Genomic DNA, 576,716 nt, shown 5'->3' with positions numbered 1-576,716 from the left:
CACCACCGTGCACTCAGATCACAACCAAACACTTCAAAAAGTGTCACACGGCAAACGTTGAAGAAGCACCACCACCACAAAAGATCCTTCACCAGTGGGACCTCAGGTCCTGAAAGAAAAATCAAAGATAGGTAAATAAAACAAATTAAAGCACAGTTTAATATCACAATTTTGTCACGAGACAGAAAACAGTGATGGGTAAATCATAAAAATAAATCACAATAAACAATATACTAATATTCAAAACAGTAAGAAAAACAAAGAAACATTTCAAACACCAAAGGAGAAAGGGCTGGTATGAAGCCACCACGTAGTTTGTGCTCCAGCACCAGTTATCACGAGCGAACCTCGAAATGATAATAGAAAATAAACAAATGAACCAGATAATGGACCAAACACTTGAAACCAGGCAACAACAATCCCCTTTTAGTTGAGAGAAAACTGCTTTCTTGCAACACGGCAGAAGAGAAGCGTAAAGGCTGTCACTATAGTGACAGCTGAGAACAATGATCGTCAAGAATGAGAGGGAGAATCCTAAAATGGACGATGCCCTGCTCTATTATGCTTTCACAGGCAAAAGTACACAGCATTCAAATTACCCGCTGCTAAACTGAGAGGCAGTCGTCAAATCCACTAGTGAAGCAAGCCGAGGGAAACAGGCTGCAGCTACTGTCAACAAACAGAAAGGGGAGGAGCAACCAGGTCTTAAATAGGAGGCACTCTTCACTGATAGGTGGTCACAAGTGTCAATCACCACCACTTACTTCATTTATTCTGTCACAGTAGCAGTAATTGATTACATGAAAATAATTATTGGTATTGGCCAGAATTAAAAAATCTGTGCATCCTTAAAAAGTCAGCTAAAAATGCGTTTCCCACATAAGAACAATCTCCCCGCAATATTTAATTCTACTCATTTAGTGAGTTTATGAGGCAACATGCAGCCTCAGAGCTGTTTGGTTGTGCAAGCTTGAGTATGAGAAAATGCATAAATTACACACATTATGCACATCCTTTGTGCTTCATTTTGTCACAAGAGTAATAAAAGCTTCCTGTGTTTTGGAAGAGAAAGAATTAGGATTTTGCATTCAATTCTACTCTATTCTAATCTGACCAAAGTCAGTTGAACTCACATCATAATCATGCCTTTCAAAAATGAAAGTAGGGGATCCCTAGAAGGACTTAAAGGCAGCAAAAAAAAAAAAAGGGTGACACTGAAGAGCAAGAAACCGAATAGTAATGACTGAGATTTTATGCAAAATGGTGACAAGAGACCCACTAGTTAATGGCTGTTAATTACTGAATCTGGGTTTAAACCTGGTAAGAGAACGACTGAGGGAGAAACAATAAATCACCAATGTTCCTGCCGAACATCTCTCTGAATAAATACACATTAGAATTGAAATTCAGTAGGAAAACTGAAGTGCTCATTAAAAAACACTTATAGGTTTGTGAGTATAGAGAATTTAATCTGAGCTATTTCTGCTATTCTCAGGTGCATTTTATATTTTCATTGCTTGTTTGCATCCCAAATTGTGATTCAGAGGGATAATACATGTCTGGCTACTGCCAATACTCATTAAATAGTCCTACAGACCCATATCCATTCTTACCGGACACAAGCACACACACATACAGCAGAGTGCCACATTACTGCTGCTAGGCAACACCTCCTCAGTGGAGAACGAGCCCTGGCTCATTGTTTCCTTGCCAATCAGAGCATCTGTCTCAAGGTCTCACTCTTTTTGTTCCTGTTTACTGTAAGACAGATTCAAAACGTATATTGTTAAGAGTGCAGTCTAGGGCTTTCCAACTTTTAAAAGCTCAGGGGCCACAAAGCAGGATCTTTTGAATTTATAGTCTTGCACTGCAACATTTTCATCTTTATATTAAAAGACGTATGCTGTATGTGCTGTGTTTAAAATCATATAATTTGATATCACAGTTGTGGTATAGGTCTATATCATGATGACCTATATCATAGGTCTGTATATTATTTGGGCTGGAACTTCAACCCTATAATGTTTTACATTTTGCATCACCATGCAATTATGTCTGCACTGTTAATCTGCCTTGTTTGACACTAGGCAAGGCAAGGCAAGTTTATTTATATAGCACATTTCATACACTATGGCAATTCAAAGTGCTTTACATAGAGAGGAATAACAATAATCACAAAATAAAAGCAAGGAAAATTCAGACAGTTATTCAAAAGCTTTACATAGAAAGGAATTATAATAATCACACTATAGCAATTCATAAAGCTTTGCATAGAAAACGGATGATGAGTTTTGTGATGCGGTTGCGGATGAAAAAATAGCCCATCCGCGCATCTCTACTAGTCACCACAGTGTTCTCTTGATAATCCGTACCAGACTAGTAATCTGTACTAGTCACCATAGTTTGACCGTCATGAGTCAATCCCTCTCAAACTCCACCACAGAAAGGTGAGTACTTGCTCACAAATTTGGTCATCAGGACCATCGGGGTTTCCCCCACTACTACAATACCCTTCACAAAACACCGGTTATCAATCAGTGCCATTTGAGTTCAGTTTAGAATCAAAAGGAAGAATACAGAGACAAAATACAGTGTAATCAGTCGGATGAACAGTGGCACAGCGCTCATTCAGTAAATGCACAGCTAAACAGATGTGTTTTGAGTCTGGATTTGAATGTGACTGTAGGAGCACATCTGATCTCTTCTGGAAGCTGGTTCCAGCTGCAGCTGGCATAATAGCTAAAAGCGGACTCACCATGCTTAGAGTGAACCCTGGGTATTTTTAGTTGATGTGATCCTAATGATCTGAGTGATCTGTTGGGTTTATATTCAGTGAGCATATCTGCAATGCATCTGCAATGTATTGAGGTCATAGGCCATTGAATGATTACCAGTAATAATACTTTAAAATCAATCCTAAATGTAACTGGGAGCCAGTGTAAAGACCTGAGGACTGGTGTGATATGTTCATATTTTCTGGTTCTGCTCAACTGTCTTATGGTCTTTTTGGGAAGGCCAGTGAGGAGTCCATTACAATAATCCACCCTGCTGGTGATGAAAGCATGCACAAGTTTCTCTAAGTCTTGTCTGGAAACAAAGCATCTAATTCTTGCAATATTTTTGAGATGATAGTATGCTGATTTAGTTATTGTTTTGACATGACTATTGAAGCTAAGGTCTGACTCCAGAATCACACTGAGATTCCTGACTTGATTCTTAGTTGTTAGACCCCTAGCGTCAAGGTATGTGTTCACCTTGAGAACTTCTTTTTTGTTTTCAAACGCAATGACTTCAGTTTTGTCTTTGTTTAGCTGAAGAAAGTTTTGGCACATCCAACTGTTCACTTCATCAATGCATTGGCACAGGGAGTCAATGGGGCTGTAATCGTTAGGCGATAGGGCTAAGTAGATATGTGTGTTTTCTTTCTCATTATTTGGCTCAGTGGGAGCATACAGCAGGGGAAATAAGTATTGAACACATCATCATTTTTCTCAGTAAATATATTTCCAAAGGTGCTATTGACATGAAATTTTCACCAGATGTTGGTAACAACCCAAGTAAGCCATACATACAAAGAAACAAACAACCTAATTGTTGCAAAACATAATGATGGCATTGGTTATAGGCGCCATTCTAAGCTTCTGAATGGTCCAGTGAGCACTTTTGGGGCCATAATACGGAAGTGGAAAGACAATAATTTCACCATAAATTTTCCTCGACCAGTGCTCCTCGCAAGATTTCTGATAGAGGAGTGAAAAGAATAATCAGAAGAGTTGTCCAAGAGCCAAGGATCACTTGTGGAGAGCTTCAAAAAGACCTGCAGATAGCAGGTACTGTTGTCTCAAAGAAAACAGTAAGTAATGCACTCCACCGCCATGGCCTGTATGCACGCTCACCACGCAAGACTCCATTACTGAAAAAAAGCATGTTGAAGCTCATTTAAAGTTTGCTGCACAACATTTGGAAAAGCCAGTGAAATACTGGGAGAATATAGTGTGGTCACATGAGAGCAAAACTGAACTGTTTGGATGCCATAATACACACCATATTTGGAGGAGAAATGGCAGTGCACATTACCCTAAAAACACCATACAACTTGGTGTTGGCTCTTGGACAACTCTTCTGATTATTCTTTTCACTCCTCTATCAGAAATCTTGCGAGGAGCACTGGTCGAGGAAAATTTATGGTGAAATTATTGTCTTTCCACTTCCGTATTATGGCCCCAAAAGTGCTCACTGGACCATTCAGAAGCTTAGAATGGCGCCTATAACCAATGCCATCATTATGTTTTGCAACAATTAGGTTGCGAAGGTCTTGAGACAGCTCTTTGCTTTTTCATTTGGGACTGAACCAGCTGTTATTAATTTCCACTGACAGGGGGCTGGATTGCTTTTTAATTACTGTAAGTTTTCAGCAGTTGTCTTTTTTGCGCCTCCCTTTCTTCATGTGTTCAATACTTTTTCCCTGTGTCATTTGACATTATTACACATAACTTAATTTCTGAACTTATTTTTGTTTGTTTCTTTGTATGTATGGCTTACTTGGGTTGTTACCAACATCTGGTGAAAATTTCATGTCAATAGCAAATATATTTTGCAAATGGAAATATATTTACTGAGAAAAATTATGACGTGTTCAATACTTATTTCCCCCGCTGTATACAGGTTGAACAGGAATGGCGCAAGAATTAAGCCTTGAGGGACTCTGCATGTCATGGATGTCCACTCAGACTTATGGTCTCCTATAACCTCTCCCATCTAAGTATGACCTGAACCATTTTAGGACTATCCCAGAAAGCCCGACCCAGTTTTCCAGCCTGTCAAGAAGTATGTTGTGATCAACAGTGTCAAATGCAGCACTGAGGTCGAGTAGTACCAGCACTGACAATTTGCCTGAATCAGTATTTAAGCAAATATCGTTTATTATCTTTATGAGCGCTGTCTCTGGGCTGTGATGCGGTCGGAAACCAGATTGAAAATTGTCAAAGTATCCATTCGAGCTTAAGAATTTGTTCAGCTGATTGAAGACAACTTTTACAATGATCTTGCCTATGAAAGGAATATTTGAGATTGGTCTATAGTTGCTTAATATGGTCTTATCCAGATTGCTCTTTTTCAGGAGGGGCTTGACAACTGCAGTTTTAAGGGAGTTTGGAAAACTCCCAGAGAGAAGTGAGGAGTTTACCACTTCTAGGAGATCTGCTTCTAAACAGTTTAACACACTTTCGAAAAAAGATGTGGGAAGTGCATCAGTGTCTTTCAAAATTTTGCCATCAATTTCTTCGAAATCAGACATAGTAACTACTTTCTCAGGTTGTGGTCTGATCTGTCTGACCCCAGCGCAACTCAAGGATGTGCTGATCACCTTTCTGTTATTGTCAGTCTCTCTACAGTAGCAAAACGAGTGTGTGTGTTGTTTAAGTTGGTGTTTATATTATTCGAGAAGAAAGTCTGTCTAGCTTTGGCTAGTTCCATATTGAAAGCATGGATGCTGTCTTTGTAGATGTTATAATGGACTACAAGTTTTGTCTTCCGCCACATTGGCTCTGCTTCTCTGCATTGGCTCTGCTTTTCTGCATTGTCTTCTCATATTTTGCACTGCTGTTGAGTTTCTCCAAGACTCTCCAAGAGTCAGCAGATATGCTTGGTGTTAAAGATATAGCCTTCATAAATAGTACACTAGTGTTCTCATTTAAGCATCTCTTCTTGACAGACACAGATCTAGCTTCAATGGCAGGAGAGATCAATATATCTAAGAAAAGACAGAAATGATCAGACAGTGCTACATCCTTAATAACAATCGATTAAATGTTTAGACCCTTACTGATAAGTAAATCTAGAGTGTGTCCGCGATTGTGTGTGGGTCCATGTACATGCTGAGTCAGATCAAAAGTTTTTAAAACAGTTTTGATTTCTTTTGCCATATTGTTTTCTGCATTATCACTATTAGTATGTGGATGTTAAAATCTCCAGCAATAGCAAAACAGTCAAACTCTGAGGTAATTGTTTATAACAGTTCAGTAAAGTCCTCAGCAAAGGCTGGAGAGTATTTTGGAGGCCTGTAAATAATGATAAGTAAAATGTGTGGAGCACCTTTTAACACAATACCCAGATATTCGAAAGATGGATAATTCTCAAATGATATTTGCTTACATTGATAGAAATCTTTAAAAAGAGCAGATACACCCCCACCTCTTCTACCTGCTCTGCAGACACTCATAGAAGTTAAATTAGGAGGGGATGTTTCATTGAGGATTGTAGCTGCAGCTGTCTTCTAGCCATGTTTCATTTAGAAACATAAAATCCAGGTTGTTTGTGGTTATTAAGTCATTGACTATAAGTGATTTATTTTTAAGTGAGCGGATGTTTAAAAGTGCTAACTTAACAGTCTTACTTTTTGTCCCCACTGCTATCTTAGTTTGATGTGTAATAGGCACCAGATTAGTTGGGTTTGCTTTACAGCTATTGAAGGCCTTAGACTTTCTATCATGTAATAGAACAGCAATAGAGAAAGATACAGGCACGCTGGGTTCCCGCTTGTTTTGTAAACATTTGAGAAAGTTACTGTTATCATAGCGGGGACCCGACACATATCACTGAGAGCTGGTATCAGTTGTTTTTTGTTCACCTCGAGCAGATGGGGGAGGGTGTGGGCCCTGGCGTTGTGGCAGAGGCCAAAGAGCTCTCACAGGAGGAGGGAGAGGGTGAGCTGGGCCCGCAGGCTTTGGTGGTTGCGGGGCCTGACGTTTTTTGGTTGATATCTGAGGGCTCGCAGCAAAAGAGTGGAATAGTTTGGTTCCAGCATACACCAATTCTTCCATTTTCTCTGAGAAGCACAGAAGTGGAGATGATGGAGAGAGGGATAATGTGTCTGGTGAGAGGGGCTGTTGCTCTGGTGTTATCAGAGGCTGTGATATATTGTCCTGGTTTTCCTGGCTGTTTTCCAGGAAGTCGTCCTTGGGTGCTGAATCTTGGAGAAGTTCTAATATGTCACAGTCTGTCTATTGTGAGCTCTGTGGGCAGGGCTCAGCTGAGATTGTGTCTGTGAGCAGAGGTTGTTGTAGCTGCATGGTGTTATCATTGTCCTTGTGTGATATGTCAACCGCATGTCCATTCAGGTGCTGAAGTGAAGTCCTGTGGTCATTCATACTGTGTGGATTGGCACACACTGCAGAAGGATGATGGAGGGAGAAGTAGATATTGTCATTTAACCCTCTGGGGACCAAGGTGTTTTTGGGGCCCTTGAGATGTTCTGACATGCCCTGACATTTGTGCTTTTTTTCAGTTATTTATAAACATGTTAATGGCAAAGGTGTAAATTCACTCTATATAGCACAAACAGGGCTACCATAATATGTGAGCATCATGTATGTATATGTTTGTATTTTTAAGAGAATAATGTTTATGCGTGGTTATTGAAAAAAATAAAAATGAAAGTTGCTGAAATAAGACCACAAAACACATACTAAATATATGTCCACAAGACTTTTGACTAATGGATGTTGTCGCTTCGAGTTCTGGCTTCAAAATTATGTGAAAATAGTCTTGCTTTATTGTTCACATAAAACAATACATTGATTTAAATTGTGTAAAACAGGTTTTGCTTGGAAAGCCAATATGCGAGGGGGGCGTGAACGAGGAGTGGTTTACACCTGAGAATACAATGTCCCACCCACTCTGCATAATGAGCCATTCATTCAGGTGTGACACTGAGCCACAATGCAAGGACAAAAGATATATTTAGAAGAAGACTTATATTGACCATTTAAGATTTTGCTTACATCTATCTTGTAAATATATTTTGCTATTTTATTAAAAAGGTTACAATTACAACAATAATTACAACTTCAACAATATTTCAAGTGTACTCTTTCTTTGTAAAAAAAAAATGATTATAGGCCTACATTTTATCATATGTTTTGCTATTTTATTAAAAAGGTTACAATTACAACAATAATTACAATTTCAACAATATTTCAAGTGTACTCTTTCTTTGTAAAAAAAAAAAAAAAAGATTATAGGCCTACATTTTATCATATGTATTCATTAGTTTGAATATAGCCAACATTGGAACATCTAACATCTTAGTTGATGACTTTATTTTTGACAAAAATAGTATATATATATATATATATATATATATATATATATATATATATATGAAGAGTTCAGATGCAAAAGCCTCTAAGTGCCATCTGAAATTTTCTTATAGAATGATCATTTTTATCAAGCTCGTATATTTTAAGTTCAGTAATTTCACTTAAATGACAATTAATAGGTAATCTTCATTGCCATTTAAGTGAAATTATTGAATTTAAATATTAAATCTTGCGAGGAGCACTGAAGGCTTTTGCATCTGAACTCTTCATATATATATATATCACCTATATATACACTATATATATATTAGTGTTGCACGGTGTACCGATACTTCAAAAGTATCGCGATACTCGGAAATTAAAAACGTCACGATACCTAAATTTATCAGTATCGATACTTAAAAAAAAAAAAACGCCTCCCTATGGACGTCTGTGTTTTTTTCCTGACGCACGCAGCAAAGAACCTGCCGCTGTCAGTGTCATGTGACAAAACACTACAGCTAGATGGCTGCATGTGCGAGCACAAGTGGTCCACGACTCGTAGAAAAAGATGACGCGGGGAGTGACATATGGAAGTACGTTGCCTACCTTGCTCTGTTGCACGGTGCACCGATACTTCAAAAGTAAATCGGAAATTAAAAACGTCACGATTCCTTAATTTATTAGTATCGATACTTCTAAGAATGACCGCGTTCCAGATGGCCGGCGACACACTGGCTGCGTGTCGTGTCCGTTTTTATTTCGGCTCCCATGTTAACTGCCTGCGTGAGACACGCGTCTGGGTGCAGCTCGAGAGACGCGCGGAAAACGCGTGCATGCTAGAAATAGAACCAACGCCTATTTTTCACGCGACACGCAAGCGTGTTGGAAGCGTTTCCAGGCAAAATAGAATAGGAAAAGATGTTTCTATGTCATTTTGACACGAATACATATTAATAAATGACATTTTGATGTTTGAAAGTTTTGACATAAATACAATATAAATGTAATTTAAAAAAATATTATCGATTTTCAAATATTGCACCTCTTAATACAGAACGAATTATTCTGTAGCCTATTTTGCCGTCAACACTGCCGAAGTTGTCTTTGCTGCTATATATTTATGTTTAACATGAAGTATAGGCCTTCCACAACTCTCTCCCCACATGTCAAATATATCACCAATGAGGCTTATCATATGTTACCAATATTAAACATTGTTTAATATAATCACTGTTCATATTTTTATTCAAAGTTCAGAATCAAGATAAAGCTCTTATGTTTCTTATGATAAATTAGATAATGCTGCTAAATTTATAATTTTTTTTACCTTGAATGTCATTGCTCTAATTTATTTTTTATATTTTGATATTTCATATTTTGTTCAAATGTTTAATATATCTGCTGTTCATATGTTCATTTATTAGTGTGTTATATGATTAGAATGTTGTCCCGGTTTTAAAATAAAGCACAGCAATGATATTTGAGAGTGTTTCTCCCTTTTCAGGAAAAGTATCGAAAAAGTATCGAAATCGCAATACTTGACTTGGTATCGGTATCGAAACAATAATTTTGGTATCGTGACAACACTAATATATATATAATATATATATATATATATATATATATATATATATATATATATATATATATATATATATATATATATATATATTTGATGTGGCAGTATATTCTACAGTAAAAACTGTACCCAAATCTAGTCAACAAAATGTTGTCTTTCATATTTCGCCTGACTATAACGTTGTTTTTATAAAATATTAGGGCATATAAATGTTAATTTGCAGTTTAATATGTTGCTTATACAGACATTTTATTTCAACATATTTCAGTCGATTTTTACTCATCTCAGTATAGCCAAGCATTTTAGTTGATTAAAGCGGTTTATTCTTTCACACACAGACACGCGATTCATATTTAGGTCAAACAGGCAAACATTCTGTTTCAAACAGGCAAACATTCATTCGTGGTATTCAAACGCAAATTCTGAGAACCTGAAGGGTACATATCTTTACAAATATGTACCCTTCATTCATCTCACAGAAATGCGATTCATCTTTTTGCGGTTTACATAGGCCTACACTAACGTTATTCCATAACGTTATTCCACATTAACACTTGAGAAAAGATAACTTAGTTTCACAGGACTGAAATGGTTCTCAGAATTTGCGTTTGAATACCGCGCGCTCTCCGGGGCGTGGTCACATTACATTTGAATGAGCTCTAATGAGCTCAACTGGAATCACTCTCTCTTTTAATACAGATTTCACAAGCTGAGAATATTTGTTTTTTATAAAAAAATACTTCATTTAAAAGATGCGATCTCAAGCTTGATGCCCGTGGGTATGTTTGCCTGTTTGACTGAATTTTCGCGGAGTTACAGATCATTTTCGAATGCGTTTCAAATTGGAGTTCACTGACAGAGAGAGTGCAGAACACGCTTCATGTTAATTTTTCTTTATTTGGCAAAAAGCAAAACACTTTATTTTTATTGTGAGTACACAGAAAAAAAAATAGAAACTGAACAGGATCGATTGATGTATAACACGAAAATGAAAGATCAAAATGAACAGAGTATTATGAACTTAATTTACATTGCTAAAAAAAAAAAACGAGCAAAACGCGCGGGCGCGTTTTTGGTCCCCAGAGGGTTAACACTCTTGAACCAAGTTTGTTTGGGTGGTGGCCATCCTGTTGAAACAGTTGTCTCTGACTCCAGAAAAGATTGAAGTATTGTACTCCTTTTATATTGCAGGTTTTTTGCAGCCATGTATTAAGCCCAAGCAACCGTGAAAACCTGTTTGTTCCTTTTGCTGGGAGTGGTCCACTGATTAATGTCTGAACTTTCAGTTTTTTAATTGTTTCAAAAAGTTCATTGAAATCCTTCTTAAGGAGTTCTGACTGCTCTTTATGAATATCATTCTTCCCCACATGAATAAGTCGATTTGCAGTCTTATGTTTCATCTGTTCTTAGGTTCCCCCCAATCTGATGTCTCGAGTGCCTTTGGGTCTCACTCCGTTTGTGCCATTGATTTGTTTGTCGATCAGTTACGGCTTGTTTCTCTACACTCAGTATGGCCTGTTGAAGAGCACTAGATTCATGGGACTCACCGGCTGTATTCTGAGGGCGTCCATGACGAAGCTCTGTTGTGTCTTCCGTCTGGCTTGGTGGTCCCGGAAGTAACTTTGTTTCAAGAACTGCAATCCTTTGTGAAAGTCTGTGGCAGTTTGTGCAGCAAGTAGATTCTTGAACCAGAAGAGGCATTTTCTCTCTTATCCTTTTGAATGTAGGCAGTTGTATTTTCCTTTCCCTGGAATGTAAGATGATGGCTTTCAGTGGGAGGCTGGTCGGATAAAAGAATTCAGCTTTTTTGTAGTAATCCAAGCTTTGTCATTTGAGCACTGAGCTGATTTGCTGAAGTTAAAATTAGGTGATAAAAGGAGATAAAATATAAAAATATAAAAGCGATAGAGCAAAGCACGGAGCAGTAAGCGAGAAGTTAAAATTAGGTGATAAAAGGAGATAAAATATTAAAATATAAAAAAAAATAAAAAGCGATAGAGCAAAGCGTGGAGCAATAAGCAAGAGCGTCCGAACAGTAGCTCTCTAGAAAAAGTCCAGTTGGTATTGTTTTATTACAAATTTATAAAAATGTTACATCTAGGTTCCAATACAATAGTTTATAAACGGAGAAAGTTCTGTACACTGTGTTTTACATTTTGAGGCATAGATGATGAGATTCAAAGAAGATTAAGTCAAGCAACCCAGGTGTCTGACATTAACCTTTTGTCTTTATGCACCTCCTGAACAGTGTCATTGTCAAATCTATGCATTTGAATGACAGTGTTATGCTGATGGGATCAGGTAACAAGCTGACTCCTGTACCTCATTTACATGCCACCTCTATGTAAATCCCTCCCCCTTGAAAGGTATATAAACTACAATGTAAAGTCCCCCTAGTTAGACTTGATGACTGCAGCTACCGACAGCTCGTGTTTTCAATAAAGAATCCTGCTGAAGATACAACCAAGTCTCCTGGTCTTCACTTCTGAGTTTCCTACAGTTTTGGTGCCGTGACCCAGATAGAGCTACTCACTTGAATCCAGATTGAAACTTCAAGCTCAACAAAGATCTGACTGAGTTCCAGACTGAATCTTTCTGTACAACCAAGGGTTGGTGAGTGCCACTCTATCCAAAATAACCTTTAAGACCAGTACAAATTTGTTATCCTCTGCGCCGTCAGAGAAGAGTTAACAGACAGCTGTAGAGTTTGGTTAACTAAGTTATCCTCTAAAGTTTTCTTTTAGAGATGAAAGTTATCCTTTGTTCAGGCAGGGGAGATTAGCATTATGTGTTAATATTGGTTTTCCTCTGTTTCGGCAGGGAAGAATTGGTTATCCTCTGTTCAGGCAGGGAAGATTAGCATTACGTGTTAATATTGGTTTTCCTCTGTTTCGGCAGGGAAGAATTGGTTATCCTCTGTTCAGGCAGGGAAGATTAGCATTATGTGCTAATATTGGTTATCCTCTGTTTTGGCAGGGAAGATTTAGCATCATATGCTAAAATATTGTTATCCTCTGTTTCGGCAGAGAAGAATATTGGTTACCCTCTGTTTCAGGCAGGGAAGATTAGCGTAAAGTGCTAGTAATTTGTGTTATCCTTTGCTCTGCCAAGGAAGGTTAACAATAGTTGATCTGTGTTAACAAGTGTACCCTCTGTTGATCAGAGAAGTTTTAGTGTTTTTGATTGTGTGTGTTTCAGTTTTAGTGTTTTGGATGTCAAGACTAGTAATAAAGCTACTTTGAGAGTCAGCATCTTTTCTGAGATTGACTCCAATGACTCAAACATGGCTTGTCAAGGCTCCTAGGACCATTGCTGGGTCTCAGGAGGGAAATCCTGACAGGCAGATAGGCCTCAAACGTCTGGCACCATGCAAGAACCGAGACACCAAGGGATGCCTCCCAGAAGCACCATCCAAATGTATGTGGTCAGCGGAAATTAACAATGCATTCGTTAATGCTTGCAAAGCTATTGGAGTATATATAATAATAGGATGTGTCAAAAAATAAGACGCATTTTCCCTAAATATTTGCGTTGCTATGCCGATCGAATTGACTCGAAATGGAAAAAAAGGAAGGGACCTAAAAAGTCAAAATGAGGTAACCTCTATTCAATTCATTTTTGATAGAAGACAGGAAACCATTTCAGGTTCAAGTAGGACAGTCTGCAAATTTTTTGCTAAATAGGAAATAGACAGTTGAGAAAGAACACCAACCCGAAAACCCTTGAGAAAGCAGATAAGATTAAAAGAACTGTCATTTCTGTGATAATTTTACTATTATGGTGTTGTGTAAAATAAACCACAAACACAATAAAATGATCATAAAAGTATTAAATTCCTGTGCTGTAATCCAAATCTTTGGGATAATCTGTGCCAGTACTAAAAAATATTCAGGCCCAGTGCAGGGCCAGTTATGGGTCATTAATGGGCTGAGAATCAAGCCAGTTATAGACCATTTGTGGTCCTAGTCTTAAATCCAGATCTGGGCCACTACAGGGCCATCATTCTTTGCGGTATGTGGGCAGAGGGAAAAGGGGTTTTGTGGAACAGAGCTGGGACAGATAAAATTTCCTATGTGGGAAAGTGCATTTATATGGCCCATGGTCACAAGCCTGAAGTTTTCGGAAAGACTGCCACGTCGCCACACAGTCAACCATTTGCCGGTTGTTTGTTTGCAAAGGGAGCAGCAAGGCAGCTCGATTAATGTCCATAACATGGCCGTGGCCACAATAGTCAGCGCTTCATTCACCAGAGCTAACTCAAGGAACCGAACAGTCTCTGAGGTTTCTCTCATGAGAACGGGCTTAGGTGTGGTGGCGGCCTCGATGGGACGAGACTCTGGAAGGGCGTTGACGGCCATTTTGATAAATGGAGCACAAGATCTCACGCACTTTGTCCATTTTGAGTGGTGCTGTTGTTGGATCTGGAGATACTGTGACCACTGTAATTGGCAGTACTTTGAGATCCATCTTTCAGTTGAGGTCCAGTCCTCTGTAACGATGCATGCAGGGAAGCTGAAGACAGAAGACTCAGATTCTCACAAAACACTAATAAGTTCAATTCTTACTCAAAAAACAAGCAAACTGGCAGTGCAAACACATCTCAACATAACAGAGAATGGAACAAAGAGTGAAGGCAAGGGTGAGGCTTAAATAACAAACTGATACGAGCTAATACATGACACACAGTTGAAACCAATGAACTAATAATGATGGTAACCATGGAAACTGAACAAAGGAACATGTGACATGAACAAAACAGGGAAACAGATCAAAAACAAACATAACCCTGACACCTCTAACGCAGCCACAATCTTTTCCGAAGGCTACTGGGCCCAAGGAGAGTCCCACGTTTCGATGGAAGTAGCTATATATTTTAGGATTGTTTCAGCCACGCCTGTGCCCTAGCATCCAGCCCCAACGGAGCAGGGGGTGTGAGGGGAAAACCAGAAGGGACAGTGTGTTGTCTCCTCAGAGGCAAACAGATCCACTTCCGCTCTGTTCTACCTCTGCCATAAGGCATCCACTGTTAGAGAATTGAGACGGCAACATGACCCTAGTGCCAGGACCCTGGTGTCTTCCAAAGTTGAAGAGCACATATCCCGTGACACATGACTCTTATGACTCATCCTCTTATGAGAGGATGAAAACCTCTGCTCTTGAGCCTGAACTAGTCTCATGCGCAGTAGGCCCAATAGAATAACGTTGACTGCTACTGCCATGAGACCTAACAGTCTTTGAATTTTTGAAACTGAAAGCTCCAGGCCTAGCTTGATGTCTCTCACAGTGGTTAGGATTTAATCTACACATCCAGGAGACAGATGTGCCTGCATTGTGGTCGAGTCCCACACTACCCCCAGATAAGTGGTTCTCTGTTTGGGAAGAAAGCACATTATACTTGAGGTTTAGCCTGTGTCCTAGATGCTTCATATGAGTGAGCACAACATCTCGATGTTGTGCCGCTGACTCCTCTAACTGAGCTCGTGTAAGGCAATCATCTATATCAGGGGTGCCCAACCCTGCTCCTGCCGATCGACTGTCCTGCAGAGTTTGGCCCCGTTTACACGTACATGGTTATTTTGAAAAACGGAGACATTTCTCTTCGTTTGCGCCCTTCGTTTACACGCAAACGGAGGATTCGCCAATGAAACCGATTCTTTCTAAAAACTCCGGCCAGAGTGGAGATTTTGAAAATCTTCGTTTGCCCGTTTGCATGTAAACTGAGAAAAACGGAGTTTTAGGCAGCGACGTCACAGAATGTGACTATTTTCGGGATTCTGATTGGCTAAGGTGGGCTTGAGCTTCTCGTTACACTGCCACCTACAGGTTTGGCATGCTCTTGACAGCATATACACAGGTTCGTGTGCACGATGTTATTTTTGAAAACGAAGAGGGGTGAAATGTCCGTTTATGAAAATAGCCATCCACGTGTAAACGTAGCCTTTATCTCCAACCCTAATCAAACACACCTGAAGCAACCAATTAAGGTCTTCAGGATCACATGAAAATTAAAGGCAGGTGTGTTTGATTAGGGTTGGAGCTGAACTGTGCAGGACAGTCGATCGGCAGGAGCAGGGTTGGGCACCCCTGATCTATATAATTCAGTACATAAATGCCCTGGAGTCGCAGAGGAGCCAGAGCAGGCAGCATCCATGCACTTGTTTAAGGTGCATGGGGACAAGGCTAGGCCGAATGAAACTCGATATTGGTATGCTTCGCCACGAAAGCAAACCTGATAAACTTCCTGTGTTCTGGAAGAATCTTGATGTGAAAGTAAGCATCCATTAGATCTAGCATCACAAACGGTTGGTTTAGATTTATGACTCAATGAGTTTGAGGGTCAGCATCTTGAACCAGTATGTCCAAAGAGTATGGTTCAAATCCCTCAGATCTAAAATCGGATGCAGCACCTTCGTTGCCACCATAACATAGAAACAGGGTGGATGGGAAGCAAACTGAATCCTGTAACCTTTTTTCTTATAGTGTTCAGGACCCACTCAGGGACGATAATCTGTTCAGTAGGGGTGTAACAATACATCGATATGGATCGATGCATCGATCAAACGTCTAACGATACAATGCATCGATGCCACACGCAAAATATCGATATGAGGTACCTTAATTTTGACACTCTCCACATCCTCACATAACCTCCGTCTACGCATACTCGCCATAATGTCTGCCGGTTTCTTTGTAACGTTAATCTCCTCAGCTGAAATAGATGCCTGACAAGATTGACTGAACCCTAAACACGTTGTCACAAAAGCCGGTATTGTCCACTGTCAAGGCATCGCGAGTTCATGTTTTACATCAGAAACCGACAAGCACCCTTGTTGTTTGTGAACACAACCCGATAAGTCCATTTTTGCAAATCAGCGCACAATATTTAGCTCAGGTGACAAGGCTGCTAATCACTTTGAAAAGACGTGCTAGCTGAGAGAAGTTTCGTCAAAGATGACTAAAAGTGATCGATGATGGATAATTTCAACAAACTTGATGAACTCATGATATCTTCTTCAGGGCGTAAAAAGAAAATAAAAGCTGAAACTTTTTCATGGAAACTTGCTAAAGCATCACGTTACAGTGTTGAGGGAAAAGCTCCCTGTATTGTGTGTAATGACAACAACAAAGTTTGTCAGGCGTCTATGTCAGCTGAGAAGATTAACGTTACGAAGATTAACCGAGTGTTTTATTACATATTATAGCAATTACTTTTATTTAACTCTGAAACATAAAATGTGGAGTTATTTGTTTTTGCCAAAAAATGACTATTGGAGTTTCTGCTTTTGCTAAAAAACAAACTTTTAATATATATAAAAAACATACTTTCAATGAACTTTCATTTTTTTATTTTTTTTATTATTATTATTACTTAATTAAAACAACCCAGCTGCAGTTTAATTGATATTACTTGGAGTGGACAATAAAAAATAAATAAAACATGATTTATAAAAATTAACAAGAACAGAGTTAACTGTTTTTGCAAATCAACTCTTCTGTAATAAATGTCCCAATTGGGAGAGGGCGTGCAGTTTTCAAAGAGTTTAATTAAACGTTCATGTTATATATTTTGGTTGCATTTGTGAGTTAATAAAAATGTAACTGGTTGTGTAAACTTAATATATATTATGTGTAAAAACATAATATCTAAATATCGATAAATCAATCAATATAGCCCTGAATTGAATTGAATCGTAATCGGATCGCAGAACTTTGAGGTATTGGCAAATATCGTATCGCTGGCTGAGAGAATCGATATCATATCGTATCGTGATGAACTGTCCGATTTACACCCCTACTGTTCAGGGCCTTGAAGCAGTAAACTGGCAGGGACCGCCCGAATTAACTGAACTGAGGATTGATTGTGAGCAAAGATGGGACAAATGGCAAATTCAATCAAGTTCAAAACATTGATGCTTCGGTACAGAACAGCCACTCCTCTTACAAATGTTCATCCTCTCCAGAAGCCCGAAGTCGGTGTGTGAGCAGTGCCTTCTGGTACATCACAGATACAGGCACAAAATCACTTTCCAGTACCTTCACTGTTCCTCACTGGTGGACTGATCTTTCCAACTGACATAGCCTAATCCCTTACAATTTTCTTATAACATCTAAATGTGGCATGCAGCGGTAAGGGCTCCCAATAAATAATCTAGTTTACGGTGATAATTGTCGACTACGCCACCCTGAATCAATCAGGGAATATCTAAATAACCCAGTAATGGACACTAGGTCACAGGTTCGTGTGTGCCAGGGAGGTCAGAGACACAAGTACAAAATAATTAAATAAACAGTTTATTAATGTACAAAAAGTTAAAATGTTCTGCTTTAAAAAGGCGCCCAGCGCTACATTTAATGACACGTAACAAGATAAATAACAGAGAGCAGCATGAAATGGCAGCACCAACACAGTCCTCTACCCACAAGGGTAGGAGGAGTCTCAAGAAAGGAAGGTTCAAACAAAACAATAAATGTACCAACCAACCAGGCTGAGTCGACCGGCGGAAGGACCACTTAATGGCTTTTCCAAAAGCGCAATCCTACTCACACACACACACATCACCGTGCACTTGGATCACACATGCAGGCACTTCAAAAGTGTCACCCACTGCAACAAACACTGCAAGAGAAGGTCCTTCCGCCTGGCCACCTCAGTTCCTGGGAGGAATAAAATAAGCAAAATAAATAAACCACTAAACAATTGAGTTTAGTAAAACCCCAAAATAATAAACAAAGAAAATATCACAGCCAAATTAAATACACATACAATAATCAAGATTAACAACGACACACACACTTAGATAACAAAATAAATATAAACAAAATACACAAGGCTGAACTAAAGAAACGAATGACAAAAGAATAGAGCTGGTGCAACACACATACACTGATTTTCATACACTAACAGTCAGTCAGATTAACGTTATAACTTTGTCACTCTAGAAAGAAATTGTAACTCTTGCTGTCACTCTAAAAGGAAGGAAGTAGACAATACAAATCCTGTTGACGTGTTTGCTGGCCCACGGTGCGATCACAGCGCAAACACTGTGGTTCTTAAAATGGACTCAGGTTTATACGAAGTGCAATTACTATGAAGATCAGAGAAATGGTCCGAAGAACGAGCAAAAAGAACGGTCCGAAGGACGAGAGAGGAGACCCACGCCTCACGAAAGCCTTAAAGGAAGCGAGATGTTACTAATGCTCGTTTTACTACAATTTTCCAGCCATCTTACATAACACTTACCACAAGAGGATATCCCTCACATATAATTCCCACAGGCTACTGTTTAGAGCATTCATCAAAACCGCCGATTAGCTGGGGTACAGGAAGCAACACGTTAATAGTAACAGCGACCCACTATACCGCACCCAATCGCTGAATACAGCACGTACCTGAAGGGTGAGCAGACACTCACTCTGAACTGATAAGTGCACCGTCGGAAAAGTGCTATGGAAAACTACAATTTAAAAAGATGACACATCAGTAGCGTTCTAAACAGGATTTAAACCAGCCGCTACCAACACATACCTGAGATTCCAGTGAATGACGCACGAGGGGGCGGAACAAAGACGTGACGTATCTCAGGAGACAGCCAACCCGCATTAAATAGACCATACTCTCCCCTGATAGGACACCACAACTGTCAATCACTTAACCAATCCTGTCACATAAAGATCATATATAGAGATATAGAGTTACAGTACAGAGATAAAAGCATCTGCTAAATAAATGAATGTAAATGTAACCTGAAGAAATGGTCTAAATTAAATACCAATATAGCTAAATTTAAATTCAGAGGGTCATTTATACCATTGTTACATATTGCCCAGCCATAAAACCACATTAAAGCATTATAAACAGTAAGGCTGCTTTGAAACTAGGAGTATTGTGACAAGAACTATACAAATAAATTTGACTTGATCTTGACTGAATGGTCAGTCCACCTTGAAATTGCCTTCACACCTGTTAACATCATGACAAAAATCAACAATGAAATCTGGTTGAGTGGGTGTTTCAATATTGTGTTTTCACAGCTTTGTAGCTCAGATTTGTAGACTTTTAACACCAATGTTTCATTGCATATTTGTCACTTCATTTTTGCACTAAAATGACTACAAAAATTAAATCTTTAAAGAGTGTTTTATTTAAACTCATAAAATTAAAATTGTCTCACAGTTAAATGTTTCTTTTAAGGATCTTGTATCCATCTCTTACAAAATAAGATCTTACTAGAGGAAAAACAGCTGGACCAAAATGAACTACTCTATGCAATTACATTAAAACTTGATAGCCTTGTCACACAGTTTTGCTCAAATCTCATCTATAAGACATAATTTTGTAACATTATTTATTTATTCATTTTGCTTTTTGCTGTATTGCACAAATACAGCCCAACAAAATAAATGTCAGAAACATGCTGGGTAAAATAGTAACACTTGGGACAGATAACATTATTTTTTGTATAACTGTGAAGCTTACTGCCCCTCCACACAGAAATCTTTCTCTAATATGTTTCATTTAATGTGGGCTAAACACTTTTAATTTCCCTTGCACAAAGAAGATGCTTGCATGAGCAGGAAAATGTTTACTTTTTAATTGAATTAATTTTCTACTAATTATTCACTCATCTAGCCTATATTCAGATTCACTTTGTCAGTATTTTTCATGCATATTTTATCTGATGTTTAGAGAAAATGAGGAGCCAGAACAGCAGTTCCCCCACCTATAAAAAATAAAAAAAAAGCGCCTATTATTCATTATTTAAAGTAATCTGGCATTTGTAGACAGATAAATTGTGCATTTTCAGTCACCCATGCATAATGGGTGCATCTGTATGTTTTAAAAATAACTGTTTGTGGAATATAAATTACATTTAGTGATGATAACATTTACAAAAATAATACTGAATGTGAATGTAAAAAATAAATTGGCTGATTGGCTAAAGAGTATGACTGCTCTGTGTTACGAGTGTTATGCTGCCAGGAAAGTCTCAAAAACACACACACACATATCTAAGGCAATTCGTACGTGAATGACGATTTGCACATTCAAATGCAAGGATACACTCGTACATTTTAAACATTCAAAGGTTTTTGTGCACAGTTGTATATCTACGAATGATGTTTTGCATTTGTGAAATGTATTTTATGAGTATATAATTTTATTTTGCGCATGTGAATTGCTTTTTGTGAATATATTTTTTTTTTCACGCACGTGGATTTTTTTTGTGTGTACGTGAATTAGGTTTCATGCATGTGAAATTGTCTATGCATATAAAAAATAAAAAAAAAGCGCCTATTATTCATTATTTAAAGTAATCTGGCATTTGTAGACAGATAAATTGTGCATTTTCAGTCACCCATGCATAATGGGTGCATCTGTATGTTTTAAAAATAACTGTTTGTGGAATATAAATTACATTTAGTGATGATAACATTTACAAAAATAATACTGAATGTGAATGTAAAAAATAAAATAATACTTTCCTGACATTTTGCTACAACCATGATAAATGTAATACAGACAACAACCTCAGAACGCTTCAGAACAAGTATCTCACTGCTAAAACTTCACAACTCAGAGGAGTTTTCCAAGAGGAGATAAGGAAAACAATCATCAGCACAACAACAAAACTAGAACTATTGAAAATCATGAGACTGAATGATTTATAAATCACAAATTTGTATAAAGTAACACTGTCAAACAGTGCTAACCAGTGTGGCATTGTGAATGGTTCCCATTGGTGGATTTATATTAAATCAAAACATGAAGGAATTTACTAACCTTTCAAATTATTAATAGCACACAGTTGAATGCATAGTTGACTATCATCTGTAGCTAATCAGGAGCTACTTTTTTTCATGTCTCTCAGAAAACAACTAAGAATCTATATACAGCTTCATAATTAATGTGAAACTAATCAATATCTAATGCAGCACAAATGACTATTGAAATGCATTAACATTTTAACTGCTGCTGTTACCGAATATGCAAGATTGTTTGCATAATCAATATGTAGATCTGGGTAAGCTGTTAATTATTAGTACATTTTTATCATTCCTCATATTTAATAACTATGGACAACCTTGCTACTGGGACTAGTCACAGCACTTACATATTTTTGCCCTATTGTTGGTTTGATTGGTTCCACCGTTCTCCTCATTTGTAAGTGGCTTTGAATAAAAGCATCTGCTAAATGATTAAATGTAATTCATTTTAATGGATAATTGTAAAGATATGGCTTCTTAAATTAAGTTTTCATGACCTTACTCCTGCGGCCAATTTTCTGACATCCCTCTGAACTTCAGCCTTATTTGTATTCATTTTTTTATTTTTATTTTTCCCACATTATTATTACTAAAATACAGAGAAGACAGCTTAGATCTACAGTTCTCACTGAATGAATACAGAATCATGGAGACTCTTGGAACATTTCAATGTCAAGGCGAAGGAAGAGAAGTGGATCTAATTGCAGCACAGATGTTTATTAAGCAAACAAAACAAAGATGATGATCCAAGGAAGATGCAGATTTTAAAAAAATCATCATGCTTCCCCCATTATGGTTGAATCACGGAAGCTACACCAGTTACTTTTGCCAAGAGATTTATTATTAATACATGTGTCAGCATAGGAGAGAAACAGGCATATAAGAATGAGAGGTGGTCTTCATTCTAGATTTCTTTGTTCCCCATTTCTCTATGTTCTCACCCCATCATACTAGCTGTAAACAGTTTATCTGGGTTTCTCCTTCCTTACCCCATTATCTCTATGTTTCCTCTCATGCCCTCATGCCTTTATGTTTCTCTGCCTTTATGTTTCTCTGCGGTGGTACAGTAAGATTGAGCTTATATACATTACAGATCGACTTACAACTTCCTTTTATGGTAACAAACTATGTTGCTTAGGTTTAAAAATGGTACATATGTCATGCATTTACATTGTACACCTCTAAGCAAAAATATAGCTCATCCACCTGTCTCATGTGATCCTCACATGGTTCCATGCTATCTATAGTCTCCTCATGCATTCAACACATGCACATAAAACTCTGACTTGACAGAATACATTATGAAATGATTATGAAAATGAATAAAGAAAAATAATACAGATACATAACATTAAACAGTAAAGTTTTTAGTCTTCAGAAGAGCAATAATGCAACAGCTTTACAAAGTGCAAAAAACAACAAGCCATGGCCAAAAGTATTGGCAGTGAGATCAATTTTGGGTAACACTTTATTTTGATGGTCCCTTTTGAACATTCTATAAGTAACGTTGCAACTACCTGTCAACTAACTCTCATTCAAGTATTAGTAGACTGTCTGCTTAATATCTGCCAACTCTTTTTTTGTGATTCAGACATTCAACTGACTATAACATTTTGTAACTACATGTCTAATTATTTTAACCCTAACCCTACCTGTCTACTAATACTCTTCTAACACTCTTAACGAGAGTAAGTAGATACTGTATGTAAGGTAATGTAAGGTAAGGTAAGGTAAGGTAAGGTATCTTTATTTCATACCCGCAGGTAAATTTGTTTTGCAGATAAAAAGAAGAATTTGGTCATCCAAAAAAGAAAACATAGAAGACATAAGAAACATAAAAACATTTCACATACAGATTTACAGGTTTATAAAACCATCATGACAGGCTGCACCATGACACATACATATCCTCTATCCAAATTAACTATCAAATACTAAAACATCTCTCTTACTCATATTATTTAAAATTTAAATTGCCGCTGGAACAAAAGTATTCCTGTACCTTCTAGTCTTCCATCTCGAAGCCATCTCGAAGATTTTCAGTAACTGAAAATCATTCCTTAAGGGATGCGACCGATCATTCAAGACAACACTTGCTTTCCGGTACAGCTGATTTGTATAAATATTTCCTAAATTCCGTTGATTTACTCCTATTGTCCTACTCGCCCATTTAACAATTTGGTTTAAGGAGTTCTTATTCTTCACTGACAGGCTTCCATACCATACCACAATGGAAAATGACATAAAAGATTCAATAAAAGCAAAGTAAAACAAAGTCAGCATGTGTCTGTCAATGTTAAATTTAACAAGTTTCCTAAGGCAACTCAAATGTTGGTGACCCTTTTTGCAGACCATTTCACAATTCAACTCAAATGACAGTTTTGAATCTATGACTGTGCCAAGATATTTATAACTCTCCACACGATCCACAACCTGTCCTTTGATAGTCGTAGTGACGTGATCAACAGCATGTGTTCTAAAATCAATGATCATGTCTTTTGTTTTGGTAATATTTAACTTTAGATAAGAATCATCGCACCAGGTCACAAAATCATCCACAACTGGACCATGGCCAGAGTCTTCCCCCTGTAGCAGGCTCACTATCACTGTGTCATCAGCAAACTTAATAAATATCCTGTTTTCATGTAAGCTTTGACACATATTGGTGTACAAAATGTATAGTAATGGTGAAAGAACACAGCCTTGAGGGGATCCTGTGGATAAACATAATACATCTGAAAAGCTACCATTCACTTTTATCCTCTGCATTCTGTTAGTTAAAAAGTCCAGTAACCATCCCACTAAATTATGGTTCAAATTGTAATACTCTAGTAATCTTCTGGCTAGGATGTGGGGTTGTATAGTATTAAAAGCAGAAGAGAAGTCAATGAACAACAGTCTTGCATGGGTATTTTTCCCCTCCAGATGCTTAGTCAGCAAGTTTAACAACATAAGTGAAGCATCCTCAACACTTTTATTCGCTCTATATGCAAATTGCATAGGATCGAGGGCTTGTCCAGTCTTACTCAATATCTCAGACTTCACCAATTTCTCAAATGATTTCATTACTAAGGAGGTGAGGGCAACTGGTCTCAGATCATTTAACACTTTAGGGTTATTGCATTTGGGAACAGGAGTAATAATAGACTTTTTCCACAGGCTAGGTACCTTTTGTGCCCGTAGTGACCAATTAAAAATATCAGAAAATATTTAAGTTAATTGCTTTGCACAGTGCTTTAATATTCTCCCACATATGTAGTCTGGACCAGGACTCTTATTCACCTTAGTGGAGAGAAAAAATTTCTCCACTGCTGCCTGTTTTAAGACTATGTGGGAATCATCCTTACACAGGCATCGTAATTCTTCTACTTCATCTTTAAAATCAAAACTTTCAAATCTTGAATAAAACCTATTAAGAGCATTTGAAAGGTCATCATTTGATCTAAAACTCAATACACACAGTGCTCTTATTCACATTATGCTGTAATCCCACAATTTTCTTCATACCAGACCAAGCTGAGCCTAAATTATTGTCTGGCAAATTATTTTCTAACTTAACTTTGTATGCTTGCTTAGCTTTAAGGATCTCCGTTCTAACCTCCTTCCTCGCTATTGCCCTCTCTAAGCCTTCCCCCTGCTTGCAGGCTAGCTTCTTGTTCTGCAAACTTGTTTTGACTGATTTTGACATCCATGGTTTAGTATTTGGGAAAACCTTAAATTTACGTGTAGGCACAATCATATCCTCACAAAAAGTTATATATGAACATACAACATCAGTCAGTTCGTCAATATGTTCACAAGAGTCTTTGAATGCCTCCCAGTCCGTACAATCGAAGCACCCTTGCAGACGGGCGATAGAGTCTTCGGACCACATTTTAACTTCTCTCATCTGAGGTTTGTCTCTCTTAAATAAGGGTCTATATATAGGAAGGAGCTGCACACAGTTGTGGTCGGCAGATCCCAGTGCTGACAATGGTACAGACTTATATGCCCCTTTTATAGTCCCATAACAGAGATCCAGCATCTTATATTGTCTTGTTGGGCATGTGATGTATTGATAGAATTTTGGCAGGGTCTTTTTAAGTGACACATGATTAAAATCTCCCAAAATAAAATTCGGCGCCTCAGGTGAAATATTCTGAAGTCCTTGAACAACATCAAATACAATGTTCGATACAATGACGTTGTTAGCTTTTAGACGGGCGATAGAATGAAATATGTAGGTGCAACATTACATATAGTCAACAGAATTAGTTAAATAGACCATCAAAATAAAATTAAACCCAACTTTGTGTTTCACAAGGTTTGCTTTTTCATGTTTCTATGGTATACTGGAAAACATTGATAAGCATTTCATAAGTTGTAAAGGCTTTTATTGGCAAAAACTAACAATATATGCAAAGAGTTAATATTTACAGTGTTGACCCTTCTTCATAATCTTTGCAATTCGCTCTAGCATGCTGGATATCAGCTTCTGGGCCAAATCCTGGCTGATGAAGATCTATTCTTGCCTTATTAGTGCTCGGAGTTGATCACAATATCACAATTTGAGAACTTCTGCTTGTCCACTCAACTTTTGAGGATTGACCACATTTTCTATATGAGATTAAGATCCGGGGAGTTGCCTGGCCACGGATGCAAAATTTCAATGTAATGATCTCCGAGCCACATTATCACTCTTGCCTTGTGACATGGTGCTCCATCATACAGCACAGATCATCAACAAATTCCTTCTGGGTCCTCTGGAAAAGATGCTCTTGCGGGACATTTTGATACAATTCTTTATGTTATCAAGATGCATCACTCTTGGCATGACACATGTTTTAATAACAAAGTTCAGGATGAGCATGTTCAGATAATCTACCCAGATCATTTGAGAGCATGTTAGCTCAGTGGAACATAACAAAAGATTTGGTGCATGTTGTGATGCGAGATCATGGCCAAAATATGGCGAAAACCATGGAAGATTGTGGTTTGAACAGTCTTGGCTGCATAGCTCATACTCTTTAGTTAGCCGTACACAAATGAGTTCTGAGCCAGCGCAGCATTTCCGACTGTATGGCTGAAAAAAAGATAGTCGGACACTTAAAACATTCTCAGCTCGCCATGTCCCGACTCGGAGAGATACAGACAGCACTGAAAGATTGTCAAAAAAGATTCTCCAACAAGACACTCCGACACGATCGAACAGTACATTTTATATGATGTCGAGTTTGTTAGCACAGACTACGAGCTTCCCGTGTTATTCAGCATGTACCAGTGGGGCCTTATTGAAAATGCAGTAACAATCCTTGAACCTTTTGAATAACTGACGAGAGAAATAAGTTCACAGGCCGCAACGACTTCAAACGTGATTCCCTCTGTTGAGGCTTTGAAACGTTTACTGAACAAGAGTCTAAGTACAGATAGCAGAGTGAAGACGACAAAAACTACTCTGCTGGGGGCTGTGAAGCAGCGGCTTAACAGCATATACACAAGCCTTTGTACGTCTTGGCAACAATCTTGGACCCAAATTATAAAGATCGCTTTTTTGATCAAGCCACTAAACAACGAGCAACATAAATGCTGGTTAGACAACTGAACAAGATGACAGCACCAGAAAATTACACAGAGAAAGAGAGAAGTGAGACAGAGTCGTCTTTAAAAAAGAGACGCACTGAGAGTGACGGAGGCGCAACATCCCTGCTTGACATGTATGGTGAAAGTCTTGAAGAAAACATAACCAAGGAACATCAGACATGCAAAGACTCTCCAGTAGGACAACAGGTAATTTTTTTCTAAATATTCAAAAGTGCTTTACCTAACCATTTAGTAACATAAAGAAGAAAAAAACAGAAATACAACAGATAAATAACATTTTATTTGACAACTGCTATACAGAGTAGAAAACAATACATTCATGTTCCAGGTTCACTAAAAAAATATGATCAAAAAGCCATGACAACATGTTTTTACATTACTGTAACTCATCAAAATAAGTTAAGCAATGTTTAAGCAAACTTTTTTTGTTATTCAAGATTAAACTCATTTATTAAAGTCAGTTCAATATAATTTAAGACTAAATGACTGAACAGCTAAGTTGACTTTACTCAATTTCAGGCAGCAAGTTTGGAGGGCGGTGGAGGGATGCTGATAAACTATCGACGAAGAGGTAAGTCTGCTGTTTATATTCCTCTTATCGTTAATGAGTTGATTAACTGAATGCGCACCTCTCGTGTTAATCAGGTTAACTATCTGAACATGCTCCTCCTGAACTTTGTTAATAAAACATCAAATTGTAATACACCTTGTATTCCTCTTTGTAGGTAAATGCTTATCTAAGCGAGCCACACATTTCCAGGAATGAGAGCCTACTGCAGTTTTGGAAAAGCAATATGTCCCGTTTTCTAGCCCTTGCCCAAGCTGCACGCAAATACCTGTCAGCTCCCTGTAAGTGTAGACAGCGAACGTCCCATCTCAGTGGCATCAAACGTGATTGATGAAAAGAGAAACAGACTTACAGTGAGGAAAATAAGTATTTGAACACCCTGCTATTTTGCAAGTTCTCCCACTTAGAAATCATGGAGGGGTCGGAAATTGTCATCGTAGGTGCATGTCCACTGTGAGAGACATAATCTAAAAAAAAAAAATCCAGAAATCACAATGTATGATTTTTTAACTATTTATTTGTATGATACAGCTGCAAATAAGTATTTGAACACCTGAGAAAATCAATGTTAATATTTGGTACAGTAGCCTTTGTTTGCAATTACAGAGGTCAAACGTTTCCTGTAGTTTTTCACCAGGTTTGCACACACTGCAGGAGGGATTTTGGCCCACTCCTCCACACAGATCTTCTCTAGATCAGTCAGGTTTCTGGGCTGTCGCTGAGAAACACGGAGTTTGAGCTCCCTCCAAAGATTCTCTATTGGGTTTAGGTCTGGAGACTGGCTAGGCCACGCCAGAACCTTGATATGCTTCTTACAGAGCCACTCCTTGGTTATCCTGGCTGTGTGCTTCGGGTCATTGTCATGTTGGAAGACCCAGCCTCGACCCATCTTCAATGCTCTAACTGAGGGAAGGAGGTTGTTCCCCAAAATCTCGCAATACATGGCCCCAGTCATCCTCTCCTTAATACAGTGCAGTCGCCCTGTCCCATGTGCAGAAAAACACCCCCAAAGCATGATGCTACCACCCCCATGCTTCACAGTATGGATGGTGTTCTTGGGATTGTACTCATTATTCTTCTTCCTCCAAACACGTTTAGTGGAATTATGACCAAAAAGTTCTATTTTGGTCTCATTTGACCACATGACTTTCTCCCATGACTCCTCTGGATCATCCAAATGGTCATTGGCAAACTTAAGATGGGCCTTGACATGTGCTGGTTTAAGCCGGGGAACCTTCCGTGCCATGCATGATTTCAAACCATGATGTCTTAGTGTATTACCAACAGTAACCTTGGAAACGGTGGTCCCAGCTCTTTTCAGGTCATTGACCAGCTCCTCCCGTGTAGTTCTGGGCTGATTTATCACCTTTCTTAGGATCATTGAGACCCCACGAGGTGAGATCTTGCATGGAGCCCCAGTCCGAGGGAGATTGACAGTCATGTTTAGCTTCTTCCATTTTCTAATGATTGCTCCAACAGTGGACCTTTTTTCACCAAGCTGCTTGGCAATTTCCCCGTAGCCCTTTCCAGCCTTGTGGAGGTGTACAATTTTGTCTCTAGTGTCTTTGGACAGCTCTTTGGTCTTGGCCATGTTAGTAGTTGGATTTTTACTGATTGTATGGGGTGGACAGGTGTCTTTATGCAGCTAACGACCTTAAACAGGTGCATCTAATTTAGGATAATAAATGGAGTGGAGGTGGACATTTTAAAGGCAGACTAACAGGTCTTTGAGGGTCAGAATTCTAGCTGATAGACAGGTGTTCAAATACTTATTTGCAGCTGTATCATACAAATAAATAGTTAAAAAATCATATATTGTGATTTCTGGATTTTTTTTTTTTAGATTATGTCTCTCACAGTGGACATGCACCTACGATGACAATTTCAGACCCCTCCATGATTTCCAAGTGGGAGAACTTGCAAAATAGCAGGGTGTTCAAATACTTATTTTCCTCACTGTATGTGTGAGAAAGCCGAAATGCTTCTCTTTGTTAAAAAACAAAACAAAAACATTACACTCTTACATTCACATAAGTAGTAACCAAGTGGTCAGACAATTCCATATAATTTCTAGTTGGCCTACCTGTTCTTAAATACACACAAAGTCATGCTTTATTTATCCATTGCCAAGCGTGTCAAATAACGGAGTACAAATACTTTGTTACCTTACTTAAGTAGAAATTTTGGGTATCTATACACGCAATTATCTGTACTTTCTACTCCTTTATAAATAATCTTGTTACTCCTATTTCATTTCGGCTTGTTTTCATTCCGGCTTGTCATTGTTCAGAAAAAAAAAAAAAAAAAAAAAAAAAACCTATCCAGATAAATCGCACCATTCGGAGAGAGTGAATTTGATTGTGGTTGGATGAGAAGTATAAACATATACCATTCCGACACCCTATTGGTTTGTGCGCGATCCATCGCACCTGCACATGACACAAATCACGTCACACCCGAACACTGGACATAGCAGACGTATGTAGCCAAGTACGAAGATGTCCGTGGCAGAGACTCAAGAAGAGAACTTGAGCGAAATGTCCCAACCAAGCACCAGCAAGGAGGATGGTAGCCAGGAAGACCAGCCAACCCTTATTCATCCCTGGCCGTACCTGGAAGAATTTTTTGAAATGGTTGGATGCAAAAACAACTCCTTTCGAATGTGCTGCAAGGTCTATGCACCCAAGTACCACAAGCTTTGAAGAACTCGCCGTCTAATTTGAAAAAGCATATTGTTTGCTGTAAAAGCCGGTGTTTCTCCATGGATGAAGCACAAATGGACAAAAAACAGAGGTGGATACACACCATGAATGTTTTAACAAGTCGTGACGACAGTACCGTAACAGTCCCTCATCCATCCCTTCTGACGGAGTGGCTAGATGACATGAAGCAATGGCCCGATGTTAGATACATCGACGTTGTTAATTACCTTTTATTTTCTGAAGGTATTGATGGCGAAGAATTGCGTAATTACAAAAGCACAGAAGCATATACTTACTTGCATAGTAACAAAATAGGTACAGTATTGTTGAAGAAACACAGCGGCTTTATATTTTTGAAGGCAGCAGTAGAGCCCATTCAGAGTGTCAATAAAGCTAAACACACAGCATGGGTAATGCTGAGGGAAAGTGGAGTCATTGAGACAGTCGGCTGCTCTTGCATTGCTGGGTTAGGGAAGTCATGTAGCCATGCAGCAGCTATTCTGTGGAAGGTAAAAATAAAAAAACTACATATGCACAGCACTTTGCTTTTACACTTGTAATTTAATATACTTATGTTCATGCTTACTGTCTTTGTTATTTATCCACTTACTATGAACATTACTATTAATAATAGCAATGTTAATAGTAAGTGGATAAATAACCAAGACAGTATTGATGCCATTATTGCAGGTGCAAAATGCAGTGATTGGTGGAAAGACAGGGCTTGCATGTACAGATGAGCAGCGCAGGTGGAATGCAGGGACATCAAAGAACCAGCCTAAACGTCTGAGTCAGATTAACTTCAGGCACCACAAGGCAGAACAGCAATACAGTGTTAACTGTAGGACTGTAGCCAGTCAACCACTCCCAAATACACCACATCATGTGTCACACAAAGACTTCAGAGACAGTGTGGGCAAAGCCCCCCTCCAACCACTTTTTGTTCTGAAGAACACTTTATTCGGGAAGTGTTATAATGCCTCACCATCAGCAGAACAACCTAGCACTAGTTACAGTGCAGTTGATGACAATATTTTTCAGCCACATCAGAAACACAATAACGAGCTTAGCAGTAACTCATGCAAGGCATTCTACCAGGCATACGTTGAAGTTAGTGATGCCCAAGCAGCTCAATTAGAATTAGAAACCAGAGAGTAAAGTGCCTCTGATTTGTGGCACAATTGTAGAAAAATTGTTACAGACTTGCATCAAGTTCTGCAAAAAAGGTTCCTGTCCATGCAACCACAAGCAGTGACAAATTTCTATGTGAGCACATATACCCCTCATTTCGTGTTAACTACGCAACTATCTATGGAAAAGCAAATGAATGTAGAGCTTGCCAAGAGCTAAAAGAAGAGGGCATGAGTATTACTCATAGGGGCACTGTTGTAAGTGTCCAAGAACCATGGCTCTCTGCCAGCCCTGATGGGGTCATTGACTCATGTGTGCTACTGGAAGTAAAATGTCCAGTGCCAACCCAGCCCTCACTCACTGTACAGCTTACTCAGAAATGCAGTGATGTCAAACTAGTAGATGGGGGGCTGCAATTGCAGAAAACTGGCAGTAGGGGATATTACATGCAAATGCAGCTTACAGTGTTTTGCACAGGTCTAAAATCTGCTACACTTTTGATCTGGACACCCAAAGAGCATGTTTCCCTTACAGTGCAGTATGATGAGGCATTTGTGAGGGAGCAAGTCAAGCGATTGAGGGGTTTTTATTTCTCACATATGCTACCTCGGCTTGTAGATGAATATGCTGCAGAACGGTTTAAGCTAAATAAAAGATACATTGAGGTAATGGACAAGGTTCAGTGAACATCTGCACATGTGGCATGACCATAAATGTGTGCCATACAATAAGAGAATCTGAGTGAAAATTGGGATACCTTTAGACTGTGTAAAGTAAACATTCTTTCAGTGTTAAGCAAAAACATGCTGCCAGTCTTTATTTTTTTATGAAATGATATGCAATGTGATTCCAACCATATATTTTCCTATAAAAAGAAAAACATTGACATGTCATATTTGAAAAGTTGATAACATTGAATGTTGTAAGTAGTTTAATATATATACAGTATAATACCAGTTTGTATTATGTTGAAAAAATGCATACATATTCACATGCTGTACAACACAACAAATGTTCACATACACTCTACACGTTTGGTGGTTTAGCCATTGTGGCATCATTTCATTTGACGTTATTATACATTATATATATATATATATATATATATATATATACAGTGAGGAAAATAAGTATTTGAACTCCCTGCTATTTTGCAAGTTCTCCCACTTGGAAATCATGGAGGGGTCTGAAATTGCCATCGTAGGTGCATGTCCACTGTGAGAGACATAATCTAAAAAAAAAAAAAATCCAGAAATCACAATGTATGATTTTTTAACTATTTATTTGTATGATACAGCGTCAAATAAGTATTTGAACACCTGAGAAAATCAATGTTAATATTTGGTACAGTAGCCTTTGTTTGCAATTACAGAGGTCAAACGTTTCCTGTAGTTTTTCACCAGGTTTGCACACACTGCAGGAGGGATTTTGGCCCACTCCTCCACACAGATCTTCTCTAGATCAGTCAGGTTTCTGTGCTGTCGCTGAGAAACACGGAGTTTGAGCTCCCTCCAAAGATTCTCTATTGGGTTTAGGTCTGGAGACTGGCTAGGCCACGCCAGAACCTTGATATGCTTCTTACAGAGCCACTCCTTGGTTATCCTGGCTGTGTGCTTCGGGTCATTGTCATGTTGGAAGACCCAGCCTCGACCCATCTTCAATGCTCTAACTGAGGGAAGGAGGTTGTTCCCCAAAATCTCGCAATACATGGCCCCGGTCATCCTCTCCTTAATACAGTGCAGTCGCCCTGTCCCATGTGCAGAAAAACACCCCCAAAGCATGATGCTACCACCCCCATGCTTCACAGTAGGGATGGTGTTCTTGGGATGGTACTCATCATTCTTCTTCCTCCAAACACGTTTAGTGGAATTATGACCAGAAAGTTCTATTTTGGTCTCATCTGACCAAAAAATTTCATTGTAGAAAAATTGTTACAGACTTGCATCAAGTTCTGCAAAAAAGGTTCCTGTCCATGCAACCACAAGCAGTGACAAATTTCTATGTGAGCACATATACCCCTCATTTCGTGTTAACTACGCGACTATCTATGGAAAAGCAAATGAATGTAGAGCTTGCCAAGAGCTAAAAGAAGAGGGCATGAGTATTACTCATAGGGGCACTGTTGTAAGTGTCCAAGAACCATGGCTCTCTGCCAGTCCTGATGGGGTCATTGACTCATGTGTGCTACTGGAAGTAAAATGTCCAGTGCCAACCCAGCCCTCACTCACTGTACAGCTTACTCAGAAATGCAGTGATGTCAAACTAGTAGATGGGGGGCTGCAATTGCAGAAAACTGGCAGTAGGGGATATTACATTATTTTGGTCTCATCTGACCACATGACTTTCTCCCATGACTCCTCTGGATCATCCAAATGGTCATTGGCAAACTTAAGACGGGCCTTGACATGTGCTGGTTTAAGCTAGCCGTTTCCGACACAGTTAGCCGGACTAGCTTTCTCCTCGTCTTCGGAGGTGGTCGGTAGGGTTGGGTATTTACGATGGCGGAGCACGGCAGACGTTCGAAAGTTTGGTTAAGCTTTTCAAAAAAAGATGAAAAAACAGTGAATTGTATCACATGCAAGAAAGACATTTCATGCAAGGGAGGAAGCACCTCCAATATGATTAAACATTTGCTTCAACACAGGGTCAATTTGAAGGAATGCACCGCATTTGATTCGGTGCGATCTCTCAGCAGCAGTACCACAGGTTTCCACACACCAGATAAAGCTACTAGCAGCAGCAATAGCAGTCTCTCACACTCAGGTACAAAACACAGATGAGTGGACATTCGTCTTCGAATTAGAGCCGCATAATTCTGGATAAAATGAGAACCAGAACCAGAGATCATGAATAAATACATCAGACAATTAATACAAGTCGAGTCTATTAAATGTATTTTTTTGAATGAATACTTGTTTGATACTCCATAAATACTTTAGTTTAGTTAATGGATGATTCACCATTTCTGAACGAATCTTTTGAATGAATGATTCAATGAAAAAAATACATTTAACACTCACTTGCTGCCACCTATTGGTCTAATAATGTAATCAACACAATCTTTATTTGAAGAGACTCCATTCACTTTAGCCATGAAGGGGAAGATGAGCAAGGAGAGAGTGGATGAATGTCACAGGGAGGTGACAAGATTTGTGGTGAAGGGGTTACATCCTTTTGCTACAGTTGAGTCGCCTTCATTTATGCATGCAAAATGCTTTCTTGATAAGGTCCTCAATTTTTCACAGCAATATCAATGGATTTGAGCCTTCTTTGATATTCGCCTGTGTCTCAAAGCACATCAGAAACAGAGCTAACAGAACATTATATACTACAGTAAACCATGATTAGGTGAAGCATTATAAGTGTACATTTTTCTCTGCAGGGAGATGACAAAGGCCCTAAATCCCAAATACAACCCACCTTCCAGGGATACTCTGTCCAATCATTTGATACCAGCTTGGTACAACATAGAAAAAGAAAAAAATTAATCAGACCTGGAAAAGGTCAGCAGAATCGCAGTTACCAGTGATTGCTGGACAAGCATTTGCCAGTACCATTACATCATGGTCACATCACATTATATCACTGAGGGAAAGATGAATCAGAAAGTCCTTAAAACAAAAGCTGTGTAAAAAGCACAAACAGGGGTAGCGGTAGCAGAAGAAATTGGGGATATTTTAGATGAGTTTGGGATAAGGAGCAAAGTTGCAGCTATCACAGTGGATAATGCATCCAACATGAATGTGGCAGTACAAAAGCTTGACCTCATTAAAATAGGCTGCTTTGCGCACACACTTATTGGGGCCCAAAGTGTGTACACAATTATCTCAGTGGCAAAATGTACAGCAAAGATTCGGGACGTGATTGTCTGGATGAAGAGGTCAACCATGGCCAAAACCATGCTCCGGGAGAAGCAACACATTCTGAGTAAGAATTATTACTCATCATCATTTAGTTAATTAATATTAGATATTATTGTGTATGTGTTAGTAAGATAGAGTTCTAAGAACTGTTTTTGTTGTAGATCTTCCCCAGCACTCTCTCCTTCTTGATGTCAGAACCCGCTGGAACTCTCTTTACCTCATGTTTGAGAGGTTCCTTGAGCAGTATGCAGCAATTCAGGCAGCCTCTTTGGATCTACGGCTAAAAAAAACAACGGAGAGGGACAGGTATAATAGCCTTTGGAATGCTGATTGAAGAATAATTAATAATTTTCTTAACGTTTTTTGTCCTAAACAGAATTGCAAGAGTAACAGATGAGGACTTAAAAAAAGCAAAGGACTTTGTCCAACTCATGCGAGTTATGTACACATCCACACTCTGTGTCTCAACTGAAAAGAGTCCAACCTGCAACCAGATCCTTCCCATACTGCAAAAGTTAAGAAAACATTTCACTGTGCATGAAGGAGATACAGTGTTTGTGTCCACTCTTAAGACAACAGTCTGGTCTGATCTGTCCCAGCGTTATCAGGTAAAAGAATAATATCACTTATAACAAGAATTGTGTTATGTTTTGTTATTCTAATTCTATATCTACATTTTATAGAGCGTCAATGTCAGAGCCTTCCTTGAAGAGGCAACTGCATTGGATCCTTGGTTTAAGCATAAAGTGGAGGATGTACTGGCAGCAGCACATCCTATGGAAACAGAGAAGGTATTCATTATGAACATGAATGTACTGTGAAATTCATTTAGACCTTAAAGGGGTCATATAATGTCATTTTTGTACAAGCTAATATGATTCTTTAGGGTCTAAATTAAAAGTTTATAATATACTTTCATTAAAAATTCTCATTAGTATTGTAAGAAAACACTCATTTTACCTGGTCAAAAACAGCTCTGTTTTCAGCACGCCATTTCAGTGCATGTGTCTTTAAATGATAATGAGCTTTGCTCACCCCACCCCTCTGTTCTGTGCCTACACCGTTTGTAACAGAATAACACAATAACGCTTCGTTCATTATAAACGTGGGATTATGAATTATATTGATAACGTCGTTGTACATAGAAAACATGCCATAATGTACCTTGAGTGTAAAATAGCCACATTCATCGTGAAGCGTGCAAGCTATTTGCAAAGATTAATATAAAGATTAATATTAGGTCAATAAAACGTTACACTCACTTGTTCTTCTGGAGGTTCAGCAGGAACACGAATAGTTGGTACTGATCCTTTTTTCAGGAGCAGCTTCTTAGCAAATCCAGCTTTATACTGACCCTCGTTTGTAAAGCAGTCTGGTGAAATGATTCGCGCAAACATGACAGCATTGACGTTGATCGTGGGGAATATTCCCTTCGAAAACAAACTCAGCCACTGCGTCTTCAGCTGTACGGATTTAGAAACATCATCAATATGACTGCTGTGTTCGTTATTACACCCAAGAACAGAACACCACAATCGTTAGACGTCATTCTACTCAGCACTCCAGCTATCAACAATGAACGCACCGGTCGGCGGCTCGGCGCGTGCTATGATTGACAGCTCGCTCACGAGGGCGGGTCTGTGTTTGAAACGCTGCTATCAATCAGCCATCGTGGGAGGGGCGTCGATTTTGTGACGTCACAATATCGAACAGCTTGATTTGAGACAGGAGGAAACATATAAGAAGATTAAAAAAAAAACACTGGATGGATTTTTATCATTTTATGATGGTTGTGTACAGGCACTGCCAACACACATTTCAGTACAATCAACTTGTAAAAGTGCATGTACCATTATATGACCCCTTTAAGTTATCAAATACTTATTTCCAGCATCATGTCCTAGGTATGTTAACCCTTTGTTTCTTCAAATTGCTTATTTCACTTTCAGCTGACAGAGCATAGCGATGGAGAGAGGGACATGGGGACAGTTCATCAGGATGAAGAGGAGACTCTACAGGTGGTGAGCACAGCATGGTATAAAATTGCAGGGATAAACGATGCAAATGGATAAAGTTTTTCAAATTTTTTCTTTTGTTCATTGTAGATTCAAAAGTGCAAGAAGACCAAGATGACTCCCTTGGAGGAGCTTTTTGCTGAAGATGATGCCCTTAAGGAGAACCTAATTCAGAGCACCTTGTCCATCCAGGAACAAACTGCCAAAGAACTGGAGATGTATAGGGAATGCTGCCTCTAATGACTTCTGAAGACCCTGCACTCTGGTGGTGGAACAGGAGAGACACGTATCCTTTCCTGTCTGACCTAGCCCAATCATACCTTTGTGTACAGGCCTCTTCTACCCCCAGCGAAAGGGTTTTTCTACTGCTGGGGATACAATTAGCCAAGAGAGATCACGTATACTTCCAGAGAAGGCAGACATGCTGATTTTTCTTCAAAAGAATTGCTGACTCTACATCTGATGATGTAACATCTTTACATCTGTTACATATTTTGTTATGTTCTGTTTTTTGTGTTAAAATGAAATATTTTTGTAATTGTTTTTCATGATAATTCCTTAAAGTTTAAAGTGTTTAAAGTCTTTTTTTTGAAGAAATGGAAAGAGCAAACATACACTTTCTTTGGAGGGTGTTTTAGTTTCAAAGCTGTAAGCCATGCTGTTTTGCTGTCCTCATTCCTTGGCATGAAGTGCAAAGCATAGGGCGATGGACACAGATAATTTCTTCGAAGTTGTTGATGTTCGAAGCAAGATGTTTCCGACAAAATCTTCAATTTTCTTGAATTGTTATGGCAACCAACAACGGCACAAGTTGAACCTGAGCTCATGTTAACAACATTTAAACACAACTTATTCTAATCAATGTAATGTTGCCTTCTCTGTCTATATCATGGTACGCTAGCAACTTAGCAAGTAGAGGTTAGCCGCTAAACAGGAAACACAATACCGGAAAGCGGAAGTAGGTCAGCACCCATTGGTTGCTGGAGAAACAGGCGGATAGGCTATGATTGGGTACTTGCAACGTTGCAAGTTCGTTTGGTGGGCTCTGTGTGAGATTTGAAATTCGACTTTAGCCAAATGTTATCTGAGCTTATATTATTACTATATGCAATATTTGTAAGTTAATTGTGCAAAGCTATACTGCCCTACAAAGGCAAAAGACCTTAACTCGCTAGAGTGTGGAACTGAGAAAAATGACTTTAAAGATTTTTAGTTGTCCCGCCAAATTAATTATAGGTAGGACACTGGAAATCTGGTAATTAGATGTTTTAGTAATGACAATTATCTACATAAAAAAATCTTGAGCTCAAACTTGACTTTTGACCACTATTTTAAAGCTACTGTACTCCGCTTTTGTATAGTCAGCAAAAAGTGAGAAGTCATGCCAAGGCAAAAGGCAGTTACTTCCACATTATCAATATTAAGTTGCTGATCACCATTAACAAAATCACTACTGCCGTGCAAAGGCAAAAGACCGTAACTTAGTTTTTGGTCGAAAATTAGTTATGTATATTTTTGGCACATTCAAGACCTCCTTTATCATGTGGATGAGTATCTTGAGTCAATTCTGTTGTTTTGTCGAGAAAATAATGAGTTCCCTTACGAAAAAGAAGTATACTTCAAGTTCATTTTATGAAGTATACTTGAGTAATGTTCAAGTATATTTTTAAGTATACTTTATGTAGTAAGTATACTAATGTCAATATGTACTAGTAGTAAACTTGTAAGTGTACTATTTTAATACCGCTTGGGACTAAATTGGCCCACTTGAAGTATATAAAAGTGTATGTTTAAGTGTACTATAAGTGTAACAGTAGTAAACTTTAAGTGCACTGCAAGTGAACTTATGGGTATACTAGTAGTTTACTATTTTAATACTTGTAGCAACTTTGAAGTATACTCTCAGTAAACTACTAGTTTAGTACTTTTATACTGCAAGTATACTAGCAAGTTTTCTTTTAGTGTACTCTCAGTAAACTACTAGTTTAGTAGTTTTATACTACAAGTTTTCTTTAAGTGAACTTAACATTATACTTATAGTTTACTATTTATATATAATTTTTGCACTTGCAGTAGGCCTATACTACTATGTTCTAATGTTATGTTTTTATACTTGAAAAATACCTTTAACTGTACTTTAATTAGAAAAAAAAATTACTAGCTTCATGCATCCTTTTTTATCAACACTTGAATGTCGGTAAGTTTCATAAAGAAAGGCAACATTTTAAACAAAAAAGATGAGAAAAATCTCATTTTTGTCAAAGACTACGCCTTGATCAGATTCAGAACGATGATCAAAACACAGGTGGAGTAGATCGAGTCCAACACCAACAAAGCTTTACAGTCGTTTTCTCTTCATGGGTTACGCTTCCTTTCATTTGGAAACATTAAGCAGTTTTGATTTACAAGCTGTTTAATGTTTGATGATCACATTATTTTACATTTGAGTGAGCAATCTTCTATCGCTTGTTTCAGCTTCTTCTTCTCCTGTATTTTGATCCGGAGATTGATATGTACTAGAAGATGTGTCATAGCGCCCCCTACCGTATACCAGTGAAAACATGGATAGCTGGAAAATTCTGTCAATGGTGGGGAAAGAGTAAAGTAGAATAAAAGTAAATTCCTATGTGCACTACCAGTGGACTAGCCTACCCAAAAATTCAGATACGCAGAATTAGAAACATATCTGTTTTATATCAATATGTAAGTTTCATAAGACTGTATATGAAAAACTATGTAAAAAAAGTATATTTAATAGGCTACTCGATCAAAAGAGTTAACACAACTACAAGCCAAGTATATTTTGAATAACTAAACTTGTAAGTATATCTCGATCAAAAGATTGAGTACAAGTAGAGGCCAAATATACTTGGACTTTTCTCTCAGTATAAGTCAAGTACACTTAAGTATATTTCTGAGAAGTACATAAAGTATATTTTTGAGAAGTATATAAAATGTAGACTGATAGTATGCTTTCTTTTTAGTTGAAAAGAAGTATACTAATAGAACACTTGAATAAACGTATTTTTCGTAAGGGAATTGTTATCGCTGTGTACAAGATCAGGTTCAGTTCCATTACTCTATAAACTATTCCACCCGAAAGCTTGTTACTATATAAACTTGAACATGTTAGTTTATAAGACAGTGTCTAATATTATGTTTTAAAAAAAAAGTATTTAATAAGTTACTCAATCAAACTATTAAACACAAGTACAAACCAAGAATACTTAGTATACTTAATTATACCTTTAAGTATATCTCGATCAACAAGTAGAGGCCAAATATACTTAAGACTTTTCTGTCAGTATAAGTCAAGTATACTTAAGTGGAATTTGAAGTACATTTCTGAGAAGTATATAAAGTATATTTCTGAGAAGTACATAAAAAGTAGACTAAAAGTATACTTTCTTATTTTTAGTTGATAAGAAGTATACTTATAGCACACTTAAATAAACTTCTTTTTCGTAAGGGTTGTCTTAACAGTAACTTCCAAAAGCCCATGAGAAACCAAGGCAGAACACCGTAACAGTTACCGCTCTTTGGCTTTGTTTTGGAACGCTCAAATTGAGTTACGGTACTTTTGTTTTACTGTCCTTTAAATTTAAAATTACGGTGTAGCACAGGCAGGGCCGCGGGAAGTGGGGGTGCTGGGGGTGCTGCAGCACCCCTGTTTTCACAGAATTGTAAATGCAACGCATATGTTTGTTCATTAAAATGTATTAATTTTTAGCATTTAGTCATTTATTTGTAATAAACACTTTAAGTGGGCTATTTAAAAATGGTTATTTATATGTTAAATTATCTTTTTAAAACATAAGCGCAGAGTGTTATGTAATATTGTGTGTGTGTGTGTGTGTGTCAAAAAAATTTGTCCGCAGCTGCTAAAAAAAAAAAAAAAAAAACCAGTCAAATACCCCACTGTCAGTATTTTGTAAGGAACAGGCAAATATGTTAAATATAGCAGGAGACATTTTAATTGTTTACTAATAAAACAGTTATTTTTTTATGTCATTGTCGGCTAGACAGATGAAGTTGACGACTCGCGATCTTCGCAGCGCCAGAGAGAAATGCACATTTCATACGAATTAGCCTACATAAGCAGCGCAGTCTGTTTTCTTTCGTTTTGAATTGTTCTGCTTAAAAGTAGACATTTAAAGCTATCTATATGTCTCAGGTCTGTGAAGCAATAGGCTACCTTATAGGCCTACGCTGAGTTTCGGTTCATTTATGAGACGAGCTCCAGGTTCGCCAGCGCCTCCGTGTCCTGATTATCTATTTTCTAATAGCCTATATTTAGCTACTTCTTATTAAATCCAGACAATTTGTTGACGAAACATCGATTAAAATTAAGATACAATTAATACAAAACGAAATTAAATTTAAAGACAGGCTTTGTGTTTAAGGTCTCTGTGAAAGTTTTAAAACATTCTTTTAGTGCCACTTTAGAGCGCTCACGTCCGTAGCGAAAACTGTCTATAACTTTTTTTTTTTTTGTGTGAAATAAATTTCTAAAAAAATACAACTTAGTCCAGTGCGACTTAGGCTATATATGTTTTTTTCTTCCTCGTGGCGCATTTTTTGACTGATATGCGTCTCCGGAGCGACTTATAAAATAGGCTACGGTAAGTTATTTATTCTTTTTGTGCAAATGTCCCATAAAGTCCCATCCTTTAAGGATTCATTTATGTCCCATTGACCGGTCCATTGCATTACGAATAAAAGCAGAATCAATTAAGTCAAAAATATAATGTGCAGTCAGGTGGTTGGAGTGTGGGCGCGTTTTTTGACGAGTTTTATAGTCTTGATATTGTTTCTCATTCAAAAGTGGTGACGCCCAAAAAAAAAAAAAAAAAAATCAGCACCCCCAACCTAAAACCTCTTCCAGCGGCCCTGAGCACAGGCGCTTCCCGAGATTCGTGTTCGAAGGTGTCGTGCTCCTCGTTCACGAAAAACGCAGTGCTTTCCCCTTTGAGACTTAGTGGGGTGCAGGTTCTGGACTACCTAGACGACTAATGCATTTATTGCACAACCTTCTGTGTTCTGTGTCTTTTCAGTATGTGGTGGTTTCAGCTGTCTGCCCTATTATTGTGCGAAGTGCACTTCGCTCGTCCCGTGGATTTATTCCGGACGCTGTGATTGTCGGTATAACCCGCTTGTAACAGCTGGTCTGATGTTATATGCACCAGTAGGCTACACTTGTTGCTTCATTATGTTGTATGCACCAATATACCCTTGTTGCTTAATTATAGCACTCCCTGTGATATATTAGTCCAGCATTGGCTTGACCGTATTTAGGGCGGTGCTGAAGGCGCCGGTGAAGTTTTGGCACTCTGCCAGCTAGATGCATGAATGTTTCAACCAGGTCTGGTACTCGAACTGGGTGAGGCGGTGCTTCAGTTCTCTGTTGTATTCATCTGCTGCTACGACATGTGTAAATTTTTTTTGTCAACTCTGTATATATCCTTCCCAATCGATATCGTACGTTTGTCGATGGAGCGGGTTTAGACCAGTTACAGGGACTGATGGCAGCTGTACAAAGTACATAGGCTACACCGTAATTTCAATTGTAATGGACAGTAAAACAAAGGCAGAACACCATACAATCTGATAGGTAGCTTTATTAGATAGAACACAGGCACAGTAACTTCATATTGACGCGCGGCTAAACAAAGGCAGTGCACCGTAACTCAATATGAGCGTTCCAAAACAAAGCCAAAGAGCGGTAACTGGTGTTACGGTGTTCTGCCTTGGTTTCTCATGGGCTTCTGGAAGTTACTGTTAAGACAACCCATTATTTTCTCGTAAAAACAACGGAATTGACTCAAGATACTCATCCACATGATAAAGGAGGTCTTGAATGTGCCAAAAATATAAATAACTCATTTTCGACCAAAAACGAAGTTACGGTCTTTTGCCTTTGCATGGCAGTATAATCTACAGCTGGTTGGTAAAGCATGTACTAAGGATAGGCATGATCCTGTCTTTGTATGAGAGTGTGCACGCCTGTGAGGGGCAGGCCCTATGGGTCCTTGTAAAGAGGTAATAGGCCCAACTGCCAACTATCAGCCAAATGCTCTTTAAAATGAATTTAGTCTGACTATCTCATCAATAATGCTACTTTTCAGTCATGCCAGCAACTGCTTCTGGTCCTAAAACAGATTTAAGTGGCAATATTCTGCTCAACATAATAGACCAGTGAAACTTCTCCCTGACTTGTAGTCTGACCTTCATTCATGAACTTCAAGCAGGAAATTTAATACAGCGAAAGTCCTAGATAGTCTGAGCTTGTGGTTTGAGAGAAATAATATGAATCTCAATCTGTGCCTGTGCATTCATTTTCTCCACAGAAGAAACACCCCACTCGTCTAGAGAGGTACACCCAGCTTACTTCAGCAGCCCTCAAAAGGAAATCATCCACTGAAGGTTCTTTGGCTCCACCCTCCAAACAAACGAAGCTGTGGGAAACTCGAAGAGTGTCCTAGGCAAATGTGGATAAAGTAGTCCTCAAATTCGTTGTCCAAGGCTTGCACCCACCACACAATGTTCGAAAACAGGGCTTCATTGATCTTGTGCAACATCTTCAGCCAAATACAAATGTCATGACACGCAATACTGTTGTAAACAAAGTCACAAAGGCCTCTGTTGAAATGAAAAGAAAACTGAAAGCTGCCCTTGGTGAAATTGAGTTCATGGCAACAACAACAGACTGCTGGACGGCACACCGTCGCAGTTTCATTGGTGTCACTGCGCACTGGTTTAACCCCAGACCATGCAGAGATCCTTTTCTGCCCTGGCTGGTGCCCTAAATGATATTCACACAGAATTCAATATCAGAGAGAAGATCGTTCGTACTACAACTGACAAATAATCAAACTTCCTGAAAGCCTTCAGAGTTTATGGGCAGACTGATGAGAACAACAATCCTGAACCTGTAGGAAAGGGTGATGGAAAAGAGGATGATGGCCAAAATGATGATTACGATGAAGAAGAGGAAAGCGTTGAGGGTGTTGAATTTGTTGGACGAAGATGACTACTTGGAATACCAGCTACCCAAGCACCATCGCTGCGCCTGCCACCTCCTTAATTTAGTGTCCACAGTTGATGCTTCAAAAGCAGAGGTCAACCCATTGTTCAAACGCGTGTCAAGGTCCACATTTGCCAAATGCTCTAGCCTGTGGAGCAAAAGTTTAACATCAACCACCGCATCTGAAGTAATTGAAGACTGCAAACTCCAACTCGTAAGGCCTGTTGCTACAAGGTGGAATTCACTCTTCTCAGCCGTAGAAAGAATAGTGAGAATAACAAGAGAACAAGGCGAAGGAGCCCTTGCAGCTGTCTGCAGTGAACTAGATACACCTACTGTAAGTGCGTGCTTGTTTTTTTGCCTTTCAGTTAATGAAGTGATTAACAATAGATTAAGTCATAGTTTTATACTTTGAATAATGTAGAACACATGTATGCACTATGCCAATATGCAGTCCCCATATTTACTTTGGATGTGATTTGTAGCAACACAACTGCATTTCTAAAAGTCTCAGATGACAATATTTTTCCTTTTTAATTATCAGTTCCTCCAGTTGAAGGTGCTATATCAAGTAGGCTAAACGTTTCATGTTGTGTTTTTCTTTTCTTCTTTGTACAGGTTTACTCCAGTGGAACTTGCATTTCTTGCAGAATATGCAAAGACAATGAGCCCAGTTGGAAAGGCACTGGATGTTCTTCAGGGAGAAACCAGTGTGCAGATGGGATGGTTGGTCCCCTCCATAACTCTACTAAGGACCAAGCTCCAGCACCTTCACGTTGCCTCCAAGTTCTGTGAAACTTTGATTGCTGCACTTCTTTCAGGCCTTGAAAAAACGATTCGGGGAGATGCTTGCAGATCCAGAGCTGATAGCCGCAGCCATTCTAGTTCCCAAATTTAAGACCTGCTGGACAAGTGACGAAAATATCCTCAAACTTGGTAAGTGTCTCAACTTCCCCTTAATACGTGTAATTTCTATGGAGACAGTGAAATGAGTTTGAAATAACATTTAATGACACAAACACAAACACACACACACACTATCCAATGCACAATTTCAATACTGTCATATAGTCTAAATTGTCCTGATTTTTGTTTTTTATTCCACAGGCCTTGACTATATCAGAAGCCACTTGGACTGTCAGGCTGAGAATCACATCAATGAGGAGGGCTCCCAATCATCTGAGGAAGAGGACTTATTTTCCTCCATGAAGAAGACCGGCCCTCTTGAAACGGCCTAGCAGTTGGATGCGTACCTGGGGTGCCCAGGAGACACAGTAGAGGTACTGAAGTCCTTCCCAGCTGTGTGCCAGCTATCACTCCCTCCCTCAGCAGCCTGTGAAAGACTGTTTAGTGTTGCAGGGCTGATCTTCAGGCCAAGAAAAGCATGCATTGGCTCAAAGAGCTTTGAGAACCAGCTGCTTTTGCGGCTGAACGAAGCCTATTGGTAACTCTTTGTTGCATGTTCTGTGCTTAACTGATGTAGATCCTGATGTATATTAGCCTGTTGTTGTACATACAGGATTGAGTCCAAAGTGTTTGTTACATCTTCTAGTTAGCCTAAATGTGACATTGTTGCCATTAGCTATATCATTGAGCATAATACATACCAGGAAGGCATCAATCAGGATTGAGTTATTTTGATTTTTGATTTTTTGATTAATCACTTGGATTAATCATTCATTTTGACAGGTTATTGATAACATGTCTCTGAAGTTTGACTTTTTGCATCATTACAATACTTATAGGCAACTAGTCATCATATCTTCTGCTCCATGAAACATGTTAATGCTCAGTAGTACACATATATGGTTCTTTAATGTATTTGCATTGTACTAAAATGTTTTAATATAACATTATAGTCATTATGGCCTTTAGAAAAATTTTTTTTTTTTTTTTTGAGGATGTGGGGTAGTGCACTATAGGCCCCTGTGTTTTTTTTATTTTACTTTTATACTTTAAGTAGTTTTGAAACCAGTACTGTTACACTTTTACTTGAGTAAAAAGCTTGAGTTGATACTTCAACTTCTACAGAAGTCTTTTTAAACCCTAGTATCTATACTTCTACCTGAGTAATGAATGTGAATACCTTTGACACCTCTGCCCATTGCACATTTATATTCTTTGATTGGTATTTTGATTCTTTATGTTAATGTAGTTCAGTGACTTGTAAGCTTTACTTATGCATTATTTTCTTCTTTTTTTTTGTCAGGCAATAGATATTTATATAAAAGAAAGTTGGCCATAGGAATATATAATTAATTTTAAAAGTTAAGAAACATGTTGATTTTTGGAAAAGTATGATTTTGGGAAAAGATCAAAAGATCAAGATGTTTCCTTGTTTTCTGCAGTTAAGTTTTTTAAATAAAAGCAGTTGTTCACTGTATTTGTTTGCCTTTTGTTTTTATATTCAGGCTCAGAAAGATTTGTATTTATCGGCCAAATACATCGGTTATCGGCTTCAAAATATAAAGAGTTATCAGTATCGGCCAAAATTTCCAAATTTATGATCAAGAAAGCCCGTCAGGCATTCATGTTATCTTATATATATATATATATATATATATATATATATATATATATATATATTAGGGCTGTGACGGTTGGCATGACAACTGCGCCACCGCGGTGGTGGAGGATGACCGGCGGTAGTGTGATGTCACATACCACGTGAATGATTGAACACTATAACAAGTATAAAGTGCAGTTTTGTGTACACGTGTGATAATTATAACAGCGAATAGCGATAGTAATTTATAGCCTTCCCTATAGATTTATAAGATTTTTTTTTTATGTTAAGACACATTTCCGTTACATTGAAATTCAAGTTCAGCCATGGATCTTGTTGGAAAACAACATGTTGTCAGGTTTGTGCAGGTTGCTGAAGACCAGGGAACAGAATTTCCTGGACTCCAGGACGGTCCAGGCGGAGCAGGCTGGTCAGGGGACCAGGGCGGAACAGGCTGTGGGTGTGGCCACGATGGAGCAGGCTGTGGGCGTGGCCAGGGCGGAGCTGTCGGACCCTCGGACGTCCAGGGCGGTGGTGACCCTTCGGGTGACCATGGTGGTGAGGACCCCTCGGGTGGCCATGGTGGAGATGACCCTTCGGGTGGCCATGGCGGAGATATTTTTTCAGGTGGCCATGTTAGCACAAATTTTAATGGGGAAATTGACAGGAAAGGGGGGGTCCAGCAGCAAAGAGTGTCTTGGGCTGGGCAGGACCAGCGGTGAAGGAAACTCTGGGCTGGACAGGACTGGCGCAGGATCAGCGGGCTCTGGCGCAGGATCAGCGGGCTCTGGCGCAGGATCAGCGGGCTCTGGGCTGGGCAGAACCAGCGGATTGGAAAACTCGGGGCTGGACGGGACCAGCATATCAGGAAACTCGGGGCTGGACGGGACCAGCATATCAGGAAACTCGGGGCTGGACGGGACCAGCATATCAGGAAACTCGGGGCTGGACGGAACCAGCATATCAGGAAACTCGGGACTGGACGAAACCAGCATATCAGGAAACTCGGGGCTGGACGGGACCAGCATATCAGGAAACTCGGGGCTGGACGGAACCAGCATATCAGGAAACTCGGGACTGGACGAAACCAGCATATCAGGAAACTCGGGGCTGGACGGGACCAGCATATCAGGAAACTCAGGGCTGGACTCATGGGCCGTAGTCGATGTGTGTGTTGCCCACACACACAGAATAGCTATAATCAGCATTGTGTCTTCATGAGCAGATTCAAGTGTGGCGTACTCAGTCTCTGGCGGGCAGGCGACAGGCTCAGACTCTTGCTCGAAGACTGGCTCTGGCTCTTGCTCGACAGGGCTGATGAGGTGAGGATCGGGCTGGACGTGAAGATCTGGCTGGACGCAGAGATGTTGGTGCTGAAAAAGCTGTCTGGACCCATATCGCCCATATCCTCCCCTGTGACCTCCACGGATCCCTCGGAACACAGCTTGGCGGGTTCCCACAAAGGCCTGCCTACAGATCTCCATCTTCGGCTGGAGGCTTTCACTGGAGGTTTTTCTTTTAATGGTCGGTTCTTCTGTCAGGTTTGTGCAGGTTGCTGAAGATGAGGGAACAGAATTTCAATGCAGCTGGTTTATTCACAAACTCAGGTTACAGGAAAATACAGGAAAATACAGGAAAATACAGGAAAATACAGGAAAATACAGGAACACACAACCATACAAAGACGAGAACCGACAAACACTGAGGGAAAACACAGGGCTTAAATACACTGGGGCTAACAGGATAATTAACAAGGTGATTGACAGGACACAGGTGAAAGACATGACTAATTAGAACATAGGAGAAACTAATTAACAGGACTAAACCAAAAGCACAAAAGACAGGGGAAAACTAGATAACATAACTAAACCAAAACACAGAAACGTGACACGTTACATCGCCGATCTGGGAATATTTTGGATTCGTGCCGAACGAGAAAGGCGAACCAATCAATTTAGATGAAGCCATTTGTAGGCTTTGTGGGAAAACAACAAGTATTAAAAGGGCAAACACCTCGAATCTCCAGAGCCATCTACGGTCAAGTAACCCAGCCGTGTATACTCAACTCATGTCTTCTGAACGCAAACGCCCAGCTAGTCAGCTGGGTATCGCAGAGGCCTTCTCAAAAATGGCCAAACACAAAAGAGAAAGCGATAAATGGAAGACATTAACTAGAAATATGGCAACATTTTTGGTAGTTGAGAACGCACCGCTCCGCACTGTAGAGAAACCTGCTTTCCGAGAAATGCTTCAGTCGTTTGATAAACAGTACGAACTTCCGAGCAAAAAATACTTTTCAAACACTGTCTTTCCTCAACTATTCAACGAAACCAAAGAGAAAATCATTGCGGAACTACACAACCTTGATTTCTTTTCTGCCACGACTGACATGTGGTCCAGCGTTAATATGACTCCGTTTATGAGTCTGACTGTACATTTCATCAACAAAAATTGGGAGCTGAAGAGCAGGTGCTTGCAGACTGCGTTCACATCAGAAAGTCATACGGCGGATAATTTAATTAGAATCTCTCCGCAGCGCATTCAAAGAGTGGGGGTTAAATGAAAAAAATCTTGCATGCATCACGACAGATAACGGGGCCAACATCGTGGCTGCTGTTAGGAAATTAGAATGGCCATGGCTGAATTGTTTCGGCCACAATCTTAACCTGGCAGTCACAAACTCAATGTCAGCCGAGAAGGAGAGGACATCCAGGGCCGTGGGGTTGTGCCAAAATGTGGTGACTGCATTCGCCAACAGCTGGTCGAGAAAGAAGAAACTTAGTGAAGAGCAAGAGGCCTTAAACCTACCAACGTTTGATACTGTTGCAATCATTAAGGTAGTTATTATTTATTGTTATATATATATATATATATATATATATAAGTGTGTGTGTGTATGTATATATATATATATATATATATATATATATGTATGTATGTGTATATATATATATATATATATATATATATATATATATATATATATATATATATATATGTATATATATATGTATATACAGTGAGGAAAATAAGTATTTGAACACCCTGCTATTTTGCAAGTTCTCCCACTTGGAAATCATGGAGGGGTCTGAAATTGTCATCGTAGGTGCATGTCCACTGTGAGAGACATAATCTAAAAAAAAAAAAACCAGAAATCACAATATATGATTTTTTAACTATTTATTTGTATGATACAGCTGCAAATAAGTATTTGAACACCTGTCTATCAGCTAGAATTCTGACCCTCAAAGACCTGTTAGTCTGCTTTTAAAATGTCCACCTCCACTCCATTTATTATCCTAAATTAGATGCACCTGTTTGAGGTCGTTAGCTGCATAAAGACACCTGTCCACCCCATACAATCAGTAAGAATCCAACTACTAACATGGCCAAGACCAAAGAGCTGTCCAAAGACACTAGAGACAAAATTGTACACCTCCACAAGGCTGGAAAGGGCTACGGGGAAATGGCCAAGCAACTTGGTGAAAAAAGGTCCACTGTTGGAGCAATCATTAGAAAATGGAAGAAGCTAAACATGACTGTCAATCTCCCTCGGACTGGGGCTCCATGCAAGATCTCACCTCGTGGGGTCTCAATGATCCTAAGAAAGGTGAGAAATCAGCCCAGAGCTACACGGGAGGAGCTGGTCAATGACCTGAAAAGAGCTGGGACCACCGTTTCCAAGGTTACTGTTGGTAATACACTAAGACGTCATGGTTTGAAATCATGCATGGCACGGAAGGTTCCCCTGCTTAAACCAGCACATGTCAAGGCCCGTCTTAAGTTTGCCAATGACCATTTGGATGATCCAGAGGAGTCATGGGAGAAAGTCATGTGGTCAGATGAGACCAAAATAGAACTTTTTGGTCATAATTCCACTAAACGTGTTTGGAGGAAGAAGAATGATAAGTACCATCCCAAGAACACCATCCCTACTGTGAAGCATGGGGGTGGTAGCATCATGCTTTGGGGGTGTTTTTCTGCACATGGGACAGGGCGACTGCACTGTATTAAGGAGAGGATGACCGGGGCCATGTATTGCGAGATTTTGGGGAACAACCTCCTTCCCTCAGTTAGAGCATTGAAGATGGGTCGAGGCTGGGTCTTCCAACATGACAATGACCCGAAGCACACAGCCAGGATAACCAAGGAGTGGCTCTGTAAGAAGCATATCAAGGTTCTGGCGTGGCCTAGCCAGTCTCCAGACCTAAACCCAATAGAGAATCTTTGGAGGGAGCTCAAACTCCGTGTTTCTCAGCGACAGCCCAGAAACCTGACTGATCTAGAGAAGATCTGTGTGGAGGAGTGGGCCAAAATCCCTCCTGCAGTGTGTGCAAACCTGGTGAAAAACTACAGGAAACGTTTGACCTCTGTAATTGCAAACAAAGGCTACTGTACCAAATATTAACATTGATTTTCTCAGGTGCTCAAATACTTATTTGCAACTGTATCATACAAATAAATAGTTAAAAAATCATACATTGTGATTTCTGGATTTTTTTTTTTTAGATCTAGATTTTTGAAATTTAGATTTAGTCTCTCACAGTGGACATGCACCTACGATGATAATTTCAGACCCCTCCATGATTTCTAAGTGGGAGAACTTGCAAAATAGCAGGGTGTTCAAATACTTATTTTCCTCACTGTATATATATATATATATATATATATATATATATATATATACACTCACCTAAAGGATTATTAGAAACACCTGTTCAATTTCTCATTAATGCAATTATCTAATCAACCAATTACATGGCAGTTGCTTCAATGCATTAAGGGGTGTGGTCCTGGTCAAGACAATCTCCTGAACTCCAAACTGAATGTCAGAATGGGAAAGAAAGGTGATTTAAGCAATTTTGAGCGTGGCATGGTTGTTGGTGCCAGACGGGCCGGTCTGAGTATTTCACAATCTGCTCAGTTACTGGGATTTTCACGCACAACCATTTATACGGTTTACAAAGAATGGTGTGAAAAGGGAAAAACATCCAGTATGCGGCAGTCCTGTGGGAGAAAATGCCTTGTTGATGCTAGAGGTCAGAGGGGAATGGGCCGACTGATTCAAGCTGATAGAAGAGCAACTTTGACTGAAATAACCACTCGTTACAACCGAGGTATGCAGCAAAGCATTTGTGAAGCCACAACACGCACAACCTTGAGGCGGATGGGCTACAACAGCAGAAGACCCCATCGGGTACCACTCATCTCCACTACAAATAGGAAAAAGAGGCTACAATTTGCACGAGCTCACCAAAATTGGACAGTTGAAGACTGGAAAAATGTTGCCTGGTCTGATGAGTCTCGATTTCTGCTGAGACATTCAGATGGTAGAGTCAGAATTTGGCGTAAACAGAATGAGAACATGGATCCATCATGCCTTGTTACCACTGTGCAGGCTGGTGGTGGTGGTGTAATGGTGTGGGGGATGTTTTCTTGGCACACTTTAGGCCCCTTAGTGCCAATTGGGAATCGTTTAAATGCCACGGCCTACCTGAGCATTGTTTCTGACCATGTCCATCCCTTTATGACCACCATGTACCCATCCTCTGATGGCTACTTCCAGCAGGATAATGCACCATGTCACAAAGCTTGAATCATTTCAAATTGGTTTCTTGAACATGACAATGAGTTCACTGTACTAAAATGGCCCCCACAGTCACCAGATCTCAACCCAATAGAGCATCTTTGGGATGTGGTGGAACGGGAGCTTCATGCCCTGGATGTGCATCCCACAAATCTCCATCAACTGCAAGATGCTATCCTATCAATATGGGCCAACATTTCTAAAGAATGCTTTCAGCACCTTGTTGAATCAATGCCACGTAGAATTAAGGCAGTTCTGAAGGCGAAAGGGGGTCAAACACAGTATTAGTATGGTGTTCCTAATAATCCTTTAGGTGAGTGTATATATATATATATATATCGAAATTAATCAAATTGAGTCAGTGAGACAGGGTCAATGGTGGAAGTGGGAGAGATGCTCAACCTGAATTATTAAAGCATTCATAGTAACTCCCCATGTCAGTTTGGAACATCTTCATCATCTGGTAGGGATACTAGAGGGTTTTTTTGCAAAGTTTCTTCCAAACTGTCTGAATGAAACTGTTCTTTAATTTGATGTGCATGGATTGATATGTTGTTTAATGGCTGTGTGCAGTTTATATGTTGATGCTTTATATTCATCAGTATCAGATTTTTTTTCTGCTACCCAGCAGTTGCACTTGCGTTAAGAATTAGTTTTTTGTGGTAATAAAGAGTGACTGTTTATTCCCAACACACAATTCTTTACAGAAGTTTATGTACTGTATGGTGTCTGTGTTTGTTTCAAATATTTCAGTCAAAGCATTCCCTTAACAGATCAACAGCCTCCAGCGACCACTTAATGGTCTTTTATCTGAGTTTGTTGGGTTTAAGTTTTTGTTGGTATGTCATAATAAGGAGTAATATGGCAAAATCAGACTAACTACGCAGTGCATTGGGAAAAGCCCAGTAGGAATCCATGGGGCAGATTAATGAGCATTCCAATAAGTTGTGAATAAAAACACACACTTAAACACACACACACACGCGCGCAAGCACACGTAGGCATCAGCAAACAGATATAGAAAGTGTATTTAATACACATTTGAGTGAATCACATTTTGGTTCACCAGACTCTCTCACCATTCAACATTCACCATTCAACACCACAGTTGACTGATCACCAATACCTGTCACCAATCTACTCATCAGCCACCACATAAAAGCACACACCTCAGGTCAGCACTCATCTATCTTTTAAAGAATTCCTGTTCCTATACAAATAATCTATTACATGTTTCAAAGTGATATTCCTCAACGCTCCAACGGCATCTAACTTGAGGTGTGTGCTTCATCTGCCTACTCATCCCGGTCCATATCCATCTGTAAGTCTGTAAGACATACATTAATCTCTACACCATTATCCATAACCTGCAATATTGAAGATCACCTGTCCATCCATTCACCCGCTGTGTTTTCAATAAAATTTTGTTTTGGATTCACTTACCACCTTGTTCAGTGTGTGCATATCCTGACAGAGTGATTCTAGTTGAGTTCATTCAAATAAAACTATTTTGCTGTAAACATTAATTTAAATATTATTATGTGAAGAATACTTTACTCTTTATAATCCAATAAACGTTGCCTGTAAGTCCTGACTAACTTCTGACACCTCTCTATGGGAATTTTAGGCCATTCCTTGTGAGCTAGTTTTTTTTTATTTATTTTTTTTTATTCAGAGACTGTCACAGTATTTGCTCAGTGACAGTGTTAGCTTATAAGCTAAATTTCAACCGCAGCCCCAAGATGGCAGGCACAACACTGCCTTTAAGAGCCATGTATGTTCTGTAAGGGTGGGTTTCCTCCTGTTGTTCAGGCTGCAGAACTGCCGAATGACTAAAAAAACGTTTTCAGCAAGACGGTAAAAAACTGTACATTGTCTATTACCACCCACTGCTACTTATACCAATGATGGAAATAAGCGCAGTTAAATAACTTAAAATGTGGGAGAGCATTGCTATTTAGAGTGACGATATTGTATTGCAATAGGTAGCACTTCAAAGTCAATACCAAATCAAAACTAGTTAGCACAATATTTGTAATTGAAAGGGTTTTATGACAATATGGTTATGGTTACACTTAAAATAGTTACAAAATATGATGTATGAGAAGATAAAAACTCATACCATTAATTGTACCCAGCATATACAGTGCTGGTCAGAATTATATGATCAAAGATGACCATAAAAAAAAAAAATCTGCATTGTAAATTTTGTTAAACATGATTGTTAAATCCTTTTGATGTTTTATAAAAAAAAAGAAGCAAAAATCAAACCTTTCATTGAAGTAAAATAATTGAAAGTGGGGGGAAAATCACATTATGAAATGGACAGATAAAAAAAAAAAAAAAAAAGAGAGCTTTTTGGCAGCAAACACTTAATATGGGTTTGGTTCATACAGGGATAAAAAAGTACCCCATGTGTAAAATGAAATACTCTACTGTATCTTTAATGCTGTGGGCCTAATTTTCTGCCAGAGGTCCTCGACATCTTGTTCAGATATATGGCATCATGGATTCGATCAAATACCAACAGATAAAAAATCAAAACCTGACAACCTCTGCTAGAAATCTTATAACAGGCCATGTGTGGATCTTCCAACAGGACAGTGATCCAAAAACAAACAATCAAAATCAAAACAAAAATAGGTCACTGAGCACAAATCCAAGCATCTGCAATGGCCATCCCAGTCCCTGACCTGAACCCTATAGAAAATGAGTGGGCTAAACTGAAGAGAAGCGCCAACATGGATCTGGGAATCTGAAGGATCTGAAGAGATTCTGTATGGAGGAATGGTTCTCCAAACTCATCAGGCATTATAGGAGAAGACTCAGAGCTGTTATCTTGGAAAAAGGTGGTTGCAAAAAGTATTTAATAAAAGGGGGCAAATAATTGTTCCCAATGTGTTTTGGAGAAAAACATTTATTTCATAATGTGATTAATTGCTTTGTCAGGGCCCTCGGATCAGAGCTTCCATCCCTGGGACAGGCTTGCAGGGCCTCTTTTCTGCCTTATAGTTATTGAAAGAGAACATTTCGGTTGCTAACTTAACTTTTTTTGCTTTACTTTTTTTATAAGTATTTCAGTGAAGGTGTGAGTTCATTTGTCTATCCATGCCTTATATCTATTTGAAGTGCCTATTTACATAGACTGTACAGTGCTTTCAAAGTACAGTTTGCCTGAGATCAAGTTGCTAAATTTCAATTAATTATTTTTAATATATGTCAACACACTCTTTCCTTCTGCCATCATACATCATTTTGATGCCACATACAATTTATTTATTGTTAACAATTTCTCAATGTGTTCAAACACTTGATTGAAAATGAATTATGTTTTTTTTTTTTTTTGAGATCTCATGAGATCTCTATAAAAGATATGGAATTTTATGGGAATAGATTAAGTCCCTTTCAAGGGAAGTCTGTTCACTTGGCGGCCATATTTGCAACACCTCTGGGCAACTATTTCGGGCATCAAAGACTATGTCCTATCTATTTGAATGGGGGAATCCTAAAATCTTAAAAACTGCCAGCCGAACTCACAATTAAATATTTATTTTTATTTAAATATGTAACATATTTAAAATCAGCAATAAACTCTGACATTGATTGTTTCTTATGCTCAACTCGCATAAAAAAAAAAACCCTTATTTTTTCAGGCTAACTAGCCATTGCGCATCTGCAGTCCTAAGTGCGAGTCTCAGGTTTCTACAGGAACCGGAGTTTCTAACGGCAGCTGTGGTGAAGCAACGACTTTACCAATCAGCAATTGGCTCTTTTACTTAGAAGGCGGGACATATTCCGGCATTATTGCGCGTTTCACCCATTCATAGTAATTGGAGTGAACCAACTTTCTATATCTATTGTCTTTATACCAGTGGTTCCTAACCCTGGTCCTGAAGTACCCTCAACACTGCACATCTTTAGCCATATTTGGACGGGACTAGTTTAACATGGAGAGGTGGGGTAAAGTAATAATTACCAGAGCTTCTCAGTGACTTTAGTCCCATCCGAATGTGCATCGCAGTAATCATTACGGGCAATGTCAGTAAAGATTGTGGCGAGGAAAAGGTCCGGAAAAATTACCTCAGGTAATACTAATCCCGTGCAAATAGACCCGCTGTAAACTCTTCCACATTCCATTCAGATCAAAAAGAAGGGTGAAATCACTTTTTAGAGGCACAAAACTTCTTTTAGCCTTAGATAAGTGCCTATTACCAACATAATACAATCTGAATTTTTTCAATATATCTGACTGGACCTAACTGTTTTATATATACAAATATAGTTTATCAGGAAGCAACATAATATGCACATGACGACAGGGAGGTGACGGCGGTGCGTAAATCGAGTTACCCCTCCCACTTCACAAATGCACAAATAAGAAATGAGAAGCACCCTATAGCTATGTCCAAATTCAGGGGCTGCATCCTTTGAATGCCGCACCGAGACTCGTTTAAAGGGGAAAGAATAGCCGATTGCATCACCGCGGCGCAACGAAGGCCGTCCCAATTCGAAGGTCCTTCATTCTTCTGTGATTGAGTCCTCGCCTCATACCTTACCCACAACCTGATGCCTCAATTATAATGCATTATAATTGTACCAAATCTTTGTTAATGTAACTTCATCCTAGTCTTTAAGACTATACATTTTAATATTAGAAACATTAGTATTAGTTAGATGCCAGATATATTATATATTATTTTTATCTCAATTTATGACTCTGGATAATCTGTTTGTTAGCTTTAGCTTGGTTCTGAAAAATGATTACTTGAAAATGACAAATAAAATAAAATGGTCTTATGACCTTATAGCATGCGTCAAGGGAGAGTGATCTGTGGGATAACTCAATCTCTCTCACACAGTTCGCTTCACGTTTGTGCAAAGAAGTGAATCAGACTGCACTGAGAAATGCTACTTTGACTTTTAATTTATTACGCTGTAGGAAATGTGAACACCCAACACACATACTTGATATATCAATACAAGGTTCCAAAGTATTAATGCAATTCTGTGAGGAATAGATCTTTTGAGGCGAAGATTATAGCGAGCACTGCTAGTCTGGCACCTTCAATGGCCAATCAATCATAGAGCATGCTGGTCAGCACAAACCTCTTTTGACTTGTTTCATTAAAGGCCAGCTTACCTTCCCTTATCAATTGCAAATTCTTTGACTGTAATTTAGTGACAGGACCTTAAGTGCACAAAAATGAAAGGCAAAAAAATAATAAAAAGAGATTGCATTAGTTATTCTTATTATTTCTTATCAGCTCACTTGAGGGCAAAGTTATATTGATCATACTTTGATTTTCAGACAGGGGAGAAATTGCCTCGTTCAGAAGAGGTGACATTGGCCCTTATCTTTTAAAATACATCATTTTGCTGTGGGCTGTGCTTTTCCATTCAATTCTACCTGAATTGAAGTATATGATTGAAGAACTGTGCCAGACACATTTTTCACCTGTAGGTAAAAAGGATTTCTGGGCTCATGGCCACAAACATAGCAAACAGAGATTGCTGTTGTTTAATGTGTTTGATAGAGACCAGTGCCTGATTGTGCAACTATCTGTTGTGCAAATGTTCATTTATTTGTATAATAAAAAATAAAATAAAATAAAAATAAATAATACAAATAAATATATGCTAGTATTCACTTCTGAATAGTCACTACTGTCTCGAACCCTGTGCCTCTGTTTCATGGACTCTTATTTTGATATTCTGTTGTCCTGCTGTGTCTGTGTTCTCTTACTGTAGTTTAGTTCATGTTTCATTTTTTTCTATTGCCATCTTGTCAGTTTCCATAGATACTATTGTTTGTCACCATGACAACCAACAATCACCAACACCTGTCCTTCATTTAGTCTATTGCTACCTTTGTGTATTTAAACCTGCATTCATCATCTGTTCATAGTTTTGTGTTAATGTTTCATGCTGAAGTTTCTTGTTGTTCCTTGTGTTTATTAAATATGATTTCATCATTCATCTGCATCAAGCCTCTTGAATCTGGATTATCAATTAAAGCCAGTATATGACTGCTGACAACAAAAATACTTTGTTGTCCTCCATTCAAGATATTCTATATCTTTTTTTATATATAATTATTTTAAGCCACTGTTTCCCAATCCTGGTCCTGGATTGCAAATCCCCCAACACTGCATGTTTTTGATGTCTCTTATCTAACACACATCCGATTATTTGTGTATCTGATTGAAATCTGATCTAAAATTGTTGATGTCCACATCATGTATCACAACTATTCTGTTCCGATTTGTGTGTCCATGCAGCTCTTTTGCTTTCTGAAATATCAGCATTTGTTTCTATGGTAATGACTTGTGTTGGTAGGCATACGCCAAAAACAACAACAACGTGGAGGGGTTTGCAATAGAGATGTTGTCTTATTTACACCATGGAAATTGTGTAGCCACACAATGGACTACTACGTCTTCTGAGGCAGCTGAAGAACCGTAGGAGGCTGGAATGAACGGCTTTATTCCATGCTGTCTCCGTCGGTCTCAAAATGTGTCTCTTTTATATTGTCATTTTCTGCTCGTCTGGCACTTTGCAACATCACAGCATTTTGTATTGGCAGCGACTTTCAGCATGTTTCCTAGAACAACGCCTGACATTTAACGTTAAATGTGGCATGAGAAAGTCACATAAACCACATGAAATCCGATCAGAGCAGTCAGACTGAAACAGATTTCCAGTGATGTGATTTGAATAGGATTTCAAACCACATATGGATGTAGCTTGAAATGGATTTGTAAAAATTTAAGATTTTTTGCCATTCATACTAGCTAAATCTGATCGGATTTCAATTGGACATGCACAAAAATCGGATTTGGACTGACAGTCTGAACGTAGCCTTATTTGAGGTCTTGGAGTCTTTACTAATGAGTAATACCATCACCATGAATTACTCACACTCATGCCATCCTAGGTGTATACGACTTTCTTCTTTCAGACAAATACAGTTGGACTTATATTAAAAAAATGTCCTGGCTCTGGGCTACAAACTCAAGCTCCTCCCACATTTCTCTTTAAAAATTGTCATTTTAGACTTCTAATTCGTGACTGGTGTTATGTTTTGCTGTATCCTCTGTGCTTCCGCATTCGTCATTACGCTGTGCGTCAAGGGTTATTCTTTCACCGTAAATCGATACTTATGGCCGTTTGTCGGAAGCTAGTTATTTTAATCGATAAAGTTTTAAATATGGATAATTTTCTTACATGAATGCATCGCTTCACTTCAGAAGGCCTTTATTAACACCCCAGAGCCAAGTGGATGCACTTTTATCATGGATGGACTTTGAAACTTAAACGGCCATTCACTGCCGTTATAAAGCTTGGAAGAGCCAGGACATTTTTTAATATAACTCCGATTGTATTCGTCTGAAAGAAGAATGTCATATACACCTAGGATGGCTTAAGGGTGAGCATTTTTGGGTGAACTATCCCTTTAAGTACAAAATTAGTTGTTCCAATTAAGCAGACTTTAAGTATATCAATTTAGTATACTAAAAGTACAATTGCAGGGTATTTATATTGAGTACATACATATGTAAATGTACTTGTTCCTCAAAAAAAAAAAAAAAAAAAATTAGGGTGATTACTTGCAGTGTCTTATCATACAGTAATCGGGAGACATTTTCAAGTCATCTCAATGGCAAAAAGTGTTCCAATCACACTGAATTCACCCCCCTATTTGACATTTAAGGCCCGTTCCTACAACACCGTTTTCATCTAAAAGCGGAAAACATTTTATGCGTTTTGACAGTAAATTTACACCACAATGGCGTTTGGTGCATAAAAACGTAATCTTTTAAAAACAATACTGTTATCATCTCTGTATAAACTACAAATGTATTACGTGTCTATTGGCGAGTAGTTTCTTTACAAAGTTACATCGCCAACTACTGGCCTGGCAGCAGAATACACACACGCTATATTTTCTTACATTCAGATCACCAAAATAACTAGTATAATCCATTTGCTGCTCTCTGAATGACATTCCAGAGAGAATATGGTCCCATCTCTGATATATGCATAAGAATTCGACTAAAAACTCTACAAGGCAGCAGTGTTAATAGTTTCATGTCCATCAGCAAATTAACAACTGTTCTCATGAAGTGTCATTGATGACTTTTACAGTTTATGGTAACACCTACACACATCATACAGCGTCTGCCACAGTGCTAAACAGCATTATTTTCTGTCTTGTGAATGATTCCCAAGCTCAGATTCATTCACACACAGTAAGCAAGAACAGATGCTCTCTTGAATGTTCATGTGTGAAGCCGCTGAAGCAGCAAACCGGGCCTGTTATCCTGCACAACGCACATTTACATTTTTATAGCTGCAGTATGCTGCTGGCAGTATTGGCCTTCCAGGCAAAGGTATACTGGATATGAGCCAACTTAATTGTGCCCCTTCTAGGTCCCTTCTGAGTGGAGTGCAGAGGATATAGTAACTTAAGTGGTAAACCTGATGTATTATCATGCATTAAGGGGATTACTGTATGATAAGACACTGCAGATATTAAGAGACTTCACTGTCAAGGGACGAACACAAGGGTTGCCAAGATAAGAAAGTGTTGACTAATGAGAAACTGACAGTCCTCTTGGGTTCAGGTAGCACCATTACTACATTACTACGTATTCTGTACTGCCTGCATTTCCTTATTAAGATGCCTTCGCTTGAATTCACAGGGCCCGGGACTAAATAATCTACAGCAGTTTAACGACAGTATAGAATATTTTTATTCTATTTTCAAATTCCATTTAAATTTCAGGTTACATTTTATTAATTATTCTTTTATGTTTTTCTTGGAGTTATTCTTTTTTACTTGGTTTTATATTCTAAACTCAAATTTAGATTCAAACATGAAATCAAATTTGATCCAATTTACTCTTATTTTTTTTTATTTTTTTTTCGTGGTTTTATTGTGCATCATTTAAATAAAATAATAATAATTAATTAATTTTTAATTAATTTTTCACTACAAAGTAATAACTACCTGCTCCTCAATTATTCGGAATATTTATTAAAAGTATCAAAAGACATTCAAAATATTTGAGCAAACATAAAACTGACTTGATACTGTATCTCTTTACCAAGGCAGCATTTATGGCTCATGAATGTTTACTAGCAAAATGACTGGACTAAGAAGATTATCTTGCAGTGTCTGTGTGCATTAATTAATATTCATGAGCTCAGTTCTCTCTAGTGACACCATGACCCATCCATATTCTGCCCCTTATCTCCAAAACTCATTCCAGCAACACCGTTAGGCTGAAATTTTGTTGAGAAGACATTCAGTTTTGTCACACAGGTCTAGTGCCTTCTCTGTTCTATAATAAAAATTGCCTCTATATTTTTTGGCATTCAAGTGTGGCCACACTTCATGCTCTTGTGCATCTCATCATTAAAGATGCGGCTCATGGCCTTGAGGTCTTGTTAACATGTGCCACCATGTGAACATCTAGCCTACTTTTGCAACAGTCTCGGGAGACCATTAAAAGTAGAAAACGTTCTCTGCTCACCATCTGTATGATCTGACCAGTTTTGGCATGTCTTTTTGAGGACATGTGTTGATCCCAAAACCAGATGGCACATTTTCACACTTTAAAAAAACTTGACACTTGAGTTTAGCATCTAACCCATACAAATTTTCGGCCAATTTAAATCACAGATTAGACGTATAATATTGTTAATTTCACAATTCTTTCAATGTTACTGTAAAGGGCCTTTCACATGATCTATGTCAACATTTCCAAATTCAGTGAACTGTATGGAGCAAGTGTCAAGCTACAGTCTATGTTCAGGTCAAATTTGTCAACACAATGTTCGAAGTTAAAACTAATTCATCATTGATGCTTTTGGATGCTGATTAGAGGACAACATGAAAAATGTATAATTGCATGGTCAGTTCTGGTGAAAAAGTCTAAACAAGATGGACGATACAACAACATTCAGTGAACAATCATCATATTTCACACATCTTAAATCTTATGCAAATTGATAAATAGTATAAAAAAAGCTTTTCTGAGATGTCATCTGCAACACTTTTTAAATGTTCTACCTCCAAAAAAGTCAATGGTAAAATGTGGTGAGTTGTAAAATGAGCAACACTCCACTGGATGGCAACCAAGAATGAACTAATGCTTCTGCAAGTCATAGGAGAACATAACTGATGTGAGAGATGAAATGAGCAATCAATGCTTCAGACACGTAAAAATGAAACAAATCACACATCAGGAATTCTGGATCAGCTCCAGTCACAACGTTTTCCCATGATGACGCTGTTCATTTCAAAATGCTTCCCCAGGTGTGAGTGCACTACTTTAGATCTATAAGTGCATCCTTAGACTACATAACTCATTCATGAGACATCTAATCATACAAATTTGGTATAATTTGTGTAATACAAGTAGGTCAGTAATGTGATGACAAATTTTGGGCATTCATTTATTAGAAAATACATTAAAATGGAATTTGTGCAATTCTTAAAAAAGAAAATTAAAAAAAAATCAGAGGGAGTGCCATTTTTGTCATGTAACAAGAAAATCCCAAAACAGGATATCAGAGTTGGGGATAACACATTACAATTAACGCAAGTCACATAATCAGATTACTTTTTCAAGTAACACATTACTTTTAAACCTACAACAAAATATCTGAGTTACTTTTTCAAATAAGCAATGCAAGTTACTTTGTTTTCCCGTTTATTAACTAACATCTCTCCTGTTCCCATGTTGAGAAATATTGAGTAGAGTAACTGCAGAGGTGTAGTGTGCGAACATGAAGGTTATGTCACTACCATGTGCTGTCTTGTGTTTTGTCAGGACTTTTATGTTGAAGTGTATTCTTTGTTCCCATTATTTCTGTTCACTTCCTGTGTTTGGTTCCTGTTTTGCTCGTACCTTGTTTTTTGCCATAGTTACCCTCATTAGTTTTGGATTCTTGCTCCGTCTGATGCCTGCTCACACGTTACAGAACGACGACCAACCATAAAGCTGTGAAGGCAATTCAGAGTCCATTCTTGTGTCGGTTCCAGCCCGTGGACATACTGTCTGCCCTGATACGACCACAGAGGCTGCACTGAGATTTCAGTATGCCCTGATGCGACCACAGAGGTAATTCTTGAACTGCCTGTCTGCCCTAAAATGACCACAGAGGACAAACTGGAACACCCTGCTGGTCCTTTTAGGATAATCGAGGATGCCCTTGAGCTCCCAGCCCATTTTGACACAGCCTCTGAGGCCCATTCTTACCTCTCTGTGCTCTGTGATTCAGTTTCACCTGATCAGCCGTGGTGGTCTCCAGTTTCACCAGATCTACCCTGATGGCACTCAGCTACGCCTTGGTGGTCTTCAGCTCCGCCTGCCCTGCTGTGGTAGTCTACACAGTTGTGGTGTTCTTTTGCTCCGACATGGGGGTCTTCAGTCCCGTCTGATCTGCTGTGGTGGTCATCTGCCCCGCCATGGCTGCCCTGTTCAGCCCTGTCTGCCTGGCTGTGGTGGTCATCTTCTCCGCCATGGTGGTCTCCTGCCCATGCCTGCTCACGCGTTACTGGTTATTGTCAGGGCCGTGCACAGACCTTTTGAGGGGCATGTGCTGAAACTGAAAAAGGGCACCCCCCTACCTTTTTTTTATATAAAAATTATTTAGTAAGCCTACATAAAAGGAAGAAATGGTCACATCTTCATGACAAATTAAATAACACAAAATAATAGTCTCAAAAGCTTTAGATTTATTCGATTAATAACAACCATAATAATAATAATATAGATAATATAGCTAAACATGGTTTTAAGGGCTTCTTTAAACCCAATTACAACAGCCACCTTCCGTTGCACTTGTGTACTCCCTCTTTTTTAAATTGCGTTTATAGAAATATGTCAAAAATACTTCACTCATACATAAACATGTTAACCAAATAATACAAATTAGCTTATAAAACCAAACAGAATAGCTAAAAAAAAAAATCTTTTTTATGAACTTTGCAGAGAAAAAAAAAAATTATATATATATATATATACTCTTTTTTTAGCTATTCTGTTTGGTTTTATAAGCTAATTTGTATTGTTTGGTTAACATGATTATGTATGACATTGAGAAGAGGGGAAGGTAGAGCAATGAGTCAAATTATATTTCAAAATAGTTTGTCAAAAATACTTAAGTAATTATGTCCAACTCAATTCCAGATTATAAGAAACTATAGCCATACCTTTACTATAGCATATCCAACATGTATCCGCCTACCTGGCAAACATTTTATACTGTGGAGGACCAGGGATGTTGGTCTCTTGAAGGTCTCTTATTCACTAAAAATATTTCACAATATTACTGTTTTTGCTGTATTTTGGATCAAATAAATGAAGCCTTGGAATGAATTAAATCATGAATTACATTCTGCATGATAAAATATAAAGATTTCACAGTGATCTTCTGTAAAAAAAAAATGTATTACTACAACATTACTGTAGTAAAACCATGTTTTACTAAATTTTATACATGTGAGGACAAGCGGAGAGTATAGAATAATATAGATAAAAAAATTAGCTAGATAGCGAATACGTGCATATTAACAGCCTTGAATAATAATTGAATATTATTACCATAACATGATTAGCCTAAATGTTAATAAATTAAGTGTATCAGCAATCATAAATCAAAGAAGAAATTTCTTAGAAATATATTTTACCTAGGTGATGAGGATCACTTGTCGCTTTGTGCAAGTTCCAGTACGAAACAGCGTGGGGGCGCACCTGTTATGATTTTCCGATGGTAAAAATAAATTATATGTTGTTGTATTACTTATCAATATATAGTTTTTGACCAGCATGTGTGCAAATGTGCATTTTTTTTGTCCGTCATTAAAACGGCGTCGGCGCCTGCCGGCATCACATTACATTTTTATCAACAGGTTACAAACTAACTTAGTTTGTTGTAACTTAGCTATATAGGCGGGGCGCTCAGTTTTTCCTGTTGTAAAATACATTTGGCCAAAATCGCATTTTATAAAAGATGAAATGCTACTGTATGCACAGGCTATTAAAGTGTAACGTTAGGCTATGTATTGGCTATGACTAGATGGCAAATGCTAGCCTAGACCTCTCTCTCAGGCGACGTCCCACATGTCTCAGTCAGTGAGTATAAATAAATAAAATAAAATATGAGCCTTTATAGACATAGTGTTTAGTAGTACTTATTCAAACAACAATATATTTATTTACCCTTCGCAAAACTTCGTTCAGCTGCTGTCTACTGTGCGGCTGCTGTGGAACTTCAGTTGATTCAGTGAACATAGAGGGGGCGGAGTTATCAGCTTACTGACACAACAGCTTGAGGATCGAATAAGATTTACACAAGTTCGTTTTAAGAACTTTCATTGGCTAAATATTTGTAAAACAGACAGACAGACGTAAAGGGTGACCAATAGCATTGATAAAAAATAAATAAATAAAAAACACCAAAAAAAGGGCACTTCGGAGTGTAAGGGCAAAAAGGGCATGTGCTCTGCACAGGTTGAGCCCTACCTATGCACGTGCCTGCAGTATTGGAGCCTTTCATATCATAATACAGTGACGCAATGAAAGATTATCAATAGCCATTCTTGTTCTGTCCTATCTATTATGTTGCTACCTCATTAAACAGCTGTGCTATACATTTAAAAAATGTCTCAATTTTATAGTAGGATATAAAATAATTGCTATTTTTGATTTTTATCTTGTTTTTCATGAATGTATTTTACAACAATACAAAGAGCAATGTGTAAAGTTTTACTAGATTTAGTGTTACACTTATTGTCTCTAATTTGTTCCCCACTAAACATTTTTTTTTCACAAAATGTTCAGAATTTATACAATTATTGTGCACTCGTGATTTTTCTAGACTAAATTGTACTGCTGAATTATCCACTAATCTAGTTTATAATAGCATTTATGTCAGATTATGATCATATATTTTTTGTTGTTGTTTTTCTTTTTTTCAGTTCTTATTATCAGTTCAACCCAGAGTTATAGAAATTCTACTTGATTAAAAAAAAAACTGCTCTGGTATCGGGACGGATCGGTATCGGCCGATACTCAGAATTTTTGGTATCGGATCGGATCGGTTCTGAAAAAATGGTATCGTTGCATCCCTAATTTTCTCCAGATTACACCACGAACTATAACGATGACTCAACTAACTTTGGCTCGACGTTCAGGATCAACAAGGCCATAACAGGTAAGCTCTTTCACAATACTTCTCAAATTGACACTTAATTCAACTTAAAATAACTTTTATATGCTTTGTTTAGTAGTTGTATACTAAATATTTGCTATTTGCGTTTATCTCAAATTTCTGGAGCTTTGATCACATGCGTTTCTCCGTTTCAGCTCCCTCTATCAGTTTCCACCGCGTCTCACAGTAGGCGGAGTCAGCATTGCTGCTGATCACACTCAATTGGAAAATCTACATCTGCAGTGCAGATTCCAACTTTAATTGGATATTTTTTTACTGCAGTAATTTGCATATTACTAATATGATTAATAAAGCATTTTATTTGTCTCAGTTTTCTTTATCACTATCTTTTTTCTTTTTTTCCCCACATAAACAGTTTTACTGGAAGGGTGCATATGCAAAAAAAAAAAAATATTTTTTTCCTAATTTGACTAATTTGAGTCTAGGTTACATACACCCTCTACTGTACAGGCGTGAATTTGCATTTTCTTCTACCTGAGGCTTATTCATTTCAATTTTGGTGTAAAAAATCGTGTCTTTACATTTGCCAAAAATATAACTTTTTCCATTAAAAGTAATGCAATTAGTTACTTTTTAGGGAGTCATACAATATTGTAATGCATTACTTATAAAAGTAACTATCTTTTTAGTTTTTAGTTTAGGAAACAGATTAACACAACTACATAAATACTGACGAGACAAAACGAAGAATCGAACAATACAAGGAGTACTTATACCAGAACTAAACGAGGGAACTAATTAATTAATAGATAACAGGTGAACAGAATGAAGCAGGCACAGACTAGGTCACACAGTAAGTAGGATAACAAAAACAGAATGAAACAAAGCATGCATGTTACACCATAATGGTGTATGTCCACTGGCTCGGAGCAGAGCAAGCGTTTTCAGTTCATTCCATGAGGAATCTCATCTTCCTTAGAAATCAATTGAAAATACTGGCTCTGCTCCGCTTGCTCCATGCCAGTGGACATGCACCATAACACTGCAGGAAATTATTTCACAGAGAGGACACCTGCAGACCCTAATGAATTTGTGTCAGTAAGATATTTTATATGTATTTTTAAGACATAGTTCTAAGAATTTGGCAGATTTTTAAAAGAACAGTCAGCCTCATGGTGTAAAAAAGTATAAAATGTCGATAAAATGTCTAATTGTTTCTTGGGTTTCTGTCATATAGAGTAGTCTACAAAGTGAGCTTGAACTTGCTGGCATCACAGTTTGAAAAACTATAAGATGAAATATTATGCAGAACAGTCAAATTGCTTCTTCCTGCTTTTAGTATGTCTGATAGAAACATCTCCAAATTGATGTCTGGTTTCACAGTACTACAGTGGAACCCTAGAGCTGTCTATTCTTCATTGAAACACAATGTGGGCATTCAACAAAAAAGGATAAATCTTTTAAATATCTTTTTAAATATCTCTCAAGAAACATAACAGTAGTAGAGACATTTCATTCATCTGCATTAAAGCATTCCTTAACAGCATTTCTCCACTCTTTGGCATATTCAAGGCTAAATTTCAATTATTTGCCATGGCAACACACGCAGACAGGCAGAGGCTGCGCTCAGACATTACATTGCTGTCCGGACTGTTCTATTTCTGGTTTTCTTTTTTTAAAGTGGTTGCCAAGCCATTGTAGGCAGTTTTAATTGGAAGAAAGCAAATATAATGAGTTGACCCATGCTATAATTGAGGGTACATTTCACATCAACAAAAAAGTACAAAAACAAAATGCTTCTGTCAATAAAATGACTATTGGTCTCAGTTTATATATTCTATCAGTGTAACATATCTGCTAATTTTGGATGGTCTAAACAACCTCAGTTGAGAGACCAGAGTTCAGGAGTTGTTCCCCCTCAGGGGCTAAACCCATAGTTTACACAGGTCTGGATGGGGGTGAAAGATAGTACCCCCTGCCTGAGAAAGAAGGTCCCTCCTGACTGGAATCTCCCAAGGAGAGCCGTCGAGAAGGGACCTCATGCCCAAGAACCATACTTGGGCCAGCCATAACATGGCTACTAGGATTAGACTAACCCTGTCCTAGTGAACCACTGTAACACTCGTCCGATATCAAAGACAAAATGAAACACACAAAAAAAATAAAAAAATAAGGGGGAATCACATCCAAAAATAATTGCCAAACACCAGCTCAAAATAATATATCACAACACCATTAAGCAATAATACCCTACAATCACCCAACACCCAGTCCAATGAGTCCTTCAATATTAGTTTAGTTCAATCCATACAATGTAAACACAATCATAAATTAATAATATGGATAATGTGTGTGTAATGGACATAATGAATTATTGGTGCACAATAGTTCAGTTGCAGTTCAAAGATCAGTTGCGACCACAGTCCCATCACAGTAAAAAACTCACTCGGACAAAACGTTTAGTCCTTAAAGGCAAAGTTGAAAAAAAAAGATATAATCCACCAAGGTAATCCAACCGAAGAAAATTTTATGCTGGGGTTAAGTCTGTGTTGAATACAATGATTCCGGGTAGCACACCAAACAAACACAATTGAGGAAATATATATGAGCGTTGCAAACACACTGTTCCTCAATTAGTAACCAAAAGAGGCATAAAAGCCTCAACAACAAATACAACGCTTGGGAGACATTATCATCAGTGCAGCAATGGCGGATGTGTATAACTCGCTGTGAACTCGATCAGGGCGGGTCTATGTTAAAACAGCAGTGTCTGTCAACACTCGTGGGTGGGGCCTGTGGCTTTAGTGACGTCACTAAAGCCGCATTCTGAAAACAGGTCGTTGGGAGACACTGCTGATGATTTGTGGGGATTAATAAAAAAAGGAGTGAGTGGATTTTTATCACTATTGGGTGGTTGTGTACACACACTGCCAACACACATATATGTCCAAACAGCATGCAAAAGTGAATTTTGCATAATAGGTCCCCTTTAAAAGAATGAGCCATCTCCAAGTCGAGCCACCACATGGCTTAAAAGCTAGATCACTCATTCTTGCATGAATTTTATATGGGTATTCTAACCCCCTTACCTGAGGGCGCTGCCCCCTGGTGACCAGGAAGATCATTGTAAAACGGCTATAATCAGCCAGTAACAGTGAAAACACTCTGGAACCTGGAACTGAACTCCCGGGAGCAGAGCAATTTAGGGGAAATGAGTACAGACGCAACCTCGGCCACGTCTGCACCATGGCATCCAACCCAAGCAGGGTTGCATGAGGGAGAACCAGAGAGTACAATGGGTCGTTTCCTGGGATGCTCGTCTCCTTTCTCTCTCTCTCTCTCCCGTTACGGACTTTGCTGAACCACGCCTCCCTCACCACATACACCCACCACCCGACTCAGGCCGGGGAGCCATCGGGGGACCGGATCTGGTGCTTCCTTTTTAGTGAGGTTAGTCAGCGGGCTGGTGAGGTCCGAATAATTAGGTATAAACCTTCTATAATATCCCGCAAGCCCCAGGAACTGCCTCACCTCCTTTTTGGTCTTGGGTCTCGGACAGGTTGCAACTGCTGCCGTCTTATCAATTTGGGGACACACCTGTCCGTGACCCAAGTGAAAGCCCAGATACCTGACTTCCACACGTCCAACCGCACACTTTTTCGGGTTAGCCGTTAGTCCATCCCCTCTCAGCAAACTCAGGACAGCCCGCAAGTGCTGCCTATGACGCTGCCAGTCATTGCTATAGATGATAATGTCATCCAGATAGGCAGCGGCAAATGCAGCATGTGGCCAGAGAATTTTGTCCATGAGATGCTGAAAGGTGGCCGGTGCCCCGAACAACCTGAAAGTAAGTGTAACAAATTGGTGTAACCCAAACGGCGTTGTGAAAGCTGTCTTTTCTTTGGATATAGAAGATAAGGGGATCTACCAATACCCTTTCGTTAAATCCAGTGTCGAAAAAAATCGAGCAGTACCCAGCCGATCAAGCAATTCGTCAACCCGCGGCATTGGATATGCATTGAATTTCGATACAGCGTTCAACCTTGCAATAATCCACGCAGAACCGAATCGAGCCGTCTGTTTTAGGCACCAAAACTATTGGGCTCGCCCGATCATTGCTGGATTCTTCTATTACTCCCATGTCTAACATTGCCTCTAATTCGCTCTGAACTACCATTTTTTTGTGTTCGGCTGTGCACTACCACGCCAGGCTCAGTCTCAATGTGGTGCTGGATAAGGTCCGTTCGACCAGGCAGGGACGAGAACACATTGGCAAATTCTGCTTGTAAATTGGCTACATTAGTGATCTGGGAGAGTGAGAGGTGATCTCCTCCTGGGGCTAGTGCGAGAGATTGCCTTTTTGTGTGCGCTTCTGGCCCGAGATCCTCCTCTCCGCTTACCGAGGCAATCAGCCATCTGTGGCAGGAGTCCCAGAGTTGTTGCGCCATCACGAAGGGTCGGCCGGTTTCTCCGAGGCCCAGCAATCTGAACCTCTGCTGATGTTCTGGGCTCCAGCCGACTCGCTGCAGGATGGCGTGTTTCAGGTTTTTATAGACCAGGAGGTTCTGGACTGGCAGTTGTTGTGCGGCCACCTGCGCCTCTCCGGAGAGCAGAGGTATGAGCTGCACTGGCCAACCCACAGGCCTCAGCGGACCTCTCAAATAAATCCACAAAAGCCTCTGGATCATCCTGTGGCCCCATTTTATTTAGAGGCACGTGAATTGGCGGGGCTGGGGCAGATGGAGTTTCCGTGGCCCGAACCTCCCGTTCTATCCAGCTCTGTAACAGCTTGCAGTCTGCTGGGCTTGGAACCGACGCTCCTGGTCGTCCCTCATGCCCAGCATGGCTTGATAGTGTTCCTGATGCAGATTTGCGAGCGATTGGATGACGTCCGCAAATGGCAATCCCGACGGAGACTGCATGATGGCAGCGGTGTTCTTCTTCCTTCCAGGGTTTCAGCACCAGTGTGATGAGGTACAGGGTTGGAGGGACAGTAGTTCACAAGCAGGCTCTGTCCCTCTTTCCAGCAGGTTATCACAATACTCTTTTTCCACAGTGATCTTGTACGAGTCCTCAGTCCTTCTCTCTCTCCCGTTCTCTTTCCACAGCGGCTTATATCCAGTCTCTCCACGCCAATTACTGCAACAAGACACAGGTGTTCATCATTTGCACTTGACCTACTTACGCACCGCTCGTCTCCTTTCTCTCCCATTACAAACTTCACTGAACAACGCCCCCCTCGCCACAGTCTTACAAACAGGAAGTAACCAGTGAAGCAGAGGGAGTGGCACATAGTCAGTATTCGGGAGAAGGCTCCCTCAACCTCAATCTCAACCAAGGCTCAATCTGCTTATTATAACAATCAGACAAGCATAAAAGCAGATGGAGACAACCAATAACTACAAATAATTAACATGAGAAGTTATATAATCAAAGAAAACATACATTTTGATAAAGTAAGCATGTAACATAAAAAAATGAAAAAAGTGGAAGACATATAAATAGAAAGGAAAATAATTATTTACTGAGCATGGCGAATAGATGAGTTTTAAGTTGAGATTTGAAGGTATGGAGGTTAGGGGTGGCACGAAGATTGGGGGCAGCTTATTCCATAGCTTAGGGCCTACAACACTAAAATCCCTACCACCCACAGTACTTGTGGTTAACCCTCTGGGGTCTAAGGTGTTTTTGGGGTCCTTGAGATGTTCTGACATGCCCTGACATTTGTGTTTTTTCAGTTGCTTATAAACATATTAATGGCAAAGGTGTAATTACAGTTTCTGAAATAAGGCCACAAAACACATACTAAATATGTGTCCACAAGACTTCTGAATAATGCATTTTGTCGCCTAGAGTTTTTTCTTCAAAATGATGTGAAAATCATCCTGCCTAATCATTCACATAAAACGATACATTGATTTAAATTTTGTAAGACACTTTTTGTTCGGAAAGGCAATATGCGCAGGGGCGTCAACGATCCAACACCATCATGAATATAAAGTAGTTCACACCTGAGGAGACAATGCCCCCGCATACATAATGAGCCTTTCATTCAGGTGTGTCACTGAGCCACAGGAAAGGATGCAAGGACAATATATATATATGGTATAAATTGGTTCACAGTTGGAAACACAGTTGTTGTTGTTTTTGTTTTTTTCACAAATGCACATTGCAATGTGCTTGCAAATTGTATAATATCCAAGGTAAACACTTCTAGTAATTGTGCAGTTAATTCTCATACTGTATTTTCAGAAAGTTTTGGAATATTTTCTCTACCAAAATGTGTCACTATTAAAAAAAATAAAAATTATTTAAAGAGAAGGTTTATATTGACCTTTTAAGATTTTGTTTACATCTATCCTTGTATATATTTTTGCTATTTTATTAAAAAGGTTATACAATTACAACAATTAAAATTTTAACAATATTTCCAGTGTAATCTTTCTTTGTAAAAACTAAAGTATACATTTTATCATATGTATTTCAAAGTTAAGGATTCATTAGTTTGAATGTAGCCTACATTGGAACGAAACACTATAATAACATCTTAGTTGATTATTTTTGACAAAACATATATATATATATATATATATATATATATATATATATATATATATATATATATATATATTTAACATGAGCAGAAATTGGCAACATTATAAGCTTAGGCTATTTGATGTGGCAGTATTTTACAGTAAAAACTTTATAATCTATCAAATTTTTGTAGTCGATTTTTACTCATCTCAGTATAGCAATAGAGTTTGGTAAAAGCTGTTCATTCACACACACACAGAAACGCGATTCATATTTAAACAGTCTTTTTGCGTGTACAGACACTTGCGATTAGAACAAAGCAAATATAGAACTGACCTATTCCTCAGCGGGATCTGTTGCTCCTCGAAATGAAACTTCCAGCACTTCTGAGGTAAATTTTCCAGGATTATTATCAAGATAGTATTATTCCTCACAGCGTCTTAAAGTACATGAGTCTGAAAGTGAACTCGCGGTGTGTTATCCAGCTGAAGTGGGCTCAAAGGTTTGCATGGATCGCCTCACATTTGCATTTGAATAGTGCGCGGTCTCCATGGGCAGGGTCACGTTAAAACATAATGAGCCGAGATGAGAACAACTGACATCTCTCTCTTTTCATACAAATTACATAAACTGGGAATATTTGTTTTTTTTATAAAAATTACTTCATTTAAAAGAAGAGAATTCAAGCTTCATGCCTGTGTGCCTGTTTGACTGAGTATTCGCTGAGTTACAGTTCATTTTCGGACGCGTTTCAGAATGGACTTAACTGACAGAGAGAAGGCAGAACTCGCTTCATGTTTATTTTTCTTTATTTGGCAAAAAGCACAACACTTTGTTTTTATTGTGAGTATACACAAAAAAATAAACACTTAACAGGATCGATTGATGTATAACACAAGTATGTCAAAATCAAAAGCAAAATATTATTTTGACTCTCTTTTGCACTGATAAGGAAAAAAGCGAGCAGATCACGCCGGCGTGATTGCCGACCTCAGGGGGTTAAACAAGACTTGGTAATTATGGTGTCTAAACAGTGTGCTTAGCAGAACTGTGACCATTGTGTAATCTCACCATGATGCCAAGAGATAATTGGGACGGAACAGATAGCCAAGGGTATCCTATGATGATTTCATGGTGTGGGGAATCAATCACATAGAATGAGATGGTTTCTAGATGAAATAGTGCTATTTGAAGTTGCATGGGCAGTGTTTGTTGGATGATTCCATCTCCAATGGGCTTGTTGTCAACGGCGTTAACTTTGAGTGGTGGATCACAGGGTTGCATGGGTATGTTGAACTTCTTAATGAGATCTTGATGCATTAGATTCAATGCAGATCCAGAGTCAATCAACACTGTGAAATCAATAGTGAGGGATTTAGTTGTAAGGGGAGAAAGACTGTCATTACTCACCCAGCTAGTGTTTTTGGTGGTCCTCCAGGCTTTTAGTGGGCATATGGCGTTAATGTGGCATGCCTCTCCACAGTAGAAAAACAAACTGTAGATCAGCCGTTGTGATCTTTCCTCCGTAGAGAGTTTTGTAACTCCTAGCTGCATGGGCTCAGGGCTGGATTGAACCGTAGGTAGGATTGGATTGGATATCTGAGAAGCTTGGTTGATTGGAATGATTCTCTGTGATGGAGACTTGGATCTAGTGGGGTTATTGCTTACATGAAATTATAAATCTTGATAGCGAGCGTCACATACTCTGAGAATGATTGGCTTCCTTCCTTGCACGCAAGCTCTGCCTGTAACCCAACATTCAAACTCTGTTGAAACACAGCCTTGAGTGAAACATCAATCCAACCACTCTGAGCAGCGAGCGTTCTGAATCCTAGGGCATAATCAGTGGCTGATCGGCGGCCTTGAGTCAATTGCAGCAGTTGGGTTAAAACATCCTTGCCTCCCGCTGGATATTCAAACACATCTCTGAGTTGTTGAACGAAATATGCATATGACCTTTGAAACAGACTGTCTGCTTCCCAGACAGCTGCGGCCCAATCGATCGCCTTACCTGTCAACAGAGACATGAGAAAAGCACATTTCTTCTCATCAGACTCAAAATCCTCTCTTTGGTGTTTAAAAAAGATTTATATTTGCCGGAGAAATCATTTGCATTGCTCTGCTGAACCATCAAATTTATCGGGTAAAGCAAAGTTTACCTTCTTAGGAGGATCATAGTTGGAGATAGCGATTGAAGATACTGCGTGAGGCATTCGAGCTTCAGTACGGGGCCTTCACTCTGGGGTTATTCAAGAATCTGTCAGGATCCAGGCCTGACAGTCTTGTCAGTTTTGTCCATGTTCAATATTTCTGTTTGTCTTGTGCTTGAGCACATGGCTTTGTCTTTGTTTGTGTTGGCTGTGTGCTCTTCTTGTACTGCCTCCTTGTTTCCCTTTACCACACCCCCTTGTTAAGTCCTTGGGTGCTTCTCAATATCCCTCCTCGTCTCCTCTCTCCTCCGTCCTCCATCCTGTGACCCGGAAACCGATCGAGCTCAGCCATCTTGAAGGACATCTCAATTCTCTAATTGCACCGCGAGGAGTCAAGGATCGAGGAGTTAGGAGGCTTCCCGAGGAGTCATGAGCGAGGATACACAGGTGGATCCTATGCGGAAGAGTTTTATCGACTTGAACGTGACGCACGTCTAAATTCGCCTCCCCCTTCACAAAGGTCACAATCATTTTAATGTATACTTTACCTTTGCAGTTTAAATAAACCACACATCTCACATATTTCAACAGGGTATCTTGCTTTATTGTTATTTATTATGAATTTCTTAAATAAACAAACTTCAACAACATAAGGGCAGATCCTCTGAGCGCTGCTGATGACGCGATGAAGTGACGCTTGAGTGATCAAGGATTCCAATGTATAAAAAAAACGTTACATTCGATTCCTCCGTCCTCGCAGCCTTTTCCTTGCAGCCTTCCCTCGCATCCTACAGGGGGCGGAGCTGAGACGCGAGGAAAGGAAGCGAGGAGAGGAAACGAGGATGCACAAATAAGAAATGAGAAGCACCCCTTGTCTGGTCCTTGTTTCACTAATTGTGCTCACCTGATCCTCATGTGCTCTGGTCCCTTTATATTGTGCTCCTTTCCCTCATGTCTCTGCTGGTTTGTTGCATGTATATGTAGTGAATGAGGTTTTTGCTTGTTTACTGATCTTTCAGACAGTGTTTCCTGCCAGTTCTAGTTTTTGCATTTTATTCTTTTGAATTTGCTTTCATCTAGTTCCAGTGTTTTGCTCTAGATTTCTCAAGCCTTATTTTTTGGTTTTTATTTTGATTTGGTCTTTCTCTGTTTGTAGCTTTATTTATTCCTAGTATTTATTTTTGTTTATCATTTTTATTATTTTCTGTTTTCAGTTCATTATTTTTTCTTTTCCGTAGTTGCTGTGCTGAGTTTTTATTTCTGTTTTGCTTTTTCTTGTTGTTCTCTCTTGTCTTGTTGTGTTTTTTCCTGTCTGTTCCTGTCCTCCATCCTGATCCATCCTGGCTGCTGCTTTCAAGACCAGGCAGTGAGACTGATACAGCTTTGGTTGCAGCTCAAAGTTTCCAGTATCTGGTTCCTCAAGCTACTGCCTGATCTCCAGTCATTATCTGGTGCTTAATCTCCTCGATTCTCAAGCATAGCCTTGCCCGGGTCGGATCTCATCTGTCTTCCCTTTCTTCTGTTGACTGCCCTGTCCTACTGTTTGGATCATCCTCACTCTTAACCATCCCTATTGTGTCTTGTCAATAAAATTCAATCTCTTAGTCATTCTGCATCTGGGTCGTCTTTATCAGGGTTACTGAATCATGATGATTCAGGGTTACTGAATCATCTCTACAGGGTTACTAGAACGTCACCACTTTTTCACCAGAATTTCAATGGCAGACCTTGTCTGACCAACCACACATTATTTTGTTGATCAGATTAACCTCAAATTTGAATATTTATTTGAAATGACATCATAAAAATACATCACCCAACATAGTTGACTGCCAGTTAATGTACAATTTGACAATAAGTTATTGCAGGTGAAATATTTAATACAAATGTTATCATTTCAAATGTATAAGTAAATGAGTAAGCTCCTTTAAATAAAAATGATGGCATTGAAAACACGATGTTATTGATTACAAATTGGGGTGGGCGATCTTCCCAAAATTTCATATCACAATCTTTTAACAAACAATCATGATCCATGATCTGAATTGCGATCTTCTCAATTTTGAGATGTACTATCAAGAATAGAACTGGGATTGTGGACGTTCATGATTGATCACAATATAAAATCGTCAGATTGCCCACCCCTAATTACAAATACAATAGAATCAGCCGATTAAAGGTAGGATAGGCAATTTCGGACAGGCTAGCAATAGCGAGCTAGCTTGGAAAGTATAAGATCCCACCTCCCTTCAGAGCGTCTCCAAAGCCACGAGTCTGAAAAGTGACACGAGAGATGGGAGTTAAATTACCTCATGTCTCAAAGCACATAACATTACAATAATAATGAAAGTAAACAACTACAGAGCTCTGACTTGTACTACCTGACTGCTGCAGTTGATTTTGGCGTTGATAGTGTTGCCATAGAAATGCATAATCCCGAACCCGAGGACATGAACAGTTCTGAGTACAACATCACAGGTTGTGATTTCTTAATGATGCTAATTAGGACATAGCGTGAATACAGCATAAGCATGTTGCTTTGGTTCAGGAGGAACTATAAATGGTGGCTGCTGTTTATTTGTGGTGCTCGGTGTCTAAACTCTGCATAACCTCATGGAACACGCTGATGACGTGTAATGTCTGACCGAGCATAGTGTGCTGAGGTATGGAAATACAAACGTTGTCAGGCAGGTAGGACAGGCAGGTATCATTGCATTCTCTTACTTGTTTCATGACTAAACACTAGTAACATTAAACTTGCACCATAGAAGTCTACTCTCGGGTTGCAGTGGAGGGGAGGATTTTACATTTATAACATTTTAAATTTCAATCTGTTTTTTAATCAAAGTGGTTGTACGGCTTCAGAAGAATATTGTGAAGGTATAGTGAATAGTTTTTGTTTGTTTTTTGTAATAGCTGACATGTATGATAAAATAACTGGCAAACTACTGAGAACAGGGAAACATGACCATATAAATAGGATTCAAAACTGTGCAATCTAGTGCCCATCGGTTCAAACTAAATCGATGCTCGTCCTTACAATAGTGATCACTGTGAATTGTCATTGTTTGGAAAAGTCCTGCTTCAACTGCTAAAAAAATATAGGTATTATGCAGGTATTGAACAGCTTCAGATTCAGATTCAAATTCAGATATCTTTATTGCCCCAAGGGGGCAATTCAGTTCTACAGCCAACCCATCCAATAAGGGTTAAAATTAAATTATTAGCACACAATAAATATAATAATTGTAAAGTTAAAAATGTATACAAAACAATCACACCCAGACACACACACACACACACACACACACTTTAGGGTGAGAAAATAATTATTTAGATTTTTGGTTGATCAGTCTCTGTATTGTTCACTGATAGTTGGTCATATGCAGGAGATGGATAAAACACCAAGCAAATCTGCATTCAAGCTATTGCATTTACAGTTTGCATTTTAGAGCCTTGAGATGTTGACTTTTATATTTGAAATTATTTCAATTTATTTCAGTGTGTTTACAAGGCATATAAAGATATTAAGAAAAAGGCATTTATATTGACATTATATAAAATTAGCAGAATAAATAAATGTTTAAATTATCAAATTCCAGTGTAATTTTTTTTTACATTTTAATCCTGGTAATGGACAGTTCTTGTATATTTACATGAAAAGACCCTTTCTATAAAATGCAGTTTCACTGTGTTGGTGGTTGTTTTCTGCCTCAGAAATGTTTGATAAGCAGCTCATTTTAGCCTGTTATAGGACTGGCTGCACATGTCATTCACAGCTGAAAACCCACATTCATACTCGGCTGAAGAAGGTAAGGTCAGTTTGACTGCCGATTGAGATCTTGGAGAGAGACTTAGCATAATAGAGGTACTTTTAAAAGTACCCCCTTACCCTAAAGACTTTTCAGATAGGCTTTCAGGCAGTACATTATTACTTCCAGAAGGTCTTAGAACCCATTAAACCAGGGGTGTCCAAACTCAGTCCTGGAAGGCCACTGTCCTGCAGAGTTTTGCTTCAATTTGCCTCATCACACCTGCCTAAAGTTTCTAGTATGCCTAGTAAGACCTTGATTAGCTGGTTCAGGCATGTTTAATTGGGGTTGGAGCTAAACTTTGCAAGACAGTGGCCCTCCAGGAGCAGGATTGGACACCCCTGCATTAAACCCCTGTAATTTGCAGTGTGAACAAAAACTTCAGCTTTATCGATAATTATGCCTATATATAACTAGAGAAAGTATTTACAAGTAATCCTTGACTTTCATTGATTCACCATCACACAACATACAGTGAGGAAAATAAGTATTTGAACACCCTGCTATTTTGCAAGTTCTCCCACTTAGAAATCATGGAGGGGTCTGAAATTGTCATCGTAGGTGCATGTCCACTGTGAGAGACATAATCTAAAAAAAAAAAAAACCAGAAATCACAATGTATGATTTTTTAACTATTTATTTGTATGATACAGCTGCAAATAAGTATTTGAACACCTGAGAAAATCAATGTTAATATTTGGTACAGTAGCCTTTGTTTGCAATTACAGAGGTCAAACGTTTCCTGTAGTTTTTCACCAGGTTTGCACACACTGCAGGAGGGATTTTGGCCCACTCCTCCACACAGATCTTCTCTAGATCAGTCAGGTTTCTGGGCTGTCGCTGAGAAACACGGAGTTTGAGCTCCCTCCAAAGATTCTCTATTGGGTTTAGGTCTGGAGACTGGCTAGGCCACGCCAGAACCTTGATATGCTTCTTACAGAGCCACTCCTTGGTTATCCTGGCTGTGTGCTTCGGGTCATTGTCATGTTGGAAGACCCAGCCTCGACCCATCTTCAATGCTCTAACTGAGGGAAGGAGGTTGTTCCCCAAAATCTCGCAATACATGGCCCCGGTCATCCTCTCCTTAATACAGTGCAGTCGCCCTGTCCCATGTGCAGAAAAACACCCCCAAAGCATGATGCTACCACCCCCATGCTTCACAGTAGGGATGGTGTTCTTGGGATGGTACTCATCATTCTTCTTCCTCCAAACACGTTTAGTGGAATTATGACCAAAAAGTTCTATTTTGGTCTCATCTGACCACATGACTTTCTCCCATGACTCATCTGGATCATCCAAATGGTCATTGGCAAACTTAAGACGGGCCTTGACATGTGCTGGTTTAAGCAGGGGAACCTTCCGTGCCATGCATGATTTCAAACCATGACGTCTTAGTGTATTACCAACAGTAACCTTGGAAATGGTGGTCCCAGCTCTTTTCAGGTCATTGACCAGCTCCTCCCGTGTAGTTCTGGGCTGATTTCTCACCTTTCTTAGGATCATTGAGACCCCACGAGGTGAGATCTTGCATGGAGCCCCAGTCCGAGGGAGATTGACAGTCATGTTTAGCTTCTTCCATTTTCTAATGATTGCTCCAACAGTGGACCTTTTTTCACCAAGCTGCTTGGCAATTTCCCCGTAGCCCTTTCCAGCCTTGTGGAGGTGTACAATTTTGTCTCTAGTGTCTTTGGACAGCTCTTTGGTCTTGGCCATGTTAGTAGTTGGATTCTTACTGATTGTATGGGGTGGACAGGTGTCTTTATGCAGCTAACAACCTCAAACAGGTGCATCTAATTTAGGATAATAAATGGAGTGGAGGTGGACATTTTAAAGGCAGACTAACAGGTCTTTGAGGGTCAGAATTCTAGCTGATAGACAGGTGTTCAAATACTTATTTGCAGCTGTATCATACAAATAAATAGTTAAAAAATCATACATTGTGATTTCTGGATTTTTTTTTTTTAAGATTATGTCTCTCACAGTGGACATGCACCTACGATGACAATTTCAGACCCCTCCATGATTTCCAAGTGGGAGAACTTGCAAAATAGCAGGGTGTTCAAATACTTATTTTCCTCACTGTAGATGTAAAGTAAAAAAAAAAATAGGCAAAGCATCACATGCTGAGTGACAGGCCACACAGGTGAAAAAGTACTGGAAAATGTTAGACTTTTGGCTGTTGCTCTGCTGGTACATACTGAATGCTGCTTTCTTTGCTCATTTTTTATTTTAATTTTTTTAGGAGTCACCTGTCTCGTAAATGCTATGTGATTCTAGAGCCTGAGCTGTGACATCAAATACATATCATAACTGTCTATTCTACTTATGTCTTGAGGTAAGAGATTGTATTAGGGATGCTCTAACTAATGATAAAGACAAAAATAATAATATTTTGAAAATATGTTTTAAAGAGGTCATATGATGGTTCTAACATTAACATTGTTTTATGTATTTGGTTTAATGCAATGTGTTTATGTGGTTTTAGGTTAAAAAAAGTAATTATTTTACACATACGGTACATTATTGTTACAAAGCTCATCATTCTGAAAAGCGTGGTGTGCTCATTGGCCAGCGATCCAGTGCATTGTGATTGGCCCAATACCTTATGCGTGTGACAGAAATGTCGTTACTAACATCTGTTGTATTACAAATTTATTAAAATGTTTAATTTAGGTTTACATTGAATTTAGCATGTTAAGGTTAGGTATAAATTATTATTATCAGAGTTTTCTAGCAAAAGACTCCGGTCAGTCCTGTTTTACTGAAACTCTTAATGGCTTTTGGAGCTCGTGTTTTTAGCAAGAGAGTCCTCCCAGTCCTGTACTCGGGTCTCAGCATTTGAATAGATATGCTGAGTGGATTAGGATGGGCAACACTCTCAGTCTAAAGCAGGTTCCTAAACCTGTCTCATCACAAAGTTTTGGTATCTGCCCCTAAATGTATATAAACTGTATGAGAACGTCCACTTAGTCAGACTTTGGAAGAACTGTAGCCACGTCAACGCGAAGTCCTCAGTAAAGAATAACTTCTTCAACGTGATCCCAAAAGTCTCCTGGTCTTCGATTCTGAGTTTCCAACACATCTCAATTCAAGCCTGAACCTGATCCGGAAAATGCAGATGACCAAGCTGATCGATCAACTTTGCCAGTGCGACTGGACCAGATCATATCAGATTGGTAAGGTTTTATTTCATTGGGGACATAATTACCGATTATAATATACTGTCTTTGTACGCGTCGCGATACGGGGGGGAGAACACTGTGTAAACATAAAACCATGAATGCATTTGTGATCGTAGAAACGACAAACAAGCACTTTTCTATACTGCTCAAAACTCACGTTTGAATAGTCAAGTAGCAAATTCTTAAAATATGAAAACGTACTTACAGGCTGTGTCTGTGAGTCAGAAGCGCCAGACTGTACTTGGAAAGAAGGAATTACCCCACTTTTTAGAATCAGCCTTTGTGCACAGCCGGCCTTGTACTCTCCCAGGTTCTGGAAACAGTCCTCCGAAAAATACGCAGCGCACAGTCGAATATTTTGGTTGTACTGTTCTGGAACAGTGTTGTAAATAAAGCTTAACCACTGATTTATAATTGTGTCCTGTTTTGGAAGGCCAAACAAAGTAGTTTGGCTTTCGCAACAAAAAACACAGTGTCTCCACGACATGGCGGTGCTAGCAGCAACAATAATACAGCGAGAATACAAGTTACGCTTTCTTTCTTTGCATATACATTTGGGTGGTGTTATGAAACTCTGCCCCCACACACTGACGTAGATTTGTGGGGGCGTGTTTGAACGAAGCATTTTAGGAAGGTGTGGCTGAGCCTAAACTTTTACAAAGAATATATCTTTGGGTTTGAGACTTTGAGCTTTGTAACTCAGCAGATCTTATACATGCACAAATAACTACATAACACCCCAAAGAAGGGAAACAAGAAATTGCATCATATGACTCCTTTAATGTACTTAAGGCTGACAAACTCCTTAATAACTATATTCATCCTCAGAAGAAAGTCATCAGTTGGAATACTGTTCTGCTAAGAACTAAAAAAAATAAAGTCACGATGAAACAAAGGTAGTGAAAGTTCCCATATTATGACATACATCCGAGTGTAATAGATTATTGAGGAAAGCATGTAGGGCAGGTTCTATGCATCAGTTGTTGATTGGATGTTGAGATGTGGCAGTTGCACTCAGATTAGGGGTGTGTTTAAGACAACTAAATGATTGGAGAAGTCCTGCATGCGGCACCAGGTCTGACGTTTCTCAGAAAATCCAGTTCTGACAATCTGATTAAACATTACAAGGTCAAAAGGTTTTTTTTTTTTTTTTTTTTTTTTTTTATAATTAAACATGCACTAATAACATACTACATTACTTCCTATGGCCAGCTTCAACTCCTATTCCCTCCAAATGCCAGCGCACTGTGTCCGATCTTCAAGCAGAAGGAACTGGATGAAATATTCTGGATGGTCAGTCCACAAAATGACTTGCCTGGAATCATAATCACACCATGTTTGTTCATTTGGCCAGAGGAGGACTAGCCCCCCGACTGAGCCTGGTTTCTCCAAAGGTTCTTGCCACTCCATGTCGCCTTTTGACTTGCTTAGTAAGGAACACGTAACATTCTGCAATATTTTTTGACTGGATGAGAACTGAACTGAGCTGGACGATGACAGTTTTCTCCAGAGCTACTTTATAGCTGAATTGACTTCAACTAAACAATGGCACTATTTTCTTTTTAGAGCTGCTTATAGCTGAATTGACTTCAACTGAACAATGACACTATTTTCTTTTTAGAGCTGCTTTACAGCAGAATTGAATTATGTTTGTGCATATATTTTTTTCACATAATTTTTATTTACTGCATTACTTGTCTTAAGAAATACTTCTTAAAAACTTACCTGGTCATGTTTCAACCCCACTTCATGCGGATTCTAGCAGCATCCTGGCTACTTGGCATCTTTAATCTCCTTTACGATTGTTTTGTATCCACAGTTGTGAGGAGCATCTTCTGAGCCATTAAGCCCAGCCTACTAAATGTTACATTTCCAGCTGCCTGCCAAGTCTTCTCCTGCAAGCAACTAGTTAAATCACTATTAGTATAAGATACTGTTTCTCAATGACAAAAATGTGAATTTTCCTGAAAATAGTGGCATATAAATACTGTTTGATTTTACAAAAGATAAGAAAATATACTTGCTTATGGTTACTTTTTTTAAGTGATTTAAATTTAGTTCTGTTGAATGGCTTTGGAAGACTTGGAATATTGCCCACAACTTGGAACTACAAGAAAGTGAGTAAATAACGACAGAATGTTTATTTTTATTTTAAGATAACATCAATGATGGATGCAGTTCTAAATAATTTTGTACATAGTACCAGGCTCCAACAAGACTATTTCTGCCACATATTAAACAAGTTACTTGCATACAGTACATTCTGCTTCTACATTACAGCTACAGGGAATGGCTGGTTTTACTGATACACAGCTCAGTGTGCAGTTTCTTCTGTAAGGGCAAAAGTAATGCTCTCCTACACATCCATTCGTCAGCCTTTTTGACCTGAAGATAACAGTCTCCACCCACTCAAACTGAACATCTCAGGGCTGTTCACATCATGCATGTGGTTATACCACTCACAGTCCATATTACACACCAGGACATCTGTTGCAGAACCCCCCGAAGTATTTAATATGAAATCTTCTATTTTTGCTCATAGACACCTAGTTCTGGACACAACTGTTTTTGAGATTGGCTGATGCCACCACAAAAATGGGCCTTACAATAGCAACTTTCTAGACCTGTGATGTTAAATGCAGAGAAATACGGTACATGTCCATAAGATCCCAGATGCAGAAAACTTGGAATATATAGCACATGAGTTTTCTTGTTAAGGTGCCACATTTCATATATATTTTGGTGTGGTGTTAGGAAGAGGGTTGTGGACATAATTTACAAAACCTTCAGGACACTGAAAAACATCAAACTCTCTAAAAGTTAAAGCACTAATAGAGCTGTTTATTTGTTGCTGCTACTCATAGACATCAACCCTTGGGGGAGAGCTGGTTTGTTCCTGGCAGATGTGTAATTGCTGCTGTTGTGATCATCACAGGGTTTTTGGCCTCTGATGTACTTTATGACTGAGTTAACACCCAATTTGATCTTGGCAGTACAAGTAAGGATGGTTTGTTTAACCTTCAGCCCTGCATGTGTGTATTTCAAATAATAGGTGCCAGTAGGTGCAAATGAGAGCCCTGTGTCTTCCCATCTGCCATGTGGATGTGGATATGGATATGTTCAGGAATGTGGTTTAGGTCATTTTATGGTTTCACTTTATTTTGATGGTCCATTTAACACATTCTGTTGACTATAAGTAACATTGCACATACAAGTCTACTAACGTGCCTCTCGCACAGGTGTTAGTAGAGTATTAGTAGACTGGTATGGATTAAGTTGACATGTACTTGGAAAGTTACTTATAGTCAGTAGAATGCCTGTTGGAGGACCATCACAATAAAGAGTTTGCAGATATTAAGCAGAATACTAAATATTAGTATTTTAATGAGAGTTAGTTGACTTGTAGTAGCAAAGTTATTTGTAGTCAACAGAATGTTCAAAATGGACCATCAAAATAAAGTGTAACCATTAAAAGCAAACTTACGTAATCTAAAAATACACAACATATATGATAGTGAATCAGCTGATTCAGATTATGCACCTTCATTTTCCGATACTCCAGAAGCTTGTTGCAGCCTTTGCTTTTCAAATTCGCCTTAGGCACATTGGCCAGCCACTAAGATTTTGGATCTACCAATTCAAAATGGCATCTGAGTGCTGTAAGTCCTGATCGCTCCAGGCAATAGCTTAACCCTAACCCTTTGCCTGACAGGTAATGTTTTGGGCTTCTTGTCTCCCACGCTATCTAATGAAGACACTACCTCTGCAATCCCTTTCTAACCTCTTTCTCAGATAAAATCACAGGACACAAACACACTGCCAAAACAGGATCACTGCCAAAATGTCCCATACAGACAATGAACCAAATTCTCATGAATCTCTGCTGGATTAGTATGCATTCTCTTGGTTAGATGGAGGAATCACTGGACAGCAGGTTCCAGTCATTAGAGGGAGCACAGGGTTCAGTTTCTATTGCTCAAAAACAAGGCTCATTGTATCAACACTTACGTAAACCCGTTTAATTGCCCCACCATCAAACATCCCTTCAACATCAGCTGTCAGAAGCAAGAACAATAACAGTTTTGAATACTGTTCCGTCATTAATAAATAACTACACAGGAACAAATGAATTACACAATATTAACATTCTAGTAACAGCTATTAATTATCATTATATTCTGATTAACTAATTAATAAGTAAAAGCGCTAAGTTGAATGAGGTAGTTCACTATTAGATAATAAATAACTACTCTTTTTTTTTTTTTTTCATCTCAGTCACTCCTCTGATAGATATCTCAAAGCAGTGTGCAAAGCTTCTGTGTCCACCTCCAGTCTCCTGGCTCAATATTCAGTGTGCTCCTTCTGAATTAAGTCATACCCTTCATCCCCTACAACATTCATCTAGACTTTTGAGGAGAAAAGCAGTTGCCCCATCTACTCTTAAATCTAACGACTCTGCATGGTTTCACTTCTCCTTCTCCTTCTCCTTCTCCTGTCAGTATAATTGTTTTATTTCTAGTTCACATTTCCACTGTCTGCACTTCAATGACCGTTTCTTAAAATCTTCCTCTATCCACAAATTAGTGGCGGGCATTCAGTTGTACATCAGATGCATTCATCCAGAGTACCATAGCCTTTCTTCATCTTCCTTCAGTGTGTCTTTTTCTTAAAGGTATTAAGAAATCATCTCCTCTTCCTGACAAATGGCTTTTATAAAGCATGATCTCTATTCTTAAAGCAGGTTGTTTTTACCCTTTTAATAATACTCTCCTAGATGCAGTTTTTCGTTTGGCCTTTCACGGGTTTGTCCATTGAGGGGAATTTATTGTGATTATCTTGTCTTTCTTCCCTCTCAAAACATGTGCTTCTCTGATATTTCTTCTGTCTTCTAGTTTCTTTTCCTGAAACATTTTAAAACTGATTAATTGAGCCACAATTACGCAATAGTTATTAACAATATGCAAACTCCTTTCAGTCCTTATTAAATATATCCCATCTGATTAAATCAGTTATTTCAGTTCTTTGTCAGTTCTCGTCGCGTTATACCCCGGCTGTTCTGTTCTTGTGCCCTTCAGTCCTTCTTGAGTCCTTTGCTTAAAAAAAACTTTATACTGCTGCACTTAGATCCTTTCCTCACTTTTATTTCAACTGGACTGTGACAGATTTATGTTATTCAAAATGTTGCATCCAGCTCAGCTTGAAGATCAGTATACGTCATGCTGGCATTAGGTGGGACGGAAGAGTTGTAGTGCGTCAAACACACTGAAACACAAAGGTAGAGCTGCCATTTAACCAGTTGTAGACGACTATAGTAGAATGACCGTAAGCACAATTCAGAGTCGTAAGCACAGTCAGTGTCATTGTGCCTGCCAGCAAGGGTAGCAGACCTCAACGTAAAGAGACAATTCATCAGCAATCAGAACTCCAAAATCGAATGCTAAATCAATGCCTCAAGTTTCAAGTGATGCACAATTTTAAAACATTTCTTGCACAAAGACATATCCTTTCTAGATGCAAAAGCAAATCTCATGGTCTAGAATCAATTCTTAAATGCAACATTATTGACCTCAGAGTGCTTTTGTCAAGGAATTAATGAGGGTAAAAATCACAATTATCTTCCATCATTCAGGACTGACTGGTAGGCTGATGTGACATTTTGCAAAAGCTTTTAGACCATTTAGATGTCAATGAGGGCTGTTCTTCAGTGCCACCTACATGACTGCAGTTAGACAAAACAACAGGATGTTAGGAAGACATTTTATTTATCTTTATCAGTCTCTTCCAGAGCATGCTAATTGCAGAAAACAAGTTGTATAGCAGTATACACTAGTGTACACCCCAATCATGCCTCTAGCCTATGAAAAGCTGTTCAATGCTCCACTGGCTCTCAGTTGGAGACCAGCGCTGCTTTTCAATCAACCGTGTGTCTCCTGTGGGTTCTTAGACGAGAGAGAGAAGGAGCGGAGACAAATAATAAAAACACGTTCTCTGTGATTAATATGACTCTCTCAGCCTCAGAGCAAATGCCATCTACACTCAATCAGAAAGAGACTCTATTAAAACGTATTGATTCCAAACACCGGGTGAAACATACTGAACAAACTTTAAGTTCTGGGAAGAAAAGCGAAACTCCATACTACTGTGTTAGTATGTTACTGCACATTAATAACAAGCACACAAAAAAAGTGAAAGACTGGAAATAAAAGATGGTCCTTTACAATTGTTTGGACATGCTGTATTTGAATATAGTACAAGCGTAAAGTGGTTTTAACTACCTCCAAATGTGGTTTCATGTGCCCTGGGAATCACTAAAAACTGTGTTTCCAGAAGGAAAAAGCAGTGGGTATAAGAGTAATAGTGTTAATGTTTTAAAGTCGATAAGTTTATGTTTTAGGCTTTGGTTCTGTGTAAATTCTGTATTGAAGATGTCATTTTAACACACAGCATGTATTTTGTTTTCAGTCCACGAGAGCATATGATGCAATTGTGTAAAGGCTATTAAATGGTTAACACATAGAAGAGAAACAAAACAAATTACAATTCAGCATGCGATTTGATGCAAGATAGAAAACCAATGGAAATTCAATATGAAAGAATCAGTCACTGTTGTGCATGGCAAATATTATATCGATCTATCAATGGGAGGTTTTTACATTTTAATTCTAAAAAAGAATTACATCTATGTGAAAGACAACAACAACAAAAGTATTGCAGTCTAAGACTGATATTGCAAAAAAGTTTGAATATTGTCTGAAGTACTTCTGGCTTAATTGCATAATATAAGAAAGAAAAAATAGAATGTTTGAAGAGTAACCTTTGCAAGGTTTACAGGTGGGACAATATTCACAATATAGCAAAGAACCAAGTGCATTATTGCTTTTATATATATATATATATATATATATATATATATATATATATATATATATATATATATATATATATATAATAAAAACTATAACAATTTAAATAATAATAATAGTGTTATTTTATTACACAAATTCATGGCAATCGCCCACTGAAAAACTAAGACTATTAGATGCTGTACAGTATTATATAGTACACAGCTGAGTTGCTATATATAAATGAACAAACTAAATTAATAACTTTTTTTACAACAAAAATGAACCATCACTGAACTTACTTGAGCTGGACTATGACGCTATTTTCTTCTAGATCTGCTGTACAGCAGAAACAAACTTTGTTGTATTATTTTCCTGTTATCACTGTAAAGCTGCTTTGAAACAATCTGTATTGTAAAAAGCGCTATATAAATAAAGGTGACTTGACTGACTTGACTCTGGCTGTGTGCATTCATGTGGTTTAGAGTAGGCGTGGCTTTGGAGACGCTCTGAAGGGAGGGTGGGATCTTATGCTTTCAAAGCTAGCTTGCTATTGCTAGTCTCTCTAAAATGTCCTACCCTACCTTTAAGTCTAGAGGACTATATGAATATTAGTGCACTATTGATCAGTATATACTCAAGGTATGACAACTGAGAACAAATCTGAATTTATTAATCCTTTTTCATTAAATGAGGGTTTTATTGGAGCATGCTTTAGTGAGCATCAGATGTTTGTCCCTGCAGGAACAACTTTGTGTAAGTGTTATGCACTAGCTATAGTCAAGGTTGTGCTTTTAAATTATGGTAATGGAATACAGGCAAAGCACCTAACATTGCCTGATGCTTGTATGATGCGTTCCCATAGAGTGAACTCCCACGCTCACATTTCTCTTCCTCAAACCACACACACACACACACATGCTGACTACGGCCCACACCTCCACCTCCCCTCCATACAGCTCTGTTTGTTGCACATATAAAGGGGTTAGTCAGACAGGCACATGCACTCTGCTCTGACTAGATAGCTTTCATTTTTGCAAGACATTGTTTTCTATTAATTTTATATTTTAGTTGTTATTTAAATTTGGCCTATGGCATCAACTCTCAATTAATTGACAATTAATTAACTGTGAAATTAAACCACTATTAAAACATGTCATTATAGCCAGCCTAACTTTAGCAAGAGCCCTCCATTAAACTGAACCACAAGCAAGCTGTAAGTGTTTGTTCAGAAATGATGGCAGTAGAATTTAATTGCAGTAAGAATGTCTTTATTGACAAACATATCCAAACAATTAGCAAAAGCAGAAAAAAATCCAAAACAGAGTAATCCAGACTAGTGATGGCAATTTCAAAACACTGCTTCATGAAGCTTTGAAACCTTTACGAATCTTTTGTTCTGAATCAATGGTTTGGAGCATGTATCAAACTGCCAGAGTCACGTGACTCATAGTAAATGAGGCTTCATTACGTCATAACAGTTTCGAAATGTTTCGAAACACTTTGAAATTTCAAGGTTTCACTGCTGGGGCCGATGATCTCTGTCAACCCATGAATAATGTGACACAAGCTAGTCTGCCGTTGACATAAAATAGTGTTGTGCAAGGTTGGCAATGCCAACCTTTTCTTTATCCAATTCCTTTTTTCAATTCTTTAATCATTCAGTGTTTTTGAACAAATTCAGTCAGTGCTGGTCCTCCCTGTACGCAAATTGCGTTGGACCACCGAACCACAAGGGGGCCTTCTTGCTTTCAAAAATGATTTAATGACTAGGGCCGAGCGATTAATACAATTTTAGTTCTGTTTTTTGTAATGGCTTCCAAAGATTATGAAAACACAATTTTGTTCCTTTCCTTTAAAGCAGTGCTCTGTCGCCTTTCCTACGTAACATCCAAATCAGTCAAATCATGGGTAACAATTTACTTGATGGTTCCATTCTGTTGACTATAAGTAAATTTGCAACTCAAATCTCATTAGAGTATTGGTAGACTGTCTGATTAATATCTGCTTAATAACTCTTTATTGTGATGGTCCTCCAACATACATTCTAATGACTATAAGTAACTTTGCAAGTACATGTCAACTTATTCTAACCCTAACCATACCAGTCTACTAATACTCTACTAACACCCTAATGAAAGATAGTAGACAAGTAGGTGCAGGTTATGGATGTGCCTGAAAGACAGGGCCAAGAAAGGCTGGCCAAATAGGTGCCCTAAGCAGAATTGTATTGTGGTACCCCTTCCCCCTCCAAATGTTATGTTAAATGTTAAATGTTATTTAAAATAAAAAAAACACCTACTTTAGGGGTCAAAATAGAACTTTTTTTAAAATAGAATTTTTTTAGACACAAATATGTGGACTGTCACTAAGGATTATTTTGGTAATCAAGTAATCAGTCGATTATTTTGACCATTAAGATAATTTTCAGAGTAATATTAGAGTAGTATTTTGATAATATTTTTGTGGTAATAAAAATAGACCTAAGTGACCAACAGCCTTTAAAATGACTTAAAATACTTTATATAATAACAATAAGGCAATAATAATTGGAAGTAATCATTTGGTTTCATTGAATAACAGTGTCATACATAATGTATTATAAACATAATTTATGTGCATTACTTATTATAACAAATGCATGCAGAGGGTGCCAAATGCCTGGTGATTGTTGTTGTGACACTACAGCAGATCAAATCCTTGTTTAATTAATCTCCCTCATTAATGTCAACAGCCAAAAAAAGTTTCACATGTTTGTGAACATACCTGAAAGTGATGCAAGGGCTTCATCTTGGGATTTTTTTCTTTTTTGTTTTTCAGCGCCAGACTGCTGATGCCCCGGCATTGTTGTCCATCAATTATGATGATCATTTGCAGTCAGCCACAAACGTGTGGGCTGGCGCGGATGAGGGAATGGCGCATATATACTGCATATCTGATCTCTACTGCATTTATCTTAACATGCATTTTTTATATATTTAGGAGTTCAAGCACGAAGTGCTGAAACAGCAACCAAAAGTACAAAATCACTCACAACTCTTAGGCCTTTTGACCTAGACTCAAGTGCCTTACACCACTGTGATCCCTGGGTCAAGCCGGACAAAATGGCTATCCAAATTCGATTTAGGCAGGAACAAATTTCTGCTATGTTGCATTTTGTCCAAAACCTACTTTTGCGAACTAGTCCCTGGTTTTTCGCACGATCGGAACCAGACCAGTCTAGGACAATTTTCTGGACTGTCTAGATCAATAATTATCGGAAAAAAGTTGAACTTTTGCATTTGGGTAGCTGTAACAGGGTCATTTAGAAAAGGGGCGTGGAAAAATACACTAAAAAGCCTATAAATCCCAAATGAAAACTCAGAACTTCACCAAAATTGATGAGCCTATGTGTCATAGCTTGGTGAAGAAGCATGCCGAGTTTCATGCAGATCGGACCAAAGGTGGCGCTATGAATGGCAAAAAGCTTCCATTCTTATTAGAGGTTCAAGCATGAAATGCTGAAACCCTATTGTAATTGTAAGGATTCGTAAAACGCATCGTGCAGGCCAAACCGTAAGTCCTAGAGACATGAAACCTGGCCAGATGGTAGGCCTCAATTTGGGGACAACCTATCAGAGTATGACCCCGATTGACCCATAGGTGGCGCTACAGCAACCAAAAGTACAAAATCGCTCACAACTCTTAGGCCTTTTGACCTAGACTCAAGTGCCTTACACCACTGTGATCCCTGGGTCAAGCCGGACAAAATGGCTAAATTCAATCCAAATTCGATTCGTGTCATAACTTGGTGAAGAAGCATGCCGAGTTTCATGCAGATCGGACCATAGGTGGCACTATAACTGTCAAAAAGCATTGAAAACCATATATTTCCTATGTTAAATGGCCTGTATTGGCTGTAAATGGTCTTTTCCATCATATACAGTGAGGAAAATAAGTATTTGAACACCCTGCTATTTTGCAAGTTCTCCCACTTGGAAATCATGGAGGGGGTCTGAAATTGTCATCGTAGGTGCATGTCCACTGTGAGAGACATAATCTAAAAAAAAAATCCAGAAATCACAATGTATGATTTTTTAACTATTTATTTGTATGATACAGCTGCAAATAAGTATTTGAACACCTGTCTATCAGCTAGAATTCTGACCCTCAAAGACCTGTTAGTCTGCCTTTAAAATGTCCACCTCCACTCCATTTATTATCCTAAATTAGATGCACCTGTTTGAGGTCGTTAGCTGCATAAAGACACCTGTCCACCCCATACAATCAGTAAGAATCCAACTACTAACATGGCCAAGACCAAAGAGCTGTCCAAAGACACTAGAGACAAAATTGTACACCTCCACAAGGCTGGAAAGGGCTACGGGGAAATTGCCAAGCAGCTTGGTGAAAAAAGGTCCACTGTTGGAGCAATCATTAGAAAATGGAAGAAGCTAAACATGACTGTCAATCTCCCTCGGACTGGGGCTCCATGCAAGATCTCACCTCGTGGGGTCTCAATGATCCTAAGAAAGGTGAGAAATCAGCCCAGAACTACACGGGAGGAGCTGGTCAATGACCTGAAAAGAGCTGGGACCACCGTTTCCAAGGTTACTGTTGGTAATACACTAAGACGTCATGGTTTGAAATCATGGGTTCCCCTGCTTAAACCAGCACATGTCAAGGCCCGTCTTAAAGGGTTAGTTCACCCAAAAATGAAAATTCTGTCAGTAATTACTCACCCTCATGTTGTTCCAACCATGTAAGTCTTTCGTTCATCTTCGGATCACAAATTAAGATATTTTTGATGAAATCTGACATATTTCTCACTCTTCCATAGGCTTTCAGAGGGACCCAAACTCGCCGGCCCAGAATAGTTGTTAAAAACATCGTTAAAATAGTCCAAGTGACTACAGTGGCTCTACATTAAGTTTATCATGCGATGACAAAACTTTTTGTGCGGAAAAACAACAAAAATAACGACTTTAGTAGTATTAGTGTTCTTCAATGTGGGCCTCTGACGAGAGTTCACAGGAGCGCCAGGACGCATGCGCGAGAACTGACATTACAGCGTTCTTCTTCTACTACTACTTGTTACTGGCTGCTCACTCCTTGGGAGTATTACCGCCATCTACTGTACAAGATGACGTCCCGACTAGAGTCCTGCACGGCTTAGGCAGCCACGCGCCACGCCTTCCAGGAATCTATAACGTTACCTACTTTCAGTTTTAAAAATTCCTCATAACCGCGCGCGCGATCTGCTTGCACTGCAGTCGTCGAGATGGATGCTGAGGAGCTGAAAAAAAGAATAGCTAGTGGAGATTGTAAAGTTGTCGACAATACGTCATCAAAAGTCAAGTCCAGTGTGTGGAGAAATTTGGAGTTTTCTGAAGACAACATCTTGTGAAAGGCTTTGCTGCATGCATTTTCGTGTTGGATTATAGCCGCAAATGTGGAACTTCATCGCCGAGGAAGCACGCAGATAACTGGTAACAAACCAAGCAGTTCTATCGAACAGTATTTTTCAAATGTAACACTGTTCAGTATGTGTGGAGTGCAGGGCGTGTTTGAACCCAAAATTGTCTGATGTAGGCTAGACGAAACTGCGTGGCAGATATAGTGTTGTAGCCGCGTCTGTTAGGTTACTCAGTTTTGTGGTAACGTTAGCCATGTTCTTCATGTACCGGCCTTTTGACAGCTTCGGCTGAAGATGTTCTGTGTTAATTGTGGTTATAACTTCTGTATGACCTGGCAATAATTGTAATTGTGTCTATAATGTGATTGGCTAAAATGATTTTATTTCGGGTGCGGGTCGGGTGTCGGTTCTATTTTAATCGGGTCGGGTGCGGATTTTAATTAGTGCTGTTGACGGATAACGGGCCGGATGCGGTTTGAAGTACGGGCGGGTGCGGATTTACAAAATCGGACCCGTGCAGGACTCTGGTCCCGACATCATCGAGACCTAAATCACAATAAGTGTCGAATTCAATAGCTTATATACAGTGCTCATCTTCCTCTGCTTATAAACAGACCGTTTTGCGCTTCCGGCAATGTCGGGACGTCATCTTGTACAGTAGATGGCGGTAATACTCCCAAGGAGTGAGCAGCCAGTAACAAGTAGTAGAAGAAGAACACTGTAATGTCAGTTCTCGCGCATGCGTCCTGGCGCTCCCGTGAACTCTCGTCAGAGGCCCACATTGAAGAACACTAATAGTTGGATAAAGTCGTTATTTTTGTTGTTTTTCCGCACAAAAAGTTTTGTCGTCGCATGATAAACTTAATGTAGAGCCACTGTAGTCACTTGGACTATTTTAACGATGTTTTTAACAACTATTCTGGGCCGGCGAGTTTGGGTCCCTCTGAAAGCCTATGGAAGAGTGAGAAATATGTCAGATTTCATCAAAAATATCTTAATTTGTGATCCGAAGATAAACGAAAGACTTACATGGTTGGAACAACATGAGGGTGAGTAATTACTGACAGAATTTTCATTTTTGGGTGAACTAACCCTTTAAGTTTGCCAATGACCATTTGGATGATCCAGAGGAGTCATGGGAGAAAGTCATGTGGTCAGATGAGACCAAAATATAACTTTTTGGTCATAATTCCACTAAACGTGTTTGGAGGAAGAAGAATGATGAGCATGGGGGTGGTAGCATCATGCTTTGGGGGTGTTTTTCTGCACATGGGACAGGGCGACTGCACTGTATTAAGGAGAGGATGACCGGGGCCATGTATTGCGAGATTTCGGGGAACAACCTCCTTCCCTCAGTTAGAGCATTGAAGATGGGTCGAGGCTGGGTCTTCCAACATGACAATGACCCGAAGCACACAGCCAGGATAACCAAGGAGTGGCTCTGTAAGAAGCATATCAAGGTTCTGGCGTGGCCTAGCCAGTCTCCAGACCTAAACCCAATAAAGAATCTTTGGAGGGAGCTCAAACTCTGTGTTTCTCAGCGACAGCCCAGAAACCTGACTGATCTAGAGAAGATCGGTGTGGAGGAGTGGGCCAAAATCCCTCCTGCAGTGTGTGCAAACCTGGTGAAAAACTACAGGAAACGTTTGACCTCTGTAATTGCAAACAAAGGCTACTGTACCAAATATTAACATTGATTTTCTCAGGTGTTCAAATACTTATTTGCAGCTGTATCATACAAATAAATAGTTAAAAAATCATACATTGTGATTTCTGGATTTTTTTTTTTTAGATTATGTCTCTCACAGTGGACATGCACCTACGATGACAATTTCAGACCCCTCCATGATTTCTAAGTGGGAGAACTTGCAAAATAGTAGGGTGTTCAAATACTTATTTTCCTCACTGTATGTCAGTGGTTAAATGCTTGCTAAATAAAACTTAATAACTTTTGATGCTTGTGTGCTTAAAGGCCTTAAAGGCCTTAACTGTTTGAACCCCGATAAATGCTGCTTGCAGCTTTAATTTTAAAGTGAAAAACCAAATTCCCATTCATTAATTCATTCAATCACTTCAACTGTAAGATGGAAGCTGTAATACCACTGTCCACTAGAGGGAGCAGCAGGATTACACATGACCTTTTCATTAGTTTTCAGTATTGGGAAACAAACAGTGTTAATTTCGTTAACGAAAACTATGACGAAAAATGTTCGTTGACGACCTTTTTTCCCCTGACTAAGACAAGACGATGAGAGACGACACCCACGTCATTAAACGATAACTGTGACTATATCAACACATGCAATATCGTTGACGAAAAAAGACGAGACTGAAATGTGTTTAAACATTTTTAAACTTAACCAAAACCACTTGTTTCTGTCAAATAAAGGAGACGACAACATTGACTGTTTTTTACGAGCGTTCATGCTTACGGTTGCCAGATTTTAATAATTAAATCCCCAGACAGAGCTTTTCTGTTAAAAGAACACGTTTTCTACCCGGTCTTTTCAATAGTATCTGGCAACCATGCGCGCGCGCTCTCTACACTGCTGAAGAAGCGCGGATGATCTAAACAACACAGACAAGTAAGCTGGAGTTTAGCGATCTTCATTTGAGTTCCCTTTCGAGGGAACTCGCACTGCGTCGTTGAAAACGACTCTTTGGGGACGCTCCCTTAGCGTGCGCCTCTGAAGTATGAATGAAACTAATCCAATCCTGATTGGTGTTGCGTCATGACGTAACATGTGACGGCATAACCGGATGCATAAAAGTGACGCTGGCACAAACACACATTAGCTTTCGCTCTTCAGCAAGCGCTCTCTGTGAAACTGTCTGTCTTATTTGATGTTGTTTGTCAGTGAAATCCTCTATATTATGGCGAGTGAAAGATACACTAAGTGTGTGCACCCCTGCCCTATATTTCTCACGGGTGGGGACACGCATCAGTTGTGTGTACACTGTTAGGAGCGCAGCACGCACAGGCAGTTCTCGAGGGGGCTGCCTGTGAACACTGTGAAAGTAGAGTGCTGCGCTCCCACTTGACTCGCGATCCCCGCGGTTCGGGTCCCGCGTCCGTTGAGGCGGCGCGCCGGCTTAGATCGTGGTGGGGATCGCAGAAGGATCTCGCGGATGAGAACGAGACTGCCGAGGCACTTTCATGTTCATCATCCGCAGATTCTATAACGCTCGCTCACGACGCAGAAGCCCGCGATGTGGCTTCTTCTGCCCGTGACGAGTGCCCGATGCTCGAGCTATCTGCTTCTGAGGAAGTGGATGTGCTCAGCATCGGGAACGAGGAACATGAGTCACACTCGCCGGTGTTGTTGTAACCCAAAAATAAAAAGTTGTCCCACTACATTGCAATACAGAATCTATAGTAGCTCGGATCTCGCGTTTGTCGAGGCAGCGCGTAGATGACGGCTACTCTGCAATAAAGATTCTGTGTGGGTGCGAGGCATGCACTGTCAGCTCCTGAGGGTGCTGGCTGTGGTTTTTAAGAAATATCTCGACGCACACAGCCGTGCGTTTCGGGTGTTTCAGCCTCGCGCCCGTTGACTTTCTTTTCGAAGAGATGAAAGCCAAATATATTGTGAACGACTCGAATCTCGCGTTTGCCGAGGCAGCGCGTAGATTACGAGTCTGCAATAAAAGGGACACACGCGATCTGTGAAATAATACTATTTGGGTGCGAGGCATTCACAATCAGCTCCTGAGGGTGCTGGCAGTGTTTATTGAGAAATATCTCGGGCGCGCGTGCTAAATTCCGTGCGCTTTTGGATGTTTCAACCTCGCACCTGATGACTTTCTTCTCGAGGGATGAAAGCCAAATATTATAACGGCTCGAATCTCGCGTTTGCCGAGGCAGCGTGTAGATTACGAGACCGTATAAATAAATATTAAAACAGTATTGTCTGGTGATTATGGCTGCATTTAATTCTATGAATTAAAATGATGGAATTGAAATGATGGAATATATTATCTGACTTTAAGAAGTTAGATATTTTAATTCAGCCTACCATCTAGACCGTGTTTCACTTATCCAGTGTTTTTGGCTGCATTTAATTCTGAGGAATTAAAATGATGAGCAGCGAACGTCGAAAAGCGTTTTCGATTTTTTTTTTTTTCTGCCGGTCCTCCGCATCAGGGTATCGAAAACGAGACGAAGATGGCTGTCCCCCCCGTGGAGGGACGAGCGAGAATCGCTCCTCCGCGGAGCCCTCAGGAAATCGATGTTTGTATCCAGCGTCAATTGCGCTTCGGGACGCATCGGTTTTCAGCGAATGCACGCTGTAGTGCCCGCCCAAAAAGGCTTGCGGCCAGGCAGTGTTCCTGTCCGCATATTGGAAACTGTTTTTGATTATTCCCTGCCGGTCCTCCGCTTCAGGGTGTCGAGAACGAAACCGAAAGAGCCTCCCCTCTGGGGGAGCCCTCAGGAAATCGATGTCTGTATCCTGCATAAAGTGCGTTTCAGGCCACATCGCTTTCCAGCGAACGCACACCGTGGCGTTCGCCCCAAAAGCTTGCAACATGGCACCGACTATGGTCACAAAATCTTTCTCGACTTTTTCCTGTCGGTCCTCCGCTTCAGGAGGTCGAGAATAGTGCTCGGAAATCACCCGAGGTCAGTCTCGAGGGGCTGGTTCCCTTAGTAGATTTTGTAGAAGAATAGCAACGTCTTCCAAATATATCTATATGGGTCCTGAATATTATAAAATATGGGTACAGACTGCAGTTCGGTCACCGACCTCCCAAGTTTGCTGGGGTGGTACCGACTGCAGTGGTTCCAGAACAGGCTCGGGTTATGGAACAAGAGGTACAGACTCTACTGGTCATAGGGGCCATAGAAATTGTTCCCCTACCAGACAGGGAGTCCGGGTTTTTACAGCCGGTACTTTATAGTTCCAAAGAAGGATGGCGGGTTGAGGCCGATTTTAGATTTGAGGCAGTTGAATCGTACTCTGAGGAGATTCAGGTTCAAGATGCTCACTATTCCCATCATCGTGAATCAAATCAGATCCGAGGATTGGTTTGTCACGATAGATCTAAAAGAAGCCTATTTTCATGTCTCCATCCTTCCATGTCACAGGAGGTTCCTGAGGTTCGCTTTCGGGGGGCGAAGCGTACCAATATCGGGTTCTTCCGTTCGGCCTAGCACTCTCTCCCCGCACGTTCACTAAGTGTATGGATGCAGCTCTGGCTCCACTGAGGCTTCAGGGCATCCGTATTCTGAATTATATCGATGACTGGCTCATATTGGCCCAGTCTCGAGAAATGGCAATTCGGCATCGAGATGTCGTTCTTGGCCACATTCAGAAATTGGGGTTGAGACTCAACACTAGGAAAAGTGTGTTAGAACCAGCTCAGAAACTACTTTTCTGGGCATAGTATGGAATTCGGTTACGATGCAGGCACTTAGATCTCCCGCACGTATCGAAATCCATCCTGACCATGGTGTCAGGGATAAAGCTAGGCCAGGCCATCACTGTAAAGCAATTTCAAAGACTGCTGGGCCTCATGGCAGCGGCATCCAACATAATTCCTTTGGGCCTTCTTCACATGAGGCCCCTTCAGTGGTGGCTCAAAGCCAAGGGGTTTTTCCCCCAAGGGGAATCCGTTCCGTATAATAAAGGTTACGCGCAGATGCTTTCGTTCCTTATTAATATGGAAGAAATCTTGGTTCTTGTCCCAAGGGCCAGTATTAGGGGCGTCATGTCGCCGGAAAACCATTTCAACAGACGCTTCCCTCACTGGCTGGGGCGCGGTTATCGGCCGCTTTGCCAGGGGTCTGTGGCAGGACCATCATCATTCTTGGCATATAAATTGCCTAGAGATGTTGGCTGTGTTCAGGGCTCTGAGGAGTTTCCTCCCAGACATCAAAGGTTACCACGTCTTGATACGTTCGGACAATACATCAGTGGTAGCGTATCTGAACCGACAAGGGGGACTCAGATCGCGCCCTCTATCCAGATTGGCGCATCAGATTATTTTATGGTCCCAAGGGAAAATATTATCTATAAGAGCAATATATGTCCCGGGGGTTCAGAATCAGGGAGCAGACATCCTGTCGAGGCAGGGGCTGAGGCCCGGGGAATGGAGACTCCATCCAGAGGTGGTGGAGCTGATATGGCAGAGGTTTGGACCAGTGGAAGTGGAGCTGTTTGCGTCTCGAGGGACGTCCCACTGTCCACTTTGGTTCTCCCTCACTCATCCAGCCCCGCTGGGGTTGGATGCCATGGTACAGGCCTGGCCGAGGCTTCGCCTGTACGCTTTCTCCCCGATCGCTCTGCTCCCGGGAGTCCTGGAGAGGGTCCGTCAGGAGGGCATCAGTCTTCTTCTGGTAGCCCCGTTTTGGCCGGCCCGAGTATGGTTTTCGGACTTATTTTCACTCCTGATAGCTCCGCCATGGCAGATTCCTCTGAGGAGGGATCTGTTGTCTTAGGCGGAGGGCAGTATATTCCATCCTCGCCCAGAGCTGTGGAAATTATGGGTCTGGCCTCTGAGGGGGCTCAGTACCTAGATGCTGTTCTATCAATTGGGGTGCACGGAACCATACTTATCTCTAGGGTTCCGTCTACTAGGAGATTATATGACCTTAAGTGGAAATGTTTTTCCGCTTGGTATAGAGAACATGAGTTAGGCTCAGTTAACTGCCCAGTGGCTTCAGTTCTGAGTTTCTTCAAGATCGTTCTCTGCGAGTCTCTCCCCGTCCACATGTATGGTGCACATGGATGCCATTGCGGCGTTCCATGCACCACTGAATATTGGGCCTTTTGGGGAGGCACCAACTGGTCATACTATTTCTCCTTGGTACATAGAGGATGAGACTGACAGTCAGGTCCAGGGTTCCTTCCTGGTATCTGGCGGTGGTTCTCGAAGGCCTATCCCTGGCTCCCTTCGAATCCCTTCAGTCGGCTTTGCCTAGGACCTCACGTTCAAGATAGCCTTTCTCTTAGCTACTTCTTATAAAGAGACTGGGAGATCTCCAAGCCCTGGCATTAGTACCAGCTTGCTTGGCGTTTGCCCCCGGCGGAGTTAAGGCCATCCTGCATCCGAGACCCAGCTATGTGCCTTAAGTGCAATTTAACATTGCTAGGTCCATGGTCCTGCAAGCATTTCATCCTCCACCACATGTGTCGGCAGAAGAGAAGAGGTTCCTTGCTCTGCCAGTCAGAGTTCCGAGTATTACCTTGAGAGGTCCTCTTCTTGGAGGAGGTCAGACTTACTGTAGTGTGTTTCGGGTCACCTAATGAGGGGCTCCCGGCTAAACAAACCATAAGTAGGCCTACAAGGTGCGCAATTTGCCTTCACCTTTGGCCGTAAGGGCTCATTCTACTAGAGGCATGGTGTCCTCTAGAGCCCTCCTCTCGGGAGTGCCCCTCCAGGAGATCTGTGAGGCAGCCGGTTGGGCTACCCCGCACATTTTTTCAGGTTTATAGTCTGCACCTCCCTAGTACGCCTGGCGCACGTATGCTCTAGTCCTAGCTGAGTGTCTGAGATCAGTTTCACTCTAGGGCAGGCCTTTTTCGGTGCGTGGCCTAGTGGGCATTCGTTCCCCAAAGAGTCGTTTTCAACGACGCAGTGCGAGTTCCCTCGAAAGGGAACGTCTCGGGTTATGACTATAACCCTTGTTCCCTGAGAAGGGAACGAGACACTGCGTCGTCCTGCCACGCCCCTCAATGCCTGAGAGCGGCTTGCTTCATTGCTAGGCTAATGTGTGTTTGTGCCAGCGTCACTTTTATGCATCCGGTTATGCCGTCACATGTTACGTCATGATGCAACACCAATCAGGATTGGATTAGTTTCATTCATACTTCAGAGGCGCACGCTAAGGGAGCGTCCCCAAAGAGTCGTTTTCAACGACGCAGTGTCTCGTTCCCTTCTCAGGGAACAAGGGTTATAGTCATAACCCGAGACGTTTTTCTACTTAAATTAAAGTGTCTTTCAGTCGGTCTGTGTTCTGCCACGAGCCGTTTGCGCTATCTGTGCTACTAAATCTGCGATCAAAATATAGGCTGATATCCAGTGTTTTTAATGTCGATCATACGAGCAAGAATGCAATGTTTCCTTAATATCCACACGATTTCAAATGAGACATTTTATACAACAGTTCAACAAACAGAAGGGTAACATTAAATGATTTACTACATTTAAAACAGTATTCTCATAGGCTTATTGCTCTATTTTGCAACGAAAGCCACAGCAGAACTGCAGCACACAGCGGTGATTCGTGAACGAATCTGTGGCTTTGAACGAATCGTGAGATTCAATGACCCGTTCATAAAAATAGCAGCTTGCTTCCTTACTGAATGAATGAATGACTCCATGACTCACTCATAAAGACAGTGACTTACTACTGGCTTTAATTTAATATTTTAAAAGTACCGGTATCACTAAGTTTTTACCATCATTGCATATTTATTGAACATTGTTTAATTAAAAAATATATATATAAAAAAATATTGTCCCTTAATGGAAAAAGTGTGACTGCAGTCTAAGTGGAAGAGGGGGTACCAGGGGGTAGGGCACTCTAAAAACCACTGAACTAAGGAAAAGGGGTATGTAGAATTGCACAAGTGCTACTGCTAAAGAGTGCAATGTCAATACAGCCTGTTACCTTAATTTACATTTCTCATAAGCTTAATTGAATTGGCCTAGAGATAAAAAATTAGGAAATTTTTTGTCTAAAGACTACATATAAATAGCTACCAAAATTAATGTCGGTAACTGCAGTTTGACTAAAAGTTGACAAAAAACGCAATGACTTTTCGTCAACTAAAACTAGACTAAAACTATGAAAGACAAAATGACTAAAATGTGACTAAGACCAATAAGTATTTTCGTCTCAAGATGAAAACTAAGACTAAATCAAAAATGGCTGCCAAAATTAACACTGGAAACAAACAAATGCTTTAAAAAGCAATCTTTTTTTCTTTTTTTTTTTCTTTTCTTTTTTATATTATTGTATCACAAAGGAATTCATATAGACCAATAAATATATTTTCTCAATAACATATCCCAAAACATTAAAAAAATTGTATTTGTGTGTGTATGTTTATTTGTGTGTGTGTGTGTGTGTGTGTGTGTGTGTGTGTGTGTGTGTGTGTAAGCATGCATTATTGAGTTAACATGGAAAAACTGGTTTGCTTTAGTGCAGAAAACTGGTGAAAATCATGAAGTTTAAAGTGAAAGTGAGCCAATAAGTGGTCTTCTAGTGCCCTCTGCTGGCCATTCTACTGAAAATCAAAAATCACTTATATAACAATAACTATTATAACACAATCATATTTTGTCAGTGTTTATCACTTCATTTGCACTGACATTTCACATAATTGCTAGTAATGTGGTAAATCATGGTAAATCACACTAGAAATATGGTAAATCATAGTAAATAATACTAGAATGTGGTGCATCAAGGTAAATCATGCTAGAATCCTGGCAAATCATTCTAGAACGTGGTATATCATGGTAAATCATGCTAGAACATGGTAAATCATGGTAAACTATGCTAGAACAGGGTAAATCATGGTAAACCATGATAAATCATGATAAACTATGGTAAATCATGTTAGAATGTGGTATATCATGGTAAATCATGCTAGAACAGGGTAAATCATGGTAAAGTATGATAAATCATGATAAACTATGGTAAACCATGCTAGAATCACAGTAAACAATGGTAAATCATGCTAGCATATGGTAAATCAAGGTAAACTAAGATAAAATCATGGTAAACTATGTAAATCATGCTAGAATCATAGTAAATAATACTAGAATGTGGTAAATTGTTGTGGGAGGAGCCTATTTTACTAAAATGGCTTTAACTCAAGAAGTAAATGAGATATCTTCACCAAACTCAGTACACATGTGTATGGGTTCAATTTCAGGTCATAGCAAACAATGTTATGGAGATCAGACCATAGGTGGCACTATAACTGTTAAAAAGCTTTAAAACCATATATTTCCCATGGTAAACTGCCTGTATTGGCTGTAAATGGTATTTTCCATCTATTATGTCAGTGGTTACATGCTTACTAAATAAAACTGAATAACTTTTGATGCTTTTGTGCTTAAAGGCCTTAAAGGCCTTAACTGCTTGAACCCCGATAAATGCTGCTTGCAGCTTTAATTATGTTTATATTTATGTTAATAGTAATATAGCATAAAACATTGCCACTGTCATGCACCAGCTCACTGCAGACCTGGCACCGGCCTAGGACACATGTAATACGTTAACATTCATTACATTTAATGATGTTGGACTAGAATTTTGTAATGACTTTTGTCAATTAATAATTTATCATCAATATATTACAGGTGTTACGGTCAAGGACGTATTCATTTTGTGTCTGTTAAATACCAAGAGTGTTATGTGCGTTTGTATTTTTCTCTCTCTCTCTTTCTGTCTTCTTGTGTGTCTTTGACTGATTAGGTTAAGGGCTACCACCTGTGCTCGTTTACCTGTGAGCGCTGTCCGCGCACTGATTGGTGCGTGTCCTGAGGAGTACAAAGCAGCAGAGAGAGCATTGAGGAAAGAGAGAGACATGGCCGTTTTCCAAGCCCAGATGAGCGCTGGTCACGTTCTTTGGTGTGTGTGATGCTGTGATTACAATATGTGTCATAACGTGACACACAATTTATTTATTTATTTTTTACATTTTTTATAGCCAATTTAATGTTATCCCCTTTTAGGTAGAGGTATTTTTGTTTTCTTTTGATTTGGGCCCTCCTCCTGAGGTAATACTTTTGTTTTGGATTTATTTGTAATGTGTTCCTTTACTTCATATTACTATTCTCTTTTCAAACTCCTGCTAAGGTTGAAAATAAAAGGCAGACACGCCATTTCAAATTGAAACTTGTTTGGTTATTTTGTGAATCTGGGATTGGAGAGCTGGAGATCCTCAAAGTCTCTCCACTGTTTGTTCATCGTTCCCTATTTACCCCTAGACTAAAGGGTGAGATGTAACACAGGGAATTGCTCCTGAGGCAACAAATGACATGGTAGTGTGTAAACCAGTACCAAAGACCAAGGATCATGCCCGAACTGGTGTGAAATGTACACTGTACAGAGCATATGGTGGTAAGTCTGAATGAACACCTGTCCAAATATTTCAATTTATAACAGAACAATGATTAGTATCTTTTCCCTTTAAGCCTTCAGTTGATATCTTCTGCAAATTATGAACATTTCTTATATAAGGGTTTGGGGCAGCTCAAAACATTTTCATGTGTATTTATAGAAAGGTGATATGTGTTGGTGTCTGCTAAAATATGAAAGGTCAGGTGACAATGATATGCAAATTTAACTTGACATATCTCACTTTTTTATCAGGGCCTCTTCCAGATCCTCACATCATTGCAAGTGGTGAGAAACTGCAAGAAAAACGCCCACAACCAGGCTTTTGCAAATTGCTGCACGGGCTCAAGGCCCTTAATTTTGTGGACTCTAGATTTGGCCTTGTGCCATTTGGGTCTTTGCTCTCTTCCCAGTGCCCTCCTGAGATAAGTAGAGACATTATTAAACACCCTGATGCCCCTGGATTTCCTCAGTTGCCTGTTGAAGGTTACAATTTTAAATTTAACATAAAATTTGAGCCTAGCTACAAGCAACAATCCCACTTAGAGAGCCTTAAGGTGTCAAGGGAGATCTCTGCTGCTATTGAGGCAGAAACACGACTGCAGTCAGAACGCCAGCTGTGGACCCAGGTACGCAAACCCCAACTTACAGCCAGCAGATTTGGTGAAATATGCCATGTCCTTGGAGAGTCTACTGCCAAATCCTTAGCTGCTCGCATTCTGAGAGGAACTCCTCAGGCAGCTGCTGTGAATAGAGGGCTGGACCTGGAACCTGACATACTGAGGCAATATTCAGATTTCTGTGATGTCTCTGTGACGCAGTGTGGGGTCATCATCCACCCTGATGCACCTCACCTTGCAGCCAGCCCTGATGCTAAAGTCTTCAACCCCAGAGAAACACCACCATTTGGGTTGGCAGAGATAAAGAGTTGTGATGTTGAAGATGTTGCTCAAGTTAAACACCTGGGGCCTCATTTATAAACGTTGCGTATGCACAAAAGAAGGCGTACGCCGCTCTCTACTCAATAATTGGTATTTATAAAAAGCAAACTTGACGGGAAAATGTGCGGTCCTTCATGCAAACTCTGACCCAGGCGTACGCACAAAAACGGGTGAAATGAGAAATGGCGACACCGTCGGCAGATGGAAGAAACACGTGAAAGTGTGTGAAACTGTAGACCGTTGTGTAAAAGAAATGGCAATACTGCCTCTCATAAATAACATGAAGACTTCACAAAGCAAGTCTTACAATTAACAGCCTACACAAACACCCGTTTGATCGATCTGCAGTGTACAACAAACAAAATCAAATGAAGATTACAACAGAAATGCAAATTAACACATATTTGCAAAAAGAAAAGTGAAATATGTTCTGCAATAATATTGGCATGTTATGCAATTCATCCTCATAACACATCTGTAGCTTGTCAGATGCAATCAAATGGATGGTAATAAAATGCCATGATGCCATCACAATGCGTAATGATGCACAATGGCTGATCTTGCGCTCGGAGTGAACGCAATGTTCTGAAGGATTCAACTGAAGGATTCGGAGTGAACGCATCTTCAGACAGCAAGAAGACTTGCTGGTCTGGCATGACGCGGTATAGGATTTCAATAAGTTACTTTGCTTATGGTGATAATTGTCGACTACGCCACCCTGAATAAATCAAGGAATATCTAAATAATCCAGCAATTAGCATTAGGTCCCACAGGTTTGTGTGTGTCAGGGAGGTTAGAGACAAGAGTACAACTAAATTACAAAAAGGTCTTTTATTGACATACAAAAATAGTTAAAAACAGTATCTTTTCTTAAAACAAGGGCGCTCAGCGCTCAATGCACAAATGTCAAAGCACAAAAACAGGTGCTCACAGGGGGGCAATATGAATGGCACACACCAACATAGTCCTCTACCCACGAGGGTAGGAGGAGTTTCAGTCAAACAAAAAGTAAAACAAAACAACCAGGCTGAGTCTACCGGCGGAAGGACCACTTAATGGCTTTTCCAAAAGCGTAATTCTACTCACACACACACCCACACACGTCACCGTGCACTTGGATCATACACGCAAGCACTCCAAAAGTGTCACCCACTGCAACACTACCACCACCACAATGCACTCGAAGGTCCTCCCGCCTGGCCACCTCAGTTCCTGGGAGAAAACAAGATAAACAGCTGAGTTTGGTAAAACCCAAAAATAAATAGCCAAAAGAAAATATAATAATCAAGGTCAGCAACGACACACAAGTAAATAACAGAAACAAAATCTAAACAAAATACACACAGCTGAGCTAAAGAAACGGAAAAGAATAACAGCAGATAGAGCTGGTGCAGCATACACACACTCGCGCACGCACACACACTGGTTCTCGTACAAATAACAGTTAATTATTATTGATCATAACTTTTCTATCATACTAAAAAGGGAAAGTAAGTAGACGATACAAATCCTGTGCCCTTATGAATTCCCGCCGGCGCGATCAGCGCGACACGGAGGGCAGCGCAAGCACCGTGGTTATCCGGGTGGACTCAAGTTCATAGGAACACGGAAGAACGAGAGGGAGATTGTGCAGGGAACCAGCAAAATGGTCCTGAGGACGAAAGGGAGGACCCGCGCCTCACGAACGCCTTAAAGAGAAGCAGCGAGATGTTAGTGCCTCTCTTTCCACTACAATCTTCCAGACATCTTACATGACACTTACCAAAAGACGACATCACCCCACATATAATCCCCACAGGCTACTGTTTACCGCGATCATCACAACCACCGATTAACTGAAGGGTGGGCAGACACCTATTCTGAGCTGATGAAATGCACCGTCGGAAAAAGTGCTTAAATGAAACGCTGAGGCACTAGTGGATGACGCAGGAGGTGGAGGACAAGACGTGACGCATCTCAGAGTACAGCCAACCAGCATTAAATAGCCCGTACTCTTTCCTGATAGGACGCCAGGACTGTCACTCACTTAACTAATCCTGCCACACTGGCAAACGAGGACGAGTGGCTTATGAGCCGGTTCCGACTTCCTCGAGCCGTCCTGTTGGACCTCTGCAGTCTTTTGGGCCCAGCGTTACAGAGAAGCACTTGGAGGAACCACGCCGTGCCAGTCCCACTTCAAGTCCTGACAACACTAGGATTCCTGGCAACTGGCACTTTTCAGAGGGAATTGGCTGACAGGTCAGGTACAGTATATCTCAGCTGAGCCGGGTAATGCCAGACGTGTTAAAAGGCATAATAGCTTTGTCCCATGATTGCATAAAGTTTCCATACACAGCGGGTGAACAGGCAAACAAGAAAGCTCAATTTGCAGCTATTTACGGTTTCCCAAATGTAATCGGTGCTTTTGACTGCACTCATGTTGCCATAAGGGCACCGAATGTTAATGAAAATGCTTTCATTAATCGAAAGCATTTCCATTCGATCAATGTACAAATTATTTGTGATGCAGACATGTTGCTAGGGATGGGTATCGTTAAGGTTTTAACGGTATTACTACTCTTACCGATACTCCTTATCGATCCGGTACTTTAACGGTATTCTTATCGGTTCTTTTTGTTATATTAAAAAAAGGGAAAAAAAATATTTAGAACATAATTAATATTGCTTTAAATTCTGAAATGTTAAATATATATAAAAGCAATGCTTTAACAAAACAAATAAAACATATATGTTATGTAGAAGGGTGCAGGCTTTTGTGTTTTATATACAGAAGACATAGGACACCAAAAACAAAGTACACATGGTCAAAAAACAAAAAAGTATACAATAAAACAAATATACAAATTATATACCCCGTGCTTTAATTTCAGTAATGTACTGACATTACTGTTCAGGAGTAATATGGGCTAAAAATACATCTAATAAAGTCAGATGTAATATAACACTGCATAGTTTATCATAGATAGATTAAAGCTTATAAAAGCCAAAATTATTCATTCAAGAGCTGCGACTGATTTTCTCTTTGCCTTTTGTTGTTTGATTCACATTAATGGAGCAATCGTCAGCAGGTTTATTAGACTGCTGCCTCTTTAAGACCAAATGCAGATCTAATCATTGCATCATATTTTCGCAAAACTATTTATGCCCATAAGACATAAACTGTATTTAAGTGAATAAACTGTTTACGTGAATCTCCAAGACGGCCATTTTTACATAGTTGTGTGTATATTTGATCGTTTAGATGCGCACACGAAGCCCAAAATATACGTTGCTTGTCTTGTTGCGGTGTGTTTCGGAGCGCGCGCCGCATTTGGAACAGCCTCTATTGCGTCAATTTGGGTACTTTTAATAGCCTTTTATTATCAAACGCGTCCCGCAGTTTAGCAACAGTATAGACTACATTTTGCAACAATCACCGATCGCAGAGGTGTCAAGTAACGAAGTACAAATACTTCGTTACTGTACTTAAGTAGAGTTTTTAGGTATCTTTACTTTACTCTACTATTTATTTTTTTGCCAACTTTTTACTTCTACTCCTTACATTTAAACGTAATTATCTGTACTTTCTACTCCTTACATTTTAAAAACAAGCTCGTTACTCTAGTTTTTTTTTTTTTTTTTTTTTTTTTCAACGCCAGATAGACTGATTTCGAGCGTCATTGGATGAGGCACAGACACCCATAACATTCAGAGATGTCATTGGTGTGTGGGCTGTCCATCTTTTCTGCGCATGGCACGAAACGAAGTGCACGTTCAAACCGCGGCAAATGTGCCAGAAAGAGATTCAGTTGGCAAGAGCATGTCTGTCGAAATGTCCGAAGCGTCTGAAAGCACAGAGAACGTTGGTAGTAGTTCTAGTGATGGCGACCAGCAAAACCTTCCACATCCCTGGCCTTACCTCAAAGAATTGTTCGAAATCGTCGGGAGCAAAAACGACTCGTGGAGAATGCACTGCAAACTTTGTGAACCAAAGAACCATGTGCTTTTGGCTTTCAAGAACTCGCCTTCCAATTTGAAGAAACATGTAGAGGTAAGCTGTTTTCTTTGTTATTATTATATTAATTCATTTTAGAGTAGGCCTAAGCTAATATTGGTCGATTTACAATGTTTGCTTTGGCTTGGCTAGCATGCCGAGACATGCTTTGGGGCTAACGTTAGCAGTTGCTTAACGTTACTGAAGAGTCCCAAGTTAGCAGGTAACGTTAGCCTGTATTAGTTCGGTCATGTTTGAAAATATGCTGGCGTGTGTTGCTGCAAAGTGCTGTGGGAAACCCTGTAATACTAAGCTATTAATATTCAGTATGTATTAGGGGTGGATTGTATTCGTATTGAACCGAAACGGTACGGGCGTCACGGGTCGGTGCATGAATATAATACACGGAAGAATACACAATATAAAAATAAATAAAACTCGCGTGCAAATTAATTAATCTAATGCGGACCTACTGTTAGATACGGGGGTTCTTTATGGACACCTAATCTGTAGCTCCGAGAGAGAGAGGCGCATTCGAAAAGTCGCCAAGTGTTTACTTATATTTGTGTGTGTGTGTCTGTGAGGCGCGGGCGCGATTGAACAGTGGAAACATTAGAACATACTCCATCACTTTGTTTAGGGCATCATTCAAACTGCAAAGTGTTTGTTACTGTTAATTAATTTTAAGGAAAACAAATATATTAATCTGAAATGTAGCAATTTAATTTTCAATTCATTCAGATACAAAATTACATATCTCAAGGTCTTTTTGTCTTTTTATTAATTTAATTAATAAACTAATTATATAAAACTATTGTCAGTGCACTACAAATAAACTGGTTCTATGCCTTTACTTTATTAATAAAACTTATTTAAAAAATACAAGGCTTAAGTAATTTATTTTCCTTTGGTGGTACAGCCTGAGACATGCACAAGCTTGCATTTTTCTTCTGCATTTTTGTTTTGCTTTTCCCTCCATTGTACCGAACCGTGATGTCTGAACTGAGGTATGAACCGAACTGTGACTTCTGTGTACCGTTCCACCCCTAGTATGTATCAGTGGTACCCACAAGAAATGTGTTAGTTAAGTTAGGTGCTATTCATATCAGCCCTTTGTCACATTTGTTTTGAGTGGCCCTGTTGGTTTCAATGCAGTTTAAATTCAATGCTTTGAGGTCATGCCTATTCTTTCCATTTCCTCACCCAACTTAATGCACTTTTTTTTTTTTTTTTTTTTTTTTTTTTACAATTTAGTCAAGATGAGAAGTGTGAGGAAAGGTGGCCGTCCTAATTGGAAAGCACAGGGAGAAATGTAGCTAGATATACAAAGTATATCAGGATGATAATGTGTGTTTTTGTAAATGATTCAACGATGCATATTTTTCCACAGAGAAAACACCCTAATCATCTGGAGAGATACAAAACTTTAACTTCAAACGCCCTAAGAAGAAAGCCAGAAGGAGCACCAGATGAAAGCCCACCATCCAAGCAAGCTAAGTTATGGGAAACCAGAAGAGTGTCCCAGGCCAGTTTGGATAAATCAGTCCTCCATTTTATCATAGAAGGCCTTCACCCACCTAATGTAGTTGAGCAGCAGGGTTTCATAGATCTTGTACATCTTCTCCAGCCCAATATTAAAGTGATTTCACGCAACACTGTTGTGAACAAAGTAGAGAAGGCTTCCCTGGAAATGAAAAACAATCTGAAAACCGCTCTAAGTGAACTTCAGTTCATTGCCACTACAACTGACTGCTGGACAGCTTACAGGCGTGGATTCATTGGTGTCACAGCACATTGGATAGACCCCCAGACTATGACGAGATGTTGCGCTGCCCTAGCCTGCAGACAGCTTAAAGGTTCTCATACTTTTTCTGTCCTTGCCAGTGCTCTGAACGATATCCACAGTGAATTTAATATTCGTGAAAAGATAACCCGCACCACAACTGATAATGGCTCAAATTTCGTAAAAGCTTTTAGGGTTTATGGTCAGACTGATGAAAATAACAATTTAGCAGCAGAGAGTGGTAAAGGAGATGATGATGATGATGGTGGTGGTGATGAATATGATGATGAAGAGCAGGATAACACTGAGAGCATGGAGTTTGTTGAAGCTGGAGCCATACTGGATGAGGACGACTGCCTGGAATATCAGCTTCCGAAACACCATCGCTGCGCCTGCCACCTACTCAACTTGGTGTCAACAACTGATGTTGAGGAGGCAAATAGTAACACGGTTTACAAAAGGGTCTCACGCTCAACATTCTCAAAGTGCTGGAGTCTGTGGAATAAAAGTGCAAGATCCACCACAGCAGCAGAGATCATTGAGGAGACTTGCAAACTCCAGCTCTTGAGGCCAAATGCAACAAGATGGAACTCCCTTTTCTTAGCAGTGGAAAGGATTGTGAGAATTGCCAGAGAACATGGAGAACGGGCCATTGCAGCTGTCTGCAGTGCACTGAAGATACCCATGTATGTACCTGCCCTTTTTTATTTTTTAAAAGCTGAACTAAATCTGGTTGGCTGCCAACATTTATTTATTTCTATATATGAAAAACTGTAAAACACAAATAGTCTCTAAAAGTAGTCTCTAATGATTGTTTTTTTTAATAATTAGACCCTTCCAATTGAAGCTGTTCCATGAAATAAATGTGATGATTTTTAATTTTTTTATTTGTTGTTTGAACAGGTTTACTCCTGTCGAGCTTGCCTTTCTGTCCGAATATGCAAAGACTATGAGCCCAGTTGCAAAGGCTCTTGACGTACTTCAGGGAGAGACCAATGTGCAAATGGGATGGTTGGTCCCTACAATAACCCTACTCAAGACTAAGCTCCAGAACCTTCACATTTCTTCCAAGTTCTGTAGGCCATTGATTGATGCACTTTTAGCAGGACTTGAAAAACGATTTGGACAAATGCTTAAAGATCCGGAGCTGATAGCCGCGGCTATTCTAGTCCCCAAATTCAAGACGTGCTGGACAAGTGATGAACAAATCATAAAACTTGGTAAGTGTTGTACTGTTTGCTTTATGCTATTAATAGAGGAAAGTTCTGCATTTGAACTGCAATTGATCTCTAACATACCAAGCAATCCAAATAGCAATATGTGTCCTTGTGTAAGCCATAAGTTGATCAAAATCATTGAGCCATCTTTCAGTGTTGTAATTTCATTGTTGTAATCCAATTCCATGGTTCAATTTGGTCCTAATTTTGTTTTTATATTTCAAAGGCCTTGACTATATCAAAAGATACTTGAAAGACCAAACTGTGGAGAATCAAGGTGAGCGCTCCCATTCTTCAGAGGAGGAGGACTTCTTTTCTGCAATCAAACAGACCAGTTCTCAAGAAAGTGCTAAACAGCTGAAGACTTACCTTGGATGCCCAGGTGATACAGTAGATACACTTAAGTCTTTTCCGGCAGTATGCAACCTGTCATTGAGGCTTAACACAGCACTACCAGCCTCAGCAGCCTGCGAGAGACTGTTTAGTTCAGCAGGACTGATCTTCAGACCGAAAAGGGCACGTATTGATTCTAAGAACTTTGAAAACCAGCTTCTTTTGAAGCTAAACAGAAGATTCTGGTGATTTGTATAGGGTATGTCAATGTATTCTTTCTGTCATACACAAACACAGGAATACTGACGTACACACACACACACACACACACACACTTTCTTTCTTTCTTTCTTTCTTTCTTTCTTTCTTTCCCTCTCTTTTTCTCTCTTTCACACACACACACACACACACACACACACACACACACACACACACACACACACACACACACACACACACACACACACAATCAACACAAACACTCTTTTTGTGTTCCACACAGACTGACATGCACATTTGTTCTCGTCCCAAGTCAAGCACTTCAGGCTACAGAGACTGTTTTGATATGTAGCATTTGTCCACTTTTATAGCCTGTTTTTTTAAGGGAATTATGGACATGTACATCACACAGGCATAATTACAATAATTCTCTCTCTCTCTCTCACACACACACACACACACACACACACACACACCGACACAGACAGACACACACACACACACACACACACACACACACACACACACACACCAACAGACACACTTTTTGTTCCACATGGACTGACATGCACTTTTGTTCTTGCACAAAGTCCCAAGTCAAGCACTTCAGGCTTCAGAGACTGTTCTGATATGTACCTAGGGTACGCTTTAGTAAGTTACTCCCAAGTTTTTGATGGGACTCAGGGAATAATGCACAAGATGTATACCACTGCCACAAATACACTCACTGCACATACAAAATGTACATTATTGCACTCTCCTACTCTCCTAGTGCCATGTGCAAAACTTTGCTTTTGTTTTTGGTAGTGTTTCTCTGTATACAGCATATGAGTTACTCCATGTTTTGAAGGGGTTTCTTTTGCATAGGTTTGCAATCTCAGTTTGAAGTCTCTGTCTCTCTTTTTGTCCACCCACACTCAAATGTATGCAGTATATTTCTCTCCTTAACACATACTGACAAGCACACTCCTTAATACACAGACACTCAAGTCACAGTCATTTGCTGCTAAAATAATGTTCTGATAGTTTTGCCGGCCAGGGTATGTCTTGAATATTACTACCTCAGTTTGAATGTCTATTTGCATTCCAATAAAGTTTGAGGAAAACATGCCCATCGAGTTTGTTGTCTTTGAGGGCATTGTTTTTGTTTGATATGTTTCACCGTGTCTTGGGATTCATGTAGCACTAATCAGTTGTTAAATTAAGCTTCTATTTCTAACAGTTGTCAATGATACGAGGTCCAACGAGTCTAGTGTTAAGCGTTTTTTTTTTTAGGGGTACTTTATACTTTTTTACTTTAAGTATGTTTTAGAGCCTGTACTTTTTCACTTTAACTTGAGTAAAGAGGTTGAGTTGATACTTCCACTTTTACCAGAGTCGTTTTAAACACCAGTATCTATACTTCTACTTGAGTAACAAAAGTGTGTACTTTTGACACCACTGACCGATCGTGCAGATTCTGACGTTACGTTTGGGTTTTAGGGAGAAATGACAGCGCACCGCTGTGAAGGGAAGGAAGTTGCGCTAGACAGAATGTGGCTTTAGTTTTTAATGGTTATACCTCAAATATCATCTTTTTTATAATCATTGGAAGCCAAAATCTAAATCTAAAATAAAATTAGTTTAATATCAAAGATCTAAAGTGTAACTGTTTGAATGTTTAGTTCTATCCTCATCGTCACTCATTAAGCAGGGCTGTTGTGTTGTGTGCGCCGTGGCTCCGCGTGAAAGATCGCTCTCTCTCTCTCTCTCTCTCTACACACTCTCTCTCTTTAGCAAAAATGCATCACAGACAAATGGTTCAAAATTATTATATATAGAAGTGGCTGGCGAGATTAAATTTGCAAGATAATAATTTCTTAATAGCAATAATAAATAGCACGTGTACTTTCTTAATTTCTCCAGTACCGACAGCAGAACCGATAACGTCCGAGCTTATCGATCCAGCGGTCTTTCATAATTCAGCACCGGGGCTGAATACCGGGTTTCGGTACCCATCCCTACATGTTGCTCACTAATGTAGTAGCTCGGTGGCCTGGGTCAACCCATGACTCATTCATTTTAAGACACAGCAGTGTTGGGCGCAGACTCGAGGCTGGTGCTTTGCATGATGGCTGGCTTCTAGGTACGTTTGATTAATAGACATTTCACATTTTACTTAACCCTTTCACTATCCTTGCAGGGGGACAGTGGATATCCCCTCAAGCAGTGGCTGCTTACGCCTTTCCTCAACCCACATAGTGCAGAGGAAAGGCACTACAACGTGCCACAGCCGAGCTCGCGCTATAGTGGAGCGCACCATCGGCCTGTTTAAGGGCAGATGGCACTGCCTCGACTGCACTGGAGGTAGGTTATTGTACACTCCTGAAAAGGTGTGACAAATCGTGCTGGCATGGGCTGTGCTACACAATGTGGCACAGCTTCAAAACGTGCCTCTACCCCCTGACGCCGATGGCTGTGTTGGCCCCGACCCTGACCCCCATCCCCAGGCATTTGAGCCAAATGCTGCTGCTGCTGTGCGCCAGCGTTTGGAAGTGATGCGTCGCTTGTGAAGAACAACAAAAGGTGTGGAACCATTATATTATTTATTCAAGAATTCCCTCATTGTGCAGTTTATTTCAGTTAGGACAGTCTTGATTTCGCCCAACTCCTTGGCCACCTCTCTGATTGAGTTAATGACTTCCCTCTGCATTTCGAGGACTGCATCGCTGAGGACACGGCCGCTGCTGGAGAGTTGAGAGACGCGTGCCGTGGAGACGCTGGGCCCAGACGGCTGCTCAGCTGCAGCATCGGAACCACTGGCCCCGCTGGAACACCCAGCGACTGAAATAAAGATTGTTCTATATGAATAAACTGTAATCGTGTAGTCTACATACATGTGACTTGATTGCATTCATTTTACTTATTTCACTTACCTGTGTCATCCGGTGCATCTGGCGCATCAGTGTCCCCATCCGCCTCAGTCACCACTCCACTTAATAGGGATTCCCCAATAATTGCCGCCAGTCTCTCATCAAGAGGGGACAGCTCCGGTGTCCCCTTTCCCCCACCCGTGGCAGACACACTCTGGCGATGGAGCGCTAGACGCTTTTTTCCATCGACTTTGATGTCCGACCATTTCTTTTTTACTTCGGCCATGGTCTGTATGAAGGACTAAAAATGACAGAACGAAAAATAAATAAATAAATAAATAAAAGTAGAAATAAATAAATAAATGCAGAAATAATAGTGAAAATAAATACATTTTGGTAATATAAATGGCTATTTCTGTATTTTTACATGTATTTATTTATTTATTTATGCATTTCTATATGTATTTATTTATGTATTTATACATTTATTTATATATTTATGTATTTATATATTTATGTATTTATATATTTATATATGTATTTATTTATACATTTATTTATTTCTGTATTTCCACATTTCTACATTTATTTATTTCTGTATTTCCACATTTCTACATTTATTTTTCCCTATGCTAATTGACCAATGGCTAACCACGCCCCCTCCACTCACTCGGACAAACAGTCAACATTCGGTAACAGGCGCTTTGGCAGCTGTCACAGAGACATTTCACAGGAGGCAACATCTATGTATATATCTATACCCGCCCGCGCCGTCAGATCATTTGGACGTGTGCTGTGTTAAAGAGATAACAACGATATAAATACTGTTCGTTTTCTCACACAAACCGCTCGTTTCGTGTCTTAGGCCATCAATGTGTACTTACGATGGGGAATTGTTTAATTTGGATGATGGGGAATTGTTTTAATTTGGACTCTGTGCTTGTGTTTTGAGACAGTGACCATCGACCTGCATTATATGACTGACAGACAAGAACGGTTTGACCTAAAAATATCAAAATTGAAACTACTGCGGAAACAAAGACACCTACATCTTGGATGCCCTTGAGGTAAGCTAAAACATATCAAAAATTAATTTCAAAGTGAACTATCCCTTTAATAAGATGGAGATTGGACCATGAACAAGGTAACACACAGGGCTTAAATACAAAGAGAAACAGATCAACGAAACGAGACACAGCTGACAAGACTAATGAGGAAACAGGTGTGACAGATACACTAATGAAGGTTACCGTGGAAACCAAGGAGTGGCGGGAAAACAGAACAAAGGAAGACATGCGACTAAATGAAAACAAGACTCAGACAGAAACACAACTGTGACAGCTTGTAATTCCTGTTGTAAATACTTTTTTCAATTTACAACTTCAGTCAATGTTGCATTGTATGTAAATATATATGGGCTTTATTGTCTGTCTTGGTCACTTTTTGCTTATGTTCCATGGTTGCAAGGAACTGCTTCCAACCTTGTTTGTAGCTTTGAGCAGCTATGGAAGCTTTTTATTAGTTTCCTTCACCTCACTTATACGCTATTACCAAATGTGTAAATAAAAAAATGGCAAGTTTAAAAAATATTCTTGTTCTTTTAATGTTTAAGGTGTAAATGCATTTTACTCAGGATAAACCTTTTACAGAATGCCTCACAACATTGTTTATTAATAACCATGAAAATATACTAACCCCTACATTCATACAAAACATAGAAAATGTAACAAATTTAAAAATATATTACATAGCACTTGTATTTACAGTATATCTACACAGTGTCAAACAACTAAAAGTACTTAAGAATTAGTCTCACCCAAGAAAGGAAACACTTCAGATAGGTTTGTCCCCTTTGATATCAAGAGGTCCCTGATAGTTTGAGAGTAGGCAATAGATGGCCCACAGCTGATTGACTGAACCTACCATAGAAAGAGGAACAAGCCCATCCCAAATGTGGTACTCCTTCACCCTGCGTGTCACCCTCTCAACTAAAATTATCAGGCGGGCAATAACCTGGGTTTTCTGGGTATCCTCTGTGTTGATCTGATTAGATTTTTTTAGTGGAGGAATGATGAGAGTTGCCCCCACCTGTGACAGCATCTTCTCAATTTAGAACCCCTTGTCAGTTATTTCTATATCGGAGATGGAGCCTGTGTACAATTTAGATACAAATGTGATAACCCCACATGGGGCAATGCCAATTAGACCTTTAAAGGTGGTGTAGTTTTTATAGTTTTATAGTTTATAGTTTTTATTTCCGACTGTAATGAGACGGAAGGATGATGCTGTTTCACAACGGATCTAGGTACAGTCTACTATCACTCTCACCTGAGGGCAGTAGAGCTTGAAGTTGTCAGGCATTGTGGCCTGCACTTGCTCTGACCCTAACCCGAGCCAAGAACCTGGTAAATGTAGCTTGTCCATGTTATGATGATGCTACTAACAGTAGACAAGCTGACCTCGAAGATGGATGACAAGGTTTTCTCCTGAAGCCCAGCTGCAACACAACAGAGAAACATGAACGATTCATCAATGAGCAGAAGTTTTCGCTGAGGGCTACGTGTCTCTTGTGCTGTTCGCTGTGCCTTGGACCAGTACAAAAGCCTTGAAGCAGAAGGGTAAACTGACTCCCAAAACACAGTGAAGACCTCCTTTGAGTCGAGCCTAGTGTAGTAACGAAAGTCCGCATCTGTGACACAGAACTTGAAAATCAGAGGCTGCTGCTGCTTTACTGTCAGCTGCTGGATTTCAAGTTCTAGTGACAAATTCAGTTTACCTTAAAAGCAAGAAAAAGCATACACCTTAATATTTATTCTTCAGTCATCTAGTAGTTTTCACTTCGTCTTCATTATTGGATGTTATTTGTTAGTGAGCTTGACAGTAATTATTGGCTCTTATGAATTACTTGTGAGTACTCTGGGTTCGGGCCGAACTCCGAGCTCGGAGCCCTCCCCCCGGACAGCACGCCAAATACGCATTAAACTTCGTCCACCTCGTCCCATCTGCCTGACAGAGGGTAAACACACTCCCCTCTCTCTCTTTGTCTGACCAAAATGCTTCCCGGACAAGTTTTAGGAGCTCATCAATCCCCTCAGTGCCTGTGACAATCATCCGTGGTGGGGCCACTTCAAGGATGATTTTTATATCTGCCTGGTTTTTTCGCAGTTCTTGGTTTCCACTCCATGGGAGTCATTTTTATCTTGTAACAAGAGAGAAATAATAGGTTGGTCTAAGTGATGACATACCTTTAATTTTCCCACAAACATGCTATATAAAATCACAATGGTACAACTACATAGTACAATTTGGCAGGACAAACTTTGATGCTGGCTTGAGAAAGTTTAAATTAGTTTTGACAGAGTTAAGTTTGAAATAGTTTTAAAAGCTAGAATTTTGAATGTATGGATAGACCAGAGTTTGGTGCTTCTAGCTTGAAATGCCTAAGGCGAGTTAGAGACAGAAATTTTAGTCTCAGAAGAAGAGTAATAATACATTTAAATAGCATTTCAGTAATTTGGCTTTTTCAAGCCAATTTAATAATAATAAACTGCTTAACTAGTAGATTAGTAAGTTGGTTTTCTAAAGCCGACTTAATAATTGCATCAACTAACCTTTAAAAAGGGTTTTCCTTTTTGACGGAGGGGAAACTGGCATTTCTTCTCTCGTGATTGAGCAGCAGAGTCCAGATTGAGAAACTATTGTTTCAAGCTAAATCAAGTAAGTGTTTTTCTTTGTCTGATTTGTTATTGTAACGACGAGGCTGAGGCGGTATTAGAATCCATTTGTGGATGTTTATTAGCAGCAGGTTTTAGAGACAGAAACGTTAAGCCAGGCAATGGGTCAAAATCACAATAGCAGTCCAATCTAGCGACATACAAAAGGGTAATCCAAAAGGCAGAGATGAGTAGACAGGCCAAACACAGTCATCAGTCCAAAACAGGCTACCAGAACAGAGGGGTAATCCAACAGGCATAAATCAGAGAATCAGGCAGAATCATACACGAGAATATACAGACAGAAAACAATGGAAACGCTCGGTAAGGCCAATGAACTGGCAATACTTCGCAAAGTGCAAACACACAATCTCTTCTTAAATACTGTTCAAACAGGAAATGAAAGTAAGAGCACAGGGAGTGATACACAGTCAATACTCAGGCGAAGGCTCCCTCTGCTGGTGTGGCGTTACAGTTATGTCGACTGTGGTTATTTCCTGTGTAAGCTGTATTTAACTTTTTGGGGTATTACGGCTGTTGGTCGGTTTGAAACCGGCGTGCTAATGTTAGTATGTATGTTTTGTTTGCAAAAGGACTCTTTGAATATCCTCTATTTTTCCTTTTGTCGATGAGGCTCAAGGCTGCAATAAGAACTGGAACACGAGAGTTCTATAACCTAAGGACAGTGGCTTCAAAGCCTGACTGCGGTCGTTTGGGATTTGGAATCATTGATTTGGAGCCATCCCAATATTGTTCGACTCATGGCTGCAGCCAGTACGGACAATGCCTTCCTGCTGGCCAATGAGTATATACACTGTAAAAAATGATTTGTTAGTTTGACTCAAAAAAAGTTACCTGGTTGCCTTAAAATTTTGAGTTCATTGAAACTAAAAATGTGAGTTTATACAACAAGTGACTTTGTATTTTCAACTATTATTTTGCTATTTGAATCAAAGATTATTTTTTAACTTAACGTTGTTTTGTCATAATTTAAGATTAAATATTGTATAAACTTATTCAAGCAATCAAAGGGATTAAGTTAACTTACAAATTTAAGTTCACTCAACTTAATCTTAACTACATATAGTTTGTTGTAACAATTAACTAAGAAATTTACACGGTTGCCTTAAAATTATGAATTAAAGCAACTTCAACACAACTTAACATGACAAAAGCTTTTTTGTTAAATTATTCTGGAATAACAGAACACAAATAAACCATAACTTTAACATCTATTATAACATTCACAAAAATATTAATTCATTGAATTGTCTGACAAGTATATCTTGAGTATCTAGTATAAATGAGTATGATAGAATTAACTGCTGCTTTAATAAAAACATTAAAACATTAAAGCAACAGGATACAAGCAGATGCTATAAATGTCAAGCATGTGTGAGAATAAACAAATGTCAGTGTGATGACATTAACATCAGTTTGAATTAAGTGCAATAGAATTAAAAACAAAAACCCATTTAATGAACATAACACATGAAAATCATTTGCTCAAAACAATATTTTGTCTGTTCAATAAAATGAAACAAGTATGGAGTATGGAGTATGCGCAAACAAAGCACTCAAGTCACTTCATAAACTTGAGGTTAATCCATTGGAGTCACATGGATTTCTTCAATGATGTCTTTATTACCTTCCTGGGGCTTGAAAGTGGTAGTTGCACAGGCTGTCAATGGATGGACAAAAAGCTCTTAGATTTCATTAAAAATATCTTAATTTGTGTTCCAAAGACGAATGAATGTCTTATAGGTTTGGAACGACATGAGGGTGAGTAATGACAATTTTCATTTTTGGGTGAACTAACCCTTTAAACTAAGCCTGCGAAACAGGTTTCTTCATCTATTCCACATTTTTAAAGGCTTATACTAATTTATAACATTTTATAACATTTTATAATGAAAATTAAGCTTACAACAGTTCTGTTACAAGGATATTCTGTATGAACTCAAACTCTCCAAAAAAAATGTGGTTGAATGCAAACACTGTTTTTATATCTAATTCAATGAGGGAGTGTATGTGAAGGGAAATGTGAATGGATGAGCGAGTGCAATGAAAGAAAAAAATATAAACACTTACATTGAAGTTGCATATCATTGAACACAATGATTTTCTCATTTTTATTAGAGCTAGTGTGGCGGGGCGGACGGAGGGAACTGAAGGTGATCAGCTACAGGTAGCGACTACGCCACCCTGGATTCTTGCCAGGGACAATACAATGGAATTTCTGATTAAAGGCAACACAGGTTCGTTCACAGTAAAGTGGCAGGAGACGTGGATAGAAAAATATGTACATTTTATTAAAGATAAATACTTTATATAAAAAAAAAGCACAAAACACAATCAACAACAATTAATATAGACAATGTCACTATTCAACAAGACACACACAGAGCGACCTGAGAAGTCAGCGAAAAAGGAGCCGAGACAGAGCAGGGGATAAAGGGCACATAAGGCCTCCACGGCAAGTCACCTTACACACACACACCTCGTGAGAAAGACCACCACCAGCAATCCGCCCCTGCTTTACGCACTCAGCTCCTGTAACAACAGAATGAATTTACACTCAGAATTGTCACAGTTGAAACACACTCAGAATTGTCACTTCACGGAGACAACAAATGGAATCGAGGCGTTTGCACTTTTCAGTTTAAACCTTACAAATTCTAAATCAAAATACAAAAATAACTAATACAAAAGAAAAAGATATAAACCACAAACACACGCGCATACACACACACACACACACACACACACACACACACGGAATACACAAACACGAAAGACAACGATGTCAGTCCAATTGTTAACAGCAAAGCAACAGCGCCTTCGAACAGTAGTTCCACGCAGTCCAACCGCAAGAAAGCTAATCGGCCATGCCGACGCCACCAATCCGTACTTGATGCATCTATAAAATTACAAGTTAACAATCAGACGAATTCATTTAACTACGAACAATTACTAAAATCTGTTTCTCTCAACAAAAGATAGCCACGCGACCTAGGCGATAATGACTTAAATCACATACCTTATGGGTGCGATCCCTGGGAACCAAACCAGCCAGATTCTATTGAGATAAACGCATACATGCAGACTGAGGGCTCGTCCAGTCGATCGGGAGGACAGCGTGTGCCAGCGGAAACTAAGCACTTCCGTATTGAAGTGTAAACACTCATACTGGCCGTACTTCTCACTCAAACCTTTGACTGTACACAAGAATGTCGCTACAATACAAGTGGATACAAAGTGTAAAACCAATCACGACTTCACCTACCAGAGGAGGGACAACCTCAATCAACTGCCAGCCGCAGGAAACTCGCACGCCACTCTGAAAATAGGCTAACGTTAGCTACATTATACCATAGACAACCCAGCTAACATCACACAACATACCTGGATGGCGACTGAATGACGACCCGGGAAGGGGCAGTGACTCATGACACCATAGCCAGCCCGTTTATATATGCTGCTACAGCCCACTGATAGGACGAAACTCAACGAGTGGACTAACCAACCACATGCAGGCAGGAAGAATTTCATTGGACCTGCCACACTAGCAAAGAGTTATATTTGTTTCTGAGAGTTTGTCTTCAAAGTTGATGAATAAAAACATCACGTCAGAATGTCAGTGAGTGTGAGTAGGGGAGGGTAAAATCCTCTTCCACTAAACGCTGAACAGTTTGTTCCTTACTCCGTGAACTCTAGCTGAACATGCCTCGCCAGCAATTCATGAGCACTTTTTGGAGTACTTCAAATGTATATTTGACCTCCTTGGGGTAAGTGATATTCAGAGCATAAAGAAGCCCCATTAGTACAGCAAAGGCATTTGACACGTCCTTTAAGCCATCAAGCACAACGTCCTCCTTGACCACCACATCACATCAATTTTCCTTTGGGAGGAGGTTTGCAGTGTTCTCCTCTGTGACCACCAAGAGTCCAACATTCATTCCCTTCACCACCTCTTCCTCATCAGTTGGCTAATAAGAGAAAAAGGAAATTACTATGAATAACAAAATTACAAATTTACAAAGCATTTGTAGATTAAAGGATAACTGTCGCCAAAATGCCACCTAGGGTCTTTTTGTTAATCTACCCGAGGCAAACTTTCGTTTAAAAGCATAATTAGAATGGAAACACCACTTTTAAGTTTGACCATATTTTAGTTTTCGGTCAAATTACCTTTTGAATGGTAGTGCTAGGGGCACTACTATGATAGCATCAAAAATCGCTATTTTTTAAAACACTAACAAGGCTCGACACAACATGAAACTTTGCTCGAAGTATCACCAGGGGCTCTTCACATGAACTCGAGCATTGAGAATATTGTTTGTGTACACAGAGTTTTCTAAAAAAATTTTTTTTGAACAACTCACTGTAGCTGTGTCCGCCGCCATTTTGTCAGTCAAAAATAGTCGATCTCTGTATTTCAAAAGTAACCCATGTTTTAGTAAAGAATGCTAACCTGTCTCTCGGGTAAATAAAGCAAGCCATCTGCTCCTCACATCTTTAACCTGTTTAGGTTCTGTTCACACACAATCTCTAAAATGTAAAAAACGTATAAAAGGCTCATGTGTGAAAGCAACTACGTTAACATTAAACCACTAACGTTAAAAATGGCCTCAATGGAAACAGATCAACGAAAGAGGCCATTAGGAATTTCTGAGGCAAAATTATAATAAATTTAAACCATTTTCGGATTTTTCGCCGCCTAGGAAATACATTAAATTAATCTTCGACAAAACCAGTTGAAATAGAGACATATTGAATTTTTTAATTACTTACCATAAACAGCCTAGCTGAGAAGAAAATGATGCCTTCCCTTTCAGGTGTGATCCAAGTTACGTCGTATATTGATAAACATGTTCAAAAGCTCAACAAGTCTGAAATATCACATAAAAAGATTAATTTGAACACTTATTGCTTCAGAAGCATAAGTATAACGGCGGACTGCAGTAAAGCTCGGGGTAAACAGAGAGACTAATATTAGCATAGACACCATTCTTCTTATGATGTAACGAGTACATCAGGATTTATGGGAAGTGTTCCCGGTTCTGGCTGACCTAATCTATGCAGCCTAACATTGAATTATTAAAGTCTATAATGTGTTATGTGTATGCTAGGTCAAAGAGATGTGTCTTTAATCTGGCTTTGAACTGACAGAGTGTGTCTGCTTCCCGGACAATGGTAGGAAGACTGTTCCAAAGTTTTGGTGCTAAATAGGAAAAGGATCTACCGCCAGCAGTCGATTTTGATATTCTAGGTATTATCAACTGGCCAGAATTTTGAGATCGCAATAGACTTGAAGGACTATAATGCGTTAAGAGCTCACTCAAGTACTGCGGAGCTAAACCATTTAGTGCTTTGTAAGTAATCAGCAATATTTTAAAATGTATACGATGTTTAATAGGGCGCTAATGCAGTGTTGACAGAACTGGGCTAATATGATCATACTTCCTAGTTCTGGTAAGAACTCGAGCTGCTGCGTTTTGGACCAGCTGTAGATTGTTTAAGCGTGCAGGGCAACCACCCATAAGAGCATTACAATAATCTAGCCTTGATGTCATGAATGCATGGACTAATTGTTCCGCATCTGTCAATGAGTGCATATGACGTAATTTAGATATATTTTTAAGATGGAAAAATGCAGTTTTACAGATACTAGACACGTGACTTTAAAATGAAAGATTGGTATCAAAGAGCACACCCAGGTTCCTAACCGACGACGAAGACTTGACAGAGCATCCATCAAGTGTTAGACAGTATTCTAGATTATTACGTGAGGAAGTTTTTTGTCCAATAATTAGAATCTCTGTTTTTTCAGAATTTAGTAGGAAATTACTAGTCATCCAATTTTTTATATCACCTATGCATTCCGTTAATTTTGTGAATTGGTAAGTTTCGTCAGGATGTGAAGAAATATAGAGCTGAGTATCATCAGCATAACAGTGAAAACTAATTCCATGCTTCCTAATGATATCTCCTAATGGTAGCTTGTACAGAGTGAAAAGCAACGGTCCTAGTACTGAGCCTTGTGGTACGCTATACTGAACTTGTGATCAATGAGACATCTCTTCATTTACTGCTACAAACTGATAACGGTCAGATAAGTATGATTTAAACCATGCTAATGCAATTACACTAATGCCAACATAATTTTCGAGTCTATTTAAAAGAATGTTGTGGTCAATAGTATCAAATGCAGCACTAAGATCGAGTAACACTAATAGAGAGATACAACCACGATCGGATGATGAGAGCAAATCATTTGTAACTCTAATGAGAGCAGTCTCAGTACTATGGTACGGTCTAAATCCTGACTGAAAATCCTTGCAGATATCATTTCTTTCTAAAAAGGAACATAGTTGTGAGGATACCACCTTTTCTTAGCCTGGATGCCAGCCAAACTTAGCCCGGCCCACAGAATTTTAGGGTGGGAAGTTCAGTCTGGACTTGATCCGTTGAGGAGCTATTATGCACAAACAAAAGCTGTTCGGACCAATCAAATTGTCAGGGCGGGCTTTATACGATGATGGACAGATGATCAACAGTAACGTAATCATCCACGTCACCAAAGAGCGCTTGGGTTGAATTTGTTTACAACAAAGATGACTGCCGCATGAGAATTGAGATTTCACACTTACAAATAAGTCAGATAGAATAAATGCATATTTGGCGTGCTGTCCGAGGAGAGGCTCCGGCTCGGTATTCGGCCCGAACCCAAAGTACTCCCCCCGTATTCCAGGCTGTGGAAGAACAAGCCGAGAGTGAGTGGAGGGATGCTGAAAACTGTCAAGGAATGTTAGGTGAGTTGACAGAGTGAATAAATATGCTTCCTCTCATGCTGATAGGGTAGACGGTAATTGTTTGATGACGTTGATTATTATTGATTATTTGAACATGCTCCTCCCGAACTTTGTTTATAAAACATCATGTGTAGATTCCGCCATCGCGTCTGTTATAGAATATATCAACAGCGCATTCATTTTAAAAGAGGAACAGAGAACCGCGATCAAAGCATTTGTCAATCGGAAATATGAATGAAAAACATACTTCACTTACTCCGTTGCTCTGATTGGTCTGATTTTCTTTCCTGGTTCAGTTGAAACACGCCCCATAATCACAGCCCAATGGAGCAGTATCAGACTCACATTCTGACTAGAATCTGAGTATGACGACGTCAGGCTAGCCTTTTCTAGTATCTTTGACAGAAAATGTAGATTCGAGATCGGCCTGTAATTGACTAATTCTGTACGATCAAGTTGCGTTTTTTTAACAAGCAGTTTAATCATAGCCAGCTTAAAAGTTTTTGGTACGTATCCTAATGACAAAGATGAATAATTAATGATATTAAGAAGAGGATCTATGACCTCTGGAAGCATCACTTTCAGTAGCTTAGTCGGTATAGAGTCTAACATACATGTTGTCGATTTAGATGATTTAACGAGTTTAACGAATTCTTCCTCTTCTATAACAATGAATGAATACAATTTTTCCTTAGGGAGACTAAAATGCACTGCCTGATGCGATACTGTAGTAGACGGTTGCATAGTAATAATTTTCTCCCTGATGTTATCAATCTTATAAGTGAATAAGTTCATAAAGTCATTACTGCTGTGCTGTTTTGAAACTTCTGGGCTTGACGCTTTATTTTTCGTTAGTTTAGCCACTGTTTCAAATACATACCTAGGGTTTTGTTTATTTTCTTCTAATAGGGTTGAAAAATAAGCAGATCTAGCAGCTTTTAAAGCCTCTCTGTATGCAATCGAGCTCTCCTTCCATGAAATGCGAAATACCTCTAGTTTTGTTTTCTTCCAGTTGCACTCCATTTTTTTGGCTGCTCTCTTAAGGGCCCGAGTGTGCGTTGGACTATTTCCTTTAATCTTCTTTAAGCGCAACGGAGCAACTGTGTCTAAAATGCTGGAAAAGAGTTAAAAGTTTCTGTCGCAATATCGAGTTCTTCTAAGCTATCTGGGATGCTGAGATGATGAAACTGATCAGGAAGTTTATTAAAATCACCAACAATTAGGACTTTATCTGCAGCCAGTACTAACTCTGATAGAAAGTCAGCAAATTATTTGATAAAGTCTGTATGGTGCCCTGGTGGCCTGTATACAGTAGCCAGCACAAATCTAAAACATGCTTTATCATTTACACTATATATTGCTATATTAAGAACCAACACTTCAAAAGAATTATATTTGAAACTAGACTTCTTAGTAATTCTAAAAATATTACTATAAATTACAGCAACACCTCCCCCTTTGCCTTTCAGATGAGGTTCATGTTTATAACAGTAATCTTGCGGGGTGGACTCATTTAAAGCCAGTTTTAGCCAGGTTTCTGTCAAACACAGCACATCTAGATTATAGTCTGTAATCATATCATTAACAATAAGTGCTTTTGAAGTAAGGGATCTAATATTCAGCAACCCAAGCTTTATCATTTTCTCATTTGTATTATATCTGTTTTTTATTTGTTGAACATCAATAAAATTTTTACCCTTAGATGGGTTTGGAAGATTTTAGTATTTCCTAATTCGGGGAACAGACACAGTCTCTATATGATGATATCTAGGTGAAAGAGGCTCTATGTGATGGGATTTATCTGACCTTGGTGACGTGAGACAGCTAGCAGACGGTCGGTTTAGCCAGTCTGTCTGCTTCCTGACCTGAGCCCCAGATTGTCATGTTTGAGCTCTAAGACTATGTGCCATATTACTAGAGAGAAGAGCAGCACCATCCCAGGAGGGATGAATACCATCTCTTTTCAACAGGTCACGTCTGCCCCAAAAACTTTTCCAATTGTCTATGAATTATATATTATTTTGCGGACACCACTTAGACAACCAGCCATTGAGTGAGGACAATCTACTAAGTATCTCATCACTCCTGCGAACAGGAAGGGGGCCAGAGCAAATTACAGTGCCTGACACCGAGTTTAATTTTAACATTACTTTAACTTTAACATTAATTTTAGTGATCTCCGACTGGTGGAGTCGACGTGAATAATAATCTAAAATTTACGATTAGCATTAACCAGCACTTTTAAGTTTGCATTGATGTCATGGCGCTCTGGCTCCCGGCATATACATGGTACAACCCTGGATGATGCACTACACAATGACAATTCTTGTGTTAAGGTAAAACATAAATAAATAATATTTTTCATGTATCATTTGTGAAAAATTGCCCTAATATTTAACAGGCGAAGAAAAAGATGCATGCTTATCTAATGCTTGTTAAACAAATGGCAAATAAAAACTAAGCATAACAAGAGGGATGGATATCTGTACTCTGTTACCTTTATTTTCTTTTATTAATTAAACCCCCAGACATGGCTTAAGCTAGTCCCGGGCTAAAAGTCTAAAAGCATATTTGAGCTGTTTTAACTGAAAGTAACTTGCACTGACAGATCTTAAAATATGTCAGTGCCATTGTTTTGTCTCAAGATGCACACCAGTAATTTTTTTTTTGTTCGACCCCTCAGAGATGATGAAATCCTGGCCTCACTCTCGGCTGTACTAAAAGAAACTGCAACAGATTGGTGGATGGCAGAGAGGAGAAATGTGATCATATTTATAAAAAGCTACTTCAATGTCCTAATTGACCTAAAGTCTCATCCTGGCAGGCCAAAACGTAGCAGAGTTAGTAAATTTGTCATCTTTATTATGCATATGTGGCAAGGCGGGTTAGATCCCGCCCTATTATTTGTGGTTGTCACCGGAATGATGGGTGTGACAGCCTATTGGCGGCCATCCCTGGCCTATTTAAGGCGGAGTTCAGGCCACCTGGGTATGCGTCATTGTCACTGTCGTTTCTGTGTGGGTGCGCGCACAGCTCTGCGGGAGCCAGGTTAGGGTCCAGATTGGTGCGACGTTGCTTTTGGGTGCAGGCTGTCTTTATCACAGCTCATGTGTTTGATCAGATGGAACACCTGTATATTTGCGGTTTGCCTATTATGAACGAGGCTGTGAGGAACTGAATATTCTGTGGTTCTTGCGATCTACTACTGGTGCGTCAATCCGTTCGTGAGCGGTTCGTCTCTGTGGACTGCGGGGCAAATGCTCCCTAGACAACGTTGTTAGACTGCACTGTTTGTTCTGCTGCCATTTATACCTACGGTGTGACCGTTTCGCTATTGTTTTGACACGTCCCTTCTGATTTGTTTTTCTTTCGTTTATTTTGTATTTGTAGATGGCTTTACGCTAATGCTGTGGCCTAGGTGATGAGTGGCTAGTCTCAGAGCCGTCACTTGACGTGAGACGTACCATTAATGGTGTAATTTAGCCCCACCTTTTGTTATATCGCCACCAGCAGTTTGTTTGTTTATTATTTTTGCTCTCTTTGGTCGGTGCTTTTCCTAGGGACTGTGGAAAAGTGAGTGCTATTCTGTACCCGAGAATAGCAAATCTCTTTTGTCTAAACGGTTTGTGTCATGTATTTACTAGAGCAACAAATACGATGACGAATAGTCTTGATTTTGATTATTTTATTTGCTGATTAACCAAAAGACTTTTCAGTTAGGAACTCAAACACTACACTTCAAGTGCTCTGGTAGACTGTTTTACTCTTGAAGGCGCGCTCCTTTTTATCGGGAGCTCTCACAGCCAATCACAAACACTGTTGCTCTCACAGCCAATAAAAAACAAGATCAAAAGTCAACTCAAATACAAATTAATAGTATTCAAATACAAATGTTAATACACAACAGTTTGATTTAATAGTATATGATTTTTTGAATATTTGTCAAGTTTCTGTTTTCATTAATTAGTTTTGGATTTGTTTTCTGTGATTTAATCTGTTTGTCCAATAAATGGTTGTTTTCATTTTGTATTGTTTGACTTATTTTGTTGTGTGTGTTTTGTTCTGTTTTTGTTTATAGCAGTTGGCTGCTCCACTGTTTGTGTCTAGGCTGTAATGGCAATTTGATGTAATCTCCTGTCACGCCAGCCTGTTTAACTTCTGTGGCCAGTAATTCGCCAATTGTTGACATCCTTCATAGTTTGAACTTGTTCTACTATAACTTGTTGATGTGTCTGTGGCTAATTGTGAAAAAAAAAAAAAAAAAAATATATATATATATATATATATATATATAATTATTATTATTATTTTTTATTTTTTTTTCAGGAGCTGAAGGCCCCCGGTGTAGGGAAGCTAGCTGTCCTTGCCCTTTTGGTGGTGGTGTTTCCTTCACAGAGTGTTTTGCCGTTGGTCTGGTGCACACCGAAGTGGTGTAAACTCTTGCCCCCTGAGTCAAGAGTTTTTATATATTTAAAATAATTATTGTTGTGAAAATGAAAGTATTTTGTATTCATATCCACGTCTCTTGTCCTCTGTGGTAGCGAACCTGTGTGTCTTATGAAATTTACCTGTTCATGGAACGGGGTGGAGTAGTCTGCTCTTTATTTTGCTCCATTTTTTTCCATAAGTGTAACCTTTGCCCTTCCACTACCCCACCACACATAGGCAACAGTTATTTCTAAATAACTTTGTCATAGCCGATTCCATAGTATCTACCTGTTGGTTCTGATCACGTAATAACAACTTTCTTAATTGTAAAACGATAACATATGTAAAGCAAACCAAAGGAGACAACATAACCTAATAAAACTAATTGTCTCTGTATGTGGTAGTTTGAATTTTGGTCCATTTTTGAAGGTTTTGCTGTTTTGTGTGTGTATCTCTCTTCGGTGAAATGTAAAACCCTTTCATACGTTTGTAATTACAATTTGTAAACATTTGTGTTAGCTTGAAGGAGATGACAGTTATTTTGTTGCCCTGACATCTCAATGGCCATTGAGTACATCCATTCCAAAAATGTCATCCATCAAGACATACAGCCAGACAATGTTTTGTAATATAATATATAATATATTAAAAAAAAGTTTTTCTAGTTACAAACAAAAATATTTACACCTATTTTGTTAGTCTAAACAGATTGACCAGTTCTCAAAAAAGGCTGTACTGACAGACTGGGGCCTTGTCAACATCAGAGACACTGACTACGTTTACATGCAGCCAATAACCCGTTCAAAACCGGGATATTAGCAATAACCCGGTCGCGCACGGCCATGTAAACACCGGCAAAAACCCGAATATGCTCATATCCCAGTTTTTAAAAACCCGGATATGATCCCTGGGGTACCCCTTTTCTAACCCGAATATTTGGTCATGTAAACGCGTATCGGCATATCCCCATCAAAAGGAACATTGATTTGTGTTCTGTGCATGTTCTATTCGCAAGGAATCTTGGTCTTTTGAGTAGAGACGGCGCATACAAAAACCCGCGTGCAGTATACCGGAAGTAAACAAGTAAAGGTTAACATGGCGAGACGCAGCACAGCACCACACTTTTGGAGCGAGGAGGAAAGCGCAAACAAAGGCGATCGCTATCTGCCCCGAACTATTCATTATCCGCGTGCTGCTGCTGTTGTTGTTGTCTTTGGATACAGGAAGAAGAATCGGAAATGACGCATATTGCGTCTTAAGGTTGTCCGTACGTCCAGACGCTAACCGTGCGTCACCGTTTACATCGGGATATTGCCAATTGATTACAAATTCCATGTATACAGGAGTAACTCTCTCTGCTCACGCATGTAAATGGGTTATTCCGAATGTTTCAGAAACCCAAATAGTGACCTTAACCCGACCATAACCCGATATTTGACAGCTTGTAAACGTAGTCACTGTTGTACTGCAACAAGGAAGCAGACTTACTGGAGGAAGAATAGGGCCAGTGGGTGGAACCTTTCTTTATATGGCCCCAGAATGTCTGGTCGAGTTTGAACAGGTTTCCAGAGGTTCAGACATCTGCTCTCTTGGAGCAACTTACCTGGAGATTTTCACAAAATCAGTGCCATGGACAGTAAAAAACCAAAGACAGTTGTGCAGTCTAATGGCAACAAAGGTGCTGCCACATGCTTTGCAACATCTACACGAAAAGTACAGGAATTACGTTCAGTTCTTTTTTTCCCATAACATCTTCTAAGAAGACCACTACCATCAAGTTCTCTCATTATTAGAGCCACTTCATTGCTAGAGAAATAACAGAGAGAGAGAACACACTAAGTATTTAGTTAAAAACACAATCTTGACCACATCTAAAAAAAGTAGGGTTATTATGTTGGTACCTGTAGCAAGGCTGGATTCCTCTGACATAACAACCCCGTCTGTGCATTGCACGGATTCCTTGACAAGGTGACCAGTGCCTCAGCTCACTCTAAATAAATATTATTTGGATCATTACCACTATATGTAGGTTGACAATCCTGCTCTGAAAGAGGCAATTTCCTGCAGAAGTTAGTTTCAACTCCACTTAATACAAACCAAGTGTGGCAGAGCGGGAACTATAGGGTGAGGCGGAGCACTAATTATACACGTGCTCAGCAAACTCAAGTTGATATCACTTTCCGACTACGCCACCTTGGGACTTTCGCCCAAGGAATTTAAAGCGCCCTCTAAAGGCACGCACAGGTTCTAATCACCATTTGAGCCAGAGACAATCGTAATCGTACAAAAATATTTTATTGACAGTTAAAAGGGGCATAGACAATTTAAAAGAGGCATTGACAGACAGCCACACTCATCTCATTTGGGAAGTTCAATTATTACTGGCAAAGGAACAGGGGCTTACCAACAGGGGCAGTCGCAGATAGAATATCACCCTTGAATAATGAAAATCACTCAAATCATAGTGTACACACACCGACTAATGTCAGTGAAGAGCACGACACACAGTGAAGGTGTCACGTAAAATAAGGACAGAAGATGCAAATGCAAGAATAAGGTTTATTGAATGAACACGTAGTCACAGATATAAGGCACACAGTAGATGGTCCCTGGTAGCGCAGGATGGCAGATGGGCAACCCGGATCCCGTGGTGTAAACAGGTGAGATGGTATCCTTGAAGAAGTTGACGGGAACACCAAACGAGTCCGCAGAGTGAAGAGACGAAACAGGATCCACAGAAGACGACAGGCAGAACGAACTCGACAGGAACACCACACCGGGGATCAGGAACACCAAACGAAGACTCACTACACAAGGGAAAATCCCACAACGATCTGACAAACACAAGACGAAAGACCATGAGCTTAAATAGAGATCGCTGATCAGAATCAGCTGGCGCTGATGACAATCAGCGGCTGATCAGTGACCACGCCCACACACACACACACAACACAAACACAGCGCGAGAAGGAGTCAGTGAATTCATGAACCGTGACATTACCCCTCCCCCTAGGAGCGCCCCCTGGCGCTCCCAGGAGGACCTACCTGTTGATTGTAATCATCAATAAGGGAGTGATCCAGAATGTCTCTAGCAGGAACCCAACTTCTCTCCTCAGGACCGTAACCTTCCCAGTCCACCAGATACTGAAATCCGCGTCCCCTCCTTCTCGAGTCCAGAATACGTTTTACCGAATATGTAGGTTCCCCATCTACGAGTCGCGGCGGTGGGGGAACCGGGACTGGCGGATTAAGATGAGAACGAAAAACAGGCTTTAATTTGGAGACATGAAAGGCGGGATGAATTCTCCTGTACGCTGGAGGAAGTTTGAGGCGGACTGTCACCGGACTAATGATCTTGGTGACAGTGAATGGGCCAATGAATTTAGGAGCAAGTTTATTAGAGACGGAGCGGAGCGGAATATTTCTAGTAGAAAGCCACACTTTTTGACCCACGACGTATACGGGAGGCCTAGACCGGTGGCGATCGGCTTTGGCCTTGGTGCGTGCCCTCACCTGGAGCAGAGTCTCACGGGCTCCGGTCCATGTGCGGCAGCACCTCTGGACGAAGGCGTGAGCGGAGGGGACCGTGACTTCGGATTCCAGGCTAGAAAAAACTGGTGGCTGGTACCCTAAGCTACACTGAAACGGAGATAGGCCCGTGGATGACACTGGTAACGAGTTATGGGCGTACTCCACCAATGAAAGTTGCTGACTCCAGGAGGAAGGATTCTTGGACACCAAACATCGCAACACTCTCTCAAGATCTTGGTTGGCCATCTCGGTTTGCCCATTGCTTTGGGGATGGTAACCCGATGACAGACTGACAGTCGCACCCAGTAATCTACAAAATTCCCGCCAAAATTTGGACACAAATTGGGACCCTCTGTCAGAAACCACATCAGTCGGGAGGCCATGTAACCGAAAGACGTGATCTATGACAGCCACCGCTGTCTCCTTGGCTGAAGGTAATTTGGGCAAGGGGATGAAATGAGCCGCCTTCGAGAACCGGTCCACTACGGTCAAAACGACCGTCTTACCCTGGGAGGGTGGGAGGGCGGTTATAAAATCTAGCGCTATATGGGACCAGGGTCTCGAAGGGACAGACAGCGGTTGGAGTAATCCCTCTGGGGGTCGATTGGAAGTCTTACCAGTGGCACAAACCGAGCAAGCCAAAACAAAACTCCGAATGTCACGAGCCATTAATGGCCTCCAGAATCGTTGCTTGACCAAAAAGCTGGTGCGATTAACACCTGGATGACATGCTACACTGGAACAGTGACCCCATCGAATAACGTCGGACCGAACCCCCTCTGGCACAAATAAACGACTCGGTGGGCAACCGGGTGGAGGCATTACCCCTTCTAAGGCCGTCTTGACCTTCGATTCGACCTCCCATGTGAGTGTGGAGATAACTACTTTCTCAGGTAAAATACACTCGGGAGTCACCGGGCGTTCGGATGGATCAAAAATACGAGATAAAGAGTCGGGTTTGATGTTCTTGGAACCCGGGCGGTACGATAGAACAAAGTCAAAACGTCCGAAAAAAAGTGCCCATCGAGCCTGCCTGGAGTTGAGTCTTTTGGCAGATCTAATATATTCCAGGTTCTTATGATCGGTCCAAACGATAAAAGGTACCCCCGACCCCTCTAACCAATGGCGCCACTCCTCCAGTGCTAACTTGACTGCCAACAACTCTCTGTTACCAATGTCATAGTTACGTTCGGCAGGAGATAAACGATGGGACAAAAACGCGCAAGGGTGCATCTTGTCATCTGAGGAAGAACGTTGGGATAGAACTGCACCTACCCCCACCTCTGACGCGTCGACCTCCACCACGAACTGACGTGAAGGATCAGGGGCAATCAGGATGGGAGCAGAACTGAAGCGGCTCTTGAGGTTAGCGAATACAGCCTCGGCTGTATCGGACCACCTGAACGTCATTCTGGGGGAGGTCAAGGCAGTCAGAGGTGCGGCTAGTTGGCTGAAATTGCGAATAAAACGCCGATAGAATTTCTCAAACCCCAGAAACCTCTGTAGGGCCTTACGGGAATCTGGACTTGGCCAATCCATCACAGCCTTAACCTTGTCAGGGTCCATGCGTATTCCCTCAGATGAGATGATGTAGCCTAAGAAAGGAACAGACTGTGCATGAAAACCGCATTTCTCCGCCTTGACAAAAAGCCCATTCTCTAGCAACCTCTGAAGCACTCGTCTGACGTGCTGAACGTGTTCCTGGAGAGAAGATGAAAAAATCAATATGTCATCCAGGTAAACATATATGAACTGGTCAACCATATCTCTCAGCACGTCATTGACGAGTGCCTGGAAAACTGCTGGGGAGTTGGACAGCCCGAAGGGCATGACCAAATATTCAAAATGGCCCCTGGGGGTGTTAAAAGCAGTTTTCCATTCATCCCCCTTCCTGATGCGAACCAAATGATATGCATTGCGTAAGTCCAACTTTGTGAAGACAGAGGCTCCCTGCAACCGCTCGAAGGCTGAAGACATCAACGGCAAAGGATAAGTATTCTTTACCGCGATGTTGTTCAACCCTCGGTAATCAATACACGGTCGCAGAGATCCATCTTTCTTACCAACAAAGAAGAACCCCGCCCCCGCCGGAGAAGAGGAGGGGCGAATGAATTCAGAGGCTAGAGAATCAGAAATGTATTTCTCCATGGCCTCCCTCTCCGGAACAGAAAGAGAGTATAACTTGCCCTTCGGCGGAGACGTACCTGGTATAAGATCTATAGCACAGTCATAGGGACGATGCGGAGGAAGAGAAGCAGCCCGAGACTTACTGAACACTTCCTTCAGGTCGAGGTACTCCGCGGGCACATTAGACAAATTCACCGACTCTTCCTGCAAAACAGAACTAGACACCGAAGAACAAGCAGACATTAAACAAGACGCATAACACTTAGTGCTCCACGCAGACACAGAATTGTGGCCCCAGTCAACCCTGGGATTGTGCTGGGTAAGCCAGGGATGACCACCGGAGCATGAGGAGAGTCCAGGAGTAGAAATGACAGCTCTTCTGTGTGGTTGCCTGAGGTTATGAGTGTCAATGAATCAGTAGTGAATGAAATGACAGGTAGTTCTTGTCCGTTGAGTGCATTGACAGAAATCGGGTTAGTGAGTGGTATGATGGGAATCTGCAGCTTACGTGCTAATGACAAGTCCATGAAATTCCCCTCGGCCCCAGAATCCAGAAGTGCATGACCGTTGTAATACCGGGTTGCCCATTGCAGTCTCACCGGGAGGAGAGTGGAGGAGGTCTTGCTGGTGGAGATCCCGCCCGACAGTAGCCTCCTGCTTACTGCCGAGCTCGATCTTTTACGGGGCAGGTGTTGATGAAATGTCCAGTTCCACCGCAGTAAAGGCACAAGCCCCGGGATCTCCGTCGTTCTCTCTCCTCCCGGGAGAGCCGAGCTCTACCCACCTGCATGGGCTCGTGATCGAAGGTTGGGCTGACCGTATCGCTGCCACTGGCTCGAGGTGCTGGAAAGGCCTCTGGAACCAAGGTCCTGCGGGAATGTTGTTCCACTCGCTGCAGTCGAGCATCCACCCGCAGGGCCAACTCGATAAGTCCATTAAGATCCTTAGGAAGATCCAAGGCGTAAATTTCTCCCTGGATACGGTCAGCCAGCCCATGCAGGAATCTATCCCACTGCGCCTCCTCGTTCCAGTTACACTCCGCGGCGAGGGTACGGAACTCGATCGAGTAATCGGTAACCGATAGGCCTCCCTGGCGAAGATCAGCTAGTTAACGTGCAGCTTCTCTTCCGGCCACCGCTCGATCAAACACCCTCCTCATCTCAGCCGCGAGTGACTGGAACGAGGAACAGCATGGATCCTTATTTTCCCACACCGCCGTCCCCCACTGTGATGCACGTCCAGACAGTAGAGTGAGAACCAGAGCCACCTTGGCTTCCTCTGAAGCAAAAGTCTGCGGTTGCAGATCAAAAAACAGGGAACACTTGGTTAGAAATGCTCTACACAGTTGTGGTTCACCATTGTACCTCTCAGGTGCAGGTAATCTAGGCTCCGGTGGATGGTTAATCTGCGGCGGCGGGGGTTGCGTTGGCGGTGTGGGCGGCGCAGTTGGAGGCGTAAGACCTTGAATACGCTGGGTGAGCTCGGACACCTGCGCTACCAAGGCTTGAACCGCGCGTCCAGTCAGGTTCAAGTTCTCCTCCTGCTGGTCCATCCTTGTAGTGCTCCTGGACAGGAACTCAGCCAGGTCAGAGTCTCTTGCTGCATCCATGAGGTCAGATCGTTCTGTCACGTAAAATAAGGACAGAAGATGCAAATGCAAGAATAAGGTTTATTGAATGAACACGTAGTCAGAGATATAAGGCACACAGTAGATGGTCCCTGGTAGCGCAGGATGGCAGATGGGCAACCTGGATCCCATGGTGTAAACAGGTGAGATGGTATCCTTGAAGAAGTTGACGGGAACACCAAACGAGTCCGCAGAGTGAAGAGACGAAACAGGATCCACAGAAGACGACAGGCAGAACGAACTCGACAGGAACACCACACCGGGGATCAGGAACACCAAACGAAGACTCACTACACAAGGGAAAATCCCACAACGATCTGACAAACACAAGACGAAAGACCATGAGCTTAAATAGAGATCGCTGATCAGAATCAGCTGGCGCTGATGACAATCAGCGGCTGATCAGCGACCACGCCCACACACACACACACACAACACAAACACAGCGCGAAAAGGAGTCAGTGAATTCATGAACCGTGACAGAAGGATGCCACCACCCAAAGAAGGTCACTTGTCTGCCCCCGGGTGCCCAGATCCTGCCACCAACAAGAGAGAAATGGACATTAAGATGAAGTAGAGATATGCATAAGCAAAACAATAATTTGACAATATAAAGTCTAAATTAACTGTAGTTCCAGGCAGGAACCAACTACTCGGTCCCACCCGGGTCTACACAAATCAAAATCACAATTGACAAAAAAAACAAAGCATAAACAAACTCAAATTAAAGAACCACTATAAACCAATTAAATAAATTTGGCAGTATAGCTCAACCGTAATAATGGTTAGATTAAATCAATATGGTCCGTGTACTTTTTCGTTCATTCATTATTCTATTTCGGAATGAAAGATGAAATTGAAAAAAGGGTGCAGCTTGTTTTTTTGTTTAAAAGAAAAAAGCAGAAATGGCTGTATTTTGTTTTCCAAATGTATTGTTGTCATCAAATAATAGTATTAGAAAATTGGACGACATTTCCGATCGTTTTTTAATTTGTAATATTTATTTGTACGTTTATTGTATTTCATTTGACTGATCCTATCTTTACCCGGAAGTAAATTACACTGTCGTGCGAAGTCATAACGTGTAATTAAACGTTAATTACGTAATTAAACCTTTCTTTAAAGTGAATTTCGTTTTGTATAAATTGTATCTTAATTTTAATACATTTTGCATCAACCAATTGCCTGGATTTAATAAATAAGAAGCAAATATAACAGACAATAATAATCATGGAGGCACCCGCGCGGTCAATTGCATTGCAAGTGAACTGGAGCGCATCTCATCCTAACTTAACTAAACTCAGTGTATGCCTCACACAGTCATGAAAATACATCAAATACACAAAGCTTGAAATGTCTTTAAACGTAAACGAAATAATTCAAAACGAAAAGAAAAAGGCTACTCTCTGATTATGTAATCCATTATGTGCATTTCTCTCTATAGGCGCGTTCACTACGAATATGGCGATCGTCAACTTCATCTTTGCAGCCGAGTCGACACTGTCAGAAAACACTAGTTTATTAATAAAAATCAATGCACGCGTCACCGGATTTACAAATGCACATCTTGCTTGTTGCACGCACACATATTATGTCGAAATAACGAGATATTATGTTGAAATAACATTATTAATAATAATACATCTTTTAGATTATTGATTGAATGCTGAATGTTGCGCTTGTTCAATTTAATAAAATTAATACTTTAATTGTGATCATTAAAATTATTTAATTTATTAAATATTAAATATTTAGTGGCCAAGTTTTGCTCATTTATATATGACATTATAAATTTGCTCACGCTATATACTAGTAGTGATAGTTCATTCTAAGTTTACTCAATTGGAAGAATGTGACTAATAAACTTAGGCCTACTAGCACTATGCATTATATTTTGAAAAAGAAGTAGATTATCTTAATATCAAAACCTTAAATTTTCTCTGGACTCAATGATAAATACATGTCTGACCGTTGGAACGAACCAAAAAAACTAGAAAAACGCATTCATGCCGATTTATGGTGATATTATTTCCGTTAGACCTTTGCCTACATTGACGCTGATGCATTAAAGAGAAGGGGCTCCCCTGTTCCAAGATGGCGGCTCTATTGACGCATTCGTTCCAATGAACTGCCGTAGCCAAGGCGACATCTAGTGTATAAATCTATGACTTCGCACGACGGTGTAATTTACTTAAGGGTAAAGATAGGATCAGTCAAATGAAAAACAATAAACGTACAAATAAATATTACTAATTAAAAAACGATCGGAAATGTCGTCCAATTTTCTAATATTATTTGATGACAACAATACATTTGGAAAACAAAATACAGCCATTTCTGCTTTTTTTCTTTTAAACAAAAAACCAAGCTGCACCCTTTTTTAAATTTCATCTTTCATTCCGAAATAGAATAATGAATGAACGAAAAAGTACACGGACCCAATATATATCCAATAATCACAATAACTGAATTGAAACAAAAATACAAATTCAGAAATACCAAACCATTTGAAACCAATTAAAGAAATAAACCAGAAAAGAAAAACAAAAGAAACTTAAAGCATATCACTGAGACACACTTCCGCAACAGAGCTTAGGAAGCACAGAAAGTTCACTTAAAAACACATGAAAAGCTCATTGGATGCTACACGGAATAATCCAGTGGAAACAGAACAGCAACTTTATGAGGAGGCACAGAGCATCGGAGTGAACAGCAACTTTATGATGAGGCACAGAGCATAGCACTTGATCAGAATGCCACCATTGCCCTTATCACGCGCCCAAAAACAAAACAGAAAATGTTACACTGCCATTCATTCTCCCCTGACTTCAGGCTCGAGCAAGTATACTCAAGATAGAACATGCTGCACCGGGATTAATATCCCGAATTCTAGCGATGCATGGAGCCAGATATCCCCGATAAACCCGTCGGCGTAGAGTGCGAATAGACTATGTAAAGCATACAAATTAGTACCCGCTCAGTTGAAGCAACCCATAGAAACCTCATTACACAAACGTCGTCGTACATACATGCTTTCCTTACCGTCTCAAATGCCCACATTCAATTCTCCAACCCGCAACACACCAGTAAACACCACAGTCAGTGGCTCTGGCTCAGGAGCTTCAGCGGTCTTTATGACTGACAATACACGTCAACACTCCACTCCAACACAAGCAGCAAGGCGCGTCAATGACGTCAAAATGACACACACCTGCAACTGGCACCCCGTGCTCTTATACACCCATGGTCCCAGTCCATTGGCCAAACCTAAAATTACAAAAATAGGAGGGGTAATAGCCCATCCTGCCACACAAGGTATTTGAGTTTTCATATAAATTACAGCCAGTGTCCAGTTGAAACACACTTAGGTTAAGAAAACCCCTGATAATACTATTAATAAGGGTTTTCTTAACCTGAGGCAGTTTGTTGCAGCTGACTGCAGGTGCTTTGGAATATGATTGGAACTGAAATCTGAAGGTTTGTGGCTTTCCAGGAGCAGGGACCCAGGCAAGCCCCGGACCTTTTGCACTACTAGCGACGCCCCTGGACATGCATACACGCATAGGCGTAATTTGCGGGTAGGACATGTCCCCACCACTATTTTCTAATGTCGATATTGTCCCCACCACTTTTGAAACATCTCGCGACACGAATGTACCAATACAAATAAACAAAACATCTCCAGTTAACCAGCAGAGCATTCATTTCATTCGTTTTTTTAAATAAGAGGCGATCTAGCGCTGAAATGTGTTGTTTTTTTAAATCAACTGATCAAAGTGCTCGTTGCCGCTGCGATCAGTGGCGCGGATACTATGTTTGTTTCTGGCTCGCGCACAGCCTTCACTCAGACGCGCGCTTCAATCCGTTGTGGAGAGACTCTCTATTCGTTCCGGTGCAATTAGAAAACAAAAAGCACAAAAAAGTGTCCCTGCCTGATATACAACCACTGAAAAACATAATCGGTTTTGATGAGAAAAAAAAAAAAAAAAAAAAAACTATATGAGTGCGGATTAGAACTCAGAACCTCTGACACGCTTGGCAAAAATTCTACCCCTGGACCACTTAAGTACACACTTCAATTTGTCGGATCAACATATAATAGGCCTCATTGAACTACCACTTAAACTCAATATTAACATGCTTTAGACATATTTTATTTGTTATTTATACTAGTAGCCTATTGTGATGATTTTTCACGACCCAGATTTTCTGGTGCCCCCCCAAGCACTTGGTGCCCTACGCGCAGTGCGTGATGTGCGTGTGCGGAGCGCCGGCCCTGTCAATAAACTAAATTTAAATAAACAAAGAAAACAGAAACATTCAAAGTCAATTTGTTGACTCTAACATGACGAAAACCAACAAGAAAATAAACAATTTACAATGCATCCCAAAATAAACAAAATATAAATACTCTAAACACTCACATTCACATTAAAAAAAAAAACACATTCACATTCAAGAGAAACAAACAGATCTACTGTGACCGCGGCAGAAACTTACACCAAATACAGCGTTAACAGTAATAACATTACACCTAAAAATAATTCCAAGCAAACACAATCACTCAGAATCAAATAACAAAAAAATAATCTTTCAAGCCCGCATAAACATGTTTGGCTTAAATGTAATGGTGTGTAGAAAGCAGCAGCGTGGCTTTAAAGAGCGAGTGGCGGAGAGAGAGAGCGCGCGCGCTGTTTAATGCGACTGCTCACTTAACCCACTTTAGCATCCGTGAAGATCTTCAAAACAATAAACAAGGGTTACGACTAACAAAGTTATCGACCAGTTACCCACCTGATAATACAATAAAGTACTATCCCAGTTTACCTACCAGAGAATACGATCGTTACACTTCAACATATACCGTAAGAGAATCATGTAACAGCCTTGTTGATTGCAACAGGTGGTGTTCCGATCAGTTAAGCTGCAATGCCACACCGATGGAAGCCCTGAAGGCACACCGTACTGAAACAAATTGTCACAACCCAAGTCAGGACAAAAATAAAACTTCCCACTACGCCCCAAGATGGTACCAAGCCTACCTGGGAGTAAGCAGCCACCCACGCGCACAAACCCTCAGCCACCCAACGGCACCAGTGTTGCCAACTATTTTCAAAGGAAAGTAGCTAACGCCTCCCCTTAAAGTCGCTAAATGTCGCTAGATGACGTCATACGTCAATTAGCATATTCATGACGTCATCGCGGCGTACTTGCGTTCTGCCTGCCTAATGTTTTTTCTCATTAAAATCATGCTCACATACTGTATTTTAGTATAACATAATAATATAATATAGCCGAATATCCAATAAAGCTGTTCTAATTTACTATATTTTTTTGTCAGACGAGTAGCTATTGAATGACTATTTTTTATATGTGTAAAATTATCTGAATTGAGAGAGTTCGGGAACTGGGTGAAGTTGTGAACTAAAGCACTGTTAAAGTGAGTATGCAAGTGATAAGCACAAGAAAAGAAAGGAAAATAAAATGGTCAAACTAAATTCTTTAAATATAAAACAAAGTAATAAGTCCGTGAAACAACACTGCTCATTCACGTCTGTAAGCTGCCGTGCTGCTGCTCCTCTCTCAGCCATTCACTGAACAGGGTAGACGCAGAGAGAGGTGTGTGACGGCAGGGAGAAAGCAAAACTCGCGCTCGCAGGACTGTGCTGGCAACATTTAGAGGTTACTGAGGTTTGTCCAAAAAGTAGCTAGATTTGTCGCTAGTCGCTTTTTTGAAAAAATGTCGCTAAGGGGGTCTGAAAAGTCGCTAAAAATAGCGACAAAGGCGCTAAGTTGGCAACACTGAACGGCACACTCAATCCATAGTTGCGACAGGAAGGGGCGGGCTTTCAACCATGACACACATAGATATCATATATAAACGCTAGATGTATTATGGCGCAGTCACTTCCGGCATCACCGTTCGGCCATCTTGTGACAGTGAAGCTGTGCATTAGGTGAGTGATCAGCATGCACACAAATCCTCGTATCTCGCTGAAATATTGACGGATTTACAAACGGTTTGGTTTCTTACAAACGTTATTAACGTGGCTATAATTCCGAATGCTTGAACATGTATGTTATAATTATTCATATGTATGCAGTGTATGTATGTAGTGTCATAACTACATCTCTGACGTTTATAACAAACCAAACCGTTTGAAAATCGGTAGAAAATTGAGCAAGTTATGGTTATTTAAAAGTATATGCACCATTAAACAAGTGAGCGAGCACACTGTCGCAAGATGTCCGCCACGTGCGGACGTCGACCTCCATTGGCCAGCAGCGCGCACGAGACATCTAGCCTCTATATATATCTATGATGACACACACCAGGAGGAATGAATGAACGGTTTATATGCCCCAATGGGCGAATGCTCATTGGCCACCTACCAAATTGTACTGACGTCACACAACTTCACTACATAAGCATAAAGACTACTTGATTTTGTATCCAGAAGCACCAAGAAAAGAGCACATTTCTCTATGTTTGAAGCCACTGTCAAAAAGCAACTTTATCATTTCATCTACAAATAAGTTAAGGCACATTACGTGATTTGTTTTTATTTTATTTTTTTTCATTCTGAAGAAAGTTTCAACACTCATTCTGTAGTTAAGCAAACAGAACATGATAGTATGCCATTTAGCAATTAAAACATATAACAATATATTTAGTTAGACACACAAGCCAAGTTAAATGCAGGATACTTATCTCTGTATCCATTCTTGATTGACTGAAACACACAAATATATGTGTAGTTTTTAAGACAGAACCAGGCAAAATCATTTAATTCAACAACTGTTAGTGTTAGACTAATACAGTCAGATTAAAATTTAGAATGAGATTTCAGTCAAATAGCTCAAAAGAACGCTTTAACTTCACGATAGTTTGCCGACATACAAGCTAGCTAGTTGAAATATGTCATCTAACTTTTTAAACGTGCAAATAATATGTTCTCTTCTGTATACAACGTAATTAATGTAACATTTAATGAAAGCAAATATATATATATATATATATATATATATATATCATGACAGATTACCTCCTCCATCAGCCTTTCTTGTATCTGTACCACTTTTGTTCTGATCTGAACCGTGTACATGTGACAACACATGGGGCGGGGCAGTGCGAACCTCCAAACTCCACCTGAGTCCGTTTCACCCGAAGCCTTTATGTCTGATGCCGTTTCGTCCGATGCCTTTTAGTCTGAGTCCGTTTCATCCGAAGCCTTTTAGGGTGGCCATTTCCATAACACCAAAAAATAGGACACTTTGCGGCATTTAGTGAGGCAAGAATAATTGCATAGTTCTCTGGTGTACTCGCAACTACAATACAATTTTGTCCATCATATCGATGGTATCTTGATGTAGACCTATGTGTAACAAGAGGCAAAAAAGTGTTTGTTCACAGTATTTGTATTTATTCAAGACATTGTGATGTCTGTTTCAAAAACTGACCACTGAGATGAACCTGTCTTGCAACGTGCACAGTGCCTGAAAACATAACATTTCTGGACTTCTGGAAATAAAAGAAATACATAAATAAACAAATAATGAATGCGAAAAATAAATAAATCCACATTTCTGTTCTTAACAAAGAAGTTCACCCTCTGCAGCAGCTCAGGCGACAACAGCACCTCTAGGGTCATCATGGCCAAATTAATGCTCTTTTGTCCATTCCAGATTAAATAAGGTCTGACGTTTCGGCATGTTAACGTTATGGTATGACGTAGCCAGCACGTGGACTCCACGTCGTGGAGGCTTGTTTACGTTTTTAACCAATGATATATCAGATATTTATTTGACACCGCTTTCAGCCAATCATTTGTGTGATCAGAGATCTTACGGCATTAGACGATATGCTGCTGCGTCCCAATAAAGATTCTAGACGCCGCACAGGGGGCTTAAAATCCGGACTGTCCGGCCAAAATCCGGACGTATGGCCACCCTAAAGCCTTTATGTCTGATGCTGGTTCGTCCGATGCCTTTTAGTCTGAGTCCGTTTCGTCCGATGTCTTTATGTCTGATGCCTTTTTGTCTGAGGCTGTTTCGTCTGATGCCTAATTGTACGAGACCTGACACCTAACATTGTTTTTCCTGAGACCTGAAGCCTTTTAGTCTGAGGCATGATGCCTTTTCTTCATATGGCTGAGGTCTGAGGATGTCCTAAAATGTACACCGTATGTGTGGTATTATTCAGAGTATCTGAGCTTCCTGTAAAAACATTTCACAGTAAGCACAGCTGCTCTGAATCCAACGAACCCTATAGTTACAAAGTAATTTATTGCCACATAGAAAAACCTGTTACTCTGTTTTTGAATTACTAACCAGGAGAAGGATGGTATAGTCATGATCTTTTGCTTCTCCACCCGCAGGCAGTGCCTCCTCTGTGATGTCTCCTGGGACAGGCATCTCCTGAGATTCATCTAGGACTGCAGCCCTAAAATGCTTCCTTACTCTCTGGTAAACTGGCTGTCGAGCTTGTGAGGCTCTTCCTAGAGATGTGAACTAGATACACATAAATGCCATAATGGATATGTAGTAATCATTTCTCAGGAACCCCAAAAGTATGTATAAAACCACCACAAATGCAATTATAACAAATGACCATTTTAATGGCAACAGGATGACTTATTATAATTTTTTATATGGACTAATAAGCTGTATAAAAAATGTACACACACTTTTTTTCTTTGTGTATTTCATACAAGCATAATTGTATGTAAACTGTAAATAATGTAATAAATTATGATTTATTGTTATTTTAATGTACTACCAGGCTTTATAGTGTCCTACCTTTACCCCAGTCATTCCAGGGGAATCTAGGGCGTTGCTCCTTTCTTAATCCTGGTTCGTCCACTGGCTGATGTACATATATCCTCTGGGGTAAAGTGCTGACTGCACACGTAAGTGCTCTCACGGAGGATTTTAAAACTCGGTCCCTCATCTCTTTTGATTGCCCTAACCCAACGTGCAAATATTTCAGTGTCCACTGGAAAATCATAGAAACTTAAATAAGGAAATTTATGTTTGTTGTTTGAACAACAAGGAACACTACAATAAACTGTGCCATGCTTATTGGATGGGAAACTGTTGAAAAATGGACACAGGAAGAAATTAATCATAAATCACATCAACATATGGAAATGGTTTGACATTTGGCTTTGATTAAGTTGAGTGATTTTACATTAATATAAAAATTGAACACTTGTTAGTAAACTTTTGGCAACACAGGCTGACCGCAATGTATCTTGTTGCTAGCTAGTCTACTTTCCCCTCCACAACAGTTACACGTTAAAGAATGCTATAAGTTACTGGAAATTATAATTAACGTTATCAAAATGAACTAAATATAAGAACTAATAAAGTTACATACGTAAACATTATTATTTTAAACTTTACCTTTCTTGTTGTTAGTTATCACCTTATGTAACGTTACCCAGCGTTCGCAAGTTAAAACAGAAATACGCATACACTGTTTTGCGGAAAAGCAGAAGTTTTCTGATGTCATTGTGAAAAGGGCCTATTGCTCCAACATAACAGCTAATTTTTATCAGTTCTTTTGTCTTTGGGTCATTATATTTCTCACAGATTTCTGCTTGTTCTAAACAGTGTTGGGGTAGTTACTCAAAAAAAGTAATTAGTTACTAGTTACTAGTTACTTCTGTAAATTGTAATTAGATTACTTTACTAGTTACTGCATTTGAAAAGTAACTTCACTCCTTATTACTTTACTTTCCCATTTCTTAATTTACCCTGTAGATACGGACAAACATCACAGCCCTATCATCACTTAGCCAGTCCGCATAGTGTTTATAAATGTAGCCTATACAAAATGGCATGTAAAACCATATGAAAGAACAATATCCATGTCTGCACAAAGAAATATGCCTCACTGTAAAATCCACAAACAACAGGATAAAGGACAAATGTCCGCGGTGGTAGACACATAATCAGGGCTGGACTGGGACAACAAAGTCTCATTAAATTTATAGTAAATTACGGTAATCGTCAACTTTGCAGATGTGGAAATAATGTGTTACTGGGTAATGGGTTCCTACACTCATGACATAGCCTAAGTGTTTTGAAAGTAACTGTTAGTTCTGCTTACCGCAGGCTCTACACTTTCTCATCTCTGTCCTTATCCTCCTCACTATCTTCATCATCAGCCACGGGAGCTGATGAAGGTCCTGCTGCTGCAGAAAACATTTTGACACATTTTACAGCGTCTGCTTGAAGGGCCTGTGTCTATTTTTCACGCTATTTCTCTGCACATTCCTTGCGACAAAAAACAGAAAAAGAAAAAAAGTATGAGATGTCAGCCCAAAAGGCACGTCAGCCCACTGGGAATCTCCCGGTAGTCCTGATGGCCAGTACTTGCTGCCTGGGCATAGAGTGCATTTCACGCAAATATTTTTGTCCTTTCGAGCAATAAACTGAAAGTAATGTGAATATCGCCACTGGCCGAAACCCCCCTGTCTCCGTCTCCGTCTCCATTTCCCGCTCCCCTTCGCACCAGCAGCTACGTCACTCAAATCGATCTCTATGACAACGGTGCAAGCACACACACACACACACACAGGCATGCATGCACCACTTAAACAGATCAGAGCTTTACACGCAGGCAAACACGGCTTGGGTAACGCAGGAAAGCGCGTTCCTATAGTTTAGTAAAGTAGTGTAGTTACCGATATTTTTAGTGTAATGCGTTACTTTATTTCGTTACCCAAAAAAGTAATATCGTTACTGTAATCCGTTACTTTGTAACTCGTTACCCCCAACACTGGTTCTAAATCAGATACAGATAAAGTAGCACAGTGAAGATTACATTTATGAATGCATTGGTGAGAGAGAACGATTGCGTGTGAATTAATTCTACCAGGCAGCATCTCTCTACTAATAGTGAAGCTGTGGGATTTGGTTATTAAGAAATATATGCTTGAACTCTTCAGTTTCTACGTTTTTTTTACTGATAAATCATAGAACAGTGTTGACTACACTTCTGCGCTACTGAAAGTTTCTGTGTGATCGCAATCTGCACTGATGTGCGAGCATTGTGTTTGCTTTACAATGTAGCAGCGCATTAGTTTAGAAGTTTAGAACTTACATAATAAGCTGTTTAAAATATGCATTCACCTGATAAATTTTGAGCATCCAGATGGTATAATCAAACATATCTTGTGGAGCTTTATCGGAGCATTTATTTCTCATTTTAACTGTCGGAAATGGAGCATAAAAGTGGATTTCAAAGATTTCTTATCCTGTTGCGGCCTCTATTGCATCATGGCAGGGCATTAAAGTTGACTAATCGACCAATCTGTGCAACCCCTAGCGTCAAATACTATAGCATCAAGAAAACCAATATTAAAATGGGAACCAAAGAGAACACATCAGCAACCAGCCACAACACACTAGTAGCCATATAGCAACATACTCAAAACCAGAAAACACTTTAGCATCGTGGCGGTGAGTTTTATAAGGTCAGGCATCACTTACATTTTCTTCATAAAGTGTGGGTTCATCTTTTTACACAACAGGCGTATGACTTTTATTGTAACAGCATTAAACACATGCTGTTTAGCTGGCAAAACATCTTGCAATGCTGAGAGATACGTTAATCTTGTTGAGCACATATTTGCTCTGTGAAAAAAATCAACAACTAAAAACCTCTCAGCCGATCTGTGAAGATTTTGTGGATATTTGAATTGCATCTACAAAGATGTTGTGCAGAATGTTATATGCAGAATATGTTATATGCTAGAGAACACAATGATGGTAACAGTGCAACACCCAGCAGAGAGAAACAAATGATTGCATCAATTCAAACAGAGAATGCAAAATTAATATTCTTCCAAAGTATGGGGAAGTGCCAGTTCAGTGCAATCATCCCCAACTGTCTGCCAGCCAGTGCACAACTCAGAGAAATGGGCAATGAAACAGTGGATATAAAATGGATCTATAAAGGTGAATTATAATGCACTCCTTCAGGCTTGATTTGCCATAGTTTTGCAGTAAAGAGTCATGAGCTGTCCTGCTGTGAAAATGCTTCCATGGTGATCAATTAGGAAATGTGATGCCTGTTGTGTTGTTGTCACGTCATCCATCACACAGCTTGCAAGACACGGATGACAGACAAACGCTAACAAGATGAACGAGCGGATCTCCATTTGGCATTTATCAGAGATGTTTGCCTCTAGCTGCGTGCCCTCTTGTGTCTGAAGTAGATGCTATTATGTTTACCTTGTGACATGATTAAACCATAAATCTCACACTTCAAACATTATTTATATGATGGGGTTTAAAGTTCAATGTGCCTGTCTTGACATCACTTCAAAAAATTGTTCAACATCACAAACAGTTGAATGTAATCTAGGACAGTGTGTCTCAAACCTGTCCTGCAGGACTCCCACCACTCCACATTTTGTTTGTCTACCTCAACTAACACACTTGATTCAACTCATCAGCTTATTAGTAGCCTTATAGACTGCAGTACTTGAACTGGGTGTGTCCAATAAGCAAGACTAAAACCAAAATGTGCAGTAGTGGGGGTCCTCCAAGACAGGTTTGGGAAGCACTGAAAGAAATGACTCCAATCATTCTGGTTTTGATTACAATAGGTTTGTAAGAACTGGCCAGTCTCCTGATTGAGCTGCTTTACCTGTCCATTGGACTGTGGGTGATACACAGAAGTGTGGCTGATGTTGATGTTGAGGAATTCACATAAAGCTTTCCAGACTCGAGAAATGAACTGGGGTCCTCAAACAGAGACAATGCCTTCAGATAGCCCAAAGAAACAAAACATAAAGTGGAACAGAACTTAAGCATTTTCCAGGGCTGAAGGTAGCTTGACGAGGTGAGTGAAGCGGCAGTATGAATACTAGTATGGTGGTGTTACCTTGAGAGGGAGGGAGGCAAGTCACAAAGTCAACACCAAGGTGAAACCATGGCCGGTGAGGTATGGGCAAGGGATGAAGAAGACCAGCAGTGGGTTCTTAATTGTGCATGTGTTAACTCCTCCATGTATTCCATCAGACCGGAGCCACTGCCAGTGATGAGGGGAGGATGGTGGTGATAGTTTCAGAGTGACTGAATGTGAATACGAGAGAGAGCATCCGCTTTGACATTGCTCATAAAACTCTGCTGGATTGGTTGATGGCGAAGTCTTCTGTAACAAGGAAGAATCAGGAAGCACAGCGGTATCCATGCACAGAGTATTTACTCTGCTAACAAGAAGACAGGATCGTAAGACAGGCGAGGGTTCAAACCAGTAGGACAGACCAACCAGGCAAACAAATCCAAAGGCCAAACGAAAGGCAAAGGGGTAAACACAAGTGAAGCAAGGTCTTACACTGTAAACACAGCAGAGGAAATAATGCTCAGAAATGCATTAGCAAGATACAAGACTTTGTAAAGGGGAAGTCCAGGGCTGCGTTTCCCAAAAGCATCGTAAGCCTAAGAAGTTCGTAAAAACGATCGTACGACTGATCTTAATATTATGGTCTGTTTCCCAAAAGCATCGTAACTTAAGTAGCACTTGAAAATCTTCGTAGAACTACGAGTGCTCTGGAGTAATCGTAAATCCCCAAGTGCATTGTAAGAAGACGATGGTTTTGATTGTACTTTATTGTACACTTTATTGTACTTGTTTTCTGTTTAAATGAATTTATAAATTAAATAATTAAAAAGAGAAGGAAAAATTAAATGAATAAACAAAAAAAAATCATAAAAGAAGTAATGTGTGAAATATGCTTTAAAGACTTGGCAAAATAGGAATGAATAAAAAAAAAATCTGTCAATGACTTGCTGACGTGCACGAAAACCAGCCATGTATTGGGCATTTCTTGGTTGGCCATCATGTGGTCCCATGCCATCTTCGTCCTCCTCCTACACCTCTTCATCTTACTCCCTGTTAAGTAAGGGCACTCTCATCTGCACTGCAATGTTGTGCAGCATAGCTGTTACTATTATTACTGCACACTGTGCACAGCACTTTTGTGGAGCAAACAAAAGACCACCGCTGGACTGGTGAATTGCCTGAAAGCGCATCTTCCACCTCCCTATTGGGCGTTCCACAATACTACGTGCAACACGGTGTGCCTCGTTGAAATTTGTCTCCCTGTTATTCATAAGATTAGCCAAAGACGTGAAGAGATATGGCCTCAGTGGGTAACCACTGTCCCCAAGCAGCCTCCACTGTCCCTGTGAGTTTTGTGCCTCCTGACCCACAGATGAATTGGTGAACATGAAGGAGTCGTGTGTGTCCTGGAGGCCACCTTGCCACAATGTCTGTGATCAAACCCTTATGGTCACAGATCACCTGGCAGTTGATAGCTGCATAGCCTTTGCGGCATATATATACATGGCCATCCACAGATGGTGTAAGGATCGGGATCAAGGTACCATCGATCACTCCAATGACCTGTGGGATGTGATGATGTGTTAAAAAATACTGTTGTATTTCTTTGATGTACTATCTTGATGCTGGAAATTTAATGTGTTCTGCAGCATAAAATCTCAAGGCTGATAGGAGTTGGACTTCAGGGGACAAGGCAAAATGTCTCCTGGTGGCACGCATCAGCTGAGGTCCAATGCTATTTAGCAGTTGGGCTATTTGTCCTCTTGGCAGATGGTATTGCCTAATTATAGCCATGTCATCAAGGATATCCAAGGGATTTTGATGCTGTCTGATGAAGGCATTTAAAGTCACCAATCTACTTTGTGGTCGTCTCTGTCTTTGTCTTTCTCTGACCCTCAGTTGAAGAACACGCTGTAGTGCAGCCATGATTTCCTCTGCAAGTCTAGTGAGGTGTAAACTCTATACTAATCCTAGCTTAATTGAAGGAACCATGTGAAGGTTATCAGTGACATGGTGTGGCATGCTTAGAAATTGAATAGATTACATCTTCCTTTAATCTATCCTCTGTTCATAATGATGAAAAGTTGTGCTTCTTATAAATATGTATACATAGAACAGTACTGGTAAAACATGTCTTTTTTGTCTGTACCTGTAGAAATGTATTGGCTAGATGAAGTACATACTGTACGTATATTTGTGCTATCTGTCACGCTAAATATATAGACTTTATATATTAATAAAATTGAAACTTAAATGCTTATGTCTGAAAATAATCATCAACCATTAGCCATTTACTTCAGAAACACTTGGAAGAACTCATAACAATTATTATAGTATTTCATATGGCCTTAGGCCTTGTGAGCATGGTTCAACAAACACATGGACATCAAAAAACATTGCATTTAGCTTTATTAATAAAGAAAATTACATAGTTTTATTAATTTGGGTTATTCAGTTCCCCAGGACCTGCAAAAGACATTGTACAGTGGGATGAGTCATAACTGCATATAGAAAACATTTCAATTTGCACAAGAAATGACTGAAACTTCATGAATCCCCATTGAACAATAAATCACATTTCCTGTGTCTTCTGGCAAGATAATTGGCGCAGAAATTGAGGGCCTTGCAAAACTCATCTCCTCTAGTGCAAGCCTCCTCTCTTCTAAGGCCAGCTTGGCCTTCTTGAGCTCAGTGAGCTGCTGTTGAAAGTTATTGTCCCTCTCATTGGCTTCTTGAAGGCATTGCCTAATGTTTTTCAAGACATCTAGCTTCTCTCTCTCCAGCTGCACTAGGTCCTGACTACAGCTACAGACATTCTCAAACTGCTGAGGTGTTGTGGCAGCAGTCTGGACAACTGAAGATGGAGGCTGAGGCCTGGGAGGGTTGTTTGGAGGACTAGGAGATGGTAGGTGCTGGGAGATGGCAGATGAAACTGATGGTTCCTCTGAGCATGAAGGACCTGACTCAGGCTCAGGCTCAGGTTGAGTTATCCCTACTCCTCCATGGATGTCAATACCACCACAAATGCCATCTGAAGCACTTGTGTCAAGTATTGACAAGGTCTTTTCTTCCTCTGCTGTGAGAAGGGGGGACTCATTGGTCCCACCACCTGTTTTTTTAATTGCAGTCCTCTGCAGTGCCCCTCTTCTTTTTTGCCAGGCTTGCAAAATCCTGCCACTTCTTGCGGACCTCCTTCCCTGATCTTTGAACACCCCTGGTTGCAGTTAGTTTGGTAGCAATGTCCTCCCAGGTGTATTGTTTTTCCTTATTTGTATGGTGTCTTTTAAATCTGTTAAAAATAACATCTTTCTTTCGCTCTATCTCCTCTAAAAGGACATTAATTTCATCTTTTTGAAAGGTATCTTTTCTTGTTTTTTTTTGTTCAGCCATTTTGTCAGTGCCTCTACCTGTAGGTAGGTGCTTTATATAGACTTGTCTTGATTGCTAATCCACAACAGATGACGATTATTAGGTTAAATGTTCGGAATACGATTCCATATAAGGTTATATCCCAGCACTTCGCAAATGGACAGCGACTCTTAAGTAGCACGTAGAACACGTTCTCGCACATTTATGTTAAGTGCATTTTTGGGAAACGCGCATGGAATTGCGGCGAGCGTTCGTAACCTTACACGTAGAGAGCGCTCTTAAGAGCTAAGATACATCGTTATCGGGAAACCCGGCCAAGGTCCTTAAGAGGCTGCTCAGGGTAACAAGGAACAAGTAGAACAGATGTTCATAATTCAGCAGATGGCTCCCTCATGTAATGGCTGGGATGAGTGAGGATGTAGCATCAACTATCTCTCATTAGTGTATTAGTAGACTGTATGCTTAATGTATGTCCCCCAACAGACATTCTACTGACTAGAAGTAACTTTGCAAGTACATGTCGTCTTGTTCTACTAACCTAATCCTAATCTAACAGTCTACTAATACTCAACTAATACTCTTAAAAGAGTTAGTTGACATGTAGGTACAATGTTCTGACATTAACAATGTCTAAAGGGGACCATCAAAATAAAGTGTAACCCAGTTTTAGTTTTAGTTATTTTAGTACATCCAGTTAAATTAAATGAAAATGAGAAAGGCTAACCACTATGTAGAAAGTAAGGACAAGTACTTTATTGTTATATGTGGCATTACATTCCCCCCAGGCAGGTCACGTTAGTCAGGCTTGCATCAGCTGACACTCAGGAATACCTATAGGAATATGACAATCACAGCATTCCTATTTAAGTCACCTTTGCAGTTATCCTTTAGCAGCTTTCAGTGTTGCTCAGAGGCTAATTATCATCCACCACCCCCCGCTCCTCCTCTCGTCCACAGTCAGGATTTGGCCTCTGACATTTATCATTTTTACAGGTATCATTAATATTGCTTAAGTTTATGTACTAAGAATAGATTTTTTTGCACAGTCTGACAGCTGTCTGAGTGACTGCTAGATGTTTTGAGTTGTCTGTCCCAGTGCTGAGTTTGTTCTTGTATTTGACTGAATCACTCACTCTTTTCACAGAGCCAAAAAACTAACCTGTATTTGCACCTACTGTAGCAGCAGTTTAAAGGTCCACATCTCTATCACAGATTGAAATGTTGCTAATATTTTGCATTTAAAATTACATTTACATTTTTAAACCACAAATGTATTAAAATTTATATTAGTTTTTTTTTAAAAAAAATATCTGACAAAAATATACTTCATTTTACTTTCACCACCCCAAAATAAACTAAGATATTACAACACCCTTCTGAAAGAACAATGGTGCTAAACCACATCCCAAAACTTCAAATCATATTCATGTAATCAAGCATGTTTAGCAACCTAGATCTAAAAAGGCAAACACAAAGCTTCACAACTCATTGTTTTTCCCACAAGTTGCTCCTCGATGAGGTCAACAGCAACTCTTTCGCATGCTCACCAAAACTCACCAGACCTTGAAAGCTGAGCTCTTTTAGCCATTGTGTTTTAATGGGTCTATTTTTACAAGGGAATTCAGATTGATTTCCAGTTCCTTCAGGACAGTTGAAATGTATAACTGTAAGGTTCTGTGCATTCATAATGTTGATGTGTCAGATAGCAGATTGAAAGGAGCTGGTCTACTCATGGCTTGGCTGCTAAAATTAGCCTCCATCTCAATCACACCAAAAGATCCTGCCAAAGTCTCTGCGATAGTACAAAGACATTATCATGTGGTTTTGGGCTGTTCAGTCGGCTATAACTTATCAAAGAAAACACACTATACAGAGGGAGTAGATGTTACCATAATTTTTTATTTTATAATTTTATGTAAGGGATCATGTATAATCAGCCAGCAAAATAAACATGGGGACTAGGACCCAGATGCAAAGCAAAGCTACTTGCCTACTTACTTTAAATTAGGTGTCTTTGACTATCTACTTTCAAAAAAAAAAAAAAAAAAAAAAAACTTATTGTGTTCGTTGTACAACAACTTTCCTTTCCTGTTGTCACAGTTATCTCACCCTTCTTAAACAATCACTCTCCACACTGCCATTGTCTGGTCTCGTTGTTGCTACTACGCTTCGACTCACCTGGCTACATACCTGATATCCTCTGACCCGTCTTGATCGTCTTCAGTCATCCATCTTCTGCCTTCCGTCTTTAGTCATCTGTCTCCTTCTCCCAGCGCTTCATGCCATCATCTCTCTCAGCAAAACAAGAAAGCACAATCAACGTTCAGCTAAGTATCTGCAATCTATCTGACTGTCTCATACTCACCATTCATCATCGCCTGGTTCTTCATCTCTCCAAACCTGTAAATAAATATACCTGCTTGTTTGAATTACCTGTGTTGTCTACTTCTGTTGCTAACAGAAGACCAGATCAAAACAATATGCAAAATGCCACTGAAGCAAGCGGGGAACACCAACCAGATCCATTCGCTGAGCTCGTCCAAGCCATTCATCAGCCGCTACTATCCACAACACCCGCTCCCTCATTGACTGCCTCTGCCAGTCCCATGGCGTGTCCAGCGACCTATACTGGTGAGGCGGAGGATTGCAGTGGGTTCCTTCTGCAGTTCTCATTGTATTTTGAGATGCAGCCTCAACAGTTAATCACTGACCAAGTGAAAATTGCCTACATGATCTCTCTGCTTTCAGGACGTGCACTCAACTCAGTCCATTGTCCAGTTACCAGCTCTTATACAGTGTTCACCGGCCATTTTACGGAGGTTTTTGGCCTTCACTCACAGTGCACGACCAACTCTTTCGTCTTCAACAGGGCAGATCATCGGTCAGTGAATATGCTCTCCATTTCCACACCCTGGCGGCCTTTAGCAGCTTGAGTGAAAACACTTTGATAACTGTTTTTCGTCAGGGTGTGAACACCGACATGCGCCAGTAAATGGTCACCTTTGACGACATCATTGGACTGGAGAGTTTCATCAGTGAGCCATTCGGATTTCCCAACTTTTCACCGCCTGTACACTGCATCCTCCACCCATCTCACCATCTGTCGCCCTTCCAGCACCAGAACCGATGCAAGTTGACTTGTTCCACCTGACCCATGCATAGCATCAAAGAATTCTCAATCAGCTATGTCTGTATTGTGGTGAGGAAGGACATCTAATTTCCAACTGTCCCATTCGACCACCATGCCCAGAGGTGAGTACCATTCAAATAGCACCTCTGATTGCACCCCTCACTTGTACTCCAGTTACAATAATAACCCCGCAACACTGTTTCAGCACAAGCATTTATCGACTTCGGGTTCCGCTGGGAATTTCATCTCCCATGACTTTCTACAAGAGCTCCACCTCAAGAGGAAGCCCTGCTCCCAAGCATTGAATGTTCACACCATCCTCTGTGAACCGCTGGGCCACTTCTCTACCACCGTGACACTCCACAACGGCTGTCTCTATCAAGAACGGATTTCGTTCATGGTGCTGGAAGGTTCCACGTTGACGTCATCCTGGGACGCCCATGGATGTCACAACACTCTCCGTTGGTCAACTGGAACTCAGGAGAGATTCTCCAATGGGGTGAGTCTTGTTTCCAGAACCTCCTATCTCCGGTGAACAAACGTCAAACATCTCTTTCGCAGCTCAATACGCTTTTACATGTGACGTTACATTATTCAACTGATTTGGATGCTATGTATGGGTAACAGCGCACAGCTTTAAAGGAAAGGAATGGAAAGTGGCATCATGTTTTCATAATATTTGGAAGCCAAAATGAGTCCTATTTTACTGAGAGGAGCTTCTCTGTGGAGATGGGTCAATTTCATTCATCGCCTGCTTCTGTCACGGGTGGAGTGCTGCAGGGCTCCGTTTTGGGCCCGATTTCCTTTATATATGCTCCCTCTTTGTTATATTTTTGAATCTCAAACGGTTCCGTATCACATTTATACGGATGATACCCAGTTATATATGTCAATTAAACATGGGTCTATGTCCTTATCTAATTTGTTAACCTGTATAAATTACATTAAAAGTTTGATGGGCGATACTTTTCTTCAGTTAAGTGAAAACAAGACTGAAGTTTTCAGGACTGGCCCCATTTGGTAGACGGCCTGACCTCTAGTTAAGGACCTCTGCAAGTGAATATCCGCACTCATGCAAAGAACTTGGGTGTTGTTGTTGATTCAGAGTTAAAATTCGACAAACAAATAAACTCTGGTTCAGAGCCAGTTTTTCCCAGCTTAGAGGTTTACGGAAACTGAAATCCTTTCTATCTTTTAGTGACCTAAAGACAGTCATTCATGCCTTTATTTCAACAAGGCTTGATTTTTGGAATGTTCTATATGCTGGTATTAACCAGTTTTCCCTATTATGTTTGCAACTGGTTCAAAATACTGGAGCTCGCTTCTTAATGGGGAAGAAAAAGTGTGAGCATATCACCCCTATTTTGTTACGTTTACATTGGCTACCGGTCAAATACAGAATTGATTACAAGGTTTTAACCTTGGTATTTAAAGTCTGGCTCCAGTTTATATCTCATCCCTTATTTGTCCATATTCTCCCCAAGGATTTCTCAGATCATCCTCTGACAAACTATTAATCGTCCCATTGTCTCGCTTGAAATCTAAAGGTGACAGAGCCTTCTCCGTATTTGCCCCTAAGCTGTGAAATTCACTACCTCAATCTGTTAGGCTATTTTCTTCTTTATCTGCATTTAAGTCATCTCTGAAAAAATCTTTTTTAGGGCTATTTATAATTTTTGGATATGTTAGTCTAAGTGAGTAAAATTCTTAGCCTTGATTTTAAAATGGTTTAAGATGCTAATTAAAAAAATTATACTCTGTATTTTTGTGTGACTGTCCTTTTTATTGTGTTTTTGTGAATTACCTTGGTCAGCAGAAATGTTGTTTTAAGGTGCTATACACTGTAAATAAAAGTGACCTTGACCAAAATAAAAAACGAAACTAAAACATCATATTAGAACATATTCTTATATCACTTAACTTGTGTGTGTTAAGTAAAATGGGATGGTACTTGGGTGTAATGTGATGGCCGATGACGTGGCCACACAAAAGGATGGTAACTGAGAACCCATGCATGCATGCATCCTTCTTTCTGGGTTGTTTACACATTATTTTTAGTTATTTTTAGTATTTCATGATTAAACATTTGTTGCAGATACCTTGGTTACAGATCACGATATATATATATGTATTTCATTATAATGACAGACACAGATTTGGTTCATTTTCACTTTTATTTTCAATTTGTTTTCTGCCATAAATTACTAGTTTGGGTGCACATTTTTTTTAGTTGTTATTGGTATGTTGTTAACGTTTATTTATTTGAGTTTAAGTTGCTTACGTGGGAAGAGTGGAGGTTTGGCGCTGTCTGGGATGCTGCGCTTCGGTGGAGGTCCGTTCCAATAAAGGACCAGCTGGCGTCAGTTGCTGCCATTTTGATCTTTTGAGCTAATCCATGCTGCCAATTAGCTGGGGGTGCAGGATTAATTGTACATTTGTTTGTTTATTATAATTCTATGTATATTTTGTTGACTATAATTATGACCCATTTCTTCATATTTCTGAAATTAATTACTTTATTTATTTTAATTGTTTTAAGTGATGTTGGTGTTATTCCCTGTGTATGTGTAATGGACTAGTCCTTTGTGTATATAAGTTCCCCATGTGTGTCATTTGGGAGGTCATGTGTTTTGTTTAGTTTGGTTTGCTTAGTTGGTTTGATGTTGACCTTTTTTTATGGGCCTAGACCTGACTTTATTTTCAATCAATCAATCACTTTATTTATAAAGCACAATTAAACACAACTTCCGTCGACCAATGTGCTGTACAGAGTGCAAAAGTTTAAAATAAAAACCATAACAAGATAAAAGACAAGGACAAACAGGACAACCGCATCAACATTCATTTTGTATAAGACAGATCAAATAAAAAAGTCTTTAACCTCACTTTAAAGATGGACAGGGTGGGTGCAGTTCTAATTTCAAGAGGGAGATTGTTCCAAAGTCTTGGAGCAGCAATAGAAAATGCTCTATCTCCTCTAGTCTTAAGTATCGATCTAGGAACCACTAAGAGGCCTAAGTTTGCAGACCTAAGAGCTCTTGTAGGTTGGTGGACTGTCAGCAGATCAGAAAGGTAAGACGGAGCTAACCCATTTAATGACTTAAAAACTAATAGCATAACTTTAAAATTAATTCTGTGACACACCGGCAGCCAGTGAAGTGACTGAAGGACAGGAGTTACATGTTCCCGTTTATGAACTCCTGTCAAAACTCTAGCAGCAGCATTCTGGACTATCTGCAGGCGGTTTATGGATGATTGACTGATCCCCAAATAAAGCAAATTGCAATAATCCAGCTTTGTAGTGATAAAACCATGTATAACTTTTTCAAAATTTGAGACTGAAAGGAAAGTCTTAATTTTTACCAGGGTTCGAAGCTGGTAGAAGCTTGCCTTCACAACTTGATTTACCTGTCTATCAAGCTTTAGGGCAATATCCAATACCACACCCAAGTTTTTAACATATGGCTTAACATAAGGTGCCAGGGCACCAAGATTTACATTTGTTGTGTCATGTACACTGGAAGATGTAAACACCATAACCTCAGTCTTACTCTCATTCAGACTTAAAAAATTCAGAGACATCCATGCTTTAACATCCTCAAGGCAGGCAGCCATCTGTTCTAAACTATTTTTATGTTTAAGAGGAAAATATATTTGTGTGTCGTCTGCATAACAGTGATAACTCAAGTCATATTTTCTAAAAATAGTATCTAGGGGAAGCATGTATAGAGAAAACAACATAGGGGCCAGTGTGGAGCCTTGAGGAATTCCACACGTCAGCTTTACAGAGGAAGATCGATAGTAACCAATGCTAACTGAAAAACTCCTGTTTGTCAGATAAGACTGAAACCAATGTAAGACTGAGCCTCTGATGCCCACTATGTGTTCTAAACGAGACAGCAGGACATTATGGTCTACCGTATCGAATGCAGCACTTAAGTCCAGAAGTACCAATGCTACCGAGTCTCCAGAGTCAGTGGCTAAAAAAATGTCATTGAGCACTTTTACAAGAGCCGTTTCAGTAGAGTGAAATTTTCTAAAGCCAGATTGAAATATATCAAAAATATTGTTGTTAACCAAAAATGTTTGAAGCTGGCACAGGACTACTTTGTCTAAAATTTTTGTTAAGAATGGGAGATTAGAAATAGGTCGAAAATTTGATAAATGGGAGGAATCCAAGTTAGGCCTTAAGTTAATCTTAAGTCTGGGTTGCACTGATGCATGTTTCAAATACTCAGGAACAACTCCTAACTCAAGGCATTTATTTATAAAATTTAAAAGTGTCGGACCCATTACATTAAACACTTGTTTAAATAATTGTGCCGGGATAGTATCTAATGGTGAACCTGTAGGTTTTAGCTGCTTCACAGTGTCATTTAAAAAAGTTATTGAGATAGGTGTAAACTTACTGAGCAAGCCGTTGTAGTTTAACTGACCTGCAGGATCACCAGTGGTCAATTGAATATTGTGTCTAATTCCAGCTATCTTATCTATGAAAAACTGGCAGAACCGCTCACACATAGCCACTGACTCAGTCGGGTAAGTAGACAAAACAGGGTTCAGCACAGTATTAATAACATTAAAAATGATTCTAGGGTTATTGTGATTCTTGTCTATAAGGGTAGAAAAATTATCTGATTTGGCCACTCTCAACTCATTCTGATACTTAAAAAGAGTCTTTAAGCATCTCATAGGAGATCTGTAGTTTGTCCTTTTTCCATTTCCTCTCGGCCCTTCTACATGCCTGTCTCAGAGTCCGAGTAGTATTATTCACCCATGGCTCAGGGATTGACTTTTGATGTTTTGTTTTCACTGGAGCGACATCATCTAAAATTGTACCGCAGATAGAATTAAAATTATAAAGTAATTCGTCCGGGCTGAGTTCTGGTGAGGCAAGTTCAGGATAGTGGGAAAACTCCTTAAACACTGCAGAAAAAGTGGAAGAGGTAGCAGCAGTGATTCTCCGCATCTTAAGGGAGTTAATCTTAATCCTAAGTTTTATGGAGATTTATAGTATTTAGTGCTAGTAGCATATTAAAGATAATAGGATTATGATCAGAAAAACTATGGTCACATATCTCAATATCACCCAACAGTATCCCATGGGACAGAATAAGATCAAGAGTGTGCCCCTTTATATGTGTAGGTCTTGTAACCAGCTGCACTAAGTCAAAATCTTCTATTAAATTAATAAAATCTTTAGTAAATGAGTTTAGGGGGCAACATATGTGAATATTAAAATCCCCCACAATTAAAAATCAGCAACAGCTAGTGGAGTGTCAGAGTCCAGCACAAACAACTGCAATTTGAAGCTGTTGTATATAGTTCTTTGTACAGTCTGACATTGAAAACAGTCTTTAAAAATTGTAGCCAAGCCGGCCACGCTTACCCCGACTTTTCCGACGCTTATTCACCGGAGCATAATATGGTGAGCGATGTAGCCACGCCGGTAGATCTGCCAGGAAGGGAGGAGGCGAGTATCGCGATGGTGTTTGAACTTGTAGTGCTTCAGTGGAGATTCTGCAAATTTAAAAGTATTTGACGGTCATATACTAAAAGTGTCGATGCAGTTTGTCCTAACAACAACAACAACCACATAGACATGAACGAACTAAAAAACGCAGACGACAACAGACGGCGTGCCACACACAACGGCGCCATCATGTTTTTGTTCATTTTGTTCAGTAATTTAATTTGTAACTTTGTTTGTCAATCATTCACTTTGTTTGTTTGGCATTTAATAAATAATTTTCTTTGTTTGGAAATCCTGCATTCTTTGCCCTTGACTGCTTGGTCCCTCACATGTGTGTCAATAATTCAATTAAAAAATTTTGGATCACGGCTTAATGGCCATGGGAAAATGTGGGTCCCACGAAAGTGAAAATGAACCAAATCTGTGCCTGTCATTATAATGAAATACATGTATACATCGTGATCTGTAACCAAGGTATCTGCAACAAATGTTTAATCATGAAATACAAAAAATAACTCAAAATAATGTGTAAACAACCCAGAAAGAAGGATGCATGCAGGCATGGGTTCTCAGTTACCGTCCTTTTGTGTGGCCACGTCATCGGCCATCACATTACACCCAAGTACCATCCCATTTTACAGTGTTATGAAAACAGTAGGTCAACATAACTACAATGCATTCTTTAATTCCCTGTCTTATTCTGCCCTCTAGTGGCATATCGAAATTAATACAAAACTTAACATAAAGGACAGTGTTATTAACAGACCAAACACAGTAAAAATCATACTAATAAAGTATACTATGTACAAAAAAATCTGATGAGCCCAGAATACAAACTCAACGCGTTTAATTACAAGTTAAGCATTGCCGAATACACTCAAATGAGATCGACTCAGAAAAGATGTCAATAAATGCAAGTGTCACCAGTACATCTTCTTTGTTGCATGCGCAAATTATGATCACTAATACAAAATAAAACATTTTATTCACAAAAATGTCTCTATTTGTACAAATTGCTGCACATTTGTTGAATTCTGAATTTTACACACATAAGTTGAAACCAATTTGTTTGTGGATAGTAGCCTAAAACATATCTGCAACATTTATCAAGTTCACGGATAATTGTGCATACATTTATTAATCATTACGATACTAAAATCATAATAAAGTATACTACAAAAAATGATGAGTCCAGAATATGAATGCAACGCGTTTAATTTCACATCAAGCATTTTCCTCCCTATGTATATGCATATGTTACTGTGATTATATGTTTATTCGTATGTGAGTATTTATTATGCTTGTTTAATTTTTACTTTTTTCCCTCCATTTAATTATGTAACAATCTGATACTTGGTATCTTGGTATATTGTAATCTGGTACTGTGCTTGAGATGCTTTTATTAATAAAAGTAGTAAGTAGTAAAAAAAAAAAAGAAGCATTTTCCTCCCTATAGAAAACCATTATAATAATGCTAAATGTGGCTTAATGCATATCAGAATGTCCCCTTATTATGTCGAAATAACGAGTTATGTCGAAATAACAAGATATTTATGTCGAAATAACGGATATTATGTTGAAATAACGAGATATTTATGATGAAATAACGAGATATTTATGTCGAAATAACGAGATATTTATGTTGAAATTACTTATTATGTCGAAATAACGAGATATTATGTCGAAATAATGTCACGTTTGCGGTTCAGGGCTTCCGTAAGACTAAAATTTCATTTTAATAAAAAATAAAAACAGTTTTCATTAGGTTTGGACCCTGTTGTCATGTATCTGCAGTAAGCAGTTAGTTCCACCTCACCAGCTCACTTTATTCCTGGGTGACATTTTATTCATCACGTCTCAGTTTCCCACAAAAAGAAAAAAAAAAAGAAAGAAAAAAAGAAATAGATCAGCGTTCACTTGCACACAAAGGTGTCCCTTTCTCTTGCAGTCTCTATTTTTCAGCAAACACTGCATGTAGACTCTCTTCCATTAAAGGTTATCCATGAATGACAGAACTATTATCCCTTCTGAACACACTATGTTTATTGAATTCCAAAACCTTCTGCTCTGGCAGGCTCTTACTCAGTGAAACTTGCAATCCTTCATTTAGAGACACATCGTGAACCCTTTAAGTTCCATTTACATGTTACTTATGGAGTTCACGGCTCCACGGGTAATTATTATGATTCTGGACACCTGTCAAAAAGAGAACAGGTTGCTCTGACCAGACAGCCTGAGTTATTACACTGATGGTTCTTCCTGGGCTTCTCTTCACAGTATAATGCTTCATTCTTCTGTTAAAATGATCACAGTGAGACTCCATTATCTCAGCTAATTACCTAATCATTCACATCACACTATCTCAGCTGTACCAGTCCTCAAAAACACTATCATCTTACAGCTAAAGCAAGAAAGGGGACATGTTAAAACCATGTCCTTGACAAATGTGTGGAAACAGTAAAAAAAAAAAGAGAGAGAGATAAATGGATGTTAATTTTCTTAAAAGGGGTTGCAATAGTTGCTTTATATATCTTGTAGTGAGATTTGTGACTGCCACTACGAAGCCTTCTAACTCTTTCCCCGCCAACATTTTTGAAAAAAGTTGAACAGATATCAAATTTCAAAAGATAGAACAGATCCCATGCTTAAAAAAAAATAAATAAAAAAAAATATTCTAGCTTCATGCATTTCTTTATTTTTTTAAATCAACACTTGAATGTGGGTAAGTAAAAAAAAAAAAAAAATCAATATTTTGAGTAAAAAGCTAAGAATATTGTGTTTTTGTCATGGACAATCTGGATCGGATTCAGAACGATGTGTAGATCGAGTCCATCAACACCTCGAAAGCTTCACAGTCCTATACCTAGACTCGGGTCAACATTTCATTTAGTAACATTAGGCAGTTTTGATTTATATGCTGCTGTTGAATGTTGATGATCGATTCATTTTACATATGCATCTGCTTACACACAGTATGCTATCCCTTGTTTCTGCTTCTTCTTCACCTGTGTTTTGATCAGGAGATTATACTCTTTTAGAAGATGTGTCACCTACTGTAATATGTCTCATAAATTACGGAAATTGCCGTCAATGGCAGGGAAAGAGTTAAGATGTTAAATGCACAAAAAACTAACTACTGTACATGAAATCTGTTCCACTTGGCCCAGTCCGAGCGGTGCTTGAACCGCTAAAAGCCAGCATGTGAGTCGGGCACGCTAACAAGAGCACTAAAGACCACAGCCTCTAGAATCAGCTGTTAGTGTGCCTGAAGAGTGAGATTTACCAGCACAGCTACAGTCTCTCTACCAGCTGGGCTCTGTTACACATTACTGTGACATTCAGTAGTCTACACACTCACACGCACGCACGCCATGGCTGGACTGGCCATTGGGCATACCGGGCATTTTCCCGGTGGGCCGACGTGCTTTTTGGGCCGATACATCTCATACTCACACATAATTTTTATTTTTTTTTTATATTTTTTTAACGGCCCATAAAATTTGTACATCGGCGGCCCATTCGTTTGGTTTTGTTTTGCTTATTTGGCGGCGCTGGGTTTGTGCCGGTGTAATGCATTGGTCCAAAAAAGTCAGTGTTAGTTTTTTTTTTTTTTCTGACAGACCAGCACATGAAACACGTAGATCAGCGGCCCATTGGTTATTTTCTTGATTGACACTGGGCTGGCCCAATCACAACTTTAAACGAGTGAGTGAGCGTGCAGCAGTGTCAGTGTGTATCTGTCAAAATAGTCAGCGAGATGGAGAAGAAACGCAAGGAATGTGCAGAGAAATAGCGTGAAAAAATAGAACCAGGCCCTTAAAGCAGACGCTTTATGTGTCAAAATATATGTTTTCTGCCCTTCATCAGCTCCTGTGATGATGATGATAGTGAGGAGGATCAGGAGAGAGATGAGAAAGTGTAGAGTCCGCGGTAAGCAGAACTACTTTCAAAACACTTAGGCTATGTCATGAGTGTAGGAACCCATTACCCAGTTACAGATTATTTCCACATCTGCATAGTTGACGATTACCGCAATTCACTAGAAATTTAATGAGAGGCGTTTGTAAACCATGTTTTCTGCCAAAATAAAAGCTTGATGCAGTTTGCGTCAAAATAAAAGATCATGTGCTTATCTCTTTCAAGTATAGAAATTGGTTCAAAACTAATTATGAAAGTTTCCTTTATTTTTTAGTGCATTTGTTTTACAAAATATGGCAATTACTGTCATTGGATTAATATTATAACTATTATTATGTAGTAGGTGTAATGTAAATAGACACTGTAACTAAAAGAGGTTTGAATTTTTCTTTGTTTAATTTGCACACTGAATATGGGTTGGAGCTTTTAATTTTGAACTTTCAAAGTGCACCAGATTGATGAATTGAACATTAAAATGCACAAAATTTGCTCACGGGGGGCCATGCCCCCGAACCCCCCTAATAGGACTGAGGTCCACCCACCACAGTTTTACCAAAAATCCTGTAAGAAACACTTGTATTGCTATGCCAATGCAGATTATAGCTTGTTTTAGGATTCACCACTGTGAAGTATAGTTCGACTGTAGGGTTAATAAATGTCAAATTTTTACTTATTTCATCTGTTAACTCTCACTCGTTCCTATACTCACTCATCACATGGCATTAGTGGTTTTAATGAATAGGAGTTGGTATGCATATAATTAAGGGCGTGCAAAGATGGGTGGTGTTTATGATCATATAGTGGGCCGGTCTGGGCCAAAATGCCCGGGCCGATTTTTTTTGTCCCAGTCCAGCCCTGACGCACGCACACACACACACACACACACACACAAACACACACAAACACACACACACACACACACACACTCTCTCTCTCTCTCTCACACACAAACAAAGAACATCATCAACCTGTTTTTTTTAAGGCTATTCAATTTCTTTTTATGACTTTTTATTATTTAAATTACTTTTTGTATAACCAGTAGCCAGTACCCAGTACCCAGTAGGCCTATTTAAAATAAAATTACAGTCACACTTTAGTTTAGGGTCTCACTATTAACTATTACAGTTTTTTCTGAATGCTTAAACCCTAAACGTGATTCTTATTGCACAATTTCTAAAACTATTAATACTTATAGCAAAACCACTCACTGAGTTTGCAAAACTAAAAGCACAGATACTGCTTTGCACTCTGTTTGCAATTTGTAAAACACACTTTGCAAAACTGTAGGTACAATCCACTGCACAGCACTCTTTTTGCGGAACTGTAAACACAACTCACTGCTTTACACTCAATTTCCAAATGATCAACACACTCCTAGCAAAGCTATACACATGTATGGCTATTATTTACACTATTTTGCCAACTGTCTGGCACATTGTCACATGTGAAAACAATTTTAGATAATTAGTTCACTTTGCAATCAGCCTAAGCACTATAAATAAGCCACAGGTAAGCTGTCCCTGTGGAGTACAATGGAGGGAGCAGGAAGAGTGAGAATTAGAGGAGGCCGAGGAAGAGGACGTGGAGGTGATGAAGTAGGAGGAAGAGGAGGAGGAAGAGGACGCGGAGGTGAAGAAGTAGGAGGAGGAGGAAGAGGACGCGGAGGTGAAGAAGTAGGAGGAAGAGGACGCGGAGGTGAAGAAGTGAGAGGGAGAGGACGACAAGGACAAGGAGGTGAAGTTAGAGGAAGAGGACAAGGAGGAGCAAGAGGAGGACGAGGAGGGGGAAGAGGAAGGGTAAGAAGAGGAAGAAATAGAATTACTGATGACATCAGAGCTACAATAGTGGACCATGTAATCAACCATGGAATGACCCTGAGGGAAGCTGGCCAACGGGTTCAGCCTAACTTGAGCCGCTACACTGTAGCAAGCATCATAAGGACATTTCGAAATGAGAATCGGTTAGTACAGTCACTTTGCACTAAGTTTTACAGCACTGCCATACTCTGAGAAACACAACAATACCATACATGTAAAAATACTGAAATTGTTACTTTACAGAATTGCTAGACGTCCAGATGCTGGGGGCAGAGGAAGAATGTTCACTGCAGAACAAGAGACCCATATAGTCAATATGGTGAATGCAAATAATTCCATAAGGCTACGAGAAATACAGCAGCGCATAATTGAGGATGACACCACCTTCCAAAACATCCAGTCCCTTTTGAAAGAAACAGTGAACGTGTAAAACAACTGCGTTATGACTATGTGCAGGTAAGCTATAGTATCATATAGTATCATTGGTACTCAATCTGGAAGTGCATACTGTAGTGCTGTGCATGGGCCTGCTGTGCTGCATTTGTTTTGTCTTGTCCAGAGAGTGATGGAGCTAGAGGCAGATGCCATGGGTCATGAGCTGCTTTTTGTGGATGAGGCTGGTTTTAACCTCAGTAAAACAAGGAGACATGGCAGGAACATTATTGGACACCGTGCCATAATCAATGTCCCAGGACAACATGGTGGTAACATAACTATGTGTGCAGCTATGAGTCAAAATGGTGTTGTTCACCATCATGCAACCCTAGGCCCATATAACACTGCACACATTATTACATTCCTGGACACCTTACATGACATGCTCACTAATGTTCAGAGACCAGAGCAGACCAGATACGTCATCATATGGGACAATGTTAGTTTCCATAGGGCTGCTTTGGTCCGCAACTGGTTTACAGATCACCCACTCTTCACTGTACTCAACCTCCCCCATACTCTCCATTCTTGAATCCAATTGAAGAGTTCTTCTCTGCCTGGTGCTGGAAGGTCTATGACCGTCATCCCCATCAACACATAGGTCTTTTACAGGCAATGGAGGAGGCATGTGGGGATATTGACCAGGCATCATGTCAGGCCTGGATACGGCATTCCAGAAGATATTTTCCCCGGTGCCTTGGACTAGAGGACATTGCATGTGATGTTGACGAAATTTTGTGGCCGGACCCAGAGAGACGACATGATGTAGACTGATTTTTTTTTTTCTCTGTGAAATTACTATTTTGTGTTTTGACTTGGAAAAACTTGACTTGTTTGTTTTGATGTGTGTAAATAGACAACAATACTTGAAGTTTGGATCCCTGTATGTTTACAGAACTTTGACAAAAGTATGACCTCAAACTGACATAGCCTACCTTGTGCACAGAGAAAGCAAAAGCCAGATGTGTTTTTTATTCATACCATCAGTGTGTAGTTGGCGCATTGTGTGCTTATTAATGTGATAGCTTGTGTTAACTGTTTGATACGAAAATACCATTTTTACGAAGGTTTGTAGAGTTAAGCAAGGTTTATTAGCTTTTGCAAGAGAACTACAATGTTTTGCTGATTTGGTGAAAGGTTTTCTTATTTGTGTGTAGAGTTTGGCAAAAATAGCCAATAGTTACAAAAAAATGTGCTTAAGCCATCAGAAAAAACTGTAACTTTGACATTTGCCTTAATAAACTCCTAGTTACTGCTTATTTATAGTTAGTAAGGTAGTTAATTTTAGGTATTGGATGGATTAAAGGCTGTGGAATATGGTCATGCAGAATAAGGCATTAATATGTACTTTATACGTACTAATAAACAGCCAATAGCATAGTAATGTGCATGCTAAACTAAAGTGTAACCAAAATTACTTATATTGTTTGTAGTATGAGCAAATATTAATTTATATCCCTTAACCATGCAAACAAACCTGCATGTTTACATTTTCATTAAAAGCTTATGGGGTTGTTGTATTATTATTATTATAATTATTATTACACAATACTTTATTTTTTATGCATTTTATGTATTGATTTATTTAGTTAAATTACTGCTACTGCTTAAATACTGAATAATGGTGTTACCAGTCTCTCTTGGATTACTGAAAAAGGTTTTCGGCACCACTAGACTGAAAACAAAACATTAATACCAGCTCTTCTATATGACTGACATTTTTTTTATGTCTTAGACATGTAACCTTTGAGTGATCTAATGTGTGTTTGTTTGAGTTTGTGCAGATGTGTGGAAGATCTAATGAATCCTGATGAATTTGATTAAGCATAGATAAAGTCAGGCCTGATTTGGTGCGTCATGTGAGCAGCTGTAAACAAACACAGTGGTTTGTCTCAGTGTTTAATTCTCCTCATTTTGCTGTAATGTAGTCAGACCCTCTAGTAAAGCTATAGTCTAAATGCATGACCTAATGTACCACTGATCAATTCATTCAGACATGCTTGTGTCTTTGGTCAGAAAGACTGCAAGATGCTGAACGTTAATTTAAACATGCAGAAACATACTTTTTAATCTCTATGGCAACATGACAAGCCATTATATCTAGTGTTCCTCTAATTCTTGATCTTTTTGAACAAAACCAAATTCTATTGGGCAGAGTAAACTAATATTAAGCTAATACTACATCATATGTGTTTTTCTTTTTTTCTTTTTGAAATGTCAGTTTTGTTTTGTTTTTAAGCTTTTGTGCAAGTCTCTTACTAGATTTGCACAAGCAAATAATATAGCCTATATAAATACTTGTTTAGGTTGTGAATGCATTGGCTGAGTGAATAATTCAAATGACTCACTCATGCCATTCATACCAAGTCATCTGATGTAACCTGTAGAGAGTGATTCAAAAGTCAAAAACAAAAATATATTTTATTGTAATAAAAATAAAGTTACTGCTGTTCATTTAGTTTTGACATACTTTCGGTTTAAGTCCCACCCATGCCTGACACTAGCTAATACAGATATAAAATCATTGCAAAAGATAAAAGCTTTGTTGCAGCGCCCTGACATTAACAAAAAATGTTTTCCCTTTTGTAAGGAAAGAAAACAAAATGTGTGTAATTATTAGGTTTAGCAATTTGCATGGATAGCACTCAAAGCAGAATATGTGAATATTCAGAATATGTCGCAACAAAATACTCACACAGATAATTCCAATACAAAATTCCCAGCAGTATTACAACATGGTCTCTATATTAGTCCTCCAGTGGTGTTCACGTTTCTATGTTTTGCGTTTGCCTTTCACTGCATTGGAAATTTTCACCTGACACCCCACAGTGCTTTTATTCTTTTTATTCTTTAAAACATTCTGCAAGTTTCATAGCTAAAAACGTCCTTCTCATTATAAACAAAGCATTTATTTTATCAAACTCCAAAAAAGGCTCATTTGGATATTGTGGGATTTGTGATGTCACATGGAAAATACATTTGCATATGCCTTGCTCCAGATCAAGAAATCTATGAATAGTTTTAAATCATCACACCATAGGCCCCGCCCAATTGAATTGAATTGAATTTAATGCCTTTATTGTCATTGCACTGCTGTACAACGAAATTAAGTGCAACTCCTTGTGGTAAAATTAACACACAAGCACAATACAAAACACTAAATAAAGGTACACACAACATACAACTCAACATAGCGGCAAGAAATAAAAAATAAGCAGTAGAAAGTATATTGCACAATCCCATGTGTATAAACAGTCAATGTATTGCACAGTCCCATAAGCAATATATATTGCACAGTCCAGATACTTAGTTCATTGATGAGTTTAGTACTTTTATGGCACTTGGATAAAAACTGTTCGTAGGTCTAGAGGTGCGGGCCCAAATGGACCTGTAGCGACTTCCAGAAGGCAACAGTGTGAACAGACTGTTTCCTGGGTGAGAACAGTCCTGGATTATGCATTCTGCACGACACAGACATCTGGCTCTGTATATGTCAGTCAGTGAGGGAAGATATGTCCTTATAATGATCTGTGCTGACTTCCTGACTCTCTCCAGAGCCTTTTTATCAGCCATAGTGCAGCTTTTAAACCACACCAGGATGTCGTGGGTGATGATGCTCTCCACAGAACACTTGTAAAAAGACAGCAACAGTTCCTTCGACAGATTGACTCTCCTCAGTGTCCTCAAAAAGTACAGTCGCTGCTGTGCTTTTTTCACAAGGGCATTAGTATTAACAGACCATGTGAGGTCCTGTGAGATGTTTGTTCCCAAGAATTTAAAATCACTGACCCTCTCCACAATGTCCTCTTTGATGTAAAGAGGGGCAGGTTCCTCCCTCTTCCTCCTAAAATCTATCACCATCTCCTTTGCTTTTGAGTTGAGTGCCAATTCTTTGTCAGAGCACCAGGCAGTGAGTTTTTGGACTTTCTCTGTATGCAGACTCGTCATTATGATATATCAATCTAACTACAGTAGTGTCGTCAGCAAACTTAATGATAATGTTGCTATCATAGATTGGACCCCAGTGCTGAGGGCCAGGACTGAGGAGTGATGGGACCCCAGCCTGACTGACTGTGGACGGTCTGTTAAAAAGTCCTTAATCCATCTGCAAGTGTGGTGGCTGACACCCAGCCTGTGGAGTTTGGACACCATTCTGCTGGGAATGATTCAAGTATTGAATGCCGAGCTAAAATCCAGAAATAGCATTCTCACATATAAGCCAGGTTGTTCCAGATGTGTTAACACGGTGTGGAGAGCTGTGTTGATGGCATCTCCAGTTGACCTATTGACTCTATATGCAAACGGGTGCAAACTGGTCCAAACTGAGAGGAAGAGAACACTTAATTTGCTTTAACACCAACCTTTCAAAGCACTTCATAACAGTGGAGGTAAAAGCCACAGGTCTATAGTCACTGAAGCTGCTGACAGATGGTTTCTTAGGGATGGGCACAATGGTGGTAGATTTAAAGCATTTGGGGACAGTGCAAGTAGACATAGAGAGATTGAAGATGTAAGTAAAAACCTCAGTCAGCTGATCGGCGCAGTCCCTCAATACTCTCCCCACAAAACCGTCAAGACCAGCAGCCCTCCTGGGTTTGACACTGCGTAGCACTCTTCTGACCTCCTCTGTACTAACAGTGGGTGCCAGGTGGTCCATAGGTGGTACTGGTGTGGGCCACGTCTCTCCCTCAGTGCAAAGAAATGGTTGAGCTCCTTGGCCAGGTTACTGCTGGTGCTGATGGCTGGATCTTTGGAGACATTAAGGTTTGTGAGGTGCTGGATGCCCTGCCAGACGTGTTATCACTTAATTTCATTGAGGACGACTATTTTGAAAAATTTGAATTTGCCACACGAACGTGTGCTGAAGGATACGGCCATCCCATCGATAGTACAGACAGGACAAAGTGGATCACCTGTGGCTGCTGTAAGTGTTCCGTTATGTTTTTAGATGACTAGCCTACTGTAACAGTGCCATTAGCGAGATCTAATGTAACGTTAGTGACACTATTACATGAATAGGGTGGTCACTACTATTGCAGTTGTTCCCGGGCTCCATGTATCCCCTGTAATGTTAGTATTGTGTTGTCATGAACGCACTCTACCGCCCCAGTAACAAATGAGCAATGCTAGAGGTAACTCTCAGGACTGTAGCCTTCACCTTGCTAATGAATTAGAGGGGGGAGGGGCAGTTTTCATTTTTGAGAAACAGTGACCTTGTTTGTGAAATAGTAGGCTACTATCTGTGGGTTCATTGTGCAAAAACGTCTTGGTTACTAATGTAACCCTTGTTCCCTGAAGGAGGGAATGGGAGACGTAACGTTGACATGACGATGTAATTGGGATCACTTCAGGGAGCCCTATCATTTTCGAGTGTCTACAGAACGAGCCAATGAACGTTGGCGTGCGTGAGTCGCATCACGCGCCACGCCCCACAACGCGGACATAAACAGGAAACAGGCACACGCACACATTGTTTTTCGCTGAGGAGCCGAGATCGTGACGGCCGAACAGCGATGGTCAGCAACCGTGGCGACGGGACATTACGTCTCACGATCCTTCCTTCAGAGAACGAGGGTTACATTAGTAACCGAGACGTTCCCTTTCATTTGCTCACGTTCGACGTAACGTCGATGTGATGACGTAATTGGGATCCCTTGGAAAACGCCACGGTTGCTGCCACATCCAGCACCCTACGCAAGACCCTCAGACCCCCAACTGGCTGGGGCGGAAGGCCTGCGTAGAGGGAGTTCAACTGCGGTTCCATTATACCCCACACAGTGAAACTCTTGGATAACACTAGGAAAGTGTGCCTTTCCAGGGGAGAGGGATGCTGCGGAAGCCACATCCTGCCCGAAGGGAGGTACCATGTGGAGAATACACATATATGGACTGGCCGGTTAGGGACAGTGCAACATATGGAATGTCACTGGGGTGGCTCCAGCCTGAGAAGGGGGAAGCTACACCGGACAGTGACGGCAGAGAAGACTCTGCAAAGGGAAAGACACGGGCTCACCGCAAGGAGCTGATCGTGGAAGAATGCGCATGTGGGATTGCAGCAGGGATCACCACATATGGACCACTGTCACCACTGTGTCCTCTACTCACTAGTTGGATGGCCTTCATTACACACCCGGCACCTAAATCATTGGTATCATTTAATCTACAAGTCTTTATTAGGCAAAACACCATCTTACCTAAGATCTTTAATATCTATAGCAGTACTTACACTCAACCTACGCTCAAGTACTGTAGATACATCTCCCTAGTCGCTACAAAAGCCCGTACCTCATTTGGCTGCCTCTCTTTCCAATTTTCTGCTGCAAATGATTGGAATAATTTACAAACATCTCTTAAACTCGAATCCACCGTTCCTATCACTACTTTTAAAGCATCTCTTTCAAAATTACTGACGGACCGCTGCACATGTTGACATTCTATGCCCTTTAATTGCCCTAGCACAGTGATCTCAAACTCAATTCCTGGAGGGCCACAGCTCTGCACAGTTTTGCTCCAACCCTAATCAAACACACCTGATCCAGCTAATTAAGGTCTTCAGGATTACTAGAAACTTCCTTGCAGGTGTGAGTTGGAGCTGGTTGGAGCTAAACTGTGCAGAGCTGTGGCCCTCCAGGAATTGAGTTTGAGACCACTGCCCTAGCACATTCAACAAAGCTTTAACGCATCTTGCGCATATCCAACTGAATAGCTGTCTTTGAAACAATTTGCACATTACTATGTTAGTTATGTTGCTTCATGTTATCTATCTATCCTTATGCTATTCCGCTTGTACTGCCACTTTATATTTTTAAAAATGTATCTTTCTAATTTTGTATTTTTGCACTTATTGTCCGGTACCTTCTAACTGAATCTGAATATTTTTATATGTGTGACTGTATACTTGAATGTTTGTACACTATGTGTAATTTTAAGTTGCCTTGCACCTTTCGCCTTATCTTGGCCAGGTCGCGGTTGCAAATGAGAACTTGTTCTCAATCGATTAACCTGGTTAAATAAAGGTGAAAAAATAAATAAAAAATGGAACCCAGCCTAGTACAAGTTACACGTAGCATACGAGCACTAGGCCTGGCATCGGACGCTCCGCAACGTCCGACTGCCGGAGGAACTCTACAGGGTTCGCCTGAGTGGCCCTCCAGGAATTGAGTTTGAGACCACTGCCCTAGCACATTCAACAAAGCTTTAACGCATCTTGCACATATCCAACTGAATAGCTGTCTTTGAAACAATTTGCACATTACTATGTTAGTTATGTTGCTTCATGTTATCTATCTATCCTTATGCTATTCCGCTTGTACTGCCACTTTATATTTTTAAAAATGTATCTTTCTAATTTTGTATTTTTGCACTTATTGTCCGGTACCTTCTAACTGAATCTGAATATTTTTATATGTGTGACTGTATACTTGAATGTTTGTACACTATGTGTAATTTTAAGTTGCCTTGCACCTTTCGCCTTATCTTGGCCAGGTCACGGTTGCAAATGAGAACTTGTTCTCAATCGATTAACCTGGTTAAATAAAGGTGAAAAAATAAATAAAAAATGGAACCCAGCCTAGTACAAGTTACACGTAGCATACGAGCACTAGGCCTGGCGCCGGACGCTCCACAACGTCCGACTGCCGGAGGAACTCTACAGGGTTCGCCTGAGTGGAGAACTCGACTGGAGCAAAAAGCGCACATATCCATTCCAGTGGAAGGGAGTGGCGCAGCAAGCTGACACTAGAGCAGGAACTTCGGTGTTACCGGCTGGTTGAAGCGAGCACACAGGAAGAAACCGGCTCAACACATAGGCTATAAAACCTAGCGAATGTGTTAGGTGTCGCCCAGCCCGCAGCTCTACAGATGTCTGTCAGCGAGGCGCCGTGTGCCAGCGCCCAGGAAGAAGCGTCACCCCTAGTAGAGTGGGCTCTCAACCTGGGCGGGCAGGGCACGCCTTGGGCTTCGTAAGCCAAGGCGATGGCATCCACTATCCAGTGGGCCATCCTCTGCTTGGAGACAGCCTTTCCCTTCTGCCGGCCTCCGCAACAGACGAAGAGCTGATCTGAGGTCCTGAGGCTTTGCATTCTGTCAACGTACAGATGCAGAGCACGAACAGGACAGAGAAAAGCCAGGGCTGGGTCTGCCTCCTCCAAGGGCAGCGCATGCAGGTTCACTACCTGGTCCCGGAAGGTAGTAAATGGGCCGGGGTCTCAGGATCACGTGAGAGTTAGCCGGGCCGAATTCTAGGCATGATTCGTTGACCGAAAATGCATGCAGGTCCCCTACCCTCTTTATAGGGGCCAATACAACCAGGAGCACTGTTTTACAGGACAGAATTTTTAACTCCGCTGACTGCAAGGGCTGAAAGGGTGGTCTCTGAAGTGCTGAAAGGACTAGAGACAAATCCCAAGAGGGTATAGAGAGGGGGCGAGGCAGATTTAGTCTCCTCGCCCCCCTCAGGAACCTGACGATCAGGTCGTGCTTTCCCAAAGACTTACCTTCAACTGAATCGTGATGTGCAGCAATCGCGGCAACATACACTTCAAGGGTGGAGGGAGACATCCCTTCTTGCAGGAAGGAAAGCACGGCTCTGACCGAGCAAGATCAGGGGTTCTCCTTGTGAGAAGAACACCAATCAACGAACAGGTTCCACTTCAACACATGGAGGCGCCTCATAGAGGGGGCTCTAGCGGAAGTGATGGTGTCAACTACCGCCTGGGGTAGGTCACCTAGAACCTCCGAGTCAGGGACCAGACATGGAGTTTTCAGAGGTCTGGGCACGGGTGCCATAGGGTTCCCCGTCTCTGAGAGAGCAGGTCCTCTCTCAGAGGAATGGGCCAGGGAGGGGCTGTCGCAAGGAGCACTAGTTCCGGGAATCAGGTCCGGTTGGTCCAATACGGCGCAACAAGCAAGACCTGCTACATGCTTGTCTAGTAGCGACATTTTGAAGTGGCTTAGTGCAAGATGTACTGCTAACAACTCGAGGCATTTGATGTGCCAATGCAGTTGAGGCCCCGTCCACAGACCTGAAGCTGCATGCCCGTTGTACGTGGCCCCCCATCCGGTGGCAGACGCATCCGTGGAGACCACAGAATTCCTGGACACTTGTTCTAGGGGAACACCAGGAATGAAGGGTCCGACCACAAGCTGAGAGTTTGGCGACAGTGCGGGGTCACTTGGACCCGGCACAAGCTGCTCTGCCATGCCCATCTCGGGACTCGATCATGGAGCCAGTTTTGGAGCGGCCTCATATGAAGCAATCCTAGCAGCGTTACCGTGGCTGCAGATGTCATATGCCCCAGGAGCCTCTGAAACTATTTCAGTGGTGCCGCTGTCCTGCGTCTGAGTGAGCTCACGCAGTTCAACACTGACTGGACACGGTTGTCATGTTGATCGAGTCCAACTCCATACCGATAAAAGAGATCCTCTGCCCGGGGGTGAGTTTGCTCTTTTCTCAGTTGACCCAAAGCCCTAGGTGGCTGAGGTGACTGAGCACAATGTCCCTGTGTTCGCACAACTGCTCTCCCGGGGGTCAGTGTCGGAACAGAAACAAAAGGAATCAAAAGATTCTCCGCCCGACCCTTCACCGGGGGAAGGAGCAGCTCATTCGCCACCTCCTGAAGAGCAGTCCGATCCACCTCTGGGTCACCTGTCTCAGGTTCGTTTGCACCTGCGCTTGCTTCCTGGTTTGGCAGCGGCCTGGACGGACGGGGTCGACTTCCTGCGGCTTGCTCCACGCTGAGCCTTAGGTGGTTGCTGCTGCTGGGGCTTAGCGGGAGTGGAGGACGCCACAGGAGGTCGACCTCGGCGACAAGCAGACGAAGGCTCTGCGGCCGGCTGACAGGTGGGGGCAGCAGTGGTCCGCTGGGGCAGGATGTGTCGGATTGCCTCCATCTGCTTCTAGGTGGCTGAGAACTGTTGGGCAAAGCTCTCGACTGCTTCGCCGAACAGCCCAACCTGGCACAGAGGGGCATCCAGGAACTGATATTTATCGGTGTCCCTCATATCGGCCAGGTTGAGCCAAAGGTGGCGCTCCTGGACCACCAAGGTGGACATCGCCTGACCAATAGAACGTGCGGTTTTCTTCACCGCCCAGAGGGCGAGGTCAGTTGCCGCACAGAGCTCCTGGAAGAGGCTCTGGGTCAGAAACGCCCTCGTGCATATCCATGAGCACCTGGGCCTCGTGGATCTGCAAGAGCGCCATGGCATGCAGGACGGAACAGCCTATCCACAGGCCTTGTAAGCCTTCACTGTGAGACCGGACGAAAACTTCCAAGCCATGGACGGGGAATCCCCCACCAAGAGGAAGCGGACACTGGACACAGCTGCATCGCAACGGCACGGTCCACTGGCGGGAGATCCACATACCCCTTGGCTGCCCCGCCGTCGAGGGTGGTGAGGAGGGTGGAGCCAGCAGGCTGTAGTCTGGCACTATACGTTGCCGACCACGACTTGGTGAGCTCCTCGTGCACCTCCGGGAAGAAAGGCACCAGGGCGGAGCACTGAGAACCAGCATGGCACCCCCCCAGAAACCAATCATCCAACCGAGAAGGCTCGGGACGTGGTGGAGGGTTCCACTCAAGCCCGACCTTCTCGGCGGCCTGGGCAAGCATAGCTGCCCACTCTAGATCGGGATCTGGATCTGGCCTCGGGCAACGCTACACTCACCGAGGGGGGTAACACAGCCGAGTCTTCATCTCCAGAGGAGCGAAGCTCACCCTCCGATGCTGCGACTGACATCTGGTCATCAGGAGAAGCCCCAAAAGACACGGCTGGTCGTTCCTGAGAAGCCTCGGCGGGGAAGCCCTCACGGTAATCCTCAGATCACCCTGGCTAAGCGCCGAAGTAGGCCTGTTCTGCGGGGCAGAATAGACGCTAGATAGGGGCAAAGGCGAGGGGACTGCACCTCCCTTGAGGTAAGAGATTCTCGATCTCAACGCGGCCATAGTCATATTCCCACAGTGGGAACATGAACTATCCACAAAAGCTGCTTCAGCATGCTGAATGCCCAAACATGAGAGACAACTATTGTGGCCATCTGCTGGCGCCAGGGCACGACCGCACCCAGAAACGAACAACCGGAATGACATCCTGAAAAGGACGCAGGGTCACGCTTGTGTTGCTCTTTTGTAAAGAAAAAGAAGAAAGAAAAGAAAAAATACTCTTTCCGTTACTCTCACAGTGCTGAGACACCCAGGGAATGGCCGCAGTGTACAGCAGTGCTGTAAACACTATCAGTGAAACGCCCACCAATACCGACACAGAAATAAGCTTGCTGTGAAAACAGCAGTTGAGTGAGCTTAAGCTCGCAGCCACTCGCTGATCGCCCCGTCACACCAACACCAGAACAGAGAGTGTTAGAGTCTTCAACGCTATTAGAGTCTTGTAGAATTCTGAAGTCAAACAGAAAGCTCGGCTCCGAAGTGAAAGACACTTCGTGCTGCGGGGCGGGGTGGGGCGGGGCGGGGCGCGTGACGCGACTCACATATTCCAACGTTCATTGGCTCATTCTGTTGACACTCGAAGATGATAGGGCTCCCTAAAGTGATCCCAATTACGTCATCACATCGACGTTACATCGAACGTGAGCGACTGAAAGGGAACAATTTGCCTTGTGCTATTACTTTCCCCTTTTTCTAGCCTATTGTAATACAATTATCTAACATTACTGTATTATATACTGTTGAATACATTTGGTTCAGCTGTAATAAACTGCATTTCAAATATATCGATTCCTGTAATAATAATCCTTTATTCATGTTCTGTGATATTTTTTAATCAGACTGAGCTGAGTGACCTGCAGCAGGATCTGCTGGAAGTTGAGGATGCTACCAGACTGTTTGCAGGTGTACCACACTCAACCCCCAGAAAAACCTGTACTGCACCTACTGCGGAGTTCAAAGCCCCACTACCTTTGCAACTCCTGCAAGTCCTGCTCAGACAGCTACAGGGACAAAGCCATTGATTGCCTTGGCACCTAGCTGGACACGTCAGTTGGTAGGATAATTTATATTTTATCATTCAATGGTTTTATATGTACTGTGTGATAAATGCAACAAGTCTTACAACTAAATAAAATCTATATTTCCTTTGTACGACACTGCATTATCGTTCATGATGTTGGCTACCTGCAGGCAAAAAAAAAGTCTAATCTGTGATGTAAGTAGCAAGCCAGGTTATCTATCCATGATAGGTAACAAATGTTATCAAAACATTTACATACATTCTGATTATTCAGCTGACACTTATCTTGATCACCATGAAATGCAAATTAGAACAGTCAGATAATTGAATATTGAAAATCAATTTTTAACTCATGAACAACATGTTCCGCAAAAACATGTATGCATGTAAAGGTGACATGAGAAACTAAACTTTTCCATGTTGGTTTGTCATCAACAGGAAACACAACAAATTGATTATTCTGAAATAGATATCAGTTCAGCAACATCAGCCTTGGAAATCAGCATGGCCTCAGAACCTGCCGCTGATCCTGCTGACTCCAGTTTTGTCCCTGACACAAGCCCCTCCACCTCTACCACAGGAAGCACAGCAAGCATTCCTGGACAAAATAGAGGATGGAAAGAGAGGAAGTGGCTGGTTAATGAGTCCAAACTCATGGAACTCTTCCAAAAATGCACTTTTTGTGGAGATGCAATGTGTGATGTGAACCAAACTGTGAAAACATCTGGCAGCAGGATCAGAGTCATATGGAAATGTAACAGTGGACACACTGGAGATTGGAAATCATGCCCAACTGTCCGTGGAATGGCGGAGAACAACCTGCTAGCAGCAGCAGCAACACTCTTCACTGGTGCTACTTACACAGACATTGCTGATTGGGCAGGGCTTTTAAACCTTCGGCTGCCCCAGAAAACCACCTACTACAGCATACAGTCCAGCTACCTGATTCCAGTTATCGCAGAAGAATACAAGAAGCAGGAGGACACTATAAGAGCAAGACTCATCTGCCAGACTCTGGATGGTGAGGGAGAGTAGATCTGCGGAGATGGGAGGAGTGATAGCCCAGGCCATTCCTGCAAATACACAACGTATTGTCACGGGGTGACGTGAAGCGGAACTATTTTTGCCCAATGTTGTTTCCCTGTGGGAGCGATTTCGATGTAACAGTGGAGTGGAGTGGAGCAAGTTATCGCCTACGCAAGTCGAAGTCTTCATCCCGCCGAACGAAATTATTCCAACTACAGCTCATTTAAACTCAAATTGCTGGCCATGAAGTGGGCCATGAGTGAGAAATTTAAGGATTACCTGTGGGGAGCCAAGGTACTCGTAATAACCGATAACAACCCTGTGGTCCACTTACGGACAGCTAAATTGGGGGCAGTCGAACAATGGTGGGTAGCGCAACTGGCTAACTATGACTACCAACTTCAGTATCGACTGGGCCGGGAACACACTAATGCCGACATGCTGTCCAGACTCCCTGAGGCCGAGGGCCGGGGCCCTCCATTGGGGTCTACTGATGGGCGCGAGGAGGGGCTTATGGTAGGAATCGTGGAAGCACCTGGGCTCCAGCAAGAGGAAGCCCCCGCTAGTTGGGGCTGGGACCCGCAGCGGTGGAAGGAACGGCAGGAGGGAGACGCTGGGTTGATGGCAATATGGTCCTGGTTGGCACAGGGGTTATGGCCGGAGGTGGCGGAATGCCGGGCCCAGACATGGGTAGTGAGAAAACTCCTCGGGCAGTGGGAGAGGCTCTATCTGAGAGATGGGGTGGTCTGTCGGTCCATCCGAGACCCAGTGTTGGGCGAAACTGTGTGCCAGGTGGTGGTACCTGAGGGTCAGATTCAGGCCCTTTTACAGGCTTACCACACCCAGTTAGGACATCAAGGGCAAGAGAGGACGGTGTCTTTGTTGCGGAGACATTTCCATTGGCCAGGGATGGAGACGTCTGTGAACTCGTTCATCCGGAAATGTCCGCGCTGCACACTCTTCAAGACGAGAAAGGAGGTGCGAGCCCCACTGGTCCCCATACGAGCCAAGGCCCCTTTGCACATCGTGGCCATGGACTACTTGACATTGGGTCGACCGACGGACCGTTTCCGTTTCCATCATCAGCGACTCCACTCGGCGTATGAACGGGTTACTGATCGAATAAACGTAGCCGCTGCTAAGAATAAGCGGTTGTATGACCAGACGGCACGAGAGGCCCCGCTATTGCCCGGAGAGAGAGTTTTGGTACGGGACAATTGGCGCCAAGGAAAGGGCAAACTGAGTGATCGGTGGGAGGCCCTACCTTATGTGGTACAATGCCAGCAACGTCCCGACCAGCCGGTCTACACCATCCGCCCCGAGGGAAAGCCAGGCCCAGAGCGGGTTATACACCAAAATCGAATCCGCCCCTGCCCGAACTATCCAAAGCCTACGGTGGAGGCTCCAACAGTCCCTGTGGCACCTAGGCCACCCCTAGTAGGTTGGGCAGTGATTCTGAGGGGCCCGAACATCGAGCCAAGAGGGGTAGACCCCGCCTCTCCACCGAGACGTTCCCAACAGGACAACCGAGGACAGCCCCCTGAGAGGTATGGGGACTGGGTTTCGGAGCCTCGTTTTAGGGACTAGAACTGATTGGTGGGGGAGGATGTCACGGGGTGACGTGAAGCGGAATTACTTTTGCCCAATGTTGTTTCCCTGTGGGAGCGATTTCGATGTAACACCAGGCCGGTTCCGGGTCCTTCCGTGTAAACAGTCCGGCCGGGCTTAGTAAATGGGGAAATGAGCGTCAGCTGTGTAACGAGCGGAGATTGAGCCGCGAGAGAGACATGTATTCGCGAGGGGGATTATAAAAGGACATGTTTGTGTGGAGAGAAGAGATCACACAGAGCGGGGAGAGACTGCACATTAGGAAGAAGGAGCCTTAAATCAGCGGTTTGATGGAGCTGGATCCATAAAGGGAGATAATACTAACAGAGGAAGAGAGGCAGTGGATCTATGTTACTTCGTCAAGCAGTTAAGTGTCATCTGTAATTCTTATTAGGAAACCTAATGCCTTCAGTACCCGCTGTATACAACAGTTTGGTGAAACTGCCCCGGAGTTTATTGAAATCTGGTTCGAAGCCTCTAATGCCAGTTGTGTGTTCATAGTACACTTCCCACACAGTTTTGGATGTACAGTTTCGTCATTTGAGAGGAGGGAGTCAGCTGGGACCGCGAGTGGAGACCTTATTCACTGTGAGTTGCAGTGCTTAGTGTGAAGTGAACACGTGTGACCATTTGAAGTGATTGATGCGTGCACAGGTGTGGACATTATAATTTTGTGTCTGCCCATGTCCCCAGTTGGCATACTCGTTGGTCTCGAGTGCCGAATTGAAACTAACTGCTGTGTGTTGAGTGTATGCTGTACAGGATTGCAGCTCCATCCTGTCTGATTTGAAGGGGATTTGTTGAATATTCATGCATTGCTGTTCGACTTCCTGACTCGAAGAGGAAGCACTATCTGTCTATTGAGCTGTTCACACTGAAGGAGATCCCTGGCGTGAGTACCTGATTACTGTCTGATTTGAAGAGGATTTGTTGAATATTCATGCATTGCTGTTTGACTCCATGACTCGAAGAGGAAGCACTATCTGTCTATTGAGCTGTTCACACTGAAGAAGATCCCTGGCGTGAGTACCTGATTACTGTCTGATTTGAAGAGGATTTGTTGAATATTCATGCATTGCTGTTCGACTTCCTGACTCAAAGAGGAAGCATTATCTGTCTATTGAGCTGTTCACACTGAAGGAGATCCCTGGCGTGAGTACCTGATTACTGTCTGATTTGAAGAGGATTTGTTGAATATTCATGCATTGCTGTTTGACTCCCTGACTCGAAGAGGAAGCATTATCTGTCTATTGAGCTGTTCACACTGAAGAAGATCCCTGGCGTGAGTACCTGATTACTGTCTGATTTGAAGAGGATTTGTTGAAAATTCATGCATTGCTGTTCGACTTCCTGACTCGAAGAGGAAGCATTATCTGTCTATTGAGCTGTTCACACTGAAGGAGATCCCTGGCGTGAGTACCTGATTACTGTCTGATTTGAAGAGGATTTGTTGAATATTCATGCATTGCTGTTTGACTCCCTGACTCGAAGAGGAAGCATTATCTGTCTATTGAGCTGTTCACACTGAAGAAGATCCCTGGCGTGAGTACCTGATTACTGTCTGATTTGAAGAGGATTTGTTGAATATTCATGCATTGCTGTTCGACTCCCTGACTCGAAGAGGAAGCATTATCTGTCTATTGAGCTGTTCACACTGAAGAAGATCCCTGGCGTGAGTACCTGATTACTGTCTGATTTGAAGAGGATTTGTTGAAAATTCATGCATTGCTGTTCGACTTCCTGACTCGAAGAGGAAGCATTATCTGTCTATTGAGCTGTTCACACTGAAGGAGATCCCTGGCGTGAGTACCTGATTACTGTCTGATTTGAAGAGGATTTGTTGAATATTCATGCATTGCTGTTTGACTCCCTGACTCGAAGAGGAAGCATTATCTGTCTATTGAGCTGTTCACACTGAAGAAGATCCCTGGCGTGAGTACCTGATTACTGTCTGATTTGAAGAGGATTTGTTGAATATTCATGCATGGCTGTTTGACTTCCTGACTCGAAGAGGAAGCATTATCTGTCTATTGAGCTGTTCACACTGAAGAGGATCCATGGCGTGAGTACCTGATTACTGTCTGACTTGAAGAGGATTTGTTGCACACTCATGCACTGTTGTTTGATTCCCTGGCAAGATTTGCTACCAGGCTACTGAGCTGTTCCTGTTGGAAAGGGCCCTTGGCTCGACTATCTACCCTCGGCTGTCCGAAGAGGAATCGCTGTGTGAACCCCTTACCAGTGTCTGCTCCATTACTCACCACTGGCTGTCCGAAGAGGAATCGCTGTGTGAACCCCTTACCAGTGTCTGCTCCATTACTCACCTCTGGCTGTCCGAAGAGGAACCGCTGTGTGAACCCCTTACCAGTGTCTGCCCCATTACTTACCTCTGGCTGCCCGAGGAGGATCCGCTTTGTGAATCCCTTTTCAGTGTCTGCTCCATTACTTACCTCTGGCTGCCCGAAGAGGAACCGCTGTGGGAACCCCGTACCAGTGTCTGCTCCATCACTTACCTCTGGCTGCCCGAAGAGGAACCGCTGTGTGAATCCCTTGCCAGTGTCTGCTCCATTACTTACCTCTGGCTGTCCGAAGAGGAATTGCTGTGTGAACCCCTTACCAGTGTCTGCTCCAGTACTCACCTCTGGCTGTCCGAAGAGGAACCGCTGTGTGAACCCCGTACCAGTGTCTGCTTAATTTCTTACCTCTGGCTGTCCGAAGAGGAACCGCTTTGTGAATCCCTTTCCAGTGTCTGCTCCATTACTTACCTCTGGCTGTCAGAAGAGGAACCGCTGTGTGAACCCCGTACCAGTGTCTGCTTCATTACTTACCTCTGGCTGTCCGAAGAGGAACCGCTGTGTGAACCCCATACCAGTGTTTGTTCCATTACTTACCTCTGGCTGTCCGAAGAGGAACCGCTTTGTGAATCCCTTTCCAGTGTCTGCTCCATTACTTACCTCTGGCTGTCCGAAGAGGAACCGCTGTGGGAACCCCGTACCAGTGTCTGCTCCATCACTTACCTCTGGCTGCCCGAAGAGGAACCGCTGTGTGAATCCCTTACCAGTGTCTGCTCCATTACTTACCTCTGGCTGCCCGAAGAGGAACCGCTGTGTGAATTCCTTACCAGTGTTTGCTCCATTACTTACCTCTGGCTGTCCGAAGAGGAACCGCTGTGTGAACCCCGTACCAGTGTCTGCTCCATTACTTACTTCTGGCTGCCCGAAGAGGAACCGCTGTATGAATTCCTTACCAGTGTCTGCCCCATTACTTACCTCTGGCTGCCCGAAGAGGAACCGCTGTGTGAACTTCCTACGCAGCCTGACGAAGAAGAGAGTCAGATCAGCCTGTGGTTTTTTTTAGTTTAGGATTTAGCCTATTTTAATTCAATAAAATACAACGTTTAATACTGATTACCTTGTCTGGTCTCGTGGTGTCTTTGGGTAACTCCTCGAGGTGGTACGCTTAATAGGGGTGGTGTGAGACACGGGGGGAGGCCACCCCGGCCTGTGACAGTATTCCTTCATGGATGACTCCACCAATCAGATTGTAACATTTGAGTTGATTCATGTAAAAATGATCAATAATAAATATAATAATAGATCCAAAACTTCAGTCATTGTTCTAAAAATGAACAATGAAGGGATAAATGAAGGGATCAATGTAAAGGTTGTCACAACCGACAGACATCCCTCTATCAGGAAAATAATGAGGGATGATTTTCCAAATATAGAACACCAGTTTGATCCATGGCATACCGCAAAAGGTTAGTCTATTGTTGTTAGTGTAAGCTATTGTGCACAACTCCTGATACTTCTGCTGTGCTGTCTGGGGGTTTCTCTGTGAATCACAATTACCATATAGAATAAGCATTTTCTAAAGTGCACTGTTGTTATAATGCTCTTCCTTATTTTAATTCAGGAATCAAAAAAAAAATGTAAAAAAATAATTGGTTTTGCCATCCAAATGCAAGAACTGCATGGACCTTGCTCCTTGCATAAAGAGTGTGAGCAATCACATGTGGTGGAGCTGCAGCTCATCAGAAGGAGATCCAAAGGTATACAATCATACATTATCTATACACACACATATTGCAAAGGCAAAGTCTAATTTATTTCTCATGTACATATTAAGCAGGTATAATGCACATTGGAATGTCACTGCTGGCTCACACACATCACCTTAGGACATCTATTTTTGTTTAAATGAGTTATTCATCCTGTATGTTATGACAATGCTGAAAAGATTTCTGCCTGTGCTCTAATGTTACTGTCAGGAATTGCTGAGATGATGGAAGTCAATTCTCCATCATATCTGTGGGGTCCATCGCTGGGAAGAAGATGGCATGGAACATAAATGCTACCACACTGAGCTGCCAGCGGACGAGCAAAGGAGGAAGAAGTGGTTGGCCGAAGACTCCCCTGCCTACAAGGCCCTTTATGAAGTGGTCATGAATGCACGCCTACTGAAAGACCTGGAACAAATGGCACTGTTCAAACACACGGGTATGTTTATCAAAGACTTCACAGCTAGTGAATTGGCTCCATACATTTTAGTTTCTGTGGGAACTATTTCTGTGAAACTGGTTTACAATGTAAACAATGTACAATTTACAATGTAATGTTTACAATGGTGGTAATATTGCACCACAGACAATGATGAACATTACATAAAGCCAATTTTCAACAGATCATGAAACTTGTAATCTGTGTTCCATGTATTGTTTATACAGTATATGTCTTTATTTCTGTTTCACCAGGACAACTTGAGGTCTTCCATAATGCCCTTCTCAAATACTGTCCCAAAATATTACACTTTGAATATGCATCAATGCAAGCGCAAACAATGTTGGCAGTCATGGACCATAACGAGAACCACAACACACAACGAGAACAAGCAAAAACAGCGTCTGGTAAGTACTAAAAATATAGTATATTGAACACTATATCCTCCTGATACTTCAGAGTTTTCAGCCATACCTATGTCAGTAATGATCTGTATGTAATTTATCGCCTAAATATATAAATTACCATATTTATCTTTTACAACATAACACTTTTGCTGGTATAACTGGCATGAAATAATGTAGCCTTCAGATCAGAATCATAACAGACCAAAGTCCTCAGTCATGCTGGTTTTCATTTCAGGCCTCCAAAGACACAATGGGCCCTATTTTAACGATCTGAAACGCAAGTATCAAGCGCAAAACTCAAGTAACTTTGTGGGCAGGTCTTGGGCGCTGTTGCTATTATACCGGCAGGATAAATGACTCTTGCGCCCGACGCAAATCTAAAATGGGTTGGTCTGAAGTAACTTCATTATTCATAGGTGTGGTTTGGGCGTAATGTGAAATAAACCAATCAGAGCATCATCTCACATTCCCTTTAAGAGCAGGCGCACTTGTTCTAAAGCGGATTCCTATTATAACGGCGGATTTGCCAGGCACGCGCCAGGAGTGGTTCACAGCCGAGGAGACGACGTTCTCGTCAGGGCCGTAAAAAACACAGAGAAGTGACATTGGGGATGGAGAAACACACCCAAATTAGCTTCGGTTAAACAGGCGTATGATAATTTGGGTAAATGTGTAAGCTAGATGTATGCTTTTATAATATCTATCTATCTATCTATCGTAATAATGTATGATTTGCAAAAATGAAAACTGCTGCTTCTGTGTAGATGAGAGAATCAAAGTGTATGCGCGTTGTGCACACGCTACATTGATTATGGCCAAGTATGCGCCCTTAAAATAGCATATGAATAACATGCACAATGCGCCACTGACTTTAAACTAGATTTTTTCGGTCAGTGGCGGAATTGTTTTCTAAACGTGCAAAATAGCATGAGGGAACGTTTGCGCCGGAACACGCCTCCTCTTTGCGCTGAACCGCCCCCGCGAGTGCAAGTGTATTTCTTAGTTAACCGACGTGTGTCTGTGGAGGGAAAAGTCCGCTGGCCGCGGGTGCAAAATAGGAATGATACATGCGTCGCTGTACAAAGTCAATTGCGCTGGGTGCAAGATAGGGCCCAATGTGGTTTTCCAAAAACAATCCAAACAATGGATTGCCTGTCTACCAGGAAATAACACAGACTTTCAGGAATGACATGATGGATGCAGTCATTCAGAGAAGGCTGGATCCATCGGTGAAATACCCAAAGTGACTTTTTATTATTATTGTTGTATATTGTTTTTGTTATTGTTGTACAGCTATTGTAAAATAAATAACAATATTTCTCAGTTTGTGATTTCTCTTGTTCTCTTATCTCTCCTGTGCTAATCTGCCTTGTGTAGGCCTACAAGTTGTACAGTAAAAGGTGTTCAATCTCATACTGACTACACACCATATGTTGTCAACAAAAATGAAAAGACATAAGTGTAGCTGTTGCAATAATGTATTTGAACTAGAAAATATTACAATAAATAAAAAGCAAATCAAGGTTTCACATATTTTCAAGATGAAATAAAGCTCTGCTGTCTTGTAAGAGGTCAAAGGATGGAACCTGTGTGGGCAGAGAAGAAACTGTAAGGCAGTGTAGTTTCACAGACCAGTGTCAAAGTATCAGACAGGCTGAGTAGAATATGCAAAGTGTATACAGACTAATGTAGTCAGGGACAATACGATCATATAATTCCCTGACTACTACTACTCTGATATTTGTAGGTTGCTCTTTTATGTTATGTTGTCACATATCTTTATTCACAGATATAGTCTATGCAACATCTACAGTAATACCAACACAACAAAAAATGCAACTTTTATTGTTGCCATAGATTTGAATATCACCAGTTTATGAATTGTGTCGACAATTGTGTATGATAAAGACATGTAGTATAGCCTAATTACTTTATGTATGATTGGTGTTGGCACATACTTAGTTACAACATTTCAACTGCCTCCTCCGCCTCTTGAAATCCCACATAGACACCAGTCTCTGAGGGATATTTTCTTCAAATGGCACCAACCACACATGATGGCAATGGTTTACGATTGCTTCTACCCAAAGTTTCTCGCTTCAGGGCCCACTCCAAAACTATGCAGAAGGACACCAACCTGTATTGATTAAGAGCACAGAAAACTTTGTATGAATAGCTAGGCTACAAGTAAACAGGTGATCATGAAATGCTATTTCAAGGGTGCTATGTCAGTTGGCATGTGTGCATATTTCGTGTTTACGTGTATAGACAAACTGTATGGCATGGCTATACTACAATTGCATTGAACTATGCATCATGATTATTACAAAATCACTTACTTGGTGGACAGCTGTCCATTAGGTTCACTCGGCATGGGGCGTTTCTTCCAGTTGATCTTGTCACAACAGGAAAAAAAATAATTGACAACTGCCAGGTGTATTAGGGCAGAGAAATCCTCCATGGTAGTGACACAAAGATTTTCATTGTCATCAAACCTTGCCATCGATGGCAATTCCTGGTCCTATTCACTGCAGCAAAGGCACTCGGTTTCTGTCGGCATAGGTTGGAATGTTCCACATTTACACCACTAGTCCGTGTTCGTTCTGATTCTCCCCTAGACCTCAGTCTGTTCGGCATTTTGTCTATCAGCTTTCAAAGTTTGTAACTCCTCGTCTGTGAATTCTGGCTCAAAATGATATGGTTCTGGATCTTGGTTTTGATACCAAGTAAAAATCCGCTGAAAAAAAAAATACGGTTACAAGATGACTGTGTCTCATGTGACCTTGTTATTTGTACATGCTGTGACTATACAAATCACAACACAACATGTAAATAGGAAAATGTTGCCGTTATTTTGTTACTTATTGGGAGCAGTACGCTAGATGGAGCTGTTTACCTCCAGTATTTGTGCTAAGCTAGGCTAGCGGTGTGTGCGTCACAGAGTTACGGCACGCACGGAGATGAGAAGGGTATGTATGGACTTATCTAACTCTGGGGGATACGGTGAATAAGCTAAAGTCCCAAAAATTCAGCATGTTCCTTTAACAGCTGACATTTACCTACACTGGATGTAAGCATCGCATTGGGTCAAAAGCAAATAATAAACGATTATAATCACTGACACGGTCTACACTAGGGGTCTCCAACACGTCGCTCGCGAGCTACCAGTAGCTTGTGGCCTGATTGGAGGTAGCTCGCCAAGGGGCCGGTCACATATCGCGTCTTTTGCGCGCTCAAGTTCGTTATTTCAAATAATTGAAGCAACATTTTTTCCAGGCACAGCGAGATGGAAAAAATCTCAACTTTTCAGAATGCCGCAAATGCACCGCAGGTCATGTGACAAGAACCAACCAATCAGCTTCACCCTTTCCGTAACAACATTGAAAGCTCAGTCAACATGAAGAATGGGGGTGCACCCAAACACAACGGGTGTTTTTCTCTTCTCCGTAAATAAATCTTGTAGCAGAGCTACAGCAAGCGTTTTTCGGTGGTGGAAATCCATTAACTATTAATACTTTTTTGTCATTGTGGAGAGCAGTGCATGGTTGCATAGCAACGACAGACGCCACGGGAAAATAGGACCGAATTTTACTATTAATAATAAAAGATAATCTAATGTGCATTGTAAATGTCAGTAGTTTATCTTTTTTGACTCATTCTTTTTATAAAAATTATTTAAAGGCTGAAATATGCAAGGTTTATCTTTTTATAAAACATTTTTTGTCAAAACTTTATTTGAACTTGTACATGTTAGTAACTTAGATAACATGTTGAAAGACACTCCTTTAAAATCTGGCCATCATTTTTAATGTTATTATTTTTATGTTTATGTAAACAAGAAGTGCATATTGATGCTAATTTTATTTGTTATTTGCTGGTTTTCGACTTAAAACTTGGTGAATTGATTTTATTGTGTAGTATTGGTATTTTTTGAACAGGATTCTGTGATAACCGTGATAATTTTGGTCACTATAATCATGAAATTAAATTTTCATGCCATTTCATCTCTAGTTATGATGCACCATAAAATCAACAATAATTGTGTTTTTACAGTATAATATGCAAAGTTCAATTTTCTATAAAAAAAAAAAAAATTCTCTGACAATTAAGGGTGACATATATAGGCCTACAATAACTCTTTTAGGTCTAAAACAGTTTGGATAGTTGTTTATATGAGAGTTATGAGACATTATTTAAGAGATTTAAGTATTGTATTACATGAGTAGCTCTCTCTACACCAAATACAAACAAACATAAAAAACAGTATAGTGCCAAATTAAATACATACATAAACACTACTAAAGATAATAATGGCACTATCAGAGCTAAGTGTCACGGTTATGGACTCTTATTTTGATATTCTGTTATGTTTCCTGCTCTGTTTAGTTTCGGTTATATTCCTGTTTGTTCCTGTGATTATGCTGTCTCTTATTTAGTTCCTGATTATCCCCAGCATATACTGTATACTCCCTATTCAGTTTAGTCCTTTGTCCATTATTGTTGGTGTTTAACCCTCCTGTTACCCTCAAATCTACCAACATCTTTTACCCACTGGGGTCAATTTGACCCCACCAATTTAAACCCCCACAATTAGATTTTTTCCCCAAAGGTTTAAGTCAGGTACTTTATGTTTCTTTGTTGACTACTTAAATAGCCCTTTAAATAAAACACCACCAACCCCCCACCCCCACCCCCACCCCTTATACATCCAGAATACCTATTGCACGACTATGGACAAATTAGCAAATCACTATAAAATGTCACTGATTTATCTAAAATTCAAAAATTATATATATTTTTGGTGTTTTAATAGCTATTTATTTATTATATTATACAATATATTTTATCAAGGATAGGTTTGGGGTCAATATGACACTCCCATTGATAGTCTCAGGATGCCTCACTGTTGGCACGACACAGGACTCATGGTAGCGTTCACCTTTTCTTCTCTGGACAATCGATTTTCCAGATGTTCTAATCAGATACATTAACTTTGCACCAGTCTTCTGCTGTCCAATTCTTGTACTTCCTGCAGAATTTCAGCCAATATTTGATGTTTTTATTGGAGAGAAGTGGCTTCTTTGCTGCCCTTCTTGACACCAGGTCGTTGTCCAAAAGTCTTGGCCTCGCTGTTTGTGCAGATGCTCTCACACCCACCTGCTGCCAATATTGAGCAGCTCTGCACTGGTGGTGACACGATTCCCTAGCTGATTCCTCAGGAGAAGTTCCTGGTACTTGCTGGACACTCTGGGACATCCTAAAGCCTTCTTCACTGCAGCCGAACCTCTATTCTTGAAGCTCTTGATGATCTGGTAAATGGAGGCCATTTTGATGCAAAGATGATCCTCCATCTTTCTTTGGAGGAAACCATTGCTAACAGAAGAACACAATGATTGGAAGCACTTCTTCCTTCCTTATAGCAATCATGTGCTGATGATATGATTAGTAAAATGATGTTAGCTGGTAATTTGGTGCCAAGGACAAAAACAGTGAAATTTGGGGTTTTGTGATAAAGCTTTTTGAAATGATGTAAAATGCCACTGATCACTCTGCACAATAATCTAGAAAAATGTGAATCAACATCATAACAACTGAAGCAGCAAAAATTTCAAATTTGGCCACAGCTGTACCCTGTCATTCAAGTGGGAAGTGTCCGGTCTAACAAGGTGATGTTGGTGGCGCATCCGCTGTTCAGCTCCCGCAAAAGGTCCACGTACTCGTAGGAGATGCCCAGTTGTTGTAGGGCGAGCAGTACGGCATTGATCTCTATGCTGTCGAAGGCTTTCTCGTAGTCTATGAAGGCCAGTACCAAGGGCATCTTGTACTTCCGGCAGCGTTCGAGCAGTTGGTTCAGCACGTGGATGTGGTCCATTGTGCTGTAGCCAGACCAGAAGCCGGCCTGTTCGGGTGGCTGTTGTTCGTCCAACTACCTGGCTAGTCGGTTGTACAGCACCTTGGTGAAGACCTTGTACACGGTCGGCAGGAGCCAGATTGGCCGATAATTCCTCAGCTGTTCGCGGTCACCCTTCTTGTACAACAGCACTGTCTTGGCCGTCTGCCATTGATCTGGTGTTCTTTTCTGCGCCATGTAGCGGCTGAAACGGCTGGCCAATGCTGCCCACAGCATCGGTCCACCCTCTTTGAGCAGCTCGGCCTCGATTCCGTCCAGCCCTGGCGCCCGGTCTTTCTGGATGTTCTGGATCGCATGCCTGACCTCACTGGTCAACACTGACGGGATGGCTGGTATGGCGTCGTCCTGCATTTCGGGCGGGTCGACTGGTGTCTTGCTGGCGAATAGGTCCGTATAGAACCCCAAAAAAACCCCAAAAAACTTTGCTAAGAGGTAATTTTCAATTGAGAAAGAGCATAAAGAGAGAGCTCACAAAGCACAAAGAGAAATGGTTTATAAGGCTTCTGTGGAAGCTTTCATACATTTGCTCCTCCCCTATATGATGTTTTCCCCTCCCCCACGGAACAAAATATCAAAGTTCTTGCAAGAATTATGTTTTCCCTTCCCTGGAAATATATAATTGGCACTGGAAATATCTAATTTCTTGTGAGAATTATGATTCCCCCCTCCACTATATCGTGTGAACTATCAGTGGTTCTCGCAATACTTCAAGTAGGCCTATATGGTAATGTCAGGTTAGGGCCCTAAAGCAGAGGGAAGGTTTTTGAAGATCATAAAATCTCAACTTATAATGACCTCAATATCATCCAGAATAAATGTGGGATTTGTGCCTAATCACCAATGTGTGAACAACAAAAAAAATTATATTTCTTATATGTTTTATACAGCAAAATGAGCCTGGGGTCAAATTGACCCCAAAGAACACCGATGCTACAAAAGTACGTACAGAACATTGAAAACCTATCATCATGTTAATTTTATGTTTACCCAGTTGTCCCCATTAAATTAGGAAAAGTCTTTAAATTTGAAGCAAAAAAAAATTTTTAAAGTATGTATTTTGAGACGTTAAACACTGAATGGGGTCAAATTGACCCCAAAGGTAATAGGAGGGTTAACGTGGTTATTATTCTCCTGAGATTGCTATTATATTACTGTGTATTTCTAATCATTTCCTTCATCGAGCACATGATTATACCAGCCACTGCATTACAGAATAACTGACCATAAAAATATGGTGGGACGTACAGAGTTTTGTTTCTAATTAACCTAAAGCTCTTGGGTAATCGAGTGTCCAATTATATGCCATGAGGGAGCATATAAAAGAGGATTCTAATGCACCGCTTGTGTGTGATCACCGTCTGTGCGTCACTTCCCAGGCACCGCCTATTCTGGGTTTTTTTCATCCCTTCCGCTTTCTTTATTGCGGATAGTTCGTTGCTGTGGGTTGTTGGCGGCTGCCATTTCCCCTTCACATGCCCCTCCCGCAGTCCCGTGCTTTGTTGACATGGTGATACCCTTTTGTGTGTGTGTGACTTGGATTTGCGACTAGCTATGAAATGAAGGAGGAACAGTCTGTGTTCTCGGATACTGTGCGTTCAGTGAAGCCTGCGGGGCAACACTATTTGATGCTGCTGCTTTGTCTGTCCTGGTTTCTCCTGTGACAAACTCGCTCATCAGCTCTTGTGCGCTCGGTTCATGTGTTTTGTGTGACACCTGCTCTCCAGCATGCATTTGCTTCTGTGATCGCTGTTTTTTTTTTCAACTGGTCCTTCAATTTGTTTGTGTTTTGCTTCTTTTGCTTCCTGTAAATTTATTTTACTTGTTCTTCAGTGCATTTGCTTATACATATTGTTTTGCTCAAATTTATTCTTTAGTTTTGTATTTGGTTTGTTTTGCTAAAGTTGTTTCCATTGTTTTTGCTTTATCTCTTTGTTTTGCTTTGTTTAATGTTGCTGTTTAGTATGAAAGTGGGGTGAATATCCAACCAGTTTTGGTGCCCAATTCTGAACCTCATCGTAGTTTGTTTCATGATTCTCTGGTTTATTAAATAAATGTTTATCTTTTCTTTTTTTTCTTTTTTTTCTTTTTTTTTTTTTACTTTTATTTAAGTGTTCTTGTTCTTGTTGTTATTATTATTTGTTTTGTTTATTTTGAGACCATTTTGTTAATCTTGTCTTTCGTTGCAGGAGCCGAGGCTTCAGGGCAGGCCGCTAGTAGGCCCTCGCGTGCGGTGGTGGGATTCTGTCACGGAGTGCTGTGCGTTTATGCTTGACCTTATTGGTGTGTGTGTGTGTTGTGGTAAGACCTGTGCACAGGGTGGTAAGATTGTGATATAGGAGCCTTTACTAGTTTACCTGCCATTGGTAAGCCTTGGCCTCTTATTCATGTTTGTTAGTGTCTTTAATGTTTGTATATGTTAACCTGGTCCCACAGTCTTTTAATGTTTAATGATTGAAATAAAGCTTTTGTATCTTTGGTATCCACGTCTCAGGGCCTTCTTTTGAAAACCACGCTCCTGTGTGTCCTTTGTTGGTGGTTAAATTCATGAGCATTGATATTTCCCTGGTTAACAGGGTGGCGTAGTCAGCTACATCTTTAGAGGTTGCTTTCCCTCTCAATGTCCTGCTACATTCTGGCGTAGTCGGCAGGGTGAATTTCTTTGTTGGGCCGAGAAGTGGATGCTTATTGTTATTGGGGTAAATTTTCGGCTGTGATTTGTACATTGTGTGAATGGACTAGTAGTGTATTTTTTTTGTGTGTGTGTCTTTTTCTTTTTCGATCTAGAGTTGGAGACAAAGCAGCAGCGTCATTTCAGTGGATTTGGAGCATTCCAGCAGCTGTTTTCCTTATCTGTGCCATTTACTTACAGAGGTTGCTCTGGTAAGTTTCACTACATATAAAAAAATAAAAAAAAAATGGAAGAGAAAATGCGGGGGGTTTGAGGGATCTTGTTGCTCAGTTAAGGGCGGATAATGAGAAATTGCATCAGGACCAGAGCCGTGCCGCCCCCTCGAGTCCAATAGCTGGCCCCTCTAGAGAATTTTCAGTGCCCTCCACTGATCACTCAGTGGGTGGTAGTACCACATTAACTGAATGACTTGTGTTTATCCCAAGGGATCGAAAATGTCCAATATTTGATGGTAGGCCAGGTATTGGCATAAATGATTGGATAGAGGAGGCAAAAGCTTGTATAAGAACTCATCATCTGTTGGTGGCAGATCAGGCTTTTTTCCTATTTGATCATCTAGGGGGAGAGGCATGTGAGGAGATTCGGCACCGCCCTGTTGCTGAGCGAGGAGACCCAGAGAGATTTTTTATTTTTTTATTTTGCAAGAGCTATATGGTTGCTCCCAGTCTTATTTTGCTCTGCAGGAAGCCTTTTTCTCTAAGAGGCAGTGGGAGGGGGAAACCTTGTTGGAGTTCTCCCTGGCCCTGATGGGTCTCCTAGAGAAAGCTAGGTAGAAGTCCCCTACTGCCATGCCAAATGTGGAGGTTTTATTGAGGGATCAATTTGTAGAACATGTTTGTGACGTTTCCCTTCGCCGTGAACTGAAACAATTAGTTCGCCACCAGCCTTATTCCACACTCTTGGAGGTGCGTAGTGAAACAATTCGATGGGAGTGGGAGGGAATGCCGGGTGGAGCAAGGGGTTGAAGTCTTTCCGTCTCTTTGGCACACGAGTTTCATTACGGAGTACAGGGGGGTCATAGCTCGCCTAAGAATTCTGAAATGGGGGGGCTTAGAGAAATGTTAAAGTTACAAAAACCAGGTGTCAAAAATCAGGCCATTTTGCACGGGAATGTGAAGAAGATCGCCTTTGCGTCCTCGCACTGATCAAACAGTTGGTGAAGGTAGACAGCCGCGATCTAACAATGAGTTGGAAAACTAATTCCCACCGTGCTGTCTCCATTATGGAAAGTTGTTTTGTTCAGCATTTTGAGCCATGGGGTCAAGAGCAGTTGAAGTCATGTTCATGGTTGCAGCTAAGGGCTGCCAATGGGCTCTCCATCCCATATATCGGTTATATGGAGCTGGACGTCGAGTTCCGTGGTAGGATAGTGACACGATGTGGGGTGGTGGAGGTCAGGGATCCTCCTGGTGGCTTGCGCTCTTGAGTCCCTGGTGTGTTGGGGATGAATGTACTCGGGCGATGCTACCAGGAGCTCTTTGGATATCATGGCCCTGCTTTGTTTGATTTTCCCCCGGTTTCTAGTGCGCCACTTTCAGTTTTTCAAGCCTTGCAACACTGCCATCAAGGTAGTGAGCAGCCTTCTGTTGAGAGTATTACTAGGGTAAGGGTGCGCGGTCCTCGGGCATGTCGCGTCACAGGCAGTACCATTAAGTTTGTTGCGGCAACATGTGCAGAACAGCTGGCAGGTTGTACAGTGCTGTTTGAGCCCTCTGAGTCGGGGTTACCTGAAGGGTTGTTAGCCTCCCCCGCCTTGGTGCAAGTGACTGGAGGCTCAGTTTATGTGCCGGTGGTCAACATAGGCACATCTGATGTCATACTTTTTCCCCGCCGAGTACTGGGTACCCTGGTCAGAGTGCATGTTGTTAGTTTGCCGACGGGTGTTACTGAAGTTAGACCCATTACAGTTAGCGCCTATTCTTAAGGCACCCAAGCAGCTAGTTCCACTGTTTCAGAGCAGATTGCAGCGTTGAACTTGACTGCATTGCCAGAATCAGAACAGGGCAAGGTTAGGGCCTTGCTTATGAAGTATCAGACGGTGTTCTCTGAACATGATGGTGATTTGGGATGTACTAGTCTCATCTCTCATGATACCCCAGTGTTAGACGACGTTCCCGTACGACAGCGACATCGCCGTGTACCTCCCTCTGAGTACGAGGTTGTTAGTGTCCACATTAATCAGCTGCTAGAGTCTGGGAGAGTTGTAGCCCGTACGTCTCCCCAATCGTGTTGGTTAAAAAGAAGGACGGTAGTCTACGCCTGTGCGTGGACTACCGTCAGTTAAATGCCAGAACTAGACGAGATGCATTTCCCTTGCCCCGTATTGAGGAGTCCCTGGATGCGTTGACAGGGGCCTGTTGGTTTTCTACCATGGATCTAGCTAGTGGTTACTACCAGGTCCCTGTCACAGAGGGGGATAAGCCTAAGGCCGCTTTTTGCACACCATTTGGCCTGTTCGAATGGAACCGAATGCCGTTCGGGTTGTGCAATGCCCCCTCTACCTTCCAGCGACTTATGGAGAGGATATTTGGGGACCAGCAGTGCCAGTCATTACTTATATAGCTATATAATATTGTGGTGTTCTCCACCTCTATTGCTCAGCATTTGGAGAGGTTGGTGGACGTTTTAGACCGGCTGGAGTGGGAAGGGTTAAAGGCTAGGATATTTGGGTCATGTTATGTCTTCCCGGGGAAGTAGCAACCAATCCAAGTAAGATAGAGGCTGTGGCCCAGTGGCCTCGTCCCTCTAGTATCACAGAGTTACAATCCTTCCTGGGTTTCTCCAGCTACTACCGACGGTTTGTAGAGGGGTTTGCCAAGTTGGCTGCCCCTCTGCATAAGCTGGTAGGGGAGTTTGCTGGTGTAAAGGGTAAACAGACGGGAAGGAATTTTGCTAGTGCCTGGAGCGAAAGATGTCAGGTGAGCTTTGAGGGCTAAAAAAAAGAGAAGCTTACCACCACCCCAGTTCTTGCGTACGTGGATTTCTCTAAACTCTTCATCATGGAGGTGGACGCCAGCTACCAAGGTCTAGGGGCAGTCCTTTCCCAAGAATATGAAGGTAAGGTAAGACCAGTGGCATACGCCAGCCGCAGTCTAAGGCCCACTGAGCGCAACATGTACAACTATAGCTCTATGAAGCTGGAGTTTGTTGTGCTCAAGTGGGCCATGACCGAGAAATTCCGCGAGTACTTGTTGGGTAATAAGTGTGTGGTATTTACAGATAATAACCCCCTTAGCCACCTGACCTCAGCAAAGCTTGGTGCGACTGAGCAGTGTTGGGCTTCTCAGCTGGTGGCCTTCGATTTTGATATTAAGTATCGTTCAGGTAAGAGTAATAAAAACGCAGATGCGTGTTGGATGGGTTGGCCCCAGGCACTGCAATTCCTGAGTCATTGCGGCCGTTAAATGGTTTGGATTCTGCTGGAGTAGTGACCCAATGTGTAGTCTCCAGTTACTCAGTTGGTGAGTTAGGTTTGTTGCAAGCAGCTGACCCGGTTATCCAGGAAGTGTTGCGATTCTGGAGACAAGGTACTCGCCTGGGTCCTGATGAATGGCGCCGAATGACTAAGGCAGCCCTAACGTTGCTCCGTCAGTGGGACCGTCTGATTGAGTAAGATAGTATGCTTTATTGCCGGGTTATCCAAGGGTAAGGAAGGGATGTTGCAATTAGTATTAACCATAGTATTAAGTCAGAGGTGTTAAAACAATTGCATCAGCAACATGGACATCAGGGCAGAGAGCGCATCAATGAGTTAGTGAGACAGAGGTGCTATTGGCCGGGATTGTCCTCTGATGTGGCAAGCTGGTGTCAAGAGTGTGATCGGTGCCAGGCAGCCAAGGACACCCAGCCACTTGCTCAGGGATTTATGGGGAGGTTATTGTCATCTAGGCCAAATGACATCCTCGCTGTGGAGTTCACCGTTTTGGAGCCCATAGACTCTGGCATTGAAAACGTCTTGGTGATGACCAACATTTTCAGTAAGTATACCCTGGCTGTTCCAACACCATATCAACCAGCCGGCTACCCCATATCAACCAGCCGGCAACGGCCAGTGTGAACATTTTAACCCCCTGGGGTCGGCGGTATCGCCGGCGATACCAGCTCGCATTTTTCCTTATCAGTGCAAAAGAGACTCTAAATACTCTGTTGACTTTGATCTTCCATACACGTTTCATACATCAATCGATCCTGTTAAGTGTGTATTATTTTTGTGTATACTCACAACAAAAACAAAGTGTTGTGCTTTTTGCCAAATAAAGAAAAATAAACATGATGTGAGTTCTGCTTTCTCTCTGTCAGTGAAGTCCATTCTGAAACGCGTCCGAAAATGAACTGTAACTCAGCGAATACTCAGTCAAACAGGCATACAGACACACAGGCATGAAGCTTGAATTCTCTTCTTTTAAATGAAGTAATTTTTATTAAAAAAAAACTAATATTCTCAGTTTATGTAATATGTATGAAAAGAGAGAGATGTCAGTCGTTCTCATCTCAGCTCATTATGTTTTAATGTGACCCCGCCCACGGAGAGAGCGAAATAATGCGAGGCGATCCATGCAAACCTGTGAAACGCCCACATCAGCTGGATAACACACACCGCGAGTTCACTTTCAGACTCATGTACTTTACGACGCTGTGAGGAATAATACTATCTTAATAATAATTCTGGAAAATTTACCTCAGAAGTGCTGGAAGTTTCATTTCGAGGATCAACGGATCCAGGAATAGGTCAGTTCCATATTTGCTTTGTTCTAATTGCAAGTGTCGGCTACATGCAAAAAGACTGTTTAAATATGAATCGCGTTTCTGTGTGTGAATGAATGAACGCACAGATGCGCGCTGTTGTGTAGCTACTACAGCTGGAAAAATACTGTTTAAAAATGAATCGCGTTTTTGTGTGTGAATGAATGAACAGCTTTTACCAAACTCTATTGCTATACTGAGATGAGTAAAAATCGACTACAAAAATCGGATAGATTATAAAGTTTTTACTGTAAAATAGCCTACTGCCACACATCAAATAAGCTTATAATGTTGCCAATTTCTGCTCATGTTAAATATATATAGATAGCCTATATTATGTTTTGCCAAAAATAAAGTAATCAACTAAGATGTTATTATAGTGTTCCAATGTAGGCAATATTCAAACTAATGAATCCTTAACTTTGAAATATGTATAATAAAATGTATACTTTAGTTTTTACAAAGAAAGATTACACTGGTTAAATATTGTAATTTTTTTTATTGTTGTTGTAATTGTATAACCTTTTTAATGAAATAGCAAAATATATATATATATACAAGGATAGATGTAAACAAAATCTTAAAAGGTCAATATAAACCTTCTCTTTAAATTATTTTTATTGTGTTTTATTAGTGACACATTTGGGTGGAGAATATATTCAAAAACTTTCTGAAAATACAGTATGAGAACAATTAACTGCACAATTACTAGAAATGTTTACCTTGGATATTATAGAATTTGCAAGCACAATTTGTGGGAAAAAAACAACAACTGTGAACCAATATTATATATATATATATATATATATAAATATATATATATATATATATATATATATATATATATATATATATATATATATATATATATGTGTATATATGTATATATATACATGTATATATATATATATATATATATATATATATATAAATATATATATATATATATATATATATATATATATATATATATATGTGTATATATGTATATATATACATGTATATATATATATATATATATATATATATATATATATATATATATATACATGTATGTATATATATATATATATATATATATATATATATATATATATATATATATATGAAGAGTTCAGATGCAAAAGCCTCTAAATGCCATCTGAAATTTTCTTCTAGAATGATCATTTTTATCAAGCTCATATATTTAAGTTCAGTAATTTCACTTAATTGGCAATGAAAATTACCTATTAATTGTCATTTAAGTGAAATTACTAAACTTAAATATACGAGCTTGATAAAAATTATCATTCTAGAAGAAAATTTCAGATGGCATTTAGAGGCTTTTGCATCTGAACTCTTCATATATATATATATATATATATATATATATATATATATATATATATATATATACAGTGAGGAAAATAAGTATTTGAACACCCTGCTATTTTGCAAGTTCTCCCACTTAGAAATCATGGAGGGGTCTGAAATTGTCATCGTAGGTGCATGTCCACTGTGAGAGACATAATCTAGAAAAAAAAAATTCCAGAAATCACAATGTATGATTTTTTAACTATTTATTTGTATGATACAGCTGCAAATAAGTATTTGAACACCTGAGAAAATCAATGTTAATATTTAGTACAGTAGCCTTTGTTTGCAATTACAGAGGTCAAACGTTTCCTGTAGTTTTTCACCAGGTTTGCACACACTGCAGGAGGGATTTTGGCCCACTCCTCCACACAGATCTTCTCTAGATCAGTCAGGTTTCTGGGCTGTCGCTGAGAAACACGGAGTTTGAGCTCCCTCCAAAGATTCTCTATTGGGTTTAGGTCTGGAGACTGGCTAGGCCACGCCAGAACCTTGATATGCTTCTTACAGAGCCACTCCTTGGTTATCCTGGCTGTGTGCTTCGGGTCATTGTCATGTTGGAAGACCCAGCCTCGACCCATCTTCAATGCTCTAACTGAGGGAAGGAGGTTGTTCCCCAAAATCTCGCAATATATGGCCCCGGTCATCCTCTCCTTAATACAGTACAGTCGCCCTGTCCCATGTGCAGAAAAACACCCCCAAAGCATGATGCTACCACCCCCATGCTTCACAGTAGGGATGGTGTTCTTGGGATGGTACTCATCATTCTTCTTCCTCCAAACACATTTAGTGGAATTATGACCAAAAAGTTCTATTTTGGTCTCATCTGACCACATGACTTTCTCCCATGACTCCTCTGGATCATCCAAATGGTCATTGGGAAACTTAAGACGGGCCTTGACATGTGCTGGTTTAAGCAGGGGAACCTTCCGTGCCATGCATGATTTCAAACCATGACGTCTTAGTGTATTACCAACAGTAACCTTGGAAACGGTGGTCCCAGCTCTTTTCAGGTCATTGACCAGCTCCTCCCGTGTAGTTCTGGGCTGATTTCTCACCTTTCTTAGGATCATTGAGACCCCACGAGGTGAGATCTTGCATGGAGCCCCAGTCCGAGGGAGATTGACAGTCATGTTTAGCTTCTTCCATTTTCTAATGATTGCTCCAACAGTGGACCTTTTTTCACCAAGCTGCTTGGCAATTTCCCCGTAGCCCTTTCCAGCCTTGTGGAGGTGTACAATTTTGTCTCTAGTGTCTTTGGACAGCTCTTTGGTCTTGGCCATGTTAGTAGTTGGATTCTTACTGATTGTATGGGGTGGACAGGTGTCTTTATGCAGCTAACGACCTCAAACAGGTGCATCTAATTTAGGATAATAAATGGAGTGGAGGTGGACATTTTAAAGGCAGACTAACAGGTCTTTGAGGATCAGAATTCTAGCTGATAGACAGGTGTTCAAATACTTATTTGCAGCTGTATCATACAAATAAATAGTTAAAAAATCATATATTGTGATTTCTGGATTTTTTTTTTAGATTATGTCTCTCACAGTGGACATGCACCTACGATGACAATTTCAGACCCCTCCATGATTTCCAAGTGGGAGAACTTGCAAAATAGCAGGGTGTTCAAATACTTATTTTCCTCACTGTATATATAGTCCATGCATTCTTTCCTGTGGCTCAGTGACACACCTGAATGAATGGCTCATTATGTATGCGAGCCATTGTCTCCTCAAGTGTGAACCACTCTATATGCATGATGGTGTTGGATAGTTGACGCCCACCCGCATATTGCCTTTCCAAACAAAAAGTCTCTTACAAAATTTAAATCAATGTATTGTTTTATGTGAATGATTAGGCAGGATGATTTTCAGATCATTTTGAAGAAAAAACTCTAGGTGACAAAATGCATTATTCAGACGTCTATGCGAGGCTCAGCGTGGCCTCGTCTACGTGTGGCTCAGCGTGGCCTAGTCATGTGTGGCTCAGCGTCGCCTCGTCTATGTGTGGCTCAGCGTGGCCTAGTCTATGTGTGGCTCAGCGTGGCCTAGTCATGTGTGGCTCAGCGTGGCCTCGTCTATGTGTGGCTCAGCGTGGCCTCGTCTATGTGTGGCTCAGCGTGGCCTAGTCTATGTGTGGCCCAGCATGGCCTCGTCTATGTGTGGCTCAGCGTGGCTCGTCCATGTGCGGCTCAGTGTGGCCTCGTCTATGTGCGGCTCAGCGTGGCCTCTTCTATGCATGTTCTAAAATAAAATAAAAAGCTTGTTCAAGTGTCAGCAAACGCATAAATGTATTGCGTAATTACAGCAGCAGGAAAGTATCCTGCATATGTGTATACCCTCACATTATATTTTATAGATTTACCGTTCCCTCAACGATATAAATGGAACTCTATAATAAGCTATCAACCTATGAGAATTGATGCGTTCCATGTCTATCTTGCTGCTTGCTAACGCTTTATATTTTTCCTTTCTATATTTTAGGTACTACACGATAGACGGCCGGCAGGTGTATTTTCTTTTCCGTCTTTGGGGGTGGGCTCCGTTCCAGTGGAATTATTATTCCACCAATTTTTGGGGGTCGGCTGCGCCCCTGCCTTCATCTTCAGGCAGGAAATGCTGAATCCGTACCCTCGGATTGCGAGTTACGGACGGGGCCTACGCCAAATACTTTATCGCATATATTGCTTGCTGGGTCACTAATAAATGCATGATTGTTATAATATCTATTCTCCCGAGTCTTTCTGGTAGAACTATACAGAGCCCCCAAGGGTTCAGGAAATATTGTGAAAAACGATATAAAACTGCATTGGAAAATACTAGAAAGAAAGAAAGAAAGAAAGAAAGAAAGAAAGAAAGAAAGAAAGCTCAACAGCACAATTTGGTTCTTTTTGTTTCGTTCTCCACATGAAGTCATCATAGTAACCATAACAGACAAGATAGACAAATGGAGAAATATCATTTTTAGTTTTTCAGTTCCTCCTGGGGGCTTAGAAAGAACTGTTTGATACTGTTACGTCAGACTGAATTTACAGTCGCTCACCACTGAAGTGCTCTGGATAATGCATGGCCTCTTGGCCTTTCAATGAAGAGAAAACCTGCTAGCATGCCTCTGCCTCAACAATAATATAATGTATTACATATAAGCAATGTCTACATTATGTTTGGTTGCTAGCATGTTTTTATACTGTTTTTATGCTGTTATACTGTGTAAATACTGTTTTTTTAGGCCTATGTACACATACCATATTACCTTTGAATGTTACCTGTGCAGTTTTTTCAGGAAAATTTACTCAGGAAAAAATTGTTTGACGTTTTTATGACTGCATCTGGCCATAATGGATTCACAGCTTGCAAGAACATTATATTAAACACATGGCATCTTGGAACAATGGAAATATTCAGCAGATGTTGTTTTCACAAATATAAACAATTCTTCCCAATAGAGGGTGACTTCTATCACATAACCTAATCAGCATTTTGCTATTTTTAAGCCAAAGACCCATTTTCAGCATACATTGTCAGTCTCTTTTGTTTAGATGTTCCTGTGGAAACCCATCTGAGGCACTTCTCTTTTGAATCAGATTTGTGACTCGTTCAGACTATTTTGTGAATTCAATTAAATTCAATTCAATTCAAATTTATTTGTATAGCGCTTTTCACAATACATATTGTTTCAAAGCAGCTTTACAGAAAGTGCATTTCAGAAATGTACATAGAAAAATACAGTTAGTTAATTAATCATGCACTTATTTAGGGCATAAACATATCGCCAGCGTCGAGTCGTCTCTTCACAGGCGTCGAGTCGTCTCTGCACGGGTGTTGGGGCATCTGTAGTTTCCATGGGAGGCTGGATACAAACTGGAGCAGACAATCTGTCTAGCGTCCCGAGATAACAACAGAAAAGCAGATGGGAAATAATTAGCGTAGCTGCTGTTCATAACAATAATGCATTCAATCTGATTCAACTGTAGTATAAAAGGTAAGTATTATGTGAATGCTTGGCTAAAGAAATGCGTCTTTAATCTAGTTTTAAACTGGGACAGCGAGTCTGAGCCTCGAACAATATCAGGAAGGCCATTCCACAGTTTAGGAGCTAAATATGAAAATGCCCTCCCTCCTTTAGTGGACTTGGATATCCTAGGAATGACCAGAAGCCTCAAATTTAGTGATCTTAAAGAGCGCGATGGATTGTAGGGCGATAGAAGTTCCGTTAAATACCCAGGAGCTAAACCATTTAGTGCTTTATAGGTCATTAGTAATACTTTGTAATTGATACGGAACTTTATAGGTAACCAATGTAGAGATGATAGAATTGGTGTTATATGATCATATTTCCTTGACCTAGTAAGAACTCTAGCGGTGGCATTTTGGACTAACTGTAGCTTGTTTATTGAGGATGCAGGACAACCAGCTAATAAAGCATTACAGTAATCTAGTCTTGAGGTCATGAATGCATGAACTAACTTTTCTGCATCAGAAACTGATAGCATATTACGTAGCTTAGCAATGTTTCTAAGGTGGAAAAAGGCTGTTCTTGTAACATATGAAGTATGATTTTCAAAAGACAAGTTGCGGTCTAATATAACACCCAGGTCTTTTACTGTAGTGGATAAAGTAACAGGACATCCTTCTAAAGTAAAGTTGTATTGTAAGAGGTTTTGTGGGCAGTTTTTTTGACCAATAAGTAATACCTCAGTTTTATCTGAATTTAATAGCAGAAAATTACACGTCATCCAGTATTTTATATCTTTAACACACTCTGTCAATTTAGATAATTTATTGTTTTCATCTGGTCGTGATGAAATATATAATTGAGTGTCATCAGCATAACAGTGGAAATTAATTCCATGTTTTCTTATAATATTACCAAGTGGCAGCATATATATTGAGAATAGCAGAGGGCCTAACACAGATCCTTGCGGCACTCCATAGTTTACTGACGTTATCTTTCCCCATTTAAACAGACAAAATGGTAGCGGTCTGATAAGTACGATCTAAACCAGCTTATATGCCTGTCCATGAACACCAGTGTAGTTTTGTAGTCTATCTAAGAGTATTGTGTGATCTATAGTGTCAAACGCAGCACTAAGATCAAGTAAAACTAGTATTGAGATACAGCCTTGGTCAGAAGCTAGAAGTAAATCATTTGTAATTTTAACGAGCGCAGTTTCTGTGCTATGATGCGGTCTGAATCCTGACTGAAATTTTTCATAGATATCATTTTCTTGCAGGAAAGAGCACAATTGAGCGGACACAACTTTTTCTAGTATTTTAGACATAAATGGTAGATTTGAAAAGGGTCTGTAATTTGCTAGATTATTATGATCTAACTGTGGTTTCTTAATAAGAGGTTTTATAACTGCCAACTTGAATATTCTTGGAACATGACCTAAAGATAAAGACGAGTTAATAATATTGAGAAGAGGCTCTTCCACTACAGGTAACACTTCTTTCAGTAGTTTAGTTGGTATTGGATCTAATAAACATGTTGTTGGTTTAGATGCAATGATAAGTTTATTTAGCTCTTCCTGTAAAATAGTTGTAAAGCGCTGTAGTTTTTCTTGAGGGTCGATAATTGAGGCTGAATTATAAGGCGCGATTGAAGATTGTACATTTACAATTGTGTTTCTGATGCTTTCTATTTTCTCAGTGAAGAAATTCATAAAATCATTACTGCTAAACTGTAACGGAATATTTTGCTCAGGTGACGTCTGTTTATTTGTTAGTCTAGACACGGAGTTAAATAAAAACCGCCTCGGTTACGACTGTAACCTCGGTTCCCTGAAGAGGGAACGAGCGTTGCGTCGAGAATGACGCTATGGGGAACGCTTTGCGTGATGACGTCTTGAAGCACATGTAAAATCAGTCCAATGGTGTGGCGGAACGTCAGAGGCGGGTGACGTCACGTACCAGGAAGCTATAAAAGCCGGCCCGAAACAGAAAACGAAAGCTTCGTAAAAGTCTGAAGTCGAGCTGACAGGCATGAAGGAGATATGGCAAGGCGACGCAACGCTCGTTCCCTCTTCAGGGAACCGAGGTTACAGTCGTAACCGAGGCGTTCCCTTTCAAGGGAACTCCCGTTGCGTCGAGAATGACGCTATGGGGAACGTCTATACCAACGCCTCCATAGCTACGAATGTCTGTCCTGTGTGTAATCTAGAGAGCAGCACTAGGAAGATAAAACATGAGACCCTGGAGCAGAGTCTAGATCCAGAGAGTAAAACCTGACGAAAGTGTGCGGTGAGGACCAGCCTGCCGCATCACAGACGTCCTGTAAAGAAACTCCTGAAATAAGGGCCTTAGAGGCCGCCATACTCCTCGTCGAGTGCGACCGGACAGCCAAAGGAGAAGGCTGCCCAGCCGCCTCATAGGCAAGTGAGATAGCCTCGACCACCCACTTACTCATCCTTTGCTTAGACACCGGGCCTCCTTTGTTAGGGGACCCAAAGCACACAAATAATTGATCACTTTTTCGCCACAGGGCAGCTCTGTGGACATATGCGTCTAACGCCCGCACAGGGCAAAGCAAATTATTAGCCTCCTGGTCCGCATTTTGAAAGGGAGGAGGACAGAAGGCCTGCAGAACAATAGGTCTGGCCACATTAGTGGGGACCTTGGGGATATAGCCCGGTCTCGGATGAAGAAATGCTTTGATCATACCCGGAGCAAACTCCAAGCATGACGGAGCAACCGACAACGCTTGGAGATCCCCTATTCTCTTGAGAGAGGAAATGGCAAGAAGGAAAAGAGCTTTCAGCGTTAAAAACTTCTCAGGAACCTCCTCAATAGGCTCAAAGGGGGCCAGGGACAAGCCTTGTAGCGCAATGGACAAGTCCCAAGGTGGCACCCTAGAGCGAACTGCAGGCCTCAGCCTCCAAGTGCCACGAAGGAAACGAGATACCAAAGGGTCTTTCCCCACAGACATTCCACCCAAAGGAATGTGGTAAGCACCTATGGCCGCCACATAAACCTTTAAAGTGGACGGGGTTAGACCTGCTGTGAACCGGTCCTGCAGGAACTCCAGCACTGTACCAATTGGGCAGTTAACTGGGTCCAACCGACGGTCACTACACCAAGAAGTGAAGACTCTCCACTTCAGGGCATAAAGTTTCCTCGTGGAGGGAGCTCTGGATTGTAGAATGGTCTCAACAACCTCAGTTGAGAGACCTGACTCTATGAGCTGGGCCCCCTCAGAGGCCAAGCCCACAGGTTCCACAGTTCTGGGCGGGGGTGAAATATTGAGCCCCCTGCCTGGGACAGAAGGTCTCTCCTGACGGGTAACTCCAGAGGATGCCCGTCGAGGAGGGAGACCACGCTCAGCAGCCTCATAGAATGAACGGCGGGGGAGAAGTCTTTGGAGTGCAACTGCCTGTTTAGAGGCCTCTTGTGATTTAGCTATCGCACTGTTCACAACATCACCAAATAGACCATCAGTGGAAACCGGAGCATCTAAGAGAACATGTTTTTCTTTTTCTTTTATGTCGCTCAGATTGAGCCACAGATGCCTCTCAGTGGCCACCAGGGCTGCCATAGACCGCCCGATTGATTTAGCGGTCTCCTTGGTGGCCCTGAGAGACAGATCCGTGGCTCTGCGTAGTTCAGCCACTGTGTCTGGACCAATACCCCCGCCCTCCTCTAAATCCCCCAATAATTCAGCCTGATAGGCCTGCATGATAGACATCGTATGCAGACACGCTGCAGCTTGACCAGCGGCTGCATATGATTTATGAACCAGCGATGAAGTAAATTTTACTGGTTTAGAGGGAAGAGAGGGAGCCTTCAAGGAAGATGCCGTCGCTGGAGAGAGATAGCTCGCGAGCGTCTCTTCCACCTTCGGCATCTCCCCATAACCATGCTCTTTATAATTGTGAATGGAAGAGTAGTGAGAGGTTTGTGTTGTGTAAACTCTGTAAGACATAGGTTTCCCCCACGATCTCGACACCTCGGTGTGGAGATCGGGGAAAAACGGAAGGCTTTTTCTCTGAGGCTGTGCACGAGATGGCAGGAAGCGTTCGTCGAGCTTACTTTTCGAGCGAACGTCCTGCCTATCCTCTGGCCACTCAATAGATAATCTGTGAACTGCTCTCGTGACAACATCGAGCAATTCCTCAAAAGCATGAGACTGAGGTGGCGAATCCTCAGACTCAGCTTCAACACTAACAACGTCCAACTCCTCAGAGCTGGACAATTGCAGTATTGGTGCCTCCATCGGGGGGGAAGAAACCGCAGCGCGTGCTTCCACACCCTGATGAGAGGCACTGGATCTATCAGAAGGTTGCTGAGATAAGGCAGAGCCCGTCTCAACATCCACTGATAGATCCATTTGCGAACCCCAGGTCTGAGATCGACGCTGTGCCTCGGCAGCAGCGGGACCAGAGCCCTGGGGAACGTGATCGGGATTGAACCGTGCCAACCGGGATCGGAGCGTACGCAATGGAAGCGCACAGCAATGCACACAGTCACCACCCTCGAGTGCTGACTGGGCATGCTCCTCTCCCAAACAAACAACACAAAGAGTGTGTGTGTCACCTCCCGTTAAATAACGCGGGCAGGGATGGACACACACTCTAAACTGCTGCTTGCTCGCCATACTGAATATATATATATATATAGACAGACAACACCAAATAACAAGGACAGATTCAACACAGAGCGCGACTGAAGACTCAGAAAGCTTTCGTTTTCTGTTTCGGGCCGGCTTTTATAGCTTCCTGGTACGTGACGTCACCCGCCTCTGACGTTCCGCCACACCATTGGACTGATTTTACATGTGCTTCAAGACGTCATCACGCAAAGCGTTCCCCATAGCGTCATTCTCGACGCAACGGGAGTTCCCTTGAAAGGGAACTTGGATTATTTTGGTTATTTTCTATTAGTTTGCGGAGGTGCTCAGCCCTGGCTGCTTTTAGGGCCTTTTTATAACGTGACATACCGTCTTTCCACGCGATTCTAAAGACCTCTAAATTAGTTTGTTTCCATTTACGCTCTAAATTACGAGTTTCTCTCTTGATAACATGCATAGTATTGTTATACCATGGTGCTTTAGTTTTCTCTCTAACCTTTTTTAATCTAATTGGTGCAACAATGTTTAATGTACTAGAGAAAATGGTGCTCATAGTGCTAGTCATTTCCTCTAGTTCATCTGTTTGTTTGGGTTCACTAATCAGCTGAGTTAGATCAGGTAAGCTATTTGAGAATCTATCTATAGTGGTTGGAAGGATTGTTCTGCCTGGTCGATAACGTGGCGCAACGTGACAAATTTCAGCAGTATGTAGTATGCAAGTGACCATGTAATGATCAGTGACTTCATCACTTTGCGGTATAATATCTATATCGGTTGGATTGGTTCCATGTGATATAATTAAATCTAGCATATGATTAAGACGATGAGTGGGACCAGTGACGTTTTGCTTGACCCCAAAGGAGTTTAATAAATCTGTAAACACAGCCCCTAACGCATCATTTGTGTTATCGACGTGTATGTTAAAATCTCCAACAATTAATGCTTTATCGACATTGACCAATAGATCTGAGAGAAAGTCTGCAAACTCTTTTAGGAAATCAGCGTAAGGCCCAGGCGGTCTATATACGGTAGCCAAGGCTAGAGATAATAGGGATTTCTTTCTTACATCTAAAAGAGTAACATTTAGCACAATTACTTCAAACGAATTAAACCTGTGACCTGTTTTCTGAGTAACATTAAGAATATCTCTATAGATTGTTGCAACACCGCCGCCACGACCAATCAGACGGGGCTCATGCTTATAGCAGTATCCTGGAGGAGTAGACTCATTAAGACCGAAATAATCATTAGGTTTAAGCCAGGTTTCAGTAAGGCAAAGTACATCGAAACTATTATCTGTGACCATTTCATTTACAATAACCGCCTTAGGTGTGAGCGATCTAATGTTAAGAAGACCTAGCCTTATAAATTGTTTTTGTTCACTAATATTGAGATTTACTGGTTTAATCACAATTAGATTTTTTCTGGATCCTACAGTAGATTTAGTAGTAGTTTGACCTCACTAAACGAGGAATAGACACAGTTTCAATATAATGTTCTACATTGGTACTTATATCAATTAAGTTTGGACAGCAAAGAGTGTGATTTGGACTTTGACTTACTAGTCATATGGTGTGCAACGTCTTGGAGATGTTGTCCGACAGAAGAGCCGCTCCGATTCTGCTGGGGTGAAGACCATCAGCACGGAAGAGCCTAGGTCGCTCCCAGAACAGATTCCAATTATTTACAAAGAGCAGTCTCTGTTCATTACACCATGACATTAACCATTCATTTAGAGCAAGTAATCTACTGAACCTTTCTTGTCCTAGTCGGTGCGTGGGAAGCGGTCCAGACACGATGATCGTTGTTTCAGGCGATGTGCTGCGTACCGTCTCGATCAGGCTCCTGTAGTCCTTCTTCAGAACCTCCGTCTGCCGCAGCCTGATGTCGTTCGTTCCCGCGTGCAACACGACAGCTCCGATGCGCTTATCACTGTTCAGGATCTTGGGGACCTGCGCAGCGACATCAAGAACACGAGCACCAGGAAAGCAGTGAGTGCGCACCTTACCTTTACCTGAGGTAGCGTGGACATGCCGGACGATGGAACTGCCGATGATCACAGCGTCGCGTTCCGTCTCGCGTAGAGGGGAGAAGCGGTTCCGGGTGGAGATCTCGAAGGCCGGGAGGGGCGGAGAGGTCCTTGCTCTGGTCCGGGCTCGCGTCTTCCGCTGTGGAATCACCCAGGGTCCATGGTGCTGTGTCGGTGCCGGAGTGAACGAAACCAGGGATGATCGCGTCCTGGCTGCTCGGGTCCTGTGCAGAGAAACACACGGAGTAGACGAGGTCGGAGTCAAAAGGTTACTAACCACTGACTTGTGAGCATCGGCGCGTGATGTTTCAAGCGTGGATCGCCGATCTCGCAGCTCGGCCTGCCTATCTAGTAGGTCGCGGATCTGCTTCTCCACCGACTCAAGCTCTAACTGCACAGCATGTAGCTCGAAGCTGTCCTCACCTGTACTCAAAGGTAACGTTAGACACACATCCGTTATATTCGCCATTATAGCAGATGTGCTATAATGGCGAATTATAGCTTTCAGTGATACGGGTGTAAATAAGGCGATCGATAGGCGCGACCACGCGTGCAATGCTAGCGGGCTAAGGCTAGTAGCGGAAGTTCGGAAGGTTGGATATAAGTAGTGATATCAAAGCGATCCGATTGTTTTTTAAAGAGAATAGTATTCCAGATATGTTCACATGCTATAAAAATGAAAATGTTCGTTTGTAAAAGAGTGTAAAGAAGAAAATCAAGGTTTCTGAATTAATTCGACGGAGCTCCAAACACAACAACAACGCACTCAGTCGCGACGCATGCGCAAAAACGTCTGAAAGAAGAATGACCATTTGACCAGTTCATTAAAAAGAAATGATTCAAAGAAACGATTTGATCGCAAATTGAACAACACTATCAACAAACCACCTATCCATTTTATCATTTTCTGTGGTTTGAAATCATAAATAAGGAAGGGGTCTGGTGAAATGTATCTGAGTAAACGTATTGGAGGATGTGATCTAAAAAGTCAAAAACTGAAAGCATGAGATAAATTATTTGTTACACATCAAATGCATGTTTTACTGTCATTGTATTTATTTTTACAAACTGGGTTATTCTAGATCAGTTGTTGCGACTCTCTGATAGTTACAATAGAATTTGCATGTTGTTTGAGTAGCCCTCCAAAAACTTTTCTAGAATATGATGATGAAACTGGCATTGATATACATTTTAAAACTGAGAGATAAATCAATCAAATGCAACCTAATATGAAGCTTTTTTATTTTTATTTAAAAGCATCAGTGATGGATTTCATAAGTATCAGCTGGATCAAGAGTGATTGTGTAAAAACAAGATGCAATAGAACTACAAAAATGTGTTTAGAAATACTTTTAAAATGGTAGATTAAATGGTTTAATTTAAATATGAATCAATATGCTCAAGATTCTTGAGCCAAAATAAAATTTTATCATTTTCAATTATAATCCATAAATTAAAGTTATCTTATTAGAACCACTTTTGTTCTTAATGAGCCTACTAAAAACATTTTAATTTAAATAATTCAACTTTATCCACTTGTATTATCTTCATTGTGCTGACAAACTAGGTACACTGAGGCTATAAAAGCACATAAAACATGGTACAACTACTGTCACTGGGATGGTACCCTTTCAAAAGATACAGCTTTGCACATCATTTACCCCAAAAGGGGGCATATTAGTACCAAAATGGCACATATTTATACCTTCTAGAAGGGTACTGCCCCATTATTTTTGAGAGTGTAATGATAAATATATGGATATTTTACATTGTTACCTCCAAATTCTGTGCAAACACGGTATATTTTAGTACAGCTTTTATGCAGTATTCCATGTCTGAGCCTTTGATGGATTAAAGCTAAAAAATAAAATAAAAAAAAAAAAAAAAAAACAGTCAATCAGTTTGCATCTCTGCACAAGAATCAACAATCAGCTTGACCAAACATTTTCATATGCAAGTTTTCATCAGTTAGGACAGTTATCTCCACATGTTTCTCAAGAGATTGGCTGAATGCTTTAGCCAGATGTCTGTCCTGATAACAGAAACAGTGCTGGTTCAAAATCAGCATGCAAAGCACTGATAAAGTGTCCATGCGCAGGCATCCTGCAAGGGCAGCCATTTCATTATAAACATAAACAATGGGTTTTGGGTGTTCTGTTTGTACATAAAAGAATAACAACAGTCAAAAATCTGACAATGTGAAAAATTAGCCACTGGGGTAAAATCCAAAGCTAATAGAAATACATCAACATCACATGAGCAGTGTAAAAATTTCACTTTGTCTAATTTCTCCTTGACTACCCCCAAAGAGATGTGCTTCTTGAAAGGAGGCATGGCAAGCTCTGGAACATCTGAGAAATGAATGGATTAGGAATGAAAGTTAGTCTGTGGCATGTTGGGATATGTCATGTAAAATACCAGGACCTTTATGAAATATTTTCTTTGATTTACAAATTGTTAATTTGTTAAGGAGGAAATGCTGGATTTTGGGATTCATTTGTAATATTTGGTGAAGTTCCAGCAAGTTCCGTTAAAAGCAAATATGACTGAATGTGCATGCATATGCATTAATTTTAGCTTTAAAATGTATTGCACTGTAATACATACTGTAATATGTACTATCCTAAGCCTAATACCATTTATTTTCAAACTTTTTAATGAAAAGGACTGCCAAATATGATGATCCTCTTGTGAAGAGCCCCCGTCTTAAAATATAAAGGCATATATATATATAACATTATTACAACACAATCATGTTCTTTCCAAAATTAAATGAATGGCTCATTGTTTTATTGTTATTTCAATATTGTCATTTATAGTAGCAAAACTAATTATTAGAATTTTGTCTGTAAAATACTTATAAGTATTTAATATTTAAATGATTTATTTATGCCATAAATGTTAATAAAAGTATTCTTATAATTCTGCCAATTACCATTATTCTAACAGCATCATCATTTACAAGATTTTGAGAAAGAGAATGATCACACACTTATCCTCACACTGTGAAGTCATGTGACATGTCAAAAAGATCAGTTGCGGTGGTCTCAGTTTACAAAAGCCACAAATTTCAACACTCATACGGCAATGTTTTCTGACCTCAGTTTTGGAGTAGGGTGCAACATAAAAAAAAAACAGCACTAAATTTTCAGCTTTGGAAAATGAACAATATTGCTTTCTGCATGTGTACATAATGTGTTTAAACCAGACACTGTGATACTGTTTATGATCTCAGGACCTCCAATCTGACTGTAGACTTTACAACTTATGTTTCTGTTACATATCATGGCTATCTGCTCTGTGAGCTTTGACTGGCTGTGATCAGCAGGCTATTTTTAGCACTATTCCCATGACAATAGAAAGGAAGTCCTTGACGCAAAGCTCTGATGCAGCTAGTATTTGCTTGTGATATGGTGAAAAGTGACTAAACCAATCAATCAATTATTTAATCAGTCACTTGCAGAGGTAGGAAATTTAACAAATATTAACAGAGATTCACATTTCCCCCACCAGAGGTCCCAGGTATCAGGCAAATGTCCATCTGTTTCCATAGTTACAGGCACACAGTGGTGGCATCAGCATGCATTGCCATGAGATTGCACCCAAGTGGCAATAGCTGAATGGATTTGAAGGTGCTGGAAAAAACATATAACACATGCCTGACAGTGGTCAGTGGTATCCAGATGGGTGAATGCCCTGTGGAGCATACAGATCGGGGTCTTATACACACCTGGAATGCAAACTGCAGAACATCCAGATGGGCTGTGACCAAGAGTTGGAACAATATAAATAAAGCCTTTTAAAGGTCCACATGATGGGAGAGAGCAACTGGTTTGTAACCCTGCTGCAACATCACAACTTTGGCACTGGAATATTGCAGGATGTCTTCCAGAGCTCTGACACCTTCATCAGAGATTCTAAAACGTACCACATCTGGCTTTCTGGCTGCACAATTTGGTCTTTTCCGCTGAAGCTTGGGAAAAGGAGCAGTGTAGAGGACAGAGGTGATGTGCTAGTTCAGGTGGCGCCTACAAGTGAAATGAAAAGGCAGTGAGCAGGTAGATGAGAGAAGGGGCACAGGCCTCCCGACTCCTGGGCTAGCTCATCATGAACTTCATTTCCCACAACTCATTGCCTGGATTAATTATGTCATTATGTTGTGATTACGTTCAGCTGTGTCTCATTGTCTTGTTATAAACTCTGCCTATATAAGCCCTGTATTTTTATTCATCCTTTGCAAATAATGTATTATTATTAGTGATGCACCGATCTGAAAATTGTGGCCGATACCGATAACCGAAATTAATATTGCTCTTATGGCCGATACCGATATTTACTGATGTCGATATCTCTGTATAGAAAACAGAAAAAAATAAAAATAATTTACTTTAGAAATGACTGATATTGGGCACCTTTACCTGTGTGCAAAATATGTCATCAGATTTTCAGAAGAAAAAAATAAATATTTATATAAAAATACATTTTTATAAAGGATACAGGTGTGTCCTGAATTCACACTATGAATAAGGATGAAAAGGCAATGAATAGGCAATGTCAATGTCAGAGTTTTGTATAACATGCTCATTGGGTTAAATGGTGAGATTTACAAGTGCTGAAAAACTGTGCTGTTGAATTTACGCCTCCAGCCTAGTTCAACGATTGTGTAGGCTGCTCTGTACCTAACCCCTGTCATTAAGAAACATCCAGAAATTTCCCAGATATTTAGGAGGGGAGGGGACGACACACATGCATTATATTGCATTGCATATAATGTGTGCTGGTCAACTTGTCTAAAATTAAGAAACCCCTAGAAAACATTAAAAAAACAAAAAAAAAAAAAAAAAAAACATAGGAACATTGTGTACAATTAAGATAGGCTACTTAATTTATTATTCCAATATCCAAATATGATACTAAATACCACAGGGAAAAGGGCTTCTATTTGTGCTGTCTTTGTCACGGTTGTTGAATGCATTGTTTCTTTCTTGTCTCGTGTCGTTGTGTTTATGTGTGAGTGGGCGTTGTCCCGCTCACGTGTCTGTCAGCGCTCCAGCTGATCATCATCATCATCACAATCACTGTTCACAGCTGCTGTTCATTCCCATTGCCTATATATACTCACACCATTCTCTGTTCCAGTGTCGGATTGTTTGTTGAGGTCCTGTGTTGCCGTGTCTGTGTTCCCGTGAAGTTTGCCGTGTCTGTGTTCGCCTGCCTTGTCTTCTCGCCGTCTTGTTCCTCGTCACTGGATTCACCGCACTCAAACACCGGGATCGGGATTCTGCACTATCACAGCACCAGAGCACCACAGACCATCGAAAAGTCCCTGCACAAGCCTGAGTCGCCGCCCTTCTTTGTTCCTGTACTGTTTCTGACCATATTGAGATATTAAACACTTTTTGAGTACCTGCAACTGTTTCCTGTCTGTTCAGTCATGACAGAACAATCCGACCAGTTGATGGAAGCAGCAGGTGGCGCCGCAGCAACAATGGATGACTTTGTTCGTGCAAGTATTCAAAGGATGGACGCTCAGGACCGTCATCAAGGGGATGCGGCGCGCGCGATTCAGGCTCTCGTCACGCAGGTGTCCGAGCTGACCCAGCGTTTTCAACAGCTGCAACCTCCCGCTGCGCCAGCCGCACCGCCCGTCCCTCCCACACCACCGATGCCCGCCTCCCAGTCGGAACCACGTCTTCCGACTCCTGAGCCTTACTCTGGTGAGCCTAACTTTTGCCGGCCGTTTTTGACTCGATGCGGCATGCATTTTGCTCTCCAGCCACGGACATTCGAGAGAGAGGAGACGAAGGTGGCATTCGTTCTGACGCTACTGACTGGGAGAGCGGCACTATGGGGGACGGCGGTGTGGGAAAATCAAGAACCATGCTGTTCCTCGTTCCAGGAGCTCTCCTCGGAGATGAGGAGAGTTTTCGACCGCGCGGTCGCGGGGAGAGAGGCTGCCAGGGTCTTATCAGATCTACGTCAGCAAGATCGATCGGTTTCTGATTATGCCATTGAGTTTAAGACCCTGGCGGCCGAGTGTCGCTGGAACGAGGAAGCGCAGTGGGATAGGTTCCTGCATGGGCTGGCCGACCGCGTCCAGAGGGAGATCTACGCCCTGGACCTACCCCCCTCACTGAATGGACTTATCGATCTGGCTCTGAGGGTGGACGCCCGACTAGCCCGGGTCGGACCACGCGCTCCACCCAGCCTGCCTCGTGGGGGGGTGGAACATCAGCGGTCCAGCGGTATGGACGCGGTCGGTCCCTCCGATCCCGAGCCCATGCAGGTGGGTCGAGCTCGGCTTTCCCGGGAGGAGAGGGAGAGGCGGAGATCCCTTGGCCTTTGCCTGTACTGCGGGGGAGCGGGACACTTTGCCAACAACTGCCCGGTAAAAGGCCAAGCCCGATAGTAAGCATGAGGCTACTATCGGGTGGGATCTCCGCCGAAAAGTCCTCATCTACATCCACCATCCTCCCGGGAAGACTTAGATGGTCTGTCCACGATCATCACTGCACCGCACTGGTGGACTCCGGGGCCGAAGGTAATTTTATGGATCGCACCTTTGCACTACAGCTTCAAGTCCCACTCAGAACACTCCCCCAGAGAATCACCGTCCATGCACTCAATGGACAGTCACTACCCACCATCTCCCAGGCCACCGAGAACATTACACTCATCATCTCAGGGAATCACGCAGAGACAATATCATTCTACATCACGGACTCCCATCACACCCCCATTGTATTGGGTCACCCCTGGCTCAATCAACACAACCCCCGCATTGACTGGAAACAAAGAACCATATCAGCCTGGAGCACTGAATGTCATAGTTCTTGTCTTGTGTCTGCCTGTTCTGTTGTCTCTGTTCCTGTATTGCAGGAGGAAGCAGTGGATTTATCAAACGTGCCCGCGGAGTACCGTGACCTGAGGGAAGTGTTCAGTAAGTCAAGGGCTGCTTCTCTTCCTCCGCACCGTCCCTACGACTGTGCTATAGATTTACTGTCAGGTAAGTCTCCGCCTAAAGGCAAGATTTATTCACTCTCGGTTCCGGAGAGGGAGGCTATGGAGAAATATATTTCTGATTCTCTAGCATCCGGGTTCATCCGACCTTCCTCATCTCCAGCGGGGGCGGGGTTCTTTTTTGTGGGGAAGAAGGATGGATCGCTGCGACCTTGTATTGATTACCGGGGGCTGAACAACATCACGGTAAAGAATACTTATCCTTTGCCGTTGATGTCTTCAGCCTTCGAGAGGTTGCAGGGAGCATCCATCTTCACAAAATTGGACTTACGTAATGCTTATCATTTGGTTCGTATCAGGGAGGGGGATGAGTGGAAGACTGCCTTCAACACCCCTAGGGGGCACTTTGAATACTTGGTCATGCCTTTCGGTTTGTCCAACAGTCCCGCAGTCTTCCAAGCACTCGTCAATGACGTGCTGCGAGACATGATCGATCAGTTTATTTATGTTTACCTGGATGACATTCAGATTTTTTCCTCGTCTCTCCAGGAACACGTGCAGCACGTCCGACGAGTTCTCCAAAGGTTGCTAGAGAATGGGCTTTTTGTCAAGGCGGAGAAATGCGCTTTTCATGCACAGTCGGTCCCTTTCTTAGGACACATCGTGTCGGCTGAGGGTATGCGTATGGATCCTGACAAAGTTAAGGCTGTGGTAGAGTGGCCAAACCCAGATTCCCGTAAGGCCCTACAGAGGTTTCTGGGGTTCGCCAATTTCTACCGGCGTTTTATTTGCAACTTTAGCCAACTAGCCGCACCTCTGACTGCCTTGACCTCCCCCAGAACTGCGTTCAGGTGGTCGGAAGCAGCCGAGACTGCTTTTTCCAACCTCAAGAGCCGCTTTGTTTCGGCTCCCATCTTAATCGCCCTGATTCCTCACGTCAGTTTGTGGTGGAGGTCGACGCGTCAGAGGTGGGGGTAGGCGCAGTTCTTTCACAACGCTCACCTTCAGACAACAAGATGCATCCATGCGCGTTTTTATCCCATCGCTTATCACCAGCTGAACAAAATTACGACATTGGCAACAGGGAGTTGTTGGCGGTCAAGTTAGCCTTGGAAGAATGGCGTCATTGGTTAGAAGGGTCCGGGGTACCCTTTATCGTCTGGACGGATCATAAGAATCTGGAATACATTAGATCCGCTAAAAGGTTGAACTCCAGGCAGGCGCGGTGGGCACTTTTTTTCGGCCGATTTGATTTTACCCTCTCGTATCGTCCGGGTTCCAAAAACATCAAACCCAATTCTTTGTCGCGTATTTTTGATCGATCCGAACACGCACCTACTCCCGAGCGTATTTTTCCTGAGACCCTAATTATCTCTACGCTCACTTGGGAGGTCGAATCGAGAGTCAAGAAGGCTCTAGAAGGGGTAACGCCTCCGATCCGGTGCCCACCGAACCGCTTATTTGTGTCGGAGGAACTACGTCCAGACGTTATTCGGTGGGGTCATTGTTCTAGTCTAGCCTGTCATCCAGGAGTTAGTCGCACCCTCTATTTGGTCAGACAACGATTCTGGTGGCCGCTTATGGCTCGCGACGTTCACGATTTTGTTTTGGCTTGCTCAGTTTGTGCTATTGGTAAGTCTTCCAATCGACCCCCAGATGGGTTACTCCAACCGCTGTCGGTGCCTTCGAGACCCTGGTCCCATATCGCTCTAGATTTTGTTACCGCCCTCCCACCCTCCCAGGGTAACACGGTAGTTTTAACCGTGGTGGACCGATTCTCGAAGGCAGCCCACTTTGTTCCCTTGCCCAAATTACCCTCAGCCAAGGAGACAGCGGTTGCAGTTGTTAATCACGTCTTTCGGTTACATGGCCTCCCGACAGACGTGGTTTCCGACAGGGGTCCCCAATTTGTGTCCAAATTTTGGCGAGAGTTTTGTAAGTTACTGGGGGCGACGGTCAGTCTGTCTTCCGGGTTTCACCCTCAGAGCAATGGTCAAACTGAGAGAGCCAACCAAGACCTGGAGAGAACCTTGCGATGTACGGCTGCCAGGAATCCTTCCTCCTGGAGTCAGCAACTGCCTATGGTGGAGTACGCCCACAATTCGTTGCCAGTGTCAGCTACGGGCCTATCTCCTTTTGAGTGTAGTATAGGATACCAGCCACCGGTCTTTACTAGTCTGGAATCCGAAGTCGCGGTCCCCTCCGCTCACGCCTTCGTCCAGAGGTGTCACCGCACATGGACAAGAGCCCGTGAGACTCTCCTCCGTGTGCGATCGCCACCGGTCTAGGCCTCCCGTATATGTCATCGGTTCCAAAGTGTGGCTTTCTACTAAGAACATTCCGCTCCGTATCCAATAAACTGGCTCCTAAATTCATTGGCCCGTTTTCTGTCACCAAGATTGTTAGTCCGGTGGCAGTCCGCCTCAACCTCCCTCCAGTGTACAGGAGAATTCATCCGGTATTCCACGTGTCCAAAATTAAACCCGTTTTTTTTTCCCGCATTAATCCGCCTGCCCCGGTTCCCCCACCGCCGCGACTCGTAGATGGGGAACCATCCTATTCGGTCCGTCGCATTATGGACTCTAGGCGGAGGGGACGCGGATTCCAGTACCTGGTGGACTGGGAAGGTTACGGTCCGGAGGAGAGAAGTTGGGTTCCGGCTCGTGACATCCTGGATCACTCTCTTATCGATGATTACAATCGACAGGTAAGGGAGTCTGGGAACGCCGTGAGGCGTTCCTAGAGGAGGGGGTACTGTCACGGTTGTTGAATGCATTGTTTCTTTCTTGTCTCGTGTCGTTGTGTTTATGTGTGAGTGGGCGTTGTCCCGCTCACGTGTCTGTCAGCGCTCCAGCTGATCATCATCATCATCACAATCACTGTTCACAGCTGCTGTTCATTCCCATTGCCTATATATACTCACACCATTCTCTGTTCCAGTGTCGGATTGTTTGTTGAGGTCCTGTGTTGCCGTGTCTGTGTTCCCGTGAAGTTTGCCGTGTCTGTGTTCGCCTGCCTTGTCTTCTCGCCGTCTTGTTCCTCGTCACTGGATTCACCGCACTCAAACACCGGGATCGGGATTCTGCACTATCACAGCACCAGAGCACCACAGACCATCGAAAAGTCCCTGCACAAGCCTGAGTCGCCGCCCTTCTTTGTTCCTGTACTGTTTCTGACCATATTGAGATATTAAACACTTTTTGAGTACCTGCAACTGTTTCCTGTCTGTTCAGTCATGACAGTCTTTGCGTTTGAACATTGCACATTTTAAACAGGACACACATTAGCTGCATAAATGTTAGCCAATACAAACATATTTATAGAAAACAGCTGACAATGAATAGACAGGAGTCCAATAATAGCATAACGAATCACTTATTCTAAAAAATAATATCAAGTATAAGTTAGACGAATCCGACATATAATGAGGGCTGTGTTAACAGTAAAACGTCCGTCATTTAACGAATTTTAAAAACACGGATTCATAATACAAAATGCTTTCTGACATTTTGACATAAAAAAAAACAAGCAAGAACAAAGTTTAAACTTAGCCCGTCAATTTTCATTTTACAATTATCTTCTCTCTCTCTGTGTGCGCGTCAGTGTTTGTGAGAGAGAGCTGGCGCAGCACTGATACAACGGTACTTTTTTAAGTAACGAATGCGCAAGTTTTCATACAAAATAAATATGTAACATAATTAGGTACTTTAGTTATTATTAACACAATAACGTAACACATGAAGGCTACATTTCTCAACACTGAATGAATAAATAAACGCCTGTTTCTCCAGACTCGCGCTTATCGGTAATCCACAAATCACACGTGCTGTCACTTTTGAGAAAAATCAAATTCGAACGGGTATCAAATATCAAGCAATGTATTCGAATATCTACGAGTCAAAAAACGATCAGTCAAAAATTGCGTCATGAAGAGGAAAAAAAGTCGCATTTATTTAGAAATTTATTTCACACACACAAAAAAACAAACAATGTTATGGACGTGAGCGCTCTGAAAGCGGCACTAAAAGACTGCTTTCAAACTTTCACAGAGACCTCAAACAGAAAGCACAAAGCCTGTCTTTAAATTTAATTTCGTTTTGTATTATTATTATTGTATCTTAATTTTGATCAATGTTTCATCAACCAATTGTCTGGATTTAATAAATAAGAAGTAAATATAGTAGAAAATATTTAATCATGACACGGAGGCGCCGGCGAGTGAACCTGGAGCTTGTCTCATAAATTAACCGAAACTCAGTGATAAGGGAGTCTGTACTTGCCTCACAGACCTGAGAGATATATAGAAAGCTTGAAATGTGTACTTTTAAACAGAACAATTAAAAACGAAAGAAAACAGACTGTTCTCTGCTTATGTCATCCATATGAAATGTGCATTTCTCTCAGGCGTGTTCACTACTGCGAAGATCGCGAGTCAGTATCGTCAACTTCATCTTCAACTTCACACGTCAAATACACAGGAATGACTATCGGCCTGTTCACATCGGCCCTATTTTGACATCGGAACGATGCCGATGTGTAAAAAAATGACCATATCGGCCGATATTATATCGGCGGCTGATATATTGTGCACCACTAATTATTATTATTAATTTTATTTAGTTATTTAATTTATTTATTTGTAGCGGGTAATGTAGGCTATTCTAATTCACACTCCATTTCAGAAGGTGGTGATAATGCACACTAAAAAGTTGTTAAAAAGTTTGCCAAAGGCCATTAAAAGTCAGAAGAATATGAAGAATTCTTTGCGAAGTCTTGTAAGTGTCACACTGCATTTCTGAGCGCTCTCTCTTGTTTCCTGTGTCATAGTTTTTGATCTTATCCCTGTATTCTCAATCAGCCCTGATATGACCATGGAGATTATCCCAGAATTTCCTGTTTGCCCAGATACGACCACGGATTTCGGCCCTGAACTTCCTGTTTGCTCAGAAATGACCATGGAGGTCAATCCGGAAAGCCCTGCCTGCCTTGTTATGGCCAAGGAGGCCATTACTGAACTCTCCGCCTGTTTTGACACGGCCCTAGAATCCAACCCTATCTTCTCTATGCTCTTTCTTCCAGTTCTGCCTGATCAGCTGTGGTGGTCCTCAGCAACGCCTGGGTGGTCTTCAGTCACACCAGCTCCGCTGTGGTGGTCACCAGCCCCTTTTGCCCTGCTGTGGTTGTTTTCTACTCCGCCATGGGGATCATCAGTCCCGTCCACTCTGCTGTAAGGGGTCTTCTGCTCCACCGTGGAAATCTGCAGTCTCGTCTACTTTGCTGTGGTGGTCTTCAGCTCAATTGAGATGTTCTTCAGTCCCATCAGCTCTGCCCTGGCCACCTGCTCTGCCTGCTCCACCTTGGTTTCCCGATCCACCTCAGTCTACAGTCTTGCCTCCACTCTATGGACCTGGCCTGCCTCCACACCGCCTCCCTCCTGGATTTCTGTCACTGTTTGAGAAGCGTCTAGAATACGCTCCTTAAGGGGGGTGGCTATGTCACATATTCGCCAGATGGAGTGCCCATAATCTCCACTAGGGGAGCGCTCCTCCCGACTCATGGGAAATTAAGTTCATGATGAGCTAGCCCAGAGCTCATTGCCTGGACTCATTATGTTGTGATTACGTTCAGCTGTGTCTCATTATCTTGTTAAACTCTGCCTAAAGCCCTGTATTTTCACTCATTCTTTGCAAAGTCTTGCAAGTGCCACACTGCATTTCTGAGCGCTCTCTCTGGTTTCCTGTATAATGGTTTTTGATCTTCTGCCACGTTATCTGGATTGTTCGCCATATGATTTGCCTTGGTTTTGATTATTTGCCTGTCTTTTGGATTATGATTCTGGATTTCCTCAATAAACGGCTGCATTTGGACCCTCAACCTGTGTCTCTGAGCATTTCAAGACAGGTACCAGGCTGTGATAGGCTATGGCAGGGATCTGCAACCTGTGGCACCATTGTTGCAAAACATTTTGAAATTTTTTTTAAATGGAGGTGGAGGGGGAGGGGGTGTGTCTTGAGCCCCTGCCCCTTTAATCGTGAAATCGAAAGTGCCCTTTTCGATCATATCGCGGTGCTCCGAGGATGCAGATGAGAGTATCAGGACTAATGATTAACTGAACAAGGCACAGGTGCACAGCTCAATTGGTAATCATAGAAACAAACTATGGAGTAATGAGTAACCAAGGAAACTAAAAAGAGTGGGAAAACAGGAACTGAATACTACACTGAAAAAAATTACTGTTGAATTTAATTTAAAAAAAATATGGTAAGTGGTTGCACACAATTGATTTTAGCTACATTTAAACAAATGCATTAAGTTGAACTTAATCAATTTTAGTTCAACTTACTGCATTTGTTTAAATGTAGCTAAAATCAATTGTGTGCAACCACTTACCATAAAAAAATTGATTAAATTCAACGAATATTTTTTTTTTCAGTAGGGAACAATACAAAACAAACTGAAAGTCCATAAAAACAGAACTTAAACCTGACAGTAACATTAATTGAATTAATTATATAAATATAAAGTCTGACACACTACATGTTTCAGAGGTACTATGTTCCTTTACTCGCGTGAACAAATCAGGTGTTTTCAATGTCTCGGATTGGCTTGTTCGTAGTATATGCTGCTCCACACAAACTCCATCTCTGCAAGAGCTGTGAGTTTGGGTCACTTTGAAAATGCCCAACCATATTCCCAATTTATATTGTGAATAATTTATAAATCTGTCAACTAAAGAGAATATTTTATGTCTTCCTGCTGTTTTTCACCAAAATAAAATGGTTTAACATTTGAATGCTAAGCAGTGTTAATTTCATTGACAAATAATTTGTCATATTTTTCAGCAACAAGAATTTTCTAGTGACGAAAATGAGATGATAACTAAATAAAAACTAGTTTGTGATGACAAAAACTGTAACAAAAAAAAAAATCAAATGACCTTTTCGTCAACGAAAACTAAAACAATTCAGATGACTAAACTAAATGGCTTTTTTTATGACTAAAACTAAATAAAAATTTGCTGTCAAAATGAACACTTATGCAAAGACATTTTAATATTGCAATTATTATTATTAAGTACTATTTTTTAATTGATTTCTTTTTATAATTTAATAATAATAATAATAATTGCTACTACTACTAAAAATAATTAGTATTATTATTGTATTTATTTTTAAAAAGTGATTATAATATAGTCATATTAAATGGGTTCCATAAAAATAGTGTCAAATATGGCCTGAGACAATATGATAGTTTTATTTTTTTGTTTTCTTTTATTGTGCAGACCTACATACAAAGCATAAACCTGGAGCTCTTAAATTGCAGTTGCAATCATAAGTTTTATCATAAAAAGCAAAATTAGATTTATCCCAGGTTGTAGGCCTATTAGTGTCACAAACTGCTCCGAGACACGAAGGTTAAGATCCAAATGCAGCTTTTATTTAAGGTGTAATCCAAAGAACAGGCAATAGGTCAAACACAGGCAGGCAGTCCGTAAAAACAAACAAACAAACAAACAAACAAACAAAACAGGCAGGGGTCAGAGGCAAAAGAGTAATCCAGGGAACAGGGCAAGAAATCCAAAAAACCAAGAGACATGAAACCAGGGAGAATGCTCAGAAATGCAGTGTGACACAAACAAAACTTTGCAGTGAGTGAATGAGTGAACATGGAATAAATAGGCTGATACTAACAGGTAATGAGATACAGGTGAATGCAATCAGTGATGGGCAGCGAGTTCTGGGAAATGTAGTTTGTGAGAGTGACAATAGTCTGGTGTGGAGTGCCCTCTGGTGGCTCTCAAGGGCACTCCAGCTGGTGACGTGACAATTAGTAGTAACTGCCTGTTTTTTTTTAGTATAATAAATGGCCAGTTTAAACAAAAAAAGCCTGGTAAATTTATTGAATTTTTTCACCTACTTGACCCTACTGATTCAAAGCTACAGAGAGTATTTTGACTTTTGACCTGGTAACAAATACCCAGTAGTTCACATATCCTGACTACTGGCTTTTGAGCTGACATGAGGTGTTGTTTTGACAATTGAGACAATTGCATGAGACAATTGTTTGACATGGCAACAAAAAACAAAGGCGAGAATACATGTCAATTTGGCAGCTTATGGGACAAATATTTAGAGTATGATATCATGTTCCTATCCATGCCAACTCTCAGATGAAGAAGAAAGTGGCGAGTTCTTTAGTTTGTGTCTAATGAAAAGTTAGTTGGAGCCCTAGCCTAGCAAGTTTGTATTCAGTCCGTGTCATTTCATGAATATATAATGATCAATATCAAGATCCTTACAACTAGTGGAGAATGCTGCCTAATGAAGCTCTGATGAGAGAACAAGTAATTGGTAAACTTTTACTAATTCATTATCACTGTATTCAAGGTCCTCTATCAAGTTAATTTCAGGTGTGCAATGACCATGTACAATGATTTAAAATTATGTTTGTCACTAGCATTTCAATGACTAAATGGAATGATAAGCAGTACTGTCCTTGGAAAGAATATTATTTTTCACATCAAGTCACGTTTAGAAGGTAACAACCATTATTAGTCAAGTCTGAAAAGCCAAATTAAAACAACTGATGCAGGACCATCAATTCCACGTTTAGTCAGTTTTAAACACACAGGCATGTCAACACCAATAGTGTAAATCAAAACTGCTCTGTAATTATTACACTGGCCCAACTGGAAGGGCTGGTTGACAAGGGAAAGGAAAGTTGGGTGAGCTTCTTTGTATCCTGCCACATGCTCTCTGTAAATGTCTCATGCTTTTTCATTTCTTCGGCATATGCAATCATTTGAGCCTTGAGTGTCACACCCTTGCAGTGGTTCTTACTGTTTGAAACATGAACATATTTGTCTTAAAACAAATTTATGGTCTTATTCCGATTCATTGGTGCATGTTATTCAAAAGAAATATAAAGTAATAACTTACATTTTATTAATAAACAATATTTCATAGTTTAAAATGGTGAAATTACAAACATGTAATAACTACCAGACTACCACAATAAGTGCATTAACCAACATACTTCTTTTTTTTTTGCCATAGTCATGCTCTTCTGTTTAGGAGAAAATGAAACTTTTAGCACCATTCTCTGAACATTTCACTTTGAAACTGACGCAAAATGTGCAATAAGCTATTTAATACCATTTAGCAAAAAATATGCTATAGACACAGCAAAGTTGGGTTATAAGCTTATAACAAGTGATTTGGAAAAAGCAGTGAAGTGCCACTGAGGCTGAACTTGACCTTCAGCTGCCTCAAAAGTGGTTGCAGGAAGTGTTTCTGGTGAGTTGTAAACCTCCATAACTGACTGCTATTAACAATCCAATCAAATCCTGATGTATAAAAATCAGTCGCCGCCTCATTCAGTACCTGTTTGACTCATAAAAATGTCACATTTCGGAAGTAAAATGGCTTGCAAATTTCTTTTCATGTTGGCTTCAAGGTCCCAGCCAAATAGGAAACACCAGATCGCCTCGCTCAGAAAGTATCTTTACTCCACTATCCTGCACTGGCTTAAGTATTTAAAGATGCTACTTTGCTGGGTTATTTGATTAACAACCTAGTGTTCCTTCTGTGCTCTCCCAGAAGGTTTTCAAAGAGCAGCACGCAGGATAGATCACATCAATACCATATTCCCTGCGGAAGTATTTAATGTAAATTTTCTCCCGGGAGACACATACAGCCTCTTTGCCTCAGTGCATTCCCTGTGTGCGTGCCCGTGTACGTGATTGATCGTCCAGTCTTGGCACATTTATGCGTTTTATTAGTACAAGCAGTGTCACGGCACAAGGACAGACAGGGAAACCCAGCATGCAGTGTTATCAAAGCAACATTACCCATAATCACATATGTCCAGAGAGCATCTCTTGGGATGTGCACACACATGTTCTAATGTGGACTAGACTGACATGTTCTGTTGTCTCTCCACAGACCCCCATCTCTCCCTTCCTGATTTATGCCAATAAACGAAGCATTTCTCTCCTGCACCCTCCCTCTCTCTCTCTCACTCTCTCTCTCTCTCTCTCTGCCTCCCTTTCTCTCTCCTCTCCTGTGTTTATGCTCTATACCTCCCTGCATCTCAGTCACACTCGCCGGATCTCACAAAAGGAAGGGAAATGCATGCAACCCCTGCAAGGTGGAGAATACCGGGGAAAGTTCCATCCAGCAGTCACTAAGAGCAAACGCACACGGCAGGGATCCGCCAGAGATGTGAGAGGTCCGAGCTGCCGCCCATCCCCCTGTCTGCTCGAGAAGACACCGGGACCAGCTGCAATGACCTGGGTGAATGGGAAAGAGCTCTCTGTGAACCTCCACCTGTGCAGCTGCCAGCAAGCACTCAAGCTGCCCAAATAGGAGGGCATGACTGGTCGGGCTGAAACCAGCTGCTGCATGCAAACGCTCCTTCAGACATAGGTAAGGTTCAACCTGCCATCTAATTCATCAGATTTAAGGATCAATAAAATCCTCCGTAGGGGAGGAAGGGCTATGCGAGCTGACGTTCTAGTTTGGTTCTCGTTCTCGGAGAAACTGTATATAACGTTGTGAGATTGGCATGTTTGAGCGAGAGCGTGGTTCGAACGAAGTTTGGAAATACAAAAGAGATGCGTGTAAGAGAAGCAAAACTCATGCCTTGGAGACGCTGGGAAAGATCCTCATTAAAATTCTGTATGTGTGTGGCAAAGCAGACAGTAAAATGAAAAAAAGGAACTATGCCTCAAGCAATCATATCTACTTTATTCTCAACTGAACAGTGATGCGAGCCACAGTCATCTTCTTGCATAATCTTAATTAAAACTCATGTAGCTCGTCAATGAAATCTGAATGTTAACAACAACATCATCTGGTGGCTTTGACAAGTGGACTCAACCTTTCACTTGAGCTTGCTTTGCATTTTTACAGAACTGGAATATTCAGCTAGCAAGCATTAAATGCACTATTGACTGAGGAAATGCTTAATTTGCAATGGGCTGGGGTTCTGTGAAACCCTTGTGGTGGGGCTGTAGGGTCTCTCAGCTGCAGGTTTAGTGCCGGTGAAAGATTTACACATGTGCATATTGTACCTCAGTTCACAATTTCAATGCAGGCAATCTGTGCTAATGAGCTAAATAACCATATTCAGTACACAAAATCAGCTGTGTTTACATTTGCATGTTTTTTTTTTTCCTTGCATCATTGTGAATAATAATGATGCTTGATTTTTAAAGATGCATTTCTGGCAATCCTTCAGGAAATCTTTGTCTGTAACCGGATGTGCTTCTGTATTTTATTGTAGGGAAAATGTTGTTGCCTGGCATAGATTAATGATGTGTTTAGTGAAGAGTGGAAATTAAATTTTGTGCACTTTGAGAATGGATAGGAAGGTATGACTAAGTGATTTCAGCCTTCTTTTTCCTTTACTTTAGCCAATAAATGTGGGATTTGATTGGGGACTTAACAGCTTTGAAAACTGCACCATCATGTCCTCTATATTCAGTGACTAATTTGCTCTCAGGCTTGCTGTTCTGGTCCACGTTTACTCACATGTCAAATGCAATCTAATTTGAAATGATTAAACGTGTCATATGGTCTCCTGAGGACTACACAGTTATATGATCTTCAGTGTCTTGTTAACGCAATGGTTGGCCATTGATCCCGAGTCGGACACAGCAGCTCAAATGCATGTAAATGTGGACACCAAGCCAGTGCAATCTGTCGCTTTTCAGTTATAGCACAACTCAATGAAAGTTTATGACAGTATGAGGAAGCACCATAGTGCATTTCCAAGATTAAACCTGCATAGAAATGTTGCATTTAGAGGTGATTGGGTCTGGTAGAGATTAGGTGTCCGCCATTGTTGAGCGCAACATACTGTACATCACACTGCTGAACAGTATGGCCATGTCACTGACTTTAAGGACACAGATAATAGGTGGAAAATGTACGATGACAGTATGAAGGTACAATTATGGGATCCAGTGATAATAGCATGGCAGTTTGATATATACCATGGTATTGGATGATTGCCATTTTCATATACCCTGATATTTAAATAGTACTCTGCAATACTTTAGACAATACCAAACAACCATGGTAGTTTTTTTTAAATCTTTTTAAATTTGAAGATCAAGGTAAATTGTTCAATTTGTCTTTTGGAAAACATGTATCTTTTGTTTAAAATATGATATTAAACCAAAATAAGAAAAAATTGGACATCATCCTGGCAATATCTGAAATCCTTGTCCTTATGGGGACTTTTTTTGGTCCCCATGAGGAAAACAGCTTGTAAATCATACTAAGTTATGTTTTTTGAAAATGTAAAAATGCAAAAAGTTTTCTGTGATGGGTAGAGGGTTAAGAGATAGAATATACCGTTTTTACAGTATAAAAATCATTATGCTGGTGGAAATTCAATGTGTGTGTGTTGCATCCTGGTTTAACATCTAATAATTACAAATAATTTAGTAAATTAACAAAAGTTTTTGTTTAGTTTAATAAGCCTATATTTTCATGTTGTGAAACCTAGATTAATTATTTTTCACTAACTGATATTTTTGTAGATTTTATGCTTTATTACTTTTTTCCCCTTTTCTGCATTCCTCTCAAGCTTTCCAGGCAGCAGTGTGTTTCCTGTTGCTATGTAAATATATTTTAATTTGTCATATTCCTCATAATTATCTCTTCATTATTAGCCCAGAAATATACTGCACTAACTTTCACCAGCAGGGGATCGTATTGTCTTGCGAACGTAATGCTTCACTGTGCACTCTGATGAACTATTCACAAACTCAGGATCGAGTCCTGATTTGACAGAGGAAGTTTAGTTTGAGATTAGTGGTACCTCTTAAACCTGGTGGCATTTGTCTGGTTTTGTCAGCTTGAATCTTATAAGGCCTCAGATCACTTGTCAGGGTTTATGTTGCATTAATGATTGTACATTAGTCCTTACTCACGTTTCATGATGACAGGATGACTGTAAGACTTTGCATTTGACTCCTTCAGAAGAAGGGTCCCGCTGGCTTGGCAGTCTGGACACGTTCTGAGTCTTTATTGGGTTCTGCATGACACAAGGGAGGTCAGATGCTGGGTTAAAATTAGAAACATGACTCAAGCTTTTCAGCTGTAGGTGTTGAAGAAGTCAAAGGACAGATGATAATAGATCAATGGGGATGTTCAAGACAAACAGGCCTTTGGTGACTATAAGACATGCCTTTGAATATAGAATTGAATTATCCAATTTGACTTTGGTGAAAATCTTTTATTTGACTTTTTCAGTCCCATTAAAACTACTTTAATTATTGTAACCCAATGCTTCTTCTGCAATATTAAATAATTTATTTGATTTAGATAAAAAGCTCATTTAGATGGTATCATATGAAGTACCAGTGTTGTAGTCAAGACCAGCTAATTAGAGGTCTGAGTCGAGACCAAGTCAAGACTTCTTTCTTTCTTCTGCGGAAAGAAGCCGCATCCTGTGTTTTTGCCCAGCAAGCAATTTTGCGTTTAAAAGATGTCTAATAGCTGTCCAAACATGGCCCTGACGTCTAGGCTAAAACAAGGCAAAATTTGGGCTGTCAGTCAAAATGTAATAGACGTCTAAAGATATCCCAAGGATAGACGCACAGGCTATGCATAGAACATGTCAAAGAAATTAAACCAAAAACTTGTCACTGCTGATTTTACTTACATTATGGAATATCATACATCTCATCAAGTTATTTTGGCAAAAATATCATGTAACCAAATTCAAGGTTATTTTGTCTAGAAGTGGGTTACTCATAACCAGACTATATGGGGTCTATAGTTAACCTAGAAGGTGAAATGACAACTATTGCTTGCTGGGTGGTTTTGTATCAGTGTCAAACGAATCTTCGCAGTGCACACACAGTGTGCTCCGATCCAGAGACACAATAACATAGAGTGGACAATATGCGCGAGTCTGCACAGACCATAAAACAAAGTTTTATGGTCAAGCCGGGTCCACATGCTCCCCAGTGAAAATTTGTTCTTGGACTCAGACTTGAATATGACTTGGGACTGAGTCAGGTCTCGAGTACTAGCTACGACACTGTAAAGTACATACAAAAATATTGTAATACTGTTTAAAATCTAGCTTAAATCAGGAAAATGTGATCCACTTTAAAAAAGGTCAAAGCTAACATTTTAGTGGGAAAAAATCTAATTTTCTTGACAGAGTATAGCATGCATAGCTAAACAGAATGGAACAGGCATATCAATAGGTTGGTGTGTCATATAATGTTGATTGCAGACTGAAGTTAATGCAAATGCAGTAGACGCAGCTGAGAGCTGCAGTGCAGTGACACACAGAGAGCTGTTATACAAAGCACACCCACTCTAGTGAACACTCACCAATTACACTCGATGGCATTTGAGATTAGCAATAAAAATTATGTGGTTTTTCAGGATTTGTGACATTGCCTCGCCATTAGACTTCATGCCATCACTGCTAATAAGACTTAAAACGAACCCATGCGTTATATTTCGCACAAAGAAAATGAAGCCTATTTTTAGGACCATTAAGTATTCTTTTTTTTTTTTTTTTAATGACAGTTAAAGTTATATTATGTAACTTTTTTTGTTCAAAAGAACAATTTATATAATGAGCGAGTACATCATGAATCCAGATTTCAAACCGTGTTTTTGTCTTATCCTGAAAGTGAAAAATGAAAGTAACACCTGAAGGCTGAAAATGGTAAACCTATACTTGTCTTCTGCATTTAACCCATACAAATTAGTGCACACACATTAGGAGCAGTGAGTACTGAACACACACACACTGCAAAATGTGGACACACACATACACCTGGAGCAGTGGGCAGCCATTCACTGCGGCGCCCGGGGAGAGATTGGGGGTTTGGTGTCTTGACCTCAGTCATTTCCTACCGGTATTGAGAATGGAACCGGCAACCTTGGGTTACCAGTCTGACTCTCTAACAAGTGAAGTAAAGCCAAATGTTTCGATCGCCCCCAGAGGCCCCCGCCTCTAAATGGTACATATTACAACCTTTTGAAAGGATTTCAGCGCAGTGACAGCTTTTGTACTATTTTCCATTATAGTGTACAGTGCGGGACGACATTTTTATTTTTATTTTTTTTTTTTACATTACAGTAATGAGATGTAATGTGAATATGTTTTTGGATTTCATGTTATTCACATGATCACTTTCCAAAGGCATTTTTTGAGTCTCGTTCATGTATTATGTTTAAACGCAAAGTAACATTTTTGGTGAAAGAGATCGATGTCCGAATTTGTGTTCAGTTATAATCAGCAGGTCTATAGAAGCTTGTTTCTGCCACAGAATAAAACTTTTTGAAAGATAATTGTGACTTTTTTTTATCTCGGAATTCTGACTTTTTTTTTTTTCTCAGAATTGTGAGATATAAACTTGAGAGTTATAAAGTCCAATTCTGAGGAAAAAAGACTGAGTTTATATCTCACAATTCTGACTTTATAACTCACAATTCTAAGGGAAAAAAGTCTGAAGAAATTCGAGTTTATATCTCGCAATTACGACGTTATATCACGCAATTCTGGTGTAAACTCGCTATTGCAAGAAAAAAATATAGAATTGTGAAATAAAAAGTCGCAATCGCCTTTTTATTTTTTATTCTGTGGCGGAAACAAGCTTCCATAGCAGGTCAGGGAATTATCCAAAGCTGCTGGTTTTGGTTGGATCATTATGTATGTGCCAGTCATCTACTGTACAAACTCAATTAATGGCAAAGCAAAGCCTCTGGCTACCACCACATCACAGTGTATGCAAAGTCTCAACTACTTTTTTTTATTATTTTTTTTGAGTGATCTCCATTTAGTTCCCATGGAAACCTTTTGTAACTCAAAGCACGATAGCTGCAAACAAAGATACTGTGCATAGACTGAGAGAAAGAGAGGGAACTGTGGATGAGAGTCCACCTACTCAGAGCAGGAACAGAACAGCTCTTACTGTGGTCAAAGAGCAGCCACTCACAGCACTGCCACATCAACACTCCCAAACTCTTACTGCTAAAAATACAGCACTGGAATATCTGCAACTGGATGAGCTCATTCACACGCTAGATTAAAGACAACACCAAACTTGATTGTATTTACAGTTTTTTTTTTTTTTTTTTACAAATGTCCGTTGTCTCACTGTGCATGATTCATCGGTTACTCTAACGAAAATATTGTTTATAAACATAATCTAGGATCAACAACCCTACACTATTTTCTGCTGAATATACAGTCAAACCAAAATTTATTCAGACACCTTCAACATTGTCACAGTTTATTCACTATAGTTTAGAAAATGGTAATAAAATATGACAAGAACTCAGTGTTATCAGATCAGTTGATATTTCACTGGTTTTGTCCATCCTTCTGTTAAACTGTCTTACAAATGAATTAGGTTTAATAGATGTCCACTGTTAAATTTAACTACACAATTAGATAATACCAATTTAGGTCAACCAGTCACCAAGCAATGCTTCATTTAGCTTAATCATCCATCACAATGAGTAAAACCAAAGAATATAGTTCTGATGTGCAGCAAAAGATTGTTGAGCGTCACAAAATAGAAAGTGGATGTAAGAAAATAGCTAAAGAATTGAAAATACCCATTTTGACCATCAGGGCAATAATTAAGAAGTTATAATCAACTAAAGATGTTACGAATCTGCCAGGAAGAGGACGTGTGTCTATATTGTCTTAATGGATGGTGAGGAGGAAAGTTTGAGTGGCCAAAGACTCTCCAAGGATCACAGATGGAGAATTGCAGAGATGTCTTGGGGTCAGAAGCCTACCAAACAAAACAAACAAAAAATCAAACAACCCCTACATCCCCACATGTTGTTTGGGAGGGTTTCAAGAAAAATCCTCCTCACTCCTCCAAAAACAAACTCCAGCATATTCAGTTGTCAGACTCGACTGGAACTTCAGACGGCACAGGGTTCTGTGGTCGGATGAAACTAAAAAAATAGCTTTTTGGCAGCAAACACGCTAGATGGGTGCAATCTAGATAAACCGTTGGATCTTTAATGTTGTGGGAAAAAATTTCTGCTGGAGGTCCTGGACATCTTGTTCAGATACATGACATTGTGGATTCGATCAAATATCAACAGATAAAAAATCAAAACCTGACAACCTCTGCTAGAAATCTTATAATGGGCCGTGGTTGAATCTTCCATCAGGACAATAATCCAAAACAAACTCAAAATCAACACAAAAATGTGTTTCAGAGCACAAAATGAAGCTTCTGCCATGACCGTCCCAGTTCCCTGACCTGATGAGTGGAGTGAACTGAAGAGAAGAGCCAACATGGATCTGGGAATCTGAAGGATCTGGAGAGATTCTGTATGAAGGAATGATCGCTGATCTCTTGTCAGGTGTTCTCCAAACTCATCAGGCATTATAGAAGAAAACTCAGATCTGTTATCTTGGCAAAAGGAGGTTGCAAAAAATATTTAATAACAGGGTGCCAATAATTGTGGCCAATGTGTTTTGGAGAAAAACATTTATTTCATAATGTGATTAACCCCCACTTTCAATTATTTTACTTCAATGAAAGGTTAGATTTTTGCACAAAAAAAAAATAATAATAAAAAAAATAAATAAATGAAAGATCAAAAGGATAAACAATGCAGATTTATTTTTTACAGCCATTTTTGATCATATTTACCAGGGGTGCCATTAATTCTGACCACAACTGTATATATATGACAAGTATATATATATATATACATTCTTATATTATACTTGCCTCAAGATAAACAAGGATAAGTTATATTTTTATGTATATTATGATTGAGGAATAAGGGCAATGAGTTAGTCTGATTTTCATCTGATATGTGAGTATAAGATTATATATACACAAATTATTGTTTTTCGCAGAATAAACTGAAAATTCTTAACTTGAATTCTGAGTTTAAAATACAGCCAATATATAGGCAAACAAAATGCCAGGAGCATGCTGAGGCAGGAGAGGGCATTTTTATTTGAATGTGGTCCCAAAGGAGCAGGATCCGTTCAAGTTGTACTGTGTAGTGTAAATATTACAGACCGCATGTTTAGCACCTTTTTTGTGATGGTTGTTGGAACCGTTTTTTTTTTTTTTACTTTGATTTTAAATGTACTCGCGTTGGATACTGAACACTGTTTTGTTTCAGTAAATCTGTTAATAGATTCTGCTCTACGTCACAGACATCTTATCAGTGCTAAGTGTGTACTCGAATGCAGAATGGTAGACACTCATGCAAAAATGCAGGATTCTAGAAGGAAATGGATTGCAAATTTCATTGCTTGAAGATGTGTAAAAATAACAGCAAGAGCTATAATGCTGATTAGACAATTAATTAACACTGCTTGAGTTCTTTTCAATCACTGTCACTCTCAGCTTGAGATACTGTATTTGCATGATTCACTTCCACAGCCATCCATGTGTGTGAATATGTGTGGTTTTACAGTGTGTGTGTGTGTGTGTGTGTGTGTGTGCGTGTGTGCGTGTGTGTTTGTGGTCCTGGTAAACCCTACTTTTGGGGACAAAATGTCCCCACAAAGATGGCACTATCTGAAATCCTTGTCTTTGTGGGGACATTTGTAGTCCTCATGAGGAAGATAGCTTTTTTTTTGAAAATGTAAAAATGCAGAACGTTTTCTGTGACGGGTAGGTTTTGGGAATAGAATATACAGTTTGAACGGTATAAAAATCCTTATGTCTATGGAAAGTCCCCATAAACTATGAAAGTGTGTCTTCAATCTACAAGACACTTGCTAATTGTAAGTACAGAGGGCTCCACATGTCTGAGAGTACTAGTGATAATATTAAGTTAAAGCAAAAAAGGTATATGTCATGTTTTATGTATTACAACCAAGCAAAACATGTAACAGGCGGATGGTGATTTTGACAGAGCTCAGATTTTGACAGATGGTATATTGAATCATCATCAGTGACCACAGTGAACAACTAGTTGAAACTTTGAGCTTAGTTGTAATTTAAAAAACAAAAAACAAATGTGTGAAATGTGAAATTTTTTGTTTTAGATGTGCAGGCTCATTTGAGTTACTTGTTATTAAGTTTTATTTAATGTAATTAATTTTGTTTGTTTGATTTTGAAAATCTTTATTACATTTATAACATGTAATAAGTTTATGAAATACGCTTGGGAAGTTGACATGTCCTGTGGTGCGTTATGCTATGTTGCGTCTAAAAAAGAAAAGAAAAACTGCATTTTGCTAATTATTATTAAATGTTTTTATTTATAAATATGCACTTGTTTATACAAGTCATGGACAATTTTAGGCGTCTTTCCATTTACATTTTATGTTCACTTTTAAGTCTATCAGAACTAATATATATATATATATATATATATATATATATATATATATATATATATATATAAAAAAAAAACTGAATCAATGTTATTCACTTTCATTCATTGAATTAAATGAAGATGTCTTGTTTCCCGAAGAGTGAACCTGGAAAAGACACATATCCAGTTGAAAGGTTTGAAAGGGCCAACAGGACGATTCAGTCCCACCTTGCCTTTTACTGCGGTACAATCCAATATTATCTAAATCTTTCATAAGGTTTTTATAAAATAAAAATGGAAAAGAGATATGCAGAAAGAAAAAAAAACGTATAGATATATTCATTTAATATTTCAACAGAATTTAATGGATTTTTTTATTTTTTTTTTTTCTTGTCTTGCTTGCAATGTCTGCTTCTCTTCTGTCTGCTCTACATGTAAGACTTGGACACTTCAGAAACAGACGTACAAAAACATTTTCAAGACATATTTGCAAAAAACAAACAGACAAACAAACAAAAAAACAGAAGCTGCATAAAGTGATTTAGCATAATATGCAGAGAGCACTCCATGGAAGATGGATTTCCATGAAAAGTGCAACAATTCAATCAAAACATTTGTTTGAGCATCCCAAATGATCTTATATATAGTAAACTCTTTATTGCAGGTTTATTTTATGTCATCAGAACAGTGGGAACTGCATTTGCATTTTTCAGTCCCTAAAACAGCCAAAATCATATCACTAGTTTTGTGCAATCTGAGTAAAGGAAACATGAAGTGCTTGCAGGATTGTTTAGGTACACACACACACACACACACACAAAATATATAATATTTTAAATCTAATTTAAAATTAACGATGTACAACTAGAATCAATGGTGTTCATTAACAATGAATGGTTTTCATTTAAAAATGAATTATTCAAATAACTCTATAATTAATACTTCTTGTTCATTCCTGTGAAACTTACTATAACTTCACATCACAAATTATTATAACTTTTATTAACACATGTGGTGTTCAGTGTTGGCAGTCTAGAAACAATACTGTTTTCAACTTGAGTGCTACCATAGTGAAAGCTTTATTATTAATACAAACAGAATTCTTGATGGCAGGTCCTTGATCCAACCACAGGATCAACACTTCACCACAATGGTAACCCCCCAAAAATACTTGCGTAACAGAAACTTTTAAATACCAACATAATAGAACATTAAACATTAAAGGTACATGTAAGATTTTTGCATTAAAATATCCCAAAATCACAAGGCCAGTGTTATATATTTTGGGCAATTCCACGCAAAACTGTCACATCCATAACGCCAACACAATGCCATTGTATTTAGTTGGCGTTATGGATGTGACATTTTTGCGCGGAATTGCCCTTTTGTTAAGTTGATTACTTACAATATCCCAAATGTTTCCAACTATTTTTAAATCGTGAGAAAATTGCGCTTTTAACCAACGAAACGGGGCGTTAGAGCAGGGGTGAGTCAATGGCGTCATATCCGCGTTACCCTCAGTTTCCACTCGTACTGCGTGGAGTCCTGGACAAATGTGGAAGTTGTAGTTGTAGCGTCTATCAAGCAACAAACGTTAGCTTGTTTCGTGCAGTCGTTATGGAACACAATTATTCTTTACCGATTGCAGCTGGTTCTGTCGACAAAGACAAGTCCCATAAACGTCAACGTACGGGTATTATTGCTTTAGGTTTGTGTTTAGTTTATTGACATTGTTTATCACGTCTGGTGTTTATGGCCATGTAAATAAATATAGTGTGGCGAGCAGGACTCGGCCGAGGGCCGGGAGAGAGCGGCACGAGGCCGGTGGCGTGATTACTGATGAGCGACACCTGTGCGACGCACCGGTCTCGTATCTCTAATGGAGGAGCGGAAGCATAAAGGGAGAGCGATGACAGTGACTACGTTTACATGCAGCCAATAACCCGTTCAAAACCGGGATATTAGCAATAACCCGGTCGCGCACGGCCATGTAAACACCGGCAAAAACCCGGATATGCTCATATCCCGGTTTTTAAAAACCCGGATATGATCCCTGGGGTACCCCTTTTCTAACCCGAATATTTGGTCATGTAAACGCGTATCGGCATATCCCCATCAAAAGGAACATTGATTTGTGTTCTGCGCATGTTCTATTCACAAGGAATCTTGGTCTTTTGAGTAGAGACGGTGCATACAAAAACCTGCGTGCAGTATACCGGAAGTAAAAAAGAAGTAGAGGTAAACATGGCGAGACGCAGCACAGCACCACACTTTTGGAGCGAGGAGGAAAGCGCAAAAAAGGCGATCGCTATCTGCCCCGAACTATTCATTATCCGCGTGCTGCTGCTGTTGTTGTTGTCTTTGGATACAGGAAGAAGAATCGGAAATGACGCATATTGCGTCTTAAGGTTGTCCGTACGTCCAGACGCTAACCGTGCGTCACCGTTTACATCGGGATATTGCCAATTGATTACAAATTCCATGTAAACAGGAGTAACTCTCTCTGCTCACGCATGTAAATGGGTTATTCCGAATGTTTCAGAAACCCAAATAGTGACCTTAACCCGACCATAACCCGATATTTGACAGCTTGTAAACGTAGTCAGTGAAGAGCGAGAGAGGACCAGAGGGTTGTTCCATAAAAGACGCTTAGAAAAGCGGGGATTAAACTCCAAAACCGGACTTGAATGAGCCTAACAAATAAGTTGGGGCTAAAGTGGTTCCATAAAAGGTAGGTAAAGGTGAAGTTCACGCAATCTCACTAATTTGATCCAGGTTTATCTAGTCTAGATAATTGCGTGTGCACGCGTTTCTGAAGCAGCCCTAGAGGTCGATCGTGGATCAGATCGATCCACCATCAAACAGCGTATATTTTGTGCTGTTTTATGCGTTTGTGACATGTTTTTTTTCCCCTCAGTGCAAAACTTACATTTTACAGTTATATTCTCCATCTGTAAATGTTAGAAAGTCATGCAAATGTATCCATTTTGCTGCTAATCTTCATATTGAACGAGCGCTGCTGCGCGCATGCACGCCAAATAGGAGCGCAATAATTCTGACTAAAATATACATTTTGCTTGGAAAATGAATATGCGATATTTTATAACACTAGAAATATCTTCTAATTATAATAATTTATCTTCAGGATGTTGGATAAGTTACAGTGAATTTCTAGCAAACAGAAGTACTTCAGTGAACAGAAGTAGCCTAATTCAGGGAAGATTTTTTTTTAAGAAACTAAATATATAAAGATACAAAATATAGTTTTAGGAATAGGACCTATGCTAATTAATAAAGATGATGTATACGTATTTCGAATGCTGAGAATTACAGCTTTTAATGCAATCATTTTTTGGAGAAAGCAAGAATCCCCCGTTTTAAATGAGTGGTTAGATTTAGTTTCTAAAGTACATTATGGAGAGGATAACATGAAATTAAGAGCAAATGTATACATTTTGAAAAGATATGTGCAACTCTAAAATCAAAGAATATTCCATAAAATAAAGGAATATATATTAGCCTACATTAACTACTAATAACTCTCCCTCCCTTTTATTTCTAGGCTAGTTATTTTATTTATTTGCTTATTTAATATTGAATATTTGATATTCAAATAATATTACTTGAATAACTATTAGGAATTATGTGTCATTATAAGAGTTTGATATAAATATGTGAATGTTAAATTTTTATTATTATTTATTTTTTGTTTTTTGTTTTTTCCCCCTTAAATCATATGTAAAAGTGTCTAACTATGTACTTTTTGGTTATTGTTCTAATCATGTGTGTTGGTGGGTATTATCACAAAAGAAAAATTAGAAGGAAAAATAAGGAATATTTATTGGGGGAAAATATGATGTCTTTAAAGGAACTGTCCATTTGTATAATTGTGTTAAATGTGTTTGAATTGAAAGACATAATAAAGTACATAATATATATATATATATATATATGTATATATATATATATATGTATATATATATATATATGTATATATATATATATATATATGTATATATATATATATATATATGTATATATATATATATATATATGTATATATATATATATATATATATATATATATATATATATATATTAGTTGGACATTAGATATTTTTATGATAGCAATAACTGTAAAGGGACTATTGTAATGGGGTAAATCAAATGTAGGCTAATATACTGTCAATTACTAAGCTCAGATTCATCTTACCAGTTAAAATTTATACTGTGCTTTTGTAATTATTTATTTTAAATTTTGTGATTTTAGCTTTACAAAGCTTTTTTTTAGATTGTGTTCTAATGTTCTTCTAATCATAAACATGTACTACAGCTGCCAAACAAAACCAGCAACAGCTGAGGCTTAGCCTGACAGTTAGCCTGCCCTGGACAAGGCTAGTTTCCCAGCATAAGTTGCCAGGGTAACTGAGTTTGAACTATTTTAAGTTTGCTTTATGAAACAGAATCCACCGACAATAAGTCTGACTAACCAAAATAAGCCTGGCTTGTATTCTAATCTTGTTTTATGGAACAACCCTCAGGCCTGAGGGTTGTTCCATAAAAGACGCTTAGAAAAGCGGGGATTAAACTCCAAAACCGGACTTGAATGAGCCTAACAAATAAGTTGGGGCTAAAGTGGTTCCATAAAAGATAATTGAAGTTCAGGCAATCTCACTAATTTGATCCAGGTTTATCAAGTCTAGATAATTGCGTGTGCACGCGTTTCTGAAGCAGCCCTAGAGGTCGATCGTGGATCAAATCGATCCACCATCAAACAGCGTATATTTTGTGCTGTTTTATGCGTTTGTGACATGTTTTTTTTCCCTCAGTGCAAAACTTACATTTTACAGTTATATTCTCCATCTGTAAATGTTAGAAAGTCGTGCAAATGTATCCATTTTATTGCTAATCTTCATATTGAATGAGCGCTGCTGCGCGCATGTGCGCCAAATAGGAGCGCAATAATTCTGACTAAAATATACATTTTGCTTAAGCAAATTAATATGCGATATTTTATAACACCAGAAATATCTTCTAATTATAATAATTTATCTTTAGGATGTTGGATAAGTTGCAGTGACCTTCTAGCTCATTACACTTATATATTTTATACTTCTAATTAAAAAAAAATGAAAAGATGAACAGAAGTAGCCTAATTCAGGGAAGTTTTTTTTTAAGAAACTAAATATATAAAGATACAAAATATAGTTTTGGGTATAGGACCTATGCTACTTAATAAAGATGATGTATACTTATTTAGAATGCTGAGAATTACAGCTTTTAATGCAATATTTTTTTGGAGAAAGCAAGAATCCCCAGTTTTAAATGAGTGGTTAGATTTAGTTTCTAAAGTTTTGAAAAGATATGTGCAACTCTTATATTCCATAAAATAAAGGAATATATATTAGCCTACATTAACTACATTTTTATATAACCCTCCCTTTTATTTCTAGTTATTTGTTATTTTATTTATTGACTTATTTAATATTGAATATTTGATATTTAAATAATATTACTTGAATAACTATTAGGAATTATGTGTCATTATAAGAGTTTGATATAAATATGTGAATGTTACATTTTTATTAATATTTATTTATTGTTTTTTGTCTTTTCCCCCTTAAAACATATGTATGTGTTGGTGGGTATTATCACAAAAGAAAAAAAGTAGAAGGAAAAATAAGGAATATTTATTGGGGGAAAATATGATGTCTTTAAAGGAACTGTCCATTTGTATAATTGTATATATATATATATATATATATATATATATATATATATATATGCTAAAATATTTGTTAGTTGGACATTAGATGTCCCTTATTTAGAATTTTAAACCTACAAGTGTATTTTTATGATAGCAATAACTGTAAAGGGACTATTGTAATGGGGTAAATCAAATGTAGGTTAATATACTGTCAATTACTAAGCTCAGATTCATCTTACCAGTTAAAATTTATACTGTGCTTTTGTAATTATTTATTTTTAATTTTGTGATTTTAACTTCTGCTTTAAAAAGCTTTTTTTTAGATTGTGTTCTAATGTTCTTCTAATAAGCATAAACATGTACTACAGCTGCCAAACAAATGAAAGAGAGAAATGTATTCATAAATCTTTAAAACAATTATTTATCTATCTATATATCTATATCTATAAATACAGTACATATATATATATATATATATATATATATATATATATATATATATATATATAATGTCTAAGTTATCATTGTAGCCTTATTTAAGTTGATTTTCTGTATACTGTGTATTTATTTTTGGACTAATAGTGGTTAATAAAGTCCAATAATGGTATGAGAGAGTGTCAGTGGTAATATCATTGTGTTCTTGTCGGTCAGTGTTAGAGGATCTGTGTAACAACTCAGGCTTAGCCTGACAGTTAGCCTGCCCTGGACCAGGCTAGTTTCCCAGCATAAGTTGCCAGGGTAACTGAGTTTGAACTATTTTAAGTTTGCTTTATGAAACAGAATCCACCGACAATAAGTCTGACTAACCAAAATAAGCCTGGCTTGTATTCTAATCTTGTTTTATGGAACAACCCTCTGAACTTGTGTTGTGTTTTGTTTTATTGTGACAGCAGTCGTCCATGAGGGGCTGCTGTCTTTTACTTTCGTTTTGTATTTGTTTTATTTTTATCATTAAAATGTGTCATGAATGTTCGCCGGTTCCCGCCTCCTTCTTCCCATAACACCTGAACTTCGTTATATATAGCATGTGTTATACATAAAGATTAATCAGTATTTTGGCAAATGATGTGGGTATGTTCGAATGCACTTTTACAACAATTGTTTAGAACACGTAAAACTGTGCAGCGTTATCACAACAATGAATTCGACAAATACAGTAGGCTAACATCTATGATAACCAATTTAATTAAACTGTAACAAAATTCAAATTCAAGAAAGGAAGAGGACAGGGTCGGCTTGCGGAGCTGTGGGCGTATTTATTTATAAATGAAAGAAAAACAACAACAAAAAGTCGTGCACACAGCGCTGTAGCAGCAAAGTCCAATGTAACAGTGATCGTGTCCTCGCGCTCTCAGCCCACAGATCTCTGCGTGTCTTTCTCCATGAATGAGGTTTCCCCGTCCCTTATATGCGATCTCGCCACGCCAATCACTGAAACAAGACACAGGTGTTTGTCATTTGCACTTGACCCACTTACACCGCACCTGTCTCCCGATCCTCTCTCCCGTCAGACTTCGCTAGATCACGCCCCCCTTGCCACATAAACCTTACTTTTCTTGCGGTTAATTCATTTTAATGAAATACAAGCATGTCATTAAACGCAACATTTATAAAAACTAGTGCAAAATGGCCGTGCAAAATCAGTTTTTGTGTGTGTTTTTAGTAATTGTTGGTTTGTGCCCGTGAAAGAGACTGTGAACGCATTGAATTCAGGGAGCAGGCTAGGTTACTACAAATGATGGCTGTGAATAAACTATAATATTCACAAGTAAACAGTGTAGCTGACTGAGTGTTTATGTATAACTGACTTAGCTGACTTACAGATTCAGTTAAAATGAATAAGTGCGTCGATTCAGGGAGCAGTGCAAAGTGCCCGTGCAAAATCAGTTTTTGTGAGCTGATCGCCGTCAAAAAATGGCTGATTTCAACAGTTTCAATATGATAAAAAATAACTTTTATATTGATTCAATGGATTAATTGCATTTTGAAAAAAAAAAGTGTCATGAATTTATTGCATTTTTGGGGGGAAATAATCCGTTTTTATAATAGATCTTTGAAAATCAAAATCTGGATTTGAATTTATGATATTATAACCTAAAGATGCTATCTGAAAGTTTGAAACAGAAAATAGTCGTTTTCATCTTGCCACTTTCTTGGTAAAGAATACACATTTTTACACAAATTAATCAAAATGGATTTATCACGTTCTGGAACCAAACTATAATATTCAGAAGTAAACAGTGTAGCTGACAGAGTGTTTATGTCAGAATGTTTATTTTTAAACCACAACCTTCTTGGGGCTTCTTTGAATGATACAACCCTCTAATGTCAGAATGTTTATTTTTAAACCACAACCTTTTAAAAATGATATATTTAACGATATATTTAGCATTTCTCATCCAAACAATGTCAAACTTGGCACTGCACTTACCCGTGCCCGTAGCGAGACACCTGTCAAGTTTGAAATCCATCGGACTAACGGTTCGAGAGATATGTGGTTAACAGACACACACACAGACACATAGACACACACACAGACAGACGTTTCTGTAATTTATAGATAGATATAACTTTACCTCATCCATGAACATGATTTTTCGATTCCCGTCTGACTGATTTACATCCACAGTGGCGTTGAAAACGACAGTTCCCATCATTCCACGCTCCTTCACATCGTCATCAAGCTACGCCGTTGTTGTTGTTGTTTGGAATGTAGCGCCCTCTAGCGGCAGAAAATCTTGCATATTGTACCTTTAACAAGTCTCTCCGTTTTCTCATCTTTCTAAAAAAAAAATTATAAAACATCACTTTATTTCAGAATTTACTCTCCCAATTCAGCCCTGTGCAAAGCATGATGGGAAGTGAAAGTCCTTTATGACTGGGTTACTAGATTTAAACATATTTCAAAATGAAAACATCAAGTGAAGTCAAAGAGTGACCATTTCAAGTCAGTTTAATATGAACCAATCACATTTGAACTAGAAACCCAATACAATGGTGTTAAAACAAAATTAAATGTTTAAATGATATATTAATGTATGCATATATATATATATATATATATATATATATATATATATATATATATATATATATATATGTGTGTGTGTGTGTGTGTGTGTGTGTGTGTGTGTGTGTGTGTGTGTGTGGAATAAATCTAGGACTATTTAAAGCCATGACAGAGAAAACAGATTTTCTGTTAATCTGGTTTAAAGGGTCATTTTAGCCTAGTCTAGGACTAGCCTTAATCTCTGTCCAGGAAACCGCCCTTGAAAGAGTTAGTTGACATGAAGTTGCAAATGAATGAGAGTTAGCTGACATGTAGTTGCAAAGTTATAGTTAGTAGAATGTCTAAAGTGGACTTTCAAAATAAAGTGTAGCCAATATTTTTTTTTTTTAATTTTTTTTTTTTTTTACCTCTCTGGCAATGTTTCATGAGACGACAAATGCAAGATTTGAAAATTTGGAGTCAATGAGTCAACGACAGTAAACAAATGTGACGGAAAATGTAATATCAACGATCATGAATACAGCAGTATCAATGATTAATTCCATGAATTCAATATTGATAAGGCTTTGTAAATGTGTACATCTATAAAGTTGTTCAAATGTATATACTCTACCTTTTATTTTCAGTGTCTATGCATACATAAGTAAATATACAGTACACATGTGTAGTAGAACCACATTTGATGTGAAATACATAGGCCTACGCATCATGAGATCACGTTGGACAGTTCTACATTGTTTAACTTGAATCTGCTCAGTGGATGCGTGTTGTTCAAAAATACAGTTTGTGGTTGAGTAAACTGTATCACTGTGAGCTCTGGTGCTAAAAACAGAAGTGCTGATAAAGTTCATGTATTCCAGTGGGCTCACAGTCAAAGACCAAACGCTCAGCTCAGAGTATGCAAGCGCCATTTTCTGCTGGCCCTTCATTTCACTGAGTACAGCAATTAGAGTAATGACATTTAGCAAATTACAACCCTAAAACAGACACTAGGTACGTGAGCACAATGCATCTCAGCTATACGTTGAGTTCATACTGGAGGCAGCATGAGATCACCGATGTGAGGGAAATGAATGATAGGTTTGCGTGAATAAGATGAAGCAATAACATTCAGTCGTATACCTGATGCTTGCCATCGAAACCAGACATCTGCTCATAAATACTCAAGATTTCTGCAGTGCCTCCATTTTGGAGATGGAAAATCAGATGTGTGTGGCGTGCGGTGAGGCTGACGAGAACTGACTTGATTGATTGCACCAACCTTTTCCAGCGCTGCCATTTTGTGTTTGTGTTGGGAGGGCACAGAATTCCCTGGACCACTGGGGAAGGCATTGCATGACATTGTATAAAGCATGCATAATGGTATTGGAGTTCATGCTAGCTGCCTGCATGCATTTCCATTTATTTGGGTGCTTTATGTGCTGTTTGCTTAGGATGTCCAATTGCATCATTTCTACAGCGCAGTTTATTTTCAGACTAGTTCTCTCCGAAGGGAAAATTATGTCATTTACTCACTCATGTCATTCCAACCCAAATTACTTTCTTGTTTCTGTGAAAGACAAAAGAATTTCCATAGTTGCAATCAACAGTCATCAAAAACACAATAGTCTTCTGGAACTGTATGATAGTTTTTTTTTTTTTTTTTTTTTTGAGAAGCAGACTGAAATTTAAATTTTCTTTTTAAAAGATAAACTTTGCCTTCAGTTTGCTGTGACTGGATCATTGAGTTCAATTTGTGATTTGTCAACAAATCATCCAGGCTGGCTTTGTGAATTGGGGATAAACATATTTACTGAACAATGATTAATTTAGGAATTAGACATTGATGCTTCTCTGACAAACAAATAGAGAAATTTCGGTCCGTCTCTCACAAAGCTTCTTCTGACTTCAGAGATTTAGGGCCTGCTTTACACCTGGTCACTTTGCAGATTTTCAACCCGCTTTGTATTGCTACAATGTCGATAGTAGGCCTATATGTAAATGAACAATGTTAACTCGTTCTCCATGTTATCTGGACCAAGAAATTCATGTTTATTTGTCAGCAACTTTTTGACAGCTCCATGCTTCAAGTAGTTTAATTAAAACGTCTCGGTTACGTATGTAACCCTCGTTCCCTGAGTAGGGAACGGAGACGTTACGTCAGTGACTGACGAAATTGGGGGTTTCACTTAGAAGCCTATCACCTTCGAGTTTTAGAAAACGAGCCAATAGCATGAAAATGCCTTGGGTCTGCGGAATTTGCATGCCGCGACTCCGCCCTACCGCGTGGGTATAAAAGGAGCGCTGGCAATCTTGCATTATGTTTCCTCGCTGAGGAGCTAAGACTGAACTCCAGGCTATTCCAGTGGTACAGCGGTTATGGCAGAGGGACGTAACGTCTCTGTTCCCTACTCAGGGAATGAGGGTTACATTCGTAACCGAGACGTTCCCTTTCGTACGGTCACTACGAGTTACGTCAGTGACTGACGAAATTGGGGGTCCCTGTATAATTACGCCACATCGGCTGTCTTCCAGTGCCCTGCACAAGACTGAGCTCCAAGTCGTGAGAATAGCAAGGACGAAGGGCTAGGATTAACACAAGAATACCAAGGTACACTGAGTAACATATCCCAGGAGGAACATGTAACACAATGCCTACCCCTAGGGAGGACTTAGAATACACGTATGACCCGAGTACGGGATGCATATGGAAGACTCCAGGTATCCAACCCGCAGGGTGGAATGTTTCAACCTCGAGAGAGAGGGAAAACACAAGCTCGAAGGAGACTTACCGTGGAAATACACATGTGGGGGTCACCCAACGGGGGAACCATGCACATGGAACACCTAGCCAATCACGAGGGCTGAGCAACCGGGCAGCACTCTGGTGACGGCATGATCAGTATAGGAGGAACTCAGGGTCTTGGAGGAAGAACTCATCTGAGTGAAATAGCACACGCATCCAGTCCATGGAGTGAAATGGCGCAGCAAGCGATGACACCGAGCGGGTCCTATTACCAGCCACTGGTGGCGAGTACATGAGAGGACACTGGCTCCACTCAGAGATTATAGAATCTCGCGAATGTGTTGGGTGTCGCCCAGCCTGCAGCTCTGCAGATGTCTGTCAGCAAGGCGCCATGCGCTAGAGCCCAAGAGGAAGCCACACTCCTAGTGGAGTGAGCTTTCACACCAAGGGGGCATGGTCGGCCCTGCGTCTGGAAAACCAAGACAATGGCGTCCACTATCCAGTGAGACAACCTTTGCTTGGAGAGAGCCTTTCCCTTCAGCTTTGTGACGTGAAGAAACAGAAACAGTCTCGACTGAATAAGTAGGCTAAGTCTGTCCTCTTTCTTTTGTGAAATAGACCTAACAGTAAACCACTTCTGTGTGACTAATGTGCAATTTTGACACAAATTGATTCATTATGATCAATGTATCACTTTTTATTGTAAACCTGTGGTTAAACATCGATGCTTGGGTTTAAAATATTCAAGTAAACCACAAATATGCCAGCAAACGGTCGCTTTTATCATGTTTGTTTTGCGATCACGCTGTTTCCAGTGATTTCTTTCTGATTAGTTTTCTGATAAAACTTCCATTTGTTGGTGAAATGATGAGTTTGAGTGACGTTGTTCCCGAGAGGCGTGTTACGGGCAGGTTTTAGTGAAGCGCTGTGGAGCTTCTGGCCCAACAGTGGAAACGCAGCAGATTTTGGGTCCGGTGCTACAGGCCCGAAGCTTTTAACCCGGCACGGCCCGTTTAAAGTCCTGGCTCGCACTGGCCCTACAGTGGAAACGCGGCTATTGAGGTGTAAATGACTCTGTCTCTCCCGACAGAACCATCCTGTGCCTGGAGTGTCCCAACAGTCCTCAATCAGCATATTGATGAAATCCCTTGCACTAGATAGGCATTAGCATACTGTGATTATGAAGGCCATTGTGCCATGTTTAATTCACATGTATACCTTTAAAAGGCTTTTTGAAGTACTAGGGCAGTAAAGAGTTCTGCCCATATTTGCTCAGCCCTACATTCAGTTGATTACTCAATATGTCATGAGATTGCCAGCATCTGATTTCGACACAATCTTCAGAGTTATGATTAGTTAAAAAAATCCATCACAAGGACAACAGCCTTTTTCTCTGTTTTCTCTTTTCAGGTAGCACTGATTTCATTTTTTCGTCTTTCTACTGTATAGGCAGCAAAGTTTTATTGAAAGCCCATTTTGCCAGCGGTAAAGGACGCCTTTATATCGATCACTCAAACCAATTCAGAAGGTGGTTTAAGACACATTCCAAACAAAACTGGTACATGTAAATGCATCTGGCTGTTGAATGTAAATTGTATTCCTCCCAAAATGGTAAAAACTAAGCTGATGATTAATAAATTGCAGCGCATCTGTTGCTTTCGGTAACATGAACTCCATTAAATATAGCATCAAGGATGGCAATTGAAGATGGGATCTATATTCGTTTTGTGGAGACACAATTGTGTGGTCAAGTGTAAATGAAACAGTTTTAACAAATCAGATAGCTATCTGATCAGTAAAAATGCATTAAGTGACAAGTGTAAATAGGCCCTTATAGGAATATAGTGCACAAATTGACTGCTTTTATGATGCTCAGTCCCCATTCATTGTAATTGCATGGAAAAGAGCATTCCTCTTTTGTGTGATGAAAGAAATTAATTCAGGTTTTGGGGTGAATATATATATATATATATATATATATATATATATATATATATATATATATATAGCCTATATATATATATATATATATATATATAGTGAGGAAAATAAGTATTTGAACACCCTGCTATTTTGCAAGTTCTCCCACTTGGAAATCATGGAGGGGTCTGAAATTGTCATCGTAGGTGCATGTCCACTGTGAGAGACATAATCTAAAAATACTTATTTGCAGCTGTATCATACAAATAAATAGTTAAAAAATCATATATTGTGATTTCTGGATTTTTTTTTTTAGATTATGTCTCTCACAGTGGACATGCACCTACGATGACAATTTCAGACCCCTCCATGATTTCTAAGTGGGAGAACTTGCAAAATAGCAGGGTGTTCAAATACTTATTTTCCTCACTGTATATACATACCTTTAAGAACTATGCCTTTAAGAGTCCACATGTGTGAATCAGGTCTGCCATCTGTCAGTGGCATCTGTCAAGATATAGTCCATATTGGCCCAGCGCTCTGGGATGTTTTCAGATGAAAGGACACTCTTCTTTACTACAGTATATGAAAAGTGTAGGAATATGCTCTTTCAGTTGGAATAAGCACTATGGCAAATTGCCTTTTTTCCTTTAAATCAAGTCATTTTTATGTGTATTGCATTTTTTTCTTCTTTTTTTTTTTTTTACAAAACACAGTGTTTTAATTAGCAGCAGAGAAAATCATGATGTTAATGTTTATGATATCTTAATATCTCCATGCCTTATAGTCACATTTAGAAGATTAGAGCTGGACAAAAATATTGTTTACATATTAAATATTACACCTTCATGGTAATTTCCAAATTGATGGCCTACAAGAATAGTTCAACCATACAAATTAATTTTCATGCTAATGTCAATCCAAAACCATATGTGAATTTGTTTTCATGGAACACAAACATATATATTTTTTCTTTATGACCGGAAAAAGATCAATAAAAATTGTCCATGTGATTAGCAGGATTGTTTCAAGTCTTCGTAAATCGTTTTGAGCATAGACTGAAATTTAAGTATAAATAACAATATATTAGACGTGTTGTTACCTTTAGACCTTTTAAATAGTGAATACGAATATTTAATAGCTTAATTTGAGAGAAACTTCTTTGGGGAAAGAAAGAAAAAAAAAAATCCATTCCAGCCAGACCCCTCAGAGAACAATCAATGTTTCATGTCTTGAAACCTTAAAGACTGTTAGCTACATTACAGCCTTAAATTAAAACTTTGAAGCATGACTCACATTATGTGTGAGAGCTGACATTAGCTGGGAAAATGAGAGTGCTTATTTGTGTCTTTACAACCCACATAGAAAAGCTTTTAAAGCAGGAAAGAATCAGACACATCAGGATTAGGATCACCAAAGGTCTGTGTAAAGTGTTTTTAAATGTCATTGAATTACATAATGAAATGATAATGACAGATAATGACAATTCGAATAAGTTCAAACTTTTCCACTTTAAACTGCCACAAACATACATACATGTAAGACATAACAGTCAGTGTTGTCCATTTTCAGTCTTCAAATATTTCCAAAGAACATTTCTTTAGAAAATCACCTGTTTCATCCATTTTCCGATGTGTGCAAATACTGCAGTTCTTCCATGGATGTACAGTAAGAGAGACCAAGCTACTTCACTCTATCTCTGAGTTTACTTATGTTGACTCACTCTCTCAGGTTACTTATGAACGAATGATTACACTAATGCTTGGTTTCTCTAGCCATGTCTTTGTGTGCTGTATACTTTGTTTGTATGTTTAACCATTCCTGTTAGCCAAAGTAATTGTGTGATAATTTAGTATGTAACCATTTGGAATAATCCAGGCCAAATATACAATTACACTAAATATTTGTATATTTCAATTCTATTTGATATTGTTAATAAAGAAAAAAATAGCAATGAGGCAATTAGGGCTGATAAAATGCCTGAAAGACTCAATTTGAATTTTGTACTTAAATATAACTAATATTCGAATTATATACTAATTTAAAAGGCATCATTTCAGTTAGGGGGCCTAAGGCCACAAGAGGGAGCAATGAGCAAAATACGAATGTAACATAATAAACTATATATTCAAAGCAGTGAAATAACATCACGTACAACACAAAAGTGCATCACGTTTAAGATTAACGTTTATAAATAAAATATAATTTCGTAAATTGCATTGACAATTATGAACAAAACAGCATCATGTATTTAGGCATAGTTTAATACAAAGATCCGAAGCACTAATCACACTTTTTTTGCATTTGAAAACATGAGATGCAGTGGAATGAAAAAAAAAGGAAAAAAAAGAACTTGAATTTTATTTTTTATTTTTTTTTAGTTTAACTTCTCAGCATTCGAAACATGCGAGATGCGAGTGAAATGGTCAAAGATGTCCATCTTGCACGTTTATCTAGAAATCTATAGAATAGGAGTGCAGATAATGAGATGAGGGAATGGATTGTTTACAGTTTTGATGTAAGATCTTCTCTACATTGAGCTGTTTTGAGTGAATAATGCACATAGGTGATTTTGAATTAATATTTCATGTCGATATTCAATGGTTACATACTGTTAAAACTAATAGTGGTATTGATATCTTTGTAAGACTCCCGACTCTATAGAACAGTGGCACGGAAACTAACTTTACTTTACCGAGAGCCCTCTAGTGGTCGGGAGCTTTTCTGTTGTGTTGTGAACATATGTTTGCTTTTTAAATGTGCACTACTGGGCCACCGTTGAAACTATTCCCTTGGGATGATTATCACTCTGGCACAGCTGCTGAGCACAAATGCACAGAGTCAAATAGAGCCTTCAGGGGCCTCGGATCCAGAAGTATCATTCCCATTCATTTTCTCCCTAAAGGGATAAAAAAAAAAAAAAAACTTCAATAAAGAGGTCCAGTCCTTGAACCAGCTCTGATATGAAATCATCAGTTTAGATTTTTTAAAACTCACATCAAAGTTCCAAAAGTACTAGTTAAGTGATTGTAAAAAAAAAAAAAAAATGAATTACTCGTCCTATGAAGCACTGCGAATGAGTAATCAAATCAACAACGACAGTTTAATCAACTCTTGATTATAATAATTGATTTTACATTTCTTAATTGCAAAATATTGACATATCTGTAAATATATAAGCAGTTTAAAGAGTGTTGGGAGAATGACTGGATTATGTCATTCACAATACTTCGTGAGATTGGCTGGTCGCTGCTGAGCTCCTCTGCTGCAGTTCTCATTTCCATGGTAACAGTGGCTTCTCTGATTGGTCAATATCTCTTCAGTATGCAATGTGTCTTGAAAGGTTTATATGCTTAAAAAAAATCATGTTCACAGCATGTTCATGTATTCCTGCCAATCAGATAGTATTTAAATGGCTGATTATTTCATTCCAGTGACAATTATTCCAGAATCCTTTCACTTCCCCATAGGACGACTCCTCACTAAATGATGTAAACTTGTGAAACTCGTCTCATACACTATAGGGATATAAGGGTCATAAGTTTGGTTAAGCTCCAAGTTCCACTCAAATGAATAGTAATGATGAAACTGGTATCAGGACTATGTTTAAGCCTGTGAGACGAGGGATATTGCATTGGCCAAACTTTAATAGCTGGAGCAGTGAATAATGAGGTGAGGGACTGAGGTCATTAAGATGAAATCACTAGTGTGGAGTTAACGCTCACAAACAGAACCATCTTACATCGCTAATTATTTACTGAGTAATTAACCACTAATTAACATAGTACTAATTAAGTGTTAAGTGGAAGTCAGTGGGTTTAATGAGTCTAGGAGGTGCCTAAAAATGTTCCAAAATCTGAAGGTTTTCTTCACTGTTACTATTGCTCATACTTAAGTTAGTCATTTGGGGAAACTTCTAACCATAAATTTGGATTTTGACATTTAACTCATCTTGCAACATTTGTGCTACAAGAGCACGAGTGACACTTTATATTGTGCAACATCTGGAATAGTGAGCTTGTACTTTTCTACGATTGATTTTGGATGCAGCCACTGTCTAGGTCAATGATTTATTGATTCATTCTCCTGATTCATTCAAAAAGGCTGAATCATTCAGGAACAAAACACCACTGTGTTGATCAAAGATGCAACATTTCTTCTGTGGCTTTAGTTTGTTTGGAACTATTTTCGTTGGTGAAATGCAGCAAAAACAGTCAATATCGACAATGCTGTGTCTAAATGTTTATCACTTAATATCAACTTTAACATATTTATTTATTTACATTGGTAAAGGTATAAAAGGAGGACAAATGAACATCCAGCTCAAAGCTGTGCCAGTAGGTGGACATGGTCTTTAATAGTGAGCTATTACTTATCTAAGTCCCCCTGTGGTGAAATTTAAGCTTTTAAATGTTTTTCATATGTCAAAGTGGTGTTTTTAACATTGCTGAGTATTTTCTCCTTAAAACTGTAGTGAAACAAAGACAGGCTCAAAAACGCGATTTGAAATCGTTTGTGTTTCTGACGTCACAAACTACCTTGTAACCAATCAGGTCAACGTGTGATCGTCAACGAGTGAGTGGAGGTGGGGCTCATTTGCATATTCATAGAACATATTCTAAATGGGGCAAGGGTGTAGAGTTACATTCAAGCTATTTTAAGGCATGAAAAGGCAAAAAACTTTTAGATATGTAATTTTGGTGATCAAAGATGAGTTTAAAGGGATGCAATTATTGACTACAGGGGGACTTTAAGCAGTGGAAAGAGGCACCTGAACCACTCTGACCGTAACATCATTAGAGGTGAGCTGTTTTTGACTTTCGGGAATCCCCTAGCAACCACATAGCAACACACTGACCTGATAAACTCCTACAACTACCTGCAATTGTGATGCCACATTTTGCACTGCATGGTGACAATAAGAAGAATTGGTTCGACTCAAACGTTTCCAGAAAATACTGTTATAGATCACGCATTCACATTGGGGATGCAGTTGTTTTCTGTTGCTGATGCTCAATGTCATCAAAATAAAATTAGTTTCTTCATGAAAGTGAACAGTGATGATAGAATAGCCTCATAGGAACAATATAAAGTCATCTTAATATCTCACAGTTGATTCAAACTGTTGGCAGTGTGGTAGAAATTCCCCTACAGACCTGCCTTAAGCTAAACAGGGCTTCTCCACTTCGACACCTACAAATTTATACTCTACAAGGCGTCTCCAATTCGACACCTGCTTCAAGTCGGACAACGTCTCGTCCCTGATGAACACTATCACTTGGGAATGAGATCTCTAGTGTTCCACTAAACCTGCTGCACAGCAGGAACCAGACAGACTCCAGGCAATGCCTTTGAATTGAATTTCAGAGAGAATCTCCCCGACATAAAGAGTACAACAGTTTTTATAGAATAGGCGCATGGCAAAGGTGACATGATAATGTTTCTCCAACATGATTGGATCCTCATATGTCTAATTCTCTGTTACTAGGTAAAAGCAAAGCTTCAGCTTGTTGTTGGGTCATGAGGTTATAGCTGTCTATTTTCATTTCCGCTTTTAATTCCCAGACACACTAACTTAAGTGCTAGGGACATTTATTTTTCAAAAGCATTTAAATGTTAATCCTGCAAGAAAAATAAATGTTATGTTATTTATGATTAATTTAATTCTGTAACAGCAGTTACTAAAGTTCAAACTATTTGACAGTGCACTTGTGACAGGGGTACCTGGTGGTACAAGACTGTATGACATTTCAATTTATGTGTCATTTAGAATGTTCTGGTATATATATATATATATATATTATGTTGGTAACACTTTATTTTGATGGTCCCTTTTGAACGTGCTGTTGACTATAAGTAACTTTGCAACTATGTCAACTAACTTTCATTGGAGTATAAGTAGACTGTATGCTTAATATCTGCAAACACTTTATTGTGATGGTCCTCCAACAGACACTCTACTGACTATAAGTAATTTTGCAACTACATGTCAACTTAATCTAACCCTAACCCTACCAGTCTATTAATACTTAACTAACACTCTAATGAGAGTTAGTAGACATGTAGGTGCAACGTTACTTATAGTCAACAGAACGTGTTAAACGGACCATCAAAATAAAGTGAAACCTTTATTTTTTTTATTTTTTTGGTAGTCAAACCAATAATTATTCAGACACCAGATATACTGTTTGATTTTTTTTTTTTTACTAATGGGTGCAGGACACTTTTAATTTGTGTAAGTGAGGATAGCAAAATAAAGTAGGCCCTAAACTGTGACATATTGTACCCAAAAATTCTTCATACAGTGACTACCAGTAAAATTAAAAAAAGATTTGGGACCAAAAATTATTCAGACACTTTGACCTGACCATGTTTTGCTTGAATGTGTTTTTTCTTTAATTGCTAATGCAACCTTTTTACACCACAGACTGAACAAAATTAAGCATTGCTTGGTAATTGGTTGACTTAAATTGTTATTATCTAATTGTGTACTTAAATTTAACAGCTGACATCTATTAAACCTAATTCATTTGTAAGACAGTTTAACAGAAGGATGGCAAAACCAGTGAAATATCAACTGATTTGAACTCTAAGTTCACTGAATCATGAAAATGGTGAAATACAAAATTATTTACTTTTATTCTTTATTTACACTGGTAAACGTATAAAAGGAGAACAAATGAGCATCCGGCTCAAGGCTGCGCCAGTACGTGGACATGGTCTTTCAAAACCGGACAGTCCAACCTAAAACCGGACAGATGGACAAGCTGCCATGTTTTATATTTTAACTTCCATATTTGGGAGGATTAGGAGATGCTACATGCTTGTAAAACTGAGAGCTAAATGCATAAGAGGTTTCCTGGTACAGTAAAATTTAGGAGGTGTTTGAAAGGGCATGTTTTCATTTATAGTTAATTAACTGCATATTTTTGAGCTTTCAATAACTTTAATATGAGAATAATGTGGCTGAGACCTGCAACAAAATTCTTAAAAACCACATTACAATTTACTGAGTACCACAATGCAGTTTGGGACAAAATCTCAGGGATAGCCATTACAGTTGAAACTCTCCAAGAAAAGTATAAAGAGAATATAATTTCTTCTGTGGTCAAGATACAAATAATTGCAAGTGATTTTCATCTGTGAAATGGCTCTTGTGTTAAGCCTTGGGGTTCACCGGGGGCAGAGATTAATTGGCAATCTGCTGTGAATGTAATTAGGTGTCGTATATTAAACATGCTTGCTTTTTGGATAAATTGCAGGTCGTTAGGTCAAAAACACACTGACTGAAAGGCCGGTCCTGTCCCAGAACTCTGTACATCCAGAGACCGCTGCTATCAGTGATAGATGAATGCAGCTTATAGAGAGCGGTGCTAAACAAAAACCATTACCCTATGAATTCAATGCCGCCTCCCATGGCTTCTCTTGATCTAATTGTGCATGCAACAATAGCACTGTGCTTATTGGTTCAGGAAGCGCTCCATATTCATCTCATCTTTGTCCCTTCAAAGCACTCAGAGTCTAAATCCAGCACCAGAGCTGAGAAAGATTAAATGATAATGGTGGGCAGGTGCAAAAGTGGAGTTTGTTTGAATTTTTAGGGGCGACGAAAGCTTTACCGGGGTGATAAAGGCTAAGTTTGGAGATTAATCTTCTTTTGAATATCTGCAGTACATGCAGTATGAACACGTACTGTGTTTTGTATTGTTCTCTGTGTCTATGGTTAGGATTCAACAACAAATGAATTGCACCATGATACTGTTGCGTATTTGCTCATGATTCACTAAAGGAATAATGCTAATTAGGTAATGCAGCAAACATGCCCACAAAAAGTGTTGAATGCAGTAAAACAAGTGCTAGTTACTACTGCCACAATCACTATAAAATATACATAAGCTTCCTTCAATATGCCTCCATTTACCACCAACTTTACAGGCAAGTCAAATCACGCTGACCTTTGCAAATGTGGTACATTCAATAATAGAAAAAAAAGGCATGTTTTCCAAGTAAAAAAAGAAAAAGAAAGAAAATGATGCCATTTGGAGCCTGGTTATGTTGGACTGTGAGTGGTATGTGTATGTATGTATGCATGTATGTATGCTGCCAAACTGTGTGCTAAAGTGGAGTAACTATTCAGTGATTTTAAACAAATGTGTTTATATGCCATCAATCTTTCCCAATCTTTTTCTCAGGGGACTCGTTTTTTGACAATCCAGTATTATGAAGTCGTAATAATTCAAATGAGATGCTGGAATCGCAAGAAGCAATACAGATAATAGAACTTCTCTTACCCATCCCATAATCTACAGGTAGATAGACAGACAGAATGCAGTGGGTCTCATACAGTAGGTGGCACCAAATTTATATTGTGGGTTCTGCTCACACTTCATTTAGTGTAAGAGTGTCAGACTCCTTCCTCGTTTTATTACGGGCATCTGTTAAGAAGTTTCACCTTAATATGAAAATACTGTAAAGTCATGGAAGATTGCTGAATACATAAAAATGATGTAAATTGGAGGGAGTTTGGACAAGGGACTAGGATTTGTGAGATATCGTTTACTTGTAGAGCTGTGTTATCAACACAAGGAAGACACAACTGTAATAATTTTATTAACAAAAAGATCAACAAGATTAACTAACAACTACTAAATGAATAATGATATATTGCATTACAAAGTAAAGTACATAAGATGTACAAATGCAAGTTGGATGTTACTGTGGCAAGTTGTCTTATCTTATTGTCTAATAGGTTCTGTACTCATAAAACGAGGCATTGGAAAGTTTGTAAGTACATCAGGAGAACACTTGCCTGATGGCTAATGCTACCGCTAACCCGCACGTCGAGGTCACTTCAGTGATTTGGGAAAAGCACATAAAAGTCAGTATATCCAATATATTATATATTGACTCGAGGTCATGGTGCAATGGAACCTAGGTTGATTTTACTCCGAACCATCCCTTTAAAGCACACAAGCAGACCATCTACGGGACAAGCCAGATTCCACTATATCTTTATGTACACAATAATAATCTTTTACATTGTAATACTTTTATTTGTAATATTTTGTGTGCTGATGTGTGTATAATAAGCAGAGTGTACGCGCGTTGTGAACCCACCTATAGGCGCACATTACTAACTCTTTAAATAACAAAAAAATATTGCACCATTGACTTTAGACCAGGTTTCAGTTTCAGTTGCCTCAAAATAGCAACGCGTCATCAATGCCCCTGAACACACCTCGTTTTCAGACCAGCAGCCCATGGGCGGACAAGATGGACGCAAATGCATTTGCTACATAAACAACATGGCGCAGGACGTGAAAATGATAACTGCGTCGGACTGAAATTAGCAAAATACACTCGCGTCACGCCTGGTGCTATATTGCGCCGGGTGTATGATAGCGTCCTAGATGGTGCAGGCTGATAGGTCCTGCTTTCAATCACATCGTTCTCTATAGGGCACAACTGATAGGTTCCTGCTGTATCAGTAGCCAATGAGCTTGCGTGCTCAACCTTCGAATACTGGGTAGCATTAGCATAGAAGTTTGCAGCACGCTTACAGAAACCACCTTCCCCAGCTCCACCTGTATAGATCTGCTACAGGTAATTCATGTACACTATATTGCACAGCAGCAGCATGTCTTACTTGCTCACAGCAGTGTGTCGTGTGTGAATTGGCTGCACTGTTAGACCTTACCAGGTTTTTTTACAGTAAAATACTGGCAACACTGTTGCCAGTAATTTACTGTTAATTGTACAATTCTTTACTGTAATCTACAGTATGTTACTGTAAAAATGCACTAAATTAAAACTTGAGTTGACTCATTTCACTTGCAGAACTGACTGCCTTAAACTGACCAACTGTCATTTAAATGTATTAAAAATGTATAATGCATAAATAATGTGAGCAAAGTATTACTGTGAACTTATTTCATTTGAGACCACTAAAAAACTATTGAACATAAAAAGATTTCCACTGGACCACAAATACACAGTCACTGCCTGTTAAACAAACCAACATGCAGAATATAATCAATGTCTATAGATCTTCTCCTGGACTGAAGCACAGGCTCTACTCTTCAGCACAATGGTGACCCAAAAAAAATAATTTTACATTAAACTACTGGCAACAGTGTTGCCAGTATATACCTGTTTTATAACTTACAGTTTATTACTGTTAAAATACATTTTGTGGGTGTGTATTTTTATCTTACACTGTTAACCCTTTCAACCCCACAGGAAAATCAGCACTACAAAGAGTAAAAAGTAACATTGACGCAGTGTTGCAGTGAGATAATTAAGTGAATATGTTAATGATTGTTGAGCATTAGTGATGGACACCTGCTGTTAACAAACAGAATCACTGAAGGAAAGTGGAACACAAGAACAGAAAATAGAGAAACACAAGAACTACAACTGACTTCCAGCCATTACGCATTATTACACTTATTATTAACAGTATGACTTTATTTCTGTCATACATCTACAGAAAATGTTTGTTTTGAAGTTACCATTATAGAGATCAGTGTTTGCTTTAGATGGTTTCTGGACTCTTGACTTAACAACATTAGTTTCTCTCTTGCTGCTTAAACTGTGTTTTTGCAGATCACACATGTGTATACACACATGGTTAGTGAATGATTGCAGTTATATTGATTATGATGCCAAAATCATCATTTAGCCTGTTCATTCACTAATCTCATTCAGAGTTTAATCATGTATCAAAAGTGTTACATTAGCACCACTGTTAAACTACAGCAATGAGTTACAATGATGAATCTTTTTAACACATCATGCACAATCAAAGAAACAGAGCTACACTGTATTGTAGAAACACAGAGATATCAAAAATTAGCATGTGAATCTCAACAATGGTGGCAATATTTTTTTTTTATTCATGCAGCAGTGCATGCTGGGAGTTTTATACTATCCTGGAACACAGCATGCATTGCGACATGAAACTTTTTATTGTCACCATTGTTGAGATTCATATTGCTGATTGTTGGTGTCTGTGTGTGTCTGAGTCAAACAGAAGTTCAAAATGCTTTAATGCACTATGTGATTTCAATATTCTTCAGAATAACTGATTACAGATTTCATGTTGTAGATTAACAGATATATGATAAATATTAATAAATACCCATAAATTCAAAGCTTATATACAGGTTATGATCAGAGAATCAGACATGTCCAGGATGATTATGGCATCATCTCAACAGCCTAAAACATCTGATCAACTTCCTCTTTGCTTTTTCTTGCCATAACAAATGTGTTTTATAAACTCAGAGTTAAAGCAGCCAGAGAAAAACTAACATTATAAAGTCAAGGGTCAAGAGACCAAAGCAAATACTGATCTCCATCATAGTGACTACAAACTTTATTATTTTCAATAAAATATCACCAACTAAATATCTGTTAATTCTCAACAAGAACTTTTGTACATGTGTGAAAGAAATAATGTTAAACTGGTTTGTAAACTGGTTTCACACTAGGTGGCTGGAAGTCAGTTCATTATTCTTGTGTTTCTCTTTTTTCTGTTCTTGTTTCTCTGTCCTTCAGTGATTCTGCTTATCAGGTGTTCATCAGTGTCTCAATTCACTCACTTATTTTCATTCACTCTGTCAAGTGGACTATATTAGTGAACTAATGTAGGGAATAGTGATTGAGGATATAGGGTGTGATTTGGAAAACAGCATCTGAGTGTCGATTTTGAGCACTATTAATTTTACAGTATATTCCTGTAGGCTGTTTTTGTTTTCTACGGTATACTGTTTTAATGGAAAATGGTATGATATTGTCAGAATTTGGCCTTTTTTTACAGCAAGGGTGTGTAGCAAGTCCCGTACTTAATCTGCAGCAGCAGAAGCGTAGCAGATCTATTCTGCTAAGACCAAATATCAACATTGTCATACCCATTGCCATGCCAAACACTCCGAGAGTTATCATGACAGAAATGGAGTTACTGGCTCTTAAAAGATAGAAGCGATTCTGAACTGCCTAAAATGACTCATCAGTAATTCCAGTTTGAATTCCTCCATGAATCTGGTAGGTTTGTAACATAGGTTTGTAACAAATTTGCATAACGTCAGCCTATGGTCTTCATTGGATGCCTGTGAACAACGTCTACTTTGACCTGCCCCCAAACGCTGTAGTTATAGCTGAAGCCTGGAAGTGTTTGGTTTGTGTTGTCGACATGACAATAAGATGCTGTTTTCTGCACTGCCAAAACAAATCCACTTTGCATGCATTTCCAAAGGATGAAGACCTTTATTTCACCAGGGAAAAAACTCTACAGATTTTAGGAATCTCTTTTGCAAGACAGGCAGCACAAATAATTTTACAAAAATAAGACTTTACAAAAGACAATTTATTTTACATCACAGTCATCTCATAAATGATCAGTCAAAACAATTACATTCAGATAAACCAAACACCAACTCATTTAAAATTGCCTTGAATTCATTTAATGACACAAGTGTTGAGGAACCCCTCAGAGCTGAAATTAAGATTTGGTAATAGATGTTTAGTTTCTGACACGCACTGTAAGCAGTCGACCAATCACAACAGACTGGGCCATCTGACCAATCAGAGCAGGGTAGGTTTTAGAAATGAGGGGTTTAGAGAGACAGAATCCTTTATCAAAACGTTTCAGACACTGTGAGAAAAGAAGTGATGCTGCAATGTATGCTGTTATAATGCATATTTTATGATGCATATAACCTACTGTAGGAGGCCTTCAAAACAAAATTAGGAACCTTTAAAAGGGACAATGGGGGCACTTTATAAATCAAGTAAACTTGCTGATCTCTAAAAGAGATTTGGTGACCCCTGGTCGGGTTTGGGAAACCCCAATGCAGGTAATGGCTATATATATATATATATATATATATATATATATATATATATATATATATATATATATATATATATACATATATCACTGCTTTTTGCTTTTAAAGTAAGCAAGTAAAGCTTTATTTATATAGCACCTTTTAAAAATAGTGTTTACAGAAGAGAAATACATGTGTGCATTCAGAGAAAAGAACAACATGCATAAATAATAGAAATAAGATAATACAACAATAAAATAAATCAAGGAAGCTCTGTTACTTTATAGCATGGGTTTTGCATGAATATTGGAGTTTACAAAGTTACTCGATGATTTACACCAAAGACATCACAAGGCCTAGCAGATTTGTTTGCAAATATCTGCAAAAGATTAGCTTCACCAAACAATCCAAATATTGCCATCTGAGCCATCTGAACCATGTGTTTGCCATATTCCCCATGCTAAATGAACACATCACTGACATTTGCTGTCTGCCAGCAGTGATACATAGCATTCAAGAAGCACTGAATGATTTATTAATTGGATCAAGAATTTTGATCCAATTAGGCATCTTAACAGCTTTCAGCAAATTCGAGCTTTGAGCTCAGCCTTCAGATTCTGTCGAACTGAGTGTCTTTTCAAAGATTTCTTGCTGCTACAAAGACCTTCTTTCTCAATGTGTCGCCTCTAACTGCATCACATACAGATTGCATTGAATTCAGTAATGCTGGACTGATGGTGCTGGTAATGAATTAGTGGTGTGAGGTGCTCGGGGAACCATTTCAGAACACCCACTCCATGGTTTCATTAGCAAGTCGACAGAGTAGCTCCACTGATCGAAGCCTAAAAAATGTATAGCCCGTAATTAATGCTAGATTTATGCAATATGAGAACATTACGCTGGTCCCTCACTGTGTAATTAATCCAAGTGCTGCAGCGGCACACCTTTTGTGAACTACACTAAAGATGCAACGGCTAAAGAGAAGAGTAGAATTAAAATATTTATCTGAATGAGCTCTGGCCCTGTTTATACCTGGCAAACATCCTGTCTAGGGTGATTCGGTCACATGTGGTCAGCTGAAACAAACTGTTATTTGCACCTGCTAACATGCGCCTCAAATGCATCTCCTGCGACCACTTTTGATTGGATTGCCTAAATGGGAATCTTAAAATTGTGTGACTATACAGGTATGTCACTTACAAGATCAGTGTGTTTATGCAAGTGCAAAAAGTTCAAAAACACTCCCATTTACACTTAAATGTCATGGAAATGTGCCGTATTAATTGAATTTTCTAAATTAAATTCCAAATCCTAGGATACTCTGTGAAGTTCTAAGCATGTTTACGTTTCCCATTTAATTGATTAGATGTTTGAAGTCAGACATGACCATTTAAATCAACCTTGGTACAAAGATTGATTAGTATGTTGTCTTCTGTCCTTTGCTGTTATTGTGGACGCATCAGGGTGGTATTTTAGCCGAACTCGTGGTTAATTAACCCAAATCTTTCCCAGCACACCGCACCTAGAAAAGGTGGTCTGAGTTGGGTTTATGTAATTTCGGCGTATGGTTTACATCTAGTATGAAGGCAATCCATCCTAATAATAATCACTAATAATGGTGTATAATTTATTACACACTGACTAGTCAAGTCAAGTCAATCTTTATTTCTATAGCACATTTAAAAACAACAGAAGTTGACCCAAAGTGCTTTGCAGATCAATAAAAATATAAAACTCAATACAATAAACCCATTTAATCCCACTGGTCACAATTGTGACCACAATTTTTCTTTGCATATTTTAGTGTGAAATTAAAAAGTAACTCATATTATGAAGTACATATTCATATATAATGAAAATGTAAGATGTCTATACGAGTTTATGGCAGGTCTAACATGATTGGTTTGTTTGGTTATGTGACCACACACATTTATTTCTTGGTACTGTCGTCTTAACGGAAGGATGACATAAAAGCTCAGAAAGGACAGGTAAGAATACTAAGTTCCTTTTTGAATAGCTTATACATTTTTTGCACATATCATCATGAAAGGGTTACCTATACATACACATTGAAATTAAATTAATACATGCTTTATTCTGTTGTGAAACTGCAGATAAATGAAGACGGTTACAATAGTGACCGGTGGTATAACACAGGGAGTCTATGTTCCCCATATGTAATTCTGTGTTATTTTTATGAACTCTCTTTCAAACTGACTTTAAGTCAAGTTTTGGATTTACTTAATAATAATAATAATAATAATTAATAATTTGTTACATTTATAAAGCGCTTGGGTACTTAAAGCGCTTCACATATGGAAGGGGGAATCTCCTCAACCACCACCAATGTGCAGCCATATTGGACCAGAACGCCCACCACACACCAGCTTACTGGTGGAGAGGAGACAGTGATGAAGCCAGTCAGTATATGGGGATGATTAGAAGGCCATGATGGACAGAGGCCAAGGGGCAAATTTGGCCAAGATGCCGTGGTTAAACCCCTACTGTTTTTCGAAGGACATTCTGGGATTTTTAATGACCCCTGAGTGACTCTCTTTGGCAGTACAGTGTCCCCGTCACTACATTGAGCGCCCCCTGCTGGCCTCACTAACACCTCCTCCAGCAGCAACTCCTGGTTTTCTCAGGAGCCCTCCCATCCAGGTACTAACCAGCCTCAGCCCTGCTTAGCTTCAGTGGGCAGCCAGTCTTGGGCTACAGGGTGATATGGCTGCTGGAGCTGGATATGCTCTGTCTTCCAGAGACTGGGTTAGGTCATGGGCCCAGTGTAGTGATGGGTTTGGCTGAACAAGCTGGTGTTCCAGGTGGATGCAACTTCATGCATGACATGCCTGGACTTGGCTGTTCCACAGAGATGTCATGAATTGTGACTATGATCTCCTTGGATTTCAGCAAGTAGTTGCCCAAAGTCTCCTGAAAAAATTTGGTACTGCACCAAAAGGACAAGGGAGGCCATCCTCAATGTCAGCTGCTGTGACTGATATACCCAGGTTTGATGGTGTTGCCCACTGGCTGATAAACACAGGTAGGCAGGACACAGTTGTGATTTTTTTAAAATATATATAATTATTTCTTTAGGAAGGTGATATATAATGAGTTCCACACCAGCACACAGTTGTGACTGTTGATTGATAATTTTTGTGATGCTTTCTTGTTATTCATGAATTGTTACATGTTCCTTGGCATTGTTACAGTACATGTTTCCTACCATAGGCTCATTTTTAATAATTTGTTTATTTTAATTTGTTTATTTTAATTTATTATTTTATTTCTGTACGTTTTTTTCTTTTCATTTTGTAATTTTAAGTATTTTGCATCATTTATAATGATTGCATTCTAAGCAATTTCCTATAATTTATTATTCCATCATAATTTAATTAAAATATTTGTGCCATGTTGCTGCATAGGATTGCTATTTTGTCATTTTTTAAACTGGGCCAGACAATGTTTAACTATTTGTTAATCGAATAAATCACTTCAACAATTTGATTCTGTCTTCAAACTAATTTCTGGAGATTTTTAATTTATTATATACCCCATAGACTTAGACTCCCTGTGTTCTACATGTAAACAACATGTTGTTCTACATGTTGTTTACAAGAGATAAAACTCTTATTTTCATGGACTTTTCAAATATTTTTTTACATTATTGACATTGATTGTTTAATATACTTGCAAATACCACACAAACTCATAAATTTCATCTCTGGGAAAAATTTGGGATTAAATGGGTTAATACATTTAAATACAACATCATTTATTTTATCAGCTTCAAAACCTATCCCTTAATTTATTCAAAAGCCACAGAATAAAAAAAATAAAAAAAAAGATTTAAAAATGGCTAGCAATTAAGATGACCTCACATGGAAAAGGAGACTATTCCATAATTTAGGACCTATCACAGAAAAAGGCTGCTGCGTTTTGGACAAGCTGTAGATGGGATAACGTAGTTTGGGGCAGAACAATGTACAATGAGGAATTTTTTATTTTTTTTTATTTTTTGCCAGCCACTGTTTAATATCTTTGAAGCAATTAGGGCCTGCTCAGATGAACAATTCCTGTCTACTCTCACTGGGAAATACAATTGTGAATTGTCAGCATAAAAATAAGATATGCTGTATTTCTGAAAAATAAAGCTCAGGGAAAGCATGTACAGTGAAATTAACAAGGGTCCTAAGACTGACCCTTGAGGGACACCACATTGTAGCTGAGCCGAAGTAGAAGAGAAGTTGCCTAGATTCAAAGAGAACATCCTTTCTTTTAGATAAGAGAAAAAAAAACTGGATGGTTGTACACTAAAGAGTACACGTTTATCATAGCTGCTTTTCTCCATGTGAATTGCCTTGCGTGTGAAGTTTTGGTGGTAAATCCAGCATGGACAAATATTTCAATAACTCAGTGCACTGGCATCTTCTCCCTGTGAGTTGTTACCCTAAATAGCCACAGCTGTTATACCATAGTGGAATTGATGCAATGGAAATGTGATTGGGAGAGGTGGAGGAGGGGGTTAGCAGTTACTATCACAAGGGCATATGTTTTTACCCTTTATCATGAATAATCGTTTATCTATGCCAGGGAGACGTGTGGTCCCATGAGATGTAGATGCTCTGTTCAGTCAAAAATAATCAGTCTCTTCCAGAAGATATCATAAAAATTGCATCTCTGTCAAGTGCAAAGTCATTAACTGAGAACATTTAAATAAATTAAAATAATCATAGTTGCACTAAATAAACAAAAGCAGTTTGCTACATCACTTTGAATGCTATTTTTAGTTTGGCACATCACCATTTGACGTGCATCAGAATTCCAATGCTCTTGACTTGTTTGTTTTGAATTGCTAATGGCCTCCTTCATTTCAAAGCCCTGTGTGACTGGATGGATGCAACATCTGGTTGTGAAGAGGTTGTTTTTTGTGCGGCTGAAACTTCAGAGGCAGGTTTAATCTTTCTTCTCACGCCTCTCAGCCCTAGAATCTGCTGGTGTCTCCCCCCTGATGTGGACTTCCTTCCCTTGATACGTCATCAAGTCTGCTAGGCGCCAGGTGGTTGCGATGAAATATTGCCAGCTACCAAATGTTCGTCATCAGCAATGAGAAATGGAGAGAAAAGCAACAAATACGTCAAGTCACCTTTATTTATTTAGCGTTTTATACAATACAGATTGTTTCAAAGCTGCTTCACAGTAAAAAAATAGGAAATTACAGTTCTGCTCATGCGTTTACATATCTTATGAAATCTTAGATGTATGAGGTGGCAAGATGGGCCGTTTAAGTGTGGGGTAAATAATGTCTTAATAATAAGACTTAATAATGCTCCAATTATTATTGTTGCAAATAATAATGTCTAAGTTAATACTTGTTCAAAACAATCACTTTAGAAACGTTTGTACAATTTTATGTTTTTTTTTTTTTTGATAAATAGAATACATTTTTGTTCAATAAATATACTGTCATTAAAATATGTTCATTTTAAAAATACAGAAACAAAATTATTAAAAAAGAAAAGTAAAAATGTTATATATCCCACAATAATTTAATATAGTTTTACAGTAGTAACAAATAATTACGATATTTTATTATATGATATGATTAATATCATATTTTTTAATATGATGGTTTCATTATTAGATGGACACCCAAATTGATATGAAATTTACCATCTGAATCTAACCATATCATGTCAACAAATGGAAAAGTCAGCCAGCTGTTTATTATCATGGTATATTGCGCCTTTATTCCCAAATACCATAATTTTACATATTCTTCATATAATTGATCTGCCTGCATTGACACCATTATACGAGAACTGAACTGAGCTGGACGATGACATCACGGTTTTCTCCAGAGCGGCTGTATAGATAAATAACTTTTTTACAACCATCACTGAACTTACTCGAGCTGGACTATGACACTATTTTCTTCTAGATCTGCTGTACAGCAGAAACAAACTTTGTTGCATTATTTACCTGTTATCACTGTAAAGCTGCTTTGAAACAATTTGTATTGTAAAAAGCACTAAAGGTGACTTGACTTGAAAACCATTGCTTTAATTACCTTGAACAAAACTGAAAAACATGAACAAGACCCGTGTCTCAAAATATAGTAAATAATTTTATTGATTCTCATTTGTTAAATAAATCTACAACATTTTTTTTTTTTTTTAATATTAAATATTAGATCAAATTAGAATCAGAATCAACTTTGCGTTGCTGCCCGCGATCGCGTCAAGGATCAACCAGGTTTCCACAAGCATCCTCAAAAGCGGTTGTTAAGAAAAATGCTGAGCTGAATTTTTGTGCCATCTAGTGGTTTAAAAGAGAATAAAGTCAAATGCGGCTTTAGCTTCGTCAGACCCGACTGTCCTGGCCACAGGTGAACTGTCCCCTCAACTGAGTCTGGTTTCTCCAATAGTTTTTTTTTTTTCCCTCCTCTGGCTTGCTTAGTTGATGACACTTAATATTCGTCAATATTGTTGATTTGACTGTACTGACGCTGTTGTATGAGAACTGAACTGGTTTCTAAGGTGTTCTGAGTTGTTACTAGACTGTTGCCACTTGCTAGGCAGTGCAGACGTTTTCAGATATATGTGCCAGACATTCGATCATTGTAAAGATAAGGGACTTCTTGGCGTAAGGGCTGTGCAGTAAAGCTCACTCCCCTGACTTCAATAGGTGCACTGGTGATTTACACTACATGCTGTTGTCTTTAGCATCCTTGTTAGCACTGCCGCCTCATTTGCTGGCTGTCGTTGGTTCAAGCGGATCCAGCTGTACGAAGTGCTGTAGGGATGATGTATTTCTGTAGGCCAAAACCCAGAAACCGCATTTTAGCACTTCCCATTCCATTGTGCCCTATTCAATAGGGTTTTTGGTTAAATGCATGAAACAAAGTCTGTGTTGAACATAAGCTCAAGATACTTTCATGTTTTATTCTACGATATAAAATACATTTACTTGTCTTGTAAAAGTTGCTAACAAGTGGCTAAATGGAGACATTAAACTTCTTAAGCCGAAATATATCTACTCAGTAGTCACTTTCACAGCTTTGTTTTGTTTATAATCGCGCCCTTGCAAACTATTATAACTTGAACTTTGAGGGAAAATGTTGACGAAGAATGAAATAGTGGTTGGATGCTTAGTAAGGGTGATGTTGAGGTCATGTGACAGTGGTATAGTTGGTTTATAGCCTACGTTTAGCTTTTGACTTCTGCCGAATAAATTTACTCTTCAAAATTCATAAAAGTTGTGTTCAGTTGTGAAGATTATCATGATGAACAAAACATGTAAGAATCAAAACCTTTGTTGGACACAGAGATTATTTTCTGCAATAATCCAAAAGCCAATGAAAATATCCTATTGGGTTTTTGTCGAGGGAACCAGGGTGATGCCAACTTTTGGGTTAGCCTACAAAAATATGTCATCCCTACAACACTCAACATATTTGATTATCTGCTTTGCAAAATCTAAGTCTGCTAAAAAATAAAATTACATGTTGGCTTTTTTTTTTACATGGTAACATAATAAGTACTTGAATTGACTAATCAGATACTAGTAGGACTGTAATGTTTTAGTAGACTACTATGTTTGTAGTATTAATGACATCTCTGTCATCTTCTCTGTATTCAATCGATTTTCGACTGATGAACATAAAATATAAAATAATTTTACAAATAATTTTTGGAACGTACATTTATTTATCTATGTTTATTACTACATCATTACATGCCTATAGACTGAACACATAATACGTATGCACATGATGTCACCGTTTTCACAAATTCACCGTTTTGTTGTTTACATGTAGACAATAACGCTATCGTTTTTTTAAAAGTTTGCACTCTGAATCCCGTTTTCAAATGTTTGCTTTTTCAGGCCCCCAAAAAGCAGTTGTTGTATAAATGAACGGCCAAAATGCATAAAATGTTTTCCATATAAACAGCCCTTCAAAGTCCTACAGAAACACAGACCAAACTAAACATAACCCTGACAGCCATGTGTTTTACAGGAACTCCTCTGAGCATGTGATAATTAATTGTGGCTTATTTGTCAATGAAGAGATGTAGTGTGTGACAATTTCCCCTGCAGTTCTTCGCTATCTTCTGTCTTTTTAAAATTAGTACAAATTGTATTATTAATTATTCATTATAAATGTCCAGCTGTGTGGTTGATAGAGCTTATATTGAATCCACTAGGCCATGTTGACTACAGCCAATATAACCTTTACAGAGTTTACAGCCTCACAGGAGAGGCACAAAATGTGAAGTGTGACGTTAAAGAGAAATGCTGAGGAGGCAAATAGAGCAGGGGAAAAACCCTCCCTTCCTCTTCACTACAGCGACCAACAGCCTCCTTTAATTTATAGCAATACAAGTCAGAGAGGACGCCATTTTGCATAGTGTTACTGAACTTTAATCAAAGCGATAGATGGAGATGTGGTGCGTTTTACATTTATGATCATAGACAGAATGGGAAATGCAATGTGCTGGCAGTCATGGACTTGTTTCTCTTTTCACTGAACATCAGTGTTTTATGAGTCTGACAGTGTGTGCAGTGGAAACATGATGATGATGATGATGATGATGATTATATTTTAAATCCTTGTGTTTCTAAATGATTCAAACAAGAAATTCATTTAAATATTTCACATGTTTGTCTTGAAACCACATTGAGAGAGACCTATGTTCTACTGTAGTCCAGAAATACACTGACCCGCCAAAAAAGGTCTTTGGAGTGGACACTTAGGTCACACTTCTCCGGGTGTGTGTGTCTCCATGCTTTGCAATATGGGTATGTGGGTTACGCTTTATTTTACAGTACATGTAATTACAGTGTACTAACAGTGTACATACCCAAGAAAGTACTGAGTCTGGTAATATAAGGTAACTAAATGGGTTATGGTTAGGTTTAGGGGTAGGTTCAGGGTTAGTACCACTTTTTAACCCAATTATTGTAATTGCTACACTAAGTACACAGTATGTACATGGGGAACATGACTGTAAAATAAAGTGCTACCGTGTGAGCAGTAACTTGGATAGTTAAATGTAGAGGACAAATTCAGAGTAGGGGTTACCATACTTAACCTTCACGTCACTTCACTTCATTAAAACCTGGACTGCTATGAGGGAGGGGGTCCAGTACGACTGCATGTAGTTTCAAAATATAAAGGTTCACAAATGAATACATACATGTAATATCATTTGACATTAAAGGCACACTATGTAAGATTTTTTGATTCAAAATATCCAAAAACCACTAGAACAATGTTATTCTATATATTTTGTTGATTTGTGTACTTACATTATCCCAAATGTTTCTAAGAATGTTTAAATCCATAGGGATAAGCAGTTTTAACCAGGACTGTTTCCGTGCGTCGCCTATCAGTGACATCATACCCGCGTTACACTTGATTTCTGATTTCTTGCAGAAACCATGGAAACACCAAAGACGCTTTAATATATTATGTCTAACTACCTGTCTAACTATTAGACAGGTGAGCAACTGTTTGGATACATTCATCGACAGAAAACTAATCGTTATATAGCTCAACACAGTTAGTCTTTGTTTAAATCTCGCTTTCTTGATTTACTGCGAGTACCATATTTACCATGCCTAATATCGATCTTACTCACTGCAGTGTGTAACAAGTGCCTCATATAGTAGCCGCCGAGCGAACGCACAGAGTAGCATTATAACAACATTCAACACACTCAAATGTATCTAATATAATAAAACAGCGCTGCATTACCCCACATACGCATGAACGGAATCTGAAGCAGAAGTGGCGTAATAAATAAAAGCTGCATAATAAAAGCTCCACTGCTCTCGAGCAATGTGTTGTGCTTGTCTCTCATTAGCAAACGCTCCAGCGGCCTCGTTCCGCTCCAACGGCTTTTGTAACGTTAATAAATCTTTAATACATTACTGGTCATCCATGAATGTGTCAGGGGTGGTTGCAGGAAGACAGAAGAAGATGAAGGTATCTTTTTCAACACAAAGGTTGAATGGGAGTAATATACAGGACAGCAGAACAGGCAGAAACACACACTAAATACAATGGAGATCGGATAAAGACTGAACAGACGGAACTTAAATGCAAACACAGATGACATCGATTAACGGAACACAGGTGATACAGCTGAACTGATGATGACACGTGATATGTGAATACAAGCAGTCCAAATGAAAACAAACTAGCCCAAACACCACTGTGACAGAACGCCCCTCCCCGCAAGGCACGTCCTCGCGCCGTAACGAGAGAGATGAAGGTGGGGAGGTGGGGAGGTGGGGAGGTGGGGAGGTGGGGGTTTGGGAGGAGGAAGAGGAGCAGGTGGAGGGCTGGCAACAGGAGTGGGCGAAGGGCTGGAGAAGGCAGGCAGAATATCAGGAGAAGAAGGGCTTGGTAGAGGGGTGATATGTCCAGAGGGAAGGATGATGATCCATGGTGGAGCCGATGGAGGGAGGAGCCATGGAGGCTGAAGGGCAGGAGGTTTTAGGGCGATGACGGACAGAGGCGGAAAAGATGGGGGAGGATGACAGGGAGGAGACGGAAGTTCGCCGGGCCATGGTGGAGCAGAGGGTTCACAGGGACACGGGGAAGCCGCTGGCTTTGGCGACTGAGGTGTAGACAGGGACACAGAAGGGCGTGGTAGAGACAGAGAGACTGAGGACCAAGGAGGAGCAGAAGGGAGTGAGCAGTCCAATGGAGCCGGGGGGGAGAAGGGACAGGGTGTAGCCAGAGTAGTGCAATGAAGGAGGTAGGAGTCAAGGGTGAGCCAGTGGACTGATGGGCCGATGATGAATCCTGGACGCGGTGGTTGGAGTCGGATCCAGGGCATCCACTGTCCATGATGACGCTGAGGACTGGAAGCCCCTGAGCGAGCCCACCATTCCACTGGTGTCCTGAGGGTGAGTGACGGGACTGACAGGAGGCAGAGGAGATGAGGATGACGGCTGGATGATGAGAGGAGGCGGGAGAGGGAGGTTGGGTGTTAATTCAGGAACAGACTCAGGAGTAGGGGCATCTTTGGAACGAGGCTCTGGAATGGCGGTGACCATGACAGGACGAGACTCAGGAAGGGTTTCCTCGGTGGGACGAGGCTCTGGAATGGCGGTGGCCATCTTAGGACGAGGCTCTGGAATGGCGGCAGCCATCTTGGGACTAAGCTCAGGATTGGTGCCAGCCATCTTGTCTGAAGACACAGGCACGGCAGGCATGATGTGAAGAAGTTCAGGCTTGGCAGGCATGACGTGAAGAAGCTCACACTCCGAACTTGGCTCTGTGCGGCGAGTGGGCTCCGGACTCCAGAGAGCGTAGTGGAGCGGACTCTGAAGAACGGAGTGGAGCAGGCTCTGAAGAGCGGACTGGAACTGACGAAGAAGGCACAGGAACGGATCCAGTCGATGTGGCGACGAAGCTGCCTGGTGTTTGTGGTTAAGCGCCGATGTCATCGTCAGCCTCACCCACGGTGAATGTTGAGCCACTCAACCACAGCACATAATCCAGGTATTGGGAGAAAGTGCCTGGGATCACAGCTGCTGGAGATTGCTGGTGCAGATGATCATCTAGTCTGTACCAGAACAGTCTTTAGACATCATCTGCCCAGTTTACCTCATCATATTCTTCGATCTGGCAGCTGTCCTGGAAAAAGGTCACCAGTCGATTTGCACGATTTGCAGGATTTGCAAGGGTGCGGAGAACGCCCATGTTCTCCTCTTCCACTCTTCAAGCTTTTGGTCTGATCTAACTAGCCCAAACACCACTGTGACAATATGATTTCTGCCCGAGTCCAGTCGTATTCTCCACCAGCTGTAGAGGTGAAGACAACAACTCCCATGATTCCACCAAATCAAGGTGTCATCAAGCTATGGCTTTTTTTTTAAATAAACAACCTCTAGTGGCGAAAAATTACCTTTAAAGCATCATTTGAGATTTGCATAGAATACAAAAGAAGTTTCTGTTTAATTGCATAAGAGTGGATTTTTTTAAGTCAACATGAAATCAAAACTGACATTCTAGAGAGAAAAGTTCATGTACTGTAATAACGTTTGAAACGACTTTCCTTTTAACCACTTACTCGCACTTACTCTAGTTTGAATTTAAGTGCCTTCTCTTTCCGTAGCATTTAAAAAGCTATTCAAAAATATTTTTTATTCTGTGCAGCCCTGTGGTTAAAGGCTATGAGGCACAGAACCTGACTAAAGACCTAGTAGGACATAGAAGTGTGATGATGATGGAGGTGTTGTTTAATTTATTGATTAGTCTGAATGCTGCAGGGCTGTGCTGTTTCAGTGAGTTTGCATTACATGAAGTGGGCTTTTTGCAGCCTGCCACAATCCAGCTAAAATGGCTTTCTAGCTCTGCATTTATGAGTGTGTTTGCACTCTATCTCAGCCTCACATACTTTCTCCAGGAGGAACGGGCTTTTGCAGTTGACTGGCTTGCTGTCAGAAATAGCTGCTGGTTCTGTCAAGGCACTTTAAGAAATGGTGCCTCACCTCAGTAATCGCAGATAACTTGTCAGTTTAAATAAAATGGACAGCCTAAAGCTGCATGAAAACAATACCTGTGCGAGCTCCTGGACACAATGAGATACTAAAATCGGTGGCACAGATAATTAATGTATTTCGATAGCTTGCAAAGATAAATGATTTTTGTCGCGTCTTGAAAAATAATACACCTGAATAAATCCATGAAATTGCAATCTGCTATTGAAAAAAAATGCATCTGTAAAAATGATTGGCAACATCTATTTAATTGTAACGGAGAAAAAAAAAAACTATTGATGCAGCTTTTAATTATATGCGAGAAGAGATTCTGCTAATGTGTGAAGGGTAAATAGTGCCACTAAATGAGAGCTTTGACCTTCACGGTTTTATTGAGATTTCAGCTGAGTGTTAAAGTTCTCCTCCCCTGCACTGCCTCTGAACACCAACCTCCATTGTTTCAGAAAAAGCAGTGCTACTAGCAAAGTGAGCAAATGTTTTACAGCTACATCATGCCATGAATTCGAGTCTTTCCAAGGAGACATGATAAAGACTATTCCTAACAGACATGACAAGAATAGCCAAGTTTCCATCCACTTTTTCCACTTTTTGTTCTCGACAAAGTGAATATGTGTTTAAAAAGATTGTGAATCCATTTACCGATAAAATGGTGTGCGTAATGATGTCATCCCTAAACAAAACCCTGCATTATCGCATATGTTTTGTAGTATCACTAAAAAAAATCTGCCCTTGAATCGTTTCCATACATAATTTTGCGGATATCACAAATTATATTGTATCTTTCATATCCCAAATAATTGTAAAATGCAAAGAGTAATGAGACAATTGAAATTCGCCAGTTTACTGCTTACTATTTTAACTAATAATAGGCCTATTACTAAATTAGGAAATCAGAAGATCATGGCGAAGTGCGGACAGCTTGACTAACAGGACTTTATATAACTGCATGCCTTTATGTGATGAAGCCCATGGGTTTGCCATTGGGTTTGCCACAGGGCAGCTCATTTGTCCTGTATGTAAAATTATAAGATTCATAAAAAATATTGGTACAGTGAAATATAGCAACAATTTTTTAACGTAAGCCTTGGGTTTGCCATGGCCGAGAACGCATACTAGATCATTCAAACCAAAAATAATTTATACACTGAATTTAACATATTGTTATAATAATGCAATTAGCTATCACACCTTAAAAACTGGCATCAGAATAACTTTCCCAGATTTAAGTGCTGTGAACACACTTTTGCTTTGAAAAACACGAGACCCCGGCAGTGGAATGGGGAAAACCCGCAAGGTCTCGAGACATGTCTTTTAAAAGTTTAACTTATTTTAACTTGAGCGCCGCGTTTTTAGAATGCCGTGTCATGTGCGAGAAGCTGCAAAAGATGCTAGCGCAACGATCAAACACGTCCGTCTAGAGAAAAGTAGCGCAGTGGAATGGAAAAACACCTTTATTTATTTTTTAAATAAAGCCCTTTTTCTCGACAAAAACTTGAAACTAGTTTTTCGTGACATTTGAAGTATCGATATAGAATTTACATGCTGAAGTTAAATGAAAAAAAAAAGATTGTGTCTGCATTTGCAAAAAAAAAAAAAAAAAGATAATTGGCATTTCCATCCGCTATATCGGTAAACATTTTGATGTGATAAACCTTTTTTTGCAAAAAATCCTTGGATGGAAACCTGTCTAATGTTCTCATGCATTTAAAGGAACATTTCACCCTAAATGGAAATACTGTTTTGTACTTTACTCTAGGTTTTTTTTTTTTTTTGTTGTTGTTGCAAGTGATCTGAAGCAATGCTGTAACATTGTCTGAAGGACAGACCAGAATTTTAAGTCATGAGACAGAAAATCTCATTTGTGTTTACGTATATTTAAATATGGCGTCAGGATGTGTTGCTCTGGTTATGACAATGATGACAACTAATGTCTTTTGATTTGTGATGTGACACATTTGAATTTGGACAAGTGCAGAATGCTAATTAGATTTGACAGCAGTGGAAGAAAGGATTTCAGCAAGTAACTAAGGTATCAAAATGACACCAGAAGATTTTGAAATGCAACACTGGAGTTGTTATATGATACTATGAGGCAAAATTTTAGTGCATTTATGTTCGTTTTGGAGCTTGACAGGCCCTACATGCTTTCATCCCACATTTTCCACAGGTTTGGAATAGCATGAGGTTAAGTTAATGATGATAGGATTTTCATGTTTAGGAGAACTATTCCTTTAATAAATGTATGATTTGACATGATGATATTTTGTCATCTTACTAATGGTTGCAAATCGAGTGCATTAATAAAATAATAAACAATAAAATGATAAATGCCAGCTGAAACTTTTCATTGTCAAAAGAAGTCAAAGCAATATAATAACTGAATGCATTGAGACATCTCTTTTTTAAGCAAAACTTAGATTGCTTTACAATTGAGCTGTAATAAATTCAGGATGCAGCATTTTTGGAGTACAATCGGAAGTAAATATATAAATAAATAAAAGGGGTATCATGCTAATGTTGGAGGTTGTAATTGTCTTGTGGTTAAGGATATGCGATAATAATTTATGCCCCTCAGCTAATCAAAACTTTCAAGGCAGGCAGCTTGCTCTAGGAGATGAGGATAATGAGCTTAGCATGAAAATATTATTTGATTCCGCTTAAGTGATAGAGCTAAACTGATTGCTGTGTAATTTTAAAATGTTACCTCCCTAATTGTAATTTTTTTTTCCGTATCCCAAACTCACTCAATTTATGATTTCCTGACTGCGATAAACTGCCGTGTATTTTCAGGTTTGCCGGATGTATGAGGAAAATATCCGAGCCAAGTTACACAGAACAGATACATACACAACATACTTGCCGTACACGGACAAATACAGGAATCCATGAAATGACATACAGACATACAGTATATGCAGCTGAAACACTGCTGGCTGTGAGGACTAATAATCCAGCAAATCCTTCTGTTACTTGGTAGAAGCATGCCCTGATTTCTTAATTACTTCACTTTGTTACTAAAAGTCATGAGTTTATATTAAACATCTGTCTAGTTTCATTTCCCCTTTTGTTATATTCGGACATGATTCAGATACACACACTGACTGACTTTGACCAAAGTGTTTGGGGACATTTCAGGTATCAAAAGCATATAAATGTTAATCCTGCAAGAAATATAAATGTTAGTTATGATTAATTAAAAAAATCCTTCACACCCTCGTGTCGTTCCAAACCTGTAAGACCTTTGTTCTTCTTCGGAACACAAATGAATGTATTTTTTATGAAATCTGAGAGCTTTCTGACCCCATTCTTTTTCATTCTTCTTTCTATATAATTTTACAGAAATTAAGACCAGGTGCCTCATGTATAAAACATGGAAGAAAAGAAAAAAACCTACACAGCTACAGAATATGAAATTATTGCTGTCTCAAATGATAAGGTTTTGTAATTAAATATGGCACTAGTTCATATGAGCACTTGAATGGGTCAGTATTGATGTCTCAAATCAAACAGTCTGTGAGCTTGATTTCCTGAAGACAAGCTTAAAGAGTAGTTTGTTTTATCAAAACAGGTTTGAGCATTGCATCAATAATTAAACCAGACAGTGTGGTTCAGGCTCTTCAAAACATATGAAAGAAGTTTAAATAGACTAAACTCATACATATTTTAATATTGGATACCTGTGTGTTTGAATGGAATCACAGTATTTGAAGTGTATGGCAAAATCATTTAAATTGTATTCTAAAGCTTCTAAATTTTACTATTGTGGCGTATGTGTGTGTGTTGTAGATGCTCATCATAATAATCAAGAAAAAAATATGAATGTTTAAATTTGTAACTGTACAAATTAGTGGAAAGCTGGCAACTTAATTGTTTTTATCGAGGGACTAATTGAACTGGGTTGACAGGAAGCATATATAGGGACATTTAATTGGCGGGCCTTGAGTGCCCTTCACTAAAATGTTTGCAAATGCAAATAATCTGATCTTTTGAATATGGGCCTCAATGGTCCATAGTTCAGCTTTGCGCTCTGAGGTGGAAGGCTAATCGCACGGCTCATTGAACGAAAGCAGACAACGAAGGTCCTTCTGCAACCCAGCAGTTAATTAGCTTTTGGTTATCAGCTATCAGACTGGCTTTCCTGGACGCCAGAGGTGTAAATCAGAAAGAGATTGTGTTAAATTCACCAAAAATGATTCACAGCAGAAGCACCCTGGGGACAAGTCATCTGACGGAGTAATTACCTCAATCATTGACATCCTGTACTCGATGATGGTGCAGGTGTGTGAAGGACTGAGATTTGACCTTCCACTCTTCCTTCCAGATGTTCCAAACACGTAATGTGTCACTTAGAGGTATTTTAAGATTTCAACTATTTTAACCAAAGGCATTTCTAGCCTTTCATCAGTACCGATGCACAGACCCCCATCAAAAACTGTTCCATATTTTAATACTGATGTGGATCCATTTGCCAGTTTTGTTTCTACAATGTATTTGATATCCACCTTATCCAGCACTCTTTTGTGTGTTGTCTAAAAGCCCTATTCGTTTCTCAAGGAGTCATAAGGTATTTTCATCAATTATGGGTTCTAGCCAGTGATTTTATTTTATCCAAATCCAGAATGACAGCCAAATGACATACTGATTTTTGGCAAACAGCAAGGTCGTGTGATCATTTAATTGCTGTCCGAATCCACATCTACAAGAAAAGATCAATTAAAAATGCACTGTTTAGATCCTATTTGACCTCTGCCGAGCACTGTAAGAACAATATTTCAACACTGCTCAAAAGAGAACGAGAAGAAAAGCACGTAAACATTTGAAATGGGCTGTTATTATGGCAGTTCAAGTATGTACATTAAAAATATAAATCAAGCAGCTTCATGCTTACCTCATGTAAATAAGAGGCTGTATTAACTTATTTCCGCTAATTTCCACATTTTTAAAATGACATCCATCATTTTTAAATAAAATACAAGACAGAACTATAGTGCATCTATCTTCCTATTTTTAAACAGGAGATTTAAATAATCAAATTAAAATTAGGATATTATTTTCCTATTATGAAATATGAACTTATTCTCATTATTCCAAGCATATGACATTAAATTTAGCTCTGACAATCATGCGACTGACTATGTGAGCGTTCCCGGGTTCGTAGGATCACAAAACTCGCTCCTCCACCGTGAATAAATCGCCATCCAAAAGCATGACTTTAATCACTGAGGTGCCATACAAATTTATTTTTACGGACGTAAAAACAATTACCATCCGAATAGGGCTCATCAAAGTATTCCATCACTATTTGTCACACTGTCTGGTAAACCGCTGCAAACAATGGGTTTCAAGCTAGTTCTAAACAGCTAATAGAAAACCCATTGATTGCTGAAATGTTATCAGGGAAAATGAGTCCCATTTAGCCACGGTTTAGCAACTACTTTTTTTCCAAGTGGAGTACTGATGTATTTTAAGTCATAGAATCTCTATTGAATAAAGTGCTTTAAAAACAAAGGTGACTTGACATGAAAATATCTTGAGCTTGTGTTCACCACAGACTCTATTTCTGGCATTTAACTAAAAACCCATTAAAGAAACTTTAAAAGTGTGAACTCTTGTGTGGTTTCCTGCAGCACAGTATTTCTTTTAAATCTGCACTAAGGAACTATACCCTACACTATACTATACACTATACTATACTATATCTGTAGTTGATATATGCATAAAACTGCATGATGCGTGCAGAGTATTTCTTTTACGTCGGTCATTCTTTAGCCCTGCTCTTCTATTTGGGTGAATCTGTTGGTTTGAGGAGTCCTCATGGTAACCACTGATCACCATATCAGAGCAGATCTGTCTTGCTGTACCAAGACCCCTAACAGTAAGAAGAATGTCCATTAAAACATATATCAGAAACAAATGCCATACGAGCAGTAAGTTTCGTTGTGATTTGCATCTTATTTTGGGATTCTCCGTTTCCCTTTTTTTATTGCAGACTCTCCATTTGAGGTTTCTTCGGTTTGAAATGGGTTTTCCAGCGGTCAGTGATGGTTGCTGTTCATACATAACTTTAATTTATGACATGGCGTGTCCAGTAAGGCCAATATCTGTATCTGTATATGTAGCAATGTAGTAAAATTCTAGTGTGTTTGCTCCTCCGCCATTGACGCTTGCTGTGAGAAATGCTCAAAAAACGGAGTGTAGCAAATTGTAAAAAGTTTTTTCGTGTGATATTAGTAGAATATCGCAAAGCTCTGAGTCTATCAGATTCAAAGACCAGAACTAACTATATGTATATGATTTTCTTATTAAATTACATGCAGATCTATGTTTTATATTTTCATATATAATATGAAACATGTTGACAGGCATTAGAAAGAATATATATGTACATGTTTATGTGTATGTCAACAATATGAGCATGCATTATATATAATTTGCACTGCATGAAAAGATGTGTATATGGACCAGTACATTCCTGCATACACCACAGAATTTTGGATGAATCTGGGAGTATTACTGACCAGATATATGGGAAATACCATGGGTCCGTATATTGCCGAAATGATACCTATTTGGATGTGTTACTGAGGTATTCTTCCATGTAATGGCCATTTGTTGCCCCACTATGAAACATTTTTTCACCAATAATTGATTGTTTATCTTTATTTGGGGAAAAAGAATAGAATCTAAAACATAAAACACAGTCAGAAAACAACAATTTCAACAGAAAATAACATATTTAAAAATACATAATTTATTTTCAGTTAAATATTTCAGACAAAAGCATTAAATAACACATGAAATGATATGTCCCAGCAGATTCCAGTAGCTCCTGCATGCATCCACATCAAAATCTTCCTCATCTTAAACTGGTTTCCACCATTTTTCTGTCTACAACTGAAAATACTCACTGAAAATACTCACTAAAAACGAATAACAGCATACCTATTTAAAAAGAGTAACATCAATTGTTTTATCAATTTCTAAACTTCCTGTTGTCTCTCTTTGCCTTTTTTGCTAAAACCTTGATTAGCCGTGTTTCCACTGTCGGGCCAAAAGCGGGTGTGCTAGTGCGTGCCAGGGCCAGTCGCGCTTCCACTGTCACTTCCAGGGCTTGATTGAGCCTCATCTCATATTCCTCTGGGCTAGGGGCCAGCGAAGACCTTGGTCCAAAGCTGGCCAACTGGGGCTTGAGGAATGGTCATAAACAAAGGCAGAGTTTATTTGAGTCAGGAGAGGGTTAACACTGCTGCTAACTGTAGCCTGATATCATTTTAAACATTTTAAACCATTTTCAGATCAAAACTTTGCGATCCGATTGGGATTCTGATCACCTTATAAATCAGAAATATATTTACTGTATATGCTATGCTAAAGGCTACTTATGCTAACCATTGCAATAATAAATACACATATGATTATGGAAAATATCAGAGACTGCTTGAAGAACTTAGACAAATCATGTATGATTATAATCGTGTATTTATTTGGTTTCATGTTTCATCTGTCTCTTCCCTGTGCCTTTGTTGATACTGGTCTTCTGCATCGGCATGTAGGGGCTATGAGTTAACCGGAGTATAACTCCTGATTTCTGCTCATGAGCTCCCTCTGTTGATCTGGCTGATAGGATAACAGTATAATGAGATGGGAAAGAACGCTCAAACCTCCTCAGATCGCATAATTTCGTAGAAAATAAAATTAATAGAAATGCTCATTCTTTCTAAAGAAATGTGACATAAACATAAGATATTTTATCAATATATTCTAAATGTGTAAGCTTTTGGACATAAAAGTAATTTTGTACATTCCTGTGATCACAAATGGAAGCAGGCGTGACTGAGTAAGTGTGTGTTCTTTTTTATGTGAGATAATGGCAAATACCAGTTTGATTCAGAATGATTGATGTGCACTCCTGACACAAATTAATAAATTACTATCACTGTAAGGAACTTTTTTTTTTTTTTATTGTATACCATTGGTCAAATATCAACGCATGGAGTCTTAAAGTCTTTAAATAAAGACCAAACATCTACTTCTGTCATTTTCATTTTGCGATCTATAGTTATCAGTCAGCGAGCCCCATGCTGGTCAAATGGTGAGGTTGTGTGAGGCTGTTCTATGGAGGCATGTTAAGGTTGTGTTTTAGGGTAGCGCTGCAGGGCTACTGTCCCAGCAGTGGAAAACAGCTTGATTTTGGCTTTGCGGCTCGAGGCTATTGGCCCCGCCCAGCACACTGTTAGCCCTGGCTTGCACTGGCCTGACAGTGGAAAAGCGGCTATTGAGTATTTTAGCTGGGCCTTCCCAGGATGAAACTATGAATACATAAAAGTCATAACAATATGGTTAGTAACATAAAATATATAAATGGGTAGGTAAAATGATACAAAAAGTATATTAGAAGAACATTCTGAATGTTACTTGATGAGTTGACCCAGTCTTGTGTGTAGGATACTGTGAAAAAGAGGAACCATGATCTGAGGAAAAAATATAGTATAAATATAGATTTGACATTAATTATATTAGTTTTACACCAGTTTTTCCTGCATCATGTTGAAGTGATTTCTTCTCTGAACTGTGCTGGCCTACAGCGTTTCAGTCTGTAGCTGTTGGTGTGTTTGAAACGGCTTCTCAAGAAGTGTGACCATAGATCAGTATAAACACAAAAGTCTTTGCAGCCGTGTGCGTGGTCCTGGTAAACCCTACATTGTGACATTCTTTGGTCCCCATGAAAAGCTTATAAATCATACTGTATTATAAATATTTTTTCTTGTTTTTTTTTTTTTAAACAATTCAGAAAGTTTTCTGTGATGTGCAGGCATAGGGGATAGAATATACAGTTTGTACAGTTAAATCATTGTCTATGGAAAGTCCCCATAAAACATGGAAACCCAATATGAACTAATAGACTAGACAGACTCGACAAATCAGCAGGCTTGAAGAAACTATTTTGACTATTAAGGATTTTATTCTTTATTTGATCTTGGATTTCATTTTTCAGGATTGACATAAGTTATGTCTGAATCAGATGCTAATGGTTCCCCTCCTCTCGGAGAAGGTGATGGAGCCCTCAGCAGGTGGTTCGGGAATGGAAATATTATGTCTGGCTGATCCTTTAGAAGAAAATCCAAACCAAAGGCTGTGGTACAGCCTAAGGATTTGAGTAGATTTGGTTTTCTTCTGCATCGTCTGTTCTACATTAAATTTTCATTCTGTTTCTACAAGGCGGCTCTGAAAGCCACAGGCTGGTTATATGGCTCTGAGAAAATACAGCACAGCAGGAGTTAAGCATTACTGAGTTCATGTGGCGGAGATTAGAGTGGATCCGAGTGCAAAGACAGTGTGCATTTGAAATTCTCTCTGACGCTCTGTTGTAAATGCTTTCATAGCATGAGACCGAAACAGTTAATCTCAGTGTCTTTATCTCCTTAGAGAACCTTTTTGGAACTCCAAGAGCTCATAGAAAGTGCTCATTAAAATAAGGTTAGCTTACTGTTGCAAAACATAAGTGTAATAGGCAACCTCAGCGGGTTTCATCTTTGACTCCTCAAGTGTTCATTGGGCGTGTTATTCTGAGAGCTGTAGTGAATTCATTTAAAGGGATCATGACATGAGAAATCAGATTTGCCTTGATCTTTTGACATATACGAGGTCTTTGCACCATTAAAACATCCTGCAAATTTCAGAGCCTAAAACATCATTCTCATTATAATCAAAGCATTTATTTAATCAAGCCCTGAAAACGGCTCATTTTGATATTGTGGGATCTGTGATGTCACACGGGCAAAAACATTTGCATATGCCTCGCCTCCAGAGCAAGACATTGATGAATAGATATACATCATCGCACCAAAGGCCCCGCCCACTGACGTTTGATTATATGTTTGTTCGGAGCATTTTGCTTTGTTAAACGAAGCACAATGTAATTAGGGCTGGACAATATGGCCCCAAAAAATTATCATGATAAAAAAAAAATGATATCAGTCTATATCGATAATTATCATGATAAATATCAAGTTCAAAGGCAGATTTTTGCTCCTAAGAGAAAGTTGTAGAAACCAGACTGTTAATTGTGGTTTTAAACTACTCTTGATTGTCAGAACATGACAAACACTTTCCATACAGGTGAACAGTTCACAAATCTGAGGTAGAACATTCAAAACATTTTTGAATTCTGTACACTTTTCCACAAACAACATTTCTTAACAAAATAAATATCTTATTAGAGAAAATAATTTCTTAGTTTCTGCATGTTCTAACGGGTGATATTGTTTCAAGTCATGAAACAGGTTTGTGTTGCTGACTTTGATGCCATCTTCAGCGCAGTTTGCAGTGCAGGCTGCACTATTAATAATAGGCTGCAATATTAATAATATTAGACTACATGTTTTGTCTCTTAGAAATGCACATTTGACAGTAGCTTTGAGTTGACAGTAGTAGTAGCTTGAGTTGGGATGCAGATATAAATTTATGTTCATTAAAAAAAACAGTAACATCTGTAAAAATTGTAAAAACCAAATTTTTATGGTTATATAATTATGCAGTTCATGTTTCTAATGTAAATCCATGTTTAATGATGGCAATTTGTAGACTGAAAAGCCTTTTGACTGTATCGTTGTGCACAGTGTTTCTCCTGTTTGTCAGCATTGTTTAAACTAGCTTAAATCCCCGAGACATACTGTATGTGTTCTTCACTGAATTCAAGCACTTCTCACTGGATCTCACTGCGTTGTTTGATGGTTGCGTGACCAAGATCGATGAGCTGGCGTCTGAACTTTAAGTCGAGCAGATAAATTGACCGTGTGGCGCCGTTCAAATGAGTTTCGTTTCACTTTTGGTGCATAAACGTTATCGAACTCTTGATATTGTTTTATCAAGGAAAATTATATTGCGATAATTATCGTTTTCGTTTTATCGCCCAGCCCTAAGTGTGATGGAGAGACGCACCTTAATAACAGATCATTTCATACAGTGGGTCAGAATGAAAGTTGAAAATAATCATTTTCCACATATGTATATAGAATGTTATATATGTTATAAATAACATAATTATAATATCACATATGAGAAATATGGTCCCTGTCCCAAATACCACACTTTATATGCACTTACTGTCATGTTTCAGTCCTAGTTTCTGATTAAAGACTTTTCCGTGAGATTGCCTTCATCAAGTGTCTTTAGATAACTAATACACATTTTACAAAAGCAGCATCCATTTATGATTTTAATAAATACAATCATTAACACTGAATATGATGCTATGATTGCATACTGTTTTATACTACAATACACTGAGGTACAAATATTATCTGTTATTTGCACTGTATAATACATATAGTACATAGTGCAAAGAAAGAACTGCTGTGCTGTTTCATGTTGACTTTAATAATATAAAAAAAACTACTGTTCCAATAAAAACAAATAAAAACTGTAGCAAAAAAAAAAAAAAGTACCTCAATAAAATACCATAAACCATCTGTTTTCGAAGCAAAGAACATTTACTTTGTTCACACCGGATACATAAATCAAATTTTCACACCGGCCCACTGAATCAGAGCTGTAACACTTTAATGAAATTTAATGAAAATATAATATATATATAGTAAATAGTCATTTAAAAAAAAATGACACAGTGGCGTTCTATCTCATAAATCACTTGAGCTTCTTGTCTGAATTTATTTCTGTTTCTTCTTAGAAACAATATCTCTAATACTGTATATCTCTATAGGGTTTGCAGAGATGCAATTCACTAATAATGAAGGCAGCAGATGCACCTTTGAAACATTTCATGTAATGGGAAATTAAGCTCATCACCTCTATATTAATGGACATGGTAGCCTAAGGTTTTATAGTACAATTGCTTCTAGAATGAATGTCAACCATATTCACAATCAAGTCACGTTTGTCCAATGTCCATTTTCATTGATAGCTATAATTAAAAAGCATGACTATAGGTCAAAGACCCTGTGGAAGAGACTGATGAGCGAAGTATTTTTACCATGTTACTGAAGTGGCAGTGACCCAAAATGTTGTTCATTTTCTAACGGTCTTTGATGTGTTAATGGGATGTGGCTAAATCATTCTGGTCTCTCTGGGTTGTGGGTCAAGGGAAAATTCTTCATTACAAATCACTTTGGACTGAAGGTTTCTCTGCTCTTCTGTTCTGCTCACTGTTAACTCTTTACAATTATTTTCATTTTGGGAAACTTAAAGCATAATATATTACGTTTAACTCCACCACATTCCAGAAATGTAGAAATCCACTGGTAACCAATTATTCTTAGAGACATCGAAAAGAAAAAAAGAAAACCACCTTTGATAAAATTCTTTGAGCTCGCCAGAAAAAGGATCCCACATTTTGCAGGATTGCTGATGTGAAGCCTTAGCCTGGACAGTCGGGAACCGTGGCTCACCCTGTTTGACAGGCCAGATCTGCAGAGCTCTGACAGAATCTCTTGTTCAGATTTTATGTGTGCGACAGCTCCTCTCTGAAGGAGGAATCATGGACCTGTGGCTTTATCAGCAATGCGTCATCTGACCAATGCATCTTTACACCGACACATCCAAAGAACAGACAATAACTGCAGACTTCACGGGACTCACAGCCTTCCGGATTAATCAGCTCAGTCACAACTCAACAGAACAATAGATGTCAAAGATAAGGACATACTTTCAGGAAATGAGCACATGGCCTGACTTTATGATAGAAACAAAGTAGATGTTGTGTTCTAAAGTTTTGTAAAGATTGTGCAGAAATTTGGGTAAAATGTGGTTAGTTATTCAATAAGGGACACCTCTCAAGAAATTTAACTTATTCAGTTCATCTATTTAAAAAAATAAAATATATATTTTAAATAAATTAACACCAAGAGGACAAAAGAGATAGTGGTGAATTTTAGGAAAACAAGGGAAGTTTATCTGAGTCCTGTGTTCATAAATGGAGTGGCTGTGGAGAGAGTCCCCTGTTTTAAATTCTTGGGGTTGAACATTACAGAGGATTTTTCTTGGACTACACACACCTACACTGTCATTGAAAAAGCACAACAACGTATTTGTTTTCTGAGGAGATTAAAGAAAGCAAGATTGCCTTGCTTTTATCGATGTGCAGTGGAGAGTGTACTAACATATTGCATCACATCTTGGTACGGTAGTTGTACAAGAGAGGAACAGAGGGCTCTGCAACGAGTTACCAAAATGGCACAAAATATCATCGGCACACAGTTACCATTATTAGATGAGGACATCATCCAGATGTCGGAACAGAACTTCAAAAAAATTGTCAGAGATCCCACTCACCCTGCACACAGGACAATTTACTCTCTAACACAAGACTGAAAAATAACTTTTTTGGTGGAGCCGTGCAACTATTGAACACTTCCTGAATGTTTTCCATCATTTGTAATTGCACTACACACTGTAAACAGTCTGTTGTTCTTCTTTTTACTGTACTAATTGTTTTATCTGATGTATCTTTTTAAAAAACTTTTAATATACACATATATATATATATATACAAGGCTTGACATTATCACCGCCAGTTGCGAGTGTATCACCTACTAACCACTCGACACTGAAATATCTGAAATGATTCCAATACTCATTTTCTGCAGAATAGATACATGATACCAGCTGCACTTTCACACTCTCTCATCTCTCCGACAGAGTTAGAAACAAACTCTCCTTCCTGCACGTTCTCGTTTCATTTGCTCCGAATGAATATTGTTGGTGTTACAGGGCTTGAATTTCGCTGTGGATTGCGTGTATTGTGCAAACTTGGTAGAAAATGGGAGACATGATGGTAATGACAGCAGTGTATTGGAGACAGTTATTCATTGTTATAAAAAAAGTGACGTGAAGTGAAGGCCAAGTATGGTAACCCATACCCAGAATTTGTCTTCTGTATTTAAGTTAGTGCACACACATTAGGAGCAGTGAGTAGTGAACACACACACACACACACACACACACACACACACACACACACACACACACACACAAACAAGTGTCACCTGCAACCTTCAGGTTACCATTCTGACTCTCGGGCCACGACTGCCTTTAAAATAAATAATAAAAGAAAAAAGAGTTTAAAAAAAAGAAGAAAATAAATACATAATAAAATAAATAAATAAATAATTTTTTAAGACATTTTCAATAAACTAATTACAGCCAGGACAATAAACTATGGGCAGGGCACAAGCACAAAATAAAGAAATTCTGGTAAATTTAACATTTCAGTACCCCTAAAACTTATAAAAGCACAATAAAAGTTCCCCAGACTTAAGATTGAACCAAGTAAAGCTGCTTTGTGTAACACATCTGTTCATTTGAAAGAAGATATTCAACTGACATTAACACATCCAGAGATTGAGATGTTTTGGTTTAGCTTTAAAAAAATCTAAATTCATCCAAACAAAAATGTAATGTAATCTTGCACACTGACTGCAAACTTAGGATGTAACTGACTTTCAAATGTGCTAATATATTGTATTTGTTATTTTAACTAGATGTACTTTATTTCTACATTACACAAAGTGTCAGTGTTTATACTCTATAAGTCATTTTTGCATGTTGTTGTGTCCTGAAATGTTGCAATTCAGCGTTGCATTCTCAGTGTTAAAGCATGAAGATGTTATTATAGATATTAGTGTAAAGTCTTCTTCCTTTTTGTCAGTCAGGTCAACTACAGACATGGCACAGCAACATTTTAAAGAGAATCTCGCTGAGCAAGTTATGTATAGTTTACCAGGGGTGTCCAATCCTACTCCTGGAAGGCCACTGTCCTGCAGAGTTCAGAGGCATAGTAGAAATTTCCAGGCAGGTGTGTTGAGGCAAGTTGGTTGTAAACTCTGCAGGACAGTGGCCCTCCAGGGCCGAGTTTGAACAGCCTGGTTTATACAGTAGGCAGGCATCTGAAGAATAACACATTTGGTTTAATGGTGCAGACGCTGCAGAACTACCAGCAAACACTGAACCAGACTATTTAAATGTTGAGGAAGCAGTCTCACTAGCTGAAAAATATACAGAGGTCAATCAGCTCGTGCTATGTATAAATGGTGTGTTACCAAGCAGACTGCGTCATCCAGAGTTTCATGACTGAACTATTTCATGGTTTGACAAAGAAAGTGATTTTAAACATGTTATGACTGGTTGCAACAATACCCCGAGGAGTGGAACGTGGAAAGAAAGAGCACTTTTTTCCATTTGCAGGAGGAGATTATTTCTGTCACATTTCACTGGTTCGGAGATCAGACTGTTCATGGATAGTAAACATGACCTCTTCATCCTTTTGTTGTTCAGGTTTCAGATTTTATTGCACATGAACACAAAAGTAAGTTCTAAGTGCTGGGTCCACCATTGCCTTGGGAGCACTGAAGTCAAAAACACTAAACATGTCAAAACACTTAACATGACCACACTGTTATCTGAGGGCCCTCCAAAACAACACACTTGAAATAGCTGCTTCATAATTGTGAGCAGCAGGACTGTTGTTGCGCTTGTATTAATTTATACGTCTATGGCATCAGTGCCACGCTTCAGCTCAGTTTGATTTCAAGCAGGAAAAATGCAGCTTTGAAGTTTGCAATGTCACATAAGAGGAAAGATATGAAAGAAGCGGCCCTCATTAGAGTGTGAGTGCCCGACATGTTATGTCACTCCTCTCAGTAAGAAGTGTCTTAATGAATGAATTTGCTAGTTTTAAAAATTCTATACCATTTTATACTTTGATGATAAGTAAATTCAAAAGTATTACTGAAATGTCTGGTGTAGTGATGTAGAACTAGTTAAAATAGGAAAGAAAAGTAGGGAATTGCAAAGATGAAACAAAACCACAACTGTGACACTCTATGGTCTCATGAAATTCACAGACATCTGCAAGTAAAGGTCACAACACCGCAAGTGCCATTTAGGGCCTACTTGGAAAACAAGACGGGAGAGGGTAAACAAGTGGGAACACTCAGTGTCGGGACGGTAACCTGAAACCATTAACGAGAAGAATGTCTCAGGTTACAACTGTAACCAAGACGCTACGTCTGATTTGATGAAGCTTTGGGAACGCCTCATTGTGATTGCGTCTGAAGCTTGTCATTGTTTAGAGAGTTTAGATTTTATAGTTTCATGTCTGTAAGTTACACTGCACGGTGTTAATTGGCACAATAGTATATATTTCTTCATCATGATTATTTCACTAATATGTACAGTACTGCGCAAAAGCCTTAGGCACGTTAGTATTTTCACCAAAAAATGGTTTTAAGCCAGTTATTTATATATTTTGCTGTTATATATTTTTCAGTGGGAAATATCTGTTTACATTTCCAAACTTTCCTTTTTCCATTAATTGCAATAATCCAGCACTGTAAAAAAAAATTACATCCCCAAGTCAAAAATTTCAAGTGACCGATAACATCTAAATTTTTCAATTAGTCTGACGTATTATTTCTCATTGAGCCAATGTTAACAGACTATTGCAACAAGAATTTCACTTGGGCCAATTGAAAAATTTAGATGTTATCGGTCACTTGCAAGTACATGTCAACTTATTCTACTAACCCAAACCATAACCTAACTGCCTACTGACACTCTAATAAGAGAGTTAATTAAAGTCACGTTTAATTCAGTGTTACTTACTGTTCCTTTGTGATTGTTTGTGAAATTTACTAACAATTTCTGTGCGAAAATTGTTTCACATCAAGTTATTTTTCAGTGTATTCCTGTTGTGTGCATGCACTCTTAAATGGCCAAGACATTGGGACATGATGTCAGTCAACATCACTTTAACACTCCTGTCGGCTGCTTCCTTTTACTTCAGCCTACATTTAAGAAAACTACAGACTGCTTCACACCCTTCCCTCACCTCTTCAGTTCTCATCACACTTCCTATCAACTATTTTCCTGTCAAGCTGCTGCATGTTCTCTAAAATACAAATTCTCATAAAAGTTTTTATTTATTTTTTGTCCTCTGTTCTGTAGTCTCAAAAACAGATCCAAATATCAGCCCATGGATCCCAGAGACTCATAGTAACAGGACAGAAAACCTTATTCAGATATCAAAACAAAAAAGGTTCTAGAATCATCACTACGATCATCAGCCCACATGAGCCTTTTCAACTTTCTCATGCCTCCTCCACCTACTCTGCCATCCACAGTCTTTGCGAATGACTTAACGCACTTCAAAAACAATGTGGTCATCATTCTCCAAAAGCTGAAAGTACAATATACTCCAGCTTGTCAAGCATTGTGAAACAAGCCCTCATGATCCCATTGATTGGCATGTTGGCAAGTTGGCATGTAGGCTTGGTGTGTATGAGCTGTTAAGACACAACATGTTACCAATAACCATCAGAAGTCTAAGGCAACAAGCATATTGCTGATAACATTGAGGTCAGCATGACATCCAGTTTGACCCTGTTTGTTTGTTAGTCTTGTGGTAAACCTTTCATCAGTGGAAGTTGTCTTTTAATAATCTTAATCAAAATATGAAGATTCCTTCCCTTCTGGGATGGCTTTCCTTCTCCGATGCGTCCGTTGACTACTTGGGAAAAATATCTTTAACAGCTCCCCCACAGCGGACAGACTGCTGTGAGATAGAGATGAGAGATGGAGATTTTCCAGCATATGTCACAATAATGTAGACTAATAACGCAGACTTGTCGCCAATAACAACTGGATGGCTTAATGCAACAAGCATGATGCTGATACATAGATAGCTTTGGCTCTTTTAGATTTAAAGGCTCAGTATGTAAGAATTCTGCATTAAAATATCCTAAAATCACTAGAACAATGTATTGAATTTTGTGAATTATGTACTTACATTATCCCAAATGTTACCAGCAATGTTTAAATCAAGAGAAATCCACAGATTTAACCAGTGAAGTGGTCCATGTCATTACATGTCCTCGTTATCCTCAGTTGTTGGTTTTACTCCTGTAGAAACAGCATGTTTCCAATTACACCCAGATAGCATGTTACCGATGCACTAGGGGTGGGAGGAATCGATTCACATATGAATCGCGATTCTATCTTCTGCCGATTCACATATTTCACTCACGAACGCTCACGTGTTGCAGCCGTGCAGAGAAGACCATTGGCCAAGGATTTCGTTAAATAATACATTCAATTTGGGTTTGTTTTTCACTAAACCCTATCATTGTCACAGGGGTGGTTGTATAAACACACAAAGATGAAGGTGAAGGCAAATAGGTAATATTTAATAAATCCAACACAAACAGAGCAGCATTCAACACATCCAAGATAGACGACACTTGACCCTAAACTGAAACAAAACTGAACATATATGATAATGGTGATTGTGGTGATTGATGAGTGCACAGCTGAACAACATTTATGTCTGTGACAACAAATGAATGATTAAGGTAGATGCTGACGAGACACAAAGAGTCCAAACAAAAAAGAAAGAAGGGCATACGGCATTAGAGTAAATGACTTAATTTTTCATTTTAGCGTGAACTATTCCTTTAAGTCTACTATCCTAACTATCCTAACATATTCCCCTTTTAGATTTAATATCACACTGTTACTACAGCAAAACAGTGATCATCATCATGTTGAGGATGTGCAGTTTGAGAAGTGTGTAATTTACTGTGTGTTGGTGCATGGCACTGGTGTGTTATCTCTTTCCCACATCAGAGCTGTTTCTAATGCTGAGTCTGTCTAAATACTAAATACATATTTCGTTTTAATATACAACATTCTGGGTATAATTCACATGGGTCGGAAATGTTTTGATGTCTGCGACTCGCACATATGACACACTCTGTTATCGTGTTACTGGACTGAAGCCTTGTGTGTGTGTTATCGTGTCACTGGACTGAAGCACTGTGTGCGCGATGCGAAGGAAAGCATGACAATGATGCGAAACCAGACTTCATTCGCCACAATGGAAAGCATAATTACACTGACCGAATCGTTCCATATCTCCTAGTGCCATTCACCATATATGAAATAGTAAATGTGTGAACAAGTGGTTGATTTCAGCCACTGCTTTAGCGTCTATTTTTAATGTATAGTGTGAAGGAGGCTTCAGATTCTAGAGAGCAGAAAATCTGATGAGAAGCTGAAATGCAGAGTGATGTCTTCAAAATCATTGATCCATATTGGCGGAAGTGAGAGACTGTACATTTTTAATGCATATATCTTCTAAATGTGAGCTGTGTCATTGTTTTGGAGCATAGCTTAGCTTATACATACAAAGATAAACCCAAGGCTAACATATTAATACTAAAAGTCAAAAACTTCAAGGGGACTTTAACCGATAAGCGGTGCATTCACTCATTTGAACATAGTAGGCCTATTTTATAGTAGGCTAAATTTATACCCCAAGTAGTCACTTTACATTTACTGCTCTCACAAAAATGCAATTACTTGTGTTACACGTAGCATTTTAAACCTACATGTTACATAGCAAAAAGTATATTTTAGTCAGAATGTTTGCTCTCCCTTTCTAATAAGTTCTGTCAGCTTGACGTGCATACACACACCAGCGCTTATGTGTGTCGAGCAGATTAATGTGTTTCAGCACATAGCTTTTTACGGTTATATCGTAATCTGTAAATGTTGGAAAATCCCACGACTCCACGAGTATCTCCATTTTGCAGAAAGCGAGTCTCCGTTGAACTTCACAAACTGCATTGAATGAGCGAGCGCTGGTGTGTGTATGCGCGTCAAGCAGAAAATGTCATCAATGACATCAATGGAAGCGTTGTCTCATAAATGATGGAAATTTCTGTCAAAAAAAAAATTAGTTTACAACTGCAAAGTAGCTGGCAAACTAATTTGTATGATATAATTTTCCCTTTTGTGTGTGTGCGTGTGTATGGAAGCCCACTGTTGCCGAATTGCATATTAATTAAAAGTTTTGTGTTTCAGGTATAGTATCGAATGTTTATTGAGTTATACTGTTTAATGATGCTCCTTAGGCAGACTCGTGCTGTGCCTCAAATCGCTCCGCTTTAAACTAAAAGCCGGAAAGTTTTCTCATGCTGAGAGATAAGCAGATGTGTGTCTGTGATGAAATATATATTTCTACTTCACGCCTTTCTCGACAACATCTTTGAGCCGTGACTGTATTCACAATACAGCACTGCTTCTCAGACACTGTTTACACAACCAAATGTTCATCAAAGGTCACTTTTCATCAATGTCAATAAGTGGCTCATGGGGGTTCTTCAGCAAGTTTATGTAATTAGAAAAAATTCAATTTCTGTGGTCTGATTGATGTGACTTGCTAAGTTGAGTCAATATTTACATCCATCAGCTTCACATTGACATCTCTTAAAACATTAAAGAAACGACATATGCTACTACTATTATATATGTGTAACATAAGGATCCACTGAAGGCAAGTATTAGAGAACCCAAGTGCAGTTTATTACAAACAAGATTAAACATGAAACAAAAACATGGCGTGGCATGAAAAACTCAAATTCAAGACATGAACATAGACTTAAAAACAGTGGTCTACAGGAAACAATACTTGACAAAGACACATGGCAAACATGAGGGCTAAAATACACACAAGACTAATGTGGACACCTGTGAACAGTGAAACAATGAACCAATGACAACATGACACATCAGACAAGGGAACACATGGCAGGATCACATGACTTGAACAGGGGATCACATGACAGACATGAAACATGACAAAGACATGAAACGTGACAAAGACAGGAAACGTGACCAAGACGAGACCAAATTGTGACAATACGTGACCTAGGTGGTTTTTTTTTTTTTTAAATCACATTTTTTTACATTTTTTTTTCTCTTATTTTTGCAGTGGCTCTCTCTACCTATGCAGAGGTATTGAGGATCTCGGACCCTGAAAAATAAACCATCTATCCACAGCACCTTGTCCAGAAACATCGTAAGTCATAGACATTTCACATCATATTCAAAAATGCTTCTCATAAACTTTGGGTGATATTCAGTCAGATATTATCTAGAGTGAAAGAGACAGTTAGCTGGCACTTCCAGTTGGTTCATGAACCATAGAGAGACTAATGAAATCACAGCCAGGGTTTCCTTCGGGAAACTATGGCGCAATGCCATGAGAACAACAGCATTATTAGAGCAAACGATTGTCAATACAGTATTAACTAGCATCACAACCGTTTTTGAAAACTAAGCATTTCAGACAACAAAGCATATTACTGTATGTTGCAACACTTTGACCGCATTAGCCCAGTAAAGTATTCGTAGACTGTCTGTTTAATATCTGCTAAGTCTTTATTGTGATGCTCCCCAACAGACTGACTATAAGTAACTTTGCAAGTACATGTCAGCTTATTCTACTAACCCGAACCATATCCTAACAGTCTACTAATACTCTAATGAGAGTTAGTTGACATGTAGTTTCTAAGTTACTTCATGCCTAAAGTGGACTATTGAAATAGCGTGTAACCAAAAGCATTAAAGTTCTTCCTCAATTGATTTGACACATTTCTCCAAACTCAGGTCACTGCTCTCAAAACTATTAACACAGCCAACTAAACACACTCTTACCTTAGCCAAACAGTTCAACTTTACTGCATAATGAACTGGTTATAATATAACAGATATATTACAATTTTGGTTGGCTGTGTGAACTGTTGTAAACACATGGGAGAATTTCGTACAAAATATTTTGATAAAATGTGTCATTTCAATGAAAATCTGTTTAGGACAATTACAAAGTGTCCAGATCACGGAGTTAATTGTTTTGAGAGCAGTAATCTCAGTTTGGAGAAATGTGTCAAATCGATTGAGAAAACCTGTATTAGACATGAAATCAACTTTCTGAATGGTTCCTGAAATGTAGCAATTTCATAAGTGTAATTTTCGTAATCTTTTATAGGGCCATCTTATTGTGTTAACTAGAGGAGGAGGCATTGTACTGTCTGATAAGGCAGAGAAATTCCTCATGAGCACATTTTAAAACAAAAAGATGAGGGGAATGTTTCCGGGATGTGTAAAACTAGAGCTTTGTGAAGCAGATTTGCACAATTATTGACAATAGACTCAATTTTGCCAACATCCTGTTCTGCTGCCTCTAGATCTCTTCGTGCTTTATATTAAATTCTTCAGCTAAATCATTAAGTCTACTAAAAAGTCCACAGATCTGAGCTGTTCCACTCCACGTCCTCCTCTCTGCCCTCATTCTCTGAGTGCATCAGAAATGAGTCACGTATGTGATTGAACGCAGTACATTAGAGCTCATGAATTTAGCATGCTTTGCTATGCAGAAGCAAGACTGTTTAATCTGAACTTACTGAGTGATACTCATGATCTCGTGTTATTTATAGCTCAGGTCAAACCATCACATGGAATGTCAATGATGTCATGGAGCATTACTTCACTGTTGGGTTTTCATTTTGCTCAAAATTAAGAACTGACAGAGTAAAGGCTTACGCTTATGGTACAATAACGCTATCTATTTCACCTGCAGAACGCAAGCTTCTGGAGGGCACACAAATCTGAAGTCTCTAAGATGCCCTTTTAAATTCCAACCAAATTGTTTATCATCGACTTAAGAAGAAAGCTGTTTGGTACAAACAACTCCTCCACCATGTAATTTTCATGCCCTGAAGAGCTTTACCTTTTCAAAGAGATTTTAGATGAATGGCATAGCACTCGGAGACAGTAGTTCTTAGCACAAAAACAAATGCTGGGTACCGTGTTTTCTCACACAGACGCTGTTCCTCCAGAGACAGTATAAGGAAAAGAAAATCATAAAATCATAATGTTCCATATTGTGCCTGTAGAATTGATTTGATTAAAGCTATTGTTTTACTTTACTATGTCCATGCTTATTACCTGGAGCCTTAAAAAAATGTTTTTAATGTGATTTTACCTTAAAAAGCCAAATTCATGAGACCACTGGTGGAATTTTTTTTGGTGATTTAACACTTTTCTGAAATGCCATCATGACAAACTGTTTTTGCTCTTTCACCATTCAATACTCAAAAAACAGCACCTGCATTTAAATACTGTCATAAAAGTGGTAGACAATACTAGCTTTTGCTGAAGACGCTGGCGAGCAACTTGTAGTAGGAGGCAAAGACCGTGATTTTGCCAAGTAGGACGGGTTCCTGGTTCAACAATCTCTTTGTCTCTCCTGGAACAGTGACAAATTGTATGCACGCCACTTTAGTCTTCCACATTTAGCCTCACGTACCTCAAGGACACTTAATTCTTACAGTCCAGTAACATTGCTAACTAATGTTGACATGTACTGTATATACTATAGAGTAAAACTGTTCCCCCATTGTAGCCTGCATGGATTTCATTCCTTGCCACAGTTGGGACTGAAGAATTATGGATTTTCTAGCAGAAAGATGGGCGATAATAACACACAAAAAATAATGTACCTTGAGATGGGTATCTTTTCTATCATAAATGATACATATGACAATATAGTAATTTTATATGTAAAGCTGCTTTGAAATTATGTGTATAGTGAAAAGCGCTGTATAAACCTGAAACATTCAACTTGGTGAAATCGCAGTAAGCCATACAGACAGGGACTGTCAGTGTGTCTCGTTTCTAAAGCTTCGACCTCCGGAGGACACAGCCTTCGAAATGAGACACAGCTTGTGTCTGCCATGTAACCTAGTGATGGTCCATTGAGAGTTTACTACATAGACACTACTGTACATTCAGAGACGTTGAAGCATCACTCCACAAACTCCATCAAAGTCTATTGTTGCCCAGAGAGAGAGAGCGAGAGAGTTTAAATGATCTAGTGGTTTATTCCCCAAAGACATTTCATCCAACCTTCCTGAGAGAGTGCAAGTGCTTGAGTTGATATTTGAGGTGAGGCACATGTTCTCCCCTGGGTTTTGCTTGCTGATCCATAGAACATACTGCTGGTTCATTCAGACATAGGCAGTCATATGAAGAGCTACTGTATCAAGATCTCCATTGTTTAAAACAGGGATAGACAACTCCGGTCCTGGAGGGCCACTGTCCTGCAGAGTTTAACTCCAACCCTAATTAAACACACCTGAACAAGGCAATCAGTGTTTTCAGGATTACTAAATAGATACAGGCAGGTGAGTTTTTATCAGGGCTGAAGCTAAACTCTGCAGGACAGTGGCCCTCCAGGACCGGAGTTGTCTATCCCTGGTTTAAAACAATAAGCAGACATTAGGCATGAGAGGAATGAATGTTGTTAACCTCTGGAAAATTTTGCATTTGTTTGTTTTATAAAATCGACATCCGTTTGCTGTAGTAACAAACATAACTTACACACGCATCTGATCGACAGAGAAATTGTGGGTAAACTTTATGATTCAACTGAATGGTGCACATAAAAATGCACATCCTTAAATGAGCGCAGATTTATTGCGTATTTACTTGAACTTCCCAGCTAATAGCCTATCTGTGGTTTAAACCATTTCAAAGGTGGCTAAATTTAGAATTTAAAATGCACTGATTAAAGGTTCTCTAAGAAGGTTCTCATTTTTGCACGGTTAAATAAAGAACTGGTTGTTTGAATAAGTACAGCCTTTTCTTTACTCAGTAAACACAACATATATAATGGTTAAAGGAACACTCCACCGTTTTTTTAAATTATTCGGCTTATTCACCGTCTTTCCTACATTTAGATATGTGGGCAAACGCATTTTTGTCTCAGTGCATGCATTGTTTTAGTTTGGAAGCGCCACCGCTAGCTTAGCTTAGCATAATGAATGGAATCCTTTGTTGCCAGCTAGCATGTCATGAGTAAAAGTGATTAAAAAAAACAAAAAAAAAACGAATTACTTCTTGTGGCCTGCGTATTCACAACGAGTACAAATAGCAATGCAGATTAAGACTAGGCGATTTCCTAGATTTCCATATTGGGGTGAAGCACAGGCGAAGCACAGCTACTTGGGCGCTAAATGTAGGAAAGACGGTGAATAAGCCCTATTTCAAAAAACGGTGGAGTGTTCCTTTAAGGTTCTGTGTATTTGAGAAGTGGAGAATCTCTCAGATTTAATTAAAAAGATCTTCATTTGTGTTCCGAAGATGAATGAAGGGATTGCGGGTTTGGAATGACATGAGGGTAAGTTATTAATGACAGAATTTTTCATTTTGGGGTGAACTATCCCTTTAAGTCACCCTTGACAGAAAATCACAGGCTGACACGAGCTCATTTGGATTTCTTCAAATGTCTGTCTTCAGAAACATTGTCTGAGGTGTCATCGGCTGAGAGTGTACGCTAACGCCTCAGAAGCTAATGAGATGTATCTGTCACAGTGGATGATTTGCCTAACTAGACTAATTACTGTGTTTCACCCATACATGATAATGAATTCATTATTTATGCTGTGGCTATTTATGTTTCAATCATCATCCAATCTAGAGATGGAGACTTAGAAGGCTTATTATGAGTATGATGTACAACAACATAAGTGTGAGTGAATGGTTTAAAGAACACACTCTTGAGCTCATAAAGAGGCAGCAAAGCGTTGTGGTCAGACGTGTTTTCCCCTCTCTCTCTCTCTCTCTCTCTCTCTCTCTCTCTGTCGATCTCTTGCCCAGGGAGGGCAGGCTGTCTGCTGTGATTCTGACCTGTCTCACTGTCTGGCTGACAGCTCATTGACATACAAAAACATGGTTTGCTTTCTAGAGTCTGTTCCTGTGGCCTCACACTGACAGGCTGGCGTAGATGTTATTCATATAATGACATTCACAGACAGACAACAGGTCAACTTATTATTCAGATAGAGGGAAATGCATTGAGGTATGCATCTTGAGGATCTAAATTTGGAATAATGTCACACCAAACAATTTTATGAAACTGGATGGTTGGTTATGTGGCGGCAGTCATGAAAAGAGTCATTTATTGTACCAAAATGCAGAGAGATGAAATCAGAGATCGTGTTAAATAAGGGCCTCTGGAAAAAACGCTCGCATAGTGACTGTTTGTGGCTATTCACTCAGTTATTCTAAAAGTTAAAAGTACATAAAAACAAAAATAACATAGCCTAACATGACTTCTGGTGCCAAAACATTGCTTAATTGTGAGGAAATTCAAGCTGGTTTTCAACAATCTTCAGCATCTTCAGTAGTGTCTGTTGACTTCAAATATTTGATGTTTAGAATAAACAAAATTGCTAGTTTCAGCCCGACGCAGTTATCATTTTCACGTCCTGTGCCACGTTGTTAAAATAGCAAATGCATTTGCGTCCATCTGTTCGCCCATGGGCTGCTGGTCTGAAAACGAGGTGTGTTCAGGGGCATTGATGACGCGTTGCTATTTTGAGGCAACTGAAACTGAATCCTGGTCTAAAGTCAATGGCGCAATATTTTTTTTTGTTATTTAAAGAGCGCGTTACTAATGTGTGCCTGTAGGCGGGTCTTCTTATTACACACACAGCAGCACACAAACATGCCAAATATTAAAAATAAAAAGTATTACAATGTAAAAGATTATTATTGTGTACATAAAGATATAGTGGAATCCGGCTTGTCCTGTATGTGGTCTGCTTGTATGCTATAACCTCGCGCACGAGCAGATCCGTTTCCTTGCTAGAGAAGCGCTCAGTTTTCCGCTGGCAAATTCCATCATGTAAATAGCGAATCCGCCATGGTGCAACCGCAACTGGCTTTTAAAGGGAATGGGAGATGAGACTCTGGTTGGTTTATTGCAAACTAGCTAAAGTGGATTCAGACAAGCCCTAAGTGCACTTGCACTCTGTGCTTTACAGATCGTTAAAATAGGGCGTATGGCGTATGTTTCTGCCTGTTACTTTCATTATATTCTTGAAAGGGGTTATATTTAGGTTTGGGGATAGGGTTGAGGAATCGAAAATATATCTATAAAATGATAAAGTTAACTATACAAATACATTTTTAATACTAAGGATTTGTAAATATTTCATGTTTCCATAGCTGTGGATACGTAATAATGTTTTGGGGTTTTTATATGATGGTCAGTACGTCCATATTTGGTAACACTTTATTTCGATAGTCCACTTTAGACATTCTACTAATTATAAGTAACTTTCCAACTACATGTCAATTAACTGTCATTAGATTATTAGCAGACTGTCAGCTTAATATCTGATAACACTTTATTTTGTTGGTCCCCCAACAGATATTCTACTGACTATAAGTAACTTGACACTTACAAGTCAACTTATTCTCCTAACCCGAACCCTAACACGTCACCCTAACCTTACAGTCTTCTGACAGTCTACTACACTCTACTAATACTCTAATGAGAGTAAGTTGACATGTAGTTACTTATGTTAGTTAACCAAAGTTAGTAGAATGTCTAAAGTGGACTATCGAAATAAAGTGGAACCCCATATTGTACATTTCAGCATCTATCCAAACATACAGAAAATGCAAATGTTACGTACAAATACCAACACAAACAGCGAGACCAGGCTGCACAGGCTACAATACTGTGGCTCAACCAAATATTTATTAACTTTAATAAATTAAAATTGTCAGTACAGATACTGTTTGTCAGTAGATGTAAATCAGTAACAGTGGCATGTTCGGATCCATTTTATTTGGAGAGTGTTGGGATGAGAAATCGAGACATGGAGTGTGGAGGTCAGCATCTAGTTTTTATCAACTGGTAAAGGGAGGATTTAGCGTGAAATAACCTCAGATATCAGGAACAAGATAAGACAGCAGTCAAATTTAATATGGTGGGGCAGAGAAAGGTACACTGTAGGAAGTGACTGAATCATTTCCCCCTATTTAACCAGATCTACTTCCACACAATGTCATTTTCTGAACATTAAGACATGCCAGCAATTAAATCAATGCGTCACAGGACCTTGATCATATTCCACATGTTAATTATAATCTCAGGAGTGTCCCCTATCTCCCTGCAATACTCTCCTTTCAATTTTTAAACTAAATCTACGAACCACTTGCTGTGGTTTGATAAAGATGGCAGCGTGCAGGCCACAGACTTCCGGGAGATCCTTTGCCTGCTGAGCAACCACTTTTCACAATCTCCTGATTGATAAAATCAAGCTATGCTCTACTTCTGCGTTTAATATCCTGTTTCATTTGGAAGCGCATCTCATTATGGAGGTAAAATAGGTTCGGAATAGTGTGTTACATTACATGAGAGAAAAGCAAGTGGGGAAAAAACTTGCATTGTATGGAAAAGGCTGTGAAGATTCTCTTTGTAAAGCTTTTCTCATTTTGTATTTCACTGAAAAATAACAGCGTATGTGTTTAGAACAATATGAAGGTGAGTAAATAATGATTTCTAGGTGTAACTATTCTTTTAATATTGGTAACCCTTGAAATGAAACATTCCAATCTAAATGTATTATTAGCTCACAATAGCCTCAGCGTTTAGAACTAGCATGATTAAGACAGCTGAAACCCCTTCAACCTTTCTGCATCATCGAAGGAGGGAAACAGGTAGGAGTTCACAAAACAAAATATTCCAGGGGCACGTAGGTCAAAGCGAGGTCCTTAAAATTCTTCCGAATTACCATTTTAATGTCAAAGTCTTCCTGAGAAAGCAGTGCATAAACATAAATTCCATTTGCATTTGTGTATGTGTACTTGTAATGTTCACCGTCTATGAGAACAAGTGACATTGAGATGGAGGTATTCACTGAAGCATGAAATAAGCTTTTCTGGAGAACAGTGCAGGGTTGAGAGGGTGGGGGTGGGAGTGTGGGGTGGGAGTGTGGGGTGATCGCTCATGTTATTTCTTAATTAACAACTTGCTGTTCTTAAGCCAAGCTCATAAAATGTGTTCCATTCATCCTTTCTGGCCAGTCTACTGCTAATTTCTGCAGATATTAAATTCGATCAGAAATGCTGAGCATCTGGAAAAGAAGCTTTAAAAATATAAATTGCTGTACACTCAACACTGTGTATGCAGTTAAAATTGATTTAAATACAGGCTTTCTATATCCGTAGTCTTTCAAATTAAGGACGGATTTACCAATGTGCCAATGCAATGATGCCAGTGAGAATAATTTGTTTTGTCTTATACAATCAAACCCAGACAATCCTGTTGGTTATTAGGGATCTGCAGCGCCCCCTTGAGGGCAGCAAATAAACTTTGTGCATATATCATGCACAAATATATTCGGATTTCATTGAGTATAACAACTTTTGCACAGACTCATTTCCCAACAGGAAGTCTGCATTTTGGATTTTGTGAAATTTATGCCTGCAATGAAATTTAAATACTCTACTGATCATTAATAAAATTGGCCAATTGCAATGCCAAGACATTGAAGATGCTAAATTGCGAACAGATTTATGATGTCTCGAATGGTTCGTATCAAACTGTTGTTGTATGTTTGGTCATGTGGGCTGATCTATTTTCAGCAGTCTCAGTCCACTTGTTTGGTTCGGATGGCAGCGTTTACACTAAATGTGCCACACTAATAGAGCAATCACACCAGTTCGTTTTATTCCAACCAAACATGCCAAGTGTGAATACACCCTTAAATGCATATTTCCCACCATGCACTGTTTTCCTAAAGCCGGTGGCACCAGTACTTGAGCCTGTCATCGCTGCTTGCAGCTATATTTTGGTTCACCTCTAGAGGTGAGGATACTTGCTCATGCATTCAAATGGCTGCTTGCACAATCAGAATTGAGCATTTCTGAGCTTCCTAGTCCTTAGTTTTACAGTTTTGAATATGCATACAAACATGAACCTTGGCCATAGCTCTTTGTTGCATAGAAAATTGTTTTTATATATGATGTAGTAATCCAGTGGGATCTCATTACCATTCTTACATAAAGTGTACATGCATTTTGAACAGTTGGGCACATCTTTTTACATACGTACACCTTTTATGTATGTACATTCAGAATCCTTTGACCTCATGCAATTGCTGAAACTAGTCCAGTAACTCAATAACTTAATAAACGCACATTAACACGCCATAAAAACGACAATGTATGTCACATAATTTGTATGTCACAAATTAATTTAACTTAACAAATTAAGTTAAAATTGCTTTAACTGTTGTGTGTATGTCTCTAAAGTTTGCATTAATATTGTATGTATCAAATGTCTTATCAAGCGTATGTGATCTATTCCCTGCAAATATAAAAGATATAATGCAAACATAATGTTATCGCAAATCTATTCTTAATAAACTGCAAATTTGTGCAAATTTTGAGACAAAGACTTAAGAATATGGCTGGTAACTTCCTCTGAGAATTCCCATAATGCTCACTTAACCCATCTTCTGCTGTTTAAAGGTCCTGTCTGACTGTTGCAGTCTGTGTCTTTGAGCTCCAGTAGAGTGTTGAGTTTTAGTGAGGCGGAGCGAACAAATGAAGGGGAGGTGAAGTCGAGAGTAACAGGAGCTTCGCTGATAAACATAATTTACACTCTCCACAACCAAAGACGTTAATTATCTTTACAGTCACTGACTAATGAACAACTCATGGAGACAGAGATAGGAGAGTTGAGACAACAGAATCAGAGACAGTAATATAACCTTCCTAAACAATATCATATCCATATCCTTAAAGGGACAGTTCAAATAAAAATGAAAATTCTGTCATCCTTTACTCACCCTCAAGTCATTACAAACCTGTTGCTTTTATTTGTATGTGTTCTGCAGAACACGAAAGAAGATATTTGTAAGCATGTTAACTTCTAACATTTATTTGTCACAGTTATGTTCAGTTTTAATTTTAGTTTGCATTCATTAATTACTGTTGTCCTTTGTTCCTAGTTCTCGCCAGTATTTAGTTGTCATGGTTATTTTGATTATTGAGTTATTCTGTTCAGCTGTGTTTGTGTGCACCTTATTATCTTTGGTGTACAAGTTCATGTGGTTTCCCTTTGAGTTGTCTGGTCACGTTTGCCTTTAATGTGTTTTTACAGCTCCCTGTTTGGATTAGAATTAATCTTTGTGTTGGCTCTTTATTCATCTGCCTCCTCATCTGTCTGCTACAAATGCCCATAACATTATTGAATCATTTCTCAAAATATTTTGTTCCACAGAAGAAAGTCATAGAGGTTTGGAACAACATGAGGGTAAGTAAATCAAAATAAATTTGTACTATACATTAATAAAGCCCCTTAATACAGTGAAGTCGTCCTGCACCCTTGGCAGATAAACAGCCCCAGAGCATAATGTTTCCACCCCGTGCTTGACTGTAGGGATGGTGTTCTTAGGGTCATAGTCAGCATTTCTCTCCCTCCAAACACGACGAGTTGAGTTGATGCCAAAGAGCTCGATTTTGGTCTCAACTGACCACAGCATTTCCTCCCAAGCCTTCTCTGAATCATTAGATGTTCATTGGCAAACTTCAGACGGGTTTCTACATGTGCCTTCTTGAGCAGGGGGACCTTACAGGCGCTGCAGGATTTCAATCCACTGCGGCATAGTGTGTTACCAATTGTTTGCTAAGTGACTGTGGTCCCAACTGCCTTGAGATCATTAACAAGCTCCTCCCGTGTAGTTCTGGGCTGATCCCTCACCTTTCTCATGATCATCCTTACCCCATGAAGCCAGATCTTGCATGGAGCTCCAGACTGAGGGCGATTGATGGTTATTTTGTATGTCTTACATTTCTGAATAATGGCATCAACAGTTGTCTCTTTTTCACCAAGCTTCTTGCTGATGGTCCTGTAGCCCATTCCAGCCTTGTGCAGGTCTACAATCTGGTCCCTGACGTTTGACAGCTCTTTGGTATTACCCATGGTGGTGGAAAGGATTGAATGGAAGATACATATTCTGTAGACCGGTTTCTTTTATACACATTAGGAGCTGAAATTAGGAGTACTTTCTTAAAGTGACAGGACTAATCTGTGTTTCATAAGGGCACATAACCAATCTGTGGGAGGCAGAATTATTGCTGGTTGGTTGGGGATCAAATACTTGTTTCACTCTTCATCAAATGCTAATCATCAAAGCATTCATCAATTGCTAATCAATTTATAACCTTTATATAATGTGTTTTTCTGGATTTTTTGTTTGATATTCTGTCTCTATCCGTTAAAATAAACCTACCACAAAAATAATAGACCCTTCATTTCTTTGTTAGTGGGCAAACTTACAAAATCATCCGTGGATCAAATAATTATTTTCTCCACTGTATGTGTCATAAATGCTGTCATTTTTTTTTTATCACACCATTCCCATGTAAGCTCAAAACACATTGCACCATATTCTCTTATAGACCTTCTCTAAGCATAATTTCAAGCATGTTGAATAGACTAATTGATTTTGTGCCACTTGCGTTAAACTCTGACAATCAATGCTATAACGTGCAGTGTACCTTTAAGATTGAATAGAAATGATTTTTGATCCACCAAGCAGTATGAGTCATTCACATAACAGCATTTGCTATACACACTTACCGGTAGTTAGTGCATAAGTCTTACAACCTTATGTGGAATGCCTGTAAACTTTTACATGCACTGTAGTAAAAAAAAAAGAAATTACTGCTATTTACTTTAAAAAAAATATGGTAATAATATTACATAATATTACACATAATATTTTTGAGTAGTTCAGGCTTGATTTCTTTCATGGAATCTACCTAAATAAATCATGTACAATCCCCTAATTTATTTAGTCTTTGACATAATGAATTTAACATTTTTAGTGAAATGTGCTATTTATTTTAAGTAGTTTTTACTCAATATTGTGTGAATTCAAGTGAATGGAAATTAATGACCTGTTCGTATTTGACTTTGAATTATATATTATTTAAAAAAAAACTGTATGCTGCTAGCACTGCATATCATTAGCAGAGTTATTGCTCAATGCACAAAGCAACGTGCTTCAGAGTGTCAAAACATGCAGTTATTCACAAACTAACCATAAGCCCTACTCTTCTGGACAATGGCAACTATCAAAACTTGGTAACACTTTGCAATACGGGTGCACTAATATGCATTAATTCATACTTAACTAATGCACAGATAATCATGAGTTAATGTATGACTCCTGAAGAATTAAACCATTAATGAATTATTACTGCATCAGCAACTAATAAATAATCTATATGATTAATAGATTAAGTAATAAATGAATTGCTATTAATTAAATGTGTCATTGTGTATTAATTCCTTAATAACATATTTTATTAACTAATAGTGTAAATGAATGTGCTAATTACCACAATGGGTCAAAGCTATGCAATTCAACTTCCAGTTGTCTGCTTTAATTAATCATTAGCTAATTATTTGAAAAGGTATCATTATGTTATGACTTTACTTGAGGCACATGACTATTAACTAATCGTCAAGTAATACAGTGCCTTGCAAAAGTATTCGGCCCCCTTGAACTTTTCGACCTTTTGCCACATTTCAGGCTTCAAACATAAAGATATAAAACTGTAATTTTTTGTGAAGAATCAACAACAAGTGGGACACAATCATGAAGTGGAACGAAATGTATTGGATATTTCAAACTTTTTTAACAAATAAAAAACTGAAAAATTGGGCGTGCAAAATACTTTCAGTGCAGCAAACTCTCTCCAGAAGTTCAGTGAGGATCTCTGAATGATCCAATGTTGACCTAAATGACTAATGATGATAAATAGAATCCACCTGTGTGTAATCAAGTCTCCGTATAAATGCACCTGCTCTGTGATAGTCTCAGAGGTCCGTTTAAAGCACAGAGAGCATCATGAAGAACAAGGAACACACCAGGCAGGTCCGAGATACTGTTGTGGAGAAATTTAAAGCCGGATTTGGATACAGAAAGATTTCCCAAGCTTTAAACATCCCAAGGAGCACTGTGCAAGCGATAATATTGAAATGGAAGGAGTATCAGACCACTGCAAATCTACCAAGACCCGGCCGTCCCTCTAAACTTTCAGCTCATACAAGGAGAAGACTGATCAGAGATGCAGCCAAGAGGCCCATGATCACTCTGGATGAACTGCAGAGATCTACAGCTGAGGTGGGAGACTCTGTCCATAGGACAACAATCAGTCGTATACTGCACAAATCTGGCCTTTATGGAAGAGTGGCAAGAAGAAAGCCATTTCTTAAAGATATCCATAAAAAGTGTCGTTTAAAGTTTGCCACAAGCCACCTGGGAGACACAACAAACATGTGGAAGAAGGTGCTCTGGTCAGATGAAACCAAAATCGAACTTTTTGGCAACAATGCAAAACGTTATGTTTGGCGTAAAAGCAACACAGCTCATCACCCTGAACACACCATCCCCACTGTCAAACATGGTGGTGGCAGCATCATGGTTTGGGCCTGCTTTTCTTCAGCAGGGACAGGGAAGATGGTTAAAATTGATGGGAAGATGGATGGAGCCAAATACAGGACCATTCTGGAAGAAAACCTGATGGAGTCTGCAAAAGACCTGAGACTGGGACGGAGATTTGTCTTCCAACAAGACAATGATCCAAAACATAAAGCAAAATCTACAATGGAATGGTTCACAAATAAACATATCCAGGTGTTAGAATGGCCAAGTCAAAGTCCAGACCTGAATCCAATCGAGAATCTGTGGAAAGAACTGAAAACTGCTGTTCACAAACGCTCTCCATCCAACCTCACTGAGCTCAAGCTGTTTTGCAAGGAGGAATGGGCAAAAATTTCAGTCTCTCGATGTGCAAAACTGATAGAGACATACCCCAAGCGACTTACAGCTGTAATCGCAGCAAAAGGTGGCGCTACAAAGTATTAACTTAAGGGGGCTGAATAATTTTGCACGCCCAATTTTTCAGTTTTTTATTTGTTAAAAAAGTTTGAAATATCCAATAAATTTCGTTCCACTTCATGATTGTGTCCCACTTGTTGTTGATTCTTCACAAAAAAATTACAGTTTTATATCTTTATGTTTGAAGCCTGAAATGTGGCAAAAGGTCGAAAAGTTCAAGGGGGCCGAATACTTTCGCAAGGCACTGTATGTCATTTTGGTTTTGACATTCACACTATGGATTTCAATTTCCAGCCTTCTACAACTGGGATTCCACTGTGCCAGATGAACTGTCGCATCCAATAGTACATGGCACAGGAGTGTGTCAGGTTAAGCTTGAGGTCTAGGATTTAAAGGCAGAACACTGAGAACATGCGGCCAAGCACTGCTATTTCATAACACTGTGTCTAGACCGGACAAAGACACTAGAACCCATGATAATCAGTGATACTACACTGGATGCGGCGCAACGCTACACAACAAAACCCTGACAGTAAACCGATGCCACACTCTATTTCTGACGTACTCCAAGCTCTTGTGCTAGTTCTGTTACGAAGGACAAATGGACTTGCAATGGTCTGTCATGTCCAGTGTAAACAGCTGTAATGGTCGTGTCCAGTTTAAACATGGTGTAACAGCGTCAGTAGTTCATATTCTGGTGTGCTGATATTTGTGTGCAGCCCAACTTACCCATCCTTCAGACACATTCTCTGACATTACATTCACTGCATGTGCAACTGCCCCACAGACCTTTAGTGGGGATGACAAAACCCATAACGGCATATTACTTAACAATTAGTTAATAGTCATGTGCCTCAACAAGTAAAGTCATAACATAATGATACCTTTTCAAATCATTAGCTAATGATTAATTAAAGCAGACAACTGGAAGTTGAATTGCATAGCTTTGACTAATTGTGGTATTTAACACTTTCATTTACACTATTAGTTAATAAAATATGTTATTAAGGAATTAATACATGATGACATTTAATTAATAGCAATTAATTTATTACTTAATCTATTAATCATATAGACTCTTTATTAGTTGATGCATTAATAATCAATTAATGGTTTAGTTCTTCGTAAGTCATACATTAACTCATGATTATCTGTGCATTAGTTAAGTATGAATTAATGCATATTAGTGCACCCATATTGTAAAGTGTTACCCAAAACTTTAACATAATAGAAACTCTTTCAAATGTTAAACATAAATGAACATTTAACATTAACAGATGTTTCCCTTTACTCAAAAACACATGAAATAACTCTTTTTTTTTCCTTTTTTTTTTACAATATTTACTCTCCATTTCCAGCCATATGCAAAGCATGCTGGGAACTAACAATGGTGTCTCTAAATAAAACCTCATTGAGCTAATTCTCTTAAAATAAATAGGTAGCCCTTTTTCCATAATTTTATCAGGTTTATCAGTTTATCAGTTCCTCAATTCAAGCCTCAAAACTGTGTATGTTTCCTTAAAAAAAAAAAATAGGAAAATGTATCTCTTGGTTTTATTAGTGAAATTTTCTCAATATGTTCAATAAAACACTGAACCACAATTGTCTTAATAAAATATACTTAATGTTTAATTATCACCTTCATTTGTTTAATGAAAATTACAAGACTCATGATTCATTTTTTACAGTGTAGAATTGATGGTAGGGAAGTGAATATTTCATAATGTTAAGGTCCATTTAAATAAGGTTTACCACCATCTGACCTATGACCTAAAATCTATATTTTAATGAAATACAAAATTATGAACTTTAAAAAATTACTCTACATTTAGAAACTTAAATATGTAAATAAGCCCTGGAACTCCAAAAATTGCTCAGGGCTTGTGTAATCGAGTCCATGCAGTTCTTATTCATAATTACGGTGGCAGGAATACATTTCTGGACCCTTTAAAAATATCTGTATTTCTGTATTAATTACTCATAGAATGTGATCTGATCTTAATTTAAATTACAAAAAAACAATTGTAGATCCAAAACTTAAACATTTTTTGTGACTGCTTATAAGACTTTTGACCAATTTTAGACCATCTCTCCCCACAAATCCGTTTCATTTTATCCTTATTTGAGGGTTGTTTTGATGGTCATTATGCCACAGCATCTGAATTGGGCTGAGGTCAAGACTGAAGAAAACACATATTTTCTTCATTTTCGGACAGTCTTTAGTTAATTTACATTTAATTGTGTTACGTTTTCTTGTCACCCAGCCTTTCTAAAGAAAGCCATGAACTGCAGTCCTAATATTTTCCTGCAAAATGTCTTGATACACTTCTGAATTAATTGTTCCTTCAATGATTATCCAGTCCAAAGCAGCATTAAACAGTGATGCATTAAACCACCCTGTACAACTGAGATGAGGTTTTTGTGTTGGTGTGCAGTCACTTTTTCCTCAACACTAAACTCTAAACTTAGTTTAAGGCATTTTCACCAAAAAGTAAAAAAAAAAAAAAAAAAAAAAAAAAACCTCAACAGTGGTTTCCTAATTGTTCTTTCATGAACACCACTCTGTTTCTGTGTTTTTCTGATAGTAGACACATGAACAAGACTTCTGCACTTTGTAGAGTTTTCTGGAGGTCTTTTGATGTCATCCTTGGGTTCTTTCTCATCTCTTTCAGGATTGTGGAGTTGGTGATCTCTGCAGGCTGTCCGCTCATAGGGAGAGTAGCAACAGTCCAGCATTGTCAGCATTTGTAGACAGTGCATTTTACTGTAGATTCAAGAATATCCAGATCTTTAGCAATGCTTTCATAGCCTTTTCGCGCTTTGTTCATCTCTCTTTTGCGATCAAGTCATCCCGCTAATCAATCTTTCTTGAGAAAAACAGATTTGTCTGACCCAGTATTTGTATGCATTTATTTAAAGGGTGTCTTTAAATGTATGACCCACAATTACAATCTCCTCTCCTTATTTGTCTCTGATAGGTTTTTGGAGAAGTCATAACAGAGGTTCTTGCTTACCAGTCTGCCCTATCAGTGATTACTTAAAGGGGTCATGAACTGGATTATTTTATTATTTTATAATGTTTCCTGGGATTCCCTTATAATGTTAGTATGATTTTAACATAAAAAATTGTCATAATTTAGAAATAAAAGGCATTTTTCCTACCCTGATTTTAGCCTCTGATTTGAATGCTCTGTTTGAAGAGGCGTGTCTGCTGTGAGACTTTAGTGTACACGCCCACTGCTGTGATTGGCTGCTGTGAGACTTTAGTGTACACGCCCACTGCTGTGATTGGCTGCTGTGAGACTTCAGTGTAAACGCCCACTGCTGTGATTGGTTGCTGTTAGACTTTAGTGTACACGCCCACTGTTGTGATTGGCTGCTGTGAGACTTAAGTGTACACGCCCACTGCTGTGATTGGCTGCTGTGAGACTTTAGTGTACACGCAGTGTATTATGGAATTTAGTGTATTCCATCACATGAAAGGTTGCAGTGATGAGCATTGAGCAGATGACAGACAGTCTATTGATCGCGTGAATGTGGTGATCTAATAATTGCAACGCAATTTCTGCACTCACAAATGCTTTCACCAAATAACAATGCAAACATGATGTAAATACATTAAGTGCTTCATTGTGCAGTGTAACAGCATCATTGATTTCATATCGAGTCATATAAACTCGTAGACAGCTTGGGCGATTGAAAAAGGGATTGTTCTTTGACCGCTTTCTGTATATATTTGAATCACAGTTTAAATAAGATTATTTTCATCCTACTAAGAGAAACGATGTGAAGTTGATGTTTTAGTCACTGGCTTGATTTACTGATGCATAAACAGTATTGAACGATTTTGGCGTTGCTGGCAGATCCATACCGTAAAAGTCTGTTTGCAAAGCCTGCATCGAAACTACGACTGAATTACCAAATAATCCACAGTGAAATGTACTGAATACTAACAATGCACTGCTGAGACATTCACATTGTTGAAAAAAAAACACTTTCCTAGCATTAGGAGGAAATGGTATTGATCCTGTGTCGATCTTTTCTCGTTCTCATGTCACTATTCAATAACGCTCCAGTGGGCGGGGCCAAAGACGCAATGATGTTAGACGTAGGCATTGATATTCTGTAAAGGCGGTTTTTCACTGCCCTGTGACGTCACAAGTCTCCACTTTTGAGAACATGTCATTTTCTGGCCTTGGTTTCAATAAAAGCAGTTTTTGGAATGAGGAAGTTTTGAGTTTTGAAACTTACAGGGTATTTTTTTTATAGAATAACAAACTCTTAACTGTCAAAAGATCAAGGAAAATTTTAATTCTCAGTTCATGACCCCTTTAATGCCACTGAAAATTAGAAAGTGTTTGTGTGATATTAGTTTAGTCAAATTGCGTTTGTTTATAATTGTGACTTAGTTGAAGATCAGAATGCATTGTCATTAATTACTGTCACTGATAACTCAGACCTAGTCATCATAATAAACGTGTGAAAAGTGTCACTTTAGAAGTAGTAATAGAAGCATGGAGAAGCGAATATATCTGATAGCAGGTTACAGGTTTTAACAAGTTGAAAGACCTACAGTATGTCACTTTTCTATACAGTAGGGTACAACAGGGCTAAAGGCACCCTGGGTGTATGTTAACTCCCTTGTGTTCGAGTGTGCCTTTAGCTCTGTTGTACCCTACCCCTTTTCTGTACAATGCAGTTGAAATGTCTTTTCTGCACCACTATACTTCCACCCTGTAACTGGTTTCAAAAGTTCACTGTCACAGCTTCCTGTGATCTCTACCCTGTTTATAACGCATGAGTGTTCTTACATCTGCAGGTGGTTTGAGCCAGTCCTGTAGAGGGAGGAAAATAGAAAGCACAACAGTTACCTGAGATACTCAAATGAAGATAACAACAAGCTTTGACACATTGTCCTGTGGCCTCACAAACTTCGACTTGGCAGTAATGTAGTCAGTGGTACTGGAAACTGTCAAAGTCCATCACCCTAAGCCTGTTAAGTAAGCCAGTAGAAAAGTAATAGTATCCCGAGTGTGGAGCAAGCCTTTGTCAGTTGGTAGGTGGCTTTGTGGGGCATGTACATCCAAACTTATAACTGCCTATCACCAGACCAGACAAGTGTATCGGAGCGTGTTTGGAACTAAAATCTGCAAAATGGTGGCACTCCAGGAACTAAGGTTGACCCCTTTTATAAAGTATTCTGTTTTTAAAAGGAGACAAGTTCTGGAACTTGATGTACAGAGGGAACAATGGTTCACAAGAGTTTTCCCACAGGACCGAAGGTGCCTGTGATAATGGTTGGTCAGGTTCTGGGTTTAACAGACTTTATGTTGGTCCATGCATGTTCTCTTCTAGGTCTGACATTTGAATCTTTCCTGGACTGGAATATAAACTGGGGTCCTTGATTTGACAGTACAGAGACAAACAGATCACATTCAGCAGCAGTGGTTCAGCTATGCCTTGTGTTGACAGGAGTTTGTCACTCAAGAGACATGAACTTGAAATAAAAAAGGCAGTTTGGAACCTGGAGTGTCAGAACTGGAGTTGATGTGAAATGTGATTCACCTAGGAAGTCTTGGGTATCCAGTTGAACTGCTGAGAGGTTTATTTTAATAAACACGGGGAAAGGAATGGTGGTGGTGATACTGATGTTGAAATCTGAAATAGGGGCTAGTCTCTGATCGTGATCCTCAGGTTACAATAGAATACATGTCATTTGATATTAATTGCAATTAAAGTATCTTTAATTTAAAATTCTTAAAACACCTTTTTGACTCTTAAAAAGATAACCGAGGTAGACAAATCTCAACACACACGACTGATGAAAGCTTAGAATAGGGGTCCATTGACCAGACCAAAAGGCATCACAGTGCCACTTCTTTAAACTGTATGTGTGCAATATCTACAGTATCCACTCTACTTTCATAAAGGACATGGGCCACATTCACCACATCTACATTCATACTTAAAGGAATAGTTCACTTTAAAATGAAAATTCTGTCATCATATACTCACCCTCATGTTGTTTCAAACCTGTATGAATTTCTTTCTTCTGCTGAACAGAAAGGAAGATATTTAGAATAATGTCAGTAACCAGGCAGTTTCTGGGTGCCATTGACTTCCATAGTAGGAAAAAAATATACTATGGAAGTCAATGAGACCAGAAACTGTCTGGTTACTGACATTCTTCTAAATATCTTCCTTTGTGTTCAGCAGAAGAAAGAAATTCATACAGGTTTGAAACAACATGAGGGTGAGTATATGATGACAGAATTTTCATTTTTAAAGTGAACTATTCCTTTAAGCTTGTGAGATGGTTCACCAGCTGGTAGAACTTGCTTCACATGATAATCCTATGACTTGCACTGAATTTATCTTCATAGCCACCATCGTAATTGTTGAATCCGATGATGCGCCAACCCAACAAAAATCTTTGTGCAAATGGCTGATCTTCATTACAACCGAGAACATCTCTGGGCAGTAAGGCTTGAGGAGGGTTATAGCCAACTAGCAAATCTACTTCACAGTCAAGTTCAGAAGACATTTCATCTGCCAGATGTTCTAGATGAGGCCAGTTCTTTGCGATTTCACAAGTGGGTATATGAGATCTATTGACAGGTATGTAGTCTCTAGTATAGGTTGTTTGTAAGTTTGATTTTCACTTTAGACTTAATGCCTTTTATTTGTAGCTGTTCACTTTGTGACTGATTGATTGAAGTACTGTATGAGTGCTGTTCTTTCCTTGAACCACTGTTTGAAGTCATAAGCTTGGACTCTTGTATTTTTTTCTCTGATTTAGCTGTTCTGTCTGCAGATCCTTGATTGGTTCTAACTGCTTGTCATGGGCATTTATTTTCACGATCTTGATGTAGGCACGTTGGGTGATGCTTTTCACATTTCTCACACACACTCCTAGAGGTACAGCTTTTGGAGTTATGAACATCCTTAAGACAGCCAAAGCACAACTTCAACGACTGTACAAACTTCAATCTTTCTTAAACTTTCCAAAATCTTGCAACACTTAGGAAGAATGTGGTCATATCTCTTACAAAAGACACACATAATGCTAGTCCTTTCACTGGAACTAGCGGTAAATGTCTTGGCACTTGAGTTGCTATTCCGTTGAAACTTTAGTTGATCTTGATCAGTTTGCTTGAATCTTTCTTGCTATGCTGGCTTTATTGCTTGCAGTGATGTGATGGGATTGCATGCGATTCTAGTTTCGTTGTTGAGAAATTCATTCGTTCAAGTATTTGAAATCAGGGAATCTTTTTGCATTTGTCTTGGAACTTGGTCGTTCAATTCCAACGTGAACTCAACAACTCAATTTAGCTGATATCCTTTGATTTTCAACACAGTCATTCAGAACTTGTAAACCTTGAACAGAAGGCATGGTTGATTCAACACTGCTCAGGAAATCTACAAATTGCCAGAGGTCTTTGTTAGCAATATTGTGCCATGACTGTATTTTGTCGCGATTATGACTTGCCAACTATGAACGGATTGCCAAACCTGTCATCAAGTATGTTCCAGGCAGCCATTTCTAACCAGGAAATATCCTTCAATAGCTCGTTTGGCCAGACCACTTACATACTAGTGTGGAAAGAATATTTTTTCTTGGGCTGGCAAGTTCTTGTGATCAATTAACGTCTGGAATGACAGCTTCCAGTCATTATACTTCAGAGGGTCTCCTGAGAAAACAGCAGGTTCTGGAATTGGAATCCTATGGGCTGTAATCGCTTCAGCAAATGCCTTCACAAGTTAATTAGAAGCTTCATTGGAAGTAGCAAACATAGCTGATTGAGAGATATGAGCTTGGGTGATTGGAAACTTTTTGCAGTAGGGTCTGCATTGTTATCTTCTTTAGTGGACTACTGTATTTTCACTTGTGCCTGACATGTTAATTCTGTGTTACACTATAATGTGATATTCAAAAGGGCAATCTAAAGTGCTAGGGTAAGTAACAAGGAGAACAAGAGCGTTGGTTTAAAGGAGCAGTGGCTTGAGTGAGCATAAAGGGAGAAATAGGAATGTTTGGATGAGAGACAAAACATTCTTGCTTTTGTTTGAGAGGAGGGGCAGAATGCTGTTTTCCCTCATCACCTTTGATGCTTTGTGCCTTTTTAGTTCCTCCAGTCGTTCCACTTCCTTTTTCTTGCATTCTCCGCTTCCATTTCCTTTTCTTGAGCTTCTCTCTTGGCTGTTAATCTTTCATCCTCTGCCTCAAGTTTCCTAATGTCCTCTCATATTGATGTTGTGTTTACTTTATTTTAAGCATCTCTTGTGTAGCCAGTACTTCAGCTGCTGCTTCTTGTCTTTTCTGCAGAGAATCATGGGAAGATTGACTGGATGTCTTAAAAGTTGACCTTGACTTACTGTCGGTGAGATGATGCTGGACACGGTGGCTTCAAACACTGAGTCTGTCCTCAGGATCTCTATTTAGAAACAGTTGAGCCTTTTCATTTGCAGTGCTAGTAACAGCATGGCAAGTGTCATTTTTCCTTCGGATTTTAAGTTCAAGGCTTGTGATGCTTCTGATATAACCATAAATATGGTTGACCTCAGACTGAGTGGCATTAATGGTGCTCACAACCCCAAAAATCAATTCTGCATCATTGTTCTTAATGGCTCTTTTCAAACCATTGATGTGATTTTTCCATCTTGTTTACTTCTGCTCAAAGCTTCTTTTCAGATAATTTTGTCTAGCATCTTGCAGTATTTCACCTTTTTAGGGAGCTGTGTATTATCTGCGCCCACCTGAGGTTGTTGAGCCACTTCAATTTGCTCAGCTATATCAGCCTGCTGTGGTGGGATGACCGGCTCTGCATTGTCAACTTCTTGTGCAGTATGGTCTGCATTGTTATTTTCTTTACTGTATTTTCACCTGTGCCTGACATGTTAATTCTGTGTTACACTATAATGTGATATTCAAAAGGGCAATCTAAAGTTCTAGGCTAAGTAACGTCTATTTCACACTGAAGCGCTGAGCAGTCTGTGTTTTTTAATGGTCGCCTAGAGTTGAAGAATGTTCAACTTTGGGTAAAATGCAGGGCTCATCACTTTTTACCCAGCCATCCAATCACAGTGGAGGAGGGGTGGGACAAATACCATACCGAACAACCGTTGCATTCTGCTTGTACAACGTCAACAGATGACAACAACAAGCATAATAACGGAACAAAATAATGTGAAACAAGAGCCAGAGAAAATACTTTGTACTGTTTCTATCTAAAAATGTTGATACAATGTAGAAACAAACTATCTGTGAAATGAGATACAATTATAATAAATTATAGAACTGTCAATTAGCAGAAGTATGAATACAACTTGCATAATGTGAATATCAACACACTTCAAATTATAAAGTATGCGAAACACTTAAATATGTCACACAGATTTAAACTTTTAGTCTTTCTCAATAATAGCACATTTGTCTTATTAGTTTCTTAAAGTAGTAGTTCACTTTAAAATGAAAATTACCCCATGATTTACTCACCCTCAAGCATAGGTTTATATGACTTTCTTCTTATATCTAATAATAATCTAATATTTGTCTGAAAGAAGAAAGTAATTTACACCTAGGATGGCTTGAAGTTGAGTAAATCATGGGATAATTTTCATTTTAAAGTGAACTACTCCTTTAAGCCGCCCAATAAAATAAAAATGTCCACTTCATCTCTAGAATGAGCATGACTGAAATACCAGTGCAATTGAAACTTCAGAGACAGTTGACAAACCTTGCGCTGATTCCAAGCCACTAACTTTAAAAGTGCTTGTTTGTTCAGCCTTTACTTCCCCACTGTCTGCTTCAGTCATTCAATTACGCTCTTTTCAAACTTTGTTCTTCCCTTATCCAACATGTGGCGCCTCTTGATGACTGACTTCTTTATGAAGCTTTACCATCTGATTCTCTTGGCCTTCACCAACGCAGTGAAGTGTTCTTCTATGCCGTCCTTATTCACAACGCGAAGGTTGAGTTTCTTTACACAGATGTTTAATGCACTCATCGACATAGAAACCAACACTGTAGAACTGAATTAAAAAGGAAGAATGTAAAACACACATCAGTCACGCATTCAGTTACAGAGAAAACACACATACGACTTTAAACTCATAAATAATCAGAAAATACATCTACATATCATTTTTGCCTGCTTGTGAGGTAAGTGAGGATCTTGCTAAAATAAGACTGCTGAGTATAAAAATCAATACAATATGCATTATGAAATAGTCATAATATGAAAAATAAATAAATTGGACCAATCAAAAGTTACTGAAATACACAAGTTTTTAAATGCACGAATGCAATCGAGTGGAAATAAACATCACAAATGCAAAACCTTCTGACAGCAAATACAGTATGTATGCAGGTAAAGTTGTATATACGGATAGTAGTTGTAGTTAATTTATTTGCACTGTTATGGAAGTTAATTAAAATAAGGTTTTGTTAAATTTATATCAGTTTGGTATAGTGACAAACCTACTTGATATTAGCTGATCTGTATCACAGCCAGCCACACTTTAACAGTTTAACTGAAAAGTTCATTGATAGTCATACTTATACATAATACAAAACGCATAACATTTTAGTCCCGTAGTGAGCGAGTCAAATGCAACTGTGGCCAGGAACAAAACACTCCATTTGATGCTGCATAATAGAAAGAAAGGGGGAAAAAACTTCAGAGAAACCAGGCTACACCAGGGGGAAGGTTTCCTCTGGCTATACATATTAACGTTACAGCATTGGTTGAATTGTAAGATTAAGGTTTGAGTGTGTTTGTTTGTGGTCCATTCAGAATTGAATAATAAAGTGCATCCCAAAGTAACAGTTAATCCCAGCAGACCATTACAGATTTTTTTTTTTTTTTTCGGTAACACTTTATAATAACTGCATGCTATCAATCAATAGTTAAGCATTAGTAACAAGCTGTTTATAAATACAGCTATAAATGCTTTATTCTTGATTTATAAGCATATCTATAATGTGTTTAATAATTGTTTTTTCATACTTTATTAATGATCAATTTATCATGTCTAAATGAAGTGTTGCATTATTTACAAACCAGTTATTTAAGAGTTGTCATTGATTCATAAGATCACTTAGAAAGTGTAAATAAATGATTATTAACTATTCAAATGTACATTCATACATCATTAATATTTAGACATATGTGACCCTGGATCACAAAACCAGTCACTAAGTAGCATCGGTATATTTGTGGCAATAGCCAACAATACATGGGTCAAAATTATAGATTTTTCTTTTATGCCAGAAATCATTAAGATATTAAGTAAAGATCATGTTCCATGAAGATATTTTGTAAATGTCCTACCGTAAATATATAAATGTATATATGTACTGTAATATATGTATTTTTGTGAGTGAATGCAGCACAATCGCGAACATAAATGGACAACTTTAAAGGGGATTTTTCTCAATGTTTCGATTTTTATTTAATTTTTTTTGCACCCTCAGATTTTTACAAGCATTTACAAAGGATATTTAAAGGCTGAGTTATTTTCTAAACAGAAAAAGGAAACAAACACAACACAGTGATACAGAACATATAAATATTTAACTGAGCCTGAAATCTCCTTTGAAATCTCCTTTGTAAATGCTTTACAAGGCATAAATAGTCCTCACTTTAGATGAGCTCACAAAAATATTTAACTGACCACTACTAAATGCTTTATAACTACCTGAATTAACCCCGAATTAGATTCAGATTCAGATTCAGATTCAGATTTATTTATTCAGACATTTAAACATTTAACAAATGATGACATAAATCAACATAAAGTCTGAAATGGAATAGGCAGAAGCAAATGCTTATTGCGCCTATCCCAGTGCATTTACAAAACATAATCAATAAAGCTGCCAATGTCTTATACATGAAGTTATACATTTTTACATTTTACATCCTTAGCATCCATTCTCAATGTATTTTTTTATAATTGATTTCTTCAAAAGAATTTTAAATTGAATTAAGGTTTTACAGTCTTTTAGCTCTTGGTCCAACTTACTCCACACATTAATCCCAACAAAAGAAACACAATGCTGCTTTACACTCGTTCTCACATATGTTTTTTGAAACATTTCTTCCTTCCGGAAATTATAAACACAATCTCGTTTTTGGAACAATCCCTGTATATGCACTGGTGACCTATTATGGCTTATATTATACATAAATTGTGCTGTTTTAAACTCGACCAAATCCTTCAATTTTAGTGCTTTTAGTTTAATGAAGAGCTCATTTGTATGGGCCCTGTAATCCACTTTATTCACAATGCGGATAGCTCTTTTTTGAATGATACTTATTGGATTAAGATTAGTTTTATAAGTATTTCCCCAAACTTCTAGGCCATAGGTCATGTACGGGAGAACCAGGGAACAGTATAAAATATTTTTTTTTTTTTCATTTAAAAGTTCTTTAACTTTGGATATTATTGCAAGAGATTTACATAGCTTTGCCTTGATGTAGTTTATATGGGGCTTCCAGCTAAGCTTATTTTGTAAAAATACTCCAAGGAATTTTATTTCATTCACTCGTTCTATCTCAGTATCATTTATCCTTAAATCTATACACACATTAATGGCACGATTTCCGAAAACTATAAATTTGGTTTTATTTAAATTAAGGGTTAACTTATTAGAATCAAACCACTTCTTTAACAATGATAATTGTTTTTCTACTATATCTATCAATGCTTCTAAATTTTTACCACAACTAAGCATGCTGGTGTCATCAGCAAATAAAATAAGGTTTGATGTTTTTGAAACTAAACAAAGATCGTTTATATACATAAGAAACAAAAACGGACCCAACACTGACCCCTGTGGCAGCCCACAGGTAATTGTCAGCGACTGGGAATCAGTGCCATTAGTGTGGACATACTGTGATCTATTCTTCAGATAAGTCTGGAGCCAAGAGAAGGCCACTCCTCTAATCCCATATCTGTACAGTTTTTGAAGTAACAATTCATGATTCACTGTATCAAAAGCTTTGGTTAGATCTAGGAACACACCAACAGCGTATTGTTTATTGGCTATAGCATTTGATATTTTTTCTACAAGGTCCACTAATGCTAAGGTAGTGGTCCTATCAGGTCGAAAACCATACTGCTGTTCACAAAGAATATTTTGCTTATCTACATAAGTGAATAATCTTTTATGGAATATCTTCTCCAGGATCTTGGAAAACTGTGACAGAATGGAAATAGGTCTATAATTAGTGAATTTCTGTTTATCACCAGCCTTATGAATAGGAATCACTTTCGCAATCTTCATTCCTTCTGGAAACATCCCCGATTGTAAAGAAAGATTAAAAATGTAAGCGATTGGTTTTACAACACATTCAATAATATCTTTTAATACTGACATATCTAGTCCATTCCAGTCAGCTGACATCTTAGTCTTACAGTTTTTGACAACTGAAATTATTTCATTTTCATCAGTGGCTTGAATAAATATAGTTTTATCAGTGGTTGGTATTTTACTCAAAACATCCACTTGATTAGTGTTGACTATTTCTTTAGCCAATTTAGGGCCAATATTAATGAAATATTGATTAAACTGATTTGCGATTTCATCAGATTGATTGATCAAAGTTCTATCATTTATTAGAAATTCAGTTGGAATGTCAGCATTTTGATTTCCCTTTTTGATTAGTTTGTTTAAAGCACTCCAAGTATTTTTTATATTACTTTTATTCTTCTCCAAAAGAGCACCATAATAATTAATTTTACTTAATCTTATAATACTAGTTAATCTGTTCTTATATTGTTTGTATGTGCATTCTGCCTCTTTTGTCTTCTTTCGCAAGAAGTCTTTGTACAGTTTATTCTTCCTCTTACATGCTTTTTGAATTCCCCTCGTAAACCAGGGCTTTCCTGTTAATCTATGGTTCATAACTTTATTAACTAGAGGGCAGTGTTTTTCATACAAAGTAATAAAGATTTTGATAAATGTATCATATGCAGTATTTACATCGTCTACATAAACATTATCCCAACTTTGTTCCATTAGTTCATTCTTAAATCTAGAAATAGCCTCTTGAGATTTTAACCTTTTTACTATGATTTTTTTGTTTTCTTTCACTGATTTAAACACTCTTTTTATTACTGTAAAAACTGGTAGATGGTCAGATATATCAGTAATTAAAACTCCACTTATTATTTCACTTTCTAGAACATTAGTGAATATGTTGTCAATCAGGGTTGCACTGGATTTTGTTATTCGAGTTGGTCTTGTTATGGATGGATACAAGCATAAACTGTACATGGAATGAATCAATTCTGTAACTGTGTTTTGTTTTTGAGGATTGAGCAGATCAATATTAAAATCCCCACAGACAAAGACCATTTTACTACTTATATCCTCATACAAATCAATCATTATTTCCTGAAACTTTTCAATACAAGACCCTGGTTTTCGATACACACAGCTTATTATGGCGTTTTTTGATTTTTCAATCTCAATTTCCACTGTGACACATTCCATAATGTTGTCCAGAATTAAACACTTACTACTGACTAGTTTACTTCTCAAATTCTGATCAATATACAATGCGACTCCCCCGCCTTTTTGACAATTTCTACTTTTGTAGAATGCATTATATCCTTCTATTTTGAACAAGCAAGATTGCTCTTCACAGCCAAGCCATGTCTCTGAAATTGCTATTGCAGAGAATTTATTTTTTGTTTGTTCCAGACAGTCTAAGATCTTGGGAAAATTTGAATTAAGACTCCTGCAGTTGAAATGTATAATGGACAATGAATCTCTTAGTCATTTGGGCCTCAAAATGGTCTTCAGTAAAGTATTCACAACTGTTCAGTATTTTTGTATAAAAATTGTTATCTGGATCAAGATCATTTTGCATATCTTGTGGTTTATACTCTGTATAATCAAACGTTTTAAATTGCAGATTTTCATAATCAGAATAACCATAATCTGTTCTTACAGTGTTTGTAGTTGAGGTAGGTCCATCTGGTTGTGTCATATATCCAATTTGTTGTCTTTCATGGCATTCCCTTTCTTTCAATCTGGGTGATCCATGGCAATATTCAGTCATTTATATTGGTCCAGCTCTGTTATATCCTTAACAGTGATCACTTTAGCTTCTTCTGGATGTCCGTTAAGCTTGATCAGAACTCTACAGTTTCTTGTCCAGGTGTCTTGAATCTTCTTTTCTTTCCTCAAAATCCTTGCTTCTCTTGCTATTGTAGCATTTCTCTTAGTAAGGTGCTCATTCACATAAACACCTGTACCCTTTAATTTTCTGCCATTCCTAAGCACCTCCATTTTGTGCTTCCTATTAGCAAAGCGTATCAGAATATTTGACTTCTTGCGATCTCTCTGGGGCAAAGTATGGCAAGCAACAATGTTCTCACTATTTATTGTAATGCCATTGCTGTCAAAGAACTTGATTACCTGTTGTTCAAGCGTTGGTAATTCAGGACTTGAAGCAAGATTTAACAGATTTTTCTCTCCCCCACCACGGGCTGCTGCCTGTGCATAAGAGCGTTTTATTTCAAGCCCTGATATCAACAGGTCATCCTTCCTTGAATACTGCTCCAAGTCATCAATTCTTGTTTCCAGTTGTTCAATTTTCTTGTCCTTTTCTTGTGCCTCTTTTTTCAGTTGTTTAATTTCCTCCAGCAATTCCTTTAGGCCTCTTTGTTCGGTTGCCACTTGAGTTATTTCCTGTGACATGAAGCCCAGAGCCCTCTTAATTTCATCAATGTCTTCAGCCAGTTTCTTATTAGCCATTGCATCAATGAAGATATTACAGGTAGGTATGCTAGCAGGGTTGGGATTTCTTCAGTGTCTGCTGTTGAGCAGTTTCGGCCTTGTTTCGGCCTTTTATCCACAATGTCCAAGATATGCCTTCAAGACTCAAAATACTTGCACCTCCAAAATCCTTATATGTTCAGTTCATAAAAGATTACTTTAAATGAGGTAGATGCTGTCTTATTTCCTTGATATAGTTAAGATTGTGGAGCTAAGTGACACCACCACATCAGCACAGCAGCCATCTTGGATCTTGAGTTTGAGTTCTGGTGTTTCACTGAAGAACTTCTCCAGTAGAAATGCATGTTAATAAAGCATTTATTAGCACCCTAAGTAATATTACTATACGTCTGAATAATACGATGTACAGTATGAATGTACATTTATTAATCATTTACTTACACTTTTTAAGTGTCCTTATGAACCACTGACAACTCCTAAATAACTGGTTTGTAAATAATGCAATAATTCATTTAGAAATGATAAATTGATAATTGTATTTTCATACTTTATTAATTATTAAACACATTATAGATATGCTTATAAATCAAGAATAATGCATGTATAGCTGTATTTATAAACTGCTTATTAATGTCTATTAATGCTTTATAAATGAATTAACTGTTTACTAATGCTTAACTAATGATTAATAGCGTGCAGTTATTATAAAGTGTTACCTTTTTTTTCTTCAAAATCGAACCTAAACAATAACCTGTCAGAGGAAATCAGTCACCAAGTGCCTGGTGCCTAACAAGGTGCACGTCTCTACTTGACTGAAGACAACGGGCCCTATCATAAAGCTGCCCCAATGGGTGTATGCTCATGGGTGTGCTGGTCTGAAAATGAGGTGTGTTCAGGGGCATTGTTGGCGCGTTGCTATTTTGAGGCAACTGAAATAGACTGTGTTATTCACCAACTGAAACCTGATCTAAAGTCAATGGTGCAGTATTTTTTTTTTGTTATTTAAAGAGCGGGTTAGTAATGTGCGCCTATAGGGGGGTCCACAACGCGCATACACTCTGCTTATTACACACACAGGGACGCGCAACAGCACACAAACTAGCCAAATATTAAAGTAAAAGATTAATATTGTGTACATAAAGATGGTGGAATCCGACTTGTCCCGTAGATGGTCTGCTCGGCGCTTTAACTTCCCGCACGAGCAGATCCATTTGCGCTCTGGAGAAGCGTTCAGTTTTTACGCTTGCAAATTCCGTCATGTATATGTCATGTTCCGTCACGTTACACCCAAAACACACCCATTACTCATTAAGAGAACACTTTTAGGACATGCGCCGTGCGCACCGACCATTTTCCCCGCCGTTAAACTAGCAAAAGTGGATTCGGAGTGCACTTGCACCCTGCACTTTAGACCATGCCCTTAGATCATTAAAATAGGGCCCAATAAGATCACACCAAGCATTAAAATCTTAGCAATGAAAAGAATGTTTTTGGTCAAAATAACAATGCATAAAGTCAGGTAAACCACCTGTGCAACCATAAGTCAGAATCATCCTTACTTTGTATGTTGTTCCACAGTAAGACAATTAAATAGTTAATGGAACACTTGTTTGATTTGATACATGTAAGTTCCAACATCATAGTGAAAATATTACTCGCATGCAATCATTTCTTCTAGTTTTAAAGTTTTAAGCCATTATTAGTTGATGCCTTGTAACTAGGGACAGCAACAAAATTTGAAATTGGCAGTATCTGTCACTACATGCTTGAAAAAGCTGTGTTTATATTCAAAAAGTATGGTCCACAGTCTAACAACTGGCCCTCTATCGACTGAGGATAATGCTCCAGGATGAGGGGTTCTGAGAGCAGTTTTTCTTTGCCTGAAAAGGTCAAGAAATCTATGCCGATGCTCTGATATCTTCGGGTCAAGATAACCAATACTTTCTACAGTGTAGACAGGTGACGTGACCAGTTCAACTATATATTTTAAAGTCAAGAGAAATTTAACAAGCAGGTTGATTTAAAAGTATCTTTCTCTCCATCAAAATTGGCAGAAGTCTGATAAGGGTCCAGTTCTCATGCATATTACACCCTACACTTCAATGTGTGGCAACATTTTGGGGTATTGCCTGGGGGCTGTTCATTTGTCCAGTTGAAGGGAATGAGCAAATGTTGGTCAATGTGCAATTGACTCATTGAGTTCACTTAAAGTGAAATACTACTTCACAGGAACAGAGAGGCACAGTGCTAGCGCCACAGGAATAGAGAGGCACAGTGCTAGCGCCACAGGAATGACACCTTCAAATAAGTCATTGGCTATGTCCGTGGGATATATACCAGTAGTAACGTGAAAATGTTTTCCTTCACCCTCTGAATATAATCCTCCTTTGTTCTTGGTGGCATCTTAAAAGCATGTTATCTCACTTCGTTTTACTGGAATTTTAGCATGGTGGCCAAGGCACAACTGACAAATATAATCCCATTAAAGCTTTCAACTAAACCACCAATTACATGGGTAGCAAGGTTGTCTGCTGCAGAACTGAAACCCCTTCCTGCTCCAAGATACAAAAAATTTTCTAAAGAGGATCTAAAACAGAGGTGTCCTGGAGGGCCAACGTTCAGAGTTTAGCTCCAACAGACTTCCCTGGAATTTCTATTGCTGAAGTCCTTGATTAGCTAATTCAGGGGTGTTTTATTATGGTTAGAGCTCAACTCTGCAGGCCAGTGGCCCTCCAGGAGCAGGTTTGGACACCCCTGTTTTAAAATCATATCCAAATCTTCTTACGTCATCAGTTTTACATCATCAGAATATCCAGATTTACTGATGTATAAGCAGACCACAATTCAGGCAGTTCAAGTATTTTCCAAAATTTCTAAATGGATTCCACATCTCAAAATCATCAACATATACAATCAGAGAAAATAATTTTCTCTGAAATATCTGCCAAGGACTTGGTGATGGTCAGGGTTGCCAAGTCTATGGTTTTCCCACTGAACTGGACTACTTTTAACTGTTGCCACAGGTTGATTTTCCGTGTTAAAAGGTTTGACATATTGCATAAATGGTATTAGACTTAAATGCAGTATTGAAATATTTTACCAATTTTTTTACATTATCCTACTGATAAAACTGCTAGATGATGAGGTTTGATGATGGGAGTGCACTAGTAGAAGGCCTGCTGTTAGCTCATTTAAATCAAACTGTGTTAATGATTACTACTATATAGTCATTTTCAAGTTGAAATTGAGTGTAAAGCAAAAAGTATCTGTGAAATATGTATATTAGGTAGAGGAGTGGCATATTTTGAGTTTTGTTATTTGGAATAGGGTCATTGGACTAGTTTTGGGCTAGTTTTGTTAAGCAGACCTGGCATTGCCAGGTCTGCTTAACAAATGCCACAGAGACCAATCAGCTTGTGCCATGTTGTGAATGATGTGATAGCTAGCGGACTGCATGCATTTAGGAAATTTCGGTCTGCACCTAGAGTCTATGTATCCAGATGGTGTAGTTTAATGAATATAAATTAAACTATATAAAAAAAAGTATTTTTTATTATTTTATTATTATATATATATATATATATATATATATATATATACAGTGAGGAAAAGTATTGTATTTGTATTTGAACACCCTGCTATTTTGCAAGTTCTCCCACTTAGAAATCATGGAGGGGTCTGAAATTGTCATCGTAGGTGCATGTCCACTGTGAGAGACATAATCTAAAAAAAAAAAACCAGAAATCACAATGTATGATTTTTTAACTATTTATTTGTATGATACAGCTGCAAATAAGTATTTGAACACCTGAGAAAATCAATGTTAATATTTGGTACAGTAGCCTTTGTTTGCAATTACAGAGGTCAAACGTTTCCTGTAGTTTTTCACCAGGTTTGCACACACTGCAGGAGGGATTTTGGCCCACTCCTCCACACAGATCTTCTCTAGATCAGTCAGGTTTCTGGGCTGTCGCTGAGAAACATGGAGTTTGAGCTCCCTCCAAAGATTCTCTATTGGGTTTAGGTCTGGAGACTGGCTAGGCCACGCCAGAACCTTGATATGCTTCTTACAGAGCCACTCCTTGGTTATCCTGGCTGTGTGCTTCGGGTCATTGTCATGTTGGAAGACCCAGCCTCGACCCATCTTCAATGCTCTAACTGAGGGAAGGAGGTTGTTCCCCAAAATCTCGCAATACATGGCCCCGGTCATCCTCTCCTTAATACAGTGCAGTCGCCCTGTCCCATGTGCAGAAAAACACCCCCAAAGCATGATGCTACCACCCCCATGCTTCACAGTAGGGATGGTGTTCTTGGGATGGTACTCATCATTCTTCTTCCTCCAAACACGTTTAGTGGAATTATGACCAAAAAGTTCTATTTTAGTCTCATCTGACCACATGACTTTCTCCCATGACTCCTCTGGATCATCCAAATGGTCATTGGCAAACTTAAGACGGGCCTTGACATGTGCTGGTTTAAGCAGGGGAACCTTCCGTGCCATGCATGATTTCAAACCATGACGTCTTAGTGTATTACCAACAGTAACCTTGGAAACGGTGGTCCCAGCTCTTTTCAGGTCATTGACCAGCTCCTCCCGTGTAGTTCTGGGCTGATTTCTCACCTTTCTTAGGATCATTGAGACCCCACGAGGTGAGATCTTGCATGGAGCCCCAGTCCGAGGGAGATTGACAGTCATGTTTAGCTTCTTCCATTTTCTAATGATTGCTCCAACAGTGGACCTTTTTTCACCAAGCTGCTTGGCAATTTCCCCGTAGCCCTTTCCAGCCTTGTGGAGGTGTACAATTTTGTCTCTAGTGTCTTTGGACAGCTCTTTGGTCTTGGCCATGTTAGTAGTTGGATTCTTACTGATTGTATGGGGTGGACAGGTGTCTTTATGCAGCTAACGACCTCAAACAGGTGCATCTAATTTAGGATAATAAATGGAGTGGAGGTGGACATTTTAAAGGCAGACTAACAGGTCTTTGAGGGTCAGGATTCTAGATGATAGACAGGTGTTCAAATACTTATTTGCAGCTGTATCATACAAATAAATAGTTAAAAAATCATATATTGTGATTTCCGGATTATTATTTTTTAGATTATGTCTCTCACAGTGGACATGCACCTACGATGACAATTTCAGACCCCTCCATGATTTCCAAGTGGGAGAACTTGCAAAATAGCAGGGTGTTCAAATACTTATTTTCCTCACTGTATATATATATATATATATATATATATATATATATATATATATATATATATATATATATATATTATAATATATTATATTATATTATATTATATTATATTATATATTGGAAGTTGCATTCAAAATCCTTTTTGCTCAAAAATCTGAAGGGGCACGTGCTTGTGCATGACGTACAATATAATCACTAATAGCCAGGGCACTTTTAACTGGCTTCTCAGTGGGAGCGTCACTGAGCAGGGAGAACCATGTTTTAAACTCTAACAGGAACGGGCAAGTAATGTTGCTTTTACCTTTTACCTTTTACTTATGGCTAAGAGGCCAAGTTGTCACCCATAGCTGCATCCGAAAAAATAGCTGACTGTTTCTCATTCTCAATAAATTCAGCCAGCGTTCGGATGCATGTCTCTTGCTCAGTGATCTTTTCCATCAGCCTTTTTATTGTCTTTTATGACATTATGTGCATGTTGCAATAGCAAGAGATCCGCAGTTGTTTGTTGAATGAAGAGATTGTTGTTCCTGAGCAGCAGCTGAACTTAACATGAAATGCGAATCACACACAAAAAGATAACTCAGATTACAGAGATCAGAAAACGCACCCGGTTTGTTTTCTTTATTTTGTAAAAGCATGAGTTTTGTTGTTGTGAGTGTACACAAATACAAAAGAAAATACAAAAGTAGACCCTTTACCCAAAAATTGCAGAGTATTTTAAGGTCTTTTCACTGTTGTCAGGAACAAAATGCAAATGATCTCCGCATGAACAAATAATAGCGCACATCTATAGATTAACATTAGAGCGAGCGGCCATGTAAAGAGGCTAACGTTAGACTACTACTTGCATGTTTTCAAATGATAAGCCATATTTGAGATCTGTGAATGATAGACAAACATGTGGATTTTCTGCCCGACACATGGACCAGCCATGTTAAAGATCATCACGGACAGCGTGACTTTCTTTTCTGCGACTAACCAACAATTGAGTCTGTCTTGCCTCTGTAGTCTGTACTCTTGTCCTCCGTGAGTCTGTCTTGCCTCTGTAATAACTTCATCTGTGAGCTATCCCTATTTCTCCTCCTGACACAACGCGTTACAAAGCGTCGGACATCGAACAGGCACAGATAACCTCTGAAGATGTCTACTAGTCCATCAACAAGAACGATATTTACTCTAGTCTGACTCCTTGCTCGGTCAGTCTGCCGTTTCCTCTTTCTTTGGTCCTCCGACAAACCTTTCCTAGCTTTTACCGGTTCAGCCATGACGAAAGTGTGAAGAACTCAATATCTAACATTAGCCTACCTTTTTCTACGTGTACGTGTGCAGTGCCGTAAAGCAGTTCATTACATCGCGAGACCTGATATCACGCAATATTTCCTGACGCCTGGCGGCCCGCCGGCCCAAATTTGCAAGGGTGGTTTTTCAGCTCACAAGCGCTTGGGGGGTGCGAGATTGATTATCACTATATTGCCACTATATTGATTATCAGAGGCGGACAGAGTACACAGCTTCATTACTTGAGTAAAAGTACAGATACCCCTTGCTAAATTTTACTCAAGTACAAGTAAAAGTACTACAGTCAGATGTCTACTTAAGTAAAAGTACTGAAGTACTTGTTTTTAAAAGTACTTGAGTATCAAGAGTACAAGAGTACATTTTCTAAATATTGCATTACTACTGCCACAGTGCTTACATTTATGTACAGAAACGCCCTACATGGAGTTATGAAAAATGTTAGTTAATACCTTGGAGAATGTAAAAGGAATTGAAAGTAAAATCAAGTTATTTTCATCTTTTTACCATGTTGCTTTATTTAACATTTCTCACTTGCCCACAAGGCAATAGCACAATGGCAACGCTCTGACAAACCTCTGCTAGAGTTTTAATGGATTTTTTTGCACCCACATTTGAACCTGACTGTGTTAAACACACCGCATACTCAAGAACATCAAAGCAAATGCTCAGCTTACATTAATGTGTAATATCAGAAAAGAAAATTCAGCTAACAGTTGTGTGTACATGTGAGTTTCTCTGTTTTTTCATCAATCAAATCACAGGGTTCCAGACTGCGACCATTTTTTGAGAATGTGCGAGTTAAAATTTTATGTGGTCGCATTTGTGCGAGTGCATGGTCATGTAGCCTACTACACAGTTAAATTCACACATGAATTTTCCTGCATTGAACTTGTTTTAGCGCCCGCCAAAGTGAATTTTTGTCCCGCCAAAGTCTTATTTGATCGGTGAGTAAATTAGATGAACTGCTGTGCTTGCGACAGGGCGGATGTGTATAAGGCACCGGACTGGACAAAAGCGAAACGAACTGCGAGCGGCAGTGCGCGAGAGAGACCGAAAGTGCGCGAGAGAGACCGAGTGTGTATGCACGCGCGACCGTCTCTCTCTCTCTCTCTCTCTCTCTCTCTCTGCTCGTTCTTTCAGTTAAACATGCGCCCTGTCACAAGCACAGCAGTTCATCTACTTTACTCACCGATAAAATAAGACTTTGGCGAAACAAAAATTCACTTTGGCGGCCGCTAAAACAAGTTCAATTTTGGTAAACACAGCAAACACTTGAAGCGAAAACTATCATTATCTTGTTCAGAAAATTGAAATAATCTGGCGAGGTGGGGCCACGGGTTGGCACATTCCCGGGATGGACCTGCTGCGTCTTCATCCATTGTTTCGTCCATGGTTTCGTCTCTTATCTAAATCTGACCATGGATTTGACTTTGGCGGAAAGCTGAAGGTGATTGCTGATAGGCTGTCCCAATCAGTGGCGCCTGCACAATCCAATCACGTTTGAGAGGGAAACAACAAATTGAGGGTTTCCGAGATTTTTCTTTTTTCCTTTTTTTTTTTTTTTTTAGAAGAAGTAACGGGTACTCACGGTTATGGATAGAAATGTAGCGGAGTAAAGAGTACAATATTTGCCTCTCAAATGTACTTGAGTAAAGTCATGAGTACTCCCCAAAAATTATACTCGAGTAAAGTACAGATCCCTCAAAATTGTACTTAAGTACTGTACTCAAGTAAATGTACTCCGTTACTGTCCGGCTCTGTTGATTATCATATGTTACTTCAAATGTTTCCATTCGTTATGATGATATGAAATGAGATAATAGTAAAAACATGAAGCCGTTTGGTGCGTTTTGCTTTTCGAACGCGATCGCGTTCCAAAATATGATACATTCAAACGCGATCGCGCTGCAAAATATGAAACAGAATTTCTTACCTTACATCTTTCTTGTCTTCAAATCGCATTCTTCTTCTTCTGAGGTAAATCCAATGTAAGCTCACGGCGCGTCTTTCAAACTCGACGAAAAGCAGAGACTTGTGAAGTTTTTCCGTGCTTTGTTTTTGAGATAACGAGCGCGTTCACGTTCTATGTGGAGATTTGCATGTGAATCTCTTTTGCGCGCGTGGGCGTGGTCAAATTAAAACTAATGAGCAAGCGTTTGAGATACTGGACATCTTGTTGGTTTTATACAAATTACTTAAACAGAGAATATTTGTTTTCAGTTTGAATTCGATCATTTAAAAGTACACACTTAAATGTTTATAAAGGTATATGGCTCATAAATGTGTGACAAGTATTCGCTGAGTTTTGTTTCAGTTTATAGATGTGCTCAAGAAAAAAAAGTTCACCGCGACGGAGAGGCAGAAAGCACACCCTGTTTATTTTCTTTATTTTACAAAAGCACAATGTTTTGATTTGATTGTAAGTGGAAACATACAAAAGTAGAAATATCACAGATTCTTTTTTCTGTATGACCATAAATGACGGAGTAATTTAAGTTTATTGTGCTACAATGTGACGAAAATCCAGCAAAACGCGCGGGCGCGTTTGTCGACCCCAGAGGGTTAAATAATCTCTCTAAATCCCTCCTTTCCGTGAGCTACTCTGCTCTGATTGGCCAGACAGCTCAGTCTGTTGTGATTGATTTAACGCCTACAGCGCACGCGTCGAAAACAAAAACACCCATTGTCATTACAACGTCAGCTGTCCTGAGGCTTCCTACACCGTAAACTAAAGACAGTAACGAACAAAGACGTTGATTTTACCATATTAATGCTAGCGCGAGTCCGATGATGAAACACTGGAAGAAATAGTTATTCAACCCGAACCTCCATTGCAAGGACGACTCGAGCAGGACGTTTCTCAGTGATACACTACTCAGTTTGAGGTACATTATGAGATGTTGCAACTGTAATTCCTCACCATCAGCATGAATAAGTGCATGTCTATCAACAAACCGATTATTTTACTTGTACTAATTTATTTACCGAGTATTTTTGTAATAACGTGAACACGGTGAAAATGTGGAAACTGTATCAATAACAGTGCATGTGTGCAATATACATTAGCGAGCTCTAGCATGAATGACTGATGTGAATGACTGGTGTAACATAAACGTTGGTAAAACAAATCTTGCTCCATGATTAATCTTTCCTCAAAGTAGTGAGAACGACAGACAATCTGCATAATATACACAGTTATAGGTAATAGTGGCCCACAAACTGATTAGCAGAAGTTTTAAGGAAGACAGTGATAATGTGAGTTAGCCAGTTAGCAGGAGACCTACAAAATATAAAACTTAAAACTAAGTATTTTGAACACCATCTTTCAAGAGCAAGCAGTTTGCGAATCCTGCATTGAACTCTGAGATTTGAGAAGCAGTCGTCAGTGAAATAAAGGGAACACAGCAAAAGTTTAGGATCATACTGCTGTGATATCATGGTAAAGATGAATTTTAACCACTGATTCTTCACATGCTTGTCCTTGGGCAGTGTAAAAAAAAAACTGGCTTTACCTTCACATTGTAGATCACAGCATCTTCTCGACATGATGCTATCCAGTATCCACAGGAATCAGCTGCCGGTTTGAGGTTCAAGTTTTCCCTGGTGTCTGTGCGCGCAATTAGTGGGTGGGCAATATGCTAATGTTTATGACTCGTTTGAAAAACAGTTAATTTCATTGACTCAGAGTCAACTCTTACTTTTGAAAGACAATAACTTTATATATGGTGCACTTTCAGATTTAAAACTTTGCAAGATGTTTTCATTCACTTAGAGTTATGTTACACACTACATGAATGGTAATTTTCAAAAATCCATAATAGGAGCCCTTTAATAATTTGAAATGGACTGAGGGACCTGGGACTGAGTTTTTTGCATGGAAGTCTGAGGCGAAGGATAGCCAGACCCATTGACCCGGAGTATATTCAGGATTGGAGCGATGGTGACGATCAGCCTACAACTTTTGTCTCCTGACAGCATGTAACAAGTGTGTGTGAGCCTGATTCCAGATGTCCTCGCTTCTCTGGAGCCAATCGTTGACAGAGGGTACCTCGGTAGGTTCCCCTGACCATGGAAATAGAGGAGGTTGGAAGCCCATTACACATTGGAACGGAGTTAGTCCGGTGGATGGCTTTTGAAGTGAGTTCTGTGCATACTCTGCCTACATGAGGTATCGACTCTAATCTGTTTGATTCTGATGACTATCAGAATAGGATCTGAGGAACCGGGTGATTTCCTGATTGAGACGTTCTGTTTGACCATTAGATTGAGGGTGATATCCTGAAGTGAGGCTAATGTTGATATTGAGTTGGAAGAATGCTGACCATACTCTAGATGTGAATTGGGAGCCTCGATCCAACACAATGTCCTCAGGGAGGCCATAGAAGCGAAACACAAAGTTGCACATGAGTTCAGCTGTCTCAAATGCTGTGGGCAGCTTGGGAAGTGGAATTAAACGACAGGCCTTGGAGAAGCGATCTATGACAGTGAGTATTGTGGTATTACCATTGGATTTGGGGAGATCGGTAATAAAGTCTATGGCAAGATGGGACCGTGGTCGGTGAGGAACTGGCACTGGATGCAGTAAGCCGGGTGGTAATTGTCTGGGATTCTTGCTTGTGTTACAGGTGATGCATTCGTGAATACATTTTATTGTGTCAGCCCGCATGGTTGGCCACCAGAAGCTGTTCTGAAGAAGGTGAAAAGTGGCAGAAATTCCAGGATGATCGGAGCTGAGCGAGGAATGAACTTGCTGTAACACTTTCTTACAGAGATCCTGAGGTACAAAAGTTCTGTCAGGAGGGCATTCAGGAGGGGGGGTCTCTTGTGAATTGGCTTGAGTGAGCTCTGTCATGATGTCCCACTGAATCGGGGGTTTCCTTGGGCTTAATGGGAGTTAAACAGTCGTTTTGGCGTGATAAGCGTCTGCTTTAGTGTTCTTTGAACTGGGACGATATGTAATGGTGAAATCAAATTGTGTAAAGAAGAGAGCCCACCTGGCCTGTCTGGGATTCAGTCTTTTGGCAGACTGCAAATATTCCAAATTCTTGTGGTCAGTTAGAATCACAAAAGGATGTTTAGGCCCCTCCAGCCAATGACGCCACTCCTCCATAGCTGATTTCATGGCCAACAATTCCTGGTTTCCGACGTCATAGTTCTGTTCGGCTGGATTGAGTTTGCGGGAATAATAGGCGCAAGGATAGAGCTTGGGTGGGGAACCATGCCGCTGTGAGAGGATGGCTCCGATGCCCGTATTTGAAGCATCCACCTCAACTATGAACAGGAGTTCCGGATCAGGGTGATGGAGGATGGGAGCAGATGTGAAATGTGACTTAAGTTCTGCGAAAGCCTCCTGAGCTGCAGTTGACCATGTGAGATGTGATGAATTTCTCTTAGTCAAAGAGGTTAAGGGAGAAGCCACCGAACTGAAATTTCTGATAAAGCGTCGGTAGAAAATGGCAAATCCCAAGAATCGTTGTAATTCCTTTAAGGTTGCCGGTTGTGGACAGCTTTGACTTTCTTCTCGTCCATAGCGACTCCCTCCTGACTGATGATCTAGCCCAAAAATGACATGGTAGTCTGGTGAAATTCGCACTTCTCTGCTTTGGCATATAACTGGTGATCAATGAGTCGTTGTAATACTGTCCTTAAGTGTTCCATGTGTTACTCATAGGTGTTGGAATAGATGAGAATGTCATCGATGTAAACGATTACCCAACAGTATGTCTCGAAAGACGTCATTGATGAAGGATTGAAATACGGAAGGACTGTTGGCAAGCCCGAAGGGCATAACCAAATATTCATAGTGCCCAGTGCTGGTAGAAAAGTTTGTTTCCATTCATCACCCTCCCTGATGCGAATGAGATTATAGGTGTTGCGGAAGTCTAGTTTGGAAAAGTATTTGGCATTGCGAAGTTGTTCTAGGGCAGCTGGTACCAGAGGCAATGGATATCGAAACTTGACGGTGATGTCGTTGAGACTGCGGTAGTCGATACAAGGGCGTAGACCGCCGTGCTTTTTTTTTTAACGAAGAAAAAGCCAGAGGCTGCAGGTGACGTAGATGCTCTGATGAACCCCTTTGAAAGTTCCTCCTCGATGTAGTTCCTCATGGTTTCGGATTTGGGTTGTCATGGGGGAAAATTCGACCTTTAGGTGGTGCCGCGCCTGGTAAAAGTTCAATGGAGCAGTCGCTTGAGTGGTGAGGAGGAAGTTCCAATGCCCTGTTTTTTTTTAAAGCCTCGACGAGGTCAGAGTATTCAATGGAAAGAGTAGGAAGAAGAGCAGGTTCGTCCTTTAACGTAACGGTCTGAACGGAGAGTGAAGAGCTGCCAGTTAAACAATTGGAGTGACATGATGAGTCCCATTTGATGATCCGAACCTCCTTCCATGAAATGAGGGGATTATGTTGGCATAACCAGGGAAGTCCAAGAATAACCGGGTTATGAGGTGATGTACTATAGAAACAAATGATCTCAGTGTGAAGAGTCCCAGTCTGTAGTTGAAGATCCACGGTGGTGTGCAGGACCCTTCCCTCACCAAGGTCCATCTAGCGCTTCCACTGCCAAATGAGAGTTGCAGGAGATTAGTGGGAGTTGTTGTTGTTGAGCAAACTCATGAGACATAAAGTTCCCAGCTGCCTCTGAGTCTAATAGAGCTGATGTGGATATACTATTGCCCTCTAGTGACAGGACTACAGGTACTTTAATACAAGAACTGGAGTGATGTGCCTGAATACATGGACTCACTGTAGAGGAACTACGAGGAGGTGGTCTTGTGGGACAAGAAGCCCTCAGATGGCCCGCTTGACTGCAGTAGAGGCAGAGATGTTGACGTATGCGGCGTTCTCATTCCTCAGGAGTCAGATGAGTATATCCGAGCTGCATGGGTTCAGATTGGAACCGCGGGATTCTCGTTTGTGACGTGGATAGTAAGTCTACAGGATTTCGCTTTGATGCAACCAACCTTAGTTTGAAGCCACTTTTTTCGCATATAAGCTCGGAGAGGCATTTATTTTAAATAAAATATGAAGAAAATATTCCAAAACAGGAAATGAAGTGCATTAAAGGTATTTAGGCTTATAATTGAAATTGGATGTGGTGACGCAATGCAACTCATATTGTTACCATGCAAAAAAAACGTGGCTCCCTTCCTGGACCTTCGGGACATCTTTACTAAACAGCAGGTTCTAAAAACCTCACTAAAAACCAGCTCAGTTATAAATCATGTCATGTTTCAAGTCATTTCAAGCTGGTTCTACTCAGACGTGACCAAAAAGTAAGTAGGTTTTATTTACTCTGTCCATTTCCACCTGTTTCCAGCAGCCATAAATAGTGTGTGCAGCGTTGTGGAAACACTGCCTCCTCTTTCATGACTTTTCAGCTGTATTTTGCTTCTACCACCCTCACATTCACAGCACGCTTTAGGGGCACATGTAAATTCACTCTTTTCACTCCTTTATCTTTTCCTTCTGTGTCTGTGAGAGCCATAGGCAAGACTACCTACAGTATTGATCTGAGATCATTAAGTGTTAGTACTAACAATCTATATATATGACAGAGGTAGCTGATAATAGGCAGCTCTGACAAATTACTCACATGGCCACCCACACAAAGCTCTGATTCGCCAGAATCACTGCCCTAACTAGGTTAAGTTTCCTCTTTATCTTTCACACTATTGCTGATGTGCCGCTGATTGTCTTGGCAGCTTGCTGTGTTTCTGTAGTATATATGCCCTGGAGAAACATACAGAGATTTTGCAGCTACAGAAAACCTTTATGTAATAATCATTGGGGTACTTTGTAAAAATGTCTAAACTATGATGGAGGGGTAACTGAACTACTACTATATAGTACAGTACATACAGTATGGGTCTGCAAGATCTTCATCTATATTCTTGTCCTGTCGGGTAAACGCATTCAGGTTTTTAACGAGTGAAAGCAAGCAAAGCTCAGACTACAGACCTACATGTTAAAGAAAAAGCAAGACTATGCAGTAAAACCAGCTTCACTTTATAGTATTTATTAACATTTACTAACTGGTTAACATTCTTTCTGGTTTCAAGTTCAACAGTTCAAGTTTGACTGATATAAGATTTTATTACAATTTTTAGAACAATTCTTTTTAATACTGTGTTTTGTTTGCTTTACCCCAAACTGTCTTTTACAGTCTTCTCTCCACCAAGAGGTTGATGGTGGTTGAAATGAGCAAGGTTTAATTAATAGACTTAGTTATGTGTGTTTCAATGCTCAGTCGGACTCTGTCTGACAACCTTGAAAGCATGAAACATTCCAATTCATCTCTCAGTTGTGAAAACATGATTATAAATGAATCGCACAAACAGAAAGAACATCAAGAACACAACTTCAAAGTATGGTTGCTCTCATGGAGCGACACACACGATTAGCAAACTTGGAAACTTTGGAATTAGACCATTTTAAAATAGAGTGAATCTGCAGAGTTTTACATTGGCAGTGTGTATAATAAACAAATTACACTGTAGATTTTAAGCAAACAAAACTAAGAGTGCTTCCTGAAATGGCCTTAGTTTATTCTTGCAAAATGTTTTGAGTTTTCTGACACAACAAATAAGTGAAAACCCCTCAAGGGCACCTCAGTCATTTCCTGCCGGTAATGTGAATCGAACCCACAACCTTCTGGTTACCAGTCTGACACTCCAACCTCCAACATGACTTACAAGCTTGGTAAGAAAAGCATAATGACTATAAAATGTTTACATTACATTATTGTGGTACAAAAACTGCCTACTGATCTAGAGTCCAGAGCAGTCTTTTTGCAATGAAGTTTGTCAATCTGTCAAAGGTTGACTTGTGTTCTTCTGTGCTGTATCTTAATTATTGGTCTATGTACACATACAGACAGATATTGTTGGCTGTTGCATCATGTCTTATTGTTGTTTTTTCAGTGTCACGCACCATGAGCACCATGTTTTTAAGACAAAGTAAAAACAGATCAATGTATGAAACTGTTAAATCGTGAGGCTCCTGTTCCATTCTGATGTAGGCATCTACCTGTTTTCAATGCAAGTAATGCTTCTTTTGTGGAAAAAGAAGATATATTTTGAAAAGTTTTTTTTTTTTTTTTTTTTTTTTTTTTTGTCCACAATGAAAGTCAGTTCAGTTTCAGTGTGGACCGCACTAAGCTGTCCGTGTTACAGTGTAATTACACCAAGTACTGAGTAATTTAAAAAAAACGTACTGTGGGGTTAGGGCTAGTTGTAAATATGCAAAATGTACTGTTCACTCATTTACTAATTGTACATATTACTATAGTAAATACATGTAACGTGTAACAAGGACACCTTTTTTTGCAAAAAAGAAAGTCATATAGGTTTGTAACAACATGAGGGTAAATAAATGATGTCAAGATATACATTTTTATCCCTTTAACTGAAAAAAAGAATCTAAAGTTAAATATTGAAGTTGGACTGTTAGCTTTAGATTGTGAGTTATGTTTCTGTGTTAGTAGCAACCTTCTGTTGCCAGATTTTTGTCCTATGGCGAATGCCTTGTGAAGAGATGCAATTAAACAAAAACAACATTTAACAGAATATACACTAATGCATTTTTATTTCCTGCAACTATAATTAGCAGTCTAGCACAATTTAAACACACTGGCGGGTTGAGCGTCGATAGATAGCTCTCAAACTTTAGCTCAGGCATCTCGGGCCCTCGACAGCTCTCTGCAAAAGATCAAGTGATTTTGATTTCCCCACACTTCTGTTTGCTGAGATAAATGCGGTAATGAAATGCTGGGACGGTGCTTCTTTCAGGGGGCGGGGTTAGAGTGCCTTGCGCCTCACATTCATTAGAGTCAGCGTGTGTGTGTGTGTGTGTGTGTGTGTGTGTGTGTGTGTACATACCGTAAGAGGCTGAAACCCCTGCAAGCCAGCCTGCTCAGCCTGCCAGATAATTGCACTCTGGCGGCCCAGGCACTTGGTATTCTCAACACACGGGCAGAAAACACACGGCCAGATAAGGCAGCTGAAAAGAACATCCATCACCCTTGGTGCAACATTAAGTCAGACAGTCCGTAAGGCTGCCTGTACCAGGCCAAGACTCCAGCCAAAAGGGAACCGTTCTGTTGTGATATAACTTATTAGATGCAAAGGAGATGCTTATATAAAGAATACAGTGTGACAAATGCATTGCTCATGTGCAGTGATGCTTGAGTAGATCACCTGTCATGCACATAGTGCTTGCTCTGCTGTTAAAGTCCCCCTGTGGTGAAAACAAGGTTTTAATGTTGTTTATATGTCTATGTGGTGTTTTTAATATGCTTTAAGACAAACCTTGTGCAAATTCATCAACACCATACAAAACTGCAGTGAACCAAAGACAAAAACACGTCTCAAAAACACGGTTTGAAATCGCTGGTGTTTCTGACGTCACAAACTACCTTGTAACCAATCAGATCAACGTGTGATCGTCAACGAGTGGATCTCTGAGCTTAGTGAGTGAGTGGAGGCGGGGCTTATTTGCATATTCATAGAACCGCGTATACTAAATGAGGCAAGGGTGTCGAGTTACATTCAAGCTATTTTAAGGCATGAAGAAATTGTTTTTCAAGGAAAAAACGTTTAAATATGTAATTTTGGTGATCAAAAAATCATCACATATGATTAGGGTTAGGTTTAAGTGTAATTATGCATAATTTATAGTTATTACTATGGTAAGTACTGTACATGTAACGTGTATTTTACAGGCACTATAAAATAGTGTTAACACTTTTTTACAACCTTGAATTTGATCTGAATTAAAATGAGTTATGTAAATTTTCACAATAAATATACAAGGTATACAGAGATTCAGTATAGAACGTAATATTTGTTGTATAGGCTTTATGTTGTATGAAAAAATAAGACGATAGATCTATTCCAAAACTAATGAGCTGCCTATTTTGAAAGCATTTCAAGACATCATAGACATTACATGTATCATTCAAGATGAGCTCAGTGAAAATGTTGATGTTAAATACACATATGCATATTAATACTTAAAAATATTGATACAAATAGTTCAATCTATTTATAAAGAACTCTTTCACCTATTGTTACAAAATCCACATTGCCAGACTGCTAGAACAACTGCTGTATGTGTGTTAATTAACACTCTCATACGCTTCATGTGAGCGCTTCATGTTTCTGTGGCTTGCTTGAATGATTGCTAACAAAGTCACCGCCTTATGTAGAGTTTCAAATCAAATCGGTAATATATGACTTATTCCATGATGGTTAACATACTGCCTAAGAAGGTACCTGCTTATGTAAACTGTAGATGTCAGAATCACATGTGAAAGTTAGTCTAGGGTTGGGGATAGATTGAATGGAAGCAATAATGTTTTCATGTACAGTTTTCCTGTTATTATTGGGCAGTTATTGATGAAAGCCACTGCCTGAAGAAAGAACCTGCTTTTGTGCCTCATTGTTTTTGTTTTAATGGTTTGGTCTTGCCTCCTTAAGGCCTGTTCACACCATAAACATTGGTATAAAGATAAAAGAATAGCAGAGCCAACAGCATAACTATAACAATAAAGATCCAGAGGAACGATATCATTGGAATCACTTTCAAGCTGATGAACGATAAAAACATTGACAGCCAATCAGAATCCATTCTGAGTATTTAAAGTGACAGACAAAACTGCAGCACGTGCTTAGAATAAACAGAATGGTATCGTGCATTGGTGTGGACACTAATATAGTTATCGTCATAGTTATTGTTCTTCGTGTGAACAGGCCTTTACTTTCGGAGTGTTATATGTGTTACCTTTCTTGTCTATGAACTCTTAAGTTACTTCCTTTCTGTTCTCCATTTCTTAGTCAGTTTGTAGTCTTTTCATTGACAATCCATTTACTTTTTCCCCAGGTGTCTTGATTCCCTGCTATCTTGTTAGCTCCTCTGTGTATAACTAGCCCCAGGTTTCAGTCAGTGTCAGTCGATGTCTTCGCTTGGTTTGTCAAGTCCGTGTTTGCTTTGTTTCCCCAGTGTATAGTTTACCTTTTGTTTCTTTAATAAATACTGCTTGCACTCTTCCCAGACAGAGAGCAGAGGAGCTGGTGAATAAGTGAAGTTTGCAATTGACCGTCAAATCTTGAGGCATCAGATTTTTAAGTCAACATGACATCCATTTTAGCTGTTTAACTGACTTATTTCTGAGTGCAACAGAACATTGATTCAATTGAGCATTGATTTCATCCATCAGATAGTTGATTGTATAGAAAAGCGGGAAAGCGGCCTTATGTCAGTGAATAAGAAAGCTAGTGGAGGTGGAAGTTATTATATTTTGAAGAAAAATTTACAAAACAATGTTTGGAATAAATCATGTACAATAAGGTTAGAAATGTGTATTAGGACAGTAAATGGAGAGAATTTTGAATAATGTTGACTTTGCAGACGTGTATATTCTGCTGAGCACCTTATGCAACCGAGTGAATGTTTGCCTCCCACCTAAAGTTGTATAAATCACTAGAAATGTCACATCGACAGTCAAGCCATGTAAGCAGTCCAGGATTTGAAGCCCTGTGCTGAAATGCACATTCCCCTCAATAGTCTACAGTGATGAGCCTCAGAGGACTTGAACTATGAGACTTTTGTAAATAAATAAATAAATCAAATTAAATAAATGTTTTGTTAGTATTTATAATAACCAGACCAGTGCCGGTCCTAGACTTCTAGGGGCCCTAAGCAAAACTTTGTCCAAGAGCCCCTGTTAGTGTGTTCATAAAAACCCCAAAATGACACCCAACCCCTTAATCTGTTCTTTCAGAGCAGTTTCACTGTCAACAAACCGAGAGTTGAAACATTCAGTAATGAAAAAAAAAACAAAAAAAAACAGGGCAAATACAACTGAAAAAGAATATGCATGGAATTAACAATTTAGCCTAGTACTATGTAACGATATTAGCTCAAAAGGGAAATATTAATAATAATCCATAATTACTAATTATGATTAATTATTAATATTTGGGTCAGTTAATTAGATTAACTTTGAGGTAAGCCAATTAATATTACAATCAATTAATCAGTTCCAACAAACTCTTTGATTATTCATTTATTCTAAGAAAAGGGTATCTTTCATGGTCACTGAAAAATAATTATTCCTTAGCCTGTACAGCAATTAGAGCATACTGTAACAAGATCAAGATCGTAAAAAGGGACTTTGTATGCAAACAGAGGATCAGGAATCAAAATCATAATTGTGCACAAGTTTTATTAACTAAATCACAAACATAACTAACACTAAACAAACATAAATACATTCATACATCCATACATACATGCATAGGTAAAGGGGTGAGTGATGTGGAACCGGAAACAGGAAATAGAACTATGGAGCAAGATCTACTTCAGTATGAAAAGAACCATCAGCTGATCATTTTCAGAACACCTCATTAAATTGATATACTGTACTTGCATGGTCAATTCTTGAAGTGGTTGAAGATTGAATTCGTCGTTGGGTCCTTGAGTGTCAAAAGTCATGGTGCAAGTTGCAATCGTTTCTTCTCCGTTGGATGAAGAAGATAGGATGAACTGGTATTGTCGCTGTTCTCATGGCTGGAGTGCAGATTGTGGCCTACACGTTCTGGGCCGGCAGGGCACAAAGAGCACATGGTGAAAGTTGCGAGGGACTTCGTCCGTATTGAATGACATCACTGAACTCCTGAAATTGTCCTTGATGCTGGAGTGAGCACATGTCCTGGATGCTTCGAAGCCTCCTGCCCTGGGCCTGTTGAGGCCATGCTGGAACACACGGCATCCTTAAGGCAAGAGTTGTCCGTTTCCTTCTTGGTTGGATTTAAGAAAGGCAGGCTGACTTGGCCTGCAGAGGCCTGCAGGGCCCAGTGGGGGGAAAGGGGTCCCCCCCAACCCCCCAAACACCCACCCCCTCCGGATTCACTTGGAGCTGCAGTTTAGGTCCTAGCTAAGAGGCCGGATCTTGTGGTCAGTGACTTTTAAAGCGTGAAGATGGCACACCCATTTGGAATTATAAGAGCCAATAAGAAGTGTCTTCCTTTGGAGGGAAAATGTCTTTTTTTTTTATGACCTTTGTTCAAGCATGCTCATTTGCTATGTGTACTTTCATTGGGTGTTTAAGAAAAGAATCTTCAAGATTCTTATAATTCTAATGCGTCACAAAGTTAGCAAAATGTAATGTAAATTAACAAATTGGGGACGCAGATTGGAGTTTATAGAGACCAAATACGCCACACATCTGATTTTGGTAAACCATAGTATGCAACAAAGTCTGAAAATCATGAGGTGGGAAGATTAGATACATGTCTACACATTTCTCAAGAGGTTATACATAGGATACATGTGATTAATAGGGTTTATCTCTCCTTCTCAGCGAGAATTAAGTGAGAGTCCCGTTTTGGTTGTATAATCAAATATCAAAGTATATACATAATGGTACACAAGCCAGTAAATCATTCACACAGTTTCTGGGATGCATGCTCATTTATAGATCCATTTGTCTACGATTAAATGAACGCAGGAGAGTTTGTTCTGATATCTGTGGCAGAGTTAGTTACTTGTTAGCATTCCTAAGAGTCATAAAAAACATCCTATCTGATCGCGGCCACGGCAACCAGGCCCCTTTCGCCCGCCTGGGGGGGGGGTTGGGACCACAGCTCTCAGATGGAAGTTTTTTTAAAGATCTGTTTGTGCATATGCCAAATAATTGTGTCTGATTTGTCTCAGTCGCTACAACTAATAATATGACTAATTATCTTGTTTTAATTTGTTGTGTAACATTAAATGAGAGCAGCAGGTTTGTTAGGCTGCTGTCACTTTAAGACCAAATGCATAGACCTAATAAACTGACAAGCTTTCGATTACTTTCCCAGCTGTTTATGTTCACTTAAGACACAACTGAATGCGTTTAAGTTGAAAAGTCCCCAAGATGCACATTTTGACATATTTTTGCATGCATTTGTCCGTTTAAGCGCCACACCTGAAGCCCAAAGTAGCTTGTCCGTGTTTCTCTCCATCTCGGATCGCACGGGCAGAAAGCTGTCTGTTGAATAGCATGTCTTTCACAGCTTAATACGCTTTTACACGTGACATTACATGATTCGACTGATTTGATGTCATGAACAGGTGACAGAGCGCCGCTTCAAAGGAACAGAAAGCGGCATCATGTTTTCATAATCGTTTGAAGCCAAAATCAAACATGAACCTAAAGCACAGCCCCATATCATTCTCGAGAGCAAGGGGGACCCCTGGTGGTCCGGGGGCCCAACGCAACTTGCGTACTGTGCGTACAGGGAGGACCGACACTGAACCAGACTTTCAGAAATATGCTCTAGTCAAGTTTACCATTGATTAATTGTGACTTGATTACTCTTACAACGACAATAATTTTAACAGAATGACAGGATGGAAATAAAGAGGGATTGATGGTTTATGTGAGGGTGTCACATTTAAGATCATTTTGAAATCTTTTAAGCATTTTGAATGTTTTGAAAGCCTCAAATCCATTGTTAATACTTAATAATGTTTGCTCTATTTTTACCTACCAAAAGTCACTTGTTAAAAAGATTTTACAACTGGCTAACAGGATGGAAAGGGATATGTTAGTATGCTATTCTCAAGTCAAGCATTGAGGACTGTAAGAAAAAATGATGTGGATGTCGAAGATCTCAGAAATGAAGTTTATTACAGCATAGCAGTGGCAAGGTACACGAAGCACCTTGGGTTCACCGGCGTCAGAATGAACCCAGAACATCCAAATCGTAAATCTTTTATCCTGTTACAGTTTACCACTCTTAATGTAAATGAAGTTGATCTTGTTGTAACAGCTGTGGTCTGTATGTTAATGAAGTTGTGACACCCATTGTCTGAGAAGGTTCTCTGTGTCCCACACCCATTCCCATTCTACAACTGACTACCATTTGTTCAGGATGTGAGCTTATTCTAAAATATATTTTGGAGTGGAATCTGGGTCGAGACAGGAAAAACCTACAGTATAAAATGATTAGCAATTAAAACAATATTACCAAGAAAACAGGATTGATTCAAAAGGGAAATTGAAAAACGCCTGGAATATTTAGTAATTATTTTGAATACCTTTAACTAATATTTTCATAGTATTAGTTAACAGTATTTTCATAATTAAAAATGTTTGAGTTTAACATTTTATCCAATATATTATGCCAGATGTAGTGAGGACACTAACATGTACACAATAATAGGAATGATCCGACATATCAACCTCCGTATGGACGGATTTATGGGTGGGCGATATGATCAAATCCTTATTTCACGACATTATAAATTTTATTTCATGATAACGATATCACAATAAAGTTATTTTGTGTTATTTTATCTAATTTCTGTTATCAAAAATAAGAAAAAGGAAGCCATTAATGACTCAGAGCAGCAGGTTTATTAGGCTGCTGTCACTTTAAGACCAAAAACGCACAGATCCATTATTCTGATACACATATGGCTTAAACTCAACTGTTTACTTTCTCTTGAGACATAACCAGCTGTGTTTACATTAATACTCCACACAATGGGCATTTTGACGTAATTGCATGTGTATTCGACCATTCAAGCGCAATAAGACGTGAAATAGAACTGAATTCGCGACCTCATGCCAAGACTCATGCTTTCTGTGCAGGCGCTTCAGCTGCTTATTGTGCTTAATAACACCTTTTAACATCGAGCACGTCCCAAATTCGCGATCGCCTTCTGAGAAAGGCATTCCGTGCGCAGAAGGTTCATTTTCAGGATATATTGCGCATCAAGCACGTCCGCTCTTTATATTCTCACTAATGCATTTCATCACTGTCAAGTGTCAATAGTGCTGTATACCGGGATTTACACAATTTAGCTAAATCTCTGAAGATGGCAATATATATCAACATACCATAAATGGATTAATTACTGTTGCTTATGAGAGCACTCAGCATGATGTCTCATCTACAAACTAGACAATTTTTAATAAGACATCACTGTATGTGCAGTCATTTATGCAGAGTAGATTGATAGGGAGCCAGTGTTGAGGTGTGTTTTCCCAATCCACACATATTGTTTCCTGTCAGTAAGGAAAAAACAGACTGAAGACTGAAGCCTGGACACTGTTATACTAATGACTTCAACTTTGACTCACTTTGTCACTTCATAGCTCAATCAGTGTGTAAACCGTATTCTCCCTTTCTTAGTCAAAGCATGCCAGTCACGAGCAAGACACTGACAGGAGAAACCTGTGGAGCTCCTCTGACGGGTGACAGAGAAATGTCCCATCCAGAGACCTGCTTCAAAACCACTCTCAGCCCACATAACGTCATAGGCGGCAACTTACCTTATTATTATGAGGGCCAATGGCTCCCTATGTGAGAGCTTTTGCTGAAGGAAACTTTCCACTCTCATCTGCCAGTGTTGATGTGATCTGTGCAAATATCCATCACTCACATCTCGACCCACCCTCAGCACTTTACAGTGTCTCATTCTTCATTTCCCCTTGCCGCCCACATCTAGTCTGTTTGTTCCAGATGAAACCCTCATTCTCTTTGACAAATGCACAGTTCATCATGCTAATGTGTTTTGGGAAGCATTTGTTGTCTGGAAAGTCATTGCCTATCTAACTGTTAATTGTCTGTTTCATTAGTTTGGATTTTGCACTATAAGTTGCTTTATTCGTCTTGACTAGGCCTTTGGAGCACAAACAAATGAATAAATAGGTTACAAAACAGCATACTTGTTGGACTAATAGTGGTGGTTGAATGGAGCAGTAGAGTTTTCATGTCCAGTGTGTATAAATGTCTGATCAGCAGGGCTGTTAAAATTGTACAATTATTGATGAAAAACACAGCCCAAAGCAAGAAACTGTCCGTGTTTCCGGGTGGTTTTGTTATGTTGGTTTGAATGTCTTATTTCAGGGTTATGTTTTGAAGAAATGTTGACTAAGCTCTACAAGGAACACTAAAGATCTTGCCTGCTTACTTTAGAATAAAGATCAAATCTTCACAAAATTTCATAGTAAACATGGAACTGCATTCATAACCCATTTTACTTCCAAAATACAAAACAATATGAATACAATATGATATTTAATGTGTTTTGTGGTATTTTTAGCCTTTGTGAATTGCCTGAATGGTGAAATGTGGACATTTAGCATGTAATAACTGTCCTATTATTGGTACTTTGACCTCAAACTGCATGCCCAGAATTAATCTATTCAAATAAATATTGTATTGAGCTTTAATAAACGATCTGTGTGGTTTGCACACATAGGATAGCCTGACATTATTTATATATTGTGCCAGAAAAAAATCCTTAAATCCTGTTATATTCATAAAAAGAGGCTGCACAACCTCTAATCTCTCTATTCCGCTTGGAAAGATGCTCTGTCAGGGGTTGGTGAATATTCTTCTACATCATGTACGCTGCTTAAAGGAGACAGGGTTGTTCCCAGATGCTGCAAGCAATTTATTTTAAGCATTACAATCCATTTGACCCCGAGATAAATCTTTCACTATTCCTTTTTTGCTGCTTTATGAAATACAATATCTGTGTAACACACAATACCTCTGCAGACATTTTAATCTTGCTTTTAGACCGAGATTGATTTACTCTTTAAACCCACTGCAATCTTACTAACATGTGGATCACTTTGAGTAGGAAATACATTGAGTCTCTGGTTGGGTCCTTTAGTGTTTTGGTGACCAACCGAGGTTGAGTTTGGCACATTTTGTGTCTTCTTACTCAAACACACTTAATTCATCAGCTTGTCACTAGAGACTTTAAAGCATTTGTCAGACTGATTTTTGAGCACATCCGATACTAATCCGATCATACAAGAGAGATGTGTGAAGAGTGATGTGTAATGAAATTTGAATTGCTTGATAAAAACATCAGCTTTTACATCATCTCTGCTTGTTTACATTAAACTAAAATATGGAGTGTATTTCTTGCCCAGCCTAAAATCCTTTCCATTATTCACCATCCACCATTATTAAAAATTACATCCTGCAGTAACATTCACCAGCAAAACACTAATTAACATGATGACTCACTGGAAGCACTTATCTTTTGTATTGGGAAGCAGCTGTAAGTTTAGGCTACTGTGAGCGTGCTGCTTTTAAAGATGAACATCACTGTTTTTGTTGCCTTTCCAAACTTCTGTCTCTTAATGTCACAATACAGCTGTAAGGCTTTGAGCTGAAGTAAGTTCACAGTAGGGCAGCATTGATGAACGAATAATGCATACATGTTAAATGAATAGCAACCCTTCCTTGTTGTAATGTAATCTGCATCTGAGATGAATGTAGCAGACAACTACCATTCACTGCTCTCAAATCACAAATTATATAACCTGACAGCAAATCGACCAGAAAATTAACTAGGACTGCACAATTAATAACAAAATAATAAAACTTGCAATAATCAACATTACTATTCACTTATCATTGAAAGTGTTGATTACATCATTCCATTTAGGTCTACAGTTGTGTCAAAGGTTTCTATCTACACACACACACACACACACACACACACACACACACACACACACACACACACACACACACACACAAATTTCAGTGGTTAGAACATTATTACCAATCACAGGCATGTCCAATGAGCAATCCACTGGCAAATCTCAGGTATAAACATTTAATTTAGTCATTTACCGAAAGCTTTTATCTTACACTCACAAGGAACATCACAAGTAATATATTACACTAGAACCTTACACTAGTCTTAAGAGTTACCAAGAGTACAGAAGCTAGATCAGAAGTAAAAGTTCAAAAAACAAAAGATATTATGTCCCTATTATGCTATTTTAAAGGTTCCTCATTTTGTTTTGGAGTCTCCTACAATAGGGTTAATAAATAATAACATTTTCTCATAATATGCATTGTAGCATCACCTCTTTTCTCAGTGTCTGAAGCGGTTTAATAAAGAGTTCAGTCTCTCTAAATCCCACCTTTCTCTGATTGGTTAGACGGCCCAGTCTGTTGTGATTGGTCTACTCTGCTCTGATTGGTTAGACGGCTCAGGTTGTTGTTATTGGTCTACTCTGCTCTGATTGGTCAGACGGCCCAGTCTGTTGTGATTGGTCTACTCTGCTCTGATTGGTCAGACAGCCCAGTCTGTTGTGATTGGTCTACTCTGCTCTGATTGGTCAGATGGCCCAGTCTGTTGTGATTGGTCTAGTCTGCTCTGATTGGTCAGACGGCCCAGTCTGTTGTGATTGGTCTACTCTGCTCTGATTGGTCAGATGGCCCAGTCTGTTGTGATTGGTCTAGTCTGCTCTGATTGGTCAGACGGCTCAGTCTGCTGTGATTGGTCTAACTCTGTTCTGATTGGTCAGACGGCTCAGTCTGCTGTGATTGGTCTAACTCTGCTCTGATTGGTCAGATGGCCCAGTCTTTAGTGACTGTTCTACCGCGTACAGCGTGTGTTGGAAATCAAACACCGAATACCATATCTGAAATGAATTTCAGCTCCGGATATTCCTCGGCACTTGATACACAGTGATACGAACAGTAACAATGGCGTAAATTCCAGCACGAGTCCTCATCCTTTAAAAAGTACAAGCAAAGTGGATTTACTATTGCAGCAAAGAAAATGTACTCGGTTACTAACGTAACCTCTGTTCTCTCTAGAGAGGGAACGAGTACTGCGTAATATCTTAAGCTATGGGGAAATCTAGAGAGAACAGAGGTTACGTTAGTAACCGAGTACGTTCTCTTACGAGAGGTTCTCTCGTACTGCGTAATATCTTATGCAATGGGGAACACAGTGTAAAACGCTGTGCAAGCTGAGATCCAATACCAAAGTCCCAAGGGCAAGTGCCCCGAGCTCATATAGTACATGATCATCAGGGACTCGCAGAGAGTCCAGGAAGAGAGGCTAGAATAGCATCATTCCTGTAATAAACAGCATCCTATAAGGAGCAATTATATTGATTAGTGTTCCACACAGCCAGGGCGAAAAACTCGGCCTGGTCTGATGAATATTATGGGTCTTACACACTGCCCATAGAGTTGCATGATCGATCAGCGAGCGTCGCTCAAGCAGTTTCAGTAATCTGGGCCGATAGCATCGGGGCAGACAATACTGATCTATTAGACTAGACCTCTAGGTTATAAAACCTTATAAATGTAGACGGGGAGGCCCAGCCTGCCGCCATACAGATATCTTGCAAGGCAATCCCACTAGACCAAGCCCACGACGAGGCCATGTCTCTTGTGGAGTGCGCTCTGACACCTAACGGGCACTGCGGGCCCTTAGAAGCGTAAGCCAGCGCTATAGCATCAACTATCCGTCTGGATAGGCTCTGTTTCAACACGGCTAGTCCCTTAGAACGTCCGTAGAACGAGACAAAGAGCTGCTCTGTCTATCTGAAGACAGTCGAGTGAGACACATAAGCACTTAACGCCCTGACCGGGCAAAGGAAGCTCGCGTCCTTCTCCTCATTAGAGACCGGCAGGGCCGACAGGGAAATCACCTGAGCCCTAAACGGTGTGTTGAGGGATTTAGGAACGTATCCGTGCCTCGGTTTGAGTATGACTTTCGAGTCATTTGGCCCAAACTCCATACATGTCGCGCTCACTGAGAGCGCTTGTAAGTCCCCTATGCGCTTCACTGAAGCGAGAGCCAGAAGAAACACTGTCTTGAAAGACAAGTGTTTAATATCTATTGATTAGATTGGCTCGAATGGGGCACCTTTCATGGCTTCCAAGACTGTAGAAAGGTCCCACATGGGAACTGAGGGAGGTCTGGGAGGATTTAACCTCTTAGCTCCTCTAAGGAAGCGAATGACCAGATCGTTCCTTCCAAGTGACTGCCAAGCGTCGGTTTACTAAACGCTGCTATGGCCGCCACATAAACCTTGAGCGTGGATGGGGTTCTGCCCTTATCCAGTAGCTCTTGCAGGAAGGAGAGAACCTCCATCACCCCACAATTTGGGGGTGATATGCCACAGGCTGTGCACCAGCTAGAGAACACAGACCATTTTGAGGAATAGAGCCGTCTCGTAGAGGGGGCCCTAGCCTGCATGATCGTGTTTAACACTCCCACCGGGAGGTTAGCGGGTACCCGTTGATGGCCCACGCATGTAGGGACCAAAGCTACGGGCGAGGATGCCAGATCGAGCCCTTGGCCTGAGAGAGGAGGTCCCTCCTCACTGGTATTGGCCATGGGGCAGTGCTTGTCAGCTGCATCAGAAACCGGGAACCAAGTCTGGTTCTTCCAGAACGGAGCCACTAGTAGCACTGAGCATCCGTTTTCCCTGATCCGCTCTAATACCTGAGGTAGGAGCGTGACGGGGGGAAAAGCATTGGCCAGCGCATCCGGACAGTGAAAAACTCCGGACAGTGAGCGTTTTCCTGAGACGCAAACAGGTCTACTTCCGCTCTGCCGAATGTCTCCCACAGCAGCTGGACTGTCTGCGGGTGTAGAGACCATTCTCCTGCTGGAACATTGTTCCTGGACAGTCTGTCTGGTCCCACATTCAGGTGGCCAGGCACATGCGCTGCTCTCAACGAGAGCAGATTGTGCTGAGCCCAGACCCAGGCGCTCTGTCAGCTTGTAAAGGTTTCGGGACCTGATACCTCCTTGGCGATTTATATAGGCCACCACTGACACGTTGTCCGAACGAACCAAGACGTGGTGTCCTTTTATCTGGGGACAAAAGCGCCTCAGCGCGTTGTCGACTGCCATCATTTCCAAGCAGTTTAAGTGTAGAAGCTTTTCCCGTTCTGACCACTGGCCAAGAACGCTCGAGACAGGCCAAACGGTAGGACTGTGTATTGATATGCCTGGCCCTCGAAGGCGAATCTCAAAAATCGCCTGTGACGTGACGCTATTTGTATTTGGAAATACGCGTCCTTCAGATCTATTGACATAAACCAGTCCCCTTGGCGAATTTGCGCAAGGATTTTCCTGGTTGCGAGCATTCTGAACCAGCGTTTCGAAAGCGCTTTGTTCAGCTGTCTTAGATCTAGAATGGGTCTGAGACCACCGTCTTTTTTCGGTACCAGAAAATATCTGCTGTACAGACCCCCTTCGCTCTGAGCTTGAGATAAAGGCTCTATAGCCCCTTTGCTCAGCAGTTTCGCAATTTCGGTTCGAAGTAGATGTGCTACTTCCTTTTCTACCGTAGTTTCGTATCGCGCTGCGCAAAAAAAATGGCCTCTTTTTATAATGTTCAGCACCCATTCTGATACCCCGGGAAGCTTTGCCCACGCATTTGCATGAATAGCTAGGGGTTGAATGAGATCTGGGCTCTGGCTTGCGACATGGTGGCCGGAGAGCTTCGGTATGCTGTAACATAGAAACATGCTGAGAGAGAGCGAGCGGGACGAGCCCCGTGGGGCTTGTCATGTCTGTGAGTGAATGTGGGCGCGGGACAGCAGGCACATTTACTACACTGAAAACACCGTCTGCTTGAGCTGACTGTATGTGCGTTGGTTTCGTTTTTACAGAAAACGTGAGACATGCAGTGTGTAGTGTTTGTGGGCACTGGGTCGTGGGCACATTCACTACGTTTAATGCACAATCGACATGAGTCGATTTTATGTGTGCGAGCCCTGTGTGGCGGGCTGTGCTTGTGTGTAGGAATGAGCACTGGGCTGTGGGCATTTTTACTACACTCATAACATCATCGGCCATGGCCAGAATACCAGAAAATACACTCTTTATGAGATTTATCTGGGTCGCCGTAAAGACGGCGTTTGTGTGCAGGCAAATGGGCTGTAGTACCGGCTTGTTTTCTGCTAAATACACTGGAACAGTCGCATTTTCTGGAACTGAACGAGCGGGAAGTTTTGGTGAAAGTCTGGCCACAGCGGGACTTGAACACTGTCGCTTTCCTAGGCGGGCTAGGAAGACTTTGAGGCCTCGTTTTTAGAAACGGTGTTTGGGTGCAGGCGAGCGGGTTGTACAACGCACTCGTTGGCTGCAAAATACACATCTGCAGTCGCCTTTTTAAGGGAACTTGACAGAGCGAAAGCCTTGACGGCATAATTTTATCTGCCGGTAGACCCGGGATTCGAACACGGGTCTCTGGCGCAAAAGTCTAAAATTCCGCCACTGAGCCACAGGGGGAAACACATAAGCTTTCAGTTAGCGTGAGCATATAAGAGAGCGTCAACACGTCTTGTGACGGCGTTTGTTTGCAGGCGTGCATGTATTATAACAGGCTCGTTTACTGCAATATTGACATTTCCAGTCGCCTGACCTTCAGAGGGGACTGAGAAATGTGTGAGAAAAAGGAGGTTGGTCTGGCCTCGGCGGGACTAAAAACACTCTTTCCTCCTTTCGCTGGCGACACACGCGAATGGGGCGCGAGGGCGGGGTAGCTTTCTTGTAACGTAAAGAAAACTAGCCCAGTGACCGTCCGTTTCTGACATCCCTTACGAACGGCGCAGTTTGCGCGGCACGAGCAAAGGGAGAGAGAGCGGGAAGAGAGAGAGTGTCATCATGTTTTGCTTCGGCGTTTGTTTGCAGGCGTGCGTGTATTATAACAGGTTCGTTTGCTGCAATATTGATATTTCCAGTCGCCTGAACTTAAGAGGGGACTGAGAAATGTGTGAGAAATGGAGGTTAGTCCGGCCTCGGCGGGACTAAAAACACTCTCTTTTCTCCTTTCGCCGGTGAGTGACGCGTGAATGGGGTGCAAGGGCGGGGTAGCTTTCTTGTAACGTAAAGAAAACTAGCCCCGGGGCCGTCCGCTCCTGACCTCTCTTGTGAACGGCGCAGTTTGCGCGGCTCAAACAGAGGGAGAGCAGGTATCATCCCCCACAGACGCGGCTTCTTGGTCGATATCCACGACGGAAGGGGCGGCAGACGGCGGCCGCTGTCCATCAGGAAGAGACTCTAGCAAAGCGGGTGAAGCAGGCGGGCAAGCTTTTGCGGGTTGGGGGAGGTTCCGGGACCCGTTGAGCACAACGCTTTTATGGCGCGGTACCGCGGCGGGCGGAGGTGCAGTCTTAGAGAAGGATGCCAGGTGAGTCCTCAGAGTCGCCATAGGCAGTAGCTCACAGTGAGGGCAGCCGCCGTCATCGAGCGCGAGAGCTGCGTGATCCTCACCCAGGCAGGAAAGGGGCATCTTGAAAAAGACGCCCGGCTCTTTTAGTGCAATGAGAGTGTGTGTCGCGGTGGCGAACACACACACACACACACACACAAAACACAGTAGCAGAGAAAAGGATATAACGCCGGATAGCGCAGCATGAACAGCGACTGAAGGCGGCGCGGCCAGCGGCTTCAGATGCAAGGCTCGTCCCGCTGAAAGGCTTTCTCTGGCGGCGCAGCTTCTTTCTCTCAGGATCCAGCGATGCGTGAGCTCCGCTGAAGAGATGAAAAATCAGATTACCAGCCTGTCGAGCTATATTTATAGGCCCAGACCACACCTGTTTTGGCGGGACGTGACGCAGTGGGCGCGAAGCACGAAGGGGCCTCTCGATAGGCTGCTGCAGTTGCCGCAGGGCAGCCAATAGGCGCGCGAGCCGTCTTGCCTATGTCTGCATGCTGCCGCAACGCGTTTTACATTATTCCAAAATTAAGGATAATTTCTGGCTTCGGTATCTCGCGGAAAAGACATTTCCCCATAGCGTAAGATATTATGCAGTATGAGAGAACCTCTCGTAAGAGAACAGCATCTTCTCGACAAGAACAAAATTAACCAGACTTTTCAGGTCTCAGCTACAGTGTTTGAGGGTCAAAGTAGATGTTATTGCAGATGTGTTACAAACCTACGTAGATTTTTAACAAGAAGTAAGACTGAAATTGCTGATGACTCGTTTCAGCAGTTCAAAACTTTATTTATTGTGCACTTTGATTTTTGAAACTTTGCAGACATTTTACATTAACAAACAGCTGTATTACACACTGTCTCCCTCGGGCCGTACTCCGTGGTCCCACTAGCTGCACCACCTGTCCGTGGCTGTAAATATATTATTTATTAAAAAAAAATCAATAACAGTTTTGTTTTTCATGTTGCTAAGACCAATGGGAAGTCACTGTTCAGTTACTGTGTTGATTTACTTATGTATAAAACAATATTCAGTATTCAGAAGCAAGTTTTTAGTTTATTTTTTATGTGTGCATAAAGAATATGGCATGCAATAGCAATGTAATATTGCGGTTCGGGGTATGTTTACTAATTCTAAGTATGTGCAATAGTTTGCCCTACCAATACACAGTAACAATTATAATTAATAATCATACAACAACTGTTTTTTAGTCTTTGTGGAAAATGCTTTTAGTTGTTAGTAATATTCTAGTATATTATATTTTATATTATATAGTATAATATTTCTCTTGAAATCAAGGAGCCAATATTGAGAAATTGAGAAATGTGTTATAGCAATTGTAAAAAAAAAAAAAACACTGTAGCACATCACCCAGAGTTGATAGAAATCCTATCAATGACAATGACAGCACATTGAAGCATTAAACAGAAAATGTATCTTGTTTAAAGAGTCAGATAGGGCCACAGGACCTTAATGAAGCCATTTTTAAATATTCACCCAAAGGTACTGGTTTCACATTCGGGTTGTCGGCCATTGCAGCCACATTTTGAAACTCACAAACTGAAAGAGAAGTGGGGACATGCCTTAGGGCTCTGCTTGAGCTCCTATTGAAAATCTATTTTAAAATGATAAATAGTAGATAGTGGGAATAATTCAGTTATACTACTTGAAGTGGGACTATTCCAAGTAGCAGATGGGCTTAAAATGTTGCCTCTAGACAGCTGAATCATGACCTTTTGTAGTAAGCATGGCCTCTATTGGGTTAAAACTGCATCAGCATGGGTAAATTAGATGCCATGTTAAAGAGAAACATACCACAAATGCTCATTAAAAGGAGACGCACACACATTATTCAAAAATTAATTAATTAACTCATAACATTCTCTGGAAAACATGTTTTTGTGCTAAGCCTGTAACATTTAAAATGTTTTGGGGCTGGATGTTTACAACATTGCAATAATTCCTAAAGCAGATTTAATTAGCATATTATCATATCAGATCACAATAAATACAGTCAATATTATTGCGTTATGAATAGAAAAACAAAAAGATGGGATGCAATGGCCAAAGATGCAACCTTTCTTCCAGATGTGAAATCTATAAATGATCTTGAAATTGTGCGCAGCTGAATGGTTTCAGATCTCTGCCTTGTAAACGCCGCCTGATTAATGTCATTAAAAAGATCACCAGTTAATGTCCAAATGCTTTACTTCCCAGACAGCAACATAGTGTCGGCCCAGATCCGGCCCACACGTGGGCCGTGTGGAGTCCACATGTTCATGATGTGGGTCGAATCTGGGCTGACACTATGTTGCTGTCTGGGTTGAAAATGGCTAGTGGCAAGAACTGCTTTGATCTCCAAATTCCTGCAGTTCTCCGACTCTCTGCCACAAGGAAAAGCGTGTACGTTTGCTCAGACCCTGATGTGGCGCTGAGAACTTTCCCATGTCAAAGACGGTGTGGATTTAGCATACACACACTATAAGTTCACATCTGTGCATGCATACGCACATTTTATAAATGAGGCCCCAGGTTTCTGCTGACAATTTTAATGACAAAACATTGTTTTCCTGTCATATGTATAGACACAGGAAGACATGAACCGCTTCACACTTTTTTGGCCCTCTATATGCAAAAACTGTTGAACCCAGCAGTGGCATGCAGACACTGGGAGGATGACTATGAGAGTGGTGAAGATGGTGTGTGTGTGTGTGTGTGGTCTCAGTGATGGCAGGGTTGAGTGGAGCCATCATTTGTTGCGGTCAGACACCTCACTTTTCATCAGCTCAATTCTGCTGTATCCATGGCAACACTTCAGCTAGTCATGCCCTTGGGATGCATTTCTTGACAGTATTACTCTGTCTCCATTGCTGAAAAGGTTGGCCCAATGCTGTAACATTGTTTTGTATGCATGTGTGTCCTCTAGTCTTGGTCCTTTTGTCTTGTTTTGTCTATCTGTGACTTGTCTGTGTGCATGTAGCAGAAGAATAGATTTGATTAACGGATAATGACACCAGCTCTTTTGGGTCGTCTCACCAATGTCATTACAGTATTATATAACCAAATTAGAACTGATGTTCTCCAAATTACTATTATTTACCAGAAAACTGTATCAGTCAACCTAAACCTGTCAGCAAACAAGTGTCTGCAACCTCTGGTAATTATAATACATATGTCAATCTATACTTTATTTATTTATTTATTTTTAATGTCGGTAACACTTTATTTTAAGGTAACTGTTACACATACATGTACTTACTATAGTAATAACAGTAAATTATGCATGATTACAAGTAACTAACCCTACACCAAAACCTAACTGTAACTTTATAGTAAGTACATTATAATTAATATTACTCAGTACTTAAGTAAGTACAATGTAACGTCACCTTAAAATAAGGTTCAACCTTAAAGTCTTGTGCCCATTTAATCTGTGTATCCTTATAAACCATGTTGATTCATTAGCATTAATATAATAATATAATTGTGCGCTTCCTAAATTTGAAACTTCATCTGGAGTTGGACCACCCTTTGCAGCTATAACAGCTTTCACTCTTCTGGGAAGGCTTTCCACAAGGTTTAGGACTGTGTTTATGGGAATTTTTTACCATTCTTCTAGAAGCGCATTTGTGAGGTCAGGCACTGATGTTAGACGAGAAGGTCTGGCTCGCAGTCTCCGCTCTAATTCATCCCAAAGCTGTTCTATCGGGTTGAGGTCAGGACTCTGTGCAGGACAGTCAAGTTCCTCCACACCAAACTCGCTCATCCATGTCTTTATGGACCTTGCTTCGTGCACTGGTGCGCAGTCATGTTGGAACAGGAATATGATTTCCCAAACTGTTACCACAAAGTTGGGAGCATGAAATTGTCCAAAATGTCTTGGTATGCAGAAGCATTCCTTTCACGAAGGGGCCAAGCCCAACCCCTGAAAAACAAGGGGTTACACTTGGCACAATGCACTCAGGCAAGTGCCGTTCTCCTGGCAACCGCCAAACCCAGACTCGTCCATCGGATTTCCAGACAGAGAAGCGTGATTCGTCACTCCAGAGAACACGTCTCCACTGCTCCAGAGTCCAGTGACGGTGTGCTTTACACCTCTGCATCCGACGCTTTGCATTGCACTTGGTGATGTAAGGCTTAGATGAAGCTGCTCGGCCATGGAAACCCATTCCATGAAGCTCTACGCACTGTTCTTGAGCTAATCTGAAGGCCACACGAAGTTCTGTAGATATTGAAAGTTGGCGCCTCAGCATGCGCTGACCCCACTCTGTGATTATACATGGCCTAAAGTGCCACTTTGTGGCTGAGTTGTTGTTTCCAATTGCTTCCACTTTGTTATAATACCACTAACAGTTGATTGTGGAATATTTAGTAGTGAGGAAATTTCATGAATGGACTTATTGCACAGGTGGCAACCTATCACGGTCCCACGCTTGAATTCACTGAGCTCCTGAGAGAGACCCATTCTTTCACAAATGTTTTGTAGAAGCGTCTGCATGCCTAGGTGCTTGATTTTATACAACTGTGGCCATGGAAGTGATTGGAACACCTGAATTCAATGATTTGGAGGGGTGTCCCAAAACTTTTGGCAATATAGTATATATATAGGGCTTTATTTAATAGGCTACACTAATTAGGCTAGGTTATCCTTCTTTCCCGGTGTACTTAAGTTCCTTTGTTTCTGTTCTTTGCTGTCTCTTCTCATCTATGGTTAAGATGTGTTGGATTGCTATTCTCTATTTGTGGATATACCTGTGGATTTATTAAAGAATGCCTGTTTCCCTTCATCTTCGTGTTCGTGTGCGTTTACAACACAGCACTGTGACACTCAGTTTAAACTAGTGAAGACAAATGAATTAGTAACCTCTGAGCAATAACATTATACTCTGTCAAGTTTCTAGGCCAAATACGATTTTTATGCATAAGTGTACCATACATGAAATAATAAAATATTCATACTTATTGTATATACAGTATAGTACAAAGGCAAGCATCACTAATACTATTGTTCATAGTACTTTAGTGTTAGTGGTTAAGTTGTAAACTTTGCTCAACTCATGACTTCATTGCCCAGTGAATCATTGCTGGGACTGTGCTGATGATGACCGGAGGATGCTATGCTTCTTGGTGAAGGTCCACATCTCTCATCCATCCATACTGGACAGAGGTCTTCACACGCATTCACATGTATCACGGCATTCACCTGATGGAAAGTAAGCCCTCGTGACACTTCCCGTCCCATCCTGAGTGCAGTTCCCCTCCAGCATATGAGTCATCGTGCTGGGTGATATTAAGGTTACTGCTGCCTCAAATACAGATTTCCACAGCAGCCCGAAGTGTTTTAAACATACAGAGGGAAGAAAGTGCTAGAAAGAGTCTGGGGTGAATAAACAAGCCGAAGTAGCCGTGACCTTCAGAAACTGCCGGGAGGCACTTGATGACTGAAGATTGTCACTTTGTTGTGACATATTCCCCGCCAGACGTCAGCAATCTCAGCCTGGCCTGCAATGTTTTACTTCCTTTGTCTCTTTCTTTCACTCTCTAAATAAATCCACTGCACAGAATAAAAGGAGTCTTTTCTAAGGAATCTCTTTTTTAAGCCTCTATCTGTGTGGCCTTGAGTGATGATGTGCAGGTTCACACTGGCTCTAAGAGATTTAAATGCTTTTTGCATAATGTATCTTAGAGTAGTCCATAAGGGCTTTGGATGTTGTTTACTAATCAAGTATTTTACATAAGCCATGACTTTAACAGAGAGACTCATGCATTGCTAGCAATGTACAATAACAGTTACATGTGTATTATTAACTAAGATGGCACACATACAGAGGATGAAACAGAGAAGTAATTAATTTTGCAGTACAAATTGGTGTAAACTCTGGAAACCTACATACCGATGACATTCTGTGGGTTCTATGCTAAACGGCTAATTAAATGTTATCAGAAATGGCTGCTTTATAGTTGGTTGGTTATTTGTCATTGGATAATAATTTACCCCTCCAGAAAAATTCGAATTTTACTATTTAGAAAGTCTAAAATACTAGAAGTCTTTGATCCTTTGAAATAAAAGAGTTAATTGCTCACAGTTAATTTGTATCAATATCCCATTGCATATTAAAGCCATTCATTGTGTGAGTTTATCATAATTTAATGTAGCCTGTTTAATTGTAATGGTCAGAGAGAGAGTGGAAAAAAGTCATCAACTAATTATAACTAAATGATAACACTTTTTGGGGGCAAAATTAAATATATAAAAGAAGTGTACCACAGAGATTTGAATGTTGCATTTAGTGATGTAGACTGGACCAAAATTCTTGGATTATGACAATTTAAAATATCAAATCCCTATTATTGGACTCCTAGCAGGTTTTTCAGACTTGGTTTTAAAGGACTGAATGTTGGCGATGTGAGAGCGAGGACAGAGAACTGATACATGCTCTGGTCCTGATTTAAAATACAGGAATCATGATCATATTCAAGAAGTATCAGTATGCTGCTTTTCATTTTGCCCAAGTTTTTATGAACTAGGGATCCATCTTTTTTGCGCTCTAAATGTTGAGATTAGCAAATGGATCCAAATAAGTATTATGATAGAGAGACAAATTATTATGAGAGGCTAGCGGTTAGCGGAGTCACCGTCTTTTCAAGAAGGAGTTACAGAATTGGGGAAGTGTCACAGTGCTCTGAATGAGATGCATGACACAGAGATAATACTAAAGATACTTTTAATAAACAAACAAGTCAACGAGGGAATTAAACGAGACACCGACGATACTCATCAGTAACTAAAGAAACCAACAAAGTTAATCACAAACTAAGGAGCCATTTACACAGCACCATTTTCAACTAAAAATGTAAAACTTCTTATGCATTTGGCCATTCATTTATACGACTACGAAAACGCAAAATTATGAAACTGGTTTTAAAGTGCATGTTTTTGAAAATAATACCGTTATCGTCTCCGTGTGAACTACAAAAACGCAAATTTGTGAAAATGGTGATGTCATATGCGCATGCGCATGTGTATTACGTGTCTATAGGCATGTAGTTTTTCTTTACAAAGTGACATTGCCAACTACTGGCTTGGCATGAATAATATACAGCGTTTTTAGTCGTTTTCGTTTAGTCTGTACGTGGAAAACTGAATGGAAACAAGAACCACAGACACCTGAACGAGAAGACAAAAAAAACCTCAACATAATCCTGACAGGAAGGTGACAGCATATGAAAGAATGTCTTATAAGTTACTTGAAAAGATGGACATTTATTTGATGGCAAATATTTAATGTTTATTGAGAATACAGAGTAGCAACCTATGTAATATAAGAATAGGAATAATATATTTGATCATATATTTGATCATCCTATTACCTTTAAAAAAATTTGTCACAGTGGATGCAATAAAACAAAAATAAAAGGCTGGATCTAGTCACAATCAGTACAATTTTAATGAAAACAAACTCAGGATAACACTTCTCAGAATACTCACATACAAAAACATGAGAAACAGAACAACCACTTAGAGTACGCCGAGATCAGACCCCAAACAGAACAAACACAAGGCTAGATTTACAAAAGCAAACTAATCAAAGAAATGAGAAGCATGTCTTACAACTCAATGATAAACCCTGGAAATTCAACAAGTGTGCAAACTGGGAGGGGGGGAAACTAAACTAAAACACAGACAAACCAAACATCCTTATTTTGTATTAGATTTGTTCTAGCAATCTATGCGTAATTGTCAAAGATGCATGTTATGGGTAGGCAAGTGGAAGCAGTTTTGATACACTGTAATACATTTATTTGTGAAATGGAGTGCCTATTTGAAGGGGGAAAAAATGTATGAATCATAAAAAAATAAGTGATTTAAAAAAAATGCATGATAAGAACTCTTATCAATTATAACTCATCTTCTCTCATCTTTGTCCTCCCAGGTGAATGTGTACAAAACAGAGCCAGCCTCCTGAAGCGGTTCACCCAGTCCGGTTCTGTCCTTTCAGGGGATGGCCCGGGTCCAGGATGGGCACACAGAGGAATATGACAGGTGCAGTCATTTAATAATCCTCTTATGTCAAATGAGAACAACGGGCATCATAAAAGAGGCATTACCTTATCTCCACACACGCAGCGAGGAAATGACCTCATCTACACAACACTGAATCAAAAAAATGGCACAAAGCATTGATGTTTTTATTATTGACCAGCTGTTATGTGAGATACTGAGAAAACACTCTGTATAAATGCAATTGCCGGTCCTTGTGCTGGGGTAGTTATGCAAATATTGGACAATAAAAAGCATGTTTACCATTTGTGTCACTCTAGAAATGAGATTCACTTCATGGATACTGGAGCACTCTGTTGTCTTGTTTCTCAGCTCTGTGATGTTAGAGGACAGTCAGGATGGCATGGACAGTGGTAGCCTGACTCCTGGCTCAGCTCGACAGGTCTGCATCCAACGCCATCCAAGCCACGGCTTTGGTTTCATTGCCGGCAGCGAACGGCCTGTCGTTGTTCGCTCTGTCTCAGCGGGTAAGACATGTCTCTATGGGCCAGATGTCTGTTGTCCCCTAGTTCTGCTGTGCCAGCCAATCAGCTTCATCTCTTTTTAAAGGCTTTTGAGCTGTTCAGATTTTAGATGACTTTAATCAAATGGGAATTCAGATACTTGAGGTGTATGATTATTTTTCTGTTTGATGCCTTGATAAGATAAGTGTGAAAATCCACTGTAGGTTATTACAACTGCCTTAGGAAAGAAGTGTGACTAATATGATTTTGTGATATATCAACATAAATTTTAGGACAAGAGAAGCAGAAGACGAGAATGTCAGGGGTGTTAAAGTGCCCTTATTATGCTATTTTAAAGGTTCCTAATTTTGTTTTGAAGTCTCCTATATTAGGTTTACATGCATCCAAGATTTAATTTTATTTTATTCATAATGTACATTGCACATCACCTCATTTCTCAAAGAGTCTGAAAACGGTTCATTCAAAGATCTCTCTAAACACCTCCTTAACGAAAGCTACTCTGCTCTGATTGGTCAGACGGCCCAGTCTGTTGTGATTGGTCTACTCTGCTCTGATTGGTCAGACGGCCCAGTCTGTTGTGATTGGTCTACTCTGCTCTGATTGGTCAAACGGCCCAGTCTGTTGTGATTGGTCTACTCTGCTCTGATTGGTCAGATGGCCCAGTCTGTTGTGATTGGTCTACTCTGCTGTGATTGGTCAGACGGCCCAGTCTGTTGTGATTGGTCTACTCTGCTCTGATTGGTCAAACGGCCCAGTCTGTTGTGATTGGTCTACTCTGCTCTGATTGGTCAGATGGCCCAGTCTGTTGTGATTGGTCTAATACCATATCTGAATTTCAGCTCCGGAGGCGTCCTTGATACAAACAATAGCGTCGGTTTTAACATATCAATTCCAGCGTGAGTCATCCTTATGAAGTGCATGTAAAGTGGATTCACAGTGCTGAAAACAGCATCTTTTCGACACGTTTGACAACATGAATCAGACTCTTCCAGACCTCAGCTTTTGAGTGAGGACTACAAACTACAGTGTTTGAGGGCAGGTCAATGTAGACGTTATTCGCGGGCAGCCAACTGGACTGACATTATGCAAATGTGTTTGATTGTACCATAGGTATGTAACAGGAAGTAAAACTGGAATTGCTGATGACTCATTTCGGCAGTTTAGAATCGATTCTTTCTTTTGGGAAACAATAACTTTATTTGTTGTGCACTTTGATCTTTAAAACTTTGCAGACCTTTTACATTCACAAACAGCTAGTATTGCACAATACATGAGAGGTAATATTCGAAAAAAAGCACAATAGGGGCACTTTAACTAATCAACTCTATCAGGCACTAAGTACAACACAAGTTTCTAACACGTCTCATTTACAGACGGACCATCAAGTGGCAAGCTTTACCCCGGAGATCAGATCCTAGCCATCAACCAGGAACTCGTGAGCGACGCGCCCCGGGAGAAAGTCATAGACCTTGTAAGGTAACACCCTTTACTGTCACCAGAGGGAAGGGCCTTGTCTGGACGCATGACTGTGCTTAATATAATTCTATTCCATGTGTCTCCATCAGATAAGAGAATTCATTTCAGATAAGACACTCTTTTTACATTCTGCAGCTCACTAGCCAAAATGTCTTTTTCTTCTGCAGGCGGTGCAAGGATTCGATTGTTCTCACTGTGCTGCAACCACAACAGGTAGTTAAGGACATTATGTGTTCTCCGATCAAAATTACATTAAATCAGTCCCTTTCAGTGCCATTGTCAAACTACTATGCCAATTTCAATATTATCTGTAAATTTTTACTGGAATTTAAAATGTAGGTGTAGCTTTGTGTACAAAAACACACCATTTGCTTTGTGCCACATTCTTATATAATTAGTGCATTGAGACTAAAGCTCAGTAGTGAAAATGTGAAATGTCTCTTTTAAGGCCCACATGGTTTGTGTCAACATTCCCCAATGCCTTGAGCTCAGTGGAGTAAAGTACCAAGCCACAGCATTAACCATGCTGTCACATTGCACGCAGATCGAGCGCTGTAGCAGCGTTTAAAAGTTTAAACAATTTCAACTTTGACCTGTTTGCTACTGAGCTTGCGGAGCCGAATCAAATCCTCAGCTGTTGACAAGAAAAAACTGATCCTTTGTGTATACAGCTCCAGTGGTACAACCAGACCATGATATTAAAACTGAATAATCAGCACATACAGTAAACACATTAGATATTCTATGCAAATTAATCAATGATAAAATTGCCCTTGTGTGAAGCCATTTCTAATGCTTTTTTGGGGTCAAAGCAACACATGATGTGTTTGTTGCATTGAAGGCCTGAAGTATGGGCTTTAGTGTGAATTACCAAAATGTATTCAAAGATTTCAAATATACAGTCCTAGAAATAATTGTATTCATTTTTGTCTTGTTTTCCAGTAAAACATGTCTTATGTACGCATGTTTTTTTTTTTTTTTTTTTACTTGAGAAGATTAAGACATGTTTGCAGAGAATGTATCTTGAATTGTTTTTTTCTTATCCCAATTGCAATTGCATTTTCAGCATTCCAAAAATGTGTAAAAAATAAAAACTATTTTCCAAAGGGGATATATTACCAGAAAACACATCTTACACAACTCTTTTCAAGTACATATATAAGACTATTTTTGTTATGTTTAAAGCTTTTAACTCTAAATAACTTCAGTTTTCCTGTCTATTTCTTTCTTTCTTCCCACTCTCCCTTTGTCTTTCCTTAGTCACCTAAGTCTGCCTTCATAAGTGCAGCCAAGAAAGCTCGTCTGCGAACCAATCCCCCCAAAGTGCGCTTTTCTGAGCAAGTGTCCATCAGCGACCCAGACTCAGTATGTGCTGCTGCCTCTTGCTCACATCACACCCCAGTCACATCTGTGCTAACACAGCTTTCCTTATGTGCTGAAATGAGACCAGGATTGAGTTTGTCGAACGGTCTCAAGGTATTTTGTGACATGACTGTTCATGGTCTGTTTATGATTATAATTGTTATTATTTCCAAAGGCAAAGTGAATGTGTCCATCCCTAGTGTCTCCTTTTGAGAGTGACATGGCTGTCATTTCAGAGTTTAAATACTGAAGTGCGATTCCCTCCACATCTCATCTCATTTCATCAGACTGCAGGTTTATTACCCAGAGGGGCAATGCGGAAATCCCTCTCCTATTGTGCTTCCTTAATCTAGATTTGGTCCTCCATTTCGAAAAGCTAAAAGGATAAATTCAAAACGTTCACTTCTTCTGTGATTTCATCTTCAAGACTATATTAAAGTACATACATGAAAACACAGGGCTTGGAATTGGCTACGCATGGTTTGGTTGGAATGAAAGGGCTCTAGTTTTTCTCTTTTTCATATTCGTAGGGTAGATTTGCAAAGATGTCAGTCGGGCAGATTTTAACAGAAGCATCCTAGTTTGCGTGCTGAGATTTATTTGAATTTACAGTAGACTGACTTGAACACAAATGCAACATTGAATAAAAATTCTAACAGCAGGTGCTTTGAATAATTGACCTATCGGTAAGCCCATCCCCTCGAACGCAGATGAGCCAATGGCAGTTGAGTATCATTTTCACGGGGACTGGAACTCGGACATCTTTAGGTTTCAGCGCCATAGAGAAACATTGGAAGATCCGAAGCTCTCATCGGTTTGATGGTGTTTATGCTGCAAAAGTGGTAAAACGTGACTGGGGTACTTGTAACACTGATTCTAGGTATCCTGAGAGGATGGGCATGTGTATTCATGTATTGAATGCGCACATTCACCAGCACGTTTCAAAAGTGTGATAAGATTTGTGTGAACGGACCAATTATCTGTGCAATACGACTGAAGCCCAGTTTATTTATAACATCAATGATGTGGGCGCAGTAACCCTAAAGATTCAAACCCAATGAAAACGTTCATTTTCTGGTTGTCATACTCTTATTAAGTTACAAGTATTATAACTTAATACTTATTAAGTTAGTGAGTCCATGCTAACGTACAAACCTAAATAGCTAACTGTTCTCACGTCATGTACAGTATAGGTCAAAAACACATAAACGAAGGTCTACAATTCAGTGCCTCTCTATATTAAACTGATTAAATGTAAATTAATTTAATCTTACCCTACATGAACAGTGTTGATCCTGGATGTTGTCATCTGCGACCGTGAGGACCGTAACATGAGGCTTCTCCCGCTTGCATTGTGATCTGTAAACCCTCGCTTCCAAATTAATCTTTTTATCCAACATTTTATTTTAAAATCTTTTATATATCCCTCCATGGCATATTTGAGTCCCGCTTGAATGCTCCTTGACGAGAAGTGGTCCATCTGTGTCCAAAATTGATCAAAAACACCTTGGGACAAAGTTTTCACACTGACGGCTGTCATTGTAAGACAGTTAGCAACTCTGTTTGTTTGTCCGAGTTAGCAACAGTAACTAAGGGGGGCGGGGCTCACCGATAGGTCAATTCCGTCTGGTTCCGATTGAGATGTTTAGGGTAACAGAGTTACGTGGAGGAAATTAGTGTCAGCTTCCTTTTAACGATTCCAGCCTACTAAACTGAAAATTGAATAAGGTTGCATTGCATCTAGAGAAAGACTCCCCATAACCTTTAATGTTGTTACTAGACATTCATTCATTCGTAGCTTTTCATTAGCACTACAGCTGCCATCTCCTCTTGGTGAACATGGGTCGATAGCACCCATGTTAATGTCAATGTCCATGGATTATGTCCCATACAGTTTGATATCTGCCTTGTGAGCAAGGAAGAGTCAACACTACACCCTTGGGTGCTGGTCGCACCAATTTAATAAAGCGGACCGATGGGAGGGGTGTGCAGCTCTCCTGGAAGAAGAAACTTGCTGATCAGGCCTAGAGGGCCAAAATCGGTAAAGAGCAAACCACCCTCACCTGAGCCTCCTCTAATCATGTCAATCCATCTTGTGTGATCAGCAGGGGCCAGCAGGGCTTTCTTCATTAAAACTCGCCTGTCAGCACAGAGTACATAAGCAGTGTAAACGTTTTATTAAGGGGGTTAGGCTTAAAGACAAATGCCAACGTGGGACTTATTATTCATATCACATCATCTCACGCCGTAGCTAACGAGCAATTGATTGGGATTGTGCTGAATGTATGAAACAGAGTTAGCCAACCTGCTCACTTCACCACATGTCATAACATGGTCCCAAATGACATGCCAAATTGATGCTTGCTTATTTGTTTCCATTCTGTATTTGTTGTTTAAAGTGTGATAGCATTTTACACGTTTCCAGAAGCAAGCCTACAGCCTTTGGGTAAAACACTTGCCAAACGTACTGAATCGATTATATAGAAACTTTGAATGAGGTCTGATACACCCATGAATGTCAGCATTTGATTACATGAAATCGTTATTGATACTCAGTGGAAGATCAGTGGACAGCTGATAGAAAGTAAACCTTATGTCTCACGTACTCCCACAACAACATGGAACGTGGTACAAATCAATATGACGCAGGTGTCGGGATGCTACTAAACTTAATGACCTCTCATTCTTCATACACAATTGCCTTCAAGGTTTCTCACTCACTTCAAGGTGCACTAAGTCATTTCCCCCCACTTTTTCTAAGTCGTATGCAAATGTGATTCAAATGATTGTCACATCAGAGGCATAGAAATCAGAAAATACCATTCACTTGACTTCATTATTATCTGGCACTTTACATCATAAGATAAATTAATATGGGTGACAGTTATGCATCTAAATAGGATATTTCTTAAATGCCACACCAAAACTTTGCTTTTACAATTTACTGCATCTTCGGCGACAGTTGTCAAGATAACATCCAAAGTTGTTGTCTTTGGTTGTTCAGAAAGATTTATATTTATTCATTTAGCAAACATTCATGTGGAGTCTGGAAGGTTGTTCCACCACAGAAGGAGCAGTGAGACTAGGACGGATGTGACATGGACCTTTTTGGGTTGATTTAAGAACCGGACCCATTGCTGTGTTCTGTATCACTGGCCAACAGAGCCCTGCAGTAGTCCAGTCTTGAGACGACAAGAGTCTGCACAATAGCTGTGCAGCGTATTCAGCCATGTAGGGTCTGATTTTTCTACTCTAAAGAGGAAGGCGCCAAGCACTGAACCTTGAGGCTCTCTGTTAGTTGATGTGAATTAGGAACCCTCTCCAGGAAACTTTGAAGGCTCTGCCATGAGGTCAAACTCAGTACAATGTACTTCTATTAATGCCCCGAGACATTTCAGTTTAGTGACACATGGATCTGGTGACTCAAAGACAGCATACCATTTCAGTTTGATGAGGATCGATGATTTGGAGTCAGTTCTGGTTTTGGCGATGACAGCATGGCTGTAGGCTTTTGAACCAGTAAAATGAATGAGCCAATTCAACATATACAAAAAATGACTTAGTGCACCTTTAACTTTTTATTGGATAGAAAGTAGATGCCTTGAAGATTTCCTCTTTTTGCTACAAATATATTCTGCAACTGAATTCAGTGTTTGAGTCCAATTGATCTGCATTTATAGAACATGGTTTCGTATTGGATATGGAATGGATGTGATACAACTAATGCTTAATTCTTAATGAGTCATAATGTGTATGTCTTAAGTAGTTTTGGTCATATTTCCAATTCATTAAAAATTATTGCATATGAGTTAAGACAAAGATCTTCCCTTTAACCATTGTTTTAGACTTTAACTGAATGGAAAACCTTAAATAAAAGCAGTCTAAGTCCTCTCATGTGTTTCTATATTCTTTCTTTGACTCTTAGAAGATCCTTAGGAGATTATTTCCTTAATATCTCATCCAGTGTTCACTGACTGCTTCTTCCTTCTTTCTCCCCTCTGTTTTCTTTAGACCATGCTTAAAGACGAGTCTCTGCTTCTGATACCAAATGTGTTGAAGGTGTTTCTGGAAAATGGACAGATCAAATCCTTTACATTTGACAGCCGCACCACTGTTAGGGTGAGTGTTATGGGAAAACTGTTCCCTGTTACTAGAAACACAATGGGGGGAATTCACTATGAATTTATTTTTAATTTTGTTTGTTTATTTAATGCATGTTAATGAACATGCTAGATTGTAGTATTGCTAATTTACATCCATAGTCCCTGGGCAGGTAACACAAACAAAGAAAATACATTGTTGTGCATGGAAGGCATTTGTATGTTTATGTACATCTTCAATCCCGTGTCATGTTTCACACAAAACAAGACTCCCTAGAACAGATGCTAATGGTTAGTATGGCAACGCAGCATTCTATAACCGAACTGACACCTGCACATTTAAGGTTTAACTTGGTTTAGAAAATTCATTAGCCAACATTATTACATTTCATTCTGAAAGCAAAAAAGGAAAAACATGTCAGCACTTTTCATTTGCAGAGCTGACATTTTCTTTTAAATCTACATAATTTAGATTGTAGATAAAAAAAAAGGTGAATTGCAATTTTTCTAGGGGCTATAAACAATTGAAACATGTAAAACACAACTTTTACAATTACATCAGCATCAAAGGATCTATACATTTTTGAAAGTTCAAGCCAAACAGGAAAACTATATATCCGTTACTATCAATATCAAAATACTGATAATGATGTAAATAAACAAGATTAAATGGCATTAAACCTAGCAAGTTTTTTGCCTTTCCTACATTTGTGGTTTCACAGCGAGGTCCACATTTTTCACAATCCTTCCCGAGGTGATATCTTCAGCCTTTGGTCAATATCACCAAACAGATTATCTCAATCCTGGTGACAGACAGTACACAACACAGTAATCTGTCAATCTCCCATTGTGAGAGTTACTATCATCAAACACTAAGTATATAATGTATCACTTCACACTAGTCAGTACGCTCCAGACAAGCACGCATTTGAAGCACAGCATTTGCTTTAGTCACATGGAAACCTCATCAAATATTTGGAGTCTTTTCAGAAGTAAAGCCACTAGTCAGTAGAAACCCTCATACATTTGTCTCCAGTGACAGATATTCTCAGAGTGGGGTACAGTGATTAAGAATGCTGGTTTCAATGCTTTATCACTGATGGAAATGTCAAGCCCATCCTCCTGTAGTTTACACACTGCTGATGCCAATGCTTTCCACTACATTTACTTTGCATTGCATATCTGAGCTATTGTTATATAGCAGAACTCATGATTTTAGCCTTAGGGGCTAATAACACCAACCAATCAAACTACTTTTCCCTTTTGCCACAGGATGTAATATCATCGCTGCAGGATCGCCTTTCTCTACGCTACATTGAGCATTTTGCTTTGGTGCTGGAGTCTGGTGGACTGGCCCAGAATCAGAGGCTGCATCTGCTCCAAGAAAACCAGCCACTATCTCATGTGAGTAAATGCCACCCAAAAACCAATGACTGATGCATTACCTTCACTCTAAAGTTCAAAGGGTTTAAGAGAAATCCTTAAAAATGTGTGGTACACTAGCTTCCTATGGCGAGTTGGAACAAACAACGAAAGTTAAAGAAAACTCAATTTTAATTAATTTGTATTTAATGGTAATTAAATACCAGTGATCCATGTTATCCAGCATGATTTGAAAATATTCCAAAGAGCATCTTGTGGTCCAATGGAAGCAAGACCGTCTGTACAAAGGAGTTCAAATGCTCAGTTACTAATTCTTTTATTTGATTATAGTGACATAAATTTAATTTTCAGTTAAATTATTCCATTGTTCCTTATTCACTGGTTTTGAATCATGGATTTTATTTTCAGTGTGGTCTCAGACTTATGGATGTCGTCGTATATAAATATACAGTGCAACTCTTTTGTTATTAAGAACTGGGAAAACCTAAATTACGTGACGTTGAATTAAATTTGATATGGCTGCCAGCAGCACATAACCTTACTTGCATAAGGAATGGAATGTGACAATTTAGTACTGGACTGTTTGTTAGTGCTGTATTTTAAAGGTGAATTCTATAATAAATTCTGAATTCTCATTTTCTTCTATATTTTCAGGTAGTTCACAGGACCTACTTCCAAGGAATGAAGTGTCTTTTCCGCATTTGCTTCTTCCCAAAGGACCCTGCTGACTTACTGAGGAGAGACCCCGCAGCATTTGAGTACCTCTACATACAGGTGGATTTATTCATGAGTCCTTTAGTCATGAGTCAAACGAATGTTCACACAGGTAGTCTGATATTAGTATAAAGCCTTTTGATCTATTGTTTGTTCTGAATTCCCACAGAGCCGCAATGACGTCATTAAAGAGCGATATGGAATGGATTGGAAGTCCGACGTTACACTTAGGTTGGCAGCCCTTCACATCTACATCACTGTGTCCATGGCGAGACCCAATCAGAAGATTTCTCTAAAGCACGTTGAGTAAGTCTTAAAACATGCATGAATTTTGAATAATGACAGAATTTTTGTGTGAACAGGACTTTAGCCTTCTTTTTCCAAAGAAACACACATGTGGTAACCATAGGAAAAAGCATATACTTTTATACCGAAAATAAGCTGTTATCAGTGGCAGTGGCAGATGACGCTGATAAAACCATCAAAGTGTACTATAAGGTCTTGTAGCTGGTTGCATGCTTTAAACCTGCATAATTTTCTTTAGGAAAGAATGGGGTTTGGAACCTTTCCTTCCTTTGACTCTGTTGCCAACCGTCAAGGAGAAAAACGTCTGCAAGACTCTCTCACAGCTGTTGAAGACATATCAGCATCCTCCACCAGCTGGTAACAAGGTATATCTGGTTACTAGGAATATTTGGGTCAAATAAATCTTAAATAGTGACTTAAGAAACATGTCACAAAGAAACCATTTATGTCATCTAATGCAAAATGTAGTTTTTTTGTATTTGTGTGAATTTTATGACCTAAGAACATATCTGAAATGTGTAATATTGGAATAGAGATATGCTGTGTCCAATTAATTTCTACATACTGATCATTTATAGCCATCGCACACCTTATAGCAGCGAAACATTGCCCTCTGCTGGCTAGAATATCACCCTCTGTGCACTTGTACAACTCACCAGCTTTATTTTCTCTTCATCCATGCAGGTTTCTTCTCTTCAAGGAAAACTACAGTATATGCGTGTCTTGAATGACCTCCCGCCATTTGGAGGCTTCTTGTTTCACACAGTTGGCTTGGTAACATGAATCTGACATAGCTTCTCAACCAATAATCAAGACTATACAAATAATCTTTACATTTTTGCACTGATTTTAAAGATTTACAAAAATGTTTTAATATCTCAATAGCTTAAAAAACAACAACTTCTCATTCAATTTCTGATTATTTTCTTTTTTTATTGAAAGGATGAGAAGCAGTCAGCCACTACATTGTTGGTTGGCCCGAGACACGGTATCAGTCATGTAATTGACCTGAAGAACAACCTAACAACTGTTTTAGCAGAGTTCAGCCGCGTGGCCAAAGTCCAGCTCTTTAGAGAGCATCACGGGGTAGCCCGTGTTGAAGTTGTTATTCTGGAAGCAAAGGTGTGGAAAACAAAATGCAGAAATTAAAAAAGCTGAATGAATTTATATTATAGTTTTAACCCTATGGTAATTTTGTGTGTGTGTGTGAGAGAGAGAGAGAGAAACAGTATTGCAATATATAACATTCTAAAATGTAATACTATACTAAAATCTGTTTCCATACTAATTATTGTAGCCCTTGGTCTTGTTAATGGAGTGGCCAGATGCATCAAACTTTGCCTGTTTGATCTCTGGCTATTACAAGCTATTTGTGGACCCTAAAAGGACAATCTACTGCAGGATACCTGGTCAGCCTTATATGATCAAGGCAGGTATGTTAAAAATTTTATTGTTGCAATTTCATTAAAATATATATACAAAAAGTCATTGCATATCATTTTCTGAAAGTGCATTTGCTTTGCTTTCATCTTTCAATGACAAGAGGAACTAAAATATGTTATGTTACATATGCAGCTTGGGACATTTCAAAGAAAAATATATGTAATAATGGTGAGAACATGCCCATGGTGGCATCCAAAATATATGCTGGTCATTAAGTTGTTTCTAATAGTGAGAAACATCAATCAATAAATCATGACATGAATTCATCAGATTTCTTCCAAAAGGAATTTCTGATTATTTTAAGGATTTATCATGGCAACCATTCATAATTCCAGCTTGACCTCTCCATCGTCTTGAGCTCTCCATTTTCATCTTGTGTCAGTTTATGTGAGTGTGACGGAAATTCTGATCTAGATAAATTCATATATCTGAAAGTTCAGTATATATTGTATTGTATCACAAAACCATGCATTGGATGTTGGCGTCTCCTGTGGTCTGCCAATGAGAAAGATCACAGCATACCATCACATCCCCAAGGCTTTATTTCCATCTCTGAGAACTCAACAGATTCACGTTTGTCATCTGGACTCATTCACATCCATCATGTTTTCTACTCGTTCAACCACTCAGACAGTTCTGTCCTTTAGATTCCAGAAGCTCCCATGCCCAATTCCGCTCCGGAGCCACTGTGTTAAGTGGGAGTCGTCGCGAAGAGAGAGAGGGGGCGTCCAGAGAGGCAACACAGAAGACATCAGCATCACCCATATCTCAGCACCTTGGCCTGTGTCACATCCATTTAAAAGAGCAACAACAGATGCAAGAGCTTCAGATACAAGCAGAGCAGGAGCTTGACATTAATGAGAACCTTATCTCACAGGTACAGAGTCGCTCACGCACAAAGTCTGACCCCACTCTAAAGAGCACTGAATCTGTGGCTGAACAAGATGGTCCCACTGGTGACAGTTCAAGCTTCAGGAGCAGAGCGAAAACAATGGAGCCTACTCAGAGGTTTTTCTGTGACTCCTGCAAGGCAAAACTCCAAGCTGAAGGTTTGATTTCGGACACTGGGGAGGCTGGAAGACTCATTTTGCAGCAGTGCAAAAATGCATGTGCTTCTCGTGAAGGAGCTGCTGTTGATCTCATTGCCTTACCACTACCTGGGAATGAGGAAGATGAAGAGCTGGATGATGGAGGAGGAAAGTTGCAGCCTCCCCCTCCTGGCATAGCAGCTCCACCCCCAGGGTTTCGTGATAACAGCTCTGATGAAGATGACCCGAAAAAGGGGCGGAAAGGAATCAAAGCCTCTGCTGCTGTGGCAGAGGGTCAAGAGGAAGTTCCTGTAACACTGATTGATAATGTGACCACTAGGACAGTTCAAGACCATGCTCAGGAGTTAGATGATGCATTAGTATCCACCCTCCAGGCACTGGAAGCACTAGCTGCATCGGAGGATTACCCACACCATCACCAGCAGACACCACAGACAGCAGGTGGACATATGTACTATTAAAAGTGCAGGTTCTTTACCATGTCTATGAGTAAATTAAACTTTTGAAAGTCAAGCAAATTTTTTAAATCATAAGTATTCATTTAAAATTTGTGGTTTGTGCACTTTTTGATAAATTATCTTCAAATTATAGTAGCCTGAAATTATCTTCAAATTATAGTAGCCTGACATATGAAGCTAGACCGTCCCAAAACAAGCATCAATGCAGTGTTAACTACTCCTCAACAACAAAACAACAACATTTTTAGATTAGTTTAATATTTAATTTTGTTAGAACAATAGTATATTGTCTCTGTAATTTTGCTTACCTGAAGTGACAAGAGCTTACGTGATTTCTTACGAGCATGGTTGTGTTTTGTTTCTGTTCCCTTACAGGGTTGATTGTGCTTGCTGCCATAACCCCTGAATCATCCCTAGACTCTGGACATGAGACAAATTCATCAGAGCTAACTGATGTGTCTGAGATGGTGTCTGCCATGAAGCAGCATCAGAACCAGGCATATCTATTTGCCCACCACATCAACAAAGAGCGACTTTTCAGTCGACGAGACTTCCCCTTGTCAATCCCTGGCTGTACAACACAAGCAATTGGGGGAGGGGCTTTTTCAATGAGTCAGATCCGTGGCGGGTGTCCACCAAAGCCTGTGATCTTAAGTAAGACTGTGCCCTTGAAAGTTTGTCCCAGTCAAGAAATTAGTCCCTCTGACAACTCTGTGGAGCAGGGGAAGAGCCATGAAACAAAAAGTGAGAAGGATATAGAAAAATCAGAAAAAGGCCCTGTAAAAGAGTGTTTGGAAGAGTCTGAACAACAGGCATCTGAAGAACTAAAAGCATCAGAGCAAGTTTGTGCTCCCCAAGTCAACACAGATCAATTGCCTCTTGTTGATAAAGAAAAACCAAGCTCTATTACCTCAGAAGGTGTCCAGGAAAAAGATTCTGGTAAAGTTACCCTAGAAACTACCAGTATAGCCTTACCGGTTCTCTTGCCTGTGGATAGAACTGCATCTGCAAAAATTTGTTCAACAAATATGTGCCAAGATGCCGAGAATGCCTCAAGTGAGACCACGAAGCCTTCAAGTTCAAAGGGCCTTCTGCCAGCTTCTGACTTGTTCTGCACATGTCCAGTACGACCAGAGCCTGGCCCACAGGTGCGTTTAAAAGATCCACAGGCCCCAAAAGTGGTAGTGTTTCACTCGTCTCCCACAGATGATGAGCGTCTCCGTGCCAAAGGACTTCAGTTAGCTAGCAACAAAGAGAACACAACGAAAACATCTGATGCAAGCTTGGTGAAGCCCAGCACCCTGCCTCCAACTAAGTACTCACCAGTTATGCCTGTTAAAGCAGAACAGAAAGAGATGTCAGAGGCAAAGGCAGAGAACTCCCAGAGTAAAGCCCCTGTGGAACCACAGAAAACCCCTAAAAGTGTGCCTGTTCTGGTAGACCCGACACACGTCTTAGGTTGTGTGGAAAAGGGTGCAACTATCCCAGGAGCCGAGTACAAGAAACAGGCAAATAACAAAGCCAAATCCCAGCGTACTCCATTCCTGAGTTTTAGGAACTTAATTTCAGCCACTTTCCCAGCACGTTTGCGCAGAGAGACAGATGAGCGTCGTGCACAGCTTCAAAAAGTCAGGCAGTACGAGCTAGAGTTCCTGGAGGAGCTTCTAAAACCTAAAACATCACAAGGAGAGTTCATTCCACAGGGATCCTCTCCTGTTCCATCATTTACCCCTTGTGCCTGCCAACTGCGCACAAGTCCTGTACAGAAAGTTCCTGGGATCTCAAGAGAACAGCGACGCAGCTGCGACTGTAAGAGAATGTGCCGTGGAATGTGTCTCCCAGATACAGCGGTTGGTTCTGCAACTGATCAGAGAGGAAGAGAGAGGGCAATCTCTAAAACACCCCCAGCAATTCCGAAGTCTCCACATGCTCAAGGAGAATTACGGAAACCTCAAACTTTGGAAATCAAAACCACTCGAATCCGCTCCACAAGCCTTGAGTCTAGGGAACCTAGAGATACACCTACATCATGCTTGCCTACTTGCACCACCCATTCAGAATGCATGAGTGCGCCACAATATAAAAAGCTACAAAGAAGATATAGTATAGGGGAGATTGATAATAATGACAGCACTCCCCTGTATGCTGAGGTTAAAACTACAAAAGCCAAGAGCCTTGAGAAAGAAATGGAAAGAGTGAGGGCCACTGGACTTAGACTTCCAACTCCAGTGGAGCCTGTACATACTAAAGATGGGGATGCAAAGAAAAAAGGGATATTTTTTATTCAGGGAGAAGAGCTAATTCAGGAAAGTCGTGAGGGTACTGCTGAGGTTCTAGGGTTGCCAAGTGAGGATACTGAGGACAGAGAAAAATGTTGCTCTTTCTGCTTCTGTTATCGCAAATGTGAAGCTGCTGATGAGAGCAGTGAAAAAGATGAACTGTCTTATTCCATCCCCTTGCAGGTATTGCCTGGAATGCATCTAGATTCAAGGGCAATGCCAGTAGTCAGCAAAACTCTTCAGGTACTTCATGCAGAGGATTGCAGTGGGGAAGAGGAGGAGGAGGAGGAGGAGGAGGAGGAAGAAGAAGAGGAGCCACAAACACAGAGGATTGATCTGAGGGCCTGCGGGAACCTGGAAACTAGCTTGGCAAGAGTACAATCCTTGCAGGGCAAAATATTCTCACTACCTGATGGATTCCTAAATGCACAACTTGATGCCAATGAGCTGCTCTCAATTTTAAGGCAGTGTGCCATTAGTCCCCAAATAGAGGGGGAACCTCGTATCCCCCCTGCAAGACTGGCAGAGTACAAGCAAGAACTTGCAGTCCGTTTTAAAGAGTTCAGGGCATCATGTAGACGAGTGGCAAGTGTTGAGAAAAGTCCCTCACGAATGCTAAGTGCCGTCACAGCTAGCTTCCAGGTGCTGTGTAACCTTACTCATACATTCATTCGGCTGGTCAGGAGTGTACGATCTGAAACTCAAAAACTACAGCTTTTACGTAAGGTAGAGGAGGTAGCTGTCAACTACACCCTTCTTCTTCGGGCTGCTGAAGAGGCAATGGGACATTCTAGTAGCCTCCCTAATAAGAGTACAAGTCCTCAGCTCCATACATCCACTAACATGGGCTCTCTTAATCGCTCTATCAAAACCTTGCCCAGCAAGTAATGACTCATTTACAAGAGATTGTGGGGCAGACCGGAAAGACAGCTGCTCAACACTCTGGCAGTAATCTCTTTGGGTCATTCATTGGTTTACATTTTTACTCGCCTTTATTTTCACTGCCTGCTAAATTCCATAACTGCATAACTATCTACTGTTATATGTTTATGAAGATTGTGCCAACTTGTACTCACAAAGTATCTTTGACATTATATGTGCACAGAATTGAAAAAAAAAATATATATATACAACTGATCCTGTGCATTATGGGTGATCAACAGGGCTGTTCACTCTCATGTCCTTAGAGAAAGGGTACTGTGAAATGGACTTAGTTTTTGTATGTTTAGTTGTTCCTATATCTAAATCACAAAATGACCTTGGGAAGGGCTGGTGGGGATAGGGCCTTAGATATTTTGTGTCCTAAGAATGGTTTCTATAATATATTATGGGAAAAATTATATTATCATTATTGCAATTACAATTACTGTAGACATTATAGCTACATAATCTAAAAACATAAAATCACAGAAAAAGTAATGGTAACAGATTTTGTAAATTAGATAGAGAGAGAAATGGTAATTTGGTAATGTGCTTGCTTTTCAGTTTTGTTTGTTGTGACATGAAATACTCCCTTTTCACAATATCATATTCACAATGTCTGGATTTCTATCTCTGCAAGGGTCTGAATTGACACTTTTTTAATGAATATTTATGAACACAAGAGCCCACTAACAAGATAGAGGAAGGAAACACCTGCCCAGGGTAGACAATGTAGCAAATTCAAAATCACCAGAATATTAATTGAATGGATACAATGGTTGATCTATGACCAAAATGAAAAAGGGCGCTCCTGTTTTCTAATGCACAGAAAATAAATAAATAAATAATTTTTCACTCTTACACCCACATAGTCATCCAGCTCCATACCTCATACATGTAGAGACAAAACGTGGCATATTTTTTTTGTATTGGGGGAGTGGGCTGGGTTCTTAATAGCCTCATATTTTTTTTGCAATCACTAAGCAAATGCTTGCGTATATAAATTAAAACATTTTTTTTCACATATAGCCTATATAAGTACACAGATAACCAATGTTTCACAATATTTTTTTGAATATTGCTTTAATGTTTTTCTTCTCTCCCATTATTTGAAATGTCTTATTGTAGGAAACTTTATTTTTTAATTTTCATGTGATGTCATTCATTGTGCACTCCTGAGAACATAATCCCTCCACCCTCACCCACCCACACACACACCCACACAGAATAGTTTTATATGTATTTTAATAAAACCAACTGCTGTCTTATGTCTGAAAACTTTTCTGTCTCCTCTTCCAATCTAGAACATAAATGGTTAAACTGTGGTCTTATAATCCATATAAGGCTCTACTTTGAAGTTTAAACAATTAACATCTCATTGTTTTGGTGTCTTGCATGTTATCCCTTCTTTAAAATAGAATTTAAATGAAGTGGGCTCTGTCAAGCCAGCACCTGAAAGACTGTTTAATGCTAGATTTAGATTAACTTGTATAATTAAACGGTCAACAATAGTACAGATAGAATGTTTTACAATATTTCCATATAAAAGTATAATTATTCTATGCTCAACTTAACAAAAAAATATTGTAAGGAACATATTTGTGAAGCTTAAAATCATTTTTGAGAATACCTAACATTGCATATATTTATCAAAATAATTTTTTTAGAAAAGAGAAATCACAACATGTATCTTATGATTTATAGAATTATATACCTGAGACAAATTAATAGTAACTATATTTTAGAGTATAATAAAGCACGGAACCTGTTTATTTTTATAAAATACATTACGGTAAACAATATCATCATGTTTATACATGTTTTTATTTTTTAAACATATTTTCTGTCAAAGACAAGTTGCATTGCCAAAATGAGATTTGTCACTATGCTTCATTTTTGTTGTATGTGGTCATATTCAGTTCTTTAAGTTCTTGTCAGTGTTTTTGCTTCACTGTGGTCTTTTTGTGTGTAAGGTCATGTTTAAAGCAATAAAGAGTATTAAAAGTAACATTTTCAGCATAGTTTTGGCTATGAATCCACTGGTTGAGTTCATAATGTGCGCTGTGAAAAAATATTATTCATATATTGATATTGACTTACACCCTTATCGGTAACACTATAAAAAGTATACCGCAGCAAAGCACTAATCATTTGCAAACTATTATAGTTAATTCATAGTTTATAAATTGTAGTTTGTACATTGTTATTACATTATGAATAGTAGGGCTGACCCCGACTAAAGATTTTTCTAGTCGACTAGTAGTCGTTCATTTAAGCCACTAGTCGACTAATCGCATGTTTATAATAATTTAATTACTTAAATATATACTGAGGAGAATACTAAACCTAGCCTGGATGCCAGCCGAACTTAGCCCCGCCCACAACATTTGAGGTCGGGAAGTTCGGTCTGGACTTGATCCGTTGTGGAGCAACTATGCTCGAACCAGAGCTGTTTGGACCAATCAAATTATCAGGGCGGATGATCAGTAGTAACGTAATCATCCACGTCACCAAAGAGCACTTGGGTTGAATTCGTTTACAACAAAGAGAATTGAGATGTGTAGATTCCACCATCGCGTCTGTTATAGAAGATATCGACAGCGCATTAATTTTAAAAGAGGAACAGAGAAACGCAATCAAGGCATTTGTCGATCGTAAAAAGATGTTTTTGCAGTCCTTCAACTATGCGTCGCTCAACATACGTCACTTACTCCGTTGCTCTGATTGGTTGTAGGTCTATCCAATTGAGTGCAGAGGCATTTTCTTTCCTGGTGCGGTTGAAACACGCCCCATAATCACAGCTCAATGGAGCAGTATCAGACTCATATTCTGACTAGAGTATGACGACGTCAGGCTATACTAAACCATAATGAGCGTTTAAAATATATAGGTGTAATATAGCCTATTCCGCACTCAAGCGCACACATAAAACTTGCTGCTAAGCACCGGCAAAAGTAATGATAATGAATGAGTCGGAAAAAATAGCAAGGAGACATTTGAATTATTTATTAATAAATTTGTTTTTCTGTGTCAGTGTTGGCTGAAAAGATGAAGTCGATGATGCTGACTCGTCATCTCTGAAGTAGTGAACGCGCCTATACAGAGAAATATATCTTTCATACAGAACACATAAGCAGAGTTTCTTTTCGTTTAGAATTGGTTCATTTAAAAGTAGACATTTCAAGCTTTCTATAGATATATTTCCCACGTCTGTGAGGCAAGTAGCCTATACGCTGAGTTTCAGTTCATTTATGTGATGTCCTCCAGTTCACGGAGACCAAGACGGTAGAAAGCGCATCCTGTTTGGTTCCTTTATTTGACAAAGGCACAGCGTTTTCTTGTTGTTGTGAGGTTAAGTAGACCCTTTTCGAATGATGTATTACTCTTATCAGTATGACCAAAAATGACAGAGTATTTTAAGTTGTTTTCTCTGGGAAAGTGATCGCGCCGGCAGCTCCATGTCATGAAGCGTGTTATACTTCAGCTTCCACACTCCGCACAAACACTTGGATATGCACCTAATAATAGCACACATTTATCTAGGTTAACGTTAGAGTGAGCAGCCATGTAAAGATCCTACTTAAATGTTTCAAATGATAAGCCATATTTGAGGTTGATGGATGATATGCGACCATTTGGTTGTCCTGCCCGACATACTGCCGTTTACGATCTGTTCCTCACAGACTGTGTGACTTTGCAGCAAGGTTTTTTTTTTTGACTAATAAAATAACCAGCTAATAAAATTTTGGTCGACTAAGCCTCTTCTAGTCTAGCCTCTTGCGCTGCAACTGATGAAAACAAATGCAAATAGAAAAATAACCAGCAAATTAAGAAAACTTCTTTATCAGGTTTGACAAAACCTGCTGTAAATACTTACCCTGGTAATCCAGAGTTCTCGCGAGAGCACAAGCTAAATTTGCTCAGCGAGTTACTCTGGTGTCGAGTAATGATGCTCATTAAATATGCCCCTCGATCTGAGCTGTACCAATCACATCGGGTTATCTGATATAGGTGGGCCAGAGGCGAGTTAAACAGATGACGACAGCGCTGTGAAGGCGAAGTCATTAGTAAACATTGCAAGATGGCTATGGATGAATACCAGTTGTTTGAAACGGCTTTGGCCGCTACAATGAACGAGTTAGACTTGGCTTTTTATCTAAAAGAGGAACAGAAGACGCCGCTCAAATCGTTCCTTTGCAAGAAGGACGTTTTTGCTGTTTTGCCAAACGGATATGGTAAGAGTCTAATCTACCAGTTAGCTCCGCTGGTAGCTAAGGTATGGGGTTTATTGTTGTGATTGGTCGTAGTGTTATCCAATTGCGTGCAGTGAGATTTTCAAATGCATGCTTGGTGCCGCCCCTCGAGCTGGCCAATTTTCATTAGTCGACGCCAGACCATTAATCTTTTAGATTTAGGTCTGGATTTCCAGGCTAGTAAATACTCACAACGCAACCAAATACAGAAATGCACTGCAAATACTCACAACGCAACCAAATACAGAACCGCACTACAAATACTCACAACGCAACCAAATACAGAAATGCACTGCAAATACTCACAACACAACCAAATACAGAAGCTTGCAGAAAATACTCACAACGCAACCAAATACAGAACCGCACTACAAATACTCACAACGCAACCAAATACAGAAATGCACTGCAAATACTCACAACACAACCAAATACAGAAGCTTGCAGAAAATACTCACAACGCAACCAAATACAGAACCGCACTACAAATACTCACAACGCAACCAAATACAGAAATGCACTGCAAATACTCACAACACAACCAAATACAGAAACGTGCAGAAAATACTCACAACGCAACCAAATACAGAAATGCACTGCAAATACTCACAACACAACCAAATATAGAAACGCACTGCAAACTCACAACGCAACCAAATACAGAAATGCGCTGCAAATACTCACAACTAAACCAAATACAGAAACGCACTGCAAATTCTCACAACTCAACCAAATACAGAAACACACTGCAAATACTCACAACGCAACCAAATACAGAAACGTACTGCAAGTACTCACGACTCAACCAAATACAGAAACGCACTGCAAATACTGAGGTCGGCAATCACGCCGACGTGATCTGCTCGTTTTTTTTAATATCAGTGCAAAATACTCTGTTGATTTTGATTTTACATACTTGTGTTGTACATCATTCAAAACTGTTAAATATCTTCTTTTATTTGTGTACACTCATAATAAAAACAAAATGTTGTGTTTTTCGTAAAACAAAGAAAATAAACATGATGCGCGTTCTGCCGTCAGTCTCAATGTGAAACTCATTCTGAAACGCAACAGAAAATGACCTGTAACTCAGCGAATGTTTGTCACACAGACTTGAAACACATGTCTATACAACAAGTCTCTATTTTTAAAGTATGTAAATTATATAAAAAACAAATATTCTCTGTTTAAGTAATCCATATGAAAGCAGCGGCATGTACAGTTTCTCAAACGCGTCCTCATTAACTTTAATGTGACCACGCACATTAAAACGCAGACCTGTAAACGCCCTCATCACCTCAAAACAAAGAATCAGAGACTTCGGTAACTTACTCCTCTGCTTTTCATCGAGTTTGGAAGACTGTTTGTGCTGTGCTATTTACCTTGGATTTACCTCAGAAGAATTAGAAGAACGTGATTTGAAGATGAGATGATTTTTAAGGTAAGACAAAAACTGGTGGTGCCAGATTAAAATGTATGTTATGAAATGAGTTTGGAGTAAAAACATGAACTAAGCCTAATGTCGTACATGTATATGTATATATATATATATATATATATATATATATATATAGACAGACACATGTTGAAATGTGAACTAGAATGGTAGGCAACCTTTCAGTGCTTGTATACATGTTCGACATGAGGATGTTTTTATATTCTATAATAAAACACAGCATGGTAAAAGTAGACTAGTATGAGTGTATACTATGGTGTGTATATATATATTATGAACACCAGGTTTGTTGTGCCTTGTAGGCATAAGTGCTGTGCTGCAATATATATATATATATATATATACAGTGGGTACGGAAAGTATTCAGACCCCCTTAAATTTTTCACTCTTTGTTATATTGCAGCCATTTTCTAAAATCATTTAAGTTCTTTTTTTTTTTTCATTGTACACACAGCACCCCATATTGACAGAAAAACACAGAATTGTTGACATTTTTGCACATTTATTAAAAAAGAAAAACTGAAATATCACATGGTCCTAAGTATTCAGACCCTTTGCTCAGTATTTAGTAGAAGCACCCTTTTGATCTAATACAGCCATGAGTCTTTTTGGGAAAGATGCAACAAGTTTTTCACACCTGGATTTGGGTATCCTCTGCCATTCCTCCTTGCAGATCCTCTCCAGTTCTGTCAGGTTGGATGGTAAACGTTGGTGGACAGCCATTTTCAGGTCTCTCCAGAGATGCTCAATTGGGTTTAAGTCAGGGCTCTGGCTGGGCCATTCAAGAACAGTCACGGAGTTGTTGTGAAGCCACTCCTTCGTTATTTTAGCTGTGTGCTTAGGGTCATTGTCTTGTTGGAAGGTGAACCTTCGGCCCAGTCTGAGGTCCAGAGCACTCTGGAGAAGGTTTTCGTCCAGGATATCCCTGTACTTGGCCGCATTCATCTTTCCCTCGATTGCAACCAGTCATCCTGTCCCTGCAGCTGAAAAACACCCCCACAGCATGATGCTGCTGCCACCACCATGCTTCACTGTTGAGACTGTATTGGACAGGTGATGAGCAGTGCCTGGTTTTCTCCACACATACCGCTTAGAATTAAGGCCAAAAAGTTCTATCTTGGTCTCATCAGACCAGAGAATCTTATTTATCACCATCTTGGAGTCCTTCAGGTGTGCTTTCATGTGTCTTGCACTGAGGAGAGGCTTCCGTCGGGCCACTCTGCCATAAAGCCCCGACTGGTGGATGGCTGCAGTGATGGTTGACTTACTACAACTTTCTCCCATCTCCCGACTGCATCTCTGGAGCTCAGCCACAGTGATCTTTGGGTTCTTCTTTACCTCTCTCACCAAGGCTCTTCTCCCCCGATAGCTCAGTTTGGCCAGACGGACAGCTCTAGGAAGGGTTCTGGTCGTCCCAAACGTCTTCCATTTAAGGATTATGGAGGCCACTGTGCTCTTAGGAACCTTAAGTGCAGCAGAATTTTTTTTGTAACCTTGGCCAGATCTGTGCCTTGCCACAATTCTGTCTCTGAGCTCTTCAGGCAGTTCCTTTGACCTCATGATTCTCATTTGCTCTGACATGCACTGTGAGCTGTAAGGTATTATATAGACAGGTGTGTGGCTTTCCTAATCAAGTCCAATCAGTATAATCAAACACAGCTGGACTCAAATGAAGGTGTAGAACCATCTCAAGGATGATCAGAAGAAATGGACAGCACCTGAGTTAAATATATGAGTGTCACAGCAAAGGGTCTGAATACTTAGGACCATGTGATATTTCAGTTTTTCTTTTTTAATAAATGTGCAAAAATGTCAACAATTCTGTGTTTTTCTGTCAATATGGGGTGCTGTGTGTACAATAATGAGGAAAAAAAATGAACTTAAATGATTTTAGCAAATGGCTGCAATATAACAATGAGTGAAAAATGTAAGGGGGTCTGAATACTTTCCGTACCCACTGTATATATATATATATATATATATATATATATATATATATATATATACAGTGAGGAAAATAAGTATTTGAACACCCTGCTATTTTGCAAGTTCTCCCACTTGGAAATCATGGAGGGGTCTGAAATTGTCATCGTAGGTGCATGTCCACTGTGAGAGACATAATCTAAAAAAAAAAATCCAGAAATCACAATATATGATTTTTTAAACTATTTATTTGTATGATACAGCTGCAAATAAGTATTTGAACACCTGTCTATCAGCTAGAATTCTGACCCTCAAAGACCTGTTAGTCTGCCTTTAAAATGTCCACCTCCACTCCATTTATTATCCTAAATTAGATGCACCTGTTTGAGGTCGTTAGCTGCATAAAGACACCTGTCCACCCCATACAATCAGTAAGAATCCAACTACTAACATGGCCAAGACCAAAGAGCTGTCCAAAGACACTAGAGACAAAATTGTACACCTCCACAAGGCTGGAAAGGGCTACGGGGAAATTGCCAAGCAGCTTGGTGAAAAAAGGTCCACTGTTGGAGCAATCATTAGAAAATGGAAGAAGCTAAACATGACTGTCAATCTCCCTCGGACTGGGGCTCCATGCAAGATCTCACCTCGTGGGGTCTCAATGATCCTAAGAAAGGTGAGAAATCAGCCCAGAACTACACGGGAGGAGCTGGTCAATGACCTGAAAAGAGCTGGGACCACCGTTTCCAAGGTTACTGTTGGTAATACACTAAGACGTCATGGTTTGAAATCATGCATGGCACGGAAGGTTCCCCTGCTTAAACCAGCACATGTCAAGGCCCGTCTTAAGTTTGCCAATGACCATTTGGATGATCCAGAGGAGTCATGGGAGAAAGTCATGTGGTCAGATGAGACCAAAATAGAACTTTTTGGTCATAATTCCACTAAACGTGTTTGGAGGAAGAAGAATGATGAGTACCATCCCAAGAACACCATCCCTACTGTGAAGCATGGGGGTGGTAGCATCATGCTTTGGGGGTGTTTTTCTGCACATGGGACAGGGCGACTGCACTGTATTAAGGAGAGGATGACAAGGGCCATGTATTGCAAGATTTTGGGGAACAACCTCCTTCCCTCAGTTAGAGCATTGAAGATGGGTCGAGGCTGGGTCTTCCAACATGACAATGACCCGAAGCACACAGCCAGGATAACCAAGGAGTGGCTCTGTAAGAAGCATATCAATGTTCTGGCGTGGCCTAGCCAGTCTCCAGACCTAAACCCAATAGAGAATCTTTGGAGGGAGCTCAAACTCCGTGTTTCTCAGCGACAGCCCAGAAACCTGACTGATCTAGAGAAGATCTGTGTGGAGGAGTGGGCCAAAATCCCTCCTGCAGTGTGTGCAAACCTGGTGAAAAACTACAGGAAACGTTTGACCTCTGTAATTGCAAACAAAGGCTACTGTACCAAATATTAACATTGATTTTCTCAGGTGTTCAAATACTTATTTGCAGCTGTATCATACAAATAAATAGTTAAAAAATCATACATTGTGATTTCTGGATTTTTTTTTTTTTTTGATTATGTCTCTCACAGTGGACATGCACCTACGATGACAATTTCAGACCCCTCCATGATTTCTAAGTGGGAGAACTTGCAAAATAGCAGGGTGTTCAAATACTTATTTTCCTCACTGTATATATATATATATGTGTGTGTGTGTGTGTGTGTGTGTGTATTCTGTACATTTTAAAAGGCAATTTTAACCTGAAAAATCTAAAATGTATTCCCCAAATTGTGCAGCCCTATAGTTTCTCTTGATATTGATATGCTGATGCTGATGCATGTTCACAGCTGTTTTGTTGTTGTTTTTAGAGGGACCAGATGTCACTGATGAGTCCTGCTGACTTCAACATTCACATAAGTCTCCGTACATGAACATGCTAAAGTGAAAAATCAAACACCATGGAAATGAAAGGTATGTACTATGTTTCAGGAATGGCACAAAGGTGTGTGACTGTTCAAGTCTCTGTCTTTAGTTCAGTGTGTTAAATAATGTGTTTTTTATTTTTTTTTGTCATTTGTTGTGTATATTTGGATTATGTTGTGTTATAAATAAATCCAAACAATCAAAAAGCCATTCTTTTTTAAATCTCCTCATTCTTTGTGCAAGGTTGCTCAGAATGACAGGGCCTGATAGCTCCTAATAGGGCCATTAGGGGAGGGTCTTTGTCTTTCTCAGGTGTGAAAACCGATACATATTAATGATGTGATCACGCCTCCTCGCATAAAGCTTTCTCACACAAAACATGTCTTACAAATTTTAAATCAATATATTGTCTTATCTGAATGAGTTGTCAGGATGATTTTCACATAGTTTTGAAGCAAATATTCTAGGCTACGTGATACAATTTTCAAAAGTCTTATGAAGAAATAATCAGTATGGGTTTCATGAACTTATTTCAGTGACAGTTTTTTCACAAACCACGCATAAATGTCATTATCTCAAAACTACAAACTTTTACATACATGCTGCTGGCATATTATTGTAGCAGAGTTTGTGTTGAATACAGTGTAATCAGACTTTAGCCATGAAAATGTCACAAGCAACAGAAATAAGAACAAATGTCAGAGCATGTCAGAATACCTCCAGGGCCCAGAAAACCCCTCAGACCCCAGAGGGTTAACCAATACAGAAACACACTGCAAATACTCACAACACAACCAAATACAGAAATGCAATGCAAATACTCACAACGCAACCAAATACAGAACCGCACTACAAATACTCACATCGCAACCAAATACAGAAATGCACTGCAAATACTCACAACACAACCAAATACAGAAGCGTGCAGAAAATACTCACAATGCAACCAAATACAGAAACATGCAGAAAATACTCACAACGCATTCACAACGCAACTAAATGCAGAAATGCACTGCAAATACTCACAACACAACCAAATATAGAAACGCACTGCAAATACTCATAACGCAACCAAATATTGAAATGCAATGCAAATACTCACAATGCAACCAAATACAGAACCGCACTACAAATACTCACAACGCAACCAAATACAGAAACGCACTGCAAATACTCGTACCTTAACCAATACAGAAACACACTGCAAATACTCACAACGCAACCAAATACAGAAACACACTGCAATTACTCACAACGCAACCAAATACAGAAATGCACTGCAAATACTCACAACACAACCAAATACAGAAGTGTGCAGAAAATACTCACAACTCAACCAAATACAGAAACACACTGCAAATACTCACAACGCAACCAAATACAGAACCGCACTACAAATACTCACAATGCAACCAAATACAGAAATGCACTGCAAATACTCACAACACAACCAAATACAGAAGCGTGCAGAAAATACTCACAGCGCAACCAAATACAGAAACGTGCAGAAAATACTCACAACGCATTCACAAAGCAACCAAATGCAGAAATGCACTGCAAATACTCACAACACAACCAAATATAGAAACACACTGCAAATACTCATAATGCAACCAAATATTGAAATGCAATGCAAATACTCACAACGCAACCAAATACAGAACTGCACTACAAATACTCACAACACAACCAAATACAGAAGCGTGCAGAAAATACTCACAACGCAACCAAATACAGAAATGTGCAGAAAATACTCACAACGCATTCACAACGCAACCAAATACAGAAATGCACTGCAAATACTCACCACAACCAAATACAGAAACGCACTGCAAATACTCACAACGCAACCAAATACAGAAACGCGCTACAAATACTCACAACTCAACCAAATACAGAGATGACCTGCAAATACTCACAACGCAACCAAATACAGAAATGCACTGCAAATACTCACAACACAACCAAATACAGAAGCGTGCAGAAAATACTCACAACGCAACCAAATACAGAAATGTGCAGAAAATACTCACAACGCATTCACAACGCAACCAAATACAGAAATGCACTGCAAATACTCACCACAACCAAATATAGAAATGCACTGCAAATACTCACAACGCAACCAAATACAGAAACGCGCTGCAAATACTCACAACTCAACCAAATACAGAGATGACCTGCAAATACTCACAACGCAACCAAATACAGAAACGTGCAGAAAATACTCACAATGCATTCACAACGCAACCAAATGCAGAAATGCACTGCAAATACTCACAACACAACCAAATATAGAAACGCACTGCAAATACTCACAATGCAACCAAATACAGAAATGCAATGCAAATACTCACAACGCAACCAAATACAGAACCGCACTACAAATACTCACAACGCAACCAAATACAGAAACGTGCAGAAAATACTCACAACGCATTCACAATACAATCAAATACAGAAATGCACAGCAAATACTCACAACACAACCAAATACAGAAACGTGCAGAAAATACTCACAACGCATTCACAATGCAATCAAATACAGAAATGCACAGCAAATACTCACAACACAACCAAATATAGAAACGCACTGCAAATACTCACAACACAACCAAATACAGAAACGCGCTGCAAATACTCACAACTCAACCAAATACAGAAACGCACTGCAAATTCTCACAACTCAACCAAATACAGAAACACACTGCACGTACTCACAACTCAACCAAATACAGAAACGCACTGCAAATACTCATAACTCAACCAATACAGAAACACACTGCAAATACTCACAACGCAACCAAATACAGAAATGCAATGCAAATACTCACAACGCAACCAAATACAGAAACACGCTCAAAATACTCACAACACAACCAAATACAGAAACGCACTGCAAATACTCACAACGCAACCAAATATAGAAACATTTTGCAAATACACACAACGCAACACACACTGCAAATACTCACAACGCAACCAAATACAGAAACATTTTGCAAATACACACAACGCAACACGCACTGCAAATACTCACAACGCAACCAAATACAGAAACGCACTGCAAATACTCAAAACGCACACACGATCAGGATGTTAAAATAAACAAAAAACTCACCTTTCAGGTCATCAACAACACCACTGACGAGTAAACAATAAGCAGTCCCAGCCAGGTTTGTCACTTGAGGTCCCCTTGAAACATTTCTGTGGTATTTGCGGTATTTCTGTATTTGGTTGCTTTGTGAGTATTTGAAGCACATGTGTTGTTAAACTGATTTCTTAATTTGCTGGTGTTTTTTTCTATTTGCATGTGTTTTCTTAAGTTGCAGCGCATTGAGCTCTATCGACCACCAATTACCATTAATTAAGTGCTTTAAACCCATTCTATTAGACATTAACTATTTATAGTAAGTGTTCCTAAATGTTTACAAATACACTATTAATTGATAACTTAATGTTTTCATGAACCATTAAATTAACCTCTTTACAGGTTTTAAATCAGACTGATTGTTTATACGTATATATTTGTATGTTGTAACATTTACAGGTTAACATTTTTGTATGTTTGGATAGATGCTGAAACACAAAAATACATATACACTGAGTCAAAACATCATGACCATCTTCCTAATATGCTGTTGGTCCTTCGAGTGCTGCCAAAACAGCACAGACCTGCAGATGCCTGGACTCTACAAGACCCTAGAAGGTGTCCTGTAGTTTCTGGCACCAAGACGTTTGCAGCAGATCCTTCAAGTCCTGTAAGTTGCGAGGTGGAGCCATGGATCGAACTTCTTGTTCCAGCACATCCCACTGACACTCAACTGGATTGAGATCTGGGCAATTTGGAGGCCAGGGCAACACCTAGAACTCATCATCATGTTCTTCAAACCATTCCTGATCAATGTGTGCAGTGTGTCAGGGTGCATTATCCTGCAGACTTCCACCAGCCAACACATTGTCATGAAGGGTGTACCTGGTCTGCATTAATGTTTAGGTAGTTGGCGCGTGTCAAATTTACGTCCACATGAATGGCCGGACCCAGGGTTTCCAAGCAGAACATTATCCAGAGCATCACAATCTCTCCACCCGAATCCTGGCGCCATCCCTTCCCCAGGTAAACGATGCACTCGTACACGGCCGTCCACGTGATGTGAAAGAAAATGGGACTCGTGACCTTACACTTCTCCAAAGTCCAGTTCTGACACTCGCGTGCCCATTGTAGCTTTCGACAGTGGACAGGGGTCATCATAGGCACACTGATTGGTCTGCGAAGCCCCATATGCAGCAGAGTGTGATGCACTGTGTTGTCACACATTTCAACCTTAACCATCATTAAAAATGTGTGACTTGTACCACAGTATACACCCTATGCTTCCAACATGTTGATTTTGAGAGATGATTGTTTACCACCAAACCTACCGAGACCTTGATATGTGGCCTTGTTAGGAGATGATCGATGATATTCGGCTTCACCTGTGACTGGTCATAATGTTTTGGCTCATCAGTGTAGATATATTGTAGATCCCTTAACCCTATGCCCAAACCTAAACCTTAAAAAACAACAACAAAAACTAATTGGTATTAAAATATATACTAATTTGACAATAATTTTTGTTACAATAAACCATTACATATACATTGTTTAGCTGTTAATCCCTCTCCTGTCTAAACCACAGCTTCTCTCACCAGAAATGTGAAAACAATCTCAAATTCAATAGAATGAACAAACATGTATTCAATAATCATAGATTAAATTACAAAGATTTGTATGGTTGTAAAGTTGTTAATACATAAATTGTTTACACCTTAGATGCTGTCAATGAACCAATATTGTGTTTTTGTGACTATGCAAATGTAAATAAATGTACATGTGGTAGAACCACATTTTATGTAAAATGCATACAAATATTTGAGATCACCTTGTTAAAATACATCAGTTTGGGTTAAGATACACAGGATAAAAAATAAAATAAAAAAAAATCTCTTTAACAATGATACTTTGTAAACTAATGCAGAACTCATTTGTACTTATGCTGCGTTCATGCCATGACGTAATTACCGATATTTTCAAGATGACAACACATGACGTTTTACTTTACGTTTTACGTTTGAGCATGTCCTCAGACTGGGAATTATGCACTTCTAATGAAACATACAATCCAATGCCTAAATGAATCTGCAGCAGTCAGGAGATATAAGTTGGAGCTCTGAGAACAATCCCAGCTTACAAGTTCAAGCTCTACAAGGACGTGAACGCTTTTTACAAGTTGAAATCTCGTATCTCTATAGCCTATTAATGTTTTAACAATGTGCAGACTACAATTTATAAACAATTTATTGAGTTGATTGATTTTTAAAAAAAGCAATTAATTTGTCTGCTGTGGAAAATATGTTGTCTGTAAGCTATTTGTTTGAGTACCCTTTCCTTTCAATGTCAGTTGTGAGACTAAATCCCCCAAAAGTATGATTTGACAAGCCATTCTGGAGCCAAACCATGATTCGCTGATGATGGCACCTCGAGAACGTGCACAGCAAGAGTCGCCACACAACAGAACCGGCTCCATTCTGGAATAAAACGCCCACTCAGATTACATAACATAAAATGTGTTTTGAAGGTTATTTCATGTAGACTTTAACTAGTAGAATTGTTTGCTCACTCCTCACACAACACAAGGATTTCAATCAAAGAATTGACATCCTTCATTCTGAGGCTGAGCTATATATTTTCAGTGGTTTGCTGTAGTTAGTTTTAAGTCATTTCACATTGGTTCAGCTTCAGCTTTCTGGCATATGGCTACACAATTCATGCTGGACCCAATGATATGAGAACACTACACTACTAACTGCTGCTGACTTTTTAAAGTAACTTCATTTTCAGGAGGACAGCATTTGCTTTGAACAACAACAGCAGTTGTACAGGGAATATGAGATCAATAAATTGACTAAACACAGTATTTAATAAAACAGAAGAAAACAACTGATGGCAAAAGGTCTGTCTGTACAATCCATAAAGTCATTCAGTAATTCAGACGTAAAACACCAAAGTAGACCTGGTTTAATCAGGTGTTGCATTTAATATCTGTATGGCTATTCAAGTCAAAATAACGAGCATCGGGTAGATCAGATTGGCCAAGCTTACGTGTACAAGTCTTATATTGATGTATCACTTGGCTTTGTTCATTTTTAAGTTTCGGGAATGACTTCAAGGCTTTTCCTACAATTTTACTTGGTATAAGGTGCTGACCATAAATCGAAATGTGAACCGTCTTTTTTGCAACCAGTGCAATGTACAATGTCTAAGTGCAGTTTAACAGCAGGATTTTGTTTCTATTAATCAATAAACATTAAACTACAAATTATAGTTTTCAAATTATTTGTAATAAAGGAACAATAGTGACAGGGAATCTTTTAATAGTAATATCTTTTATATTACTCAAATATTTTATTGGTACTCTGTTATTCGGCCAGTACAGTTCAGTGGGCGCCACTTAATAGATGTCATTTAGCTACTTTGTTAAGGTTAAATTACCTTCACATATACCCTGAACTTTGAGTTGGTTAACCCAAAGCTTGTTTACTCGAGGTATGAAGCAGAGGCGTCGTCAGCCGATTTTGCCGGGGCTTCAGCCCCGAATGTTTTGAGTGTAGCCCCGAATGTTTTTTGAAAAGTTGACTGACAAATATGAAACTGGACAATGTAAACCCCCGAAATCATAAGTTGCCTTATTTCATTGTGCTTTGGCTTTGCTGCTGTCTCTGACTAGTGATTGTTGAAATCTGTCTCTGCAGACGCACCACGTGAGTGATTAGATCCTAGAATATCTCAGAGATTTGCGCAACAGCAAACAATCTCACAGCAATAAAAAAAAAGAAAGAATAAATAACGCAGTCAGCAGCGCCGCACAGTCCTCTGTCAGACCAGATGTTGTCAGGCTATATGTCAGTAAAACGAAAAAACGAACTTTCCTGTCGTATCAGCCGTGTGCTCGCAGCGCGCACTCTTAAATATCAAGCGCAAATGCACAGTCGTGTGATTTAGTCAGCTTGATTAACATTATTACAATGTATTCCTATTTAACACAGATGTTCTTCGCTAATTACAGAAACTAAAAGCAAAATATAAGTATAAATATTTATAAAATAAACAAACAAAAGATTGCACTGGTGTTTGATTGAAATGTAGCCTAACATCTATGTAAAATAATCCTTGAAAGATTTCTCATTTAAGGCCATTCCTGTTTGGAATATGTGGTTGTGTATTGTCAACAATAAGCAGAAACGTTCTGCATTTCCATTGTGTAGTGTGGATCATTCATTTCAACATTTATCCTCATTCTCATGTTTAAGAATCTGTTATCTGCTTGACAAATAATTTATGCTACTGCCCACTTACATGCTTTTAAAGCTATTGTTAACCAATTTTTTTTTGGCCTTCAAACACCTTAAAATGCACATATGTAGGGCCGAGAAATCCAAATTTTCTCGGGGGAGCATGCCCCCGAACCCCCCTAACTACCTCACATTTGAATGCGCGTGTCTGTGGGGTAATGTGGGGCTGGTGTGGCTGCCCCCTGCATATAGACCTACAATATATATTATTCTCTTTATCGAATCATGTTATCTTGTAACCCACCCCCAGCCCCTGATGTTTCGGGCTCAGCCCCTGATGTTTTTAAAACCTAGAAACGCCCCTGGTATGAAGGTCTGGAGTAAGTTCAGTCAACCCGGAGTGTGAAGATCAGAGTTAGCGGTGAACACACACAGACATTATCAACCGAACGCCGAATCCAGGAGTCACAGACGCTAAGAAGCATGCCACACTTCTTTCATTTAATCTTATCTCTACAACCTTTTTTATTACTTTTATAACTGTATTGTATAATGATATTGTTTGATGCTAATTATAAAAGTAAAATAAAGATTGATTGAAAACGGGTCTTAGATTGCAAAGGTAGTAGGCTATGGTTGTATAAGATTATTGTTATGTTTAGCCGTTTTTCTTCCACATTTCTTGAAAGGTGAGACGTCTCACAGATGTATTTTTATTATATATATATATATATATATATATATATATATATATATATATATATATATATATATATATATATATATATAAATCTATTAGGGCTGTTGACGTTAATGCATTATCGTGTGATTAACTCAAAATCCTTAACCTGATAAAACATTTAAACAAATAAATTACTGAAGCATGCAAAATTGCACCATTAATGTAATTTACATCAGGCAGTGATGATCTTAGCAGTCGAGAGCATCTAGAATGGCGCAAATCGACAATATGGACTCCTTTTGCTTATTCAGTGACTTTTTGGAGAGTCCAAGTGTTTTTGGAGAGACACCTAAACATACCTTGAAAAAAGCTTGCAGAAAATAAAGTTTTGTGAGAATTGTCCTTCAAACTGATGGTTTACTTTGCTGGATACAGCAAATGATGACAAAATGAACGTATTAAACAAGATAAATGGTGTATGCTTAACTTCATAAGTGTGCGATTAAATTTTCAATATATTGACAGCCCTTATATCTGTATAATATTGTGTGGAATCTGTCACACCCACTGGAGCCTCATCATGTGCTGAACACCTCTGAAGTGAACTAACGGCTACTTGCCCTAAAAGTTACCTCAGGTTTTGGAACCGGAAGTTGAGGTAATCCGCTTACCGTAAGTTACATAACCGGCTTTCTGGAATACCTTCACCATCTCAGTGCATGTGGAAGTATGAAGGTACATTTAACAACATGTACTGTATTATTTACACAATAGGAACACTCACTGTATCAAATGCTTGTTGTAGAGTTAACACACCAGGAGTAGACCGACTCATGGTCAAGCATTCTGGAGAGTTCGGCACATTGTGAACTGAGGGCTGATGCTAAGAACAGTTGAAGAAGTGCATCAGACAAAAAGCACTCAAAGTTGCAACTCAATCAGCTTCCTATCGTGTGCCTCAGTGGTCCTCAACATTTTGGACTTTTTCACATTAATATTCAAAGGCTCCATGACAAGTTAGTTGTTCATAATTTACTGGATAAGGATTCTTAAACATATTTTTTACTCAATATTTCAACCCAACATATTTTAGATTCTGGAATAACTGGAAATATATTTTTGTTTTGATTTTAAGTCGTCTTGAGATCCCCTTGAAGTTCACTGGTGTACATGAATTCGAACAGTGGTCTCTCAGTAAACATCGGGACACACTGTTTACGGTGACATGGCTACATATTTGCTTTGCAAAAACCACTGGAAATTTTAAACAACAGGCAGTGCCAAATTTTCAATTACACTTTAACTAGATTAAGTTCACTACCTGTCTAGCCATGTGTGTTCATGCTGACATATACTTAAATAACAGTTTGTCTTTTCAAATCTTCTATTGCATGTCATGATGACTATCGAGTGCTAATTTGTTTTGTGCTTCAGGATTTCTGTTAAGGAAACATAGTGAGCATCAATTGTGGGACTCTTTTAGAGAGCAAACATTTCAACCACATGAAGGATTCTGTGAGCCCTTAAAATGAGTCCTGACTACTGAACAAGGGAGCTGAATGAGACACACAAGGTTATAGAACAGTGACAGAAGAGTATTTATGATTAACTTTAATGGCATAATACAACACTTATAATAAGCAGATTAAAACGATTTCCATTGAATTATTCAGACTTGTGTTAATTGGGTTACATCTGAAAAGTGCTATTTGCTAAATGTCAAGGAAATACCTGAGTGTGAACATTTCTGAAAGCAAAAGAATCCTTTTTGAAAAGTATTTATTTTGATTCGTCCTCACCAGTAGTCCGCCTGTCGCTGATACCAAAAAGAAAATAATTTAAATGCATGAATTTTATTTTCATGAAGAATGTTACTCTCCAACCACAACTGTAACAAACACAGCAACATCTAGACTGCTCGCACACACTTCACCACTTGGTTTCCGCCAAACCTCTGCCTGTACAGGAGAGTTTCGAACTATGGTTGGAATAATTCAAGAAGCCACAACAGTAACGAACCTCATTCACAACACACGAGCAGAACCAATTTGTGAATCGCTCATAAAACGATTTCGCAAACTGCTGCATCTATTCAGTGCATCAATTTACGCAAGAATGGTTATACAAACTACACACACACACACAGAGTTTTCCTTGTGATTCATGAATGACAGCTTGAGAGTAGAGTTGTCAAAAGTACCGACTTCGGTACCAAGTCGGTACTGAAATCTAAAATAAGTGACGACACCAGTATTTCCCCTTTAGCATTTTGAGCATTGTTGAACGGATTCGTAAACACCTCTGATTGGCCATTGTGTAACTTCACACGCTCAACATATGTCTGTGATTGGCCATTGTGTTCACACGCTCAACATATCTGTCTCTGATTGGCTAAAGCGTCAAAGATGTCTATTTAAAACATGTTTTGGAAGTGCTGATTATTGTAGCCAATCAGAGACAGATGTTGAGCGCGTGAACACAATGGCCAATCAGAGGTGTTTAAGTTCAACAGTGCTCAAAACGCTAAATGCTGGCATCCACACATTTTTTTTTTTTTTCATTTTTTAAAAGTCGGCACTTTTGACAACACTACCTGAGCGTCTGATGACATCATGTAATTGCGCGCACAAATAAGGTCCCAAGGATCAAATGATAACGGATTACTTTGTAAGTTCTTGATCAATTAAACAATGTTCTGTTTTACTGCCTCTAACATAAAACAACCAATTTAATTGTGAATAAAGATGTCTATCAAAAAAGCAAGATTTACAACATGCATTATGCTGCAATTTTAGTGATATTTCTTTCTGTGCAGACGACGAACCTTTAGAAGTGGCGTTTTGTAATTTCAAGAAACATAACTAATTGTTTTAAATCATCCACTTTCACTAATTAAGTCTTAAAACACCTTTTCTTCTTATGACAGAGCTTATAATGGAGGCTTTTACATGACAACATTGGAGTGACTGTTACATTAGGAAGTCTGACAATAAAAAACATGATTAACAAGTACAACCCTTTCTCCACCTCCACCCATGAATGAAATCCACCATGTACGGTTCGCTGTGAAGTCCTACAGTTGCTGGGTGCTGATGTTAACTACAGTCATATTACTAAGTCCATAGCTATGCCAATTATTAGAGCTAGATATCAAGACAAGCCTCTTTTGATCGCTGAGGTCTTTTACTGGCGGGAAGTTGGATGGCTTCAGGTTTAGGATGATGTGTCTATGTTTGCCCACCCACTAAAAAAATAAATAACGCAGAAGTGGACATTTTAAAAGCAAAAGGTGCTCTTAATTTGCATTTGTTAATGTATACATCTATCATAGCACAACTGAAACTTGTTAAAAATATTCACAAATCGATTCATACTGAATTCAGTGCAAAAGAAATACATGTAAGGCATGACGCAGGAGATCCGAAATAATTGGCAGTATGTGCATGTTCGCCATGTTGTTAACGTTTCATTTTACATAAACATTGAATTTTTGTAGTGGTATTCAGAAAGTTAACAGCAACAACAAATCGCTTGATTCGTGAAGGAGCGCTCAATACACTAGGATCGCAGAGAGCAAACGGTAAGGAAACGCTGTAAAGACGCACTGGCTTGAATCGTACAATTTCAGATACCACAAAAGAAATTGCTCAAATTAACATCATGATGGTTACAAAATGGTAAAAGGTACAGTAAAACCTGGACATACCAGTCGGTAAAATACATCTAATGATTTAACGACTTCAGAGAAAAACAGGAAAGTGAGACCGTAGTCAGGGTGGCGCCATATTTAATTTTTTAGTTTTTTTAAAATAAAGGCTGTGAAGGATAAAAGTACAACATACCGATGGAACATCTTTCCCGAAGAATTTCAGCAGACAAAAACTTTTTGAAAGTTGCGAGTTTTAAAAGTGACACCATCTAGGATCTTTATACAGTGAATGCCATTGTAAAGACTTAAAGTCTGGCCTCGCTTTCATCTGCGTAAAACTCAATATGGCGTTTCTCCTGACTACGGCCTGTGATGATTGCTCTGACCAGGAATCACCCATCAAAGAAAACTTTGTCATTATTTACTCCCCTCATGTTATTCCAAACCCATGTCGTTTTCTCTCATGAAACACAACATCATTGTGCTGCTTTTTACACACAAACACACGAAAGCATACAGTGACCAGGCACACAAACTCTACATTTATGACACTTATATGGTGATTCTTCATCTTTTTTGAAGCTCGACGGCCACTTGTCAGTTAATGAGCGACAGCAGCGTGAACGTTCTGTGAAACATCTTTTAAACTCTACAAAAGAACGTCATAAATGTTTGGAACAACATGAGGGTGTGTAAATGACAACATTTTTAATTTTTGGGTGAACTATCCCTTTATTAAAGGATGTGATTTGCTTACAGCAAAGTGGATATAAAAATATAGGCATCTGAGACCCTGAATGACTGTTTTCTTTACTTTTCCATTCCAGGGAAAGCAAAGGCTGCGAGAGATGTGACATGAAAACTTTGACCAAGACCATATTGTTAGCCACTTACTGTTACACGTCTCAGTTTTGATTTGTTTCTTTACATACAAGCGGAACATTAAATAAGAAGGTTGTTAAATGCAGGCCATCTAAATGACATATGCAGCTGAAGAGCGTCGGATCTTGTTTTGGGGATGGAAGAGCATCATAGTAGGGTTTCTTTATGATGTCGCATTATATGTTGGTTCTTTTCCGACGGTCGCCTGAAACCCTTCTTGCAATAGTCACACCTGTGCGGATACTCTTTAGTGTGGATGGATATGACATGCCGTTTGAAACCTGAAGCGTCCGTAGTGTTGTACTCGCAATATTGGCATTGATAGACCTTGCGACCGCTGTGAGTCTTCATGTGCTTTTTGAGTTCGTTCTGATGCCTAAAGCCGCGCTTGCAACGCTTGCATTTAAATGGCAAGTCCTTGGTGTGAACGGACAAAATGTGGCGGCTTAATGTGAAAGGGTCCGATGTCTTAAAATCACAGTGCCGGCACTGGTGTACTTTGTTCCCCTTGTGCGTTTCAGCGTGTTTTTTCAGTTCGGAGGGTCTGTGAAAGCCCTTCTCACACACATCACACTTGTGTGGAAAGTCTTTCGTGTGCACCGAGATGACATGACGCTTCAAGTCACTGGAATTGGTGCTTTTGTGCTCGCAGTGCGGACACTGGTGAGTCTTATGACCCTGGAAGATCTCAGTGTGCCTCTGGAGCTCCTTGTCGTCGGCGAACGCCTGTGGGCAATGGCCACACTTGAAGGGCAGTTCAGTCCCGTGTTTGCTCTTTATATGAGTCTTTAAGTTGGACTGATCGGCACAGCGGAAGTCGCAGTGCTGGCAGTGGTAGGGCTTCTCGCCCGTGTGGGTCCGCATGTGCTTCTTAAGCTCAGAAGGGTGGCGGAAGCCCTTGGCACACTCCACGCACACATGTGCAAAGTTTTTGCTGTGCACAGCCAGCAAATGGCGGTTCAGGAGTCCCTGTTCGGCGGTCTCGTACTCGCAGTACTTGCACTTGTGCAGCTTGGGCTCCTTGTCACGCAGTATGAGTTTGTTGGAGCTGAGCGGGCTGGCCTCGTGATAGCGCCGCGTGTACTCCGTGTACTCGGGGATCTTCTCGTTCTTGATGATGAGCTTGTGGCTTTCCAGATGGTTGTGGAAACTCACCTTCTTGTTGGTGGTGAAGTCACAGTCGGTGCACTGGTACTTCTTCTTGAACATGTGGTCCGGGTGATTCTTCATGTGGCGTTTGAGGAAACCCCGTGATTTGAACTTCTTGCCGCAGATGTGGCAGGGGTAGACGGTCAGGGGCTGCCCATCAGGACCAATGATTACAGCTAAAACAGAGGAGCACATGCTGAAAATAGGCAGGTCAACATTTTACTTCTGTAGCGCACTTTAGTGGCGAGACAAAGGACGGACTACTTCCCTTTTGAAACACTGACACCAACATCCTTTTTTAGAAAGGACTTTTGAGCGCGGTATAGAGGTCAAGTTCACCCTCGAGAACATCTCAATGTCCCAACGGTGATGCTTATTGTTCAATCTATCATTATTTGGTATAATTGCCCAATTACATGAAGGTTAACAGGCACTAATGCTCAGACACCCAGCGTAGCAATATTGCATACATGCTTGCAGTTACTTTTTACTAAATATGGGTCAACTACATATAACAGAACCTCACATTTTGAAATGTATTATAATATGTTTGAAAGGAAAACATTAAAAGTATTTTACTGCAATTTTGTGTTTCTGTGTTAGATGAACACACTTCAGTTTCTAGTCGATAACAATATAGTTCTGAAAATGAGGTTGTTACAACGCCAACATTTTAGATGACATTAATACCAATACCACTGATACAAATTTCAGCATCACAGCAAAAACTAATATTAGCCTAAATAAAAAGTCCTCAAGCTTATTGAAGACAAGTGAACAGTAAGAACGAAGGACAAATAAATACAATAGAACAAAGACACAAATGAAACAAAGAGTGCTTTACTGTTAGATAGACCTACCTGAAAAAACATTACAGAATTGAATGATCAAAATGTAAAGCAAAAAATAAAACACTAGTCATCGCTGTGTGAATTCAGTACACTGATTCTTATTAAAGCTACAAAGGTTCTTCGGTCAAGATCAGCGAGTGATTTTCTGTTTGTCTTTTGTTGTTTTATTATTATTAATGAGACAGAGAGCAGCAGGTTTATTAGGCTGCCGTTACTTTCAGACCGAGTGCACAGACCTATTATACTGACAAACACTCAACTGTTTACGTTACACTTAAGACAAAACCAACTGTGTTTACTAGGATCCTCGCCAAGATGGGCATTTTGACATAATTCTGTGTGTATTTGACCATTTAAGCGCAATAAAAAGAACTCAATTCAGTACTTGTGCGTAAATATTAGGACTTTTATAATCACTGGCTTCATATAAAAAAAAAAAAACATTTAAAATGGCAATAAAGGGAAGAGGGAAGACAACAACCAATACACTCGTTATACAGACAAATGAATATTAAAATATGAGCAAAGGGGGAAAAACAAAGGGTTGAGGGCACACTGATGTGTTTTGAAAATGAAAATGTCTTTAGGGGTTTCATGACCCTTTAAAAACAGTTTGTGGCACTAGCAGAAGATCATACCTGTCTGGCACTGGCGCGTCTCTCCTCTTCTCTTCTTCTTGATCTTTTGCTTGAGAGCTCGGCTTGAGCTGATGCTGTCAGAGATCTGCAGGTAGGGAGTGCCTGCGCCGTTCTTACTTTCTAGACTGCTTCCTGTGGGAAAGCCATGACTGGTAAGGTGTTTGCATTGGACATTTACACCCTATAAATGCACTAAAAGGAAAGGAGAATGTTTTTTATAAATGTTAAGTTTTAAGGTAACAGTTAGCCAAAAATGAAAATTCTGTCATCGGTTTTTGCAGGGTTTTCCAATCAAGGGTTCGCGAGCCCTTAGGTGTGAGTTGAATAAAAGCCAATAAAAATAAATAAATAAATAAATAAATAAGGCTGCACAATTAATTGGAATAAAACTGAAATCGCCATATAGCTTAGTGCACATATCGGGGATTCGGCTGACAAAATTGTTCTGGAGACCCTGAGCTATCGTACGGCTTCAGAAGACTTAAATATGGTCACACAATACTAGGGTAGGACGGTAGTGCTGCTCCGAATTCAGACAGAATTTTCATTTTTGGGTGGACTATTAATTTAAAACAATTTGTATCTCTGCCTGCAACAAAAAAGTGAAGGACCATAAGCAGTTGCCCAGGCCGCAGGAACAAAGCTCTTGTTAACTGGTGTGTCCTCCAGTTGCGCTTCTGCTATCCCAGCAGCCTCTTCCTCCCCAACAATGACCTCCATATACACCTGGTCAGTCATCTCTGAACAGTCTACAGTCAGGACAGAGTATAACATAAGCACAGTTTTTGACATGCTGTAGGCACATGTAAAGGTCCTTGCACACTGAGTCAGAAATTTTCGTATTCGTTTTTTCTTATTCGTCATTCGGTGGATGTGAATTGTCAAAACACAGAATTTCAGACTCTGTGTGCAAGGATCTTAACTCTTCTTAAAAAGAGCCAGAACTCACTGATATCCTCGTCTCCATGGCAGGCGTCCTTCACAGCCATGTAGACCATCTTCTCTCTGGGCAGCCGGCCCGAGACCACTGGCTCCAGCACCGCGTGCCCATTGGGGAAATCACTTTCTGCTACCACCTCTGTGCTGCCTACAACACCATACAAACATATTCATCTTACAGGGCATGAATGGAGAATCAACATGTCCTTGATATTTATTTATAACAGGTTACTCTACACTAGGGCTGCACAATTCATCAAATTTCCAATCGCGATTACGGTTGCCACGATTACATAATCGAAATACATCACTGCAATTCCACTGTGGTACAGCGTTGCCATATGGAAACATTGATATTTTCTCAATTTACAGTAAAACTATCTAAGACAAAGTTGATTTGTGGATAAAAATATGTTTAGAAATGAGGTTAATTGAGCAATTTCTGGAGCACTTGAACAGGTGTCTTCCGTGTGAGGGTGACAGTGGGAAAGAGAGTTTTGGAGGGACATTCAAATGTCATGTGACTTAAAAACAGAACATCATTGGCTACCTTAAAGGGATAGTTCACCCATAAATGAAAATTAGCTCATGATTTACTCACCCTCAAGCCATCTATGTGTATATGACATTCTTCTTTCAGACGAACACACCTTGGATGCATTGAGGGTTAGTAAATCATGAGCTAATTTTCATTTATGGGTGAATTAACCCTTTAAGGCCTGCCCTTTTAATTCCCATAGTGCAATATATTGTATTGTTTTCTGAATAACAAGGAAATGAGTAGAAATGAATTGTTGCCATATGGCAACGCCTCTCAATAACAGTGAGAGTATGAGTAGTAGCAATCAGCTTGTGGTAAATATCTGAAATGTGTTCCTTACCAATTTCCACATCTTCATCTCCATCGGCCTTAAAGATGTAAACTTTGATGACCTCAGAGCTGAACTCGTCCTCTTTCGAGCCGTCGTCATCTTGGCCCACATCTGCACTGATCTTTAAAGAGGCGTCTCCAATGTCTAGCTTTTCCCCAACCTCATCCACTGCAAAGAAGCCAAATATCAAACATTGCTGTGGATCCAATAGGGCTGGGACAATAAAACAATGCATCGCGATTCGTGGATCGATTCCAATGTTTACCAAATGCATCGCCATTCTCTCTCGAATCGATTCTGAGCTTAGTTTTTAACAGCAGATGGTGCTCTAGGCTAGTTTTTAACCGCACACAAATGCTCACGAAGAAGAGCGCTCGTGCGTTCAGCTGAGTGTGAGAATGTACTTGCACCTCAGAACGCTTTTATGATGCGAGATCAATGTAAACAGCCCACTGCAAACACCCTTGTACTTCGCTTCAACCTTTTCAAACTTTATGAATGATTATTTTATAGAAGGTTCAAGTGGTGTGTGTAAGGCATTGGAAGCCAGCAGACTTTTCTAAAGCACGCAGTGCCATCTGAGGTTAAAAACTAAGCTCAGAATCGCGATGCATTCAGAAAATCTTAGAAAAAATCCAGAGTAATTTCTCGATGCATCGATTTATTGTCCCAGCACTGCAATCCAAGCTGGCATGTAAAAGCAAACTCACAGGAAATCATGAGGTAGTCCTCTGAAGTGCTCTTCACATCCTCCTCATCGTCCACTTTAAGAGAGACATCAGACGGCATGGTGTCATGTGACTGTATGACCGTCTCCGAGTCCGACACCATGACCTCTGCAGACACCAGGTCGTGCTCCAGCGGACTCTGATCGTGAGGTGACATGAGGTCCGCCACGAACACCTGATCAGGCTCCGTCTCCAGAGCCTCTTGGATGGCCACCTCGGCCCCCAGGATCGACTCGGACAGGATCACTCCCTCAGTGGTGATGACGTCCTCGTGACAGATGTCAGGCCCTTCCACCACTTCAGCTTCGAGGTCAGTCTCCAGCATGATGCCCTCGTCCGAGATCATCACGGCCTCCGGCACCGACACCACGATGTGATCGCCGTCGATGTGGGCCATGCCACCCATCCCTGCAACTGACCACAACAAACATGTTTACAAATCTGACAAAGTATTTAATGTGGGGGTTCATAAATATTGTTCATTTGTTTTTGTTTTTCATGAAAGGGATAGTTCACCTCCAAAAATGCAGTCTTATGGGTTTGGAAAGGCATGAGAGTGATTCCTGTGAGGTTATTGTTTTATTTGTGTGGACTTCATTGTCATGGGATTACAATGATTATTACAACTTTGCAGTTTTATAAGGTGTTTTTTTTTTTTATCTTAACTATAATAACAATTTATTATAGTTAAGATTTAAAATAAAAAAAACTATTTATAAAGGGGAAATTTAGGCATTACAGCAGTATAAGAAAAAAACAAATACTACACTTTTTGCAACCATGTATTCCGAAGATAAATTATATAGGGATACCAAAAAAACATTATAACAGATATATCATTGAATATAAAAAAAAAAAAAAAGATTAATAAATAAATAAATATCCTAAATATAAGTATATAAGTAAATATACTCTCCTAAAATAAAATAAATAGTTATCGCTCTAGGTGTAAACACCTATTTATTCACATACATCAAAATACAAACCAAAAACCATATAAGGTTGAAAGACTTTAATTACAGTAAGAACTCTATAAAACGATCAGTCAATGTCATAACCTTAAATAAGCCAAACATCAGGCAATTAATTGACAGGCAATTAATTGATTATTTAAATTACGGTTCCTTACCAAAATCTGGCATTATCATTGTGTGGGGCATTTTCAAATCCTTGTGAAGCTCCAGGATCCCTCCACCGTGATCCATTATCTGGGATTTTTCCACAATACTGTAAAAGTGAAAACATTACAACAACAAAAAAAGGACTGCTATATGAGGAAGGTCATGAAAATATAAATTAATCACATGAAATTATGACTGCCCCCAACTAAAGATTTTTCTAGTCGACTACTAGTAGTCATTCATTTAAGCCATTAGTTGACTAATCACATGTTTATAATAATTGAATTACTTATATATATATATATATATATATATATATATATATATATTAGGGGTGTGGGGCGCAATGTAGCCTATTCCGCACTCGAGCGCACACATAAAGCTTGCCGTAAAGCACCGGCAAAAGTAATGATAATGAATGTGTCAAAAAAATAAATAGCAAGGAGACATTTGAGTTATTTATTAATAAACTAGTGTTTTCCGAGTCAGTGTCGGCTGCAAAGATGAAGTTGATGATGCTGACTGGTCATCTCTGAAGTAGCCTATAGTGGACGTGCCTTTTGATACTCAAGTGTTTCAAATGGTAAGCCATACATTTGAGGTCGATGGATGAAATGCGAACATTTGGACAACAAGGACCCGCCGTTAAGGTTCTGTCCCTGTTTCTACAACTAACCAACTAATACAATTCTGGTTGACTAAGCCTCTTCTCGTCAAATATTAGGGGGCAGCCCCACACAAAATGACAGAAAATTCAATCCAACACACTGAATTCATATGAATAGTTGTTAAACAACTCATTTTTCAAAAAGGTTTTCTTTTCAAATCACAAGCAAGCGGCACTGTGAGTGAAAACTACTATTTAACAAACCTTCACATTTGACAGTGGTTCCCTTCACATAAAAGTGTCGCAAATATTAAGAAAAACTGTGAATCTGGCATCTGGGAGGAAAGTGTCTGAAAGAAACAGAAGAGAATGAAATGCATATAACATTTATATAATTATAATACATTTTTAATTTTTTTAATATAACTTATAATGACAAATTCTTGTTTGTGTTTCCAAACATAAAAAGGGGAGAAAACAAAATATCCTAAAACATAGAACAAAGAATTCAAGCACAGTAGCAAAATAAAACGATTTATAAACATATAAACTGTGTTTATCATTCATAAAGTTAACATTGCAGTACAATTTCTTTAACATTATAATAACAACAACCTAAATAACATTTACATATATAAAACGCAGAAAATAATAATTTAACTTGATATCAAGAAAGTGGTTGATTATAATAAATGAATCATAACCGGTTAATATTACATTAGACTTCATTAGTAATTACAATGTGATAAGCATAACAATTATGTGAGGGGGTTTCCAACATGACGTCATATCTCTATTTGTGCGGGGGAAATTGAGTACTATGTTTACGGTCCCTAAAAAGAGTGCCAGAAGTATAACGCCTTATTTTTAAAAGATTGCCATGTCTGAAAAAGTGCGAAATCGTTGTCAGCGCTACGCTCATGACAGTGATTATGATTATTTATTTATTTTTTAAAGTCTATGTTATGATGGCGTAATCTGAGCCCACTATGACAAAGGTGGACTCATTAATATTAATTCCGTCACGTGACTCTGATACACTCGTGAGGTGAGCCTTCGCCATAGTGGGCTTGGTAATTGAGCGTACTAGTCCATGTGACAGTTCAATCGAAACAAAATTTGGATTGTTGCATTGACTCGGTACAGTTAAAAAAACCTTTACAAAATACAACGTTTCGAAATTCACTTTAATATTCCAGGAACATTCGGTTCTTTACATAGTTAACAGTTTGCGCAAAATACAGCCGCGTTACTGCGCCATCTTGCCCTCCGCCATTACACCACATGCTAAACGGCTAATAGCATTAGCTAACGAATATGTCAACATGTATTTGAGTACAACAGAATCCGAAGTATCACAAAAACGTGCAACCCAGACGCATTTTCTGCATTTACTTCATATATGATTGATTAATGCGTCAAAGGCGAGACGCACGACCGTTATTTTCGCTCGTTTTGCGTACGGTCCGGCTAGCAGGAGCGCGCGCTGGGCGCTTCCTCGCGCTTGAACACAACACCAGGCCCACGCAGGCCGACTGGGCCGACGGCCACCGTTTCATACACACGCTGCACAAATCCAGAACGCTTTACCTACTCCGCGACTGCCTTCAGAGCGTTGATGAGTTTCCGATCCCCTCGAAATTGTCGTAATTTATTATAGTTAATTTTCCAACGGTAGCACTACTGCGGCCTGTACATTTGAGGATCCTCGAACGCTCTTTCCCAGGCCTGAGGCCTGAGCCAATCACGCTCCTCGATTCGTCGCCTCCGCCAATCAGATTGCTCGTTTCTAAGCCTCGGCCAATCAGAATGTTCGTTGACAACAGCAACGGGTGGGGCAGAGCGAACGCGCGGCACACTTTACGTCACCTCATACGACAACATTGCGCTATCTACTTAAATAAGTTACGGTGCAAGTGGCGTTATTGTGTAATCAATTAAAGATCTGCTCTCACACACTTGTGCTATCCTCCTCTCCCCTCTGTACGTTTGCACGCTCAAACAACACAACGCATACACTGTAAATGTATTTTGGTTGGTTTTGATTACATTAAAACATGGAGTTTGTAATGTGTTAGTGTTATAGAATGAATAAAATTGCTCTTCATTTAGTTTTATTGCTGAAATTGATTTATTGATTTTCGGAGGCACTCCATTATCATTGCATACCCAGATATCTCCAATTTAACTGGCTTAGTGCATATTAAAACCTAGACTACACAGACATCAAAATTCAGATTCAAACCTCCAGATGGAGGGAAAGTGTAGTAAGCACTCTGAATTAAGAAACAGTGTTGCAGTAGTAATTAATGTACCTTGGCACATTGATGTGATCTCAATAAAAATTAAAAAAAAATTGTACATTTTCTTCTCCTTCAAAATACATTTTTGAGAACTTTTCTTCAATATTGCTCTGTTATTATGTCGTGTTGACACAAAACAGACACATTTCTTGCTTTACAGAAAACAACTATTCCTTCATAACATTAAAAATTCTCACACTTTTTTTTTTTTCCCACAGAGAAATCATATATCCTTCATTTCTAAAAAATAGATTAAACATGCAAAATCAACAGCAGGTTATTCCACAGCATCTATGAATTAAATTCCACACGTTGTTTCACAAAAACTACATGTATTACAAGACACAAACCCTTTTCATTATTCAAGTTCTCTCAGTTTTTCAAACCTACCAATTCTCATGAAATTAAAAGCACATTGATGTTTAAAAAAAAAAAAAAAAAAAGAGCAAATATTACAATTAATGTAGCAGTCTCTGTCAGATCCACCGTTCCTCCACAGTTGCTCTTATCATTGAGACTCTGGATTCGTTCACACTCTTGTTTTGGGCCTCGGTGTTGGTTTTTAGGCAGTGGTGCCGCGTTGGATTTCACTGTGAGGGCGACAGGTGGAGTTCTCAGGCCTTCAGTAACAACCGTCTTTCCAGGATTCATCAGTGAAGGGAGCACAGGGTTTGGTCATTCCCAGGGATCTGCTATAGAGGGAAATAAGCTAAATAACCTCAACTCCAAATAACAACAGTGTATTTGGCTGATTGTGAGTTACCTTCTGGGTGTCTGTGGAAGTCTGCTTCTGGGAGAAGGTGATGTTGGGGTCATGCCTCTTCCAGGTGTCTGTCTGGTTACAGCAGCGCTCCTGGAGCCCGAGTACGCCGCACCATTGCTGGGACCCGGGGACTGAACCCTCCTCACCCCTCCCTGGGCCCCTGGAGGCCCTTTGGCATGCTGTCGCACCCCGGTCATAGAGCCCACGGGCCCGAGAGCTTTCATGGGAGCCCGCAGGTAGAGCGGGGACTGGCCATCGCCCCTCATCCGTGCAGATGATACACCTGCAAGAGCACCCAAGCACACACACACTCGTGTAATTTCCTCATCCATGTTATCAATGCTGCATTTTAACCAGCAGAAAGTACATTTAACAGAACATGTAAGAAAGACTTTCACACTGACAAAAAAGAAAATCCTAGACACTTGCAGGAAACACCAAGTATGAGGACTATGGAAAAAAATTAATGGCAAATGTTTTTGATACAAAAAAGCTTGTTGAATTGCACTAATTGAAAAAATATGCATAGCATTAACCATGCTTGCATTTTAATTAGGGCTGGTCAACAATTACTTGCATCCAAAATAAAAGTTTGTGTTTATATATATATAATATATGTATATGTATATGTATATATATGAAGAGTTTGGTTCCAAAACGCGATAAATCCATTTTGATTAATTTGAGTAAAAATGTGTTTTCTTTACCAAGAATGTGGCAAGATGAAAACCACTATTTTCTGTTTCAAACTTTCACAAAGCATCGTTAGGTTATAATAACAAAACAAATTCAAATACAGATTTTGATTTTCAAAGATTTATTATAAAAACTGATCATTTTTTCCCCAAAATGCAATAAATTCATAACACTTTTTTTCCCCAAATGCAATTAATCCATTGAATCAATATAAAAGTTATTTTTCATATTGAAACTGTTGAAAATACACAACAAAATAAGTTGATCCACATATGACAGCCTCTGAACTCGGTCAATATCTTATTACAGGCACTGGACTAAAAATACATTCAATCAGCTATCGCTAGGAAATACCTCCTGAACTTTTTTGACGGCGATCATCTGTAAAATGGCTTAGTCCTGCTTGGTTTTCGTTGACTTTGAGTAAAACAACTGAAAGTTTTTCAAAAGATCCCCTGGGTTCAACGTGTCAGCGTGACAGAAGTTTGATGCTGTCGTGTGAGAACAAGCAACAGCCGGCATTTTTCCTCCTCTCGCGTGCCTCGTCTTCTTAATCTCCTCATGTAAATGATTAGATTTCGATGGCTTACGTTTCTTCCCTACCGCAGAAACCACCACAGGTTCATCAATGCCGTCAAAATTATAAAAGATTTTGTTTGATTGTTGATCAAAAAGTACAAAGTAGATAGGAAAAACTAGGATGCCGGGTGTATTTAAAGCCGTACTGTACTGTACTGTACTGTTTACAGTGCGTGGAATGGTGCGCTGTGATTGGTTGAGCGGATTTATCTCATTCTGCAGAGAAAGGAGACTGGCGTTTGTTGCGGTTTGGAAAGAAAGGGAGAAAACATGACAGAATAACACGGCGGATATCACATTTTACGTAAAATTTAAAATTGACTTTTCAGTACCGACCCTATACAATACTGATTTTTGCAGGAACTCAATTTTTTTTAAAATGGCGTTTATCGCGTTTTGGAACCAAACTCTTCATATATATATATATATATATATAAAATTATACACAGTACACACACACATATTATGTAAACACAAACTTTTTGTTTGGATGTGATTAATCGTTGACCAGCCCTAATTTTAATGCATTGTATTTTTAGGGCTTGCATTTTTACAGGCTAAAATTCAACATGGTCGTATTCAATTCAAAACATTCCACACTCATTTTCATTGTTAAAAATTAAATTATCCATATTCACTTTTCAGATTTCACTTCCAAAATATTAGGTCAGTTTAAAAAAACAACATATTTATATTCGACAGGCAATTTCCGGTCCATTTTATTTCACTTTACAAATTTGCTTCCACAAATTCAGTGGTTCAAATTCGACAGAAAATGCAATGTTCAATGATCCTAATGTGAGTGACAACAGCTTCTAAAATGCCTGTACACACAAAATCTTCATAAATCGCTGTTCATCTTAAATCCATGCGCAATGTGAAGGAGTGCATTAACTCCCACACATACAGTCGCTCACAAATGTGCCGTCATGGTTTAGATGAAGTACGGCGCTCATCATCAACGTGCAAGAAAATCACAGCACTCTCCTGGAAAACATATGTGTGCCAGAAAAACATATGGCAGACATGGCCAGGTTTCTGGCCAACACATGTGTGTGATATTCCAGGAATTCAGAAACAATGAATTCATTTCAGTGATGCAATTATCACAGAACAGTTATTATCCGTCTCGTTAGCACATATTATAATATTAAGGCACTGGACATGATGCATTGGACAATAATTAGATATGATTCTCTATTCATCACATTTTAATAAACAATGTTGAATTACTTTAATCTCTGGTTTAATTACTTCATATGCATGCAATTCAGTGGACCTACGCCTTTTAAATCCTGATTTGCTCATCACTTTTGATGAAAACCTAGGAATTTAGGATCCATTTGTATGCGTGTTTCATGAATCAGAGGGAAACGAGTTCGCATTTTAGCACTTCCCGTTCCATCGTCCTGAAGTCATGCCTGAAATAAGGTCTGTGGTGAACACAAGCTCAGAGGGAAACGTTGAGCAGAAGATGTCTTGGTAGGGCCGAAATACTCAAGGAAAGCTGGATGCCATCTGATGAAGCAAGACATCTGTCCAAGACAACAGTCTCAAAGGGAGTGACTGAAGGCAAAAACCTTGGGCGACCTCCAGGAAAGACTGGCGTGTGTAAAAGATCTTGTTTACCACACACACAAGAGTGCACCAAATCAAGCTAGGACACATGGTAACAGGAATAGCCCCAGGATATCCAGAGAGAGGGATGAAACACTCAACACAAGATGGACTCTTTAGGCCGGGTGTGTAGAGAAGAGCCCAGGCCAGGGCTCCAGACTAACAGTTGAGAGATAGACCTGATTTGGTAGAGCTGACGGGGATTTTGGAAGTTGATTTAATTATGAAATTACTCTCGTTTCACATTAATAAGTGCAGTTACTAATAATATTACATGTTTGGTTATTGGAAATTTGACAGTGAAACACTGAGCTTGAATTGAGCTGCAAATAAAATAAACTTTTATTAACAACAGTAACATGCAAAAACCTATTTTTAATAGGGAAAATTTAAATACTGTAATAAATATACTATAAAAGAAGAAAGGTACATTTAAGAGTAGAATATAGTATTTAATACACAGACAACTTCAGTGATTATAAAAGCAGCGCTCTTTACTTGCTTTCTGTGTAATTCAGTTACAATTTTAAGAAAATATTTTGTTTTTCATGAGACTTTGTGACTTCCTACTTTTTTCCATATATTAGGGAGTGGAAATGGCTAGTAAGTCAACAAGTAATCTTCTTCCGCCATCTACTGGTTATAGTGGTAATTTATAGTGGTATTTAAAAAATAAATAAATAAATAAAGGTGTTTGTATGCCACATAGTGCTAGTTTTCTTTAAAGGAGTTAGTTCTCCTTTCTCTTCAAACGTTGTTTATAAATCATCACATTAAAAATAACATTAAAATTGGATAATTTTTAGAGCTTTGAATTGCTGGAAAAAGTGTGAAGCACTTGAAAGCCCTTGAAAAGTGCTTGAAATTCACTCTCAAAAGGTTGTACGAACCCTGAACTGAATAATGTAAAAAACATTTGACTACTTCAGCCACAATCCCATGATTAGTTCAGTTAGCGTTGCAACATTAAATCCATGGTGAATGTTGGTGATTTGTGGACTGAAAAGCTATAACTTGTTTGTTCATGGCACAACGTTTCTCTTGGTTCCACGTCAGCTCTGTTTGATCCGACACGGTTTATAACAGAGAATTCTGGGCTGAATTTGAACACTTCTCACTGAATCTCGCAGCGCTGTGTAGTAATGGTGTCACATGCTCAAGCTCACGCTGCGCTGTATTATTGCTCCGAGCTGATAAACGGTCCACGCACCTCAAACAATTAGTGCGGTTTCGTGCCACTTTCGATTGGTTTGTCGTTTGATGTTTCTCATATGCAACAGAAATGGCAGCTCTTATCAGTTGGGCAACGTGGTGGTGTCTCCAGTGTGACCTCTTAACAAAATTGTCGCACTAGCAGGAAAAAAGGTCACAAAATGCGACCATTTGGTCACAGTCTGGAGCCCTGCAGGGTCTAAATCGTGTGTAAAATGACATCGCAATGGCAGTTTTTTGGCCTTGTTGTCTGGGTCTAAACTAGTGCTGCACGATTAATCGTATCGCAATCGCAATCGCGATGTCAAGCCTACGCGATTATTTGACGCAAAATGCTGCGATTTTATATTAAAAAAACAAATTAGCGCTGTTAACGCAAATAACGCCGCATGTGTTAATTTTTGGCATCCTTTGGCTAGTGTTACATGATCCCGCTCTTATTTATGCAAATGCTTTTAAACCATTCATGCGCGATAAGACAAAAAAGAACGCGCTGCCTGTGAATGTCCTCCTGACACACACACATACACACGACCCACAGATAGACGCGCGCCAGTATCAAGTTCTCTTTCGCAGTAGAACGAACAACACACGTATGCCAAAATGAACGCGCTGTCACTGAATGTCCTCCTGACACACACACACGACCCACAGATAGACACGGGCCAGTATCAAGTTCTCTTTCGCTGTAGAACGAACAACACATGTATGCCAAAATGAACGCGCTGACTGTGACACACAGAAAGACTCGCGCTAATATCGTGCGTGCGCACAGAACAGCATGCCAGAATACAGTTCTCTTTCGAGCTTGAACGAACAATAACACACAATTATGCCAAAATGTCTTTTTGTCGAGTATCTTCATAACATAAGAGTAGTCTTATTATGAACGTGAAGAGTTGTGACTCGTGAGAGAATGAGGCGTGTGAGATCCGCGTCTCTGACAGCAGCGGCTGCTCTTAAAGGGACAGTACACAGCAGCCACTAATTACATCTGTCGCTAAAGTTAATCAAAGAACAAAGGGAACAGAGAAAAACACTCACTGCTCTTGACTAAAGAACTTTTTTCTTTAGGCAGATTATCACTAATCTGTGTGTGCATTTATTTTCCTCGAGAACCAAGCAAGTTGACTCATAAACCATTTGTTTATTATATCGCAATCGCAATATTGACCTCTATTATCGCAATATGACTTTTTCCCCAAATCGTGCAGCCCCAGTCTAAACCAAACTCCCAAAGGACGTGAGTTGGAAACTACTCATGTCCATTCATGTCACATTACTCTTAGTAATTGGATGATGAAATTAAACTGCACCTAGCTGGGTAGTGGCAAAACTGTACTAGAGTGCTGCAGGGATGACGTATTTTATAGGCCAAAACACAGAAACGAGTTCGCATTTTAGCAATTCCCGTTCCATCGTCCTGAAGTCATGCCTGAAATAAGGTCTGTGGTGAACACAAACTCAATATATTTTCACGTTTTATTCTAAAGCATAAAATACATCAGTAAAACCCCCTCGTGATTTTATTAAACCGCTAAATGGGACCAGAGAGCTTGTCGGGGACATTAAACTTCATCAGCCTAACAGCTAAACTCATCCACTCGCTAGTTCGCTGTAATCACGCTCTAGCAAACTATTCTGACTAACTTTTAGGAAAAATGTTTGTTTTGTTTTGTTTTTTTACATAAAGACTTAAAGCATTGTTGGAAGCTTAGTGATGGTGATGTTTAAGTCATGTGACTGTGTTGTAGGTAATCTATAGCCCACGTTCAGCTTTTGACTTCTGCAGATTGAATTTAAGATTCATAAAAGTGGTGTTCAGTTGAGAAGATTAACATATTGACTCGTATCATAAACCTTTGTTGGTCACAGGACTTTTTCATGACAAATAGTTTTTTGTCAAGGGATCAAGGCTGATACTAACTTCCAGGTGGGCCAACAACAAAACATCATCCCTGGACATCAAAGGATGTGCTATTAGTGGCACTCAAACTGCCACTACAGGTGCAACAGGTTTTAACAGCAGAAATAATGGATGATGGGTGAGGGGGGGGGGGGGGGGGGGGGGGGGGGGGGGAACTGGACCGATAGTGCATTGTTAGTTCAACAATGGTTCAGATTCAAGGAGTGGTCGTACAGAAACCAGACACACACCTGTACAGCTCAACATCCATTCACCTCACCACTGTGATTGGGATTATGGGGTTGTTATGAAAGAGTGGGTTAGAGGCACATCATTATCACACAGCGGCCGGTACCTGAGGAACAGGGTGAAGGGTGAAGGAGAAGCAGAGGAGCGGGGTACCAACCTGTCGGGGAGTGGGGCAGACGGGGCGTGCGGTTGCCTGAGCTCTGTAAGTTAGCCTCCATGCTGCGGCTGTTTCTGACTGCCTCCAGAGAGTGCAGGCTGGTGCGCGGGGTCAGGTTAGGCATGCTGTGCCTGAGCTCCTCTGAAAACCACACACACAGCCTCTGCTTAACACACTACCTGCCCATTGAGAACATCTTGCTGTTTGAGATGCAGAAGGAATACATGCAGGTGCAATGCTGATCAGCCAGTCAATAATATTAAAGGGGTTGAACCATGCTGTGTTTTCCCTGATGTCCACTTATATTAGTTTATCATGACCACTTTTATGATAAACCCTCTGGATAAAAACTTTTGATCCTAAGGGTCAGAGCCTTTAAGACCTCACAACACCTCTATCACTTTAGGGGCTTTCGCACCGGATAGTGCTAGGAACTTAGTTACGTCCCCTAGGAACGTTTTCCTGGTTGCATTCGCACCGCCAGTAGGAACTCTGAAGTGACATAAGCCGCGCTTGTTGTTGTGACGGCGCTGAGAACGCCAGAGCTAGTTCACTAGTTTACGATCTGTTTAACAGCCCTGTCTAATACGTTATTAGATAGAACTGTTATACATAGAAAGTAGACAGTATATGAAAAGTTATTAGCGTATGCCGTGTGGTTGATGTCCAATGTTGCTGAGCAGAAATACATAATCATGTTTGTCTTGGTCCCCTCAGTCACGTTGGATTTTCTCCTCAGCGTAGAGGTTAAGAGGTCCATCTATCACTGTTAGTTTGTAGAGTAAATGTATAGGCTATAATCTGTGTGTACACACACCTTTTTTTTTTAAATGGTGTTGTTTCGCGTGCGTTCGGCCAATCAGCGAACACTAATGGTCACAGTAGTTCCTATAGTGCTGGTTTAGACCGACTCTGAAGTAGGAGATAAATTAGTCCCTCCAAAAGGAGTTCCTAGAACTAAAATCATTCCTAGTTCCTGCGGTGCGAACGCGCCAAAATCCGTGTACTTCCGCCAATAGCTCTAGGAACTATGAAAAGGCTCCCCCGGTGTGAAAGCCCCCATTGAAATTACTAACAGTGTTTTGTTGTGAGCTGCAGCTTTGCTGACAGATCCAGTACTGTTTATATTCCCCATCCTTCAATAACAGTCTCTTTGCAAAGTTAGACATTACACAGTTACAGACTCGTGAACCCTGAAATGAGCCGCTCAAGGTGTCAAGATCAGACTGAAATGATCAGGGACTTTCAGCTGCGCATTTTACTTTCATTATTAGTTCTTCTAGTATTTAGGAATAACAGTATCTATTCAGTTCTCACTTCGCCACCTCATCGCAAAGTTACGGGTTACCCAATAGACAAGATTGCTGTGTAAATAGGTGGTCATGCATAGTTTCAGGTTCCTGATGATAGAATTTCAAGGACTCCGAATTAGTTGTTTTTTCAGCGGACATTCAATACATATTTTTAAGGTTACATTTACACGACAACGATGCACTAAAAACTGAAAAGTTTTTCCTTTGTGCTTTTCGTGAACAGATGACAATGTTGTCCAAACGATCCCCGTTTACATGGATCCACGAAAACAAAAATGCTGTATTATTCAGTAATACATAAATGCATTACGTCACCGTTTTCACAAATTTGTGGTCTTGTTTACACGGAGATGATGACTGTATTGTTTTTAAAAACTTGCAATTTGACGGCAGTACATTTATATATAATCTTTAAGTGTGTTTGTAATTAGCATTATGCCAGATTTTAACGCTATTAAGAGACCAAGAGTATCATTGTTAGAGTTCTGTTAATCAAATCAGTGCATAGATACACACGTTTACTCAAGTTAAATATGTGCTGGTGTAGTTTATCTTACTGTTGCCTTCGGCTTACAAAGTTGGTGTTTATAAGACGCTTAATATTCAGTAATATTATTGATTTGACTGCACTTACACTATCGGATGAGAACAGAACTTGAACTGAATAGATCTGAATAATGTCTTCTTTAGAGCTGCTTTACTGCAGAATTTTTGCATCATTGATTGTTATTTTCCTGTGAAGCTGTTCTGTATAAAGTGCTATAAATAAAAGGTTACTTGACATGACTATTGTAAACCCTTGACACAACATAACATTCGGAAAATTATCATTTTTGCAAATATTTGAACTTTTTGGTGCAAAAACATTGCTAACTTCATAAGCTAACATCCAGAAACAAAGATTTGAAAATTCCTCATGACACCTTTCATGACAATGTATCCTTCTACAACAGCATCAATGGTCCTTAATATCTAAGGGGCAGTGCATCCGTAACACAGTTAAATCAACCAGCTCTGTTCTACAAGCAAATTTACACCAGGCTCATGTGCACTTCCAGTTAAAAGTTTTGGATTGGTAAGATTTTTAATGGGTTTTTTTTAAAAAGAAGTCTCTTCTGCTCACCAAGGCTCCATTTATTTGATTTAAAAAAACAACAAAAAAAACCAACTAAAAAAACAGTAATATTGTGAAATATTATTCCAATTTAAAACAGCTGTTTTCTTTGTGGATATTTAGTAAAGTGTAATTTATTCCTGTGATCAAAGCTGAATTTTCAGCATCATTACTCCAGTCTTCAGTGTCACATGATCCTTCAGAAATCATTCTAATATGATGATTTGATGCTCAAGAAACATTTATGATTGTAATTAATGTTGAAAACAGATATTTACAGTATTCTTTGATGAATAGAAAGTTCAAAAGAACAGTATTTATCTGAAATGGAAAGCTTTTGTAACATTAAACACTACCGTTCAAAAGTTTGGGGTCAGTAAGATTTTATATTTTATTTTTCTGGGAAAAGAAATAAAATAAATCAATACTTTTATTCATCCAGGATTAATTAAATTGATCAAAAGTAAAAATAAAAAATAAATAAACATTTATAATGATACAAAATATTCTACTTCAGATAAATGCTGTTCTTTTGAACTTTCTATTCATCAAAGAATCCTGAAAAAAAAAAAATTGTACACAACTGTTTTCAACATTGATAATAATAATAATAATAATAATAATAATAATAATAATAATAATAATAATAATAATAATAATAATAATGAATGTGTTTTGAGCATCAAATCATCATATTAGAATGATTTCTGAAGGATCATGTGACACTGAAGGAGTAATGGAGTAATGATGCTGAAAATTCAGTTTGATCACAGGAATAAATTACATTTTAAAATATATTAAAATAGAAAAGAGTCATTTGAAATTGTCATAATATTTAACAATATTACTGTTTTTTTATTATTAATAAATAAATGCAGCCTTGGTCAGCAGAAGAGACTTCTTTTAAAAACATTAAAAATCTTACCGATCCAAAACTTGTGACTGGTAGTGTATCCCTCAAAATGCTGATTTGAATCTGCTGAACACTAAACGTCCTACCCTCGCTCTTGGACCCCGGGCCCTGCAGGGAGCGGCGGGACATGCGCGGGCGCGGGGCGGCGAGCCGGCTGTACTCCGCCAGTGTGTTGGGAGAGAGGCAGCGAGGAGAGCTGTGCGGCGAGGGCGAGTAGCGCTGGAGACGCTGAGGCAGAGAGCAGCACTCGTCCTCCTCATCCTCCAGACTGTAGGAGTCAAACTCCTGATCGCTGTAGGTGCCTCGACGCAGAGACTGCAGGGAGGCCGACGAGCTGCGGCGCGAGGCCGAGGTAGAGGCGTAGTCCTGCCGGAGACCTGAAACACACAGAGACAAGCCGCTGGCTGTAACGGTGAAGAAAAAAAGCTTCATTTGGGTTAGGGTGCTGATGGAATGACATTAGTAGTAGTATTATTACAACAAAAACAATCAACACTTTGAAGTTGAACGATTTTGAAGTGTATTTGACTATTCGGCACAAGTGCTCTTCACAGGACACATGCACACATGGAAAGCAGCTGTCTGTGTGTCTGTAGCAACACGGCTATTGATCTTTTTGATTGTAGTGCTGATATCCCTAGTGCCAAGTTTGATCAACACATGATGAACACTAAAAGGTATTACGGAAAAAAGGCATTTTCTATGGAAGTCTATGGGATTTTAAGCGTAATCAGTTAAAAAAGACAAAGGCTGAATCCGAAATCACCTCCTAAACCCTCATTCACTATTCCCTACGCTAGTCCACTAATACTGGTCACTTGAAGGAGTGAATGAAAACGAGTGAGCGAATTCAGACAGCCGTTGAGCGCACATCAGTTGTACACTCGTTATTGCAGTGCATTGTGGGATTGAATAAGTGCACTCAACGTGCACTATGGTTTCGGACACCACTGCAAATGGCTGTTCCCTCAAACGCCCTATTTGAGGTTATGGGGGCGATTTCAGATTCAGCCATAGACTATCAGTGCGTTCTGACAGTGTGCTATGCAGAGTTTGGTGAATGTAGCTTGCAAGCTGTAGAAGTTACAGTATTTAGTAACAGTATGTTGGCTTCACTACACTCAGAAATTTATAGTTTTTGGCAATCACTGTTTATAATGAAAGACTCTTTGAGACCGAGCTCTACCGTATACATTTCAACATGAAACTGCCTTTTTGAAATGATATTTCTGACAGAAAATGCATATTCAATATTATGTAGGGTTTTATTTTGTCCGTATAAAATTGCTGATGGTGAAAAGTGGCCATTCCATACCAGACTGAACATAGTTTGAATTTGAGATAGCAAGGGATTGTGGAAGTTAACTGGAATTAAAATAATACCAGTAACTGAACTTAGTTAATTTATGTAGCAAGTAAACCAGGTCAGTTTTGATTTCCTTTTCAAATTTACCAATATTTTGTCCAATCATCTGCAGACTACAAACCCCTGTGGTTTGTCAAATAATAAAACGTGTGCGCTTTCACCTTCAAATACTGTGTAATAGTTACACAAGAGACTCAAGTTAATCTCTAAAAAGTGTTCTCGATACACAAATAACAGCTGTCTACAATTTGCCTGAACCATAATCAGATCATTCTGTTGAAGCAACGAGTTTCAAAACAAATAACAAGAATAGAAAGCATTTTCATATCCTACATTTATTTGCATTCTGCATGAATAAGTTGTGCATTGTCCCGAGGTAAAAACCAGTCAGGGTCTGGAAGTGTGTCGCATACTTACTCTCCTCCTGCAGACGAGCCATTATCTGAACATCAGTCAGATCCTGAAGCTTATAGCCCATGGAGATGGAGTCATCCGAGGTGCTTAACTCGCTGTCAATAGAGGACTGTGAGCTGAGCGCAGAGTGGACGCCCATGTGACCTGGAAACAACAGAAAACACTCAATATTAGAGCTGCAACAACTAATCGCCAGAGAATTTGATTATCGATGAATCGCATATGCGTGCTGTGGACAGAGAATATCTGCGAGTCACGACACTTTTAATATGTGAATAACACATTTGTGGAAAACTGGGCACAGACTGAGCTACTGTGGGAAAAGTGTAGGAACCAAGTAGAGCCACAAACATGAGAAAGCTTTATATTAAGCTTTAACACATTTGAGATGCGTTTTCCCCAGGCCATTGACTGTTATACTCTTATCTGTAATGTTAGAGTATTTTCTATTTTGCATAAAGTTTCATCCTGACAGTGAGCGAGTCTCTGAGGCCGTTTACAAGACATGATTTTCAACTACAAATATATATTTTTTAATGTGTTTTGGTTGTTCATTTACACGGAACCGGCGTTTTGAGGGCCTAAAAACACACACTTTTGAAAACGGGTTTAATTTTTTTGGAAAATATACTGTTATTGTCTCTGTGTAAGCTACAAAACCATGAATTTGTAAAAACGGCGACGTCATGTGTGTGCGTATTACATTACAGAAAGCCGCATCTCAGACGGTGCACAAATAAGCTCTCTTTCACGTCGTCTTATGTTGTGTTCATTTAGTTGATGAATAATTTGTCATAATTTAAGTCAACAACATTTTTTCACATACGAAAATGAGACTATAACTAAAAAAAAAAAACTGTTTTGAATGACCAAAACTATGACGAAATGAATAAAAACAAGACGAAAATGTTAGGGAGGGACGATTTGGGAAGAGATCCAGACTCCAGTCAGAACTGATGTCCTGAGTGATAGATGTGCACATTTCAACCATAACGTGCTGATCATATGTATCACATCAACATATGGTGACATATGGATAAATCTGAAAAAGCATGACGACATAAAAAAGAGCTCAATTCAGTCCAGTTTTCTGTATGCACACAGAAAGCCGCCTCTCAGACGGCGCACGAGTGCGGATTTGAGCTCTCTTTCGTGTGTTTCTGCGCTTGAATGGACAAACACACACACAATTATGTATAAATGTCTGTTTTGGCGAGTATTCACGAAAACACACAGTTGGGAGAACATTGGATGTGTATCAGTGTATTGGATCCATGCATTCGGCTGTAAAGTGACAGCAGTCTAATAAACCTGCTGCTGTCATTAATGTTAATCAAACAACAAAAAAGAAAGATAAACTATAAACTTTTTGTAGCTTTAATAAGGATTTATCTCTATTTAATTTATACAAATAAATATGTCTGCTAGAAAGACTGAAGAATGTTGCAAGTTGTTATAAAGACTGCATAGGGGTGAATTCAGGTTATCTCAGGTCATCTCAATGGCAACAAAGTGTCCCAATCAACCTGAATTCACCATATCATTCATTTTAAAACAAACCAAGTTCTTGTTTCTTTATTGAGAAGTGGTTTTATTAAAGATAAAGACATGTTAAGTCACAGCAGATATTGTCTGTGTCTGTATTGCTTGTTCAAACCTTAATATCATTCATATAACAGGTTAATATGTTTTCTCCAGGAGTATATAATGAGTTTAGAAATGTTTTAGAGAAATGCTTAATTGATGCATTACAATTTAACTAAACTCATCAGATTTTAGTCAACTATCTTTAGTCAACATCTTATTAGTCGACTAAATCTAAAACAATTCAGAAGACTTAAATATGACTAAAACTAAAAGGAATTTTAGTCAAAAGACTAAAACTAAATCTAAATTTGCTGTAAAAATTAAGACAGAGCTCCCTTGTAAGCATAGTTGGTTATGTCTTCAGTGAATGTAAACAGTTAAATAAAATGCATGTGTAACACTATATTGGATCTGGGCATTCACTCTTAAAACTTCTGCTGTCTGTGTTTTTAATGTTAATCAAACAACAATGGACAACGAAAAAAATAAATAATAATAATAATAGAAATCACTCTCTGCCCTTGACTGAATAACTTTTGTAACTTAAATAAGGATTAGCCTAATCTATATGTAATTTATACAGTAAAGTCTTGGCAGTGTTATTTTACATTTGATTAGCCTTCTTTATTTAATTTCTGTACCAGAAAACTAATGGTAGACCAACCTAGAAAGCAGTGTTCATTTTATTTGTATGTTTGTTCTATTGTAATAATTTGAGCCGTTTCTCATAATTTGATTATTTGTTATTATTTTTTATGTGTTTACTTGTCTTTAATAATATTTAGTAGTTGTTGCTTTCATAACCTCATTTAAGGTTTCAGGGGTAAAAAAATAAATAAAAAAATAAAAAAAATAAAAAAAATAGTTATTGTTTTCATTTATTTATTACTTTTTTGTGGTGGAGGCGTGAGGCCAGTGGAAATTTTACTAGGGCAAGTAAAAATTTGAACCACTGGGCCGACTGTGCCAATATAATAAATCCTTAGTTTTGAGCCCTAATTTGGAGATTATTAGGGCTGTACTGTCCTAGTCGATTAGTCGATTAATTGGTCGATACGTTCTGGTTCGACCAAAATTCTGATTGGTCGATTTTCTGCCGCGTTTATTTCATCAGTTTTGCCGCGCTGAGGCGCGCTCATTTCATCAGGTGGAAAGCACTAACTGCTAATGGGGGTGTTTTCAGAGTACCCTTGTTTCACTGTAACAGTTTGTCTTCAAAACACCCCCCTTGTTTTCACCTTTTTTGGATTAGCCCAACCCAAGAGAGAGCGTCGAGCATAGAAGGTTTGATGCTGATGAATATTATTTATTTAATTGTGAGAGCGTTTAATAGTCAGTCCTCTTCTAATATGTCAACAACAAAGAAATCGACAGTGTGGCAGCATTTTGTTAAAATTGATAACAGGAAAAAGGTCGAATGCAAAGTTTGCAAGCAACAGTTTTCCACAGCTCGACGACAAACATGACATATCATCTAAAAGTGGTAAGCTCACTTGTCTGCGTTAGCTTGCCCTGTCTGTTTTGAGTAGGCTATATGAACATATCAGAATTTGCATATTTCAATGTTTTAGTGTGATAACCTAACTTTTTTATTTTTTATTTGGAGCCTAATGCGCAATTGCGCTATGCTGTTGGTTGTGTTAGTTTTGAGCCTAGGATGCTTTATTTTTCAGTTATGCACTTTATTTCGTTTCTGCTCTTGATCTGGTTTGTTTAATAAATATTATTTTTTTATTAAAGTGGACGTGCCTTTTGTGTTTATTAAGAGTAAAAGCTTTAGTTAATAGTCTATTCGTGTCTCAGCTGCGAAGCTGAGCTCATGTTCAGCCTCGCTCGGTGCGAGGACATGCACGGTGAAACGATAGTGTCTGACAGTTATAACTTATTATTATAACATATGACAAAAATAATTGTCTAAATTATGTTGCATATTCCTCAACAGTTCTTGTGATGATATCACTAGTTGACAACATAGTACTATTTTCGGAAATCATAAGCTATGATATTGCGCAGGTGCACGTGATGCAGCGCTGACAGACTCAAGTGTCAGACTCATTTCAGTGCAAAATAATTAGGTCAAAAACGATTTAATATACTGCAAATAGCCTACTAGTTGTTTATGTTTATTTATAATTCATTTAGGCGGACAACAAGGCTACCAAGTACTGCGCACAGTGCGCATCTAATTAATTTAGCGTTTTTTTTTCCTAACGTCATTTTTAGTCGATTTTTAGTCGAAAATTTCAGGACTTCAGTCGACCAAGATTTTCTTTGGTTGAGTACAGCCCTAGAGATTATTCCAATTTAAAATATATGATGAGCATTACAACCCTTTAGTCTGTAGAGAATGTCATAAACAGGTTTCTTTTTAGCATAAACTTCAGTACGAAGAATGAGTTAAACTTCATGTTGCTGCTGAAACCCCAGCTGTGAAACCATCACAACCAGAACACAGTGCTTTGCAAGCTTTATTTACCAAAGGTGGGCCACATAAAAACAAAACATTTAGCCACTCCATAGAAAATACAGAGATGTTATTTATCACCATTCAGCCAAAAAAATACTGAAATATGATTTTTGGTCCACATCGCGCGGCCCTAGTGCTGCAAGTGAGTCACATGCCTGCAGCAAAGCAACTAAAATCATTTCTGGCTTATGTGGTTCATTAAACAGCAGAAACTCATGCAGAGGCAGTTACTCATGACTTTCACACACACTGCAGAACAAACAGGTTATAAAACACACATAGCCGAAGACTAAGTTAAGAGGAATTTGCCAGCCAGAAACCTCATGCGTGATATCTGACCTTGTCATATGCTTTATGTGTACTGAACACAAACAAAGTCGAAGCAGCTCTGCCCACACCACTGAGCGCTTGCATGGGTGTGTCTGTGTGTGTGTGTGTTGTGGTGAGAGGCTGTAAGGCGTGGGTTAATGCCATACCTGAGCTGCCAGAGGTTAGTAGTGTTTTGTTAGTTGATTTGAGGTACCCAGCAGAAGAGGATGCCGAGACGCCAGCCTCGGCTGTCTGAGATGGGCTACTGTACACGTTCTTCCATCTAGATGCTGCAAAACACAAAAATCAAATCATTGAAACGACCATGTCTAACGACAAGATACAAAAAATCATCATTTATTCACCCACATGTCCATAAAGTGAATATCAGCGGGGTGCAGTGTTGCTTTGAACCACACTATCTTTTCAAAATTCACTCGCTCTTTAAAATACATGTTGTGCTCCACAGAATACAAAGAAAGTCAAACAGGTTTGCAGCAACATGAAGGTGAGTAAATGATGACTTTGAATGAATTTTCAGTGTTGTGTGAACTATGACAAACTACATTTATCATTTCACAAAACAGTTAACAGTGAGCATTAAACTTCAAAGACTTGACAGAGCAACTGACACAACAAAGAAAGCAGCGCAATAACGTTAATAAATATGCACTTTCATCAAGAAGTTATTCTTATTAGAAATGTGACTAATGGAATTATATAAAAAGAGACCCTTAGATTTCAGAAAAAAAAAAAAAAACTAGTTACTATGTGTTTGTTCCTGTAGAACAATCGACATTTTTACCTGCTAACATTTAGACTGTGTTTTCATGAATCTATTACTTACAATTCAGAGACTGTCTTGCTGCTTTCAAACTGCGGACAGGTATGTAAAAAAAATACATGCTTATACGCAATTTATATTGTAACATTTATATTCTACAGCTTTTTTGGCACACAGTGTAGTGTATTTTATTGGTCTTCATTAAATTTAACATGGTGACATTAAAGTCTGCATGAAATGGAAGTTGTGATAGTCTTTTCTCCCCTATTTTGATATTTAACAAAATATACAGTTCTTGATTTTTATCCATCGTGATTTGAACTTGAATTTGAACTGAAATGATTTCGGCAAGTAGTTTTTGCTATGGTTTCGAAATTGGAAACACGAATTGTGAAATTTCACTACTATTAAAAATAATGTAATAAACTTATTTATTAGAATACAAGGTTACAGGAGTCAAAAACATTGAAAACAGTAACTATTTTATTTTATTTACTTGTTTGTGGCGGGGCCACCAGACAAAATCCTTAGTGTTGAGCCCTGTGCATGTTATAGATCTTATTGTTTACAATTCAACCATGCAAAATGTTTAATGTTTTATAAAAATGTTGCGTAATGTTTAATCAAAATGTCATAACTGTATCTCTCTGGCCCGTTTACATGTGGTATTAAAATGCGTTTTGGAGAATGGGATCACAGGTAGACGCGGGAGACACGTTTCCATTTACACCTGGTGTTTTAATCAGTCTCTTTTGTCCACTTTCAACCACTTCTGTCCTGATTTCTTCAAGGGGAGGGTCTATGGGCGGGTAAACGTATGGGCTTTTTCAGATCTTTAAATCTAATAAATGAAATAACTACTAAAACGCGCATGGAGACGACGTAAAAACATACGGAGAGCAGCAGCTTTTGTTTCTGCTCTGACAGCAGCAAGACCAGCCGAACGCTGTGAGTGTGTGTTAGAAATCAGGAATAGTGAGAGAACATTGAGCTTGGTATGTTTTTCATCTTCAAGCCAAATTTGGGTTGACAAAGTTTAAATCCCGTCTGGCTAGCACACTTGGTCAGACTCAGTAGGCGGCCTTTTGTGGCTGTTTGAACACATTCGACCGCATGAGCGTTTACACTACGAAAGCAATCCGGTGGAATGCGTTTTCGACTACCTGGGAGTGGTCCAAAGTGGACAAGCTCAAAGCGTTTTACACCTGCATTTCGTCATCGTCCACTTGTGATCAGTTCCTGAATCATTCTATATTAATCTGTGTACAACAACCCCTTTGTTTTGTTAACATCAGTTAAATGACCATAAAAGTTTCCATACTTTGGTCTAGTCGGTTGATGAGCGTCCGACAGGCGACTTCAGTCTCTGGACTGGGGTGATCGAGAACTTTTCTACACCATTTCAGTGGTGATTCAGGGCCCTGTTCTGCCACAACATGCTTCTTTGGGGACACGTACAACCTGAAGAGAGAAAAACAGGACAGTTATTATAAACATCAACCATGAAATTAAACCAAATGGTAAATGAACTGCATTTATATTGCGCTTTCAACAGACCCATGGCCACCAAAGCGCTTTACATATTGCCTCACATTCACCCATTCAAACACCGACGGCGGTGTCAGCCATGCAAGGCGCCATCCAGCTCGTCGGGAATAGCTGGGGTTAGGTGTCTTGCTCATGGACACCTCGACACTTGGTCAGGTGGAACCAGGGATAGAACCACCAACCTTCCGGTTTGTAAGCAACCTACATGAACCACTGAGCCACTGCCACTTTAAACCAGTAAAATTCGTTTTGGGGGAGAACTTAGAAATTATGTAAAAATGTCTTTACCAATCAGACTGTTTACAGTCATCACCAAGTCTTACACTGACTCAACGTACTATCCCATAAAGATGGCACAGCAGAGATTCCTGTTATGATTGTTGCTCAAATGTACATATGGGAAATCAAACAGTCATTTCTGTGGGACAGACCGTGTTTACTGGAACAGATGCTTGTCGTTCACTGGTGAAGAATCCATCCATCATGAGCAGCTCATCAAAATGCTGCACATGCCGATAAATACTGCTCTGATGAAGCTCATTCTCTCTCCAGACAGACACAAACATTAATTTCCCTTTGAGAGGAAGAATTAACAATGGCAGTAAGATTCCTGATCCTATTTGAAAGCAGAGTCTGGACTCCTGACTCATTTGAAAGGATTGTCAGAAGTTAAAATATACAAGACATATTTGAATTAAAGGGGTCATGACAATAAACTTTTGCATGATCTTTTGACATACAAGAGGTCTGATAGTATTAATCAGTCAATTCTTACTGTCGATTAAACAGTTAACTATGAGCATCCTTGAGTTTGAAATCAAGGGTTTGTAGTTTGTCGCTCATGCTTGTCCAGTGACAGCTGAACTCTCTTGTCTGCATTTGATTCGCATGAACCAACCGTTATGCAAGGGATGCACGATATATCGGCCACCATATCGCTATCTGCCAATATATGTTCATTTTTAATTTTATCGGCCCAATAAGAAAATGTGGGCGATATATTAAAGCCGATAAATAATGGATTACTTCCTTCGGCTGAGACACTTCTCATGCGCACTGTTCGCCATGATGGTTTTGAATTGCTTGAAATATAACTGGAATCACTTCAAAACAGGAAAATACAGTAAAGTGCAACATGTGTCTGTCATATAGGCTACATAAAATTATCATTGTGTGCTTGGGACATGGATTTTAATGGTGAGACTTTTGTTTTGTAATCAGGCTCTCAAAAGTTATAGAAAAACTTGGATATAGATTTATCGGCCAATATATTGGTTATCGCTTTCTAATATAAAAGAATTATCGGCATCAGCCAAAATTGTTATATTGGTGCATCCCTACAATGCACATGTTTTTATGCAGTTTACAAATGCACACTTCACAAGATCTCACAGCTGGAGTTGAAAGTTTTGTGAAATTAATTGTTTTTTTAGACATTCACTTGTTTAAGTGATATAAATGCGCATCTGCTGAATGCAGATGGTGGATGAGAAAGTATTATAGTGCGTTTGCCTTCTATTACTAATAATAGAAAAGCAAATGCTATCATTTTTCATATACAGTTTACTTTTTGTTTAACAGCTGTGTCCAATAATTGATTAGACAGAACAGTTAAACAGAGACAGTAAACTAATGAATAATGGGAAACCCGACACTGACGCTGGCGTTCTCAGCGTGTTTAAAATAAATGTCCTGCTTCTGACACATTGGCCAAAAAGAAAAACTTATCGGACGATTTAAAAAATAAAATAAAAGCTAAATATCTGCCTTGGCGAGCCATTGGTTAACCACTAATGTCAGCTGTGTGGAAGCTAGGGCTGGGTTGACAATATTGATCTCACTTTTAATCAATCTTCATTTTGATGAACTAAGATCTTTTAGTCTGTGCTGTTTTCAGTTAATGCGTGAACAAAACTTTATCAAATATTATTGTAGCGCACATGCCATCCAGTAATAACAATAAGCTTTGTGCTGTTTAGGGCTGTAATCTCCCAGTCGATTATTTGGTCAATACGTTCTTGCTCGACCAAAATTCTGATTGTTACCGCGTTCATTTCATCAGGTGGAAAGCACTAATTACTAATGGGGGTGTTTTCAGAGCACCCCTGTTTCACAGGTAACAGTCTGTCTTCAGAACACCCCCCTTGTTTTCACTTCTTTTGGATTAGCCCAACCCACTGGACAAGAGAGACAGATTGAAGAAAGTAGGCTACTAGAAGGTTTGCTGAATATTATTACTTGATCTGGTTTGTTTAATAAACATTCTTTTTTTATTATAGTGAACGTGCCTTTTGTGTTTAAGAGTAAAAGATTTAAGTTAATAGTCTATTCGTGTCTCAGCCGCGAAGCTGAGCTCCTATGTTCAGCCTCGCTCTGTGCGAGCTACAATGAAATTATAGTGTCTGTCAGTTATTATAATATGACAAAAACAATTGTCTAAATTATGTTGCATATTCCTCAAAAGTTCTTGTGATGATATCACTAGTTGACAACATAGTACTATTTTCGGAAATCATAGGCTATGATATTGCGCAGGTGCACGTGATGCAACGCTGCAGAGCCGACAGACTCGTGTGTCAGACTCATTTCAGTGCAAAATAATTAGGTAAAAAACGATTTAATATACTGCAAATAGCCTACTAGTTTTTTATGTTTATTTATAATTAATTTAGGCGTACAACAAGGCTACCAAGTACTGCGCACAGTGCGCAGCTAATTAATTTAACGTTTTTTTTCCCCTAACGTCATTTTTAGTCGAAAATTTCAGGACTTCAGTCAACCAAGATTTTCTGGTTGATTACAGCCCTAGTGCTTTTACTCCTAATATGAAAAAGTCTGAGATTTTAAATTCATAATGAAATTCTAATAATAGATGTAGATTTGATGCTCTTTAATGTGGAATACAACGGTCACGCAAGTTCACCAATCGTCTCTTCCTCTTTACAACTAGTCACAGCAGGAAATAAACATGAATGAACATTAGAAGGCATATTGAAAGACACAGTACAACAACTGCCTATGAATTATTTACTGGTACATATTTAGATGACTTACTTCACATTAAACTGATATATAAGAGACACTGTTAACAACATGCCAAACAAAATGACACACTGCAGCTTTATATAATGGATCCTATGAAAACTGTTCTAGTCAGTCCACATCCAGGTCAAAACAATCCTCTTTTTTTCACCGTCTAGAATGAGCAGTATCACATGAAGCATAAATCCACCGAAAGCTGCTTACCACGTGCCAAGGAAAGCTCTATTAGCCTCAAGCACCAGATATGCTCATACGGAGAGGATAATTGCTGGCCAATGCCAATCCACCGGAGGATTAGTGGCTGGATTATTCTGCTTAAAATTAAAGCTGCATTAGAGAGATTAGCTGCTTATTATTGTTTTGTTTTTAGGACTTCTCTATTAATTAAACTAATCAATGCAGAATAAAATACAAGAGATGGACTAAACAGAACAGCCTTTAGCCTAATAAATGCATTTATGAAAATCTATCTTTTTAGGGCTGCCCCCTAAAAGTCAACTAAACGTTCGTCGATGAAAAGAAGCTTAGTCGACCAAATATTAATTAGTTGGTTAGACGCGGAAAAAAAACTCTAAAGCAATTGGCAAAGACCATGTGGTAATTTTATATTTTTTTGGTCACAAACATTTCTCATTTGCACGTGTTCTTACGCCTTGCCAGTTTAAACAGTCAAGCGCAAGATGAAGCGAAAGAGAACTCAATTTGGTTTTCTGTGCACACACACATCAGGAGCGAGCGCTCCGAATACTAAATTGAATTCTCTTTCAGAAAGGACAAATTTACACAAAATTCTGTCAGAATGCCCGTCTTGGCGAGTATCCCAAGATCACACTTCAGCTTCATTAGTGTTAGCTGTTCGTTTTAGAATTCTTTTTCAGAAATATTATTTTAGAAACATTTCCCGCACATTTGAATCCAAAATAGGACTGGGCAGTTTATCGAGTTTGTACGCTATATCGTAATATATTTCTATAAACACTATAGGATGAGGCAATCCAGTTTATATAGATATGCCGTAGTTTGATACTACGGGCACATCTGAAAAATGGCGGAGGATAAGCAGGGAGTTGCTGTGGGGAATGTGCGTAACCCAGTGTGTCCTAAACCTGAGTCATGATTTATAGCCTCCTGTGGACAGGTGTTGAAAATTAGCATGTGTGCTAAAACACCCAAGCAAATGCATATGGTTCGTCCAATGTAATTGTAATGTCCATGTCAAATAAAAAATAAACAAATAAAAATACTTTCCGCGTCAGATGCTCTGACTACTTGTGCTGTTTAATGCGTTTGAGATGTCATGTTTTTCTCAGTGCATAACTTACATTTCACAGGTATATTCTCCATCTGTAAATGTTAGAAAGTCTTGCAAATATTTCCATTTTGCTGTCAGGAGTGGACGAGCCTTAAGCAAGCGAGTCTCTGATAAACTAGGCTTCAGTAAACAAGCGTAATGTGCACCAAACAGACAGAGCACAATAATTCTGACTAAGATTGTTGTTACAACCTGATTAGAACCTTTTTTTTTTTTTTGCACAATGTATAGCATAGCCTACATGGTTACATTCACTATATTTCACAGCCTTCAGCATGAGCACTGTTTGTACGAAAACATTGGGCAGTTTAATTATGAGAAATATTTTTTTGTAAATAATTTGATTTTTTTAAACTATTTTTATCCAAGTAGAAAAAAGTAGAAGATGCCAAGATATATAGGCTACTGTACATTGCCATTCAGCCAAAATATACCGAGATATGATTTTTTTTGTCCATATCGCCCAACCCTAATGCAAAACCACCTCTTGCAGTAATCCTTGACACGCAGCCTGTTTTTAGTTATGGGCTGTATGTAAGGTTACACTACAAATAAACCACACAGCTGATAAACGACTGCTTATCTAGTGAGTCATGCGCATTGATGATGTAGTTAAAGGGATATTTCACCGATTAGCAATATAGTCCCCGTGAACTGGAAGTTGCAAACGACTTTTCTCCAGTGTTGTGACGTATATCCAAGTGAAACGGAACATTGAAAAGAGGGCAGGGTTTTACTTTAGCGCTCCTCCTCTCCATCTCTGCTCATAGCAGCCTGACGGTTAAGCGTTTTCAACCCAAGCCGTCAAACTGACGTCAGAGACGGAACGCCATTCCAGACCGGAAGTAACTTTTCAGATCTTGATTAAAGATTTCCACGGCAAACATTTTTTTTTCTGTGTATTAACTTGCACGGATTAATTGTTCACCACAAGACTAGTAATATGCACTAAACAAAGTAAATAGGTCAATTTTGATTTCATGTCGACTTTAAGCTTTGTATTAGTAGAAAACCTGTAGTGTTTTCGAATTACCGTGCTTCCCTCCCTCATGTCCCCCTGAGACGAGAGATTTCTGTATTGTGTGTCTGGAGAAAAGCCTCAGATGACGCAAAAATCATCATTTAGCATCACCTGAGGCTCTTTTGTCCAGAGGCGAGAGACTACAGCCAGTAGGAGGAGCTCGTCCCGCATGTGTTCAACCCGCCCATAGGGGGATCTCACCATAAAACGCGTTAATTCAGTTTCGAGCCAGCTAGTAGCCTAGTTGTATCATTTCTTCCGATACTGCCCTCTGTAACCGGTAGGCGTGGCTTGGGAGTGGCCTCGTAGAGCAGCGAAGCAAGTGCATTCTGGGAGTTGTTGTCTTTCATCCACATGAACCAAAAATAAATTTTCTGGCGACCCAATTTAAATACACATTCATCTTTCCAGCGGTGAAATATCCCTTTAAAAATTAAAACTGGGACTAAAAAATAAATAAAAAGTAGCCAATCAATAGTAAAATGTATTCATTGGGCTAAACAAAACTTCACCAAGGCACTGCACCTTTCAGCCTGACCTTCCCTAATATCCAAAGTGGATTTAAAACAGCTCAACCACAGAGAAGAACAGCTGACCCCAGCACTAACATGGCAAGGCCAGGCTTCCACTTTGATTCTAGAGATGCCACTGGACGTCCCATGTTTACACAGGAAGATCCCACTCTCTCAGCCCCTCTCAAATCACGGCCATTCACCGATGCATCACGGTTACATTCAGAATGACAGCAATCACAAGATCTCACACTAAATGACTTTACTCATGTCAGTTCAAGCTCATAAGACTTCGGTTCATCTTCAAAACACAAATCACGATATTTGTAATGAAAATCTGAGAGTTTAATCCAAGTTTTAGGAGGAGATCGGATCGCTTTATATGATGAACAGATTTAATTTAGGCTTTTATTCACATACAAAACATCACATATGATGAACACAGAAACTCAAAGTATTGCATGAGAACCAATGAGGTTTGTTTTAAAGTGTGATGTCCTTGTCAAAAAAGTACCGACTGGCTACAATGATCAACGCACGGAAGTGTTTGAAAGTGTTTTAAAAAACTTGAGCAGGATCGGGAACTCAATCGTTTTATCTCCTTATAAAACTTCTAAGTTCAGGTTACCTGGACTTTCAACGGAGGGACATTAGTTCATTAGTTTCCATCTACATATTTTTATGCATATTATGGCATTTCACAATAAAAAAAAAAAATGCTTTTACTTTTACTGAAAAAAATCCCTTGATAGCAACTTAAAATACATGTATAATGTCAATTAATCAAAAATAATTGGTTCAGAGAAAGTTTTAAAAGCAAGTAATCATATGGTGAACAACAATAAACAACATTTATTGAACAACACTGTTAAAATACATAATGTCATATACATAATATAAACAATCAACTTCTGCACATTACGTATTATAACAAATGTCTGCAGAGGGCACCGACAAGGGTGATTGTTGTTACACTTTACAGCAGATCAAATCCTTGTTTAATATCGGCCAAACAAAATGTAACTCATGTTCACTTAAAGGTGCTGTATGTAGTTGCTCAATTAAAGCATAAAAATACCATAATATGTTTGCAGGTATTTAGGAAACAAGTTCACATACTCTTTTCTCTGAAAAACACTTCTACAGCCAGTTATTTTACACGTTCTGTGTTGTCATTCGGGTTTTGTTTTGGTCTGTGTGACTCCGCCCACTGCCAGTTCACCCAATAGTATTTCGACACCCCGGGATGCCAGTTGGCAGGAAACACAGCGTATCGCAGCCTTGGAAACGAGCAAACAAACTGGTCAGAGACTGCAGATTCCACACAACCTAAAAGGCCTCGGTATCCATCTAAAAATCTCTATGAACGAGAGCAAATTAAAACGCGGATAAATCAACTCATTAACTTACAGTCTAAGTCACCTCGGTTTTCATCATCAATTGCGCTCGCCGATTTTGAATTTGGACTGCACTGTCACTCTTACATACAGCACCTTTAATCTTTGATATTTGGCCTCCTCTTTACAACAGAAATGCTACAACGAGGGTTTAAACTTTAATTGTGAAATCGCAATGAACAACAGTTTGCATATTTAGAAACATACTGATGTATTCTCCTGTGTTGGCGTAAGTTTATAAATGATTTACGTTACAAATCTGGTGAAATGGCATTTGTTGCGTTCCCGGATGAACGTTATAAGCAACCCAAACTCCCAGAAAGTTTGTTAATCGAGCTGCTGAGACGCATGTAAATGATAACAGCGCAACAGTTCACTATGAAACACAAAGCGCATCAGACTTTATATGCCTTCACAATGACACTTTGCTATATGATTTTTAAATGGTTTAAATAAATTGTGAAGCCTTATAAAACGGTCAAATAACGTGGTTCATGGATTCTCGTCTGTGGAAAGCGGCACCTCCAGAGTTCCGGCATTTTATTTATTTTATTCAAGTACTTAAATTGAATCGACGCCCAAATGAGTTTGTGTTTTGTATGTGCACTCTGAGCCGCAAGTCAATTATGATAGAGGAAATTACGATTAACATAGCTAATAAAAATATCTTAATTTGTGTTTGGAAGATGAACCAAAAGTCTTATGGGTTTAAGGGTGAGTTAATGATTTTTGGGTGTACATTAAAGGAGGGCTCTTTAAAATTGATCCAGTAAGGAGCCACTTAGCAATACCTTACTAACATAGCATACGACAACCCAGCAACCCTAGCATCGTAGAGATGAGTTTTGAATGACAACTGACACTCCTACATTTTCCAAAGAAAAAGTGTAGTATATACTCAGTGCTACATGACATAATAATAATAATAATAATAATAAAAGCGATTACACTATTTTAAGGTGTCCTTGTTACAGTGTAATTATACATTTAAGTACTGAGTAACATTAATCACCAATCATGTACTTACTCCTGTTTCTGGAGATCTACCTTCCTGCAAAGTTCAGCCCAACCCTTATCAGACAAATGAACCAGGTGATTAAAGGGATAGTTCACCCAAAAATGAAAATCACCCCATGATTTACTCAACTTGCTCAAATGCGAATGGCGAAATGAGCGAGGAACAGGAAAAAAAGTACCGAAAGGGAAGATTTGGTCGCAAAAAGAAACGCATCATCAGTTATCTGGAAATATTTTGGCTTCAGAAAGAATGATGTTGACCAGAAGCAGGTACTTTGTCGGGAGTGCCTTGCAATCGTTGCCACAACACGCGGAAACACGACTAATTTGATCATTTAAGTCGGCACCACAAAGCCCTGTGTGACGAGTGCAAAGCCAGATGTGTTTGCCGTCCAAAGCAAAAAACTATTTTGGATTCGTTTGCCAGTATTACACAATATGAGAAGGGTTCCAAGCAGAAAGATGTCACTGAAGCGATAACATTTCACCTCGCGAAAGACATGGTACCAGTTAACACCGTTACCAAAGAGGGTTTTAAAAGCATGATCAGGTCGCTTGACAAGCGGTATGTAATACCATCACAAACCTACTTTTCGCAAGTTGCCATCACAGAGCTGGACGAGAAACACAAGGCACAAGTTGAAACCGAGCTGTCACATGTGGAATATTATGCAGCAACAACAGACTTGTGGTCCAGCCGAACAACGGAGCCCTACATAAGTCTGACCATACACTTTATTAATGAGGACTTCGAACTGAAAAGTCACAGTTTGCAAACAGCATTTTTCCCGCAGGATCATACAAGTGAGAACATCGCAACGGGGATGAGAGAAGCACTGGCTGCTTGGGGCCTGGATGAGAGACGTCTAGTCTGCATTACAACAGACAATTGCTATGCCATGCATGACTTGACTTGAAATATAACATTTTCCTAAGTTTAATCAGTTTCATAAATGCTAGTTTTGTTAGCCATTTATTGTTAAAGGCAAACTGATTTTAATTTGTTAGGCTTTAACTCAGGTCCTGTCTGAGGACAAGAAGGCACGGCATCTGATTCCAACCTGGCAAGATATAGATGTCCTGGAATCTGTCAGCAAGACACTGGGCCCACCGCTGGACTTCACAGACGCAGAGTCAGGAGAAGACTATGTCAGTGTCTCCTACGTGAAGCCAGTTCTTCACCTCTTCAACACTTCAGTGCTGCTAATGCAAGAGGAAGACACAGACCTGACCAAGACCTTGAAGAAGATGTTTAACTACAATAATGAGAAATATAAAGTACACTACTCAGGAGCTGCTTGACGTGGCTTCTTGTTCGGACCCCCGGTTCGAGATGGACTTCATCAGTGCAGACATCAAGCCCAGAGTGAAGGCCAGAGTTGCATCAGAGATGAGGGAAGGCCAGGAGGAGACATTAAGCTGCAGCACTGAGGTGTGAGGTGGAGCCCGAGGTTGCAGAAACGTCCCAGCCAAAAAAAAGCCAAGAAGTCCTTAGCAGGGTTCCAGACTGCCACCATTTTTTGAGAATGTGCGATTTAAAATTTTATGTGGTCGCATTTGTGCGAGTTCATGGTCATGTACTACTCAGTTAAATTCACATATGCGCAACAGAACGCCGTTGCATCAGCAGCTGCTGCAGTCCGTAACTTACGTTCAAAATGAACGAGTACATCATGAATCCATTTTCCAAACCGTGTTTTTGACTTATCCTGAATCACTACGGTACGCCTATAATAAGTGTTTATATTCGGACTATTTTATCCCGGGGTCGGCTCGGCTGCGGAGTTGCCCAGTGCCTGCGTGACTCGCCATAGACATTAACGGAGAGAAGTAGCTCCGGCTACAATGTTCTTCCGCAAGACACTTGCAGTTTATTTATTAACGAACGTACACGTTCACGCGCATTGCACACTGATGGTGAAACACGCCAATTAGGAATTCAGGAATTAAGTCATATAAAAATGAAAAGGTCAATTGCTGAATACTTTAAAAAACAAAGTGTGGAGGTCAAGGATGCTGGTGGAAAGGACGAGCCAACGAGCCAGCACAGGCACAACTGATGACGAGAGCACAGGTGCGGACAGGGAGGAACCGAGTGAGCAAAGGAGCAAAATAGTTTTTTTGAGCGTTTTTTGATTTGATAGTTAAAAGATTAAAACATTTTGCTAACATGAGGTCTTGTGTCACTGTCAGTCTTTTTACATCAGTTACATCAGTGCAAAACTAGGTTATGCAGATTAAGACCACTATTCATCAGCATGCATTGATTAATCCCATGGCATGTAGCAAAAAAAAAAAAAAAAAGGTGCGACCAAATCATATGCTGGTGCGACCAACTGAGAAAGTTGGTAGCACCAGTGCAACCAGTGGAAAAGTTAGTCTGGAGCCCTGCTTAGGAAGTTTCTTTAAACAGAGCGGAGTTGCAGCAAAGGCTGATTCCTCTGTGACCTTCAAGGATGCTGTGGAAGCAGAATTAAGCAACTACTTGCTAACACCTTCCACAGACACAGAGCAAGATCCACTTGCATGGTGAAACACACACACAGAGTAAGCTTTCCACATCTCGCCAAGCTTGCCTGCAAATATCTATGTATTCTTGCTATAAGTTCCCCCTCAAAGAGGCTTTTCAGTGCAAGTGGCAACATAGATAAACAAGTCTCAAGCCTGCGATGGTGTATAGACTGGTGATCCTGACCAAAAACCTCTGAGCTTGAGTGAGCAAATTAATGCAGATGCTTAAAAGGCAAATTGGTATATTTGAACATTTATATTTACTATAATATGCAACAGTTGTGAGAAAGAAATATTTGATTTAATTTCTTAATGTTGTATTTCATTTATTTATCTGCTAGGCACTACGTTTAGAAAGAAACCAGATTTTTTTTTTTTTTTATACAGTTTTTGAAAAGTTTAATTTAATCTTTATTTGTTAGCTATGATGAACACCACTTGTTTTACTTTGGCTCTGTTGCTAAGAATTTTCATGTATTTATTATAAGTTAATTGTTATTTATTACAACAAGTTTAGCTTATTGCAATTTATTTGTTTTATAAATATATATTTTACGCTGTATTTTTGTAAACCAATGTGTGGTTGGTGGTGTATAGCTGTTTATACATGTTGTTTTTAAAATTTTGTTTGAAAGATGTTTGCTACTTTTCTATTTTCAAACAGAGGTTTGTAATTGTTGAATAAAAAGTTAAATTACTTATTTTGTCACTCCCTAATGTGATTATGAAGTGTCCTCTTCAGTGTAGTGCTCTGTTTTAACCTGTCCTGTACAGAGATCTAGCCTCCTGCAAACTCCAGGATCCCTTATTTTAGAGTAAGCGACATGCATTATTAATATCATGACATTTTAGATCCTTGACTTGCCTGAATTGATGGAAGAGTGAATAATATGGTGTCAAACAGTGTATTAAACAACCGAAAATAAGTTTTCTTTTTTAAGTTAAAAAGTAATTTTTCAGCTTTTTTAATATATTTTTTATTTTCTACGAAGATGCACTTACCTACAAAATCACCCCAATTATTATAGAATTATTAATTATTTATTTATTGAGCAATTCAAGACATCTAGTGAAAAATTTTGTATTTCTTCATATCGCAATATATATCTCAGAAAAAAAAAGATATTGCAATGTCATTTTTATTCAATATCGCTAGTGTGGAGATCTTTTATCATGAATGGATGCACTTTTATGGACTTCAAAACAGAAACAGCCATTCACTGCCATTATCAAGCTTGGACAGGCCAGGACATTTTTAATATAACTCAGATGTATTCGTCTGAAAGAAGAATGTCATATACACCTAGGATGACTTGAGGGTGAGTAAATAATGGGCTAATTGAAATTTTTGGGTGAACTATCCATTTAAGATCATCATGAGCATTTGATAATTGTGTTGTTGGATCAGGGTTGGAAATGAACTTTGTCGGTAGGTAGATCTCCTAGAACAGGACTGGCCACCCCTGCTATAAGGGTTAGGGTTAGTGGATGCATGTAATTATGCAAAATTTATAGTCATTACTATAATGTGTAACAAGGAGGACACAGTAAAATAAAGTGTTACCGAAAGATCAATAAACCCACCAGCAGTCTTCATCGTCGGCCTGAGCACACGTCTCCAAGTCAAGTACATCCACCTCGTCCAGGGCGGACTGGTCCATTCCCGCGTGCCCCGCTCCCAGCGCCTCTGAGTCGCAGACCTCTGGACACACACCAGCGCTGAAGCGTGCCAGTGTGTGTTTAGAGCCAGAAGCACGCGGTGAGCTCAAGAACCCGTCCTCATCCTCAGGCCTGCAGGCGTCAGGCTGCGGAGACATGTCCTCACTGCTGCTGCTGCCCGCCGGAGGAGACAGCGAGTTCCCAGCATCCTCTGCTCTGGGGGACGTGTCCATGACCTCGTGCAGGTTGTTGATGTTACTCCCTGTGCTGAGGTTGCTGTTGGCTAGTTTGCTGCCCCTGTTGCGCAGGGCTTGATTCTGGACCTCCAGACGTCGCACCAGCTCCTGAAGCTTTCGGACCTCCTCGAGCTCCGCTGCGGTCAGGGTCGGCCCGAACTCGGGCTCAGAACTGGACATCGTCCCGTCGGCGTCACCATTATCGGCTGGCTGAATGACACTTCCACCATCAGGGACGACCATTCTCCTACAGAGCGAAATAAACCAAGATAAATTATCAATTTTTTTTACAGACAATTCATCAAACTGCATTTCACAAAGCTTCTTCAATAGGGATTTTCTTCATTTCTTTACTATCGCTCAATTTATTTATGTACACTAATACATGTATTAGGCAGTTTGTAAACCGTTTTGAGATGTTTTATTAAGAGTAGGCTATAATAGAAATATTAGCTGGTTAATAAAGCAAGTATAATTATTAAATACAAAAATCAACTGCAACTTATTTAACAGAATTCAATCAAAATATAAATTATTTATTAATATCATTATTTGTTTTATTATCCGATACTAATCTGCAGACGCTTCAATGTTTGCAGTTTGATCACAGCCAAAAACAACAATTCAGCAACGGCTAACGGGGGCTTTATCTTCTCGTGTGTTTAACAAACTTACACGTGAATGTATTTTACACACACTTGTAAGCCTGTGCTCACTTAAAAGGATAGTTCACTGAAAAATTACAATTTTGTCATTTACTAACCATCAAGTTGTTCCAAACCTGTACAAATTTCTTTCTTCTGCTGCACACACACACACACAAAAAAAGGTATTTTGAAGAATATGACAAACCAAACAGTTGATGAACCCCATTGATTTACATAGTATGAAAAAAAAAGTGTTTGGCTTGTCATATTCTTCAAAATATCTTCTTTTGTGTTCAGCAGAGGAAAGAAACTTTAACATGTTTGGAACAACTTGAAGGAGAGTAAATGATTTTTGGATGAACTATCCCTTTAAATAGTGTTTTTATTTTATATTTTTACCATTATTACTATCATTATAAATGAAATTACATATTATTATTTAATAGTAAACATAACACATATTACGCTTATAGATGTTATTGTAGAGATGGTCAAGAAATGTAAGGTTAAATCTAGATCTGTTACACTTGCGAGCTTTATCAACTAGAAGGTTAATATAGCCATATAGAGCGACAGATGTATTATACTATATACACATAATGTTAATAAAATGTTCACAACAACAACAACGGCACACAAGTTAGCAAAACAAATAAACAAACCAGCAAACAAATGAGGTTTATTTAAAATAACAAGGATATACTTAATGAAAGAACTAACAGAACGTGAATTATTCTGTAGAGATTAAACAATGCTCATATCTTTAACGAGTATGTGTTTAATAACACCGAAATATTGATGTAGTTATTTGCATCAGCGTTAAGCTAATATGTGTGTGTCTAGTAGCGTGTAAGCTGAGCTACTGTTTCCAATTAACTTATTACTGACACAATAATCAACATACCTCTCCTTTCGCCCCAGTTTCTGCAATTTTTCGATCTAACGTTTCGATATATAAAAAATAAATAAATACATTTAAATAAGTAACCCGCCGATTTTTCGCTCTTATGTTTCAGACAGTATTTTGCCTGTGTGGAGCTAGTTAGCTCGTTTGCTATCGACCAGAGGTGATTGACACCCCCTGAACCAATCGAATGAAAGGTCCCGCCCACTGCAGTAAGGGACTGACCATATATGGAAGTGTAGCTCCGCCTACTGGAGGCTTGTGGTATTTGAGCATTGACTGCAGTAACAGGGTCTGTCCGGCAGGTGGAGGCACGATACTAATGTACACTGCAGCTTTGTTAGTCGGGTTTCTTCGTTTTTTTCCCTTTTGTTTACCCCTGACATGTATGGTTACATGTAGCCTGTATGTAAATTGTTTTGTTCTTATTACAATGCAAAAAAAGAAGAAGCTTTTGATGGTAGGTTCACAGTAAAATACTAGTGTGCAAGTTCCTGAACACTGCCTAGTGCTTTTGTAAGAATGTGAAACAGCACAGCCATTATGCAACAATAAACTCCAAACAAAAGTTGTTGTTTTTTTTTGTTTTTGTTTTTGTCACTTAGCCAGTTATCTTGCAAGTAATGCTGGACCAGGAAATGTTTTAACAGAAAAAAGTTCAATGAATTGCATTGTGGGACACTACACCATGCATTGTCCTATAGGCACATTTTGACAATTTGTAGTTGACCATCTGGTGATGCATACAGAATTTTTGCATACAGGTCCAGGCTATATACTTCATATAACTTTGTGATTTGTACAACATGCAGTGCCAAGTGTGCTTTTATTGAACTGAGACCAGTGGAATGGTTTAATATAGGTAAAATACTGCTCTTCTTCATTCAAAGGACCTGCATTATGATGTAATACTGTAGGATGCATATTTTTACCGGAGGCATTTAACTGTTTATTAATAGTCCGACATTTTTTTGCTTTCTTTTTTTTTTTTTTTTTTTTATGGAACCGTTTGTTGAAACTTTAGACAGAATGTATATTTAAAAAAATGTATATTGCCGTTTTTTGTGTAATGTTTTATAAATGAGGCTTTAAAGGCTCATGAGAATATGGAGTTCACATGCAGGAAGAAAGAACACCTCAGTTTTATTCAGAGGCCCAAACTGAGCAAAATACGCCATTTGGTGCAGTTGCTGATATAATTTATATGTCCAAAAGTACGATGAAATTCTGATCTTTGTCACAGTATATCAGACTACTTGCATGAAATGCATCAGTTGTCACTCTATCTGCCTTAGTAAGATGATATTTAAATGCTTAGTTTTATGATCAAAGCTTTACTTTAAAACACATGCAATACAATGATTGAGAGAGGAACAAATAAACCTTCCTCAAAAGCCTGATATCTGATACTCGCATATATGAACCGATCATGCATGATCTTGCATGATCATGCATGATCTTCATCTTAAAATATTACTTTCAATATGCAAATTATTCTTACGTTTACTTTATAAAAATCAGTGAAGACTAAACAGCAAAAAGACACGTGAAGCACGAGCTGAAGGTAGATGTTCTCACTGTTATATTAAAAGGCTTTTATTTGTTAAAGATATCAACCAGACAACAGAAGGCATGAAGTAGATCGTGAACAACAGGTTTTTCAACAACGTTTTGATCGTGTTGATAATTTAGAGGCCTTTATATTTGCATTCTGTAAATCTATAAAGGACATCCAGCACAAAATCTGAATGAACTACCAAGCTGCACCGTAACCGCTTCAATTACACTTCTGGCCATTCATTACACATATACACACACACTGAAAGTCATTGGGTTATAGTAGCTACTGTGTCTTGAAGTATGTATTGTTGGCTGAATGCATATTTACTCATATCAATATGTTTCAACCCCCTCTGACTACATGCATAATGGTACTACGCATTAAATCCCCCTGTAGTCAATAATTGTATCCCTTAAAACTCACCTTTGATCACCAAAATTACATATTTAAACGAAAAAAAGAAAGAAAAAAAAATCGACACCCTTGCCTCATTTAGTAAACATGGTTCTTCGAATATGCAAAATAGCCCCGCCTCCACTCACTCAGCTCAGAGATCCACTCGTTGACGATCACACGTTGATCTGATTGGTTAGAAGGTAGTTTGTGTAACACCAGCGATTTCAAACCAACTGTGTTTTTGAGACTGTCTTTGGTTCACTGCAGTTTTAAGGAGAAAATACTCAGCAATGGTGTCGACTTATGAATTTACACATGGTTTGTCTTAAATAATATTAAAAACACCACATAGACATATAAACAACATTAAAAGCTTGATTTTCACCACAGGGGGGGGTTAAAAACATTAATGTCTCTATTAACACTTATTTTTAATCTTGCCTGAAATACCCAAAAAGTATTAGACTATAGCACAACATTTTAGCTTTTATTTATATTTCACATCTAATGAATTTGCATTCAGACATTTAAGTGTGTCTAAATACTGGAGCGATGGTAACTGTTGCTCTGACTTTTTCCTGTATCTCCTTTGCAATAGGTTACAGTACAGTATAGGCTATAGTGAACTATGCATTAGTTCTCTTTCATTACAGCGTTGCACAATCATGGACCTGCAGGGTTTGCGTGAAATCACTGATGCTGAAAGCTGGAGAAATAGACAGCAGTGAAGCTGACATGTAGAGGCACGAGTGATCGAGATCAGGTCCAGACTGAGCAAGCTGAGGAAAAACATGCCATCAGACATGATGTAGTTTTATTGTGGGTGTGTGTGTGTGATGACATCATAGAGGACTGATAAAAAGTGAACTTTGTATGTCTGAATGTGGGTGATGTTATCTGTGATCGAAAGGGCTACTTTATACAAAATCCTGAAACCCTAATCTCTGAAACATTTAGTGTAAAAATTATAGTTTATATCTTAGGTCTCGTGGATCTAATGGAATTCCAACTAGATTTATACGCTATTTCACATATCAGTGTTACCTATAATTTATTGTCATTTTATTTTAATTAAGCATACCTGAGAAAGTGTCTGCTCACTTGTAAAGAAATAAAAAGTCTCATACCTCAGAAAAACAAACTTTCCTGTCCCGTCAGAGGATCCTGTGCTCGCGGGGCGCACTCTTCGTGCGTGTTGTAGGCTATATCACTATATCTTCTTTACATATAAAGAGCAAATGAAATTACAATGCAAGGTCATACAAAGTTGTCAGTAAGTCATGGAATTACCAAAAGGTAGACTTCCAATAAATTACGTATCCAATACATTTTCGTGTGTTAGCTGGGAAGGATTTGCATGCAGGTATGATGTTCATCAGAATCAGCGTCATATGTTTCGAGAACAGATCATGTTAGCATTGTGTAGCTATAGTTTACATTAATCTTAACCCCAAATACCACTTCATTTTCATTTCCTGTCACTCCGTCAAACACACCCAGCGCTCACTCTCTCCAGATCCAAATCTCCTGCACCTGTCCATCATCAGCCCACTCAAACACAGCACTTCTCAGTCACTCATCACCTGCTCTGCAATGTGGATTACAGACTCCTTACCTGTTTCTCCTGTGGGTTCCCAGTCACACTCCTGAGATCTCCTCGTATTCCTCCAGCGTTCGGACTCTCCAGTTATACCCACCTGTGTTTCCTCACCTGTTCCCCGCTCCGCTACTCAACAATCCCAACCGTCGGTATGCTTTCCAGTCTCCTCCACTCACAGGTCATCATCAAATCCCAAGCTATACCTGGTATAAAGGAAAGGACTGTTATTCAATATTCATCAATCATCAATAACTCTGTCTTCGTTTTTACTCCCCTGCTTCATCTGTGCATCTGTTCAATAAACACCTGTTTGGGTTTGATGGTAAGCCTGTCTCTGAGTCTGGTATTCCCTTACAATTTGTTATTTTCTATATTTTTGCTGACTGTGGTGGCTCATACCAACTTGCTAACTTATTTGTATTATAAAAAAATCTAGTTTAGGACTGCTATTTAATAGCCTTAAATTAATAGACCAGTCTAGATCCATTAATTTTAGATATATTACCATTTCTATCTAACCTATCGGAAAAGGATGTTTTCCATCAATTGTCTGCATTTTTAAATGACAATGATTCATTAGACAAGTATCAAACTGGTTTTAGACAGCACCACAGTACAGAGTCAGGTACTGAATGATCTTTTGTTTGCTGTGGATTTAGTTGACTCTGCAAATCTGGTCCTACTGGATCTCAGTGTGACTTTTTTGACACCATTGACCATACCATAGAGGGAGAAAAATTCCCAACCTCAACCGAATGTTCTTTTTTCAGAAAGATACGATTTAAATCAGTTCAATGCGGTTCAACCCACTTACTTAACCGTTCAGGCAAAATGGTATGGTCAATGGTGTCAAAAAAGCCACACTGAGATCCAGTAGGACCACAGTACAGAGTCAGTGTTGCTTAAGGCAGGGTTCACCAATCTCGGTCCTGGAGGGCCGCTGTCCTGCAGAGTTTAGCTCCAACCCCAATTAAACACACCTGAACCAGCTAATCAAGGTCTCACTAGGCATACTAGAAGCTTTCAAACAGGTGTGTTGGAGCTGGTTGGAGCTAAACTCTGCAGGACAGCGGCCCTCCAGGACCGAGATTGGTGAACCCTGGCTTAAGGCATTGAATGATCTTTTGTTTGCTGTGGGTTGACTCTGCAAATCTGGTCCTACTGGATCTCAGTGTGGCTTTTTTGACACCATTGACCATACCATTTTGCCTGAACGGTTAAGTAAGTGTTGAACTGGTTGAACCGCATTGCACTGATTTTAATCGTATCTTTTTTGAAAAAAGAAAATTCAGTTGAGTTTGGGAATTTATGGTACCATTAACTTGTGGTGTACCTCAGGGATCAATTTTGGGCCCGCTTTTGTTTTCGGTGTATTTGCTCCCTTTAGGTTCAATTTTTCGGAAGCATAATATTGTGTATCATTTCTATGTGGACGATACACAGCTGTACCTCCCTTTGTAACATGGTGAAAATTATGGCATGCACTCTTTGTTGGACTGTCTTGCAGAGGTAAGATGCTGGCTGGCAGCTACCTTTCATATGCTGAATGAATCGAAAACAGAAATTGTAGTCTTTGGACCAGCAGAATCTACTAAACAGATAAAAACAATCTGGGTCCTTTATCTGTGAATTCTCATGATCATGCTAGAAATTTGGGAGTGGCTTTTGATAACGGTGAATTCAATAAACAAATCAATTCAGTGGTGAAGAGTGGCTTTTATCATCTCAGATCCTGTCACATGCCTGTCCTGTCTTGTGCTGCACATGGGTGTTTTGTTATTTTGGGCCATGTGCTCATGTCATTGTCTGGTCCCTCCCACTCGTTATCTGATTATTGTTTGAGTTCTCCCACCTGTTCCCCCTTGATTAGTTTCCCTTTATTAGTTCCCTCTTGTTTGCAGTCTGTGTCGATCGTTGTCTATGTTTCCCCTGTGTTATGTTCCTGATTATGCCTGCCTTGTTTTCCCCCACGGGGAGTTTTTGTTTGTAGTTTTATTTTGTTTATTATTTATTAAAATCCTTACCTGCACTTGAATCCTCGCTTCACTTTTTGACCACCCGTGACAGAACGATCGACCCAACGATGAGGATTCAGCGGAAGGATTCACTCCAGCCTCCTATTTCCTGTCCGCAATATGAGCGCATAGTACGTTTCAGCACTTTGAGTTCCCTTCGTCAGATGGGGACTAATGTGAGAGAGTTTGCCGTGAAGTTCAGCACAGCTGCAGAAGGACTGGGGCTTGGTGTTGAGGCTCTTAAGGACTTGTTTAACTACGCCCTTGATGAACCCATTGACTTCCTGATAATGAGTGCATTGGAACGTCTAACGTTTGAGGAATTTGTGAATTCCTTGGAGCGTCACGGTAATCCTCCTGCTAAAGAGGTCCCAGTTCCAGGGGTCCCAGTTCCGATGGTTCCGGGTTCGGTGGTCTCGAGTCCGGTGGTCCGGAGGCGGAGGAGGAGGAGGAAGACTTCCGGCCTCCCCAATGGCCCGGAGGCCGTCCCCTCCGAGCAGCCCGCTGTCGTCCCGGAGGCCGTCCCCTCCGAGCAGCCCGCTGTCGTCCCGGAGGCCGTCCCCTCCGAGCAGCCCGCTGTCTTCCCGGAGGCCGTCCCCTCCGATCAGCCCGCTGTCATCCCTGAGATCGTCTCGGAGCCGCCCATCATCAGTCCTACCACGGCCAAGAGAGTGGTATTCTTGTTTTATGCAGTGGTGGTACTGCAGGCGTGGAGGAAGCACAGTACGTCTGCCGATCCAGAGACTGTTCCTGAGCCTGTGTCTTCGGACAAGATGGCAGCCGCTGCCGAGCCTGGGTCTTCGGACAAGAGGGCCGCTGCAGAGAGTGTTCACGTCACGTCTGCCTGGCCTGTGTCTTCGGACAAGATGGCCGCCACAGAGACTGTTCACATCACGTCTGCAGAGCCTGTGTCTTCAGACAAGATTGCCGCCGCCGAGCCGGTGGTGTCGGTTCCTGAGCCGGAGCCAGTGTCTGTTCCTGAGCCGGAGCCAGAGCCAGTGTCCGTTCCTGAGCCAGTGTCTGTTCCTGAGCCGGAGCCGGAGCCGGTGTCTGTTCCTGAGCCGGAGCCGGTGTCTGTTCCTGAGCCGGAGCCGGTGTCTGTTCCTGAGCCGGAGCCGGTGTCTGTTCCTGAGCCGGAGCCGGTGTCTGTTCCTGAGCCGGAGCCGGTGTCTGTTCCTGAGCCGGAGCCGGTGTCTGTTCCTGAGCCGGAGCCGGTGTCTGTTCCTGAGCCGGAGCCGGTGTCTGTTCCTGAGCCGGAGCCGGTGTCTGTTCCGGAGCCGGAGCCGGTGTCTGTTCCGGAGCCGGAGCCGGTGTCTGTTCCGGAGCCGGAGCCGGTGTCTGTTCCTGAGCCGGAGCCGGAGCCAGTGTCTGTTCCTGAGCCGGAGCCGGAGCCAGTGTCTGTTCCTGAGCCGGAGCCGGAGCCAGTGTCTGTTCCTGAGCCGGAGCCGGTGGAGTCTGTTCCAGTTCCCGAGCCGGTGGAGTCTGTTCCAGTTCCCGAGCCGGTGGAGTCTGTTCCAGTTCCCGAGCCGGTGGAGTCTGTTCCCGTTCCAGTGCCTGAGCCGTCGGTGCCAGTTCCAGTGCCTGAGCCGTCGGTGCCAGTTCCAGTTCCGGAGCCGGTGGAGTCTGTTCCAGTTCCGGAGCCGGTGGAGTCTGTTCCAGTTCCGGAGTCTGTTCCAGTTCCAGTGCCTGAGCCGGTGGAGTCTGTTCCAGTTCCGGAGCCGGTGGAGTCTGTTCCAGTTCCAGTGCCTGAGCCGTTGGTGCCAGTTCCAGTGCCTGAGCCGTTGGTGCCAGTTCCAGTGCCAGTTCCGGTGGTTCCAGTGCTTGAGCCGGTGGTGCCAGTTCCACCGCCCGAGGGGTCGTCTCCGCCCTGGCCGCCCGAGGGGTCGTCTCCGCCCTGGCCGCCCGAGGGGTCGTCTCCGCCCTGGCCGCCCGAGGGGAAGTCTCCGCCCTGGCCGCCCGAGGGAAAGTCTCCGCCCTGGCCGCCCGAGGGAAAGTCTCCGCCCTGGCCGCCCGAGGGAAGGTCTCCGCCCTGGCCGCCCGAGGGAAGGTCTCCGCCCTGGCCGCCCGAGGGGTCGTCTCCGCCCTGGCCGCCCGAGGGGTCGTCTCCGCCCTGGCCGCCCGAGGGAAAGTCTCCGCCCTGGCCGCCCGAGGGAAGGTCTCCGCCCTGGCCGCCCGAGGGAGAGTCTCCGCCCTGGCCGCCCGAGGGAGAGTCTCCGCCCTGGCCGCCCGAGGGAAGGTCTGTTCCGCCCTGGCCGCCCGAACTGTCCATTTTCCCTGCCCCACCCTGGTCTGTCCTTCCTGTTCCCCCTGTTTCACCCTGGTCTGTCCCTCCCGCCCCGCCCTGGTCTGTCACTCCCGCCCCGCCCTGGTCTGTCCCTCCCGTCCCCCACCCTGGTCTGATGGAGCGTCTGGTAGCCGCTCCGTAGGGAGGGGGTAATGTCACATGCCTGTCCTGTCTTGTGCTGCACATGGGTGTTTTGTTATTTTGGGCCATGTGCTCATGTCATTGTCTGGTCCCTCCCACTCGTTATCTGATTATTGTTTGAGTTCTCCCACCTGTTCCCCCTTGATTAGTTTCCCTTTATTAGTTCCCTCTTGTTTGCAGTCTGTGTCGATCGTTGTCTATGTTTCCCCTGTGTTATGTTCCTGATTATGCCTGCCTTGTTTTCCCCCACGGGGAGTTTTTGTTTGTAGTTTTATTTTGTTTATTATTTATTAAAATCCTTACCTGCACTTGAATCCTCGCTTCACTTTTTGACCACCCGTGACAGATCCATCGCAAAATTAAAAGCGTTTTTATCAGTAAGGATTTGGAGACAGTGATTCATATTTTTGTTTCCTCAAGGCTGGATTATTGTAACTCACTGTATACCTTGGTTTGGCTCAATCATCTTTGTTCCACCTTCATATTATACAAATCGCTGCTGCCAGGCTTCTTACTGGAATTATATAGAGGGAACATTTCTCCTATCCTGCTTCACTACACTGGTTAAATTTAAGGAAATGTTCTAGGCCCTTAAAGGATCATGAAGCCCTTAAATGCTGTTTTCAAGATGTTAACCTATATGTAGGCTACAGTTTAATGAAAACATCAATGAACACAACAGTAACACTCATTATGTGAAAAGTAGTTTTTTTCTCCATTTTTCTGAGAGCTATTTCATTGAAACAACTTCATGAAAAGTGAGATGTATGCATTAATTTGGAGCGATTGGCTTATTTTTAAAACATTTTTATTTATAATATGAAAGAATAGAATAAACATCATAGGCATTATTCATGAAATTATATGTATATATATATATATATATATATATATATATATATATATATATATATATGTATCTCTCTCTGTATCTCTCTCTATTTGGATCAATGTAGTTTTATTGCAGTTTCTACCCAGTTATTTATTTATTTATTTATTTTTACAATCGTTGGGACACATTTAGGTTAGGTCAATAGTTAGGTCACTTTTTATAATGATATTTGTAATGTTCTTTGTGTTTGGCGATCAAATGTAACTCTACATACACTCTGTCACACAAACATCTGCCAGCGCACAAATACGTTCCCTTCAGACATGACCACACATGTCCGAGTGCTGTGAAACACATTCTTGTGTTAGTGAAAGCCTAGCATCTTCACTAATTTATCAAAGTTAACTTTCACACTCTTTCAACTCTTTCAGTGCGTTCTTATGGTGCTTCAAACGCATTTAAAAGCTACACTTTATTTCAATAGTCTCCTTTAGACACTCTACTTACTAACTTTACAACTACATGTCAACTAACTCTCTTTAGAGTATAGACTGTTAGGTTAGGGTTAGTAGAATAAATTGGCATGTAGCCCTGGCAAAAATGATGGAATCATCACACTTAGAGGATGCTCATCCATATTTGTTTTACTTTTTAGCAAATAAACAAATCACAGATATGACAGAAAATATTTTGTTCAATAGCTTAACATTCTGGCTTTATGAAACATACCTCAATCAAGTCCACTTAATTCTTTTTTTGTTATAATTGGCATGTCTTTTTCCAGAGCACATAGAGGTAAAAAGTATATGGAATCACTCAATGTTAAGGAAAAATTATGGAATCATCTTTTAATTTCCATTTTGAAACAAATACTGGGACAAGTCTAAAAATGCTAATTAGTCAACAGTTAAAAGAGAGTGCCAACACACCTTAACAGGTTGTTTGACTTGTCTAAATGAAAGGAAATATGGCCACAACAAAAGAGTTGTTAGCTGAAACAATGAAAAGGATTGCAAAACTCCTCCAACAAGGGATTTCAACTCGGATTATGGCCAAAGAAGTTGGTTGTTCCCAGTCAGCTGTCTAAAATTTGGTGCAAGTATAAACTAAATGGGGAGGTATAAAGGAAAACATGAGGAAGACGTGAAAGCGTCAGGATAGAAATCTCAAAGCAAATACAGTAGAAAATGCACAACAAAACAAATGAAAAACAAATGGACTGAAACAGGAGCCAATGTTTGTGACAGACCTGTAAGAAACCAGCTGAATGAAATGGGATTTACATATAGAAAAGACAAATGAAAAATGAGTACTAACACTTAAAGAAAATAAGGTGGGATAAAGAGAAGCAATCATGTGTGATTGGATGCAAGTGATACTCAGGGATGAATCACAAATCTGCATTTTCCTGGAACTTTTGTCAGGTGCTGTTGTAATGAAACATATAAAGAAAATCACATTTCCCAACTCAATATGAGGTTGCAGTAAATGCACAGGTGCACATTGAAATTTGGATCCTTTTCTCATTCCATCAATAGAAAATATGTGGTAAAACTTTACAATAAGGTTCATTAGTTAACATTAGTTAATGTATTAACTAACATGAACTAACAATGAGCAATACATTTGTTACATTATTTGTTAATATTTGTTAGCGTTAGTTAATAAAAATACAGTCATTCATTGTTTGTTCATGTTAGTTCACAGTGCATTATCTAATGTTAACAAGATTTTAATAAGGTATTAGTAAATGTTGAAATTAACATTAACAAAGATGAATAAATACTGTATAAGTGCAGTTCATTTTTAGTTTGTGCTAATTAAGGTAGTTAACTAATGAACCTTATTGTAAAGTGGGTAACACTTTATTTTACAGTGTCCTTGTTCAACCCGGTATCACGCTAAAGCGTGTAATACACACGCTGGTCCACAAGCGGATGCGTGTCAATGTCACGCTTTGCCTCCTCTAGGCGTGAAAATGACACGCATGAATGAAGGTTGAGTATCGGTTGAGTATCGGTAGGGGGCGATGATTTCCTCAATGCCAACAACTCCCCACGGAGCAAAGAGAGAAGCGATATATTGCATTCTCCAAAATTCCCGCGTCAGGTCGGTCAAAGCCATACATTTTTATTATGGTTCTGTAATTTAAGAAATACTAACGTTGCTGTAGCCTAACGTTATATTTGTGTGTGTGTGTGTACTGTGGGGCTTTTTAATCTATGGTGCTGTTAACGTTACCATGGTCAATAACGTTAATGGAAATTGATATTAATTGGCTAACGTTAATTAATTAATCACAGAAAGCTGCAATGACTGCATATTATGTTATATTAACATTATAAAAAGTTGTTATGGTCGATGGGAAGTAACTTGATGATGATGATGATGATAATATGCGCGAATTTCGATCCTGAAATATCGATAGGCCTAAACGTTACTGATGTTGTATCTATTCTAATCTAAAGGATCTATCCACACATACAAAATATCGATCCTAAGGTGTTTTTTTTAAAACCAGTAATTTTATTTATTTAGCACGAATTTATTTTATTTAGAAAGTATGCATTAAATTGATTAAACGTGACAGTAAAGGCTTTTACATTGTTACACAAATATATATATTTCATGTAAATGCTGTCCTAATAATTATGATGCTGAAAATTCAGCTTTGATCACAGGAATAAATTACATTTTAACATATTCAAATGGAAAACAGATCGCCTGTTTTAAATTGCAATAATATTTTACAATATTTGTTTTTACAAATATTTACTGTATTTTTTATCAAATAAATGCAGCCTTGGTAAGCAGATTAGACTTCTTTCAACATTAAACATCTTACCGACCCCAAACTTTTGAAAAGTAACATGTAACATTTTCTATAATTATGCTAGTTTGTGCAATTAAATTTATTTTGATTGATCGTTAAAGTTCAAATGGATTGTGTTATGTTCTGTAATTGTTGTTAATAAATCTGTCAGAAGAAAATGTGCAAAATTTTACCTATTGGGTACATTATATGTTCTGATAATTTTTAGGGCTGTGAAAAGATTAATCGCGATTAATCTTTTCACAGCCCTAATAATTTTACATTAAGTAAAACAACTACAAGTGTAAAACAACTAACCCTTTTGACTGCCGAAATCGGTACACTTTTCTGTTGCCATCTGCACAAAGAGCAAGCATGTTGGGTGTACATGCCGGGCAGGTGAAGTGCTCTACACTGGCCATTTTTTCACACTCGTACTGGCAGAATGTGTATTCCATGAAGCTTCTTTGGAATACGTCTCCATGTATTTTCCCAGCCTGTACATTTGATTAGTAAAGAGTAAAATGAAATAGCTACACTAATATTCTCTCATCTCTACTTGAGGCAACTTTGATCTACACTGATCTTACCCTTCCAAAGAGACAGGTCCTCCTCTCCAACATCCGCAAAAAACCTTGTCTCGATAATCCTGGTGCAACAGTTTTCATTTCTTCAAATGAACTGAAGACATCTACCGAAAACAGCGTGTCAGCATTCACAGATGCTGGCCAATACCCACTGCTTATTAGGTCGCTCATGTCAGGTGTCCAATGTGCCAGACATAATCTGCACAGCAAGTTTGGCAAGTGCAAATCATACCGACCTAAAATCAAAAAGTAGAACATTGTAACACACAAAGGGACAAGAATAAATAAAAATATAAACCATAATTCATACCATTTATGCAAACCAAAATGATTGCTCTGCCAGCTGATTCTGTGACGTTTGAAGGGTCGCAAGTACATAACTGGACAGGTCTCACTGTAGGCAATAAACATACTGAAAAGAGAAGTGAAATAATTAGTGAGAAAGCATTAAAAATATGTCCAATTAAGATAATAAAAGTAAAAAAATTAAATAGAATAAAACTTTAATCACTTTACCAAAAAGGTTCAGAACACTACCTTGATTGACCAGTGAATATTTGCCATCTTTTTGTACACAGCACACTGTTGGCTCAATGGGCTTGTAAATTCCCTCAATGCAGGACTCCCTGTTATGGAGGGTGGGTTTTTTGTGTACGTATATGTCACAATCCATACACAGACACTCTTGGGGCATGCAGTCTCTGCAGCGAATGACGGCAGGAGATGTGCAGTGGCTGCAGTTATTTTCTGGAGCCACATTGCAGGACAGCAAGCAGTTGATGTGATGGGACCTTGCTTTCCGCCACTCATCTTGGGCTACAGATTGGCGCAAGCACCATGATGTGGATGTTGAAGGACACTTGCTGGTGCCTTGAACATCTCCTGAGGTCAGAATGTCCTGCAGTTTCTTCATCTCACTGTCTAAAAGACAGAAATAAGAAAATAATCATTCCTTTCATGCTTATTGCTAACTTGCTTAATTACAGTAAGGTCAGGTGTCATCTTACCAAATGAGTGTTGAGAGCAGTTTGATTGGGTAACTGTGGGAACCTCCTCAGATGACTCAAAAGGAGTAGTGCTCTCACTGCCAACAACGGAATCAACTGAAAAGATAGGTAGAAAGGAACGAGATAACAATTTTCATGTCTTACAAGCATATAATACAGTGTTCATTAGTGACTTAAGGCTATAATAGGCTAATTGACATGTCTGACAATTCCATTAATCTCTAAAAGTTTTTTTCCCTCATTATCTGGACATAATCTTGAACTGTTAGCAGCATGAACCTGACACTGATTGCTTCACTTCCACTTAATTTCTTTGGAATTGCTTAGCATTACAGTGAAGTCAATAACATAAGTAACACATCCATCACCATGTTGTGTTTCTGATGGCACAGTTTAACATACAGTATTCAAAGGAAAATTATTAAAAACCGGAAACAGAAATCCTAAGTTTTACCATGGAAAAAAATAAAGGAAAAAGCTGTGCACTGGAAGCCCCACAGTTTGGTGGTCTATGTTTCAAAAGTGACACAAAACCATATTTATGTTACCTAACAAATAGCAAGCTAAATTCTGTATACAATGGGCACAGTTATATTTAGTTAAGAAAGATTGGGTGGGTAATCACAAAAAATCCTGGAAGACATGGATTACCTGTAGCTGAAGCACGTTTTCGTGTCTCTCCACTTCTGCTTCTTTTTAGCAGTGGACGTCCTTCAGCATCTCTCTCCACCCATCGGACATTAAATTTACTGCCTTTAGCAGATGTTGCTTTGCCTGTTGCTTCCTTTGCCTTGCATGACAGAAAGTGAGCATAGTATGATAACACTGAAATACAGCCAACTCTTGAGCAGTTCATTCAAATTTTGCACTCTAATTCCCACTCTTTAGTATTATTACCAATACTGGAAGATCACTGTCTCAAAAAAAAATACTTACTTTGGTTTGAGCAAGAAGCATGTCTGCAATGAAAATAGCATCATCTGCTCTCCCTCTGTCTTGCTGAGCAGCCATTTCAAAGATACTATACTGGAAAGGAAGATAAAAACACGGTCAGACAAAAAGAATTGAGGACAGAGTATAGACTATATAAAACTACATTTCTAAAAATGTTTTGGACAGTGAGAGAGAGAGTAATGTGAAAGAAAAATAAAGAATAGAGTAACAATACTTACTTGAAGACAGTGAAGCTTTAGAAGAAAGAAATTGAGAGAGAGAGAGAGAGAGAGTGAGTGAGTGAGTGAGTGAGTGAGTGAGTGAGTGAGTGAGTGAGTGAATTAGAAATAGAGAGAGTGTGTGAGAGAGAGAGGTAGTAAGAGGAGTATAGGAGTGGCTCTTAAAAGAGCCGTTGGTTTTCTTATAAAGAGATACAGGTGGCGGTAACAGGGAAGGATGGTGGGTAAAAACAGGAGCTGTTGGACAAAGGGGAACAAAAACATAGTTAATTCTCTTGCAGCAAGGCTTCATGGATTTGTCATATTATAAAGTAGTATAAAGTAGTAAAACCATTGTTAATTTTTAAAGGACTGCCACTGTTGTACCCAATAGGTAAAACTTTTGCACATTTTCTTCTGACAGATTTATTAACAACAATTACAGAACATAACACAATCCATTTGAACTTTAACGATCAATCAAAATAAAAGGCTGCATTTATTTGATAAAAAATACAGTAAATATTTGTAAAAACAAATATTGTAAAATATTATTGCAATTTAAAACAGGCGATCTGTTTTCCATTTGAATATGTTAAAATGTAATTTATTCCTGTGATCAAAGCTGAATTTTCAGCATCATAATTATTAGGACAGCATTTACATGAAATATATATATTTGTGTAACAATGTAAAAGCCTTTACTGTCACGTTTAATCAATTTAATGCATACTTTCTAAATAAAATAAATTCGTGCTAAATAAATAAAATTACTGGTTTTAAAAAAAACACCTTAGGATCGATATTTTGTATGTGTGGATAGATCCTTTAGATTAGAATAGATACAACATCAGTAACGTTTAGGCCTATCGATATTTCAGGATCGAAATTCGCGCATATTATCATCATCATCATCATCAAGTTACTTCCCATCGACCATAACAACTTTTTATAATGTTAATATAACATAATATGCAGTCATTGCAGCTTTCTGTGATTAATTAATTAACGTTAGCCAATTAATATCAATTTCCATTAACGTTATTGACCATGGTAACGTTAACAGCACCATAGATTAAAAAGCCCCACAGTACACACACACACACAAATATAACGTTAGGCTACAGCAACGTTAGTATTTCTTAAATTACAGAACCATAATAAAAATGTATGGCTTTGACCGACCTGACGCGGGAATTTTGGAGAATGCAATATATCGCTTCTCTCTTTGCTCCGTGGGGAGTTGTTGGCATTGAGGAAATCATCGCCCCCTACCGATACTCAACCGATACTCAACCTTCATTCATGCGTGTCATTTTCACGCCTAGAGGAGGCAAAGCGTGACATTGACACGCATCCGCTTGTGGACCAGCGTGTGTATTACACGCTTTAGCGTGATACCGGGTTGCCTTGTTACATATGTTACTTACCATAGTAATAACAATAAATTATGCATAATTACATGCGACTAACCCTCAACTAAATCCTAATCCTAACCCTAGTAAGTATGTAGGCTAGTTGCTTAATATTACATATAATTACACTGTAACAATGACACCTTAAAATAAAGTGTAACCGTGAAGTGTTACTAAATACTGTATGTTAGGTGATGATGAAATAATTTTTCAGGATGATAATGCATCTTGCCACAGAGCAAAAAGTGTTCAAGCTGTTCTTGTCATGATTCTGCCTTTGTGTTTCAGATCTCTCTTGTCTTGAGGCAGGATCATGACAGACCCATGTTTTATGTGTAAGCACATGGCCATTTGTTTGGGCTGTGTGCTTGCGTTGTCTTGTCACCTTGCCCCACCCCTTGTTATCTCATCTGCATTATTGTATCATCGCCTTCACCTGTGTCCCTGATTAGTTTGCTCCCTATTTAATCCTCTCATATTTTCTGTCCTGTGTCGGTACATTGTCTAACATTGCGTGTTATTCTCTGTGACTGCCCTGTGATACTTCGTCTGAATCCTGTGAATGTTATTAGTGAGTTTATAGCTGTTTGTTTCTTTTTTAGTCATCGTCAAGTCTGAGTCTAGTCTTTATTTATCATTTTGGTCTTAGTCTAGTTGTTCTCTTCCCCAGTCCTGTTTTGCCCCCTCGTGGGTTTTGTTTTCTGTTTTTTGTCATAATAAACCTTGAGTGTCTGCACCTCGTCTGCTTTTGGGTTCATTCCTGCCACCCCATGACAGTTCTTCAGGAAAGGCACATGGACTGAATGACATGGTCAGTAAACAGTCCGGATCTCAATCCAATCGAAAATTTAAGGTGGAAAAATACTGGTCCATAAAGCTGATCTGCAACGCTGATTAACGCTGATATCCCACTTCCTAAACGCTGTTTAGGAAAGTTGGAACTAGCTTGATGAGGGAATATTGTTTTTTATTAGTGAAGTCCAAGCCTCCAAGAATCCAGGCTGTCAAAAGCCATGCAGAAAAGGAGCAACAATGTACTAAATGTGTTTTTTTGTTGATGATTCCATCATTTGTTCCTCAACATTAAGTGATTCCATACTTTTTTCCCATCTACATAGTCTGGAAAAAGACAATCCAAGTGGATTTGTTTGAGGAATGTTTCATGAAGTCAGAATGTTAAGCTATTGAATAAAACCTTATTTGTGTCATATCTGTGATTTGTTTGTTATAAAGTAAAAAATCTGGGTAATTTTTGCCAGGGGTTGCAAAGTTACTTCTAGTTACTGTATGTTAATGTCTAGTTACTAGTTAATGTATGTTTGAGGAGCATAAAAATAAAGTGTTAGCAGATATTAGTCTACTAATACTCTGAGTTAGTTGACATGTAGTTGCTAAGCATGCTGCAATATGTTGCTATACTTAATAAACCAAAACCTGCATTTTTGTAATTCATTCAATTACAAATGACAATAACTCGTTCTAAAATGTGTTAGACTGTACTATAAAAGACAGTTATCATGCTCTATCCCTGAGAATTCACTCCCTCACACCCTGAGTGGCTTTTACGCAACTGCGCAAAGGTGTGGTACATTATAATAAGATAAAACTCCTTTAAAAACAAAAGAGATAAAGCAATGGTCCCTGCCCCAAAATGTAAATTTAACAGCCTTACGCCATTCAAAACTGTAGCCTTGCTGGCATGCATGAAACACAAAAGGAGAAATGTTGTACTAGTCACTCTTTTCCATATAATTACAATTAATAGGGACGGTATCTTTCAAGCTTCAAAAAAGCACTTTATTAGTACCATAAAAAACATAGAATTTTATGGTAGCTTCGTGTGGAGAACAGGCCTAAATTTAAGGAGTTATTCATTGATGACAACTTCAAGCAGAACGTGTGAGTTACGCTTGAGAATCAGATCTGGTTCATGAACAAATCGTTCAAGCAGATCGTGAGTAACTTCAAGAGTAACACTTGAGAATCGTGAACAAATCATTCAGATACGAACCCATGAGCCAGTGTCTGGTTTTTCAAAAGTTGCATTTTTAACACACATTTGTATAATAAAAAGGAAGAGTTTTAGTTAGTCTCTTATTGGTCTGATTAACCAAGCTCTCCATTAGCCAAACAATTTGAATAACGCATAATAAGACAGACCCTTCATATTTTAATGGTATTAGATGATAAGTTAATTGCATTTAGATTTCACTTTCAATAAAAACAGTGAAACAAGGAATCATGTTGTGTAGCAACTGGTTCAATAGATTAAAAGTTTTAAAAAGCCTCTCTTTTTTGCCAATCATTAGTTATGTGGACTTTTATGTTGATCATTTTCTGTTTCTCTCTTTAGTTTTGGTTTTCTATGTTACTGATTATATCCCTGTTAGTTTCTATGGTTACCAATGGTTTGCACACCTGTGTCTAGTTTAGTTTCCCCTGTACATACATATAGCAGAGTTGCAGAGTTTCAGTTGTCCCTCGTCGTTTCTTGTCTATATTTGTATGTGCTTTGTTTATCTCTAGCGATCTCCTCAGTTTCAAATGACATACTATTTAGAGTGTTTCCTGTTCGTGCGAGTTGCTTACCACATCATTTTAGTGTTCAGCGGGCAATATGCATCTGTCTGATCAGAGAAAAGTCAAAATAATATATCATTAAAAGTAAGAAAAGTAATATCAGACATCCCCTCATCAAGCTGCACGTTTTGAGTGATCATTCATTGTGCAGGATAAGTATGAAGCAGAAGTTCACTAACCTTGAGTATTGGTGATTACAGTGTCTACATGTTTTATATCATCTGTCAAGAGAAATGGAGTGTTCTCTTCTAAATTATTAGATAAAGATCTAAATTATAAGATTTAATAATATGCAGAGAATTACAGGTATTGGGACCATGAACTTTTCATCAGGTGACAAAAACATATACTGTGCACAAAGATAAAGATGACGTATGTTGCATTATGTGTGTGTGGGTGAACATGGGTTCTGGGGAACAGGATCATTGTTGTGTGTAACTAAATGTCTAGAAAGGTAGAAATTTGATAAAATGAGAGAGAGAGAGAGAGAGAGAGAGAGAGAGAGAGAGAGAGAGAGAGAGAGAGAGAGAGAGAGAGAGAGAGAGAGAGAGAGAGAGAGAGAGCCATTGACCACAACTCTCAGAACACACCTTATTGTTAGAGAGATCATATATTGAACAAAGATAGGGCAAGCCTTAAAATGCAATTGTGTATTTGGCCCATGGTGTATTTAGCTTTAGTCTCTAGAAATAATAAATTGAGAATGAGGACTGCCCTCAAAACTCTGAATAGTATTGTCCCAGTCTGTTTATTGCTGTAGAGTAAGAATCCTTTTGGGGAAATGAAATTACTGTCTGAAAAAGTTAGTAATAGCGATATCCCGACTTTACAAAGTCAGTCAAGACAGAACAGACTGGGCCGTGGGAGAGCATAATAATCAAAGAAGAGAATATTATACGGCTACATGACTCCTCCTGAATCTATAAAGGTAGATCTTTACAAGAATTGAGTAATGCGAGTAGAGGAAGCGGTTCGTGACCAAGATAAGAGTGACGTGGTCGCGGTAGAAACCACCCAGAGGATGACATCATCCAATATCCAAACACAACCTCTTAGGTTTGAATCCATAAAAGGATAAAGTTTTATATATATTAGTGCTGGGCAACGATTAATCGCATCCAAAATAAAAGTTATATGCATATACTGTATATATTTAAGAAATATTTGCATGTATATACTGTATATATTTATACATAATTTATATATTATATATATATATATATATATAAATAAAAATTCTTAAATATATACATGCATGTGTGTGTATTTATATATACAATATAATTATACACAGTACACACACATATGATGTAAACACAAACTTTTATTTTGGATGGGATTAATCGTTGCCCAGCACTAATATATATATATTATTTTTTTTTTATTTTTTTTTTCTCTCTCTCAAGGAGACCATTACTAAGTATTATTTTCATAAAGCGATTGGACACATTTTAGAACTTTTTACCATTATTTATTAAACAAAAATATCATCTCACATGTCATTTGAAGAATGCAGAATGGCACCAGATTGATGTGGGCAGTCATTAGTTGGTAATGACGGATACAGATATGTGCTCATTAACAGCCCACCTCATCATCTCCTCTCTAAATAACACATGTTAAAAAGATTGAAAATATCCACAGGTTCAATTAATACATGATTCTCGTCATTTTAAAAATGCCAATCAATTTAAAAATGGTCTGATATGCAGGAGTAGAGCAGACGTCCGGGGGTCGGGACGGGGAGCATGAGGATGTGAGAAGAGCCGTGGCAGGATTCATTTCGCCCCATCTCCAGCCTTCTTTTCTTGCTCAATATCTGTGAACAGATGAAATGAGAGAGGTGCAACAATGAACATAACAAGAGAAACAGATGGACTTCTCAAGCTTCATAACCCAGGGTTAAACACTGTGGGCTCAGGGTACGTTTACACGACAACGACGTACAAATAATGTACGACAATAATGTACTAAAAACGTTTTTTCTTTGCGTTTTTTCGGCAACATTATCAAAACTATCCCCGTTCACACGGATCCGCGAAAATGACTAAAGACGCTGTATTCTGCTGCCAGGCCAGTAGGTGACGATTCACTTTGTAAAGAAAAACTACCCTATAGCTACTTGAAGGCAAGCCTGTAACTGCAAAAATAAACGAAATTCCTGCTAACGTTCTGGTATGCAGGGAAAGAGACAAGAGGACTTGTTTTAATGGATGTCAATAAAGGACAGGCTTCACTACGCTGAATAAACTGCTTTTGTGAGGAAAAGGTTATCATTTATTGAATCGACAGCCCTTTGGCAAATCTTCAACATGTGTGATCTTAAACATTAATTTTGGATTGATCTATTTTTAGAGCTTACACCGAAAAAAAATGCTGTTTTATGAGAGAAGTCATTGACAATTGCGCGACAGGTATAATTCAGTTTGCGACACTTCTCATTCATTTCTATAGCATCTGCAAACAGTGATTGACTGTCACACAACTCTAAACGAAATTCATTGATGTCCAGGCTGTAATGTGACTGGTTATCAAGGCACACATGATCCAAATTAGCTGTTACGCTTTCTCCAACGGTAGATCCATGGACCCTCGTATCTCCCAATAATAAAACCATCTCTGGACTGAACAGAAACCCGAACAGAAATTTGAAACCCGTTTTCAAAAGTTTGCATTTTCAGGTCCCCCAAAATGCTGCTGTCATGTAAAAACACAGCCAAAACGCATACAACGTTTTCAGTTTAGTTGAAAATGGTGTTGTGTAATCGTTGAGTGTGAAAAGTGGCCTTAAGAGTAGCATAAAAAATATAAGAACCATAACCCGGTATCTAATCAAAATTAATGAGATATAAAAAAAAATATATATATATATAAAAAAAGAGTAAGGATTCATTCTGGCCACCTAACACATTTTGAGAAACAATGTTATGGATCAGGGTTTCCTCAGGACGCTCCTCCCAGAATGAGTTGAATGAGCTGTTTTAATTCATAAGACATCTAACACTGTTCTGGAGCATGACTTGTACTCCAGCACATTATATGCTGCTTTGAAACAACCTTTATTGTATAAAGCATTATATAAATAAAAGAAACTTGACTATTACATCATCATTACAATGCCAGTGCATCCAGATCTGCAAGATATTTTCTTTGTTTATTTCTTTCTCTTTTTATGGGGAAACTGTAAATGCAAAGTGAGATGTAAATGAATCATAGCCTATCTTAAATTACTTCCACTGAACGAGAAAAACAAAGGACAACTTCAGGCACATAAAAACAAAACACTGTGGAAACAAATCTAAATGGATCACATGGAAGATGTTTACAATTATTAGTAGTAGTTCTCACGTCAGTTGAGACATTGCTCTGAGCATCTTCAGATAACTTTTAGTCTTCTGACAAGCTGTACTGAAAACTGATATTAAAGGCAATTCTTCGGAGAAAATAAATGCTTAAATCTACTCAGTAGGTGTTGAAGAGTCGATCATTACTTAAAGGGTTAGTTCACCCAAAAATGAAAATTCTGTCATTAATTACTCACCCTCATGTCGTTCCAAACCTGTAAGACTTTCACTCATCTCCAAAACACAAATAAAGATATTTGGTAACACTTTATTTCAATAGTCCACTTTAGATATTCTACTAACTATAAGTAACTTTGCAACTACATGTCAACTAACTGTCATTAGAGTATTAGTAGACTGTCTGCTGAATATCTGCTAACCATAACCTAACAGTCTACTACAGTCTACTACACTCTACTAATACTCTAATGAGAGCTAGTTGACATGTAGTTGAAAAGCTACTTATAGTTAGTAGAATGTCTAAAGTGGACTATCGAAATAAAGTGTAACCAGATATTTTAATGAAATCTGGGAGATTTCTGTCCCTCCATTGACAGCCATGCACTGACAATTTGACGCTTCAAAGAGTTCATAATATAGATTGTAAAACTAATCCATATGAATCGAGCGGTTTAGTCCAAATTTTCTGAAGAGACTCAATCGCTTTAAATGATGAACAGATTTAATTTGAGCTTTTATTCAAATAAACATTCATCAACTCACACGTCAGTTGTGGTAAACGGAAGCTCAAGCATGTTCGCCTGACGTGAGAGAACCAATGCTACGCAGCACGTTTGAGCTTCATCAAGAATCAATGAGGTTCATTCTCATGTTGCGCAGCACGTTTGAGCTTCAGCAAGAACCAATGAGGTTCATTCTCGTGTTGCGCAGCACGTTTGAGCTTCATCAAGAACCAATGAGGTTCATTCTCGTGTTACGCATCACGTTTGAGCTTCATCAAGAACCAATGAGGTTCATTCTCATGTTACGCATCACGTTTGAGCTTCATCAAGAACCAATGAGGTTCATTCTCGTGTTATGCATCAGGTTTGAGCTTCATCAAGAACCAATGAGGTTCATTCTCGTGTTACGCAGCACGTTTGAGCTTCCTCAAGAATCAATGAGGTTCATTCTCGTGTTACGCATCACGTTTGAGCGTCATCAAGAATCAATGAGGTTCATTCTCGTGTTACGCAGCACGTTTGAGCTTCCTCAAGAATCAATGAGGTTCATTCTCGTGTTACGCAGCACGTTTGAGCTTCCTCAAGAATCAATGAGGTTCATTCTCGTGTTGCGCATCACGTTTGAGCTTCATCAAGAATCAATGAGGTTCATTCTCGTGTTACGCAGCACGTTTGAGCTTCATCAAGAACCAATGAGGTTCATTCTCGTGTTGCGCAGCACGTTTGAGCTTCATCAAGAACCAATGAGGTTCATTCTCGTGTTGCGCAGCACGTTTGAGCTTCATCAAGAACCAATGAGGTTAATTCTTGTGTTACACATCACGTTTCAGCATCACAAGAACCAATGAGGTTCATTCTCGTGTTACGCATCACGTTTGAGCTTCATCAAGAACCAATGAGGTTAATTCTTGTGTTACACATCACGTTTCAGCATCACAAGAACCAATGAGGTTCATTCTCGTGTTACGCATCACAAGAACCAATGAGGTTCATTCTCGTGTTACGCATCACGTTTGAGCATCACAAGAACCAATGAGGTTCATTCTTGTGTTACGCATCACAAGAACCAATGAGGTTCATTCTCGTGTTACGCATCACGTTTGAGCTTCATCAAGAACCAATGAGGTTCATTCTTGTGTTACGCATCACGTTTGAGCTTCCTCAAGAACCAATGAAGTTCATTCTCGTGTTACACAGCACGTTTGAGCATCACAAGAACCAATGAGGTTCATTCTCGTGTTACGCAGCACGTTTGAGCTTCATCAAGAACCAATGAGGTTCATTCTCTTGTTACGCATCACGTTTGAGCTTCCTCAAGAACCAATGAGGTTCATTCTCGTGTTACGCAGCACGTTTGAGCATCACAAGAACCAATGAGGTTCATTCTCGTGTTACGCAGCACGTTTGAGCTTCATCAAGAACCAATGAGGTTCATTCTCGTGTTACGCATCACGTTTGACTTCCTCAAGAACCAATGAGGTTCATTCTCGTGTTACGCATCACGTTTGAGCTTCCTCAAGAACCAATGAGGTTCATTCTTGTGTTACGCATCACATTTGAGTATCACAAGAACCAATGAGGTTCATTCTCGTGTTACTCATCACGTTTGAGCTTCATAAAGAACCAATGAGGTTCATTCTCGTGTTACGCATCACGTTTGAGCTTCATCAAGAACCAATGAGGTTCATTATTGTGTTACGCATCACGTTTGCGCTTCAGCAAGAACCAGTGAGGTTCATTCTCGTGTCATGCATCACGTTTGAGCTTCATCAAGAACCAATGAGGTTCATTCTTGTGTTACGCATCACGTTTGAGCATCACAAGAACCAATGAGGTTCATTCTCGTGTTACGCATCACAAGAACCAATGAGGTTCATTCTCGTGTTATGCATCACGTTTGAGCTTCTGCAAGAACCAATGAGGTTCATTCTCGTGTTACGCAGCACGTTTGAGCTTCCACAAGAACCAATGAGGTTCATTCTCGTGTTACGCATCACGTTTGAGCATCACAAGAACCAATGAGGTTCATTCTTGTGTTACGCATCACAAGAACCAATGAGGTTCATTCTCGTGTTACGCAGCACGTTTGAGCTTCAGCAAGAACCAATGAGGTTCATTCTCGTGTTACGCAGCACGTTTGAGCTTCCTCAAGAACCAATGAGGTTCATTCTTGTGTTATGCATCACGTTTGAGCTTCCTCAAGAACCAATGAGGTTCATTCTTGTGTTACGCATCACATTTGAGCATCACAAGAACCAATGAGGTTCATTCTCGTGTTACGCATCACGTTTGAGCTTCATCAAGAACCAATGAGGTTCATTCTTGTGTTACGCATCACGTTTGAGCTTCAGCAAGAACCAATGAGGTTCATTCTCGTGTTATGCATCACGTTTGAGCTTCATCAAGAACCAATGAGGTTCATTCTTGTGTTATGCATCACGTTTGAGCTTCCTCAAGAACCAATGAGGTTCATTCTTGTGTTACGCATCACATTTGAGCATCACAAGAACCAATGAGGTTCATTCTCGTGTTACGCATCACGTTTGAGCTTCATCAAGAACCAATGAGGTTCATTCTTGTGTTACGCATCACGTTTGAGCTTCAGCAAGAACCAATGAGGTTCATTCTCGTGTTATGCATCACGTTTGAGCTTCATCAAGAACCAATGAGGTTCATTCTTGTGTTACGCATCACGTTTGAGCATCACAAGAACCAATGAGGTTCATTCTCGTGTTACGCATCACAAGAACCAATGAGGTTCATTCTCGTGTTACGCAGCACGTTTGAGCATCTCAAGAACCAATGAGGTTCATTCTCGTGTTACGCAGCACGTTTGAGCTTCATTCTCGTTTCATTCACGTTTCATTCTCGTGTTATGCATCACAAGAACCAATGAGGTTCATTCTCGTTTTACGCAGCACGTTTGAGCTTCATGAAGAACCAATGAGGTTCATTCTCGTTTTACGCAGCACGTTTGAGCTTCATCAAGAACCAATGAGGTTCATTCTCGTTTTACGCAGCACGTTTGAGCTTCATCAAGAACCAATGAGGTTCATTCTCGTTTTACGCAGCACGTTTGAGCTTCATCAAGAACCAATGAGGTTCATTCTCGTTTTACGCAGCACGTTTGAGCTTCAGCAAGAACCAATGAGGTTCATTCTCGTGTTACGCAGCACGTTTGAGCTTCATCAAGAACCAATGAGGTTCATTCTCGTTTTACGCAGCACGTTTGAGCTTCATCAAGAACCAATGAGGTTCATTCTCGTGTTATGCATCACGTTTGAGCATCACAAGAACCAATGAGGTTCATTCTCGTGTTATGCATCACAAGAACCAATGAGGTTCATTCTCGTTTTACGCAGCACGTTTGAGCATCACAAGAACCAATGAGGTTCATTCTCGTGTTACGCATCACGTTTGCGCTTCATCAAGAACCAATGAGGTTCATTCTCGTGTTACGCAGCACGTTTGAGCTTCATCAAGAACCAATGAGGTTCATTCTCGTGTTACGCAGCACGTTTGAGCTTCTGCAAGAGGTTTGTTTTCGAGTGTCAAGCAAGTATGGTTGTGAATGAAAGCCTAAATTCAATCTGTTAATCATATAAAGCAATCATGTTTCAACCTCTCAATTCATGTGAATTAGTTTTACGATCTCTTTATGAACTTTTTGAAGTGTCAAAGTGGTAGTTGCGTAGCTGACAATGGACTCGTTGAATTGACTTTATTAGTTGATGAAGTTATTCATTCAAGTTGAACGAAAGTCTTACGGGTTTGGGACAACATGAGGGTGAGTAATTAATGACAGAATTTTCATTTTTAGGTGAACTAACCCTTTAAGTGTGCACTTCCAAGATCTTATCTTCTCATTCCCTGCCATATGCAGTTACATTTTATACCTGTGAGTAGGGGTGTTACATCAATATTAATTAGTGAAAATGAAGGTTAAAGTCCATAACAAGCTTTTGTAAATCTTGCTGCTGGATAGTAATCACTGGAGTCCCTCAATTGCCACGCCTTTCTATCTTTTACTCTTCAGCTCAGCTCTTATCTCAGCAGAATTCCTCTATGTGTATATTCTTGTAATGTTTGCTTTGCCGTGTCAGATCGGCACAAGACTGTGCAAGGGTGAGCTGTGATCTGGAACAATGAATCATGAGGGCGAGGCTGCCAAACCCGCTTACCTTCTTGAGTTGGCAGGGTGTTCTTCTCCGCTGTGTTTGTCTTTTTTAGACATCTCTTGTCAAATTTCTGCACTTCTTCTTTAACGGGGTTGTTGTCACTCATTTTGGAGAGTCTGTGAGAATCCAAGCAATTGAATACGTTTTAGACAGCTTCAGTCTCTACATGCAATGTCTGCTTAATCTTTTCCTAATTAATCATTAAAAATAGCTGTTCACAAATCAAAACTTTCTTTACACAAATTATTCGACTTATTGACATTCTAATGCTTTGGTCAAACCAAATGTGTGTTTGGACAGTATTTGTGTTTCTTTTGCTGTTGCCAAACATAGCTGGCAAGACATATAACGGAATCTAAACCGTGGTTAAACCACATTTTTAAAAAGCAGAAGTGCCATTTTTAACTACCCAAGAGCTATTTCCTCAAAGGTGTTAGTTTTCCTGACTTTGTATGGACACGTCGACGTGCCCCACCCGCCCCTCAGGTGTGTGTACAAAACCCAGGTTACACAACCCCTTATTAGCAACAGGCTGGCAAATAGTAATACATTATTGATTTTTTTTATGGTTTTTGTGCATTTGCAGAACAATTAAAATCTAACTGCGCTGAAGCATGTATGTTTAACAGATAAGGTCAGCAAAATGGTAAAGCAACAGAAAGATCTGCACAACACCAGTAAGTGATTTTACAAAATCACTCAAGTAGACTCATTAAAGTAATTTGTTACCATATGGTTTTCCATGGCATAAAAAATATTTTGCTAAACAATGCAAAATTATCTAAATTAACTGGTTTTATTCAAGCTATTACCTAATATGACTGAATAATTTCGTTTTGATGGCCAGATCATATTCACTTTTTAGTATTAATTTAATATCAGATTAAATAGACAGATATATGATATGCACAATGAACACAGTAACCCTGAAAACATATTGGTTAAGCCAATCAAGCCTTTTATTGGTGTGTTGAAGACTTCGATGTTCCCTCTTAATGTTCTTTGCTGATGACACATATAACAGCCTCAGTATTATTGTATTAACAACATCAGAACACTTTCAAAGCAGATACACACACACAAACGTATGGTAAATGAACAAGAAGGTGTGATCATCATGATCACTGCATGAACCAATGATCATGTTAAAATCCTCATGTCTTCACCACACCCAATCTGACTCGGCGCCAAATCTAGTCTCAGGGATTTTGCAACACTTCCAAACACTGCAAAATGTTCCAAGTGACGTTTTACTGCAACTGGTAACAATTAAAATGCGCCATGAGAATTTATGACAGACTGCGCAAAGCAAAAGCATACGCATCTCTTCTACACCGCAAAATGCTCGATACTACAAACTAGTAAGCTTAATAATTAAACTGCAAGCGCTCACGCACACACTACGCATTCTCGTACACAAGCATATGCTGCACTTCCTTGAATTTTAAAACATGAGATCCCTTCATATTATTACTATACATATTAAATGCATATGTAATGTAAACGTATATTATCTCATAATCGCATGTTTATAATTGTATAATGTACATGCACACTTTTAAAGAGACACGTACGTCCGTGATAATATCTGATGTTATGCGAAAAACTATTATATGGTATAACACCGCAGAGTCTCTTTCTCAGATTAAATAAAGATATAATTCGAGAGCCTTACCTGGCGCTGGCCTCGGAGCTGTGGTACACAAAATATCTCAAACAGAATCTCTGTGCAGGGCTCAAGGTGGGAAACTGGTTTAAATAGCCATCACATCCCGTTGCGCAACAGCAGGCGTGTAATACGATCGCTCTGATTGGCCCAATCTCTCACTACTGTGTTCTGATTGGATAAATCTGCAGCGTTTCTGCATTTTGATTGGATAATCCTGCAGCGCAGTGAAGTAACGGTAAATCGTACAGTGAGTGAAACTGAAACACAGTGAACGTGTTTCCAGAGAAGAGACACCTCGAATCAAAATACTTCTATGGATGTTTTTTTTCACCACTGAATACAAAATAAAAAAGGTAATTGCGACTTTTTATCTCGCAATTCTGATGTTTTTCCCCTCACAATTGCAAGTTTATATCTCGCAATTCTGATTTTATATTTCGCAAAAGTTTATATCTCGCAATTCTGCCATTGTAAGAATTGGTAGATAAAAAAAATAATAAAAAAAATCGCAATAATATTTTCAAATGTTTTTTTTTCCATGGCGAATAGGATAAAACACTTATAAACAGTCTACATAAAATACTAGAGAGAGAGGCAGTGAACGCACCAGCAGCGCCATCTTGTGGCCATTAACACCTTCAGGCGCTGATGCAAAATCCACAAATTCATATATATTTTTTTACCAATTCTAAGGGGAACAAACAAGAATGCTCTTTCAATTAAAATAAAATCAATTAAGAGCCCACTGGATAGTCTGAATTAATATATATTTTCATTTTTGGGTCAACTATCCCTTTAAGAGAAACGTAAAGTACTGTATTTTATCCATTAGGATATTGACCTAATCATAATTTGGCTCTAATCCCATATGGGATCATTTAAAGGGATAGTTCAAAATCAAATTCTGTCATCATTTACTCACCCTCAAGTTATTCCAAACCTGTATTTTTCTTTCTTTCTCCATACTATGAAAGTCACTGGGGCATATAAACTGTTTGGTTATCCATATTCTTCAAAATATCTTCTTTTGTTTACAGGAGAAGAAAGAAATTCATCTTTTGGAACAACTTGAGGTTGAGTAAATGATGACAGAATTTGATTTTGAACTATCCCTTTAAAGGATCCCATATGGGATTAGAGCCAAATTATGATAGAAATGACAACAGACCAAAATTTAAGTTTTTGAGCTACATACAAAGTGGGAAAACCCTTGTCCCAGATATATCTTCCAATAAAATACCATATTTATCATTATCATTTATTAAAAACAATAAGAACAGTTTCACATGCTTGTGCTGGACAATTCAGACCCCCTTCAATTTTTCACTCTTTGTTATATTGCAGCCATTTGCTAAAATCATTTAAGTTCATTTTTTCCCTCATTATTGTACACACAGCACCCCATATTGACAGAAAAACACAGAATTGTTGACATTTTTGCACATTTATTAAAAAAGAAAAACTGAAATATCACATGGTCCTAAGTATTCAGACCCTTTGCTGTGACACTCATATATTTAACTAAGGTGCTGTCCATTTCTTCTGATCATCCTTGAGATGGTTCTACACCTTCATTTGAGTCCAGCTGTGTTTGATTATACTGATTGGACTTGATTAGGAAAGCCACACACCTGTCTATATAATACCTTACAGCTCACAGTGCATGTCAGAGCAAATGAGAATCATGAGGTCAAAGGAACTGCCTGAAGAGCTCAGAGACAGAATTGTGGCAAGGCACAGATCTGGCCAAGGTTACAAAAAAAATTCTGCTGCACTTAAGGTTCCTAAGAGCACAGTGGCCTCCATAATCCTTAAATGGAAGACGTTTGGGACGACCAGAACCCTTCCTAGAGCTGTCCGTCTGGCCAAACTGAGCTATCGGGGGAGAAGAGCCTTGGTGAGAGAGGTAAAGAAGAACCCAAAGATCACTGTGGCTGAGCTCCAGAGATGCAGTCGGGAGATGGGAGAAAGTTGTAGTAAGTCAACCATCACTGCAGCCATCCACCAGTCGGGGCTTTATGGCAGAGTGGCCCGACGGAAGCCTCTCCTCAGTGCAAGACACATGAAAGCACACCTGAAGGACTCCAAGATGGTGATAAATAAGATTCTCTGGTCTGATGAGACCAAGATAGAACTTTTTGGCCTTAATTCTAAGCGGTATGTGTGGAGAAAACCAGGCACTGCTCATCACCTGTCCAATACAGTCTCAACAGTGAAGCATGGTGGCAGCAGCATCATGCTGTGGGGGTGTTTTTCAGCTGCAGGGACAGGATGACTGGTTGCAATCAAGGGAAAGATGAATGCGGCCAAGTACAGGGATATCCTGGACGAAAACCTTCTCCAGAGTGCTCTGGACCTCAGACTGGGCCGAAGGTTCACCTTCCAACAAGACAATGACCCTAAGCACACAGCTAAAATAACGAAGGAGTGGCTTCACAACAACTCCATGACTGTTCTTGAATGGCCCAGCCAGAGCCCTGACTTAAACCCAATTGAGCATCTCTGGAGAGACCTGAAAATGGCTGTCCACCAACATTATCCATCCAACCTGACAGAACTGGAGAGGATCTGCAAGGAGGAATGGCAGAGGATACCCAAATCCAGGTGTGAAAAACTTGTTGCATCTTTCCCAAAAAGACTCATGGCTGAATTAGATCAAAAGGGTGCTTCTACTAAATACTGAGCAAAGGGTCTGAATACTTAGGACCATGTGATATTTCAGTTTTTCTTTTTTAATAAATGTGCAAAAATGTCAGCAATTCTGTGTTTTTCTGTCAATATGGGGTGCTGTGTGTACAATAATGAAAAAAAAAATGAACTTAAATGATTTTAGCAAATGGCTGCAATATAACAAAGAGTGAAAAATTTAAGGGGGTCTGAATACTTTCCGTACCCACTGTATATTCACATAGAAAACAGCTGTTTTAAATTGTAATAATATTCCACAATATTAAATTTTTTTGTTGTATTTTTAATCAAATAAATGCAGCCTTGGTGAGCAGAAGAGACTTCTTTTAAAAACATTGAAAATCTTAATGTATGACACCGCTGCACACCAGCATTGCCGGTTAACCTGAGATGTTCTGGGCTTTGGGATCGTCACCTCGAGTGCCTCTCCAGCTGGTCGTATATGGCCGTAGTGATTCCCCAGGTGACGCAGGAGCGAAGGATGACCAAGAATCCTCCGCGATACAGAAGAGAAAGTCTGTGCTGACGTGCCGCCCAGAGACGCCTCCAGCTGGATCTCACTCCTCTTTCTCCTCCTTCTGCTTGCGCTTGCATGTTGGCCACCAGAACAGAAAGAGGGTACAGCGGTAGACTGATCACCACGGAGTTTAAAACACCAGCCATGAACGAAGCTGCAACCGGAGAACATCCATTATCCCTGAGGGTGTTAGACATGGGGTCCTTCAGGCCAAAATACAGGCTGCTCCCTAAGGCATTACGGACGAGTACAGGCAGAAAGGCTGTGTAGTATCCGGACGCTAACGGTCTCGAAGCTAGTTTGAGCAATATGCTTCTCAAGGTTGGAAGACGACTGTCGTTACTGCTGTTCTGCAGGACGTTCTGCACGCGCTCAAACGGGGTGAAGAGCAAGGCCTCCACCACACCCGCGCCGAAGCCTGCCAGGGCAGGGAGAGCGTTCCTGGGAAGAGGAGTCGTGGAGAAGAGGGGAAGCTGATGAAGGAAGGTGTCCTGGAGGCCGAACAGAAGCGTCCCGTTAAGGGATTTCATCAGCAAGGGTGGCGCCACTCCACGGTACAGCTTCACTGGACCCTCCTTGAACAACTGGGCCACCGCTTCTCGCACTAAAGTGCTGTGCAGCTGCTGGCGGAAGACGGTCTTGTACAAAGGGAATGTGATGAGGGTGGTCATGGTGGAGATCAGGCTAGACGTCCCTCCGTGCAAGTAGCTGCGAAACCAGGCCGTGGAGTCGGCAGATTTGAGGACGTCCTGGTTGCGCTGCGAATTGCTTCCCATCTCCGGATCTGCTGGGCAAGTGACGAGTCAAACTGCATCAATATACGGTACATTACATTAGGAAATACTTTTAGAAAGTAAAAAAAAGCAGGCCTATCAACTTTTTTGTTTGTTTGTTGGTAAACTTGTGAACAAAAAGCAACCCTGACATACATTCGGTCACGTTGCAATTGTATACAATTCATACATTCTAATTTCAGTTTTTAGCGATATTTTCGTATGTTACCTTTAATACACATACATCTTTTATATAGTAGGGTAGTGGTTTGTCTGTAACTCGCTGTTCATCTCAAACTTTGAGACAATTCCCCACATTTATCTGCTTTATCGGATTTTGAAATCTACAATTTATCCCTAAACTCTGTGGGCCCTATTTTAACGATCTGAAACGCAAGTATCAAACGCGAAACGCAAGTAACTTTGTGGGCGGATCTCGATGGATCTCAAATCTAAAATGGGTTGGTCTGAAGTAGCTTCATTACTCATAGGTGTGGTTTGGGCGTAACGTGAAATAAACCAATCAGAGCGTCATCTCACATTCCCTTTAAAAGCAGGCGCGCTTGCTCCATGGCGGATGGCTATTATAACGGCGGATTTGCCAGGAGCGGTTCACAGCCGAGGAGACCGGCGTTCTCGTCAGGGCCGTAAAACACAGAGAAGTGACATTGTATGGGGATGAGAGAAACACACCCAAATTAACTTCGGTTAAACAGGCGTATAATAATTTGGATAAATGTGTAAGCTAGATTTATGCCTATTTTTCACATCTTCATGGACACAACAATGATTTCCCTCGTGTGGAATATTTTTCCTTGTAATTATGTATGGTTTGCAAAAATGTCAACAGCTGCGTCTGTGTGTAGATGAGAGAAGCAAAGTGTATGCGCATTGTGCACACGCTACATTATGGCCAAGCATGCGCCCTTAAAATAGCATCTGAACGCGCTACTGACTTTAGACTAGGTTTCTCCTGGTCTGTGGCGGAATTGTTTTCTAAACCTGCAAAATAGCACCAGGGAACGTTTGCGCCGAAACACGCCTCCTCTTTTCGCTGAACCACCCCCGGGAGCGCAAGTTCATTCCCTAATTTACAGACGTTGTGTCTGTGGAGGGAAAAGTCCGCTGTGCGTCGGGTGCAAAATAGGAATGATACATGCGTCGGTGTACAAAGTCAATTGCGCTGGGTGCAAGATAGGGCCCTGTAAATTAAAGTTAAGCACAAACAGTGTGGTTGTTTTAATCTGCCCCACTACCAGTGAGAGTTGAAATACTATAGAAAAACAAAACATCAGTTTAGTTTATACTAACAAAAATGTTGTCCCAATTTTTTTTTTTTTTAGGCGTCATTGTGCCATTTGGGAAAAGACAAGTCATGAATTACTCACCCTCATGTCGTTGCAAATGAAGATATTATAAGATATTTTTAATGAAATCTGAGAGATTTCTGTCCCTCCATTTCTTAAGCAACACAACTACCACTTTGACGCTTCAAAAAGTTCATAAAGAGATCGTAAAATTAATCCATTTGAATCGAGCGGTATAGTCCACATTTTCAGTGAAATCAACAGATTGAATTTAGGCTTTTATTCCCATATAAACATTCATCAACGCACACATCAGTTGTGGTAAACTGAAGCTCAAGCATGTTCGCTTGACGTGAGAGAACCAATGAGGTTCATTCTCGTGTTACGCAGAAATCTCTTAGATTTCATCAAAAAGATCTTCATTTGTTTTGAAGATGAACGAAAGTCTTTCAGGTTTGGAACGACATGAGGATGAGTAATTAATGACAGATGTTTTTGACTGAACTATCCCTTTAAGTCCACAAGACTGCAGGGTGTCCCAAGTGTCATTTTAGGTTTCAGAAGAATGGTCACGAATGCCCCTTTTTTTAGGTCAACATGTGCCTTTGATGCAAACTTTCGCCGATCCCGCACTGAAGTGAACTTCAACCAGACAGTCACAGCGGTGTTACGTCACAAAAGTCTGGACTCGGAGGAAGATTGTGAGGTCAGGACCCAAATCACAGAGACCCCAAGCTTGGTCCCAAACGTGCACACAGCCCTACAAAGTCAAAGATGTACTTGTATATCTCCAGTTTCATTTCCTTCTATCAAATGTTTAGGCTGTTTTAAATGTCATTTTTTTTTTAACTCTTACTAGGCCATTGGTCCGATCTTCAATTTACACACAACAGCTAGAGACAGTGCCGGCAAAAAACATTATCAAAAGAATTTTGATTCATCGATTTGATTCATGCAAAGATATTAGCAAACCTTTTTCAGGAATTGACCTGTATCTCCTGATCGCAACATCCAAACTTAACAAAACTTGGAACACACAGACCACAGGCCATTCTGAGGATCCACACCAACTCGCATCAAAATTACACCTATAGTGAGTTCTACAACTGAAAAGCCTTTATACGTTTTACCTTGTAAACGTAATCTCTTTTTCCCGAGCGAATTCTGAACGGATTTTGAAGCTTCAGCTTTTTTTACTCCCAGTTCAAGTTCTAGCTTCCTCATCTCATACTGCCTATGTTCAGGTTCACTCTCACATGCATACTCTAACTTCCTCAACTCAAATTGTGTACGTTCAACAACTGTTCAAGATTTTTTTTTAACTGAAAACGTTTTTCCCATTCGCTATCTTCTAATGCTTGAGTACCATCAAACGATAGAATCTGTGTTTGTTTCTCTATGGACATTAAATCTCTCTCAACAAGTGGATACACTACCTTACCAAGACCAGCTTCATATCCGACAACCAGAATTCCCTTGGCTATCAACTGGCTTTTAACAGCCCTTAACAAATCCTCCTTGCGCTTCTTATCATTGCCAGTCAAAATGATTGCATGACTCTCTGCGATTTCTAAAAGTTGTTCTTTGGTGCACCTATCTAGAAACTTCTCAGAAAGTTCTACATTCAATCCCTGAATGGAAGTCATTTTGGACTATCATAAAATTCACACAATGAAGATTAGTTAATAAATTGACCACAATAAATCCAAATAATTCTATTAAAAAACCCCAAAAACGAAAGTGCCAGAAAACAGCCTAGGCCCAAATGATTATTCAATAGTACTCATATTGACATACCATTTCGTAGCTCAACCCACTATAACACTAGAAACTCATAAAGATCAAGTGAATTAACAAGCCCAAGACAAAAAATCCTTTTTATTATTCAAATTAATCACACAGACCATAAAAAAAAAAAAAAAAATTTCAGTGTTAAACCGAGGATGATAAATAGATGCACAATTATAATAGGATATAAAACCCTGTATAGCCACTCAATGCAGTGCTAATTTACTCACAGTAAACAACAATCGGTCATACTCAATAGGCTACAACAGCTGTGAAAAACTTATTTGCTAATTTGCTAATCATCTATCCATCTTCGTGTAAACACACACGTGTGGTTACTAAATAACAATCTCTGGCACTAAAAATAAATATGGGAAAGAAAAGATTTATAAGTATATATGAAGAGTTCAGATTCCTCTAGAATGGTCATTTTTATCAAGCTCGTATATTTAAGTTCAGTAATTTCACTTAAATGACAATTAATACGTAATTTTCATTGCCATTTAAGTGAAATTTCTGAACTTAAATATACAAGCTTGATAAAAATGACCATTATAGAAGAAAATTTCAGATGGCATCTGAATTCTTCATATATATATATATACACACTACTGGTCAAAAGTTTTAGATCGGTAAGATTTTTAATGTTTTTAAAAGAAGTCTCTTCTGCTGACCAAGGCTGCATTTATTTGATTAAAAATACAAACAAAAAGTAATATTGTTAAATATTATTACAATTTAAAACAGCTGTTTTCTTTGTGGATATATAGTAAAGTGTAATTTATTCCTGTGATCAAAGCTGAATTTTCAGCATCATTACTCCAGTCTTCAGTGTCACATGATCCTTCAGAAATCATTCTAATATGATGATTTGATGCTCAAGAAACATTTATGATTATTATCAATGTTGAAAACAGTTATTTACATTTTTATTTCATGATGCTATGATGAATAGAAAGTTCAAAAGAACAGTATTTATCTGAAATCTAAAGCTTTTGTAACATTAAACACTACCGTTCAAAAGTTTGTGGTCAGTAAGAATTTTAATTTTATTTTTGGGGGAAAGAAATAAAATAAATCAATACTTTTATTCATCAAGGATGAGTTAAACTGATCAAAAGTTACAGTAAAGAAATTTATAATGTTAGAAAATATTATATTTTAAATAAATGCTGTTCTTTTGAACTTTCTATTCATCAAAGAATCTTGAAAAAAAATTGTACACTGTTTTCAACATTGATAATAATAATGAATGTTTTTTGAGCATTAAATCATCATATTAGAGTGATTTCTGAAGGATCATGTGACACTGAAGACTGGAGTAATGATGCTGAAAATTCAACTTTACCATCACAGGAATAAATTACATTTTAAAATATATTAAAATAGAAAACAGTCATTTTAAATTGTCATAATATTTCACATTATTACTGTTTTTTTTATTATTATTATTGTTTTTTTTAATCAAATAGCCTTGGTGAGCAGAAGAGACTTCTGAGAGAATAAAGACCTGTGACTCTGAGTGAGAGGTCTCTCACTTCTCTCCCATTTTTTTTTCTTTTATATATATATATATACAAAAGAAAAAAAAAATGGGAGAGAAGTGAGAGACCTCTCACTCAGAGTCACAGGTCTTTATACTAACACCTATGGTGAGTTAATTAGGGATTGAATGCACCTGTTGCCCAGCTAACGTCTGCACTGTGTAGCAGAGCCAGCAGGCCAGGGGTAAACAGGCAGGCGTAACAAACACCATAACCACATGTACGGTGAAGCTGAAAATGGGTCTTCTTTGCTGGACTAGACGTCCTAACATATCCTCCAATATGATTTAGCTACATAAAACATGGCCGTCAGCAGCCAATTACATTTCAGTGGCTAATAACCTCAAATGTTTCAATGATTGACTACAGGAGGACGTACATTCATTCGTTCAACTATTTTAAAAGACGGGAATAAGAGCACCAGGATTAATAAGCAATCCTTTTTATCAGTCAAATTCTTTACAAATTTTAAACTCAATAGGTTTGAAATATGATCAGTAAGAGGAAAACACTGTTATTAAGAAGATGAGCTCTGCACTGCTGCAGATTAGTGGAGAAATATATTTAATTAATTATTAAGAATGCACATTTGGAAAAAAAGTATATTTATAGGAACATTTCAGGGAGGAATTTCTTCAGTTTCATGAATTTCAGTGGGAATGATAGATGAAGCCATAATACTAATGTTGTCCACCAGAGGGTGTCACGTGATAAGAAAATCTTTTAGGTCTCATCGATTAAAATGGGTGTAAACGGTTCAATAGATTAGCCAGACTAGTAGTAAACAAAATGCATATACATTCATTCTAGCTTATTATACAGTTCAATATAATCAGTTTGCAGTGAAATCGGTTAGCTATAGATGCTTATGTTACACTATTTTTATTTAGGCTACTCTAATGATATCGAAAACGAATGTATTGTTATGTTTAATACATTAAATTTTGTCATCTTCCCATGAATTGTAGGCTAATAGTGATGATTAAAAAAACAGAAATATATCTTAATGTTCATTAGACATTAATTCATTAAGCTTTTATTCAAAGCTACATACAAATGAGGATAGCAGTAACAGTGTAAATGTGCAATAGCTTTTATTGCAGACAGTATTAATTATTTAATGTTCCTTACCTTTGAAAAGGTCTCTTTAAGTTAAATGTTTCCTGTAAAATGATAAACAAAACAGATTAATTCGTGTGATCTTATATTCAATCGTACTGTGATATGTCGCGTGTTGTTTATAATAAATATACCGCTATACAGCGATACTTCAAGTGAACTGAAAGTTACAAAAAGAAAATGAAAAAAAAAAAAAACATTTTGAGGAAATGTGGAAGGATTACAATAAAAAAAAAAAAAAAAAAAAAAAACCCGTACTACCTCCAATCTAAGATTTCTGGGCGAATGTATGCTCTGATACTTTAAGAATATACATGCGTTATTTAAAGAGACTCGTCTGAAATAAAAGAAAAACAACTTTACAATCTGCAATATGACAGATACACATGATGATCATCATCTCTCCCACGACTAAAGATGTAATTCCGATTCCGTTGTCGAAGCACTTGACGCTCCTCGAGCTCCTCGTGACGTTTGCATGATGCATGATACTTCCTGTCCTACTTGAAAATGTATTTTGACTGATAAACACAAGTGACTATCATTATATATATTGTAAATGATAGCTCCGAAATAACTGGCGCGATATTTTAAGAATCTATTTACGTAAAATATTTTTCAGTTAATTTATTCACGCCAACCTCCATGTCAACATAACGGTACAACTCGTTCTTGTAAACAGGTTTTTTTTTTTTTTTTTTAATGGTTTGGTTTGTTTTACTTCCTGTAATCTGTGCACATCCCGTTTCATAATAAATTAATTATTAAACAGATTAGCAAAAAGCAATGCTTGCTTGCATTTAATTTAAAACACATTCAAATGCATTCAAAATAAGTGATCTTAAAGGAGCTGTACCTTCTGGCTAATCCATATATGGGTAATGGAGGCGAGCCCGGTTATTCCAAGTACAGAACAGCGAGCGTCACTCAGCTCGCTCTGCTACTCCGGTTATCTCTGTAGCCTATGTTTTAGGCAACGAAATATGTTATAAAACAACATACTAACTCTTTTCGTTTTCATTTAAAGAAATCTTAAACATTAAAGCCACACAAATGTGGTTCAGGCAACGCATATTGATTATATTCACTGCATATAACGTTTGCCTATTTATAACAAAACGAAATATAAAACACAAACCTGCCTCTTTTCGTTTTAAATATAATATAAAAATATTAAACATTTTAATATGGTCAAGGCAATATGTGCATTTGTACTAAACAACAGAAGTTGCAGTAAACAACATTACAGATCATATTCGTTGTATTAAAATTTAAAATGACAAAACTCAACCCAGTCTCTTTTTGTTAAATTTCAGTTTTATCAATATTAGCCATAGTTCGAATTACAGGGGGTACTGGACAGAAATATCAGTTTTGGGGGGGTCAGATAATTTTTCTGATATTGTGAAAAAAAATATAATTACAGTTACAATACAAGTCAAGTCAACTCCTATTTTCACTGTAGGAACATTTTAATGTAAAGCAATTTCAGACACCCCTATTGTGGACCGTACCATTTTTAACCACCGTGGCTAGAAGCAACGGAGATAGAGAACGACTTCAACTTCTCAAGCAAGTGTCAATGTTGAATGACAAAACGCTAGTTTCATAAAGTATCATTCTTTTCAACATTCCTTATTTGTATATTCAAAAATATTTAAAATAATCTAATTTAATACAGTTATAATTTTTCAATGTAAATAATTTAATTTTATTGGTAACAGCCTAGTGTCTAATTATTTTAATTGAATATATTTATCAAATTTAAGAATTTGAAATGAAAGATGGAGCATACATTTAATAAAATTAGGAGAAAATGCCCTTTATAAAGGTACAAAAAATTATTCTGAGTGTTTTCAAACAGTGATGTAATGAAACATTGTCAATTTAAGCTTGAAGGGAGTAAAGCCTCTGTTTAGGCTATTAAGGAAATGCAATTTTGCCAAAAGAAGAACTATTATTTTAAATAAATGTTCATTTTAAATCAGCCTACTTCAGTGTGATATTTTACCATATTATCATGCTTAATACTGAGAATTTGAATAATTGTAATGTGATGATCAGATGCAGATATCGAAATCAAAGAATATAGGCGGTTTGTGGGTGGATTATTTATTTTTAATAGTGGATTCGGGTGACTCAAAGTGCACCAGATTAATGAATTTATTTTTAAAATTTACAAAATTTTCTTGCTGCCTACTGCCTAATGCCATTCTGTAGCCTACTGATTATCAGTTTGTCGCATGTTTAGACCTTGTATGTGTGTTACACAACACATGTTGCACTTGACGATCACGGTGGGGATTGATATGGTAGTGAACCATGATGGTCATAGAAGAAGTGAAGGAGCAGTACCCCCCAATTATGGTGGGGTAATTTGCACTCTGATATTAACTATTATAAAAGTACAAGTAAAAGGTAAAGTTACAAGAAGCTATACAAATAAAGCAAACAATTCAGTCAAACATACAAAGTCAGCGCTCGATCTAGTCTAACCATACAACGGTAAAGTTAAATAGCTTATAAAGTTATGAAACTTCCCCTCAGCCAAAACGATTGGCCAGGGAACAAATTATAGATTTACGAGACCAAAAATCGCCCGTTAGATATACACAAGACGAATTATATCTCATGTTTAACCACTACAGAGACGCCAGAGTCAGCGGCAAACCTCAGAACGACTAGCCGAGGAAAGGCTGTTCCAGGCGGGGTACATGACGCCGAGCGCCCGGTCATCGCTGGATCTCACAACTGGATAAAATGTTCATAAATCTTTATAAATAAACCACAGATTTGAGCTTTAAACAACTACATTCTCGCCTGAAAAACTCTTAAAACTACATTTCATGATACAGAAACAGTAGTATTATATTTCAACTGTGTTAAAAAATGGCGCTTCTTATGTTGTCATTCTCCGTGGCGCTGCCTTATCAGCTGTCAATCAAAGTTAACCACGCCCTTATTTGTCATACATTTTATATCTAAATACGATCTAAACTAACGAGTTAGAAAAAAATTCACCCCCCTCACAGTTGTCAGGCACTCGGAAGCTATCGAAAAATACAGTAAAAGTCCATGGGACCAACCTGTAAAAACATGAATTTATGCTGTGAAAACGGACATTTTAACATGGTGGTCTATAGACATTTGCTCCCTTTTGGGACCTCCCTCTAGCGGATTTTCGATGTATTGCAGTTTTTCGCACTTCCGGGTAGGCTTCATTTTTCATATTAGAATGTTGCCGCTTGGTTCCTGCTGGATCCTGCAGCCTTTCTGGCAACCTCGAGTCAGGGGGGAGGGGGAGGGGATACACCGCTCTACAGTAATTTGAAAGTGATTGCAGTACCAATTTTGGCCACAATCTTACATACGGCTCCTTTAAGTAAAAGTTTGTGTCACCACAGCACTTCTTTCAATTTAGCCCAGTATTTTGAAATATGATAACCAATTCAAATAAAGACATCAGAGAAATCAACCACACAGTAAAAACAAATCTGAGGGAAAACAGAGTGGAATAATGTAACCAAAAAGATTTTTATTGTTCATAGAAATGTTCATAAAAAGAGTTATTAAAAACATTCTTGCAAAATAAAATCAGGAAAATGAAATAAAAACAGCCAATATCTTTCAGACTCTACTGTTGAGCTCCAGCCTGCAAGAGGAACAAGCTAAAAATCACCTTTGTATAGTGAACAAAATCTTGAATTTCAAAATAAACCGTGTCCATTTGAAGAAGGCTGTCAAAGTCTTCTCTCTACAACTTATTCATAATGTGACTTAACGTTTCTCAAAGCATAGAAATGAATGCAAATAAATAAATGAGGTTGTCGTCACGATTAAGCTAACGTCTAACTTTCGGTCACAGATTGTAACAGCGATTTGTAAGTAAAACAGACTATGAAAACATCCCGTGTTTAACTTTCAGGAGGGAACCGTTGAAGTCTTGCTCTGGAAACACATGGCGTCAGGTGGGATCTCTTTGGGAATGATGAACGCAGAGAGCTGGAGATGTCACAGCGGCACGTGACTGAAGAGATACGAGACCGACTCGCCGTTGTGGGTCCTGCGGATGGCCTCGGCCAGGATCATGGAAATGTCGATAACCTGCAGAGATCAGATCATATCGTATCTGTCACAGCTTAAAGACAGGACATCTGTATGATAGCATCTCAAATGTATTTTAAAACATTTTAAATGACAATTTTATTCCCTTTTAAACCACTAGATTGCACAAAAACTCGCCACGGCACATTTCAGTACATGGGAACTATGCTGATCCTCCACACAACAATTCTGTGGTAATCTGATCTAATATTTAGTGATAAAAAAAAAAAAAAAAATGTTTTGTAGATATATGTAGCAAATAAGAATCGGTAAAATTACAATACATTATGACACAAAACTCTTGTCAATGATTTTCAGTTTTGTTGGTATAATATGGTATTAATCAGGGCTTAAGGCGAGACACTACAGGTGAATAGGGTAAAATTTTTAACTAGCAGATATCACCATGAAACTTTCCCAGTTGATTACCTACATTAAGATGAGAAAAAAACTGTATTACAAGTTTTCTGTAATTTAATGTTTAAACATGCAAATTATACAATATCTAATAAAATATGTACTAATTTGCATATAATCTGAGTATTGGATAAAGACACGGTAAAATTATTTTTTCATTGTGTTCACATATTAGATGGGGGAAAAATAACAGAGGGATTTATGGATATCTACTTTTGTTATCCTGTAAATCAGAATATACTGTCAATAGCCTTAAAAAAATGATTTTCGCCATGTTTTTTGGAATAAAATGTTATATAAATCAGGCTAGGAATAATATATATATATAAATCCCTCTGTAAATGTCTTCATAATATAACTAGGTACAAGACTGGATAGTTTGGTGTATATAGGTGCTACTGAAGTGGAGATTTCGGACTTGGAGAATGAGAGAAAGGTCATTTTGAGAAAACGGGCTTTAAAGATTTATCATCAGCCAATGAGATTGCACATTCAGCCCTTTTACTTTCACGATTGGTTGCTGATAAAAAGGAAATGACCATATTTGGATCCGACAGCATTGTACAGGAGAGAGAGAGCTATCCAGCGGTGCCTGTGATGACAGGGAGCAGACAGAGATCGCGGAGCAGCGGGAGGATTAAGAACGCCAACTTTTGTTGAATTTAGGAGAAATCTACAGACGCAAACAGACAAAGTGTAGTAAAATAAAGACCTAAATGTGTATTTCAGACTTTTTTTCACCACAAGTCTGAAAGAAGACATGTCATTGAAGACAAATATCCAAAAATCTCAAAATTGACCAGTAAAAAAAAAACGATGTTTTTGCCTGCAATGTCTCGCCTTAAAAACAAAGAAAATGAAAAGGGTTCACTCAGAGCAGAATCAGTATTTTAACGTTTGTTCATGCGTTCCTGCTGTAACATTACCGTTCTGAAAACAGTCTGATAAGAAAAAATACCGGTTAATAACGTTATTTTTTGCCTATACTATATACCAGAACGTGAATTAAAGCTTGTGATTAAAGCTCGTACAGAGAGACTGCATTGGAGACTGGCTCTGCTTGTTTGCAGTGCCAGGGTAAATAAAGGTGGTCTATGAATAAGTGCAGTGTTTTCTTTATTCCGAACACTGTGTGTAAAGACTAATGTTTTATGTATTTGAGGAGTGGAGAACAGTGTCTTTGGGACAGATTTACGAACACTCTTTTGGTGTTAAAAAAACGACTGTCAGGATTTCCTGAAGACACGCAGTGTAAAGTTAGCGCTGAACATGTGGACGGGGCTATTTTTGCGGCTGACCTTATTTATTTATGGGAGGAGAGAATTTAAATGAATCTCGCAAGGTGATTTTCTAAGGTTTGCGTTCGTCAATTTACTGGTGTTTGCGCCATTATTTACCGCCCAGAAAAACATGTCTTAAACCAGACGCTGCCTGGTAGATTGTGTTGGTCATTATTAGCGCTGCACAATTAATCGCACTGAAATCGTGCGCGATTTGGCAAAGGCTGCGATTATTTTATGTGCAGTTTGTCAGTGCAGCGGCTGATCGGTAGTAAACGCTGCTCCATCTGAACACCAGAGGGCGTCTCACACACACACACCCATCTGAACACCAGAGGGCGTCTCACACACACCACATGTCCATCTGAACACCAGAGGGCGTCTCACACACACAGACCACATGTCCATCTGAACACCAGAGGGCGTCTCACACACACACACACACACACACACCACATATCCATCTGAACACCAGAGGGCGTCTCACACACACACACACACGCACACCAAATATGCCCCGCCGCAGAAGTAGATAACGCACGTCGTTCCAGAAAAACCCCTATCGCTAGAGCTGAATAAACAGAAGACTGAAACACATGACTTATAAACACACGACTGCGTTTATTCTGTGTAAGAAGCACATCATCTCACAGAAGGATGAGCTCAGCTCTCGTTAGGAAGCGAGTTAAGAGTAAAAGCATGTTATTAAATGTCTTTTGTTGGAGGTTATTAAATGCTTCTCAAAGCGGTTTGACGCGTGTTGCTTTTTCAAATGCACGTTATAAGTAGGGCTGGGCAAAAAAAAAATTTTTTTTCGATTAATCGTTTTTTAATATGTGGTCGATTCAAAATCGATTCTCAAAGGCCACGAATAGATTTTTTTCCATATTTTGTATCTATCGCCCAAAAGCCAGTATTAGCTTTCCTACACAGATGCAGTCAGATCATTTCCATAATGACTAGGGCTGCACGATTAATCGCAATTTACATGTAATCGCACTTAAATCGAGTTGGCTTATCGCAATTATGAAATTGCAAAGGCTGCGATTATTTTTTTATGCGCAGCTTGTCACTGATGTACGGCTCTGTAAACACTGCTCCGTCTGAAAGCGCTGTGTGCTTGAGTCACTTATAACTAGGGCTGGGTATAGATTCAGATGTTCCAATTCGATTCGATTTCGGTTCCCGATTCGACTCAATGAATATAGTGAACAGTGAACGTAAGTTTACAAGTGGCTAATTAATAAAAAGAAATTAAGTGCCACAAACCTATATATTAAACTCGTTTTATTTTAGGTACACTTGGGTATATTAAAACAGAAGCCAACTCTGAAAACAGGATCCGGTTATTTTCAGCCTGCACTGAAAGCGTGAGAACTGCATGAGAAGAGTTTCAGTGGCATTAAACTATTATATATAATTCTGAATATAATGTATAAAAATGCAGTGAGGGAATATATGTGGGTCCTGATAATAATAAATAATAATATAATTTTAATAATAATAAATGTAATAATAAATGATTAAAAAAACTCTTCTTTATTTTGGCTTAAAATATTCGGATAGTATCGAATCGTGACTTGAGTGAATCGTTACACCTCTATGCCACAATGCAGTTTAAATAGTAGACAAAGTACAGTATGATGATATAGTTCTCAGTGATAAACCTGCTCTTACAATATCTGTTCTGTTAATAACCCTCTGTTGATCCGACTGTCCGTAGCGGTGATACAGAAACACCGAAGTACAAACTGTATATTTCACGGATGCCCTGGATCTGTGCCCCGGATAACTTAAAATGCCCGTTTTGCTGATAAATAAACATGAATATTTTGGCCCAGGTAACTTCGTTATCCCCGTGGTACTCAAACTTTTAATGCATCTGTGCTTTTGTTCAGAGTTTTTCTTTTTTTTTTTTATGACAGGGAAAACTAATAAAAAACCTTTTTGTTTTCATCTCAACATTTGTTTAGACATTAAGCAGTTTTTGGACCAAATTATCCATTTTGAAATAAAAAAAAACAAACAAAAAAAAATGCTATGATGATTCAATACAGACTGAATTCAGCGCTTCGATCTGAATCAGAGATTCCTGGCATGACAAACCTGTATTTTGGGGCAGTGTTTCATCTTCTCCTCCTGAGGAATGGTATTGGTCACGACTACAGCCTCAAAGCAAGCGTTGTTGATGCGTGAAATGGCCGGTCCAGAGAAGATGCCATGGGTCAGGATGGCATATACTTTGACTGCACCCGCTGATATTAACCTAGATACAGAAAGAAAGAAAAAAAAAGAATTACACAAGGAAAACACAACTAAATGATGCAATAAATATTAAAAACATTGGAAACAGCCATGTTTTTTTTCTTTCTTTTTTTTTCTTCTTATTTACAATTTTTAATAATATATTGCTTTTAACTGTTTTTTTCCTCCATGACCAGAGAAGTATTCTGAACAACATCTGCTATTCAAATAACATGTTTTATTATTATTTGTGCTAGTTTCTTACTTATCAGCAGCGTGGCACACGGTACCGCATGTGTCTGCCATATCATCAACCAATATGGCCACCCGGTCTTTCACATCTCCAACCAGAACCATGCGGTCCACCTCATTTGCCTTTTTCCTTTCTTTGTGAATAAGGGCAAAGTCAACATTTAGCCTGTCTGCAATGGAGGTCACCCTGTCAATGGAGAAACAGCTCGGTCAGCAGTTACACGTGCTAAGAGCAAAACCGAACATGCCGTAATTCAGGCGGCCGACTGACCTCTTGGCTCCTCCAGCATCAGGTGACACAATAGTGCAGTTCTTCCATTCTGGGATATTCTCCTTAATCCATTTCAAAACGGCCGGCTCTGCATATAAATTGTCCACTGGAATGTCGAAAAAACCCTAAAAAAGGAGGAGAACCAATTCAGATCTTTGAGGTCGATTCCCACACCTCTTCATGCATTCTGCTCATCAGTGATCACTGAAAGATAATGTGTAGGTACAAAGATAGCATCACTATATTTTTTGTTAATATGTTTTTTTGATAGTCCACTTAGACGTGCTGCTAACTACTGTTGAGGGGTAAATGTGGCTGAGTCGTCGTGAGCAGATGTAAACACTCAGGAGAAGTTGGATGAGTTTAAACAGATGGGATCTTTTTATTTACCCCAATTAAGGCCAAAGAAAGGCAATACAAATTTACAAGAAAAAAAAAAGAAAGAAAAAAAAAAAAGAAAAAAAAATACTGTTTAGTAAATAAAATAAACTGACATGGGAGTCCAAAAATAAAACACAATCAAAATTTTGCAGCTGCTTAGAAATTGACCTTTACACAAGCCACTATATGGAGAGCATCACACAGACTTATGTCCTCTCATCTCACCCTCCTCCCAAATGAATCAAGCTACTCGTCTTTATAGGACTAAAGGCACCCCTGAAATTGGCACATACATACCAACACAAAATTACAATACAGGGGTGGCTCAGGTGAATAGTCCATAAATGCTTAAAAAAAACAGCCAAAATACTACATCTATAAAACTAGACAATTACAAAATATTATTTCTATGGTTCCAGCTAACATTTGGCAAAGCCACAAGTCATATTAACAGCCAAAAAATTAATAACTCAAACTCCGGGTCACTTCCAATTGACCCGGAAGTCATAGCGTCATTTAAACCCCACAATTGCGGCAAAAATTCCCTTACACAAACAAACGGAGATGCCAGTAAGACACAAAGATGGTATGTCAAAGCTATGTTCCTTTTAAACTAAATAAACAGATACATAATTAACGAAAACATGTATTGCGTGGTTATTGAAACTGGTTATGATTGTGAAACAAATAGCATGGTTTTCAACAGTAAAATATGTATTGATAGTAGTAGCTATAGCATATAAATCACCGTAGTATTCGATATTAAAAGTGTGCACACGAAAGCTACGGGATTACTGTGGGGGTTTTGATAAAAGGCTAGGTTACCGCTGATTTGAAACAGTATGAGGATTAACAGAACACATTGACACGCTTGACAAACAAATACAGGCAACATTTGCACTCAGTCTTTGTGAACTGGAATAGGTAGCGCATCGCTGCCGTGACGGTAGCTATGCGCCCCGTCACAACTACAAGTAACTTTATGACTACATGTCAACCTAACACTCTACTAATACTCTTGAGAGTTAGTTGACATGTAGTTGCAGTTACTTATAGTTAGTAGCAGGGCTTGACATGGCCACAATTTTGACATCAATACCATGAGAAAATTTTTTTTTTTAAAAATATTGTCTCATAATTTGGCAGCAGGTTTATTAGGCATCTGTCACTTTAAGACCTGACGCACAGATCCATTATATTGTCACACATGCGTTTTCTTTCTCAACTGTTTATGTTCACTTAAAGCATCACTAGCCGCGTTTCCATTACCCTTTAAATTGCGCAAATTGAAATTGCGAATTGAAAATACGCCCAATGGAAACACGTCAATTTCGCAAAAATTCCCATTTATCGCAAAAAAGTTTTTACGCTCGCATGAGGTGGTTTTTCAGGCAATTCGAAAAAGAAATATTTCGCAAAACTGCAATGGAAACAGTTTTTGCGCATTTACAGTCACCTGACTTAGAAGGCGTGGTGTGTTTGGACAGAATACGAGACAGAGCTCTTTATTAAATTCATAAAAGACAAAAGAATTACAGGAATAATGGATTCTAAACCTCAAAGAAATGCCACAATCCAGACCTCGGAGCAGAAATGAGTGAGAAACACCTCAAACACAGTATAAGGGTCTTTCCTTGCCATTAATGCTTGGATAACACGCCTACGTCTCCTTCCATTAATAATAATAATGTCTAGTGCGGCGGCTGTGATATATATAAACCTACCAACGTCCGTTGGCATGATTTTTGGAATGACTTATCGCGAGAGGAAAAATGACATTTTAGTCGCATAACATCGGTCACAATAGTTTTTTATTGATATTTAGAGAAAAAAAAAAAAAACGCAAAAGTTTTACGCACATCTGTAATGGAAATGCGCCTACTAATTGTGTGTTTACATCAATACTCGCCAAGACTTGTATTTTGACATTATTTTGTGCGTATTTGACTGTTTAAGCGCAACTACATTTAGTACTGAGAGGCTTTATGTGCTGCACTTTGGGTGTGAGCACAAAACCTGCGGGAATGAGTAAAATTATGCACAATACATGCATTCCCAAGCACCCTGTAACACCAACAATATTCATCCGGAGCAAATGAATCGAGTGAGTGAGGAGAGACGGGGTTTGTGTTTCACTCGCTGTCTGAGAAATGAGAGAAAGAGCAGCTGGTGCCATGTATCCATTCTGCAAAAGAATTTGGGTAACACTTTATTTTACAGTGTCCTTGTTACATGTGTTACATGTACTTACCATAGTAATAACAGTAAATTATGCACAATTACATGCAACTAACCCTCAACCAAATCCTAATCCTACCCAAAGTAAAGTACATGTAGTTGCTTAATATTACTCAGTACTTAAATATATACTTACACTGTAACAATGACACCTTAAAATAAAGTGTAACCACAATTTGTATTGGAAGCGTTTCAGATATTTCAGTGTCGAGATGTATTGAAAAATCTATATTTTTGACAACACTTCATTGCACTTAGTTTATTATTTCAGATGCCTTTTTAAAAGACTACAATAGAAAAATGTATACATTATATATATAATTCAACCCCCCAAAGTGACTGTGTTACACACGCCACGGCTGAAACACACACGCATTTGGCGGTTGATGGGTGTTAATGTCAAGCCCTGGTTAGTAGAACGTCTAAAGGTAACTATCGAAAAAAAGACTAACCTTTATTTGCCCCTTATTCTCACTCTACACCAAAAATCTAGAAGGAAGTGTGTTCACTATAATCAGCACCTTTTTTTCCTGTCAATTTTTATATCTAAAACACACTAAGTTTGTTTGTTTTATCACTGAACGGTTTTCAGCGCCATCAAACCCACCTGTATCTGAGATGCATGCAGATCCATGGTTATGATGTGGTCGGCACCAGAGACCGACAGCATGTTTGCCACCAACTTGGCAGAAATGGGTGCCCGAGACTGCAGAGGACAGATGAGAAGATCACACATCATTACACGACACTTGACTGATTCATTAAAGTATCCAACCTACTTTCCAACAAACTACAAAACATTCAGCAAGCATGCACACAAATGTTCACAGATTACATCCCAAATAATGGCATTTAACCGTTCAGCCCACCTTATCCTTCTTGTCTTGCCGGGCGTAAGGGAAGCATGGGATGACCGCTGTGACTCGGCAGGCTGATGCGATCTTGCAGGCGTTTATCATTATCAGAAGTTCCATAAGGTTATCATTAATTTCGCCACAGCCACTCTGGACGATGTAGACATCCTCCCCGCGGACACTCTCACCGATCTCCACACTGCACACGAGGAGGAACGGGTCACAGTTAGCAAAGCACCTCTGCGTATAGACCTGACCCAAATCAACGGGTGCATTATACTGTAAAACATTACACTATTGTACATCAACAAATAAAACTTCTCTTACAAGTAGAACATTTGTTTCATATAGTGGTGAAATTTGTCCACCGGTAGATTTCAGCTCATGTGACGTCGCTGTGGTCATGAAGGCTTATCGCTTGCATGTGTTTTTAAGTATTGCGGTTAAAAAAAACTGTGATTTTAAACCGTTGAAACGCAGTAAGCAGCGAAATACAACTGATTTTGCTATATGCGCGTGCTGTCTGAGCGACTGTTTAACAATTAAACACACATACTTGTGTATTAAAGTTATCATGCATTTGCAAGTAAACAGTCATTTTGTCTTAAGTGAACGTAAACAGTGGAGAAAGAAAACACACAAGTGTATTTGATCCGTGCAGTCGGTCTTAAAGGGACAGCAGCCTAATTTACCTGCTGTCGTTATTAATGCTAATCAAACAACAACAAAAGAGAAAAAATATCTCACTGCTCTTGACTGAATCACTTTTGTAAATTTAATAAGAATAAACATTTTTTTTGACTATGCAGTTTTTTTTAATACATTTGATTACTTTTGTCTTTTTTCTATTGTAGTTTGTTTTCCTATATGCTTGAAGTTCGTTTCTTTGTTCTTTCTTTATCACAGTTTACTTTTCTGCAGTAAGCTTGAGAGCCTAGTAAGCTTTTTTTTGTGTGTGTGTGTACTTAGGCCAGTATTAGTTTTTTGTGATATTTTAAAAGGTGACAAGAATTATTAGCCTACATTTTAATGGTCATCAAAAATGTATATCATAAAAACCTTATTTAAAGCAAAAATAACTATATTGTAATATATAGGCTAGTTATCATGCAATAAAATTAAACTCATATCATATGGGATTTTGGTCATATCGTTCATCCAAAAAATGTACTCACCCTCATGTTCCAAACCTGTATGACTGACTTTATTGTACTGAACACAAATGACTCCATAGTAAAAAAAAAAAAAATATATATATATATATATATATATCATACTATGGAAGTCAATGGGGCACATCAATTGTTTTGTTTGTCATATTCTTTAAAACATATTTTATGTTCAACAGAAGAAAGAAACTTGGAACAACCTGAGGGTGAGTAAGTGATACATTTTAATAAAAAGTAAACTTTCTTTTTTTTGTGTTAACTAAACCTTTAACGCTGCGAAGCAAAACGTTTGGAGTATATCATAAGCCAGGGGTTCCCAAACTTTTCCATGACAAGGCCCCCCAAATACCACTAGGTTCTGGCCAAGGCCCCCCTTTTGCAGGATGTGTTATTGAACCCATCGACAATACCACGCAAATGTAGAGATAAATAAATAAAACATCTAGGTGAGCATCAGATTATGTGATGGTGTTTGATACCAGCCAATAAGAAAGATTATAGAAATGCACCATTACAATCTGTCATTGAGTTTGACCTGCTGATACAGATTTTAGCCGATTTCGATTTCATTTTTTATAACCACTTTACAGCACACACAAATATTTATTTATTTAAAACAACACTTTTACCCAAACTGATTAATGAAAACAAGTTTAAATGAGTAAATTTTCTATAAATATTTTTGAGTCTTCATTTTCTTTTCTGACATAGCCTACCCCAGTTCTTGTTAAAACACTCTATACATGCAAATTATGTGCATTTTAGGTACTTTTTGTATGAAATCATATTTATTTTCTCATGCGACGCTCCTGCGTGACGCTCACGCGCTGCTCCTGCTCGCGTTGCGAATCAATGCACTCATTGATTAACATGCATGATGGATGATGATGTTAATCATGCGGCGCCCGAGTGTATTTATTTGACCAATCGGCATATGTCAGACTGAAAATCACGTGAAAATCGGCCAATTCCGGTCACCAGCCGATCAATCAGTTCATCTCTAAGAGATTAGCATTAAAAGTATAATGTTCAGATAGGCTATGCAACAAATTAGTATAATGCTATTTCATAATATTTTTACGTTTTTTTAACTTTTTTTCCTCCCCAACTTTGAAAACCCCGGTCATAAGCTACATTGCCAAAAAAAAAAAAAAATTGATAAACGATCACCATGATGTAATCGTTGGGCAACGTGTGTGCAATCTGAATCAGGTAACTTAATCACTAAGTATCGTCTTACATCTAAGCTACTATATAACCATTTGAAACCATCAATGAAACATTGTTCTTGTTTTGTAAAAGTACACCGGAGCACGAAGGCGTGCTATGAAATAAAACACTCTTTATCAGTGTTTCTCATAGCAAACCGATAAGCAGTGACTGTAAATACAGCGCGCTCAGGGATATTTCACATGGAGTCAGACCAATAATTATTCCCCTATTGAACGAATAAATGCACATTACGGCCTTGTGACAACATTTAAGTGACCCACCAGACTCTCATCGTGTGAAATGTAATTAAATCGATCATGTGGGGAGCATAAGCGAAGCAATCACAGAATGACTGAATGCTCTTGGTCTCAAGGTGCATAAACTCAATTGATACTAATATAACTGTACATTCAACAGACGTTTAGTGTTTAAATAATATTTAATGGCAATATTAGTCACAAAACGTACGTTGAAACTGAAGCATATAGGCATCGCTTTGCATGCGGACGCACAGCATTCTGGGAATTGTAGTGTTTTCAAACCCACGTGGGCCGCTGGTTGGTCTTTATGTGAACTACAACTCACAGCAGCCCGCGAGTAACGGCACTCCAACATCATAAACTAACATATAACGTCAACCAGATAATTTCCAGGAATAACTCACCACGTCTCTTGGTTGCTAAACTTTTTCGTTACCACCTTCCCCAAATCCAGTCCGAGGCGGTCCGCGATCTTCTGGGACAGATCCTGGTGGGAGCTCCCGCTAAAAATTTTAATATTGGGCATTTTTTTTGTTTGTTTATTTTTTAAAAGATCGTACAGGAAATGGAGTAACTCCCAATAAACAGAGAGAGAGGTGTGATTGCTGAGATATTTTCTATCCGATGTCGATCCCTGAGTGCGAGTCTCCACTACCTCTCGGGCATTGTTGATCTCAGACGGAGCGCGCGTGACGTCACCCGCTGGCCACGCCCTCTTCTTCTGCTTCGCCTTGGGTTTAATGGCGGTTCACAAACCAGATGAACTGTATCATCGCCACCGACTGGAGTGTTAGTGTAAGGAAGGAAAACAAAACAAAAATAAAATAAAGAAATAAAGAAGTCATCCTAGAGCCTATGCAAAGTGAGATTTCAATGTTATTTTGAACACTGAACTAGGAAATATCCCTTTGACATCTGGTCAGCTTGAGATCTTCAGGCCTATTTTAATATTTAGTAAACAATGTATCATGATATTAAAAAATATTGGGCTGCACGCATTTACTTGTAGCCTACCATTTATCTATTTTATATGATGATCCAACCCTTAGCTGAACTGTTCTATCAAGCAAAATAGTAGGCCTAGTTATCCGATTAATCATTAACCTACCTTTAACCCCTTTGCTCCATTAACTTTATTACAGTTCCTCCTAGCATGTCTTTTCAAAAATAAAAATATACATTTTCAGTATAAAAATATATCTTCTTTGTTTACTTGTGCCTTACTTATGTCTGTCTCTAAACATACGGCAGAATCTACTGCATTATTCACACTAAAATAATCCCTTTCCTTTCAACATAGTTCAGTCCACAATCATTAACTCTAAATAAATAAATAAAACACACACACACAAATTTGATGTTAATGTGATAAGCCTAGTTGGCTGCATTATGCTTATCCTTGGCTGGCTTAAAGACAGAAATGAGGTTTATTTGTTTCCACGAAGGAGGATAAAGTATTTCATGCTTTCTTAAAGAGGCGCAGTATTGCATTCAAATACAAGCTATTCTTTCCATTACCAACAACATTTCTGTAACGCGGTTAGATGTTCAGCGGAAGAAGGAGGTGGTGAACGAACTTTCGTCTTTCTGACCATGTCTCACAGACATCCACTTCCTCCCCTACAGAATCACAGGCTCGAATGACCCCATAGCAACCTGTGTGTAGCTTCAAGAGACCCACCATACATCTGTGTTGGGTTCTATTTCCTTTGTGGTTTCAATACATTATGTATGTCTTCATGAGTGACAGATAAGAGAACATCTCCATTTAAAGGTTTTAATGTCATATAATGACATTGTGAAGCAGTCATTTTCCATTGCTTTTGCTTTTTTTTTTTTTTTTTGAAAGTTTGAGCATTGAAACAAAAATGAAACCCATTGACTTCCATAGTAAGAAAAAATAATAAGTCAATGGGGTCCATCAACTATTTGGGAACCGACATTCTTCAAAATATCTTCTTTTGTGTTCAGCAGAAGGAAGAAACTCATACAGGTTTGAGTAAATGCGATGGATCTCTCTCTCTCTTGCTGAGAGAGTGTGTGGGGAAACTCATGAAGGATATGTGGGCTGAGGACGCCCCCTTTGTTGACCTTCTCAGTCCATACACCTGACGACAGATATTAAAACATAAAAAAGACTAAAAAGAGCTCTTATCAAAATATGCTTGCAGGGATTTTAACAAGCTCCTCTGTAAACTGTAAATGATTGATTGCAATCACTAATTCATTCAGTGTTTCAGTGACAGTCCCCCACAATAACCCAATAATGTCGAAGCAAAAGAAAGAACAGCAAATCACAGATATCCCAAATATTCACAGTTAGTCTGCAGCACTATATGAACTTAATCTATCATCTGGAAATGCTTGTTTTGTCACATGTGTTAATGTAAATAGATTTGAATATAGTCGTCTCGGCTTGCCACTTTCTGTTTCAACCTCTGCGTTTGTTTTGTTGACTATCGTTTTATTCTTTTAGCTCATTCTTTTATAGTCTCATTTTTCTTATTTTACAGACAATGACGGAAAAGGGAGAGGAATGGGATCCATTTTTCACCTGCATGGCACAAAGTCACCTCAGCTTTTCTGATAAAATAGAAAATAAATCACAAAATGCCCTTGTGACTTGCTTTCATTCAGTGGAACAGAATAGTCTGTTCAAGGTTAGTTTCAAGCTTCAATAGCTTTCACCAAGAACTCTTTGCAGTTTACAGTGCAGAAACAAAAGATTGAAGAAATGCTGACACTGAACGCAGGGTGCAATTGATTAAAGCCCAAGCTTCTCGATTCTGAATGAAGCGAGGCCGTGTCACGTTGATTTCATTTCATTTCGGGTTGTTTTTTTTTTCTTCTTTTGCAATATGGTAAATTAATTTAGAACAAAACAATAGTTATCATTTTAACCGTCCATGTTGATGAAGAAGATATTTGTAAGAGAGTGTAAAAACTGTACAAATTGTGTTAAAGGAACTATAAGTAGATTTCTGACTCCTATATGTAAAAATACTCATATTCATAGTTGCGAGCATTAGGTTAAATATTTTTAGAAGAAAACATTGCTTTATGCGAGAGAGAGAGAGAGAGAGAGAGAGAGAGAGAGAGAGAGAGAGAGAGAGAGAGAGAGAGAGAGAGAGAGAGAGAGAGAGAGAGAGAGATGTGTTTAATGAAGCTCTTTTAGATTGTGATTCTGAAACATCTGGTCAGGGCTTTCTATCCACTAGATGTCAGTGTTTCATAAAATTGTATTATTGTGTGGTACTTTCTAAACTTAATCTGAATGTAATTTTTTTTTAAATGTACTGAAAATATATGATTAACACACTTACTAATGTGAATAAAATGCAGGAAAAACTTCCCAAAAATTAGATCAATTGAATAATAATGTTAGCAACACTAATAATAATGTTATTAGTAGAGAAATAATGTAATAAATTATATAAAAAAGCATTATTATTAAAGATGAGTGATAATGATGAACATAGAAAAATAAATCACAATTATGAAACGCCTTAAAATGTATTATTTCTTGCACTGATACGTTTAAGAGATAACAGAAATTGCAAATTAAAAGACTTCTGGTAAAGCAGCAAGAGTTTTCATCTCATGTAGTATGCATTATTTATATACACGATTGCGGATGACGCGGAGGCGGGGTTAACGTCGATGACGCGGCAATATATGGGCGTGGCCAGAGCGCGGGATTATTATGGTCCAGCTTGCAGTGCGCAGCACAGAGTGCGAGGATGAGCGAGTGGAGCTCCGTTACACTCATCCTGTGAGAAATGGATCATCACAACGCTTTATCATTCACATCTATTTCTTCCACGGACATGTAATACGCAAAATCAGCCCTTTAGATGGCATTTTCAACAGTGACTGACGGTAGACGTCTGTGAATTGGACGTTTGGAAAACCTTCGATTATGGACATGGATAATTGAAAGGAACATCATCTGAAAACTACTATGTGCATTTGCTTGGCAGTGTTTGACATCGGTGAGCTTTTCTGAGCCATGTATGCTAATTTACATGAATTTTGAACTCATTTTCTGAAGGATTATTATGTATAAATTGTGTTTTGCAACTGTGATTGTGAACTGGAGACGTATTTGTCACATATCTCTGACCTTACAATAGCCTACTCCACTATCTACACAGTGTGAATTGTTGTTCCAGGTCGACAGACTTTTTAAATCCAAGTGTCACCAAGTGTCGTCTTAGTATTCTGAAATATGGCTTTACCCGACAACGCCTCCGGCATTCCCGTAGAAGAACTGGCCTTTCCAGAAATTATCGAACTGAACGTAGGAGGTCAGGTGTATATAACCCGCTACTCGACTTTAACAAGTGTGCCAGACTCCCTCCTGTGGGACATGTTCAGCCAGAAGAGCACCAAAAACCTGGCTCGTGACACCAAAGGTCGTTTTTTCGTCGACAGAGATGGCTTTCTGTTTCGCTACATTCTGGACTACATGCGGGACCAGCAGCTCGTCCTTCCGGAACATTTCCCGGAGCGTGGACGGCTTCAGCGGGAGGCCGAATTCTTCAACCTCCCGGATCTGGTTAAACTGTTGGCGCCGAAGATCAGTAAGCAGAACTCTCTGGGCGACGAGGGCTGCCAGAGCGACCCCGAGGACCCCTCGCCCAGCGCCGAGATCCCCCGAAACCTCGCCTCCCTCGGGGCGGCCGCGTGTTCAGGCCTGGTGTCCGGCGCCGGAGACGGCAAGTGCTCCGGGTTCATCACCATCGGCTACCGGGGCTCCTACACTCTCGGCCGGGACAGTCAAACAGACGCCAAGTTTCGACGAGTGGCTCGCATTATGGTGTGCGGGAAGACTTCTCTTGCCAAGGAGGTTTTTGGGGAGACGTTGAACGAAAGCCGTGACCCTGATCGCCCCCCAGAGCGCTACACGTCGCGCTATTACCTAAAGTTTACTTTCTTGGAGCAGGCGTTTGACAGGTTAGCCGACGCCGGTTTCCACATGGTGGCCTGCAACTCCACAGGGACCTGCGCCTTCGCCCATGAGCAGACTGATGACAAAATCTGGGCCAACTACACCGAATATGTATTCTACCGTGAGTGAACTTACACCCGTGTTCCTGCGTCTCCTCCCTGCCTCCCAGACCAGAGATCACCTGCAATACACGTAGAAGCTTCTAGATCTCAAACCCCACCACCTTCACCAGACTTTCCCACGTCCGAGCCCTTAATGTCTCTCAGCTAACCTCTCGAACCCCATTGATCTTCCCCTCACCAAGAGACTGCCTTCCCCTTTCTCTGCTTTCACAGCTTGTGAGAAACACAGTGTTGCACTGTTGTCATATTTTGTCCGGAAATGATCTGCTAATCTAGGAGGCTTGAGCCATTTGAAAGGGCTTCTCTTCTGTCAGCCAAATTGTTGGACGTATTATAAAGCTTTTGAGCTGATGGCCATTTTTTGATGAGAAATAGATATTATGTAATTGTGAGTCATTATTATCATGTGTAACCCTGAGGCCAAACGGAGAGGGAATCCACTAGGCTTTAAAAAGGCTTTATTTTAAGGTGACGTAGTTACTACATGTGCTTACTATAGTAATAACTGTAAACTATGCATAATTACAAGTAACTAAACCAAACCCTAACCGTAACTCTATTTTAAGTACATGTAGTTAATTAACATTACTTAATACGGTTACACTCTATTTTAAGGTGCCATTGTTACAGTGTAATTATGTAAGTATTGAGTAATATTAATTAACAACATGTACTTACTATAAGGGTAGGATTAGGTTTTGGTTAAAGGGTCAGTTGCATGTAATTAAGCATAATATACTATGGTAAGTACATGTAACATATATGACACTGTAAAATAAAGTGTTACCCTTAATACTTATTTGAGTCAGTACAATGTGTAACCAAAGGTTATAAAGCCCTCTTTACAAATAGATGCAGTTACTGCATGTGGATATTCAAGTGTCACTGTGAGACCAAAAGATGTAATAATACAAAATATTTCAAGTGGAAAAAAAGGTGTTTTGCTTTGAGGATATTCACGTGTCACACTATGTTAATTTTTAACTAACTAGCATTAGTGAACTGTGAAGGCAGGTTATAAAGTAGGCATTAATCAAGCAGAACGGTATAGCGTCACCTGACAGTATCAGGGCTGTATTGGCTGTGGTAGAAGCTTTCAGTGTTTCATCTGTGTACGGTTAGAGGACGTGAGTTCAGAAAAGTCAAGTTTCCAGTTCAGTTGAACCATAGCCATACTGTATTTTGTTGTTTATTATCAATCAAACATTTCAGTTGCTTACCTTTCTAATTTTTCATATACTAATATTAGTGTTGTTTAATGAATTTAATGTCTTTTGAAATTTATCTTATTCATATGTAATGATAATACATGTATCATCAATTATATTCAGTAATTGATGTTTGGATATTTAAGCAAGAGCCTATATTTTTAATTCATGAAGGTGAGATTAGTTTTTTTTTTGTGTGTGTGTGATTTGTGTTTTTTAGAGCTTTAAATTTCAGGTATTTCCTACAAGCACATCCTTTGTAATCTCAGGCTTGAGTTATAAACTGTAACACAAAATCTCACAGTGGGCTTTTAGTTATGAGATGCCATTTGGGATAATAAATATCATCCCGTAATTTATTTTATGTCGATCAGAAATTAAATTAATCCCTTAATCTTAATTTCCTGATAGTCTTTTTTGCTAACCTCAAAGTGTCTTTATGAAAGCATGAATAAAACACAATTATTCAACAAGTATATCTGTCCTAAATATAAATCAAATGTATGTATTTAATGTATTTCAACATTATTCGAAACAGGCCAAAAATGATATACTGTACAAACACATTTCCAGTTTCATCAATAAAACGAAGTCAAATTTAAATGAAAGCAACAGTGAATGCTGTATTTAGATAAGGCAGTCTTTCGTGTCTCAATTTCTGAGCCTTATTCACCAGAGACATTTCTATATTCAATACCAATTTGCAAGCATAAAAGATTAAGCCCATGTAAAAACAGCCAGAAACAGCATGAGATTCACTGAATTAAATTTTGTTTATTCCGTCTTATAAACCCTGGAAGCAATTTTTTGAAGGGTGAATTTGGCAGATCTGCTTTGCTTAGTGAAAGTAAAGAAAAATGGAAGCATTAGATCAGATTATTAAATCTCCGTCCCCCAAAGTCTCTGCTCCGCTGAACCCTCTGTTATCATGCTTCCTCCCGGTTTCTCACTTTCATTTTGCTCTTGCGTCCTCTCCGCCGAGACTTCAAAGCGTGAAAACCAGGACAAACCTTTAACCAGCTCAGTCAAAGCAGATTACCCAACCAGCCTTTGTGTTGCTGTGTCTAATCTATCTAATTAAGATTGTGCTGGAACACTGAGCAGCTCACAGTTCACTCCAGTGAGGGAACATCACGTCTTCAAAGCTCAGTTATTATAGAAGCCATTCAACAGTTCAAACAGATAACCTGAGATCACTGACACCAGAGCTATCGTCCAGGTGTCTGAAACATCAACATCTCTGAGTTGGTATATGATGAGAGAAAGTGAGGTTTCAGAAGGTCTGAAACCCCACTTCAGTACAGCCAAATAGAGTTGGGAAAAGTACTTACTTTGGTACCAAGTCGGTACTGAAATTTAAAAAAAATGTGACCAGCATTTCCCTCTCGCATTTTGAGCACTGTTGAACGGATTCTTAAACACCTCTGATTGGCCGTTGTGTTCACACGCTCAACATATATGTCTGTGGTTGGCTACAGTGATCAACAATGACATCTTTGACACTCTTCATCGAGCGCTTACACAGATACACACGGGAGCGTTTGAAACCAGGCGTCTATCAGCGGATCCCTAATATATCCACTGATAGACGCCGCTTTCAAACAGTCGCGTGTGTATGTAAGCGCTCGATGAAGAGTGTCAAAGACAACATGTTTTTGAAGCATTGATCATTGTAGCCAATCAGAGACATCCTGTATATGTTGAGCACGTGAACACAATGGCCAATCAGAGACTAAAGGTTTTGGCACTTGCTATGTGAACACACAAAAAAATCATGGACATGATTCGAAAAGGTTAAATGGTCCTGAAACAAAATAGTCACACTTGTGCTCCTCGCGGTCAAAAATGAGCGCATTGGAAATGAATGGGAGACGGATTTCATCTAGTAAAAACTTTTGGTACTGCGTTCAAAAAGTTCACTTTAAAAACTTTTTTCACTTCAGCAATAATTTGCCAAGTGTCGTCTTTAAAAAGAGATCAAACTCAAGTCTGTGCTTTAAAGCATTCAAGATTTACGACAGTTTTAAGTTGGAAATTTAATTTTCAGGTCTATGCTCAAAACGTGAAAAACTCAAAAAGCGTCAAAAACTCAAAAAGTGAAAAACGTCAAAAAGCGTCATCTATGAGTTTATATAGGGATAAAGGGATCCACTGATAGACGCCTGCTTTCAGACACTATCGTGTGTATCTGTGTAAGCGCTCGGTGAAAGAATCCGAAAATGGTATCGTCACATTTTTAACATTTCAGTACCAACTTAGTACCGAAGTCTGTACTTTTGACAACTCTTCAGCCAACCATCTCAAACACATGCTGCAAACGCTCATAGATCCTGTTAATAAATGTAATGATACTTAGACACTGCACAGGCTGAATCAGATGGAGCTGAAACACCATCTGGCCACGGGACAGGCTCCAGCATCCCCGCGACCCTGTAAGCAATTTGGCAAATGGACTTTCTTAATACTCGTTCCTGGCCTTACTGTTCATCATCAGTGCATTTAATTCCAAAGAAGAAAAAAACTGTTACGGAACACAGATTTTAAACAATCATATCACTTCCCTGTTTTAATTGGAAATATGTCTAACTACGGAAGTAAAATAGGCTACAAATGCCATTTCATATCGACTTTATGTGTGTCGTAGACGTATGTTATTACAGTGGGTTTTAAAAGACATCTAAGCATTAAATGGCAGTGTAACTGTCGATCCTTCACTCTGTCCAGCGGTATCATTTGTTGCATTGTGTGCTTGTGTTATTTATAAGGTCCAGACGCAGCTGTTAAGCCATTCGGCCCGCCTCTGAACGCCCGTGAGCCAAAGTCACAATCATCATAGGCATTGAGGGGGATATATCCCCCAATGATCATAATGGGATTTTTCAATGGCCGAGTCTTATACTTTTCCACTTGATTCACCCTAATAATCCACATCCTCAGAGGAAAGCGCACAGCTCTCTGTGTGTGGAGGGGGTGATGGTGCCTCAATCGAGCAGCTTTACTAAGTAAAGTAGGCAGTGACAGAAAGGGGTTTGAAACGTCTCTGCTGAGCCTCTCTCTCTGTGCTTTTCTTTTGCTGCGTGTCCCTTCTGTTTTAGCTGTTTGCGAGTTCCCATAGAAAAGAAAAATCTAAAATGACTAAACTTTAATGCAGGGCCATAACCACCATAGACTAGTCTCCATCAATAATTAGATATGGCCAAATTGTCCCCCCAATACTTGATATTCTTGATGCTGTTCTGCTGCACTCTGTTACACACTTCTCTGTCTTATTTTAGGCTGCTCTGCCTCAACGGTATCATAAATGTCAAAATTATTGAATAGCCAATGAAATCAAAGGAGGCGGTGCTTCACAGAAGACTAGTGCGAATTCCAACGCAACTCTTTAGTTTTACTACAGAAAGAGTGCGGGGTAAGATACAGATAGCTAAACATTTAATATTTGACAACTGTTTTACGGTAGAAATGTTTAAAGCTGACAGTAATATACTCAAAACTTTATCAAGAGTTGCCCTTATGAATCATTTACATGATTTATGTCATTTATAACTGAATGTGACAATACAAGAAATGTTTTGAGTTTTTGAGATATTAGACATGAATAAAAGTGAATGTGTGCAAGTTTTTTAAATAAAATATTATTTGTAAATAGTTTAAATAGAATATTTCATAACTACATTTAGACATAGAGCAGTTTACCGTTTCTATTTCTTTTTGTTTATTCCCTTAAATCCCTTTAAATCCTTTAATTATTTAATTAATTGAAATATAAAGACTAATTTCCCTCCAGAACTGCACCCCCCCCCCCAAAAAAAATCCCCCCAATGTTCTAGACATGGTTACAGCCATGCTTTAATGTTGCAATTGTTTCTTTAAGACAGAAGTGAGTTCAAATGTAAAAGTTTCCTACTCCTCTGGGTTTTCTACAGAGAAAAAAGTGTCCCTTGCACCGGACAAACCTTTTCTTAGTTCCTAGAACTAATGATGGAAGAACCTGCTTTTAGGTGTGTTTGGACCGCTGGAACTGGGAATGATTTTAAAGCAACACTATGTATTTTTTCAACCTTCATAATATATTTCCAAGACCCTTGTGATGGTACATCGACTTACAATAGGTTGAATGACACGTCTGCCATAGCCTGACGGGGTCTGTATCGCTTTTACTGGCACTACGTAACTTCAGGGTTCGGGTAGTAACCCGAGCACAAAAAGAACTAAAAAATTCGACTGCTTTACGGCATACATCACTTCCCCCACCACTTCCTCAAATTCGGACGTGAGAGGCCAACCAGTGTTTGTTTTCCGGCTTTCTTGCATATGTTTTTGTCATGGCCAAAGCAGCAACGGACAAAAAAAAAAAGTCAGAAGTAAGCCTATGTCTAAACGTCGTGTACAAGTTTGGTAGGGGCTACATTCTTGCAAGTAAGGCTCAATCCCAATTCACACCTTGGCCCTACCCCTCCGTTTTGCACATTCCCGTGAAGGGGTAGGGTTGTCTCGATTCTCTTTTGGTTGGAGGGGGAGGGGTAGGGGTAGGGGGAAGGGCCAGATAGCCTTTGAAACGAAGATTTTTCGGGACCACACTTCAAACGAAGGGGTATGAGAAATGTACCTGCATACACTGGCTACAGAGGCAACATGACTGCCAATAATCATTTTCTTTATGTCACATTCAATCTTGTGTTCATATTTACAGTCATGTTCTTCAAAGAAACGGTTGCAAAAAAATTGCTAAAGTTCGTTAACAATATGACGCGTGTAAAAAGCAAAAGTTTGAAGCGAAGTGGACGCGCTAAACACCTCATTCGCGCCACAAGACATCCAGACGCGCGTAAACGCGTCTTAACATTGAAATCACTCGCGCCAGACGCTCTATTCACGTTTGGGGTGAACGCAGCATTAGGCGTTGAAGATATCGTCATCTTCGTTGTTTTTTGCGAACTTCAGAAGAAAAATGCAAAAAAATAGCTGTAACTCACGCAAGACTACAGCCGACGGCATCTTGGAAGTTTGTGATAAACATTGGCGCATCTCCTGTGACGTAGGCGCTAGCAACGACGTATAATGACGTGTAATGGTGTAGTAGTGGTGTCCCATTTCTTAGGGGAATATTTTCACCCCTACGCCTTGCCACTCTGTTTCAAGGGGCAAGGGTAAGGGGTAGGCGAAGGGTTAGGGGTAGGCGAAGGGGTATAAAATAGAATTGGGTTTGGGCCTAAATAATAGATGATCATCTTTTAGGCTAGCCTATGACTGCAGGCTGATAGTCATGTTTGTTTATTTATTTTTCTGGTGAAAGTTTCTTGCCTCAGGCTATAATGCAAATCAATTTTTCAACTTTGCAGATTCATCTATGGTAGCTTGATATTATAATATTGACGATATATGGCTATTACCTACCACACAAACATTGAATTGAATTAGCATTCTGTAAAACAGTAGCCAATAGGCTACTATAATGTGGCTTGTAAACGTGAGCTACGCGATCTTTTGGCGTTTGAAAAAAAATAAAACCCATGAAATTATATTCATATGACATGCTGAAATATATGCCACTGTACTTGGGATGAAGACATTTCACACGCAACGCAAGCAGTCTGCCCTAGACGTGAGAACTGCTTCTGCAGAGTTCGAGGGTATCGGCTTGTCAACAAATGCACGTGTATCCCCTGGTGTAACAATGACAGATATTTTACAACAGTAGTAAAAGACAATACTGTTTCCCAACTGTAGGGGGACCCCGAGAGCAAAAGTTACTTGGTGTTGCTTTAATTCAAGGAACGCCTTTTGGGGGATCTAAGGGTACATTTACATAACAACGATATGCTTAAAACGTTTTTCCTTTGAGTTTTCCGCGTACAGACAACACCATTGCCAAACGATCCCCATTCACACGGATCCGCGAAAACGACTAAAAACCATGTATTCTGCTGCCAGGCCATTAGATGGCGATGCTATAGACACTATAGACTGAACATACAGTATATAATACGCATGTGCATGACATCATCGTTTTCAGAGACTCTCGTTTTTGTGGTTTACATGGAGACCGTTTTCAAAAGTTTGCATTTTCAGGCACCCAAAACGCTGTTGTCGTGTAAAAGAACGGCCAAAACGCATAAAAAGTTTAACGTTTTTAGTAAAAAATCAGTGTTGTGTAAACAGCCCCTTAATTAGCTGCTACTTCAGAGTAGGGTCTAACCCAGGAACTACCAGTGAGGCTGAAGTGAAGGCTGATTGGTCGAGCACACGTAAAACATTTAAAGATTATAGCCTATATATTTACTCCACAAACTAACTCTAGGAACATGGAAAACAGTGATAGATGGACCTCTCAACCTTTACGCTAAGCAGAAAATCCAACACAATTTTGAGAGAACCAAGCCAAACATGTATTTGTGCTCAGCTAGCAACACTGGACATCAACCACATGGCAAACGCTAATACTTTTTAATATAATGTCTACTTTCTGTGTATAACAGTTCTTTCTAATAAGGACTGTTAAACAGATCGTAAACTAAAGACGGAGAATGGGAGCGCTGTGTGCTCAGGATCTGTCGTCAAAATAAAGGTCACAACAACAAACGTGGCTTTCATCACTTCAGAGTTCCTACTGGCGGTGTGAATGCAACAAGGAAAATGGCCCTAGGGGAACCACCCCGGTGGCTAGTTCCTATAACTACTCAGTGCAAACGGGGCTAATGATCCCAAACCTTCAAAGGAGATCTCAACTATGTGTCTCAAACTGATCAGATTTGCAGTAATCCAGTACAGACACTTCTCGTCAAATTCTTTCAAACCAGATGATCTGAGCAACAAGATTCCTGAAGGAATGTAAAAATTGCAATAACAATTTCTGTTATAAATCAGAACTGACAATCCATAGGGATCCTAATAGTGTCAGCTAAGAATCCAATAAGATCCTACTCAAACTGAAATGCCTGTTTTTCAATGCAATTGTATCTTATTTGATTTGGGTGCAGTTCATCTGAACTTTGGTATGGTTCACAAGTGAAATCAATCCTAACTTGATGATGTACTGTATAGTTTACATTTCACAATATTTGCATGTTCCCAGTTACAGTAAGATTACTATCATAGTAGTGCATTCATCTGTGTTGCTTGTCTCCAAATAAACGGCTTTCAGAGAACCTCACACTCTTTGGATCTCATGCAGTGTGTAGTTCTGGACAAATAGTTCAATAATAAAGGGATTTAGGTGTCATCTCCTGAGATACAGTAGTAAATAATTGCAGCTATCACATACTCATAATGATGATGCAAAAATATCACAGTTCACAACCAAGTAACACACAATAAAAAGGCCTGTGGGGGCAGAGGGATGTGGGTGGATTTGAACTCAGGTTCAGACTGAGTAACTAAACCATTGAAAAACCACGAAACCATTGAAAACAGCATCTTAAAGAATTTGAGGTGAAACGTACACAAAATTGTGAAACATATCGATTACATGAGGAACCCTGGCTGCCTGACTATAGATAAGACAAACAATCATCGCCCCATGCACATTAACAGCCAATCTAAAGACAAAACAATGTTTCCATGTTTCCAGCTGGGGACGCCACCAACAGTGCACTCAACCTGGGAAAGGAGATCTGCTCTGATTAGGATCTTCCAAGGTTGCGCCATTAAGAGAGACACAGATCCGAGAACCAAAACATGTTACAATGGATACAACCCCAGTTCTTGGCTTAAGGGGTTTCAATGTGGAGAGTCTGTCGCTGCAGGAGGGTCACGACAGACACGTTATCAGTGGGTTGGGGCACAGGGCGTGCAGAATAGAGTAAGCCTGTTACGTATGAGGCATTCAGAATCGTTCTACGCTTATGTGTCACAGACCGTCTTGAACGAGGAAAACCCCTCCCAGTCTTAGGGAGACTGTCTGAAATGACATAAACGAGGCACATCTCCTGTAGGGTACAACGGGCTAAAGACACACCTTACGAAAAATTTACGAAAATGCTTTTCTCTACTCCCATAGTGTATGATTGCAGAAAATTGCAAATATATGTTTGTATTGAACATTGATGGAGAAACAGATTTTGTGTGAAAATCATAAAAGTGGTTTATTTTGTTTAAAAATCTTGTGAATGTATGAGGTGGGCCTTCTACCCCACACATTATTACAAATACTTTGGGTCAGTGGTTCCCAACCACGTTCCTGGAGGCCCCCAACACTGCACGTTCTGCATGTCCTCAATCAATCACACCTGATTCAGGTCATCAGCTCATTAGCAGTGACTCAAAGATCTGAAATGTGTGTGTCAAACAAAGGAGACATGCAAAATGTGCAGTGTTGGGGGCCTCCAGGGACGTGGATGGGAACCACTTATTATAGGTAAAATAATATGTTTTTAATCATGTCTAAGTTAATAATTGTTCAAAACAATCACAAACAGCAAAGTTGGTACTATTTTCTGTTTATTTTGATAAATAAAATAATTCAATTTTGTTCAATAAATATACTGTACATTAAATATATACATTAATATAATCTACATTAAAATATTTTAATATCAAAATATATTTTTAAAATACAGAAACAAAATTATTTAAAAAAATAAAGATTCTGAAAGCATTGAAGGAGATCCATTGAAGGTGCACAATAAATTATATTTTATTATATAATATGATTAATATCATATTTTTTAAATATGATGGTTTTATTATAAATAGTGATAATCTCTATATTTACCATCTGAATCTAACCATGTCATGTCAACAAATGGTAAAGTCAGCCAGCTGTTTATTATCATGTTAATTATTGTGACTATTATCCCCGACAGCAGGGGTGTCTTTTACCCCACATACCATACTTTTACATATTCGTCCGTTTGTAAAACTGTTGCTTTAATTACCTTGGACAAAACTGAAAATCATTAACAAGACCTTTGTCTCAAAATATATTCAATCATTTTAGCGATTCTTATTTGTTACTTAAATCTACAACATTTTAAAAAACAATAAATATTAGATCAAATTAGCGCAGAATCAACTTTGCGTTGCTGTCTGCGATCGGGTCAAGGATCAGCCAAATGTTCACATGTATCTTGAAAAGCGGATGTTTTGGAAAGTACTGCGACAAGTTTTTGTGCCATCTAGTGGAAAGGAAAAGAAAAGGAAAATAAAATCAAAGGCACCGTTTACCCCGGTGCGCCTTTAGCCCCGTTGTACCCTACTATGAAGGCATCATCGCATGGAGCATGACGAGAAGATTTGAGACACACAGTCTGCTGTTGCCCGAAACTCTAAAGACTCTGGGACTGACAGAACAGAATCTAGAGGGAGGAAAGGCAAATACGCTTCTGCAGTTTGACACAATCCCCCAAAGCGGGCCAGTCCTCCATTTCTGGGCCATTTGATCAGGAATGGTGCTCTGGACCCATGGGAAACCTTAGTTGCTGACCTCAGGTCTACATTCCTGCGAGAGTGTAACTGCACTGCAAAGTGAGTCCACAGACCTGAGTGTTTTTGAGGGGAAGTCCGGACTGCTTCAGTGCTCTTCTGCTGTCTCGTTATCGCTGCAGACAGCTGGATAGGGAACAGCCTCTAGCGCCAGAGAGGCTACTTCGAGGAAAAACAAAATGCTACAGGAAACATGATACAAACAACCAATTATGAAATAATAAACCCAAGGCTTTTCAAAAAGCATTGGCAGATTAACCATATTCCTGAAGAACAGAAATCTGAGGAGTAGTGGCACGGACAGGTCCTGTTGAGGAACACCTCAGTGGGTGCACGTTCACGATAATACAGGCTTCAGACAAGCATCACACCTGGAGAATGTTCCCATAGTCAAGTGAATATATGAAAGGAGACTGAATGAATTTGAAACTGCTTCTACTCCTGAGCAAACTAGAAGCAAGTATGTTGAGAATGTAAGAAAAAAGGATGAGGATGTTGAAGATCTCAAAGAAGTTTATTGCAGCATAGCAGTGACAAAGTACATGAAGCACCTTGGGTTCACCGGTGTCAGAATGAACCCAGAACATCCAAATCTCAAACCTTTTATCCTGTTACAGTTTATCCTGTTTCATTTACTAATGTAAATGAAGTTGCTCCTGTTGTAACAGCTGTGGTCTGTGTTTGAAATGATTAGTTCACTTTAGAATTAAAATTTCCTGATAATTTACTCACCTCCACATAATCCAAGATATTCAAGTCTTTCTTTCTTCAGTCGAAAAGAAATTGAAGGTCCAAATTGAAGTTTCAATGCAGCTTCAAAGGCTCTACACTATCCCAGCCGAGGAATAAGGGTCTTGTTCAAAAAACGATGCGTCACATGATGTAGGCGGAAGTACCGACCTAGTGTTTATAAAGCGAACATGCAAAGACTAAGTCAAGCGCCATTTACAAAAAGAAAATCTAGAAATAAAAGGTAAAACAACGATGTCAGACGATTTTGAAGTTGGAGGAGAAAATGAGTTTTTCGCCCTATCCTACTTTTTTTTTTTACCGGAACACTCATGACTTTTCAATGTGATTACGAAATGTGTGAAGTTGTGGAAATAATAATAAAAACTAAATAAATTATATATATATATATACAGTTGTGGTCAGAATTAATGGCACCCCTGGTAAATATGAATGGCTGTAAAAAATAAATCTGCATTGTTTATCCTTTTGATCTTTTATTTAAAAAAATTGCAAAAATCTAACCTTTCATTGAAGTAAAAGAATTGAAAGTGGGGGAAAATCACATTATGAAATAAATGTTTTTCTCCAAAACACATTGGCCACAAATATTGGCACCCTTTTATTAAATACTTTTTGCAATTTGTTTTTTGTTTTTTTTTAAATTACCGATGGTTTGGCTAGATATAAGTCCACTATATGGAGAAAAATCTTGGATTATTTTCCTCAAAAACCTTAATTTCTTTTCAACTGAAGAAAGAAAGACATGAACAGCTTGGATGATGTGGGGTTGAGTAAATTATTAGGAAAGTTTCATTCTGAAGTGAACTAATCCTTTAATGAAGTTCTGACACCCAATTGTCTGAGATTGTTCTCTGTGTCTCACACCCATTCCCATTCTACAATTGATGACCATTTGCTCAGGATGTGATCAACCCAAATGGTGCAGAAACAATATAACTTGACTTGTCTATGATAATTAAGCCAATTTTGGGATGAGCTCCTTCTTAAATATACTTCGGAGTAGAATCTGAGTCGGGGTAAACTATCATTTCTTACAGGAATCACTTCAACCATCTGGAGTCTTGAGCTTTTAATCTGCCCTCTAATAGTCAATAATCTCAAGAAGCTCTATCCTCAGTCGCCTGACCCAAGAAGATTTACAAGGATGGGTGTTTACCTCTTTACATGCTTTGTGAGACTTGTGCAACTTCACAGCTTTATACAGGCCAGTCGTGCACTACAGCGTTACTTGCCAACATGCAGACTGCAAATGCTTTCCAATTTAGGATTTTAGCTAGATTACAGTTTATTTTCATCTTTCTATTTAGATCGATTCATTTCTGTTGCTCACACACACACACCGTGAGTCAGATTGAGACTGGTGTGTGCGTAATGCGTTAAGGATCCGTCACGGTACAGGCAGCTGTCAATGCAGATAAACAAGAGACTCTGGGAGGAAGTTCAAAGAGAATCTAAAGACAAATATTGACACAGTGGGATTAATTAAAGCCTACGTCTGCATTGTTCAGGAACACTTGAGGGAACGGAGATGAGAATCGCACAGATGGAGGAACATGTACAGCGATGCAACGATAGTGTCGCAGTTTTCCTCTATTGTCTGTTTTATCTGCACTGTCCATCAAAAAGGAAAAAAAAAAAAGTCTTAAGCCGAGAGACCCACTGTAGCAACATTGAACAATACTTGTTCAAACTAATTACACAAATTTCTTTCTCAAACTTGTGTTAAAGCACTGCCCAAGAGGCTTTCAGCTTCGACCTATCAGCCTTGGGCTATCAGAAGCGGTATATGTTTTGTTAGTTTGTTTAATCGTTTCACACAACACACCGTCCGTGATTGACATCATAGGATTGAAACTTGACTAACTTTTTGTATTGTTAGTTGTCTGTTATCTCAAGGCCGGCTGTTTTACAGTTCTCTCTCCCTGTGGTCATGGTCATCACTTTATGCCAAGGCATTTATCCTCAGTCTGTGTTTGGAAGCTGTAGGTCACTGCAGTTTCTTTCATCCAGGAACAGCGTGCCTGAACAATTTTCCATTGATATTCATTCTGTTTGGACCGATGAATTGCAGATGCAAGACTTGGTTGTTATATTGTTTGGTTTGCTTGTGTGATTTTAAAATGTACTTTTATGTTCTTACTTTGTAGTTGACACGGCTAGTAATGTTATATCAACATGGCAGCACCCGTGAGGAGATTTCTGTTCTTCTAATAAGATCTGCTCGTGTATAATTTGCTTTGAATTACTGGATTCATTGTGTTTCAGCATTTTTATTCTCCTCATAGTGGAAATGGTGACCCTCTCCATTTAAAATGGAAAAAAGCGATCTTGTTTAATTGAAGAAATTATATCTATTTAAAATGATATCTTAAATAGATATAAAGGGTGGAGGGAGGGTCCTTGTAGAGTTGGTAAATATGCTTTTAGGTTAGGAGATCAACTGTATTTGTATATGGTGAACAAATATTGAGATTAAGCCATTAAAGTGCCCTCTGGGGGAGACGTGACTGCATCATAAAGCCATTATGAGCCGTAACCATAGAGACGATATGCATCGGTCTCTTTGAAAAGCATCTCACAGCCCACTCAAGGCCAGATCACATGCAGGCTCTTAACCAGCACTGGGTGAACGCAAGATAACAACTATTCAAGACACAGATTTTATTTTTCTTGTCGGTCAGTAACGTTTACAGTTTGCATATGGAAGTGTTAATAAAATATTTTTCCATTGTTTCATTTATGGAATTGCTATTGTAAAAACCAATTTGAAAAAGGTGTGTGTAATCATTTGCACGATTAATTTGCAAAAGAGATATTTTCATGTTTGCTGAAGAGTTTACTGACTAAAACTGACAAAAAAACAACAAAAAAAAACAATCAAAATTGTGTTTACAGTAATGCAGTTTAGTCGACAGGGCATGGCATTTCACTGCATACGTTGTGAGAGTCATGCTATATTGTGGAAGTCAGCTATAAGGTGTTGTTAGGCACATGATGCGACAGAACCCTTCAGCATGACTATATTCAACATATGGCACAGCCTCAAGATCCTCATTGCTTTTGTAAAATGGTTACTACATAATAAAAATGTTTAAATGTTTTTTACAGTTTCATGAAAACAGATTCATTGCGTTCATACATCCATAGTGTTTCTTGTGGAAAAATAATGGTGTGGTGATATTGACTGAATATATTAAAAATAAAGGGTAAGCATTATTTATATTCACATACAATTTGTAAAAGAAAATTGTGTGTATAGAATTGTATAGAAATTGCTGTGTGGATTTTCTTTTTTAAATTGTCCTTTCCAGTGTCCTTGTGCTTATTGTTCAAATATTACCGGGGGGACACTTGAGACAACTTTGGGACAAATCATTTTCTGTGTTAATTGACGGTATGTTACAGCTTCTGCGTCTAGAAATGAGCATTCTTTTAAATATTAAATAACTTCTTGAACTGAGCATGACTGTGATGATCATTTTTTCACATGCTGTGCATACACATACATAAGCGCACACACAGACACACCGAGCCGTGTTCTTATAACACATTCAAGCTGATGATAGTGCTGTAAAAATGTGCCACAGACAACAGATGGACTGCCTGGAAAAGAGTTGAGGAAAATATATTTAAACCCGCTTATAGACCTTACCAAATCAACCCAGGAAAGGCAGTTTGCTTTCATGGGTTCACTTGACACTGCATCAATAGCTGATACGATGGGAACTAGGTGTGAAGATCATCTGGTGATGATTGTCTGAAGCCTAAATAGAAACACACCAATTCATTGGCTGCTGGTACTAATGCTGCCGTCTTAAGTTAGAAGTCACAGTGCCTTAAAAAGGACATTCTCATGGCATCACTCCTCAGATTTCTTTTGATAAGATCTGCGTGTGTATTATTTGCTTTGAAAGATTGGATTCATTGTGTTTCAGAATTATTATTCTCCTACTAGTGGAAAATGGTGGCTTTTTGGAAGTGTTTATCTCTCTGTCCTGGCGAGTGAGGACATGCAAGGTAGTGTGTGTGTAATGCTTGTGCGTTCGGCATGCACAAGCAGTGCTTGAATGGATTGGTTGAACTACCTGCACTTTGATGTGCTTCACCGGGGGCTTGTCTTCTTTACGAGGCAAGAAGGGCAATCAACTATCCGCCATTGCTCTAGTTCTGAGTTTTAAGGATCCGATGTTGAGCTTGAGGTTATGAAGAGCGAGCAGACTGTCTCTACTTCTCTCTTGCTCTCTGCGGACTGTGCACACCTGTAAAGCACACAGCTCTTGCTCTCAATCTTTCAACTTGTATACGTCTCTGTAATTTTGCAGTGACTGATTTATAACTTTCTATTTCACGCTACAGCAGCCATATCACCCTATAGCCCAAGACTGGTTGCTCACTGAAGCTGAGCAGGGTTGAGCCTGGTCAGTACCTGGATGGGAGACTCCTGGGAAAACTATGTTGCTGCTGCTAAGAGGTGTTAGTGAGGCCAGGAGGGGGCGCTGCTCACCCTGTGCTGTGTGGGTCCTAATGCCCCAGTATAGTGACGAGGACACTATAGTGTCAAAAAGCACCGTCTCTCAGAATAGACGTTACACCGAGGTCCTGACTCTCTGTGGTCATTAAAAATCCCAGGATGTCCTTCGAAAGAGAGTCAGGGTTTAACCCCGGCATGCTGGCCAAATTTGCCCAGTTGCCTCTGTGCATCATCATGGCCTCCTAATCATCCCCATATATTCTGATTGGCTTCAGAATGTAATTGTCTCCTCTCCACCAATAAGCCGCTGTGTGGTGGTTGTTCTGGCGCAATATGGCTGCCGTCTTATCATCCAGGTGGTGCTGCACATTGGTGGTGGTTGAGGAGATTCCCCCCTTCCATTTGTAAAGCGCTTTGAGTGTCGAGAAATGCGCTATATAAATAACAAATTATTATTATTATTATTACCAATTCTGCTCACGAGATTGGTCACTCCATGACTGATTTTGCTTTGTCAGGTCCACCGTGTGCCATGTTTCAGATAACAACAGTTCAACTGTGAATTTTGGACACAATTCTTTCTTGTATGGAATCGGCGACCACAGTGTCGCGACTACTACAGGCACATATTTGGTGCCTTACTGTATATTGAGTTAGGCTGTTAGGTATATTTGCCCATTTTGGGCCTGGCTTATCTTGCTTTCTCTACACTTTGTCAATTATGCCGCATTCCTCATTTCAGACAGAAATTGATTAACTGTGTTTTGAATGATAGTTGAATGATAGTTGTTTACACGACCATAAGGTCCATAATGGTCATGGTTACAACATTGAGTCACATCCGCTGCATTCTGCGTTTCAACTGTGCACTTTGAACAGCAGTTTTCTTGCTCCTGCTTTGCAAAATGATGCCTTTGAGCACAGAGGTTGTGCCCCAACTCGCATGTCTAAGCCGTTGGACCCAGGCATGTTTCATAAGATTCCTAAATTGCTGCATTTTACCCTTTCCAGAAATAATGTCACTACCATTGAAAAACCAATGACCAACACTACCACCCCCCACCAGACATGTGCCCATTAAGTGACTCTGAAAAGTGGTATTTAAAAAAAAAAGATGCTGAGTGAAAGCAGTGGCTCTATATTTATTCATCCATTAAGGGATTCAAAGAAGCGCATGAGCTGCTTACAAATTTTCTCTCCCACTCTTCGAAATCTCACAAAAAACACACCATCCCACATTCTATGGACACTCATTTCTGCACACACTCATTTGTACAGCAGACAGAAAGCAACCAGAGCTGGAATTATCAGGTTTTCTGTGAGACAGTAGTTTTTCAGTTATGTAAGCAGTACCAGTGCCGATGAGCCTGTGGCTGAATGAGGGTGTTTATGTATGTGATTAGAAGCAGATTAAATAATCCCATAGCTTGAACACAAGTGAAAGCCAGGGGCATTGTCTCAAAGTTGTGCATAGCTGAGTGTTCTCACACTTTGTGCCGCTGATATAACAAACAAACATCAGGGGACACAAAGATTTGGCAGCATTTTGTCTTGGAACTCTTCCCAGCAAATCCCAATGTAAAAATCACCCAGCCTGGATCAGCTGTTTTCCACCTGTACACATGTGATCTGTGCTCACTCTATCACTTTGCCTTGATACATATCAGGCATAAAGTTGTCCCAAATCTAATTGGACACTTATGTCACACTTGTTTATTTCTGAATGCCATCTTTTTTTTGCCCAAACCAGTTAATTGCAAGTCCAGCACCACAGCCACAGATGTGTAAAGATTATCTGAAAACCATTCTTGAATAAAAACAGAGATACCATAAGGAGCCACAATGACAAGTTACAAGTCACCAATTCAATATCAGTTGGGTAAAAGTCTTACCCCCGGTTTCACAGACAAGGCTTAAGCTAGTTTGAGACTAAAATGTTTGAGCTGTTTTAACTGAAAACAACTTGCACTGACATAATCTTAAAATATGTCAGTGCCATTGTTTTGTCTCAAGATGTACACCAGTAAAAAACAAATTCAAAGGTACATTAATAAAAATACTTAAATGCCCAAATTGAACTAAGCCCTAATCCTGGCTTATTCTAAGGCCTGTCTATGAAACCAGGCTTTAGACTATCTGCTTTTAACTGTACTTAAGTAAAAGATGGACTTGTCTTCAATACCTAAATTATTTTATAAACAAAGTCTGTGAGTAGCACATTCAAATGATCTACCCAATCAGCATGAGAGGAGGCCTATATAGCTGACTCACCTTTGTTCCTCAACAGTTTTTTCTGCATCCCTTCGCAACAACGACTCCTAATTCTTAGCTGGTTTCTATCCCAGCCAAGGATACGGGGAAGTATTCTGGGTTCGGACCACATTTACTCTCATTTGCCCTCCCCTGGATCTGATTATTTGTATGTGTGAACTCGAGAAGAGGGATGCCAGTGAAAAACTTCTTATGTTGCGTATGCAACCCGGTTCCCTAAGAAGGGGAACGAGATGCTGAGTCTGGTGTTGACGCTCTGGGGAATGCCCTCAGCGTGACCGGTGTCTGAGCACGTGTACACAAATGGCAATCACTGACAGATGACAATCATCATCAACTCTTTTGTTTTAAGGAGACATGCAGGCATGCCCTAAAGCATGGCAATGAGACGCAATAAGAATGGAACGCAAAGTGTTCTGTTCTCATAATTCTTATTTGCCCAGCTCATACCCTGATAACCTATTTAGAGGGAAGCATTTACATTACTTTAAACTCCAACTGAATGATCGGAGAGTGTGGTAAATGGGAGTGTGGCATGCAAAACTTTACCCAAAGCTACTCTCATTCAACAAGCTTCAAGTCAATACAACAACCATCCACAGGGATGGGGGGGCGCACACTATCCTTTCTATTCACATGAAATTTACAGCACTGCACCTGATGGAGAAACAAGCAGCAGAGAGCGGTTTCATTTATTTTCTTTTAAACACCTGCTGTAATCCTGTGCCAATTATTTGCAACGGTTGATATAATTACAACAAGCTTGACAAGGAAGTGTAATATATTTAACCACTCCCCGCTGCAATGCTGGAGTGGAAGTGATAAAATGATCATCACATCACATGTAGTCATTCTGTTTTCCTCTTTCTGAATCTCTCTGAGTAATCAATTCCCTGAGGTCTTGTTCACTTCTGCACTTCTGTTGGGCTTCTGCCCCCTACTCATAGGAAGGGGGGCATGACCAGCTACGCTGGCCTTCTGACCCTGTCTCTGAGTTTCAGAAGGTTCAAAGGTAGGGGTGAATTCAGGTTGATTGGGACACTTTTTTCCAGTCATCTCAATGGCAAAAAGTGTCCCAATCAACCTGAATTCACCCATATAGAAGAAGAAGACATGGAGGGTTTGTGTGATGACTCAAACCTCTGCAAGATATTTCTGTCTCAACAGAGATGCTGAAAAGCCAAGAGGGCGAGATCGGGGCATTTCAGGATCAGGTTTTCTCCTGCTCATTGATCCCTGACAGATTCAGCCACAGGTGCCTCTCCATCGAGCACCTGATGGCAGAGGTCGTCTGTTTAGTGGCACGGAGAGCCAAATCTGTGGTACTGCGTAGGTCAGCCACCACCTCAGGAGATAATCCCTGGACCTGATTTCAATCTTTAAGGTTTTCTTGGTCTGCAACACTGCAATAGTGTGCAAGGCACGAGGTGATCTGACAGCTTCGATGGTAAGACCGGAGCCCTTATTGAGGATTCCACACTCTGCGAGAGATATCAAATTAGTTTCTCTTCTGCAGGGGGCATTCTCACATACATACACAAAAATACTCGCATAATCCCTCCACATTTTAATAATTGGAACGTTGGAAGGGAAAAATGCGTGCCGAGTGTGGATTCTTCCAGGACCTTTCCACGTCAGTGTGAAGGTCTGAGAGAAACAGCAAGGGCACGAGGGAGGGCCCACGAGAAATTGTTCATCCAATCGGCCACGAGCAACCTCCCGCTTCTCACATGCCCAGACCAGACTGAGCCTGTCCATGGCACTGGCCATTACATCAAGCAGCTCCCTGTACACAGGGCAGATGGTGGTCCATGTCAATCTCTCATGAGAGTATTAGTAGACTGTAGTAGACTGTTATGTTAGTTACAAAATTAGTCAGTAGAGTGTCTGTTGGGGACTATCAAAATAAATTGTTAGCAGATATTAAGCAGACAGTCTACTAATACTCTGATGACTGCTAGATGACATGTAGTTGCAAAGTTACTTATAGTTAGTATCTAAAGTGGACTATCGAAATAAATTGTTACTATTCAAGCACACTTTTCAACAAAAGCTGGATGATGACACCACTTTTTCTGCAGAGCTTCTTCCCAGACAGCAAAACAGTGTCGGCCCAGATCAGGGCAACATCTGGTACATATGGATTCAACACGAATCAGATGTGGGCCGGATTTGGTCCGACACTGTGTTGCTGTCTGGGTTTATAGCTAATTCGACTTTGTTTCATACTTGACAAATATTGAACTGACTCAAGCTGAATAACAACATTATTGTCTTTTGTAGAGCTGCTTATAGCTGAATTGAACTCTTTGAAATGAAATTTACACAGTTATTGAACTGAACTGAATCAACTTAATAATGCCACTATTGTCTTTTCAGAACTGCTTTACATCAGAATTCAATTCAATTCAGTTTACATTTATTTGTATAGCACTTTTAACACTACACATTGTTTCAAAGCAGTTTTACAGACAATGCATTACAAAAATGTCTTCATTGCCAAAGTAATGTTCATATGTCAGAAATGTACAGTAAATGTAAAATAATAGTGTAGCTGCTGTTCATAACATTTCAAGCAATAGACAGTCAAGTGCTTTTGGTCTGATATAACTGGAGTACAAGGTTATGAGATGCATTATGTGAATGATTGGCTAAAGCAGGGTTCCTCAAACTCGGTCCTGGAGGGCCGCTGTCCTGCAGAGTTTAGCTCCAACACTGATCAAACACACCTGAGCAAGCTAATCAATGTCTTCAGGATCACTAGAAACTCACAGCTAGGTGTGTTTGATCAGGGTTGGAGCTAAACTGTGCAGGACAGTGGCCCTCCAGGACCGAGTTTGAGGAACCCTGTCCTGAATCTAGATTTAAACTGGGAGAGCAAGTCTGAGCCCAAAACATTATCAGGAAGGCTATTCCAGAGTTTAGGAGCCAAATGTGAAAATGCTCTCCCTCCTTTAGTGGTCTTAGATATCCTGGGTACTACCAAAAGTCCAGAGTTTTTTTACTTTAAAGAGCATGATGGATTGTAGGGCAATAGAAGATCAGTTAAATACACAGGAGCTAAACCATTTACTGCCTTATAGGTCAGTAGTAATACTTTGTAATTGATACGGAACTTAATAGGTAACCAGAGATGATAAAATTGGGGCTATTGTATATGATATACAGTATCATTATATTTTTTGTATTATATTATATAGTACTATATATTTTCTTCACATAGTAAGAACTCTAGCAGCTGCATTTTGGTCTAATTGTAGCTTGTTTATTGAGGATGCAGGACAACCAGCTAGTAATGCATTACAGTAATCTAGTCTTGAGGTCATGAATGCATGAACTAACTTTTCTGTATCAGAAACATATAGCATGTTCCATAGCTTAGCAATGTTTCTGAGGTGGAAGAAGGCTGTTTTTGTAACATGAAATATTTCTGTCTAATATAACACCCAGGGGCCGGTTGCATAAACTGCTTAGACTACTCATACAACGTAGTCATCTTTTTTTTTTTTCATGAACAACACTGTTCAAGACTGTTAAACAGTCTGTTATGAACAGGACTGTTCATAACTTTTTAAATTACTAAAAATGTACATTGGCCTAATTTGATACCGAAAAAGTAAGACTGACTGACACTTGACTAACTGCTAGTGGGTCACAGATCTTAAGACACTGTTCTAACATAATGGCTATGCTTATGCAACTGGCCTCAGGTCTTTTGTTGTAGAGGATGAAGTAACGGTACACCCTTTCAAATGCAAATTGTATTCTGAGAGATTCTGTGTACAGGTTTTTGGTCCAATAAATAATACCTGAATTTAATAGAAAAAAATTACTGGTCATCTTAGATATTTATAAAATATATTTTATATCTTTAACACACTCTGTCAACTTGGACAATTTAGGAGATTTCATCTGGACGTGATGAAATATTTAACTGAGTATCAACAGCATAACAGTGGAAATTAATTCCATGTTTTTTTTAATATATATATTAAGGGGCAGCATGTATATTGAAAATAGCAGAGGGCCTAAAACAGACACTTGCAGCACTCCATAATTTACTGATGTTAACTTGAATAATTCCCCATTTAAATATCAAAATGTTAACGGTCAGATATGTATGATCTAAACCACCTGTCTGTGAATACCAGTCTAATTTTGAAATCAGTCGAAGAGTATGTCATGATCTATGGTGTCGAACGCAGCAAATAAAGCCAGTGTTGAGATACAGCCTTGGCCAGAAGCTAGAAGTAATCAAAGTAGTGTCATTTTAACGAACACAGTGTCTGTGCTATAATGGGGCCTGACTGAATTCTTTTTAATAAATGTCTTCTTTTTTTTTTTTTGCAAGAAGTAGCACAGTTGAGCAGACACCACTTTTTCTTTAGACATAAATGCAAGATTTGAAATGGGGTGGTAATTGAGACGAGTGAATAATGTTGAGAAGTGGCTCTTCTGCTACAGGTAACAACTCTTTCAGTAGTATACTGATCTAATAAAAATGTTGTTGGTTTAGATGCGATGATAAGTTTATTTAGCTCTTTCTGCCCTGTAGTTGTAAAGCACTGCAAATGTTCTTGAGAAGCTGAATCCTAAAACGCTGTCAAAGGTTTTACATTGACAATTGTATTTCTGATGCTTTCGATTTTCTCAGTGAAGAAATTCATAAAGTCATTGCTAAACTGTGTTGGAATATTCAGTTCAAGTGACGTCTGTTTATTTGTCAATCTAGCGATTGGACTAAATAAATACCTTGGATTGTTTTGGTTATTTTCCATGAGTTTTGCGGATATGCTCGGCCCTGGAGGCTTTAAGAGCCTTTTTATCTAAAGACCTCTAAATTAGTTTGTTTCCATTTGCGCTCTAGGTTATGAGTTTCTCTATTGAGAGCATGAGTAATACCATGTACCAGAGTACCTTTGTCTCTAAACTTTTTTAATTTGATGGGTGCAACAGTTTCTAATGAACTAGAGAAGATAGTGCCAAAATCTTTAAATGCAACTCCTAGTGCATAATTTGCATTATCTATGTGAATGTTAAAAATCTATGACAATCAGCACTTTATCGACATTGACAAATAGGTTTGAGAGGAAATCCGCAAAGTCTTTTAGGAAATCAGCATAGGGCCCTAGAGGTCTATACACAGTAGCCAAAGCAAGAGATAGCAGTGATTTTTTTCTTATATCTAAAAGTGTAACATTTAGCACAAGCACAAATGAATTAAACCTGTGTCCTGTTTTCTGAGTAACAATAATATCTCTATAGATTGTTGCAACACCGCCTCCATGACCAATCAGACAGGGCTCGTGCTAATAACAATAGCCTGGTGGAGTAGACTAAGACTGATATAGTCATTTAAGCCAGGTTTCAGTACATAAAAACTATTATCTGTGATCATTTCATTCACAATAACTGCCTTAGGTGTGAGTGATTTAATGTTTAAGAGACTAACCTTTAGAAATAGTTTTTGTTCACTTATTTTGTGATTTTCTGGTTTAATCATGATCAGATTTTTTCTAGATCCTATAGTTGATTAATTTTTTGACCTCACTATTCGGGGAACAATTATAGTCTCTATAGGATGGACTACAGATACTTCTATCAACAAAGGCTGTAATTTGGGGTTTGACATGGATTTTAATTGAATTCTGTTTGCTTCATTGATCATTATTTTCCTGTTTATCACTGTAAGTTTTAAGCACAAGCTGCTTTGAGACAATCTGCATTGCATGAAGCACTATATAAATAAAGGTAATAACTATAAGCGAACAAATTATATAAAATAAAATGATAAAATCAATAAATATAATAGAGACTAGTATCATGGCACATTGTTTTTGTGAAGCATCAGTGTTCATAGTTAAAGTGATATGTCATAGTAACAGTGAACCTATGGATACAATACCTGACTTCATGCATCCACTAAAAATCACCAAAACAGCAGCTGATTAAAAGTGATTGCAAAAATGATTCAGAGAAGTTCAGAAAAAACTTGTTTGAGCATTTGAGGACAGATGACACTAGCTTTGATATTTTGTATCTAAAGCAATGACCTTCAGACATCTTGTGACATAAGTGTCCAAATGCTTTTTCAAAGCAGAGGCAAAGCTTTGAAAATGCAAACAGGAAAAAAATGGATGTAATTTAATATTCTCTATGAAGCCCCTCTGGCCTCCACAGGAGTAGATCAAAAGCATAGGGACCTCTGGGAGGATAAACTGTTTACCCTGTCCAAAAGACCAGCCAGAATTTCCGCATTGGACTCTAAAGCGAATCACACTTAGAACAAGTCAGGGAATGATTTGAGTGCAGTTCGCTTTAAATCTGTGGTGTGGTCTGTTTTTTACATGCTTTTTACATGCTTTTTACATGTGTGTTTTGCCTTTGTTTTTGGATTTGTCTTCTGTGTTTTCCGTTTGACCCAGTTTTCCTCATCTGTTTCATTAGTCAATCCCATTCACCTGTGCCTTGTCAATGACCTAGTTAATTATCTTGCTTGCTCCCTTGTTTGCTTTGTATACAAGCCTTCAGTCTGAGTCTGGTCTTCGTCCTGTATTAATGTTCATGTCACCTGTGTTAGAGTGTGCTATTCTGTTCCCCTATATGTTCCCCTCATGCTTTTTGGAATTAAATCCTTCTTCATTGTGCGTTTCTCTTCAGCCGCTTAACCGTGACAATTGCATGATTACAAATATTTTTGTATGTTTTAAAGCTAATGATTCACAATGGCATTCGGATGATGAAAATTTTTAAAGATTTCATGTTTAATGTGTAATGCACATTTATTGTCTATTCTTTAGTATTTTAAAACCAATACTTAATTAAAAAAAGCTTCTTTTAACCACTTTTTTAAATACAAATTATTTTATTTTTTTAATTTCATATAAACATCTGATATTTGAAAATAAAGTATCTTTTAAAAAAAATGTTGAATTAAATTTAATATAATTGTTATGAATAAAAATAAACTGAAATGTTGCGTAATCTTATATTTTGTTATACTTTGTTCTCTTGATTACTGTTGATTTAAAAATCTTGCTTTCCCCTGTTGTTTGATTTCATGGAAGCAGACACCAGTGATTTTGTCAAGAGATCTCTTATTTATTTTATATAAGACATAGGAAGAAGAGACAATGGATAAAACGAAGGTCTTGATTCAGCAGCCTTTCCATCTCTTCCTGATTTTCGGACAGAAGGGCTTGGTTTTTATACCATTAGCATCTCTCTGCCATAGACAAAGACTATCAGTTATTATATATGTTGACCAGAAAACTGCATTATCAGAAAAACACATGATGTGAAACACATGATTATAATGTACCTAAAACAGTACATCACCAGAGAAACATGTGGTTCCCATTAACAATGTATCTCTTTATGCTATGCTCGGTGAAAACACTGCACATACATTTCAGTCTAACTCCAACACACTCAAAGTCTCACAAAGTCTCTCCTCCATGATTCACAAAATACAATTCATTACAAATGATTATAAATGTATATAAAAATTATAACACAAATATATAATACTTCTGATTATGAATATTACTGATTATGAATATTAATAAAAAGTAATAATAATACTAAAAACAATATAAAAAATTTTAGTCTTCAATTACTTTTCCATTTGATTACTTTTCAATTTAACTAAATAATAATAAAGGACTTTTTGTATTCTCTGTTTTGAAAAAAAAAATTCAAATGTTATTTATACTGTATAACTCTTAAAAAATCACAAAGCCATTTTTCAGTGCTTCTGTATATTTGCTGCTCCATTCATCATCAAATACATTTACATAGATATGTGTAATTAATATAATTTAATTTCAGTTTTTTTTTTTCTATTGACAGGAGGCAAATCATCCCTGTCGCCCTGCTTCAGTGATCCAGATATTGAGGAAGCAGTGGAGGAGATCATATATAACCCACATATATCTAAAGTCTGTAGCCTTGATGACACACATGATGCCCTTGACCTGGACAATGAATCTCTTTCAGAATCCCTTCCACCCCTGCCCCCACCCCTTCCACCCCTGGACAGCCCTGTCCTGCCCCTGCCCCGCGACCCGAGCCCCCCTCCACTGCTCGCTCTCAGTCCCGCACGCCCCACCACTTTGTCTCTGAAAACACTTCCCCGACCCACAGTCACCAACACCGTGACCTCCACCACCACCTCCATTACCAGAGAGAATGGTGGACCGATATGCAAAGACCCAGAAGAAGACGAGAAGAAGGTGATGGAGGACGAGCTGAAGAAATGCATCGAGGATTTCAGGAAAATCCGCATACCAAAAATATTCCCTGACCGCAAGAGGCACTGGCAGAGCGATCTGCTCAAAAAATATGAGTAATATGGATAAACCACCCTGCTGAAAACACCAGCATTGTTTTGGGTTCTGGGTCGAGCTGCACCATAGGCCTGTGTAAGTTACTTTGCCTAGTTGTGGCGTAAAGGAGCACTAAGTTATATAATGTGAATAAATGACTTGAGGCTCTTCAACACAAACCTGATCTAAACAGCACTGCACCTCTGTGTGGTTCACTCAGTTTTGCATGCCAAAAACCCCCACACAATCTAAACAAATAAATGTCATTTATTGTTTTTCTTGGATCAATCTTTATGTATTGCTACTTCATCATTTTATATATAGTTTCTGAAACTTAGTTACATAAAAATACTTTTGTTATTTTAAGATAATGGGCCAGATTTACTAACAGCTTGCGCCAGCGTAAACCCTCTTTTGGCGTTAAAAAACTATGGTCAGGATTTACTAAAGACAGGCAGTGAGAAATTAGTGCTGAAAAAGTGTGGACAGTTATTTTTCGGCTGACCTTATTGCACATGCATTTGTAGTTTCCTTTCAGACACAAGGAGAGTTTGCGCTCGTCAATTTACTGTTTTTTTTGCGCCATTATTTACCACCCAAAAGTCAAGTCAAGTCATCTTCATTTATATAGCGCTTTTAACAATGTAGATTGTTCTAAAGTGGCTTTACAGAGATAATAGGAAATTAAAGTAACAGAGATTGTTTTGGCTTTACAGCAGCTCTAGAATAAAGTTATTGTCCATCTTAAGTTATTTTTGATTGATTCACTTCGGTCGCAATGATCATTAGTTATTAACTTAGGGGCCGCTAACACGACACCGCTCTAACAGAAAACTCTTAAGTTATCTCTGCACAAACTTCAAAAACACGAACCAGTGAGAACGCTGATGGCGTGCACTTGCGTATTACGAGTTCAGTCTATAGGTATGTGTGTTTGAATATATGTGCGCAGGCGTGTAGTCCTTCCCTACAAACCAACCCTCAACAAACTACTTGTCTGGCCTTAATTTATAATACAGAATTTTTATCGCTTCCGCGTAGCCACGCGAACCGGAATTATCCCGACAACGCTTTATCTGTAGAGAGGTAAAGAGAAGGGAAGGAGGCCTTCACAGGGGAGAGACTAGTTGACACTTCAGGACTGCGTTGTCTACGTGTCCAGATGCAGGTCCTTCATCAGATCTGGATACAGCCTGGATCCGGCGGACTGCGGTAAACCTCGGGATAAACAGAGAGACTAATATTAGACTAATATTCTTCTTCTTATGATGTAACGAGTACATCAGGATTTATGGGAAGTGTTCCCGGTTCCGGCTGACCTGATCTATGCAGCCTACATTGAATTATAAAAGTCTATAATGTATTATGTGAATGCTAGGTCAAAGAGATGTGTTTTTAGTCTAGCTTTGAACTGACAGAGTGTGTCTGCTTCCCGGACAATGGGTAGGAAGACTGTTCCAAAGTTTTGGTGCTAAATAGGAAAAGGATCTACCGCCAGCAGTCGATTTTGATATTCTAGGTATTATTAACTGGCCGGAATTTTGAGATCCCAATAGACATGAAGGACTATAATGCTTTAAGAGCTCGCTCATGTACTAAGGAGCTAAACCATTTAGTGCTTTGTAAGTAATCAGCCATATTTAAAAATGTATACAATGTTTAATAGGGAGCCAATGCAGTGTTGACAGAACTGAGCTAATATGGTCATACTTCCTGGTTCTGGTAAGAACTCGCATTTTGGACCAGCTGTAGTTTGTTTATTAAGCGTGCAGGGCAACCACCCATAAGAGCATTACAATAATCTAGCCTAGCAAAAAAGCATGTCTTGAAATTTGCACTGCTTTTGGTAGATTGTGTTGGTCATTATGGAAATGATCCAACTGTGTCTGTGTTCTTTAATTTGCTCATTGTTAGTAGATCACGAGCAGAACTTTCCACTCCCATCTGCGTTTTTTTGGAAGTGCGTTCTCACGCTAATTTGCCCTGTTTAGTAAATCTGGCCCTAAGCAACTTATTTCAGTGGAAACTTTATTTTTACAGTAAATTACGTCAAACAAAAGTTATTAACAACCTACTAAGTAACCTACTGTAACCTACTAGGCAACACTCAAGTTTTTTTTTTGGAATGACATGATGGTGTGTAAACAATTTTTTTTTTAAATTATACCTTAAAGTAGAAAAACTTGCCAATGCTTGGTGCAACCCTACCCTCGTCCCCAGCACGGGAAGCTGGTACCACCAGGCTGCTTCATTAGCTTCACTATAGCGAGGTCTACTAGATTTACGTCAAACCATCTTAGTTTTGCTGGTCAGCATCTTGGCTCTGCTGGTACATCAGCTTGACCAGCTACAAAACCATGCAAAACCGGTATGGGGATTCATACTGATTTACCGCCTGTCTTTTCGGAAGGGGAACAAACAGAAATTACAATTATGAAAATGATTTCTGAAAACAACACAATGTCAAAGCTTTTAAATGTCTTCAGTGTAAGTCCAGAGTCTATTAGCAGTTTAGTAATATGTAGACTAAATGAACAAATCTTCCTTAAAACTGGGTTGCTTAAAAAGTATCAAGACATCCTGAATGAAAATGAAAAGAAAATGTATATATGACAGTTTATGTCCTTCATACTGGGGTTGATTTTTAAATGCATTGGTTTATTTTTCAAGCCTTTGATAGTTTGAGATTTTTAAACACATTTTTTTTACATAATAAACTATGATAATTTGTGTAGAGAGAAAACATTCTCGTATCATGAATAAATTATGGTAAAAAAAGACTTCATTTACTGGTCATTTATAGTTCCTGCAAATTTCTGTAATAGTAAATAAAGCAATAATACCTTAAAGGTGGTGTGTGTAATTTCTGACGAATTCTGTGTCAGGATACTCAAACAGTACACAAGAAATGTTTAGATGGAGTCACTGTTTACACATTTCATAGGAATCAACCTACAAATGGCTGAGAGAGAGAGAGAGAGAGAGAGAGAGAGAGAGAGAGAGAGAGAGAGAGAGAGAGAGAGAGAGAGAGAGAGAGATTTACAAGAGATTTACGAGAGAGTTACAAAAACAACAAAGTTATCTCCTAATTGCTCAGAAATAGCCAATAATGTATAGCAAAGCTGTTTTATTTATTCATTTATTTATTTATTTTAATTCAGGGCAGAGGTTGAAAACCACTTTCTATGCACCTAAATGTTTCTGTGTGTGTGCCATTTCTCAACTATAAAGTTTCCACCTCAGTTAAAAAAGTTGTGAGTTTTAGTGCGAGTGCATACAGGCATGTATGCTTCATAATACCGCATTAAAGAGCGATCGTTGTGGGCAAAGGTTTCGCACTCGCCTTATGGTGGCTTGGAATTCCAAGGGGAATCGGATATATGCGTTTAGATGCAGGTCTGATGCCCAGATATCGGATCAAATCAAATCAAATCAAATCAAATCAAGTATATTTGTATAGCGCTTTTCACAATACAGATTGTATCAAAGCAGCTTCACAGTATTAAAATAATATGGGGGAGAAAAAACACCTTTTGTTTGAGCATCAGTAACTCAGTGGTTGTTTAAGGTATATCTCTCAAAATTTAATACACGCTAGCCACTTGTCTGCTACAAATAAAACTCATGTGGATGTGTACTACACATTACAGATTATGTGAGTTAATGTTAAAGACAAAGAGTTCTGCTGTTACAACCTGCCCCACTACCGGTGTGAGTTTAACACTTGCTGGGGATATATGTAACAATAAAAGCTAATTTGCTGAAATAAGATCCATAATATCTAAATTTTCCAAGAATAATCAGTCTAGGGAACAATTTAAAGGAACAAAAAACACTGTGTTGTATTTCTTTAAGGACTTTAAATTTAGCACAAAACAACTGTGTGTGTGTGTACTGTATTCCTGGCACATTCAGTCACAAGCTATGTTGCCCATCCACCTATTTTTAAATGAATTTTAGAATATCACATAAAAAACACTGGATAGAAATGCAGAGATGCGCATAAATTAAAAAAAATGTGCACAAAAAATGACAAAGGCGAAAATGACGAAGGTAATGTTTTTATCCGATAAGAAGGCATGCGCATAAACTATGATGGAAACATATTCACCACATAAATCCCTCAATTAACAATAAAATACATGATTTTGTCTTAACAGGGGATGTGATTGATAACTGGAATCATCATAAGGGGTCGGTTGTAACATTTTTAATGAACTGTTACAACTATCACCCCCCCATCAGCCTTAACATAGCTAACATTTATAGCATGTGGGTTTGAAGTTAGCATTGAATGAAAAGCATCAAATTAAACTTGAGAAACGGCTACTTTAGGTTATGCACGTCAAATAACTGTATCTATGCTTGATTGCTAGGCAAAAAATAATCGTGATTAAAAAAATAAAATAAAATAAATTCCTTCATGAAAATCAGTTTTTTGGTCATAAAATGTACAATGTAGCTCTTCTCACACAGTATATGATATTGATGACATCACCACAGCTCTTTTCTGACTTGTCAAACTGACAGTGTTACAACTGACCCCGTATTACAACACTCCCGGTGATCACATTTGGAAGTGACTCCCCTAGTGAAAAAAACAATACCAAAATGCATTTAAAATACATTTATTTCATACTAAGTATACTACAAATCCATTAACATATTTAATGACATATCGCTTGACACTTACTGATATAAATATTATAATGAAACTTTATTTGGAGTACTTCTTTATTGCACAATGCATCTTAATATCACTATTAGTATAGTATGACCTCTGTATAATATTAGCCTTTAAATGCAAGATATTTAAAGTGTATCTAAAGTATACTTGCAATTGTTCCACTTCAGCACAATCAAATATACTTAAGTGTATCTTTAGTTGGACCTCAGCACTATTTCCGGATAACTAATGTGCATTAAGTACAAAATTGTGCATTAAATGAGTTGTTGAGTTGTTCCAATTTACTTAGCATAAAATAGCACCAAAAAAAAAAAAAAAAAATGTATTTGAAATACTTTTTAGTGTATTTATTATTCACTAGGGTCAGAACTAGTGAACAAAAATATATATATATGCAGATTTTTGTATATTGTGGTTAGCCAGGGTCACTCAATCTGCACAGCAATACTGGACAGAACTATTATTTCACCAAGATGTAAGCACAGGAGAGATGTTGGCGTCTAAAAAGATGTTTATCAAAGCGGATGTGCGACATATGCAAATAAATATGGTTAAGAGCAGAAATAACACACGTTATCAATAAAAAACATCTAAAAACTAAAAAACTAAAACAGTACCAACAGCTACTATTTAACAGTTGAGGCTGAGTTTCAGTGCTAGTTTCAGTAGTGATGGAAAACAACATCAAGGTGTCTCCATCACACAATAACTTCATTAATATTGCTCCAGATCTATTGCAAATGGTCTGTTTGCCCAAAAGCTCTGAAGAAACTATGAATAGTCTTCGAATCATTATGTAATAGTGCTGCACCCCTCCATTTGAAGAAAGTTAAAGAGAAAAGGAAAAGCTAACAACATTTAATAACACCTCAAAACTAACTACATGTTTGCTGGATCCTAAGAAGTGTTTTCTGTAATCTCAGAACCACATTATTAACCTTTCACTTTCTTTAGGAGAAGTCCCAAAAACATCCAAGCTGCAGTTATCAAACCCCCTTATCAATAAAGAACTGGTTAACTATAGACCGATCTCTTAGAATAAGTAGTGACGTCCCCAACTGTTGTTAATGTTAATGTAATGTTAATTTCTGCTGAGAAATGGCTTGTGTGAGGAGTTTCAGTCAGGAAAACTGGCCCCATCACAGCACAGAGACTATCAGAGTTAAAAAATGACTTGTGTGTTTCAACTGACTGCGTCTGCATGGTTCAACCGTTTGCTTAGACACACTCTTCAAATGGCCATCCGGTAACATCAGCCATGGAAACCTGTGGTAACTGACATCTTGCAGGTGTACCGTGCCACTCCACATGCTGCAACTGGTACTTCACCCTTTCAGCTCCTGTAAATGGCAGGCAAATGCACACAAGGCTTTCTATTTTACCATCTGCTCCTGTGCACCCGCCAACTGACATGAAAGGGTTACACAGCTGCAACACAAAATGAAAGTACACTGATGCTAAGTCGGGTGCTCGCATCGCATCGGAGAAAGTGAGGATACAGAACCCCATGCATGTTCCTAAGGGACACACAAAGTTTGGTTGCCAAAAGACGTCAACATTTGTTATTACACTGTACATTTTTTTACTGCTGTTTACTTATATATTTTTGATTAGTTAAGGCTCGATTTGTTTCATGGAATCTACCAGAATAAATCATGTAAAATCCCCTAAATTATTTAGTCTATGACACAGTGAATTTAATATTTTTAGTGAAATGTGCTTTTTTATTTTAAGATGATGCTCAAAAGTGTGTGAATGATAGTGAATGGATATAATGCTTTGAGTACCCAGAAAAGCGCTACATAAATGTAACAAATTATTATTATTATAATTATATAACCTGTTTATATTTGACTTTGAGTTATATTGTATAATTAAAAGACTGTATGCTGCTTAGCACATAAACAAACATGTTACTGCTCTAGCATTATAGCAAAGTTATTGCTCAATGAACAAAGCAACACGCTTCAGAATATTAATACATGCAGTTATTCACAACCTAACCATGAGCCCTACTCTTCTGCACAATGGCAACGATCAAAATTCAACATAATAGAAACTCTTTCAAATGTCAAACATAACTGAGCATTAAACATTAACAGATGTTTCCTTTTTACTCAAAAACAATAAAACTTAATTCAATATTTACTCTTCATTCACAGCCATGTGCAAAGCATGCTGGGAACTAACAATGGTGTCTCTAATTAAATCTGCACAATCTAATCTACTGAGCTAATTCTCTTAAAATAAATAAGTAGCCTTTTTTCCTTAATTTTATCATCTTAATTGGTTCCTCAATTCAAGCCTAAAACTATGTATGTTTCCTTAAAAAAAAAAAAAAAAAAAAAAGATCTATTGGTTTTATTAGTGAAATATTCTCAATATTTTCTATACAACACTGAACCACAATTTTTTTAATAAAATATACACAATATTTTCAATTATCACCTTAATTTTTTTAAATGAAAATTACAAGACCCATGATTCATTTTTTACAGTGCAGTGATGGAAAGACATGAAATGCTCTCACTGCGTTTCAATGCACACTTACAACTCCTGAGAACACTGCTCACTACACACACACATACTCACGCCACTACACCTAAATGTGATCTTCAGAAGCCTGGTTGGATAAAGGACTTTATTATTTAGATCTTATGTGCTGTTCTGGATCATACAGCGGGGGAAATAAGTATTGAACATGTCATCATTTTTCTCAGTAAATATATTTCCAAAGGTGCTATTGACATGAAATTTTCACCAGATGTTGGTAACAACCCAAGTAAGCCATACATACAAAGAAACAAACAAAAATAAGTTCAGAAATTAAGTTATGTGTAATAATGTGAAATGACACAGGGAAAAAGTATTGAACACATGAAGAAAGGGAGACGCAAAAAGGCATGGAAAGCCAAGACAACTGCTGAAAACGTACAGTAATTAAAAAGCAATCCAGCCCCCTGTCAGTGGAAATTAATAACAGCTGGTTCAGTCCCAAATGATGGCCTACAAAAAGGTCTCATTGCCAAGGTGTCACACAAGACACATCTCATGATGCGTAAAAGCAAAGAGCTGTCTCAAGACCTTCACAACCTAATTGTTGCAAAACATAATGATGGCATTGGTTATAGGCGCCATTCTAAGCTTCTGAATGGTCCAGTGAGCACTTTTGGGGCCATAATACGGAAGTGGAAAGACAATAATTTCACCATAAATTTGCCTAAATTTGTGGAGAGCTTCAAAAAGACCTGCAGATAGCAGGTACTGTTGTCTCAAAGAAAACAGGGTTTTTAGGGTAATGTGCACTGCCATTTCTCCTCCAAATATGGTGTGTATTATGGCATCCAAACAGTTAAATTTTGCTCTCATGTGACCACACTATATTCTCCCAGTATTTCACTGGCTTTTCCAAATGTTGTGCAGCACACTTTAAATGAGCTTTAACATGCTTTTTTTCAGTAATGGAGTCTTGCGTGGTGAGCGTGCATACAGACCATGGAGGTGGAGTGCATTACTTACTGTTTTCTTTGAGACAACAGTACCTGCTATCTGTATCCAAGTGATCCTTGGCTCTTGGACAACTCTTCTGATTATTCTTTTCACTCCTCTATCAGAAATCTTGCGAGGAGCACTGGTCGAGGCAAATTTATGGTGAAATTATTGTCTTTCCACTTCCGTATTATGGCCCCAAAAGTGCTCACTGGACCATTCAGAAGCTTAGAATGGCGCCTATAACCAATGCCATCATTATGTTTTGCAACAATTAGGTTGCGAAGGTCTTGAGACAGCTCTTTGCTTTTACGCATCATGAGATTGGCAATGAGACCTTTTTGTAGGCCATCATTTGGGACTGAACCAGCTGTTATTAATTTCCACTGACAGGGGGCTGGATTGCTTTTTAATTACTGTAAGTTTTCAGCAGTTGTCTTGGCTTTCCATGCCTTTTTGCGCCTCCCTTTCTTCATGTGTTCAATACTTTTTCCCTGTGTCATTTCACATTATTACACATAACTTAATTTCTGAACTTATTTTTGTTTGTTTCTTTGTATGTATGGCTTACTTGGGTTGTTACCAACATCTGGTGAAAATTTCATGTCAATAGCACCTTTGGAAATATATTTACTGAGAAAAATGATGACGTGTTCAATACTTATTTCCCCCGCTGTATGTTCATTAAATGGCTTTCCTGAGGTAAATGTAACGTTACGTGGCATACTGTTCTCCAGCTGTTTTATTGACTTCTTTCTGCGGTTGAAAAACACTTATTGATCGATATTATGTATGAGGGATATACATTTTGGTAAGTTGTACTATATCTTTCAACATAGGCTAAGTTACCTATTTTTCATTCGTGTTTGTTGACTAATTAGTAGTAAAGAAGAGTGAGATCGGTTCACCTGCCGCTACAGCGATCTGTCACGTCACATTTACAATCGCCAAAACAGTATTTATTGTTTGAATTTCGTAATAAAATTGACAGAATCTGAGAGCTGAGAATTTGTCTCCTATCATTAGGAACCAACTCTGTCTTGTCTGTCAGTGTCAGTGTCCTCTTTGCTTCGTGATTTTTCTCTGTGAAAATGGAAGTGTGGCGTGAGAGCGTGTGAAAAGGATCAATTGCGTGAGTCTCACACTGAATGACTGAGAGTTGGCAGCCCTGCAGTAGCTGTTGTGACTTGTGACACAAATTCTACCAGAGCCTATACTATTTGCCATCCCCAGTAACGTCGTCTAGCTGATGACAATTACTAAACAGAAGTTGAGAGCATCCTACCTGTGTCACGACACACATGAGGGAGACAGTAGATCCAAGTGCAGTGAGATATTTATTGGGTAATCCGTGAAACGTAATCCAGTCCAGGCAAGTGTCGAATACCATACAAGCAATCTAAACGAGAACAATGAACACAAGGAACAAGCAGGAACAAACCAAGAAATGTGAGACATAACAAGGACTCTGTAACAAACACTAACACAGACAGGGCATATATACACACAGAACTAACAAGGTGATGGGAACCAGCTGAGTGCAATAATCAGATAAGTGACAGAACAGAATGCTGGGAAATGTAGTCTAATGTGAATGACACCGTGAGAACGAGGACCTCTAGTGAACCCCAGGGAAACACAACCAGACACTGTGACAGAACCTCCCCTCTACGGAGCGGCTACCAGACGCTCCATGACAGCAAACAAGACAACACAAGAGTCCAAGAGGAAGGTGGAACGTGAAAAATCCGAGGGAGGGATGGGAGGGCCAGGACCATGCAGGGGAACAGGAACAGGGGGTGATGGCTTTACCGGCGGCCAAGATGTAGCAGACAGTTCATCGGGCGGCCCAGGCGAAGCAGACGACCACTCGGGCGGCCACGGCGGTGAAGACGACCCCTCGGGCGGCCACGGCGGTGAAGACGACCCCTCGGGCGGCCACGGCGGTGAAGACGACCCCTCGGGCGGCCAGGGCGGAGACGACCCCTCGGGCGGCCAGGGCGGAGATTTTCCCTCGGGCGGCCAGGGCGGAGACTTTCCCTCGGGCGGCCACGGCGGTGAAGACGACCCCTCGGGCGGCCAGGGCGGAGACGACCCCTCGGGCGGCCATGGCACCGGAGCAGACACCACCGGCTCAGGAACAGACACCACCGGCTCAGGCACTGGAACTGGCACCACCGGCTCAGGCACTGGAACTGGCACCACCGACTCAGAAACAGGAACTGGCACCATCGACTCAGGCACTGTAACTGGCACCACCGACTCAGGCACTGGAACTGGCACCATCGGAACTGGCACTGGAACTGGCACCACCGGAACTGGCACTGGAACTGGCACCAACGGCTCAGGCACTGGAACTGGCACCACCGGAACTGGCACTGGCACTGGCACCACCGACTCAGGCACTGGAACTGGCACCACCGGAACTGGCACTGGAACTGGCACCACCGGAACTGGCACTGGAACTGGCACCACCGACTCAGAAACAGGAACTGGCACCATCGACTCAGAAACAGGAACTGGCACCACCGACTCAGAAACAGGAACTGGCACCACCGACTCAGGGACTGGAACTGGCACCACCGGAACTGGCACTGGAACTGGCACTGGAACTGGCACCACCGGAACTGGCACTGGAACTGGCACCACCGACTCAGAAACAGGAACTGGCACCACCGACTCAGAAACAGGAACTGGCACCACCGACTCAGGCACTGGAACTGGCACCACCGGCTCAGGCTCAGGAACAGACACAGGCTCGAAGGCGGCCATCTTGTCAGGGGACACAGGCTCGGCAGGCGTGACGTGAACAGGCTCGGCAGCGGCCATCTTGAACCTCCTCCAAGCATGTAACACCGTCAATGAGTAGAAAAGGAAGACTACCTTCTTGACTGTGGCAGGAGAGATGACGGGTAGTTCTGGGATGGTCTCTGGGATAACAGCGGACTGCACTGGGACGGCTTCTGAAACAACCGCATGCTGTACAGGGACGGCCTCCAAAACGACCGCACGCTGCACAGGGACGGCCTCTGAAATGACGCATGCTGCACAGGGACGGCCTCCAAAATGACCGCACGCTGCACAGGGACGGCCTCTGAAATGACCGCATGCTGCACAGGGACGACCACCGGGGCGTTGGGGAGATAAGAGGCCCTTCTCCTCCTCCTCCGTCCTTGATGGCGAGGTGCAGCCTCAGTACTAGACGAGACCAGCGGCGAGGACTTTGAACTGGACAGGACCAGCGGTGAGGACCTTGAGCTGGACGAAACCAGCGGTGAGAATCTTGTGCTGGACGGAACCAGCGGCGAGGATCTTGTACTAGACCAGTCCGGCGGCTCCGGATCAGAAGAATGGCAAGGCGGAGGACGGTGTCGTGGAATTTGTCGACCACCTCCTCCCCTGCAACCTCCCCGAGTTCCGGAGAACTTCGCCAGACGAGTCCCCAGAAACGACTCACCATTTCTGATGGACGAGTTCGCTGAAGCCTTAGCCGCTGCTGCTTCCTCAGTCTGCTGGGCCCATAAGGCAAAACATTGAAAAATGTTTAGTCGAGGCACTTCCTCCCCGACCTGCGAACCTCCTCTCTGTGGTCCCCTTCCTTCCCCATACACAGGAGAAGGGTTACGGAATCCCGAACTGCTGGATCTATTCATTGTGACGGAGTCCTTCTGTCACGACACACATGAGGGAGACAGTAGATCCAAGTGCAGTGAGATATTTATTGGGTAATCCGTGAAACGTAATCCAGTCCAGGCAAGTGTCGAATACCATACAAGCAATCTAAACGAGAACAATGAACACAAGGAACAAGCAGGAACAAACCAAGAAATGTGAGACATAACAAGGACTCTGTAACAAACACTAACACAGACAGGGCATATATACACACAGAACTAACAAGGTGATGGGAACCAGCTGAGTGCAATAATCAGATAAGTGACAGAACAGAATGCTGGGAAATGTAGTCTAATGTGAATGACACCGTGAGAACGAGGACCTCTAGTGAACCCCAGGGAAACACAACCAGACACTGTGACAACCTGTTCCTCTTGCTGGGAGTGGTCCACTGATGAACGTATGAACTTTCAGTCTTCTAAGTGTTTCAAAAAGTTAATTGAAATCCTTCTTAAGGAGTTCTGACTGCTCTTTATGAATATCATTCTTCTCCACATGAATGATAAGTCGATTTGCAGTCTTATGTTTCATCAGAATGTTCTTAAGTTCCCTGTTTACATTGGAAGTTGTTGCTTGTGGAAGGCAGCACATAGTTGTAGTCCTGCTACTAATGTTTCTGATTATGGAGTTACCCATTATCAGAGTGCTCTGAGCTGAGTGCCGCTGTCTGCTCGACCTTGAGCGCCAGTTAGCATCAGTGTTAGCTACTGGCTGATTTGATATTTCTTTGATCACATTCATCACGTTTGGGGATTCCTCACCCACATTCATTAATACTTCAAATCTGTTCTCAAGGTGTATAGGCGGTGGTAGGAAACCAGTGTTTGCAATCCTTGTCAGAGCTGTATCTGGGGTAGAGGATGCTTCTGCGGCAATATGTGATGCTCGTGACAATCTGATATCTTGAGTGCCTTTGGATCTCTCTCCCTGTTTGTTCCATCGATTTGTATGTCGATCAGTTACGGCTTGTTTCTCTACACTCAGTATGGCCTGTCGAAGAGCACTAGATTCATGGGACTCACCGGCTGTATGCTGAGGATGTCCATGACGAAGCTCTGTTGTGTCTTCCGTCTGGTTTGGTAGTCCCGCAAGTAACGTCTGTGGCAGTTTGTGAGCAAGTAGATTCTTGACCCAGAAGAGGCATTTTCTCTTTTATCCTTGTGTATGTAGGCAGTTGTGTTTTCCTTCCCCGGAATGTAAGCTGATGGCTTTCAGTGGGAGGCTGGTCAGATAAAAGAATTCTGCTTTTTATAGTAATCCAAGCTTTGCCGTTTGAGCACTGTGCTGATTTGCTGAAGTTAAAATTAGGAGATAAAATATAAAAATATAAAAGCGATAGAGCAAAGCGCGGAGCAGTAAGCAAGAGCATCCGAACAGTAGCTGAGCAGGAAGTTCAGTAGGGACTCCTCTATGGAGGAGTGCAACGCCATATGTACCTGGAGTACGTTTTCAGCCCTGTTCGTATGTCCGTCTGTACCCGTAGCCTTTATGTGGAAGGCCAAATACAACATACATAGAAGCGGCGGAGAAGGCGAGGAAAAAGGGCAGAGAGGCAGGTGCATCTTAAAAAGCTCCTGAAGCTGGGGCTCTTTGACGGTGGCTCTAGACCGTCATGTCTTCGTTCTGTCTTCCCTGATGTCCCTAGAACTCTGGTCCCTCTGTCCTGGAGACACCCTACCACTGGGTGTGGTGTGTGCGCTGTGCACCTGAGGTCGCTACCGCAAGCCTCTCCCTCTGCTTCAGGTGTTGTATCTGCACCGCTCAGGATGGCTTTGATAAATGCCCGTTCAATTTCAAACAAATTATTTCTGCTCAGTGACTTATTTACTTCCAAAAACCTGGATTTTATGCTGCTGACGGAGACATGGCAACGGAGTATGGAGTACTGTCATCTGATTGAGCCGTTTCCTGTGGATTGTTCTTTTATCAGCACGCCAAGACTCGTGGGCTGTGGTGGAGGACTTGCTGTGGTTTTTAAAAAGCATTTTATTTGACAGTCAATAAGCGGAGGTATGGACGCTTCATTTGAACTACAGATGACTAAAGTTGGTCGCTCAAATTCATTTTATTGTATTTTAGTTTACCGCCCGCCTGGGCCGGCCTCTTTTCTGAGTGAGTTTACTGACTTCTTATCATCCATTATTAAGCTGAACAGAGTGATTATTGTTGGCGATTTTAATATTCACATGGATGATGATGCCTGCAACATTGCTTATGAATTTTTACACATAATGGAATCATTCAACTTTACTCAACATGTCTCTGGTCCTACGAACAGTGAGGGACATACGCTTGATCTAGTTCTCTCTCACGGTCTAAACACTAGCAATATTTGCATTGAAGATGTATTTGTCAGTGATCACAAATGCATTTTATTTGATCTTGCTTGTAATGAGGATCCTCTGCCTGTTAAGCGAGTGCCCTGCTCTCGTATGATTAACCAGCTTGCTGTTGAGAACTTCTCAGCTGCTATAGACTCTAGCTCAGTTCTTATTTCAAATGACATTGACGCTTTTGTTTATTCATTTAATCAACATTGCACATTGCAGCTTGATAGAGTGGCACCTTATAACTTGACAAATTCCCACTGTTAATACATCTCCGTGGATAAATGACGCCATCCCCAGCTTTAGACGTGTCTGTCGGAAGGTTGAGCATTTATGGAAAGCGACTCAGCTCCAAGTACACCACCTGCATCTTAAAGGGCTCTTAACATATCTTAACGAGATGATCAAGGATGCTAGAGCCTCTTATTTTATGAAACTGATATCTGCCTGCAAAAGGAATCCTAAAACTCTTTTTGAGACTATAAATAACATTGTTTCTACTGCTACTTCTCTTGTCCCTGTGTTTTCTAATGATGACTGCAGCCATTTTCAGTCTCATTTTGTGGACAAGTTTATGGCTGTCACGACAGGCATTGCACCATCAAGAAACCCCTTTATAGCTACTCAACAAAGACTTCTCTTGAAAAACAGTAATCTTGATGCAGCATCATTTAACAACTATAGGCCAAATTCAAAACTGCCTTTTATCTCTAAAATCTTAGAAAAGGTTGTGGCAATGTGGCTCATAATATCTGTGATAAATTTCAGTCTGGTTTTTGTGAAAACTATTCAACTGAAACTGCCCTCCTTAGGGTCTCAAATTATATTTTGATGGCTGCTGCTGATGCTGGTGAATGTTCTGTGCTGGTCTTGCTAGATCTCAGTGCAGCGTTTTATACTGTTGATCACTGCACTCTGATTGGTAGAATGAACTCTCTTGTGGGGATATCTGGATCAGCTCTGGATTGGTTTTCCTCCTATCTTTCCAACAGGAGTTTTTCTGTGTCCATAGGATCTTACATGTCAGACTCTGTCCCTTTGTCCTGCCACAGGTGTGCCACAGGGCTCTGTGCTCGGCCCTCTGTTGTTCACTCTTTATATGCTTCCTCTTGCCGAGATTATTAGTAGTTTTCAAATATCATATATATATATATATATATATATATATATATATATATATATATATATATATATATATATATATATATATATATATATGATATTTGAAAACTACTAATAATCTCGACAAGAGGAAGCAGATATTTTTTAGTCCAGATATATTTCATAAACTGTCCCTTGTGCAGAATTGTCTAGTCTCCATTAACAAATGGATGGCAGACAACTTTCTAAAGATTAAACTTAATAAAGATAAAACTGAGGTGATGATTATTGCCCCAGACAACATTACCCCTAAGATTAGGCAGGCCTTTGGGATTTTATCATCCTCTGACTGCAGTGATATAATAAATCTGGGTGTCATTTTTGACAGGTCTATGTGTTTTAACAGTCATGTAAAGTCGGTGGTTCGTTCCTGTTTTTTCCATCTCAGGAACATTGCTAAGATTAGATCTATGGTTTCAACAAAAAATGAGATTGAGATGCTTGTTCATGCTTTTATTTATTCACGGTTGGATTATTGGAATGTTCTATACACTTGTTTGAACAAATCTTCTTTGGATCGACTGCAAGTCGTACAGAATGCAGCTGCTAGGCTTTTGACTAGGACCAACAGGAGGTCGCACATTACTCCTGTGCTTAAGGCCCTTCATTGGCTTCCTATTAGTTTAAGAGTGCATTTTAAAATTGCAGTCATTACTTACAGAGCCTTGCATGGTCAAGCACCCTCTTACATCCAGGATTTATTACATGCACATGCCCCTGGTCGGTATTATAACTATTCCCAGAACACGTCTTAAGACAAGAGGCTTTCTGTGTTGTGGCCCCAAGGCTACCTTTAGAATTGAGATCTATGGCTTTTAAAACACCTGAAGACACATCTTTTTGGACAAGCTTTTAATTAACAATATGGTTTGGCGTTTATTAAATTTCTATGGTGTTTGATGGTTTTTGTACAGCTGTTATTTTATTTGTATTGATATTATTATTATAGGATTTTTTTTTACTGTAAAGCACTTTGTGACCCTTCCTTGTCAGTGAAAGGTGCTATTTAAATAAACTTTACTTACTTACTTACTAGGGGGGATTCAACTGAGTTAATTGTGTTTGTGCTTGCAGCACAGCCATGATTGGCATGCATCCCCTCAGCATGGTGGCGTTGGTATATCGTTCCCCAATAGCGTCATCGATGCAGTGTGAGTTCCCTTTGGAAAGGGAACGTGTAGGTTACAACTGTAACCTCTGTTCCCTGAGAACAGGGAACGAGACACTGTGTCTCATCGCAATGCCTCCGGGCTGCCTGCAGACAGTTCCTTCAGACGAGAAGTCTGAAGCCAATACGATTGCCGTGATTATACAGTACTTAAGCCATCAGTCATGCTGAGGCGGGAGACGTTTTGCGGAGATACTTTTATGTGGCAAAGAGTAAATGGAACTGTTTTAACAAATCAGATAGATCAGTATATCCGATCAGTAAAAACACAAGAAGTGACCAGCTGTAAACAGGCCCAGAGACAATTTTAACGTTTAATATTGTAGCAAGGGTTGTTATTCAGGGAAGAAGGAGGCAGAAACCGGCAAACGTTTCAAGAACTTTAATCATATAATAAACAAACAGTATCAGAACAGATACCGAATGCTTCCAGTTACATACCTGCCTGTCTCAACCTCCAACATGGGGTGAGCAACTCTAGCGTTCCAGAACTGGACTGAATCAATCCTGATTTTGCAGATGATACACCTGTATGACCCTTTGTGCAGATAATCGTATTCCTGCTCCACTTCAACACTGCCCACATTGCCAGAGTGATACAAACAATGAAATGCCCCAGTGCTTTTATACTCTATATACTGTAGAACTCTTGAAACACTGCTTACCCAGACAAACTTTTCTCCACTTATAAATATATAATGCAATAACATTTCTGCCTTTTGATTGTGGCTTAAATGTCTAAATTTGGGGCTAACCCTGGAATTATTTGAAAAATTATCTCAAATGTTTCTCCTAGGCAGAAATAAGGTTGCATGAACATGAAATGAAGACATTTTTGTCCTCTTTCTCAATTTTTTTTTCTCTAGAGAATATATTTAACACTCTCATAACTTTGCGCACTGAGCACCACGTCTAATGTCTCAACATGAACTCAAACATTTCTCAAATATTACTACCATACAATGTTTATTATTAATAAAACGATCCAAAGCCATACTTACTTATGCCTATTGCCCTTATGGAGCATATGCCACTAACAATTCTGAGCTTTTTACTGAAAATGAGTTTAGTATCTCAGCACTCATCACATCATCAGTCTTTAGTGCCTTTGGCTGATACCATTGTAATGCTGACTTGATTTCCTGACAAGACTGAACACAAGAATTTTTACAAGAACAGAATTCTCACCCTTCAATAAAATAATAAACTAATCTGGAGAGGAATAAACTAATCTGAAGGTTTTAATAAGTGTAAATGCTGCCAAACAACCAAGCAAGTGGACCGAGACCCACCTTTCAAGAGAACCGAACCTCAAATGTGGACACAACCTTAGATCCATCTTTGAGCATTCATTCCTGAATTGGCTTCTTTTTGTTTACAGTAAGTAATTGGCGTGATGCATTTTTAGCTGACAAATAAAATGTAACTTGCTAGATTACAGCAAGAAAATGAAAATAAAATGTTCATGTCTCAGTAGTGTCTACTTTTATTTCTCCTATAAGGAAATTTAGGAGTGTAGGAAACTCAGAAGCGAAGACCAGGAGACTTGGCTGTATCTTCAGCAGGATTCTTTATTGAGAACACGAGCAGTCGGTAGTTGCAGTCATCAAGTCTAACTAAGGCAGTGTACATTGTAGTTTATATACATTTAGAGGGCAGTGCTTAGAAATGGAGACAAAGCACCTGGGTGACGACCTTAAACAAAGCATGCAAATGAAGTATACAGCTATAGGAACCCGCCCTAGACTCTAGAGTGTTACCAATCCTAATCCAATCAGCATAACTATTCAAAGACTGGGACAGGGGCTCCAAGAGCCATTAAAGACAAAGGATGAGAGTCTCAGTAATCTGACTCATTTAACTTACAATAGAGAGAACAGGACTGGCAGGAATCTCTTGCTGGAAATTCAATGTACTCTACCTTAGTTTTTCATGTTATGTTAGGACATAAGATCAGCAGATCTTATACAGATTCTTAAATTTGTAACCCCACAGGAGAAAATTCTGAGACACAAGTCGTGCTGTATACTTTACCAGCTATGAGGGATAGTCTCCAATACATGAATGAACTTTGCATTTAAAACTTTACATGGTATGTTACTGAGATTGAAAGATGAGATTGAATCCAAGGTTAGATCAGGAATCCCGCCCACAATCACAAAATTGTGCTGTTATCATTTTCAAATGAATTCGGCACAGCTGTGAAATAGACGTACTAAGCAGATAATTGTGGGTCGTTTCAATCGTGTTTCTGCTGATGCAGAAGGATCACTACTTTAATCAAAAAGCTCTTCTTTTTTTAACCCAGTGCTCACATTTATTAATGTCTCTCAACTTAGTCTGTTCTTAGACTGCCTTTTTATATTTTGGACATTTAACAATTGTATCTCAAGAGCTGATGATAATTTCCTAGATTTTCCTATCACGAGGGATCTAACAAGATGTCTAATGTCAGTTTGGAACCAATTTATAATGAGAACTTCCATTTCTGATCTGGGCCTGTATGTATAAAACTTCTCAGAAAAGCTCTTAAGAATAGTCTTAAGCTTTGACTGAAGTGTCCAAAAATTCTTAGTAAAAAGTAGGCCTTGTCTAAGAGTAGGAGACTTTTATAAAGAAGCTAAAAGCAACTTTCAGCAAAGCCTAAGACTGATTCTTAAGTGCTGACTGAAGTGGCACTTAAGTGTTGTGAACTAAGGCCTACAATAATGTCAACCCAAAAAGGCCACCCTCAACCACTGAATCACCCAATAGTGAGCCTGCAAGGTTAAGGGTCACAGCAGCATGACACTAATCATTCATAATTTAATTTATAATTTAAGAAATTATAATTATTTTAATATTTAAATTGATTTGTTTTACATTTATTTAGATTTATTTACATTCATTTACAATCATTATGTGCAAAAAACATTTTTTGTACACGATTTTGCACAATTTTAATTATGTTTCAACACCTTAAATGGACAAATCTGATGCTATTTAAGTAATTAAGCTGATCATTCTAAATTGCACTCACGGCTGTGTAAAAAGACCAAAGTTGCCAACCCTTAAATAATGGATTCAAAAAGAAAACCAAACTGGTTCAAAGAAGAAAGTGTTCTTCTAGTGCAGTCAGTCTTGACTGGAAGGAGGTGATAAGAGGAAAATTCGGTCTGACTTTAACAAGGACAAGATCAACCCATGGCAACACATTGCAATGACTGTAAATGTAGCATTTCCTTGGACAAGACGTTCAGCAGAGGATTGGGAGAAAAGGTGGTACAATGTTTTGGCAACGGTAAGGAAATTGCAGCATACAAAGAAAGCATGTGAGCCACTGGTTCATTTTATTTAAGCTTAACACTTTTCTCATATTAAATGATTGTTTTCGTGTGGAGCCCTCCATGTAATCCTCTGTCTGAGATTGCCGAGATAGTAGAGGAGATGTTGGAAATGGCCAATCCTTCCATTTGTGGCATTGCAGATGCCCCAGATCCTACACTGCTCAAATTGAGGGAGTTACAAAGATGGTTAGAAAAAAATTATACATGTAATAATGTGTTTGCTTTTTTATAACTTGACATTAGTTACTTTAATCTGTGGATATGAAAAACAACAACAACAACAACAACAACAACAACAATAACAACAACAACAATTGGATAGTACAAGAGGCGTAAACACATCATTAATATGTATGGTTTTCACACCTGAGAAAGACAAAGACCCTCCCCTAATGGCCCTATTAGGAGCTATCAGGCCCTGTCTTTTTGAGCAACCTTGCACAAAGAATGAGGAGATTTAAAAAAGAATGGCTTTTTGATTGTTTGGATTTATTTACAACACAACATAATCCAAAGATACACAACAAATGACAAAAAAGCACACTATTGAAAACAATGATCCAAAGACAGAGACCTTTCTGATATTCCTAAAAACATTGTACATACCTTTCATTTCCAAGGTGTTTGATTTTCACTTTACCATATTCATGTACAGAGACTCATGTGAATGTTGAAGTCAGCAGGACTCAGTGGCATCTGGTCCCTGTATAAAAATAAATAAAAAAATAAAATAAAAACTGTGAACATGCTGATATCAAGAGAAACTATAGGGCTGTATGGTTAAAATGTTTGTTTTTTTCTGGTTAAAATTGCTTTTTAAAATTCACAACAATATATAATGAACACCAGGTTTGTTGTGCCTTGTAGGCATAGGCTACGCGCAGTGCTACATAAAATAATAATAACAATAACCTATAGCAGCCTATAAATCTTTCAAACGGATCACTTCAGTAACAACTACTAGAAAAAAAAATATTGATTATCATATGTTACTTCAAATGTTTCTGTTCGTTATGATGATATAATATGAAAAATTCAAATGCACAGCACGCTCCAAAATATGTTACATTCAAACGCAGAGCGCGCTCCAAAATATGATACATTCAATTGCAGATTGTGCTCCAAAATATGAAACATTCAAATGCTGAGCGCGCTCCAAAATCCAAAATATGATACATTCAAACGCTGAGCGCGCTCCAAAATATGATACATTCAAACGCTGAGCCAAAATATGATACATTCAAACGCTGAGCGCGCTCCAAAATATGAAACATTCAAATGCAGAGCGCGCTCCAAAATATGATACATTCAAACGCTGAGCGCGCTCCAAAATATGTTACATTCAAACGCACAGCGCACTCCAAAATATGAAACATTATGGTTACTATATTATACATATCTACGTTTGAGCAGATATCCACAAACAGTAAACACGGCACTAAATATTATAATATTCACCATATATCTAGCAACAGTTCAACTGCAATGTGAAGTTTATGCAACAATAATATTCAACTAATATAATTAAGAATTTCTTACCTTACATCTTTCTTGTCTTCAAATAGCGTTCTTCTTCTTCTGAGGTAAATCCAATGTAAGCTCACGGCGTGTCAAACTCGACGAAAAGCAGAGACTTGTGAAGTTTTTTGGTGCTTTGTTTTTGAGGTAACGAGCGCGTTCACGTTCCATGTGGAGATTTGCATGTGAATCTCTTTTGCGCGAGTGGGCGTGGTCGAATTAAAAATAATGAGCAAGCGTTTGAGAAGCTGGACATCTTGTTGGTTTTATACAAATTACTTAAACAGAGAATATTTGTTTTCAGTTTGAATCCGATGATTTAAAAGTACACACTTAAATGTTTATAAAGATATATGGCTCATAAATGTGTGACAAGTATTCGCTGAGTTTTGTTTCAGTTTATAGACGTGCTCAAGAAAAAAAAAATTCACCGCGAAGGAGAGGCAGAAAGCACACCCTGTTTATTTTCTTTATTTTACAAAAGCACAATGTTTTGATTTGATTGTAAGTGGACACATATAAAAGTAGACATCTCACAGATTCCTTTTTCATATTTCTTTTTTCTGTATAACCATAAATGACGGAGTAATTTAAGTTTACTGTGCTACAATGTGAAGAAAATCCAGCAAAACGCGCCCGCGCGTTTGCCGACCTCAGAGGGTTAATAGTAAACCACTTACTACCACTGTAACTCTTACTGCCTATGTATTATCCACAGTCACTGCCCTCCTCGACTCAGGGTGAGGTGGCAATTTCATCTCGGCTCTAGGTCCAAAAGGAACCCAGCTTGTCTGAATACTTCATCCAAACAATAATTGGAAAACCACTGAGGATAGACATCATCAAGCACTGTGTTGGTCCCTTGCAACTTCTAGTTAGCAGTCAACATGTTGAAACAATCACGCTACTGGTTCTGAAGTGCTCAACAGCTGACATAATCCTAGGGTGCCCATGGCTTGTCCGGCACAATCCAGTAATATCTTGGAGTACGGGCAACATCCTGAAGTGGGGCCTCCACCTGTCATTCTACCTGCTTTCTATTCCTTCCTGCGATAAAACTTCTACATCAACCTGTGTTGAAGATACACTCAACCTCTATCAAATGTCCTCCAGATCAACAATCAGTGGATATTCCTGCATGTTCTGCCCACTTTCAGGATGTCTTCTGTTCGAGATGAGCCTCTCAGTTACCATCACACAGACCATGGGACTGTGCTATTGACATGATTCCTGGTGAACCAGTGCCCAGCTGTAAAACATATCTCTTATCTCTCCCAGAACAGTGGCTGAGGCGCTCAAGCAGTGCTACATCAGACCGTCCACTTCCCCTGCTGCTTCCAGCTTCTTCTTTGTGGTCAAGAAGGATGGAGGCTTGCTGCCCTGCATCAACCACCAATCACTCAATAAAAATCGCAGTCAAGTTCCAATACTCTCTTCCCTTTTCCCCTTTCCCCCTTTCCCCTTAGAGCAACCCTTTTCAGCAAGCTTGCCCTGCAACAGAGCCTACAACCTGATCCGGGTCTGAAATGGGGACAAACAGAAGACCTCTTTTGTGACCCTTTCTGGCCACTATGAATATCAAGTCATGCTGTACGGCCTGCTCAGTGCCCCTCCTGTGTTCCAGGGATTTATGAATAAGGTGTTCGAGAAGTACCTTCAACATTTAATCCTGATCTACATTGATGACATCCTGTTATATCCCGTAACGAGGCCCAATATTGCCACCACGTTCAGCTAGGGGAATGCCATTTCTACCTCAAGGCTAAGAAGTGTTCATTTCATCAGAGCTCCACCCAGTTTCTTGGTTACATAATCAGTGCAGAGGGCATCAAGACGGATAAGGGGAAGGTGGAAGCCATCAAAGCCTGGCCAGAACCCATCACCATTGAACTTTGGCACTTCTTTAGGTTTGCAAAGTTTTACCGACAATTTATACAAAATTACAGCAAAGTCACAGCTCCTCTGACCTCCCTCCTCAAGAACAAGCTCAAGTCTCTGTCCTGGCCACCTGAGGCAACCCACGCCTTAAGCCTGTTAATGTCTGAGAGATGCCAAAAGACTGATCCCTGGCAAGCTCAATGGGGCCTCTTCTTTACCCAGTTTTACTTCTCCATCACCTATTGTCCAGGGTCAAATATACACAGCAGACTTCTGTTCCTTGACAGTTTTTTAGCATCCCTCCACCACCCTATCTCCTCACTTCTATCTATTCTGTTTGGGCCAAATCCTGAGCTCGGAGCCCTCCCCTCGGAGAGCATGCCAAATACACATAACCTTTACTCTATTTATTAAATGTAATTGTGAACTTGTGAAATTCCAGTTGACACATATTCACTCCCTCTTCATTGCAAAATGTAAGTTAGGATTGAAACTTCTATATCTGATTTTTTTTTACATTTTGCATGTCGAAAGTCTAGAGCTCTGATTATATATTTTTAAAGTAATGATTACATTAATTCTTGGATTAAATTAACACCAGGATGTTGCTGTAGCTTAGCTTGCTACATTTCCCAGGGGGGAGGGTAGCATCAGTGTGGTGAAGCTTCATTTAATGTAGATGTAGCAAAACGTGGCTTGCTCAGTAGTGACTACGCCCCCCCAAAATAACAGGGAAATAACCAAAGAATCAAGGACACGCAAATATGTTCCACTTAGAAGAGGCAAGAGGCACGAGTTTCCGTTTAAACTGACAATCCTTTATTAGAAATAAAATAATTGACCAGCAATAAATTTATCACCATAGAGGATCCTATACTATTTGAATAAAGGGTGAATCTGACAATTTTCCTTTGCCTCACTTTTCCATAAGGGATTCCACAGCATCAATACTAATTTGTGATAATTTTGCACAATGCGAATGTAGCACCGAAGGGATGGATTTCGTTATTATGGACTCAATTATAATTACAACACCCACTACGCCACCCTGGGAATTTCACCCAGGGAAATAATGGTTCAGTAAGGACACACAGGCTCATTCCCACAAAGATGGAGCAGAGATGTGAATATAGAAAAATAACAATAATACTTTATTATGACTAGAATAAAAGCTCCACACACACACACACACAATTCAGTAAACAAGGGGTTAATATGGCTTCAAAATCAAAACTAAAGGAAAATAAACAATCAAACAAAATCAGAAAATCAAAGGTAACATGTCAGATGGCAAGGAGAAATAACAAACCTACCCAATTCCACTTCACTATGCACTTCAAACGTACACTAATGTACTCACTTCACCACAAGCACACGTGCATTCAGGTGACAGAAAATTTAGAGGAATCAAATCACTCAGTGAACAAGGGTACCCATTAACTTGGAGAGTGGTCAGCACACCTTCCTAGCCAGTCCAACAAAACTAACAAATTAACATCAAATTGTCACAAATCAATAAACACAAGAAAAGAAAAATACAAAGTTGATCAACAAAATACAAAAGCAACAAAATAACAGATGCAATCACATTACACCTGATCCATTAACAATATACACGCACAAAAGATTCACTCCATAAGATCACGCAAACTCACAAACATCAATACTTATTTCTCACGCGAACACACTCACACATACACACACTTGCACACACTTCCAACAATAAACAAACGCACTCAAACAACTCGCATCATCTCATGAGTTCATTCACACAACGATCTAATTATACCATACGAACCCCACAAACACAGTCTTCCAGTTGAAACAGTGCGGAGGTGGCCAAACGGCCACACGGATAAATACTCGGGTCTCAATCTCCCGACGTCAAGTTCACTTGATGTGGGCTGGTCAAGAAGGCGCAAATGAGGCGAGGCAAGACGGAACGTCGCGGCAATGCGCAACAAAGAAGGTGCTCGAAACAACAAAGATAAAGACCAAAAAGGAAGGGGAAGCCAGGTCACGGTCCCAATCAGCTCTCTGTAGTCACGCGGACATATTACCAGCTCTTGGCCTCTTCAGCTGATTATTAGCAAATCAGCCTTTCCAACGTCAGACCACGATGGATAAACACAGCCCGGGATGCATACTAAAGCAAACAGAACGCATACAGCCAACAGCTCGCCCCAAATTAAATATTTCTTTATCTATGGTAACTCAGCTCAAAGATCCCCATGCGGGAACAGCTCGGAAAGATGGCGTCAAAGTTTGCAGCAGTCAACACGCTTCCCAACAACGCAGAAACCTTCCTTATACACACTCACGCACCTATAGCGCACCTGGATCTAATTAGGTGATTACCATTCAGTTAGTACTCAGGTTACCAAAATTAACTAGGCAGCTATGCCTGCTACACAAAGTAATTAAAAAAAATAAAATAATAATATTCACCATTAAGTTGTCTTGGTCATATGATAAAAACAAAATTAAGTAGTCACCGTTGCTGAAGAGACTGAGGCTTCCTTTGTGAAGAGCAGGCTAGTATGGCTACACCCAGCACATAGATAAATTCAGAATCACACCCACAATTCACTGTAAATGGTGATCAGAAATAGAGACACTGCAATAATAACACATGTTAAGTGAAGCTTGTGCAGAAACAAACCAGCCTGTTTCCAGGGAATGCTCAGCTCCTGCAAGATACAAAGAAAACAAAATGAAATACATTTGAAAGACAAAGTAATAAAAGAAAAACACATTCAAAATCCATTTAATAAACAATATACCAGACAAAACAATTCACAATATTCAAAGAAAGAAAAGCCACACAACAGATAATAAAAGTAAAACAAACAAAAAAGAGGACCTTAAAGCCCACTTGAGCATTAGACAAGACGGTAACTGGACCCCAAAGCAACGGCGTGGCTCAAAGAGCGAGGGTTGATGAAAGAGCTGTGTCAGGGTGGCTGTTCTCACTCAGCCTCGCCTTAACACAGGGAACGAGGACTCCTTAAGACAAACATCCATTAAAAACATCAGTTAACAAGACATACGAAATCCTACAACAAAAGGAAGGGAATAAGCAATGTATTCACCCTATATTTCGATAAGGACAATCACACACAGAAGTCATATGGTAGATCCTTTAGTTGATAAATCTACAACAGCTGGTGCTCCAACCTGGCTATTATGACGCAATGCCACACAGAGGGAAGCCCATTAAATCCAACCTAACTTCTCATAACACTGCAAATGCATCGCATTAAAGCTTACCTGAACGTTAGCAGCACACCACAGCCTTGATGGCCCAATGTCACACTAAACAAGAAAAAATCGTATAACATCACTGAATACACAGCTAAAAACACATACCTCTAGCAACGACAGGAAGGGGCGGAGGTTTCGACCCCAAGAGGCATAAACAACAGGCTTATATACTGTAGTGGAGCGATAGCCCATTGGCCGCTCATTTAATGATCTGTGATGTTTTACACCTGTCACAGACCTCACTACATTCTCCATAGTCTGTAGCAATGAAAGGAAGGGGCGGCTTTCAACCATGACGCACCCCAAGAAACAAACAACAGTGGCTATATGTATAAAGCCACTCAGAGTCAAATTTTAGTCTCAAGTCTGTCAAAATTCTAAGAATGACAAAAGTTTACTCTTATTCCTAAACTTAAGAACAAGTGTGATTCATAAAGGTTCCTGGTCTCAGCTCGTAAATTATTTAAGAGAGCTGGAGAGGTCTCCTAACCTAGTTAGGAGTAACAAGATGGCAGCAGAGAGGACGCGGCCACGCACTTTTCAACGAAAATATGATGTATTGGAGTTAAATGATGACGTTGATCAAACGATAAAAAAGTGCAATCATCAAGGTATTCTTTTTGTAACTTACCTTTAAGAAATTTTACAGCTATGAAATGAAATGAAAGTAATAATTATATTTTTGGCGACTGGAAAAATGCAGCAGTGCACCTGTGATGACACAGGGCCTTCAGTCAGGGTTAGGGTTCAATCAGTTAGGGTTAGAGTTAGAGACCGGGGAGGTATGAGTTAGGGTTAGGGTTAGGGTGAGAGACCCCCGGGAGGTATGGGTTAGGGTTAGAGTTAGAATGAGAGACCGGGGAGGTATAGGTTAGGGTTAGGGTGAGAGACCCCCGGGAGGTATGGGTAAGGGTTAGAGTTAGAGTGAGAGACCCCCGGGGAGGTATGTGTTAGGGTTAGAGTTAGAGTGAGAGACCCCGGGGACGTATGGGTTAGGGTTAGTGTTAGAGTGAGAGACCCCCGGGAGGTATGGGTTAGGGTTAGAGTTAGAGTGAGAGACCCCCGGGAGGTATGGGTTAGGGTTAGAGTTAGAGTGAGAGACCCCCGGGAGGTATGGGTTAGGGTTAGAGTTAGAGTGAGAGACCCCCGGGGAGGTATGGGTTAGGGTTAGAGTTAGAGTGAGAGACCCCGGGAAGGTATGGGTTAGAGTTAGAGTGAGAGACCCCCGGGGAGGTATGGGTTAGGGTTAGAGTTAGAGTGAGAGACCCCTGGGGAGATATAGGTTAGGGTTAGAGTTAGAGTGAGAGACCCCCGGGGAGATATAGGTTAGGGTTAGAGTTAGAGTGAAAGACCCCCGGGGAGGTATGGGTTAGGGTTAGAGTTAGAGTGAGAGACCCCCGGGGAGGTATGGGTTAGGGTTAGAGTGAGAGACCCCCGGGAGGTATGGGTTAGGGTTAGAGTTAGAGTGAGAGACCCCCGGGCAGGTATGGGTTAGGGTTAGAGTTAGAGTGAGAGACCCCGGGGAGGTATGGGTTAGGGTTAGAGTTAGAGTGAGAGACTCCCGGGGAGGTATGAGTTAGGGTTAGGGTTAGGGTGAGAGACCCCCGGGAGGCATGGGTTAGGGTTAGAGTTAGAGTGAGAGACCCCCGGGAGGTATGGGTTAGGGTTAGAATTAGAGTGAGAGACCCCCGGGGAGGTATGGGAAGGGACCATCCTGGTGGTGGTGGGGAGGATGGAGGTGAATGAAAGCAAATTCAGCATCTGCAAACTCAGCCATGTGTAAGTACCGATCTTTTATACTACAAGTATTAGAACACGATTGGATAGATGAGAAGGTAATAAGTGACGTAACAATTTAGTCTTCCTGGCAGAACTTGCGCTAAAGCTTTCATTTCCATTGTAAAAAAATCATTAGTTATCTGTTTAGTTCACTGATTTCTCCAGAGCGGCTGTATAGATAAATGATGTCATCGTCCAGCTCAGTTCAGTTCTGAGACAATGGTGTCAATGCAGGCAGATCAATAATATTGTTGAAAATTAAGTGACAAAAAAGGGCAAACTACAGCTACAGGTTTTAGAAAAACTAAAAGCTCACAGGAGAAAAAAAAATCATACATTGTCTGCAACATAGTCATTTATTAATATTTCATTGTCCTCTCTTGTTTTTTCATGTGTTCATAATTTCTTTGTATGACATGGCTAAAAATTATGTCTGTACAATTTGTAATGTTTCATTGTGCTCTCACAAATAAACAGTTGACTCCAAGCACAGCGACACAATACGCAATACAAAATCTTTAACACATTTTTAATACTATTTGAATAAAGGGTGAATCTGACAATTTTCCTTTGCCTCACTTTTCCACAGGGGATTCCACAGCATCAATACTAATTTGTGATAATTTTGCACAATGCAAAGCAATTTAAAAAAAATAAAATTTAAATATTAAAGTTTCAGTGTCTTAATTAAATGTTTTTATTATAATTACATTAAATTATTTGTGTCATGCTGCAGTGACCTCACCCTTGCAGAATCACTATTGGCTGATTCAGTGGTTGAGGGCGGCCATTTTGGGTTGACATCACTGTAGTCCTTAGTTTGCAGCACTTCAGTCAGCACTTAAGAATCAGTCTTAGACTTTACTGAAAGTTGCTTTAAGCCTCTTTATAAAAGTCTCTTACTAGAAATCCTACTTTTTACTAAGAATTTTTTGACACTTAAGTCAAAGCTTAAGACTATTCTTAAGAGCATTTCTTAGAAGTTGTATACATACGGGCCCAGGGGCTGTATGCATAAAGCCACCCAGAGTAAAATTTTAGCCTGTCAAGTCTGTCAAAATTCTAAGAATGACATAATTTTAGTCTTACTCCTAAACTTAAGAATAAGTGTGATTCATAAAGATTCCTAAGTGTCAAGACTAGGTCTCAGCTCCTAAATTATTTAAGAGAGCTGAAGAGGTCTCCTAACCTAGTTAGGAGTAACAAGATGGCAGCAGAGAGGACGCGGACATGCACTTTTCAAAGAAAATATGATGTATTGGAGTTAAATGATGACGGAGTTGATCAAATAATAAAAGTTTGATCATCAAGGTATTCTTTTTGTAACTTACCTTTAAGAAATTGTATAGTAATGAAATGAAAGGAAAGTAATAATTACATTGTTGTCGACTGGAAAAAAAGCAGCAGTGCACCGGTGATGACTTGAGCTCATCAGTACACAGTAAGCAGGGTCTCAATAGCACTATTGTGGCACTGACCACACCAAATACAGTAATGGCCAAAAGTGATGTGTGGAGTTATTTTTTTATTTTTTTAATGACCCTACAAGTTTGCTTAAACCATCAAAATATGAGGAAAATAGTGTTTTGTTCCTCCCTCATATTTTCAAATATTAAAAATATATAAATATAAAAATAAACTTAGTGAATATATTTATCTATAAGTCAAGTCACTTTTTACAATACAGATTGTTTCAAAGCAGCTTTACAGTGATAACAGGAAAATAATGCAAAAAAAAGTTAGTTTTGGCTGTACAGCAGATCTAGAAGAAAATAGTGTCATTGTCATCGTGCATCATATATGTTCGATGATGATTCATTTCCATTGTAAAAAATCATTAGTTATCTATTTAGTTCATTATACAGCCGCTCTGGAGAAAACAGTGATGTCATCGTTCAGCTCAGTTCAGTTCTCAGACAATGGTGTCAATGCAGGCAGATCAATAATATTGTTGAAAAAAGGGCAAACTACAGCTACAGGTTTTTTTTAAAAACTAAAAAGCTCACAGAAGAAAAAAAAAATCATACATTGTCTGCAGCATAGTCAGTTATTAATATTTCATTGTGCTCTTGTTCATTTGTTTGACAGCCTGGCTAAAAATTATGTACAATTTGCGTACAACTCTAGCGTAGATTTAGTGTGGTTTCACATGTACTATTCAGTTTTGAGCTTGCTGTGTACAGAGTTTGGGGGTGCTGTGCTAACTGAGATTGAGGTGTCTGATGCACTGTGTTTCTGTGTGATAGGGAGGCCTTGCTGTTGGCCATTTGTGTGCCTCTGGACAGTATTATTTGCCAACCTTCAACATTTTAACCATACCATTTGTGATAATAAACTGAGATTATTTTTGTATACCAGTCTCTTTCTCCTTCTCTTTGAATCCTTTAAGATACCTGTTGAAGGGAAGTAGGTAATGCTAATAAAGAATAGTTTCATAATGTTACATCAGACGTAGTCGGCACAGGATTCTAAGGCTGGTTACATAGGTATTTTTGGTTTTTTGGTTTCATTAACATATCGTTGTGGTACTTGGAGGTACAAGGTTGTTTTGTTGGGGGGGGGGGGGGGGGCAATGTTCACAAGCTTCAGGGAGAACGTGGTTGGAGACTCGTCAGCAAGTGCTTATTGAAGATCAGCCGAGACAATGTCTTCTCCACAAGGCATGACGGAACTATAGGAGCTAATGGACCAAATTTGACAGCTTCAGGCTGAAAATGAACAATTGAAAGCACAGGGACAGGACAGAAACAGGGATACTGATGCTTCTACTTCTATCAGCGAGTCTCGTATAACATCTGCCTCTACTGATCCTGAACAGTCTACATCTAGTAATGCATCTGGGTCTACTTCGATTCATGCACGTTATGTTTATGTCCCACGAGAGCGTAAATGTTCTAAATTTACTGGTAATTTGTCTGTTGACCTAGTCACCTTAGATCAATGGGTCACTGAGGTCCGTAGATGCCTCAAGGCTAGGCCTATGCCTAATGCTGAACAAGTGTTGTTTTTTGTATGATCATCTTGATGGGGGGGCAAAAGCAGAGGTTGAGTTTCATGAAGCTTCAGACAGAGATACAGCTGAAAAGATTTTTAAGATTCTTGCTGAAAATTTCAGTTGTTCTCAGTCCTATGTAGCCGCACAGTTGTGTTTCTTTCAGCGACACCAGAAAGAGGGGGAGTCCCAACGTGATTTTTCTCATGTTTTATAGTCTTTAATGGATGCTGTAATAAAAAAGACACCTGGTGGAATTTTAAATCATGACTTAGTGCTACGCGACCAGTTCGCTGAAAATGTAAACGATGACATGCTGAGAAGGGAGCTAAAAAGACGGCTTGCATTGGACCCTGATATGAGTTTTGTCACACTCCGTAGCATAGCCATTAAATGGGTGGATGAGGGGAAACAAGGAACGAGGACTAGACCTAGAGCTTTTTCTTTTGATACTCACGTATCTGTTGGGGGTAGTCGGGGTGCAGATTCTAACGCAATATCGGCGGCCAACACTGAAATGACAGAGCTAAAGGAATATCTACGGCGTCAGCAGGCCCAATTAGATGCCATTTTGTCACATTAAATTCATCTCGTCCACAGGCTAACCCAAGGAGTGTAGGAGGTCAGTCCAAAACATACCGATTTCATCCTGATGGTAGGCCGATTTGTATTCGCTGCAACAGAGCAGGTCACATTGCCAAATACTGTCGTATCGATCCAAACCCGACTAATGTAGCAACACAGGGGGTGGGGCAGAGGGCCGTAGCTCATAATCAGCTAGTGGAATCACCCGCTCCTCTGCAGCCGCAGGAAAACTAGCGCCCTCTGGTGTGGAGAGCCAAACACCAAGGGGGGCTCAATTAGGTTCTTGTCACTCTGCTTAGCATGCCCCACCTCATAGGCCAGTGTCCAGTGGTTCATGTCTGGATGGGGGGAAAAGTAGATGCATGTTTACTGGACACGGGCTCTATGGTTTCCACAATAACGGAACATTTTTTTGGGGAAAATTTTCAATCATGTGAGGAGTCCCTTAAACCATGCAGTTGGCTCCAATTACGAACAGCTAATGGGTACGAAATCCCATACTCAGGTTACCTTGAACTGGATGTGACAGTGTTGGGTAAAACCTCCCCTAGCATGGGCATTTTAGTAGTGCGTGATCCAACCGATCCTTTTACTCAACAACAGAAGCGTGCAGTCCCCGGTCTATTAGGTATGAACATCATCCAGAGCTTTTATAAAGAATTGTTCGCCGACATACCGTCAACCTTGGCCCAGGTCTCTCCTATGGACAAAGACAGCAAGGTATGGCGGCAGGCTTTCACCACATGCCAGTCCATTGAGAACCTCCACAGCAAAGGGTGTTTAGGCAAGGCTAGAGTTCAGAGTTCTGCAGTACGCATTCCTGCCAGGTCTCTGAAACACATCCCCATAGTTTGTCCTAGCGCTGCTAATCTTTCCCTCCACTCTGTGCTATTGGAGCCGCCCACAGAGGAAACCTAGTTGCCAGTTGGTATTTTGATCTCTAAGGCGTTACTATCAGTGAAGAACGGGGTGGTAGAAATACCAGTCACTAATGTGAATTTACAAGATGTGTGGCTACAACCGCACACCATTTTGGGTGCACTCCATATTGTTCAGGTTATGTCTTCAGGGTGTTCAGTGAACATTGTGGAAGGGTGTAGTGGGGAACAGGTTGCCGTAGTCCAGTCAGCTGAGATGAAAGCCACTCCCTCAATTGATTTTTCTAACACGTCTTGGCCAACCCTAACTGCAGATCAGGAACACCAAGTAAAGGTGCTATTGCAGAAGCACAGCAAGGTTTTCAGTCAGGGGGAGGGTGATATAGGGTGTACCACCTTGGTAGAGCATCAGATCCACCTCACTGATGATGTCCCCATTAGGCAGAGATACCGTCGACTGCCTCCTTCCCAGTATGATCAAGTCAAAGCCCATATCCAGCAGCTGTTGGAGACAGGAATTGTGAAACCTAGTTCTAGTCCCTACTCGTCGCCTATAGTTATCGTGCAAAAGAAAGGGGGAGACCTTAGACTCTGTGTTGACTACCGGCTCTTGAGTGCAAAGACGAGGAAGGACGCTTACCCACTCCCCCGTATAGATGAGTCCTTGGATGCACTGACTGGAGTGAAGTGGTTCTCAACTTTAGATCTTGCCAGTGGTTACAACCAAGTGCCAGTTGCATAAGTGGATAAGGCCAAGACAGCATTTTGTACACCGTTTGGACTCTTTGAGTTTAATCGCATGCTGTTTGGCCTTTGTAACTCGCCGAGTACGTTCCAGAGGTTGATGGAGAGGATTTTCGGAGATCAAAGCTTTCAATCACTTCTTCTTTACTTAGATGACATAATCATATTTTCGACCTCTTTTGACAAACACTTGAACTCTTGGAACTCGTCTTTAACCGTCTGCACAGTAACCACCTCAAGTGAAAACCATCTAAATGCCACTTCTTTCAAAGAGAGGTAAAATACCTGGGACATGTCGTTTCTGCCTCAGGGGTAGCCACTGATCCGGCCAAAGTCAAAGCAGTAGCAGAATGGAAACAGCCGGCCACTATAAAGAAACTAAGATCTTTTCTGGGGTTTGCATCGTATTACCGTCGTTTTGTGGAGGGCTTTGCAAAGATTGCCAGCCCGCTGCATAGACTGGTTGCTCAGGTGGAGACAGGCTCTAATAGGTCCAAGTCCTGGGCCAACGCACTGGGAGACGGCTGGACCCCAGAGTGCCAGCAGAGTTTTCAGACTCTAAAAATCTGCCTGATCAGTGCCCCCGTCTTAGCGTATGCTGATTTCACAAAACCGTTCGTCTTGGAAGTTAATGCAAGCCATGCCGGGCTCGGCGCCATCCTAGCCCAAGAGCAAGATGGACGTAGGAAGCCCGTTGCTTTTGCCAGTAGAGGCTTGCGCCCGACCGAGAGAAACATGTCCAACTATAGCTCCCATAAGCTAGAGCTTCTAGCCCTTAAATGGGCCATAACCAGCAAGTTTAGGGAGTATCTTCTAGGTGTTTGTGGTCTTCACCGACAATAACCCATTAAGTTATTTGCAGACGGCTAAGTTAGGGGCTACAGAACATCGCCATGTGGAGTAACTGCTAGCTTAGCTCACTACATTTTCCAAGTAGCTTGCCCAACACTGAAGACCAGTTAGAAACAGTGCAATAGCATTAACAGAAACTGTGCATTTTTACTACTTTAACACACTAAGTACACACACTAAGTGCACATGCATGCTAAAAATCAATGTTTCACAGAGCCAAGACCTCATACAGGAGAATAAACCATACATAAAATTGTGTCAGTGAGTGGAGAGATACTCTACTCTCTTTCCACAGCATTAACATTTCCATTTGCATCATTAAAACACAAAATAATCCAGTCCTGCTCCTTTAATCTCCTAAATCTCCTCTTTTTCACTCTCTGTCGCTTTCACTGCATAAATCATCAGACTCTAGTCAGGATCACTTTAAAATCTTTCAGCACTGGTGTGAGTATCATTTCATTCGTCTCTCTTTTTTTCCTCCTGATTTCTGTCACTCTATATCAGTCACACACTCTCAAGACAAGCATTACTATAACTATTGCTAATATTAAGGACTCAAGATCTGTACAAACTTCTAACCCTGAGTGTGTAACTCATCCTACACTGTTTGCAGTGCAATTATACCTCAAATCATGTGTCTCCACCCCTAAAACTAACAGTGCAGTGTGAAGAATGTACAAAATGGGCAAAAAAAAAAAAAAAAAAAACACTAAATAGTTATGAATTGTCATGATAGTTTCAGTGTGTATTTATTCATACAAACATTTTTTCAATTGCCTACTCTCAATTTCTGAAACTATGTTTTTTTTTTTTAAACTGTACACACAATATCCCAAAACACAAACACAACATGCAAAACCTCACACTTATCTTGCAAAAGAAAACACTTCATTCAAAACTTACATCCTCAAAATCATCATCTTAACTTTACATGCAGACCAAAAAAATTAAAAGCCACACACAAACTGCACGTGACAAATGTGAAACATTTAATATTTTGTCTTTTGCATGTTATAATAATTATAATAATACGTTTATTCAACATGATCTCATGAAAATGCATATCTATAGCACAAATTGAATTTATACGCAAAAAAAATTGTTTTTACGTGCATATGATACACACTGTAAACCCCTTGGGTAAGATTAGTGGTGAGGAGTACGTGCGTATTACATGGCATAAAGTACTTATCATATGCACGCGAGTCTGTATCATGTGTAGACGAGATCAGACAATGACTGAATGTTTGTAGCAGGTATATATGGGTGAACTGATGATGAGGTCCAGGTGATGGTGATTAGTAATCAGATGACAATGAGCGTGTGAATGACTGAGTGGGCAGAGTGAGGGAATGAGTGGAAGGAGATGGTGATGGAATCCTGACACCTGGCTTAAAAATATGTCTGTACAATATGTCTGTTTGGCATGTTTCATTGTGTTTTTAGCCTACAAATAAACAATTGACTCCAAGCACAACTACACAATATGCTTACAAAAACACATTTTTAATACTATTTCAATAAAGGGTGAATCTGTAAATTTTCCTTTGCCTCACCTTTGGCCACTACTGTTTGGCAGTTCATTGACTTTCCAATTGATCTTCAAATCTTGCAGCAAAATAAAGCCACTTTTATGAGGATTGCAAGTGTGGCATGCAGCGGTAAGGGCTCCCAATAAATAATCTAACTCATGGTGATAATTGTCGACTACGCCACCCTGAATCAATCAGGGAATATCTAAATAACCCAGTAACAAACACTAGGTCACACAGGTTCGTGTGTGCCAGGGAGGTCAGAGACACAAATGCAAATAATATAATAAGCAGTCTTTATTAATATACAAAAAGTTAAAATGTTCTGCTTTAAAAAAGGCGCCCAGCGCTACATTTAATGACACGTAACAAGAGAAATAACAGAGAGCAGTATGAAATGGCAGCACCAACACAGTCCTCTACCCACAAGGGTAGGAAGAGTCTCAAGAAAGGAAGGTGCAAACAAAACAATAAATGTACCAACCAACCAGGCTGAGTCGACCGGCGGAAGGACCACTTAATGGCTTTTCCAAAAGCGCAATCCTACTCACACACACATCACCGTGCACTTGGATCACACATGCAGGCACTTCAAAAGTGTCACCCACTGCAACACCACCACTACAACACTGCAAGAGAAGGTCCTTCCGCCTGGCCATCTCAGTTCCTGGGAGGAATAAGATAAGCAAAATAAATAAACCACTAAACAATTGAGTTTAGTAAAACCCCAAAATAATAAACAAAGAAAATATCACAGCCAAATTAAATACACATACAATAATCAAGATTAACAACGACACACACACTTAGATAACAAAATAAATCTAAACAAAATACACAAGGCTGAACTAAAGAAACGAATGACAAAAGAATAGAGCTGGTGCAACACACATACACTGATTTTCATACACTAACAGTCAGTCAGATTAACGTTATAACTTCGTCACTCTAGAAAGAAATTGTAACTCTTGCTGTCACTCTAAAAGGAAGGAAGTAGACAATACAAATCCTGTTGACGTGTTTGCTGGCCCACGGCGCGATCACAGCGCAAACACTGTGGTTCTTAAAATGGACTCAGGTTTATACGAAGTGCAATTACTGTGGTAACGAGAGGGAGATCGTGCTGAAGATCAGAGAAATGGTCCGAAGAACGAGCAAAAAGAACGGTCCGAAGGACGAGAGAGGAGACCCACGCCTCACGAAAGCCTTAAAGGAAGCGAGATGTTACTAATGCTCGTTTTACTACAATTTTCCAGCCATCTTACATAACACTTACCACAAGAGGATATTCCTCACATATAATTCCCACAGGCTACTGTTTAGAGCATTCATCAAAGCCGCCGATTAGCTGGGGTACAGGAAGCAACACGTTAATAGTAACAGCGACCCACTATACCGCACCCAATCGCTGAATACAGAGACAGCACGTACCTGAAGGGTGAGCAGACACTCACTCTGAACTGGTAAGTGCACCGTCGGAAAAGTGCTATGGAAAACTACAATTTAAAAAGATGACACATCAGTAGCGTTCTAAACAGGATTTAAACCAGCCGCTACCAACACATACCTGATATTCCAGTGAATGACGCACGAGGGGGCGGAACAAAGACGTGACGTATCTCAGGATACAGCCAACCCGCATTAAATAGACCATACTCTCCCCTGATAGGACACCACAACTGTCAATCACTTAACCAATCCTGTCACAATCCATCCCCGCCTTTTGTATCGTCGCCCCGACGATAGACCACTGCCCATGACGGCTACACAATGAGAAACAAGTGATACACAAGTCCTCTGCCTTGATGGCTACACAATGAGAAACACTGGTTACAAGTGCTCTTGCCATGACGGCTATACAACGAGAAACAAGTGATACACAAGTCCTCTGCCTTGACGGCTACACAATGAGAAACACTGGTTACAAGTGCTCTTGCCATGACGGCTATACAACGAGAAACAAGTGATACACAAGTCCTCTGCCTTGACGGCTACACAATGAGAAACACTGGTTACAAGTGCTCTTGCCATGACGGCTATACAACGAGAAACAAGTGATACACGAGTTCTCTGCCTTGACGGCTACACAAACACGAATGAGACACTTACTACAAGTTCTCTGGCATGACGGCTATACGACGAGAAACGAGTGATACACAAGTTCTCTGCCTTGACGGCTACACAAACACGAATGAGAAACTTACTACAAGTTCTCTGCCATGACGGCTATACAACGAGAAACAAGTGATACACGAGTTCTCTGCCTTGACGGCTACACAAACACGAATGAGACACTTACTACAAGTTCTCTGCCTTGACGGCTACACAAACACGAATGAGAAACTTACTACAAGTTCTCTGCCATGACGGCTATACGACGAGAAACGAGTGATACACAAGTTCTCTGCCTTGACGGCTACACAAACACGAATGAGAAACTTACTACAAGTTCTCTGCCATGACGGCTATACAACGAGAAACGAGTGATACACAAGTTCTCTACCATATAGGTTCCCCAACCAAGCTGCGGCCCTACAGCTTAGCAGGCAGCACTTTTCCGACGGTTGCTCAAACTGAGACTGCCCACCCCTTAATGGAGCTAAACCTGCACGAGCCGGCGTAACCGGAGAAGGTCTACGTTCCCCTTCGCAATCCCTAGCAAAATGGTCAGGCCGCGGACAACGTCTGCAAATAATTTGATTAACCTTTGGCGATCGAGTACGTGACTGGGAATTTTGAATTTGGACCATGCATTGAGTAAGTTGATTCAATTGTTGTTGATTTCTCAACATGTCTCGCAATTCGTTCAGCTTGAATGTCACCAGAACACTATTAGCCCCTGTATACTGTTGCCCCTGTACCCCATACAGGTGACGTAACGCCTTAATTTCATTTGGGTCCCCCCTCTCGTCCTCGGACCGATGCCGTGCTACCAATTCTCTCAATTCACGCAATTCATCTTCCATAGCTGCGAACCACGCAATCACTTACCACCACGGAAGAAACATATCTCAGAGGGTTACGCCTACCCTTTGCAGCAGGATTGCCACCGTCTACTTCCTAGCACAAACACAAAAAGAGAAAACAACAGACACACAAAATCCCCCCCAAATAATTTTTTTTTTTTTTTTTTTTTTTTAGCACTCACGTCTCTGCCTTGCACAACTGACACACAATCCTGCCGACTACGCCAAATGTGGCATGCAGCGGTAAGGGCTCCCAATAAATAATCTAACTCATGGTGATAATTGTCGACTACGCCACCCTGAATCAATCAGGGAATATCTAAATAACCCAGTAACAAACACTAGGTCACACAGGTTCGTGTGTGCCAGGGAGGTCAGAGACACAAATGCAAATAATATAATAAGCAGTCTTTATTAATATACAAAAAGTTAAAATGTTCTGCTTTAAAAAAGGCGCCCAGCGCTACATTTAATGACACGTAACAAGAGAAATAACAGAGAGCAGTATGAAATGGCAGCACCAACACAGTCCTCTACCCACAAGGGTAGGAGGAGTCTCAAGAAAGGAAGGTTCAAACAAAACAATAAATGTACCAACCAACCAGGCTGAGTCGACCGGCGGAAGGACCACTTAATGGCTTTTCCAAAAGCGCAATCCTACTCACACACACATCACCGTGCACTTGGATCACACATGCAGGCACTTCAAAAGTGTTACCCACTGCAACACCACCACTACAACACTGCAAGAGAAGGTCCTTCCGCCTGGCCACCTCAGTTCCTGGGAGGAATAAGATAAGCAAAATAAATAAACCACTAAACAATTGAGTTTAGTAAAACCCCAAAATAATAAACAAAGAAAATATCACAGCCAAATTAAATACACATACAATAATCAAGATTAACAACGACACACACACTTAGATAACAAAATAAATCTAAACAAAATACACAAGGCTGAACTAAAGAAACGAATGACAAAAGAATAGAGCTGGTGCAACACACATACACTGATTTTCATACACTAACAGTCAGTCAGATTAACGTTATAACTTCGTCACTCTAGAAAGAAATTGTAACTCTTGCTGTCACTCTAAAAGGAAGGAAGTAGACAATACAAATCCTGTTGACGTGTTTGCTGGCCCACGGCGCGATCACAGCGCAAACACTGTGGTTCTTAAAATGGACTCAGGTTTATACGAAGTGCAATTACTGTGGTAACGAGAGCGAGATCGTGCTGAAGATCAGAGAAATGGTCCGAAGAACGAGCAAAAAGAACGGTCCGAAGGACGAGAGAGGAGACCCACGCCTCACGAAAGCCTTAAAGGAAGCGAGATGTTACTAATGCTCGTTTTACTACAATTTTCCAGCCATCTTACATAACACTTACCACAAGAGGATATTCCTCACATATAATTCCCACAGGCTACTGTTTAGAGCATTCATCAAAACCGCCGATTAGCTGGGGTACAGGAAGCAACACGTTAATAGTAACAGCGACCCACTATACCGCACCCAATCGCTGAATACAGAGACAGCACGTACCTGAAGGGTGAGCAGACACTCACTCTGAACTGGTAAGTGCACCGTCAGAAAAGTGCTATGGAAAACTACAATTTAAAAAGATGACACATCAGTAGCGTTCTAAACAGGATTTAAACCAGCCGCTACCAACACATACCTGATATTCCAGTGAATGACGCACGAGGGGGCGGAACAAAGACGTGACGTATCTCAGGATACAGCCAACCCGCATTAAATAGACCATACTCTCCCCTGATAGGACACCACAACTGTCAATCACTTAACCAATCCTGTCACACAAGCTTCCCTGAGTTGTTGGATCCATTGATGGCTGATTCAGTGGTTGAGGGCGGCCATTTTGGGTTGACATCATTGTAGGCCTTAGTTCACAACACTTAAGTCCCACTTCAGTCGGCACTTAAGAATCAGTCCTAGACTTTAGTGAAAGTATAAGCTTTTAGCTTCTTTATAAAAGTCTCCTACTCTTAGAGAAGTCCTACTTTTTACTAAGATTTTTTTGACACTTAATTCAAAGCTTAAGACTATTCTTAAGAGCATTTCTTAGAAGTTTTATACATACGGGCCCAGATTCAGAGGACCTAAGAGTGCGGGCAGGGGTGTAGATATGAATGAGGTCAGGGCTTTGAATGTGATGAGAAGCACCTTGTATTGCATACGGAAATGAACGGGTAGCCAACGTAAAACAGGAGTCATGTGGGAGGATGTCTTGGTATGTGTGAGGACCCTGGCTGTGGATTTCTGAATACATTGGAGCATATTTAGTGTTGTGGTGGGCAAGCCAAAAAAGAGAGAATTGCAGTAGTCTAGGTGGGAAGTAATGAAAGTATCAACTAAGGTCTCAGCATCATTGATATTTAAGAACGGATGTAAATGATCAATATTCCAGAGGTGGAAAAAGGCAGATTTGGTAAGTGATGAGATATGAGCAGAGAAAGAGAGAGGGAAGAATCAAAAATTATACCCAGGTTTTTAACAGTGGTGGAAGGTTGAACTAGGAAACCAGCAACATCAATATTGTCAACAAAGAGACGGGATGTAAATTGGAAGGGCCAACCCGAAGTATCTGTTTTATCAATGTTTAGTTTGAGAAAATTACTGGTCATCCATGCATTTATTTAATCAATACAGGCCAAAATGGAGTTGGTGGGGAAAGGAGCAGTGCGTTGGAAATAGAGAGCTGGGTGTCATCTGCAATGAAAGTTAAAGCCATGTTGACGGATAATGCGACCTAAGGGATGTAGATGATGAAAAGTAAAGCCCCAAGAACAGAACCCTGTGGTACACCGTGTGAGACAGGAGCAGTAGTGGACTTAGCCTGACGGATAGAAATGTAATGCTGACCGTCAGACAAGAAGGAAATTAACCATGACAGGACAGTTCCAGAAATACCAAGAGCAGAGAGTCGTGAGATGAGAATACTGTGAGAAATTGTGTCAAATGCAGAGAAGATGTCAAGGAGAATTAAAATGCAGATGGAGCTCAAGTCGATGGCCATAAGAAGATCATTTACAACCCTGAGGAGTGCTGTCTCAGTGCTGTGGAGAGTGCAAGAACCTGATTGGGAGCATGCATAAAGGTTGTGTGATGACAAATAGTTGTGAAGTTGAGCAGCGACCACTTTCTCAAACAGCTTTGAGAAATGAAAGATGCAAAATCTATAATTAGCCATGTCAGAAGGGGTCGACGGTGTAACCACTAATAGTCCACTCTAAACAGCTTTGACTTTGATAGTTGTTTGTATATGTGAAATGTAGTTCTGAGGCAATTATTATACCTTGAGGTTGTCATTTACATAACTGTTTACGAGTGGGTTTAATGAGAAGGTCTGCTCAATTATTCATATCTGGT

At 39.5% G+C, this 576,716-nt stretch overlaps 10 protein-coding genes across 16 annotated transcripts; 4 read left to right on the top strand and 6 right to left on the bottom strand.

The window, feature by feature from the left end:
- Window positions 1-109,944: 109,944 nt before the first annotated feature.
- On the top strand, window positions 109,945-115,150 carry LOC311094391 (uncharacterized protein). Its single transcript, XM_084132347.1, has 4 exons — window positions 109,945-110,546; window positions 111,880-112,958; window positions 113,176-113,492; window positions 113,716-115,150. The coding sequence occupies exons 1-4, from the start codon at window positions 110,247-110,249 to the stop codon at window positions 114,069-114,071; spliced, it is 2,052 nt and encodes a 683-aa protein (XP_083988473.1). The 5' UTR covers window positions 109,945-110,246; the 3' UTR covers window positions 114,072-115,150.
- A 185,431-nt stretch (window positions 115,151-300,581) lies between these two features.
- On the top strand, window positions 300,582-371,814 carry LOC311095366 (FERM and PDZ domain-containing protein 4-like; the record flags this gene model as incomplete). The annotated part of the gene is made up of 5 exons (XM_084133858.1): window positions 300,582-300,770; window positions 369,654-369,763; window positions 370,094-370,248; window positions 371,619-371,721; window positions 371,811-371,814. The coding sequence occupies exons 2-5, from the start codon at window positions 369,723-369,725 to the stop codon at window positions 371,812-371,814; spliced, it is 303 nt and encodes a 100-aa protein (XP_083989984.1). The 5' UTR covers window positions 300,582-300,770; window positions 369,654-369,722.
- A 74-nt stretch (window positions 371,815-371,888) lies between these two features.
- On the top strand, window positions 371,889-387,717 carry frmpd3 (FERM and PDZ domain containing 3). Its single transcript, XM_084132580.1, has 12 exons — window positions 371,889-371,934; window positions 372,982-373,086; window positions 377,095-377,202; window positions 378,456-378,587; window positions 379,221-379,340; window positions 379,450-379,586; window positions 379,825-379,951; window positions 380,271-380,360; window positions 380,529-380,708; window positions 380,884-381,019; window positions 381,677-382,519; window positions 382,912-387,717. The coding sequence occupies exons 3-12, from the start codon at window positions 377,098-377,100 to the stop codon at window positions 385,701-385,703; spliced, it is 4,662 nt and encodes a 1,553-aa protein (XP_083988706.1). The 5' UTR covers window positions 371,889-371,934; window positions 372,982-373,086; window positions 377,095-377,097; the 3' UTR covers window positions 385,704-387,717.
- A 17,188-nt stretch (window positions 387,718-404,905) lies between these two features.
- znf711 (zinc finger protein 711) lies at window positions 404,906-416,526 on the bottom strand. 2 transcript variants are annotated; one of them, XM_084133739.1, is made up of 9 exons: window positions 416,340-416,526; window positions 415,010-415,095; window positions 414,147-414,244; window positions 413,000-413,431; window positions 412,299-412,457; window positions 411,428-411,565; window positions 411,090-411,227; window positions 410,479-410,610; window positions 404,906-409,165 (listed from the first exon to the last, which is right to left on the bottom strand). In XM_084133739.1, the coding sequence occupies exons 3-9, from the start codon at window positions 414,220-414,222 to the stop codon at window positions 407,988-407,990; spliced, it is 2,253 nt and encodes a 750-aa protein (XP_083989865.1). In that variant the 5' UTR covers window positions 414,223-414,244; window positions 415,010-415,095; window positions 416,340-416,526; the 3' UTR covers window positions 404,906-407,987. The 2 variants fall into 2 exon arrangements, with proteins under 2 accessions (XP_083989865.1, XP_083989864.1); XM_084133738.1 differs by having other exon boundaries at window positions 416,336-416,482.
- A 952-nt stretch (window positions 416,527-417,478) lies between these two features.
- Window positions 417,479-454,041, bottom strand: LOC311095058 (SLAIN motif-containing protein-like). 2 transcript variants are annotated; one of them, XM_084133380.1, is made up of 10 exons: window positions 453,873-454,041; window positions 450,301-453,476; window positions 448,439-448,996; window positions 435,816-435,955; window positions 433,878-434,000; window positions 429,351-429,491; window positions 427,654-427,944; window positions 424,228-424,368; window positions 417,812-418,094; window positions 417,479-417,740 (listed from the first exon to the last, which is right to left on the bottom strand). In XM_084133380.1, the coding sequence occupies exons 3-10, from the start codon at window positions 448,990-448,992 to the stop codon at window positions 417,671-417,673; spliced, it is 1,743 nt and encodes a 580-aa protein (XP_083989506.1). In that variant the 5' UTR covers window positions 448,993-448,996; window positions 450,301-453,476; window positions 453,873-454,041; the 3' UTR covers window positions 417,479-417,670. The 2 variants fall into 2 exon arrangements, with proteins under 2 accessions (XP_083989506.1, XP_083989507.1); XM_084133381.1 differs by having other exon boundaries at window positions 417,479-417,737; window positions 453,873-454,033.
- A 5,264-nt stretch (window positions 454,042-459,305) lies between these two features.
- On the bottom strand, window positions 459,306-466,085 carry LOC311095059 (uncharacterized protein). Of its 2 annotated transcripts, XM_084133383.1 has the most exons (10): window positions 465,872-466,085; window positions 464,708-464,944; window positions 464,472-464,561; window positions 464,187-464,325; window positions 463,536-463,631; window positions 463,066-463,449; window positions 462,839-462,940; window positions 462,532-462,764; window positions 462,260-462,438; window positions 459,306-460,556 (listed from the first exon to the last, which is right to left on the bottom strand). In XM_084133383.1, exons 3-10 carry the CDS (start codon window positions 464,544-464,546, stop codon window positions 460,550-460,552), a joined length of 1,215 nt encoding a protein of 404 aa, XP_083989509.1. In that variant the 5' UTR covers window positions 464,547-464,561; window positions 464,708-464,944; window positions 465,872-466,085; the 3' UTR covers window positions 459,306-460,549. The 2 variants fall into 2 exon arrangements, with proteins under 2 accessions (XP_083989509.1, XP_083989508.1); XM_084133382.1 differs by lacking the exon at window positions 465,872-466,085 and having other exon boundaries at window positions 464,708-465,407.
- A 4,045-nt stretch (window positions 466,086-470,130) lies between these two features.
- tmsb1 (thymosin beta 1) lies at window positions 470,131-478,710 on the bottom strand. The gene is made up of 3 exons (XM_084133379.1): window positions 478,562-478,710; window positions 476,890-477,002; window positions 470,131-470,500 (listed from the first exon to the last, which is right to left on the bottom strand). Exons 2-3 carry the CDS (start codon window positions 476,990-476,992, stop codon window positions 470,460-470,462), a joined length of 144 nt encoding a protein of 47 aa, XP_083989505.1. The 5' UTR covers window positions 476,993-477,002; window positions 478,562-478,710; the 3' UTR covers window positions 470,131-470,459.
- A 2,809-nt stretch (window positions 478,711-481,519) lies between these two features.
- LOC311095056 (solute carrier family 25 member 53-like) lies at window positions 481,520-488,967 on the bottom strand. Of its 4 annotated transcripts, none has more exons than XM_084133376.1 (3): window positions 488,655-488,967; window positions 488,304-488,335; window positions 481,520-482,544 (listed from the first exon to the last, which is right to left on the bottom strand). In XM_084133376.1, exon 3 carries the CDS (start codon window positions 482,534-482,536, stop codon window positions 481,655-481,657), a length of 882 nt encoding a protein of 293 aa, XP_083989502.1. In that variant the 5' UTR covers window positions 482,537-482,544; window positions 488,304-488,335; window positions 488,655-488,967; the 3' UTR covers window positions 481,520-481,654. The 4 variants fall into 4 exon arrangements, with proteins under 4 accessions (XP_083989502.1, XP_083989503.1, XP_083989501.1 ...); XM_084133377.1 differs by having other exon boundaries at window positions 481,520-482,568; window positions 488,655-488,855; XM_084133375.1 differs by having other exon boundaries at window positions 481,520-482,568; window positions 488,553-488,751.
- Window positions 488,968-491,806: 2,839 nt separating this feature from the next.
- On the bottom strand, window positions 491,807-504,246 carry prps1b (phosphoribosyl pyrophosphate synthetase 1B). The gene is made up of 8 exons (XM_084133503.1): window positions 504,082-504,246; window positions 503,378-503,755; window positions 500,348-500,531; window positions 500,086-500,184; window positions 496,860-496,984; window positions 496,602-496,775; window positions 496,199-496,358; window positions 491,807-492,395 (listed from the first exon to the last, which is right to left on the bottom strand). Exons 2-8 carry the CDS (start codon window positions 503,497-503,499, stop codon window positions 492,303-492,305), a joined length of 957 nt encoding a protein of 318 aa, XP_083989629.1. The 5' UTR covers window positions 503,500-503,755; window positions 504,082-504,246; the 3' UTR covers window positions 491,807-492,302.
- A 2,455-nt stretch (window positions 504,247-506,701) lies between these two features.
- Window positions 506,702-537,348, top strand: kctd12b (potassium channel tetramerisation domain containing 12b). The gene is made up of 3 exons (XM_084133737.1): window positions 506,702-506,965; window positions 507,146-508,045; window positions 534,024-537,348. Exons 2-3 carry the CDS (start codon window positions 507,202-507,204, stop codon window positions 534,521-534,523), a joined length of 1,344 nt encoding a protein of 447 aa, XP_083989863.1. The 5' UTR covers window positions 506,702-506,965; window positions 507,146-507,201; the 3' UTR covers window positions 534,524-537,348.
- The last annotated feature ends 39,368 nt before the right edge of the window (window positions 537,349-576,716 follow it).

This window comes from Abramis brama (assembly GCF_963993115.1).
Source record: "Abramis brama genome assembly, chromosome: 13".
NCBI lineage: Eukaryota > Metazoa > Chordata > Actinopteri > Cypriniformes > Leuciscidae > Abramis > Abramis brama.
Note: the sequence above shows the minus strand (reverse complement) of the source record. Positions and strands in the feature narration are given on the sequence as shown.

What these genes read in the sequence shown, in the direction of transcription:
- LOC311095059 (XM_084133383.1), bottom strand. Translation starts at nt 464,546, where the DNA reads ATGGCTGCTCAGCAAGACAGAGGGAGAGCAGATGATGCTATTTTCATT. An exon ending in TGCTTCTTGCTCAAACCAAA is followed by an intron (nt 464,326 to 464,471) that starts GTAAGTATTTTT and finishes CTGTCATGCAAG; the next exon opens with GCAAAGGAAGCAACAGGCAA. An exon ending in AAAACGTGCTTCAGCTACAG is followed by an intron (nt 463,632 to 464,186) that starts GTAATCCATGTC and finishes CTATCTTTTCAG; the next exon opens with TTGATTCCGTTGTTGGCAGT.
- LOC311094391 (XM_084132347.1), top strand. Translation starts at nt 110,247, where the DNA reads ATGGCACGAAACGAAGTGCACGTTCAAACCGCGGCAAATGTGCCAGAA. An exon ending in ATTTGAAGAAACATGTAGAG is followed by an intron (nt 110,547 to 111,879) that starts GTAAGCTGTTTT and finishes ATTTTTCCACAG; the next exon opens with AGAAAACACCCTAATCATCT. An exon ending in TGAACAAATCATAAAACTTG is followed by an intron (nt 113,493 to 113,715) that starts GTAAGTGTTGTA and finishes TATATTTCAAAG; the next exon opens with GCCTTGACTATATCAAAAGA.
- prps1b (XM_084133503.1), bottom strand. Translation starts at nt 503,499, where the DNA reads ATGCCCAATATTAAAATTTTTAGCGGGAGCTCCCACCAGGATCTGTCC. An exon ending in TTTAGCAACCAAGAGACGTG is followed by an intron (nt 500,532 to 503,377) that starts GTGAGTTATTCC and finishes CCTCGTGTGCAG; the next exon opens with TGTGGAGATCGGTGAGAGTG. An exon ending in GTGTGCCACGCTGCTGATAA is followed by an intron (nt 496,359 to 496,601) that starts GTAAGAAACTAG and finishes TTCTGTATCTAG; the next exon opens with GTTAATATCAGCGGGTGCAG.
- znf711 (XM_084133739.1), bottom strand. Translation starts at nt 414,222, where the DNA reads ATGGATCACGGTGGAGGGATCCTGGAGCTTCACAAGGATTTGAAAATG. An exon ending in GGACTACCTCATGATTTCCT is followed by an intron (nt 412,458 to 412,999) that starts GTGAGTTTGCTT and finishes GCTTCTTTGCAG; the next exon opens with TGGATGAGGTTGGGGAAAAG. An exon ending in GACGCGCCAGTGCCAGACAG is followed by an intron (nt 409,166 to 410,478) that starts GTATGATCTTCT and finishes CCTCTGTTTTAG; the next exon opens with CTGTAATCATTGGTCCTGAT.
- frmpd3 (XM_084132580.1), top strand. Translation starts at nt 377,098, where the DNA reads ATGCTTAAAGACGAGTCTCTGCTTCTGATACCAAATGTGTTGAAGGTG. An exon ending in TTGAGTACCTCTACATACAG is followed by an intron (nt 379,341 to 379,449) that starts GTGGATTTATTC and finishes GAATTCCCACAG; the next exon opens with AGCCGCAATGACGTCATTAA. An exon ending in GCCTTATATGATCAAGGCAG is followed by an intron (nt 381,020 to 381,676) that starts GTATGTTAAAAA and finishes TCTGTCCTTTAG; the next exon opens with ATTCCAGAAGCTCCCATGCC.
- kctd12b (XM_084133737.1), top strand. Translation starts at nt 507,202, where the DNA reads ATGGCTTTACCCGACAACGCCTCCGGCATTCCCGTAGAAGAACTGGCC. An exon ending in CACCGAATATGTATTCTACC is followed by an intron (nt 508,046 to 534,023) that starts GTGAGTGAACTT and finishes TTCTATTGACAG; the next exon opens with GAGGCAAATCATCCCTGTCG.
- tmsb1 (XM_084133379.1), bottom strand. Translation starts at nt 476,992, where the DNA reads ATGAGTGACAACAACCCCGTTAAAGAAGAAGTGCAGAAATTTGACAAG. An exon ending in CACCCTGCCAACTCAAGAAG is followed by an intron (nt 470,501 to 476,889) that starts GTAAGCGGGTTT and finishes ATCTGTTCACAG; the next exon opens with ATATTGAGCAAGAAAAGAAG.
- LOC311095056 (XM_084133376.1), bottom strand. Translation starts at nt 482,536, where the DNA reads ATGGGAAGCAATTCGCAGCGCAACCAGGACGTCCTCAAATCTGCCGAC.
- LOC311095058 (XM_084133380.1), bottom strand. Translation starts at nt 448,992, where the DNA reads ATGGTCGTCCCTGATGGTGGAAGTGTCATTCAGCCAGCCGATAATGGT. An exon ending in CATCAACCGACTAGACCAAA is followed by an intron (nt 434,001 to 435,815) that starts GTATGGAAACTT and finishes TGTGTTTTGCAG; the next exon opens with CATCTAGATGGAAGAACGTG. An exon ending in GGCTCGTCTGCAGGAGGAGA is followed by an intron (nt 427,945 to 429,350) that starts GTAAGTATGCGA and finishes TGTGTGTTTCAG; the next exon opens with GTCTCCGGCAGGACTACGCC.